The 499,275-nt window shown below is 43.5% G+C and overlaps 2 protein-coding genes and 2 long non-coding RNA genes across 10 annotated transcripts; 2 read left to right on the forward strand and 2 right to left on the reverse strand.

The window, feature by feature from the left end:
* Positions 1 to 419: 419 nt before the first annotated feature.
* On the reverse strand, positions 420 to 135,789 carry RFTN2 (raftlin family member 2). The gene is made up of 9 exons (XM_068244843.1): positions 135,425 to 135,789; positions 80,798 to 80,981; positions 66,551 to 66,665; positions 35,435 to 35,708; positions 31,930 to 32,133; positions 15,334 to 15,455; positions 12,849 to 12,952; positions 10,856 to 10,940; positions 420 to 3,114 (listed from the first exon to the last, which is right to left on the reverse strand). Exons 1-9 carry the CDS (start codon positions 135,561 to 135,563, stop codon positions 2,842 to 2,844), a joined length of 1,500 nt encoding a protein of 499 aa, XP_068100944.1. The 5' UTR covers positions 135,564 to 135,789; the 3' UTR covers positions 420 to 2,841.
* LOC137524694 (uncharacterized) lies at positions 77,484 to 160,440 on the forward strand. Of its 3 annotated transcripts, XR_011022758.1 has the most exons (5): positions 77,484 to 77,568; positions 80,868 to 80,990; positions 129,507 to 129,640; positions 131,726 to 131,903; positions 160,340 to 160,440. It is a non-coding gene; the product is annotated as an uncharacterized lncRNA (long non-coding RNA). The 3 variants fall into 3 exon arrangements; XR_011022760.1 differs by lacking the exon at positions 129,507 to 129,640; XR_011022759.1 differs by lacking the exons at positions 129,507 to 129,640; positions 131,726 to 131,903; positions 160,340 to 160,440 and adding an exon at positions 99,654 to 99,977.
* Positions 160,441 to 190,390: 29,950 nt separating this feature from the next.
* HECW2 (HECT, C2 and WW domain containing E3 ubiquitin protein ligase 2) lies at positions 190,391 to 452,681 on the forward strand. 2 transcript variants are annotated; one of them, XM_068244844.1, is made up of 29 exons: positions 190,391 to 190,890; positions 268,623 to 268,926; positions 310,228 to 310,335; positions 314,920 to 315,014; positions 320,765 to 320,837; positions 324,152 to 324,321; positions 326,968 to 327,110; positions 340,346 to 340,446; positions 344,188 to 345,471; positions 348,129 to 348,224; positions 350,212 to 350,362; positions 354,137 to 354,246; positions 356,371 to 356,495; positions 360,825 to 361,010; positions 375,154 to 375,288; positions 394,366 to 394,468; positions 396,794 to 396,890; positions 413,640 to 413,723; positions 418,247 to 418,356; positions 420,753 to 420,873; positions 421,936 to 422,049; positions 424,116 to 424,268; positions 428,937 to 429,035; positions 432,881 to 433,010; positions 437,991 to 438,137; positions 442,873 to 442,987; positions 444,992 to 445,077; positions 446,768 to 446,880; positions 452,212 to 452,681. In XM_068244844.1, exons 2-29 carry the CDS (start codon positions 268,638 to 268,640, stop codon positions 452,321 to 452,323), a joined length of 4,650 nt encoding a protein of 1,549 aa, XP_068100945.1. In that variant the 5' UTR covers positions 190,391 to 190,890; positions 268,623 to 268,637; the 3' UTR covers positions 452,324 to 452,681. The 2 variants fall into 2 exon arrangements, with proteins under 2 accessions (XP_068100945.1, XP_068100946.1); XM_068244845.1 differs by lacking the exon at positions 348,129 to 348,224 and having other exon boundaries at positions 190,392 to 190,890.
* On the reverse strand, positions 396,755 to 439,889 carry LOC137524697 (uncharacterized). 4 transcript variants are annotated; one of them, XR_011022764.1, is made up of 7 exons: positions 439,595 to 439,889; positions 436,075 to 436,148; positions 424,061 to 424,159; positions 421,962 to 422,005; positions 413,651 to 413,715; positions 404,587 to 404,705; positions 396,755 to 396,906 (listed from the first exon to the last, which is right to left on the reverse strand). It is a non-coding gene; the product is annotated as an uncharacterized lncRNA (long non-coding RNA). The 4 variants fall into 4 exon arrangements; XR_011022761.1 differs by having other exon boundaries at positions 413,597 to 413,715; XR_011022762.1 differs by lacking the exon at positions 404,587 to 404,705 and having other exon boundaries at positions 413,597 to 413,715.
* Positions 452,682 to 499,275: the final 46,594 nt, after the last annotated feature.

Genomic DNA, 499,275 nt, shown 5'->3' on the forward strand with positions numbered 1-499,275 from the left:
CTGTTGGAAGAATTGTTGGATATGAAATATAGGGGATGTGCAATATATTTTTCACTTCATATAGAATGGAGGTATGTGTACTTGTAGGATCATATGTGTACATTGGATATAGACATTTATAGCCTTTTCTTTTTGGAGGGGCTAATGTTGTATACAGGTACATGTGTATAGATTATTTTCTGAACCTAATGATATTGACATCTAATTGGTGCACTATATGGGTGACGGGTGCATTATGTGTATGTGTGTATATATGTATGTATATGTGTATATATGTGCGTATATACATATATATTTATTTTTTATTATTATTATTATTTTTTATATTTTATATGTCTTTTTACAGTTACTCCTGTTTTATACTGCCTGAGGAAGCGGGCGATAGACCCGTGAAACGCGTTGCAAAAGATTGTTGGAGTAAAATTAATAAATTATCAAATTATTACTAATAATATTAGTGTCTTTCATTGTGGTGGTGAATCATCCAATTTTAATGTATTTTATTCTGATTGGCGCCTCTGTAATCTTGCACAACGTTGTATCCACTGGTTGGATGGATGTGATCGCCCAATTCTGTCTACGGAGAGCGACTTCTTAGCCTGAGAGGGGACAGGCCTAATTTCCCCACAAGCGCTACAAGTGGTTGCCTATATTCCGGCAACCCATTTTTGTGAGTATTATTCTTCCACTCAAGCTTGAAAATTATCAGACTGAATCACAATAACGCACTATTGGGGCTCCCGGTTTCTCTTTTCTTTTGTGTTTTACATAGTTCAATTTCAGGCCAGTGAAAATTTGAAAATTAGAAAGTTTTGTCAAACTCCCATGTGCCTGAGAAAAGCACATCTGAGTGCAGGGAACAGATAACAAGTTCAATAGTAAAAGACTTGTCTGTATGGCAGCTGAATAAAATAAAAATAATCCATACCATTATGTGTCTGAGGCAATACAATACTTTCAAATCACACCTTTCCAGCTGATCACTCCCACAATTAGTAAGTCTTAGTATTCCATTTCCTATTAAGTAATGTACAAAGGTTTTCCAGCTGCATCAAGTCAAACTTAAATAATCTGAAATCTGAGTCAATGAGATAATCTTGGTTTAAAAGTACTGCAATATTTCCTTCAAGTAAATCACATTTCCCAAATGTGGATAATTGAGCTTAAATTTTCTAGACAATTTAACTGAATCAACTAAAACTCAAGCATTTCAGTTATGACTTTTCTATTTGATTCTATGCACAGGCACATTTCTAGCTGTTATCTAAATAGAAAAGCTATGTTTTGCTGTGGTGTCCAAACGTGTTGGCTTTTAAATCGTGGCTTTCTCAATAAGCACTCTATGGGCCTGGTTTACTATTGCAGCAGTAGGCTGCAATATACAAGACAAGAAAAATAACATTTATATCGCGCTTTTCTCGTGGCGGACTCAAAGCGCCAGAGCTGCAGCCACTAGGGTGCGCTCTATAGGCAGTAGCAGTGTTAGGGAGACTTGCCCAAGGTCTCCTACTGAATAGGTGCTAGCTTACTGAACATGCAGAGCCGAGATTCGAACCCTGGTCTCCTGTGTCAGAGGCAGAGCCCTTAACCATTACACCATCCAGCCAATATACCATGATTGTTAAAAGAAAACAAATAAGGGCAGTGTGTGAAAGAACGTCAGGAATTAGGAAGTATTTGCCAGAGAGATATGCATGGCCAAGCACAATTTTTCATAAATGTGTGTTGCCTTTCCACTATGCAGCACAATCCAGCAATTATATCCAGACAGATGTGCAATAGAAATCGGGTGTGGAACAAACCGAAATCAGTGTGCTATAGTTATGGGAGTGGAGGTGGGTGGTGGGCACTAATATGACCTGCGACAGCCGTTTAAGGATTAATCAAAGACAAAAAGGACCGCATTCCAGTATATGGCGAGGATAACTTCCAGTCAAGATGTCTATCGACCGGTTAGGTCTGTGTGTGAGGTGACTAGAGGGAAGGGTGGAAGTGCTGGCAAAGGTCCCAAAGGCAGACACAGCTCAGAGGGAAAGACTACTCTTCCCCACCCTCCCCCCCGTGCCTAACTAGCTATTGTGGGTTAGGAATGGTTAGGGGATAACTCACGTACTTGCTGGTCTTGCAGATAAGCAATAGCTGATATTGGCACAGTAAGACAGCTTTGTAAATCTAGCCAGGTAATAAAAAATGAACAATGTAAAAAATGGTTTGTGTGCATTGCATATAACTTCAAATTTGATCTGCCTTATAAGTAAAACACCATTGTAGCTGAGAAAAAGGTAAGGATTGCTTGTCAGTGGACTAATCTAGGGGTTGAAAATGAAGGGTGTATTATGTTTTGTTTTTTTCACATATTGCTCTAAAAAAAAATATATATAATATTGGTTAGTGGTGAGCCTCTCACCAGTTCATTTGCTGTATGCTCTACTCTTTCCATATGATGGGAAACCAGCACTGTTTCCTGTTATTTTTATTACACCATGCAAATATATCATTAAGTACCGGGTGAATTTCCTGTCCTATTGGGAACTGGCATCCTCTCCATTGGTGACCAGATGTCGCAGATTTACAGGAGCGAGACCTCATTTTTGAATGAATGTAGGCTTTTCTGAAAAGGCAGATAGTGGTACAAGACAGGTTCAAAAGTGAACAATGTCAAAGGCATGAGAGGAACGTATGTGATGGATCAGGCAGACCACCAGTCAAGTGAATTCTATTAACAAATTCTGTGAAAGAACAATATAATAGTCTTGTAGATGCACTTGTAATTACATACAAGTAACTTGGGTTATTCCATCTCCTTGTTCATACTGTACATAATCCAGGTCTTACAGGCAATTACATACAAGTAACTTGGGTTACTCCCTCTTCTTGTTCATACTGTACATCATCCAGGTCTCGCAGCATACTGTCATTATTGCTGAAACCAGAAAAACTGCCAAACTGTTGATAGTTGTCTCTAGCAGACCAATACTGCTTGGAGGGTGACAGATGCAGTGCTTCTGTTTGCTGCTCAATTTCCAGGCTCTGTCCAGGAGTTGTGTGAAGTCCAATACTTCTGCTGGATTTATTGTTTCTCTCTTCATTTAGAGTGTTTCTCAATGACTTTCTCTGCAAAACATTCAGATTTCAAGATACACTGCTTATTAAAGTAACCACCAAGAAGAAATATACAAAGATATTGGTTACTGTTGTCCAGAAGGTTCATTGTTACATAACTGTATTACTGTCAATTGTCAGAATATTACACGGCATCTAATTTCTGACAAACATGCAAATGTATGTTTTTATTAGGATGAAATAAAGAATAGCTTTTTATATGACCTTTCCTAGTGGTTATAAAGGAATGTGAGAAGCAAAGTTTCATGGAATTATACCTTAAAACTGTTGGGGCCCATCTCCACTGAAACGTATGCAGTTCAATGGAGTTGTTTCCATTGAATGCGTTTGATGCTGAAAAAGTATGGACTGCATGCTGCAGATTTACACTCCACAAACTATTCCGGACGCAAATTGTAATTTATGAAAGTCAATGGTCCAGCAATTCAAATTTTCAAGTTTTCAAAGCAATTTTGCATCTGTGTTCCCGTCTAACATGCTTCTTCCTGTTTCCTGTGAAATCACAGTGATGCCATTTTGCTGTGGAGATTAAAAATCCTGCATTTTTCAAATTGCATTCAATTGACATATGCAAATTCAGATGCCAAACGCATGAGTGGAAATAGGCCCTTAACCTACCTGGTGGTATAATTTCTTCCTGATTTTAGGGTCTAAAAATGGTACCATTTTTTCATGTGCTTTAACCCATTTTGGTTCCTGGACGTAGAAACTACGTCCAGGAACCATGCGCGCTCCCGCGGCCGATCGCACGCGTGCTCCCGGCCCACGGTTCGTTAGCCAGGCAATCAGTGACTTGGGCTATGGTGCCCGATCACTGATTCCTCTCCTGAAAAAGCGACAGCTTCTCTCGGAAGCTGCGCCTTTTCTGGCTGTTACCTCCCCCATGCGTCGCTCTAAGCGTATGTTACGCTTAGAGTGACGTCATGTAAACAAACTCATGGCCGCCATCTTGTGGCCAAAAAGTAAAACTACAACTGAAAGTAAAAAAAAATAAAAATCAACACACATTTACATTATAAACCTATAGTTTACATCCCACCCTCCCAAAACTACCCAAATAAAATGTTTAATATAAAAAAAAAAAAATTACAATAAAAAAAAAAAAAAACGTAAATATTTACCTAAGGGTCTAAACTTTTTAAATATCAATGTAAAGATGATATATTTCTATATTTTTTTAATTTTAAACTTGTAAATAGTGATAGATGCAAAACGGAAAAAATGCACCTTTATTTCCAAATAAAATATTGTCGCCATACATTGTGATAGGGACATAATTTTAATGGTGTAATAACCGGGACATATGGGCAAATACAATACGTGAGTTTTAATTATGGAGGCATGTATTATTTTAAAACTATAATGGCTGAAAAATGAGAAAATGATTTTTTCTGTTTTTTCTTATTCTTCCTGTTAAAATGCATTTACAGTAAAGTGGCTCTTAGCAAAATGTACCCCCCAAAGAAAGCCTAATTGGTGGCGGAAAAAACAAGATATAGATCAGTTCATTGTGATAAGTAGTGATAAAGTTATAGGCTAATGAATGGGAGGTGAACATTTCTCAAGTGAAAACGACGGAACGCGAATGGGTTAAGAACCTAAAAGCAAGAAAAAAATCATAACACAAGAGAGCCTGGAGCAGCCCCTGCACTTATGCTCCTTCCTGGGATCTAGAGCTGCAGATCTCCCTCCGTCCTCCGGGTTAATCCTATAATGGGATTGCTGGCTGTCGTCATGATGACAGTCAGCGATCTCACCAGGGAGATGCAGAGCCTCGGAGGAGAGGAAGATGAATGTCCACCAGCATCTGGATGACCCGGGAGGTGAGTGATATCGCCTGCTGAGCGCAGCGGCTACCATGAGTGTAGCTCAGAGTTACCGCTCTGAGCTGCGGTTTTCCACCCCGAGCAGGGCCGGACTGACAACTTATGGGGCCCCCGGGCAATAGGAGACTATGGGGCCCCACGCACAGCCCCACACACATAACCTGCACGAGTATAAAATTTATCTTCACTATGTTCAAAATAAATGTTAACTAATTAAAATGTAGCCACTATAAACATCAAATAAATAAATGCAGGAACCGTTACCTCCAACACATGAAATGCAAGAACCATTAACTAAGTGGCGTAACTAGAAAAATTGATAGCATGAGTCCCCTTAGTCTCCAAACCCCCTGAGGGTCACATGACTGAGAGCCGGCGAATGACAGCAGAAGCATGAAAAAATTAGACGCTTCCGCTACTCGCTACTTTTCATAGTGAGAGGAGGTGGCAGGAATGGTTCTTGTGATCAAACAGGTAGGTTTTTTTGCTGATTGCCTGCATTTAGGGGGGGCGAGGAGGTGGGGCCCTGCAAAGTCTCTGGGCCCCCCTGCGATGGCATGGTTACGCCCATGCATTAACTCTGACACATGAAATGCAAGAACCATTACCTTAACATGAAATTAAAGAACTGTTAGCTCCCACACATGAAATGCACGAACCGTTAGCTCCCACACATGAAATGCAAGAACCGTTATCTCCCGAAACATGAAATGCAAGATTCACTTAGTTAAACACATGAAATGCTGCAATCATTTCCCCCGACACATGAAATGCAAGAACCGTTATCTCCTACATGAAATCGTTTGGGTGGGAGGGAGGGTGGTTTGGGTGCTGGGAGGGTGGTTTGGAAGATGGAAGGGTGGTTTGGGTGCTAGGAGGGTGGTTTTGGTGCTGCCTAGTTTGGATGGGAATTTTGGGTGCTGCTGGCTTTGGGTGGGAGGTTTGGGTGCTTCTTGGTTTGGGTGCTGGCTGTGGTGCCGGGGAGCCCCCCTCCCACCCTGCAGAACTGCGAGCGGACTAGTTGGCCTGTCACAGATAACTACGTGCTCCAGGGCAGGCTCCAGCAAGCAGCGGCACTGACTGCTTTCTGTTCGCCGATAGCGTCCTACCTTCCGGCTGGCGCCGCCTCCTATGACGTCATAGGAGGCACCGCCAAAACCATGGGGACTGGACACCAGAGGCAGAGATAGCAGTGAGAGGGGCAGTGCTGGAGCACATAAGTATCTGTGCCAACTAGCTCCACTCGCAACTCTGCAGGCACCACAGCCAGTGGCCAAACCAAGCAGCATGGCACCCAAACCTCCAGATCAGAGGGGCGCCAGGGGCAGGCCCTCTACTGACCACAGGTCGGTCCATGTCCAAGTGCCCGAATGGTCAGTTCGCCCCTGACCCCGAGTCTAGCTTGTGGTTACCGCTAAGGAGTTTAATAGCCTCATCATATATTTGTTACAGTAATTGTATCTGCTGTTTTGTGAGGAAACTGATAAGAGTATTGTAAATCTGCTAAAAAGAATTTGCAGCTTTACATAATTTTTGTATTCATTTAATTTTAGTCCTGAAGATAATACATAAAAGAAACAAACTTTTGTTGAACATGGGGCATTGCAGATGAGGGGCTTGCTACAAATCCATGAGATAAAAGACTTGCATGATGCAAGTTTTTTTTCCCCGACATCGCAATAAAGTTGCAAATGTCTATGCGAAGTTACCTTACTGCAGGACGTTAAACCAATTGCCTTGCGTGATTTAGGAGGTTTTTGAGTAAGACAGTGGATGATACTTTATTTAAAGAGATTCTGGCGAGGGAACCATGCATGATTTTTGGGAAAGTAAGGTCTCTTAAAAGAAACCTGAGACGACGGGCGGCCCATCGTGCTCCCGGGCCGTGCATGCACGAAGGGAGCACAACTTAAAGAAGTACCGGGATGGCTAGCTGAAAACCTGGGTGGCCCGTAGAGACAGCAGGGGAGCCCATGACCTAAAGGGGGCTGGAGGAAGCCTCAGGTAAGTATAAATGTTTTGCCTCCATTTGTCTCAGGTAGACCTTGAGATTTGCATAGCATGTAGGCAACAGGGGTTAGTGCAGTGTGCCTGGTGTTAGTGTTTTGTAGCTGGGCAGTGTAACTTAAAAAGTTTTTGAGGAAAGGTCCATAAGATGGCCCTGCACTATAAATGCACCAGGTTTCGTGTTTTTTTTTACATGATTTCTGCCCTCTAAACCTAGGTGTGTCTTATTTTCTGAAAACTACATTATATCTGTGCCTGGAGTGGGTTTTTATACTTGAGCGTTAGTGCTCTCCATAAAAACAAGGAACACCAAGAGCCCCAATAGTGTAATATGTACTGGTAAATGGTTATTAAATAGAGTAAATATTAATACTCACAAACCAGGGTTACCATTAGGCAACCACTGTAAAAGCAAGTGGGGAGATTTTCCTGACCCCACTCAGGAATAGGAAGTCGCTCTCTGTAGATGAGAAAAAGGGGGTTCAACCCTCCACCCAGGGTGGACTCAATATTATGCAGGAGAACAGAGGCGCCAAAAGGATAAAAGGAAGCTAAATGAGCTTAAAAACCAAATTCTTGGTAAATAGAGGAGGTAGTGGTGGATTTACCTCCTCCAAGTAGACACACAACTTTAGTAAAGACAGTCAATATATTTTATTTATGAACTCCAAATATGCAACACGTTTTGCAGGTTTGATCCTGCTTCATCAGGCAATAACAACGGAGCAATAGTATATGTGGTCAGTAGAAGAGCCAGGCACCTCTTCTACTGACCACATATGCTATTGCTCCGTTGTTATTGCCTGATGAAGCGGGATCAAACCTGCAAAACGCGTTGCATATTTGGAGTTCATAAATAAGATATATTGACTGTCTTTACTACAGTCGTTGTGTGTCTACTTGGAGGAGGTAAGTCCACCACTACCTCCTCTATTTACCCTAATTTGGTTTTTAAGCTCATTTAGCTTCCTTTTATCCTTTTGGCGCCTCTGTTCTCCTGCATAAGTTAGTGCTCTCCAGGTTAAATCCCAATTTGGATTGTTCCGCCATCTACTGGAATTTATAAGATTGTCAACTAATTTAATTTCCATTGTTATTTGTGGAGAGAATAAAATACCAATTTAAGAGATTGTTTTTTAATCTCTGGTTTAATGGATTACTGAGTTCAATGGAAAAACAAAACAAAACATTTTGTACATTTGAAGGCTTTTTACAGAAGGGAACATCACATATGGTTTTACTAAAACTAAATAATTTTTGTGTGCTTGTGCGACTTCACCTTTTATAGAAGTCTCTTTTCTCTGTGAAGACATTATAGCTAATGTGGAAGAAAAAAAAATGAGATCAGCATCTTGTTACACTTTGTTTACTCCTTCTGTTTTGCTATACAAGGCAGTCTGTATCTGTCCTTCATGCTCTGGAGCCTGGGCGATACCCCTTGCTGTGACTGGCTGGCAGGAATTCTGTAGGTAATTTCTGCAACATACAGTAAACCTCAGCCAATTTTCTACAAAAGCCTCTGGTTGCTGTCAATCCAGCAAACTTACACAAATTATTTCTCTTGCCTTTCAGCGCCAGGCCCCCAGTTAGATCCCAGCCAGGGCACTATCTGCATAGTTTTTGTATTCCTCGTGTCTGCATGGGTTTTACTCCAGGCACTTCTGTTTCCTCCCACATCCCAACAACATACAGATAAGTTTACTTGGCTTCCTCCTAAACTGGCCCTAGACTCTGGGGAAGAGTCTGTGTGCATGGATAGGGAACTGGCTAATGGAATGAAAACAAAGAGTTGTGGTCATCATATAAAAATGGGTGACTGTTAGCAGTGGGGTCCCACAGGGGTCAGTACTGGGTCCAGTGCTCTTCAATTTATTTATTAGTGATCTAGTAGATGCAGTAGAAAGTGTTGCTATTTTTGCAGATGATACAAAATTGTGCAGAATCATCAACTCTCAGGAAGATAGTGACATATTGCAACAGGATCTGGATAGTGTGGTACATAAATGGCAGATGAAATTCAATGTTGAAAAAAGTGAAGTCATGCATTTTGGTTGTACCAATGGTCTAGCACCATACAAAATAAAACGGGATACAGATAGTGACATCAAACTTGGAGAAGGACTTAGAAGTACTCATCGACAACAAATTAGATAATCGTATTCAATGCCAAGCCGCTGCAGCTAAAGCTAATAACATTTTGGGATGCATTAAAAGGGAAATAAAAACTTAAAATGCTAGCATAATATTGCCCCTGTTTAACTCTCTAGTAAGGCCACAACTGGAATATGAAATTCAGTTTTGGGCACCACATTACAAGAAAGATATTGCAGTTTTAGAATAGATGTAGAGACGGGCAACAAAATTGATACGTGGGATGGAAGGTCTCACTTACCAAGAAAGGTTAGATAAACTGGGTTTATTTAGTCTAGAGAAAAGACGCCTTAGAGGGGATTTAATTAACATGTATAAATACATCAGAGGGCAATATAAAGGCTTGGCGGATGAGCTTTTTGTCCCTAGGCCTTCACAAAGGACTAGAGGACATGATCTGCGCATGGAGGAAAAACGTTTTAGCCATTTATTTAGGAAAGAGTTCTTTACAGTTGGAGTGATTAAGATGTGAAATGCATTGCCACAGGAAGTAGGAAGTAGTTATGGCAAATTCTATATCTGCATTTAAAGGAGGCTTAGATGCTTTCCTTGCGAACACACCCATGGCTATAATTACTAGGTAATGCCCAGTGGTGTTGATCCAGGGATTTTATTTGATTGGACCATGCCTTGTAAGGGTTTTTCGTCTTCCTCTGGATCAACAGGGATATGTGAGGGAGCAGGCTGGTGTTGTACTTTGTTTTCTGGTTGCACTCGATGGACGTATGTCTTTTTTTCAACCCAAATACCTATGTAATTACAATGCACATCTGACTATGGTAGGGATTAGGTTTTGAGCTGCTCTGAGGAAAAGTTAGTGAAAGCTGTCAGCGCTAACTAAATACTAAATAATATTATACTGTATGCACATGTCTCTTCTGCCTGAAATCCACTTTCTGTGTGGATGACATTTTAGTTACACTGAGTTTAGAAGTCATTGCAAGACACTGACCTTCCAATTTATGTAAAAATTTTCTAGAAGTTATGTAAAAGTTTCTAGACAATAGGAATGTTATTATGACAAGTAATTATGTCAAGTTATTATGACATGTCCTTGTCCTGATTTTGTAAAGGCACAGAAAAATTAGTGCCATGGACTACAAGATACACAGTATTGCCTTCTAGTTCTCTTATATGTCTCAGTTCTGTTTCAGTCTGCCACATTTATACTTGTTCAGGTGATCTCAGTTATACCAGTTATCACCTGAGTCCACTCCACACCTTTTAGGAAGTCACTTTCATCATGGGAAACTCACTTCTGCAGTATTTTATAGACGGTAAAGGTTTTTTTTGGGGGGGGGATTCTAAATAGATATTTCGGTGATACTAGTTAATTTTACCATACTTAATAGGGCCTAACATTTTTCCATGATACTCCCCAAAAAATTAAAAAGTGACCTCGAGCAAAATTACTTTCAAGACAACCTGTATTGGGGTGTGTGTGTGGCGGGGGTGGGGCTCGAATAGGTACTTGCATCAGTGGAGGTAAGACAGAGAGCCGCGATAAACAAGAGGGTCACAGCCAGGGATGGTGAGGGCAAGAAGGACATGGACCATCAAGAGGCTTCCCTCTAGGTAAGTATTTAACTTTTTTTTTTTTTATGTTACAAGTTTGCTTTAACTTGGAATTGCTCCAGTGTTGATATAGTACATCAAGCCCCAGGTTAGAAAAGCCAGATGATGGTGTGTTCGGGCAAGATTTCTGAGATCTCTAGCCAAATAATATCTGCAGATGTGAAATTACTTACCTCCGGAGACTGGACAGATGGAAGTGTATGCGGCATAACAGATCTTTGTAGAAATATAATTTGTTTTGTCGTCAGATTGCCTTCACTGAAACAATAAGCAAAATGCTCAGTGTTTAGACATTTAACATGATTAGTTTATTATGCACTTACTTGTTGAAACATTTATATCTCTATAACTGTATAGAAGGACAGCATACAATCTCCAGAATCAGTTTTGCCAATGAGGAGATGGACCTGATTTTTAGTATTAAGTACAGGCAAAGAATGAGGTTGGCACCAGATGCACTGCCAAGAACACACAGTCAAATAGAAGAGAGGTAAGGCACCAGTCCACCAAATCATTGGTCTAATTCACTAGCGACAACACAGTATCCATGCAGTGAGGGGGTAACTGTCTCTGGCCTGACAGCTGTTTTGCAGTCTCAACGACTGCTTCAGGGGCCACAAAAAGATTACTCTGAAGCAGCGTTCAGACAACGAAACAGCTGTCAGGCCGGAGCCTGTTAACCCCTAATTTCATGGCTGTTGTGCTGTCACTAGTGAATTAAACTGCTGATTTAGTGGACTAGTGCCCTGCCTCTCTTCTATTTGACTGATGACCTAATTTGTAGATTGATACGTAAATAGAGGTCTCAACTGCATACATTTACAATTGTATGGAATACTCAGTACTAGCAATCTGTGTCTGCAAATCTATGTAAACTATGGTAATACAATCATGGGGACATTGGTCACAGTTCACTAAGGTAGTGATAATAAAACAAGTGAAAACATACGACCACACATCGATCGGTATTATGTGTGCTCTGTACACTTGATGACGTCATTAAGCCGGGACTCGAGTATAGGCAGTACAAAGGTGGCAGTAAAGCTGAATACAGAGGCTGCCGCAGCAGGATCATCACAGGAAAAAGGAAATGTGAGCTAGGCTTGCTGCACATGCTTTTTTTTTTACAGATCTCTGCACGGAGGGGGTGACAAGAATTATCACCACTGTTTACTACAGTGGTGATCAGTCATCCGCTGGGGGTTGCTAATTGATTAAGGGCACATGTTTTCCCTTAGACCAATTAGTGATGCAGCTTAAAGTGCTGTGGCCGCACAGGAGCACGCCCAATTGTGCACAGATGTGCCACCGTATACCTATACTGTACTGGTCGAAAAAGTGGTTAAAGTGTACCTAAGTTGGTACAATGTGCCTTTTTTATACTTATCTGGGACTTCCTTCAGCCCCATGAAGTCCGAGGCCGTCCTCACCGGCCCGTCCGCTCACTAGATATCCTTGCCGGTAATCTGGTTAGTCGCCGTCAGTCGTGGGCCTCTGGGCATGTGTGGCTCGGCGGTGCATGCGCACCAGTCGAGCTCCCATGCAAGGGAGCTCTCTACGCCTGCACTGTACTACTGTGCAGGAGCAGAATGTTCCCAGACACGGGAGCGTGAGGGGGGGTGCGCGCGCGGCTAAGGGATGCATATGCAGAAGAGCGCGGCTGGCCGGATTACTGACGAGGATATCTAGTGAGCGGAGCGGCTGGAGAAGACGGCGAGGGAGGCCATGAACCTCATGGAAGAAGCCCCAGGTAAGTATAAATAAATGCATTGGGGCCATTTCAGGTTCCCTTTAAGTTTAGGATTCAGTTGTTCATTTAAAGATTCACTCGTTAACTTTAGGTATCACTCCTTAACTTAAGGACAGAATCCTTATTTTAAGGATTGCATGATGTAAATTGCTTAGTGAATATTAAATTAATTATCACCATGGTGATAACAGTAAACAGCACAGAATCATTATTAAAGACAGAAAATAAGCTTAGTAAATTGTGGCCATTGTTGGGGACAATTAAAACGCTGACTGTGTGTCTCCAGATCCAACCTAAGTACATGACACGATACAATGGAGATGACATACAAAACCTTTACCAGTATTGTCTCAAAGCTATCAGTATCAGTCACATTTTCCATAAACATTTGGTTACAATAAAATGCCACAACTCACCTGTTTTGTCTTATTATAGGAGTAGGTATGACACACGTAAGACACCATCCAAATTCTGCTAATGTATGTAGCAAGGGACCATAGTCAGTTTTGATCTCAGAGCCCTAATTCAAAATATATGAAAAGCAGTATTATTATTTATTTATTTATTTTAGAAATCTCAAGGAAGTCATAATCAGACATGCTTAAAGCTACGTACACATGCTAGATTTAACTCCAAAGCGGCTGTCTGGCACTCTCTTATTTGAGAATTTAATGTGTATACAGGTGTCTCTTGAGAAAGCTTAAAGATCTGGCATATCCATGCCTTCAGTAGTCTCTCTGATTAACTTAGACATTATTTATTTAGCAGTAGAGTATTGTACCGTGTTAGGCAGAAGTAAAAGCAAGAAGTTTTGAAACAGGATGATACTTCTACTGGCTAACATAAATGAATCAGAGTAAGGGCCCATTCACACTTGCTAAACGCCGCCGGATCGCCAGGAAATCGCCTGAAAATGGTGCAGGATACAAATTTGCGTTTAGCGATTAACGCTAATCGCCCAAGTGAGAACAGGCCCATAGCGTATTATGGTACTAGCGCTTTAAAAAGCGCTAGTGCTTGAGCGTTTTGCCGAAATCGCCGGCAAAACGCTCAGATGTGAATGGGGCCTAAGCAAGCTTTCGGCTATTCTGCCATCATCAGACTTCAATCCTGTATGCTTACAAGAAGTTAAAACAGACCCCTATATACATGCACATCAGAAGAGGATACATAGATTTTTGTGCAAACATAAATACATGTCATTAAGATGCCTTAAATGAAACAAAACATCTAAATGGGGTCTAGAGAGAATGTTAGCTGATTTATGACTAATGATTACAGACTGAGAAAAATATTCCCTGAACCGGCATATCGACAGCCACCCAATCTAAAACAGATGAGTGTCAGGAGTTCTTTGAATAGGCCACAACAGAACGGAACAGAATGCAATAGAACTGCTAACAAGAAGGTGTAGGATCTGCAGACACATCTACTCCACTGTTTCGAAGCCACATAGGGATCCTTTGTCAAGGCAACATTTGCTCACAGGCAAAATCTGTCTGCTGCTATGTAAAGCTTCTATTTCAGGAGAAGAAGGGAGCTCCTCATGATACTCGTGCAGGACAATGTGTATGTTGCCACTTGCTTGATACACATCATTCTGCATGAGTGTCCTGAGGAGCCTAACTCCCTTCTTCTCTTGAAATATGAGCTTTACATGGCAGCAGACACATTTTGCCTGAGAGCAAATCTTGCCTTGATAAAGGGGGCCCTACGCGGCTCTGAAACGTTGACCCTATGCTTTTACAAACAAACCAATAAAGATATTTCTTTGGATGTGCCAGCTCTTTACCTGTTTTGAACATTACAAGAGGGCCTCATCCCTCTTTACTAGCTAGAGCACTCCATCCATGGGTTTGATCCTTTAGTGTGTGTGAGACAACATTACAATTCAGTTTACATCTACCCCACTGACAGTATATCAATACCAGGTACACAACAGGAATACAGGGTAAAAGGCACCTTTTCATGTGATTCTAATTTGGTATATCTGATCATGTGTGCTAAATGCCCCAAAGGTATTTAAGTGGGAGAAACTGGAAAAACTCTCCCAGTTGCTACACACTTTCATTCCAAAGGACACAGCTTAAATTATCTTCGGGTTACTGCTCTGAAGGGTGGGTTCATATAGCCAAAAGAAAGATTAATAGCAGAGACGACATTTATAAATTGGTTCAAAGCTATGGACAAAGGCTTTAATAAGGATATTTTTTATATTGGTGTGAGGTTGAGGATTTTAAATGCCATAACTCTCTCAGCCTAGACAAATATTGCATCCACTCTGCTTGTAGCTAAAACTTGTGAACTCGGAATTTCCAATGCCTCTGTGACAGTCTGAGCCCCAATTGTGTGAGGGATTGACTAAACAAGGAGTCTTATCATTAGTCATAAATCAGCTAACATCCTCTCAGGACCTCATTTAGATGCTCTGTTTCATTTAAGGCATCTTAATGACATATATTTATGCTGTCTGTTTCAACTTCTTTCTTGTAAGCATACAGGTTTGAAGTCTGATAAAGGTGGAATAGCCGAAAGCATGCTTACTCTGATTCTTTTAAGTAAGCCAATAAATGGCATCATCCTGATTTAAAACTTCTTGACAGTATTTATTTGTCATCCCCAAAACTGTTGATTCTGTCCTAGGTCAGCTTTGGCATTATATATATATATATATATATATATATATATATATATATATATATATATATATATACACACACACACATTTTTTTTAATTTGTTTTGTTCAGTTTTTAAGAAAAATAAACTGGCTCATAAAACAGCTTTAGGTTCTGTGGTGTTTGCCTTGAACATTTTCTCTTAATCTTTGCTCATTCTTGTCCCCTGCTAATGGTTTAAAAATGATAAGTACATTGAAATAATAATACAATGAAGCTGTCACCTCAAATACAGTCCATTGTTCCACTATAATTGCATCATTTCCTTTGTTCTTAGATCCTGTAAATTGAAATGTGTCATCTTCATAGATAAATAATCCATCCAATGATTTTGGGGGCAAGTCTCCTAGGAAAATAAGAATGAGGAAGTTGGCAGTTTTTAATTTAGCCACAGTATAAAAATAGCACCAGAATATAATTTCACACCACATTGATTATGTTGTGATTCTGTAACTGACAATGGGAATCTTGTGTATCAGAAGTCCCTGAAAGTGAAAACATGTTATAGCAGTGAAGAGACTATTGGTAGTGAAATTAGAGCACTGGTTTGCTAAACTGAAGGAATGCAAAGTTTATTAATCCCTTAAGTAACTGTGCAGGCTGGGTGAACAGGAAAGAAAATCCAGGAAAAATGAAGCTCCGCCCCTGGCCAGTGCCAATACACATGATTTTAACACTGAAAGGGTACCTTGCAAAGGGTGTGGCAGTTTAAAAAAATTGCTATTGCAAAGCAACCAGGAAAGTTTAGATAAACTGGGTTTTTAGTCTGGAGAAGAGACGCCTTAGAGGAGATCTAATTAACATGTATAAATACATCAGAGGGCAATATAAAAGATTGGCAGATGAGCTTTTTGTCCCTAGGCTTTTGCAAAGGACTAGGGGACATGATCTGCGCATGAAGAAAAAAAGTTTTAGTCATTTATTTTGGAATAGGTTCTTTACAGTAAAAGTAGCTAACTACTAGCCGACCACGTCAAGCCGATGGGCGTGGCCGCGGCGGCAGCCCCGGGACCGCCTAACGCCGATCAGCGTAAAGTCCTGGGGCTCTGTTTTGTGGGAGATTGTGCGCAGTGTGTGCGCGCATCTCCTGCTTGGTGGGCAGAGCGGAGCTCCGCCTTCAGTCTCCGAGCGGCGATTGCTGCTCGGGAGACTGTTAGACGGCGTAATAGCCGTCTAATTACACGTACAGCGCTGCGATCTGCAGCAGCGCTGTACTGGGGACAGCCATGTGACACGGCTGGCCCCTGCTGAGGCACAGAGGTGATCGGCTGTCATAGGCTGAAGCCTATGACAGCTGATCACGGAGATTGGCTGGCGGGGGGAGGGAGGGGGGTTTGCAGTAGTTTAAAAAAAAAAAAATACATACAAACATACAAATATGGGGGGTGGGGGGGGGGGGGGGGGGGGGTGATCAGACCCCAACAATAGAGAGCTCTGTTGGTGGGAAGAAAAGGGGGGGGGGAATCACTTGTGTCCTGTGTCGAGTGGCCCTGCGGCTTGGCCTTAAAACTGCAGTGGCCAATTTAATGAAAAATGGCCTGGTCTTTAGGGGGGTTTAACACTGCGGTCCTCAAGTGATTAAAATGTGGAATGTATTGCTACAGGAAGTAGTTATGGTACATTCTTTCCTTACGAAGAAACACATCCAGGGATATAATTACTAGGTAATGCCTAGTGGTGTTGATCCAGGGATTTTATCTGATTGCCATTTGGAGTTGGGAAATAATTTCTTTCCCATTTGGGTCTAACTGGACCATGCTTTGTAAGGGGTTTTCACCCTTCAAAGCAACTACCTAACCAGCAAGGGGACCAAACAGCCACGGCCAAGGTGAACCCCCCCTCGGATGAACTCGGCACCCTTGCTCCTGTTGCTGTCCATGAATTAGAAGTACTTCGGCACCTCCGTAAGCTGAATCCCAGGATGGAGTGTCATCGATCTGCCTGAGAACCTGTGCTGATCAGTTAGCTCCTGTGCTCACCACCTTATTCGAGCGGTCACTATCGGACGGTACAGTCCCCTTCTGCTTCAAGCGGTCCGCAATTGTACCAGTCCCCAAAAAACCTGGCAGCACTGAGCACAACAACTTCCGACCAGTGGCCCTAACCTCCAACATTATGAAGCTCCTTGAGCGGCTGGTCCTTGCCCACTTGAAGAGACACACGGACGCTCATCTCGACCAGCTCCAATTTGCTTATAGGGCAAACAGATCCGTGGAGGACGCCATCAATGCCAGCCTGGCATACATCATGGAGCACCTAGACAACCCTGTCTCCTATGCTAGGATCTTGTTTCTGGATTTTAGCTCGGCGTTCAATACGATCTGCTCAGATATCCTGTTCACCAATCTGGCGCAGCGCGGAGTAGATCCCACGCTCCGAGCATGGATCAAGGACTTCCTGACCAACATAACGCAACAAGTGAAGCTCGGCAGCTGCTACTCCAGCGTTAGAACCACCAATACTGGAGCTCCACAAGGCTGTGTATTGTCACCACTACTGTTCTCCCTCTATACCAACAATTGCATATCATCTGCTGACTCTGTGAAAGTCATCAAATTTGCAGACGACACCACCATCATTGGCCTAATTGGCAGCAACGGCGAGCAGGAGTACCACAGCGAAGTTGAGCGAATCTGCAACTGGTGCAGAGCAAATAACCTAGTTCTCAACGCCGCAAAGACTGTTGAACTAGTCGTAGACTTCCGGAGGAACCCTCCCCCCCTCCTACCTATCCTCATTGGGGGTACCGAAGTCTCTAGGGTGACATTGGTGCGGTTCCTCGGCACGACTCTCACTAACAACCTGAAGTGGGGGCAGAACACCTCCATAATACAGAAGAAATCACAGCAGAGGTTGTTCTTCCTGCGCCAGCTGAAGAGATTCGACATGCCCAGGGAACTGTTGACCAGCTTCTATACTGCCACTATAGAATCCATTCTCTGCTCCTCAGTCATTGTCTGGTATGCGGGCGCAACGGCCAGCGACAAACACAAACTGCAGAGGGTCATAGCTGATGCAGAGAGAATCATCGGGTCCCCTCTTCCACCTCTTGACCTCCTCCACTCCACTAGGATGAGGAAGAGGGCCACTGTGATCTCCCGTGACCCCTCCCACCCAGGCAGTCGCTACTTCAAGCTGCTCCCACTGGGCCGCCGCTACAGGTCCATTCCATGCAAAACCACCAGACGGATGAACACCTTCTTCCCCCAAGCGGTTCGGCTGCTCAACTCCAACCTTCCCCCACCGGGCCCGCCTACCGGCATGCCCTAGCGGGGTCTCTCCATCAGCTCACGCCCCTGCACGCCCTTGTTCTCACTGCCCAGAGACTGTACTGGGGCCACCATCACCATCATCTTTATTATTACTATTATTAGTATTATTGTTGGACTGCTCCTGCACGGCAGGAACGAACCCCTACCGACGACCTAGTTTGTCATGTATATCATTACTGCAGTTATAAATTGTCTGTGTTTGCGCTTCTTGTCCTCCTGTACTATGTCTATGCCATGTGTACCACAAAAAATTCCGAATATAGCGTGCGCTGTATTTGGCGAAATAAATCTGATTCTGATTCTGATCTGATTCTGATTCTGAACTGTGTGTGTGTGTATGTGTGTGTACTCTGCACTGTGTGTGTGTGTGTATATGTGTGTGTACTCTGCACTGTGTGTAGTGTGTGTACTGTGTGTACTGTGTGTACTGTGTGTATGTGTGTGTACTCTGCACTGTGTGTACTGTGTGTGTGTGTACTGTGTGTATGTGTGTGTACTCTGCACAGTGTGTAGTGTGTACTGTGTGTGTAGTGTGTGTACTGTGTGTATGTGTGTGTACTCTGCACTGTGTGTACTGTGTGTGTACTGTGTGTATGTTGTGTACTCTGCACTGTGTGTACTGTGTGAGTGTATTGTGTGTACATGTGTGTACTCTGCACTGTGTGTACTGTGCGTGTGTATACTCTGCACTGCGTGTACTGTGTGTGTGTGTGTGTGTGTGTGTGTGTGTGTGTGTGTGTTTGGGTAGTGTGTGTACTGTGTGTATGTTGTGTACTCTGCACTGTGTGTACTATGTGAGTGTACTGTGTGTATGTGTGTGTACTCTGCACTGTGTGTACTGTGCGTGTGTACTGTGTGTATACTCTGCACTCCGTGTACTGTGTGTGTGTGTGTACTGTGTGTATGTGTGGGTAGTGTGTGTGTGTGTACTGTGTGTATGTGTGTGTACTGTGTGTATGTGTGTGTACTCTGCACTGTGTGTACTGTGTGTGTACTGTGTGTATGTTGTGTACTCTGCACTGTGTGTACTGTGTGAGTGTACTGTGTGTATATGTGTGTGCTCTGCACTGTGTGTACTGTGCGTGTGTATACTCTGCACTGCGTGTACTGTGTGTGTGTGTGTGTGTGTGTGTGGGTAGTGTGTATACTGTGTGTATGTTGTGTACTCTGCACTGTGTGTACTGTGTGAGTGTACTGTGTGTATGTGTGTGTACTCTGCACTGCGTGTACTGTGTGTGTGGGTAGTGTGTGTACTGTGTGTATGTGTGGGTAGGGTGTGTGTGTACTGTGTGTATGTGTGTGTACTGTGTGTATGTGTGTGTACTCTGCACTGTGTGTGTATGTGTGTAGTGTGTGTACTGTGTGTGTACTTTGTGTATGTGCGTGAACTCTGCACTGTGTGTGTACTGTATGTGTGCACTGTGTGTATGTGTGTGTACTCTGTACTGTGTGTGTACTGTATGTGTGTACTATGTGTGTGTAGTGTGTACCGTGTATGGGTGCGAGTATGTGTGGAGGATTCAGAACACGGGGGAGGGGAAAGGGGGGGGGGCTCAGTTTTGGATCTCTGCCTCTGGTGCTGGGGAACCTTGACCCGGCCCTGGTTTGGTGTGATTTGCCTTCTGGTCCAAACCCTATCCCCATACAGCCATATCAATACCTACCATGTACTGATGAGGACCAACAGTCCGAAACAGGCTGTCTACATGTGGGTTTGATGTGGCTGTGTAAAATTTAAAGCTATAAGCTTGCTATACATCAGTGGTTCTGCATGCTAGCTTTGCTTACAGGGGCGAAAAGAGATAATTTGCATATTCAGTAGTGGTGCATTATGGGTAACCACAAATGTTCACTTATAGCTGAATTATTGCAAATTTCCTTCTGTTTTAAGAAGGAAAATCACACCACGCATTGCTTTTTAGTAGGAGGGCTTTTAGGTCTCTTTTATACGCCTATACATTCCTAGTGGTTTGGGCCACCCTGAGCTGCTTGGTTACTCTGTTGTGAGATAGCTGACACACATTCTGAGCACCTTTTCTTTCTTAAACATGCAAACGGGATTTTTTTCCAGAATGATGTACAGTGCAGCAATAATAAATCAAGCCCTAAAGGCATGTACCCAGGACATGACTTTTCTCAAAATTTTACCACCAATGCAGATTAAGCAAATGGTCTTTTGCGATGTGCATTGATTACAACTGTCACAGCGACTCCTGCACAAAGTACCACAGTTGCGTGAACTTGCGCCCATCGTTTGCCATTGTAGGTGATAGATCCGGGAACACTCATCTGATCACCGTTTGCCATTGTAGGTGATGGATCGCAGTAGGTGATGGATCCAGGGAACACTCATCTGATCACGTCGCCGTGGGTTCCCCGATCCATCTTTAGTGGGTATGCAGCTTTACAGTGAAATCTTCATGGTAATTTCCCTTCCTCCAGCTTTGTTCATATCATTAAATGTTAAAGTGAAACTGTATTTCCTTTAGTTCAAATCTCTATATAAATGCCTTATTTCAGTTTGCTTACATGCAAGCACGTAAAACACAGTTACACCACTCTTTTACAGAGACAGTGAATTGGGAGTTTTCAAATTTGCTTTCAGTCAATTGATTAGTCCAGGTGTAGAAAATGGGCTCCTACTCTTTGCAGCTAGTGACTCCAGAGCCGGGACAAGGTCCTCCAGCACCCAAGGCTGAGACACCAAAGTGCGCCCCTCCATCCCTCCCACCCCAGCCGTCACACACTGATTGCTATTAGACTAAGAGGGCCACAGGGCCCACAACTTCCCCAACACCTTAATATCTAGTTATCTGGCTTGCAGTCACTGCTATGTATCCCCTTTTCTTATTTCTGCTTCATACACAATTAGGAAAGACAGCTGAATGAATTGTGCACCCCCTCCTACACTGCGCCCTGAGGCTGGAGCCTCTCCAGCCTATGCCTCGGCCCGGCCCTGAGTGACTCTCAAAATGAGATGGGAAGTTTCTAGGGTGTCTATTCTGCACAATTTCAGTTTTGGAAATTTACAGTGGACTGAAAACTAAATGGAAATATATATTTTTTTATTAATATTACAATACAAAAAGTCTTGAGGGGCTCTGAAGTGCATTTATAGCAGTTTTAAAGAAAGTGGAGATTCACTTAAAGAGGTACTTTAGCAAAAAGGGGGAAAAAAATAAATCAATACAATGCAAAGTGAGACGTTAAATGACTCACAATCAGCCATTGCGTAATCATGGCAAAAAAAAAAAAAAAGCCAGACAGCACCAGCTGTCATTATCTATGACGATACCCCATAGCAATGTGATAAGCTAAAAGGCTGTTTTTTATAGATATACATATGCACAAAGAGAAATACTGGTTGCTTGGCAGGCAGTTGGAAACAGCTGGTATTTCCTACAATGCAACAAAGCTCACAGACAGCAAACTGTCTGGACCCAGGTCCTGACATCACACAGTGGGAGGGTTTTCACCACAATATCAGCCATACAGACCCCCCTGATGATCTATTTGAGAAAAGGTAAAGATTTCTCATGGGAAAAGGGGTATCAGCTACTGAATGGGATGAAGCAAAATCCTTGGTTACAGTTAGTGGTGCTCAAATACCCCTTTTTAAAATTCGAGTTTGGTCGAATTCGAATAGTAAATTATTCGAGGTCAGTCGAATATTCGAGTCGAATAATTTTTACTATTCGATTCGACCTCGGAATTCGAGCTCACTATTCGAGTCGGTATTCGAGCTCATTATTCGAGCTGACTATTCGAAATGGCCTTAAATAGCTTCCAACACTTGTTTTGAGGGTGAATGATGCAAGAAACCTCTTTTTTTTTTCCAAGTAACAACAGCAAGTGATTATGTGGGGATGTTCCTTTAAAAAAAAAAAGGTGAAAAGAGAAGTTGTGTCCAGAATTTTGTTCAGTACTGTATATACTTCTTCTTCTTCTTCTTCTTCTTCTTCTTCTTCTTCTTTATCTTCTATATCTTCTTCTTCTATATCTTCTTCTTCTATATCTTCTTCTATATCTTCTTCTTCCTTTATATTGTCTTCTTCTTCTTCTTCATCTTCTTCATCTTCTTCATCATCATCTTCTTCTTCTTCATCTTCTTTTTCTTCATCTTCTTCATCTTCTTCATCTTCTTCTTCATCTTCTTCATCTTCTTCTTCATCTTATTCATCTTCTTCATCTTCTTCTTCTTCATCTTCTTCTTCATCTTCTTCATCTTCTTCTTCTTCATCATCTTCTTCTTCTTCATCTTCTTCATCTTCTTCTTCATCTTCTTCATCTTCTTCATCTTCTTCTTCATCTTCTTCATCTTCTTCTTCATCTTCTTCATCTTCTTCATCTTCATCTTCTTCTTCTTCATCTTCTTCTTCTTCATCTTCTTCTTCTTCATCTTCATCTTCTTCATCTTCTTCATCTTCTTCATCTTCTTCTTCTTCTTCTTCTTCTTCATCTTCATCTTCTTCTTCTTCTTCATCTTCTTCTTCTTCTTCATCTTCTTCTTCTTCATCTTCTTCATCTTCTTCATCTTCTTCTTCATCTTCTTCTTCATCTTCTTCATCTTCATCTTCATCTTCTTCATCTTCTTCTATATCGTCTTCTTCTTCACTTATTTCTCTTTTCAATTTTTTTTTTAAAGAAATGCAGCTATTTTTGAGCGTAACAAATAGCTGGTGGCGCACGCATGTTGGAAGCGCCATTGTATGTGCTCCCTGGCAGTGGAAACACACAGACAGCAGGAGGTAAATTCAGCAGCAGGAGGAGGAGGATGAGTGTGTGGCAGCAGGCAGTCAATGAGGCAGGCAGCGTGACATAATAGCCCTGGTACCTAGCGGTGATACCAGGGCTGTAAATAAACACAGCAGGCAGGAGGTCCCAGACAGCGGTCGTGCAGCCCACATTGTGTCCAATACACAACTGGGACAACACAGTTTTCAACCCGGGCACCTCAGAAAAATTAAACCTTTTTTTTTTTTGGTTTTTTTTGTTTTGTTTTTACAACAAATTACACAGATATAGCTATTTTTTGACGTAATAGCTGGTGGCAGAGTGGCAGCAGAAGGTAAATCTGTGTACCCTGGCAGTGGGAAACACAGACAGACAGCAGCAGCAGCAGCAGGAGGAATGGAGGAGTAATTATATGTGCAGCTATTGTTTGACGTAATAGCTGGTGGCAGACTGGCAGCAGAAGGTAATTCTGTGTACCCTGGCAGTGGGAAACACAGACAGACAGCAGCAGCAGGAGGAATGGAGGAGTAGTGTGAGTGTGGCAGCAGGCAGGCAGCGTGACATAATAGCCCTGGTACCTAGCGGTGATACCAGGCCGTAAATGAACACAACAGGAGGTCCCAGACAGCGGTCGTGCAGCCCACATCGTGTCCAATACACAACTGGGACAACACAGTTTTCAACCCGGGCACCTCAGAAAAATTAAACCTTTTTTTTTAATGGTTTTTTGGTTTTGTTTGTAAAACAAATTACACAGATATATAGCTATTGTTTGACGTAATAGCTGGTGGCAGAGTGGCAGCAGAATGTAATTCTGTGTACCCTGGCAGTGGGAAACACAGACCGACAGCAGCAGCAGCAGGAGGAATGGAGGAGTAATGTGAGCAGCTTATTTTCGACGTAATAGCTGGTGGCAGTGTGGCAGCAGAAGGTAATTCTGTGTACCCTGGCAGTGGGAAACACAGACAGACAGCAGCAGCAGGAGGAATGGAGGAGTAGTGTGAGTGTGGCAGCAGGCAGGCAGCGTGACATAATAGCCCTGGTACCTAGCGGTGATACCAGGCCGTAAATGAACACAACAGGAGGTCCCAGACAGCGGTCGTGCAGCCCACATCGTGTCCAATACACAACTGGGACAACAGTTTTCAACCCGGGCACCTCAGAAAAATTAAACCTTTTTTTTTTAATGGTTTTTTGGTTTTGTTTGTAAAACAAATTACACAGATATATAGCTATTGTTTGACGTAATAGCTGGTGGCAGAGTGGCAGCAGAAGGTAAATCTGTGTACCCTGGCAGTGGGAAACACAGACAGACAGCAGAAGGGCAGTACACAGCAGCCCACTGTAGGTGTAAAATGTGTGGCTGCAGGCGACGTAATAGTCAAAGTGAACCAGGCTGGCTTAGTGAGCAGGAGCCAGGAGGTGGTAAAGGGTGGTAAGGCACATTAACGATGGTTCTTAGCCAGTTCATGTCCCCCTCTCGCCGACAACAGGGGCCAGGAACTCGCCTTCCACCCACGCCTGGTTCATCTTGAGAAACGTCAGTCTGTCCACAGACTTGTGAGACAGACGTGAGCATTTCTCGGTGACCACACCACCAGCTGCACTGAAGCAGCGCTCGGACAGCACGCTGGAAGGGGGGCAGGACAGCACTTCCAGGGCGTACTGCGCCAGCTCGCTCCAGATCTCCAGGCGCTTGACCCAATACTCCATGGGATCAACAGGGGCATCGCTGTCAAGCCCGCTGTAGGACCCCATGTAGTCAGCCACCATGCGGGTCAGGCGCTGGCTGTGACCGGTGGAGGATGCTGCTGCATGCACCTCCTCTCTAGTCACTGCTGCCGGAGCCTCTACAGTCCTGTAGAGCTCGTGGCTGAGAGACAGCAGGTCTGTGGGGCGCTTGCTGCTGGATGCAGGCACCTGCTGCTGCCTCTGTGCTGGCTGCTGGACAGTGGGGGTGGAAGGCTGGGGGAAGGCTTCCTCCAAGCGCTCAACAAGGGCCTGCTGCAAGCTCCTTATTTGTTGCGCTGGGTCTCCTCCTGCAGGCGGCAGGAACTGGCTCAACTTCCCCTTGAGGCGTGGGTCCAACATCATGCTGATCCAGATGTCCTTCCTCTGCTTCATCTGGATCACCCTGGGGTCCCTGCGCAGGCACGTCAGCATGTGCGCTGCCATTGGGAAGAGGCGGGCCACGTCTGCTGGCACATCGACGGCAGTGCTGCTGTCCTCATCCTCCTCCTCTGCCTCGTCAGCCTCATCCTCTCTCCACCCCCGCACCAACTCAGCTGCACTGTGCTGCTCCCCCTCATCAGCAGCAAGGTCAGGGACCTCCACCAAGTCCTCCTCCTCCTCCCCCTCAGAGGTGGACTGTGCAGCTGCTTGCCGCTCCTGCTGGTCCAAGGCTGCCGCTCCCTGTTCCAGCAAAGCATCGAGGGCCCTGTTCAGCAGACAAACCAGGGGCACCCACTCGCAGACCATAGCATGGTCCCTGCTCACCATGTTAGTGGCCTGCAGAAAGGGAGCCAGCACTAAGCACACCTGATCAACCAGACGCTCCAACATCGCCAGGGTGGAATTCCAGCGAGTCGGAACGTCAAGGATCAGCCGATGGCGTGGCAGATCCAGCTCCTTTTGCACGTCTTCCAGGCTCGCACAGGCTGCAGCCGAGCGCCGGAAGTGACGCACAACGTTCCTTGCCGTTTCCAGCAGTTCGCCCATCCCCTGGTAGGTGCGCAAGAACTTCTGCACCACCAGGTTCAGCACGTGGGCAAGACAGGGGATGTGGGTCAGGTTTCCCCTGTCTATTGCGGCAACCAGATTGGCCCCATTGTCGGCCACCACCTCTCCGACTCTGAGGCCTCTGGGGGTCAGCCAAATCCTCTCCTGCTCCTGGAGTTTGGCCAACACATGGGTTGCCGTCAGCTTGGTCTTCCCAAGGCTGACCAAGTGCAGCAGCGCTTGGCAGTGGCGGGCCTTCACGCTGCTGCTGAGGCGGGGGGTTTGGCCAGGTGTGCCGGAGGATGGCAGAGGATCGGAGGAACCTGCTGCAGTTCCCCTGACCCTGCGGGGTGGCACCACCCACTGTGTTGCTGCTGCTGCTGTGCCCGCTGCTGCTCTCCCATCCTCACCCCCTTCCACCAAGCTGACCCAGTGGACAGTGAAGGACAGGTAGCGGCCTGTCCCGAAGCGGCTGCTCCAGGAGTCCATGGTGACGTCGACCCTTTCACCAACCGCGTGCTCCAGCCCTCGCTCCACATTGGCCATCACAAAGCGGTGCAGTGCAGGAATGGCCTTGCGGGCAAAGAAGTGTCTGCTGGGGAGCTGCCAGTCTGGGGCTGCGCAAGCAAGCAGCGCACGAATGTCGCTCCCCTCCTGCACGAGCGTGTACGGCAGGAGTTGGGAGCACATGGCCCGTGCCAGCAAGCCGTTCAGCTGCCGCACGCGACGGCTGCTGGGAGGCAGAGCCCTAACCACCCCCTGGAAGGACTCGCTCAAAAGGCTCTGGCGTGGCCTTTTGCTGGCACGGGAATCAGCAGACACAGCGGAGGAGGCCACTGAGGACTGGCTGCCAGAACAGGCCTCAGTGTCGGCGGCAGGAGTTGCAGAGGGGGGAGGAGCAGTGCGTTTCCGCACTCCTGCTGGTGCTGCTGGAGGAGCAGGAGGGCGGGTGGCTGCTGTTGCTGCTGCTGCTGAAGGCTGTGCAGTGATGGGTGTGGTGCCACTGCCAGCACCAGATGCCTTCAGCCTCTGGAACTCCTCATGCTGGTGGAAATGTTTCGCAGCAAGGTGGTTGATGAGCGAGCTGGTGCTGAACTTTAAGGGGTCTGCACCTCTGCTCAACTTCCGCTGACAGTGGTTGCAAGTGGCGTACTTGCTGTACACAGTGGGCATGGTGAAATATCGCCAGATTGGTGACAGAAACATCCCCCTACGGCATGGAAGCGCTGCTGCCTGTCTCCCTGTGGTGGTTGGGGGGGGGGGGGGCTTGGGTGCGGCTGGTGGTGGTACTGGCAGATGCTGCTGCTGCTGCTGAGCCTGAGACACCAGCAGGCTGTGGGACCTGCCTACTGCTGCCAATGCTTGCAATGATGCGCCTCCTTGCAAGGCCCACAAGCGCATCCTCCTCCTCCTCCTCAGAGCTGCTGAGGACGACATCCCCTGGAGGTGGTGGCACCCAGTCTCTGTCTGTCACCGGGTCATCATCATCCTCCCCCTCCTGAAACATGTCCTGCTGGGATGATGACCCCCCAAACTCCTCTCCTGATGCATGGATGGGCTGCTTGACTGTCGCCACAGTCTTGCTGTCCAATCCCTCATCCCCCAAAGTGCCCATCAGCATCTCCTCCTCCAAATCGCCAACAACAGCAGACAATACCCTGATGGTGCCTGGGGTAAAAATACTGCTGAGTGACAGGTCGCCAACTTGTGACGGTGAACTGGCCTCCTCCCCAGACCCTGCTGGGCGGCTGCTGCGAACAGGGGTGGTGGTGGTGGTGAGGGTGGAGGCCTCGGATGCAGAGCTGATGGCGTGCTGCTCATCCTCCGTCATCAGTTGCACCACAGTGGATGCATCCTTTTCCTCAATGGGACGTTTCCGACCCGGCTGGAGGAAAATAGGAGCAGGTGCTACACACTGCTGCTGCTGTGTCTCTGCAGCGTGAGTTGCAGATGCTCCTGCTGGGCGGCGCCCAAGGCGTCCACGGCCAGTGGCTATGGGAGGAATGTTAGCCACTGACGCTGCTGCTGCTGCTGCGGAACTGTGCATGGTGGCGCGGCCGCGGCCTGCCACAATGCTGCTCCCTCTCCTCCTGATTCCCTTGCTGCCCTTCCCCTTGCCCAAACCGCGCTGGCTGCCACTTCCAGACATCTTCGATGTTTTGGGCGTAAAGACAAAAGTTTTTGAAAAGGGCGGGAGAAAAGTGGGGTACTTTAATGGAGTGGGTTGGCGGGTGAGGTGACTGAGTGAGTGTCCCGACTCGCTAGTACAGTAAGTAAGTAGTAACAAAACAATAAAAACAATTAAAAACAAGGCAACACCGTACCCAGTCCAAAAAGCCCCTAATATATTAAATGGATTATAAACGTAAGCCCACCTGGGTGACTATCTAAACTGCACCATATTGGGTTGATACAAGGTTTGTCAAAACTTGCGTGTAAATGATGTGGGTCAACAGCAGCAATATAAGAATGAATTGGATTGAATTGGAAATACATAAAGCTGTGACACCACACAGATAGACGCTGTAATGATTGTCAATGCAGTGTTGAAAATGAAACTCCTGTCTATGCATACATAATAGTGCAGATAACAATATCGCTGGTGGGAACAGTATGAACAATAGTGTTTGATACAAACAATGTATTGGAAAAACAAGTGTTGTGAAAATTCAAATTTACATAGGAGCGCCCAAGCAGCCGTCCCCAGCCCATTCATACTTCATGACTTGGTAAGCCTTGCCGCTTTTCTCCTGCCACCTGCCTTTCTCACTATGCCTCACCCTTTCACCTATCACTCATGTCAAATTTGAATTTTCACAACACTTGTTTTTCCAATACATTGTTTGTATCAAACACTATTGTTCATACTGTTCCCACCAGCGATATTGTTATCTGCACTATTATGTATGCATAGACAGGAGTTTCATTTTCAACACTGCATTGACAATCATTACAGCGTCTATCTGTGTGGTGTCACAGCTTTATGTATTTCCAATTCAATCCAATTCATTCTTATATTGCTGCTGTTGACCCACATCATTTACACGCAAGTTTTGACAAACCTTGTATCAACCCAATATGGTGCAGTTTAGATAGTCACCCAGGTGGGCTTACGTTTATAATCCATTTAATATATTAGGGGCTTTTTGGACTGGGTACGGTGTTGCCTTGTTTTTAATTGTTTTTATTGTTTTGATATCGGCATTAATAAAGGGAAATTTTGCATTTACTCTTGGCTTTATGCTTCAGCCTCCTTGTTCAGACTTTATTATCTCGTTTCATTTAGGGAGGTGCCCTTTTCTCTCTTTTTTATCCACAATGTAGTTATTAAATAGGTCGAGGACCTTGCCTTCCCTCCCTATTAACACACTTGTGTATGTATTTGCATATAATATGCATTAACATGCTTGCTCATCCTTTGTTTGTCTAAGTAAGTAGTAACAGTCAGGAAGTACAACTAGCAGCAGTTACAATAATCAGTAGTAATCACAAGGAAATAGAGTGTGTGTACACTACAGACAGTGAGTGCACGCACGCGCAAACACGCGCAGGAGCTGGCCTATGAACAGAGAGTGAGTGAGTGTCCCTAGTACAGTAAGTAAGTAGTAACAGTCAGGAAGTACAACTAGCAGCAGTTACAATAATCACTATCAGTAGTAATCACAAGGAAATAGAGTGTGTGTACACTACAGACAGTGAGTGCACGCACGCGCAAACACGCGCAGGAGCTGGCCTATGAACAGTGACTGAGTGAGTGTCCCTACTACAGTAAGTAAGTAGTAACTGTCAGGAAGTAGAATTTACAATAATCAATCAGTAATCAGAAGGAAATAGAGTGTGTGTACAGTACACAGACAGTAAATGCACACACACACGCAGGAGTCCGAGCTAGTAGCCTAGTATGAACAGTGACAGTGAGTGTCCTAGTACAGTTACAGTAGTATATAACAGACACTAAGTAGTAAAGGGACAGCAGAAATACTGTCTAATACTATCTAATACTAATACTGTCTAATACTGTCTAATACTAATGAGAAATAAACTAACAGAGGACAGGAGGACAGCTGCCCACACAGGCAGGCCCTGAGGCCTAAAGCTGTAAGCCTGCAGCAGCTGGCCTGTCTCTATGTAACACAAAAACTACTAACTAAAATACAATGTCTATCTAACTAACAACAATATAGGTGTGTATAGGAGGTGTATGTGAGCAAAAACGCTAGGTAAATGACCACAATAAAGCTCTTGCTAAGCCAAAGCACAAAGGAGCAACTCTCTCTCTATGCAAGTCTCAGGCAAGGACGGAGAAACGGAACATGGCGGCCGCTATTTATAGGGTAGGGGCTGGCCAGGGTCCCCCTCTGTGATTGGCTGCCGTCAGAGGGCCTGGGAGCCCTCTGATTGGCTCTAAGGACATCAATCTGGGCTATGACGCTATTCGAGCTCGGTATTCGAGCTCGAATAGCGCCGTTTGCTCGAATAGCTCGAATAGTGAATGGGCTATTCGCGTTTACTCGAATAGCCCATTCGAATAGCCGCAGCTATTCGGAGCTCGAATACCGAGCTCGAATAGCTGAAAAAGAGCTCGAATATTCGAGCTACTCGAATATTCGAGCTCTGCTGAGCACCACTGGTTACAGTTCCTCTTTAAAAATGTTGCTAGATGTAATGCTGGGGGGCATACTTGTGTGCGTGTGTCCTCCAGACGATGTAGCTGGGTAATGGTAGAGGCTACACAGATGGACACAGGAGTAAAGAACAAGGGAGCAAGATTGCCCAGAACAACTGCAGCTCTGGGCCGCCTATCACGCTAGATGCTACGTAGTTGGTAACAGGCTAGGAATCATAAACTAATATCAGATGACTGCAGTACAGGAAGGACGAGACAGAATCAAAGTGAGGGACAAGCCGGGTCATACACAGGATAGATAGCAGGAGAGCAAGGCAGAAAACCAGAGAATATACAATATACAATACTGATCTAACTAGAGTACATATATGTCGGCAGTGTCTGCATATATATATTAGTGTACTACAGTACGTACACTACATAATATAGACATATGGCAATGGTAGGAATTAGATTGTGAGCTCCTTTGAGGGACAGTTAGTGACAAGATATATATATATATATATATATATATATATATATATATATATATATATATATACACTGTACAGCGCTGCGTAATATGTCGGCGCTATATAAATACTAAATAATAATAATAATAATAATAATATATATATATATAGCTCTGAAAACTAACTAAAGCACAAGTAATAATAATTAACAAGACAAACAACAGACAGACAGACGAAATGCTTTGCCAATCTAGTCGTTGCCCCAGTGACGGCAACATTCACACTGACATAGACAAGACTAACAGGTAGGAGAATAACTAATGGCAACCGCTGCTTTAGTTACGTCCTCAAGAACAAGGAAAGAAGGAATACTACCAGTCACCAACGTGGTGCTGGGAGAATCAAAGCTACCAGGATCAGAAGGACTTTGCTGTATCCCCGCGGATACAGCAAACGTCCAAACAAGAAGCAAGATTGAACAATGTAATGTACAATTCACATGAATGACCCAGCAACAACTCTGAACGCTATGTCGGGTGGGGTCTGAATTGGGAGGCAGACTTTTATGTCGGCATCAGCCAATGGAAGCAGGCATGCAAATTCCCACACAGCTGAATGGTAATTACGCAATTCTGAGCCAGCTTAATCACAGGCTGCCAGCTGAAAGACTCTCATAACAAATACATGCAATACTATGCAACAACATGCATGTAGGAAATCCAGGGCTATCTGGCTGCAGATCAACTGCAGCAAGCAAAAGGAGGAGTAATGACAGCATCCTGAGCTGCTCTGAACTGCAGAGTGACTGTAAATGACAATGATACTTATTGCGAATGCGCAACCGAATGCAAACAGATAAGTCAGAACTGCCCGGTTGCAGTCCCACTTCAACTGACAGAACATGCTACAGGAGAGATCCTGACACTAGAAAAGTATTTTTAACCACCACTGAACCATTTATATTTTATTAATACCACTTTTGCTACCATTTATTTTAAGAAACAATGGAAAACTTACCTTGACACATTTCCCAGTGAATAAAAGAATCAATTAAAGAAAAGCCTTGTTTATAGTAAAATGCTGTCATTTCCAGCCAATCAGCTTCTAGAGCACTGATGGTTGACCCTTTTCTACAGACTTTCATTGAGAGGTTGCCTTCAATGTATTTGTAGCAGGCCTGTTCATCACCCAGCACATTAAATACAGCATATAATGTTTTGCCTAATAAAAAAAATGAGAAATACAAATCATTATTTTCATTTTCATAACTATATTTTATTCTAATTTTTACCCGATCTCTTCAAAGTGAACTTGCGGTAAAACATAAACTGATGAGATAAATAATTGTATCTTTACTCCTACTTCTAAAGTTGACTTATTTAGATTTAGATTAAACACTTAAAATGTGGATTTAATGTTTTATTTTCTTCTCTGCTCAATGACACAGTCTTTCAAGTTCTCCAGAACTAAAATCTATGAACTATTGACCTTATCTTTACTCAGAAGCTGTTCTCTTCAGGCAAAAGTTTTAATCTTTATGGTTGTAATTTCTTATCAGAAAGGATTATGCTAATGTCCCCACTAGTGAGAAACTGTCACTTGCATACCTGGATAATTAACTTTCAGGCAGAAAAAGAAGAAAGGCAGTAGGGTAAAGGTCCGTACACACGCCGGACTTTAGGCAACGACGGGTCCGTCGTTGCCTCCCGCTGGGTGGGCGTGCCAGCGACAGTCCGGCGTGTGTACGCTCTGTCGTCAGACTGATACGGCTGTTTCTGAGCGATCCGCCCGGCGGATCGCTCAGAAACAGCCGTATCAGTCTGACGACAGAGCGTACACACGCCGGACTGTCGCTGGCACGCCCACCCAGCGGGAGGCAACGACGGACCCGTCGTTGCCTAAAGTCCGGCGTGTGTACGGACCTTTAGGCTATATTCAGTCTTTGACGCGTTCATTTAAATTTGTTACATTTTCACCACACAACATTTTCTTTAACAAGCATTAAAATGGGCATGGCAGAGGTAGCACAAAGTACACTAAATACAAAAAATGTGCACAGCTCTGGAAACAAAATCAGCATTCTGTCAGTTTTTGAATGCAAATGTAAAAAATACAGACTAATAGAGACTAATAACATGTCAATGCTACTTTGTTTGTACATCACAAGAAAACCAGAGAGAAATGGACATACTGTGAATAGGTCCAAAAGTATGTCAGCCATGACTCCATCCATATTCTAAAGATGCATACTGACTGTATATACACTTTAAAATACTGTCGAATGCAGGATTTAATACTCAATCCCTTGAGTGACCGTTCACTGCCGACTTGTGCAGTAGAGATTAGCGGTGCATCTGTTTATATGGAATGGGGAGGAGGAGCAAAGCACAGTGCATGACAGAGCTCCTTCTGGCATGTTGTATTGGGGGCTCCTATACATGTGCTGGATTCTTGCCCGAGTTTAATCTAGTGTCTTCACGTAACTTTAAACCAGAACACATGTGAAGATCAGAAAATTGTCTTCACTGACCGCATGTGTCACTAAAGTCTACCTAAGTAAATTTTAAAAGAGCAGCGTGACAACCAGGCAGATAGCTTTTTAAAAAGTTAATACAGATGGCATCATACAGTATAGTGACCCTATCACTTCTGTGTAATTTGAAAGAGCATGTCACATATTATATCACTTTCCTCCAATGCTCTTGTGAGGTAGACCTTGGGATTCAATACTAATGGCCCATACTCACGGGCTACTTTTGTGCCCTGTCGCCAGCACAAGGGAGCGTGTGCGCGACAGCTCGTCGCCATGTCCCTCCGCGTACCCACGCGGAAGAGGGATTACTGAAGCGCCGGAAGCTGTCGCTGACATTCCTCCCCCCCGCCGGAAGCGCCGTGAATTCTTTATTGGTGGCTGTCGCTAGTCCGCATACTCACGCGGACTAGCGACAGTTGCGGCGAAAACTTTTGCCATGCGATTGACTGCCGCCAAAAGCCTGGCGACAGCAGCGACGAGCGACGGTTCGGGGTGCGCGCCTCATACTCACGGGCGACTTGTGGCCGCAACACGCGCGTGCCACGTGGTTGCGGCGACAATTGTAGCCCGTGAGTATGGGCCATAAGACACACTGCTTACCTCCTTGCCATGATCACATTTTATGCTAATTCAAGTCTTACTTAACTATCATTATGGTTTTGACCTCCTGTGCAACACTCAGCCAGCTGTCAAGGTGTCCCCAACAGAGGACGTGCAAGTGCGTCCCCGTTATGTATTCACGTGCCTGTGCACATTTTACAACAGGACCAATCAAGTTGAGGAAAAAAAGTTTAATTTTTTTTTTTAAAGTTTATTAAAGTGACAGTGTCACAATAAAAAGTACATCTTTTTTACCTGTATTGCAGTTTTAACCCCTACCAAGCTAATTAACCCCTTGTGTCACCTATACTTGTCTTTAGAACCTATTGACACCTGAAAAGACTGCCACGCCTAGTGATCGGGTTCCCACTAGGGTGACAGTTCAGAGATCCAACACTGCATAGATGCATCACTATACAGTTGCCTAGTGATGCAACAGTACAGCACTGGGGCCTCCAAACTGTGCGTATTAGCGATCACATCCAATTGCTACAGATGCACAGGTAATGTTCTGTTGTATGCACAACTAGTATCAAAATATAATATGTATGATATCATTTTCATCAGGACAAGCCAAAGAATATATTTTGAAGTGTTTTATAACTTTGGCAAAAGAGTGAAAAATGAAAAAAGGTGTATTTTCTGTGTGTACGCCTATTTTTTACATGTAGAATGACTATATATATATATATATATATATATATATATATATATATATATATATATATATATATATATATGTGTGTATATATCACTATAAAGGCAAAGGTATGTGTAAAAGTTATTGCTGTATCAATAGCGACACGGTGGAAATGCCAAAATTGCCAGGAACCTTAAGGGGTAGAAACCCTGGAACTTGAAGTCGAAAAGGCCTCTTTTTTATGGGAGTTTGCACATGTTTAGAAGTCTGTTGAGCTTTTGCGAATTTACTGTACCTCTTGGAGAGCTACTATGAAGATACTGCTGCACTCAATGGTATAGCAAAAGGGGCCCCGAGGGGCCCTCCCTCTACTGCAGTATTAGCTCTTTATTAGTCCTGTGTTGGTATTAATCACTTCTATAGATGCTTTGAATAGTAATAGTCATTAACAAACTGTTCCACATTCCCTTCTTGCACCTCTGACACTGTAGTTGTCTTTGGCAGGTTTTGGTGCATCGTATCAATTGTTATGTATAAAGTGCTTGGCGGGGGCTCAATGTAAAACTTATACTGGGGCCCACAGCTCCTTAGCTACACCACTGGCTGCACTAAATAAAAGGCTGAAGTTATATGATCAGAGACAATTAAACCCTTAGTGGTACTCTTATATAAGAATAAAATACAATACAGATATTTCATTGCAAAATAGGCACAAATATTGCTATGAATATGTTAATACAAAACTTCACCTTGATTTTTTCTCCGTTTTTGTAGTGTGCCCTCGTCAGAAAGGAATGAGTCATGTAAACTTTCATTTCCAGAATGAATTTCTTCATCTATTCCACTTTCAGAGGAATGTCCACTCAGAGTTCCTTCTTGTTGATTCCTGTACACATCATCAGTACCATTTCTGTTGCTGTTCTGCTCAGAGCTTTTTACCTCTGCCAAAGTATTTGTGGTCCGATGAAAGTGCTTAGTTAGAAATCCAATAAACCTCATGCCTTTTCTGGATGCTTCATTAACCTGCATTATAATATACAAGGAAGGATGACAGCATAAGGAGATCATTGAGGATATACCTTTACAGAACAAAAATAGATAACAAAGTGGAAAGTACAGAAAACATTTGACATGCTTACATTTTTATACATATCAACATCAGTTACGTCTGCGTTAATGTGATACACCGTACTTCAATAACTCAGAAATAGGCCTTTATCAATAATATTTTGCAAAGTTTATTTTACCTTTGTTTTAGGATACAGGTGTAAAAGGCTAGTGAGTAAAACTAATAGAGTTTGCCTATACTACCACCCCCCCCCCAAAAAAAAAAGAAAAAAAAGGAAAACAAACTTATTTACCTCGCCGTCAGTTCCTCTTAGAAGCACACCATTTTCTTCTTACTATGATTCCTTCCAGTTCTGGCAAGATTTTGTCAGAGCTGAAATATATCAGTTTCTGTCAGTTATAACTGATAGGACAACTGATGAGCAAGGTAATGTCCATGTTTCCCTATGGCTCACGTGGGCAGTATTACAGTTTAACAGAGCGCTGACCAGGAATCTGTTATGGGGTAGTGGCCATTTTTAAAAAGGAGGACGGAGAATTCCATCAATCACAATGGACAAACAGGACGCAGGCAGGAGAGGAGAAAGTGATGGATGAGCAGACTATGCGAGAAGTAAGTATGATATGTGTATGTTTATTTTGACTTTCAATTTTCAGTTCAGCTTTGATGAATGCCCCTGATGAGTCTTCTGACGAAACCGGTAGGGCGGGGCCTCAGGCGCGGTGTGCGGAGACGCTAAAGGAGGAAGGTGGCGGTGAGGACGTCCTGTTTTATATGCGCATTGAATCTTATATATTGTGAGTGCACTACTATGTGATTTTTAATCTATTAAAACGGAGTTACGCTATGTCAGCTATGTCTCTTGAGTTTTAAGGTCTGCTATTTCTGACCATCAAAGTATATGGAAAAGCGATTACAGCTGGTCAACATAGGATCAGCCAGTAGAGCTGGTGAGCGAGCATTTTGTATCATTTATCACTGTGGTGTGGACACTTGTGGAATTCACATGCGGAGCACGAGTGGTGGATGGGCTGTGAAGTTTAAACTTGATTACGCTATGTTACTCCTATGTTTCTGAGTACCACTTAGGAAGAAGGGGACTACAATACGAGGAGCTACAATCATACATATGCTTTATTTGCTGATCTGTGGATTAATCAGCTACCCCTGCTGGTAAGAGCAGCTAAGCCTAATAGTGAATGGGAAGATTTTGTGACTGTAAAGAATAAGTGGACTGCTCTGGATCATATGGGGTTATATGGACCCTTTTTTGTTTATATAAATAGGATACTACATAGGTGGACTATGTATGGCTATTGATAGCTATAGCCTTTGATCTGTATGTGCTTCCATACAATTTGTTCCTTCCACAGGAGGACTGTTGATGTTAATGCTGTGCATTAGTACTGTATAGGGGCTGTTATTTGTATCTTTTAGCGTAGAGATTAAGCTCTAGTTATAGGAGGGCCTATCTATTTATCTATTTAACTATTTGTTTGCACTTCAGTGCAGTTTATGTGTGTGTGATGTTGAGCGCTTCACCTTTTCCTTCATTCATTGAAGTCAGTTTTCCTGCATTCAGAATCCGCATGTAGTGGAAACTGGCGCTAATAGCCACATCCAGAAATCTGGATGCAGAAAAACTGATGCAGAACTGATGCAGAACTACTGGGCATAATGCATATGAATGCCAAGATTCTCGGATTTTCAACAGTAGATTTCAAAAGGGGAGTAAATATATATTAAACAGGGGGCAGTCAAATCTGGTAGACAATATAATACCTAAATACCAATTAGCCTTCTTATCCTCTTGAGGACCACAGACTTACATGCCCCTAATGACCAGGCCCTTTTTTTTTACATCAGCGCTCTGCAGATTTAACAGTTCGCTGCATGGCCATACAACTTAGCACACAAATTAATCTTGCCTCCTTTTCTTGCCACCAGCAGAGCTTTTTTGTTGGTGGCATCTGATTGCTGCTGTCATGTCATTTTCTTTTTATTAATTTAATTTTTTTTTATTAAATGATGTTATTTTTTTAACATTTCCCTCCCTCCTTCCGAGATCCAGCAATAGGATCACCTCTCATAGGCATTAGCCTATGAGAGGGATCGTGTTGTGAGCCATTCCAATGGACAGCCCCTGGACAGGGCTGTCCCCAGTACAGCGCTGCGCTAGATCGCAGTGCTGTACAAATGCAAATGGGCTGTTTTTTGTTTCTAACAGCCTGCCAGCTGCAATCGCGGGCTGGCAGGCCGATCATGGATCCCCACACTGCTTATTTACGGGCGCTCGCGCTAGAGCGAGCTCCTTGCAAATCTTGCGCTTTACGAGATCACACGCCCATGCCTGGTGGAGGAATAAGGAAGCCACTCTGCGGCCGCCATCCTGCCTTAGGCGGTCACAGAGTGGTTAAAGTGTACCTTAAAGGGACCCTGAGCAGTAGCACTTGGTATGCATTTAAACATACCCGTGTATAATTGGTTATGCCCCTCACTCACCCTGCACCGCATTAACCTCTCTGCCTGTTGGTTTATGCATTCCAAATTACATTACAGCGGCGACTCTGCCCAAAGTCACGCTGTGACCCCTGGAACTGGAAGTCTGCGGGTCCTCTCTGCACATGCGAGGCTTCCTGGCTTCTTCCTCCTCTGTTTCCCTCCCCTCTGCCGCGCGTCATGCTTAAATGCATACCCAGTGCTACTGCTTAAGGTCCCTTTAAGTAAAAAAAAGATTTAAACTATACTTACCTTAATGTTCTAAAGCACATGTGTAGGCCTGTAGGGCCACAACCATGCCAGTGTTTAGGATGGACTGAGAAAGAGAGGAATGTGTTCTACCTGATGGACCACACCTTTCCGGATTCAGTCCCATCAATTAGGTTGAGCTGTGTAAAAAATGTGTGAGGACCTTGGCCTTCGAAGGACCGGTTTGACATCCCTGTACTAGAGGCTCTTCATACCCCGCCAGGCTACTTTTTTTGTCCAGCCTCCTGTCTGTCTTGTCACTGTATGCCCTGTTCCTGGCCGTGACTGGGACCAGTCAGAGCCAGATGCATGTGCAGTACACTATACCCATGTATCGTGCTTGCACATGTTAGTGCACAGCAGCCTTGGCTGAGAGTGTCCTGGACATGCACAGTTCAGAAGGAATAGGAACTGTGCATGCCCAGGATGCTCCTGGCGATGGCTGCTACAAGCAGCCGTGCGGAGCGAGTACAAAGAGGGTGCATATGGACTGTGGATGCACCCTGGAGATCTAAGCAGGTGTCCAAATGAGTATATAGGGGCAAGGTGGAGACGTGGCCTGGAGGGGTCTGAAGAGCCTATAAAACTATTAAAGGTAAGTATATACTTTTCTTCATATCAGGTTTCCTTTAACTACTTTAGGTCCTTAGTGATAAAATCTACGCCCTGTTTTGATGGCTATCTGGCTGCCAGGGCATAGATTTCAATCCACTGACCCCTGGGAGCGAGTCAGGATCAGGAGCCAATGAAAGTGGATCCTGACCGGCTCACAGAAACTCTGCCGTTATAGAGACAGCAGAGTGGGTGGCCCAGGTTCCCGACATGCAGTGGTGACGGTGATTTCGGTGGGTATGTGCGGTGGTTCGTCATTATTTCTCTGTATTCTGCTGTTTCTGGTACCAGCAGTCTCTGGTCCTTAAGGGGGCAGAGACTGCTGGTACTTAAGTGGTTAAAATAGAAGGTATTTGCAATTATTCAGCTTTATGTGACCAAGAAAGATCTCCCATGATGCATCACTGTAGAATATACAAATCAGTACTTTAGATCCCTAAAAGCCAGACACACATGAGGAACTGATGGAGTGCAAAGTGTCTCTTATCTTTACTGGGCATCATGGGCATAACAATCGCCGGGGGAGGGGGGGACACGCTTCTGTACTTAAAATACAGAACCACAGTGGTGGCGCTATACATTACCTGCTGGTGGTAGGACAGGTCCTCCTCGCAACCCATCAGGAGTCGCATGGTAATAGGCTGTATGGTGCTTTTACGCTAAGAGGAGTGAAGAGGATCTGTCCCTCTGCCAGGGCTGGGTCGAGGCAGGGGCGAGAGAGGCTCCAGCCTCAAGGCGCTGTGTAGAAGGGGGGCGCACAACTCACTCAGCTATCATTCCCCTATTGAGTTTGAAGCAGAGGGAAATAAGAAAAGGGGATACATGGCAGTGACTGCAAGCAAGATAACTAGAGAATAGAGATTAAGGTGTAGGGGGGTTGGGGGCCCTGGGCCGCCTCTTAGTCTAATAGCAATCAGTGTGTGACGGCTGGGGTGGGAGGGATGGAGGGGCGCACTTTTGTGTCTCAGCCTTGGGTACTGGAGGACCTTGTCACGGCTCTGCCCTCTGCTAGAAGCTGGTAAGGTATGGTGTTCTGCTGCAGCTGACTAATTCCCTGCCACCTTCTACATCCACCTGGTATCTGTACAGGGAGTGCAGAATTATTAGGCAAATGAGTATTTTGACCACATCATCCTCTTTATGCATGTTGTCTTACTCCAAGCTGTATAGGCTCGAAAGCCTACTACAAATTAAGCATATTAGGTTATGTGCATCTCTGTAATGAGATAAAGGGAGGGGGGGGGCACCAAGAGCCCAATAGTGTGATATTGTATAGATGATAATTAATAATGAGTAATATAACAATTTAATACTCACAAACCAGGGTTACCATTAGGCAACCAATGTGAAGGCAGGTGGGGAGATTAACCTGACCCCACTCAGGATTAAAAGTCGCTCTCTGTAGATGGGAAGAAGATGGGTACAACCCTCCACCAAGGGTGGACTTAGCAATATGTAGAAGCTTTCCAGAGGCGCCAATAGAATAAAAGTCACTTAAACGAGCTTAAAACCGATGGGGCAGTGGTGGGCCTATCCCATCCATGCAGACAAAGCAAACAAAGGAAGGACTGTAGCATCAACAGTCAAACAACAATTTTATTTATACTCCACAGTAAAAATAGGCAACGCGTTTCACGGGCTCAATCCCGCTTCATCAGGTCAATCAAAAAGGAGCATACAGCTGAAAACAAAGTGTCAGAGGACATAGTGTAAGGCAGATTTTGTGAGTATCACTCATGTTCACAAACAATTCAATGTCAAAACATAACTATATGAACATCAAAACATATTCAGAGGTACTTATTATGCAACACTCTTAAATCATGCAATTCTATGCAAAGTGATTTTATGCAGAACATTTTCATGTAGAAAACTCCGGATTTAGCCTATTATTGGCCACTGTATTCATACAATACAGTGGCCAGTAGAGCTAATAGGCTAAATCCGGAGTTTTCTACATGAAAATGTTCTGCATAAAATCACTTTGCATAGAATTGCATGATTTAAGAGTGTTGCATAATAAGTACCTCTGAATATGTTTTGATGTTCATATAGTTATGTTTTGACATTGAATTGTTTGTGAACATGAGTGATACTCACAAAACCTGCCTTACACTATGTCCTCTGACACTTTGTTTTCAGCTGTATGCTCCTTTTTGATTGGCCTGATGAAGCGGGATTGAGCCGGTGAAACGCGTTGCCTATTTTTACTGTGGAGTATAAATAAAATTGTTGTTTGACTGTTGATGCTACAGTCCTTCCTTTGTTTGCTTTGTCTGCATGGATGGGATAGGCCCACCACTGCCCCATCGGTTTTAAGCTCGTTTAAGTGACTTTTATTCTATTGGCGCCTCTGGAAAGCTTCTACATATATCTCTGTAATGAGAAGTAGTGTGGTCTAATGACATCAACACCCTATATCAGGTGTGCATAATTATTAGGCAACTTCCTTTCCTTTGGCAAAATGGGTCAAAAGAAGGACTTGACAGGCTCAGAAAAGTCAAAAATAGTGAAATATCTTGCAAAGGGATGCAGCGCTCTTAAAATTGCAAAGCTTCTGAAGCGTGATCATCGAACAATCAAGCGTTTCATTCAAAATAGTCAACAGGGTCACAAGAAGCGTGTGGAAAAACCAAGGCGCAAAATAACTGCCCATGAACTGAGAAAAGTCAAGCGTGCAGCTGCCAAGATGCCACTTGCCACCAGTTTGGCCATATTTCAGAGCTGCAACATCACTGGAGTGCCCAAAAGGTGTGCAATGCTCAGAGACATGGCCCAGGTAAGAAAGGCTGAAAGACGACCACCACTGAACAAGACACACAAGCTGAACGTCAAGACTGGGCCAAGAAATATCTCAAGACTGATTTTTCTAAGGTTTTATGGACTGATGAAATGAGAGTGAGTCTTGATGGGCCCGTGGCTGGATTGGTAAAGGGCAGAGAGCTCCAGTCCAACTCAGACACCAGCAAGGTGGAGGTGGAGTACTGGTTTGGGCTGGTATCATCAAAGATGAGCTTGTGGGGCCTTTTCCGGTTGAGGATGGAGTCAAGCTCAACTCCCAGTCCTACTGCCAGTTTCTGGAAGACACCTTCTTCAAGCAGTGGTACAGGAAGAAGTCTGCATCCTTCAAGAAAAACACGATTTTCATGCAGGACAATTCTCCATCACACGCGTCCAAGTACTCCACAGCGTGGCTGGCAAGAAAGGGTATAAAAGAAGAAAAACTAATGACATGGCCTCCTTGTTCACCTGATCTGAACCCCATTGAGAACCTGTGGTCCATCATAAAATGTGAGATTTACAAGGAGGGAAACCAGTACACCTCTCTGAACAGTGTCTGGGAGGCTGTGGTTGCTGCTGCACGCAATGTTGATGGTGAACAGATCAAAACACTGACGGAATCCATGGATGGCAGGCTTTTGAGTGTCTTTGCAAAGAAAGGTGGCTATATTGGTCACTGATTTGTTTTTGTTTTGTTTTTGAATGTCAGAAATGTATATTTGTGAATGTTGAGATGTTATATTGGTTTCACCGGTAAATATAAATAATTGAAATGGGTATATATTTGTTTTTTGTTAAGTTGCCTAATAATTATGCACAGTAATAGTCACCTGCACACACAGATATCCCCCTAAAATAGCTAAAACTAAAAACAAACTAAAAACTACTTTCAAAAACATTCAGCTTTGATATTAATGAGTTTTTTGGGTTCATTGAGAACATGGTTGTTCAATAATAAAATTATTCCTCAAAAATACCACTTGCCTAATAATTCTGCACTCCCTGTATATTTACTGAACATTATGGGTGTAATAATAGCCCTTGCTTTCCCGGGCGCTTTTGCACTTAATATGCAGATGCTTCTCTGCATCTTAAGAACAGGAGTGGGCACCCCTATAACCTAGGTGGAGGGAACCTAAATAATGTGACTTGGGGGGAGTGGGTGGCCAACAGATCTCTGCTGTGGGGCCCGCACAATATACTTATGCCCCTGCTAGACATTCTTTTTCTTCTTTCTGTTGACATCTGTTGACATCTCATCCAGCCCAGACCTTATTCACAATGTCTTTCTCCCTATTAGATACCATCAACATTTAGCCTCACACCCATTCACTCCACTTACATAGAAAACAAAGGAGCCAACTGTGGTATAAAGCGCTATCACATTAAGTAACTGTAAAGTTGGTGGGTTATCGCAACAATGCTATACCCAGTAGTGATAACAGCGAACGGTACAAAAACACAACTAAAAAGAAGAAGCAAGCAACCTAGGCCCGTAAGTAAAGTGGTAATGAAATGGTTGCTGCTGCATCAGAATACAATGGCCACTGTAATCACATCAAGCCATCCTGCATCTTACACGCTCACACGTGCATACCAGCTGGCAAAAGGAGGAAGTCCACTAATCAAGGGAGGCCCCCTTGTCCACAAACAATTGTCAGCCAGTTCCTTTAAACATGACTCAGATAGCGCATAAAGTCAATCGAGATGAGTCAGCCTACTCACAGAAGCAGCGCAATTTGCAAAGCAGCCAAGCAGATAAGCAGGAAAGCTTCAGGTAGCATAGGTATGTCATCCCCTCCTAAAGTGTAACTGTCGGGCATAAAATCAAAAATCACTTCTTTATTTTTATCTGGTAAACAAGTAATAAGGATGCTAACCAGGCAATCCTGAAGTTAAAATCACTATTACTTTTCTTGTTGATAAATGATCATTCCCCAGTTTACCTGAAGTTGCAGGGCATGCTGGGTTGTCCTTTTTTGTTTCTCTATCTCCCCTTAGACTTAACTAACGCAGCCCGATTGGCTGAAGCCTCTTTCCCTCCTGTTTTCCCCTCCCACACCTCTGTTCCTCTCTGATTAGCAAATATTTCTCATGCTGAGACAATACACTTTCTATAGTGAAGGGCGGGCAAATCAGGCAGAGGAGAGTAGGGCAGGAAATGACATCAGGATTGGCTTCAAAATAGCCACACTTCAAATGGGTAATGCTAAGAAGGATTTTCTCTTTTTTTTACTGTAGAAAAATCACTAAAATCAAAATGTGGACAGTGCAATACATATGCTATGTAAGTAGAGCAAGTATTTATCTACTTATATATGTGCTTTTTTTTCTGAGAAAGTATGGCTGACAGCTCCTCTTAAGAGATAGGGAAAGCTGACTCCCTATATCCATAGATGGCCAGCCATTCACATTGGACTCATCTGTGGTATATACACTACCGCCCGGTAAAGGACTCTTACTCCTTCAGCGGGTGGAAGCAACCAAGCGTCCCGTGTGTGAAGATAGATCGCAGCAGCACCAGCTGAGCTTAGGCCAGCCACACGACCCATGTGTTTCACATCCAGCAGGATGTTTCATCAGGGTTTCAGTTTACTTAGGAATATTCACCCCCATTCTTATGTGTTCTTTAAAATGCTGTGAGCAACAAACTAACTTCCACCCACAACCTTTTCCGAGGAAAATCTCTTAAAATCCTGGTGCTGTGTGAAACTTGACTTTAAAAGTTTTGTTGCTGCTACACTTCTCAGTATACTTCTGCTGCTGCACTTTCCTATGAAGTCCTGAACTTCACAGATGCCTCCAGACCTGATAACAGGACATTTGGTGATGTGGGTCAATTGCATTCCTCTTATTGTACTTACTATGTTCTCCCTACTCCTCCATCTCTAATCTTGTCTTCATATGAGGTACATGCTTTAAGTCTATGTGGCTACCTTGCAAAACAAAAACAAAAGTTTGCTTTCCTAAAACAGAAAGAATTTGCGATAATTCAGGTTAGAGTGAGCTTGAGATGTCTCCCAGGCACCACTGCTGAATATATGCAAATTAACCATTGTACCCTTAGAAGCTAAACACACCTCCAGTAGTGTTGTCCGGATCATGAACGATTCGGATCTTTGATCCGAATCTATTTTATGAGTCGATCATCCGAATCATCAAAATGAACGATTCGGATCGCAAAAGGGGCGGGGCCAGAAGCGACACGCCCCATCTCAGCGGGCAGCGGGGTCCTGGAAGCAGAGCTGAGATGGATCGCTCTGTTGGATGCGAGGCAGCCTTGCAGGGACAGCAGGTAGATGAGAGAGAGGGGACATCGGTGCCACTGCCAGATATGTGTAGAGCACACATACTGGCTATAATGTGCTGCCCATTACAGGCTGTCTGTTCCGTAGTTGTGCCCAGTGATCACATTGGAAGCTTTTGGCTCAGCACAGCTCAGTAACTTTGCAGGCACTGTGATTGCACTGCACTCGGCACTAAACAGCTGCACTTATCTTCTAGGAATGCTTTCCTTCACTGTGCGACGTTTGCAGTCAAAGTATACAGATGAGCATATAGGTGAAATACATGTAAAGCATATGATTGCTGCATGTGGGTATTGTGTGCAAACATTTCTGCTCTCTGCTCGTCCCTCCTCCCATCTCTGTCCACTCCCTGCCCTCTGTCCACCATCTCCCCTTCTCTGTGTGTCCACTCCCTCTCCTTCTCCTGTCCACAGACCTGTCCTGCTAGTCATTTCACCCCGAATGCTTCGGTAGTAAAATGATCCGAGATTCGGATCAAAGATCCGGATCTTTTCAATGATCCGATTCGAATCATCCGGATCATTGAAAAGATCCGAACTTCCCATCTCTAACCTCCAGAACCGCTGGAATGCAATGATGTGTCAGCTTGTTAATGTGTACAGAGCCATAATAATCCAACATGCATACAGGCTGTTTCGGATTGTTTGATCCTCATCAGTGCATGGCATGGATTAATTTGGCTCTATGGAGTAGGGCTTGTAAATCCGAGAGGCACAGACTAACCAGCAAGCTCATGGTGACCCAGAACTCATTGGGGTGTGTAAGGGACTACAATGGTCCTAAAAGCCCCCTTACTAAGATGTTAAGAAAAACAAAAGTTTGCTTTCCTAAAACAGAAAGAATTTGCGATAATTCAGGTTAGAGTGAGCTCGAGATGTCTCCCAGGCACCACTGCTGAATATATGCAAATTAACCATTGTACCCTTAGAAGCTAAACACACCTCCAGAACCGCTGGAATGCAATGAAGTGTCAGCTTGTTAATGTGTACAGAGCCATAATAATCCAACATGCATACAGGCTGTTTCGGATTGTTTGATCCTCATCAGTGCATGGCATGGATTAATTTGGCTCTATGGAGTAGGGCTTGTAAATCCGAGAGGCACAGACTAACCAGCAAGCTCATGGTGACCCAGAACTCATTGGGGTGTGTAAGGGACTACAATGGTCCTAAAAGCCCCCTTACTAAGATGTTAAGAAAAACAAAAGTTTGCTTTCCTAAAACAGAAAGAATTTGCGATAATTCAGGTTAGAGTGAGCTCGAGATGTCTCCCAGGCACCACTGCTGAATATATGCAAATTAACCATTGTACCCTTAGAAGCTAAACACACCTCCAGAACCGCTGGAATGCAATGATGTGTCAGCTTGTTAATGTGTACAGAGCCATAATAATCCAACATGCATACAGGCTGTTTCGGATTGTTTGATCCTCATCAGTGCATGGCATGGATTAATTTGGCTCTATGGAGTAGGGCTTGTAAATCCGAGAGGCACAGACTAACCAGCAAGCTCATGGTGACCCAGAACTCATTGGGGTGTGTAAGGGACTACAATGGTCCTAAAAGCCCCCTTACTAAGATGTTAAGAAAAACAAAAGTTTGCTTTCCTAAAACAGAAAGAATTTGCGATAATTCAGGTTAGAGTGAGCTGCAGCTTATGTGGATTTTGGCCCTATTCCAGAATTTATGGACAGCTTTGCCGCTTGACTTTTTGCAGTTTTTCTAAGTGACTCCAGTTTTGCTGTAGGTGGCCATAGTATCCCCCTCTCAGCCAAGTTGCTGTGTATCACTAGCCTCTTTGGTCTAAAACAGAAAAAATACAGCCCCATACAGCTTGCTGGAAAGACACTTGATTTTGTAGCCACATGAACAACTAAGCATTTATGCTCTCTGACCAAATTCGTATTGCCTTTAACCAGGGGCATAACTAGAAATCACTGCCCCCCCCCCCCTGCAAAACTTTGGATGGGGCCCCTTCCCCACTTGCTTTCTGCACAGGTAAACTGAGAACCAATGCTCTTCAATTGGCTAGTGCGCACTTGAATGCGTTTTCCCCATGCAGATAAAAACTGACAGCACTCAAGCACTGCACACATTTTCTCTATCAATTACATTAGCTTCTGTGATAAAGTGTGCATGTTTTCACACATACAGACACATAGTTGGAAGAAAATACATACAGAAAGCTGACAGACGAGTGTGTTCCTAGCCTCAGCTTATTACACTCACTCTGTCCATCTCTGATGGAGTAGAACTGGCTCAGCAAACTTCTCTAGCATCACTACAGTAGACAGAACTTGGGGAGAGGTTGCAGAGGCTGAGGGCAGGGCGCTGTACACACTTAATAGAGACTTTCAGAACTTTGTATGATTCATTATCAGTAGCTGAGCAGATTCAGTAATTAGAACAATTGTGCAGAGAGCAGAAAGCTTTTTTCTCTCAATGCCCAGACTCCTCAAGCATCACTAGAGTACACAGCACTTGGGGAAGGGTAGAAAGGCTGGGGGTAGAGCAGCACTGTACACAAAACCCTGTTGAACACAAAATAGGGACTGTCTACAAATCTGTGTCTGAAAAACTCTGTATGATTCCTTACCAGTGGCTGACCAAATGCAGCCATTAGAACAATTGTGCAGAGAGCAGAATATTTTTTTTCTCCCTTAGTGATCAGCCTCTCGGGACAGGGAAAAGAAATACTCCCCCCACGGGGCCCCCTGTGGCTTCAGGGCCCCCCTGTGGCTGCATCTCTTGCAGGGACTACTGTTACACCCCTTCCTTTAACCTCTTTATATATTGATCTCTTCCACCCTCTGCCAGCCCAGGTTTAAATAAATACCAATCAAAGAGAAACCAGGAGAGGGGTGAAGGTTGACCAACTTTATATTGTTCTAAGCTTCCTCTGTCAGCAACATGTTTTATATTGTTTCTTTTAGTGGTTTGTTGTCCCTCAATATTTACCTTTGAGTATATTGTGTGCTATTATTGGATTAATAAATGATGCAGCTTCTACATTCATTGCTATAGGTATCTTCTCACTACATCTATATTATGTTTTATGATGCACTGCACTTAACCTCCCTGCCGGTTATCCCGAGCTCAGCTCGGGGTAACCTGCCGCGGAGGATTCCTCAGGCCCTGCTGGGCCAATTTGCATAATTTTTTTTTGTTACACGCAGCTAGCACTTAGCTAGCTGCGTGTAACTTACGATCGCCGCCGCTCCGCGCCGAATCGCCGCAACCCGCCGCATCAGAGGGTGCCCCCCCCCGAGACCCGTGCGCTGCCTGGCCAATCAATGCCAGGCAGCGTCGAGGGGTGGTTCGGGACTCCCTCTGACGTCACGACGTCGATGACGTCGGTGACGACATCGCGCCCGTTGCCATGGCGACGGGGGAAGCCCTCATGGAAATCCCGTTCAGAACGGGATTTCGGATGGGCATATGCGCCGGCGGCGATCGGCGCAAACAGGGGGACGCCGCAGGGAGGGGGGAAGCATGTAGCTAGCACTAGGCTAGCTATATGCTAAAAAAAAAAAAAATTTGCAAAAAACCACCCTCCCTGCCGTGCGCAGCAAATTTTTATAACGGCAGGGAGGTTAAACATTAAATCCGAACCACTCAGTGTACAGATCTTATCTGTATTAGTGGTTGCACTGTGTGAATTTTTCAGAAGTGTTCCTGAGGCCTTATCCTTGCAAACAAATATTTATCCAGTTCCTCTTAATTTTTTTTCTGATGAACTATGGTACAAATGAACTCCAAATTAATGCAATCACATATTGAGGGATGTTATTCTTAATTCTTAGTACTATTTGCAAGCTCATTGTTTCAAAGAAGGGTGTATCTCTCCCCAACTTTTCTTCTGAAAGACTCCACTGTTTTCTTACATAATCATGGTAGAGCCAGCCCCTAGAGGGTTAATACACCCGGTACTGGCTCTCCCTTCTTGATTACTGCAGGTGCGGGCCCCGGAGACTGGGGAAGAAGGAGAGGAGCTCCGCTAATTGGCTGCAGCTTCGCGGGCTTGCTGGAGCAGCCTATAGGAAAGGAGGACCAGATATAAAAGAGCCGGCAAGACGCTAGCGGCTGGCTGAAAGAAGAAAAGAATCATACCTTTTCCCAGCATGGACGTAATTGTGGCGGCGGTTCTGCGCAGGGCCAGGGCGGAGGACGGAGAGCAGTGGCTGCGCAATCTTATGGAGACATGCGACGAACCAGAGGTGGTGTCCGGCCCGTCGGCACCACCTGTAGAGGAAGCCTCATGTGTCTGTCCCCCAACCTCTCCTCGGGGCTCTGTGAGAGGAAGGAGTTCAAGCCGAGAGGAGGAGGAAGGGGCGGGCAGACGTGGATGGACAAACAAGAGGAGAGAGGAGAAGACGGAAGAGAAGGAGGGGGATGCAGGAGGAGCTCTTCGGCATGCTGGGCTAGGTAAACGTCCACGGAAAGCAAGGAGAGTGTTCTCGCCGCCCCCTCCTCGCAAAACCATGGAAAAGAGGATTTCTAAGGGAAGCAGAGGCCAGGATACCATGCCTCGGACAGCCCCTTCATCTACTCAAGCGGCAGCTGGAGCTGGAGAGGATGTCACTGCAGGTCCCAGTCAGGAAACTGCACAGCCTTCAGACAGGGAGAACAGGAGCTCAGTTCTGCCCGGTGAGTTACAAGATTCAGTTTCTGTCTATACCATCAATGCTTGTTTAAATGCATTATTTGACATGTTTAGCTGCTTAGCTGAGCCTGTTAAAGGGGCGCAGCAATTGAGTCAAGGGTCGGGGCAACCTGTTATCAGTGAGCCTGTGTCCCCTGCTTCAGTATTGGAACAATGAATTTGTTGACATTCTTACCCTTCTTCCTTCTTACAAGGACTTGAAGGACAAGAAGGAGGGTGAGGAGGACAGAAGGCGCCCAATTGTGCGCACTTTCAGCAATTGGCTCCAAGCTTTTTGCATTTATGCATTTATGCCAGTGTGTTAGGGGAAAGAAAGCCAGAGTTATGTACGGGTTTGTTTCAGCATCTAGATATAATTAATGACGCGTATAAGCAGTTCGGAGGTTCCGCCTGGTTTAGCTATGATAAGGCTTTCATTAAAAGAATGTCAGTACACTCATCTCTGACTTGGGGTACAAAAGAGGTTGGCCTGTGGCTGGGTTATATGCTTCCGCAGCGCTCTGCAGCACCAAAGCAGGCTTCCACCACGGTAAGCGGTTCCTTTAAAAAGGGGCTATGTTTCGCCTTCAACTAAGGCCCGTGTAAATTTTTGAGTAATTGCCGTTACAAACATGAGTGCAATTTCTATGGTGGCTCACATGCAGGGGCTAGGTGCTTTAAAAAGCTGGGTCTGCAGGCGCAGGGTCAGCAAAAAGATCTTTTTCTTAAGGGCTCCGACCCCAGTGAAAATTCAAAACATGTTGCAGTGGTTAAACAAGTACCCAAAACAGGAGATCAGTAACCTGCTTATCGAAGGCTTTACTACTGGTTTTAGAATACCATCTTTTAACGGTCAGGGTTGTGTGGTTGTGCTCAACCTGAAATTCGTGGATCTATTTTCTGGACAGACAAATTCCCTCAAGAAAAAAGACAGAACGGGAAAGACATCTTGCCAAAGGCCCACAGTTTGTAACCACATATAACAACAGAGCAGGCAGCATCAACCATATTATTCATACAAACTGGCCCCTACTTTTACGGGACCCCATTCTGAGTCAGCATTTACCCACGAAACCTAATACTATCTTCCGGAAGGCCAAATCTCTAAAAAACAAGATCGCAAAAAGTAATATTGGCTCTAAATCAAGGAATGCCTGTCAGAATATGTTCGGTCTGACTGGCAACTATACTATAGGTGTGGAAAATCCAGATGCAAGTGTTGCCCCTATATACAACATCGGGAGAAGAACATAACAAGCGACCAACACACCACTCAGGTGAAACAGTTCATCAATTGCGCTACCCCTTATGTAGTATATCTACTATCCTGTGACTGTCCAAAATATTACATCGGATGAACAACACGGGTTCTGAAAATACAAACTCCATCAGAAATTCATAGCCCTGCTGGTCCCCCACAGCAACAACAGGGCCCCTATTCTTTTCCCTCCTCCCCCCCCCCCTTTTTCTTGTATCATTGATTATATTTATATTGTTGTAAGTCACACCATTGGTAGGCATATGTCAGTGCCCAGGGTTCCTCAATATGTATCCTTGGGCCCTTTTTCGCACAAGTATACAATGGTGTTCCTTCCTTTTTAGCGTAGTTGCATTGTTTGTGTGTATATACATATCTATGTGTGTGCGCACGTATGTCTGCATGTGTATATATATATATATATGTACATGTATATATATATATATATATATATATATATATATATATATATGTATATATATATGTATATATATATATATTTCCCTGGTGCTTCCATGGCAGCATACTATGGGTTCCGGGTCCCGCCCCCTAACCCCATTGGACACCATAACTATAAGTTTTTTGAGTGCACTGAGCCCCACCATTCTTTTTCCTTTGTCCTCCCCTCCTCTTGGACACTATTTATTGCTATCCCTGTTTCTTTCTTTCTGTAATTCCCCCAGGGTTTATCCCTTTCCCTGGGGAAGTCTCTTATAGGGGCTAAATGCTTCTCATGAGATCCCGGTTATAGTCCCGGTGTTGTATTAACTTGTTAAATACAGGTTGTTTTATGCTGCCTTCTGTAACTTTTTTCATTCCCTATCTGTCAATTCATCCTATCTACGTATGGGCTGCAGGGTGGTCATTGAACAGCTAGAACGCTGTTTTGCAGTATTAGGGTCTCCATACCTTGTTTGTCTCATGTTTTCAGGATGGACGAGCGGTTTTCCGGCATGCTGCGGAGGGTAGACGGCGGAGGAGTCCTTCCGGCAACCTGGGCGTCTCGCTCGAGAACGCCGAGGCTGTAGCGTGGAGGGAAGTGTCGGGCAGCCGAGTTCTAGCGCGGGCGCGCGAGACTTGCTCTGGTTTTGTCCTCCAGGCGGGGATCCGCCTCTCTTCCGCCCTCTTACTACAGCGGCGGCCATCTTGGTTATGGGCAGCTCGTTGTGAGCATGCTCAGAGCCGGGGCTGCCTATTTAAGCGGCGTTTTTGGGGCTGGAGGCTGCTTTTCTGTAGCTCTTCAGCCCCTACCGCTATCAGCACCGGAGAAGCCCTGCCTAATACTTCTTTTAAGAAGTAAGTAAAAAAAAAAAAAAAAAAAAAAGAGAAAGGGGAATCAAAATGTAGATAAAATTACTTTGCTACATATATGGAGTTATATATGTGTTTAAATACACATATGTATGGACAGGTATATGTTCATATATGGGGAGGATAGCTGGCATTTCTTTTTATTTATGTATTTGTGCGTACATATGCTTGGATATGGTTAGATGCGTCTTCTTTCTAGGTATATATTGTTTTTAGATATAATATTTATTCTAAACTTTTCTTTTTCCTCCCTCATGGCAGCTTGACTATATCTTCAGCAATATACTCCTGAATGGGTGGTAACAAGCACCGAAAGGAGCCTCACAGGTAATTCCTGAAAAAAAAAAAAAAAAAAAAAAAAAAGGAGGGTCTGTGGCTTTATGGGTACTAATTAGTATTCCTCTTTAGCCCTTCTAGACCTAAAAATAAAGAAGATCATCATGCTTCGGATAAAGCAGGAAACTACTATTATTCCTCTACACAAAGAGTGAGATCAAGAAGTAGAAGTAGATCGAGAAGACGCAACGAAAGATCGCCTTCATACGACTCCTACTATAGATCTGGTTCAAGATCAAGAAATAATGCATCATATCGATAGCGTAATCCATCGCCAATCAGGCCACCGCAGGGTGATTGCTGGATGTGTGGAAGGAAATCTCTGCCAGATAAAATTGTGTGTGAAAAATGCTTTGAAGAGAAGTCCGCAGACAAGTCGGAAGATTCATCCAGAGTTTTGGATCTCATTAAACAAGCAGTTAGAGAAGAACTGGCGTCAAAGATCCCAGCCTTTGCTTCGACTTCTGCTCAAGAGGATACGGTTCTTCCTGGTCCTTCAGCCTTGGAGGATAGGTCTGGTCACCCGGAAACTGTCTTAGAATCTACCTCTGACTCGGAAGATCACATGAACTTCCAATTTTCTTTGGTGGAACCATTAGTGAGTGCGATTAAAGAAGCTTTACAGTGGAATGATCCAGAAGATGCGTCTGAAGATATAGGAAAATATTACCCTCATTTAACAAAGTCAGGCCCATCTTTTCCGTTCATGAAAGAAATTAAAGGTGTCATGACAGACGAGTGGAATAAGGCGGAGAACAAGACTCCCTTCACGAACAGATGGTCGAAGCTTTATCCGTTCAAAGAAACAGACGCAGAAGCCTTACAGACTGCTCCATTGGTCGACGCCTCCATTGCTAGTCTCGCAAAACATGTAACACTGCCGATGGAAAATTCGGTCGCCTTTCAAGATGTTCTTGACCGTAAAATGGAAAGTGAATTAAAAAAGACGTACTTGTCTGCTGGTGCTGCCTGCAAAACTTCAATTGCTTTGACTTCCCTTTCGAAAGCTATGAGAATTTGGACAAATAATATCGAAGAAGCAGTGAAATCAGAAGCAGAGGTTGATCAGATAGTCTCGGCACTGGAAGACCTCAAAATAGCGTCCGACTTTGTTAGTGAAGCAGCTATAGATGGAGTCAGAGCATCGTCAAGAGCCATGATGTCTTCCATTACAGCCAGGAGAGCCCTTTGGCTAAAGCCCTGGAAGGCCGACTCTTCTTCCAAACAGAATTGGGTAAAGATACCATTTAATGGAAAATATCTCTTCGGGGAGAAGCTAGACAGTGCTATTTCAAAGAAAACGGGTGGAAGATCAGGTCAAATTCCTCAAGACAGGCAGTTTAGAAAACAGAAGTATGTACAAAAGTCTCAGCCTCAGTTTCAAAGGTTCAAGAGTCTTCGCTCCTACAAACCTGGGAAAGAATTCCAAAGGAAATGGCAGACCAGTCAATCATCTGTAACTAAAACAAATAAGTCGGTCACTCGCCAGGCTCAGGGTAAGCCCTTTTGAGCCCCTGTCCGCCCACACTCAGGTTGGGGCGAGGCTGTTAGCCTACGCTCGAGTGTGGGCGGACAGGGTTTCAAATCCTTGGGTTCTGGCGACTGTGAGCAAAGGCCACCGGTGGAAATTCGAGTCTCGTCCAGGAAACATATATCTACCAACCAGACTTCCCTCTTCAAAACTGAAGAGAAAATGCCTGCTAGATTACGTCAAGCTGTTGATATGCCAGGATGCGGTTCAACAAGTTCCTGTCTTACAGAGAGGCAAAGGTGTTTACTCACCTCTGTTCTTAGTAGCCAAGAAAACTGGAGACTGGCGTCCTGTGATCGATCTAAAAAGATTGAACAAACATATTGTTTTACCAAGGTTCAAGATGGAGTCCCTACAGTCTATTATCCTCTCAGTACAGCCAAACGACTTTATGGTGTCAATAGATTTGAAAGACGCATACTTCCATATTCCAATACACCCTCAATACCAACAGTTCCTTCGGTTTGTAATTCAAGACATACATCTGCAATTCAGAGCTCTCCCTTTCGGTCTCTCCACCTCGCCCAGAACCTTCTCCAAAGTGTTACAGGCTGTCATAGCGCTACTGAGAGAGAGAGAAATACGGATTTTCCATTATTTGGACGATATCCTGATATTGTCCAGTTCCCGTCATCTTCTTCTCCAACACACTCAAATATCCTTGAAGTTGCTAAGAGACCTAGGTTGGATTATCAACTTTCAGAAAAGTCAACTGATTCCTTGCAGACAGATGGTGTACTTGGGCGCCAGCTTCAATACTCTCCTGAACACGGTTTCTCTTCCTCCTTCAAAGATCCCGTCCATCACTTATTGGATCTCGAAAGCTCGGGTTGCCAATCAGATGTCCGCGAAAGAGTGCCTTCAACTCCTAGGGACATTGGCAGCGACCATCCCAATGATAAAGTGGGCACACTGGCATATGAGAGGTTTCCAGTTACCTTTCCTACTACAGTGGAACAGACGGCAATTGCAACAAAGAATTTGGATATCTTCCCAAATGAAAGACTCTCTCCTATGGTGGTTGGTGGAAGACAATCTGTTGAACGGCTTCTCTCTTCAACCGTCTCAATGGATTTACCTGACGACCGATGCCAGTCTGTTCGGTTGGGGAGCGTGGTGTCACAACCACATAGTGCAATCACGTTGGCATTACCAGAATGTCTACAAAAATTCGAATCTCTTAGAATTACGAGCAGCTCGCCTAGCCTTGAAAGCCTTTGCACCGATGCTGAAGGGGAAATCGGTTTGTCTCAGGTCAGACAATACCACAACAGTGGCATACATAGAAAATCAAGGAGGGACCCACAGTACAATTCTGGCACAGGAGGCGGCCGGTCTCTTTTCATGGGCAGAAGAAAATCTGGAGAGCCTCAAAGCGATGTATATTCCAGGACGTCTCAATATGAGAGCGGACTTTCTCTCAAGAAACACTCTGGACAACAACGAGTGGTCGTTGGACAGGAAGGTATTTATTCAATTGACTCAAGCCCTGGGGATCCCAATCTTGGATCTCTTTGCCTCACACCAGAACCACAAGCTTCCTCGTTTCTTCTCACGGATTCCTTGCCGCACAGCTCTAGCAGTGGACGCCCTAGCCCAGAAATGGCCACCTCAACTCCTATATGCATTTCCTCCGGTGCCATTGATCTTTCGCTTCTTACGCAAAGTGAATGTGGAACGCTCGAAGGTGCTTGCAGTCATACCTTATTGGCCGAACAGAGTTTGGTTTCCGCTTCTGTTACAACTGGCCCAGTCGGAACCAATCTTTCTCCACAATTCTCCAACACTCTTGTCCCAGGGAACATTTTACCATCCAGCTCCTCACAAGCTCCATCTGGCGGCATGGATTTTGAAGGGGAGAGGCTTCTAAATCTGGGCTGTTCAGCGGCTGTTGTGCAAACTTTGTTGAAGGCAAGGAAGCCATCAACAAATTCAATCTATAACAAGATATGGAAAAAATTCATAGACTTTGCTAAAGCCTCATCGTTTGATCCATTATTACCTTCAGTGAATAATGTCTTGGACTTTTTACAGAAGGGGTTGGAGTTAGGTCTTGCCTACAATACCCTCAAAGTTCATGTCACAGCTTTATCCTCATTATCAGGGAATAAGTGGTCACTTCATCCTTTAATACAGCAATTCATGAAGGCTGCCTTGAAGATGAAACCACCAAGGAAAGACATCTATCCAAAATGGGATTTGCCGGTGGTTTTAGATTATCTAAGCTCTTCGACCTTCTTTCCAGTGGAAAATTGCTCTATCTCAAACTTAACATATAAAGTTGCCTTCCTACTGGCTATAACATCAGCAAGAAGGGTTTCGGAGCTTCATGCTCTGGGTTATAAAGAGCCATACCTTGTGTTCTTTCAAGATAGGGTCACGCTTAGACCAATGCAAGGCTTTCTTCCAAAGGTAGTTACTGTGTTTCATCTGGACAATGAGTGGTCACTTTCAGCTTTCACAGATAGCAAAGACTCTACTAAAGAACATCCTCTAAACTTACTATTTTTGCTTCAAAAATATTTAAAAGCCTCTGAATCCTTCAGAAAATCTGAACATCTTTTGTTGATCCCTACTGGCTGTAGGAAAGGTAAGGAGGCCTCAACAAGAACTATCGCTTCCTGGATTAGGAAAATTATATGTAAAGCTTACAGATTTAAGGGACTTGTGCCACCTACACAGTCTTCAGCCCATTCAACCAGGGGCATTGCATCCTCCTGGGCTTCATTGGCCGGTGTGTCTTTGGCAGCTATATGTAAAGCTGCAGGGTGGTCATCTGCTAATACATTTATAGAACATTATAGGATTGATCCATCCTTGTTAACATCTACGAATGTTGGTCATTCAATTATTAGTACTGCTTCTGCTGTTTAAATAAATAGTGTTATGCATTCCCTCCCTGTTAATTTCTTTTATGTCTAGTTAAATCCCATAGTATGCTGCCATGGAAGCACCAGGGAAACAGGAAAATTAGATACTTACCTACAGGAAATTTTCCTTTCCTGGTGCAATTCCATGGCAGCATACGGTCCCACCCAATGTCGGGGAGGACGATAGTTATTAGAATGGTGGGGCTCAGTGCACTCAAAAAACTTATAGTTATGGTGTCCAATGGGGTTAGGGGGCGGGACCCGGAACCCATAGTATGCTGCCATGGAATTGCACCAGGAAAGGAAAATTTCCTGTAGGTAAGTATCTAATTTTCCTGTATATATTTATATATGATGTTTTTAGTGCTGTTGCACGATTATATACATTTTTCAAGCATATAATGATCCACTTTCATCTACCCACATAGTTTCTATGTATGTGCAACCATTTGGATTATACATAGTGGTGTTTTAACATGTGTTTTAACACTAATTTTATTATGCACCTTTTATGTCTTTTTAACATATAGTTTTTACAATGTTGCTGCAATTGAGGTACTATTGTGAATGCCAGCGAGGTATGGGGCGCAGTGGCTGGTGTCTCGCTATAGTCTCCCTTGGACGGCTCTACAAACAACGTAAGAGCACAGTGTCATCACGACGGTTGCCATGGTGATGGAGAATTCCAATCGCTTGGGCACGACGTCCGCCCGCCCGGTCCCGCCCCCCTCCCTCTCGATCAGGTCACCCTAGCGACCGAGAAGCCGAGACTTTGGCTTCAAGACACGAGTTTTGCTTAGCCGCGCCCTTGGGCTGTGGGCGCGGCTGGCCGCACCCCTTCCATCTCACGAGCGTGGCTGGCCACGCCCCTTCCATTCAACGAGTGCGGCTTAGCTGCGCCCTCCTGTCGTGGGCGCGGCTGGCCACACCCCCGATTCTTGACACGGCAAGCTAGACCCTGCCTTCTGCTACCACAGGTTTGTTTTCGGGCTGATGCCCCATTATGGTCACTCCTATGGGGGCGGCTTATAAGCATACGGTGCACGCAGTGGAGGAAGGCAATAGTTAAGACATTGCTCTGCCTTTCCTCCATTTCCTCGGTTCCCTCTCGGTCGGGTTGCCTTGACGACCGAGAGGTTGAAACTGAGGTTCATAAACACGAGTAGGATTTAGCCACGCCCCTATGTTATGAGAATGAGGGTTCCCGCCCCTTCCCTTGTCATGGCAGACCAATCCCTGCCCCTCCATTCATGACAGAATAGATCTCGGTGTGAGGCTATGTGGACACAGACAGCCTCTATTTCTGCTTGTTGCAAACAGACTAAGGAGGCAGGTTGTTTGATTCTAGTTCTAGCAATTAAACCAGGGTGTTTATTATCATTTTTTGAAGGGCATTATGCCCAGTGGGAGACTAAAAGCCAAAACTTATATCTGTGTGGGGTTAATCCCGCCTCCCGCCCTTTCAACTTCGTTAACCTCAGGAAGTTGTTCCCACCTTCCTGGTATAAATATGAGTTCAATGTGCATGCAGGTTCGTTAACTGACGAAGGCGTGGATACGCCGAAACGCGTCTTGACGATACCTGCACAGAATCATCCCAGAGAGCGACCTGACGTCCATCCACCATCTGGACCTATGCTGCCTGCTGCTGGCCACTGCAGCCCCAGGCTCTGCTCTTATGAGGGGACGATCCTTTTTCAGGCTATGAGCCTCATTGAATGCTTGTCACTTTTATATATCTAGTAAGAGCAATTTTATAATTGCGCAGTTTTTAATGATTAAAAGGTATCACACTACAGAGTGCTCCTCCTGTTTTGTTCTTTTTATCTCTTAGTAGTCCGCTCACAGCCGAGCGTAAAAGGAGCTGCTATTGTGTGATCCCTGCTGGTTCATAGCGACCTTTAGCCTGCAGCAGTGCAAGATTTCACATCTCTTCCTTTTGTTCCATATTTCCTGGCATAGCCTTTCAAAAGATATGCAAGGAAATGAAAGCGGGAACGGTCGCTGGCCCTTTCGACTCCCCTCCATTTAAAAATTTTCGTATCTCCCAACTGGGAGTGGTTCCAAAAAAGACCCCTAATGAATTCTGTATGATCCATCACCTCTCATTTCCAAAAGAGAATTCCCTTAACGACGCTATCGATAAGGATTTCATTTCGGTTTCATACGTCTCGTTTGATTACACCCTGACCGTTAGTCGCAGTTTTGGTCGGAATGCTTTAATGGCTAAGACAGATATAAAATCTGCTTTCAGATTATTACCTATATGCCCGGAAGCCTTTAATTCCTTAGGTTTTTGTTTTGATGATAAGTTTTATTTCGATAGGTGCCTCCCTATGGGCTGTTCTCTTTTGTGTTTTTATTTTGAAGCCTTCTCTACCTTTTTGGACTGGGTGGTGTCAAGAAAGGTCGTCCATTACTTAGACCAGTGTTTCTCAACATTTTATTGGTATGTACCCCTTTTAAAACCCTGTACTCACCAAGTACCCCCTAGCATAGTAAATACTACCACAAGTACCCCTTGACAAATATATATGTAATCCTAGTACATGATAATAGGTTCGAAACAATTTTAAAGCATTTACTATTGCTTTTAATTAGCTAAAATACTAATTAGATGTTATTTAAATAAGATTTAGCATTATCTAAAACTCTAAATTTGTTATTATTGGTTAAGTATATCAAGCCTGAGTACCCCCTGGAACCATCAGAAGTACCCCCTGGGGTACACGTACCACATGTTGAGAACCTATGACTTAGACGACTTCTTACTGATGGGCCCAGCAAGCACTGGGATATGTGAAACATTACTAGAGGTTTTTGCTGATACTATGACAGACTTTGGTGTGCCAATAGCAGAAGAAAAGACAGTGTACCCAACAACATCATTAGAGTTTTTGGACATTACGATTGACGCATCTAGAATGGAGTTTAGATTGCCAAAGGTTAATTCGCTGAAATCATTATTGCATGTTCTAATGGCTAAAAAAAAGGCCTCGGTGAGGGAAATACAATCCCTGCTGGGCCATTTAGCTTTCGCATCCAGGGTTATGCCCATAGGGCGAGTATTCTCTAGAAGAACAGTAGGGCTTATTGCAGGTAAAAAAATCCCCCAAGGCACATGTTCGCCTAGTAAGAGAAGTGAAAGATGATTTATCAGTTTGGTCAGATTTTCTTTCAAGTTATAACGGTAGGTCGATGTGGCAACAAGATTTTGTTTTGGACTCTGAAATGGAGTTTTGTACCGATGCAGCAGGCTCCATAGGCTATGGGGCCTTTTGTAAGGGACATTGGTCAGCCGAGCATTAACCCCTTCTTGGATTAGTGCAGGAGTTACGAGAAACATACTACTGCTTGAGCTGTTTCCGGTGGTAGTGTCGTTAACTATTTGGGGGAAGGAATTTGACAACAAAAGGATTCAGCTTCAAACTGATAATAAGGGTGTGCTATATGCTATAAACTGTTTATCTGCAAAATCGGAGCTGGTGGTCAAGCTGCTTAGGCACATAGTTCTGTTGTGTCTTAAATACAACATTTGGATAAAAGCTGTCTATTTGCCTGGCAAGGATTATGTTATAGCTGATTTGTTGCCTCGGCAACAGCTGTCTTCTTTCAGAACGCTAGTCCCGGGAGCAGATATGACAGGAATTGGCTGCCCGGAGCACTTGTGGAATCTGATCTGGGCTTGATTAGAGAGTTGATTAAGAAGTCGGTGTCTTCTCGAACATGGTCGGGCTATGAAGCATCCTGGATCAGGTGGTGTTTATTTTCTGATGCCTATTCTGTTTCCCCTTTTGTTAACTCTCCTGATGTTTTCCTGTCTTTTATTTGGAGGAGATTGAGGGCGGATCCTCTCGGTCCAAAATGTTGCAGCTTTTAGCCGGAATCTCCCTTTATAGGCGCCTGGCAGACATTCCAGGCCACAGTAAATATCCGGTTGCTAAGTAATTCCTGAAAGGCTTGTGTAGGGACAGCCGCACTCCAGATAGTAGGAGGCCGGTGTCTTTCCCAATGCTATTTGAGTTATTCCGAATTTTACCTGCTGTCTGTTTAGACCCCTATGAGTGTATGTTATTTAAAACTGCTTTTTCCTTAGCGTTCTTCGGAGCTCTTTGGATTTATGAATTGGTGGCGGTTAATAAAGTAACTGAATACTTCCTTAAATCTGAGCATGTGTCGATGTCAGACGGATCTGTGAATAGTTATATTGCCAGATCCAAAACGGATCAAGGAGGTAAGGGTTCCTGGGTTCAGCTGGCCCCATTGTCTGGGTCTGCTGGCTGTCCAGTTAACGCAGTCTGAGATTTCCTTCAGGTGAAGCCGTTTTCCCTTTCCTTTTTAGTGCATAGGGACAGTTCCCCTTTATCAGCTTTTCAATTTAGAGCAGTTTTTAGAAAATGTTTGACACATCTAGGGCTTCAGCACCTCAGGTTTACCCCTCATTCTTTTCGAAACGGAGCTGCTACAGAGGACGCTAAGTTGGGTCTCCCAGAAGCGGCAATCCAACGGATTGGCTGCTGGGAGTCTCAAAGGTTTCATTTATACATTAGACCTAATTTATCTTTATAATTTTTTGTTTCAGGTTCGAAAACTGTTATTTAGGTACTGGGACACTTGTTTGTCTACAGGGCGCAAAAGAGAGCCCATAATAGGCCATACACTGAAAATGTATTTCTTAATCCCCACGATTTTCAGGTATATTGGAAAGGTAATAGAGGACTAGGATGGGATGGCCTTGTCCCTTTAATCTGTAAGCAACTCCAGGTCTGGCCGGCCCTGGATATCCTCGTCCTCCATCTAGGTGGCAACGATTTAGGAAAATTCAATACCATTCAACTAATGAAAAGGATGCAGCATGACATTGTACAGATAGCTGCCCAGCTGTCTTGGGCAAAAATTATATTTTCAGAGATGGTGCCAAGACTTATATGGTTTTCTAGTGGTTTCACATTCGTGGAAAAGATTCGTAAGCGAATAAATAGATTCATGGTAAAAGTATTACAAAGAGTGGGCGGCTTCTCTATCCGCCACTTTCAACTGGAAGGTGCCGTGTTTGGCCTGTACAGAAGGGACGGGGTTCACCTGTCAGCAATAGGATTGGATATCTTCAATGCCAATTTGCATTCTGGCATTGAAAGGGCCGCGGTTTGGGGGGGCCAGTCCAGTTAAGCTGGCCTGGCTTTGGGTAATGTCACCCTGCGGGCGGACATTTGTTTGTATACAATGGTATAATTTATTACAACATTTCTGTATGTTTGGGTTATAATAAACTTGATGATCATCTGTATTTTCAATTTCTGAATGTGGTAATTCAGATCCTTGTGCTACTCCAACAAATGGCCGTGGCCTTTTTGCCAAAGTTATTTGTATGTGATTTGTTATGTGCTGTTAAGTTATTATATGTTATGAGTTCTGGTAAGTGCTTATCATAGTATGGGGTTGTGCAATACCATGTCCTAACCTGTTACCATTATAAAGCTAATTGTAAAATGATCCACCAGATCAAACATTTTGGATTTCTTGTCTTAGTACTATTTTTAATAAAATGTAGGGTTTAAATGATGTTAACTAGTGCATAATTGTTATTTACATTTTACACAGTGTCACCATTTTACTTTGCAGAAATTAAGTTTTCTTTTTCTAACTATGTCTTCCAAATCTCTTTAATGATAACTCTTCCTCTACCATGTCTGTGTTTCGCAAGGCTCAGTCCTTGGATGTATGTTCTTAATTTTTTATACCTTCTCCCTTGGCAACATCATGTCTAGAGTGAGCCTACAGAAACATTGTATGAATATGTTAAGTAAATGTATAGCTTTTACCTCAAGTCCTATGTCATCTGATCTGGTATTCCTTTACAAGCTACTTCTGCAGCTGCAGCTTGATTTGTCTGTCCTGCTTATTACTGCTGATTCTTTCTGCAAATCTGTGAACTTGCAGCCATTTTATCTTGGGAACAAATTAAAGCTCCTGTGCTTTGCCTTTGAACCTGCTGCTGCCCCATTTTATATTTCTAACTCTATACATAAATACACCCTAACCAGCCTCTGCGGTCCTCCAAGGACCTATTAAAGAGGAGCTGTTAGGTATAAGGTCTCAGAGAAAATAAACACATATATCAGTAGCTAAAGATTGGCTGTACTTACATTACATATGCACAGGGCAGTTTCTAGGCTAAAATGCACCCAGTGCGAGAGTGTAAAAATTGCGCCCCCCCCAAGCAGGAGTCAGGTATAGGTGCCTGCAGTATAGGTTAGCTAGGTCTAGTTGCACTCAGTATAGGTAGTGGGCTATAGGTCCCCCCAATATAGGTAGCCAGGCATAGGTGCCCCAGTATAATTGCCCCCAGTATAGATTAGCCAGGTAGGTGCCTCCAGTATAGGTATCCGGTATAGTTCAGGGGCGGACTTGCCAGGGGGGCAATCTCCCCCCAGGCCACCTTTCATGCAGTGATTTAGGGTAGGTTTGGTGTCTGGTGTATTGGGGTTTGTTGTAAGGCCATGTGAAACTTGAGGCTAGCTGATAAAAGTGCAATCAGACGACAGGCAAGCTGGTAAATATACACAGCATGATGCAGAGCTTGCCTGGAGGGTCCGTGTGCAAACATCTGTCTGGTCTCTCCCCATTGTTATTATGACTGCATGTGTGGATAAGGTGTTATACAAGTTGAAGTTTTTGACAGTCCCTAGAATCCAGGAGGGCTACTTTCTGACTTGTGTGAGATTACAGGCAAGTGGCCTCTGTGTGATGTGCAATACAGATAAGCTCTCTGCTCCATCTCAGGCTATTCTCAATTTCTCTCCACTCCTCCTCTCTCTGGGCTAGTGCACGCCAAAATCGCAATAGCAATCGCTAGCAATTTGTGAGTGTAATTTTGTGAAACAATTTTCAGAGCGTTTTTTTTTAATGAATTGCTCCAAAAAATGCTACATGCAGTGTGTAGCATTTTTTGGAGCAATTCATTAAAAAATAGCTCTGAAAATCGCTTCACAAAATCACACTCACAAATTGCTAGCGATTGCTATTGCGATTTTGGCGTGCACTAGCCCAGAGGAGTGGAGAGAAATTGAGAATAGCCTGAGATGGAGCAGAGAGCTTATCTGTATTGCACATCACACAGAGGCTACTTGCCTATCATAGGACTCCTGTCCCTGACAGTCCCTCACACAAGTCAGAAAGCAGCCCTCCTGGAGTCTAGGGACTGTCAAAAACTTTTCAACTTGTATAACACCTTACCCACACATGCAGTCATAATAACAATGGGGAGAGACCAGACAGATGTTTGCCCACAGACCCTTCAGGCAAGCTCTGCATCATTCATGCTGTGTATATTTGCCAGCTTGCCTGTCCTCTGATTGCACTTTTATCAGCTAGCCTCAAGTTTCACATTGCCTTACAACAAACCCAAATACACCAGACCTGCCCTAAATCACTGAATGAAAGGTGGCCTGGGGGGAGATTGCCCCCCTTCCCCCCTGGCCAGTCAGTGTAGCTGTATACAGTGCTTCCCTGAACTAATTACTTTGCAGTCCCCTGGGGAGAGGGAGGGAGAGTTCACAGCGCCCTTTGGCTGTCTGCGCTCAGGGCTGCCGCACGGCTGCAAGGCCCCTAGAAACGGGTCTGCATATGCATTTCACTGTCCACGTTTGGATTTCACAGAATTTGTATATAGTATATGCAGAGATAGATGCTCCTGACAGCTCATGGCAGGCTCCATGTTTTTCTGTCAAATGTGTCGTCATGTCCTGCCTGCTTCCTGATCACAGAAAAGCTGGTACTAAATAACACAGTGTGCAGTGAATATTAATGAGCCATGTGGCTAGGAACAATAGCTGACTCCTGCAGTGTACTCTGCCCGAGATTTATCAGTGCTATGCGCTGGACTGATTACACAAGCTGCTGTAACGTCTCATTAGCAGCCGAGGGGAGGGCCCCAGAATGCTTTGCAGTATAGTACGCGGCTTGCGTCCTGCTTAGGTCTAACAGTTTGCTGATAAGCACACATCAAAGGTAACTGAGATTTTTATCTTCACTAATGGCTTTTGGGCTTCCTTCTAAACTGTTTAACACAGGAGAATAGAGGTTTAAATTAGCTTCTGCAGCCTGACAGTTACTCTTTAATGACTTCCTCACTCATGACTGCTGTCCCAAACACAGCTCCAAGACTTCTCTCCACTATCTGGTATTCCAGCTCTCTTTTTATTAGGATTACCCATGCTGTTAACATATTTAAACAAGCCCTCAACATTCACTTCTTAGTACTCATTAGCACATCTTCCTCTCTCTCCTAACCATTTCTAATAAGCCACAAATTAATTTCACCCACTTATTATGTACTATATTTCCTCACCTCCGAGACTGCATACTTGGGCACGGACCTCTTCTCCTCCTGTGTCATTGTATGAACTTGTTACGTATGAATGATGGTTTATCGACTACATCCCCATGTATTGTACAGTGCTACATAATATGCTGCAGCTTTTTAAATCAAGGATAATAATAATTTTACACCGTCAGTTCATATAAGTAGCGGTCCTTTTCCTTTTGCTTAATAGTATGTTTGTATGTCCAGGCTACTTCTTCTCTCTGTACATATAACAAGGTGTGCTGTACATTATATGCAATTACCTTTTATACTAAATGTATCATGGTGCTATAAGTATTATAATTATTATTATTATTACTACCATTATTAACAAAAAAATGTGGCACGGGGAGTCTGAAGGCATAATTCCCATGGTTCTGCCTACTGACATTTTTATTCCCTAAACACCAGATCAGACAATCCACAGTCTCCTTAATCTGCATATGCTGTTGCTGAAACATTTGAAACAGCTGTACATATTGTTAAATTAATGGCTCAGTAATATGAAGTGGAATTTATGCTATATGCCAAAAGTTGGCTTTTTGGTTATAAATACATTATTATTATACTGTACCTATCAGAATATGAAGAATAAATCCTTTAATTTTGTTCATGACTGTAGTGATGGCTTGTCAATGCCCTCAGATTTGGGATCATAAGGCTGAACTGTACAGTGTTCCTTCAGATATTTTTTTAACTGTTTAACTGAGCTTTTCATAACCTAAAAAAATAATCCTAATGAGTGGAAAAAAGGGGGGAAAAAAGCTTTGTGCTTAGAAGTGGATGTGATAAGCAGTAATCCACAGTAGCTCACAACATTTACTCACTTTTCTTAGTTTAAAAGAAGTGGTATTTCAGATGGGTTTAGACTTCAGATGGGTTTAGACTGTAAACCCTATTCGCTAAACAATTATCCATACAATTTATATGAGAGCTGAAGGAGACTCACTTACAGAACCTAATTCTCTACGGGAGACTAATTCCCTAAAGCCTGAAGAGAGAGGTTTTTGGATACAACATTGTAAGAGGTCATTACCTTTTCCAGCAAGATTTTCACACCTTCATTTGTGAGGGCTTCATACAGTGACATCCATTCCTCAATAACAAGTTTGGCTCGCTTGGGTACTGAGAGTGCAGTATTGGGCTTTTGACTGTCAAGGGAAAATCTCATCATTTATATTGTAGATTTTCATATTTTTGCACATTTCTGACACTGATCACAGAGTCTCATAAAGAAGAAAGCATTGCCACTCATGAAAATAAACACAAAGGATAAAGAATGGGTTGTTTCGAAACCAAACACATGTTCTTTACTGGGCAAGTGTCTTAAACACTAGCATTAAAATAAATGCTGCAAAATGAGAATGCTTTAAACATAATGCCATTAATAATTTGTATCAACCAAGACATTTCCTCGAGATCTATTAATAAAAAATAGTGAACTGGCTGTTTGCCAAAAAACTTTCCATTATTACTTCAAAATAACCTCACCTTTTAGCATCCTCAGTTTGACAAAAGTAACCAATTAACCAATTGCAATTTTTATGCATGATCCCCACTCTCCACTGGGTCATCAATTTCCAATTAACCTCTGTTCCTTAAAGTGAACCTTAAGTCAGAAAAAAATGAATTTTACTCACCTGGGGCTTCTACCAGCCCCCTGCAGCAGTCCTGTGCCCTCGCAGCCACTCACTAATCCTCTGGTCCCCCGCTGCCAGCTAGTTTCGTTTTTTGCCGACAGGCCCGTCAAGACTGGCCACGCGTAGCTTTCTCCGCATTCCCAACTGTGGGGGACCAGAGGATTAGTGAGTAGCTGCGAGGGCACAGGACTGCTGCAGGGGGCTGGTAGAAGCCCCAGGTGAGTAAAACTCATTTTTTTTCTGGCTTAAGTGTCTCTTTAATGACACTTTAAAGAACAATTAACAACTATTGCAAAATTTAGTAAAATTTAAAATACAGGTATATTAGTTTTACATTTGTCCCAAATTAAACTGTACTATAACTTTTTTTTCCTATGTAGCTGTCACATATAGCAGCTAGTAAAAATCTGACAGATCTGTCAAATTTTGGACTAGCCCATCTCCTCATAGGTTTTTTTTTAGTGTTATCTTTATTCTTTCCAAATGCACTCCCAGGAAAACCAGTCTGATGCCGGTAAACCAGTCTCTTCCTGCCCAAAACAATCTTAAGATACGAAGACTAAAAGATGCAATGCAAGGATACACAAAGTGCAGATACATGGCATTTAGACATTTGGGAGTACATTAACCACCCTGGCGTTCTGATTAAATCGCCAGGGTGGCTGCGGGAGGGTTTTTTTTAAATAAAAAAAAACAATTTCATGCAGCCAACTGAAAGTTGGCTGCATGAAAGCCCACTAGAGGGCGCTCCGGAGGCGATCTTCCGATCGCCTCCGGCGCCCAGAATAAACAAGGAAGGCCGCAATGAGCGGCCTTCCTTGTTTTGCTTACATCGTCGCCATAGCGACGAGCGGAGTGACGTCATCGACGTCAGCCGACGTCCTGACGTCAGCCGCCTCCGATCCAGCCCTTAGCGCTGGCCGGAACTTTTTGTTCCGGCTACGCTGGGCTCAGGCGGCTGGGGGGACCCTCTTTCGCCGCTGCTCGCGGCGGCGATCAGGCAGCACACGCGGCTGGCAAAGTGCCGGCTGCGTGTGCTGCTTTTTATTTCATCAAAATCGGCCCAGCAGGGCCTGAGCGGCAGCCTCTGGCGGTGTTGGACGAGCTGAGCTCGTCCAGACCGCTCAGCAGGTTAAGGCATCGAGATCGGATCGAAGGAACAGATGGGTGCCCTGTTTTAAACTCTAAAGTGCAACTGATTTTTTTGCTATTAAAAAATGTAATGCATTTAAAATATTAAAATATGGAAAATCTATTGTAACATTATGCTGGATTGCAAAGGCATTTCAGCTAACAACTAAAAGAAAGAAGAAGCAAAACAAAACATCTGAACCCTGAGCCTAATGTACTAAAAGCATTTTCAGACACCTCTAGCCATCTCCAGTAGGGATACCATAGTTGCTGCAAGCAACTACAACCACATGGCTGCTAATTTATACAACTCAAATCACCAACCCTTACTTTGTTCTGAGTGTCAAATCCTAATCACTTAACCCCCCTGGCGGTACAATAAATCCGCCAGGGGGGCAGCGCAGCACTTTTTAAATTTTTTTTTTTAAAGCATGTAACTAGCCTAACGCTAGCTACATGCTTCCCCCCTCCCTTCGCTATCCCTCCCACCCCTCCGATCGCCGCCGGCACTTTTACCCTGCAGGGAATCCCGTTCCGAACGGGATTCCCTGTATGGGCTTCCCCGTCGCCATGGCGACGATCGCGATGACGTCATCGACGTCGTGACGTCAGCGGGTGTTCCGATCCACCCCTCAGCGCTGCCTGGCACTGATTAGCCAGGCAGCGCAAGGGGTCGGGGGGGGGGGGGGCGGCATGGCAGATAGCGGCGAATCGGCGGGTAGCGGCGGCGATCGTTATGCAGACGCAGCTAGTGAAGTGCTAGCTGCGTGTAGCAAAAAAAAATTATGTAAATCGGCCCAGCAGGGCCTGAGCGGCACCCTCCGGCGGCTTACCCCGTGTCACACACGGGGTTACCGCCAAGGAGGTTAATAGCAGACACTTTTTAATCAAGCCAGTCCAGATTTGTGGACCACTTATGGCATCCCCAGTAGAGATGGCAAGAGGTGTCCGAAGATGCTTTAGTAAATCAGGCTCAGTTTATACCGGAGTCCGGGGCACCAGTTTTTTTGGAATTTTTCTGTTACATAGTTAATTTGGTTGAAAAAAGACATCTATCCATCAAGTTCAACCAGAAAATACAGTGTATACTAATAGCCTGCACCCTCACATATCCCTGTTCATCCAGAGGAAGGTGAAAAATCTTAGAAGACTTGGACCAATTAGCCTAAAGGGAGGATGCCTATCTGACTCCAGATGGCAGGTAGATAAAATTCCTGGATCAACACCAGCCTATTAAAGAACTTTCTCTGAGCAGCATGATATTGATAACAGTTCTCATCAGCTTTTTTGCCAATGTTGTGTGCTTGTGCTTTGTATCCTGTACCCCTCTACCACTTGTTCTGTTACTATTCTGACTATTCATGCTCTGAGGCTGGCTTTTGATGCTTGCTGTCTGACCTCACCTTGGCCTGGTACTTAACTATGACTTGTCTGCTGCTTGTTTTAGTTACTTTAGTCACAAAGATAGTTTGTTTTGACTCACAGTTCATGATTCCTGCTGCATGCCTGCTCTTCTCCCACAAGATCAGTTTTCAGCTCATCCCAAGCCTGTCTACTCTATGAGCTCTTCCAATGATATACTGTATATAATATACAGGAGAATTTTTTTTTTCAAACACACCCCACCCCTCCTCAAAAAATAGGGTCATTCTTAATAGGGTGATCCACTAGGCCTAGTATGAACACGTGTTGCATTAGAAGGATACACAAAAGTTGACAGAAACCACAATTTTTTTGTTGCAGTCCAAAAATAAGGAGTGGCTAGGAGTGGTTTGTATAACGTTCCTCCTGGTTAATATACAAACCACTCCAAGCCACTCCTATAGTCATTTGACTTTCATGAAGAATTGATGGGCTTAATAACCGATGTGTTAGCCTTTGACGAGTGATACATGTGATTCTCATGAAGATCGAAAACAAAAAGAAAACAATGTATGTATTTTGTGCAATAAAGTTTATTACAATTTTTGGACAGCAACAATTTGTTTTGTGGTTTCTATCAAATTTTAAGTATCCTTCTAATGGAACAAGTACTCTATGAGGTCTGCAGTTAGTTCCACAGTTAGCTTTCCTCTCTTGTATGTCACTGGTAGATGGTCGATCTTGGGAGTTGTTGCCCTTATAAACTAGCGTATATATTGCAAAGTTGTGCAATGCTCACTAGGAGCAGCAGCCCATCATCCTTTGTGGGATGCAGTGGTGAGGATCTGGGGTCTATTAAGTCTGTGCTCTGGGACACACCAACAATACAACTATAGGTTTTGTGGGTAGCAAGATGAAAAGAGTAATCCTTTGTGAATGGATTAGCATCCACCAATTAGCTATTGATTGAAGTGGATACATTTTTTTTTAATATATTTTAGCTCTGGTCATTGTCCTGAAGGAAATAGAAGACAGGACTGTAGAGTTATCTAAACATGGATCCATGGTCACATTTATCGCCTCCTAAACTAATTTCAGATGGTAAATTAACATACCAACCACTATTTCCTGGTTATGGCTGAATACACACATATTATATATATATATATATATATATATATATATATATATATATATATATATATATATATATATATATATATATATATATATATATACAGTGGCTTGCAAAAGTATTCGGCCCCCTTGAAGTTTTCCACATTTTGTCACATTACTGCCAAAAACATGAATCCATTTTATTTGAATTCCACGTGAAAGACCAATACAAAGTGGTGTACACATGAAATGTGAACAAAAGTCATAGATGATTCCAAACATTTTTTACAAATAAATAACTGCAAAGTGGGGTGTGCATAATTATTCAGCCCCCTTTGGTCTGAGTGCAATCAGTTGCCCATAGACATTGAATGATGAGTGCTAATAACTAAATAGAGTGCACCTGTGTGTAATCTAATGTCAGTACAAATACAGCTGCTCTGTGACGGCCTCAGAGGTTGTCTAAGAGAATATTGGGAGCAACAACACCATGAAGTCCAAAGAACACACCAGACAGGTGAGGGATAAAGTTATTAAGAAATGTAAAGCAGGCTTAGGCTACAAAAAGATTTCCAAAGCCTTGAACATCCCACGGAGCACTGTTCAAGCGATCATTCAGAAATGGAAGGAGTATGGCACAACTGTAAACCAACCAATACAAGGCCGTCCACCTAAACTCACAGGCCGAACAAGGAGAGCGCTGATCAGAAATGCAGTCAAGAGGCCCATGGTGACTCCGGACGAGCTGCAGAGATCTACAGCTCAGGTGGGGGAATCTGTCCATAGGACAACTATTAGTCGTGCACAGTACAGAGTTGGCCTTTATGGCAGAGTGGCAAGAGGAAAGCCATTGTTAACAGAAAAGCATAAGAAGTCCCGTTTGCAGTTTGCCACAAGCCATGTGGGGGACACAGCAAACATGTGGAAGAAGGTGCTCTGGTCAGATGAGACCAGAATGGAACTTTTTGGCCAAAATGCAAAACGCTATGTGTGGTGGAAAACTAACACTGCACATCACTCTATACACACCATACCCACTGTCAAATATGGTGGTGGCAGCATCATGCTCTGGGTGTGCTTCTCTTCAGCAGGGACAGGGAAACTGGTCAGAGTTGAAGGGAAGATGGATGGAGCCAAATACAGGGCAGTCTTGGAAGAAAACCTCTTGGAGACTGCAAAAGACTTGAGACTGGGGCGGAGGTTCACCTTCCAGCAGGACAACGACCCTAAACATAAAGCCTGGGCAACAATGAAATGGTTTAAAACAAAACATATTAATGTGTTAGAATGGCCCAGTCAAAGTCCAGATCTAAATCCAATCGAGAATCTATGGCAAGATCTGAAAACTGCTGTTCACAAACGCTGTCCATCTAATCTGACTGAGCTGGAGCTGTTTTGCAAAGAAGAATGGGCAAGGATTTTAGTCTCTAGATGTGCAAAGCTGGTCGCGACATACCCTAAAAGACTGGCATCTGTAATTGCAGCAAAAGGTGGTTCTACAAAGTATTGACTCAGGGGGCTGAATAATTACGCACACTCCACTTTGCAGTTATTTATTTGTAAAAAATGTTCGGAATCATGTATGATTTTCGTTCCACTTCTCACGTGTACACCACTGTGTAATGGTCTTTCACGTGGAATTCCAATAAAATTTATTCATGTTTGTGGCAGTAATGTGACAAAATGTGGAAAACTTCAAGGGGGCTGAATACTTTTGCAAGCCACTATTTTCACTATAGATAGGATTCTGACACATTGATTTTAGCAAAATATGACCGTTGCTGGATTTAGTAAGTTCCTGTTAAAAATAATATTGTCACCCCTTTTTATTTTCTGTACAGATTACGGATTAGATAATACTTAGGATACTATTTATATAGGATATTATATATATAAATAGTATATAGGATAGTATTTATATACAGGGATATTGACACTGGCCTCAATTCACCAAGATCATGCTGGAGATAATAAGGCAAGTAAGAGAGTTATCTTATCTCTTCACCCGAGGTGTGTTTAAAGAATGTTATCTGCATACAGAGGCTGGATCTGCCTATACAGCCCAGCCTCTGTTGCTATCCCAAACCCCCCTAAGGTCCCCCTGCACTCTGCAACCCCCCATAAATCACAGCCTTGCTGTGAGGCTGTGTTTACATCTGTAGTGTCAGTCTCGGCTGCTCCCCCGCCTCCTGAATAGCTCCGGTCCCTGCCCCCGTCTCTTCCCTCCAATCAGCAGGGAGGGAAGGGATGCAGGCGGAGACCGGAGTTCTGCAGGAGGCGAGGAGAGCAGCAGACTGACACTATAGAGATAAACACAGCCAGCTCTGACAAGCTGTTTGTCAGCAGCGTGGCTGTGATTTATGAGGGATTGCAGAGTGCAGGGGGACCTTAGCGGGGTTTGGGATAGCAACAGAGGCTGGACTGTATAGGCAGATCCATTCTCTGTATGCAGATAACATTCTTCAAACCCACCTTGGGTTCTCTTTAAGTTACCTCCTCTGTAGTTAATTTACCCCCTTTGTAGTTAAGTTACCTCCTCTGTAGTTAATTTACCTCCTCTGTAGTTAATTTACCTCCTCTGTAGTTATTTTCACATGCAGTTAATGAACAGCCTGTCTTTAACTCTGGAGTTATTTTAAGGATTGAAGAGTTAACTTAAAGACAGAAGAGTTAACTTTAGGTTTGCCTGAGGTAAAATGTTTCCTGAATACTACATGCCTTATCACCATGGTAACAACTCTAGAAGAGTTATTAAAGACAGGAGATAATCTTAGTGAATTGAGGCCTATATCAGACTCCTTAACATAGTGTTTTGCTAATGGGAGGTGAATATTAACTAGATGGCCAGATTCCCTCTCTCCTCCCTTTTGAGCACTCAGAAATATGTTAGAATATGATGGTGGTTTTTAATTGAGTTTACAAGTATTTCGTTTTTTTGGGCACAGTAATTTCTAAGTATTTCATTCTAATAATGTTTTGGAAACTATAACCTTAAAGAGGAACTGCAGTGAAAATAACATAATGAATAAAATTGCTTATTTTTTACGATATTCACTTATAAATTATTTCAGCAGTGTTCGCCTATTGTAAAATCTTTTCTCTCCCTGATTCACATTCTGAAATTTATCACTGGTGGTGACATCTTTAGTTCTGCCAGATGATCTGTACGGAATATTAATTGCTGAGAGTTATGGCTAAGGCTATGACATTGTGGGAATAACCGAGACACTGGATGGATGAAAGCCATGACTGGATAGCAAATTTAGAGGAATATGTGTTGAAGGATAGAACAGGGGAAAAAGGTGTAGGGGTTGGTTTCTTTGTTAAGAACTCTTTTACAGCTGTCCTGAACGATGAGATGGATGAAGATTGCGAAGATGTGGAGTCTGTTTGGGTAAATATTCATGGTGGAAATAAAGGTTGCCAATTGCTTATTGGGGTATGCTACAGGCTACCACATATTCATGAAGCTGCAGAACTGCAATTACTACAGCAGATTGAAAAAGCTGCAAGTAAAAATGAGGTCATAGTTATGGGTGACTTCAACTATCCAGACATTGACTGGGGTATTGAGGCTACCCATCACTGCAGGACAATTACTTGACTCAAATGGTAACAGAACCAACTAGGGGGAATGCGTTACTGGATTTGATCATTTCAAATAGACCAGATAATGTATCAAATGTGCAGGTTCAAGAACATTTGGGAAATAGTCATCACAACATAATAACATTTGATCTGGTGACTGATAGGCAGCGGGACCACTAAAACTATGAATTTTAGAAAAGCAGACGTCAAACAACTCAGGCAGGAACTAAGTTTGGTGAACTGGGATAATGTACTACAAGGGGAGAACACTGAATGGAAATGGCAAGCTTTTAAACTAATTCTCAATCAATATTGTAGTAGATATATCCCATATGGAAACAAAACGTCTAGCACTAAAAAAAAGGCCTCTATAGATGAATAGAAAGGTTAGAGATAAAATGAAGGGGAAAAAGAATGCCTATAAGGTCCTAAAACAGGAGGGGACCGAGGCTGCATTAAGCAATTATAAAGAGTGCAATAAAAGTTGTAAAAAAGAAATTAGGCAGGCAAAGATTGAAGCTGAAAATCAAATTGCTAGGGATATCAAATCTAACTGAATAAGTTTTACCAGTACTCCTAAAGGATGAGGGTGGGAACTCAACAGTAGATGACCAAGGTAAGGCAGAGTTATTAAATGCTTTCTTTGCTTCTGTCTTCAAAAGGGAAACATCACTTTTGCAAATTACAGATGCAGAAGAGTCTCAATCTTCCAATTGTAATATTAAATACTTAACGCAGGAAGAAGTGAAGGCAAGACTAAATAAATTAAAAATAGACAAGGCACCTGGCCCGGATGGCATTCATCCTCGGGTCCTAAGGGAATTAAGTTCAGTTATAGATAAACCCCTTTATCTTATCTTTTGTGACTCTCTTTCAACTGGCAGGGTCCCAGTGGATTGGCGTACAGCCCACGTTTTCCCATTATTTAAGAAGAGCAAAAAAATCAGATCCAGTAAATTATAGACCTGTAAGCTTAACATCAGTTGTATGCAAATTATTTGAAGGGTTACTAAGAGATACTATACATGACGTCATAGTAGAAAATAATCGTATTTCTCAGCATTAGCATGGGTTTACTAAAGACAGGTCCTGTTTGACTAACATGCTCAGCTTTTATGAGGTAGTGAATGCTAATGTGGATATTGGGAATGCTGTAGATGTGATATACTTGGACTTTGCAAAGGCCTTCGACACTGTTCCCCACAAAAGTCTGGTGCAAAAGTGGAGGATGCAAGGACTGGGGAAGAGTTTGTGTGCATGGATAGGAAACTGGCTAATGGACAGAAAACAAAGTGTTGTGGTCAATGGATCATACTCAAAATGGGTGACTGTTAGCAGTGGGGTCCCACAGGGCTTTGTACTGGGTCCAGTGCTCTTCAATTTATTTATTAATGACCTAGTAGATGCAGTAAAAAGCAATGTTGCTATTTGTGCAGAATCATCAACTCTCAGGAAGATAGTGACATATTGCAACAGGATCTGGATAAGATGGCTATATGGGCACATAAATGGCAGATGAAATTCAATGTTTAAAAATGTAAAGTCATGCATTTTGGTCGTACCAATGGTCTAGCACCATACAAAATAAATGGGATACAGTTGGGGACATCAAACTTGGAGAAGGACTTAGGAGTACTCATCGACAACAAGTGAAATAATCGTATTCAATGCCAAGCCGCTGCAGCTAAAGCTAATAAAATTTTGGGATGCATTTAAAGGTAAATAAAAACTCGAGATGTTAGCATAATATTGCCCCTGTTTAACTCTCTAGTAAGGCCACATCTGGAATATGGAATTCAGTTTTGGGCACCACATTACAGGAAAGATATTGCAGTTTTAGAGCAGGTGCAGAGACGAGCAACATAATTGATACATGGGATGGAAGGTCTCACTTACCAAGAAAGGTTAGATAAACTGGGTTTATTTAGTCTAGAGAAAAAGACACCTTAGAGGGGATTTAATTAACATGTATAAATACATCAGAGGGTAATATAAAAGCTTGGTGGATGAGGTTTTTATCCCTAGGCCTTCTCAAAGGACTAGAGGACATGATCTGCGCATGGAGGAAAAACGTTTTAGCCATTTATTTAGGAAAGGGTTCTTTACAGTAAGAGTGATTAAGATGTAGAATGTATTGCCACAGGAAGTAGTTATGGCAAATTCTGAGAAGAAGAGAACACCAAGAGCCCAATATAGTGTAGTATGTACTGGTAATGGAAGATTTATAGAGTCATTCAAAATGTAATACTCACAAACCAGGGTTATCATTAGGCAACCACTGTCAAGGCAGGTGGGGAGATTGTCCTGACCCCAATCAGGGTTAAGAATTCACTCTCTGTAGTAGAAGAAGGAAGTGGGTACAACCCTCCACCTAGGGTGGACTCAATGTAGCAATAAGATAACAGAGGCGCCAAAAGGATGAAAGGGACTAAATAAGCTTAAAAATCATTTTGGTAATAGAGGAGGAAGTGGTGGACTTACCCCCTCCAAGCAGAACACACGACTGTAGATTTTCAGTCAAAAAACTTTTATTGGTTACTCCAAAATAAAGTGCAATGCGTTTTGTAGATTAAACCCGCTTCGTCAGGCAATACAGATAGGAGTAAAAAAGCATCTGCTAGTAACATCAAAGCTGAGCGCCTCTGTGTGTTCTGCTTGGAGGGGGTAAGTCCACCACTGCCTCCTCTATTACCAAATTGGTTTTTAAGCTCATTTAGTCCCTTTTATCCTTTTGGCGCCTCTGTTATCTTATTGTTATGGCAAATTCTATACCTGCATTTAAAGGAGGCTTAGATGCTTTCCTTGCGTTGAAAGGCATCCATGGCTACAATTACTAGGTAATGCCCAGTGATGTTGATCCGGGGATTTTATCTAATTGCCATCTGGAGTCGGGAAGGAATTTTTTCCCTTTTGGGGCTAATTGGACCATGCCTTGTAAGGGTTTTTCACCTTCCTCTGGCTAAACAGGGATATGTGAGGGAGCAGGCTGGTGTTGTACTTTGTTCTCTGGTTGAACTTGATGGATGTATGTCTTTTTTCAACCCAAATAACTATGTAACTATGCGCAGAGGCAGATATTGCTTGCTTGGCAGTTGGAAAGGGCTGGTATTTCCCACACTGCAACGAGGTTCACAGACAGTAAACTGTCAGGACCATGGTCAGGACATCACCCCAATATCAGCCATACAGACCCCTTTGATGATCTATTCGAGAAAAGGTAAAGTTTTCTCATAGGAAAGGGGGTATCACCAACCAAATGATTGGAATGAAGTTCAAACCTTTGTTAAAGTTCCTCTTTCACTACTTGTCGATTGGCAGAAGGTCCTTGGGGCGTGGTTTGGGGGAGTGCGTGCATCCCCACTTTGATGACGGAGCTCTGCTCTGCCTTCAGTCTCCCAGCGGCGATCGCCACTGGGAGACTGTTAGATGGCGAAACCGTTGTCCTTTTTTGTTGTACAGCAATGCGATCTAAGGTAGCGCTGTACTGGGGACAGCTGTGTGACACGGCTATCCCCCTGTGAGGCACCACAGCGATCCGCTGTCAGTGGCTGAATCCTATGACAGCCGATCGCACTGATTGGCTGGTGGGGGGAGGAAGGGAGGTGGGAGTAGAAAAAAATACACACATTTATTCAAAAATAAAGAACATAAATATTTATTAAAAATAAACACTGGGGGAGCGATCAGACCCCACCAACAGAAAGCTCTGTTGGTGGGGAGAAAAGGGGGGGGGGAATCACTTGTGTGCTGAGTTGTGCGGCCCTGCAGCGAGGCCTTAAAGCTGCAGTCGCCCATTTACAGAAACATGGCCTGGTCTTTAGGGGGGTTTAACACTGCAATCCTCAAGTGGTTAAGAGTGGTCTTGTAATTTGATTAGGTTCACCCTAATCAATACAGGAAAAAAGGTTTAAGCGGACAGAAGAAACATTTGATGGAAGAACCCGAGTCCAAGGTTAAAATCATTTTGCCACTGCATGTAATAATGTGCAGTGTTGAATGAATATACTGTATAAAGATTGTGTGTTAAGACTTCAGATCTACTTGAAAGCAAAGATCTATATATATAATAGAGTAAGTGCCTCAACCTTCAAGCAAGAAGAAGTAGCGCCCTGCCCCCAGGGCCGGTCCAAGCAAGAAGAAGGGGCTAGTCCAAGCAAGAAGAAGAAATAGCTCCCTGCCCCCAGGGGCGATCCTACACTTGCCACCGAGCTGGAGGGGGTAGCGGGCAGGAAGGGGGTATTGGGCACAGCAGCAGCCGTCGCAATTAGTAAGAGGCAGTGGGCGGGGATGACTCACCTCTTCCGCGTTACAGCGTGCGTTCCGCTGTCATCATTTCCTGCAATGCCATCCACTTACAATACAGTGGGCGGCATTGCAGGGAGTGACGACAGTGGAACGCACGCTGGAACGTGGAAGAGGTGAGTCATCCCCGCCCACTGCCTCTTACTTATTGCGGCGGCTGCTGCTGAACTTAAGCTAGAGTGGGAGTGCAGATGAGGGACCCAGGTGGACCCCTCCCCGCCGCTGTGCTCAATACCCCCTTCCTGTCTGCTATCCCCTCCAGCTCGGTGTATGCTACGCCGCGGGTCAGCTAGTTACATATAATCCAGAAGAACACTAAACCAATAGCAAATTATCTGCTCTAGCAGATTTTATCAGCAATGACATTCAGGCCCCATTCACATCTAATAGCGCAAAACACTAGCGCTTAGCGCTAGCATTTTGTGCAAGTGATTTTACTTAATTAGTGCGATAAATTAATTAGATTAGTACGATAAAATCACTGGACACTTCCGCGATTCATTTTGCAATTGCCGCTAATCGCAAAATGCCTGCGATTAGCGCCAATCGCGGCAGTGAGAACACTGCCATAGGATAAAATAGCACTAGCGCTTTAGCGATTAGTGGGAATCGCCCGCTAATCGCTCAAGTGTGAATGGGCCCTCAGAAATCTTGTGACCTGTTCAAAATTTGAAGCAAATGGAAAGTTTTCTTTACTCCTGTTAAAACATCAGTCTGTCATCATAAACAATTGTTCAAAACGGAGGTGCCAGATAAGGATAAAATAGTTACAACAATTTTGAACAACTATCTATTCTGAGTGTCTGCCCTTGGTGGAGGGGTGTTACCCCCTTTTTTCTACATCTATGGAGAATGACATTTTTAACCCGAGTGAAGTCGGATCTAATCTCCCCACTAGAGATGTCGGAGAATCCCTCACCCTTTACTACTTTGGGGTCGCTATAACCCGGAGTAGTACAACTGCACTGGGCCAGCGGTGCGTGTCCTTGATCGCGTGCCTGTTGCTGGGCACTTTCTGCGCATATGCGTGACATCATGAGTGATGTCCGGCAACGGGCGCGTGATCAAAGACGCGCACCGCTGGCCCAGTGCAGCCGTACTACTACGGGTCATAGTGACCCGGAAGTAGCACGGTCACATAGAGATTCGCGGGCGAACTGTTCGCTCACATCTCTACTCCCCACCTGCCTACTGAGTGGTTACCAGAGGTAACCCACCTTTGTGAGTATATTCTCATATATTTACTCTTATGACCAATTGGTTTGACATACTGCAGTATTGGGGCTCTCGATCTGCTTTGTTTTTCAGTCTGTCGTTATTTCTCTGGAGGATAAATAAGCAGCAATGTATGTAATATTTTCATACCATATCAATGAAATGCCCTTAAAGCCACCAGCAAGCAAGAACATAATTTTATCAGTACTTTTTCAAATAATTTTAGTACTTTTTCAATTGCAAAGTACTGAGATGTTATTTTAAAGAGAAGAGGAAAACTCAGGAGAAACAGCCAATTAAATAAGGGCCAAGATGTCTTCTCCTTTTATGTTGATTAAGAAATTGTACTTATATCTGTTAGTTTCACTCACATTTTAGAGTCATAAATACAGGGTGGGCCATTTATATGGGTACACCTTAATAAAATGGGAATGGTTGGTGATATTAACTTCCTGGTTTGGCACATTAGTATATGTGAGGGGGGGAAACTTTTCAAGATGGGTGGTGACCATGGTGGCCATTTTGAAGTCGGCCATTTTGAATCCAACTTTTGTTGGATTCAAAGGGGTCATGTGACACATCAAACTTATTGGGAATTTCCCAAGAAAAATAATGGTGTGCTTGGTTTTAACGTAACTTTATTCTTTCATTCGTTATTTACAAGTTTCTGACTACTTTATCACCAACCATTCCTATTTTATTAAGGTGTATCCATATAAATGGCCCACCCTGTAGAACCAGTATCCAATATGTTCTGATATTATCACTCCATGGAAGATGCTATTATTATGGAAACCAATTACCCCAGTTGTCTGACCTGGTCTAGGTACTTTCACATATGATGTAAACTGTTGTCAAATGAATTGCAATAAATATCCTTTACAAGAAAAAGGCAACGAAATCTGGTAGATAATGAACATATAGCTTACCTTAATTTAAGTCGATATAGTACTACTCGATACAAGTAACTAATAGGTAAATGTCTTCTATGACCACTAGATATAATAATTGGATGAACTGCTGCAGCCACATATCCTCTTAAGAAGTATTCTTCCAGTTTGCTTGGAATATCAAGCAGAGATTTTATCCTAATAGCGTTGATGTTTACTGAAGCTAAGAAAAGTAAGTCAGAAAAATTAACGTAATTAATAGGTATGCTAGCAACAAAACAAGGGATGCTCAATGTAGATGCAAATAATTCCTATGCAGAATTATGCAAATGCATGCTGTTTTAAAGCGGACAAATCAAATCCTACTGAGGTGGCATTTGATTGGTCAATTTTTTCAAACTGCAAACATTTGCATACACAATGATTATTGCCATACACCAACTCAGAATTATTTGCGTCTCATTGACAATCCCTAATCAAAATGACAGAAGTCACAATACCATATCTGCTAAAGGTATGCTATTATCAAAACTATTATTGCAAAATTGTTTCCAAATGATAGAAGTCATATTGGCACATTTCCCTGTCTGTCTGCTTAAAATTCTGTACTTACTGGCGTATTCTGATTGTAGCAATATTTTCCATTCTGTGAAACAAATTTCTCAATATTCAATTAAGAAAACAGCAAGCTTATAAAACGGACATCAGAAACTGGAATCATAGCGCTTCTGATTCCTTTTTTTCTTAAAGGGGCACAATAGCGAAAAATTGTAAAATGTAAAATATGTGCAAACATAAAGAAATAAGAAGTAATTTTTTTGAGAGCAAAATGAGCCATAAATGACTTTTCTCCTATGTTGCTGTCACTTACAGTAGGCAGTAGAAATCTGACAGAAGTGACAGGTTTTGGACTAGTCCATTTTTTTTATAGGGGATTCTCAGCAAGACTTTTATTCTTGTTAAAGATATTCCCTAAAAAGGATTTAAACAATGTTGCTGGCCAGCTTCCCTGCTCACTGCACAATTTTTTGGCATTTGGACAGAGCAACTGCCATTCACTAAGTGCTTTTAAAAATAAATATATCCCTGAGAATCCCCTATAAAGAGATGGACTAGTCCAAAACCTGTCGCTTCGGTCAGATTTCTATTACCACATATAAGTGACAGCAACATAGGAGAAAAGTAATTTATGGCTCATTTTACTCTGGAAAAAACGTACTTCTTATTTGTATATGTTTGCACATATTTTAAATTCTACAATTTTTCGCCATAGTGCCCCTTTAATTAAATAATTTGTGCCAATGGCACAAGGCACCACAGAGCAGCTTCCGGCACGCAGGATGAGTTGGGGAACTATGCATTTGGGTTCGGTCACTTGATGCTGTGTCATCTAGCATGTGTACTTAAAGAGGAACTCCAGTGAAAATAATGTAATAAAAAAGTGCTTCATTTTTACAATAATTATGTATAAATGATTTAGTCAGTGTTTGCCCATTGTAAAACCTTTTAAATCCCTGAGTTAAATTCTGACATTTATCACATGGTGACATTTTTACTGCTGGCTTTTTTGCTACTTGCTTTTTTGGCAGTTGGAAACAGATGTAAACAGCTATTTCCCACAATGCAACAAAGTTCACAGACAGGAAACTGCCAGGACCATGGTCCTCAGAGTTTCTTGTGGGAGGGGTTTTAACACAATATCAGCCATACAGAGCCCCCTGATGATCCGTTTGTGAAAAGGAATAGATTTCTCATGTAAAAGGTGATATCAGCTACTGATTGGGATGAAGTTCAATTCTTGGTCACAGTTTCTCATTAAAGAGACTCCGTAACAAAAATTGCATCCTGTTTTTTATCATCCTACAAGTTCCTAAAGCTATTCTAATGTGTTCTGGCTTACTGCAGCTCTTTCTACTATCACAGTCTCTGTAATAAATCAATGTATCTTTCCCCTGTCAGACTTGTCGGCCTGTGTCTGGAAGGCTGCTAAGTTCTTCAGTGTTGTGGTTCTGCTATGAACTCCTCTTCCAAGCCCCTCTATGCACACTGCCTGTGTATTATTTAGATTAGTGCAGCTTCTCTCTTCTCTCTTATCTTTTACAAGCTGGATAAATCATCCTCTGAGCTGGCTGGGCTTTCACATACTGAGGAATTACAGACAAAGGCAAAGCTGTTTGCAGGAAGAAAAGAGCAGCCTGAAACTTCAGCGCATGAGAGCAGAAGGGGGAAAGAAACACACAATGATCTCTTGAGATTCAAAAGGAAGGGTGTATACAGCCTGCTTGTGTATGGATGTATTTTCTATGTGTGAACATACTGTACATCAACCTACTTCCTGTTTTGGTGGCCATTTTGTTTGTTTATAAACAAACTTTTTAAAACTGTTTTTAACCACTTTTAATGCGGCGAGGAGCGGCGAAATTGTGACAAAGGGGAATAGGAGATGTCCCCTAACGCACTGGTATGTTTACTTTTGTGTGATTTTAACAATACAGATTCTCTTTAACCACTTCCCAACTGAGGGGTTTTACCCCCTGACCACCAGAGCAATTTTCACCTTTCAGCGCTCCTTCCATTCATTCGTCTATAATTTTATCATTACTTATCGCAATGAAATAAACTATATCTTGTTTTTTTTGCCACCAATTAGGCTTTCTTTAGGTGGGACATTATGCCAAGAATAATTTTATTCTAAATGTGTTTTAATGGGAAAATAGGAAAAAATGTGGGAAAAAATGTATTATTTTTCAGTTTTCGGCCTTTATAGTTTTTAAATAATGCATGCTACTGTAATTAAAACCCATTAAATGTATATGCCTATTTATCCCGGTTATAAAACCGTTTAAATTATGTCCCTATCACAATGTTTGCCGCCAATATTTTAGTTGGAAATAAAGGTGCATTTTTTTCAGTTTTGCGTCCATCCCTAATTACAAGCCCATAGTTTATAAAGTAACAGTGTTATACCCTCTTGACATAAATATTTAAAAAGTTCAGTCCCTAAGGTAACTATTTATGTTTTTTTTTTTATTGTAAATTTTTTATTTTTTTTTTAATTACAAAAAAATAAAAATTGGGGAGTGTGGGAGGTAAGGAGTTAATTTTTTGTGTAAAACAAGTTTATTTGTGTGTAAAAAATGGTTAGGGTGTAGTTTTACTATTTGGCCACAAGATGGCAACATTACCAATTTGTTTCATGCGACCTGCAAGCGTCCTTCCGGACGCTTGCAGGAAGTAGAAAGAGGCTGGGACTTTGTTATTTTTTCACAATGATCGCGCTGCTCAGCCGAGCGGCAGCAGGTCATTGCGGGGCTTAGATCAACGAACGGGAATGGATTTTCCCGTTCGTTGATCTCTGGGCGAGCGGGCGGCGGCGTGTTTACTAGCGGCGGGCGGCGTGTTTACGAGCGGGAGCGCGGACAGCGGCGGGAATGCGCAAAGTACGGATTTCTCCGTCCCTGGGGGTGAAAGGATGGAAAAAGGGGCGGAGAAATCCGTACGCGCGGTGGTAAAGTGGTTAAGGTAGCCATGATGATGGGCAGATTCGACCAACAGACAAATCTCTCTCTAATTGAATCTGATTAGAGAGAGATATGTCGGCTGCCCATACACTGCAGGCTGATTCCTGATCAATTCTACGTGAAATCAATCCAGAATTGGCCTTGTGATGCCTTATCCGCCGCTTCACCGGCCCAATGCTGTCCCCCTAATGTTCACTGTGCCCCCCCTTGTGTTAGCCGTTTGTCTGCCGGAGGCTCCGGGTGCCGTCCTTCATCCATACGCACTCCTCACGTGGTTTCCAGTGTACCCGTGGGCGCGCATGTGATGTCACACACGTGCCCACGTTGCTCCAGCAACCATGTGGGGCGTATATATGGACAGAGGATGGCCTCCAGAACCAGCCGCGGACAGGCAGCTGACAAGGACAGGTAATGTATAGTGCACTGGGCACTGGGGGGGGGCACATTGAACATTAGAAGGGTTTCATCGTGTTCATTGCTCGTCCCCTTACCACTGCGCACCAGATCAAGCAAGTTGGTCCTACATCTTGCAGCATGTCCAGTCGATTAATGCGACCAATTTCGGTCCAAAATTGGTTGCAATGTCAATCGGGGTTGCACTTGGTGGCACCGATTTTCATCCAATTCGATTATACTAATCAAATCGGATCATCGACCAAGTTGCCTGATGTATGGCCTCTTTTAGCGTTACTACCCTGTCAGTTCTGTCTTGTCTGTTTGCCTCTTCACACACAAATCTAATCTTCCACCAGATTTCTGGTTGTTAACAATCATCCTTTTCGCAAACAACAGCCTTAGCCACTTCGCATCCAGACCTTGATTTCCCCTAATGGACCAGAGCAGTTTTGACGTTTTAGCTATGTCCCTATTTAATCAGCAATAACTTTATCCCTACTCATGACACCTAAATAATACATACCTATATCGTTTTTTACAAGACAAACTGGACTTTCATTTGGGGGTGTTTTCTCGCAATATTAAAATTGTTTTCTATGCATTTTAATGGGAAAAAATAAAACAAAATGCATTATTTCTCAGTTTTCACCTATTCAGTTTAAAAAAAAAGTTCCACAGTAGACAAAACCATGCCACCAGTATTATGTCCCTCAGTACAGATAGCCAGATGTGTCCCCAGCATCAGCCCCCCCCCCCCCGTATAGCCAGATGTGTCCCCAATATCGGTCACCCCCAGTACAGCTAGATGTGTCTTTGCATTTGGCACCCCCCTAGTATAGATAGACAGATGCGCCCCTAGAATTACTATCCCTCATTATAGCCAAATGGGATAGTGGTTCCCCATTATAGCCAGATCTGCCCCTAGGATTAGCGTGTGCACACAGGATTAGCCCTCCCCCCCCCCCTTATAGCCAGATGTGCCCCCAATATAACATTTTCCAATGAAAATGTATGGCTGTGGCCCCATTTATTTTACCCCCCCAGCTTCGCATTTCACCCACCCCCCACTAGGGATCCACGCACCCCCAGGATGGATAGCCAGATGTGCCCCCCAGCAGCCCCCTCCGTGGCCACATCGTTATAAAACATGATCAGCAAACAGCCTCACTCACCTTATCTCATTCCAGCGATCAGCCTGCAGCCAGAGCCACCAATCCCCGCTCTGCATGCAGCCCTGTGATGCCGAACATCTGGGTCCCGGCTTGATGACGTCATCAATCCGGAACCCGGATATTCAGCATTACGGGAATGGAGGCTCGGGCTGCAGACTGATCGCTGGAATGAGGTGAGGTGAGAGAGGCTGCTTGCAGGTACTTTTTTAACCACTTACCGACCGCCCACTGCACAGGGGCGGCCGGAAAGTGGATCCCGCAAGGACCGCCGCATGCACAGAGGCGTCGGTCCTTGTAGGGGCATGATCGGCCGCCGGCGACTGGCTCCGCCCCCCTCGCGCTGTAACCCGCCGGCCGTTCGGAAGCGCCGGCGGGTTACTAGCACCCCGATCGCCGCATACAAAGTGTATGATACACTTTGTAATGTATACAAAGTGTATTATACAGGCTGCCTCCTGCCCTGGTGGTCCCAGTGTCCGAGGGACCACCAGGGCAGGCTGCAGCCACCCTAGTCTGCACCCAAGCACACTGATTTCCCCCCCCCCTGCCCCCTGATCGCCCACAGCACCCCTCAGACCCCCCCCTGCCCAACCCCCAGACCACTGTCAGCACCCAATCACCCCCCTAATCACCCATCAATCACTCCCTGTCACTATCTGTCAACGCTATTTTTTTTTTATTCCCTAAACTGCCCCCTGCTCCCTCCTGATCACCCCCCCACCCCTCAGATTCTCCCCAGACCCCCCCCCCCAGCCCCCCCCCCCCCTGTGTACTGTATGCATCTATCCCGCTGATCACCTGTCAATCACCCATCAATCACCCCCTGTCACTGCCACCCATCAATCAGCCCCTAACCTGCCCCTTGCGGGCAATCTGATCACCCACCCACACCAATAGATCGCCCGCAGATCCGACGTCAGATCACCTCCCAAGTGCAGTGTTTACATCTGTTCTCTACCCTAAACACCCACTAATTACCCATCAATCACCCCCTATCACCACCTGTCACTGTTACCCATCAGATCAGACCCTAATCTGCCCCTTGCGGGCACCCAATCACCCGCCTACACGCTTAGATTGCCCTCAGACCCCCCTTATCCATTTTAGAAAGAAGACACCCCAAGGTATTCCGTTAGGAGTATGGTGAGTTCATAGAAGATTTTATTTTTTGTCACAAGTTAGCGGAAAATGACACTTTGTGAAAAAAAAACAATTAAAATCAATTTCCGCTAACTTGCGACAAAGAATAAAATCTTCTATGAACTCGCCATACTCCTAACGGAATACCTTGGGGTGTCTTCTTTCTAAAATGGGGTCATTAGTGGGGTTCCTATACTGCCCTGGCATTTTAGGGGCCCTAAACCGTGAGGAGTAGTCTTGAAACAAAAATGACCTGTGAAATCCTAAAGGTACTCATTGGACTTTGGGCCCCTTAGCGCAGTTAGGGTGCAAAAAAGTGCCACACATGTGGTATCGCTGTACTCAGGAGAAGTAGTATAATGTGTTTTGGGGTGTATTTTTACACATACCCATGCTGAGTGGGAGAAATATCTCTGTAAATGGACAATTGTGTGTAAAAAAAAAAATCAAACAATTGTCATTTACAGAGATATTTCTCCCACCCAGCATGGGTATGTATAAAAATACACCCCAAAACACATTATACTACTTCTCCTGAGTACGGCAATACCACATGTGTGGCACTTTTTTGCAGCCTAACTGCGCTAAGGGGCCCAAAGTCCAATGAGCACCTTTAGGCTTTACAGGGGTGTTTACAATTTAGCACCCCCAAAATGTCAGGACAGTAAACACACCCCACAAATGACCCCATTTTGGAAAGTAGACACTTCAAGGTATTCAGAGAGGAGCATAGTGATTCCGTGGCAGATTTCATTTTTTTTTTTGTCGCAAGTTAGAAGAAATGGAAACTTTTTTTTTTCTTTTTTTTTGTCACAAAGTGTCATTTTCCGCTTACTTGTGACAAAAAATAATATCTTCTATGAGCTCACTATGCCTCTCAGCAGAGCCGGGACAAGGTCCTCCAGCACCCAAGGCTGAGACACCAAAGTGCGCCCCTCCATCCCTGCCACCCCAGCCGTCACACACTGATTGCTATTAGACTAAGAGGCCCCCATGGGCCCACAACCTCCCCAACACCTTAATATCTAGTTATCTGGCTTGCAGTCACTGCCATGTATCCCCTTTTCTTATTTCTTTCTGCTTCAAACACAATTAGGAATGACAGCTGAATGAATTCTGCGCCCCCTCCTACACTGCGCCCTGAGGCTGGAGCCTCTCCAGCCTATGCCTCGGCCCGGCCCTGCCTCTCAGTGAATACTTTGGGATGTCTTCTTTCCAAAATGGGGTCATTTGGGGGGTATTTATACTATCCTGGAATTCTAGCCCCTCATGAAACATGTCAGGTGCTCAGAAAAGTCAGAGATGCTGGAAAATGGGAAAATTCACTTTTTGCACCATAGTTTGTAAACGCTATAACTTTTACCCAAACCAATAAATATAGGCTGAATGGTTTTTTTTAAAATCAAAAACATGTTTGTCCACATTTTTTGCGCTGCATGTATACAGAAATTTTACTTTATTTGAAAAATGTCAGCACAGAAAGTTAAAAAAATCATTTTTTTGACAAAATTCATGTCTTTTTTGATGAATATAATAAAAAGTAAAAATCGCAGCAGCAATCAAATAGCACCAAAAGTAAGCTTTATTAGTGACAAGAAAAGGAGCCAAAATTCATTTAGGTGGTAGGTTGTATGAGTGAGCAATAAACCGTGAAAGCTGCAGTGGTCTGAATGGAAAAAAAGTGCCTGGTCCTTAAGGGGGGTAAAGCCCATGGTCCTCAAGTGGTTAAGCAATATGGCCACCGAAAGGGAGAGATGAAGGATCGCTGCAGTTGGCAACAGCGATCATTCATCCGCGGGGGCGTATAATTGGCTAAAAGTGAACATGTTCACTTTCACCAATTAATGCACCGGCTGAAAGTGCAGGGGGCACAGCTGGGCTGCAGGGGAAATCGTATATCTACGTCCTTGTGGCTTTGATGATGTCACAGAGGATGTAGATATACTGTATTGGTGGGATAAGTGGTTAAAGGACAACCGAGGTGACATGTGACGTGATGAGATAGACATGTGTATGTACAGTGCCAAGCACACAAATAACTAAGCTGTGTTTTTTTTTCTCTCGCTTCTTTCTTTTTCTGCCTGAAAGAGTTAAACATCAGGTATGCAAGTGACAGTTTCTGTCTGGGTCGGGACCGGGTCGGACTAGGTCAGACTATAGCATAACCCTCTCTGATAAGTAATTACATCCATAAAACACTTTCCTGTCAGTAAATGGCTTCTGAGAGCAGGAAAGATATAAAAAGGGTCATTCATTCATAGATTTGAGCTCTGGTATACTTCAATGAAGGTGTCATTGAGCAGAGACAATGAAACAGTAAAAACTAGATTTAAATATAAAATAAAACTGTGGGATATCTAAAAAAGTCATTTTTAGGACAAGGAGGATAGATACAATTGTATTTCTCATCAGTTTATTTTTACCTCAGATATCCTTTAACATTTGTTCACCTTTACAGAGCTCTGACCTTGATCTTGTCAATGGAGTGCTACACCACACTTTTGGCACTGCCAGAACACATAATTTAAATAAATAAATGCTCTCTTCCACTGAAAGCCCAAAGTCCCCTCACCCCATATCCAGTGTCCTGATAACATGGAAAGGAATTTCACGCCTGGCTGACCTCCTGCCGAGGACCATTTCCTGCTTCAGCCCTCTCCCAAAAGAAAGCCAGCTCGAACCAGTAAGATAAGAGATTCCCTCCAAACTCATAGACTCAAACAAAGGAAACTTTAATTTATTAATAATTCAAAATAGGTTTGGCCCAGCAAGACAAAAATTACATTTTCTGATACCTAGAAATCAGTTCTATCATTCACCTGAATTACAATTTTCTAGCTGTTAGGAATCAGTAGAGAAACGGCTTTATCCGGCCTGCGTAGAGCAAATGCGATAGAATAGGCATGTCTAGCCTCATTTTATACCGGGTCGCAGACCGCTTATGAATATAGTCTCGGATTTGCGATGCGCCAATCTGGGGCGGAGTCACACAGATTATTAATAATTAGTACATTTTTTGCTCTGAGTCTGGGGGGCAGCAACCTGCTGATTAGGAGGTAACCCCGCCTTAAGCACACCTACTTTCCAGGTAGTGACAGCCCAAAACTCAGGTCCTATAAAAGTGGGGCGGGACCAAACCCACCCAGTTCTCCAAATTCCATCGACCAGGCAAGTCCAGGCATGCGTTCAAGGAGAATCGACGCATGCTGTGTTCAAGGACTTTTAACCTTAATGCCTACTTTTAAACTGGACTCTTTTTCTTCATTCTTCAAATGGACTGCTCAGCTAACTAAGTAAGAACTTTCTGATTTTATTCCTTTTTATTTTTAAGCTCTGTGTGTATATGTTAATTGGTGTATATAACTGTATGTAATGCATTGTTGTTATTAAACGTTTTAAAAATCGTTTAGCGGTTATGACCTGTTGCTGAACATACATAATCGTACCTATTCTCCTGAAATCGCTACCCTGTGTTTAACAGCAGTGTGCCTTTATAACCCGTAACCCGTGTGCGAGAACCCGACCCAGATATAACGATCTGACCCCGGTTCCTGCATACTGCTAAGGGTTAATAGAGCGTTCTCAAAGTCCTAGTATAATTACAGTAGCGGGCTGTGCAACCCGCTTGGTGGCAGATCTTTGAATTGTATGTGTGAGGTGAGTCCGTTGGTGTCTGAACGCTCCCTCCGCGAGTCGGTTCATCAAATTGCGAAGTCAGGTTACCCTTCATGATGAGCAAATGACCGTGTGAGAGGATTTCTGACGTTGATCGATTGACCCCATCCACGGACCGGCCTTGCAGTCTGTGACATTGGTTGGCAGCTTATTGGGATTTGTGTATGTTCAGAACATCAACGGCAATGTTATTTGATTAACCTGCCAGAACAGATAAAAATCTGTGGTCGATAACCAGTGCATTACCATTTATATAGACTAAACGTATAGCACAGAGTTTCCTCCCAAATCTCTTCTTCTATCCTATCTTTTATTTGGCAACCATGGCTGATGCAGCAAGATACAAGAAAATGTCAGTGCCAGACCTAGTGAACTTGTGTGAAGAAAAAGGCATTGTGACTTACAGAAAAAAAAAGCCTCAGTATGCCGGGAGCAGGCAGAAAGGGAAGCGGCAGAGCGTCAGTGGCTTGCTGAGAAAGAGGCAGCAGAGAGAGAATCCACACCCCGACACGACCTTGAAATGGCCAAACTGCGAGGGCGAGGCCAAAATCCCTCGCCAAGTGCTCCGGAACCCCAACCCACAGCAAGCCCGTTTGGGACTCCAAAGTTTAAGTTCCCAGAAATGGAGAAGGGAACCGATCTGGACACTTATTTACACTCATTTGAAAAGACTTGTCGTCAGCATCATCTGCCCCAGGAGCAGTGGGCAAGATATCTGACACCCAACTTGCGGGACAAAGCGCATGAGGCGTTTGTGGACTTACCCGCTGACAAGGACAATGACTATGCTGTGATAAAAGGTGCAATTATCACCAAATACCAGTTGACCCCAGAGGTCTATCGCTAAAAGTTTTGCTTCCTGCAGAAAGGCCACACCGACTCTTACACCGACCTGGAGAGACGCCTGCTGACAGTGTTCAGGTAGTGGTCGCGGGGCCTCAAAAAAGACTCTCACCAAGGTCTGGAGGACCTCATCGTGCAGGAGCAGTTGCTGAACTGCTGCACTCCAGATGTCCGGCAGTTTGTCTTGGAGCGGAAGCCTGACTCCGCCAAAACTGCCGCAGAACTTGCAGACACTTTTGTGGCCACCCGTGTACCGGACAGCCGCAAACCTCCAGCCCAGAGCTGGAAAGGGGGGAGACCTGCGCAACCTAGCTCTCCTCCGCCTGCGAACCGTGGGAATCGGGTCCCACAGCCACAGAGGCCGGATGCTGCACCTGCTGCTCATTCGCCTGATGGCACATATGTTCCGAAGTGTTACCACTGTGGACAGCGAGGACACCTCAAGTCTGCCTGCCCCGAGGTGAGGACGCCGTCTCCAGAGCCTAGCGCAGAATTGGCTAGCGCATCCTCTACTGCACACACCTAACTCGTCATGGGAGCAGCAAATCTTCGACTTTCCGGAAATCATCAAGTCGTGGAAGTTAACGACCAGATCGCTGTTGGTTTCCGCGACACAGGTGCAGAGCTTACCTTGGTTCACTCTCATCTTGTAGCCAGGGAGAATTTCCTGCCTAATGAGCGTGTTACCCTTGTGGGAGTTGGTGGCACACACGCACGCAACGCCAAAGCTCGTGTTGTTCTCAATTGGGGAAGGGGACGCCAGACAAAAGTTGTGGGGGTGACAGATGACATCCCAGTGCCTGTGCTGTTGGGCACCGATCTTGGCACCCTACGATCCTTTTATGAACCTGTGATCAACACCCCGGATTGCCAGTCTGGACCCACTCAGGTACTGTACAAGCTTGGGGTGGGACAGAGGGAGGCAGCCAGGGTAATGGTACCTAGCTCTCCTAGGGAAGGAGGCAAGGAAGAGGTACCTGTTTCTAACGGACAGCTGTCTAATCACTGTTTGTCTTATTCTGAACCTGTCACTGTTGTTCCAGATACCTGTGTACATGATGTGAAAAATGAACGTAACTGTGATGTTGATGTTGTACCAGATGTTGCTAATAGCTTTCAAGCTGAATCTCACATTTCTAAAAATGATGTATGTTTAAATGTGACAGTCTCTAATCTAAGAGGTAACAGTCTTGTTTTGCCTGGGTCATATCCTCGCCGGACAGCGGAAGAATACCAGGTGTCAGAGCAGGCAGCTGGAGGCCTAGACCTCCCCTCCTGCTATGACAGCCAGAGTGCCCCACCATTGCCTGTTACCAAACAGCTGGTGGGGACAGGCAGCTCCTTCCCTGTCTTCCCCTTGCAGGAGCAACCCAGTGCAAAACTGCCCAGAGGTCCACCCTCTATCCCTCCTGGAGGAGGCGCAAGCCTCGCCACCCAGGTGAAGGCTAATTCATTTTTTAAAAGGTGCTCTAATGTCCACCTAGGTGGTGCTGACCAAAATGTTTTGCCATGGTGTAGTCAGTTAGAGCAGGGGTATGCCATGCTGCTTCCAGATTCGCAGGCTGACACCCGAGAGTCAGGACGTGACCCGGATGTCAGCCAACGACTCTCTCCCTTACAGGAAGCGCTATGCAAACCCAGCCAGGCCTTTAGAGGTAAGCCTGTTGGTGTGCATCGCACCGTCTGCAAAGCGGATACTGGGACACACCGGACCATGAGGCCTTATGCCTCTGGTGAGTTGCCTAAAGCGCAGTCAGATAAGAAGTCGAGAACCCGTTCAGTAGCTAAGCGGCACGTAGAGCAGGTCTGGCAGACCCACTCTGTGCACCGACTGGTAGGGGAGAGATGTGGCGAACATTACGGAAAGAAAGTCGTGCGCAATCGCCAATGATTTTTGTATGGTCCTGCACAATTACTGTCAGTCCTGTGTAGAATAACACAAATACCTTTCCCTTTTGCTCTCTTCCACTGAAAGCCAAAAGTCCCCTCACCCCATATCCAGTGTCCTGATAACATGGAAAGGAATTTCACGCCTGGCTGACCTCCTGCCGAGGACCATTTCCTGCTTCAGCCCTCTCCCAAAAGAAAGCCAGCTCGAACCAGTAAGATAAGAGATTCCCTCCAAACTCATAGACTCAAACAAAGGAAACTTTAATTTATTAATAATTCAAAATAGGTTTGGCCCAGCAAGACAAAAATTACATTTTCTGATACCTAGAAATCAGTTCTATCATTCACCTGAATTACAATTGTCTAGCTATCAGGAATCAGTAGAGAAACGGCTTTATCCGGCCTGCGTAGAGCAAATGCGATAGAATAGGCATGTCTAGCCTCATTTGATACCGGGTCGCAGACTGCTTATGAATATAGTCTCGGATTTGCGATGCGCCAATCTGGGGCGGAGTCACACAGATTATTAATAATTGGTAAATTTTTTGCTCTGAGTCTGGGGGGCGGCAACCTGCTGATTAGGAGGTAACCCCGCCTTAAACACACCTACTTTCCAGGTAGTGACAGCCCAAAACTCAGGTCCTATAAAAGTGAGGCGGGACCAAATCCACCCAGTTCTCCAAATTCCATCGACCAGGCAAGTCCAGGCATGCGTTCAAGGAGAATCAACGCATGCTGTGTTCAAGGACTTTTAACCTTAATGCCTACTTTTAAACTGGACTCTTTTTCTTCATTCTTCAAATGGATTGCTCAGCTAACTAAGTAAGAACTTTCTGATTTTATTCCTTTTTATTTTTAAGCTCTGTGTGTATATGTAAATTGGTGTATATAACTGTATGTAATGCATTGTTGTTATTAAACATTTTAAAAATCGTTTAGCGGTTATGACCTGTTGCTGAACATACACAATCGTACCTATTCTCCTGAAATCGCTACCCTGTGTTTAACAGCAGTGTGCCTTTATAACCCGTATGCGAGAACCCGGCCCAGATATAACGATCTGACCCTGGTTCCTGCATACTGCTAAGGGTTAATAGAGCGTTCTCAAAGTCCTAGTTTAATTACAGTAGAGGGCTGTGTAACCCGCTTGGTGGCAGATCTTTGAATTGTATGTGTGAGGTGAGTCCATTGGTGTCTGAACGCTCCCTCCGCGAGTCGGTTCATCAAATTGCGAAGTCGGGTTACCCTTCGTGATGAGCAAATGACCGTGTGAGAGGATTTCTGACGCTGATCAATTGACGGACTAAGGAAGCAAGAGGAAATAAATTATATATAAAAGTACAAATTTTATTAATGACCAAAATACAAACACATATATATGTAAATCTATTTAAAATTGACCAGAACACACAGGTGGGCCACCATGTCTAGGCCAGATGGAAAAATGTAGGGGATCCCCTAAAAAAATATTGATAGTGCGCAATCCATCAAATATCTTAATGCAAAAAAGGGGGAAGCGACTCCTAGCAGGTAACATTGAAACAAAAGACCTTGGAGAGAAATATATCATTGGTTTTAAAGGCCAAGTGTCCAGGACCTAAATGGAAAAAGACATCCTAGTAGAAAAGCACAGGTGTATCAGATACTGGTTGTGTTGCTGCAATGTTTCATTGGTTTTAAGGGCCAAGTGTCCAGGACCTAAATGGATCTGATACACCTGTGCTTTTCTACTAGGATGTCTTTTTCCATTTAGGTCCTGGACACTTGTCCTTTAAAACCAATGATATATTTCTCTCCAAGGTCTTTTGTTTCAATGTTACCTGCTAGGAGTCGCTTCCCCCTTTTTTGCATTAAGATATTTGATGGATTGCGCACTATCAATATTTTTTTAGGGGATCCCCTACATTTTTCCATCTGGCCTAGACATGGTGGCCCACCTGTGTGTTCTGGTCAATTTTAAATAGATTTACATATATATGTGTTTGTATTTTGGTCATTAATAAAATTTGTACTTTTATATATAATTTATTTCCTCCTGCTTCCTTAGTCTTACATTGATCATATTGAGAAGTCTCAGACTTGTGGAGGATTATTTGTGATAGGAATTTTTAGGACCCATTTGTCTAAATGCTGATCGATTGACCCCATCCGCGGACCGGCCTTGCGGTCTGTGACATTCTGCTTTACAGTAAGAGCCATGAGAATGTTCAAGTCCAATTTTTAGCCTTTGATATGTATATACATATGTACAAGACAGATTTAACTCCATTCATAGTCAGTCAGCTTTAAGGGCCCATTAACACTTAAAAGCGCAAAACGCCGCGGTTTTTTCGGGAGTGATTTTTCCATGATTTAACGCGGAAAAATCACTGGACACTGCAGCGATTTTTCCGCGATCGCGTTTATCGCTTCTATAGCACTGAAACGCGATCGCCAGGAAATCGTCTGAGAATGATGCAGGCTACACGTTTGCATTTGGCGATTTGTGTTAATCACTGGCGATTAAAGAGAACCCGAGGTGGTGATCTTAGAACGAAATCTATACACAGAGGCAGGGTCTGGCTATAGTGCCCAGCCTCTGTTGCTATTTGAATCCCCCCTTAGTCCCCCCTGCGCTCCGTTCTAGCCCATAAATTACAGCCACACTGTCGGGCAATGTTTACCTAGCTAATGTCACTCACGCCGCTCCCCCCGCCTCCTGCAGAGCGCCGGTCCCCGCCCGCATCCCTTCCCTCCAATCAGCGGTGAGGGAAGGGTCGTGGGCGGGGACCGGCGCTCTGCAGGAGGCGGGGGAGCGGCGTGAGTTACACTAGGGAGGTAAATACAGCCCCCTGCGACACGATGCGTGTCGCCAGCGTGGCTGTAATTTATGGGGGAGAGCGGAGCGCATGGGGGACTTAGGGGGGATTCACCTAGCAACAGAGGCTGGGCACTATGGCCAGACCCAGCCTCTGTGTATAGATTTAATTCTAAGATCCCCACCTCGGGTTCTCTTTAACGCAAATCGCCCAAGTAAGAACGGGCCCATAGGGTATTATAGCACTACCGCTTTAAAAAGCGCTAGCGCTTGAGCGTTTTGCAGAAATCGCCGTCAAAATGCTCTAGTGTGAATGGGCCCTAACTACATTTATTTTGTGACCGTCCTTCAAAAGCTGAGAAATAAAAACTAAAATTAATTGGACATATTTTAACAGCTGCTTGTAGCCCTGTTTCTAAACACTGGAAATCTCTAGAGGTTCCTCACATGGATCATTTCTTCCTAGGCTATAATGTAATAACAAAGTGGAACGGTTAACAGCAAGACTGCATAACTAAATGCCTTTCTTTGAAAATATTTGGTGCAGGGGAAGGAAATCTTTCCCCTTGCCATTAATATTTCCCCATGCCCACACACCCTCTGCATTTCCTTATGTCTCCTTGCTCTCCTGCTACTGACATATTTTGCACACTATTTCCTCCACCCCAACACTTCCCATATTCCACAGTATCCCCTCCACAGTTCATGTCTCCCACTACTGCTGACATTTCCTTATTACCCCAAGTGTGTTCAATAATGTCTTGCCTCCCTTCCCTCTTCCCAATGTCATTTCATTATTGTCAACCCCTCACCACAGAATTGTCAGCTCATGGTCGCTTGATTATGTATCTACCTGCTCCAGGCCACCTACTTTGCTATGCTGGTACTATGGTGCCTTCTCTACACACTTCTCTTCTTGTATGCCTGCTTGCTGCACATAACAGATCTGTCAACATTGTAAGTCAGTGACTGGCAGTCAAGACCACCATCAGATATTTTTGGGCCTTATATCAAGTAAACTTAGTCCCCAGCGGAAAAAATAAGTTTCTTATTTCTGTAGAAACCGTGCTATAGTAACAAACTAAGCAGTGTGTGTACTGTTTTACATAAAGAAAAAACATTTCTAGAAATCTAACATCCCGAGCACATACATGTTACTCAAACAACATAATTTTGTAGTCATATTTGCCCAAATACCAATTAGGCCCCACAACCCTCAAATAATTTAATTAGACAGCATGTCTCTAGTGACAGAGCAGACCCTTGTAAAATACTTAAAGTGGTCTGAAAGTCAGCATTTCTTCTTTGCTCTAACAGATTTCTCACAGCTTTAAAGCTACTATCCCAGAATGTTTTTAAGCAGGACATCACTGAAATGGTTAAACAAAACATTTTGTCCTGCTATTCAGCTTCAAATCTTCATCCAAACTGGAGATAACAGTATCTTTGTTTGCATTTCAATGTTGATACATGTGTGTAAACACAGTGTAACAAGTGAAAAGGAGCTCTCTGTGAAGCTCTCTGTGCTTCAAGCACACAAACAGCTCAGAACAGATAATTAGACGATGTTAATATACAATAAAAAGCAGTTTAAATAAATGCAATGGCAGGTTTCAGGGCAAGATAAACTACACTTTGGAAACTTGTAATTTGTAAACAGACAATATTAATTATGCACAAAAGCAAATATGATAACTGTATGAGTAATAAAAAGTAGGAAAACACATTTTTATTGAATGTTATGTCAGAGTTTCAGACCCCTTTAACCCTGTTTACAAACCAAAGCCCATGACAAATGCCAGTAATGGATCAAACCTTTAACCAGCTGAGCGGTCTGGACGAGCTCAGCTCGTCCGGTACCGCCGGAGCCTGCCGCTCAGGCCCTGCTGGGCCGATTTGGCTCAAATAAAAAGCAGCACACGCAGCCGGCACTTTGCCAGCCGCCTGTGCTGCCTGATCGCCGCTGCAGTGCGGCGATCCGCCGCATGCAGCGGCGAAAGAGGGTCCCCCCAGCCGCCTGAGCCCAGCGTAGCCGGAACAAAAAGTTCTGGCCAGCGCTAAGGGCTGGATCGGAGGCAGCTGATGTCAGGACGTCGGCTGACGTCCATGACGTCACTCCGCTCGTCGCCATGGCGACGAGGTAAGCGAAACAAGGAAGGCTGCTCATTGCGGCCTTCCTTGTTTATTCTGGGCGCCGGAGGCGATCGGAAGATCGCCTCCGGAGCGCCCTCTAGTGGGCTTTCATGCAGCCAACTTTCAGTTGGCTGCATGAAATAGTTTTTTTTTTATTAAAAAAAAAACCTCCCGCAGCCTCCCTGGCGATCTTAATAGAACGCCAGGGTGGTTAAATCTGAAGTGAAAATAAACTTATGAGATAATGATTTGTATATGTAGTACAGCTAAGAAAAAGAACATTAGTAGCACAGCTATTAGTCTAATATTGTTTTCACTACAGGAAGAGTTTCAGTTGTTGTTATCTATGCAAAAGTGCCTCTCTGAGCTCTCAGACCCAACTTGGGTCACTGTTTTCTGGAGCACTTAAACATCACAGTCAGAGACAAATTTAGATAAAATTTTGACTGCAGGGAAGTTGAAAGGGTCATTAGCTCTGCTTGTGTTATAGTTTAAGGCTGGTTTCACAGTGGGACGTTACAGGCGCACGTTAGAGCAGCCTGTAACGCACCCCACCGCACAGCAATGAAAAATCAACGGCTGTTCACAGTGCCCACGTTGTGTTACAGTGTAACGCTGCGCCATAACACAACGTACTGCATGCAGTACATGACTGTCTGCACATGCTCAGTGAAGTTGGGGAGGAGCGGAGAGCGGCCGGGCACATGGCTAATTATTATTCACTGCACTCAGTGACGTGCAGTGTTTACTTCCTTGAGCGGCCGCTCTGTGCGGCGATTGGCCGGGCGGGACCACGTGATGCCGCATGCGTCCAAGAGTGCGCATCACGGCATCACGGACGCCAGAGTGAGCTGCACAACGCGGCTCACTCTGACGTCCACATCAGAGAGCACCAGGCGTTGCGTTAGGGGCACGTTATGCGACCTTAACGTCCGTCCTAGTGTGAAACCAGCCTAAAATACAGAGTGTGGCTTGTAATTGCAAATATGACAGAATTATGAAATGTTATAAAAAAAAGCTATATATATCTTAAAATTAAAATGAGACTATTTTCTTTGCTACTAATGTTCTATTAATTATTAGCACAACAAACAAAAAAGAAGAAAGGACCCCAGTAAATGATCAGGCAGGCACTACGTTTCAATAAAATCAAGCTAGATAAGGCACCTTGCCTAGGTAGCATACACCACCGAGTAGTGTACCTTTGTTCTGTAAGCTTAACATTGGTTCTGTGTAAACTGTTTAAAGGTATCTTAAGGCATGTTATACAAAATGATATTGCAGAGAATAAATTTAATTTCAGTTTCAACAGTATGTGCTTCCTACAGGTCATGTCTCACCAAATGCTCAGCATTTATGAAGTGGACAATGCAAATTTGGAACTTGGGAAAGCAATAGATGTAGTAAACTAGGACTTTGCAAAGGCTTTTGACACTTTTCCTCACCAAAGCCTGGAACAGAAGCGCAGGATACAGGAACTAGGAGAAAGTGTGTGTACATGGACTGGCTAAAGGGCAGAAGGCAAAGATTGGTGGTAAATGGATCACCCTCAAAATAAGAAACTTTTAGCATTGGGGTCCTGCAAGGGTCAGCCCTATGTCAAATCCCTTTTTGATGTATATATTTATTAAAGATCTAGTAGTTGGAATAAAGAGTAATATTGCTGTCTTTGCAAATGATGCAAAAGTATCCACGATTATTAACACTAAGCGGGATAGTGATATATTACAACAGTATCTTGACAACATGGTTATATGGGCAGGCATATGGCAGATGGAATTTAATTTTGATTGATTTAACATCATGCACCTTGGACTTGCCAAGAGTAGAGCACATCCTTAGATAAATGACATACAGTTGGCAACATCACATTTAGAAAATGACTTTGGAATACTGGTTGATAACAAGTTAAGCAACTGAATACAATGCCCAGCAGCAGTACCTGTTAAGCTTGGTGGTATATTCTCCACGGTCAGCACACAATGCGGATTCTGACGTGAAGGAGGCACACACGCTAGCACAAGGAACCAGGATATCCCAGTTTAGTGGAGGAGAGGACTGACTCCAACAGGAGATGTGGTGCACAGAGCAGGCGTAGATCCGAACAGCCACAAACAATCCTTCCACTGTAGTGACTCAGCGCAAGGTAGCGCTGAGCGCATAAACCAGAACTCAGAAGATCAGGACAGGTAACAGAATGAAAGTTTGCTTAACTAGTCACTGCTTAAGTGACAGCAAACGTCCAAGACAAGACAGACTGGAATGAGGCAGCCAATGCGATTGCATGTCTCACAAGGACAGGACAGAATAGTTGGAAAATAAAGTCAAAGAAGACAGACGTAATACACACAAATATACAATAGGTATGATTTCCTAGCGTATTACGATTACAGCTATCAATGAACTACAAACGACTAACTGACATATGTGTATATATCGGCGATAAACCGGTATATGACATAAGCAAGGAACACTGACTAAGACCTGGAGCAGGACTAGGAACAGGACTGAACTAGCTAAGCACGGGTGATCACGATACGCGCAACCTACCAAAACGTGCTGGAAACTAACTGACTGAACACAGGAAATAAACAGTTCGTGTACGTATATATCAGCAACACTGATGTATTAACGTAACACGAATACAAGAAAAATAACAAACGCGCTAGTATGCATATATATTGGCGATTAACCAATATATGATGCAAGACTAGCAAAGTAACAATTGCTGATAACAAGAGCCCAACTGGAAAGACTCACTGACCCCTTCGTAGGAGTCAGTGCAGTCCACACGAGATCTAGGAACGGAGGGGGCTCGGACAGAGTGACAGAATGAATCTGAGACTATGATAGCCCATGGAGCACTGCAGGAAGCAGTCCTTTATACTGAGGTCATCCAATGGGAGCAGACATGCAGATTCCCACACAGGTGAATGGTAATTAATCACAGGCTGACAGCAGGAAAAGGCAGACAATGATATGCAGCCTGCAAGAAAGGGAGTGCAGCTCAATTGCAACAGACAATGTTTGTTTTCACAAAAGCATATTAACCTGTCATTAACTTCAGAGCGACTGCAGATGGAATCAACGCTCAGTGTAAGCGCACGCAAAACTATGCGAGCAAATGCACGCAAAGAAATCAAAAACTGCTTGTCTTCAATGAAACTGCAGCCAGCAGTACATGCTGCAGAAGTGATCATAACAGTACCCCCCCCCCCCCCCCTTCCTTAAAGCCAATGGGTACCACTATAAAAATAAAAAAGTCAGATACTCACCTAAGGAGAGGGAAGGCTCGGTCCTAATGAGCCTTCCCTCTCCTCTCCCAGTGCCCTCGGCGCTGCGCTGGCTCCCCCGTTCGCGTCCGCCGCCGCAGGGACTTCGGAGGCCTTCGGGAGCACTCGGGCTTCCAAAGACGGCCCGCTCCATACTACGCACGCGCGATTGCGTCATAGAGGATGCTCGCGCATGCGTAGTATGGAGCGGCCCGTCTTCGGGAGCCCGAGTGTTACCGAAGGCTTCCGAAACATCCCTTCGGCAGCGGAAGTGGCAGTATTTGACCGAACTGGTCGAATACTGCTACGGGGGATCCTGCGCGGGACCGGGCACCGGGAGAGGAGAGGGAAGGCTCATTAGGACCGAGCCTTCCCTCTCCTTAGGTGAGTATCTGACTTTTTTATTTTTATAGCGGTAAACATGGGAGACCAGGGTTCGAATCCTGGCTAGGTCAAGTACCTATTCAGTAAGGAGTTCAAGGCAAGACTCCCTAACACTGCAGGGTGGCCTCTTGAGCGCGTCCCAGTGGCTGCAGCTCTTGAGCGCTTTGAGTCCAACAGGAGAAAAGCGCTATACAAATGTTCAGATTATTATTATTATTATTATTATTATTATTATAAACATTCACTTTAAAGGCGGCTTCCAGACGCCTTTCAAAACTGACATATCCAGTAAAACAATCTGACTGATAACTCATGATGGCCGGGACAGCCCGACAAGACCAAATTCCAGAATCAGTCACTACAAGACTGAACCCATTAGGACCAGAACCTACAGAACCATGCCCATCAGTACTACAAGCCTCAATGTAATACCCATCAGAACCGTGATTTCCAGGAAAAAGCCCCCCGAAACTCACTAAGCGATACCCACCGCCTTCCAGGGACTGTCCAAAAATGCCAAAGCCTTTGCAATGCCCACCGGAACTGTCTTTACCAACACAAAACCCACTGTTGAACCAGTCCAAGGTACCAGGACAAGTCTCCTCAGAGATCTCCCAGAACACTTTGAAGTTCCACAGAGATCCCAAAAGGTTAGAACGCCCTCTAGGCTCACATGGAGAACTATCAAGAACCCCTATGGAACCTAGGGCAATTCCAGAGTCAGGGTTACAAGGACAAACATAAAGATCAGGGCTTTCAGGGACCAGAACCATCTCTGGGCATGCAGGCAAACTGGCAATATCAGAACATGTCTCCACTAGGGAAGCATCTGAGCACGCTAACACGTTAGACACACTTGGGCATTCTGGCACACGAAGCACATCTGGGCACACTGGCACAAGAGAAACTTCTGGACATGTCAAGGAACTGCGAACCTCAGAGTCAGTCAAGATAGGACCGAAACCAGGACTGGGCAAAAAAAAGTCATCATGACTAGACTTCACAGTTACTGGATTCTCACTAAAGAATGCAGGATCAGACTTAAATGTCACTGAGTCTAGCAAGGTTATTAACAAATCATGTTCAGGGGCATTTACAAGACAGGACAAATCTTCTGATGTATGCACCGAACTAGACAGGGTTTCCATAGCTTCTTCTGGACTAGACAGAGACTCATCTAATACACTGGATTTGAGCTTAATGAAGGGCTGCAAAACAAGTCAGTATTGCAGCAACCCCTACTGAACTAGGCAAAACTGAGGAACTCACTGGACAGGAAGGGGACTCTGGAACTTCTGCCACACTGGCCAGAGAACCAGAATTTTCCAGGATACAGGGCTGGATCTCAGGAATGCTCACTAAACAAGACTGAAATTCTGAAATATTTATTATTTTTTCCAGAGAGCCAGAATAATCCATGTTACAGGGCAATACTTCTAAAACATTCAGAGGACAGGGCTGAAGTTTTCTGGCTACTGTGATATCAGAGAGGGATTCAACATCATTAGCAAAATCAGACTGTGTACAGGGCAAGGTATCTAAAACGCTTGCTGTCAAGGACAATGCTTCAATGGCTTCCGCTTCACTAAGCAGGGATTCATCAAGTTTTACTAGAGCAGACTGTAATTCCAAAACAGCTACTAAACAAGTGAATATTACTGTAACACCCACTGAAGTATGCAGAGCCTCTGAGTCTTCTGCTCGAGATCTTGAAGCATCTGCAATACTGAGTGAAGCATAAAACTCTGTAATTTCAGCTTCACTGGACAGAATCACTGAACAATCCCTATTGCATGGCAGAACCATGGAAGCACCTGCTGGACAGCATAATGATTCTGTGAGCTGAGTTTCATTTGAAAGAATTGAACAATTCATGGTACAGGGCAAATTCACAGGAATATTTTCTGAACAAGGCAATAATTCTGTGTTTTTAGGTTCACATGATAGAAGCTCAGAACCATTTGTGGAGCTAGAGCAAGGTACAGAAACAGGAGGATCAGGACACAGGGCTTGTGAATCTGAACCATAGTTTTTCAACTGTGAGATTGGAAAATTCAGATGCTGGGGTTCTAAGGCTACCAAACATGATTGCTGAGACTCAGGAACTGATGTAGTGCATCTATTGGTATCTGCTGGATCAGATAGGAATTGAACTTTATCAACACAGGTAAATTCTACAGAAGTGTTTGCTGAGGCAGGCAATAATTCTTTGATTTCTGTTTCACTGAACAAAGACTCATGAGTACTGGCTAGACTGGACTCAGAAGTCAGCAGGACCTTTGGATCCTCTGCTGAGAAATGTGTGCAGGGCAAGGTTAAGGAAGTATCAGTAGCTTCTGTCTTACTGGGAAGTAACACTGAGTTATCTATGGTACAGGGTGGATTTACAGGAACATTTTACTGGACAAAGCTGATTGAATCGCATAAAAATCATTCAAAATCATTTCCCACACATCGATCAATGGAGCCACAAAGTCATACCCACACACACCAGTTTTTATTAGGTTATATGCAGACTTAATGCATGTATTCAATACTGCTTCACTTTTAGCACTGAAGAAATGGCAGAATGAACTTGAATCACTGTTCAATTTACGGACTAGAGCTTCAAGCTCCCATTTCTCAAATGGAGGATCCCATGCACACTTAACGACAGCTGAACATTCAGGATGACCACAGTTCACAGGTGTGGTTGCGGCAGGAACATGTATTGGGTTATTTAGCAGGCGATTGGCAGATTTCTTCTTCCTCAGAATCTCCAAAACCTGTAACAAGTGTTGAACTGTAGTATATGCAAATTTTCCCTTGCTGCACAAATAAGTTGATTTGCTCAATACTCTGTAATATGTCTTCATAATCATATTCAGACAATTCATTTAAACAAGAATTTTTATTCTCCCTGGCTAGCAACGAAAGTTCATTAGTAGTTTCATAGGTCCATTTGACTCCCCCTAATGGTAACTGAATTTCATTATCTGCTAATCAGATAATCTGCTAAACTGATGCGCAGTCGCTAAGGGCAACGACTCTGCTGGTTGTGAACGTTTCCTGGAACGTTTATGCTTGCTTCTATGTGAGACTTTAGACTTTGCTGCCTTAGGCGATTTATTCACGGATGCAGGAACGCTATCAGTGCAACTATCTGCTTGCTGATTATTTTTGCAAGCAGTTAAAGGAGCAGCTGATTGACAGGCGGCCAGGAGCTCATTAAGAGGGTAAGGCAATGGATCGATGCGTAACCAGTTGTGAATCAAACGCTATGAAGTCCAAAGGCTTTTGTCTCAAACGAGTGTGATTCAGGACATCAACTGTCCAATCAAAAAGTTTGCCCTTAAAAAAGAGTGCAAATGATCTGATCGGCCCAGGTAGGAATTGCAAAATTCCGAAAATCTGGATTTGCCAAAAATCTAACCAGTTCTGGTATACATTTGTCTGCAATTTCAGGGCCAAGCTTTTCAAATCTTTTAAAAGACAAGGAGCCATAATAAACAGTGTCATTTTTGCTGGAAATCCCCCCCACAATTGGGATTGGTAATGGGGTGTAACGATTGTGGGGTTCTCTCCGTGATCAGCGCACAAGACGTGCGCTGACACTGCGGAAATCCTCCACAAGCGTTTAATTTGCGGGAAACCCAGCAAAAGGTGCAATGCACCTGTAGAGGGAAATTCCTGTCGGCAGGTGGAGCTGTGGAGTGCAGAGGAACAGCTCCTCTGCCCTACCACACACGCCAGACAGGAATTGTACGAAGGGAAGAAACGCAATCGCAAGAGAGGCGATTGAGAATGAGCACAGAGACAGATTGTATGTGTGTGCACCAAACTAGACGCCAACCCGCGACGGTGCACACACCACAGCAGATATGAAGTAGGAACGCGATTGCGAGAGGTGCGATTGCCAGACGTGACACAAGGTTACAGCAAGGCAGAGCACGAGAGTAGCAAAGGCACAGCAAATCATACAATGAGGAGATACGGAAAATAACAAACGCTAGCTAAAAGCGAACACTGCACTCATTCGCAACAGTGCACGCGTTTATGCGTGGTCTCCATGTGATAAGCACAATAGAGACAAACACGCCTAACTAACCACTGACAGACAAACATGAAACAGAGGACGCGAGCGCTTGCTTAACGGTTACCTCACCGAGCCTCCAGCAAGTGTTCGTAGCAGACAAGATAGATACATGAAAGCAGGAATAAACGAAAGATTGGATCCACAGCACTAGCGCAAGTGGCTAGTGCGATCCAGGAAGACAGAACAGAAGGATCCACAGCGCTAGCGCAAGATGCTAGTGCGATCCAAGTACAGCAAGAGAGTAGCAGACCAGAAGGATCCACAGCACTAGCGCAAGTGGCTAGTGCGATCCAGGAAGACAGAACAGAAGGGGCTACCAGTAACAACCGCTGTTCCGGTTAGCACCCAGACACACAGAACGATTTCCTGTCGACCACCGCTGGGACAGGACAATCGCAACAGACAAACAAAACAGATATGCAATCCTAACTGCACTAGGGAAACCTGCCTAGTGCAGTTCCAGGGATACTCTAGGCTAATCTTCAACAAAGAGCAAGGCTGACACTCCAGGCGAGTGTTACACAGGATCTAACTCTTATGACCAGCAACTTACTGTGGGAAACATAGCTCTTTATAGAGCAAGCCCACAAAGGATGTGGCTAGGCAATCTGCATGACAAACATATGCAAATTCCTCAGCAGCAAGCTGCAATACTGACAAAAGGTCTCTCTTCCAGAGACCTGCAGAATGCAGACCTGAACAGTGGTCAAAAGGCTGCCTGCCTGCGCAGGCAGCCACGCGGCTCCTCACATGGGGCTATCATAATGTTAAGCTTGGTGGTATATCCTCCACGGTCAGCACACAATGCGGATTCTGACGTGAAGGAGGTACACAGGCTAGCACAAGTAACCAGGATATCCCCAGTTTAGTGGAGGAGAGGACTGACTCCAACAGGAGATGTGGTGCACAGAGCAGGCGTAGATCCGAACAGTCACAAACAATCCTACCTCTGTAGTGGCTCAGTGCAAGGTAGCGCTGAGCGCATAAACCAGAACTCAGAAGATCAGGACAGGTAACAGAATGAAAGTTTGCTTAACTAGTCACTGCTTAAGTGACAGCAAACGTCCAAGACAAGACAGACTGGAATGAGGCAGCCAATGCGATTGCAGCGGTGGCGTGCCTCACAAGGACAGGACAGAATAGTCGGAAAATAGAGTCAAATAAGACAGACGTAATACACACAAATATACAATAGGTATGATTTCCTAGCGTATTACGATTACAGCTATCAATGAACTACAAACGACTAACTGACATATGTATATATTGGCGATAAACCGATATATGACATAAGCAAGGAACACTGACTATAAGAACTGGAGCATGGCTAGGAACAGGACTAAACTAGCTAAGCACAGGTGATCACGATACGCACAACCTACCAAAACGTGCTGGAAACTAACTGACTGAACACAGGAAATAAACAGTTTGTGTACGTATATATCAACGACACTGATGTATTAACGTAACACGAATACAAGAAAAATAACAAACGCGCTAGTATGCGTATATATTGGCGATGAACCAATATATGATGCAAGACTAGCAAAGTAACAATTGCTGATAACAAGAGCTGAACTGGAAGGACAAACTGACCCCTTCGCAGGAGTCAGTGCAGTCCACACGAGATCTAGGAACGGAGGGGGCTCGGACAGAGTGACAGACTGAATCTGAGACTATGATAGCCCATGGAGCACTGCAGGAAGCAGTCCTTTATACTGAGGTCATCCAATGGGAGCAGACATGCAGATTCCCACACAGGTGAATGGTAATTAATCACAGGCTGACAGCAGGAAAAGGCAGACAATGATATGCAGCCTGCAAGAAAGGGAGTGCAGCTCAATTGCAACAGACAATGTTTGTTTTCACAAAAGCATATTAACCTGTCATTAACTTCAGAGCGACTGCAGATGGAATCAACGCTCAGTGTAAGCGCACGCAAAACTATGCGAGCAAATGCACGCAAAGAAATCAAAAACTGCTTGTCTTCAATGAAACTGCAGCCAGCAGTACATGCTGCAGAAGTGATCATAACAGTACCCCCCCCCCCCTTCCTTAAAGCCAATGGGTACCACTATAAAAATAAAAAAGTCAGATACTCACCTAAGGAGAGGGAAGGCTCGGTCCTAATGAGCCTTCCCTCTCCTCTCCCAGTGCCCTCGGCGCTGCGCTGGCTCCCCCGTTCGCGTCCGCCGCCGCAGGGACTTCGGAGGCCTTCGGGAGCACTCGGGCTTCCAAAGACGGCCCGCTCCATACTACGCACGCGCGATTGCGTCATAGAGGATGCTCGCGCATGCGTAGTATGGAGCGGCCCGTCTTCGGGAGCCCGAGTGTTACCGAAGGCTTCCGAAACATCCCTTCGGCAGCGGAAGTGGCAGTATTTGACCGAACTGGTCGAATACTGCTACGGGGGATCCTGCGCGGGACCGGGCACCGGGAGAGGAGAGGGAAGGCTCATTAGGACCGAGCCTTCCCTCTCCTTAGGTGAGTATCTGACTTTTTTATTTTTATAGCGGTAAACATGGGAGTTTTTCACACTGTGGGTCCCAAAATTAGCAAATAAGGTGCTTCCTTTAGAGTCTGAGACTCATAAACCATAAACTATTCACTTGAAAAAAAGGAAGAAAAATATACTATAAAATCAATAACATTTATTTAATCACCAATTATAAAACATTATATAGCAACTTGATTCTATAAAAACCAGAGTATTAACTCCAATAACCTGGGGGAACTCAATCACCGGCCTGAAAAACCAACATTAGTTGTTAACATGATAAATAGGTCAAACAATTATAAGCTGGAGCTCACAGCAAAAAAATGTATAGGCCTAAAAATTGTGGACCACACAAAGTGCAGTTCCAATTTGAACAAAAAAGGACGTATTCAAATGCATAGAGATGTAAGATCCATAGCAATCCAAGGTGGTATCATAAGATCAAAGCAGAGTTCAAAACAAGGTTCAAACCGAGTTTCTTCCTAGTATGGTGACATACATGTATCCCAATGGTCATTCCTCATCACTGGAGTGACAAAGTTCCTTGGTTATTCAGTATACTCAATACAACCATCAGCTCAAATACACCTTCTTAGTTCCTCGATTAAATCGCAAGAGCAAGGCTCATAAGGACATCAAAACGTCATAGCATCCATCAAACATATCGTTTACGTGACAAATAGTCTCAAGATCAGCTGTAGTATGGAATGTAGTAGGAGATCACTGTATTGTTAGTCAGCAATTAGTGAGTAAACAGTGTTGAGATCCACCAGTGATCATTCCCTTGTACAATTCTCCATTCTCCTCATGGATCAGTGATAATATGGGATATGATGTCGGAGATCACTGTATTGCTTATCAACAAACAGATCTATAAACAGTGTAAAGTCCGCCAGGGATTAGTCCCTTATGCAGCTCTCCAATCCCATTATGGTCACGTGATGGAGGATATAATGTAGTTGTAGTATTTTCATAAAATAGTGTATGAGGCAATGTCCATCCATATGCATGTCAGCGTATTGTAAAACAAGGATTGCAAAGAATACTCATCCACTCTAGGTTGGTCGGTATTGGTAATCCCCCAGGTGGAGCGTTGCTACTGGTAGGCAATGAGCCCTGGTTTGCCGACCGGTTTCCCTGGCAAAGTCGCCAGCATCATCAGGGCAGGCTCATTAGGTCATCCCATCCGTGCAGACCTGGCCTAATAATGGCGCCCGGCGGCCCCAGGACGCCCGGCCGTACGTGGGCCCGCCCCACGTCAGCGCGTCACACTGCTGCGCGCGCAGACCGGGGGGATACCACGTCAGGCGCGCATCCACCCCACACCAGCGCGTCACAAACCTGCGCACGCAGGTAATGGCATAGAGTGCGCACCGGCCGATTGGAGCAGCGCATCAACCCAACCAACCAAGAGTGCCATCTTGTGGCCAGATTGAAATTAGTCACAAATGGGCTGCGCACCACCCAATGGCCAAAGGGAGGCCGCATTTAGGCAGTGCAGAGCCCAATGGATGAGCACATATTGGGGAAGGGGGAAAGCACCGCCCTGGGCAAACCGCCCACAATGGCGCCCCGGGGCCGCCCTGGCTCCACACCACTGGGCTCCCCAGTCCCCCCTACAAAAGAACGGCCACACAGACCTGAGACTGCCAAGCCGGGGAGACGAATCCAGGGGGGGTCGATGCACCACAATTAGTGAAAAAATCACTCATTATAGGAAAGGCCACATATAGATATAAGATCTGTCCACCAAGCCCTGGAGCGACCGCTCCCATGTTAGGGGCTTGGATTAAACATATCCAGGCACACCGCTCCCCCAAGGGCCATCCCCACAGCGCAGCAGCCCCAACCCCGCATGACAGCCCCCAGAGGGCAAGAGGAATAACCCAGGGGGCCTAGGTATGAACACATCATAGGACTAACACAAAATCAAATACATTTCGATCCAAAAGTATATACAAATATGTTATATTTAGATTGTATATCCCATTTAAAATAAGTTTCATTTATAGATGTTATGATCAACCAATATATCAGGTAAACAAAAGCTGTCCCAATGAAACATGGGGCACAGCTGTTTTGCAGAATCACATTGACATAAAAATCAATAGTTCCCGTTAAGGCTGGACCCCGGGGGTCAGAGGGGACCCCCACATAAGGGGATGTGGTGGAACAACAAAGCCAACCCCCCACGGGCCAAAACGGTCCGGGAGGACACGGCGGAGCTCAAGAAGGAAGACAAATAAGTTAAATGTGTAGAGTAATCCCAAAGGGGAGAGAACCCACCATGGCAAGTGGCTCGCTCAATTTCCTATCACAAAAATGGGGCATAGTCAATGCCTTCATTCAAGACCTATCGGTTCCTGTGGAACCCCAATCCAAGATTACCGACATTTTATGCGTTACCCAAGACGCATAAATCAATTACTAATCCCAGTGGGAGACCCATTGTATCTGGATGTGGCTCCCTAACGGCCAATGCAAGCATTTATGTGGATACACATCTTCAACCACATGTTAAAGCACTTCCCTCCTATGTGAGGGATACAGCTCATCTCCTGACCATTTTGGATGGAATGAGTGTTCCACCTGGATCTTGGCTGGTTACCCTCGACGTCGAGGCCCTCTATTCCAGTATACCACATGAAGAGGGTTTGGAAACTATCAGGTCGGTGTTGACTACTTTACCCATTGATAGTATTCCGCACAACATCTTTTTATTGAAGTTGTTGCGATTTATTTTGACCAACAACTTTTTCACATTTGACTCCGCCCACTACCTCCAGGTGCAGGGCACAGCGATGGGCACAACGTGTGCTCCGTCCTATGCATGCCTGTACCTGGGGGAGTGGGAGAGATACATCTTCTCTAATGAGGATTTGAGTGGGTTGTTACAAAATGTTATCACTTGGCATCGTTTTATAGACGATATTTTCCTGATATGGACTGGTACTGAGCAGGATCTAACCAAATTGGTGGGATTGCTTAACAATAACCCATTTAATCTAAAATTTACCATGTCAAAGGATTCACATAGCATCCCGTTCTTGGATGTGACTGTTTACATGGATGAGAAGGGTATGCTACAGACAAAATTGTATAGGAAACCGACAGCAGCGAATTCTTTGCTGCATGCTGGTAGTTTCCATCCTACCCACCAGATACGCAGTATCCCGATAGGCCAATACCTTCGGGTGCGGCGTAACTGTTCAGATGACCTTGATTTCCAGTCCTCGGCCGAGGACCTACAACAACGCTTTCGAGCCAGGGGTTACCCTAAGAAATACCTCAAGAGAGCTTATCATAGAGCTAGTAGCACATGTAGGTCAGATTTACTATATAGACCAACTGATTCACAGGACCCTGCCACTAGGCGACTATCCTTCATTACTAAATTCTGCAGTGAACACCAACAGATTAGATCTTTATTGTGCAAGCATTGGCCTTTGCTGATGGTGGATCCCAAAGTTGCCGCCCTTGTCCCAGAAAAACCAATGTTGACTTTTAAACGGGCCCCCACTATAGGGGATAAATTGACACGCAGTCATTATCCAGGTCAAAGTGGAACGGGCAGACTATGTAAATGCACTGCCTTGGGTACATATCCCTGTCATGCATGTAATCAGTGCCGCTACATCCATGTGGGCAAGCAATGTACACTAAAGGCTCGAGACAAAATACTTACCACTAGACACTATACCAATTGTGAGACCGAGGGGGTCATCTATCTGCTTCTTTGCCCATGTGGAGCCTTCTACGTGGGCAAGACGGGTAGAGCATTCAAAAGACGCATTTATGAACATACATATGGGATCAGTGAATCCCATGATACACCAGTTGCACGACATTTTGCTGGATGTCAGAATGCCAATCCAACCAAAGTACGATTTTTTGGTCTCGACAGGGTACATTTAGACCCAAGGGGGGGAGATTGGGACGGGAGGCTCCTTCAATGTGAGGCCTTCTGGATATATAAACTGAGGGCCTTTCGGCCTCCAGGCTTGAATGAAGGCATTGACTATGCCCCATTTTTGTGATAGGAAATTGAGCGAGCCACTTGCCATGGTGGGTTCTCTCCCCTTTGGGATTACTCTACACATTTAACTTATTTGTCTTCCTTCTTGAGCTCCGCCGTGTCCTCCCGGACCGTTTTGGCCCGTGGGGGGTTGGCTTTGTTGTTCCACCACATCCCCTTATGTGGGGGTCCCCTCTGACCCCCGGGGTCCAGCCTTAACGGGAACTATTGATTTTTATGTCAATGTGATTCTGCAAAACAGCTATGCCCCATGTTTCATTGGGACAGCTTTTGTTTACCTGATATATTGGTTGATCATAACATCTATAAATGAAACTTATTTTAAATGGGATATACAATCTAAATATAACATATTTGTATATACTTTTGGATCGAAATGTATTTGATTTTGTGTTAGTCCTATGATGTGTTCATACCTAGGCCCCCTGGGTTATTCCTCTTGCCCTCTGGGGGCTGTCATGCGGGGTTGGGGCTGCTGCGCTGTGGGGATGGCCCTTGGGGGAGCGGTGTGCCTGGATATGTTTAATCCAAGCCCCTAACATGGGAGCGGTCGCTCCAGGGCTTGGTGGACAGATCTTATATCTATATGTGGCCTTTCCTATAATGAGTGATTTTTTCACTAATTGTGGTGCATCGACCCCCCCTGGATTCGTCTCCCCGGCTTGGCAGTCTCAGGTCTGTGTGGCCGTTCTTTTGTAGGGGGGACTGGGGAGCCCAGTGGTGTGGAGCCAGGGCGGCCCCGGGGCGCCATTGTGGGCGGTTTGCCCAGGGCGGTGCTTTCCCCCTTCCCCAATATGTGCTCATCCATTGGGCTCTGCACTGCCTAAATGCGGCCTCCCTTTGGCCATTGGGTGGTGCGCAGCCCATTTGTGACTAATTTCAATCTGGCCACAAGATGGCACTCTTGGTTGGTTGGGTTGATGCGCTGCTCCAATCGGCCGGTGCGCACTCTATGCCATTACCTGCGTGCGCAGGTTTGTGACGCGCTGGTGTGGGGTGGATGCGCGCCTGACGTGGTATCCCCCCGGTCTGCGCGCGCAGCAGTGTGACGCGCTGACGTGGGGCGGGCCCACGTACGGCCGGGCGTCCTGGGGCCGCCGGGCGCCATTATTAGGCCAGGTCTGCACGGATGGGATGACCTAATGAGCCTGCCCTGATGATGCTGGCGACTTTGCCAGGGAAACCGGTCGGCAAACCAGGGCTCATTGCCTACCAGTAGCAACGCTCCACCTGGGGGATTACCAATACCGACCAACCTAGAGTGGATGAGTATTCTTTGCAATCCTTGTTTTACAATACGCTGACATGCATATGGATGGACATTGCCTCATACACTATTTTATGAAAATACTACAACTACATTATATCCTCCATCACGTGACCATAATGGGATTGGAGAGCTGCATAAGGGACTAATCCCTGGCGGACTTTACACTGTTTATAGATCTGTTTGTTGATAAGCAATACAGTGATCTCCGACATCATATCCCATATTATCACTGATCCATGAGGAGAATGGAGAATTGTACAAGGGAATGATCACTGGTGGATCTCAACACTGTTTACTCACTAATTGCTGACTAACAATACAGTGATCTCCTACTACATTCCATACTACAGCTGATCTTGAGACTATTTGTCACGTAAACGATATGTTTGATGGATGCTATGACGTTTTGATGTCCTTATGAGCCTTGCTCTTGCGATTTAATCGAGGAACTAAGAAGGTGTATTTGAGCTGATGTTTGTATTGAGTATACTGAATAACCAAGGAACTTTGTCACTCCAGTGATGAGGAATGACCATTGGGATACATGTATGTCACCATACTAGGAAGAAACTCGGTTTGAACCTTGTTTTGAACTCTGCTTTGATCTTATGATACCACCTTGGATTGCTATGGATCTTACATCTCTATGCATTTGAATACGTCCTTTTTTGTTCAAATTGGAACTGCACTTTGTGTGGTCCACAATTTTTAGGCCTATACATTTTTTTGCTGTGAGCTCCAGCTTATAATTGTTTGACCTATTTATCATGTTAACAACTAATGTTGGTTTTTCAGGCCGGTGATTGAGTTCCCCCAGGTTATTGGAGTTAATACTCTGGTTTTTATAGAATCAAGTTGCTATATAATGTTTTATAATTGGTGATTAAATAAATGTTATTGATTTTATAGTATATTTTTCTTCCTTTTTTTCAAGTGAATGGTAAACATGGGAGACCAGGGTTCGAATCCTGGCTAGGTCAAGTACCTATTCAGTAAGGAGTTCAAGGCAAGACTCCCTAACACTGCAGGGTGGCCTCTTGAGCGCGTCCCAGTGGCTGCAGCTCTTGAGCGCTTTGAGTCCAACAGGAGAAAAGCGCTATACAAATGTTCAGATTATTATTATTATTATTATTATTATTATTATAAACATTCACTTTAAAGGCGGCTTCCAGACGCCTTTCAAAACTGACATATCCAGTAAAACAATCTGACTGATAACTCATGATGGCCGGGACAGCCCGACAAGACCAAATACCAGAATCAGTCACTACAAGACTGAACCCATTAGGACCAGAACCTACAGAACCATGCCCATCAGTACTACAAGCCTCAATGTAATACCCATCAGAACCGTGATTTCCAGGAAAAAGCCCCCCGAAACTCACTGAGCGATACCCACCGCCTTCCAGGGACTGTCCAAAAATGCCAAAGCCTTTGCAATGCCCACCGGAACTGTCTTTACCAACACAAAACCCACTGTTGAACCAGTCCAAGGTACCAGGACAAGTCTCCTCAGAGATCTCCCAGAACACTTTGAAGTTCCACAGAGATCCCAAAAGGTTAGAACGCCCTCTAGGCTCACATGGAGAACTATCAAGAACCCCTATGGAACCTAGGGCAATTCCAGAGTCAGGGTTACAAGGACAAACATAAAGATCAGGGCTTTCAGGGACCAGAACCATCTCTGGGCATGCAGGCAAACTGGCAATATCAGAACATGTCTCCACTAGGGAAGCATCTGAGCACGCTAACACGTTAGACACACTTGGGCATTCTGGCACACGAAGCACATCTGGGCACACTGGCACAAGAGAAACTTCTGGACATGTCAAGGAACTGCGAACCTCAGAGTCAGTCAAGATAGGACCGAAACCAGGACTGGGCAAAAAAAAGTCATCATGACTAGACTTCACAGTTACTGGATTCTCACTAAAGAATGCAGGATCAGACTTAAATGTCACTGAGTCTAGCAAGGTTATTAACAAATCATGTTCAGGGGCATTTACAAGACAGGACAAATCTTCTGATGTATGCACCGAACTAGACAGGGTTTCCATAGCTTCTTCTGGACTAGACAGAGACTCATCTAATACACTGGATTTGAGCTTAATGAAGGGCTGCAAAACAAGTCAGTATTGCAGCAACCCCTACTGAACTAGGCAAAACTGAGGAACTCACTGGACAGGAAGGGGACTCTGGAACTTCTGCCACACTGGCCAGAGAACCAGAATTTTCCAGGATACAGGGCTGGATCTCAGGAATGCTCACTAAACAAGACTGAAATTCTGAAATATTTATTATTTTTTCCAGAGAGCCAGAATAATCCATGTTACAGGGCAATACTTCTAAAACATTCAGAGGACAGGGCTGAAGTTTTCTGGCTACTGTGATATCAGAGAGGGATTCAACATCATTAGCAAAATCAGACTGTGTACAGGGCAAGGTATCTAAAACGCTTGCTGTCAAGGACAATGCTTCAATGGCTTCCGCTTCACTAAGCAGGGATTCATCAAGTTTTACTAGAGCAGACTGTAATTCCAAAACAGCTACTAAACAAGTGAATATTACTGTAACACCCACTGAAGTATGCAGAGCCTCTGAGTCTTCTGCTCGAGATCTTGAAGCATCTGCAATACTGAGTGAAGCATAAAACTCTGTAATTTCAGCTTCACTGGACAGAATCACTGAACAATCCCTATTGCATGGCAGAACCATGGAAGCACCTGCTGGACAGCATAATGATTCTGTGAGCTGAGTTTCATTTGAAAGAATTGAACAATTCATGGTACAGGGCAAATTCACAGGAATATTTTCTGAACAAGGCAATAATTCTGTGTTTTTAGGTTCACATGATAGAAGCTCAGAACCATTTGTGGAGCTAGAGCAAGGTACAGAAACAGGAGGATCAGGACACAGGGCTTGTGAATCTGAACCATAGTTTTTCAACTGTGAGATTGGAAAATTCAGATGCTGGGGTTCTAAGGCTACCAAACATGATTGCTGAGACTCAGGAACTGATGTAGTGCATCTATTGGTATCTGCTGGATCAGATAGGAATTGAACTTTATCAACACAGGTAAATTCTACAGAAGTGTTTGCTGAGGCAGGCAATAATTCTTTGATTTCTGTTTCACTGAACAAAGACTCATGAGTACTGGCTAGACTGGACTCAGAAGTCAGCAGGACCTTTGGATCCTCTGCTGAGAAATGTGTGCAGGGCAAGGTTAAGGAAGTATCAGTAGCTTCTGTCTTACTGGGAAGTAACACTGAGTTATCTATGGTACAGGGTGGATTTACAGGAACATTTTACTGGACAAAGCTGATTGAATCGCATAAAAATCATTCAAAATCATTTCCCACACATCGATCAATGGAGCCACAAAGTCATACCCACACACACCAGTTTTTATTAGGTTATATGCAGACTTAATGCATGTATTCAATACTGCTTCACTTTTAGCACTGAAGAAATGGCAGAATGAACTTGAATCACTGTTCAATTTACGGACTAGAGCTTCAAGCTCCCATTTCTCAAATGGAGGATCCCATGCACACTTAACGACAGCTGAACATTCAGGATGACCACAGTTCACAGGTGTGGTTGCGGCAGGAACATGTATTGGGTTATTTAGCAGGCGATTGGCAGATTTCTTCTTCCTCAGAATCTCCAAAACCTGTAACAAGTGTTGAACTGTAGTATATGCAAATTTTCCCTTGCTGCACAAATAAGTTGATTTGCTCAATACTCTGTAATATGTCTTCATAATCATATTCAGACAATTCATTTAACCAAGAATTTTTATTTTCCCTGGCTAGCAACGAAAGTTCATTAGTAGTTTCATAGGTCCATTTGACTCCCCCTAATGGTAACTGAATTTCATTATCTGCTAATCAGATAATCTGCTAAACTGATGCGCAGTCGCTAAGGGCAATGACTCTGCTGGTTGTGAACGTTTCCTGGAACGTTTATGCTTGCTTCTATGTGAGACTTTAGACTTTGCTGCCTTAGGCGATTTATTCACGGATGCAGGAACGCTATCAGTGCAACTATCTGCTTGCTGATTATTTTTGCAAGCAGTTAAAGGAGCAGCTGATTGACAGGCGGCCAGGAGCTCATTAAGAGGGTAAGGCAATGGATCGATGCGTAACCAGTTGTGAATCAAACTCTATGAAGTCCAAAGGCTTTTGTCTCAAACGAGTGTGATTCAGGACATCAACTGTCCAATCAAAAAGTTTGCCCTTAAAAAAGAGTGCAAATGATCTGATCGGCCCAGGTAGGAATTGCAAAATTCCGAAAATCTGGATTTGCCAAAAATCTAACCAGTTCTGGTATACATTTGTCTGCAATTTCAGGGCCAAGCTTTTCAAATCTTTTAAAAGACAAGGAGCCATAATAAACAGTGTCATTTTTGCTGGAAATCCCCCCCACAATTGGGATTGGTAATGGGGTGTAACGATTGTGGGGTTCTCTCCGTGATCAGCGCACAAGACGTGCGCTGACACTGCGGAAATCCTCCACAAGCGTTTAATTTGCGGGAAACCCAGCAAAAGGTGCAATGCACCTGTAGAGAGAAATTCCTGTCGGCAGGTGGAGCTGTGGAGTGCAGAGGAACAGCTCCTCTGCCCTACCACACACGCCAGACAGGAATTGTACGAAGGGAAGAAACGCAATCGCAAGAGAGGCGATTGAGAATGAGCACAGAGACAGATTGTATGTGTGTGCACCAAACTAGACGCCAACCCGCGACGGTGCACACACCACAGCAGATATGAAGTAGGAACGCGATTGCGAGAGGTGCGATTGCCAGACGTGACACAAGGTTACAGCAAGGCAGAGCACGAGAGTAGCAAAGGCACAGCAAATCATACAATGAGGAGATACGGAAAATAACAAACGCTAGCTAAAAGCGAACACTGCACTCATTCGCAACAGTGCACGCGTTTATGCGTGGTCTCCATGTGATAAGCACAATAGAGACAAACACGCCTAACTAACCACTGACAGACAAACATGAAACAGAGGACGCGAGCGCTTGCTTAACGGTTACCTCACCGAGCCTCCAGCAAGTGTTCGTAGCAGACAAGATAGATACATGAAAGCAGGAATAAACGAAAGATTGGATCCACAGCACTAGCGCAAGTGGCTAGTGCGATCCAGGAAGACAGAACAGAAGGATCCACAGCGCTAGCGCAAGATGCTAGTGCGATCCAAGTACAGCAAGAGAGTAGCAGACCAGAAGGATCCACAGCACTAGCGCAAGTGGCTAGTGCGATCCAGGAAGACAGAACAGAAGGGGCTACCAGTAACAACCGCTGTTCCGGTTAGCACCCAGACACACAGAACGATTTCCTGTCGACCACCGCTGGGACAGGACAATCGCAACAGACAAACAAAACAGATATGCAATCCTAACTGCACTAGGGAAACCTGCCTAGTGCAGTTCCAGGGATACTCTAGGCTAATCTTCAACAAAGAGCAAGGCTGACACTCCAGGCGAGTGTTACACAGGATCTAACTCTTATGACCAGCAACTTACTGTGGGAAACATAGCTCTTTATAGAGCAAGCCCACAAAGGATGTGGCTAGGCAATCTGCATGACAAACATATGCAAATTCCTCAGCAGCAAGCTGCAATACTGACAAAAGGTCTCTCTTCCAGAGACCTGCAGAATGCAGACCTGAACAGTGGTCAAAAGGCTGCCTGCCTGCGCAGGCAGCCACGCGGCTCCTCACATGGGGCTATCATAATGTTAAGCTTGGTGGTATATCCTCCACGGTCAGCACACAATGCGGATTCTGACGTGAAGGAGGTACACAGGCTAGCACAAGTAACCAGGATATCCCCAGTTTAGTGGAGGAGAGGACTGACTCCAACAGGAGATGTGGTGCACAGAGCAGGCGTAGATCCGAACAGTCACAAACAATCCTTCCTCTGTAGTGGCTCAGTGCAAGGTAGCGCTGAGCGCATAAACCAGAACTCAGAAGATCAGGACAGGTAACAGAATGAAAGTTTGCTTAACTAGTCACTGCTTAAGTGACAGCAAACGTCCAAGACAAGACAGACTGGAATGAGGCAGCCAATGCGATTGCAGCGGTGGCGTGCCTCACAAGGACAGGACAGAATAGTCGGAAAATAGAGTCAAATAAGACAGACGTAATACACACAAATATACAATAGGTATGATTTCCTAGCGTATTACGATTACAGCTATCAATGAACTACAAACGACTAACTGACATATGTATATATTGGCGATAAACCGATATATGACATAAGCAAGGAACACTGACTATAAGAACTGGAGCATGGCTAGGAACAGGACTAAACTAGCTAAGCACGGGTGATCACGATACGCACAACCTACCAAAACGTGCTGGAAACTAACTGACTGAACACAGGAAATAAACAGTTTGTGTACGTATATATCAACGACACTGATGTATTAACGTAACACGAATACAAGAAAAATAACAAACGCGCTAGTATGCGTATATATTGGCGATGAACCAATATATGATGCAAGACTAGCAAAGTAACAATTGCTGATAACAAGAGCTGAACTGGAAGGACAAACTGACCCCTTCGCAGGAGTCAGTGCAGTCCACACGAGATCTAGGAACGGAGGGGGCTCGGACAGAGTGACAGACTGAATCTGAGACTATGATAGCCCATGGAGCACTGCAGGAAGCAGTCCTTTATACTGAGGTCATCCAATGGGAGCAGACATGCAGATTCCCACACAGGTGAATGGTAATTAATCACAGGCTGACAGCAGGAAAGGGCAGACAATGATATGCAGCCTGCAAGAAAGGGAGTGCAGCTCCGCTGCAACAGACAATGTTTGTTTTCACAAAAGCATATTAACCTGTCATTAACTTCAGAGCGACTGCAGATGGAATCAACGCTCAGTGCAAGCGCACGCAAAACTATGCGAGCAAATGCAGGCAAAGAAATCAAAAACTGCTTGTCTTCAGTGAAACTGCAGCCAGCAGTACATGCTGCAGAAGTGATCATAACAGTATATATCAGAAAAGTAAGAGACGCTCTGTGTAGAATTAGTGTATGTATATACTTCTATACTATTTCAACAATGAGCTCCGCTGCTGTGGCAAAGGTAGATCCTCTTCACCTTTAAAGAGAATCTGTATTGTTAAAATCGCACAAAAGTAAACATACCAGTGCGTTAGGGGACATCTCCTATTACCCTCTGTCACAATTTTGCCGCTCCTCGCCGCATTAAAAGTGGTTAAAAACAGTTTTTAAAAGTTTGTTTATAAACAAACAAAATGGCCACCAAAACAGGAAGTAGGTTGATGTACAGTATGTCCACACATAGAAAATAAATTCATACACAAGCAGGCTGTATACACCCTTCCTTTTGAATCTCAAGAGATCATTTGTGTGTTTCTTTCCCCCTGCAGCTATCTTCCACTGAAGTGTCAGGCTGTTTCTTCCTGCAGAGTGCAGACAGCTCTGCCTGTATGTAATTCCTCAGTATGTGAAAGCCCAGCCAGCTCAGAGGAGGATTTATCCAGCTTGTAAAAGATAAGAGAGAAGCTGCCCTAATCTAAATAATACACAGGCAGTGTGCAGAGAGGGGCCTGGAGGGGGAGATGCATCACAGAACCACAACACTGGAGAACTTGGCAGCCTTCCAGACACAGGCTGACAAGTCTGACAAGAGAGAGATAAGTCGATTTATTACAGAGATGGTGATAGTAGAACGTGCTGCAGTAAGCCAGAACACATTAGAATAGCTTTTGGAACTTGTAGGATGATAAAAAAACAGGATGCAATTTTTGTTACGGAGTCTCTTTAAGTCTGTATTCATGAAATAACACAGCGCCAAGACTTATGTTGTTGTATGTTTGCACACATCATCGTCCACCTCCAGAGATGTACTCCTTTGTTCTGCAATCCTATCGTGCAGTATTGCACTCAATAAGGAAGCAAGGAGAAATTTCTCTCAGTGGAAATAAAACCAATCTTCTTTATTTAAAAACACGACACAATGGGTACAAATAAAACACTCACATCAGGAGGTTCCTATGCCTCTATAGGACCCTCTCCTGGAAACCTCGCTTCCCACCTTTGTGGTACTCGGAGCCAGAACAACGATCAGTGGTGTCAGTGGTGCCCAGCCCGCTCTCGTCCCGACTAGTTTCGGCCTTCCGCCGTCATCAGGGGATACGAGAGCGAGCGGGCTAGGGCACAAGTATATATAGAAGAAATCTAATTACCTCTCTCCAGGCTGCTTGCTGTCACCTCCCGGACGTTGGACGCAATAGGAACTACTTCCGGTTGTCGTCCATACTTGATCCGGTGACGTCATTTCTGCTCTATCTGCGTTCCATCGTATTATGCGACGCTGTCCAATGCGGAAAATAAGCCGCACTGGACGCGTAGAAAATGTTGTATGGGACGCATATCAAAGGCCGCATGAGACGCATAACAAATACTGTGCGTTCCATTAGTGTTCTATTGCGGAAAAACTACCGCATGTGACGCGTAACAAATTTAAGTCCACCTTTCACGGCGCATTAGGGATTAGTGACAGCAGCAGTGGAGTCTATTCATATTACAATAAACATTGCTGTTCTGTGATCATAACAGTACCTAAAGCAAATCAATGTCTGGGATGCATAAAATGGGAAATAAAATCAAGTGATGCTAGTATACGACACTCAGCGGCGCCTCTGCAATGGCAGAGAGTGTCTGAGCATGCTAAACTACTGAGCTTGCACACTATTTAGCATACTCAGACACTCTCTGCCATTGCAGAGGCGCTGAGTGTCGTTTGTTTTGCTAGATGGTAAGTCCTGGTGGGTTTATCCACTTACATCTTGTATTTACTGCTGCCATCCATATCTTTTAACCCCATACTGGGGTATGTCGGTTTTGCTGCCACTGTTTCGCTTGTTTTGCTGCCATTCACACTCTTTTTACTATCTTTGACCTACAGTCACCTCTGATGCTACTTGCTCTGTAACTTGCACGTCCCATGGCCACAATAGATAAACCCCTTCCTTTTCTTTTTCCCCCCTCTTCCGCCCTCTACTCCCTCCTCCTAACACACACCCTTCCCTTGGTCGCCCCCCCTTCCCCAGTCCCCTAGGTTCCCCCCAACCCCCACCCCTGTGTGGTTCTCCCCCCCCCCTCCCCTCCCTCTCTCTCTACCAAATTCTTTAACCCCCCCCCCCCCCCACCAACACAGCCCACCAACATAACAATTCTATAATACAAAATACTGTACCTTTACTGTCAATGTACTATATTATGTTGCACATGTTTGTCACTCAATGATTGAAGTTTTAAATGTAGGATGTATTATAGCAGAAACAATATACCCTCTGATCTCTGTCATTTGCAGTTGTAACTCCTTTTTCTATTGCCTGAGGAAGCGGGCGCTGACCCGTGAAACGCGTTGCTTTGTTTTATCTGGAGTTCGTTAATAAATAGACTGAATGTACAGTGGTGTTGTGTCTACTTGGAGGGGGTACGTTTCTGCTGAAATGTTGCCCACTGCTTATTTTCTGCTAAAATGTTTCCCACTGCATTATTTTCTACTGAAATGTTGCCCACATTGCGTGATTTTCTGCTGAAATGTTGCCCACATTATGTTTATTTTCTGGTGTCTGGGGTAACTGTTGCTGCATTTATTATTTAATGGTCATAGTTGGCTATATTTGCTGCTTTGGGGTTACGGCGGGTATACTAATAAATAGCATCACACAGTTTCTGCACACCAATGATGCGAATCCTCATTTCACCACATCATGCCGGAAACACTGCTTTCTTATGCTCACTGTTACATCATTACGTTATCTCCACCCATACAATGTCATGGCCACGTCCATTTTTCAGCGTGTCGCAACCCCCCTTCCCCCCCCCTTCATTGGCACTCGGTGATAAATAAGTCGACGTTGGGTCGCAGTTTGGGCACTCGGCCTCTGAAAGGTTCGCCATCACTGAACTAGATGAATGTATAACGTAATAGAGGACAGAGGCACCAAAAGGATAAAATCAGTTATTAAAAAGTTTAAAAATGCTTAGGAGGCAGTGGTGGACTTACGGTACCTCCTACAAGCAGACACAACAAGCTGTATATTTATTGGAACACTCCAGGCAGGGGATAATCGCGATTATCCCCTGGAGTGTAGCAATAAATCTACTTTGTTTTGAATGGAGACTTATATATAAAATATACATACCTGAGGCTTCCTCTAGTCCCCTCCAGGCTTATCACTCCCACGCGGTCCTCCTCCGCCGCCTTGTTTGTCCGCAACTGGTCCTGGTAAGTCATCAAGTCGGGGCCAGTGAGACATGCACAGTTGGCCCCCAGAGGATTCTCTGAGGCCAATGCAGACAAACAAGGAGGTGGAGGAGGACGGCATGGGAGCAATAAGAATTAGACAGGCTAAATTTTCTAAATACATGCAGGGTGCATTTCAATATGTTTTCCGTCTGTCCTGTGAAGAGTTTAGGTACACTTTAAGTATTGTTGCTTAATTGTTAGGGCCACATTGTGGAATATGACCACTATACATTATGACCACTGTACATAAGTTTGCTTAGTTATATCAGCCTCCAGTCCTGTTCAATGAAGAGGATTGGACAGGAGGGAAGACTGGAGGTGCAAAGTCATTGCCATGCTGTGCCACATACACAAAAGAAGATTGAAGACTCATTCAACGCTAGCCATTTAGTGATCCACCCTTGTAGCCTTCACACAATCCTCTATCTTCACAAACAGACTAGTTAGCAGGATGCTTCACTTTGATTATGCCAAGATTAACAATGGAAATAACATTACTGCACTACATACTGCGCAATCACATTAACCATTCATCTAGCATTGCACATCTTATACAATGCAACAACTGTGACATGAGACATTACAGTCAGTGGAAAAACCCCATAGAAAGTACAGAAGAGGATGAACCTACACAGACAGACTACAACAAGACACAGAGAAGGATTGATAATTGTTTTCCTGTCACCATCATTTTTCCAAACAAAACATTCAATTGAAAACTTGGCTGTTGTAGTCTTGAAAAGGGAATTTAAAAATATACAGGAAAGATCAAAGTTTAAGTTGATAACTTTATCATACACAAAGAAGCAATGGTGATCCGGTTGTTTTTTTTTGTTTTGTTTTGTTTTTTACTGCCACCACCAACTCTGTGACATTCTAGACCAGGCGTGTCAAACTCAAATAAAAAGTGGGCCAAAATTGAACACTGAGACCTAGTCGTGGGCCAACCTCAATGTCTACTGGCTACCTTCCTCCTTATAAAGCTCCCTGGTGTTGATTGGCTCCCCCTCAGCCCCTATACAGTTCCCTGGTGTCTAGAGGTCCTCCTCCATCCACAATACAGTTCCCTGGTGGCTAGTGAACCTTACCTCCACCATATGGCTTCCCTGGTGTTCTAGGACTTCACCTCCAATATAGCTACCCAGGTGGTCTAGAGTGGGCCAAACTTATGCAAAATGGGAAACCACTGGGGGGAGGGGGGGAGGTTGGTCAAATTGAATAGCTCTGAGGGCCAGATTGCATTAGTTTCACATGTATGTTCTAGGCAATTATAGTGGTACTACATTCTCTCACTAAAAGATAGAACTGCTTCTTCAGGTACAGATGTTCATTTGCTACAATTTCCTGAACTCTTCTTTACCAGTATGTATTCATCAAGTGATAGAACTGCCTATTGTTATTTGAAGGTCATTTGCTATAATCCACCGCTAATTCTGATAACCAGAAGAAGGCAGTCACTCATAGAAACTAATACAGTTACAGTACTCCATCTTTTTTGAGTGATCCAGAACACCTATAAAATCCTTGATCAGCATGAAAGCTATGAAACTGCTACTTTTAAATAGAAACAGTAATGACTGCCTCTATATTACTTTTAATTCAGTGCTATTTTAAATTAATATTCAGCTTAATGCATATCAATTTATCATGGCTCATGGCTCAGCACTGTTCATTTTGGTGTTGAGCTGTCTATTTTAAGTCCAGTAAAACATATGTATGACTTAGATACCTGGTGATCTGACGTCCTTTGGCAAAATTAACCTGGGATTCCCCTGACAGAGCCACCCCCCAAACCCCAACCAAAGCAGCATTAGGGGTTGTCAAATTAGGGGTCATTAGGGGTCATTAGGGGTTGCTTGACACCCCACCAGGGGCTCTCAGGTCTCCTTTCAACTTTATTCTGACTCCTGGGACCCCTGCAGTGTAGCGGCTCATCTGTTCTGGCTGCCATGTGCTCCTCCATTTGTACATGGCTCTGTGCACTCTAGTCATCATCCTCGCAGGGAAGCTTCTCCTCTGTAACTGGGGCATATTTTTACATAAGCATACACCAGGTCACATAGGAGAGGAATCCCAGTGAGGATGAGAATGGCAGTGCACGGAGCCACGGACATATGGAGGAGGGTGTGCCAGCAGGAACAGGTGAGCCACTGCAGGGGCCCGCGGGTTAAAATTAAGTTATGGAGGGTAGACCTGGGGGGCCCAGCAGCGATTGGGAGCTGTAGGGCCCAGGGTGCTCTATGGTGGCTCCAACCTTGCCAGCGGTTGAGATTTCTGCCTATCAACCACTGAACTTCCTCATAAAGACTAACCTTACCTTCTCCCCTAGACTGAGCTTAATGAACCTTAGCTTCCTCCCGATACAGTGCTTAAGGCTGACATTTTAAATGGGGTATAGTAAGGAAGTAAGGAAGCATATGCAAATTTTTCCAGGCTTTATGCGAATTATGTAACACTTAGCATAATTTACATAGCTCGCATAATACATGCAACAACTACATTGTCTGATATATAAGAAATGTAGGTTTTGTATGTATACTGTGATTTCATAAGCATGCAGTTGAAGTCAGAGGTTTCAGAAGTTTACATGCACTAAGGGTGTTCATACATTACTCAGCATTCTGATTCAATAATTCTAGGCACCTTCAGTGTTCATGATGGGGGGTGAAAGCGGGGGGAGAGAGTTGGACACACACACACTTTACATTTGGGGGGTGGCCCGGCAGATGGTGGCATGCTGAAATACTTTGAAGCTTTCTTTATATCCTCTCCAAAAACATTATACTAACAAAATATCCACTTGTTGTTTACTTTATGCAGGGCAAAAGTCTTTTTTGTTACAATGTTTACAGACAGACTGTTTCACTTTTTATTTACAATGCTACAATTCCAGCTGATCCCAGGATACATTAACTTTGTTCATATTTGGTACTATTGTCTTTAAATTGTGTAGCATTACCCCCATAGGAGCTGTTATATGTTGGGTTTTCCTAACCTTTCCAATGGTGACCTTCCCTTTTCTTTGGATCGACAATACGCCGACACACTAGAGGAAGGGTCCACAAACGTTTTGAGTCGAGGGCCGGGTCAACATACTTCAGACTGCTGGGGGGCCGGAGTATATACGTAGAAGTTTTTGTGGGCCAGACAGTGATGCATACTAAGGTGACAAACTTCAGTCCAATTGGACAACAGTGTCACCTGATGTGGAATTTGATTGGAAACCAGTGAATTACTGCTTTCTGGCTTCATAGTAGACCACCAATATTTAAAGATGTAGCTGACCGCATCTATAATACATTTTTCATGTGGGGGCCGGTAAAAAAGCCTCAGGGGGCCACATTTGGCCCACGGGCCTTAGTTTGAGGACCACTGCATGAAATTAAACTTTACTATTATAAATATAACCTTGAGAAACAGGATTTTCGAAAACATGCAGTAAAAAAATATATATTATCAAATAAGAATGCAAATATAGGGTTAGTGGAGCACACCACAATCCAGAAAAGCTCTTTAACAAACGTCATTGCATCTTATAACATATTATAACGTTTATTGCAAATTAAAATGTGCTACATCTTTAATACACTGGGTGAGTTAAGAGTAATAGTAGAATAGAATGTTAAACTATAAAGGTATTGTGAAAACAGAAACTTGAGGTCAACACAGGGGTGGCTGACTATAGAATCCCTAACCCTCCACTGCCCAGTGGTAGAGCTGCTACACAGTCTGCCGGTATTGGGGACCTTTAAGTTAGGTGTAGCGCTCAACCTTCAAAGGAAGGTATTTGTAATGTACATGGCATAGCAAATTCTCCAAGATAAGATGTAGGAACACTTAAAGATAAAATGGGTAGAGTGGAGCTCTTTGAGAAAATAAAATTGCGAAGGGAGCTATGGTATCCCAACAGGTCAAACGAAATAATAAATTCAAAAGTATGTAAAAACAAGAGTGCGATCGCAGTAGCCCGCGAGTGGACAAGTTTAGTTTTCAGAGGGGTGCTGCAGCTGAACGTAGATAACGTTCCTTCCTTTGTTATGCTATTTCTTTTTTGAAGTGCCCCAGTCATTCCTGCAGAAAAGAACCCCACAACATGATGCTCTCACCTCATGCTTGATGGTTCGTATGGTATTTTTTGGTAATCCTCACCCTAAACATTATGTATAGGGTGAGGCTTACCTCCTGTGGTCTGATCATTCCAAGATTGAACTGTATGCCAATAATGACCATTGTTATAATGGTCATTATTGGCAAACAGTTCAGTCTTGGAATGATCAGACCACAGGACATGGAATGTACTATCTTTGTCCCCATGTACCCTCTCAAACTGGAGCCTAGCATTTTATGGAGGCATTGGAGCAGTTGCTTCTCTCTTGCTAAGTAGCCTGTCAGGTTATATCAATATAGGATGTGATTACTGTGGATATAAATACTTGTAGATAATATGATGGTAGGCCTTAACATACATCCACATGCTGACTTTAGTTAGGCTAACTGGCCATCAGAAGCTAATTGCCTAATTGCTTGACATCATTACTGGAATTTTACAAGTGGACTTAAGGCACAGGCAATAATGTCTATGTAAACTGGTGACCCTCTGGAACTGTGATATAGTCAATAAAAAGCTGCATAAACTGTAAAAAATACTTTATCCCTGCACAAAGTAAATGTCTTAAACAATATCTTAAGTATATAGCTTTCCAGTATAAAACCTGTGGCAGTGTTATATAGTGAGTTTTGAAGAATTCACCCTAACCGTGAATTGGAGATCTGTGGCTGAAACCGAATGCAACTCGTCAGGAAATCATGTGCGCCGTGCGATAAAATGTTCACAACGTAATGCGCGGGAATGCTCTCTGTACTGTGAACAGTAACAAGTCGATATATTTTCATGTTACTATGCGTATCGCAATACAGCCAATGGACAAGCATCGTCTATCATATAAATCAAAATCAAAAGCTGAAAGACCAAACATAAATAAATCTCAATGCAAGAGCAAAAAAAAAGGACCAAGTACTGCATCAAACCAACTAGTAAAGTAATGAAATACACCTTATTAATCCATCAGCAACAGAAAATACGGTAAATTAAAAACAACAGAACAGTGGGGAAGTCAATGGGGTCATAAAAAAGTACATCATTTATTGCAAGACGTACAGCAAACAGAAACAATTGCAACACAGATTAAAGATAATTATGCGACCCTAGGTAAGAAAATGGACAATTAAGGTGCAAAGTGCATGATGCATAGGGAAAGTGCTAGTGCAAAATGTGACCTGCTAGCAAAATGTAAACATTGTCACTCAATGTAAAGTGCTTTGAATTGCAGAAGTACGGGAAGAAAATAGAGAATGACAGCAGGCTGCAACCAGGTGCAGAAGTGATGCTGTAAAGAGTGAGTGAGAAAATTCAACAGACAGCAACAAACTGCAATTTAGTGCAGGAGTGCTGCCACAGATCACAGTAAGTAAAAAAAGCTAAAAAGGAAACCATAAAAGGTAAGTAGTGGCAGAATAAGGGAAGAAAACTATGAAGAATCTATGCGCACAATGTGCAATGCGTAATAAATGACAGCACAGGACATAGGGCCATGCATGCAAGCTTTTTAACACCTGATATAGTTTAGAATTTACCAGCAAATTTAATTGCAGTCTTCACCTTAGTGGGGCTCTTACATGCTGTCCTTCAGCACCATGGCAATGTTGTCTCGCACCTGTCATTGTCACCCCCTGTCCGCCGTAACTTCCTGCTACTCACCCAATGCTCACCACTCCTCGCTGGCTTCATCTTCTCCACCACTGGACCCGCTGAGGCCACCACATCCTCTTCTTCTGACTGGCATTGGGGAACTCTGGAGGAGTCTAGAGATTCTTAGGAGGATTCTCATTAGTCCACCTAGCAGACCAATGGGGAGGCCCGGCAGGAGCTATGATGATGCTTTTCCAGGGTTCCAGAGTTCCCTATTACCAATCAAAAGTGGAAGAGAGCAGCAGAAATGGTCTCAGCAGTTTCAGTGGTTCAACTAAAGCCAATTGGGGAGTAACTGTGCCAGGGGAGCCTGGCATATAGCGGGCTGACGTCAGGTGCAGCAAAACATGGGATGATCTTCATTTGTGCACACTGTTCCCATTTTCATTCCTATGGAGCCTGGCACAAACTGGGCATGGCTCCTGGTGTACAGAAGATTGCAGAAGTCTACATTTTCTGCACATTGTGGCGTACCTGCTGCTATTGCCTCCAGACTGGGAATTGCAGATGCATGAAGCCAAGGAAAAGCAAGTTGCTATGCCTCAGATTCATAAACTCAAAAAGTGTGGCACCGCACTGGAACATGCAAACTTGGTACAATTGCAAAAACATGACAAAAGAATGCAGCACACTGACCAAAACAGTTTACAGTCTGAATCTATAGATACAGATGTGAGTACACACACACACACACACACATATATATATATATATATATATATATATATATATATATATATATATATATATATATATATATATATATATATATATATATTTCTATTTCGTTTTATCCTTAACCACTTCACCCCAAAGGGGTTTTTACCTTAATGGACAAGAGCGATTTTCACCTTTTAGGGCTCATCCCCTTCATTTGCCAATAGCTTAATCACTACTAATCACAATTAAATGATCTATATCTTGTTTTTTTCACCACCAATTGGCCTTTGTGGGGTTGATATTTGTTTTCAGCAATTACTTTATTTTCTAAGCATTTTAAAGGGAAAAACAAGGAAAAAAAATGAAAAAATACACTATTTCTCCAATTTAATCCCCTATAGTTTTAATATAAAAACACTGCTACTGTACATAAAACCCACACATTTTATCTGCCTATTTGTACTGGTTATCACAAGATTTTAATTATGTTCCTAGTACAAAGTATGATGACAATATAGTATTTGGAAATAAAGGTGTATTTTTTTCTATAGTGTTTTTTTTTTTTACTATTTTCACGTGCGGGAGCGCATGCGCACAGTGGCAGCAGCACTGTTTGACTGTAGTACTGCTATTGGACTTAATTACACACCTGAGTTAAAAAGTTGCAAAAACATGACACAAGAAGTGTGCACACTTTTCCACCTACTTTTCTGTACTTTATTAATTTCAAAGAGCTGAAAAGTTATTTTAAACAGAAGATTAAAATAGTCTCCTGGGAAAAAAAAGTGAACTGGATCGTCCCAAAGCGTTATAAAATAGGTGATAAAAAAGTAGAGGTCTGAATTTAGATGATCGCCACTTTTTATAAAAAGACCCATAAGATTTTATAATCTAGTAAAATAATTGATCTAAATTATACAGGCAGATTTGATCCTGACGCAAGAAGACTATGCATTCTGCTAACTATTTCTGCATAGTGATTTACTGTTCCATTATTAGGTTTTCTGAGGCTGATCTGGAAATATAGGAACAAAACTTAAGAATGTTTCCATAGCAACCAAAGAGAATGCATTTTTTTTCTGTAAAATTTAGTATGGGACTGCACATCTCCAATTTTTATCATATTTTTTTTTCCCCTAGGGTTTTTGTTCTCAGTAAATTGACCCCTAAAGTTCCTTTATGTGGAGCGAGCTCTTATTCACAGCTGTTCTGGAGGAATGCCGGACTGGACGCCTGTTACACAGACAGGATAAAAGGATCATCCAAAAATCTGTTTGTGAAATGAAATCCAGTAGTGAACATAAGGAACAGCATGCATGTAAGTATATAGAAATCACACTGCACTTTATTACAGTATGTTTTACAATGAAAATTCAAAATGTGTTCTCATTGGAATGCATTCTTTTCACAAGATGGCCTTGTAGAAATAAGCAGCAGTAGGGTATCATCCTGATTTAAAACTTCTTGTAGAAATAAAGGATATTGGTAATCACAACAACATTGTATCTGCATGTCATACCCTTAATTCACAGGAAGGAATTACACTGGACGGACGTGCAGCATTGTCTGAGTTCTGGGAAGTTACTGCTTCCTGTCAAGGAGCTTGAATGGTTAGTGAAGTGCCTGCTTCAAGTGTGATAACTTATCTACAGTTACAGTTTTGTATCTTATGTATTACTTCAATCACAGCAGCACATAACAAACTGTACATACAGCATGTATGGAAAATTCATGACAGATTTTTCCTATTAATATATTATGGACAATGATGTGCATTGCACACTAAAGATGACATTGCATGTCAACTTCAGTGCTGGTAGATCAATAGAATCAGTTCTGAAGGGTTAAAAAAATGTGTTTTAAACTTTCCTTTACCTAAGGGAAAAAGAAAGCCTACACTAAGAGATGTGGTAAATGTTCAATAGCTTCCTAATATAATTTAGTTGCTCTCTTGCAATCTCAGCATAGACTCAGAAGTCCAGCAATCATCAGAATCATTATTGGGGCTCACTGGGGCATACTTAGCAAAACATTGGCACAGTTACAGCATGTAAGGGTCCTTTTACACAATATCAGTTGCTGTCAGTTGTAACTGAAATGACAATTGATGTGCAATCCGGTGTCCATGTTTCCCTATGGCCTCATTTACACTATATGCTGCAAAACTGAAGCTTTATCACAATGCACTGCTATGGAGAAAAAAAATCGCATTAAAATCCAATGCGCACAGCAACAAGTGAATACGCATTAAATGTAAAAGGACCCTATGCCTGCCTAACAGTTTGATTTTTGTACAGCAATTCCAAAGTAACTGTAAGATTAGAGTGTCCTAAATGTAAAAACGATACTAGGTTTAAACGGGTGGCATTTCCTTGCATTATTAAACAGTTTCTAATATACGGTACTTCAAATTAATGTCAATGGTCCTGTGGATGCTGTAACTATAAAATTAAGTAATTAGTGAATGAATAAATATTATATACACCACATAGCCCATTTTGCTGTGAAAAAAAGCAACCCTCTCAGTTCAGCACTATACTTTGCAAGGATTTTGGCTAACAGTACTTAATGGAAACCTGTAGTGAAAAAAATGCCCACTTTGGGTACTTAGGTAGATGGAAGCCTCTGAATAATACAGAGGCTTCTTCCATCCCACTGCTCCTCAAGTCCTTTTTGACAGCTCTTCAAAGCGTAACATGGAACTGATTGGGCTTGGCTTTTTCCGCCAAAGCCCAAGCGGGTCCATGCTACTAGCACAAGCACAGTGCGGCCATGCTAGTGCTGGTACGGGAGGGTGGCCGTGAGCTTCGGGAGGACTAGGTGCTGTAATGGTGAGATAAAGGGAGATGAGGGAAGACTCTGGAGGATCCAGAAGCTTTCCTCTCCTGAGGTAAGTATCTAACTTTTTTTTTTGCTTTACAAAAGAAGTATCTTACTTTTTACTTTACTTTACGTGCTCACAGGTTTGCTTTAAGCTTACTTACATTGTTTTATGTGGACATTCATATACAGCCATTTCAAAGGGTTCCCAATGCTGGGAATACACGTTTCGTTTCTGCCGTGCGTTTCTTCTCTCGATTGTTTTTGCCGCTGGATTCTGCAGTCGATTCTCTTTATCTTCCGCTCGTTTTTCTTATTTTTTTCCATTCACTTCTATCAGAAATTGAGCGGAGAAGGAATCGAAAGGGAGATCGGACATGTCGGAAATTATCTATCAAACCATTTAACCACCCAAAAAACGAACCGTGTATTCCCAGCATAACAGAAGATACAAGATGGCTGTGAGATAGCCTGCTACCATTAGTATTTGTCCAGTGTGTAAAGAAAGAATGACAAGATCTCCTGTTCTGCACTGTTAATTACTCATTAAAGCGGACCCAAACCAAACATTTTTTTAATTAAAAATATTTAGTTGCACCACTCTGACACATACAAAGATAAATAAACACTCCTTCAAACCTATGAGCATTTCAGTGCATGCTTTTCACCCTTCTCTTTTCATAACTAGGGTTATACTGGGGGCAGCCATTAGCAATTCCTCCATTGCCGGACACCATCTACTCCACCAGTTTGCCGGATTCTGTCCTGGCAATTTGAAAGGAAGGGAGGGGTTCCTCCAATAAATGTAAAATATTTTATATTTGACACCATGCAGCTGAAAAAAGGCTGCTATTTTTATTATAATTTAGAAAATAGATTTTATTTCTGAAATCTTGTATTTTTAATTTAGGTCCACTTTAATGCTCAACACACACTATACAATCTTGGTTGTTCAATCTTACCACTTTCATGTAGTATAAGAGCTTCTCCAATCAATCATTCAAGGTATTTTCAATCTGTTGGCCCTTATACTACATAGATTTGATAAATCTGTACAACCAAGATTGTATGGTGTGTGTTGAGCAATAAGGGAGATTGACGTATGTAGGCAGTCTGTACTCTAAACAGAGTTTCTGCAATAGCTGCAAAGAATTGTACTTTGAAAAAAGATTTAATAACAACTGACTTGTACAGCACTGAGATATAACTTTGTTTTATAACAATATTTTAACCAAAGGGGCTTTTCATTTTAAATGATGATTAAATACATTTAGTATCACAGAAATGTTCAGTATGTGAACTGCAATGTAGCGTTAGACACTTTCTCTAAGATCTATAAACCTCAGTATTTTTGCAAATGACAATCTGCTAGTTGAGGCAGCAGAAAAGGTGCTGGGATCCATGCAGAACAGAGAGGCCTATGTTCTCAGAGGACAGCCATCTGGACTTGTTTATTTGTGTTTTCAACTTTCTGCTCTGGTATTTTTGCTGGCCTGCCTGGGCATCCTGGAGACCGGAGGCCTCTTACAAAGCATGCTCTGCGTAGTAAAGAAGTGAAAAGCGAGGGAAAAAAACTGTGTTTCTCACTGTCACAGTTGTGTATGATGCTGACCTCTGCACAGTATTCCACAGCTTATTCTGCACACATTCTCATATACTTAAAAAAGTAACTTCATTTTTCAGATTTGACCATAATTTACTGTTTAGTTAAATTAATCATATCCTATGTGAAAACACATTTAGATAAGGAAGCTATAATAATGTGCAGATCCTGCTCACTGTCACCAAAATGTAAAACATTATGATTTTCAAGTAGAAACAGTGAACTCAACTTTGGCGACTTGTTCTAAATATGCAGTAGATGTTAGAAACAGTATATAAAAAATATAATTTTTTAAGGTATTTTACCAAAAAGTAGGAGCTAAATATGATAGTTATTCACAACCATATTTTTTATATAGTAATATTTATCAGCTTAGAACTGGATGTCTTCAGTCAGTGCCAATGAAGTGAGCTTACCTTCTAAAGAAAAATCCAGTAATACATATTCATAGGCCCAGTCCACTTTTGTTTCTACTTGTGGTCTTTTCAATGTTGAGAATATTTTTCCAGGGCTGCTGTCATCGGAATCTTCTAGCTTCCTAAGTCCACACCCCATGGCACAGTTTTCAATCAGTAAACAATGATACAAAAATATATAGCTGGCCACACTGAATCAATCCCCTTCAATTTCTCATTACGCATCTTCCATATGTGAAAGTAGTAATTGGTGAGAATAACATGTCTTCACATTTAGAGGCACAGGCCTGCCCTGTTTCTCATTCAGGCTCTGGAAGACAGACTAACCTACAGCTACACAGACACTGAAAAGAGTTTGGTGAAGACTTTTCATGCCACGTCAAATTGAAGCCAGCCCCTTATCCTTTTTTGTGCAGCAGATACCAATAGTTCTTTGTGCAGTTAGGTATCCTCCCCCTTTGGCTAGCAGATGGGAAGGCAATTAAGAAGTGGCATATAAGGGAGAACCCTTTCTGCATAGCTAGATGCAGCACACTTCTACTGCAGCTATAAATGCAATTTCCCATATTTTTAAGTACTTTTCGATGTAAAATAAGACATCTTGCTTATTTTTAAAAGGAAGTTACTGAGACATTTAGCTAGGAATGCATTTGTTCCATGCATTCTGTGTTAAGTGGATTCTTGACATTCCAACATCTTAGACAGGCAGAAACCCACTGTAAACTTACTCATAAACATTCTCCTCACAAATAGTACAAGGTGTTATCAGAAGTCTGAGAAAAAGAATTGAGAATGACAACCCTGGCTATTGTCACTGGGACTGTGTAAAATGTACCGTAAATAGAAGCAGAATGTAATGTTTTGCAAAGCATTTAAGCCCTCTAGCAAATGCTGAAACTCGGAAATTTTATTTGTAACAAAGATATAAGCTTATTTTGAATCTTGTATCAGTAACATTTTTTTTTGTCCTTTACGCGAGCAAACCTTTGCATGTGGCAGATCGCGTGATAACTGCCGTGATAGCAGTTATCACACTTTTGTGAATCAAGCCCATGATGTGCAGAAAATGCATACAGAAAACGGACAGACGAGTATGCTCCCAGCCTCAGCTTATTACACTCACTCTGTCAATCTCTGATGGAGCAGAACTGGCTCTGCAGACTTCTCCAGCATCACTACAGTACAGAGCACTTGGGGAGGGGTAGAGAGGTTGGAGGCTAGGCACAGTTCTGTACACAACAGCCTGCTGCACACTAAATAGGGACTGTCTACAAATCTTTGTCTGCAAAACTTTTGTATGATTCCTTATCAGTGGCTGAGCAGATGCAGTCACTAGAGCAATTGTACAAAGAGCAGAAAGTTTTTTTCTCTCCGTGTCAGTCTCTAAGGACAGGGAAAAGAAACTTCTCGTCCCACGGGCCCCCTGCAGCTTCTGGGCCCCCCTGCTGCTGCATCAATTGCAGGGTCTATTGTTACGCCTCTGATAAATAAATAAACAGTCATGTCACAGGTGTTGTGGGCCACTTGTGTGTTTTACTGAGTTTCACATACTAAAGGTACTTAGTGCCATCTCTGTATGGCAGGGAGACATCAGGAGTCCTGAGCACACTGATTGGACTAGATGAGGAAGCACACAGGTAATACAAGTAAACTAAAAACTTCCAAATGCTCAGCTTGCTGCATAGCCCTTCACAGAAGATGCAATCACCACCTGGCTAGTGAGGCAATGGCTGGAGGTGGAGGGGTCTGGAGTTTCTTACAGACGACTGCAAGGAGGATACTGACACATATCAGCTTAATTCTGTTATATGGGGACATATGGCTACCTAATTCTAAAATCTGGGACACATGGCTACCAAATTCTGATATTGGGGGGCACATTGCTGCTTAATGCTGATATTTGGGGACACAGGACTACATCATTCTTATATCAGGGCACATTGCTAGGTATGTCTGATATCTGGGGTGCATGTCTACTTAAAGGGAACCTAAACTGAGAAGGTTGTGGATTTTTCCTTTTAAAATTATACCAGTTGCCTGACTCTCCTGCTGATCCTGTGTCTAATACTTTCAGCCACAGCCCCTCAACAAGCATGCAGATCAGGTGCTCTGACTGAAGTCAGACTGGAATAGCTGCATGCTTGTTTCAGGTGTGTGATTCAGCCACTACTGCAGCTAAAGAGATCAGCAGGGCTGCCAGGCAACTGGTATTGTTTAAAAGGAAAAATAAATATCCTTCTCTTAACATGGTGAAACGTGGATAAATGATCTATGTTCAGTCAACTCTGGATTTCGACATATAACATAAACAATCTTTTTTGTTTGTTTTCAATGCGCTTTTAATGTTACTTATACTACTTACAACAGCTTATTCATTAGTCTTATACAGAAGATGCTAATGTGGAGGCTGAAGAAAGTCTAGTCAACAGGCCAGTTTTGTACAGTTGTAAAGACTACCCACTCTATGGTGATCCAGAACCACCTGAAAGGTATAAAGGGCTTAAAGTGGACCTGAACTCTTGGACAGGATAGAAGGAAAACATAGAGAAATGCACCCTGTATGTATTTAGAGAGTTTAGAATGTCTAATTCCCCAGATAGAGATACCAACTCCCCCAGAGAAGCTGGTAGAGGGAAGTATCTCTATAGAACACAGGGATCGGCACTCCAGCAAGCTGGAGATGCAGATGAACTAGTAATCAGTTCACCCGACGAGTGGGTGGTGCACAGTAAGACAACGTATACTGATCACCCATGGAGCGGGTGATTCAGACTGTACTGCAGCAGATGATCACCTGAGGGGCAGGAGATCAAGACTGTACTGCAGCTCCTAATCACCTGAGGAGCAGGTGATGAGGACAGTACCGTAGTTACTAGTCACCTGAGGAGCAGGTGATTAAGACTGTACTATTGCTACTGGTCACCTGAGGAGCAGGTGATTAAGCTGTACAGAGAATCCCTCACCAGGGACTAGGCTCACGGTGAGGGCAGGAGAGTCAGACAAGCAGATTCGGCAACAAACGGACAGATACGGTACAAAGACAGAAGGCTTAAATCAGAGTAGTGTTCAGGCTGAGTCGGCAACAGGATCAGATAGGCAGAAGCACAGAATCAGTAAGCAGAAGAGTAGTCAAGGCTAGCAGAAGGTCATAACAAATAATACAATTCAATTAGTACTTTAGCTATCAACAGAATCCCCAGCTCCTGCTGGTTCTAGCACACTTTGGGATCAGACTAAGGTCTGAGTGCTAACACATAGCATTTGCAACAACAGACGAGGAGCTACTGACAGGCAGGTCCTATATATACTGAGAGCGCCCACCAGCGCCGCCCCAGTCATTCAGCCAATCAGGAGCACTGCTGGAGTCAGCTGACCGGCCGATCAGCTGACTCCCCTTCTATTCGCATAAAGGTCCTGTCGCCTGGCGCGCGCCCGTAGCCCTCAGTCTATGTGCAACTGAAGGACCAGGCAAAACTCCATCATGTAACTGCGCGGCGGAGGCCGCCGGCTGAGACGTGGAGACAGCCGCCATGCCGCTCACCGCTGCGGCGGCATCTCCGCTATCTATTACAGTACCCCCCCTGAGGAGTGGACCCCGGACACTTCTTACACGGCTTTTCAGGGTGTAACTCATGAAACTCTTTCTTTAGATCCTCGCCATGCATGCGGCAATCTGGCACCCAAGTTCTCTCCTCCAGGCCATACTCCTTCCAATGGACTAGGTACTGTACAGAATTCTGCAACAATCGAGAATCTAAAATCTTCTCGATCTCATACTCAGGTTGGTCATCAATCATCACAGGGGGGGGGGGGGGGGGGGGAGGAATCCATATGCACAGCAGGCTTCAATAAAGAAACATGAAATTATCTCACACCTCTCATGCTGGCTGGGAGATTAATCACATATGTCACGTCATTAATCTTTCTGGACACAGGGTATGGGCCTACAAATCTGGGTCCTAACTTTTAACGCCAGATGCCGAGTAGACACCCACACCAAGTCTCCTGGGGAAAACTTCCACTCAACAGACCGCCTTTTATCTGCCTGTTTTTTCTGCATCTGGAAGGCTTTCCCCAGATTCCTTTTTACAAGCACCCAAATTTCCTTCAATGCCCTTTGTCAATCCTCTAGAGCCGGAAAAGGGGAAGATGCCACTGGTATTGGAGAGAATTTGGGAGATCTCCCCGAAACCACCTGGAAAGGAGAAAAACCTGAAGAGGAAATCTTCAGATTATTATGCGCAAATTACGCAAATGGTAGGAACTTTACCCAATCTCACTGTGCAGCTGCCACATAACACCTGAGTAATTGCTCCAAGGACTGGTTAACTCTTTCGGTCTGTCCATTGGTCTGTGGGTGGTAGCCTGATCGAAATGACAGGTCCATACCGAGCTGGTGGCAAAAGGCTCTCCAGAATTTAGAAACAAACTCTACTCCCCTATCTGACACCACATTCTCTGGAATGCCATGCAGCTGGAAAATGTGCTGGATGAAGAGATCAGCCAATTCCTGGGCCGGGGGGAGTCCCTTCATAGGGACAAAATGAGCCATTTTACTGAACCTATCAACTACCACCCAGATGACCGACTTGCCCTCAGACCTGGGGAGTTCTCCTACAAAGTCCATAGACAAGTGGGTCCATGGTTCATTTGGCACCGGTAAAGGTTGTAGCATATCTACTGGTGCTTGACGAGAGGGTTTATTTCTGGCACACACAGAATACTCTCTCACAAACTCTTTGCAATCAAGAGCCAACGAAGGCCACCATACACATCTGGCCAGTAGGTCCTGAGTTCGAGCAGCCCGGGATGTCCTGCATTCTTATGGGCGTGGAACAATTGCAAGACTTGTAGGTGAAAAGGAAGTAGCACAAACAGAACTCCCTCGGGCTTCCCTTCTGGAATATTTTGCTGGTAAGGCCCTAGGGTAACCGCCCAGTCTTCCCAGGTTTCCGTGGCTGCCACCACCAGTCTTTGAGGTAAGATGGTCTCAGGGGTTGATGGCTGAACTGTCTCGGGCTCAAAACACCTAGATAATGCATCTGCTTTGACATTCTTACGTAATTGTATACGTAATGACAAACCTGAACCTTGAAAAGAACAAGGACCAGCGAGCCTGTCGGGGGCTAAGTCTTTTGGCCCCTTCGATGTACTCCAAATTTTTATGATCAGTATAGACTGTGATCGTATGTTATGCCCCTTCCAGCCAATGGCGCCATTCTTCAAAGGCTAAATTAATGGCTAAGAGCTCTTTCACTGTGATCTTATTTAAACCCCGATAGTCAATACAAGGTCGTAGCCCACCGTCCTTTTTCTGTACAAAAAAGAACCCAGCCCCTGCTGGTGACCGGGAAGGACGGATAAAGCCCTTGGCCAAATTTTCTTTAATGTATTCCTGCATAGCCAGCTTCTGTGGCCCCGACAGATTATAGAGATGACCTCTAGGGGGCATACAACCTGATCTTAACTCTATGGGACAGTCGAAGCTCCGGTGTGGCGGGAGTTTCTCTGCTGATTTAGGAAAAAACACGTCAGAAAATTCTGCGTACTGCACTGGCACCCCTTTCACCTGAACCTTGGTGGCGCAAACAGCAACTTTCTCCAAACAATGATGATGACAATGGGCTGACCAGCTCTGTAGCTGACCTGAAGCCCAATCAATCTGAGGGGAGTGTAGTTGCAACCAAGGCATAACGAGGATTATGGTAGAGGTTGCCATTTGCAGGACAAAGAACTGTAGTTTCTCCTTATTTAAAACCCCTATATTACACAACAATAAGGGGGTCTGGGAGAGAGGCTTTCTACACTGTAACAGAGTCATCTACCGCTGTGATCAAAATCTGACGGTCTAAAGGAAGTAAGGGAATCCCCAATTTTTTGACAAAGTCATAATCTATAAAATTGGCTGCAGAGCCTGAGTCTACGAATGCTTCTGTGGCCGTGGCCCGACACTCCCAGGTAATGGAGCAAGGGAGGAGTAAGCGGTTATTATCTAGAGGTAAACCCGGCTCGCCTATTGTATTACCTCTGACTACACCTAGGTGGCAGCGTTTCCCAAATTTTTTAGGGCAGTTCTGGACAATGTGACCCTCCTCAGCACAGTATTGACAGAGTCTTTCGGACCTTCTGCGATTCTTCTCCACTTGAATTAACCTAGACTGAGCAAACTGCATCGGTTCGTCCTGACGAGGTGACGAGGGTGGAGAAGAGGTGTAGAGAACAGATCTTACAGCATTTGTCCCCTGGGTTTGTCTTTGATAGCAAAGGCGGCGATCAACCCGCACCGCCAATGAAATTGCTTCGTCTAGAGATTTAGGCTCAGGATGACCTAACATCAAATCAGAAACTGCATCGGATAGTCCTGACAGGAAACAGTCTAATAAAGCATACGTTCCCCATCTAGCTGATACAGCCCACCTCCTAACCTCTGCGGCATAAACCTCCACTGGATTACGACCCTGCCTGAGAGTCTTTAGTTTCCTCTCAGCCATGATAGCAATATCCAGATCATCGTATATAACGGCCATGACCTTAAAGAACTCCTGAACTGAAGATAATGCCTCATGCCCTGTGTGAAGACTATATGCCCATGTTTGTGAATCTTCTGACAAAAGGGTCTTTATAAAGGTTACTGTGATGATTTGCTCAGCTGCCTGTGCAGGCAGGCAGCCTTTTGATCATTGTGTAGGTTTGCATGCTGCAAGACTCTGGAAAGAGGAGCTTCTGTCAGTTTTGCAGCTTGTGCTTGCAGAGGAATTTGCATACGTTGTCATGCAAATTGCCTGGCCACATTCATTGGAGGCGTGTACTATAAGTACTATGTCTTTCCCACAATGCTTCGCTGGTCATAAGGAGTCTTCCTGTGAAACACTCGGGAGAGTGTCAGCCATGCTCTTGGTTTGAAGATCAGCTTAGAGTAATTCCTGGAAACTGTGCTAGGCAGATTCCCTAAGTGCAGTTAGGATTGTTTATCTGTTTGTTTGTTCTGTTGCTGTTGTCCTGTCCCAGCGGTGGTCGACAGGAAATGGTTCTGATCTCTGTTCTTGGAGTATAGCTGGTGCAGCGGTTGCTACCAGCTATCTCTTCTGTTCTGTCTCCTGGGATCGCGCTAGCCACTTTTCGCTAGCGCTGTGGATCCTTCTGTTCTGTCTCCTGGGATCGCGCTAGCCACTTTTCGCTAGTGCTGTGGATCTTTCTGTTCCGCTACTCTGTACCTGGATCGCACTCGCTTCTCGCTAGTGCTGTGGATCCTATCTCTCGCTTGTCCCTGTTTTCATGTGTCTGTCTTGTCTGCTACGGACGCTTGCTGGAGGCTCGATGAGGTAACCGTTAAGCAAGCGTTCGCGTCCTCTGTTTCATGTTTGTCTGTCGATGGTTAGACAAGTCGATGGCGTGCTTGTCTCTATTGTGCTTATCACGTGGAGACTGCGCATAACCGCGTGCACTGTTGCGAATGAGTGCGGTGTTCGCGGTTAGCTAGCGTTTGTTTTTTCCGTATCTACTCATTGTATGATTTACTGTGCCTTTGCTACTCTCGTGCTCCGCCTTGCTGTAGCCTTGTGTCACGTCTGGCGATCGCACCTCTCGCGATTGCGTTCCTGCTTCGTATCTGCTGTGGTGTGTGCACAGTCGCGGGTTGGCGACTAGTTTTATGCACACACACACAATCTGTCTCTGTGCTCACTCTCATTCGCTTCTCTTGCAATTACGGTTCTTCCCTTCGTACAATTCCTGTCTGGCGTGTGTGGTAGAGCAGAGGAGCTGTTCCTCTGCACTCCACAGCTCCACCTGCCGTCAGGAATTTCCCTCTGCAGGTGCATTGCACCTACTGCTGGGTTCCTGCAAATTTTTACGCTTGTGGAGGAAATCCGCTGTGTCAGCGCACGTCTGGTGCGCTGACCACGGAGACGATTCCACAATCGTTACAGTTACCCTCTGGTTCTCAGATCCTGACAGGTTGAGCCTCAACTCAAAATAGGATAGCACATGGTTTCTGAAATCCTGAAAGTCAGATCTATGCCCAGAAAGCTTTTCGGGTACGGACATACGAAGGTCCGTGACTGAAGGAGATCGCACTGTATCAATAGTCGTTTGAAGTACCTGTACAGTCCCAGACAGTTGATTGATCTGAGTCTGTTGGATATTGATCACCCCGATAAAATTGTTTACCGCGGTGGTCATGACTTCAACCTGACTATACAGTGCGTCCATAATGTTTGGTCTGCTGTTCTGTAACGATTGGTGTCAGCAAGAACAGATTTTCTGATTATTGGTGATCTGCAGTATTAAAAAGCAATGCTGTAAGTGAGCAACTGTGGTTTCCCATGATGCATCTCTCCCGATTATGCAAATCATCTCTTTATGCACCTGAAAGCAAGGCTGTGCATCCATAACCACTGGTGTATAGTGAACCTGTATGTAACGATTGGTGTCAGCAAGAACAGATTTTCTGATTATTGGTGATCTGCAGTATCACCAATAATACAGATGCTATACCTGATTATGTGGTGATCTGCAGAATCACCAATAATGTGAATATAGTGAGACACAGCACAAACCAGATGTAAAGATAGGTGTTTGGTGCAACAGTAATACAGATAGAGATACCAACTCCCCCAGAGAAGCTGGTAGAGGGAAGTATCTCTATAGAACACAGGGATCAGCACTCCAGCAAGCTGGAGATGCAGATGAACTAGTAATCAGTTCACCCGAGGAGCGGGTGGTGCACAGTAAGACAACGTATACTGATCACCCATGGAGCGGGTGATTCAGACTGTACTGCAGCAGATGATCACCTGAGGGGCAGGAGATCAAGACTGTACTGCAGCTCCTAATCACCTGAGGAGCAGGTGATGAGGACAGTACCGTAGTTACTAGTCACCTGAGGAGCAGGTGATTAAGACTGTACTGCAGCTACTGATCACCTGAGGAGCAGGTGATTAAGCTGTACAGAGAATCCCTCACCAGGGACTAGGCTCACTGGTGAGGGCAGGAGAGTCAGACAAGCAGATTCGGCAACAAACGGACAGATACGGTACAAAGACAGAAGGCTTAAATCAGAGTAGTGTTCAGGCTGAGTCGGCAACAGGATCAGATAGGCAGAAGCACAGAATCAGTAAGCAGAAGAGTAGTCAAGGCTAGCAGAAGGTCATAACAAATAATACAATTCAATTAGTACTTTAGCTATCAACAGAATCTGACTAAGTGTGGATCCCCAGCTCCTGCTGGTTCTAGCACACTTTGGGATCTGACTAAGGTCTGAGTGCTAACACGTAGCATTTGCAACAGCAGACGAGGAGCTACTGACAGGCAGGTCCTATATATACTGAGAGCGCCCACCAGCGCCGCCTCAGTCATTCAGCCAATCAGGAGCACTGCTGGAGTCAGCTGACTGGCCGATCAGCTGACTCCCCTTCTATTCGCATAAAGGTCCTGCCGCCTGGCGCGCGCGCGCATAGCCCTCAGTCTATGTGCAACTGAAGGACCAGGCAAAACTCCACCATGTAACTGCGTGGCGGAGACCGCCGGCTGAGACGCAAAGACAGCCGCCGTGCCGCTCACCGCTGCGGCGGCATCTCCGCTATCTATTACACTGTAGCTAATAAATGTTATCAAGCCACAAAGCTGGGCAGCACAGTGGCGTAGTGGTTAGTGCTCTCGCCTAGCAAAGCTGGGTTCCCTGGTTTGAATCCCAACCAGGTCAAAATCTGCAAGGAGTTGGTATGTTCTCCCCATGTCTGTGTGGGTTTCCTCCCACATCCCAAAAACATACAAATAAGTTAATTGGCTTCCCCCTAAAAATTGGCCCTAGACTCTGATACATACACTACATGATACATACATAGACATAAGACTATGGTAGGGATTAGATTGTGAGCCCCTCTGAGGGACAGTTAGTGACAAGACAATATACTCTGTTCAGTGATGCGGAAGATGTTGGTGCTATATAAATACTAAATAATAATAATAATAATAAATCAAACATACATACAGCCTGTTTCTGACTTTTTGGTCCTCATCAGTGTATGATATATATAGATATGGCTCCATGGGATAAGGCTTGGACATAGGGCCCATAGAGCCCTAGAGATCTGACAAAGACCTGGAGGTTCCTTAGACTTGGCACTCTGGGTGAGCCTGTGTCACCTGCTGTTGACGGTTCTTACAGCAACTATTAGCCAAAATGGATCCTGCTGGAGATTTGTCACCTACTAAATAAATGAGCAAAAAAAAAAAAATCACAGAAATTTTGGTTCAAGAAGTCCAGCAGGGCAATTTCCAGTGACAAGCTTTCCTTTACCTGATCAGTTCTCTGAAGACTATAGATAATTTGGGGTACAGATAGTCCGAATGTTTACAAACAAGATAGGGACTGTAAGTTGGTTCTTAACCTGAATCCATTCTTAAGTCAGAATCCTGTGCCATCTCTGTCCCCTTTGCCTCCTATGTGCCCCCCTTTGCTTCCAATGTCCCCCTCTGTGTCTGTTTGTCCCCTTCAATGCCTGTAAGTTGATTCTTAACTTGAATCCGTTGTTAACACAGAACGCTGTGCCATCTCTGTCCCCTTTGCATCCTATGTGCCCCCTTTGCCTCCAATGTCCCCCTTTGTGGCTGTTTGTCCCCTTCAGTGCCTGTTTGTCCCCCCTGTGTCTGTTTGGCCCCTTCTGTGCCTCTCTATGTGCCTTTTTTTCCCCCACCCTGTTTGTCCACCCTCTGTGCCTATCTGTACCCCCGCTGTTTGTATCTCCTGTTCCTCTGTACCCCCTCTGTTCCTCCGCTTTGCCCCCTCTGTGCCTATGTACCTTCTCTGTGCCTCTGCTTTGCCCCTCTGTGCATTTGCTTTACCCTCTCTGTGCCTTTTCTGTGCCTCTGCTTTGCCCCTCTGTGCCTCTGCTTTAGCCTCTCTATGCCTCTGCTTTGCCTGTCACGATTGCTCGTGCTTACCTCGCCTTGTTCCTGCGCTGGCTCTCCTGCATTGACGGTGGAGTGTAACGTGCGATTGGGTCCAACGCAGCTCCTCGTCCATCTTCCCAGCATGGCGGAGGACACCAGCCCGACGTGCTTCCTGGAGCAGGTGTCCTCTGTTGCTAGGCGCATGCGCTAGCTCCCTTTTTTGTGCAGTGGCCAGAGGCAGTACTGCACCTGACACTAAATAAGAGGCTGGTTATATAAGTCAAGCACTCTCACTCACGCTTTGCTGTTGCATCCCTGGTCACAGCCACGGCGTTCCCTCGCCATTCCCCCCTCCAAGTTGTTTCCCCTTTTTGCTATTCCCTTTCCCTACCAGAGTCTCCCTCTCCAAGTCGTCCCTTTTGGCTATTCCCTGTTGCTAACCTGCCTGCCTGTTTACCTGTCTGCTAGCTAACCTGCCTGCTAACCTGCCTGTTAACCTGCCTGTTTGTTAATCTGCCTGCTAACCTGCTTGCCTGTTTGCCTGATTTAGCTTGTCTGCTATTCAGCCTGCAGCCTAACCAGGATCCCTGCACTCCCTGTCTAACTCCTGTCTGGCATCCATCCATCCCTGCTTCACCTTCTTGTCTGTGACCACTTTTTTCAAAACGATGTCTGAACTTTACCAGTTCAGAAAGGGTCTATCTGTGAGTCTCAAGGACAAGTAGGCCAGAGTCGGTATACCTGAACAACTAAAAGATTTAGTTCAGTTAGCAATCCAGACTGACCGACCTTTCCGTGAAAGAGCTCGTGAGAGACAGAGTAAGGGCCCTTTTACACTTAATCAGTTGCTCTCAGTTAAAACTGAAAGAAAACTGATTTTCAAAGTAATGCCCATGTTTTCCTATGGCACCTTTCACACGTAACGTGTTTTAACTGAAATATTGTTCCCAATGTACTGCTATGGAAAAAATGCGTACCAACGCGCACTAACGCCTACTAACGCATACCAACTGATTAAGTGTAAACGGGCCTAAGGCTTCCCGCCATATCTTTCCAGGTCTGGCCGCTCCTAGTGTACCTCCCAAGGTTGGAGTGTTGGATAACGGTCCAGAGGAAATGCAGTTAGGTGCAGTTAAGCCTCATCTCTCAGAAAAAGAGCATCTGAAACATCGCAAATCCAATGTTTGTTTTTACTGTGGTGAATCTGGACACTTTATTAGTAATTGTCCTGTTCGCCCAGTTACCTGAAGTCTCTCCTCATGACCCGGCTAAAATGGTGAAGGGGAGCGCATAACCTTGTTTTTGCCATGGTCCCTAGCCTGAAATCTCTCCTTATGATCCAGCTACTATGGTGAAGGGGAGTGCCTAAATCTGTTTTTTTACACACCTGTTCCTGAAATCTCTCTTTGTGATCCAGTTAATGGTGAAAGGGAGTGCATATTTTTGTTTGGTGATGCTAGCTGAAATCCTTCCTCATGATCCAGCTGGTATGGTGAAGGAGGTGCCTCAGTTAATTATGCTAACCTGGTGCTTCTCTTTGTGATCCAGTTTCAGTGGCGTACCTAGGGCATTTGGCACCCGGGTAGCTTGGCGTACCTAGGGGCGTACCTAGGGCATTTGGCACCCGGGTAGCATTTGGCTGGGTATTAAAAGACACCCCCCCCCAAAAAAAAATGGGCGTGGCCACAACCTGCGGCGTGCTTCGCAGCAAAACAATGGGCGTGGTCATGACCATATGAGGGCGGAGCTAACTGTATTTTAAAGTATTAGCTAGTATAGTTGCCCCCAGTATAGCTGCCCCCAGTGGAGCTAGTATAGTTGCCCCCAGTATAGCTAGTTTAGTTGCCCCCAGTATAGCTAGTATATTTGCCCCCAGTGTAGCTAGTATATTTGCCCCCAGTGTAGCTAGTATATTTGCCCCCAGTATAGCTAGTATAGCTGCCCCCAGTATAGCTAGTATAGCTGCCCCCAGTATAGCTAGTATAGCTGCCCCCAGTATAGCTGCCCCCCAGTATAGCTAGTATAGCTGCCCCCAGTATAGCTGCCCCCAGTATAGCTAGTATAGCTGTCCTCAGTATAGCTAGTATAGCTGCCCCAAGTATAGCTAGTATAGCTGCCCCCAGTATAGCTAGTATAGCTGCCCCCAGTATAGCTGCCCCCAGTATAGCTAGTATAGCTGCCCCCAGTATAGCTAGTTTAGTTGCCCCCAGTATAGCTGCCCCCAGTATAGCTAGTATAGCTGCCCCCAGTATAGCTGCCCCCCAGTATAGCTAGTATAGCTGCCCCCAGTATAGCTAGTATAGCTGCCCCCAGTATAGCTGCCCCCAGTATAGCTAGTATAGCTGCCCCCAGTATAGCTTCCCCCAGTATAGCTAGTATAGCTGCCCCCAGTATAGCTAGTATAGCTGCCCCCAGTATAGCTAGTTTAGTTGCCCCCAGTATAGCCAGTACAGTTGCCCCCAGAATAGCTAGTATAATTGCCCCCAGTATAGCTAGTATAGTTGCCCCCAGTATAGCTAGTTTAGTTGCCCCCAGTGTGAGGAAAGCCTGGAAGGAGGGGTGGCGGGGAGGGGGGCAGGACCCCCCACCTCCCTCACCTGGGTCCCCCTCCTTCTGGCGCTTCCCCCTCCTAATTAGCAGCAGCGGGCAGGAGCGGCGAAGATGACTCACTCACCTGCTCCTGGCGATAGCGGCGGCGCATAGCGTCATCCTCACGCGACGCTGGTCATCAGACTTCTCTGTCACTCACTGTGCTTCCGCCAATCAGGAAGCACAGTGAGCGGTGGAGAAGGCGGAGACCAGCGTCACGTGACGATGACGCTATTTGCCATCGCCTGGAACGCAGGAAGGAGGTGAGTAAGTCCTCTTGCCCGCTGCTGCCCGTGCCCGCTGCTACTAATTAGGAGGGGGAAGCGCCAGAAGGAGGGGACCCAGGTGAGGGAGGTGGGGGGCCCGGCCCCCCTCCCCGCCGCTTTCCCCGCCACCCCTCCTTTCCGTGCTGCTTCCCCTCCTGTCCTGCGCAGGCCTCTGTGGGAGGCCTTGATGACACCCCCTGGGGCGCCCGACACCCGGTGCGGGGCGCCCTCTGCCGCCCTATGGTAGGGACGCCACTGTCCAGTTTTTTAAATGGTGACAGAGAATGCATAAATTTGGTGGAGTAACCTAAATCTTCCCTTGTGATCCAGCTACCATGCTGAAGGAGAGTGCTTAAAGGGATCCAGAGACGAAGCACCCGTGTGTATTTTACCATATATATCAGTAAGAACATTAGAGAAAACACTTACCATGCTCTCTGTTTCATCCTCACTGCTAAAAGTGTCTGTTATCAGCTGGGATAAGAATCCCGGACTGAGCATTCAGTCTGGCTTTGCAGGGAATAATTATAGCTGAGTCATTATAGCAGAGCCACAAGGGGGCAGGCTTGGGCTTGAAAAGACACCAGGGAATACAAACTCAGCTATAATCTTTCTGTAGCAAAGCTAGACTGAGTGCTCAGTCGGGGATTCTTATCAGAGGTGATAACAGTCAGACTAAACAGAGAACAATAAAACAAAGAGCAGTTTAGGTGGTTACTGTCATGTTCCCACTGATTTATAAGGTAAAATACAAGAGGGTGCTTCATCTCTGGTACTCTTTAATTTGTTATTTGTCGTATTTGTTTGTCTTGTCTACATCCTGTGTTTTCCCCCTCATGATCCAGCAAAAGAAAATGGTGAAGGGGTATGTCTGGTTTGTTTGTTATTTGTACCTTTTTCAGTTGGGCCTCTCTCGGTCGTTTCCTGGAGAGGTCGAGTTTGAGGACACCTGGAGGTTGTCCTTAAAGGGGAGGGGGGTTCCTCGCCTTGTTCCTGCGCTGGCACTCCTGCATTGGCGGTGGAGTGTAACCAGGGCCGGATTTGTACTTTTTACCGCCCAAGGCCAACTATACGTATCGTTGTTATCTCTATGTGCCCGAGAATTCTACTTACTTTCCATCATTGGAAGTCACAGACAATAACCATTTCAGTAATACGCGTAGAGATTATAAGTTATGTTTTCCTTAAGAACTTTTATGTTTGCCATCTCGTTAATGATGGACACATTGAGTCACCATGAGAGTTAGGCTGAAGTATAACTGCAGGATAGAGCTTACAGGTCTTGCAGGGACAACACAAGTAAAGGACAGATAGTTTAAAGGTTAAAGTTGTCCTTGTAGATAGGGATGGCTGCATAGAACAGCTTTACTTCCCCTCACTGAGCCGCCCCCCAAATTTTTGGTGCTCTAGGCCATGGCCTATGTGGCCTTGCCAGAAATCCGACCCTGAGTGTAACGATCATTCATTATACTCCAGCTGCCGGGTCCCACGCAGCTCTTCATCCGTTTTCCCCACATGGTGGAGGACACCAGCTCAGTATGCTTCCTGGAGCTGGCATCCTCTGTTGCTAGGTGTACGCTCCCTCTTTTGTGCAGTGGTCGGAGGAGATACTGCACCTGACACTAATTGAGAGGCTGGCTATATAAGTCCAGCACTCTCACTCACTCTTTGCTGTTGCATCCCTGATCACAACCACGGCGTTTCCTCGCTGTTCCCCCCTCCAAATTGTTTTCCGTTTTTGCTATATCCTTTCCCTACCAGGGTTTCCCTCTCCAAGTCGTCTCTTTTGGCTATTCCCTGTTGCTAACCTGCATGCCTGTTTACCTGCCTGCTAACCTGCCTGCCTGCTAATCTGTCTTTCTGTTAACCTGCTGCTAACAATCCTGCCTGTTAACCTGCCTGCTAACCTGCCTGGCTGTTTGCCTGATTTAGCCTGTCTGCTAATCAGCCTGCAGCCTCACCAGGATCTCTGGACTCCCTGCCTGACTCCTGTCTGCCATCCATCCATCCCTGCTTCACTTCCTTGTCCGCTACAGCTTCCCTGGGGATTCCCATTGCCTGTAAGTTCCTTCTGGAGCTCTCCTGTTGCCTGTAGCTTCCCTGGGGATTCCCTCAGCCTGTGAGTTCCCTCCAGAGTTCTCCTGTTACCTGTAGCTTCCCTGGGTTTCCCTCAGCCTGTCAGTTCCCTCCAGGAACTTTCAGTCATCCGCAGTATCCCAGGGTTTCCTCCAGCCTGTCCATTCCCTTCTGGGTTCCTAGCTATCAGCTCCTTACCTGGGATTCTCCCTGGCTGTTTGATGTCTCCTGGGAACCATACATCCAGCTCCCTTCCTGGGTTTTCCCCTGCCAGTCAGTTCCTTCCTGGGATCTCTAAGGTTAGGCCTATCTGTTATGCTAGCCTGTCCTTGCCCAACGGTCCACTATGCCAGTATCCCCTGTTATCCCATCAGGTACCCTCTGTTCTTTCCGTCACTGGTGCGGTAATACTAAGGGTCATGACCTGTGAGCACCAGGCAGCTAAGTAGTCCGCCATCCATTAGGGGTGATGGCCCATCATCCCTTGCGGGGTGCGCTGGTGAAGGCCCGTGCTCGTTTAGACTCCACGCCCTGGGGCTGCTCACCCCTTGAAACCAGTAATGGGATCTACAGAACCCCAACGGTTCGCAACAACCCTGACATTGCCCCTCTGTGCCTCTGCTTTGCCCCCTTATACCCCTTATAATAGCCCGTCGTTGGTGCGCAGGAGAGCCCGACCTGGCAGCCGGCCTGGCCAGGTCAAGTCGGCCACCGGAGACCACCGGGAGCCTGCGGAGCGGAGGCGAGGGCACCTCCTGCCTGCCACGGGCTGGAGAAAGCCCCAGGTAAGTGGATATGGATTTTTATTTTTTTTCCCACTCCCTGAACCTTTCCTTTAAAAGAGAAAACATCCTTCCCATCTCCAGATGGCAGTCAGATGAATCCCTGGATCAACTCTGCTGGGAATTACCTAGTAATTATAGCTATGAATGCTCTTCAATGCAAGGGAAGCATCCAAACCCTCTTTAAATGCAGATATAGAGTTTACCATAGCTACTTCCTGAGGCAAGATATTCCGGATTTTAACCACTCTTACTGTAAAGGACCCCTTTCTAAATAGATAGAAAAAAACGTTCCTCCATACACAGATCATGTTGTACAAGCCTAGGAAAAAAAGCTAATCTGCCAAGCTTTGGTGTTGCCCTCTGACGTATTTATACACATTAATCAGGTCACCTTTCATCTTCTTTTCCAAGCTATATAAGCCCCGTTTGTGCAGCCTTTGTTAGTAAGTGAGACCTTCCATTCCTCTGATTAATTTAGTTGTCTGTCTTTGTACCCGTTCTAGAAGGTCAATGTCTCTTCTATAGTGTGGTGTCCATAACTATATCTAATAATCAAGATGTGGCCTCACAAGTGATCTATACAGAAGGAGTAGTACTCTAGCATCTTGAGATTGTATTTGGACCTAATACTGATTAATGCGGGATCCCACTGGCTGCTAGCAATTTTGCATTTTGAGTATGTTCCATTTGCCACCACTATTTGCCTTCTGTCCTTAACCAGTTCTCTATCCACATTTTCTGTTAGTCCTTGTATCCTCATCTTCTGTACTAAAATATAGTGAGGAACTTTGTTTTCACAGACATATTTAAATCATCTCTGGAACTCTCAATGGTCCCTGCCTGTTTTAAATGCTCATCCATTGTCCCAGTTCCTAAAAAAATCAAAACTTACATGTCTAAAAGCCTGTAGGCCTGTTGCCCTCACATCATTAGTAATGAAAGCATTTGAAAAACTGATAATGGCTTATCTGAAATCCATCACAGATCCCTGCTGGACTCTCTGCAATTTGCCTACAGGTCTAATAGATCTGCAGGTGATGCTGTAAACATGTGTATGCATGTATACTATACATGCATGTATACTATACATGCATGTATACTATACATGCATGTATACTATACATGACTTCATAGTAGAAAATAATCTTATTTCTCAGCATCAACATGGGTTTACTAAAGACAGGTCCTGTTTGACTAACCTGCTCAGCTTTTATGAGGTAGTGAACACTAATGTGGATATTGGGAACGCTGTAGATGGGATATACTTGGACTTTGCAAAGGCCTTCGACACTGTTCCACACAAAAGTCTGGTGCAAAAGTTGAGGATGCAAGAACTGGGGAAGAGTCTGTGTGCATGGATAGGGAACTGGCTAATGGACAGGAAACAAAGAGTTGTAGTCAATGGATCATACTCAAAATGGGTGACTGTAAACAGTGGGGTCCCACAGGGGTCTGTACTGGGTCCAGTGCTCTTCAATTTATTTATTAATGACCTAGTAGATGCAGTAGTAAGCAATGTTGCTATTTTTGCAGATGACACAAAATTGTGCAGAATCATCAACTCACAGGAAGATAGGGACATACTGCAACAGGATCTGGATAGGATGGCTATATGGGCACATAAATGGCAGATGAAATTCAATGTTGAAAAATGTAAAGTCATGCATTTTGGTCATACCAATGGTCTAGCACCATACAAAATAAATGGGATACAGTTGGGGACATCAAACTTAGAGAAGGACTTAGGAGTACTCATCGAAAACAAGTTAAATAATCGTACTCAATGCCAAGCCACTGCAGCTAAAGCTAACAAAATTTTGGGATGCATTAAAAGGGAAATAAAAACTTGAGATGCTAGCAAAATATTGCCCCTGTTTAACTCTCTAGTAAGGCCACATCTGGAATATGGAATTCAGTTCTGGGCACCACAATACAGGCAGGGGAGGACTGGGACCTTTCGGCCTAGGGGGAAAACACAAACTAAAGGCCCGTGTTCATGGCAGCCTCAACCCAAATGGCGTCACACACGTGCCCCATGTGCTATATGCTGGCAGTCATTTGGGTCCATGCGGAAATACAGCAAGGACACTTGCAGGACAGCGTGACAGGTAAAGTATAAATGCACAGGCATCGGGGTCGCATAATACATTTGGAGGAACGACAGCCAGAGGTTTCTGTTGTGTCCGTCGTTCGTGATTATTGCATGCCGTGATTTCCCAGCATCTCAGATTTCCGCCCGAAATCTGCCAAATTGTCGATTAAGCATGCTTGTGGCGGCACCAATTTTCATCCAAAACAATAGCAACTATCGAAACAGTTGGTTGATCGCCGAGTCGACAGATGTATTTCCACCTTAATTTCCCAAGGCATCCCCCCCCCCCCACGCACATATACACATATTTAAGTCCAAAGAGGGACTGTCCCTTCAAAAAAAGTGACAGTTGGGGGCTATGATGGTGAGAGAGCAGACAGATTTTTTTTCTACGGACCCTTCAGGAAAGCCTCTGCTCTGCATCTTGCTGTGTACATTTACCAGCTTACCCGCCCTCTAATTGCTCTGTATTGCACTTTTATTACCCTCAGCCAGCCTAGCGTTTCACATTGCCTTACAAAAAAACCTGACTGCAACAGGCCCTACACCAGCCCTAAATCATTAAATTAGAGGCAGTCTGGGGGGAAATCTCCCCCCTTCTCCCCTGGCCAGTCCTCCCCTGATTACAGGAAAGATATTGCAGTTTTAGCGCAGGTGCAGAGATGAACAACAAAATTGATACGTGGAATGGAAGGTCTCACTTACCAAGAAAGGTTAGATAAACTGGGTTTATTTAGTCTAGAGAAAAGACGCCTTAGAGGGGATCTAATTAACATGTATAAATACGTCAGAGGACAATATAAAAGCTTGGCGGATGAGCTTTTTGTCCCTAGGCCTTGTCAAAGGACTAGAGGACATGATCTGTGCATGGAGGAAAAACGTTTTAGCCATTTATTTAGGAAAGGGTTCTTTACAGTAAGAGTGATTAAGATGTGGAATGCATTGCCACAGGAAGTAGTTATGGCAAATTCTATACCTGCATTTAAAGGGGGTTAGATGCTTTCCTTGCGTTGAAAGACATCCATGGCTACAATTACTAGGAATGCCCCATGATGTTGATCCAGGGATTTTATCTGATTGCCATCTGGAGTTGGGAAGGAATTTTTTCCCTTTTGGGGCTAATTGGACCATGCCGTGTAAGGGTTTTTCGCCTTCCTCTGGATCAACAGGGATATATGAGGGAGCAGGCTGGTGTTGTACTTTGTTCTCTGGTTGAACTCGATGGTCTTTTTTCAACCCAAGTAACTATGTAACTATCTAACATTGGACACACACATCAAGCTCTTTGACAGTCAGTACTGGAGCACCCCAGGGGTCTATTCACTGTACACCAATGACTGCATCTCCACAGGTTCTGAATTCTGCAGATGACACAACAGTAGTTGGTCTCAAACAAAATAGGGATGAGTCTGCAAACAGGCATGTAGTGGGGGAGCTTCCTCTTGGTGCAGCAGCAACAACTTGGAACATAACGCTCTTAAGACCATGGAGATGATAATAGACTTTAGGAGATAACCCCCCCCCCCTCCAAGTACCTACCCTTAACCATAAATGGATCTACAGTAACCCGAGTATTGTCATTCAAGTTTCTTGGGTCCATAATCTCCAATAACCTAAAATGGGACAACAGTACTGTCACTATCATCAAGAAAGCAAAACAGAGGATGTACCACCTACGGCAACTGAAAGTTTGGCCTACCACACAGAATCAGAATCAGAATCATTTATTTCGCCAAGTACAACGGTGGGTTGTACCTGGAATTATTTTTGGCACAAGCAAGCAGGGTCGGTGATGGTACAGTAAACATATGTTAAACATCGCACAAAGTTAAAACAATTACAGCAGACAACCATTTAACATTCCACAGAGTACGCATTTCCAAAAACATACTTACATAGAACACATGACGAAAGAAAGACAAAAAAGGCCAGAGGGGCCTGACCACGAGCTAAGTCGAGCGGAGCTGCCTGCCACACTCTGAGCGGCGCTCACTGCTCTACCGCCCCCCAGACCCCCCCATATAATGAAAAATAGACACAGAGTCCCTTCGTCCCCATGGTTGAGAAAAACAGTCCTCAACTCCATGACAGTCCCGGCCCCACAAACTCCCAATGCAGACTTGCAATTTTGCCCCTACAGGCCCCATCACAGCAGATGGTCTGGCAGGGGGCATAGATCCGGAGGGGCTGATGATGGTGCTGTCCGCTGCTGTGCTTCCATCGGTGGCGGCAGTGTGCCAGCCCCACTGACCAGGCAGAGTAACAGCGGCAGCCTGGGCCTCCATGACTGCGACAGTGGAGCAGCTCCCAGACCCGTTACCTGTTGTTGCAAGGCAACGGCGTCTCCCGTGGCAGGCGCAGCAGCGGCATCCTGGTCCTCCCTGGCTGCACAAGCGGGCGGCTCTCCCTGGTGAGCGGAGCAGGGAAGGTGAAGCGGTGTGCGCGAGGATCCGCAGCCGGCCGTGTGGGCGTCAGCCCGATTCCAAAAACGTGCGGCCCCTGGCGCTCCGGTGACTGGCGCCTGTGTCCCTGCTGGCAGCGTCTCGCTGGAGAGTGGAGCAGGAGCGGTGTGCCCGGGGATCCGCGGCCAGCCACGTGGGTGAAGGCCCGGTCCCAAGAATGTGCGGCCCCTGGCGCTCCGGTGACTGGCGCCTGTGTCCCTGCTGGCAGCGTCTCGCTGGAGAGTGGAGCAGGAGCGGCGTACCCGGGGATCTGCGGCCAGCCACGTGGGTGACGACCCGGTCCCAAGAATGTGCGGCTTTCTGTGAACGCTGGCCTGCTTCTGGTGACCAGCACCTGGCCTGCCTCTGTCCCAGTCGTGTTAGCTGGGTTGCTGGCAGCGGCGGCTGATGGTGAGTGGAGCAGAAGGCGGCATACATGGGGGTCCGCAGGCAGCCACGTGGGTGGCGGCCCTGGCAAATGGGTGGCTACTCGTGACCGCTGGCGCTCCGGTGATTGGCGCCCGGCCTGCCTATGTCCCCTGGCGGAGAGGAATCCATCCCGCCAAGAAAGCGGGTGGATCACGAGGGAGAAGGGGAAGAGAGGAGAAAGAGCCGGAGCCCTGTGTGCCACGGCGTCTCGCTACAGCGCCAACTTGAATCAAAGTAATGGTGCAGTTCTACACTGAGATAGTTGAATCCTACCACAAAAACTAATGGTGCAGTTCTACACTGCCATCATCGAATCCGTCATGACATCATCTATGATTGTATGGTTCGGCTCATGCTCAGTACTAATATTATTTATTATTATTATTGTTATTATTATTTAGTATTTATATAGCGCTGACATCTTCCGCATTGCTTTTACAGAGTATATATATTCTTGTCACTAACTGTCCCTCAGAGGAGCTCACAATGTAATCCCTACCATAGTCCAATTTCTATGTATGTATCATGCAGTGTATATATCATAGTCTAAGGACAATTTTAGGGGGAAGCCAATTAATTTATCTGCATGTTTTTGGGCTGTGGGAGGAAACCGGAGTGAGCGGAGAAATCCCACACAGACACAGGGAGAACATACAAACTCCTTGCAGATGTTGACCTGGCTGGGAATCGAACCAGAGACCCAAGGGTGAAAGGCAAGAGTGCTATCCACTAAGCCACCATGCTAGAAAATGTGAGACTGCATAATTGGCTGTAGCTTTCCTTCCCTGCAGGATCTTTACACTAGCAGGTGCAGAAAAATAGCGACCAAGATTGCCTCAGACCCCTCTCACCCTGCTCACTCCATGTTCCAGCTTATGCCTTCAGGAGTAAGATTCCAGTCAGTCACAACTAAAACCTCTAGGCATAGGAACAGCTTCTTCCTTCAGGCCGGTAGACATGCTTATGGCATGCCTATTGTAATGCCTGGCAGATCTCCTGTTTTCTTTCAGCCACTATACCTTAATCTAGTGCCGTAGCTCTGAGCTCGGCCCACATCTTCACCTATAGGCAAGCCCCCACTTGAGAAGGACACAGAATATGTCTCCTGACTTTGGTTACCCCCAGGTCTTACCGTGTAAGGTATAGCGGCTGAGGCAGAGAAAACCAGAGCACCAACAGAGCAAACAAGACTATGCAGTTAAATAATATTATATAGTAGAGTGAAATGCTCTTGTGGAGGAAGTACACAGATCACACCAGGAACTATGAACAAGGAAGCAAGGTTGCTCAGAGCGACCACAGCTCTGAGCTTCCAATAACCGCCACAATAAACAAGACTCAATGGTTGCTCACTGCGACCGCAGCACTAAGCATCTGATGTCCACCACACTGAGTAACAAAAATAGACCACAGACAGACAGACGGAATGCTTGTTAGTTAACAAGACACAATGGTTGCTCAGTGTGACCGCAGCACTGAGCATCTAATGTCCACTACACTGTTCAGTTCAAAATTTCTTCCTATTCCCACTGGTCGTAGTGGTGGGGATGACAATCATAGGCATCATTACACAGGTGAGTTTGTGTGTGAAATTATGCAAACAAATTAACATGGTTAAGAGATTGGTGTCACATAAACCATCTCATAAACCAATATTTCCAAACTAAGCGACATACAGGGTTATGGGTGTAGATTTCAGCAGTACCTATGATGGAGCTGATTGTATAAAGGCGTCCTTTTAGAAGACCCCTGGCACTGCTCCGTTGTGTAACAGACAAACAAGTTTCACTTTTCTGTGATCATGCAAGTTTGTAAGTGATACGTAAGTGACGCAAATGCTGAGAATGTGGTATATAGGGACCTAGAAGTAGGGCATTCCTAGATAGCCTGGTTACAGGAAGGCCAAGAGGTCTTGCCCTCTCTCCCAGGGATAACCACCTAGAGCAGAGAAAGTGTGTGAGCACGAGCATAGAAAAGTGAAACATAAAGAAAACAAAACGGGTGCTGTTGGAATCAGAAGCAGGGATCTGTGGATCAAACCTTTTTAGGGGGGATTGTTATAATTTAAGTTTTATATGATTGAAGTCGTAGGCCTCAGTTACCTGAACTGAGTTTAGTTAAAAGACTTGATGTGCAAAGTCTCCCTTCAAACAGCATTTCTAGAAACACTGGAACATGGGTGTTTGTGCCTTACACAGAACCAGCCAAGGTTAAAGAGTTTATCTACCCGATGTACAGACAGATAGGAGTCTTGTTCTGTAAACATCAGTTATGTTTCAGAACAAGATGACCAGTGCCTGGAACATGGGACTTTCCAGACCATGCACAGTAACAACTGTGCATGTCATGTTACCACAAGGGTCTGAGCCAATTGTAGGCTTGGGGGTATGGCTCAGATGATGTCACTTTTAACTCTTTAGTGACCAGTATTAAAGCAGGTGACCGACTGCGGAGAGTCACTCTTCTCTTCTGTTTCCTGTGACGGCTGGCTTCAACCCTTTACTTTTATTTATGTCTTGTCATCTTACCTAACGGTATGCTGTATATACGTAGTCTAGATGTAACTTAGTATAGATAGACAGAAGATAAAGACTGGTTATCATTCACCAGGACTGTAGCCAAGAGCTATAACGCAAAGGACTTTCTACAGAACCATCTGCTTCTGCTGTAACTACATGTACTGTATATCTTATATCTGTTGACTGAATAAACTCCTAAACTTTGAGGACGCCTAAGAAGTTCTAACTCCTATGCTATTGCTGTGATGAGAGTAGAGTTCTCACACTTCCTGTAAGTTGCAACTCTAAGGAGTTGCTGGTGCCGGAACAAAGGTGTAGTGTTGTTGCCAATAGCAACCAACGTATAGTTTCTTACAGGTATTATGTGTTTTCAAATTAACATGTTTGCAGAAAAAATGAACTTTTAAACTCTACCCCATTCTTCCAATCAAAATAGAAAAAAAAAGACGAGAGGGCCAAATACCTACTCATAGCATTTGTTGAATATGTTGGGAGGGTCCAGTTTTTTAGATGGGGTCATTTGTGGCGAATGGCGATATTCAATGGTGAAGTATGGTTCAAAAAAAAAATAAAAAAAATAACTTGCTTTGCATTCCGAAACCCAAATACATACAATTTTTTTCTGTTGCATCAAATAATACCAAACTGGAAAAAAATACACAAACTTGGTGCCTCTACATTCAAGAGACAGTTTAGGAAAAAATACATGTTGACTTACCTTTTTAAATATTTTTTTATACAGCAAAGTGAAATTTTGCTTACTTGTTATGTATTTATTACAATTTTGTAATGTAAATGTGATGGATTGCATTTTTTTCTTTTCAGGGATTGCATTTTTAACATGAAGAAGCCCTATCTGTCCTGAAAAAAAACACCATACCAAGACACAGTACAGCCCAACCATAAGCTGAGAAAGTGTAACACTCCTAAAGACAAAAAACTGCTCCGGTACTAAGAGCTCCTTTCACTGACAGTAGTGAAGTGGTTAATTTGAAATTAATTGTGATAATGTACAGAACCCAAATAAGAAAAAAAGTTGTCTCTATCTAAATATTTATAGACCTAACTGTATATGCCGTATTTTATTACTAGTTGGGCATGTACCATACCATTATTGCCAGCCTGTGCATCTGTAGTGATTGCATGTGATCACTAGGTTGCACAGTTTGAAGACCCCAGTGGTGTACAGATACATTACTAGGCAACAGCATAGAGATGCATCTATACAGTGTTGAATCCCTGAGCTGTTGCATCCGATCGCTATGGGCAACAACCGTTACAGGTGCCCACAAATCTTAAAGGGGAACTTCAGCCTAAACAAACATACTGTCATCAAGTTACATTAGTTATGTTAATTAGAATAGATAGGTAATATAATCTCTTACCCACCTTGTTTTAAAAGAACAGGCAAATGTTGGTGATTCATGGGGGCTGCTATCTTTGTCATGGGGGCAGCCATCTTTTTGGTTAAAAGGAGGTGACAAGGAGCAGGAGACACAGTTCCAACTATCCTGTGTCCTGATTACCCCTCCCAGCTGCACACGCTAGGCTTCACATGTCAAATTAAAAATGTAAAAAAAAAAAATTGCACCAAAACAGCAGAACGAGAACAACAAAATCAGAAATCCCATCATGCTTTGCACAGCATCAGGGGAAAAAAGCCCGGGCATTTTTCTTCTGTGCAGCTAAAAATGAGGCTTGTATAAGAGAAACAAAGTTCTAATGCTGTGAAACTGTTAAAGAAACACAAAGCCTTTTCAGTGCTGCTGAGTCGATTTTTAGTCCGGAGGTTCACTTGAAGGAGGCCCTGACGTGCATCAGGCCCATGATGAGATAAACATATGTGCATATAGCCATGATTGAATGGTAAATTTGGAAGGTTACAATGTTTTTAGAAAACAAAGATCAAATTAAAAAGAAGTTAAGTGTGTATATGTGACTAGTTCATATTCCATGACGTGAGTCTCAGGTCTGAATCTGCTGCTCTAAAAATTTCTGGACGCAAGGCTCATGTCCAGCACTGAAAGCTGCTGCTGCTGCTGCCGCAATCGTGCGCCTCATCCTTGAAGTTAAAGTGACAGTGTCACATTAAAGATAAAGCATTTTTTTCCTGTAGTGAATTGAACCCTTACCTAACTAATTATCCCCTTGTGTCACCTATAATTGGCCTTAAAGTGAACCTCCGGACTAAAAATCGACTCAGCAGCACTGAAAAGGCTTTGTGTTTCTTTAACAGTTTCACAGCATTAGAACTTTGTTTCTCTTATACAAGCCTCATTTTTAGCTGCACAGAAGAAAAATGCCCGGGCTTTTTTCCCCTGATGCTGTGCAAAGCATGATGGGATTTCTGATTTTGTTGTTCTCGTTCTGCTGTTTTGGTGCAATTTTTTATTTTTTTTACATTTTGAATTTGACATTTGAAGCCTAGCGTGTGCAGCTGGGAGGGGTAATCAGGACACAGGATAGTTGGAACTGTGTCTCCTGCTCCTTGTCACCTCCTTTTAACCAAAAAGATGGCTGCCCCCATGACAAAGATGGCAGCCCCCATGAATCACAAACATTTGCCTGTTCTTTTAAAACAGGGTGGGTAAGAGATTATATTACCTATCTATTCTAATTAACATAACTAATGTAACTTGATGACAGTATGTTTGTTTAGGCTGAAGATCCCCTTTCAGAAACTTTTGGGCCCTATACCGGCAAACCCCCCTCACTCCCCTCTGCGTCCCCCCAAAAAATAGCAGTGTTTCCCCATAAAAGAAACATGATGTCCGTGCTATATAAATGCCTAATTATAATATGGTAGGACATTTAACTATGACTATGGTAAGATTAGATTGTAAGCTCCTCTGATGACAGTCAGTGACATGACTATGTGCTCTGTAAAGTACTGCAGAAGATATCAGTTCTGTATAAATCATAATAATATTACGGTAGAATATTAGACTATGACTATACTAGATAAATACTTATAGTGACACACTAATGGTATTATTTTAGAGATGGAGATATCAAGAGGAAATGAAGGAAAGATTAGAGACTGGGAGGAAAATAGAAGGTAAAGAGGAAACACAGCAAGAGAAGGGAGGAGTGGACACTGGTAGGGGATAGAAGACCGCTCTGCCCACAAGAGATAATGGAGGAAGAGGAAGACAGCTGATCTGCTACCTCAAGATCCATAGTTAAATGCTAAATACTGGAGTTCAGTTCTCTGTACTGCTCTGTAACCTGACCTGTCAGAAGAACAATTGCATACACCCAGTTTACAGTGAGTGAATATGCCTTCTGTTTATTTATGCTAAACATGGTATGTCCTGGTTTGGCTAGCCAGTGAATTAATGAGCTGATAACAGAGGAATTCAGCTCTGACAAAAAAAAAAATGCAGGATACAGGGAAGATAAAAACACCATTTGCGTGTTTGAGTGTGGAATTCCTAATCTCCGAAGCTGTGGCAGTTAGTTTTTCCTGTTCAGTGCACACTGCTGGAAACTGGAAACAGTTAAATGTATGTAACTCAGCAGGGAGGGCGGGCCCCAGTCACTGCTCGGACCCCATACAGGAGTATGGGTAGTACCCCCCTGGCGGCGGCCCTGATGCATGTAGCGCTGGCAAAAACTATCATATACAGGCAGCGCACGGCAGCTAGTATAGTTGATCCAGTATAGCTAGTATAGTTGCCCGAGTATAGGTAGTATAGTTGCCCCAGTATAGGTAGCTAGTATAGTTGCCGCAGTATAGCGAGTATAGTTGCCCCAGTATAGCGAGTATAGTTGCCCCAGTATAGTTAGCTAGTATAGTTGCCCCTAGTATAGGTAGTATAATTGCACCAGTATAGGTAGCTAGTATAGTTTCCCCAGTATAGCTAGTATAGTTGCCCCAGTATAGGTAGCTAGAATAGTTGCCCACAGTATAGGTAGTATAGTTTCCCCAGTATAGGTAGCTAGTGTAGTTGCCCCAGTATAGGTAGAATAGTTGCCCCAGTATAGTAGCTAGTATAGTTGTCCCCAGTATAGGTAGTATTGTTGCCCCAGTATAGCTAGTATAGTTGCCCCAGTATAGGTAGCTAGTATAGTTGCCCCAGTATAGCTAGTATAGTTGCCGCAGTATAGCTAGTATAATCGCCGCAGTATAGGTGGCTAGTATAGTTGCCCCCAGTATGGGTAGTATAGTTGCCCCAGTATAGGTAGCTAGTATAGTTGCCCCAGCATAGGTAACTAGTATAGATGCCCACAGTATAGGTAGTATAGTTGCCCCATTAAAGGTAGCTAGTATATTTGCCCCCAGTATAAGTAATATAGTTGCCCCAGTATACAGTAGGTAGCTAGTATAGTTGATCCAGAATAGCTAGTATAGTTGCCCCAGTATAGGTAGTATAGTTTCCCCAATATAGGTAGCTAGTATAGTTGAACCCAATTCCCCACCCCTTTAACACTCCCCCTCCAGATATTAAATTAATGTCAGCGGCAGTGGGCAGGGAATGGCTCACCTGACTTCCGCGTTCCAGACGTCGGAGTGCTCCGTTTCACAGGTCTTCTTCGCCTTCAGTGCCACTCTCTGATTAGCGTACAGTGAGCAGCATTGAAGGCGGAGAAGACCTGGAACGCAACGCTTTGGCATCTGGAACGCGGAAATCAGGTGAGTCATTTCCCACCCGCTGACTCTGACACTAATGCAATACCTGGAGGGGGGAGTGCGGAAGGGGGACCCAGGTGAGGGGGGGCCTAACCCCCTCCCCACCACTCTGTGCCCTCTGCCCCTGACATCATTGGTGGTCCGCTCCTGCGCATTGGAGGGGTCGGGCCCCTCACTCTAGTGATAGTTGTGCCACCCGAAAAGCAGCCCTGGGTTTCTTTTCCACACCCCTTTAGAGGGCAAGCTATATACCTTTGGATTCTTCCTTCCCCTTTAACGGCACAAGACCTGATTAAAACCAAAATATAGTGAAACCAGATGAAAATGATTTGCCTGTAGGTGGCAGACTAGTAAGAAACCCCCCTGACGCCTTAACCCCCTCCTCAGGATCAGACTGAGACACTAAGGGCCCACCAGGAAAGCCTGCCCCCCCCCCCCCCTCCATTTTGGGCTCACTTACGCATGTACTCTAGACATTTTGCACTATATATATATATATATATATATATATATATATATATATATACATAATTTGGTAGGACATTAGATTATGGTAGGGAACAGATTGTGAGTACTTCTGAGGACAGTCCACAACAGGGAGATGTCCCTGTTGTGGACTGTCTGCAGCAAAAATAAATGGGTGTCACCATGCACTGGAACATGGGCGTGGTCATGATGGGTCATGGGCAGACTTAAAAATACACAAAATAACAAAAAAAATACACAAAATAAGTAGTCGTGTTATTCACAGAGAGTGGGTCCGACCAGATACATTTTAGATAAAATAATTGAGTAGTTACATGCCTCATGATAATTCATCAAGTAGTCAAATGCCGCAAAATAAAAATATTAAGTAGTCAAACACCTCCAAATAAAATAATTAAGTAGCCAGGTGCCTTACAATGAACAAAATACATAGCTAGGTGTATCAAAATAAAATAATTTAGTAGCCAAATGGGCCCTGTATACATAAATTAAGTAGCCATGTTCCTCAAAAAACAGAAGTGGTCATATGCCCATATATATCAGTATTAGGTAGCCAGTGCTGGCTGGAGAGGGCTGGGTGCTTTGCAGAGTGGCCTTAGAGTATGCAGGGCCAGGGCCTGAGGCAAGTGTCATATGAAGAGCCTAGAGCCTGAGTATAGTTTTCTCCAGTATAGGTAGCCATCTATAAGTGTCCCCAGTATAGGTAGCAAGTTATATGTGTCCCCATTATAGGTAGTTAGCTATAGGAACCCCCAGTATAGGTAGCAAGCTATAGGTGTCCACAGTATAGGTAGTTAGCTATAGGTGTCCTCAGTATAGATAGCAAGTTATAGATGCCCCCAGTATAGGTATTTAACTATAGGTGTCTGTCACAGACCGCAAGGCCGGTCTGCGGATGGGGTAAATCGATCAGTGTCAGAAATCCTCTCACACGGTCATTTTGTTCATCACGAAGGGTAACCCGAGTTCGCAATTTGATGAACTGACTCGCGGAGGGAGCGTTCGGATGCCAACGGATTCACCTCACACATACAATTCAAAGATCTGCCACCAAGCGAGCTACACAGCCCGCTACTGTAAGTATACTAGGACTTGGAGAATGCTCTATTAACCCCTAGCAGTATGCAGGAACCTGGGTCAGATCGTTATATCTGGGCCGGGTTCTCGCATACGGGTTATAAAGGCACACTTCTATTAAACACAGGGTAGCGATTTCAGGAGAATAGGTATGATTGTGTATGTTCAGCAACAGGTCATAACCGCTAAACGATTTTTAAACGTTTAATAACAAAAATGCATTACATACAGTTATATACACCAATTAACATATACACACAGAGCTTAAAAATAAAAGGGAATAAAATCAGAAAATTCTTACTTAGCTATGGCTGATAGTCCATTTGGAGAATGAAGAAACATTCAGGTTTGGAGTCCTTGAGCACTGCAGGCGCTGGCCCTCCCTAAGTGCCTGCATGGACGTTCCTGGTCGATGGAATTTGGAGAACTGGGCAGGTTTGGTCCCGCCCCACTTTTATAGGACCTGAGTTCTGGGGCTGTCACTACCTGGAAAGTAGGTGTGTTTAAGGCAGGGTTATCTCCTGGAAGCCAGGTTGCCACCCTCAGACTCAGAGCAAGAAATGTACCAATTTATTAATAATCTGTGTGACTCCGCCCCAGATTAGCGCATCGCAAATCCGAGACTATATTCATAAGCGGCTTGCGACCCTGTATCAAACGAGGCTATACATGCCTATTCTATTGCATTCGCTCTACGCAGGCCGGATAAAGTGGTTTCTCTACAGATTCCTGATAGCTAGAAAATTGCAATTCAAGTGAATGATATAACTGATTTCTAGGTATCAGGAAATGTAATTTTTGTCTTGCTGTGCCAAACCTATTTTGAATTATTAATAAATTAAAGTTCTCTTTGTTTGAAGCTTATGAGTTTGGAGGGAATTTTTATCTCAGCCAGTTTGAGCTGGCTTGGGGACATGAGCTTGGTAGCCAAATGGCTCTACCCAGGGGGGTTGACCAGGTGGGAAATTCTTTCCTGACCTGACACAGGATGTGGGTGAGGGGCTGTTGCTCTCAGTAAGAAGAGCAAAAGAAAGGTATTTGTGTTATTCTACACAGGACTGACAGGAATTGTGCAGGACCATACGAAAATCGTTGGCGATTGCGCACGACTTTCCGTAATGTTCGTCACAGTGTCCCCAGTATAGGAAGCCAGTTCTATAGGTGCCCTTAGTATAGGTAGCCAGGTCTATAGGTGTCCCCAGTTTAGTTAGCCAGTCTATAGGTAACCCTCCCCAGTAAAGGTAGCCAGGTCTATAGGTGTCCCCTGTACAGGTAGCCAGGTCTATAGGTGTCCCCAGTTTAGGAAGGCAGGTCTATAGGTGTCCCCAGTTTAAGTAGGTAGCTAGTATAGACATAAGTGTCCCCAGTTTAGGTAGGTGTGACAATCCAGCCTCGCGATCCCGTCGAGATCTGCTCCCGTTAGCGTACGCAGGAAGTACGGGCGCAGACGGACAACGAGACCGGTTGCTGGATCGTCAGAGGGAAGAAAAAAGAAAAAGCGACAGAGCGTGCCAATCCCGTCTAATCTGCTCCCGTTAGCATACGCAGGAAGTACGGTGAACAGACTGACAAAGATTGGTCGCGCAGCTGCCTACAATATGTAATGGGATAAACATCCACCAATCCCGTATTACTAGGCCACTGTTGCCATGCAGGTCTCATGCACTAGAGACTGCTGGAGGCAAATTCACTGTGTGCGTAGTAAACGGTTAAGATTGGTTGGAGGTGCCCATACATGTACAATTCTGATTGTATATACAATCAGTAAACTAAAAATATCGATTTAGCGCTGGAAATCGGGTGAATACACTGCCACCACTGCCTGATTGGATGAATGGAGCAGACAGTCTCCAACTAGGGCGAAGAGACCCCAACACTATCATAATACAAATGTAAAGAGAGCAAAAAACTGGCACTAAATGCGGCAGGGATGGATCCCAGGTCACACTGGGCTTACCTGCAGCGTGCTCCAATGCAGTACACAATCCAGGTCAAATGAAGAAAAAAGATGGGCACCGCTGCATAAAATACCCTTTATTGTGACCGGGTTGACACAATAGTTACAGCAGTGGGGGGAGGAAAGTTGTCTGACAGCTGTTTCGCAAGGGTTAACCCTGCTTCATCAGAGACGTCTCTGATGAAGCAGGGTTAACCCTTGCGAAACAGCTGTCAGACAACTTTCCTCCCCCACTGCTGTAACTATTGTGTCAACCCGGTCACAATAAAGGGTATTTTATGCAGCGGTGCCCATCTTTTTTCTTCATTTGACCCGCTATCATAATACGGTAGCCAGCCCAATCACGTTCAATACGCTCCAGTCACCGTTCGGGGAATAGTCACTTCCGACGGCTTAAAGACTGTGAGCAATGTATCTTGGATGATAAAACTCCAGCGCCAGAGTTCCTACAATCAACCATAGTAGTTATTCCCAAACCCAAAAGAGACCCCCTAGACATCAAGAACTTTAGACCCATATCTCTCCTGAATCTCGACTATAAATTATTAACGGCCATATTAGTAGCCAGACTAAATAAGGTATTAGGTCCTCTAACACACAGAGACCAAGTGGGTTTTGTCCCGCTCAGACAGGCCCCTGACAACCTTAGAAAAGTAATCAACCTCTTACATATAGTCAAAGCCTCTAAGACTCCTTTCGCCTTACTCTCTTTGGATATGGAAAAGGCATTTGACACAATAGACTGGTCCTTCATGCATTCCACCTTACTAAAGGCAGGAATCTCTGGTTCCTTTCTTCAAGCTGTCAAATGCCTTTACTCAGCCCCAACAGCTTATCTCAAACTCCCTACCGACGCGCCAACCCCCATCCCTATTCAAAGAGGTACAAGGCAGGGCTGCCCCCTATCCCCGGCCATCTTTGCATTAATAATTGAACCCCTAGCCAATAAAATCCGCTCTTCCCCCGATATTCAAGGCATACGTGTCAAAAATTCTGAATACAAAGCAAACCTGTTTGCTGACGACCTGTTACTGACCCTCTCTTCTCCGCACACTTCCATTCCGAACTTGCTCCAATTAGTGAAGCAATTTGGACAAATATCGGGCCTCTTCTAAATATTAACAAATCCGAAGTGCTTTTCACAAACCTACCAAAACAGAGTGCAGAAGCTATGGCAAATAGACTGGGCTTGTCTATCCAAACAAAATATATCACATACCTGGGCACCAAGATATCTACTAACCCGGCAGACCTGTTTGCCTTAAATTACAAGCCAATGCTGTCCGGGCTGAAGGAGGATTTGGCAAAATGGAACTCATATCCGATCTCGTGGACTGGGCGCATTAACTCTGTTAGAATGAATCTATTACCTAGGCTTCTTTACCTATTTCGTTCTCTCCCAATTCAGATAACCAAAGCAGCCCTTAGGGATTTGCAAACTGCTATTTTTAAGTTTATCGCAAACAATAAAAAAAGCAGAATAAGGCAGAGTGTCATGACCCTCAATAGAGAGAGGGGTGGCCTGGGAGTACCGGACCTATATAGCTATTATAGGGCAGCCCAAATTGCTCAGCTCACCCAAATGCATTCCCCTAACAACCGCCCCTTATGGGCAGACATAGAAAACGACCTATTAACACCAATTAACGTAACAGCACTGCAGTGTGCCCCAAGCTCCTCTGCAGCAAGATATAAAAAAGTGTCGCCCCTAACGGCTCACTCCCTATCTATATGGTACAGACTGAGATTTACCAAAAATCTTCAATCTAAGGTTCCTCTCCAGCTTTCCATCTTTGGAAACCCCGATTTTCCAAAGCTCCCATATATCCTTCCCACCGAAAGAATATTTCAGAGTGCTCCAGATCTACCATTACTTGAAAAATCTTAAACAATCCTCTCCTATTTCCTCAACCCGCACCACATATGAACACTGGTGTGCTCTGAGACCCCTGACAGGAGGCCTTATATCTTATCTCTATTCAATAATATCACAACCCCTTCAATTTGACAAATCACGCTCAATGCTAGCCTGGGAGGAAGACCTGGGCCAAACACTTACCACAAAGCAATGGACCAAATGTTGCCTCACGCTAGCAAAAGGTAGCAACTATTATACACATATCAAAACCAATTACAAAATTTTGCACCGTACCTATATCACGCCTCAGAAATTGCACTCCATCTCCAAGGACAGATCTCCATTGTGCTTCAGAGGTTGCGGCCAGCTAGGTGATCTCCCACATATCTGGTGGTTCTGCCCTGTAGTAAAGATATTCTGGGCCCAAGTCACCTCAGCTATAAGCACGGCTCTCGAAACATCCCTCTCTCCCGACCCACTACAACTCTTACTGGGACACAAGCAGGGGAGGACTGGGACCTTTTGGCCTGGGGGGAAAACACAAACTAGAGGCCCGTTTTCACGGCAGCCCCAGCCCAAATGACATCTCACATGTGCCCCACGTGCTATATACCGGTAGTCACGTGCGAAATACAGCAAGGACACTCGAGGGACAGCGTGACAGGTAAAGTATAAATGCACTGGCACCGGGGGGTTTTGAGTTACAACGGTCGGGGTTTCTATCTCTTCCACAAGTCCTGCAAGCAGCCCTTCTGGAGTCTAGGGACTGTCGAAAACTTTTCAACCTAGACAATATCTTATGTAGCTGTGCACATGCATTTAACAATGGTGAGAGACCAGACAGATTTTTTCCCATGGACCCTGCAGGCAAGCCTCTGCTCTGTATCATGCTGTGTATATTTACTAGCTTGCCCGCCCTGCAATTGCTCTGTAATTGGGCATTTATTTCCCTCATTCAGCCTAGTGTTTCACATTGCCTTATACAAAAACCTGAATTCACCAGGCACAGTGCCAGCCCTAAATCATTAAATGACAGGCAGCCTGGGGGGAAATCTCCCCCCTTCCCCCCTGGCCAGTCCTCCCCTGGACACAAGCCCTTGAAATGGAAATATCCACACCATAGGCTCGCCCAACATGTGGCCAAAGCGGCCAGACTTCATATCGCCCGCCAGTGGTTAAAACCGACCCTTTCACTTGATTCAACAGATACCATTATTAAAGATATACTCATATCAGAAAGGATGTTAGCAATCCTTAATGATAATACATTATCATTCACCCGAACGTGGCAACCCTGGCTTTCAGCATCACAATCGCTGGGACTGCGGTCCTCTGCCCTCTCCTTTTAGGGGATGTGCTCGCCTTCCCGGGTTCTAACAACTCAGACCTTTATTGTAACCTGCATGTACTGTTCTTGTTAATACTTGTTGTTATTGTTATATATACAATAGCGAAATGCCCTTTGCTAAGGGATCATATCAAAGCTGTTATACTTTATAAGAAAATTTCAATAAAATGTTTGAAACTAAGACTGTGAGCAATGTGACGTTAAAGAAAGGTTACTGGGTCCCTATATGATGCAATCTCGAATTGTATTTACAATCGAGAAACTAAAGTTATCCATTTCACACAGGAAATCTGGTACTAGCTAATCCTAAAAGCAAGAAACGGTAATTTACAACCTAGCTAGCAAATCAACAAGTTATAAGCAAGTAATAAAACAATGCGGTAGTATGACTGACTCTTCAGAGGGCAAATTCGTTATAGCAGCAATCAGATGACCAGAAAAGGCACACAACTGAACGATAAAAATCGTTAGTTTATTTCTAAACTACATACACACAGCTTATTTTAGAACAGATTGATTTGACAGAGAGAAGAGAGGAAAAGAAACAGAATGTCCGATTATATACAGTTCAAATACCGTTATTGGTAGTCCATGCGGCAATCGCAAGTCTTTGGCGTAGAGTCCAAAATGGCGGTTGCCATGCGGCCAACAAGCCTTTGTTAGAAATAGTTCCAAGATGGAGGTTTTGGTCTGTGTCCTTGCGGGCTGCCAGGATGTTACTTGGCATCAGATGAAAGGTAAAGGACCCAGGGCTTTCTGGGGTCTCTGTGGTTATAGCCCCCACTCCAGCAAGGAGGGGTTAGGGGGCGTGGATCACACACCTCTTTGGAACAGGAGATCTTCCCGCCCCTTGCATGAACACAAAATATACCTGACTCATGATAAGTGTGCTCATCTGCAAACCATACAAGTTATGTTAAATCTAGTAACATTTTTAGATTTGTCAGAATTTATCAAGAACGTTGATACCAAACTTGGGGGATCAGACCCCTGGGGTATTAGAGGGGTATTTTAAAACAATCTTACGCTAGATCTGGCAGTCCGATTGGTCCGTAAACCTGTCAGAACCAGTGCCCTGTGGAATCCCACAACCTGTGCAGATTTCATGGGCAGGGAGATCTGCTATGCCAGGAATTATGAAGGAAATGTGGAGAACATATGAATATTGGGATTCCTGAGGTCACAGCAGGTTTTCCTAAGGTCAGAAGTCTTTAGAAGCTCAGGCAGCAGCCTAGGTGTCAGATCTCCTGCTGAGACTGGGGCCGATCAGACTGGAGAAAGCTGCAATTTATGAGCTTCTGTCACTGATATCTACCCGTCATCTGATGGATGAGCTTATAAACTCTCTAGGGGGCCACATAAGGCCAGGAAACACCCGGTCCCATGTAGGTGCAAGGTTTTGTAATTAGAAGTTACCAAAGAGCCAGGGTTTGATAGCAGCCAGAGAGTAAGAGAAAAAATAAGGGGATTTTAAACCAACATTTGTCAGTTTGGTTGGTTTGCGAAGAACTGGCGTTCGTAACTCCATGACGCATTCGATATGTCATATCGACGGCGTCACATCTCCCCCCTTTACAAGATTGGGGAAGGAGCGGTTAGCAGGACCTTGACTGAAGCAATACCAACTTGCTACTTGGGCTCATTACATCGGGGAAGCCTGGGTTCCACATGACCTTGGGGGTTGCCCTTTTTGTGTTGGTCAGTGGTTTAGCCAGGAGGCTACAGGGCTTCGCAAATGTCCTGTAGTATCCCGCTGTTCTCAGAGAGGCCTGTACCTCTGTCATGACAATCTGATCTGTGTCTGGTTCAACGGTCAGATTATCAGCCGACAGCTGTCCTAGTACCAGGGACGAGTGATCGCAGTGTTGCTCCCATGTCGGGCGGAAGACTGGGGTTTCATCCGGGTATGTGACTGTACAACCATGCTTGCCCTTCAACAGGTCGTTCCAGGCCTGTTGGAAGGTGGCTGGGGCATTCCTCCTACCAAAAGACATCCGCATCAAGGCGTTTAAGTCCAAGGGCAGGGTGAATGTGGATTCCAGGCGTGCCTCGGGCACGTTTGGAATCTGCCAGTATCCGTAGCGCCGATCTATGATCATTAGGTAGTTGGAGGATGCCAGCCAATCCAACAGATCACCGAGGGGAGTCATGGGATACACAACGGTTATTTGGATGTCGTCCGGCATCCTATAGGCCTTACCGAACCTAGTGGTCTGTGAGCAAGAGGATTTGCGGAGGACAGCCATCTGTAACATCTCCTCATACTTCATCTTTACTTTGGCTTGCACCTCCGGAGAGGCGCTGTAGGGGATCTGCCATAAGGGCTTGGGAGTCCCCGGGTCCCTTCTGTGGACTGCTGTATCCTGCCCAGGGTTGCTGCGAAGATTTCGCTGTGGGGGCGCAGTGCGCTTCAGCGAGGCCTTCTGGGAGTACGAGAGGTGGGAGGTGACTTTCACATCATTCGCCAATCTTCGTGTGGGAGCTATCAAGCCTGACAGAGGACCTGTGTCTTCCTGCTCTAAGTGGCCGTACTCTCCTAGAACTAACTGCGTTCTGTCTGACTGGGCTTCTAACAGATCCACATGGACCGTGCTTTTACCTGGGGTGTCAGTTACATGGGGAATGGGTTCACTGGAGTATTTGCCATTCTCCCTGTCCACCTGTAGTGGAGCTTCCACTGCGGGCGACTTAGCGGTCTGGCCACTAAGTACATGCAGGTTGGAGTCGCTCTGTAGTATCCTCACGGATGTGGGACTACAAATCTCAGCCAGCTGCCTAGTGTGATCTGAGGTCAGCTGCTGAAAATCAAACTCTCTGGGGTCAGAGCTGACAGGAATGCCTGCAGGCTCTGAGCTCAGGTTACCAACAGTACTGTGTGTGTCTGTCTGCACAGGTATACCACAATAAACATCACCTTTTGGGTAAATCAAAATCACATCAATATTGACATTGGTGTAGGGGTCAGAGATATCAGGGGAAGTCGAGACTCCTCCAGATAGTCCTGAGTCCGGACTACCGGTGACACTGAAGGCGTCATCCAGCGTACTCTCACAAACATGCACAACATTATCAAAAGCATTTGCATAACATGACATGTCATTTTTAGCATGAGTGTCACCCGCCTGAAAGTCAGAATTGTCAGAGGGAATCCCGGCTGTCAGCTCTGAGTTCATGTGGCTGGCCATAGGGCATGTAATGGCCAAAGAATGTACAGCGTTTCTATCACAATTATCACTGACACATGCAATTTCATTAGTAATAACAGGTGCAGAAAGAGATAAAAGACAGTCAGTTGCTGGTACATGTAGATCTGAGGGTACCTCCCACCCAGCGGCGTTAGGTACAGTAGCAATAGCAGGTAAGGGTTTGACATCTCCCTGTTTTCCCAAAGGCTTGTACAGTACCTGGTGGTCAGGGAGTCCTGCTGGGAACTCCTGCATATCAGCAGAAAATTCCAAAGGACACACAAGCGTGCCTAGATCAGTGCCAAGCACAGGAGGAGAGGGAATCTCGGCAACAGCCCGCTCTAGAAAACCCACTCCCCATCCGGCCTTCTCGGGACCTGGGATAACAGGGTTGTGGTGGTTGGGCCTGACTCCAGTCAGGGTGAGGAGCTTTCGTGGGAGAATATCTTCCTCTGTGGCAAGGTCGGAACAGATCAAGGGGACATCTGCTTCTGGAGAACTGGAGCAGAAGATGATCTGGTCGTCCACTGGAGCACTGTGACGATTTCCGGAACCGTAGAGCCAGGGGCGTAACTAGAAATCATTGGGCCCCCCTGCGAATATTTGGATGGGGCCCCCCCCCATAGGTGCCAAATAATCGTAATGGGGCAGCGTTTCACTGTAAATTAATTGTAAAGTGGGCAGCATTTTACCAGACAATCGTAATGTGGGCCAGAAAATCGTAATGTGGGCAGAGTTCAAAAGAAAATCGTAATGTGGGCAAAGTTCGCCAGAAAATCGTAATGTGGGCACCAGTCACCAGAAAATCGTAACGTGAGCAGCAGTCACCAGAAAATTGTAACGTGGACAGCATTCACCAGACAATCGTAATGTGGGCAGCGTTCACGTGAATATCGTAATGTGGGACAGAAAATCGTAATGTGGGCAGCAGACACCTGAAAATCGCAATGTGGGCAGCAGACACCTGAAATTCCTAATGTGGGCAGCAGACGCCTGAAAATCGTAATGTGGGCAGCAGACACCTGAAAATCGTAATGTGGGCAGCAGACACCTGAAAATCGCAATGTGGGCAGCAGTGACCAGAAAATCGCAATGTGGGCAGCAGTGACCAGAAAATCGTAATGTGGGCAGCAGACACCTGAAAATCGCAATGTGGGCAGCAGACACCAGAAAATCGTAATGTGGGCAGCAGACACCAGAAAATCGCAATGTGGGCAGCAGACACCAGAAAATCGCAATGTGGGCAGCAGACACCTGAAAATCGTAATGTGGGCAGCAGGCACCTGAAAATTGTAATGTGGGCAGCAGACACCAGAAAATCATAATATGGGCAGCAGACACCTGAAAATCGTAATGTGGGCAGCAGACACCAGAAAATCGCAATGTGGGCAGCAGTGACCAGAAAATCGCAATGAGGGCAGCAGTGACCAGAAAATGGTAATGTGGGCAGCAGACACCTGAAAATCGTAATGTGGGCAGCAGACACCAGAAAATCGCAATGTGGGCAGCAGACACCAGAAAATCGCAATGTGGGCAGCAGTGACCAGAAAATCGCAATGTGGGCAGCAGTGACCAGAAAATCGCAATGTGGGCAGCAGACACCAGAAAATCGTAATGTGGGCAGCAGACACCAGAAAATCGCAATGTGGGCAGCAGGCACCTGAAAATCGTAATGTGGGCAGCAGACACCAGAAAATCATAATATGGGCAGCAGACACCTGAAAATCGTAATGTGGGCAGCAGACACCAGAAAATCGCAATGTGGGCAGCAGTGACCAGAAAATCGCAATGTGGGCAGCAGTGACCAGAAAATGGTAATGTGGGCAGCAGACACCTGAAAATCGTAATGTGGGCAGCAGACACCAGAAAATCGCAATGTGGGCAGCAGACACCAGAAAATCGCAATGTGGGCAGCAGTGACCAGAAAATCACAATGTGGGCAGCAGACACCTGAAAATCGTAATGTGTGCAGCAGACACCTGAAAATCACAATGTAGGCAGCAGACACTAGAAAAAAAATGCACCTGTGAAAAAAAAACAATTCACTTACCTGACAGAAGTCTTCTCCTCTCCCGGCATCTGGCTCGCAGCTCCCCGAGTCCTCCTGCAGCACATCTCCTGCGCTGACAGGCAGAGTGCAGGGCTACGGCAAGATGGCTGCCGAAGCCCTGTGCTAGAGACACAAATAGTCTCCAGTGTAGGGCTTCTTCGGCGGCCATCTTGCCGTAGCCCTGCTCTGCCTGCCGGAGGAATATGCAGGCTGCTGGAGCGGGGCTGCGGGGAATGAACTGGCGCAGCGTCTATTAGACGCTGCGGCCAGTTGAGCACCTTGCTGGGGGGTCCAGAGCAGCGTTCCCCCCACGCACAGTGAGTGGGCCCCAGAGCAGCCCCGGGCCCCCCTGCGGCTGAGGGGGTCGCATCCCCGGTAGGTACGCCGGTGCGTAGAGCATCCCTCTGACAGGCAGTGCAGAGGGTGATGCAGGTGACGGATCAGGGTTGCTAGCCATCTTCGGGCTAGGGACTGTCGTTCTATTCCTCTTGGGACAGAAGAACTGTATGTGGCCAGTCAAGCCACAAAGATTACACGTGCGAATGGCAGGTGTGTCAGACTGGGATGCAGCAATAGCAGCAGCTGCAGGTCTCGGTGGCGCAATGCTCACTGGACCAGGAGGAGCGAATGCAGTAGGCTTACCTCCTTCCAAGTCTTGGGACAGTGTTCTGTGACTGTCGAGCACCAGGTTTCTCTGGCTGTCAGGTACAGGAGCCTGGTGGTACGCCCTCTCAGAGGTGCATACAGGAAAGTCTTGTTCCGTGCCCTCTCCCATGGCAGGAAGTTTTGCTGTGGGGGTCACGGGTAGAGGTTCGCATCTCTCCACCGAAACACATAGTGAAGAGTGCAGATTAATTTGGGCTGTCTGGGCCAACTCCGATTCACGCTGGAGCCGTAGCTCTTCGAGCTCGAGGTACCACTGGCGCCGACGCTCTTGGTGCTCTGCTTCTAGCCGGCGCATCTTTGCCTCATGCTGGCGCTCCTCTCTCAGGAACTGCCGCTGTTGTTCTGCTTCCTGGCGCTGTTCTTCTGCCTCCTGGAGCAGAAGATCTTGTAACTCCAGGTACATGCGCAGATCCTGGTCAGTCAGGTTTGCCAACCACTCCGGGGTTATCAGGACTGCAGGTAATAGAGGCATTAAGCAAGGTGGCGACAAGGATTCCATCTCTGGAGTAATGCCACCAGCTCAGCCTTGTTTGTGCTGCAAACAGCAATGCCGTGCGATTTGCAGAGGGCTTGCAAGTCAGGAACAAACCAATTCTGGTGAAACTGAACTGAATCATTCAGAAGGGAAGAGTATAAGAAAGAATAGGGTATAGCAAAGAAAAGGTTAGGAAATGTAGACCAATCTATTCACTATCAATGTGTACCGTTTTGTGCCCAGAACTTCGGTTCTGCAAGACAGGATACTTAGTGACCACTGTCTTATTATTCTGGTTGCAAAGACTGAGTTTGTCAGATCTTTGCGCTCTGATTTCCCAAAAGCTGGCTATGCCTGGTTTTGGGGTGTGCTAACACCACCACTGCCAACCAATGTGACAATCCAGCCCCGCGATCACGTCAAGATCTGCTCCCGTTAGTGTCTGCAGGAAGTACGGGCGCAGACGGACAACGAAGACCGGTTGCTGGATTGTCAGAGGTAAGAAAGAAAAGGCGACAGAGCGTGCCAATCCCGTCTAATCTGCTCCCGTTAGCTTACGCAGGAAGTACGGTGAAAAGACTGACAAATATTGGTCGCGCAGCTGCCGACAATATGTAATGGGATAAACATCCACCAATCCCGTATTACTAGGCCACTGTTGCCATGCAGGTCTCATGCACTAGAGACTGCTGGAGGCAAATTCACTGTGTGCGTAGTAAACGGTTACGATCGGTTGGAGGTGCCCATACATGTACAATTCTGATTGTATATACAATCGGTAAACTAAAAATATCGATTTCGCGCTGGAAAGCGGGTAAATACACTGCCACCACTGCCTGATTGGATGAATGGAGCAGACAGTCTCCAACTAGGGCGAAGAGACCCAACGCTATCATAATACGGTAGCCAGCCCAATCACGTTCAACACGCTCCAGTCACCGTTCGGGGAATAGTCACTTCCGACGGCTTAAAGACTGTGAGCAATGTGACGTTAAAGAAAGGTTACTGGGTCCCTATATGATGCAATCTCGAATTGTATTTACAATCGAGAAACTAAAGTTATCGATTTCACACAGGAAATCTGTTACTAGCTAATCCTAAAAGGAAGAAACGGTAATTTACAACCTAGTTAGCAAATCAACAAGTTATAAGCAAGTAAAACAATGCGGTAGTATGACTGACTCTTCAGAGGGCAGATTCGTTATAGCAGCAATCAGATGACCAGAAAAGGCACACGACTGAACGATAAAAATCGTTAGTTTATTTCTAAACTACATACACACAGCTTATTTTAGAACAGATTGATTTGACAGAGAGAAGAGAGGAAAAGAAACAGAATGTCCGATTATATACAGTTCAAATACCATTATTGGCAGTCCATGCGGCAATCGCAAGTCTTTGGCGTAGAGTCCAAAATGGCGGTTGCCATGCGACCAACAAGCCTTTGTTAGAAATAGTTCCAAGATGGAGGTTTTGGCCCGTGTCCTTGCGGGCTGCCAGGATGTTACTTGGCATCAGATGAAAGGTAAAGGACCCAGAGCTTTCTGGGGTCTCTGTTGCTATAGCCCCCACTCCAGCAAGGAGGGGTTAGGGGGCGTGGATCACACACCTCTTTGGAACAGGAGATCTTCCCGCCCCTTGCATGAACACAAAATATACCTGACTGGCAGTGGGCACAGAGCAGCGGGAAGGGGGGGATGCCTCCCCCCTCCCTCACCTGTGGCTTCTCCTTTTGCGCACCCCCCTCCAGAATGTAGCCAGTCAGCCAGCCAGCGGGGCAACTATATAGCTAGTATAGTTGCCCCAGTATAGCTAGTATAATTGCCCCAGTATAGGTAGCTAGTATAGTTGCCCCCGGTATGGGTAGTATAGTTGCCCCAGTATAGGTAGCTAGTATAATTGCCCCAGCATAGGTAACTAGTATAGATGCCCACAGTATAGGTAGTATAGTTGCCCCATTAAAGGTAGCTAGTATATTTGCCCCCAGTATAAGTAATATAGTTGCCTCAGTATACAGTAGGTAGCTAATATAGTTGATCCAGAATAGCTAGTATAGTTGCCCCAGTATAGGTAGTATAGTTTCCCCAATATAGGTAGCTAGTATAGTTGAACCCAATCCCCCCTCCCCCCCCCTTTAACACTCCCCCTCCAGATATTAAATTAATGTCAGCGGCAGTGGGCAGGGAATGGCTCACCTGACTTCCGCGTTCCAGACGTCGGAGTGCTGCGTTTCACAGGTCTTCTCCGCCTTCAGTGCCACTCTCTGATTAGCGTACAGTGAGCAGCATTGAAGGCGGAGAAGACCTGGAGCGCAACGCTTTGGCATCTGGAACGCGGAAGTCAGGTGAGTAATTTCCCACCCGCTGACTCTGACACTAATGTAATACCTGGAGGGGGGAGTGCGGAAGGGGGACCCAGGTGAGGGGGGCCTAACCCCCTCCCCACCACTCTGTGCCCTCTGCCCCTGACATTATGGGTGGTCCGCCCCTGCGCATTGGAGGGGTTGGGCCCCTCACTCTAGTGATAGTTGTGCCACCCGAAAAGCTGCCCTGGGTTTCTTTTTCACACCCCTTTAGAGGGCAAGCTATACACCTTTGGATTCTTTCCTCCCCTTTAACAGCACAAGACCTGCCAAAATATAGTGAAATCAGATGAAAATGATTTGCCTGTAGGTGGCAGACTAGTAAGAAAACCCCCTGACGCATTAAAGGGAAGGTTCAAGCAAAAAAAAAAAATGAGTTTCACTTACCTGGGGCTTCTACCAGCCCCATGCAGCCATCCTGTGCCCTCGTAGTCACTCACTGCTGCTCCAGTCCCCCGCTGGCAGCTTTCTGACCTCGGAGGTCAGGGCCGAATTGCGTACATTTTTACACATTCCCGCTAGTGCAGGAACATTAACGCATACATTTTTACGCGTTAGTGGTGCAACGCGTAAATTTTTGTTCCTGCACTAGCTGGAATGCGTAAAAATGTATGCAATGTGGCCCTGACCTCCGAGGTCAGAAAGCTGCCAGCGGGGGACTGGAGCAGCAGTGAGTGACTACAAGGGCACAGGATGGCTACATGGGGCTGGTAGAAGCCCCATGTAAGTAAAACTCATTTTTTTTTTTTGCTTGGACCTTCCCTTTAACCCCCTCCTCAAGATCAGACTGAGACACTAAGGGCCCACCAGGAAAGCCTGCCCCCCCTCCACCACCATTTTGGGCTCACTTACGCATGTATTTTAGACATTTTGCACTATATATATATATATATATATATATATATATATATATATATATATATATATATATATATAATTTGGTAGGACATTAGATTATAGTAGGGAATAGATTGTGAGTACTTCTGAGGACAGTCTACCACAGGGAGATGTCCCTGTTGTGGACTGTCTGCAGCAAAAATAAATGGGTGTCACCATGCACTGGAACATGGGCGTGGTCATGATGGGTCATGGGCAGACTTAAAAATACACAAAATAACAAAAAAATACACAAAATAAGTAGTCGTGTTATTCACAGAGAGTGGGTCCGACCAGATACATTTTAGATAAAATAATTGAGTAGTTACATGCCTCATGATAATTCATCAAGTAGTCAAATGCCGCAAAATAAAAATATTAAGTAGTCAAACACCTCCAAATAAAATAATTAAGTAGCCAGGTGCCTTACAATGAACAAAATACATAGCTAGGTGTATCAAAATAAAATAATTTAGTAGCCAAATGGGCCCTGTATACATAAATTAAGTAGCCATGTTCCTCAAAAAACAGAAGTGGTCATATGCCCATATATATAAGTATTAGGTAGCCAGTGCTGGCTGGAGAGGGCTGGGTGCTTTGCCTAGTGGCCTTAGAGTATGCAGGGCCAGGGCCTGAGGCAAGTGTCATATGAAGGGCCTAGAGCCTGAGTATAGTTTTCTCCAGTATAGGTAGCCATCTATAAGTGTCCCCAGTATAGGTAGCAAGTTATATGTGTCCCCATTATAGGTAGTTAGCTATAGGAACCCCCAGTATAGGTAGCAAGCTATAGGTGTCCACAGTATAGGTAGCAAGTTATAGATGCCCCCAGTATAGGTATTTAACTATAGGTGTCCCCAGTATAGGAAGTCAGTTCTATAGGTGCCCTTAGTATAAGTAGCCAGGTCTATAGGTGTCCCCAGTTTAGTTAGCCAGTCTATAGGTAACCCTCCCAAGTAAAGGTAGCCAGGTCTATAGGTGTCCCCAGTACAGGTAGCCAGGTCTATAGGTGTCCCCAGTTTAGGTAGGCAGGTCTATAGGTGTCCCCAGTTTAAGTAGGTAGCTAGTATAGACATAAGTGTCCCCAGTTTAGGTAGGCAGATCTATAAGTGTCCCCAGTACAGGTAGCCAGGTCTATAGGTGTCCCCAGTATAGGTAGCCAGGTCTATAGGTGTCCCCAGTTTAGGTAGGCAGGTCTATAAGTGTCCCCAGTTTAGGTAGGCAGGTTTATAGGTGTCCCCAGTTTAGGTAGGCAGATCTATAGGTGTCCCCAGTTTAGGTAGCCAGGTCTATAGGTGACCCCAGTTTAGGTAGCCAGGTCTATAGGTGTCCCCAGTTTAGATAGCCAGGTCTATAAGTGTCCCCAGTATAGTGGCCAGCCAGGTCTATAGGTGTCCCCAACCTGGAAGGGGGGGAGTGGGCACAGAGCAGTGGGAAGGGGGGGATGCCTCCCCCCTCCCTCACCTGTGGCTCCTCCTTTCGCGCACCCCCCTCCAGAATGTAGTCAGTCAGCCAGCCAGCGGCAATGAGCGGGAATCACTTACCGAGCGCCAGAGAGCTCTGCGTGCCGCTGCTGGTCTTCTGCACTGTCCAATCATGATCTCACAGGAAGTACAGTGAGAGCGTGATTGGACAGTGCAGAAGATCAGACCAGACCAGCAGCACGCAAAGCTATCTGGCGCTCGGTAAGCTGTTCCCTGCTGCTGCTGGCTAGCTGACTGGATACATTCTGGAGGGGGGAGCACGGAAGGGGGGGCCCTTGCTGCTCTGTGCCCACTTCCCCCCTTCCAACTCTGCCTGTGCCCCTTCCTCTTCAGCACTGGGGCCCCCGGGGGCAAGAGACCCACCGGGAAAATTCCAGAGCTCCCCGGCCCTGCCTCTAGTGGTATGATTATTTCAGGATTTTAGGATCTTTTAAATCATTTTCAGACCCTAAAATCAGGAAAAAATCATACCACCAGAAAGCCTGCAGCAGTCCCTGCTCTCACTCACCTCCCTGGGCTCCAGCGCTGCAATTTTACTTCTGTCCTCCGGGTGGCACTTGAACTCTGTGGTGAAATCAATGACGACGATCTCACCAGAGTGATTCAGAGCCTTGGAGGACAGGAAGGGGAATGGCTACTGACGTCTGGATCCCCCGCGAGGTGGGTAAAAACACCTGCTGTGCGCTATACTCGGCATACAGATTCCGGCGGCTAGCCTGAGCGTAACTCAGGGATTATCACCAGGGAGGTTAATAGTGGCTGCCTAATCTAGGCAACCAGGTGTTGTGGGTACCTATTTAAATACTTTGAAATATGTTTGGGATTCTCAATTGCGCTCCCCTTATCCTCTACCACTTCCCTCACAAATTAAGCCTGCTGCACTTCTCTTATAACCCTACATCTACGTTCCACAATAAGTCACAATATCTTTTAGAGTGCGCTACCCATATAGTTCACCGACATGTCAGTGCTGATGACTTTAAAGTTTTTCCAAACTGGTCCTCAGTCACATCCACATCGGTTCCGCTCAGCGTCAGATTAGTCCGCCACAATAAGCCTCTGGTTATCTAGGTACTAAGAGAGCAGAATTAGAAAACAAAAAGAGAAAAAATTAGATCATAGTATAGTCTGCTATTTTATCTTCATGGGGTGACCTACACCCTATAGGGGCCCAGTGGCACCACACCTCTGTCACCCTGTAGTATAGTGACCAATGATTAGCACGCTCACCTTGCTGCAAGGCTGCCTCGCCTCACAGACAGCAACTGCATTTTAAATCGGGACTGAATACTCCTCCAACAATCTTCATGCATCCATATCTCAAAGAAAAGGGATTTAAACAATCATAGTGCAGTTAAACCTCACAACACCAGGTATCCACAGCATAAAGCACAAGTTTTCCTGCTCACCCTCTCAGGTTGCTGCCCACCCTCACAGACAGCTGCTCTGGCCACATGAAGGGAGACACTGAAGCTAAGGCATAACAGCACCAAAGGCCTTCAAGCAAAATTGTAATTTGCCCCAGCATACACAGCCAGATAAGCCACCAGAATTGGCAGCCCCATTCCCCAGCATAGACAGCCAGATGTGCCAAAATATTAGCAGCCCTCATCCCCAGCATAGACAGCTAGATGTGCCCCTAGTATTGGCAGCCCCCCTTCCCAGCATACACAACCAGATGTGCTCCCAGTATTGGCAGACCCCCCTCCCCAGCATACACAACCAGATGTGCTCCCAGTATTGGCAGACCCCCTTCCCCAGCATACACAGCCAGATGTGCCCCCCTGTATTGGCAGCCCCCCTCCCCAGCATAGACAGTCAGATGTGCCCCAGTATTGGCAGACCCCCTTCCCCAGCATACACAGCCAGATGTGCCCCCCTGTATTGGCAGCCCCCCTCCCCAGCATAGACAGTCAGATGTGCCCCAGTATTGGCAGACCCCCTGAGATACAAAAGTGACATGAATGTCTAATTGAGGGGGGGGGGGGGGGGGGACGACTCTCGAAAGGACAAGCAGACATGCCGTCTGTTGGTGTAGCCAGGTATTTCCCCTCCGAGGTCGCTGAGGTCCCCCAATCTTCTCTGGGTGATGCAGCAATATTCCGTAAGAAATAATATTGATGCTCACTAATTACTCAAATACAATGTAACTGTGATTCTGCAAGCCTAGTTAATTATTATAACAGGATTGTAGCTCAATAAATATTACTATTGAACCTTTCCTCATATTTTGCTACAATTCATTTTACCCACTATGGTGGTGAGCAAAGTTAGAAGGTTTAAAAACCCTTTGCGTGAGGCAAAACACCCCCTCTCCTCCACAGCCAGCCAGATGTGCCCACGTATTAGGAATCCTCCCCCAGGGCTGTATTTAGGGTTTAGGCCGCCCTAGGTACCCCAAACCTATGACGCCCCCCATCCCGAAGGACATTGGTGGCGCCGCGGCGAAAAATTGGCATAGCCACAGAATGCAGTGGGCGTGTCCATAACATACAGTGGGTGTGACCAATTAACATTTCCTAGTAAGAGTGCAACTCAAAGTCGGTGGGTCCGTGTTTTTTTCTCCCGGATATGAGTAAAGTCACCCTAAAAAGCAAGTAGGAAATGTTCCCAACAAAAAAAACAGAGTAACCAAGCAGCTCAGGGTGACCCAAACTACTAGGAATGTATAGGGGGATAAAAGGAACCAAAAAGCCCTCCTACTAAAAAAGCAAAGCTTGGTGTAATTGCCTTCTTAAAACAGAAGGAAATTTGCAATAATTCGGTTATAAGTGAACATTTGTGGTTACCCACAATGCACTACCACTAAATATGCAAATTATCCCTTTTCGCCCTTGTAAGCCAAGCAAGCATCCAGAACCGCTGGTGTATAGCAAGCTTATAGCTTTTAGTTTTACACAGCCATATCAAACCCCAAAAAAAAACAAAAAACACATTAGCCAGTGTTCTCTCGCACAAAATAGTGCTAGGTATTAGATTGTGAGCACCTCTGAGAAAAGTCAGTAACATGACTATGTTCTCTGCAAAGTGCTGCAGAAGATGCCAGTTCTATATAAATACATAATAATATGGTAGAACATTAGACTATGGCAGGATTAGATTGTGAGCTCCTCAGAGGACAGTCAGTGACATGACTATGTACTCTGTGAAGTACTGATGAAGATGGAAGTATAGTACAGTAGTATGGCAGCATGGTGACGTAGTGGTTAGCGCTCTCGCCTTGCAGTGCTGGGATCCCGGTTCGAAGTCCAGCCAGGTCAACGTCTGCAAGGAGTTTGTATGTTCTCCCCGTGTCTGTGTGGGTTTCTTCTGGGCACTCTGGTTTCCTCTCACATCCCAATAACATACAGATAAGTTAATTGGCTTCCCCCTAAAAATTGGCCCTAGATTTACGATACATACACTACACGATACATACATACACATATGACTATGGTAGGGATTAGATTGTGAGCCCCTCTGAGGGACAGTTAGTGACAAGACAATACATACTCTGTACAGCGCTGTGTAATATGTTAGTGCTATAGAAATACTTAAATAAATAAATACAGTACATTATAAGTAGCCAGGTCTATAGGTGTCCCCAGTATAGATAGCCAGATCTATAGGTATCCCCAGTTTAGGTAGTAGTTCTATAGGTGTCCCCACTTTAGGTAGTAGTTCTACAGGTGTCCCCACTTTAGGTAGTAGTTCTATAGGTGTCCCCAGTTTAGGTAGTAGTTCTATAGGGGCCCCAGTTTAGGTAGTATAGGTCTATAGGTGTCCTCAGTTTAGGTAGTAGGTCTATAGGTGTCCCTAGTTTAGGTAACTAGGTCTATAGGTGTCCCCAGTTTAGGTAGTAGTTCTAGGTGTTCCCAGTTTAGGTAGCCTGTAAGGAGGAGCGGGCACACACAGCAGCGGGGAAGGGGGGCGTCTCCCCCTCACTCACCTGGGGCTCCCGCTCCCCTTCCTCGTTTTCCCCTCCAGAGTGGCAGCGGCCGGCGAACAAGCTTATCTCTTATGGGTGCCTCTTAAGAGATACGGGCCTGTCCTCCTCCCCATTTGCAGAGAAAAGAGCAGTGGCTTCATGCTACTGTGCAGTACATCAACGCTTGTATACACACAGAAGTGCAGCCAAAAGAACAAATACAGTAATTGCTTGTCGGATTTGTTTAGTGGGCCCTTGCACAGGAATGGTGGGCTTGAGAATGATTTTGGAAGTGTCCCTCTACTGAGGTAAGTAACTTTTACCTTATTTCTCTTTACAGGTTCACTTTAAAGTGTACCAGAGACGAGAAGCGTCTCTGGTACATTACTTACCCGGGGCATCCTTAAAGAGAACCCGAGGTGTGTTTAAAAAATGTTATCTGCATACAGAGGCTGGATCTGCCTATACAGCCCAGCCTCTGTTGCTATCCCAAACCCCACTAAGGTCCCCCTGCACTCTGCAATCCCTCATAAATCACAGCCGTGCTGTGAGGCTGTGTTTACATCTGTAGTGTCAGTCTCAGCTGCTCCCCCGCCTCCTGCATAGCTCTGGTCCCTGCCCCCGTCCCTTCCCTCCAATCAGCAGGGAGGGAAGGGATGCAGGCGGGGACTGGAGTTCTGCAGGAGGCGGGGAGAGCAGCAGACTGACACTATAGAGATAAACACAGCCAGCTCTGACAAGCTGTTTGTCAGCAGTGTGGCTGTGATTTATGAGGGATTGCAGAGTGCAGGGGGAGCTTAGGGGAGTTTGGGATAGCAACAGAGGCTGGGCTGTATAGGCAGATCCAGCCTCTGTATGCAGATAATATTCTTCAAACCCACCTCGGGTTCTCTTTAAAGCGGAATATAACCCTGCATTTCAACTTTGCTCTAAAACATTATTTACAGCATATTATATGCAAAAAGCATTTTTTTTACTAGACCAGCATTGGAAGGGTTAAACACAGAGGTTTAAAGTTCCGTGGAGAGATATGCAGAAGTTCAGATTGTTACATTCTATTTAGTTAAATGTATCTATTGAGAAATGTTACACACTCTTTGGCTGTCCTCCAGCTCCTTCTCATTCAGAGAGAGTGAGTCACATTCAACACTTAGATACATTTATGTAAACAAAATGTATCTATGTCATAGTTACATAGTTATTTTGGTTGAAAAAAGACATACGTCCATCGAGTTAATCAGCTTCGGATGCATCTGCAGAAATCTCCAGGAACTTTAAAGCCCTGTGTAACCCTTCCAATGCTGGTCTAGTAAAAAAAAAAAAAATGCTGGTTGCATATAATATACTGTAAATAATGTTTTAGAGCAAAGTTGAAATGCAGGGTTATATTCCGCTTTAAGCCCTGTTAGGGCTGCTCGTCCCTTACCGACTCCTGTTACCCACAACTGTCCCTGAAAGCCTGGCCGAGTCATGCTCCGTCGCGCACGCTGTGACAATCCAGCCCCGCGATCCCGTCGAGATCTGCTCCCGTTAGCGTTCGCAGGAAGTACGGGCGCAGACGGACAACGAGACCGGTTGCTGGATCGTCAGAGGTAAGAAGAAAAGGGCGACAGAGCATGCCAATCCCGTCTAATCTGCTCCCGTTAGCATACGCAGGAAGTACGGTGAACAGATTGACAATAAAGATTGGTCGCGCAGCTGCCGACAATATGTAATGGGACAAACATCCACCAATCCCGTATTACTAGGCCACTGTTGCCATGCAGGTCTCATGCACTAGAGACTGCTGGAGGCAAATTCACTGTGTGCGTAGTAAACGGTTAAGATTGGTTGGAGGTGCCCATACATGTACAATTTTGATTGTATATACAATCGGTAAACTAAAAATATCGATTTCGCGCTGGAAATCGGGTAAATAAAGTAAACTGCCACCACTCTCTCAAGTTCAGGGAGGAAAGAGACTCCCGCGCTATCATAATACGGTAGCCAGCCCAATCACGTTCAACACGCTCAAGTCACCGTTCGGGGAATAATCACTTCCGACGGCTTAAAGACTGTGAGCAATGTGACGTTAAAGAAAGGTTACTGGGTCCCTATATGATGCAATCTCGAGTTGTATTTACAATCGAGAAACGAAAGTTATCGATTTCGCACAGGAAATCTGGTACTAGCTAATCCTAGAAGGAAGAAACGGTTATTTACAACCTAGCTAGCAAATCAACAATCATAAGCAAATCATAAAACAATGCGGTAGTATGACTGACTCTTCAGAGGGCAGATTCGTTATAGCAGCAATCAGATGACCAGAACAGGCACAAGACTGAACGATAAAATCGTTAGTTTATTTCTAAACTACATACACACAGCTTATTTTAGAATCGATTGATTGGACAGAGAGAAGAGAGGAAGAGAAACAGAATGAACAGAATGTCTGATTATATACAGTTCAAATACCGTTATTGGTAGTCCATGCGGCAATCGCAAGTCTTTGGCGAAAGTCCCAAAATGGCGGTTGCCATGCGGCCAACAGGCCTTTGTTAGGAAGTTCCAAGAGGGAGGGTTTGCCCGTGTCCTTCCGGGCTGCCAGGATGTTACTAGGCATCAGATTGAAGGTAAAGGACACTGAACTTTTGTGTCATGTCAGTTTTGTTCCTCCCTGTAAGTGGGGGGAGTTATGACACGTACAAGTCCAGCCTTGTGCAATTTGAATAAGGCAGTGCCCCCTTAGGCAGGGAGAAGTTTGGGCCAATTCATATTTTGCCCGCTCTCGGCATGCCCGTGGGTAATATCAGGAAACCGAATAAATATTCATAGTCAGCACAAGTAGTTGAATCCGTTAATACCAAACACGAGGAGTCTGGATCGCTAATAGCACCGTCCCTCACTTTCACCTTACTGGCACTGGTTCTGAAAGCTCTAGAGGGCTGAAAATCTCTCAGGACCAGTGTCATGTGGAATCTAATAAATTCCGTGAATTTGAGGGGACTGCGATCTTGGGAACACCAGAAATATTACCAAATTGTGTCTATTATTTTAAATACAGTTTCTACAGTTCTGTTGAATCCTTGGGTGCCGCCAGATGGCGTGATAAGGATCATTCCTGTCTCCTTTCAACTCAGGCCACAAGGCAGCTATCTTGGACTCATGCTGGGTCGGGGCCGATCAGGCTGGAGAAAGCTACCATTTATGAGCTTCTGTCAACTGATATCTACCCTTCACCTGATGGATGAGGTCATAAACACCTCAGGGGGTCCCCTGTGCTGGCCGAATCTTCCAACAGGAGGCTAATTAACTGGCCATGAAAAGATTTCTCCAGCCCTTTGGTGAAGGGAAAAAAAAAGTGTATTTAAACCAAAAACTGTCAGTTTGGTGGGTTTGCGCAGAACTAGCGTTGGTAGCTCCATGACGCATTCGATATGTCATACCGACGGCGTCACACACGCGCATGCTCCCTCGCCGCGCTCACGTCCCTGAGCGAGATCTGCACTTGCGCAGAAAGTTTTCAGGGACAATTGCGGGTGACAGGTGTCACCCACGGAGATTGTGACGGATGAACAACACTAATGGGGCTTAAGGAAGCCTCCGTTAAGTATGGAACCATTGTACTCCCCCCCCCCCCAATCCAAAATACAATTAGACTGAATCTTCCCACATGTAATTAAGCAATGTGAGTCCACAATCACAAATTTAGGTTCGCTGCCCAGAAACAGCTAAGTGGAGGACACAAAAGAAGAAAGACGGGTAGTCAGAGTGGCCCCTTGCACCTCAGCTATGTCTCTGATCTGAGGCGGGCACAATGTTTCAGGAGGTAGGTGTGGAGCACAGAAGACAATTGTGTGGCCACAGAGCCCAGTAGCTGTGACATTTGGCGGCCCACTTGGGACATATTTGTGCCTGGTGTGGCCGGGGGGGGGGGGGGGGGGGGGGGGGACACGACTCTAATTCTGGGACATGTCCCAGGTAAACTGGAATGTCTGTTCGCCGTTTTTCAGGATGTGCAAACGCATGTGCATAGTGTGAAATATAGCGCTGACATCTTCAGCACTTCACAGGATATATAGTCTTGTGCAGTACAATATGCTTCAGGAAGTGCAGAGCATTTACTTAATACAGTTAAGATGTTGGGGCAGGTCTATTGGGTGGTACCATCTGCCAACAAATCAGCTACAAGAAAAAAAACATTGACAGCTTGTCCAGAAATTACAGTACCAGCCTGTTGTAGTCTGGATGTAAGCAGTACTTTTTTCATGTTTATGTAAAAAAACTAAAACAAAACAAAAACAAATCCTCAACCAGTGGCACTCTGTCTCTAGAGAGGGATATGGAGGAAACAGTAACCTAACTACTACTATAGTTACTACGCAGAGAATGGAGTAGAGTACAATTTTTTTTTATTCCCCTCTGTCCATGCTTTGACGTGATTGTGTTTTCCCCTTTGCCTACTCTATCAGATGACTAAAAAATAAACCGGCGCATGCTAGCACCATCTAGTGGCCTGCGATGATGAAGACACGTCTACAAGGATATTTGTAGTGCGTAATTATACATTATTACAGAATTCCGTCCCGCCTCTCTGAGATGCAGAACAGCGACTTATTTGGTTCCACAACACATGTACGGTTAAGCTGCTCTGTCAGCTTTCCGTCGGTCCTATTTATCATGCTTGCATCTTTGGAAGTGGCAAAATACTCTCACAGCAAGGCTGCCCAATGAAGAGGGCGCTGCTACCCTCCAATCACAGCATGCTTTACATTCTCTATGCAAGCTCAGTGACTGTACAACCGATTTAGCCTGCGATTAATCCGATCTCCCAGGAAGCTCATCAGGATACAGACAAGGATCCAGTGTCTCGGGAGCTTGAAAGGTCTGATTCTACAAGCACAGCCTTCAGTGAGAATTATTTCTCTTCATTGTTGCCAGAGCGGTCTGTTTATGAGGAAGCAGAGCTGGCTCCTAGGAGCATCTTCCATATTAATGCTGATATTGCAGCTGTCTACGTGCACGCCACCAAATAGGTAGGCTATAATATCTCATATCGCTTCTCTTATGGTCACGGTGACTATGCTTCAGTGTGTGCTCCAATAATGTCCAATGCGCCTGTATAGTTTATGCAGAATTGTCTCCACCACATGCGGAGTGCATGGGCTCCCAAAGGACATCACACGATTCTAGCTGAGCCTGATACCTGCTTTTCCTGTCTAGCAAATCTATTCTGTATTCTGCTGTCATTTCATTGATTGAATTTCATGGTGCAGTTTGCATATCATTTATGCTCATGTAATGCATACATCAGCTGCAATTGTGTAAGAAGGGAATATTAACTTATTTTTCTGTATAGTTTTCTGATTAGAGATGAAACCATTCTAATATATGCGGCAGTTAAACTGGCCATCTGTTCTGCACAATCACCTCATTGGTCTTGGTAGCAGGGAGCAGTTGTATTTCACATGACAGAGTATTAAGGCTCGGATCTATCAGTACATTTTTAATTAAAGCGTTGTCTTCGTTATATAATGTGAAATCTGCAGAGAAACAAAACAAAAACAAAGCATAATTCACAGGATCCTACATTTGCTTATTGTGAGGAGCGTGTTCTGCCAGTTTGCTGTAGTACGCAGTGCATGCAGGCTTGAACAAAAGGACATACCCAAGATGATTATTCAGATATCGCATTTTGCAATGTTATTGTATTAGTACTGGTATTAAATCCATATTCTGGTAATGACATACACATTACTAATGGGATGCATGCAGTTTAAATCTTCATATTTTAATTTATTTTCTGATTTGTTGTAAACATTTCAATTTCATGCTTAATATCATTCTTACTAATGAAATGTAAAAATAACTGTAAAACTAGAGCAAAGACATATATCAGCAGTGAACACAATCTGGTTTTGCACCAGGTCTGGTCAGCAGGTCACCAGGGACATCATCATTAGGACTTAACATCTGGATAGGTAAGTATCTCTAGAGTGCTTAGGTTAGAGAGTTGATTTTGGTAAGTTAATATTAACAATATTTCAAGAACAGCTTATGTATAATAGACTAATAATAATAATAGTAATATTTACGTTGGATTTCTTGCACCATGGGAAGAGGAATGTCTTTGGGGAGAACCAGAAGTTTGTTAATAAATGGCTAATACAATTTGGAAACTATTCATTAGTTACTTGACAGCTGATAAATCAGTCATATAGACAGGTATCAGTAATTAGCCTTCTGATTAGTCCTATACAAAGTTCCTGTTTGACTGTTAAGTTTTTTTTTCCATTGTAGAACAAGAAAGACTGTTCAAACTTCACTTCACATCTCTGTTTAGAAAATAGGTAAAGGGTTAAGGTTAGGTAAAAGACCAAGGCTAGTGCCAGTTTCACACTATGGTGTTAACTGCCTTGTAGGAACAGAATTGCAACAGAGGGGAAAAGACACATTCAATGAAGCATACAGTTAATGAAAGGTATGCTTCACTGCAACTGTAAACGCTCATGTTGGCCAGGACTGCACCGCATTCTTCAGTTACACCATACATGTCAAACTCTGGCCTGCGGACCAAATCTGGCCCTCGGAGCCATTAAATTTGGCTCCCAAGTGGTTTCCCCACTTTGCATTATGTTTGGCCCACTCCAGACCACCACCAAAGCTATATAGAAGGTGAAGCCCTAGAATACCTGGGAAGCCATATGAAGGAGGCAGGGGGAAAGCACTTAACACCAGAGAACTGTATAGGGGAGGGAGCAGGGCCACCTGGGAACTTTATAAGGTAGGAAGGTGGCCACCTGGGAACTGTATAAAGAGGGAGGTGGCCACTAGACATTGAAATTGGCCCGCGACTTGGTCCCAGTGTACAATTTCGACCCCCCTTTGTATTTGAGTTTGACTACCCTGGGTTACACCTATGGATTTCAGCGCACCACACTGCTATCGCATTGATGTGAATCTAGCAGTAGAATATAATTACCACAAGGACCCCCAGTATAGGTAGGATAGGTAGGCTGAAGGACCCCCCAGTATAGGCACCCAGAGAGGCCCTATCAGCGTAGGCAGTCAGAAAGCCTGTCTCAGTATAGGCAGCCAGAGAGTCCCCCTCAGTGTAGGCAGTCAGAAAGCCTTCCTCAGTATAGGCAGTGAGAGAGGTCCCCCCAGTATAAGCAGCCAGAGAGCCCCCCCCCCCTTTCAGTATAGGCAGCCAGAGAACCTCCCGATATAGGTAGTCAGAGAGCCCCTCACTATCAGATATCCAGAGAGCCCCCTATATAGGTAGCCAGAGCCCCCCCCCCCCCCCCCCAGTATAGTCAGCCAGAGTGTTCCCCTTGATATAGGTAGCCAGAGATCCCCCTATATAGGCAGCCAGAAGGCCCCCTCAGTGTAGGCAGTCAGAAAGCCTTCCTCAGTATAGGCAGTGAGAGAGGTCCCCCCAGTATAAGCAGCCAGAGAGCCCCCCCCCTTTCAGTATAGGCAGCCAGAGAACCCCCCGATATAGGTAGTCAGAGAGCCCCCTCACTATCAGATAGCCAGAGAGCCCCCTATATAGGTATCCAGAGCCCCCCCCCAGTATAGGCAGCCAGAGTGTTCCCCTTGATATAGGTAGCCAGAGATCCCCCTATATAGGCAGCCAGAAGGCCCCCTCCCACTCTGTATAGTTGGCTAGAGAGCTCCCCTTTGATATAGGGCGCTAGAGAGCCCCATTAGTATCAGGTATCCAGTGAGCCCCTAATATAGGTAGCCAGAGGGCCCCCTCCCCCCCCCCCCAGTATAGGAAGCCAGAGTGCTTCCCCTCGCTATAGGTAGACAGAGGGCCCCCTCAGTTTCAGGGATTCATACAGCCCCCAATATAGGTAGTCAGAAGTCCCCCCTCCCCTCCATATAAATAATCAGAGGGCCCACAGGTGTAATGCTCTCTCCTTCCCATGAAGATTATCAGGAGCGGTAGTGGAAAGAAGGAACTCGCCTCTCCAGGCAGCGATCTGCACTCTCTCGCTTCCCCGTTTCTATGACCAGGGCGCCCTCTATTGTCATGCAACGTGACAGGAGAGGGTGCTGCAGTCATGGAGATGGGGATACAGGACAGTGTAGATCACTGCTCAGAGAGGTGAGTGAGATACTTCTTTATGCTACCACTGCTGATACTCTGCACCATTGGGGGTGCTGTGTGTCTCCCAACCCGGTGGCTACAGGTCCCATACTGCTATGGCTGCTGTGGTGATCCCTACGCCACTGGTTTGTTTCTAACTGGACCTGTAGAGACCATGACACATTGCATGCTAAGAGAAGTACAGTATGCAGCAGATGTTGCTCATGCTCAGTAATGTTTAAAAAAAAAAAAAAAAGTTACGCATGCGCCGTTTTCATTCCATCAGTATGCAACGAAAACGGCGCACCAAGAGACACTTAACGTAGTACAAAATAACGTCCAATTTTATTACCTACATGCGCTGTGTTAGGGGCACGTTGTCGCTGTGTTAGGGGCACGTTGTGTGACTTTAACGTCGCATCAAACACACCGTCCCACTGTGAAAGAGGCCTTATTGACATCAGCTAATCAAATTGTACACTGATACCCCCCCCCCCCCAAAAAAAAAAAATAATAATAAATAAATAAACAAACAAAACAAAAATCAAAACAGCACTAGAACTGTTTGCCTACACAGGATTAGCAAAATCAGGGAAAAATTGTTTTGCACTGGATTAGCTGAGAGTAATATGCATGTAGAAAAAAACAAAAACAAAGAACTGAAAGAAAAGGATCTTTTTTGATGTATAACTAAGATGCTACAAAATGTTACCTTTTATTATTATTATAATAAACTTTATTTACAAAGCACAGACATATTATGAAACTGTACAATACAGGTTAAACTCAAAAAATTGGAATATCGTGCAAAAGTCTATTTATTGCAGTAATTTAACTTAAACGTTGACACTAATATATGAAAGAGGAACTTTTTGCAGGTGTTTTGGAAGGAACTTTTTGCAGATGTTTTGGATTATTTAGCTGAGTAGAGTCTGACATTTTGAGCCTAGAATATTGAACATTTTAACAATATTCTAATTGTCTAAGATTTTGATTTTGGGGTTCTCATAAACTGTAAGTCATTGTCATCAAAATGATAACAAATAAAGGCTTGAATTATTTTGCTTTGCATCTAATGAGTCTATTTCATATCTTAGTTTCACCCAGAGTTGTAACTACAGGGGACAGGGGGGCCCAGAGCTGGCAGGGGGCCCCAACTACTGACCTTCCCTTCCTCCAATAAAGGGGTCCATCCTCCAGATCAGGTGTTTGTGTGACTACACTTGTTATGGATGTGAATATTATGATGGCCACACTTATCTTATGTCCCTTGCAAGATGCCCCCCTGGGCTGTGACTGTCCCCAGGGGTAGACAATGTAAAGGGTGTGAACTTTGGGGGTCCCATCCAATTTTGCTGGGGGCACCATGATTTGTAGTTACGCCACTGGTTTCACTTTTTAACTTGAATTATTGAAATAAATGGACTTTTGCACAATATTCTAATTTTTCCAGTTTCACCCCTAAATGGAGGAGACATTACAATGTTACGCAATGAAACACATGAACATTACAGCATTGAACAATGGTGGGTCGAATAACTAGGATCAGATAAAAATGGCTCCGCCATAGGCAGCGTCTAGCGCCCGCTTTTTATTGGGCACCATAATTGAATCTCCTTGAAGCTAATCGTGGCTTGTACTATTGCCTTCTGTGGGGACAGGGAGTAGCTAGAGGCAGGGGCGTTAGCGAGCGGGGTGGTAGCGGGAGGGGGAGTAGTCCAGGGTAGGCAGTGGGGTGGGGGAAGTAGTCCTGGGTTAGGCAGCGGGGCTGGAGCTTAGTGTGAGAGTGGACATGGTTGAAACGATACATTACCTGGTCCCGGGCGATCGCTTCTTCTCCACTTCATACTTAGTTTGCAAGAGCCAGCCAATCACCATGTGGCTTCAGTCCCTGCATGGTGATTGGCTGGAAGCAGGACTCTTGCAAACTAAACAGGAAGTGGAGGAGACGGGATAGCCGGGACCAGCTATTGTATGACAGATGCTGCTAATGACACCTTATTACTAAGTTTCTTTAACATGTATAGGACATTTCTGAAACGTTAAATATTTTATTTTCGGCCCCTCTTTTTAATGTACCCCGAATAACGTGTTAGAATCAAGAAAGCGGGACGATCAGAAGAAGAGAAATAGGGCAGTAATGGGTGGGTGATAGCGTTGCTTGAAGAGGGTAAGATGCCAGTGGAGAAGGAGAGGTTAGTACAAATAAAAATATACAGTAACCCCTGCTGTAATACTAACTTTAGGCTTTTTTTAGTTGGGCGTTAAAATCTTTTTTTTTTTTGCTTTTTTTTTTCTACCGCTGTACACAGGGTTAGCAGAAGTTGAGTCGGAGCATTTCTTGGGCACCTAGAGTTGGAGTTGAGAAAAAATGCACCGTCTTGATATGATAAAATGTTCGATTTCTCAGATAATAGTCATCATAAATAACTTATACAGTCTGTAGACAGTAATAGCAGTGCTTAGTCCACAAAAATAAAAAAACACAAAAATCAAATATACCAATCCAATAACAAGTTATTTGTACTGCTGCAGTAAAGCAGTCACCATGTTTTTAAAATCAGATATACCGGTACATATCTGATTGTGACTATATATCTGCTGTGTATATAGGAATCTTGCATACATAATAAATAACATCTCTGCTTGAGGCCTGATGTGTAGTTGTGTCACTAGTAGTCATGGTTAATGAGATGTAAATAATTATGCGTTGATGCAGGTTTATGCAAATTTTGTGTGCAAATATATGCACACATTTTGCTCATGAAATCAATTAATTTGATATGCTGTTAAATTTGGGGTTGGTGACTATGTTAGTATACACTACATTTGCACTCCCTGCAGAGTTGTGAATCAAATGAGAATGTTGTGCACATTGATCACAGAGGTGTTGTCTATCACCCATAAACCTGGTTCAGATCGTACATGAAGAATGTGTAATAGAGGAAGAATCCACTCCTTCTCTTGCAGAGTATCTGCACATCACTCTTAGATGTACCTACAGTTAGATTGCCTAGGGCCCAATCAATGTTCTCTGTTCCTGTCTGCACCCTCTACAAGTACTCTTACCAATGACTAGATTCGATTTCTATTTAACAGCTACTCTACAGCTATATCCTCAATTTAGTTAAAATGCATCCTTGGGGTACATAAAAAAACACAGAGGTATGCTAATGCATAAAAGTTAGAATGTCCCAACATGCTGTCTGTTTAATAAGATTCACTGGAACCCTGTATTAGTTGGGTTCCAATGCATAGATCTGCCACCTTGCAGAAAATGGCCCTGGCCTTTTCGCTATCACATATAGAAAAGGTAGAGACCTTTTTCTGCAAGGTGGCAGGACTACTCGCAGGAACCTGGCTGACAAGGGCTTCGGTGAATCCTATTATACAGACAACATGCTGGGGCATTCATCTTGGCTATTACAGGTCAGGATGGCCGACAGAGTAGAGTGTCAGTTTTCTGCCCAGGAGCTTTTTGTTTCCAAAAGCAGATGCCATCTTAATATAATTTTAAGATTCCTAAGCTTTGACAGTGATGAAATGCTTTTTATATTACATGCTTTTAATCAACATGATAGTTATATGCAAATTAGAGGAGTCAGAGTCAAGGAGTTGGAGGAATTGAAAACTGAGTAGTCTAAGTTGGAGTCGGATAATTTTTGTACCAACTCCACAGCCCTGGCTGATAGATTAGACTTTTTAAAAATAAATGTTTAAAGGGGTTCTGTGGGGGGTTGCGGAGGAGAAAAACAGACACTTACCTTGGGCTTCTATCAGCCCCGTGCAGCGGTAATGTCCCACGCCGTCCTCCTCCCATCTGCCGTTCTCCGCCGCCGGCCCCGGTCTAAGTGGCATGGGATCCAACTGCGGCTGCGCTAGAGTGGCCGCGCACCCGCTCGCTTCCGCCTGCGTCATCGGAAGCTTACTGCGCAAGCGCAGTACAAGAACCCGTTGTACTGCGCCTGCGCAGTAAGCCTCAGATGACGCGAGCGGAGGCGCGGCAACGCGCATTATTCGTCTGTGTGACAGCCGAATAATAGCCCGGTGCCGGCTGCGGGGAACGGCGGATGGGAGCAGGACGGCGTGGGACATTACCGCTGCAGGGGGCTGATACAAGCCCCAGGTAAGTGGCAGTTTTTCGCCTCAGAAACCCCCACAGAACCCCTTTAACAAAAAAATATGCTAATCTAGTATAGAAGCTGATGTATGAGTATTAATAACTAGTAGACCCAAGCCCGTTTAAAAACGGGCTCTAGGTCTTTTTCTGGCGGCCGCAGCCGCCAGTGCGCATGCGTGCGCATGCCGCGCTCGCAACCGCCGAGCGCGCGCCCGATGCAGGCGCGCGCCCGCACCCTTCCACCTCGCTCGTCCGCCCAGCTCCCTGGTCCCAGCTGTCCGTTACTGCACACATGTGCAGGACGCAGCGACAGTTAGGTTTTATTAGGTAGGATAAGAAAAATGTTCAGAACATATTGGTGCTCTTCATTTTTAACCTTACATGAAACCGAAGTTTACATGTACATGTCAGTACAGTGTATGTATAGTAGCTCCTTGATAGGATGATATGTAAAATAAACATTTAAATGTATTATCAAGGTATGTGCTGCTCTAGCTCTGGGGCAGTTTTCTACAAGCAGATAACTACCAGCATGGTGCCTACCACGTGTGGGAATGAGGCTTCATTCCTGCTTTACTGAAGTATTAATTTAATAATCTCTGCTGTCACTATGCCCACATGATATTTTATGTGATTTATGTGCATTACTATGTTTTATATATGTTTTATGCACATTCATGGGTATTCTGAGGTGGGAGTAATTTATTTTAAAGGGGGACTGCAGGTGGAATGAGTATTGGCATGGTTAACACAGCGCTACAGAAGATGTTGGTGATATATAAATAAAAATACTTGTGGTTTTTGGTAGGGAGTCTCAAGTCCAGTTTAGTGCTCCTGTAGGTCCTGGACGTGAGACTCATGTCCTGCCCTAATTGCCGCCTCTGTGCGCTCGTGCGCGATTGCACACATTCAGTTCAATGAAGTGACAGTGTCACAGTAAAAAATATTCTCTTTTTCTGTATTGAAGCTTTATCCTCTACCAAGCCAGTTAACGCTTTGTGTCACATATACTTGTCCTTAAAATCTATAGACACCTGAAATTACTGCCACCCATCGGATGTGATCACTGGGGCAACAGTTAGGGGACCCAATTCTGTATAGATGCTGTTGCCTAGCAATGCATCTGTACAGCACTGGGGTCCATAAGGGGGAGGGGGGTGCTCCCCTCCCAGCATATACCTACACTCTCGACCTACCGCCCTCCCAGCATATCCCTAAACTCCCTACCTACCTACCTACCGCCCAGCATATACCTACACTCCCTACCTAGTTACCGCCCAACATATACCTACACACCCTGCCTACCGCCACCCAGCATATATCTACACTCCCTGCCTACCGCCCCACCCAGCATATATCTACACTCCCTACCTACCGCCCAGCATATACCTACACTCACTACCTACCTCCCAGCATATTCCTACAATCCCTACCTACGTACCGCCCAGCATATTCCAACAATCCCTACCTACCTACCGCCCAGCATATACCTACACTCCCTACCTACTACCTAGCATATACAGTGCTGCCCATAATTATTCATACCCCTGACAAATTTTGACTTAAAGTTACTTTTATTCAGCCACCAAGTAATTTTTTTTACAGGAAATGACATTCCAAAAGATAATAAGACTGTGTACAAGAGGCATTATTGTAGAATAAAGACACTTCTCAGCTTTTATTTATATTTGAGCAAAAAGTGGCCAGTCCAAAATTATTCATACCTTTCACAAACTGTCACAGTCTGTGGGAAAATCCAAAGTTCTATACCGTTCCAAATAGTCCAAGCTGTTCTAAAGCATCCTAATTACCTTGATTAATTGGGAACAGCTGTTTTAATCAACTCAACAGGTGAAAAACAGCAGCTCTCTGCAGTTGGTTTGGGAAATGTCATGGCTAAGACAAAGAAGCTCAGTGAGGACCTGCGGCCGCGCATTGTTGCTGCTTACATGTCAGGAAAGGGCTACAAGGCCATTTCTAAATGTTTTCAAGTTCCAGTGGCTACAGTGCAAGGTATTGCAAGGTAAAAATACAAGATTTTCCACAATGTGGAAAATCTCAGAATATGTAGGCGGAAGCCAAAAGTAACACCTGTGCTGGCCAGGAGGATAGTGAGAGAGGTGAAAAAGAATCCAAGGATCACCACCAAAGCCATCCTAGTGAATCTGGGCTCTGCTGGTGGCAATGTCTCAAGTCAGACAATCCAACGGAGACTGCACACTGTTGGGTTCCACGGATGCAGACCAAGGAGGACGCCACTTCTCCAGATAAGGAGCACAAAAGCTCGCTTGGCATTTGCAAATGTTCATCTGGACAAAGAAGAAGACTTCTGGTCTTCTGTGTTATGGTCAGATGAAACCAAAATTGAATTGTTTGGTCACATTGATGTTTTCTTCATTTAGCATAAAACAGGAGAAGCTTTAAACTCAAAGTACACCATCCCCAATATCAAACATGTTGGTGGGAACCTAATGTGTTGTGGGGGGGGGGGGTTCAGCCAATGGACCATGGTACCTAATCACAGTAAACGGCACCATGAAAAAAGAGCAATACTGCCTTCCATTGGAAACAATCCACCATTAATTTTGATCTTTTATTGACTAGAATCAACCAAATTTTATTAATGGAGAAAAATAGCATATACCCTAGATAGTGCTCAAGACAAATTTATCTCCAAATGGGAAGACTGGATCACTTATTGTAGTCCTACCGATCTCTTAGGTAGAGCCCTTTCACTTGCTTAAGAGTCCATGTTTACTTAGATTGACAATTTTTGTGTTGAATATTTTGTTGAGGTGGCAGCTCAGGGCTATTGTGAGGGTTCCCCTGGAGCGTCCCTCTGATTAGTTAACTTCTTATGTGGAATCATTGTTAATTATTGAATTTTTTACATTGGTAATATTTGATAACAAGGATATCACCCAAATTTTGTTCATATATTTTACTATTACATGCCATACCTGACTTGCAAATTCCTGTTTTATGTACCTGTAAAATGCCGCCATGTTGGCAAACAGTTTGAATGTTTGTATTTTATGAAAGTTATTTTCAATAAACGTGAGTAGAGGCCTAAGGTAGAGCATATGCTTGTTGGAACAAGTGAGTTTTTAGAGAGCGTTTAAAGGTAACAAAGGTTGGCGAGTGATGGATGTGTTGTGGGAGGGCATTCCAGAGGAGGGGTGAAGCACATGCAAAATCTTGTAAACGTGAATTTAAGGAGGTAATTTGAGGAGGAGATGCACAGGGGAGAGAGATTGTGGAGAGCTTTGTAGGTTAAGGTTAAGAGTATGAACTGGATCCTCTGGTTATTTGGTAGCCAATGAAGAGCTTGACAGAGAGTGTCAGCAGAGGGAGATCGAGAAGAAAGATGAATGAGACGAGCAGCTGAGTTCAGTACTGACTGGAGAGGGGCCAGTCTGTTGGAAGGTAGTCCACAAAGTAGTATGTTACAGTCCAGATGAGATATTATAAGAGCATGTATTAACATTTTAGTTGTATCTTGAGTGAGAAAAGGTCAGATGTGAGATATGTTTTTGAGTTGGAAATGACAGGAGCTGGTTAGGAAGTGAACATGAGGAATAAAAGAGAGAGAGGAGTCAAATATTACCCATAAGCACCTGAAGTTATGGGAGTGTTATTAACATTTGTTGTTATTTCAGGCAGAGTGGTGGACAGAGACGGTGGAAAAATGATTAGTTCTGTTTTACTCATATTAACTTTTAAGACGTGAGAGGACATGGAGGATATAGCAGACAAGCTGTCAAGAACACATGTAAGAAGGGATTTAAGGTCTGGGGCCAAGAGGTACAGTTGTGTATCGTCTGCATATCGGTGGTATTGAAACCCAAATTAGTTGATTAAGTCACCAAGACTGTGCATGTAGATGGAAAAGAGGAGGGGGCCAAGGACAAATTCTTGAGGAGAAAAGATCTGATATGAGTAAGAGACTGTGAAAGGCGTAAAGCAACATTTAAAATGTTTATATTGGCAAAAATCTTATATACACTAAGAACTGTTAATATTCCGCTGCGCAAGTCCTTCTTAGAATTTAAGGAAATGTATTAATCATATTATTTGGAAAGGGAAAAAATATGTGTTCCATATAAGGTCATGATACTCTCTAGAAAATTAGGAGAAATGGGTTTACCGTCCCTAGAAGCCTATTACTATGCTTCATCTCTGGACCTAGCTAAGCAATGGTGGACTGTCTCCTGGGTCAAACTGGAACAATATCACCTACAATTTAATTTAAGAGACATTCTTTCCGTTGCTCTTTTAGGAGCTAAAAATTCCTACATCCATGTTCCCCACTATACAATCCCTGCTTCTCGCATGGGAACATCTTATTAAATACCCCCCAAACACGAATGATACCCATACGCCTATTATTGCACTATCAGCTTTAAATCTTCTCACCCCTTATCTTAATCTCATACCATGGTACAAAGCAAACCTGACTTTTCTCAACATGCTTTTCTCTGGCAATAAACTAAAACATTTGCTGAACTAAAGAGAGAGTATAACCTACCCCAATCTCAGCTTTTTACCTATCACAGAATTTTCGACCTAGTTAAAACCAGAAAAATTAAACTTCCCCATTTACAGAGCCAACTCTTAACCATATTAAATAACAAAGAAATACGGAAGCAACTTTGTACGAGGCTATAATGTCCCAGGCCCCTTCTCCTTTACAGAGATACGCTTTAGCTTGGTCTAATGACCTCCGCACTCCCATCTCAGTACAACAAATAGTAAAATCTATGTCAAAGATATTAAAAATTAAAAAAAAACTCTCACTGGGAACTTTCCCGTAAAGTGGTTTATAGATTATTATTATTTATTGTATTTATAAAGCGCCTAGGATAGGGGTGCCCACACTTTTTCGGTTCACGAGCTACTTTAAAATTTGCCGAGGCCAGGAGATCTACCAACGTCTCAAATGCTAAGCACGCCCCCCCACCCCACCCGCGTAGGTTAGTCCGCTATATGTGCCTTCAGCGTAGGTTAGCCAGGAATGTGTCAGTATAGGTTAGCCAGGTATATGTGGAGTATAGGTTAGCCAGGTATATGTGCCTACAGCGTAGGTTAGCCAGGAATGTGTCAGTATAGGTTAGCCAGGTATATGTGCCTGCAGCATAGGTTAGCCAGGAATGTGTCAGTATAGGTTAGCCAGGTATATGTGGAGTATAGGTTAGCCAGGTATATGTGCCTGCAGCGTAGGTTAGCCAGGAATGTGTCAGTATAGGTTAGCCAGGTATATGTGCCTGCAGCGTAGGTTAGCCAAGAATGTGTCAGTATAGGTTAGCCAGGTATATGTGCCTGCAGCGTAGGTTAGCCAGGAATGTGTCAGTATAGGTTAGCCAGGTATATGTGCCTGCAGCGTAGGTTAGCCAGGAATTTGTCAGTAAAGGTTAGCCAGATATATGTGCCTGCAGCGTAGGTTAGCCAGGTATCTGTCTACCTCAATCCGGCGGCTGAGAGTCCTGGACTCCTGAAACGCTCTGGCAGGCAGGCCGCTTGCCAATAAGGATGCAGGGGAGGAGAGGGGGCGAGGATAGAGGGAGGAGAGAGGCGGTGCGGCTGTTACGTCATGGCTGGGGGTGGCGGCGGGCACGTTACAAGCACGCACGTTGCACGCTGCCGCCACCACCCCAGCCATGACGTAGCGGCCGCGCCGCCTCTCTCCTCGCCACCTCTCTTCCCCTGCATCCTTATTGGCCAGCAGCCGGCAGCTAAACATGATGAGCTGCCGGCCGCAACATTTGACGAGACCTAGAAGGTATTGGGCAGCCCTGGCCTAGGAGAATTGCCTCGTTCTCAACTGATAGCTTTCCCTTATGCTGGCATTGCACTTCTTCAATTGGAACTTTGTTCCATGTGCTCTGGGAATGCCCCTATATTAACAAATTTTGGATACAAGTGGAATTACTAATTAAAAGATTTTTCCACAGAACCTTCCGTATTTCCCCTAAGCTAGATTTACTACTTGTTGGCCTAGAAGATCTCCCTCAAGCTACGCAACCCCAAATATCCCATGTCTTACTAACTGCTCTCTCCTTAATAGTCCCTAATAGTCTCTAATTGGAAAACGGCAGACCAAATTAATATAACCCAATTATTATCGTTAGTCAGTAGAAATCTATCAATGGAACACAAAATCAGAAGTGGGACCTCAGGAGACCAAAATATATTTCTACTCCCAACCACCTGGATGAGTTACCTGAATTAATATTTATCATACTCTGGTATACCTAAACTCCTAACTAGTCTATAACATCTAGGCTTTCACTTATAAAATATGTGCAACATAGATGCCTGTTCATTTATCTTTTCTTTTTACTTGTTTCAGGTTATGGCCTCAATTCACTAAGCTTATCTCCTGTCTTTAATAACTCTTCTAGAGTTGTTACCATGGTGATAAGGCATGTGGTATTCAGGAAACATTTTACCTCAGGCAAACCTAAAGTTAACTCTTCTGTCTTTAAGTTAACTCTTCAATCCTTAAAATAACTCCAGAGTTAAAGACAGGCTGTTTATTAACTGCATGTGAAAATAACTACAGAGGAGGTAAAATAACTACAGAGGAGGTAACTTAACTACAGAAGAGGTAACTTAAGGAATGAAGAGATAAGATAACTCTCTCTTATGTGGAGGTAAGTTTTCTCTTGCCTTATTATCTCCAGCATGATCTTAGTGAATTGAGGCCTTTGTGTTTATTGCCTAAGTTAATGATTTCACTCTATTACAAATGATATATCTATAATCAGTATCTAGAGCTATTCGAGCTCCCTGTTTTGATACTGCCATTCCTGTCTTACCAATCAGTTGTTACCTTATCAAGGTCCAGCTGAAACAATTGATTTGAGACTATATACTTAAGTGTGACTCAGATAGTAGACCCTCAACTACCTGAAATATATGTTGTTTATTGTATTTTCTATAGCCTTATTGCTACTGTCATAAATACTGTTCATACTGCTATAATGAAATGTTTGTCATATTACTATGATTATTACTTTTCTAAATGTTTTTAAAAACTTTTATGATGAAAAAATAGAGACTCTGAAGGACCTTTCAGAGAGCTAGGAAGATAACCATGAGAGAGCGAGGCCCTTTATGTCTACAGATGAAAGTATCCGTAGGAGTAAGGTGTGGTCAAATGTATCAAATGCTGGTGACAGGTCAGAATCAGAATCAGAATTTATTATCGCCAAGTACAACGGTGGATTGTACCCGGAATTGGTTTTGGCGCATACAGGGTCGTTGATGAAGAAACAAGAAATAGCATACAGTTAAAGCATGGCACATACATAGACATGGGACAAGCATACATAGGACAACATTACAGCTTGTGCGTACAATTAAGCAGAGTACAGCATTGCTTACAGTTAAGCATGGTACATACATATAAACAATAAAAACAATTAAAAGCAAAAATAAAAAACAAGACAGAGAGCATTACAGCATACACGTACAGTTAACGTAATGCAAGCATAGCAAAGCATACACTGATAGCAGGAACAGAAAAGAGTGGGACTGGAGGAGCAGCCTGAGAGCTGATATGAGCGCTGCCATTTTCGGCACTGGACGCTACACAGCGACACGCTCCCAACAAGACAGGTGCTACCGATTGTCCACGAAAGTAGAGAGAAAGCTGGATGGAGGCGGACAGTAGAGTGCACTCGGACCAGGTTGCCCGAGGAGTAGCACTCCTGATTTCAAGTCCGCACGGCTGGGTAATGAGGTGCAGACACAGTGGGGGCCCTGTGGGGCCAGGGGGCACCTTTGCTGGGCAGCAGTAGTGGACATGGGGCCAAGGGCCACCCCGGCAGGGCAGCAGTGGTGGACAGGCCAGGGGAGGGTTTACCTTTGGTGGTGGCAGGACACTGATGCCCAGATGCAGCAGCCAGCTCCACTGGGAGGGGGGCAGCATCACCTCCTCTGTGGCTGCGATGGGGCAGCATCAGGCCCGCCCTTGATGGTGGCGTGGCCGTGCTGCTGTCCTGGTCTCAGGGCGACCTGTGGTGGAGGGGTCCAGCAGCCCCAGCAATTCTGGGCTGTGATGGGGCAGCATCAGGCCCTCCATTTACGGTGACGTGGCCTTGCTGGTGTCCTGGTCTCAGGGCGTCCCGTGGTGGAGGGGTTTCAACAGCCCCAGCAATTCTGGGCTGCGATGGGGCAGCATCAGGCCCTCCATTGACGGTGGCTTGGGGAGCCACTGCAGTATAGGCCTCCTCCAAGTGGAGAGCGTCCCACATGCCCGCACTAGTGTCCTGGTCTCAGGGCGACCCGTGGTGGAGGGGGTCCGGCAGCCCCAGCAATCCTGGGCTGCGGACAAAGGGCAACCTGCCGCGGTCCCTGAAAATGTCGGAGCGGCGGCACACGTGCTCAGCCCGTGTGGTGGCCTCTTCCTAGGCGGCAGCCCCAGACAGCTGAGAGCAGCCGGGGGCAGTGTAGAGCCGCTGCTGCCCTTCTCACTGTGGTCCCCAAGGTTGGCGAGTGACACGGTGAGGGCGGACATTGGTAAGAGGGGCAAAGTCATCCATGACTTTTGTGATGGAGCTGTTGTAGTGTGTAGCAGCTGAATCTGGGTCAGTGAAGGATTGTGTGAGGAGAGGTGCCAGGGCATCAGAGACTGCTTGCATGTCTAGGTTGCGATAGTTTCTGCGAGTATGTGAGCATGCTTGTACCAGGGTAGTAGGAACAGAGGAGGAGAGAGAGAAGTTTAGTAGGTTATAGGTGCCTACCTACCTACCTCCTAGCATATTCCTACATTCCTTACCCACCTACCAAACTACCTACTGCCCAGCATGTACCTAAACTCCCTACCTCCAGCATATAGAAATATTAGAAATAATGTCCTCCCTTTGATGGACATTATATCTCCCCATTAATATTGATGTTCAGTTGTGCCTGTGTTAAAATAAAATAAAAAAATACTTGCCAAGAGGAATCCTTTCTGACTCCAATATCTTCCTTGAACTCTCTTGCCAGCCTGTGAGAAAAAAAATGGCTTTGGGGGATGTGGAAACAGCAAGTATCCATTCTTCATATGCAACTGCAAGGATGGTTGGAGAAGCAGGATCATGTTGTCCTGCAACAATGGGAAAGTTGGACTAAATTTTCCCATATAAGTGTCAAAATGACCCATAACCTCTGAAGGGAACCCCCAGGGTTCTGCTGGTGCCTGGTTTAAATTCCCTTATCTAGACCCATTTAAACCCTTTTGTTTGCAAACTGTCTTTGCAAATCTGCCTCAGGTAAACCTAGTTTTCAATTAAATTAAAATGAAACAGTGAACTGTTGTCAACAGAGATTTTATTATTTATTTATATTATTTATTGTATTTAGAAAGTGCCAACATATAACGCAGTGCTGAGATACTGATTACAGAGATACTGTAATCAAATTTGCCTATACTGTATATATTTAACAGGTGAAATGATATAGGCTGAAATAGGAGGCAAATGTGAGTTATAAGTGTCTGGTTGGCTGGTCATAATCATGTGATTAAGTGTTACTTTATCTACCTGTTCTGTCCTACTTGATTTTGCTTTTAGTTTCCAATTGAGGGACAAAATTCCTTCATGCTTCCTGCCCCAGTCTACAAATATTGATTGACAAAGATGATTTCCCAGTAGTAAAATGACAATGAAAGATGAATTATCATCACTGCGAAATGCCAGAAAATCAATACTTTTTAACTGTTATGCTATATAATGGATGAATAGTTTGGATAGTTCATTAAACTGCTAGAGGAAACCATCAGCCAGGACATAAAGCCTGTATCTCTCACTGGAAGCACTGATACTGAAACTAAATCTCAAATACAATTTGGTCAATGTCCACATGTTGCAAAGCAAAATTCAGTGATACAGTCAAGAAAAAACTAAAGTACTAAGGTAATAGGGCTGCACATAAATAGTTTTAAAATTGAAATTGCGATGTGGGGCACGATGATTACGTAATCATTTTTCTGGGAAAGTTTCCACATTTCAGACGGCATGTACATTATGCGGATGTGCATGTCATGTGGAAAAAAGCAGAAAGTTGTACAATTTAAAAATGCGTGGAAAAACATAAACGCAAAACGTAAACAAACAGTCACGACGCACATTTCCCGCACAAGGCTATTGACTTCAATAGCCTGTAGAATCGTGCACGTTTTGCCGTCCATGGGAAAACATGCATAAATGCTTCTAGTGTGTTGCCTGCCTAAAGGGAACCTTAACTTCCGCACGTTCTTAAATCACACAGATTTCTGCTTTTTTTTCGACTGATACACACATTCGCATACAGTACATGCCATCACAAACGCAGAAATGAGGAAATGTTCACAGAAACCGCAAACGAAAAAGGCAACAGAGACCTGGGAATCGCAGGGGAAAACAGCCCTGCAAGTGTGTTCCCTGCCTTAACCTCCTTGGCATTCAATTTCCCCAGGATTTCTGCTCAAAAAGTGATCCAATTAATTTTCATAAGCTTTTTTTTCCTGTAACTTGCCAAAATGTGTCCACGTCCTGTTAATGCAATATAAACAGAAATGACCAATCCAAATTCAGCCTACAACGTCCGTGCAGGGACTGATCTAAGCTTTCGCTCCTGATTGGCCACAGCTTAGATCAGTCCCTGCACGGACGTTGTAGGCTGAATTTGGATTGGTCATTTCTGTTTATATTGCATTAACAGGACGTGGACACGGTGAGCCTTATATTAACTATTTTCCCTGGTATTTTATACAAGTGGGATGTTATTGGTGAGTGTCCATAACATATAGGCTGTCACATATATACTGTGGATGGTATCATGGTCGCTATAAGGGTTATTCAACACCAGTATATGGGACTTGGTCTCTGATTGGTGGGTTTACTTCTTATGAATATGCATTTATGCTAAGCAGCAGTTCCCTATGTGGTCCGCTTTTGGACTTTATACAACTGAGACCAGCAATCTTGTGTTAGTGTGGGTCTGTCAGGATTTGAGCAAGGACCAAGGACGGCCCGAAACGCCTGTGCGTCATCCTATGGTGCACACCCACATGTGGACTTTTAATATGCTGTAACTTTTAAGAAGATTGCCTAATAAAAGCATTTTAGATGGTGCGAATCTGATGGAGTAATTGACCATACTTTGTTTTAGGCACATAATTCAAATCTTGTGATAACCAGGACAATAGGCAGATAAAATGTGTGGGTTTTATGTACAGTAGCATTGTTTATTTTAAAACTGTAGGGGATGGAATTTGAGAAATTGTGTATTTATTCATTTTTTTCCTTGCTTTTCCCTTTAAAATGCATGGAAAGTAAAGTAATTACTGAAAACAAATATCACCCCCAAAAAGCCTAATTTGTGGTGTAAAAAAACAAGGTATAGATAATTTTGTTGTGATAAATATTGAAAAAGTTATTGGCAAATGAAAGGGAAGAGCGTTGACAGGTGAAAAGTGCTCCGGTCCGTTAGGGTAAAAACCCTTGGGGATGAAGTGGTTAATCTATCTCTGTGTAGATCGAAGCCCCGGCAGAAGCATCAGGTTTCCATTGAATTGCAAAAGACCAATGGGAATCCTCCCTAGCAACAGGTAGGATTCTTATTGGTGCTCCACTCAGTGAACCATTGTGAATCTTCCCTGTAGCTAGGGAGGATTCCCATTGATCTCCAATCTATGTAGTGGTGTTTTTCCCGTGCAGTGGAACCAGACGGCGGTGGCAGCAGTGGCGCAGGATCTGAATTGGGGCTGGGGCTTGAATGGCAGCAGTGAAACAAATACACAGTGAGTAGTGTGAATATGTCAACGGACACATGACCGCAAACAGTGTATCCCCTCAGGATCCACTGAGAATTTACCGTTGTGCATCAGGGACCATCACACTACATCCATTGTGTGTGGTGGTGAAACTAGCAATATAATCACATTGTAACATGATGCAATTATATTCCATTTCTACTTCCACACTGGTGTGTTTGTGGTGCGGTGTAACAATTTCTGTCAGTATAGCATGCAGCATGCTGTGCGCTACCATGCAACCCGCTTAGTCATGGTTGTGGTGCAAGCATAAAGTCTGTGGATTGTATACTGCTCTGTATGTGTTGCATCACACCAGCAACGCACAATGTGACTTTTCATCACCGTTGCATTGTGATTTAATTTTTCAGGATGTGCGATATAGTCTGAGAGTACCCTTAGGGCCTTTTTCCACTAGCCTGCGATTTGCGATTTGCTTCTGATCGCAAATCGCATGGTACATTAAACTAATGGAAACTGCAGCAGCAATTTCCATTAGTGCGATCCGATTGCGATGCGATTTTGGTCAAAGCGCAATCGTCGTCTTGCTGCGTTTTGTATGCGATTGAGCTGGACCATAATGAGTATATTAGCTCAATCGCAATCGCAATCGCATGGTGGAAATTGAAACGCGATTGCGATCGCGATCGGAATCGCGATCGGAATCGCGATCGCATTTCATAGTGGAAAAGAGCCCTTAGAGCAAGAAAAATGAAGAAAAAAAAAAAAAAAAGGAACAAAGGTTGGTTCTATGTAGTATTGGAACTGTACATACACGTTTACCTCATCATGTTACATGTCATTTACAGTATTTACATTTAGTATTTACATTCTACAGTAGTAGAACAAACAGTTGTTGTTTTTTTTTGTTGTTTTTTAGATTATTGCTGTCTGTGCTCATGGTTATGTCAGGAAAGTCAGCTAATTGTGGTTACCACCACAATGAATGTTACTTATTGATCAGATACAGGAAGTATGCTATGCTTTTCACTCTCTGCAGACAAGGTAGAGCATTCTATTGGTAGACAAACTTGTACAAAAATATAGTGGATCTTGTTACGCTGGGAATAACGATTTTTTTTTTGCCGATGCAAAATAATTAGCTCCAGTGTCATCCCACACGTTGTTTTTTTTTACAGCATGTTTCGTCATACTGGTATTTATTCCAGAGGTCGAAATAATATATCATGCATGGAGACTGACACTGATTAATATTATTTTTTTCCCACTTACACTGAGTTGTAAGAGTTCCTGATCTGCATTTTTGTTCTGGGTAACTGACTCTGAAGGTATCAGACTGCACTGCAGTTTCCATGTTCTACACACTTCAGATTTACTTTAATGGAAACTACAAACAGAAGGAGCAACAATCGCCAAGCAGCACCTGCTATTTAAAGGGAACATAATTTTTTTTTTTAAATTGCTCATTCACTTACCTGGGGCTTATTTCAGCTTCCTGAAGTCTTCCTGGTCGGTTGTCATCCCGCACTCCATTGTCCCTCAGTGTCCCCTCCAACGCTGGATGCACGGCCCCATGCCACGCGCCTCCTTCAAGTGCTCTGCCCAAAAATTGCTATTGCGCATGTGCAAAACCCTCCCAGCCATGGGAGGGCGATAGAGGATGCGCGCAGCCAGTGTTGCACATGCGCTGGGGACGGGCGTCTCGTGAGTTGGCCGGATTACAAAGGGGGACAGTGGAGTAATGGCTGAGCGCAGAATCATGGCAAGGGAGCAGGAGGACATCAAGGGGCTAGAAGAAGCCCCAGGTAAGTAAATGGGCAATTTTTTTTCACTTAAGGTTCACTTTATATGTTTTCAAAAGTTTTATTGCGCACTCCTTATGTCAAGCTGCTAAACACAAAATATGGCACATAGTGTGATATTGTTTCCACTGAAGAATAACACCCCCCTAGGTGACAGTGTTCTACAAGTGCACCTCACACTGCACACCCCTGTTAGAAATGCGCTTATCAAATGTCAGCCCCCTCAAAATCCTGATGGGTCTAGCATTTCAATCCATTTCCAGGCTATAGGGCTCTTTAAAGGGAATCTAAATGATATAATGATTTGTATGTGTAGTAGTGCTAAGAAATAAAACATTATTAGCGCAGATATGAGTCCCATATTGTTTCCAGTACAGGAAGAGTTAAAAAACTTCAGCTGTTATCTATGCAAAAGAGCTTCTCTGAGTTCTGCGACCAATCCTGGACAGCATTGTCTTTTGAAGCACTTATCTCAACTGTCTATCATTGTTTCTTGTTTGTTTATAGTTTTTCTACAGAGGAAAGTTCAAAGGGTAATTAGCTCTGCTCTGTTTCATCATATAAAATGCTGAGTGTAGTGTGTAAGCTGCAATTATTAGAGAATGATGCAATGTAAAAAAAAGTTATATACCTGAAAATAAAAATATGAGACTATTTTCTTTGGTACTAATTTTCTATTAATTATCTGTACTACACAACCAATTCATTATATCATACGTTTTTTTTTTTGCTTTAGTGTCGCTATAAAATCTTCACAAACGTTTAATCAGCTCAAATCCAGCATATGCATAGAAACACAAATTATCACATAGCATAAAACCTTTTAAAACAATTTAACTTCCTGCGCTTCTTTGCGCACTCACGTCTCCAGTAGTTATTCATGCACATCAAATTGCAACAGTGGTGTCTGCTAAAGGCTCGTGAGGATTATGGCATCCCATCTCGTCTCTGCACGCCTTCCATAACTCCGTCTGCATACTCCTTTCAACTGGCCGCTTCTACTTCCTGCTATTTAATTGGTCTGCAGGGTAAAGCCAATCAGCAAATTTAAAGCCACAGGGAATGCGCCTGGACCTGCAGTACCAGATCTAGGGCAGGGTGAACCGATTACACTACATCCTCTATCCTAAAAGGAGGCTTTCAGTTTTCCATAGTAATGTGGCAGCAGGAGGGGCGTGTGCAGCCAGTCTTCACCCCCCAAATGGAAACTGTGTGGCTTCTGGTTGTATGGAACAGGGGGACTAATGGTGACCATACATCAGACGATTTTGTATTGTTTCAATCGTTTTCAGGCTGAAATTGGTCAAAAAGTATGATCGGGCATGCTGGAAAATCGTGTTTGCAAGTGCTTAATCGGGGGCTCGATATTGCAACTACCGATAGATCCCCAACTGATGTGCCCCCAAATGTAAAGTGCCAGTGGGCAGCTTTTTAAAACCTTACTTGTCCACTGGTGCGGACTTCTGACTTCCTCTGCTGTCACCGCCATGTCCACTTTTACTGTGAGTGCCTGTACCTCATGGCACTAGGAGCGTGTGTCACATCACCTGGTGCCACATAGCACAGGAACTCGCGGTAAAGACGGACATGCCCATTACAGCGAAGGAGGCCGGGAATCGCGCCGGCGAACAGGTGAGATTTTAGGGAGCACACACGGGCACCTGGGGACATTTTATACTTCGGAGGGCAGCCAGGCATGCAGTGGAAGCAGCGGTGCTATGCCAATTTCTGATAGATTTAATGCTGAAAGCTATCAGAAATCAGTTTACAGGAAACATGTCTCTTTCTGCTCAGATTCGATCAAAGAGAGATCTGCCTTACGGTCGATCTGCCTTATGGTCGATCTGCCTATATATCGGCTGATGTATGCACACCTTAATTCACAAAGATTTTCTCTTGACTCATTTCATCTTGCACATTTTTCACTTCAACAATAAGGAGCGCTAAAGGATAGACAAATTATAATATAAGATGAGACAGGTAAAGAGAGATGAATCATGACTTAAAGCGAACTAAAAATTAAAAGTCAAAATAAACATACACGTGGCATACATACCTTCCACAGTCTACTCACAAATCTCTTTCTCCTCTCTCACATCCTGCTTGTCCACTGTTACATAGTTACATAGTTAGCGTGGTTGAAAAAAGACATAATCCATCAAGTCCAACCAGAAAAAACAACAAATAAATAAAATAATAAATTAAAAAAAATAATAAGATAAATAAAACACCATCCTGAACCTGCACATATTCCAGTTGATACAGGGGAAGGTGAAATACCTTACAAGGTGTGGGCCAATTAGCCTTAAAAGGAAAAAATTCCTTTCCAACTCCAGACGGCAGTCAGATAAATCCCCTGCCGGATCAACTCTTCCAGAGATTACCTAAAAATTATAGCCATTTATGCCCTTCAATGCAAGGTAAACATCCAAGCCCTCTTTAAGTGCAGATATAGAGTTTGCCATAACTACTTCCTAAAGTAAAATGTTCCAGATTTCAGCTACTCTCACTGTGAGAGTAGATGGCAAAAACGTTTTTCCTCCACATGCAAATCATGTCCCCTTGTCCGTCGTACAACCCTAGGGAGAAAAAGGGACTGTGATTGATGGAATGCTCGGTCCTCCAATTTAAAAATGACGATGACCCTGTAACAGCTTCTGGGTCAGCACCCGGTTAAACTGCCACTTGAACCATAGGGAGGCATGGACATTACCGTGCAAATCAGTAGTCCTTTCAGTTATAATTGACAGCTTCTGATGTATAACTGACAGCAAGTAATATATTTCAGTTCTGACAACATCTTGTCAGAACTAGAGGAAATCATTATTAGAAGAAAATGATGAGCTTCTGAGAGGAACTGATGGTGAGGTAAGTATGTAATTTTCATTTGCCGGTACATCATGTGCTTATTTTAAATAATTTTACTCGGTTCAGGTTCACTTTAATAAGCGAGGAGAGTTATTTTAGAAAATAAGATTTGTGAATCAACCCCACACTGCTTGTGTAAAGAGGATATCATTATAAGAGGTACTTATCATGTATGTGCCCCCCCCCCCCCAAACAGTTTGAATGCCCTATGAAATTATAAGGCAGAATGCCACTTCTTTAATCACATTGGAATGCAGGTATTGCAGATTAAAGCACAGCCTCTTAGTATCCATGCACAGACAATGGTATTCGAGTGATCACTCCCAAACTGAAAATCATTGGAATGGTAGTGATTTCACCTTGTCTTCTCAACTTTGTGCCTACAGCTAAAACTTTCTAGCTTTGTACCAGTGACATACCTAGGGAAAACAGCATCTGTGGCAAGCACTTCCACTGTGCTCAGGGGAGGGGGCGGGGTTATGGACATCGGCTATGGGGTGTGCCAAGGCCTGACGTTTGGCATGATGAAGGTTGAGAGTAGGAAGTCGGGATACATCGTCGTGCCATTTAGCTGAAGAGTGCTGGGACATGAAAAGACCATCAGACAGATACACAGCTACATACACTATACGACATACACCATACTACATCCTACACACCCAGTAGGTGACAGATTAGGAACGCTACTCTGCTACCGGAGCGAGATTGAGCGAACCTGCAACTGGTGTAAGAGCAACAAGCTTGTCCTAAATGCCGCAAAGACTGTTGAGATGATTGTTGACTTCAGGAAGCACCCCCCCCCCCCCCCCACTCTCAATCCAATCCTCATTGAAGGCACTGAAGTTGCCAGAGTATCTAGCGTTCTGTTCTTGGGCACAAATATCACCAACGACTTGAGATGGGGAGTAAACACCAGTATATCTCAAAAGAAAGCCCAGTAAAGGTTGTTCTTCCTGAGGCAACTGAAGAAGTTTGGCATGCCCCAGGAGCTGATGACAAGTTTCTACATGGCTACAATCGAGTCTATCCTCTGCTCCTCTATCATCGTATGGTATGCAGGCGCTACCACAAGTGACAAGTACAAACTACAAAGGGTGATCAATGCTGCAGTAAGAATCATTGGGACTCCCCTGCCACCACTGGACCTCCTCCACCATTCAGCTTAAAAATAGCATAAAAATAGCATAAAAACAAAACTTACATACGGGGCCCATGCAATAGGAACCCCGAGAAAGTTGCACGCGTGTATGGGTCAGCAGTAAAGGACAGTATGAAGGTGCCGAATGTCTCCTTCCCGACCGGTTTCGCAAACTAGCGTCATCAGGGGATTTTTTAATGCTATTTTTATGCTATTTTTAAGCTGTTTTTACTATGAATACTCTATATTAAACGGTTTACACTTAGAGTTGCCATTTGTTTGTTTTTTATGATGTTTACTGATATCCATTCGTGAGAGGAATCATTGCTGAATTGGTGGATCCTGGACAGACTGTTGCTTCCTGATGTCCTACCAAAGCGTTGATACAACCTTATAATGTGGGTTGTCACCAGCTGGTAAGCCTCTTTCCTTTTTTGGGTATCCATGATTGCAGAGCTGTGCTGTGAACCCAATATTTATTGTGGTGGAGATTTACTTGCTTTTATCCTTTGTTGAAGACTCGTCTTTTGTTTTTGGACTCTGCGCTGAGCATATATAACTTATCTGTTTGTGAACTCTGGACATCGTTCTTCTCTCAGCAGCGGCCACTTTGTTTCCTTGGCGCTGATACACATATGCAAACGTGTCTTTAGTACAGCCCACAACGTGTAACCTTACATCACTGTTAGGCTTGGTGGTATATTCTCCACAGTCAGCATGCAACGGATGAGCTGACGTGCAGGCGGTACACACACTAGCACCAGGAATCAGGATATCCCCAGTTTAGTGGAGGAGAGGACTGACTCTAACAGGAGATTGTGGCGCACAGAGCTGGTGCAGATCCGACAGCCACAAACAATACTTTCGCGATAGCGTCTCAGTGCAAGGTAGCGCGGAGCGCATAAGCCAGAACTGAGGAGATCAGGACAGGTAGACAGAATGAACGCTTGCTAACTAGCCGCTACTTGGTGACAGCAAGCGTCCACAACAAGACAGATTGGAGTGAGGCAGCCAATGTGTTTGCAGCGATGGCGTGCCTTACAAAGACAGGACAGGATAGTCAGGAAATAGCAGAATCGAGATAGATGAATGTAACACAGACAAATATACAATAAGTATGTATTCCTAGCTTATTACAATTACAGCTATCAATGAAACTATAAACGTCTGACTAACATATGTATATATCGGCAATGAACCGATATATGACATAAGCAGGAACACTGACTAGGAACTAGAGCAATTCAGGGAACAGGACTCAGAAGGATTCGCTACTTCCACGCGGAGATGAGCGCAATCCACAAACAGAACCAGGAGCAGGATAACTAACTCAGCACGGGTGATCACGATACGCGCAAACTACCAAAACGTGCTGGAACCTGACTGACTGAACACAGGATATAAACCGTTCGTGTACGTATATATCAGCAGCACTGATATATTAACATAACACGAATATAAAGAAAATAACAAACGTGCTGGTATGCATATATATTGGCAATGAACCAATATATGATGCAAGACCAGCAAAGTATCATTAGAACAAGAACCACGAACTGGGGCCGAAGCAGCAGCAAGACAGGCTTATGCTGAAGCTATGATAACCCGAGGAGCCCTGCAGGAAGCAGATCTTTATACTGAGGTCATCCAATGGGAGTAGACATGCAGATTCCCACACAGGTGAATGATAACCAGTCACAAGCTGACAGCAGGGAAAGGCAGACAAAGCTATGCAGCTTGCATGGAAAGAGATCAGAACTGCCTGAGCTGCAGCACTACTACTGCCAGCAGTACCTGCTGCAGCAGCGATCATGACAATCACATTTCTAGCTTGATATAAACATTCAGTATTGATGAGATCCTCATTATTATTTAAAGGGGCACTATGGTAAAAAATTTAATTTAAAATATGTGCAAACATATAAGAAGTATGTTTTTTCCAGGTAAAATGAGCCATAAATTACTTTTCTCCTATGTTGCAGTCACTTACGGTAAGTAGTAGAAATCTGACAGAAGTGACAGGTTTTGGACTAGTCCATCTATTCATAGGGGATTCTCAGCAAGGCTTTTATTCTTTATAATAATATTCCCTAAAAAGGATTTAAACAATGATGCTGGACAGCTTCCCTGCCTGCTACACAGTTTTTTGGCAGTTGGACAGAGCAAGTGCCATTCACTAAGTGCTTTTGCAAATAAATAAATCCCTGAGAATCCCCTATGAAGAGATGGACTAGTCCAAAACCTGTCATTTCTGTCAAATTTCTACTACCTACTGTAAGTGACAGCAACATAGGAGAAAAGTAATTTATGGCTCATTTCACTCTGGAAAATAACGTACTTCTTATTTGTATATGTTTGCAAATATTTAAAATTTTACAATTTTTCGCCATAGTGCCCCTTTAAGCAGTGAGTATGATACTGCAAGTGTTAAGCCAAACAGTGCCTGACAGGCCAAATGTGCCAAAAACCATGAGATCATAAAAAGCTGGACTTGGCTAAATGGATAGGCAACAATGGAAGCCTTATTGGTGCCTGATTCAGTCTGACCACTTCTTCACACATCAGAAAAGCAATGTTCAGTTTCACTTCCAAACAAAAAAACAATATACTGTTGGACTTCTAAGCTTATTGCACAAACAAGGCTAATTTGTTTAAAAAAAATGCACACAAACTCTACAAAAGTAACTGCATTTTTTTTTTGTAATCCATAAGTGCAATCTTCCAGATGCCATTGTTGGCCTTTTCTTCCAGCGTGCCCTCTCAGCACTGGTGGTAGCAAATAATGTTTCAGGTTGTGGTTTACCATTTCTTAAAGAGGGTGTTAGGGGACCAGTTATTACTACACTGGTATATGAAAGAAATTCTGTGACCGTTTAACAAAGGAAAGGCTAAATATTGTATTTCTTCACATGACAATCAGTGCTGCCCTGCAGCATTATGAGGGTGTTACTTACGGTACATCCTGCTGTTCGACCATGCCTCACATCTTGGACAGTGGAGACCTCCCTCCATTCCCACTCGCGTAAGGCTCACAGCTTTTTAAATAACATCTATTAAAACTTTTTTTTAAATAACATCTGCTAAATAAATACTGGTGATGCTGCATAATACTGCCTCTAATTAGCTCTCCTGTCTGGAATATGGAATTCAGTTCTGGGCACAGCATTACAGGAGAGACTTGCAGTTTTAGAGCAGGTGCAGAGACCAGCAACAAAACTGATTAGCGGGATGGAAGGTCTCACTTACCAGGAAAAGTTAGATAAACGGGGCTTATTTATTCTGGAGGTGATCTAAATACATTAGAGGGCAATATAAAAGCTTGGTGATTGAGCTTGACTCTAGTCTTGTGCAAAGGAGTAGGGGACATGGTCTGCGGATGGAGGAATACGTTTTTGCCATTTATTTAGGAAAGGGTTCTTTAGTAAGAGTGATTAAAATGTGGACTGTATCACTACAGGAAGTAGTCATGCAAATTCTATATGTGCGTTTAAGTGGGGCTTAGATGCTTTCTTTGCATTGAAGGACATCCAGGGTTATAGTTGCTAGGTAATTCCTGGTGGTGCTGATCCTGGGATTTTATCTGATTGTTATATTTAGGACTGGTTCACACGGACGTCTGCGCGGTGTCACGTTTGATGACGTGTGGCGGCTGCGCAGTCAGGCTTTCAGCAGCCTCCGCGTCGCGTTCGGATGCGGTCGCGTTTTTTCTTCCCCTAGGGGGACATTACCCATCGCGGTTGGCCGCCCCTGAAAGCTACATGTAGCTTCCAGGGGACCCGAACGCCGCGTTCGTGTAAACGCGTGCAAAAGCTCGGTGCAAACACTCCCATACACTTGAATGGGAGCGTTTAACGCGATGTTCCGAACGCTTGCAGTAAACGCTCCGCAAGCGTCCGTCTGAACCAGCCCTTACTAGGTAATTCCCTGGTCTGGAAGGATTTTTTCCCTTTAAGGGCTAAAAGTTCCAAGCCGTGTAAGGGTTTTTTGCTTTTCTCTGGATCAACTGAGAGATGTGGGGGTGTGGGCTAGTGTTGTACCATATTTGCTGTTTGAAGTTGATGGACTTATGTTTGTTTTTTAAGCTAACTAACTATGTAACTATCTAAAGAGCATGTAAAGCTGTTGCAGTGCAGTTAGCAAAAGCAGAGGTTCCTGTCTGAACGTGAAAGCTGTACTGTGTTTTATGGCAGCATCCTTCAGGAGTCTCTATAGCAGGTAAAAATTAGCAGGTAGCGCAGTGAGAGAGGCTTCAACTCCTCCTCATTTGCATCACTGCATTCCTCCCCCTCTGCCAAACCTGTCAGCGACTGTAAATTTCTACTATGCCGATGTGACAACTTTGACTCTTTCAATTTAGACTTCTTTCACATGGATGCTGAAGGTGGCGAAACCACCATGTGTTGGCTGCTTCCATGCACCGGCCAGGAGCTTGTTAGTGCTCGGCATGGGCAGTGCTGAATCAACTATCAGCATAATACATTTTTTGCTGCTGGGCAACTGCACCCCATGTCAAGCACTGACACAGAGTGTTACAAAAGCTGCATTAAATTACAGCCCAAAATCACTCAGTGGCTGGCAGATGGGATGCTTAAAGTACTCCTGAATGGGGTTTTAATCAATATACTTTTTATACAGTTTGATTTTTGGTGCTGTGACATATATCACAGCACCATCCTCCTCCAGCGCCCACTATGTGGCCTGCTCTACTTAGCCTTCGATTTTGGGCGAGGAGGAAGTGTCAGTTGTTCCTCCTCTCTGCCTGTCCTTAGCTCCACCACCTTTACTTGCAGCTTATAGTTCCTGATCTGAGTTACTGCACACAGCGTGCAGCGGAGCTGGGTTGTGTGCGAGCTTGCGATAATTGTGGTCAGAACGATAATGTATATTAGTACACTATCGTTCAGACCTCAATTATCATAAGCCTGCACACAGCCCAGCTCCCCTGCATGCTGTGTGCAGTAACTCAGATCAAGAACGATAAGCTGTGAGTAAAGGGGCGGAGCTAAGGACGGGCAGAGAGGAGGAAGAACTGACACTTCCTCTTCACCCATAATTGATGTTCTGCTCAGTCGAATATTATGGCTGAGCAGAACGGGGGAGGAGTGGAGGAGGATTGTGCTGCGACATATGTCACATCACCAGATATAAAACAGTATACAAATTATATTATTCACAACCCGGTTCAGGGTTACGTTAAATGACTGACAAGTGTACAGTTCAGCCTTCCACATGAAAGAGGCCTCACGCTTGTAAAACTCATTGGTAGTAAACAAGAAGATTAGCTGACTGTGACTTCATTTTTTCTAGATTGCTAAGACCAGCATATGCATACTTTACATTGCATTCAAAAATACTGTTCGCTGAAATATTTTAGATTTTGCCTGTAGATAGACTTTTAGAACTACAGTCTAGCATAACGTGTACTTAAAATTAGTTAATCAGCCTGTCTTGGATTTAAAGTAATGCCATCTGTATAGAAATCTTAATCCTCCCCTTTCTTTTCTGGTACAGTCTAGAGCCACACCTCTATTTTTACACAGCTAAGTGACTGATAGGACTTTCAGGAGAAACTTAAACAAAAACAATCAACCTGTCAGAAGCTTATTTTTATATGTTTATATGTTTGTTCCTAGAACTTAGAATAGTAGGGTTCATTTTTTTGTAACAGAGCAGGGTTCTCCCCAGAAATATTTTTTTCAGCCGGGTGGCATGAAAAAGTAGCCGGGTGGGGAAGTAAGGGCCCTTTTCCACTAGGATGCGCAATTGCGCTGCGATCACGCAACCTACAATTTACACTACCCGTGATTTCTCCATATAGCTGCTGGGAACGGAGCACGATCGCCCGACAATTGTGATTCTGAAAAATGTGACGCATGCTAGTGGGAAACAAGCACCGCGATTTACATGTTATCACGGTGCTCATTGTGCTCATCAAAACGGCTGCGATCCGCTTTCTGAAGCGGATTGCAGCTAGTGGAAAAGGGCCCTAAGGTCATGCTGGGTGGAAAAGGAGGGTTACACCAAAGTGGGGTGGGTGGTTAAGTACGTCAGGCTGGTGGGTTGGGTAAGTGGGTAGGTAGGTCAGGCTGGTGTCTAGTGAGGTAGGTCAGGTTGGTGGCTAGTGTGGTGGGTAGGTCAGGCTGGTGGCTAGTGGGGTGGGTGAGTAGGTGGTGATGCTGGTGGCTAGTGGGTAGGTAGCTGGTCAGGCTGGTGGCTAGTGGGGATTTTGTCAGGCTAGTGGGGTGGTGGTCAGGCTGGTGGGCTAGAGGGGTGGTGGGCAGGCTGGTGGGCTAGTGGGAAGTGGTCAGGCTGATCGGCTAGTAGGGAGGTGGTCAGGCTGGTGGGCTAGTGGGGTGATGGTCAGGCTTTTGGCTAGTGGGGAGGTTGCCAGGCTGGTGGCTGGTGGGCTAGTGGTCAGGCTGGTGGGCTAGAGGTCAGGCTGGTGGGCTAGTTGGGAGGTGGTCAGGCTGGTGGGCTAGTGGTCAGGCTGCTGGCTAGTGGGGAGATTGTCAGGCTGGTGGCTAGTGGGGTGGTGGTCAGGCTGGTGGGCTAGCGGGGAGGTTGTCAGACTGGTGGCTAGTGGGGAGGTTGTCAGGCTGGTGGGCTAGTGGTCAGGCTGGTGGGCTAGAGGGGAGGTGGTCAGGCTGGTGGGCTAGTGGGGAGGTGGTCAGGCTTGTGGGGCGGTGGTCAGGCTGGTGGGCTAAAAGTGAGGTGGTCAGGCTAGTGGGGAGGTGGTCAGGCTGGTGGGCTTGTGGTCAGGCTGGTGGCTAGTGGGGAGGTTGTCAGGCTGGTGGCTAGTGGGGAGGCGGTCAGGCTGGTGGGCTAGTGGTAAGGCTGGTGGCTAGTGGGGAGGTTGTCAGGCTGGTGGCTAGTGGGGTGGTGGTCAGGCTGGTGGGCTAGCGGGTAGGTTGTCAGGCTGGTGGCTAGTGGGGAGGTTGTCAGGCTGGTGGGCTAGAGGGGAGCTGGTCAGGCTGGTGGGCTAGTAAGGAGGTGGTCAGGCTTGTGGGGAGGTGGTCAGGCTGGTGGGCTCCCAACTAGCCCCCGACAACACGCCCGCCGGCAACATCATTCATATGGCTTTACATCAGTCTGTCAGCCTGTTATGTGCTTATTTACAGGCTTGACAGTGTCCGTGCACGCAGAGAGCCTTAATGCGCGTCTCTGAAAGACTATCAGGCCGGCTTAGCCTTCTGCGCTGCTCCTGCCTCCTACTACCGCTCTGCATGCAGACAGCCTCAATACTCATTTCTGAAGACTGTCTGCGTAGCCTCCCGCGCTGGTCCCGCCTCCTACTCCCGAGTCCCGATCAGCCAATTAATGCATGAGAAGTGCGAGATCTCGTGCAGGGATCTGTGTAGATTCAGGAGCAATGTTGATTGTTGTTTTTTGCGAGAGAGCCCAGCGCGATAGCCGGGCACATTAGAGATGGGAAGTTCGGATCTTTTCAATGATCCGGATGATTTGAATCGGATCATTGAAAAGATCCGGATCTTTGATCCGAATCTCGGATCATTTTACTACCGAAGCATTCGGGGGTGAAATGAATAGCTAGACAGGTCTTTCCCTGCTGTGGACAGGAGAAGGGGAGGGGGGTGGACACACAGAGAAGGGGAGAAGATGGACAGAGGGCAGGGAGTGGACAGAGAAGGGAGGAGGGACGAGCAGAGAGCAGAAATGTTTGCTTGCACACAGCACCCACATGCTGCAATAATATGCTTTACATGTATTTCACCTATATGTCCATCTGTATACTCTGAATGCAAACGTTGCACAGTGAAAGAAAGCATTCCCCAAAGCATTCCCAGAAGTAAAGTGCAGCTATTTAGTGCCGAGTGCAGGAGGATCATATTGCGCTGCAATCACAGTGCCTGCAAAGTTACTGAGCTGTGCTGAGCTGAGCCAAAAGCTTCCAATGTGTTCACTGTGCACAACTACGGAACAGACAGCCTATAATCAGCAGCACGTTATAGCCAGTATGTGTGCTCTACACATATCTGGCAGTGGCACCCATGTCCCCTCTCTCATCTACCTGTCTCCCTGCAAGGCTGCCTCCTATCCAACAGAGCTGGAGTTGTACTTTGTACTGGTTGAACTCGATGGACGTATGTCTTTTTTCAACCAAAGTAACTATGTAACTATGTAAGAGCGATCCATCTCAGCTCTGCTTCCAGGACCCAGCTGCCCGCTGAGAGGGGGCGTGTCGCTCCTGGCCCGCCCTTTTTGCGATCCGAATCACTCATTTTGATGATTCGGATGATTCGACTCACAAAATAGATTCGGATCAAAGATCCGAATCGTTCATGATCCCGACAACACTAGGGCACATGACGATGACAGCTGGAACGCAGCCAGCCGGGCGGTAATTGATTTTACCTGGGCCCACCTGTTTGATCCTGGGGGGAACACTGCAGAGTGTGAGTTTTCCTGCTTCAATTAGTCTGTAGTGTGTAAGAATATGGCCCCATTTGCTGGGATGCTAAACTTTACCTGGCAGTCCAGGATTGAAAAGAGAATCCAGCTGTAAGCTCTCTGGGCTCAGTTATACCGTAATACAAGAACTGTTACTGAAGATTCTTGAATCTTGTTCTTGCTATATTTTGGTTTTGCTGAGGGAGATAAAAGCATGTCTTAAGGTGGCCACACACGATACAATAAAATAATCCGATTTTACAGCTATTCGATAAATATGATCGGATCCTCCGAAAATATCGAAAGCTTTTTTTTCATTCGACTGAAAAATCAGATCGGATTTCCCGTTTTCTTCAATTTTTATTGATCCAGAATGCCAGATATTTTTCTTCAATCTTTCTAAAGATTGAATGGTGTGTGTAAAGCCCAATCTACACAATACGATTCTTTGCACGATTCGATTACGATTCTATTTACGATTCGATTAAATCCAACATGTCCGATTGGGATTCGATTAGATGCAATTCGATTTGCCATTGTTTTGCAATTGTGAATCGAACTGAATCGAATCCCGATCGGACATGTCGGATTTAATAGAATCGTAAATAGAATCGTAATCGAATCGTACAAAGAATCGTATCGTGTAGATTGGACTTTAGATTGTGAATTTATTAATATACACACCCTAGCAATTTTGTCAGAGTTTCCAATCATTTTTATCATAATTGGGGAAAAATTGTACATACGTGTGTGGTACATTGGTCATATTTTTGAAATGTTGCAATCAGTCATAAAAATTGATTGCAATTCTTAAATTGAACAGATATTTAAAAAATTGTATGGTGTGTGCCCACCTTTAGAAGCTCTGAGCACTGTATTGGGATTTATTCCATCTGAGTTAAAGGGCCTATACACCTAACGATTTTCCCGCCGATATACGGCTGATTCGATCACAGTGATCGAATCGGCTGTGAAATCGCAGCGCACACCGCTGATAGAACGACCGATTTACGTCCGAAATCGATCGTTCCCGTCGATCCGTCCATGCGGAAGATTTTTCTCGATTGCCGGCGGGTCGGGAGTGCGTCGATAGCGGCGTTCGAATGCCCGACGACCGACGCAATACAGCGGGTATACATTACCTGTTCCGGCCGGCGCGAGTCCCCTGGTCCCCGCTGTCTTCTTTCCACGCTGGGTTCCGGACCGGCTGCAGCTACACAGAACTTCCTGTCCCGGCAGGAAGTTTAAACAGTAGAGCGCCCTCTACTGTGTACACTTCCCCTGGACAGGAAGTTCAGTAACTGCAGGAACGGTCTGGAGCCCGGAGCGGAGAAGAAGACAGCGGGGACCAGGGGACTCACGCCGGCCGGAACAGGTAATGTATGCAGGGGGGGGGAGGGTGCAGCAGCAACAGCTCCACAGATTGTGATCGGTTTCAGGCTGAAACCGATTCACAATCTGTTTGCAGTAAAGGTGGCCATACGATCCCTCTCTGATCAGATTCGATCAGAGAGGGATCTATCTGTTGGTCGAATCTGATGGCAAATCGACCAGTGTATGTCCACCTTAAGAGCCAGACATGTTTTAGTACAGTATCTTTCTGTTTATCTTTCATTTTCTTAAAGGAATAATCAAGAAAAAAATAAATGAGTTTCACTTCCCTGGGGCTTCTCCCAGCCCCATGCAGCCATCCTGTGCCCTCGTAGCCACTCACTGCTGCTCCAGTCCCACCCCTAGCCCCCCCCCCCCCCCCCACCAGCTAGTTTGGTTTTTGCGCATTCCCGCTGGTGCAGGAATATTAACACATACATGGTTCAATGCATCAAACCACTAAAAAACTGATCACATGCTTCTCCATGAGTTCTCCTAGGCAGGGCCAACCCTAATCACCAGTGCTGTTTGGCAGGGACATTGTGAAAAAGAAGCCACTAAAATCTGAAAAGAGGAAAGGGTCATGAAGAAAGACAACAGGGTGGGAGGGGGAGCTGGGAGAGGAGATAAGATTACTGGCAATGAAGCTAATCTAAATTGCCTAGAGCTTGCTTCTCTGCTCACTACAGAAGTCGGCTGTCAGCACCTGTATCACTTGCTTCTGCAACAGCAGACTATCCTGCATCATTGATTAATTACTCTGATCAGGATAAATAATCAATAGTATAGGGCACTCTGGTATTACAGTAGCCAGTGCATATGACTACTAATGACAGGCAACTTCTGAAGTACTAAACACATCCTGCCACTTCTGTCTGCTAATGTCTCAGCTGCAGCACAGCAGTCATTCTCTCTACTCATCCTGCTGCTCTTCACATTCACTCACTGCAGGTTGTTTGTAGAGAGCGAGAATACACATTGCCCATGGGACAGAAAGGGGGAGGGGTGCCACATTTAGTGCTACATCTAGTGCAGGAAGTAGTACAGTCCCCTTGCACTGCCTTCTGCTATTTTCCCGAATGTTGCCCAAACTATGAAAAAAGGTCCCAGGTGGAATAACACAGTGACTGAGCACCACAGTGGCACCGCTAGCCATGGCTAAAGATGTGGCGAACGGTTCCCGAACCGTTCGCCGGCGAACATCTCTAAATCCATGGGCCTCTTACTACTTCCGGGTCACAATGACCCGGAGTAGTACGCCTGCGCTGCCCGGCGGAGCGCGTCCTAGATCGCGCTCCTGTTGCCGGGCACTCTCTGCGCATGTGCGTGATGTCACGCTCATGCGCAGAGAGTGCCCGGCAACAGGAGCGCGATCTAGGACGCGCTTCGCCGGGCAGCGCAGGCGTACTACTCCGGGTCATTGCGACCCGGAAGTAGTAAGAGGCCCAGAGAGGTTCGCCAGGCGAACGGTTCGGCCCATCACTAGCCATGGCTACACCCGGTGCTGTGAGCACCTGCAGCCTTATGGTAGGTATGCCATTGCTGGTGCTGCCAGCATACTACAGTGATTTTCAATCTAACCTGATCTGCAATCAGACCAGTGTTGGCAAATGAGTTAGTGTAAGCAGGTCTCATCATTCATTTGCATGTGGAACATAATTAAAGATATTTTCTCACATGGAAATCTGTTTCTTCAGTTATGCAATCTCTTCCAAGCACGTTGTTAGAACACAGCCCTGGAGCAAATTTGAGAACTCCCTATGCTGACAACTTTTTTGCATTCACCCTGATAGGATATTAAATGGGTCAAAATATGCATATGGAAGACAAAATATGCATGATTTTATTGAGGATGTGGCAGTAAAGGATTTTATTGCTTGAAAGTTACGTGCAGACTTGACTTATTTCTGCTTTATTTGCAGACTTTGGGGATGATTCATTAAACTCATCTAATTAATTATTTCTTCTTACGTCTCATCAGTTCTAAAACGTTTTTAGTGCTTTAAAAGTTGATCATAGCTATAGAAGTGAATGTGACTTTCAATGGGAAATCAATGTTTAACATTTACACTGCATTTGATTCACCGTAGTCTGTCTTCAGCCTGGTAATTCTTTCTGTGAAGGCTCATTTCATCAGGCCATGGCAAATCCAAAGCAAGAACAGTAGCTACAGCTGTAGACCCGTTTTGTGCTCTTGGAGACAATTTGACACTCCTGTAGGGTAATTTCTGAAGATTTAGTGAGGTGAAGTAAATACCCAAACAGTTATATGTACAAGTAATGCACTTACCGTAAGTCAAACATTAGGCAGTCCTGCTAATGGACTATGTGTACATTAATCCCTAGCTGAAGTTGTGTATGGTCTATAAAATGGTTAGGTAAGGGTGACAAAATAGCAATGTATGTTAATGATAAATGATATTGAAGAGACCCTCCCCTGTTAAGAAATTGCATTTTAGTCTGATATTTATATATATTTGTTCTTTATGAAATCATTGTAGTTTTACCTTCAATATTTAACAAAATATTGGAGAATTCATTGTATTTGTGGCAGATTATAATGGTTTTACTGAAAATATGGGCAGCGCGGTGGCGTAGTGGTTAGTGCTTTCGCCTTGCAGCGCTGGGTCCCTGGTTCAAAGCCCAGCCAGGGCACTATCTGCATGGAGTTTGTATGTTCTCCCCGTGTCTGTATGGGTTTCCTCCTGGCACTCGGGGTTCCCCCCACATCCCAAAACGAACGTTATAAGTTAAGTTACTTGGCTTTCCCGTAAAGAAAAATGGCCCTAGACTACGATACATACACTAAACAATACATACATACATACATAGAGACATATGACTATAATAGGGATTAGAATGTGAGCCCCTGAGGGACAGTTAATTGACAAGACAATATACTCTGTACAGCGCTGTGGAAGATGTTGGTGCTATACAAAGGCTCATTCGTTCAGGCCATGGCAAATCTAAAGAAAGAACAGTAGCTTCAGCTGTAGACCTGTTTTGTGCTCTTGGAGACAATTTGACACTCCTGTAGGGTAATTTCTGAATATTTAGTGAGGTGAAGGAAATACCCAAACAGTTATATGTACAAGTAATGCTAATTAACTATGTGAATGTTGATTGTTAATGTTCCCTAGCTGAAGTTGTGTATGGTCTATAAAATGGTTAGGTAAGGGTGATAAAATAGCAATGTATATTAATGATAAATGATATTAAAGTCACCTCCCCGCTAAGAAATTGCATTTTATTCTGATGTCGTAGAGACATATGACTATGGTAGGGATTAGATTGTGAGCCCCTGAGGGACAGTTAAGTGACAAGACAATATACTCTGTACAGTGCTGTTTAAGATGTTGGTGCTTTATAAATATTTATAATAATAATAATAAAATATAACTTGATAAATAAGGTTGCAGCTATCAAGGAAGTGCAAAATCAATATTTCTATCTTTAGCCACTCAGCGACCGCCTAATGCAGAATTACAGCCGCAGAGTGGCTTACCCAGGACCGCCTAACATGAAATTGCATCATCTCGCGATGCTCGAGATTTGTAGGGAACGAGCGCTCACTCAAGCGCCGTTCCCTGCAGGGGGAGAGATGCGGCCACAGCCAAAAGCCTGCCAGCCTGTGGTCACTGCCCAGAACTTTGAGAACTTCATCCGCCTGCATTTTTTTTTGGGGGGGGGGGGGGGGGGGGAGGGGGATTTCTGCAGGTAGACTGCACTGATATGCTGTACAAGCACTAACTAAGCTCTGTGGGTCTTTCATAAAGAAAGATTTTGATAGAATTTAAAGTTGATATCTAGGTGTAACATGTTGTGTTCTGATCCATGCCAGGCTACAGTAGTCTCAAGCGTGTACAGGGAGTTTGATTCTTAACCTAGTTAATCTTCTGTGTCGGATCGACCATTTGTGTATCAAGAGTGGTGAGGGGCTGCTGTATACACGCTAGATTCACAGCACTTGTGTATGCAGCTAAAGGCTACATACACACATTACATTTCCTTCTGTCAAAATGAACACTCATAATGCATTCTACAAAAATCTAATGAGTGTATACAGTATGTGTCTATGAGGTTGTTGGCCTCACGTGTAGTACAGATAGTCCCCGACTTATGAACGACCCGCTGATACAAACGGCATGGATTCTGTGTTTCCATGGGAGCAAGTAAAAATTTTTTTTTTTTCCAAATTGGACTTTTGAGAAGCTGGATTTTAAAAAATTAAAAGAAAAAATTGATTTTGAAGTTGTATAAGCAGGTACAAAGGGCAGAGGGGGGGCACTGGAGGCACAGGGGGGCACAGAGGAGGTACAGGAGATAGAAATGGCACAATGTTCCAACTTATGGATTCAGGTTAAAAACGAACCTACAGTCCCTTTCTCTTTCGTTAACCGAGGACTACCTGTACTCTCCTGGTACCCATTGCCTTTGTGTGAACTTCAGAGGATGGCTGCTCATATGTCCTTCCTCTGCTACTATCCTAAGAGGTATACATTTGAAAACGCTGCGCGCTTATTTAGGTACAATGTTTAAAAAAAACCTAAAACTCTGGTAAATGAGCATTTTATTGCGGTAGTAGAATAATGGTAAATTTACCAGTATTTTACAACCTTATTGATATAGCGAAATATATTTGCCAATATTTCACTATGACCTAACCTCTCCCTACTCTCACACAGAGCACTTCCTCGGGCAACTAATAACCCCCCAAAGCAACTAATATCCTCCTCCTGGGCAACTAAAAACCCTCCGCCCCCCTGGGCAACTAAAATCCCTCCCCGGGCAACTATTAACCCCAACTAACAACCCGCCCCATCCCCAGCAACTAATACTCCCTGAGCAGCCAAAAATGGCGCTTGCTATTTAGTGGGCACACAATTTTGGCCACGCTACTACTATTAACTGCTCCGCCTCAGAGTTCTTGCCACTTAAGTTGAGCTGTGAAGACTTTTTTGATGGACAAATGTTGATAGTGTGCACGTTATAGGGGAACTGAACTCTCAATATTAAAACACTAGTAACCTTAGCCGTTTAAAAATGGGCTAGGTCTGTCTGCACTCGCCCGCCGCTCATGCGCGCGCCCGCGTGCCACCGCTCGTGCATGCGCGCCCGTCCGCCGCGTGCAGACACTTCCGCCCCTTCTGGCCCCGTCCTCTCTCCGCTCTACACAGTCTCTGCATCCCTGCCTGCACGGGACACACACACACACAGGAAGTCAGGCACAGGGACGCAGAGACACTTGCATATTATTATAGAGGATACTAACTGAATCCTTGTTAAAAATCATAGTTAAAAAGTGTACAATATATGATTCAAAACATGTAAATAAGATTTATGACATTAATCTTTTAACAAACCCCACCCCCCTGTGACGTAGCCTGCCGGCAACTGTCCGGCAAGCTTGTAAAGAACATTGGGAGAGCTTCTTGTGTCAAGTGCTCGAGCGTTCCTGCTATTTACAAATGATTCAGGCAGCGCGTGGTCTGAATGGTGAAGACCCCTGACTGACAGAACGAGCAGAGAGATAGGAGACATCTGCGTGTGTAACATTTTTTAGCAAACCAGTGATTACCCTTGAAGCTTATAAATTCCTTCTTCGTGTGAATAGTTGTAGCTTTTTTTTTTTGCTGACTATAAAATGACTATAAAAATGTGCCTTTTACAAGAAAAGTGTGATCGCTTTAGTCAACATAAATGGACTGGAATAATTATTTTCGGAAAATAAGTGAGGTCAGAGAAGTTTATACATGTTATATTATTTGCAATAAATGTGCAGAATGTTTCTGTGCCATCACTGAGTACATAATTTACCACTATCCATCCTCTGGGTGATAGAGAGATTTACTTAGAGTCTGAAGCGAGAATAGATCTCGCTTCAGACCTCATAGCTAGCAGGGGCATGCGTGCCCCTGCTAAAACGCCGCTATAGCGCGGCTTAACGGGCGTCCCTGTCCCCGCAAACCCCCTCCGTGCAGCGGGGGAGCGCTTCCTGGTTGGGGCAGGGCTAACCGCCGCAGCCCTGCCCCATGCGCGTCTGTCAGATGCGTATCTCCGCCTCTCCCCCGCCCCTCTCAGTCTTCCTTCACTGAGAGGGGCGGGGGAGAGGCGGCGATGCGCGTCTGATAGACGCGCTGGGAGGCAGGGCTGCAGCCGTTAGCCCTGCCTCCAGGAAGAAGATTACCAGCGACCATTTTACGACCAACTTTTGCGGGGGGTGGGTTGGGGGTGAAGGGACCCCCGTTAAGCCGCGGGATAGCGGCGTTTTAGCAGGGGCACACGTGCCCCTGCTATATATAAGACCTGAAGCGAGATTTAGTCTCGCTTCAGTGTCTCTTTAAGCATATACTTTATTTCTGTTGTTTTCATTGAGCTTGCCCACGTAACATGTGTTGTTGGAAGCTTCATTCCTCACAAAGGGAGTTAACTGTGTACAGTATCACAATTTAGTTAAGTGTCTGAGCTAATGACACATTCTGTTTCATGAATAACCCTCTGATCCACACGCTCTCACTTAAGCTCATATAAACGTCAGACCTTATCCTCATACACATGTTGAATAAACCTTTGCCAAGAGGTTCGTTGTGGGTCATCTATGCTGAGAATCTAGGGTGTGTACAGCTGCTTCTCAGCATCATCTAGCGACCTGTCATAATGCATCACAGAATGACTAATAACAAATGAGTGAATTAGCTTTTTTTGTCACCTGTGCTGCAGCACACCACTTGCCTTTTTGCTTCCTATTGTCAATCTTCCCCTTTCATAGAACAACATGAGCTGTGCGCCTCTCATTACCTAATGATTATTTATAATTAAGGTTGTCAATAACTGAGTATATGTACAAGGCTCTTTTAAACTAAACTTGTTACTGTCTCCAAGGGGAATGAGTACAGACCCCTTGCCCGTTTTCATAGCATTAGAAATAATAAATCCACACCTTCAGCTGTGTTTTACATACATGATGAAAGTGCTGCTGTCCTGTTGTCTGCTCTTAGCACACTTCTGATGATGGTAACTTCAGCTTTGGCATAAGAGGTGGTCGACACTAAGAATTCTGTCTGACATGAAAATTGTAAACAGCTTGGGAACTGGACCAGTCAATGATTAGCAGATAATTCGATTTGATTGGCCCGATTCTATGCATACAATTTACATTTAATTTGCACGCAAGCCATAATTATTAGCATCTCACTGAACATTTCTAGTCAGCACATTTGTATTTTTTGCTAAAGTTTCTCATTGAGAAATAAAAATAGACCAATAGATATTTTCTGGGACTTATTTGAATTGGCTGTTGCCATTGCCATTGGTCTGAACAGTGGGTAAGCACCTCTTCAAGGGTTAGAGGGAGAACACTGTTTTTTAAGTAAATAATACTGGCCACCCTCATTTATTTTAAAAGGGCCAATTGTGGCTTCTAGAATACAGAATGAAACCAGTATTTTTCTTCATATTGCTGCAGTCTATGCAATTAACATGGAAGTTATAAAAAAACAAAAAAAATGTGGAGGTTATCACTTCCTGCCAGGCAACCATGTTCGCAGTAGATGTCTAAAGACTGCAGAATTATGAAATAAACTGGTTATGTCTATGTGTAACGTAGGACTCCTGTGTCCGAAGGCAGCATAGAAGTTGTATTTGTCAGCATTAAATGTCTTTGACAGAAGGTTGCAAATGTCCTCCATGTCACTGTCAGGTTCCCCAGTAACTGTACTTGAAAACTATTGACAGCTGCAATCTCTTTTGTACTATGGACCTGATGCAATTGCAGGTGTTAAAAAGTCGCTACATGCAAGTTTACCATTGCCCTGCAAAGCTCACCGTTTATTGGCTAATTCCATTGTTAGTTAGTTTCTGTGCAAATTGTAATTTAGCTGGTACATTAAACTTATCGACTTGAGTTTCAGAATGCTGTTAGACATACAAGCGTTCTCCAGCACCACACATTACTTATCATCTTCTACTTCATTAGCTCTGCATTAGGTTTTGTTTATTTTTAATATTGTGTTATTTTTTTTATATTTACTGTATATGTTTTGATCAAAAATGGTTTTCTCACCCCTCCTGTGAGAAAACGCGGAAAAGCCGCCGCCAATACTCAGAGTGAGGCGGCTGATTCCGCGTCTGACATGGCTGTTGGGACGCAGTTGGAACGCGGAGAAACCGCCGCATGCTCTAACTACATGGCGGCGGATTCCACGTCCAATGCGGCTAGTTGCTCGCATAGGCCTGCTTCTCTCAGTAAGGCGGAATGCGGAGGAAACGCCGCACGCTCAGACAGCGTGGCGGCGGATTCCGCATCCCATACAGCAACAACATTACAACACATGACTGGTGTGGCTGGGACTGATAGTCCACACTGGTTTAGTAGGACGCGCGCGCGCGCAGAGAAGCAGGGCCTTTATGGCAGTCAGAGGAGGGTCAGCTGACCAGGCCGGTCAGCTGACAATTGCAGCAATTTCATTGGTCCAGCACTTAAGGGAGGCGCTGGAGAGCGCTGGTGTATATATACTGGGTGCTGGTCATTTCTCTGGCGTCTGGCGTTGCGATCACTACGTGGTAGCACTCAGACCTTGTCGGTATCTGTGTGTATTAGTCAGTTTCCAAAGGTGTTGATGATCACGGAACTCACACCTTAGCCTAGGAATTCTGTTACTATCTGTATTGTCACCTAGACTAGTTTCCAAGGTGTTGACGGCTACGGATCTCACACCTTAGTCTAGGAATTCTGTACCAACGGTATTATTTGTATGATCTAGTTAGTCCTGGAGTGTGAGAATCGTGGAGCTCACACTCAAGCTTAGACATTGTTGATTATCTGTTATGACCTTCTGCATTTCCGACCATTCTCCTGATCTCTGATTTTGTACCTTGTATTTCTGATTCTCTGTTGCCGATACCTGGCTAGTCTCTGGATTCTGTATCTGCCTACTGTCTCTGTACCTTATCTGTCTGTGTGTTTAAGACCTGGCTTGTCCGACCTCGAGAACTATCTCACCTGTTAGGAGATAGTTCACAGATCTGTCAGTGACACTCCTCCACTGGTGTCACTCATGTTCTGTCCTTCCCACTGTCTCAGCCTGGCTCCGCCCCTTGGGGAGTAGCAGGCTTGTGGAAGGAAGCTATCCCGTCACAGTAGATCCTACTGTCTTGCTCTTATTTCCTGGGTGCTTTCCTCAAAGTATACTGTTGCATCCAAACACTCTCATCTCAGGTGTCCAGAGGTTAGTAGTTATATCTGATTATCAGTGATACTGCAGATCATCAATAATCGGGTATATTCTGCATTCTCGGTGATACTGCAGATCACCGGTAATCAGACCCTCTCTGTGTTACACCGATCGTTACAGAACGCCAGACCAAACCCAAATGGACACACTGTATAGCCATGTTGAAGTCCTGACCACCGCGGTAAACCAACTTTCCGCTGCAGTTTTGAACCAACAGACCCAGACATGTCAGATATTTGGGGTGATTCAGGAACTTCAATCAGTGCGATCTCCTCTTAGCACAGACATACGCATGCCTGTACCTGAAAAATTTTCTGGTCACAGATCTGACTATCAAAATTTTAGGAGTAGAGTGTTATCATACTTTGCGTTGAGACCTGATTCTTCAGGAACTATGGCCCAAAGGGTTACATTTACTAAGACTTTGCTATCAGGTGATTCTCAGACCTGGGTGTACAGTCTGCCTGACGGAGACTTGGCCCTAACCTCGGTAGAGAAATTTTTTAAAGCCATGTCTATAATTTACGATGATCCAGACATTGCCTCGACTTCTGAGTGGAAGCTCAAACAGTTACGTCAAGGCAAAAGTCCGGTGGAAGATTACGCTGCTGAATTTAGGAAGTGGTCAGTAACAGCCAGGTGGGAGACCTTTGCCCTTTTAGATTGCTTCTTATCAGGGTTGTCAGATGAGGTTTCAGATCTTATGTTGAGTCAGCCTGAACCTAAGTCCATCGATGAGGCCATTTCATCGGCCATCAGGATAGATCGCCGGCTGCGCTATCAGAGGCAGACCCGGGGTAGTAGCCATGTGAGAATGGTATCCCACGCTGCTTCTCCTGTGACTCCACCTCCTCCCGTCTCGCCTCCCCTGAGCCAATGCAGATTGGGGGTAGTACCCTAGGCGTACAGCTCTCACCCCTAGAGGATAAGCGGTTACTCCTTCCTTGTAGGATTACATGGGAGGATAAATCGGAAGTCGCTGAGGCCTTCATTGACTCAGGCGCAGCGGCTAATTTTATAGATTACGAATTTGCTAAGAAATTAGGTATTCCGTTTACCCCGGTAAAATGACCTCTACAGGTTACAGCAGTGGATGACTCTCCACTACAGCGTAACCATCCGCTGTCTCAGACACCGGAGGTGGAAGTCACTATAGGGGTGCTGCATAGAGAAAAATTGCAGTTTTTTGTATTGCGCATGACAACCTCCACAATCATCCTTGGCATGCCGTGGTTACACCTTCACTCCCCTCAGATAAATTGGGCTACCGGTCAGTTAACGAGCTGGTCAGCCCACTGTTTTCGTCATTGTTTAGCGAAGGTGACCTTAGGCCAAACCAGGATTCATGTGAAGGGTGTTCCGGAACAATATGCAGAGTTTTCGGACGTGTTTTGTCCCAAAGCTGCCGATAAATTACCTCCACATCGCCCTTTTGATTGCCCGATTGATCTCCGTTCAGGTTGTATGCCCCCTAGAGGTCATCTCTACAATCTGTCAGGGCCAGAAAAGGTGGCCATGCAAGAGTATATCTGTGAAAACTTAGCGAAAGGGTTCATCCATCCTTCTCGGTCACCTGCTGGAGCAGGGTTTTTTTTGTGAAGAAAAAGGACGGAGGCCTTCGGCCATGCATTGATTACCGGGGACTGAATAAAATTACAGTTAAAAATCGTTATCCGTTACCTTTGATAGACGATTTATTCACTCAAGTCACCAAGGCTAAGATTTTTTTCAAAATTGGATTTACGAGGTGCATACAACCTGGTGCGGATCAGGGAGGGCGATGAATGGAAGACGGCCTTTAACACACCCGACGGGCATTACGAGTATCTGGTGATGCCCTTCGGGTTGTGTAACGCCCCGGCCGTCTTCCAGGAACTCATTAATGAAGTTTTCAGGGAGGTGTTGGGTAAATTTGTCTTAGTTTACCTGGATGACATATTGATCTTTTCAGACAACCTCTCTGAGCACAGGGCTCATGTCAGATTCGTGTTACACAAGCTCAGACAAAACAGATTTTATGCTAAATTGGAGAAATGCATTTTTGAGGTAACATCTGTTGCTTTTCTGGGATACATAATTTCCACCTCAGGCCTTTCTATGGATCCCGCCAAAGTCTCTGCTGTCTTGGAATGGCCCCAACCAGTAGGTCTCAAATCTCTTCAGAGATTTCTCGGGTTTGCAAATTACTATAGAAGGTTCATAAAGGGGTACTCCACTGTCATTGCACCCCTCACCAGTCTCACTAAGAAAGGGGCAGATACCAACCATTGGTCCCCCGAAGTTCTGACCGCTTTCTCCACTCTGAAGGAACTGTTTTGCTCTGCACCCATATTGAGACACGTGGACACCTCCTATCCATTCATTGTAGAGGTTGACGCCTCAGAAGTTGGGGTAGGGGCTGTGCTGTCTCAACGCTCTGGGCTGCAGGGAAGGTTACACCCGTGTGCCTATTTCTCTCGGAGGTTTTCACCAGCAGAGAAAAACTACGATATAGGTAACAGGGAGCTTCTAGCCATCAACTTGGCCTTTGAGGAATGGCGTCATTGGCTAGAAGGAGCAGAACATACGATTACAGTCTACACGGATCACAAAAATTTGGAATACATTGAGGGGGCTAAGAGATTGAGTCCCCGTCAGGCTCGGTGGTCACTGTTTTTCTCGAGGTTTAGATTTGTAATTACGTATACTCCTGGTAGTAAAAACATTAAGGCAGATGCTTTGTCCAGATGTTTTGAGCCAGAGACAGCACAGCCCTCAGAACCTGAACCCATTGTTCCACAGAAAGTATTACTGGGAGCCACAGAGACTTGGGAAGACTGGACGGAGACCTTAGGTCCCTTCCAGCAGGATGTCCCTGAAGGAAAGCCTGAAGGGGTTATGTTTGTGCCACTGCCCTTTCGTCTCCAGGTGTTACAGATGTTTCATTCACACAAGAATGCTGGACATCCAGGGGCCTCCAGAACACAGGATTTGATTGGTAGATGTGCTTGGTGGCCTTCTTTGGCAACAGACTGCAAAGAGTATGTCAGAGAATGTGCAGTGTGTGCTAAAAGTAAACCCTCCCGTCTGGCACCTGTGGGAACGTTGCAGCCTTTGCCCACCCCGAGTGAACCATGGACCCATCTGTCCATGGGTTTTGTAGGTGAGCTTCCCAGGTCTAAAGGCATGTCGGTCATTTGGGTGGTAGTCGACCGTTTCAGTAAAATGGCCCATTTTGTGCCCTTGAAGGGACTCTCCTCGGCCCAGGAGTTGGCCGATCTTTTCATCACTCACGTTTTCCGACTTCATGGCATTCCGGAAAACATCGTGTCAGATCGGGAGTCCAATTTGTCTCTAGATTTTGGAGGGCATTTTGCCATCAAATGGGCATGGAACTGTCATTCTCGTCAGGCTACCACCCACAGACCAATGGTCAGACGGAGAGGGTTAATCAGTCTTTGGAGCAATTTTTGAGGTGTTATATTGCTGAAGCGCAAACTGATTGGGTCAAGTTCTTGCCGTATGCAGAATTTGCGCACAATAATCTGAAAAGCACTTCCTCTGGGTTCTCTCCGTTTCAGGTGGTAACGTTTTCCCCATTGCCAGTAGCTTCCATTCCGTTCTCAGCCCTGGAGGCTTGGCAAAAGTCGTTCAAAACCATTTGGGGAATTGTGAAAAGCAACTTGGAAAAGGCTTTTCAAAGTCAGAAAGGTCAAGCTGACAAGAAACGATCCTTAGAGTGGAAGTTCCGACCAGGAGATCTGGTCTGGGTCTCCACTCGTCATTTGACCCTGAAACAACCCTCGACCAAGTTAGGTCCCAGGTTTGTGGGCCCTTTTTCTGTGACCAGGAAGATCAACAATGTTACTTATGCGGTCGATCTTCCTGCTAGCATGCGTGGTGTAAGATCTTTTCATGTATCCCTGCTTAAGCCAGCAGTCCATGTGGGTATCAATAATCCTCCTCCTCCTGTGATGGTAGACGACCAACCTGAGTATGAAGTAGAGAAAATTTTAGATTCACGAGTAGTGCAGAATTCACTACAATACCTGGTTCATTGGAGGGGATATGGTATAGAGGAGAGAACATGGGTACCTGAATGTCGCATGCATGCGGACAAATTGAGAAGGGAGTTCCACACCCGATATCCTGAGAAACCTGGTAGGAGTTGTCCGGAGTCCACTCCTCAGGGGGGGGGGGGGTGGGGGGGGGGTACTGTGAGAAAACGCGGAAAAGCCGCCGCCAATACTCAGAGTGAGGCGGCTGATTCCGCGTTTGACATGGCTGTTGGGACGCAGTTGGAACGCGGAGAGACCGCCGCATGCTCTAACTACAAGGCGGCGGATTCCGCGTCCAATGCGGCTAGTTGCTCGCATAGGCCTGCTTCTCTCAGTAAGGTGGAATGCGGAGGAAACGCCGCACGCTCAGACAGCGTGGCGGCGGATTCCGCATCCCATACAGCAACAACATTACAACACATGACTGGTGTGGCTGGGACTGATAGTCCACACTAGTTTAGGAGGGCGCGCGCAGAGAAGCAGGGCCTTTATGGCAGTCAGAGGAGGGTCAGCTGACCAGGCCGGTCAGCTGACAATTGCAGCAATTTCATTGGTCCAGCACTTAAGGGAGGCGCTGGAGAGCGCTGGTGTATATATACTGGGTGCTGGTCATTTCTCTGGCGTTGCGATCACTACGTGGTAGCACTCAGACCTTGTCGGTATCTGTGTGTATTAGTCAGTTTCCAAAGGTGTTGATGATCACGGAACTCACACCTTAGCCTAGGAATTCTGTTACTATCTGTATTGTCACCTAGACTAGTTTCCAAGGTGTTGACGGCTACGGATCTCACACCTTAGTCTAGGAATTCTGTACCAACGGTATTATTTGTATGATCTAGTTAGTCCTGGAGTGTGAGAATCGTGGAGCTCACACTCAAGCTTAGACATTGTTGATTATCTGTTATGACCTTCTGCATTTCCGACCATTCTCCTGATCTCTGATTTTGTACCTTGTATTTCTGATTCTCTGTTGCCGATACCTGGCTAGTCTCTGGATTCTGTATCTGCCTACTGTCTCTGTATCTTCTCTGTCTGTGTGTTTACGACCTGGCTTGTCCGACCTCGAGAACTATCTCCCCTTTTAGGAGATAGTTCACAGATCTGTCAGTGACACTCCTCCACTGGTGTCACTCACGTTCTGTCCTTCCCACTGTCTCAGCCTGGCTCCGCCCCTTGGGGAGTAGCAGGCTTGTGGAAGGAAGCTATCCCGTCACAGTAGATCCTACTGTCTTGCTCTTATTTCCTGGGTGCTTTCCTCAAAGTATACTGTTGCACCCAAACACTCTCATCTCAGGTGTCCAGAGGTTAGTAGATATATCTGATTATCGGTGATACTGCAGATCATCAATAATCGGGTATATTCTGCATTCTCGGTGATACTGCAGATCACCGTTAATCAGACCCTCTCTGTGTTACACCGATCGTTACACCTCCCAAGCCTCTTTGAACCCTTTAAACTACATGCATGCTGGCATTCTTAATATGGCTAATATGGCCAGTGTAGGGGGCTCTGAAAGAGGAGGTTAGAAAATGCATCCAAGTGAGGGACAAGGGGCTCATCCCCACGTCGTTCTCAAAGATGAGGTGGAACGTACTTCCACGTACTCCCACACTTGTGTAGATAGACTCCAGAGAATGGGAGGAAGTTTGCTAAAACGTTGGAGCTTTTCCACTGCATTTATTTCAGATTCAGATGCTGGCTCTCAGCCCACTGCACCTCCACTGGTAACCAAGCATCAGCACCTGCTAATGATAGCAGTTTAGTCAAGTGGTAGCTGAGCACTGCTCCTTACCCATTTGTACGTCAACTATCCTCGTTTCAGCATCAGATCTTATAACTTTATGCTGCCGTGTATTGGCATGTACAATGTAACAATGGGAAAACATTTACAAATACTTTATAAATTAATATTATAAAATATAAGCAATTTTATTAAGGTATATTCAGTACAGTTCATTTTAAAACAGTTATTGGAATTTGAAGCCAAACACCTCAGAATTATGCTTTAGCCATCAAACCTGAAAGGTCCACAGTCATGAGTGGGTTAACAAGGCCTGTGTTCATGCCCCACCTAGGGGAGTGCTACTCGCTTTTTTAGAATGGCGGAAATGTAGATGTTGCAGTAAAGCCAATGAATGAAAATAGATTGCATCATATAAATCTATAAAAAGGTTTTAGGTTTTCTTTCGGTTACAGAATGTCAGAAGCATAACACGCTTGCTGGCTGTGGTTCCTTTTCACAGGGCTCCTTCAGTGAATTTGTTAAATGAAAATAGCATAGATATATTGACAAAATACTTTGAAATGCAAAGATAAATCTTTAAAGAATTTTCTTCACTAACCTTTGTCATTTTAAAAGTCGTTTAAATCAAAAGCTTTACAGTATGCTTCCTCTTGAAATGCTTTCATTGGTCTGAATAACTAATCTTTTCATTAGTGTTGATTTATAAATGATTCAGCATGGGCAGCAGGAAACATGCATAATTCAGTGGGCAAATGGGGAAACAGACTCTAATGCATGGCTAAGCCTTTACCTTATTCTTTGGTGGGGAGAGTAAGTATTCTGTGAGACCTACACATAAAATAGGAATGCAGGTATAAAAGATGTGACACAAATATTGTCATGTAATATACATTGCATACAATTGATAGGGATTAAGGAAACACTACTGGGCAACCTATGTACTTTGTATAAATATTAATGTTTTTAGACATATCAAAATCATCTGAAATGTCATTTACAAGGCTGTGAAACAAATCAGTCCAATTCATTATGATCATTATTTATATAAGTTTCAAAGCTTTGTATTTGTGTGTTCAGACAAGTTCTTGTATTTCTTTTTTTTTTAACATAATTTTTATTTGTATCGAGAAAGTCATCGTCCATACAACATTAAACATCTTCTACAGTTGCCCACGCAGGGGCTCTTATGCGTGTACACAAAAGTTCAATGCGACAAATCAAGATATATGTCTTGCCTTTCCAAATTTAACAATATTATGGATCAGGTGTGCTTAAAGAACAATCAACAAACACTAACATTGTCTCACTTGTGGGCCAGAAACTGACCTGTTCTATACAGTTTAACTGCCGAGTGAATATTGTGGTAATCCCGTAAACACAAATGCACTGAAAAAGAGAAAATTTCTACAGAACACCCCACACCCACCTCCCCAGGGTCACGGACGATACCATGCCATAGAGCACATAAAGGAAAAATAAGCATAGAAAACACTACAGGGTAGTCTTATTCAGACATGTAGTTCAGGTACTCAGATGAATCTTTATAGTCTATCCAAACTGCTCATACACTGTAATACTTATTGTACTTATCTTTACTTTCCAGTACCATTTCCTCTGTAAGTTGTATTTCGTTTACCCTTCAAAACAGTCCTTCACAGAAGGTATGTAGTTGGGTTTCCAGTAAAGGGGCAACAAGCTCCTAGCCACGTTCAGCATATGAGGGACAACAGATTTCTTGGACAGGTGCAATAGTTATCTTTGATTGTTGAACAAGACACCTTTCTAGTAATTCGTAATATTTCATCCTAATATCCCCACAGTTTAAGGCAGGCCCAAAGCATATGGAGTTGTGTGCCCCTAGACCCCACCCTCGCCAGCATGTACAGTCCTGGACAAAAGTTTTGAGACTGTCAACAATATTATTTTTCTCAAAGTTTGCTGCTAAACTGCTTTTAGATCTGTGTTTCAGTTGTTTATGTGATGTACTGAAATATAATTATAAGCACTTCATACGTTTCAAAGGCTTTTATTGACAATTACATGAGATTTATGCAAAGAGTCTGTATTTGCAGTGTTGGCCCTTCTTTTTCAGGACCTCTGCAATTTGACTGGGCATGCTCTCAATCAACTTCTGGGCCAAATCCTGACTGATAGCAACCCATTCTTTCATAAACACTTATTTGAGTTTCTCAGAATTAGTTGGTTTTTGTTTGTCCACCCGCCTCTTGAGGAATGACCACAAGTTCTCAATTGGATTAAGATCTGGGGAGGTTCCAGGCCATGGACCCAAAATTTCAACGTTTTGGTCCCTGAGCCACCTAGTTATCACTTTTACCTTATGACACAGTGCTCCATCATGCTGGTAATTGCATTGTTCTTCACCAAACTGTTGTTGGATTGTTGGAAGAAGTTGCTGTTGGAGGGTGTTTTGGTACCATTCTTTATTCATGGCTGTGTTTTTTTGGCAAAATTGTGAGTGAGCCCACTCCCTTGGATGAGAAGCAACCCCACACATGAATGGTCTCAGGATGCTTTACTGTTGGCATGACACAGGACTGATGGTAGTGCTCACCTTTACTTCTCCTGACAAGCCTTTTTCCAGATGCCCCAAACAATCGGAAAGGGGCTTCATCGGAGAATATGACTTTGCCCCAGTCCTCAGCAGTCCATTCACCATACTTTCTGCAGAAGATCAATCTGTCCCTGATGTTTTTTGGGGAGAGAAGTGGCTTCTATGCTGCCCTTCTTGACACCTGGCCATCTTCCAAAAGTCTTTGCCTCACTGTGCGTGCAGATGCGCTCACACTTGCCTGCTGTCATTCCTGAGCAACTTCTGCACTGGTTGCACTCCGATCCCGCAGCTAAATCCTCTTTAGGAGACCATCCTGGCGCTTGCTGGACTTTCTTGGATGCCCTGAAGCCTTAACAATAATTGAACCTCTTTCCTTGAAGTTCTTGATGATCCTATAAATTGTTGCTTTAGGTGCAATCTTAGTAGCCACAATATCCTTGCCTGTGAAGACGATTACTGAACTGATCTCAGCAGGTCCTTTAACCACTTTGTCCTCCTTGACGTATAAAAACGTCAAGGAGGACAGGCGCGCTCCCGCGGCCGATCGCGCGCATGCACGCGCACTCCCGGCCGCGGAGTCGGTAGCCACGGAATCAATGTATCGGGCTAGGGAGCCCGATCATTGATTTCTCTCCCCCGCTGAAAAAGCGACAGCTTCTCTCGGAAGCTTCGCTCTTTCTGAAGCTGTGTCCCTCTAAGCGTACATTGTACGCTTAGAGTGACGTCATGTAAAAAAAAAATCGAGATTGCCATCTTGTGGCCAAAAAGTAAAACTACAAGTAAATGCCCAAAAACATTACAATACACCAATATTTCCCCAAATAAAACACTTTTATATCCCACCCTCCCAAAAATGCCCACATAAAATGTTTAATAAAAAAAAAAACAAAAAAAACATTACTATAAAAAAAAAAAAAAACCACATAAATATTTACCTAAGGGTCTAAACTTTTTAATTATCTATGTAAAGATGAAATATTTCTCTCTATTTTTTTTTTTATAAGCTTGTAAATAGTGATGTATGCAAAACGGAAAAAAATGCTTTTTTATTTCCAAATAAAATATTGTCGCGATACATTGTGATAGGGACATAATTTAAATGGTGAAATAACCGTGACAAATGGGCAATAACAATACGTGGGTTTTAATTATGGAGGCATGTATTATTTTAAAACTATAATGGCCGAAAACTGACAAATAATGAATTTTTTCATTTTTTTTCTTATTCTTCCTGTTAAAATGCATTTACAGTAAAGTGGCTCTTAGCAAAATGTACACCCCAAAGAAAGCCTAATTGGTGGCGGAAAAAACAAGATATAGATCAGTTCATTGTGATAAGTAGTGATAAAGTTATAGGCTAATGAATGGGAGGTGAACATTGCTCGGATGCATGAGCTGAAAACGACTGAGATGTTAAGTGGTTAATGACAGCAATGAAATGCAGTGGAAAGGTTTTTGTAGGATTCAGTTAATTTTCATGGCAAAGAAGGACTATGTAATTCATCTGAACACTATTCATAACATTCTGGAATTAAAGGAAATTGCTATTATAAAAAAAATTAAGCACCAACTTTTCTAATTTCCAATATTTTTGACAGTCTCAACACTTTTGGCCAGGACTGTATCACCTCTAGTTCCATCTGTTATAGCCATCCTATCTGGTGTCCTATACCACCTGGTAAGAGTTTTGTAAGGTATTTCTTTTATTGTAGTGCTAATAGAGAATGTGTGTGCAAGATCCAGGATGATAGCTCTCAGAGATTCAATTATAGGGGACCCAATTTCCTTCTCCCAAGCTCTCAGAAATAGTAATGGGGAAGTACTTAACTGGTCTAAAAGCAATTGGTATAGTTTCGAAACAGTATGTTCCACTTTTACGTTCTCATATTTCTTCCTCCACATGCCTCAGGTGACTTATCAGCACACTTATTCTACAGTGCTCCGAAACAGGTATTGCCAGGCTCTTCTGTAACAAACATGAAGCCCTCATTCACACAGTCTTCTACGCTTCCCATTGTCCCAGTTAAAGCCCATCTCCAGGTACATGTCTAAAAATGTCATCTAATACCTTAGTGATCAGAGTGCACAGATGTTAAAGTTTAGTGTAAAATGAGGTCCCTGCAGCTAAAAAAGCATGTCTTGAAATTGTGAACACATGACTAGTCAAAGGAGTACCAGGGCTTTGTCTCAGGCTGTGTGTAGCTGCTGCCTGAATTGCATTATCCACATTGATTGAACTGCAATGGTGAATGCACAGGCTGAGTCTTTTTGTGGAGATTGCAGTTTGTAGTACAGACAGACTTTGGAGCAGGAAGTGGCAGTTGTCTGAGCTTCTTACGAGATATTTTATAAGTGATTTTCTTCACTAGCTAATAAATAAGCTTATACACAAACTCACCAAGCCTTGCAATAGCCTACACAGATATATAAAACAATAATGTATTTTTGGAATGGGGTGTCAGGAAATGTAGCCAGAATGTTATCTTTCAACTCTGTTTGGTGAAAGTAATACAGTATGTCGACAAGAAGCAAACAAACACCAAAGCACTTGAATGGCTTGCCTTTCTTTCAGCAAAACTTTCCTCCTCTTGAATAGAGAAACTGCTGCTCAACAAGTCTCTTTTGTTTCATGTGTTTCCTAAATTCCATAGTGCTGATAGTGACCAGCAGTAAGAAAAGAGACTGTTGCGGGTTCTTCCTTCCCTCTCTCCTCTCTTCTCACAGTTTTTCTTCTGGCAGCATTGTATAGTGTAGTTTGGTACACAGTGTTTCTGATGTTATGGTCTTTTTCACATTATGTACAGTATGTATCATTGATATCATTGGGATATGGTCCTCCATGTTATTGCTGTTGTAATTTCTTCTATTGTTTAATAAAAACAGATTTAACCAGGAAAAGAGACTGTCTTCTCTTTAGCTAAAGCAGGGGTGTCAAACTCAAATTCCAAAATGGGCCGAAATTGTACACTGGGACCTAGTCACAGGCCAACCTCAATGTCTACTGGCCACCTTCTTCCCTTATAAAATTCCCAGGTGTCTACTGGCCCCCTTCCAACCCCTATACAGTTCCGTGGTGTCTAGTGGTCCTCCCTCCCATATAAAGTTTCCTGGTGTCTAGACGCCCATCCCTCCCCTATACAGTTCCCTAGTGTTTAGTGTTTTTCCCCACCTTCCCCATATGACTTCCCTGGTGATCTAGAGCTTAACCTCCAATAGAGCTTCCCTGGTGGTTTAGAGTGGGCCAAACATAATGCAAAGTGGGGAAATGACTTGAGGGACAATTTTAATGGCTCTGGGGGCCAGATTTGGCCTGTGGGCTGGAGTTTGACATGTATGAGCTAAAGAGACCACACTACCTACACACTACGGAAAAGAAAGCAACGAAAAAACCATACCCTGTGAGTTTTATACATTTTGTTTATGGATACTCCGTTGGAGAGATTCTCTTTCATTCCCTTTCTCTGGTAACTCCATGGAGTTTCATGGCTTTAGAAGGGAGACAGCTAATTTCGACGCATCGATTATAGGGTTGATTATAGTAGCGCTCAGTGACTAATTTGTGCACCTAAAATAGCCGGAGCACAAATAAGCAAAAAAAAAAGACAATTCGGCCACCAGCAATAGCTGGAGCCTGAATTACGTGTTCCCCCGTGTTGCTACAACTCAGAGTTGGAATAGTATTTAAAGTGGACCTGAACTCTTGCACAGGACATAAGGAAAACATAGGGAAATGCACCCTGTATATATTTAGAGATTTTTAGCCTGTCTAATTACCCCTCACCTGTGTCTAATCACTACTGTAATTTGATCTCTCAGCTCAGAAATCTCCTCTCTCACAGCAGAGCAGCTAATTTGTAAACACTGGATGTTAACAATATGTCTGCTTCCATTAAAACAGGAAGTAGACACACTGCAGATTTATTGCAGGATTTATATCAGCTGTAACAATGAAATGCTTTTCTTTAAAGGTTTTTATGGTGTTGTGTATCTTTTGGAGCAGAGGGGATGTTCTGAGTTCAGGTCTGCTTTAACGTGGCCAGGAGTTTCACCAGGAGCAGGGGGAGCCATCTTTCAGCTTCACCCTGCGGCGTAAATTTGCCTGTGTCTAGTTTGAATGTATGCTTTAGAGGGGAGACAACATTAAAACTAAAGGACTGATAGAAAATCAGATTGCACACATAAGGCTGAAGAACGCAAAATCACTGTGAGCATACTGAGATAGATTCATTAGCTGAAAGACTTTGACCTGATCCTAGGAAGTTGAATATAAACATTTATGGCTAGAGCAGAAATATTTTTCACTTGTTAAGAAAAGCACTCACACCACTACAATGCAAACATGACACATAAAAAGGGGTCCCATTTCCATCGCCTTACACACTCCTCGGGTGGCATGACACCTAACCCTAAATCTATCTTTAAAATGTTTAGAAATGTTTATCGAGACCCCTGCTTTTTTAATATATGGTAACAAAAGATAAGGGGGAAATTGATTAAACTATTTACACTAGAGGATATAATTATACTAGAAGCTAAGAAAACTTTTGATAACAGAATAATATATCCTACTTGTCCAAACATACTTGATTTAACTGAGGAAATTATACAACTGTTTATGTTGGAGATATTAGATGTACTTTGTTAAACAAAGAGTAAAACGGGAGACAGTTTTTGAATAAATGAAAACTAAATTCTCAACTAAATCCTTAAATTATGAAATATGCACCCTTATACAGCCGTTCCAATATAAATCATGGTATATGATATAGTGCTTGGGAAAATGACCAGCTTTACTAGGAAGACTGCATTTTGACTGACCTTTTCAGTGTTCTCCCCAGAAATATTTTCCAGCCGAGTGGCATGAAAAAGTAGCCGGGTGGGGAAGAAAGGTTACGCAGGGTGCTGCTGGGTCAGAAAGTAAGGAAACGCTGAAAGGAGAGTGAGGGTCATACTGGCTGGGGAATCGCACTGGCTGGGGAGAGGTCAGCATTACACTGAGTGCTACTGGGTGGGACGATAACTTGTTCAAGAAACAAAAATCGCATTGCGAATACTCACAAAATGCTGTATGCAGTGCATTTCTGATTTTCATACAAATCGCAACTGCAGTGTGAATGCCACCATAGGGCAGCTTTGTCATAGCGATTCTCTGTTCGCTGGCGTTCAGCAAAGCTCTAAGGATTCCCTGAGAAGCACCTGTGTGAATGGGGCCTTAGTACCATAGCCCCATCATCACATATATGACCTGACACCATTCACCATCCCTGCATGCAATGTATGTTACTCCTGCTGCTGCACACACTAGTTGCAGTGGAGTGCTGACTTAAAGCTGATCACACGGGCAGGCGACATGAGTGGTGAGAACTCCAGCGAAGACTTTGCAAAAGCCATGCTAGTTTAAAGGGGAACTGAAGTGAGAAGAATATGGAGGCTGCTATATTTATTTCCTTTTAAACAATACACATTGCATGGCAGCCCTGCTGATCTACTTGGCTGCAGTAGTGTCTCAATCAGACAAGAAACAGGCATGCAGCTAATCTTGTCAGATCTGACAACAATGTCAGAAACACCTGATCTGCTGCATGCTTGTTCAGGGGCTATGGCTAAAAGTATTATAGGCAAAGGCTCAGCGAGGTTGTCGGGTAAATAAAGATGGCAGCCTCCTTATACCTCTCACTACAGTTGTTCTGTACAGCACAGTGATTTGTGAACATACAAGTAGTCTGTCTGAGCTCAATGGATGTATGTCTTTCTCAACCTAAATAACTAACTGCTGAGACAAAAAAAAAAAGGCTAAACTTGATGTAAAATGCTGAACTAAACTTTTTGCCATTGCCCATACTGAAAGCTAGATAATACAGTGATGGAACTGAACTGAACAATTTGGGGTTAATAGCTAGCAAACCAAGTGTCAGCTTGTGATAAAGTGCAGAGACACAGGAGGCAGAATGAAAGCTGCCTTTTACAGCCTTTGTAAACCACTTATCTCTCTCACCGAATGCTCCAGAATAAAGAAACATGCTGATATGTTAATGTGCCACACTTCTTTGAGGTCTCCGACATTCTTGTGACCTGAAGGACCTGGGGAAGGGGGCATTGTACATGCTGCTCTGACAGGGAGAGGAAGAGAAGAGCGTCTGTCCACTGTAGTAGCCAGCGGGAGTGACTCACCAAAAGATAACAAATCAAACGCACATTTTCAGTGCGGACTCCAGCTGAAAGTTCCCGCGGTCTGCCTGTTCCTCTCTCTGCTATGAGATTTCCCCGCCCTTCCACGCTGCTGATAGGAAGGAAGGAGCTGAGGAGGAGGGCGGAGATGGTGTCTCTGCTTGCGTTCCAAGCTGTCATGTCTATCGTGCGGAGGAAAGAATTAATGATGCAGAAAGCGGCCAATCACAGCAGCCGGGCGGGGACAGAGATCTGGTGGGCGCTCCGCCCGGGTAATAGGCTCTGGGGAGAACACTGCTTTTGATAGTTTGCTGATCACAGTTATTTAAAGAGACTCCGTAACAAAAATTACATTCTGTTTTTTATCATCCTACAAGTTCCAAAAGCTATTCTAATGTGTTCTGGCTTACTGCAGCACGTTCTACTATCACCATCTCTGTAATAAATCAACTTATCTCTCTCTTGTCAGACTTGTCAGCCTGTGTCTGGAAGGCTGCCAAGTTCTTCAGTGTTGTGGTTCTGTGATGCATCTCCCCCCTCCAGGCCCCTCTCTGCACACTGCCTGTGTATTATTTAGATTACGGCAGCTTCTCTCTTATCTTTTACAAGCTGGATAAATCCTCCTCTGAGCTGGCTGGGCTTTCACATACTGAGGAATTACATACAGGCAGAGCTGTCTGCACTCTGCAGGAAGAAACAGCCTGACACTTCAGTGGAAGATAGCTGCAGGGGGAAAGAAACACACAAATTATCTCTTGAGATTCAAAAGGAAGGCTGTATACAGCCTGCTTGTGTATAAAAGTATTTTCTATGTGTGGACATACTGTACATCAACCTACTTCCTGTTTTGGTGGCCATTTTGTTTGTTTATAAACAAACTTTTTAAAACTGTTTTTAACCCCTTTTAATGCGGTGAGGAGCGGCGAAATTGTGACAGAGGGTAATAGGAGATGTCCCCTAACGCACTGGTATGTTTACTTTTGTGCGATTTTAACAATACAGATTCTCTTTAACAAATAATGGGCCATATGCAATTCTCTTTTTCACCTGAGTTTTCTCCTAGGAGAAAAATGTTCATCTTTGATTTAAAATAACTTTTTAGCATTTTGCAATGGAAGAATGTATCAAAAAGTAGGTAAAAAGTGCTATCAAAATTATTTTGAGTATTTCTTTGCTTGCTGGTGGTTTAAAAGGGATTTTATTGACAAGTTTTAAAATATCACGTAGGAGAAAAGTGAATTGCATATCGCCCCATGAGTGTTAAGGAAGGACGACACCATAAGGAACGGGTGAGGGTAAGTAGTTCGGTAGCATAGGTTGTTGGGAGTGAAATGGCGAAAGGGCAAAACTGTCACAATGAATGTGTTTATGAAGGATAATCAAATTGTGGGTTTTTTTTGTTTTTTTTACCTGTTTTGAGAAAGTTAAACACAACTGTCACAAAATGTTAGGTGGATGCTTATTGTAGTCTGACTTGTTTTTTGAGAATTGTTATGGTGTTTCGAAGAGAAAGCAAACTTTTAATTTTTTTATTATTTTTTTTTCAATCAATTTATACCAAACTCAAGGAATTAAGAGCAGAACTTTACCATGTTACATTTTGTAGAGACATTATATAACACAACTATGCAGAATCTCTCCCTTTAGTTAGAATACTTGAACTTGTTCTTCTCAGAAGAGGATGTTATAAAAGTTAGTAAATTCACATTATCTTCCAAAGCTCCAAAGCTTGGTCTTTTACAAATGTGTTATAAAATTTTCTCTCAGCATCTTCCCAGAAGAGTAGAGATCCACCTCCGTGCTTCACACGGATGGTGTACTTTTCATCATAGGCCGTGTTGACTCTTCTTCAAACATTAGGATGGAGAAGTTGATGAGATGATAAGCACAAATGCCTATCCAGGCAGACAAAAGATACAGAGAGAACGAAAGCACTAGATAGTGTAGTCTGTTGAAGTAGGTGGATATGTAAAATAAAGAGAAGTATACTCAGAAAGCCAGGTTTCTAGTCCAGCAACCAAAGTGAAGCACTTGTGAAGAAAGCCCTTACTCTGAGAATATCAGTTCTGGGTTGCTCTCCTGCATGAAATTTGGGTAAAAAGCTATTACTATTTTTTTTATGACTGGCCTCCGCATAATGTGGGACTGTGAAATATTGGGTAGGGAGGAGGTGCCCCTGATTCTTCCATCAACAGAAATTTTAAATTACTCACAAAAATAGTTGCCACTACATTATATGTGATCATTACTCATTAAAAGAATACAGATGAAATAGGCTTTGTACTTTAAAGATAAAGCCCAGATGATATCAGCATTACTTCAGAAACAGTTATAAACACTGTTTTTTTTGCTAGGCTTTGGTTCACAGAAAGAATATTAGGTACTTACATATTAGGCCATCTAACAGGCCTCTCTGTATTCCAGGCCTCTCTGTATACACTGCTGCTCTGTTCCATCCATGATGACAATGCTGGCTTCCTTTCAAAGTGCCTGAAAACAGTGGGCTCAACAGCGGGCCAATGTAGTTTTAATTACTTTTAATTAGACACATGTCAGAGCTATCTCTGTCCTTGCACCTCTATGGACATTGTACTGTCCTGATGCCATTCTGCTCTGGGGCTCCTATCATCTTCCACAATAACAGCATAGTAGAGGCCAGATCATATTTAAGTCATCGTCTCCTCCTCAACACCGGCTTGCAACATCTGCTCTGTGCTCACTGAAACCTTTGCCCACAGCTGCACAATAGTGTTGCTACACACATTCACAGACCCATGGATGAAGTCCTCAATGTGTGCCAGGAAGGGTCTATAAGCAGGCAAGTGCCATCCCTGACCCTTTAAACAGCCAAGGTGGCTGATGCTGCCACCACTATTACTGCCTGTTACTTGTAATAATAATGCCAACATTTATATAGCGCTTTTCTCCTGTCGGACTCAAAGCACTTGAGAGCTGCAGCCACTAAGGGAGTGCTCAATAGGCCACCCTGCAGTGTTAGCGAGTCTTGCCCAAGGAATCTTTACTGAATAGGTACTGACTTACTGAACAGGAACACTTTGTTTTAAATAAAGCCACTGATAGGTCTGCTGTTGAGCCCATAGTTCCAGGCACTTTTAACCGAAGCCAGCACTTCATGACGAATCAGCTGCAATTATACTTTTTCTGCCTGAAATACAGAGAGGCAGCTTGGTCAACAAGTTAATACATAAATACAGAATTGTATTTACTGTATTTACTTATTTTTTTGTTAAATGGAAAAATGTGTTTCAGGTTCTACTCAGTTATGGACATAATGGGCCCTTCATCAGTTTACCTAAAGTATTATATTCAAACTCCTTTGCCAAAATTATCTCTGAAGATATCATCAAGGTCCAGTATTGAACATAGCACTAGACTAGAGAGCACATAAATGTAATGCAATACAAAGATGACCCTTTAATCTCCTAGGACCTTTTAATCTCCCCCTTTTGTGTCCTAGAATTTATTATACATTTTATTCATTATGTTACTTGTATCACTGTCATTACCAATTCCGATTTTGTATTGATTTTGTTCTTTGTCACCAATTATGTATTTTGTATGTTGGTGTACACCATTGTCTGTGTTATTATGTACCCCATGTTCGTTTCTTACATTGTACAGTGCCACGGAATATGTTGGTGCTTTATAAATCAATAATAATAATAATAATCCTATTGCTGAACTCGCCAGCGCTAACTGCTGGTGAGTTCTTAAATTACCTGTAGGCGATGCTCCCATTACCTAATCCAATTTAATTTTACACCCCCTGGGCGTCGAAGAACTTGCTTGGGTGATATTATCATCACCCAGCGAGTTCTTTACACTCGATCCAATTGCATTTTTCATGCTGCCAGGAAGCGAAGCTCCCCGACAGACATGAGCTTCAGCTTAGACCTGCAAAGAGCAGGTCTAAACCAGCTAACGCACATCATTGCTGCTGCATCTGGGGGAAACCCCTAGAGTTTCCAGTCAGGACGCCTCACATTTTGCAAGCCCTCCACAGCTGCACCGGGGTCACCAACCAGTAATTGACATGCCGCTGCTAATCACTCACCGCAAATGCCCATTTGTAATTACAGTGTATGTGTCACTGTAATAACTGTGTATTTTAGCCCCAGTAAAGCATCTTTGAAGCTCCCGCCGGGACTCCCTATTGGTCCACTGTCTGGACCATTTTCATTGGCTCAGACAGTGGACCTATGGGTCCCCAGTGGTAGCTTCAAAGATGCTTTACTGGGGCTAATTACAACAACACATACACTGTAATTACAGTGTTGGGAGACTTGCAGCGAGAGGCTGGCAGATGACGGCTGCAGTTGCGGGGGACTTTGCAAATGTGTGACGGTCCAGCGGGAAGCTCTGGGGGTCTCCTTATTAAAGGAGACCCCCAGATGCAGTGGCAGAAGATGTTCATCGGGTGCGCGCACATCTCTGGGGAGCGAGGCCGTGGTGATGAAGGACAGCACCACAGGGTAAAACCTTGCTCCCCATCGCCTGGAAAAAGGGAGCATCGCTCAGGCTTTTACCTGAGTAATGCTCCCTAATGATCATCCATCACGTGAAAGAAACCGGCAATAGGATTTGCCGGTGATCCTTGCACAATGTCAAGGCGATAAGAAGCGCGCATCTGGAAGCTACTTATCACCTTGAATTGGATATGGCCCCCAGTCTCACACATCACTCCCCTCTTTAATATTAACAATGGATGATTTATATTTGCTACTTCTCAAGCTTCAAATGTTATGAAGAAAAGACTAAAATATTGAACATAAATACAGACCCAACCCCCTCCCCCCAAGAATAAAAAAAAAAATCACACAGAGGTCGACTTTTCCTTCTGGAGACAAGGCAATGCAACGAATCCAGGACATATATTTTTTGAGAAAATTGTATTCTTCTTGAGCAATACACCTTGTCAATTTAATCAAATCTGGTATCCTTGGTTAGTTTGTCCTCTAAGCAAAATAACATAGGCTCTATTGCTATCCACGGTGAGCCTCCACCAACTGCCACTACCTACCTTGGGTTTAAGACAGGCATCTGTGTTTATTGGTTTCTGATGCTAAAACAATTTACAATGCTGTTTGCCTCTTGTTCTCCATCCAGTAAGCTATCTTTTTTCTTAAAGGAATACTTAAGTCTAAAAAAAAAAATGATATTTACTCACCTGGGGCATCCCTCAGCCCCCTGAAGCTGTATGGTGCCCTCGCAGCCCCGCTCCGATTGTCTTGTCCCCGCCGGCGGCTACTTCCGGGTTCGGCGACAGGCTGGAAACGCGGGTGATTTTCCGCGTTCCCAGCCGCTATATCACCCTCTATGCTGCTATAGCATATATGTTATACGCTATAGCAGCATAGAGGGTGATATAGCGGCTGGGAACGCGGAAAATCACCCGCGTTCCCAGCCTGTCGGCGGCTGTCGCTGAACCTAGAAGTAGCCGCCGGCGGGGACAGGACGATCGGAGTGGGGCTGCGAGGGCACCATACAGCTTCAGGGGGCTGAGGGATGCCCCAGGTGAGTAAATATCATTTTTTTTTTTAGACTTAAGTATTCCTTTAAGGTGCTCATTAATAGTACAATTTTTCCTTCAGATTTGGTCTTTTAAAACACTTTTTATGATCGAATTGTATAGAAAACTGCACTGTTTGTGGTGCAAATTGATGTGATATGATTCTTTGATTGATTGGGAAAGGTAAAAATTATGATCAAATCGGAATGTAAAACCTTCTTAAATTGTTCCGTTAATGGGAACAGTCGATAATTGCCTTCTGATTAGTTACGATTGTTCAAATCACATGGAAAGATTGTGTCTGATGAAAAAATTGTACTGTTAATGGGCACCTTTCAGAATGATGTATCCCATTTTCCCATAGCACAAGTGTAATACTGTTATTGTTATGGACAGTCTGTATAATATCTACTCCCCAGGCACCTGACAGAGACTGTGTTTATTATTGGCGGTATATGCTGCTTGGCTATAGCGTGTAAAGGTGGTTCCCTGTAATGTCGCCCTAGCAATTGAGTAACGATGGTTAAGGGTAGCATTGTTCCAACTTGTTTATCCTTTATACAAAGCAAAAAATCATTTTCGATGCAAAAAAGAAAATACGTGTCGTGTTTTTCCAATATATGTCTTACAACTAAATTCCTTAATGTTTTACTTTTGAACATCATTGTAAAATTGCTTTCTTGCCTTTTTTTTTTTTTTTTTGAGGAATATTTATTCTCCATCTGTTAAGGCTTCTCCTTTCCTGTAGCACTGAAATAACCTGTAACCTTTCAGCTTATTTGTTCACAATGGTCCTGTGGTTTCATTGTTTCCCTCCTGTGGCTTTGTTGTTATACCTCCTGCAGATTTCTTTCCGTCCTGTGGTTTATGGTTTCCCATATTTAAGTATTGCTGCTGCTTACTGTACTGAAGTGTATCTTGTGTTGTTTGACTTGTGCCAGTGTTTACGCCCATAGCTTCCTCTGAGTCATTATTTAATCACTTCAATACCTGGCCTTTATACCCCCTAAAATTGGAACTGAACTTTCTTGAAATAAACAGGCTGTATTAGCTGCTGGTTTACGTAATTCTCTATGCTGGCTTCATCTTACAGTAATTCTACTCTGAGCCCAAGCAGGTCCCACACAGCAGCAGGTTTGCAGAGGTTTTTGGAAATCTTCCTCTAATGTGACCATGGTCTGACCTCTGCATTCCAAAGTTTGGAGGATGAAATGAGATGGCGGCAGGTTGGGGAATAATGTGACTGGCTAGGATTCACTACTCATAGAGAAATATGTAAGCATGCAGCTATTGAAGCCTTACTGTTTATGCTGTCTTTTTTTGTTTGTTATGACCGCTCCATGGTGAGAGTCGCCAGGTGATTCAGCTTCAAATACAAATTGCCGCTATTAGATTTGTAGCTGGCTGTTACCCCAACAGTAAAGCATTTGCCACAGAAAATAATTGTGATTAAATGGCTTATAGCAGTAATTTACCTCTCATTCTGTTGTCTGTGTGACACTGGACATATTCCATATTCTCCTATGCTCTTTTATCCTGTGCAGAATAAGTGATGCTTTGCCGTGGGGATCACTGATGTGTGCTTTACAAGTGAAAGATCAGGCATGTTGGGTATAATGTTTAAAAAAAACATGCTTCATAGAAAACTATTAGCTTTTGTCAAGTGTTCTTCTTGCCATCTGCATCTGCAAACTAAACTAAAAATATGATTTGCTGCTTTGCACTATAAAATAAATGAAAAAAATCTTTGACCTCATTTTTCATACATGAAGTTAATTTTTGTTGCTACAGCAAGTGTGGTATGTGATTTCAGAGACTGAAACACGCAAGATTGTCGCTTGCAATACAAATCATATGCCTATTATTTAAGCATTCCTTCCATTTGCTGTGGTGCACTGTGAATACAGCAAGAACTGTTTGCAAGATTTCCTAATGTGGCTTGCCTAGGTAGGCCCAGATCTTATCGGGACCTAGCAACACTTCTTGTCTTTCACATTTAGCATTTTGATATATTGGAAGAATGTTTATCAGATACTATTACTGTTTTCTGATTTGCATATATCAACAAAAACTAATATAATTACTTCATAACAGGAAAAGTTGTATATTTTATCATTCTATAATGTAATGCAATATATAGTTACATCGTTACATAGTTATTTTGGTTGAAAAAAGACATACGTCCATCGAGTTCAACCAGTACAAAGTACAACTCCAGCCTGCTCCCTCACATATCCCTGTTGATCCAGAGGAATGCGAAAAAACCCTTACAAGGCATGGTCCAATTAGCCCCAAAAGGGAAAAATTCCTTCCCGACTCCAGATGGCAATCAGATAAAATCCCTGGATCAACATCATTAGGCATTACCTAGTAATTGTAGCCATGGATGTCTTTCAACGCAAGGAAAGCATCTAAGGGGCTTAGATGCTTTCCTTGCGTTGAAAGATGCGTGATGTCTTTAAATGCAGGTATAGAGTTTGCCATAACGACATATAATATAATGCAATAAAATATCTGCTATGCTCAGCTTCAGGTTTGGAGGAAAAAAAAACACTGCGTTTTTGTTGGATGTTTGAAAAAAACATCAGACAGGAAGCTAAGATTTAGGGATGTATACTACAAAGGAAGAATTGTGTGCACTATAATTGCAGAGTAGCTACATATGATGAGGAGGGAGGATAGTGGTTATGCTTTATATAGTGCTGACTATTTCATAGAGCTGATCCTGTCACTGGCTGGCCTGGAAACTGAGATGGAAAGGCAACTGAAAAGGCAACATTTAAGTGAACCTTAAGTGAAAATAAACTAATGATGAGATAAACAATTGTATAAATCCTCCGATCCTAAAATTACTTTTAGATATCCCACAGTTTTATGTTAGGTTTAACAACTTTTATTGTTTTGTCTCAGCTCAATAACAGCATGCCCGTGTCTAAGAGAGCTAAAATATATGGACTGTTAAATTTTTTTTAATCTATCCCCTGCTCTCAGAATACCTGTTCTCTGGCAGAAAAGTGTTTTATGGCTGTAATTCCTTATCAGTAACAGACGCTACAGTGCGACTGGATCCAATCCTCGACTGGAGAGAAACTGTTAGTTGCATAGCTGAATATTAACTCTGAATGATAAACTGAATAATAATAATATTTGTGTGCTTGCCACTGTACACACAAATGTCTGTCTCATCATGTCACTTAAAGTGGAATAAAACCCTGACATAACATTCAATAACAATGTGTTTCCTACTTTTTATTACCCATTCAGTTACCATATTTGCTTTTGTGTACAAGTAATATTGCCTGTTTACAGATTACAAGGTCCCAAAGTATAGTTTATCTGCTCATTACATTTTATTCATAGCTTTTAATATATGTAAGGACAAGAAAAAGAGAATTGGCTCTTTAGTGCATGAAAAAAAAACACAATTGCTTTATTAATGCTCACATAATATAATAGAACAGACATAAATAGGTTACACAAATATCCATATAAACCCCCTATTAAAAACAGCGACCAATCACCATCTGGGCAGCTAATAATTGCGGCAATGGGGCTGCAGTCCCCAGAACCCATAATTAGAGTCCTACTCTGTAAAGCAGAGTGTAAAGTGGCATCCGTGTAGATATATCCAGTTAAGCAAATAGCAAAAGTGGCAGCAGTTAGTATTGCAACAGCAATTAGTATTGCAGCAGATGTGAAGCTGTGATGTCAGCAGTTCAGTCTTAAAAAGACAAAGATTCCATCTTTAAACAGTTCATAGATGGCCAGGTGTCCACTGTATGTAAGCCCACCATCGCAGGGATAGTGAAAATGAGATATGCAAGCAAAACTGAAGGTCTCTCCAGCAGGACAACAGTCATTAGCAGGCAATAATGCAGCTCCTGCAAACTCATGCTTATATATTAAAGCAGCTAAGTTAAAGCGGTTAGGTCTCAGCAGTTATCCCCCAATTGCAGGGTACTTGTGACAGCCTGACTGAAAGGCCTTGATGCATTGTCAGAAAATGGATATATACCGTTTGAAGCAGAGTTATGCAATAGTCATTGTTCAAGCCGCATAGTTACCGGTCCCACTGAGAAATGATGCCAGACCGAAAGGATGTAGACCAGAATGGCTCAAAGCTTGCCCAGAGGAGAGGTCTCGCTGTCAGTCTTGCTGTCTGTAGTGCCTGACATGTTTCGCCGCACTAGCGGCCTTTTCAAAGGCAAGACAGCGTAGGTAGTAACATCTAAAACGCCATAATGGCGCTTTTAATCTGTGCCGCGTCCATCCACTTCCCGCCCCCTCCACCCACATCATCACGCACGCCTGCCAAGCAACCACACAGGCGTGTAGGCGGCGAGTCACTGGAGCGCAAATGCGCTCCAATGCGGCCAAACCCGAAAGCGCTGCAAGCACCTATCAGGGATGCCTAATGTGATCCAGACCCAACAACGAGGGCATGGGAGGAGTCGGGGCAAAGAGCGGGCGGACCAGCTTACACAAACATAGCACATTTCAAGAGTATATCAAATCAAAAGTATATCAAAATAGGCAGATTAACTATTTCACATAACAGCAAAATAAGTATAATGATGTGTGGAGTGACCCACACCGGCACAGCGCCGGCACAGTAAACACCCTCACACCCCCAGTGCCTGCCCGTGAAGGACAACCCACACAATACAAACCCCACATATGGCATGAAGTTGAGGTGGAGGAATATCCCTCCATATACGTGAAAACTGAGTGAGGCCTAGTGCACACCAAAAACCGCTAGCAGATCCGCAAAATGCTAGCAGATTTTGAAACACTTTTTCTTATTTTTCTGCAGCGTTTTAGCTAGCGTTTTGCGGTTTTGTGTAGCGGTTTTGGTGTAGTAGATTTCATGTATTGTTACAGTAAAGCTGTTACTGAACAGCTACTGTAACAAACAACGCCTGGCAAACCGCTCTGAAGTGCCGTTTTTCAGAGCGGTTTGCGGTTTTCCTATACTTAACATTGAGGCAGAAACGCATCCGCAGTCCAAAATCTGCAGCAGCCCGGGAGTATGCGTTTCTGCAAAACGCCTCCCGCTCTGGTGTGCACTAGCCCATTGAAATACATTACCCTAGCGGATCCGCACCCGCAAGCAGATCGCAAACCGCAGCGGAAACGCTTCGGTGTGCACTAGGCCTGAGTATCTAGAACTCCCAATTAGCAAGAAAAGGAGCCAGTAAAGCAACCACTGCAGAACAAAATGGATTTGAGAGTGCAGCAGGAGGGGGAATGGAACGATTCACACCCAGAAATGATCCAAGTGTGTTCTGGTGTAGAAAGGAAGAGCAAGTCAACAGAGCATGGATTTTGATCTAGGAAAAAACACACAGTAGTTGATGCTATCATTAAGTCCCTCAGAGTCAGTTGTTCTAAGGTTGAAAATCCAACAATTGCAACAGTGATTTATCTATGACTCCACTCCTAGGATGTTCATGAACCCTGTCTAGACCTATACATTTGATGAAACTGGGGTCACCCCTGTGCTCAAGGTGCACATGTATAAAAATGGGGGATTTGAAGTTGCAGCCCGTGATGTCACCCACATGTTTTTTAATTCTCTCCTTAAAGGCACGTGATGTTTTGCTGACATAGAAGCATCCACATCTGCAGTAGAGTAAATAAATGACACCCACGGTGTTGCAATTCACAAACTGTTGCAACTCCCATCTCCGAACATTGGGTAACATCACAGACCTGCCCACCTGAAGGTAGCGGCAATATGTACATCCCCCACAACTGTATGTGCCTGTTACTATAAAGTGTTTTTGGGGGCCACCCTTTCCCCAAAAGTGGCTTGTTGTCAGCATGTTGCTCTAAGTTTTACTATGTCTATAAGCAGCCGGAGGAGCTGGGGATACAAAATCTCTCACAGTTTTGTCATTTACTAGAATGTGCCAGTGTCGACGGAGTATCCTGTCCACCTCATTACTTTGGTCGTTAAAATTAGTTATTACACGTGATACATTATTGTCATTAGTGCCCTTAGTGTTTTTTACAAGCAAATCAGAACGATTTGCTGTTTTTGCATGTTTATAGGCTTTCTTAAGCCATCGATCCTTATATCCTCTCTCCCTAAAACAGAAGTGTAATAGTTTAGCCTCTTTCTCAAAGGTAATCTCGTCGGTACAATTCCAGCGCACCCTTAAATATTAACCCGTGGGTATTCCACGGATCGTGTGTTCTGGGTGCGCACTATTAGCATGTAAATATGCGTTCAATGCCGTCGGTTTACGGTACAATTGGGTGGACAAGAATCCCTCATCACTGGCTCTAATCATGAAACCAAGAAAGGGTATGGAATATCGATTGCAATCTATCGTGAATTTTAGATTCCAATCGTTTTGATTTAAGATAGTAATAAACTCATCCAATAGATCTCTGCCACCTGTCCAGAACATGAGCACATCGTCTATGTACCTGTACCACGAAACAATGTGGCACAGGTACACGACGAGGGCGTCACTCCTGAACAAATGTCGCTCCCAATCCCCAGGTACAGGTTGGCAAGCGACGGGGCACAAGTTGTCCCCACCGCCGCCCCCTGCACCTGGAGGTAATAGGTGCCATCAAAAACACATGTTGTTCTGTAAAATAAATGTCAGGAGATCAAGGACAAACCGATTGTGAGGTCCCTCGCTAATATCCATTTCTGAGAGAAATTTTCCCACTACCTCTACTCCCCTTCCTTGTTGAATACTGGAGTAGAGGGCCTCTACATCAAGGGTCACCAAAAGAGCATCAACTGGCAACTGCAGACCCTCAAGGATCCCCAAGAGGTGCAATGTATCCCGAACATAGGAGCGCAAACGGTGAACATGCGGCTGCAGATGTTTATACATACATATACACTTATTTTCTCAGTTAGTGACCCATTGCCGGAGACAATGGGTCATCCCGGCGGTCTAGACGAATTTTTATGAACCTTTGGCAAAGCGTAAAAAGTGGGTACAACTGGGTTCTCCACTTTTAAAGTAGACCCCACTTCCACAGTAATCATGTAGTTACTTACTGCAGTCTCAATGAGATCAAACAATATGCGCTGATTCGTGATGACCCTGGATTCAGAGACTCTCTAGTACCATTCCCTGTTAATCAAAATTCTTTGGCACATAATCACCACGTTCCCCCCCTTGTCCGAGGGCTTAACAATAATGTCCTTATTATTACGTAACTCAGCGAGTGCAAGAATTTCATCCTCAGAGAGGTTCAACATTTTATTCTTTTTTATCCACATTTTACGAATGTCTCTCTCCACTAAAGAGACAAATGTGTGGATACTAGGACACAAGGGGAAATACAGCAGCTATCTAGTGATCATTTTTCACCTGTCTCTGCTTGTCAGCTCAGTTCAGTTCTGTTTCAGTTCCGTGGCTGGCTGTAACTAATTGTAGCAACAGAGGAATATAAACAAAAGATAATGTTCTCACCGTTTCAGATGCAGATCACCAGCTGAAGGAGCTTTCCACTGTAGAACAAAGTGCTGTGTTTAACTATTTGAATGCTGTTCTGCTACAATTTTTTTGTGGGAATAGGTTAACCACTACTGGACCAGTAGCAGTAGTATTAAAGTGTCCAGTTGGTCCCTGTTAATGGACCAATGAACGTTTTAAAATGTCCAGTGTTTCTGACGCTCATGCACACACACGTGTGGACACATGCGCACGCACTCACGGGTGCACGTGCACCTGCATACTAATGTGCACAACCTGGGGCTTCCTTCAACCCCTGCAGCCTATTTGTCCCTCGCCGCAGCTCCGGTGTCCCAGGAACCCGTCCGATGCAGATACCGATCTTGCCAGGCCGGCATATTCTGTGCCTGCATGCGTGTGGCCGCGCAGCTTGTGATCGCTCATGTGGCCTGGAGTATTCTGCGCAGGCGCAGTACTTCTGCCCTTGTACAATATGCTCAAGGCCACTTGAGCGCGGTCACGAGAGTCACGGCCACGCAGTGGCGCAGGCGCAAAGGATGCCGACCTGAGGAGCATCTGCAACGCAGGCAAAACTGCGGCGAGGGACAGGTAGGCTGCCAGGGGCTAGAGGGAGCCCCAGTTAAGTAGATCTTTTTTTCACCTCGCACCTGTTCTTTAAGGCAGGGTACACACTTGCAGGGCCGTTTTCCCCTGTGATTCCCGGGTCTCCGTCGGCTTTTGCGTTCGTGCTTAGTGTGTACGTTTTTCCGGGAATGTTTCCACATTTCTGACGGCATGTACATTATGCGAATGACACGTTGTGCAGAAAAAAAACAGAAAGTTGTGCAATTTAAAATGCGTGGAAAAAAACACAAAACGTGAGCATGACACTCATTTCCCGCACCAGGCTATTGACTTCAATATCCTGTAGAATTGTGCATGTTTTGCCATCCATGGGCAAATGCGCACTAATGCCTGTAGTGTGTTCCCTGCCTAAACAGAACCTTAACTTCTGCGTGTTTTTAAATCACACAACTTTCTACTTTTATTCCACACGATGCACACAGTATTTGCCGCTGCAAACGCAGAAATGTGGAAACATTCACGGAAAAACGTTTGCCTTAAATGCAAACAAAAAAGACCTGGGAATTGCAGGGGTAAACAGCCCTGCAAGTGTGTTCTAAGCCTTAAAGTACTCGTACATGTGCAAAATCACGTGTGTGTGCACTGTAGAATTCCCTACCTAAAGGGAACCTTAACCAAACTAATAAAAAGAGTTTCACTTACCTGGGACTTCTACCAGCCCTCTGCAGCCGCCCTGTACCCACAACGTTCTGGAGCAATTCTCTGGTCCACCGCAGTGGCTTAGTTTCGATTCCGGGGACAGAGCCAGTCGCCAGCGCCTACACGGTCCTGGCCGCTCGCATCCTCGATCATGCTCCCGCCTCCAGTAGCATCTTGCGCATGCGCAGTAGGAGAAAATATTGTACTGCACAAGCGCAGAATGCTCCCGGGGGATGATCCCATTCTAGTTTTCAGAACGTTTATTACATAGTTACATAGTTATTTTGGTTGAAAAAAGACATATGTCCATCAAGTTCAACCAGTATAAAGTACAACACCAGCCTGCTCCCTCACATATCCCGGTTGATCCAGAGTAAGGCGAAAAAACCTTTACAAGACATGGTCCAATTAGCCCCAAAAGGGAAAAATTCCTTCCCGACTCCAGATAGCAATCAGATAAAATCCCTGGATCAACATCATTAGGCATTACCTAGTAATTGTAGCCATGGATGTCTTTCAACACAAGGAAAGCATCTAAGCCCCTTTTAAATGCAGGTATAGCGTTTGCCATAATGACTTCCTGTGGCAATGCATTCCACATCTTAACACTCTTACTGTAAAGAACCCTTTCCTAAATAAATGGCTAAAACGTTTTTCCTCCATGCGCAGATCATGTCCTCTAGTCCTTTGAGAAGGCCTAGGGACAAAAAGCTCATCCGCCAAGCTATTATATTGCCCTCTGATGTATTTATACATGTTAATTAGATCCCCTCTAAGGCGTCTTTTCTCTAGACTAAATAAACCCAGTTTATCTAACCTTTCTTGGTAAGTGAGACCTTCCATCCCACGTATCAATTTTGTTGCTCGTCTCTGCACCTGTTCTAAAACTGCAATATCTTTTTTGTAATGTGGTGCCCAGAACTGAATTCCATATTCCAGCATCTCGAGTTTTTATTTCCCTTTTAATGCATCCCAAAATTTTGTTAGCTTTAGCTGCAGCGGCTTGGCATTGAGTACGATTATTTAACTTGTTGTCGATGAGTACTCCTAAGTCCTTCTCCAAGTTTGATGTCCCCAACTGTATCCCATTTATTTTGTATGGTGCTAGACCATTGGTACGACCAAAATGCATGACTTTACATTTTTCAACATTGAATTTCATCTGCCATGTATGTGCCCATATAGCCATCTTATCCAGATCCTGTTGCAATATGACACTATCTTCCTGAGAGTTGATGATTCTGCACAATTTTGTATCATCTGCAAAAATAGCAACATTGCTCACTACTGCATCTACTAGGTCATTAATAAATAAATTGAAGAGCACTGGACCCAGAACAGATCCCTGTGGTACCCCACTGCTAAAAGTCTCCCATTTTGAGTACGGTCCATTGACCACAACTCTTTGTTTTCTGTCCATTAGCCAGTTCCCTATCCATGCACACAGACTCTTCCCCAGTCCTTGCATCCTCAACTTTTGCACCAGACTTTTGTGGGGAACAGTGTCGAAGGCCTTTGCAAAGTCCGAGTATATCACATTTACAGCATTCTCAATATCCATATTAGCATTCACTACCTCATAAAAGCTGAGCATGTTAGTCAAACATGTATCAAATGTTCTGTAACTCCAGGGCCTTTAAAGAGGAGCTGTTAGGTATAAGGTCTCAGAGAAAAAAAACACATATATCAGTAGCTAAATATTGGCTGTACTTACATTGCATATGCATTTCACTGTCCACGTTTGGATTTCACAGAATTTTTATATAGTATTTGCAGAGAATGATGCTCCTGACAGCTCATGGCAGGTTCCATGTTTGTCTGTCTCCTATGAAGCCAATTGTGTTGTCATGTCCTCCCTGCTTCCTGATGATTCCACTCACAAAAAAGATCGTAATGGACAACACTACTGTGCAGTGAATATTAATTAGCCATGTGGCTAGTAACAATAGCGGACTCATGCAGTATACTCTGCCCTGTGATTTTTCAGTGCTGTGAGCTGGGCTGCATTACAAGCTGCTGTAATATGAGCCTGTAACTTCTCACTAGCAGCCGAGGGGAGGACCCAAGGTGGGGAGAAGTAGCCCCAGAATGCTTTGCAGTATGTTATGCGGCCTCTCATCCTTTTAAGAGCTTGGGAATAACAGCCTTGCTGTTGAGCACACATCAAAAGTAAGAGAGATTTTTAACTTCAGTATTGCCTTTTTGGCTTCCTTCTAAACTGTTTAACACAGGAGAATAGAGGTTTAAATTAGCTTTTGCAGCCTGACAGTTACTCTTTAAGAAAAAAGAATAACATTGTTACATTTGGTGAAAAAAAATGGCCTTTAGTGCTACTGGTAGTTCACAGTCTGCCATGTTCCCAAAACCCTAACTGATTATGTATATAGGTTATGATTTTAACAGTGATAAGGGACACAAATGTTAAAAATATGTATATCTGAGTAGGCCTGCGTCTCTAGTTTTCAGAATGGTGACATTTAAGGCTTTTCCTGACTGTTCAGACACTCATGGGCTTTGATAAGAAAGAAAGGCCTCAATTCACTAAGCTCATCTCCTGTCTAAAATAACGTTTTTGAGCTGTTTCTAGTGTTATCACCATGGTGATAAGGCATGTAGTAGTCACAAAAAAATTTACCTCAGGCAAACCTAAAGTTAACTCTTTTGTCTTTAAGTTAAGGAGAGATCTCTAAAGTTAATGTTTCAATCCTTAAAATAACTAAAATAACTACAGAATTCTAAAGTTAAGGCTCGTACACACGCCTGATTTGACCTCCAAACGACCGGACGTTTGGAAAAATCCATGTATGTATGTACCTTAAAAGACAAGCTGTTGATTAATTCCATGTGAAAATAACTACAGAGGAGGTAACTCAAGGACAGAAGTGATAAGATAACTCTCTCACTGTAAAAACCTATCTCTACACCCTAATAAGGCAGGCTGCTTTAGTGAATGAACACTGAAAGTACCTATCAATGTGTGGTGGTAAGTTTTCTCTTGCCTTATTATCACCAGCATGATCTTGGTGAATTGAGGCCAATAACTGTATTACTTTTGGTGCAAAAAATAGCCTTGAAAAATCAATTGGTGCTGTTTATGGTTAACAGTGTATTGTATGTATATAGGGTATCATTTTAATTGTGACAAGCGAGAAAATAGAATTTGGAGTGTTTGAGATCTAAGGCCTATGACATTTGAATTTTCTTTAGCTGCAAACTGAATGAGAAGCATTATAATTGTTATTTTCATATACTTTGTACCAAAATAAAACCCTTGTAAAAAAAAACCCAAAAGTGACAAAATTGAAAAGAGAGTACATAAATAGTTACTTTTTTAAATATGTATGCCATGAGAGTGTATTATTCTTATTTTTGCTAAAAAAAAAAAAAAAAAAGGCTTGTAATCATTGGTAGTGTGCAATGAGAAAACAAAAACTACACCATAGAAAAAAATACACCTTTATTTCCAAGTAATATATTGCCACTATACTTTGTACTAGGGACATAATTCAAATCTTGTGATAACCAGGACAAATAGGCAGATAAAATGTGTGCGTTTTATGTACGGTAGCATTCTTTATTTTAAAACTATAGGGAATGGAATTGGAGAAGTTGTGTATTTTTAAATTTTTTTCCCTTCTTTTTCTCTTTAAAATGCATAGAAAGTAAAATAATTCCTGAAAACAAATATTACCCAATTGCCTAATTTGAGGTGAAAAAAATAAGGTATAGATCATTTTGTTAAAATGAAAGAGAAGAGCGTTGACAGGTGAAAATTGCCCTGGTCTGTTAGGGTAAAAACCTTTGGGGGTGAAGTGCTTGGCTCTTCTACTGACCACATATGCTATTGCTCCGTTGTTATTGTCTGATGAAGCGGGATCAAACCTGCGAAATGTGTTGCATATTTGGAGTTCATAAATAAAATATATTGACTGTCTTTACTACAGTCGTTGTGTGTCTACTTGGAGGAGGGAAGTCCACCACTACCTCCTCTATTTACCAAGAATTTGTTTTTTTAAGCTAATTTAGCTTCCTTTTGTCCTTTTGGGGCCTCTGTTCTCCTGCATAACATTAAGTCTACCCTGGGTGGGGGGTTGAACCCCCTTTCTCTCATCTACAGAGAGCAACTTCTTATTCCTGAGTGGGGTCAGGAAAATCTCCCCACCTGCTTTTACAGTGGTTGCCTAATGGTAACCCTGGTTTGTGAGTATTAATATTTACTCTATCTAGTAACCATTTACCAGTACATATTACACTGTTGGGGCTCTTGGTGTTCCTTGTTTTTTTATGTTTGCCATTGTGGTCTGGCTGAGGGCTGTAGCTTTCATGTCCTCTATGCCAGTACAGCCCATTTATTTGATGGTGTAAGTAGTGCAGCTTGTCACTCCCTGGAGATCTTAGACTTATTTATGTGCATGCATGTGTTCCCTAGAATGGTAGAATGGTTGAACCTGACACAGTGCCTGACAGTATGAATCCCAGGTTAGGAGTGTGAAATGTTTCCTTGCTTGCTGACTGGTATAGATAGAGTAGGGACCCTTTTCATAACAGGAAACCTCATCCTTGTTGAAAGGGTCTAATACACATTGCTTTTGCATGCAGCCCATTTTAGATGCTAAATTCCTGTTTCTGTTTCCTCATAAATTTGCAACATAGTTGTTTTTAATGTTGCTATTGTTCCAGCTTACTGTGAGTGCCTTGAGTGCAGAGGGTTTAAGTGATTGTTTGTTTGACAGTGTATACAACTGCTACAAACTTAAGAAGCTTGAAGGCTCTTTCAGACGGATGGCAAAACGGAGCATTTACCACGTTGTTCAAGCAATCAATTGCCAGGCGGGAGCACCTTCCAACCGCTTTATGATTCAGGCCAATGAGAGCATTTAAAACTACATACGTGAGCGTTTTACTCGGTACGGATACTCTCAGTAAAAAAAAAGCCCCCAGCTGTGATGTACATGCATGGGACAACTGCCTGGCCCAGACACTCCTGGTTGACAGGCAGTAAACCATGTCAGCTGTCTGTGTGAAAGAGCCCTAAGTCTGAAAAGCAAAAAAAAAAACAAAAAACATTATTTCAGCTATTTAAAAATATATTCATTAGATACTGTAATTAGAAAACTAAGTATTTTAACAGTAGCATAAATGCAATTAACAGTATGTTCATTTTGTTTTATAGTTTCATAGCCTTTTAACTTTCATTTTAACCTTTACTTATTTTGCAAATTTCAGAGTCATCTACAAATCATGGCCAATTCTGCTCAGGAACAATGTTTCGTACGACAACGTAACCACCAGTTACGTTATACACTGAGTCCCGAGAATCTGCAAAGTTATGCATCTGAAAGTACAATGACAGAGAACTTGAACTTACAACGATCCAACAGTGACACAGACTTGGTGAACTTTGACAGTCGTTCCAGTCTGACAGCGAGTATGTATGAGTATATACTTGGTCACTCACAAGAACTTATTATCTTCTGGGATATAAAGGAAGAAGTGGATCCCACTGATTGGATAGGACTTTATCAAATTGGTAAGTACAATTCATTTACAGTATATTAAAAACTGAATAAAGTAGAATATATCCGTACAAGCATTTAATTTAGACTGTGCATAGATAAAAATGACAAATAAGAACTGTCATTTTCATCTTATTTTGCTGATAATATGGCAGTTGAGAAAAATTACTTTTGTTATTCCAAAAAGTTATTTTAGGACTATGGACTTTTGGAGAAGATTATTTTTTACCTATGCACAATAAAGAAAAAGAATAGGGATATTTCAAAAGTGAAGCAGTTTATTTCGGCACCTGGTGCTCAGTGCCAAAGCGGGGCACCACCATAGCAGCAATACTAATACTATGTAACGGTAATTCAGGGATCCAGTAATTGCCAGACCTCGAATTACACCTCCCTCTGACTTGCTACAACTCAGAGGGATAACAGTATTTTAACGCCGCCGGGGATTTTAGTGGCAGGAGGGAGAGCCGTCATTTGGCTCACCCTGTGCTGAACTGCCTGGTGCTGAAGTAACATGTACTCTTACATGTACCTTTTAGATTGAAACTAAGGAAATTACAGCTAAGGGCTCTTTCACATCAGACAACGCAAACAGGAGCCGTTCTACTGCACGCGTTGTCTGCCTGCGGCATGTCGTCGGGTATCTGCAGTGCGACGCAATCAGCGGCGGTAGCTGGTAATTAAACCCGACGGAAAACGCCGGCTCGCGGGTGCGTTGGAGGAAAAACTGCGCCCAGGTGCGTCGGAACCGCAACGCATCGAAACGCAGCTTCGAGTGTGAAAGGTAAAATGAAAGTCTATGGACTTTTATCTTACCTTGGTTAACGCAAATGGCTTCCATTTGCATTAACGCACAAAGTCTGCCCTAATGTGAAAGAGCCCTAAGAGATGTAAAGGCAGCTTTGAACTAAGGCCTCTTTCACATCAGGACGTTGCGTTTCAGGGGACGTTAAGGTCGCATAACGTGCCCCTAATGCAACGCATGGTGGTTATTTACCCATATGTCCATTGTATAGCTTGCGCTCAAAACAGCTTGCACGCGTCCTATTGGACGCGTTGCAAGCCTCACTACATGCACTTCCTCCTTCAAGCAGGAATTTTTTTCTAGAATTTTCAGCCTCCAATTCTTAAGTCATAATTTACCAAAATATGACAGAATAAAAGCCTGTTGGTCATTCTGCATATAAATAAAAGACTAGAACACAAATTTTGTGAATTAATTCAATTTATGAAGACGCTTTTTGAAATTTTGAAACTGTACAAATAAGATAGTATTTAATTTCAGGGCAGAGTTCGGTGCAGGTGGCAGGCAGAAAGTAGTCAAAATCAGGGCAAAAATTGGTAACAGTATGGCAGAAGCACTTAGCTCAGAAGCAGTTGGGAACCAAATGGCTAAATTGTGACCATCATGTGCTTTCAAATAAGCTTTTTTGTCATCTCTGCCATGGCAGTCAGGTAACACAGGGGAGAGATCAAACTTGTGATTAGAGACAAATGAGGCTAAACTCTCTCTATATATACTCTATATGTACATACAAACATGTACATACATGTACATACATACACATACAGACGTACATACATGTACATACATACACATACATACATACATGTACATACATAAACATACCTACATACATGTACATACATACACGTACATACATACAAACATACATGTACATACATACACGTACATATATACATACGCGTATGTACATACACGTACATACATGTACGTACGTACGTACGTACGTACATACATGCACGTACGTACATACATACATGCATGTACATGCATGTACGTACATGTATGTACGTACAAACATGTACGTACATGTATGTACATGCATGAATGTATGTATGTATGTACATGTATGTATGTATGTACATGCATGCACATACATGCATATACATACATGTACATACATGCATATACAAGCATATGCATACATGTACCTATGTGTGTGTGTGTGTGTGTGTGTGTGTGTGTGTGTGTCTCTGTGTGTGTGTGTGTGTGTCTCTGTGTATGTATGTATATATATATATATATATATATATATATATATATATATATATATATATATATATATATATATATATATATATATATACACATACACTCAGGGCGCCGAATAATTACGCACACCCCACTTTGCAGTTATTTATTTGTAAAAAATGTTTGGAATGATGTATGATTTTCGATCCACTTCTTACATGTACACCACTTTGTATTGGTCTTTCATGTGGAATTTCAATAACATTGATTCATGTTTGTGGCAGTAATGTGACAAAATGTGGAAAACTTTAAGGGGGCCGAATACTTTTGCAACCCACTGTATATATATATAGACATGTAGGAACATGCATGTATAAACATGCATGTATATACAGTACAGACCAAAAGTTTGGACACACCTCATTCAAAGAGTTTTCTTTATTTTCATGACTATGAACATTGTAGATTCACACTGAAGGCATCCATACTATGAATTAACACATGTAGAAGTATAGTACATAACCAAAAGATGTGAAACAACTGAAAATATGTCATATTCTAGTTTCTTCAAAGTAGCCACCTTTTGCTTTGATTACTGCTTTGCACACTCTTGGCATTCTCTTGATGAGCTTCAAGAGGTAGTCAACTGAAATGGTCTTGACTTCACAGGTGTGCCCTTTCAGGCTTAATAAGTGGGATTTCTTGGCTTATAAATGAGGTTGGGACCATCAGTTGCGTTGTGGAGAAGTCAGGTGGATACACAGCTGATAGTCCTACCGAATAGACTGTTAGAATTTGTATTATGGCAAGAAAAAAGCAGCTAAGTAAAGAAAAACGAGTGTGTAATAGATTGCGGAAAAGCCGCCGCGCAGACTGGCAGCGAGGCGGCTGGTTCCGCGTCCAGCTTGGCGGTTTGCATGCAGCAGCGTGCGTCTGAGGTGGCTGGGCCTGTTAGTGCACACAGATTGAGGAATACGCGCGCGCGCGTGCGCTGAGAGGCAGAACTTTTATGACAAACGAGGAGGGATCAGCTGTGGCCACACTGCCTCTGAAGACGCTACTGAAGCGAAACGGACGTTAGGCGGGCCGTTCTTACCACCATGCCCCACAGCCTTCACTAACCACAACGGGTATGTGCACCTTGCATGTTTTTACCGCATGAATATTTCTTGACTACCTTGTTGGAAACTTTTTTGCATATTGAAAGAGCCGCTGGCAATAAAGCTCTTTTTAAAGCTAGAAGCAGTGCCGGATCTTCATACATCTATGTTGTGAATGAGCTTGATATCTTCGTTTCTTGATCCTGAGCACGCTGTGCTGTACATGTGCGGATACCTGGTGGAATCTATGCCTTTTTGTTTTGCAAGCTGTGACATATTTTGAGTGCCGCCGTAGTGCCAGTTGCTGTACCCTCCATTGTTACAGACTTACGTATGCCTGTGCCCGAAAGGTTTTCTGGTCACAGATCTGACTTTCAGAATTTTAGAAATCGAGTGTTGTCATACTTTGAGTTGAGGCCTAATTCATCAGGAACCGTGGCACAGAGAATTACGTTTATTAAGACTCTGTTGTCAGGGGATTCCCAGACCTGGGCATATAGTCTCCAGACAGGGCATGAGGCCTCATTTGAAGAATTTTTTAAAGCAATGGCTATAATTTATGATGATCCTGACATTGCTTCTACCGCTGAGCGGAAGCTCAAGACTGTGCGGCAAGGCAAGGATCCGGTTGAAATTTACGCAGCTGTGTTCCGGAAATGGGCAGTATCAGCTAGATGGGGGTCATTTGCACTGTTGGACTGTTTTTTGTCAGGGTTGTCAGACGCAGTCTCTGATCTAATGTTGGGACATCCTGAGCCGAAGTCTATTGATGAGGCCATTTCATTAGCAGTCAGGGTTGATCGTCGTCTACACTACCAGAGACAGACTCGGAGTAGGAACAATGTGAGATATGTTTCCTACGCCTCTCCTCCACCCGCTTCACCTCCACCGGAGCCAATGCAGATTGGTCGGTCAAAATTGTCCCGGGTGGAGCAGAATCGCAGAAAAACAGAACAGCTCTGTTTATACTGTGCAGAGGAGGGTCACAGAGTGCAGAATTGTCCCAAGAAGTCGGGAAACGCTGCCGCCTAGGTGTAGTCGGAGGTAATACCCTAGGCGCACAGTCCTTACCTCTAAACGATCGTTTGCTCCTTCCTTGTTCTATATCATGGGAGGATCAGACAGTTGCTACTGAGGCCTTCCTAGACTCTGGCTCAGCAGCCAACTTTATGGATTACGAATTTTGCAAAGAAATTGGGGATTCCTACTTTCCCTTTGAGTCAACAGATTCTGGTCACTGCAGTGGAAGACTCTCCTCTGCAGAGTAAATACCCTCTGTCCCCAGAGTTAAGGGTCACGGTGGGGGTGTTACATAAAGAGAGTCTACAATTTCTGGTTTTGCGGATGACAACTTCCACGATCATTCTTGGCATGCCATGATTACAACTTCGGGAAGGTAACAGGCGGCACCATTGTCTATTGATCTACGATTGACCATTACATGCGCGCTAATCTTCTGGGGTTCCCTGTTTATGGGCCCCGTATGTGAGTTATCGTTTTTATATCTACTGCCTTTTAAAGAAATGTTATCTAAATAAACGGGTTACGCTTAGATATTGCCGTTTTTGTTTCCTATATAAATTCCTGAAACTTTACCTCCATACGGATGTCCACTGGATCTTCACGACGTCTGATGTTCCCTGGACGTTATCTGTAACCTGAGCCATTTTACAACCTTATAATGTGGGTTGTTTGGAGCTGGTAAGCCTTTTCTAGTTTTGATGTTTGGCGGATATCTACCTCTGAGCATTTGATATATTGTGGTGAAGAATTTACCATTCCCTACATATAATGACTTTCTAAACCTGCGCTGACCTTTGATGTATGATTACAACTTCACTCCCCTCAGATCAATTGGGCTTCAGGTCAGCTAACGAGCTGGTCTACCCATTGCCATCATCAATGTTTAGCGAAGGTAACCTTGGGTAACACCAAGATTCAGGTGGAAGGTTTGCCAAGCCAGTATTCAGAATTTGCTGATGTGTTTTGTCCCAAATCAGCGGATAAACTTCCTCCCCACTGTCCCTTTGATTGTCCCATTGATCTCAGGTCTGGTTGTATGCCCCCTAGAGGTCATCTCTATAATTTATGTAAAGAGAAGAACCGAGAGCCAAAATATAGTGTAGTAGGTTATGGTAATGGGAAGATTAAAGAAGAGTACAATGATATACTCACAAACACGGGTTACCTCCAGGTAACCACTATATAAGCAGGTGAGGAGATTAGCCTGTCCTCACTCAGGATTAAGAAGTCGCTCTCTGTAGATAGGAAAAAGATGGGGTATCCCCCTCCACCAAGGGTGGATATTCAATATGACAAGAACAGAGGCGCCAAAAGGATAAAAACAGTACTTAAAAGGTTTAAAAATTGCTGAGGCGCCAGGTGTTACCCGGACCTAATGCTGTTGTGTACTCCGTTCACTATTGCCTGAGGAAGCGGGCTCTGCCTGCGAAACGCGTTGTGACTACCCCCCGGAGTGTACCAATAAATTTAATTTGTTCTAAATACACAGCTTGTTGTGTCTGCCTGCTGGAGGTAAGTCCACCACTGCCTCCTCAGCAATTTTTAAACCTTTTAAGTACTGTTTTTATCCTTTTGGCGCCTCTGTTCTTGTCATATCTCTATAATTTGTCTGGGCCAGAGAAATTGGCTATGCAAGAATACATCCGAGAAAATTTGGCTAAAGGTTTTATTCGTCCCTCTCGGTCACCAGCAGGGGCAGGATTCTTTTCCGTGAAAAAGAAGGATGGAGGCCTCCGCCCCTGCATTGATTATCGGGGCTTAAATAAGATTACAGTAAAAAATCGCTATCCTTTGCCTTTAATTGACGATTTGTTTACCCAGGTCACCAATGCAAAAATTTTCTCGAAGCTGGATTTGAGGGGTGCATACAACCTTGTGCGTATCAGGGACGGTGATGAATGGAAGACAGCCTTTAACACACCTGACGGGCATTACGAGTACCTGGTGATGCCCTTCGGGTTGTGTAACGCCCCGGCCGTCTTCCAGGAGCTGATTAACGAGGTGTTCAGGGAGGTGTTGGGCAGGTTCATCTTGGTGTATCTAGACGATATACTGATTTTTTTCATCCAACCTCTCAGAACATAGGAAACATGTTAGGTTTGTGTTACGGAGACTAGGCATTGTTTGATATCTTTTATGACCTATTGCATTCCTGACTATCCCTCTGTTTTCTGATTCGGTACCTACGCATATCTGATTACCTGTTGCCAACCCTGCCTGCCCCTGGTTACCGAATCAGCCTTCTGTCTCTGTACCTTATCTGCCCGTGTGTTGCCGACCTGGCCTGCCCGACCTTGGGAGCTATCCCTCTCCATAGAGATATTAGTCTCCAGACCTGCTTGTGACGCCCACCTTCTAGGTGTCCCTCAGCCGCAGGGCCTTCCTGCTATTCATCCTGGGGCTCCACCCCTTTGGATGTCTCAGGCTGCTGAAAGGACTTTGCACTTCCCAGAGGAAGGTATTTCCCATACTACCAAGGACCACCTGCTCCTCGGGTGGTCCCACTCAAAGTCATTATTGTTGCACCAGAGGGAGGTATTTCCCATACTACCAAGGACCACCTGCTCCTCGGGTGGTCCCACTCAAAGTCATTACTGTTGCACCAAACACTCACACTATATAGGTGTCCGGAGGTTAGTTATACTTGTATTCTTGGTGACACTGCAGATCACCAATAATCAGATTCTCTCTGTGTGCTGACACCGATCGTTACAGAGTGGCCATCATTACTTTAAGAAATGAAGGTCAGTAAGTCCGAAAAATTGGGAAAACTTTGAAAGTGTCCCCAAGTGCAGTCTCAAAAACCATCAAACGCTACAAAGAAACTGGCTCACATGCGGACCGCCCCACGAAAGGAAGACCAAGAGTCACCTCTGCTGCGGAGGATAAGTTCATCTGAGTCACCAGCCTCAGAAATCGCAGGTTAACAGCAGCTCAGATTAGAGACCAGGTCAATGCCACACAGAGTTCTAGCAGCAGACACATCTCTAGAACAACTGTTCAGAGGAGACTGTGTGAATCAGGCCTTCATGGTAGAATATCTGCTAGGAAACCACTGCTAAGGACAGGCAACAAGCAGAAGAGACTTGTTTGGGCTAAAGAACACAAGGAATGGACATTAGACCAGTGGAAATCCGTGCTTTGGTCTGATGAGTCCAAATTTGAGATCTTTGGTTCCAACCATCATGTCTTTGTGCGAAGCAGAAAAGGTGAACAGATGGTCTCTACATGCCTGGTTCCCACCGCAAAGCATGGAGGAGGAGGTGTGATGGTGTGGGGGTGCTTTGCTTGTGACACGGCTGGGGATTTATTCAAAATTGAAGGCATACTGAACCAGCATGGCTTCCACAGCATCTTGCAGCGGCATGCTATTCCATCCGGTTTGCGTTTAGTTGGACCATCATTTATTTTTCAACAGGACAATGACCCCAAACACACCTCCAGGCTGTGTAAGGGCTATTTGACCAGGAATAAGAGTGATGGGGTGCTGCGCCAGACGACCTGGCCTCCACAGTCACCAGACCTGAACCCAATCGAGATGGTTTAGGGTGAGCTGGACCGCGGAGTGAAGGCAAAAGGGCCAACAAGTGCTAAGCATCTCTGGGAACTTCTTCAAGACTGTTGGAAGACCATTTCAGGTGACTACCTCTTGAAGCTCATCAACAGAATGCCAAGAGTGGGCAAAGCAGTTATCAAAGCAAAAGGTGGCTACTTTGAGGAAACCTAGATTATTATTATTATTATTATTAATAATATTATTATTGATTTATAAAGCGCCAACATATTTCGTGGTGCTGTACAAAGTAAGAAACAAACACGGGTTACATAATAATACAGACAATGGTGTACACTAATATACAAGATGCATAATTAGTGACAAATACAAAAAAATGATACAACATACAGAAAACAAAATACAGAATTGGTAATGACAGTGATAAAAATAACATGATGCATAAAATGTATAATGATTTCCAAGACAGAAAAGGGGGAGAGAGCCCTGCCCTTGCGAGCTTACAATCTAAAGGGAATGGGGAGGAAACAAGAGGAGGGGTAGTATACGATAAAATATATAAAGGCAGTGTGTTTAAATTAGGATACCTAGTAGGAGTGAAATTTGTTCTTAGGACAAAGGGAAGTGGCCTAAGGTAGCGCATATGCTTTTTGGAACAAATTAGTTTTTAGAGAGCGTTTAAAGCTAACAAAGGTTGGCGAGTGACGGATGTGTTGTGGGAGGGCATTCCAGAGAAGGGTGTAAGTGTGAATGTGAGGAGGTGATTCTAGAGGAGGACAACAGAAGATCGTGTGCAGATCTGAGATTGCAATTGGGTTTGTATCTGGAAATTAGTGAGGATATGTAGCGGGAAGAGAGATTGTGGAGAGCTTTGTAGATTAGGGTTAGGAGTTTGAACTGGATCCTCTGGTTAATTGGCAGCCAGTGAAGAGCTTGACAGAGAGGGTCAGCAGAGGAAGATCAAGAAGGAAGATGAATGAGACGAGCAGCTGAGTTCAGTACTGACTGGAGAGGGGCCAGTCTGTTAGAAGGTAGTCCACAAAGTAGTATGTTGCAGTAGTCCAGACGAGAAATTATAAGAGCATGTATTAACATTTTGGTTGTGTCTTGAGTGAGAAAGAGACGGATGCGAGATATATTTTTGAGTTGGAGATGGCAGGAGCTGGTTATGGAGTTAAGATGAGGAATAAAAGAGAGAGATGAGTCGAATATTACCCCCAAGCACCGTGCTTTGGGAACTGAAGTTATGGGAGTGTTTTTAACATTTATAGTTACTTCAGGCAGAGAGGTGACCAGAGACGGTGGAAAAATTATTAGTTCTGTTTTACTCATATTAAGTTTTAGGAAGCGAGAGGACATGAAGGAGGATATAGCAGACAAGCAGTCAGGAACACGTTTGAGGAGGGAGTTAAGGTCTGGGTCCGAGAGGTACAGTTGTGTATCATCTGCATACAGGTGGTATTGAAACCCGAATGAGTTGATTAAGTTACCAAGACCGTGCATGTAGATGGAAAAGAGGAGGGGACCAAGGACAGAGCCTTGAGGAACCCCGACAGACAAAGCATGAGGAGAAGAGATCTGATCTGAGTAGGAGACTGTGAAGGACCTTTCAGAGAGGTAAGAAGATAACCGGGTGAGAGCGAGGCCCTTTATTCCTACATTTGAAAGTATTTGTAAGAGTAAGGCGTGGTCGACTGTATCGAATGCTGATGACAGAATATGACATATTTTCAGTTGTTTCGCACTTTTTGGTTATGTACTATACTTCTACACGTGTTAATTCATAGTTGGATGCCTTCAGTGTGAATCTACAATGTTCATAGTCATGAAAATAAAGAAAACTCTTTGAATGAGAAGGTGTGTCAAAACTTTTGGTCTGTACTGTACATGCATGTACATGTGTGTGTGTGTATATATATATATATATATATATATATATATATATATATATATATATATATATATATATATATATATATATATATATATATATATATATATATATATATATACATATATATACATATATATATATACAGACACACAGAGCGATATCACGCTTTTGTTTTACACTAGGTTTGAACCTGAACATCTTCAGGTCCACTTTAAAAATTAGCCCCGCCGTGTGACATCACAACGCCCCCACCGTGCACTGTTTGGCCGCCAGGTCCCCGGGAGAATAAAGGGGACTTGGGGATCCCGGCGGCCGAAAAACGTGGTAAAAAGGTTTGGAGGAGAAGCCTGGGTCCTGCTGGCAGCATTGATCGCGTGCGGGACCCAGTTTAATGAAGCAGGAGGCAGATTCTTGACAGCCCAACCTGATAACGGGCTTACCGCTGCACAGCCCGTGCTCAGGTCGGGCTTACTGCCAGGGAGGTTAAGCCTCATTTAAATCACGAATTCGAGTGCTTAGCCACTCGTAACAACTCGTGAGCCCATCACTGGTGAAGACGACCGCTATTTTAAACATTGGTATCTGTGGCTACGGTTTTGATCCGTTTTTGTTTTTTAAAGTGTGAACTGACCCTTAAACATTGCCCAGCAAATGAAACCCCTTTGTATATTAGACCACAATCTCAACCCCAAAGAGGCAACTCTACAGTGTGTGTCTATATTATCTATATAATATGCATATATTTTACTTTTTGAAATGACTATGTACATATATATATATTTGAAAGGACCATTGTCTTAAACAAGTTAATTCTTTCCAGAATAGTTACTGGAAGAGATGACTATTTCCTGCATTCTTCCCCATTGTCACAGGTGATTTATAAAAATCTTCTACATTATTAGTTACAGAGATGATGACCAGATATTTTAATTTATTCACTTATTTGCATCACTGGAAGACCACTTTGGATCAACTGACATGATTATGTTTTTAGTCATCATATTTCTTCATTATTTGTAATTTGTATGGCCAAGGAGCTCTATAGCTATGGCAAATAACGCCAGAGACAACCCTGCCTTGTTTCTCTTTTTAACCTCCCTAGCGGTATGGACAGATATATCCATCCATAAAAACATGCTGTGAACAGTATAAACATGCATACACATCAATACTTTCCTGCACTGTATACTAGACCCTTGATTGACACATTTTGGCAAGTTACAGGAAAAAAAAAAGTTTTAAAAATAAATCGTATCACTTTTTGGACTGAAATCCTGGGAAAATTGAACTCCAGGGAGGTTTTAATGCAGACATTGTGGATAAATCCAAGCCCAAATTTACTTTAGTTGTGGGATCTGTCAGGCGTTTATCGTAAGTCCACCACCGCCTCCCGAGGAATTTTAAAGCTTTTAATACATTTTATTCTTTTGGCGCCTCTGTTCTCCTTACAATGAAAGCATTTGAGAGGTTAGGAAGGGGGATTGAAAGAAAAGCTAAGGCAAATAACGCCAGAGACAACCCTGCCTTGTTCCTCTTTTTAATGCAGACATTGTGGATATAGCCAAACCCAAATTCACTTTAGTTGTGGGATCTATCAGGCGCTTATCGTGACCTTGAGACTGTACTGTGTGTACTCCTATTTGTTATTGCCTGAAGAAGCGGGAATATACCTGCGAAATGCGTTGCACTGTTTGTTGGAGTATATAAATAAACGTGTTTGTATTAAAATTGACGGTATTATGTCTACTTCGGGGAGATGAGTCCACCACAGCCTCCCGAGGATTTTTAAAGCTTTTAATACATTTTATTCTTTTGGCACCTCTGTTCTCCTTACAATGAAAGCATTTGAGAGGTTAGGAAGGGGGATTGAAAGAAAAGCTAGCCCAAGTTGGGGAGCTACAACTAGGTAAAAGTAGAACTAAATAGTGACACTGAACTGAGAAATCTTTGGACAGAAAGAAATTTTAGCCTGCTCATCCTCATAAAGCACATAAGCACAGCTTCCACTGATGGTGGACATGAATGTTCTTCATACATCTCCTGGCCCATTCAGGTACCTGCTACGAAGGGTAAATAAAATGCTATTTTTTGAAACATGTTAAAATGTGGTTGTGCCCAGCAACAGCCTGCTGTTTCAGGCAAAGAAGCCTTTCTTCAAGCTGTTCAGCTACATTTTGGCATGTTTCAATAAAGAGCATTCTAATTACACTTGGTGGTGCCGACCCACGCTACTTCTTGGACTCTTCGTGTCTGCAAACACAATGCAACTAAATTTGGGTATATATATATATATATATATATATATATATATATATATATATATATATATATATATATATATATGCACAAACACTGGGATTGGAAGATCCCTATTAGCCCCTTTAGAAATGGTAATATGATACCTAAAATATAACTTTTAATAAGAATTCATAAAAATAGAGCTATAACTGCATCACCACCACCAACTTAAAGGGGAGGGCAAGATGGAACTAAATTTTCAATGTGCAATTGAAATGCTACCCCAGATGTATGGTGCCCAGAGTATGTGAGCACACCTAGATGTTGTATGCCTAGGGTGCAGACCACCCCACAAGGGCTAAAAGTACCGGGAAAGTGGGTGAACCCCAAAAGTAACTAATCCCGGCACTCCAATAATTTACACAAATCACCCTGCATCAGTGTAGTGGCTTAAAGCTGTGCATGGGTTACTATCATTAGGATCCAAATACATCCATATGCCCATGCACAGACTTGAAATTGAGCAAAGGTGAGTATAAAAAAGGTACCCCCCTCCCCCACTAGCAACCAATCATACCATAATCAACATGTTTCGCTTAATTAATACATATACGCTTCGTCAGGAAAATAATAAAGTGCGGTGCTCTCAAAAGTGCATAAGACAGTGACACAACTTGGGCTATACTTGTTGTGTCACTGTATTATGCACTTTTGAGAGCACCGCACTTTATTATTTTCCTGACAAAGCTTATATGTATTAATTAAGCGAAACATGTAGATTTGAGCTCTGGTATACTTCAGTGAAGGTGTCATTGAGCAGGGGCAATGAAACAGTAAAAACTTAAAAACTAGATTTAAAAATGAAGTAAAATTGTGGGATATCTAAAAAGTCATTTTTAGGAGAAGGAGGATAGATACAATTGTTTTTCTCATCCGTTTATTTTCAGCTCGGATGTCCTTTAAAACAGGATATCCATTTATTCACTTTAAAACATAAAAAACAAGTACTCACATCGAGGGCCCTTCCAACAGGAACTCTTCGGATATAAACCAGCACATAGTGTGTTAAACACACAAATCCACATACACGATTTCCAGACAATGTCCAATCTCCAGTTCGGCCTTGCACCGTCGTCAGAGGAATCTCTTCCATCACTTTTGTGGCCAGAAACAGTACCTGTAGGTTTTAGAATTTGCCTGTCCATTGAAGACTATGGAGATTCGCCTGTTTGCAAACTTGTGGAAATTTGCGTTCACGGTTCACAAAGCTTAAATTTGATGTTTGGCCCATCTCTACACACAGGTAGTGGCCAACACATGTTTTAATGAAAACATGCACAGATTTCAGCAAGCCACTGATGCTTTAAGTCTGACCTTTTAAAAGTGTATGTAGCATTCACTGCCATACCGTACAAGAATTTATAAGCTTTTACACAAATGTTTGCATTCCCTTATTTTTAGTTAGAGCGTCCAGAGATTCATCTTAATAATTTTTAAATGCTGTTTAATGATAAGAATGTGAGGATTGGTACAGAAATATTTACAGAGAAAGTATTTTAAAACAAACTTATGCAATAGTCAAGCTAAAAGGAATTAATACTTAAAGATAACCCGAGCCAGGTCTAATAGTGCTGCCTGGTCCATGGGGGTTGCTGGACCAGGCAGCGCTAATTACCTCCTCTCACCGCCGATCCTATCTGCAGCAATCAATCACTTTCAGTTTCGTGACCTTAGGGTCACCATGCTGCAGAGGAAGTGCCTGATTGATGTGAAGGGGGCGGGGTAGAGGAGGGGAGCAGGCAGCTGAGAGCTTATTGAAGGCTCTGATAGGTGGGGAAGGGACTTTCGCAGGCATTCTTTAGCCTGCAGTGGGATGCCCCTTCCCTAAAAGTCTGTCGACATGTGAATGGGGGCGGGGGGGGGCTGGCGGACCGCAGGGGGAATGGAGAGCGGGCACACAGACGCCTGCAGATAGGAACATGCCTCTGCGTCCCTTTTTTAGATTATTCAAGAATTCGTAATAAGCACATTCGTAAGCATGTATGCTGCTTGCATACAGAGGTGTGAAAAACTATTTGCCCCCTTCCTGATTTCTTATTCTTTTGCATGTTTGTCACACTTAAATGTTTCTGCTCATCAAAAACCGTTAACTATTAGTCAAAGATAACATAATTGAACACAAAATGCAGTTTTAAATGCCGGTTTTTATTATTTAGTGAGAAAAAAAACTCCAAATCTACATGGCCCTGTGTGAAAAAGTGATTGCCCCCCTTGTTAAAAAATAACTTAACTGTGGTTTATCACACCTGAGTTCAATTTCTGTAGTCACCCCCAGGCCTGATTACTGCTACACCTGTTTCAATCAAGAAATCACTTAAATAGGAGCTATCTGACACAGAGAAGTAGACCAAAAGCACCTCAAAAGCTAGACATCATGCCAAGATCCAAAGAAATTCAGGAACAAATGAGAAAACAAAAGTAATTGAGATCTATCAGTCTGCTAAAGGTTATAAAGCCATTTCTAAAGCGTTGGGACTCCAGCAAACCACAGTGAGAGCCATTATCCACAAATGGTAAAAACATGGAACAGTGATGAACCTTCCCAGGAGTGGCCGGCCGACCAAAATTACCCCAAGAGCGCAGAGAAAACTCATCCGAGAGGCCACAAAAGACCCCAGGACAACATCTAAAGAACTGCAGGCCTCACTTGCCTCAATTAAGGTCAGTGTTCATGACTCCACCATAAGAAAGAGACTGGGCAAAAACGGCCTGCATGGCAGATATCCAAGGCGCAAACCACTTTTAAGCAAAAAGAACATTAAGGCTTGTCTCAATTTTGCTAAAAAAACATCTCAATGATTGCCAAGACTTTTGGGAAAATACCTTGTGGACCAACAAGACAAAAGGTGAACTTTTTGGAAGGTGCGTGTCCCGTTACATCTGGCGTAGAAGTAACACAGCATTTCAGCAAAAGAACATCATATCAACAGTAAAATATGGTGGTGGTAGTGTGATGGTCTGGGGTTGTTTTGCTGCTTCAGGACCTGGAAGGCTTGCTGTGATAGATGGAACCATGAATTCTACTGTCTACCAAAAAATCCTTAAGGAGAATGTCTGGCCATCTGTTCGTCAACTCAAGCTGAAGTGATCTTGGGTGCTGCAGCAGGACAATGACCCAAAACACACCAGCAAATCCACCTCTGAATGGCTGAAGAAAAACAAAATAAAGACTTTGGAGTGGCCTAGTCAAAGTCCTGACCTTAATCCTATTGAGATGTTGTGGCATGACCTTAAAAGGCGGTTCATGCTAGAAAACCCTCAAATAAAGCTGAATTACAACAATTCTGCAAAGATGAGTGGGCCAAAATTCCTCCAGAGCACTGTAAAAGACTCGTTGCAAGTTATCGCAAACGCTTGATTGCAGTTATTGCTGCTAAGGGTGGCCCAACCAGTTATTAGGTTCAGGGGGCAATTTCTTTTTCACACAGGGCCATGTAGGTTTTGAGTTTTTTTTCTCGCTAAATAATAAAAATCATCATTTAAAACTGCATTTTGTGTTCAATTATGTTATCTTTGACTAATAGTTAATGGTTTTTGATGAGCAGAAACATTTGTTTGTGACAAACCTGCAAAAGAATAAGAAATCAGGAAGGGGGCAAATAGTTTTTCACACCACTGTATATGCAGTAGGGAGTACTCGGGCTCCTGAAGCCTCACAGAGCAGTATTTGACCAATTTGTCAAATACCTCTAATGGAGGTGACGGTGCTGGAACGAGGGGATCGTGAGAGGAACAGGAAGGCTCTTTAGAACCCAGAGCCTTCCCTCTCCATAGGTAAGTATCAGTTTTTTTTTTATTTTAATTTACTTCAAATTTGCTTTAAGTGCAGGAGCGCCTCATGATGTACCCTAGAGTTCCTTCCCCTGAAGTTATTTTTCCTGTGTGAATATATTGGGTTTACACCAGGGGTCTCAAACTCAATTTACCTGGGGGCCGCAGGAGGCAAAGTCAGGATGAGGCTGGGCTGCATAAGGAATTTCACAATCGCGGCGCCGGCGCCGCCCGCCCCTCACTCTTCCTTCACAGGGAGGGGCGGGGAGAGGCGGCGATTTACATCAGGAGGGGCAGAGCTGAAGCTGAAAGATCTGCCCCTTCCAGGAAATGCCGGCGGATTGCCCCCCCCCGGGCGATTTGGGGGCTCTGCAGCCCTCGTTTAGCGGCGGGGATGCGGCGGTTTACTTGGGAGCACTGAAGCGAACTACAAGGAAGCTTTTGCCGGCGAGGGCCACAAAATATTGTATCGAGGGCCGCAAATGGCCCACGGGCCGCGAGTTTGAGACTCCTGGTTTACACTGTAGGCCAACCCCAGTTTTGTTAATGAGGTAATTAGTGAGCCATACTGTTGCCTTTCTTCTGGATGACTCCTATTGTTCTTAGGGAACAGTTTCTACAGAGAGACACCTCCTGCTAAACGCTCTGATTCACTCTCCATAGAATAGAACAGGCAGATTGGCAGACAGGTGAGTATTGAGTCTGTACAGTGGTAATTCTATTAGCTAAACAATCACACTCAATTATTTGGGGCAACAGATTGTTACAATTTGTGTGTAGCTTAAGTTCAGTTACTGGGCTCTCATCGGTTCTCTCTTAAATAATCCATAACAGTTTTGTTGTTTCTGCAGAGCTTCTGTGCAGCAGCAACAGCCCCTCTTAGTCTGATTGCTGAGAAGAGTTGTCTATGATGCCCTCCTTGATCAAATAGATTTTTAGGAGGTGATGGCTATGTAACATCAGTTTCTGTGATGTCCAATGTAAACAACCTGTGCAGGTTATTTGTATGTAAGGCACTCATAGAGATGTGGATTGCCATGCTGCATGTAAGTTAGCTTTTTATGACAGTTAATCAAATAAAAGCCATTAGGAGTCTCTTGAAAGCCCGAGATAATAACTGGGTTACAGCACTTTGGATTCTTTCAAGTTGACTGAATGTAAAATGTGCTGACTTTCATATTTGTGTTAAAGAAAGTCTGAAGCGAGAATAAATCTCGCTTCAGACCTCATCGATAGCAAGGGCATGTGTGCCCCTGCTAAAACGCCGCTATCCCGCGGCTTAACGGGGGTCCCTTCACCCCCAAATCCCCTCCGTACAGTCGGGGAGCGCTTCCGCATTGGGGCAGGGCTAACCGCTGCAGCCCTGCCTCCCGCGCGTCTATCAGATGCGTACCTCCGCCTCTCCCCCACCTCTCTCAGTTTTCCTTCACTGAGAGGGGCGGGGGAGAGGCGGCGATGCACGTCTGATAGACGCACTGAGAGGCAGGGCTGCAGCCATTAGCCCTGCCTCCAGGAAGAGAAAATCTACGACCAAGTCTTGCGATGGTGGGTTTTGGGGGTGAAGGGACCCCCATTTAGCTGCATGATAGCGGCGTTTTAGCAGGGGCACACATGCCCCTGCTAACTATGAGCTCTGAAGCGAGATTTATTCTCGCTTCAGAGTCTCTTTAAAGAGGAGCAGAAATGCAGACATCAAACCAACAAACCTTTAATACCTTTAACTACTAACTGTACATGGTTTATTGCAAGGTTTTGAAACATTAAGTTTCTTCTTCGGGCATTATACAGAACTGGGTCAGAACGGTACGTGGATGCCGTCCCCTATGGCGTCTGCTGGCGTGCCGCACCTCTCCAAGATAGTTATAGCTGCTGCAGGGGGCAGGACTACAGCACTGGCATGAAGGCCAATTGGCGCTCAGTACTGTTCCGTTTTCCGAAACAGCTGCGGCGTGTCCTTACCCCAATTACTTAGGTCACCTGTCAACCCAGTCTTCAGTCAGTCCAATCAGTTCATTCATCTGTCAGTCCTGTCTTCAGTCAGTCCTGAGAGGCGCCCACACCCGTGACTGCTGCAAATATAGGCACTAGTTATTGACCTGAGAAAGCGGACTAGCACCTGTGAAACGGGTTGTCTTATTGTGCATCATTAAACCATTATATTTACCAATGTGGTTTGCTCTTTTATGGAGGTAAGAATTATCTTCTCCTTTTAGACATTAGAATATACCTTTGGGCACCTGCAACAGTTGGTTTTATCATTCAGTGAGTGCTATCAGTCCTGTCAATACAGTCTTTAGTCAGTCCAGTCAGCTCAGTCAACAGTCATTCCTGTCAGTCCAGTCATCAGCCAATCCAGTCAGTCCTGTCAACCCAGTCTTTAGTCAGTTCTGTCAGTGCAGTCATCAGCCGATCCTGTCAGTCCTCTCAGTCCAGTTGTCAGCCAGTCCTGTCATCAGTCAGTCCTGCCGCCTGTCAGTTCATTCCTGTCAGTCCTGTCTCCAGCCAGTATTCTAGGCATCAGTCTGGCCTGTCCTCCTAGTCCATTCTTCTTCCCTTTTAAAAGGGTTTACCCCTCCTATTCTTCTCATCACTTGTAGGACAGCCCTGGGGGTTGTGACTTGCTGGGCACCAGGCAACAAAGTAGTCCATCACCCGCCTTGTGGCTGAAGACCCGTGCTCACTTAGACCCCATGTCCTAGAGGTGCCCGCACCAATCATTGGTGCTGAGATCAACAGGACCTTGACAATATAACTTAATAAATAAAATGTCTTATTTTTACAATATACATTTATAAGTTATTTAATAATGGCTTGCCAATTGTAAAATCTTACCTCTCTTGGATTTACATTCTAAAATTCATCAGAGATGCCGGTATCTGTCCTGCTTGCAAGAGGAATCATGGTGGAATGTTTTCTTTTCCACTGGGAAGTGAGCAGAAACATCACATGATTTTCCAGAGTGCTCTGAGTGGAGAAGGCTGCATGACATCATAGCGTAGCCTAAACATCACTGGGAGGGTGGGGATACATATCAATACACAGCAATATAAAGATATGTGAAGCATTACTGATACTGAAACCAGGATAACGAAAGGTTAAAATGGGTATCCCAAATAATATATTACATTTTGCTATGAGTCATCATGGTTCCTCTTTAAGAGTAAGCCTCATGGCTGCACTGTGTGTTGTTCTATACAGAGAGCACACTTAAAGAGACACAGAAGCGAAAAAAAATATGATATCATGAATTGGTTGTGTAGTACTACAGATAACTACTAGAACATTAGTAGCAAAAAAAAAATTAGTAGAAAAAAAATAAATTCTGTAATATTTGCAGTTTACACACTACTCAGCATTCTAAATGTTTTTTACAGGACAGGCAGTGAACTTTTGACCTGTCTCTCTGCAAAATAAAAAAACAATACAGTTAAGATAACAGCCTTTAGAACACTTTCAAAGTCGTGGAGCTCAATGGCAATTTGCATAGATAACAACTGGAGTTTCTTAACTCTTCCTTTACAGGAATCAACATTAGACTTATGTCTCTGCTCCTAATGCTTTATTTCTTAGCTGTACTACACATACAAATCATTATATCATAATTTTTTTACCGCTTCAGTGTCTCTTTAACTATTTCACATTCCTGGACGTGAAACTCACGTCCAGGAAGCCATGTGCGCTCCTGCGCGTCCACGCGGCCGATCGCGCGCGTGCACGCGCGCGATCGGCCGGCGGTTTGTTAGCCAGTGAATCAGTGAATCGGGCAACGGTGCCCGATCACTGATTCCTCTCCCCCGCAGAAAAAGCGACAGCTTCTCTCGAAAGCTACGCTTTTTCTGCCTCCTATGTCGCTCTAAGCGTACGTGGTACGCTTAGAGTGACGTCACTGTAAACAACTCATGGCTGCCATCTTGTGGCCAAAAAGTAAACTACATCTAAATGTTAAATAAAAATAAAAATACACATATATTTACAAAAAAAATACAATTTCAATCCCACCCTCCCAAAAATACCCACATAAAATGTTTAATTAAAAAAAACAAAAAACATTACAATAAAAAAAAAACAAAAAACACAAATATTTACCTAAGGGTCTAAACTTTTTAAATATCTATGTAAAGATGAAATATTTCTTTTTTTTTTTTTATTATAAGCTTGTAAATAGTGATGAATGCAAAACGGAAAAAATGCACTTTTATTTCCAAATAAAATATTGTCGCCATACATTGTGATAGGGACATAATTTAAATGGTGTAATAAACGGGACAAATGGGCATATACAATACGTGGGTTTTAATTATGGAGGCATGTATTATTTTAAAACTATAATTGCCGAAAAGTGAGAAATAATGATTTGTTTCCGTTTTCTTCTTATTCTTCCTTTTAAAATGCATTTACAGTAAAGTGGCTCTTAGTAAAATGTACCCCCCAAAGAAAGCCTAATTGGTGGCGGAAAAAACAAGATATAGATCAGTTCATTGTGATAAGTAGTAATAAAGTTATAGGCTAATGAATGGGAGGTGAACATTGTTCGGATGCATGAAGCGAAAAACGACTGAATGCGAACTGGTTAAAATAAGAAAACTTTGCAAATAATTATCCTAGATGAATTCACCAAATTCGAGTTGAATCTCATTTGGAGGACATTGATTCATTCTTTTCTGTTCATGAAGTGTTTTGCTGTAGGTGTGCAAGAATCTGGCTCGCACGGTCATGAATTATTTATAAATACCATCTGGAAACATGCCTTTTTAAATGTTTAATATGTGACTACAAACAAGGCTAGCAATGCTAGGAGCTTTTATTTAGCTATCAGTGGCATTTTTTAACATATTTTAGCATACCTGTAGTGGATTGTAATAAGTATCTGTTAACACATCACTGAAAGAACAGGAGAGGTAAAAGCTGGGCCGCTGACATTTCCTTAATAATAAATATCCAAACGGTTTCTGTTATGAACTAATCTGCTTTCATAGCTGAGAAAATTATAATGCTGCTTCAGAGATCTGTGGAAGCATGGTCCTTTCTGAGCTGTGAATATTTTAGCAATTGGCAGCTGTGGTGAACCATGATTAGAGAAAACCTACACTTAGGCTTGGTACACACCAAAAACCGCTAGCAGATCCGCAAAATGCTAGCAGATTTTGAAACGCTTTTTCTTCTTTTTCTGTAGCGTTTCAGCTGGCATTTTGCGGTTTTGGGAAGCGTTTTTGGTGTAGTAGATTTCATGTATTGTTACAGTAAAGCTGTTACTGAACAGCTACTGTAACAAAAAACGCCTGGCAAACCGCTCTGAAGTGCCGTTTTTCAGAGCGGTTTGCGTTTTTCCTATACTTAACATTGAGGCAGAAACGCATCCACAATCCAAAATCTGCAGCAGCCCGGGAGTATGCGTTTCTGCAAAACACCTCCCGCTCTGGTGTGCACCAGCCCATTGAAATACATTACCCTAGCGGATCCGCACCCGCAAGCGGATCGCAAACCGCAGCAGAACCGCTCTGGTGTGCACTAGGCCATAATGGGTCAGACTTCTCTGTTAACAACCTCCAGTATTACTTAACCTCCTTGCCGGTCTAAAAAATCCGGCAAGGAGGCAGCGCCGCACATTTTTTAAATTTTTTTTTTTAAATCATGTAGCGAGCCAAGGGCTCGCTACATGATAGCCGCTAAGCGGCGGCATCCCCCCACCCACTCCGATCGCCTTCGGCGATCAGAGTATGCAGGGAATCCCGTTGAGAACGGGATTTCCTGCAGGGCTTCCCCGGTCGCCATGGCGACGGGGCGGGATGACGTCACCGACGTCATGGACGTCGGGACGTCATAGGGAATCCCGATCCGCCCCTCAACGCTGCCTGGCACTGATTGGCCAGGCAGCGCAGGGCTCTGGGGCGGGGGGGAGCGACTCGGCGCGGCGGATTGCGGCGGATCGGCAGCAAGCGGCGGCGATCGGAAGTTACAAGCAGCTAGCAAAGTGATAGCTGCTTGTAACAAAAAAAATTATGCAAATCGGCCCAGCGGGGCCTGAGATATCCTCCTGCGCAGGTTACCCCGAGCTGAGCTCGGGATAACCGGCAAGGAGGTTAAAAGACTTCTTAAATTTTGCTCTGTCCCAACCTGGAATTCCAGAGATGCTTAGGAAGCTGGATAATTTCTGACTGCGGGTGGAAAAGTTTGCAGCTCTCATATATATCCCAAAATTCCCATTGTACCATTATAATGTTCCCGTTCTGCATTGTTTTCTGTGCTCCATATTCTCCTCATCATATCACCCTTGCCATGCCTTGCAGTTGTACACAATAGTTGACTTTCCCTCACATTTAGGCTAGGACAGATAGAACTGTGAGGTAATTGTGCTAAACTTGATTAATAGCAGTCAAGTTGATAAGTGAATATAAAGAGTCTGAAGCAGCAAAGTGATGGACAGAATACCTTTTTTATTAGCTCAATGTGTTAAAAACACACATATAAGTAGAAAAATATTTGCTCTACTTACATAGCATGTGTATTGCACTGTCCACATTTTGATTTGAGTGATTTTTTTTATAGTAAAAAAAAAAAAAAAAAAGAGAAAATTCTTCACAGGATTCTCAGTTTTAACGGTGTCTAACGGTGTCTATCTTGAAGCCAATCCTGATGTCATTTTCTTCCTTACTCTCCTCTTCCTGATTGTGTATGCATTGCCTATCCTCCTCCCCGTCTTCAGGCACTCCCACCCAGCTCTGCAATGGAAAGTGCATTGTCTCAGCATGAGAAATATTGGCCAATCAGAGAGGAACAGAAGCGTGGGAGGGGAAAACAGGAGGGAAAGAGGCTTCAGCCAATCAGGCTGCGTTAAGTCTGAGAGGAAAGTAAAGAAGCAAAAAAAAGACAACCCAACATGCCCTGCAACTTCTTTTGTGTGGCAATGTATCAAATAAGAATCAGGTAAACTGGGGAATGATCATTTGTCCACAAGAAAAAGTAATAGTGATTTTTAACTTTTGGATTGCGTGGTTAGCATCCTTATTACTTGTTTACCAGATAAAAATAAAGAATTGATTTTTGAGTTTATGCTTGACAGCTACACTTTAAGAACTCCAGATCAGGTTTAAACAGTCTTTTAAGGAACTCAGCTAATGGGCAGGGCAATCAGATATGACATGTAATTTAGAAACTAGGTAGAACAGTGGAAAGTGACTACAATGCCCAGATAGTGTAGAAAGGGTTGCAAGTGATTCTTACTTTATTTGTGGCATTTCTTTATTTACACAACTCATCTCCTACCTATTCCATATGCATCATTGTGGATTCTGATGTAATTTATTGTACCCTTACAGCTTTATTTGACATTATAGGTCCCTTTGAATAGCCGTAAAGTTTTTGATACTTCAGAAGTCGTATTTGGGGTTGTCTGTTGCTAATATTATATAATTAATATGTGGTTTGACAAATGGTTGTTTTGTTTGAATCCACATGACTGCTAGTACCAAATTATTTTTTTTCAGTTTATATCTTGCCACCCTAGCTCTACTCTCATATAATCTCGGTAATCTACCGTAAAGAGAAGACTGCATGAAAGTAAATACAGAGGGTGCACTGCAAGGTGCAAACCACTCATAATACTCAAGAATAAAAAGGCTAGATTGAACTGAACATCTAAAAAAGCCAGCAAAGAAAAAAACATGCTTTAGACCGATGAAAGTAAGATAAACCTCTACCAGAATGATGGCAAGAAAAAAAAGTTTTAAAAAGGCACGGAAGAGCTCATTATCCAAAGCATACCACATCATGTAAAACACAGAGGAGGCGGCAGTGTGATGGCTTGGGCATGCATGGCTGCCAGTGGCATTGGGATACTAGTGTTTATTGATGATATGACACATTAATTCTGAGGTGTTCAGATACTTACTGGCCCATATGCAATTAACTTTTTTTTCCTGAGTTTTCTCCTACGTCATATATTCACATCTTGTCAATAAAATGCATTTTAAACCACCAGCAAGCAAGAAAATATTCAAAATAATTGTGATAGTACATTTGTATCTACTTTTTTGTTCTGCTTCAATTGCAAAGTGCTAAAAAGTTATTTTAAAGAGAAGATGGAAAATTACTCCTGAGAGAAAATACAGGAGAAAAAGTTGAGTGCATAAGGTCTGCTCAAATCCAGCTAAATGCAGTCAAATTGATTGAGTGGCATTTCATGATACAGGTGTGCAGTACAATGACCCAGAACATACAGCCAAAGCAGCCCAGGAGTTCATTAAAGCAAAGTAGTGGGAAATTATTGAATGGTCAAGTCAGTCTCCTGATCTTAACTTATTGAGCATGCATTTCACTTGTTGAAGACTAAACTAAAAAAAGGTTTACAAACAAACAGCAACTGAAAGCCACTGCAGAAAAGGCCTGCCAGAGCATTAAAAAGCATCTGGTCATATCCAGAGTTCAAGACTTCAGGCTGTCATGGCCAGCAAAGTGTTTTCAAACAAGTACAGGTAGTACCCGGTTAACAAATAAGATAGGAACTGTAAGTTTGTTATTAACCTGTTTCTGTTCCACCTCTGTCCCCTATGAACGCTGTTCAACCTCTATCCCCTCTATCCCCTTTTCTATTTTAACCTCTATCCCCTGTGCTTCCTATGTGCCCCCCATTGCTACCAGCGTCCCCCTCTGTGTCTCTTTGTACCCCTCTATGCCTGTTTGTCCCCTTTCCTGACTTTGTTTCCAATCTGTGCCTCTCTACCTCCTTATGTGCCTCTCTGTCCACCTCTGTGCCTGTTTCTGCCACCTCTGTGCTTCTTTGTCTCCTCTGTGTCCCATTGTCTCCTCTGTGCCTCTGTCCCTCTTTGCCCCCTCTGTCCCTTCTGTGCCTCTGCCCCTCTTTGTAGAGGGTGGGTACCATTGGAGTCCGAGGACCTTCCAAAGGAGACATAAACCGAGACAGGACACCAGGAGCCCCGTGTAGCATGTCGAGGGTATGGGACGCTCAACAACAGTATGTGCAGACTACTCACAAGAGTGGGTTGCAAGACCGGCAAGGACAGTGTGACAGCTGGTGAGGAAAGCCCGTCCTCACTTGGGCTCTTTAGTCTTTGACAATGTAGGTTGCTCTCCAGGAAAAAAAAAGGGGTGTAAGGGTTCCAAGGAACCAACATACACGATCAACACCTCAAGCTGAGGGGGTTAGTGTGGGATATTACTGGGAGGGAGGTGGTGCCCCAAGATGTGATGCGTGAAAGGGATAATGTGAGCTGGATAAAACATACATAAATAGGCTAAATGAAGGGGGGTAGCCCAAAGAAATTAATACAATTTTTAATAGAAACCAGACACTTAAATGATTGGTTTCTATTAAAAATGTTATTTATTTTGGCTACCCCCTTCTTTTAGAGGTAAGCATATTTTTTTTATGCAGCTGACATTATCCCTCAGCCTCTTTTGTCCCCTTTGTCTCTCTGTCCGCCTTTGTCCCCTCAGTGCATCTTTGCCTTCTGTTTTTTTTGTCCCTTCTGTGTCTTTTCGTCCCCTCAGTGCCTCTGCTCCCCTTTGTTCCCCCAGTGTCTCTGTCCCTTCTGTGTCTGTGTTCCCTTTTTCTCCCCTCTAAGCCTCTGTGTCCCCTCTGCCTCATGTGACATACAGCTGGCATGCCTTGCACAAATGCTGGTAGGTGGAGGAGAAAGGAGGACAAACAGCATTGGACTTGGTTTGGAAGTAAATTCAACACTGTTGCTGCTGCGCAGGACACGCCCTGGGACTTGGGGGAAGTTTGGAGCTGCTTCCCCAAACTTCCTGTAAGGCCTGACAGATTGCTTATTTTCCTTCAGCCTCTATACCCCAATCTAATACCACGCTTTTCACCTAAACGCCAAGCCCCCGCGTGAACAGGAGGCCAGTGCCCCTACCCGACTACGGGTACCCCATAGGACTTCAGCATGCAAAGTATAGAGTCTGAGGCCGGGAAGACGAGAGTACCACCAGAGCCCACTAAGCAAGACTAGGCAGCTGGGTAATATCAGGTAATAGTGCGAAATGCACTTGTGGAGAAGATAACACAGATCACCGCAGGAGCTATGAAACAAGGGAGCAAGAATGCTCAAAGCGACCATAGCTCTTAGCTACCGATAATCACCACAATAAACTAGACACAATGGTTGCTCGGTGCGACCACAGCGCTGAGCATCTGATGTCCACCACACTGAGTAAACAATGATAGACAACAAAGAGACAGAGAGAACGCTTGCCAATCTAATCGCTGCCCCAGCGATAGCAAACATTCACACTGTCACAGACAAGACAAATAGGAAGGAGCATAACTAATAGCAACTGCAGCTAATGATACATCCACAGAAAAAGACAGAAGGAATGCTTGCCAATCGAATCACTGCCCCTACAATAGCAAGCATCCACACAGGCACAGACTGGACCAATAGGAAGGAGCTTAACTAATAGCAACCACAGCTATAGTTACGTCCACAGGATCAGAACTAGCTGTAACACTAGCCAATCACCCCAGTAGTGAGGCTGTGTAACGAAAATTACACGACGCCGGACGGATTGCAGAAATATGGTCGCATCCGTTCCGGCATGTGGACTTTCCAATGTGGAATGCGGAAATTTGTCCGCATCCGCCGTGCAAGATCCTCCGGGCGCACATCAGGGCTCTGCCATCTTGCCTCTAGGAGGTGCGCGCGCGTCAGGCACGCCTTTATACCCCTAGAAAGTGTGTCAGCTGACCTGGAGGTCAGCTGAGGTTTTTTGCCTGCCCTGATTGGTTGCTGCTTGGGGTGGAGACTTCTCTCCCAGGCAGTATATAAGGAAGTGCTTTTCAGTCACACTTCGTCTGTGTTTGCGATACCCTGTGTCAGCACTCAGACCCAGTCAGTTCCCGTGTGGTAATCCGGCAGGACCCCAGCTCTTGTCACACCTAGCTAGCCTTGTATTTGATATTGCGTTATATATTGGTTTATCGACAATATATACGCATATTGAACCATCTTGATTTATTGTGTATGATTCTGTGCCTGTCTTGACTATCCTTTTGCTTCCTGATTCTGTACTTCGCCAGCCCGTACCGTTATCGACTATTGGCTTGGTTTCCGACTACTCTCTTGTCTCACGATTCTGTACTGTTGCCGCCTGATCTGTTGCCGAACCTCATTTTGTCTGACCTTTCTCCCTTCAGTGGTACGTCTCCCACTGTAGGGTCTCTATCCAAAGCTTGCCTCTCTGAGACGATCGCCTCTAGCAAACCATTACTGTTAGAGGCCAAGACTCCTCCACTGCTTCCCTTGGAGGATCTCACACACGGGGTTCCCATTCAGAGGTAACCACACCTCTGAGAAATTACTGTGTGGTGGATTTTTCCACAGACTCATGAATTGACACTGTATATTATTGTTGTCTACTGTTCCAGCTTGCTGGAGGTTATATTTCAGTGCCCAATAGGGATATCTTCTTTACCCGCTCTTCTAGGTAGTCAGTGTCTCTACACTGTGCTGTTGCACCAAGCACCTATCTGACATTCGGTTGTTCTGTGTCTCGCTATACTTGCATTATTGGTGATTCTGCAGATCACTATATAATCAGGTATAGCGTCTGTATTATTGGTGATACTGCAGATCACCAATAATCAGAAAATCCGTGCTTGCTGACACCAACCGTTACAGGCTGCATTCAGACTAGTAAGGCTGGAAGGACTTCGCTGTACCTCTGCAGGTACAGCAAATGTCCCCAAGCAAGACAAGGTAAGGTAATACACGACTTCATGTTTTATGCATGGATCAGTGCTCTCATTCATTTAAACCCAGACTTTTAGCATTGGTTATATGGAGTATTGGGACCAAGTCCGATGATTTTTCTGACGACCAGCATTTTTTTTCAGGAACAAGCGATTTTTTTCAGTGACGACCGATTGTTTCCGCAGTCTCACGATGTGGGTACAGGTGCTTGATGACGTGAACGATGCTTAGCGATGCGTGATGATAACGACCGTCACAGCGGATCAGATCTTTAAGATCCCCGACGACTGTCTCGAAAAGTACCGTGGTCGCTTGAACTCTCGTTCACGCCCTTTGTGTGCCGTCGCGTATACCTGCCAACAGGTAAATGGATTGGAGAGGGCTCATCGTCGTGGGACTTCGCTGGGATCCATCTTCCTGGGTTGTAAGATGAGTACTCCGTTTTAGAAACCTCCACCAGTATGGGAACATGGACTAATATCTGGATTAATGCTTCTAAAACCTACATTTTTGTGCTTACCTAGATATATACTGTATATAAAATTATTATGCTATGATGAAAACACCTGAAAGTTTACACAAATGGTTCCCTTCAACATCACCATGGGCCAGGTCGGTTCTATGCACCATCTCTTTTGGAAGTGTCCCAAGATTCAGAAATATTGGGAAGAGGTACAGCATGCCATCCTATACTATCATATCTGTTCCTAAGGACTCTTGGATCTGTATATTTGGTCAACCTCTCCCTAAAGCCAAGTTTCATGAACAAAGGTTACTGAACCATTTTCTAAAGGCATCTAGATGTCTAAGATGTCTGCAGAATTCAATATATCCACAAGATGGAGCACCTGACAACTAAATTATCAGATAAGCTACATATTTAACAGAAAGTTTGGGAAAAATCTGGCCTTTAGGCTTTTTGGAGTGCGATGTGTTGTGTTTGGTATCTGCTTGTTGGGTGGCTGGGCAGTTAGTCACTTGTATAGTTCTGTCTTCTTTCTAATTTTTTCTTCTGTCGTCTCTCTTTTTTTCCCCTCTATACATTCTATTCTCTGTTTATGCACAGCTAGTCATATTGACCATCTCTGGATTATAGAATATTTTGGGGCACATGAAGGGAAAATTGACCCAAGCCCTGGTACTCTTGCCAAAAACGGATTATTTTAGTATTCTGCTTCTGTACTATATGTATTATGCATCCATGTTTATATCTTGCTTTGTACAGCAAGGAGGTGAATGTATAACCTACAGTCAGGTATTAATTTGTGGGTACTCTTGCAGCTCATTAAACTGGTTTAGGACCTGCCGTAGTTAAAACTATGCTGCACGCCACGGCAGGGGCGTATCTGGGTAATATAGCGCCTATGGCAAATGCTAAAATTGCGCCCCCCCCCCCTCCCCCCGGTCAGAGGCTCCCCTGTAAAAATTGCACCCTGTCTCATGCACATTTGTTATAGTCGTCTATGTTTTTGTCAGTCTTCTTATTCCCTCTCTGTACTCTGTGGGGGGGTCACACAGACAGCAATAACAGACGGGGGTCACACACACACAGCAATAACAGACAGGGGATCAAACAGACAGCAATAACAGACAGGGACACACAGACAGCATTAACAGATGGGGGGGGGGGGGTCACACAGACAGCAATAACAGAAAGGGGGGGGGGGTCACACACACAGCAATAACAGACAGGTGGTCACACAGACAGCAAAAACAGACAGGGAGGGTCACACAGACAGCAATAACAGACAGGGGGGTCACACAGACAGCAATAACAGACAGGGGGGTCACACAGACAGCAATAACAGACAGAGGGGGGGGGGTCACACAGACAGCAATAACAGACAGGGGGGGTCACACAGACAGCAATAACAGACAGGGGGGTCACACACACAGCAATAACAGACGGGGGTCACACACACAGCAATAACAGACAGGTGGTCACACAGACAGCAATAACAGACAGGGGGGGTCACACAGACAGCAATAACAGACAGGGGGGGGGGGCACACAGACAGCAATAACAGACAGGGGGGTCACACAGACAGCAATAACAGACAGGTGGTCACACAGACAGCAATAACAGACAGGGGGGTCACACAGACAGCAATAACAGACAGGGAGGGTCACACAGACAGCAATAACAGACAGCGGGGGTCACACAGACAGCAATAACAGACAGGGGGGGGGGGTCACACAGACAGCAATAACAGACAGGGGGGGGGTCACACAGACAGCAATAACAGACAGGGGGAGTCACACAGACAGCAATAACAGACAGGGGGGGTCACACAGACAGCAATAACAGACAGGGGAGGTCACACAGACAGCAATAACAGACAGGTGGGGTCACACAGACAGCAATAACAGACAGGTGGGGTCACACAGACAGCAATAACAGACAGGTGGTCACACAGACAGCAATAACAGATGTGGGTCACACACACACAGCAATAACAGACAGGGGGGTCACACACACACAGCAATAACAGACAGGTGGTCACACACAGACAGCAATAACAGACAGGGGGGGGTCACACAGACAGCAATAACAGACAGGGGGGTCACACAGACAGCAATAACAGACAGGGGATCACACAGACAGCAATAACAGACAGGGGATCACACAGACAGCAATAACAGACAGGGGGATCACACAGACAGCAATAACAGACAGGGGGGGTCACACAGACAGCAATAACAGACAGGGGATCACACAAACAGCAATAACAGACAGGGGGGTCACACAGACAGCAATAACAGACAGGGGGGGGGGGTCACACAGACAGCAGTAACAGACAGGGGGGTCACACAGACAGCAATAACGGACAGGGGATCACACAGACAGCAATAACAGACAGGGGATCACACAGACAGCAATAACAGTCAGGGGATCACACAGACAGCAATAACAGACAGGGGGGGGGGTCACACAGACAGCAATAACAGACAGGGAGGGTCACACAGACAGCAAAACAGATGGGGGGGGGGGCACACAAGCAGCAAAACAGACAGGGGGCACACAAGCAGCAAAACAGACAGGGGGAAGGGGCACACAGGCAGCCAAACAGGCAGGGGGGCACACAGGCAGCAAAACCGACAGGGGGGGCACACAAGCAGTAAAACAGACAGGGGGGCACACATGCAGCCAAACAGGCAGCGTGGGCAGACTGTCAGCAATAATAGACAGGGGTATCACACAGGCAGTATTAACAGATGGGGGTGGGGTGGGGGGTCACACAGGCAGCAACAATAGATAGTGAGGCTCACATTGCAGGGCAGCCTGTCACACTACACATGCCTCACAGTGCAGCTGAACAGACGCTGTCTGCAGAGTCCGTACTCCATATACAGCTCCCTCCTCCATGCAGACCTATCTACACATACCTTTCATGCCACGAGTGTCTACGAGTCCCCATCCTGCAGAATAGACCTGCTTTGCAAGAGTCTGAGGGAGAGGATCAGTCTCAGACCCAAGTCGTCGGCTCTCGTGCAGATCTAGCACCACCAACCTCAGCGTGCTTCCTCCCACCATCCTCAGCGTGCCTCCCCCTCTCTGCAAAGCCTTCAGAGCTGCCTGGAGCTCCCCCTAGTGGCGCCTCCTCTCTAATATCTCCCCTGGAGAAAACGAGCAGCTGTGACTGTGTCTTCGTTATAGGAAGTCGGGGCACACACCAGGCGGCTTCAGCTGCATAACAGGGGTGCAGGCATGGCGCCCATGGTACAGGAGGGCGCCCATGGCACTAGCCATGCCTGAACCCCTCTAAATACGCCACTGCGCCACGGGCCAGTGCTTGCGCAGTCCTGCGCGAACTCGCCTACCAGCCGAAAGGTATGGGGGGCTTTAGGAATGCAACGGAGGTGGGCAGAGGTGAACAGGGGGCGTGGTGGATGAGTACTGCTGCCCAAAAGTGCTTGCTCCCCCGTTTCTGAAAATTCACTGGCTTTGGGTATCCATAAAAATTGTAATTTGTGTATACTGTGCATGTGTGTTTGCGTGTGTTCAGTGAAATGCATGTGTGCGAAGCATATCTGTGTGTGCTGGAGAAGGTTTGCTTGGCTGTGTGTATACATTATGTGTTTCTGCAGGGTCTTTTGTTCCCTGTAGTCTATTCTAGCATTCTACTGTCCCCAGATGTGTATTACAACTTTTTAGTGTTCACTGAAGTGTATTCCAGCATTTAATGTTCCTCCTTAGTGTATAGTGGGTTTCCTTTTTCTCTTGTAGTGTATTACAGCTTTCCAGTGCACATTCCACTTTATTCCTGGTTTCCAGCATCCCTGGAATGTATTTCAACATTGCATTGTCCCTTGTAGTGTATTACAACTTTCCAGTGTTCCATTTAATGTGTTGCAACATTTGTGTGTCTTCCACAGTGTTTTATTGCTCCCTAGTGTCCTCTGTTGTATATAGCAACTTTCCAGTGTCCACATAGTGTCTTCCAGCTTTCCAATGTCATCTGAAAGTTTTGGTTCATTTCCAGTTTTCCAGTGTGCCCTTTGTATATTTAAGCTTTCCAGTGACCCTCTGTGGTTCTTTACAGCCCTCCAGTGTCTTCTGTAGTATATTCCAGATGTCAAGTGTCCCCTGTATTGTTTACCTGTATTTTAGTGTCCCCTGTAGTGTATTCTTTTCTATTGTTTCTTGTATTGTTTTTCATCATTTTTAATTTTTGAGTTACCCTAGGCAATGGCAATAGGAAGGGGAAGATGTCCCCAGAGGAAATAGAACACTTTTAAAATTGTTAAAACATAAACTGGGAGGTGGTTTACCTCAAGGACAACATCGGCAAAGAAACAAGAGATTTATTAGCACTAGGCAATGCATTTCATGAGCGGATAAAAACTGATGGTGGCTGGATGGTGTAATGGTTAAGGGCTCTGCCTCTGACGCAGGAGACCAGGGTTCGAATCTCGTCTCTGCCTGTTCAGTAAGCCAGCACCTATTCAGTAGGAGACCGTAGGCAAGTCTCCCTAACACTGCTACTGCCTATAGAGCGCGTCCTAGTGGCTGCAGCTCTGGCGCTTTGAGTCCGCCAGGAGAAAAGCGCGATATAAATGTTATTTGCCTCGACTTGATTTCATCAGGCCAGATAACAGTACCTAAAAAATGCACATGAATTAGACACATATGACCATTCATAAAGCATTGGAGCTAAAAATTGTATATATAAAAAAAAGATGCACACCATGCTAGCCATAATATAAAAACAAATTTCATCAAAGTATATTTCAAATAATTGCATGTGCTTAAAGAGGAACTCCAGTGAAAATAATGTAGTAAAAAGTTCTTCATTTTTACAATAATTATGTATAAATGATTTAGTCACTGTTTACCCATTGTAAAATCTTTTAAATCCCTGATTTACATTCTGACATTTATTACATGGTGACATTTTTACTGCTGGCAGGTGATGTAGCTGCTGCATGTTTTTTTGGCAGTTGGAAACAGCTGTAAACAGCTATTTCCCAAAATGCAACAAGGTTAAGGTTCCCAGACAGGAAACTTCCAGGAGTACGTACTCAAGAGTTTCTTGTGGGAGGGGTTTCACCACAATATCAGTCATACAGTGCCCCCTGATGGTCTGTTTGTGAAAAGGAATAGATTTCTCATGTAAAAAGGGGTATCAGCTACTGATTGAAGTGGTATATCTGTAATCTCATGCAACCAAATGAGATGTATAATGTACTGTATATTGGGTAGCAACCCCAGTATTTTCTAACAACAGCTTGAAAGGTTTATGTGAATATGCCTTTGTGTCCTTTTTATATAAAACTGTGCTTGAGTTGAAGTACACTTTAAACTGAAAACTGAATTCCTAAGTTGTAATAAATCATTTTAATAAAATGTTTGGATGTTTAATGTATTTTTAACTTCAAGTCACTACTATCCTGATTAAAAATAGCACGTGTTTTGAAAATAGACTTCTTACATAAAAGAGTCACTTTACAGTATGTGTCATTTCCTATTGTCGCAAGTGCTGTGTTCATCTGACAGATACAGACACTTAAGGAAATGAGCCAAAACATCCTGACTCCTCATTGTGGATTCGACTGAAAAAGGCAGCTAAGTTAACCCTCTCTAAGAACAGTCCAGTACCTTCTGTGTACCATGTTTTCATTGTAACCCTACATCAGTTATCCTCACTCTACAAATGAATACCTCATTATCATCTCCATGCTTTTATGTTTATCTAATTTTTACCTATATTTGCTTGTAATAGCTTACACGGAATGAGGGCTAAGTGATTAGCACACTTGTAACTCTTAAAGAGGAACTGTCACGAAAATATTTAAATTTAAAACACATACAGATAGTACATTTCATCCAAAGTAAAATGAGCCATAAATCACTTTTCTCCTATGTTGCTGTAACTTACAGTAAGTAGTAGAAATCGGACATTACCAACTGGTTTTGGGTTAATCCATCTCTTCATGGGGGATTCTCAGCAAGGCCTTTATTCTTTATAAAGACATTCCCTGAAGAAGATTTATACAATGATGCTGGCCAACCTCCCTGCTCACCTTACACTTCTTTGGCAGTTGGATGGAGCAACTTCCATTCACTAAGTGCTTTTAAAAATAAAGAAAACCCTGAATATCCCCCATGAAGGTGGGCTAGTCCAAAGTAAGTAATGTCAGATTTCTACTACTTACTGTAAGTAAGTAGTAAATTGTTTTAGACTCAAGTGTAATCCGAGCCTTGTACTTCTGGTCCAGGTTCAGGTTGTTTCTTAAAAGAATGACATGGATCATTTGGTTATACTAAGTGAGTTGATTTATGTGCAATTTCATGCTCATGCATTTATTTATGAGGATAAATAAGTTCACAATTAACACAACACTTTTTTCATGGGTGTTTGGCCTCGTTCACATCATATGCGCTTCCGTGCGGATATGGAAGCGCGTATGATGTGCTGAAACGCAGGAACGGCAGAAGGGCATAGACTGCCCTTCTACCATTCACATCTACTGCGCTGCGCAGCAGTACGATGCGCATGGAAGCGCTTGCGTACTGCTGCCTGCATTTTGCCCGCACCGCAGAGCTGATCCCATCACTGTCAATGGATGGGATCAGCAGGGCAGCGGCGCAGATGGCGTGCGATCGGATGCGCTGCGTTCCGATCGCACAGCCATCTGCATTGGCTAGATGTGAACGGGGCCTTAATGAATCATGTGATACATGTAATAAATGTATAAAGGTATAATTCATCTGCTAACCCCTTTGCCTGCTCACCCAGTGTCTCCAACCCACTATTATTATTATTTATTGTATTTATAAAACGCCAACATATTACGCAGCGCACTACCCTCTAGATCAGCCTTTCTCAACCTTTTTACCCTGGAGTAACCCTGCAAATACTTTTTGGATCTCAAGGATCCCCAGCAAGTAATTTTTGGATCTCAAGGAACCCCTGGCATGGTCTTTAAAAGCTGGTGTGGCTGTTTATGCCACTACCCCCTATTACAGTGCCATCATTACAATGTCTCCTTACTCTTGTCCTTTTTATTAATGTGATCATTATTGTTCTGAGCGCTTGTTTAGCGCTTATTTTTACAGTACCACCTAGTATAGTGTGCTCTCTATCATACTTCCCCCAACCCCCACGATGGGAAAAAATGCCAAGGAACCCCTGCAGAGTACTCAAGGAACCCTGATTGAGAAACCCTGCTCTAGATTGTAAGTTTCGAAGGGCAGGGACGTCTCCCGTTTTTTCTGTTTCTGTGTATTTTATCAAATGAAGATCCTTCAGTATTGGTGATGTTTTTTAAACTAAACATCAATTGTATATATCTGTACTTGTATCACTAGTTGTCCTGATTGTATAGTATGTTTAACTGCTCATGTATCTGTGTTCCTCAATATTGTTTGTTTTTTTGCATTGTACAGCAGAAGATGTTGCCACTATATAAATACAAAATAATAATAATTAGAAGAATAATGGTAAAGCCTGCAACAACCTAAAAATTAGATAAAAAAAGATGTGTAGTGCACCAGACCCATTATGTGTTATGCAGATATTACTTCTTCACTATGGATTTGAACTGTTAATGGTTACTAATGAATTACAAATAGGATGCTCCTATATCTGTATGGTATAAAATAATATGTATTTACAAGTATTGTCCCAGAGGCACAGTAATAGTAAGGTTAATATAGGGTAGCTATGAATGTTCCCATGGTAGAGGAAGGAAACTTCAATGGGATGGGCTATTACATCCTGTACCAGTGAAGAAAAGCTGAAAAGTCTGTACATGTCCAATCCACGGAAATGACAGCATAGTTAGGTGATCAGACCATAGGGTATTATTCAGTGCTGCATTCAGATTGATCATTTTGTTTCATTTTTGTTTGTTTCTCTGGTTTTGAGTTTCCTCTTTTTCTACTGAGTGACGTATGAAACAAACATTCTAGGTTACTTTGAAGTAGCAAGCTTGTGTTTTTACGGTTCTTTTCTCAAGATATGCTGGATTTTTTTCAAGGAGCTAGTCGGTGGACTTAGAACAGCTGAGTAGAAGCTGAAACACTGAAAAGGTCAGCTGGACAGGCAAACACATAAAACAATCAGGAATTTAGTTGTATGGAAACGCATGTGAGCTGAACATTTTAGATGTTTCCAATAACAATTTTCTGCATTGAGAAGTACCTTACTATCTGAGGCTGAATGACTCTACATGCAAAAATGGAATATAAACTGAAACTTTCAACCCTGACAACTGTGGTAAGTGCTTTATAATTCAAGTAGTGTAGTAGTGGGATGTAGAGAAATGTATCTGCTCTTTGTGCTTTCCAGTCTGATGCTTCTTTTACACTGAAAATCGTAATTCCGATTTGTGATTACAATTTGCGATTTCCACCGGATGCTAGAAACACATGAAGAAAAATGCAGAAAAAAAACGCAACATGCAGTACTTTTTTAATCACATCAAAAATTAGATTCGAAATCGCATGTAAAATTGCATCACTCAGAATTGCAAGTCGTTTTAAAAGAGCCATGATCATTTGTCCAGCACTAAGAAGCAATGTTATCTGGTAGCTTAGACTTTATACCAGTTTTTTTCTTTTTTACTATTAGTTGTATGTTTTAGAATACAAATGCAATTTTGCATTTCAATCCACTTTTGTTTTACATGTTTAACCTAATGTAGCTTGTGAAACTGAGATGTGTAGTGCAGTACATGCTTTGGTTTTGTGGGACTTCAGCTCAGTACACTTTGGATCCTATAGTGTGGGAAAATTGGATGGGGCTGCAGTACTATAAACACCTCAGTTCTGGATACATTTAACCTCTCTGAACAAGGAAGTGTTGCATGTTTTTGAACATTGGCCAGCAGTATGACAGGCAGCAGCTGTGATAGTAACAGCAGTTATGCACAATGATTGTTATATTTTTAGATCCAGTCTACACATATTCAACAAGCCTCTTAAATATTTACGTACAACATCAAGATAATGCAGAGGCAGATTTAGTAACAAACTGATTAAGAAGTCTATTCTTACCCTGGTAAACATGCAAAAATGTAATTTTCTTTAAATAATTACCATGTGTAAAAAGAGCATATGTGCTACAACCCTTACTGGCAATTATAATGCATAGTGTAACCAAAATGATGTGCGCTACCAGTGTTCTACTATCACATAAAAATGGTTGCACCTAAGTTTCCGCTGTGGAAAAGGAGGACTCTCTTTGGCCCAATCAGTGAACCAATAGAGAGACCGTGTAGGAGATTTAAAGATGCCTTTACTGGGGCTCTTACTTTATTGCTGTGCATGGGGCAGCGGTGGTGCCTGGTGTTGTTTGCAGTACTATGACGGGCAGGATTGGGGCCACTGATGCCCAGCACAGGTGCAGCTGGTGGAATGGTGTCAGGGGTGCCCAGTTGTTGTGCAGTGGTGTCAGTGAGTCCCACAAAGGTGTTGCAGTGACATTTTAAGAGAATGAAGACTGTACAACAGAAAACTAGAAAAAAAGAAGACACATGAAGGAGGAAACACTGCTCACTGTAGGGCTAGCAATGGAAGACACTGCATCTTCTTGGTTCATGCAATCCAACATGGTAAATGAAATAAACCGCCCCAGTCTAGAACTTCAGTATGTGGAATATGTGGTCAATGAAGTGGTACTTCTCACCTGGTGCCATTAGGGCTGCTGTTCTGCTCATATGGGTTTCTGTAAACAAAAGCGAAATACTACTTATTTCTTTGCTTCTGAGTCAGGTCTTCAGAGGTTGCAATATTGTCATGAAGGATAATGATGTCTTGGCTCCTATGGAGAATCTCCTCTTCAAGGCTAAAGCTCTGGAGGTAGCATATTATATCAGTAGTGGTATCTCTGTATCCCTCACATGCTTGTGGGGCTCTGTGTGCATGCTCAAAGTCTATGGGGGGTTATGCTGGATGCACCAGCAAACTGTTAAAGATTGGATCTGATTTGACTTAGCTGTCTCAGGGATGCCTTTTACCCTATTATGCCTTCTTCATCCGCTCTTATCTGTGCCATCTGGATAGCAGTTCATTTGTGTGCTATCGGTTTCTGTAGTTTCCTTTACTACTGCATCTGTGCTTTCTTGTGCTTTCACAAAAAAGGGACTCCGAGCAGTGCAGTAACTATGGAAAGATGTATACCATTTTGAAGCTCTCTTTCTTCTCTTTCCAACGATATATAAACCGCAGCCCTATGCCTTTTAGTTTTCGCTATTTTCGCAATCGAAATCGCCACGGTCGTGGTTTCGATCGCGAAAATAACAAAAACTAAAAGGCGTAGGGCGGCGGTTTATATATTGTTGGAAAGAAGAGAAAGAGAGCTTCAAAATGGTATACATCTTTCCATAGTTACTTGTATTACACAGGGTGACTTTCTCCCAAAGTCGGCAGCTCCATTCAGCACAATGCAATGAAATACAAGGAACCCAGGGGGATATAATTAGAAACATTATGCTGATAGGTGTGAGGATATAATTAATTAGTTGTGGGTATGCTTAAAGAGAACCTGTACTGAGTAAAAATATTTAAAATAAACACATGAGGTAACTTCAAATGAACATTACAGAGTTACCTTGCCATCAGTTCCTCTCAGAAGCTCACCATTTTCTTCTGACAATAATCCCATCCAGTTCTGACAATATTTTGTCAGATCTGAAATATATCAGTTGCTGTCAGTAAAATATCAGTTGCTGTCAGTTATAGCTGAGAGGAAAACGGATGTACCAGGTAAAATGTCCATGTTTCCCTATGGCTCAAGTGGGTGATGTTACAGTTTAACTGTGTGCTGACCAGAAAGCTGTTATGGGGTAATGGCTATTTTCAAAATGGAGGACGGAAAATTCCCTTGATCATAGTGAACAAATAGGACACGGGACAGGAGAAAGACACTGAGGAGTAGACTACATGGAAGGTAAGTATGACTTGTGTATGCTTATTTTGACTTTTATTTTCAGTACAGGTTTTCTTTAAAGGCATACCCACAGGCACTGCTCGGAGTCCCTTTAAGTCAATGTACTATGACTTGAGTCTCTCTTTGAAGTTGTTAATTGATTGCCCCATCATGCTTCTTTTTTTCTGTAGTTGTATGAATATTTGTCATAGTGGGTAACCGCTTAACCTAATCCACAATAGCCTGGTTGCCAGCTATACATTTTTCTATATCTCATTCTAGAATGCTGTCAGGAGCAGGCACCATACTGGTGGAAGCTTTCTCTGTAACCTTAAAAGCTACTGTATGCTACAACTTAACCATGACCCAGAATCCCCATCCCCATGGGTCTCCTGAGATGTGGGCATATTGTTTTCCTTGACCATATCTGTAATCGGATCAGTAATTTCAGTAGGTGAGGGAGGTAACCTGGAGCTCTGCAGTTATATAACTGTCACCGTAGTGGGCTTACCAGGCAACCAGATGAAATCATTTTATTCAGAATGACATATTATTATAATTAATTAATGACACTAATACTGAAAGCAGTTTGCATCTCTTCCTCAAAATCGCACCAGTTAACTTTGCTATGTAAGTAATTGGTGTGGCACATGCCGTAGCAGTGGCACATGCCGTATGAGTATACTAGCTGTAGATCTATTTATGAGAGTGATTTATTTGCATTACACTAGATCTAAAATTTAAGCAGGAAAGAGTTGAGATTTACAGTGCCTTTAGCAGCTTGGCCTCTGAACTTCCTCTCTCAGAACGCTGATGGAAAATGGCTGAGATGGTTGCACATTGAAAGTGGAACAAATCACCTCCAAGCTTAAAGGGAACCTTAAGTGACATGTCTATGTACAGTGCATAGCACACATATAAATATGGTGTGATGCTTTTCTTCTTTCTCTGCCTGAAAGAATTTATATTCTACTATGCAACTGACAGTTTTTCTCCAGTCGGTACCCAGTACTACTAATAAGGAATTACAGCCATAAAATACTTTGCTCTAGTAAGCCCAATTCTCTGTCAGGAGAAGATAGGTTTAAAAAAAAAAAAAAAAAAAAAAAAAAGGTCAATAGTCATATGTTTGAGCACTCTGAGACACAGAGACAGACTGTTACATTCAGCTGAGAAAAAACAATAACATAACATAAAACTGGGGGATATCTAAAAGTGATTTTTATGAGTAGGACAATAGATACAATGGTTTATCTTTTCACTTGTATTCATATAAATATTACTTTAACATCTTATACCCTCTACTTCTATTTCTACTGGTTTAGCCCCGACTTTTGATTATTTTTTGCAGGAGAGGTGATGGGACTGTTTTGGGGAATAGAGGCAGATTATTTGCAAAGCAAACCTATTTCTGTAATAGTGACTTTGATTGTAATTATAAGCAGTATTTAATAAAAATGCATTTAATTTTCACCTTAGATATCCTTCAACCTATAATTTTAAGGAAACCAGAGACGATGAATACTTACCATTTTATACATACCTGGGGCTCCCTCCAGCCCCATGCGCACAGATCGCTCCCACGACGCTGTCCTCCGCTGCCTGCAGCTCCGGTATCAGGTCCCGTTACTTCGGCCAGTTGCGGCCAGTCTGTGCAAGTGAAGTGCACTCTCTACGTAACTCTCCAGTGGCCGCTGGTACACTTTAAATGAGGGATACTTAAGATCTTCAGCGAACAACACCTTTTTCTTTCAAAAAAAGTTTTATTGTTTTCATGGTTTAAACAACAGAAAGGGAGAAATATACATCATAAGAGACATAAGAGGCATATGAACAGCAAGTAACAATTTGCAAGTAATATAACAAAACATTTCTCCCAGGACCTTGAACTGTGAACAGTGCCTTTTATGCTTTCACCACAGGTTTTTATACTAACTTACTAACTGGATTTTTTTGGACAGAGATACCTTACGTTCAAGCTTTTATGATAGAAGCAAAAATTCCATGTTATGAAATGCACAGAGCACATAAACAGTGTCTATTTAGTTCACAATCAAAATGTCTGAAAGGTTTGCCCCTTCCACTTGAAGGAATGGTGATAAATGGGTGCTTTTCTTTACGAGTTTCTGGACTGTGATCACAAATTCCAAGTGGATCAAAGTGGATTGTTTTTTGTCAGCATTGTACTTTAAATCCTTTTACAGTTATTTTTATTTTCTTTCTGTTTTTTATAAAATATTTTTGTACTATTAATTATCTTTGATAATGTGCCTGCTGTGGGGCTTTCGTGGACTGTATGTTACCACAACTCACCCACAATTTGTATTTCAGTATTTTTTACTATATTGTTTTCTTTCATAATTAGTTTTTTCTCATGTTACAAAGCAAAAGCTTGGTCTGAATTAACCTTTTTACAAACCTGCTGCTATAATTAGCTGTTCCATTTTTCTAATTTAAGAAATTCAGGACCAGTTCAGCTAAAAATTAAGTACCTGAATGAACTTGATTCATACTCCACATTTTCAGAGGTTTTGTGTGTGCGTGTATTACATTTTAGTACCTGCTTAAATATTGTACTTTATCATTTTTGTTATATAAATATGTAATGATGATGTATTGCTTACTTCTAGATGAGAATTGCCCTGCAAATTTTTGGGATTCCAAAAACAGAGGCGTAACTGGAACACAAAAAGGACAAATTATCTGGAGAATTGATTCAGGTCCCTATTTTATGGAACGTAAGTACTTATATTTTGAAATTGGCTAGCTTTTATTTTGATAGGAAGGTACATGGCTAGGGATGGTTAATGAGATGCAAATAACTGCATGCAGGATTATGAAAATTCGGTATGTAAATGTACGTGGCTTGAAAATGGACAATCTTCTCTGATTTAAAGAGAACCCGAAGTGGCAGATTATGCACACGACATGCCTCTGGGTCCTATTAGAATTACAATATACCACCTCGGGTTCTCTTTAAAGCTGTGAAGCGCCACCTTCTAACACATAATATTGTTATCTTTTGATGAATGAGGTGATCCAGCTTAAAAATTGCATCCTTTTTGTGAAGGAGGTGATCCAACTAAAAGTTATATGTGCTGTAATATGTACGAACAGAGGCGCCAAGCAGAGTAAAACAATGTTCTAAAAATGATAAAAAGAGGGAAGTCGAGGTGGACTTACCTCCCTCTGGTAGTGGACATATACTCAAATGCAGAGTAAAAAATATACAATTTATTCACAGCTCCATAAAATCGCAACGCGTTTCGCGGTCAACAGTCCCGCTTCATCAGGCAGTACATGAGCATATAAAACTGGTTCAGGTCCACAAAGCGTGTGAGCGCCTCTGTTACATTATATATTGAGCTTACCAGACAATATTGCACTATTGGGCTCTTGGTGTCCTCTGTTTTGTTTTTAAAAGTTATATGTACACTGCTCAAAAAAAGGGAACACCAAAATAAGAAATCCTAGATCATAATGAATGAAATATTTTTACCCTCTTTCCCTGAAAATAAGACCTACCCTGAAAATAAGCCCTAGCTGGAATTTTGAGCATGCTTGAAATATAAGCCCTACCCCGAAAATAAGCCCTAGCGGAAGCTAAAGAGGAGGAAAAGGCAGCCAGTAAGTGGGGCCACAGTGGTGCAGTGCCAATCGGGCACTGATCCTGTCATCCCAGCACACAGCAAGGTTATTAGCTGTATGCAGGGAAGACAGGGCAGGTGCCTGATCAGTACAGAAGCATACGTTCAAATCCATGAACATCACAGTACAAAGTAACAGGAAATGTTCTGCTGAGAGACTCATCCTAATAGAAATATAAGACATCCCCTGAAAATAAGCCCTAGCATATCTTTCAGAGCAAAAATTAATATAAGACACTGTCTTATTTTCGGGAAAGACGGTAGTAACCTCCTTGGCGGTACCATATTTTTCGGACTAGAAGACGCACCTAGGTTTAAAGGGCAAAAACTAGGGAAAAAATATATACTAAACCTGGGTGCATCCATGGTCCAGGAGTGTCTTATAGACTTTTCCTTCCCCCAAGATGTCTCTGTCCCACTGCCAAGCTACATTAACCCCTGCTGCCATCACAAACTACACTTCACTAACCCCTGCTGTCCCCTCCCCCCAGCTACACTGCACTACACAACTCCCCCCTCCCCAGCTACTCTAACTAACTCATTCAATTACAGGAGATCTCACCAGCCTGGGTGGCAGTAGCTGGGTCCGGTCTGGGTGTCCATGTGGTCCATCAGCAGCACAAACGTGATCCACAGTGTTCCAAAGCAGCATAGGAGCAGCTGCTTTTATCATCCACAATGCTGTCCCAATGTATCTTTAATCTCCCCAGCAGGCCCAGCCGTGCGATCCACAATGTCTAAGCGGCATAGGAGAAGCCGCTGTTATAATCCACTTTACTGTCCTTTGATCTCCCCAGGGTGCCCCTGCAGCGCGATCCACAATGACTCTAAGCGGCATAGGGAAAACCGCTGTAATCATCCGCAATGCTTTGTTCTTTTTAATCCAGGCCAGCGTCAGCCCAGTCGTCATCCGCAATGCTTTGTTCATTAATCTTCTAATCCAGTCCAGCGTCAGCCCAGTAAGCCCTGTTATTATTATTATTATTATTATTTAGTATTTATATAGCGCCGACATATTACGCAGCACTGTACAGCCAATTAACTTATCCGTATGTTTTTTTGGGAATTTGAGAGGAAACCGGAGTGCCCGGAGGAAACCCACGCAGACATGGAGAGAACAACATACAAACTCTTTTGCAGATTGTGCCCTGGCTGGGATTCAAACCAGGGACCCAGCGCTGCAAGGCGAGAGAGCTAACCACTACGCCACCGTGCTGCCCGTGCCTATTACTTCCGCACTCTCATGACCCCGGCGCACTTGCACCGGGGTCATGTGATGACGCAACTAAACAATTCAAGTACGGAAGCCCCTGAGGATTGCCGCTATAGCGGCTAAAGATGTTCCGATACTTTGTCAGCTGGGATCGCGCTGCTGTGGGGCTTACTGGGCTAAAGCTGGACTGGATTAGATTAATGAACACAGGGGAACTTTTTTTAGTTACAGGATTTCTTTAAGGCCTCGTTCAACACCATATGCGTTGCTGTGGACTCACCCTGACGTCTGTTTAGCCTAAAAACTGCCCTGAAAAGAGGTTGCTTGAGGAGTCACTGTTAGAAAGAGGAGTGGGAGGAAAATGTAAATAATTGATTCATGTTTGCTGAATTTGCTGATTTTGGGGTAGTGGTTCTGTTGCGTGATATGTTAACTAGCTAAGTGGGGGTTTACTGTTGCAGTGAGAATGGCAATAGTAGTGAAGGTAGCCAGGCAGTTGCTCCTGGTACGTGACGCGATCATCATGTGGGCAGGCAGGGTAGTTTGTCAATTTGTGCAATATGTTGTCAGTTGCATATTGGTGTGTTCTAACTTCTGAGCCACTATGCCTAAATTACACTGAGAATGTGTAATTACTGCAGCAGATTGAAAAAAAACTGCAAACCAAAATGTGGTGTTAGTTATGAGTGATTTTGATTATTCAGACATTAACTGGGATTTTTAATTCACTAATAAAGATAAAAACAACATCTCTGATCATCGTAAAAAGCAATTGTTAATTTGATTTATTTAGAAAGAAAGAGTCTCAAAATGAAAAGGAGACAGTTTTCAAGTACAGTACATAGGTGCACCTAAGGAAGTAGCTGGACCCCGAACAAATCGGTGTGCAACCTTACGAAGCAAGGAGTATCTGATCTCAACAACTTCAGGCCCATCATTATGAGAACTTTTGAAAGGGTGGTTCTGTCCTTTTAAAAAAAAAAATCAGTAACAGCCCTCCTAGGCCCATTCCAGTTTGCATATCCACTTATGATGCCATCAACATCTTCCTGGAACTAATCACCGACCACCTGGACAGACCGGACTTTTATACTAGGTTTCTCTTTTTGGACATTAGCTCGGCGTTCAATACCATCTGTCCCTGCATACTGCACGACAACCTGGTGGAACGATATGTCCATCCCACCCTCCTTCTTTGGATTACACATTTCCTGACTGACAGGTCCCAAATTGTTAAGCTGGGAAACCTCACCTCTTGCCCGAAGGTCACCAATACTGGAGCCCACAAGGCTTCTCACTGATCTTATTCTCCTGACTGACTGATCCCAAGTTGTTAAGCTGGGCAACCTCACCTCTTGCCCAAGGGTCACCAATACTGGAGCCCCACAAGGCTTCTCACTGATCTTGTTCTCCCTCTGCACAAACATTTGCACATCCACAGAAAACTCTGTTAAAAACTTAAAATTTGCAGACGACACCACCACGTTGGCCTTGTGACCAAGAACGAAGAGCAGATCTACCACCAGGAGATCGATAGAGTATGTCACTGGTGGAAGGAGAACAAGCTGGCCTTCAACACAGCCAAAACTGTTAAGATGAACTTCAACTTCAGGAAACAGTCCCCTAAACTTCCTCCAATCTATATTGATGGCAGTGTAATCAACAGATTATCCAGTGTCCGGCTCCTAGGCACAATCATCTCTGACGATCTGAGTTGGAAGGCTAACATTGCCACTATCATAAAGAAAGCCCAACAAAGGCAATTGTTCCTTCGCAGACTCCAGAAGTTTGGTACACTGGCAACAGATACAATCTCCAGAGGATCAGCAGAGAGACTAATTCCACGTATGACCTGTCATACTTGGCAAATAAAAATGATTCTGATTTTTTTATTGGTTTACGTTTTCACACGGTCTACTTTCTGTTCTGTCCTTCCTAAAATGATTTTGCATCCTTAATTTACTATTTGTTTTGGCACTTAGCCAAGCCATTTTGAAACATATTTCAATTAATCTGAAAGGGTATTGTTGCAATATCTGTGGATATTCTTTTTAATTATTTCTGCTTTTTCTTTTGTCCTGCCTATCCAAATGTCACATCAATATATTACTAAAATTAAGAATGTCATTAATGTAATTAAGAATTTTGGCACACTTCCTGTGAAGGCATTTTTTCATTCTGTCTACTTTTATTCAGTCGTGTGTTCTATACAGGTTTTTTTTTAAACTTATATGCCTAATAAAGTAAATTGATAACATTTCTGAACTAAAAAAAATGGTCTGAGTGAAAGAAAAACAAAGGTCATCCTGATTTTCAAGATTCCTATAAAGTCAAGTTTGGGGAAACTTTAATCAAAATTTGTTATAAATTGAAGATGTTTGTGGATTAGTGTTGATAAATGAAATACTTTTAAATATTTTTCCTGTCATTGTTTTATACTTAATTTAATCTTGTTTTTACAGCTGAAATAAAAATTTGTTTTAAATACTATCATGGAATCAGTGGATCTTTGAGAGCTACAACACCTTGCATCACTGTGAAAAATCCATCTGCTATGGTACGATGTTATCATTTCTTAAATTAACTTTGTCATACTGCAATAATTACTGTTCTTTTATGTGTCCTTTTAAATGTTACATTTGGATTGGTTAAAACCCCTGGTAAATTTTACATTCCTGTCAATCATTCTCTGTGGGTTTTATTGTGGATATTATATTCATAACAGCAGAATAGGTGGTAATTGGGGATCCATATCTGGTGTACAATTCAAGCAGGACGTGTGATTAAATGTCCCTCTACATTATGGACTCAAACAGCAGTAAATGTACTTATAGTGGATGGGGAAATAGTTAGAACATCATACATTTGTTATGTTGTCTCTCTCCTAGTTAGGGAGATCTTTACCACTATCCGACCCAGTCCCCAGTGGTATTATAGACAGCAATAAAAAGCTTGGCTCTGCCCATCGCTCAAACTGTCTATCCTTTAAGCACAAAGCAGTTATTATTGTTTCATACACTTGAGGCCTGTTCATACTAAAACAATTGCTAGAGCTCAGTGCTCCACCTCTTACCCACCACTGCCTGAGACCCCCTCCACTTTATATGGCACTGTAACGCTGCATGTAGTGCATTTTAGGCGATGTAGGCAGGCGACTCCATTAATTTTTGTTGAATGGGTCCACATTGCTCTACTCTCCTCTGTGGCCATCACTTTGCCAAGTAGTGTGCATGTACAGCAGTCTTTCTGAGCAAGTCCTTGGGTATTTATGTGTTTTCTGCAGTCCTTTGCAGAGTACATTTAATTAATTATATCACTAGCTGTCCCTAAACAGTCACAGTATAATGTTCCTACCGTAGTCCAGGTGAAGCGAACTAACCTTTCCCTATACATTTGGGTTGTGGTAAGAAATCAGATTAACTAGGGTATACTCATGTAAACATAGGGAGAACATACAAATCCAGTGCACATATTGCATTAGCAGGTGATCAAGTACAAGGTCGTAGAGCTGTACTGTGATAATGCAAATAACTTATCCCTCTTGCTGCAGTCTAGGAATGTGTCAGAAGTGAGTCCCTGAATTCAGTAGACATTTACTGAGTTGGCTTTACTGAATTTATGTCATTCTAGTATTACTTTGTATTGGCTCTTCACTGTGATATTCAGAATAAAGATGTCATTGAATTAATTGGATTAGAATGAAGAAACAGAGCAAAATGTTTTTATGTAGCAGCTAAATATATTTACTATGTGATTTAAAACTGACAGCTCAAATTCAAGTGTAAGAACTGGATCGTACCTACAGTGGGATGCGAAAGTTTGGGCAACAGTGTTAATCGTCATGATTTTCCTGTATAAATCGTTGGTTGTTACGATAAAAAAATGTCAGTTAAATATATCATATAGAAGACACACACAGTGATATTTGAGAAGTGAAATTAAGTTTATTGCGTTTACAGAAAGTGCGCAATAACTGATTAAATAAAATTAGGCAGGTGCATACATTTGGGCACTGTTGTCATTTTATTGATTCCAAAACCTTTAGAACTAATTATTGGAACTCAAATTGACTTGTTAAGCTCAGTGACCCCTGATCTACATACACATGTGAATCCAATTCGCATGTAAGAAAGTGTATTTAAGTAGGTCAATTGTAAGTTTCCCTCCTCTTTTAAATTTCTCTGAAGAGTAGCAACATGGGGGTCTCAAAACAACTCTCAAATGACCTGAAGACAAAGATTGTTCACCATCATTGATTAGGGCACATGTGTCAAACTCTGGCCCGTCGGCCAAATTTGGCCCGCAGCACCATGAAAATTGGCCCGCCAGTGTTTTCTGCACTGAACATTGTATTGGCCCACGGCACTTCAATCCCTGGCCCGTGGCCATGTTTCCAACTCTGCCCCCTCACATCTGACGTCCTCCTCATAGAAGTGATAGAGTGTCGCTATGTTCTATCACTCCCTAGCTTCTTGTTCCGCCTACCTACGTCATGGGTTCAGTGCCAGGCTGCCCATTCAGGCGGCGTCTTAGCAGTTCCCAGTCTTAGCAGTTCCCGGCTGTCCCGCTTCCCCCACCTCCTTTTCACATCTCCACCGGCTGCTGCAGTCTCCGAGGTGGCGGCAGTTCTTCAGTCTTCACACCAGCGTGACCCCCGCACTGAACATAGCAGAGCGGTGTGTCCCTGCCTGCTAGCGTGCATATATAGAAACTTCCCGTATATGCACGCTAGCAGGCAGGGACACAGCGCTCTCCTATGTTCAGTGCGTGACGCTGCTGTGCAGACTCAGACTGAAGAACTGCTGCCCCCCGCCATGCCGGAGACTGCAGCAGTCGGTGGGAATGTGAATTCTCAACCTCTGGAGGTGAGGGAGTGAAGAGTGGGTAAAGGGGGGAGGGGTGTGCACAGGCTAGCTTGCTGACTTTGTGTAAGGGGCACCTATGCATGGGCAAATGCTATGCCTGGCTACATATTCTGGGGCACCTGCTATGCCTGGCTACCTATACTGGGGCACCTGCTATGCCTGGCTACCTTTACTGGCACTCCTAAGCCTGGCTACCTATACTGGGGCACCTGCCATGCCTGGCTACCTATATTAGGGCACCTACCTATACTGGGGAAGCTGCTATGCCTGGCTACCTATATTGGGGCACCTATGCCTGGCTATTAACTATACTGGGACACCTGCTATGCCTGGCTACCTTTACTGGGGCTCCTATGCATGGCTACCTTTAATGGGGCACCGATGCCTGGCTATTACCTATACTGGGGCATCTGCTATGCCTGGCTACCTATGTCGGGGCACCTGCTATGCTTGGCTACCTATATTGGGGCACCTATGCCTGGCAATTACCTATACTGGGGCACCTGCTATGTCTGGCTACCTATACTGGGGCACCTGCTATGTCAGGCTACCTTTACTGGGGCTCCTATGCCTGGCTACCTATATTGGGGCACCTATGCCTGGCTATCTATACTGGGGCACCTGCTATGTCTGGCTACCTTTACTGGGGCTCCTATGCTTGGCTACCTATATTGGGGCACCTGCTATGCATGGCTACCTATACTGGGGCACCTGCTATGCCTGGCTACATTTACTGGGGCTCCTATGCCTGGCTACCTATATTGGGGCACCTATAAGACCCACTCACTTTCTCCCCCCAATTTGGGGGGAGAAAAAGTGCGTCTTATAGTCCAAAAAATACGGTAGTTTGGGCTTATTAAAGGCCATGGAAACAGGTATTCTACGATCTCTAATTATCAAGATTTACAAGATCACTTATCTTGTAATATGAAAATGGAACATGCAAAACTTACCAAGCTGTTTTTTTTAAACATGACCCACACACTGCATAAAAAAGCAAAACAAAAACAAACAATACAAACAGTCACCAGGCACCATGAGAAAAAAATGCTTATGACGCTGACAGACACGCACACGTCTTATCGCTATTCACTATTACAATATATCTTAATACATGGGCATGTCAAGGGCTCATAGTATAGACATTGTTGGGCAGGCCAAGGGCACATTGTGTACCCTTGTTTATGATGGTTTCCACCATTTTTGTTTGGTGTTTGCTTTGGACTGGTTTCTGATATATTTTGGTCTTAATTTCTGTGTTTTGTGATGATGCTAGACATGGCTTATATTGTGTGAGATCTGCTGGATTAGACCTTCTTAAAACCCCTGTTTACACATAGCGCTTGTAAGTGTGGTATACAGTGGGTGGAGCTTCCATTGGCAGTTTACATGGTAGAAGTGTGTTTCTTTACATTTTAATGGCCATGAGTGGATAGTGCTGTCACTGGTTGATCGCTGAGTATGTGTGTTGGAGGAATGCATACAATTACCTGTATTGCATGTGAGTGGTTTGAGCGTGTGTGTGTGTGTGGGGGGGGGGGAGGCGGATTGGGGGGCTTTCTTCCATGGGTCCTCAGTCTCTTCTCTCTAAGCAATAACCCATTCTGACATCATATACCATCGCCGGCCAATGGCACAGTGCTCACTTCATCTTTTTGGAAGTAATCTGGATTGGTTTGTAAATGGCAACAGGTCTCAACTAGCCACACACATTTCATAAAATTCAAAAAGGAATGCATTCTATCACCTTACTGCCTTGGTTAATTAGGGTAGGATAGTTGAATAAATTTGGTAATTTTACCAAATTTAAAAAATACAAATTTAGCACAATGTTTAGCAAAGGATACAGTTAGGTCCATAAATATCTGGACAGAGACAACTTTTTGGTTCTGTACGTCACCACAATGAATTTTAAATAAAACAACTCAGATGCAGTTGAAGTGCAGACTTTCAGCTTTGATTCAGCGGGTTAAACCAAACGAGTAGTAAGCAGTAGTCAGCAATAGGACTCGTAGTCAGACAAGCCAAAATCAGCAGTATGGTGTTTAGTCAGAAAAAGCAGAGATTGGCAATGAACTGTGTGCCCAGAGAGAGAAAGTCAACATCAAACTGTAAAAAAACAGATAACTAGGTCAGGATACGCTCACGCACAGAATAACTTGCTGCAGTACTACAGCTTCCCACACTTCTAAAGACCTTTTTGAGTTTAATCATGTATGCACCCTCATGTTACCCATACACGCAAAGAACATCTTTCAACATCTCAATCTCACATTGAAATAGGTTGTTTTGTACAGATGGACACTGGTATGAGCCAGCCAGTTAACTATGACTGTTCATTATTTAAGACAAAATTTATAATGTCCATTCGGAGAAAAGATACATTTAAGCCATGAAAATGGGGTATGGCTGTTAATTATAAAGTAAATTATATCTGGCAGGGATTAGTATATCCCAGATTAAATGAACAGTAGAAAGACTGCTCTGATACATCTGTATAGTTGGTATTTCACTTTGCGGAGATCACCAAATTTGAGAACTACAGGGCACTGTCATTGATCAAGTCCCCAGGCCTACTAAAGGTGGAGACAGGGCAAGAATCTGCCTGTACGGTGATTTCCATCTGTGCTGTTTTTGTATACCTAGGCTTGCAGCATCACAACACTGCAAGTTGTATTCGTCTGGGTTTGCCACATTGCAATGTTGCAAGTTGTATGCATCTATAATATCGTGGGCTTGGTGGTAAGCAATGTACAATTTGGTTTGTTGCCTACTCACGAGACACTCAGCAACATCTGCACCTCCTATTCCCACTTATTAGGTGAGCAACAGGAATTCCCACAGATTGGCATAACAGCCAGACTAAACAAACCTGGGCTTTACCTTCAGTTAGGGGTTACCAGCAGGACCTATGATTACTGCAAGGTAATTCATGTGATTGAATGATTACATTTGCATGATTGGTTTTGCATATTTTAAATGGCTTATGATGAGGTGGGTGTGTTCATTAATGATGTCTGCACAAGCACTCTTGTTATGACACTGAATTGTTGTGCCTTGAAAACGAGGACCTGCTTGACCCTGAAAAAATTGTTGGCTTAACAGTGATGCTGATGGTTGAACTGTAAACTGTGTGGATTTTATAGTGGTGCTGACTATCCTGTCCTTTTGTATGTAACATGGGAGTGTGGGCCAACAGTCCAGGTCAGGAACCTGCAAACTTGATTATGTGCTGCTCCAAGATTGGATCATGTGTGTTATAAAATGATAAATACCGTAGTAGTACATACAATAAAACAAGATAGATGTCCTGCCATTACCCACTGCTGTCTGGCACATTTTTCTCCTTTTTTCCTGTAGTAATCTTCAATTTCCTGATTGTGATAATTTTCCTCTTGCTACTTTTGCCTATATGTCCCCTTTAACTATTATTTTCTCTTAGATGGGAGCAGATGGTGCTGGAGCGTTTTCTGCTAGTCAGCAGAGTCGAAAATTAGCAAGCTTCACTTTATCAGGTAATTTTTCTATACATGAGCTTCTCACTCAAAAACTTAAACCAACATTTATTTATAAAAGGCTCCATATATAGTTATTTTATGTGTTATCTCTCATATATTTATATTAAATGTTTTGCGTATATTTCTATACTTACCATTTTTGGTGCCAATCTTTTGGAGGGAAAAAAGCATATAGTAAGTATGTTGTTGATAATTAAATTCAGCAGATTTAAATGTAGGTTACAAAAAAATTCTAAATTAAATAAATAATGTATCATCTCTGTTGATTTTAATGCCAGTGTGCCATACATGGGTCTTTGAAATATACCGGTACATCTTTTCTGTTGATGTTTTTCATTTGCATATCAAAAGAAATGTGTTTTCCTGCTTCATTGTAAAGGAGGTGTTCAGTATACAGAATACTGGATAAACCATGATTAACCATGAGAAACCATCAGCCCGCGGGTATTTTTCACCTTATAGACGAGAGGAATTTTCACATTTCAACGCTCCTCCCTTTCATTCCCCAATAACTTTATCACTACTTATCATAAAGAAGTTATGTATACCTTGTTTTTCCGCCACCAATTAAGCTTGCTTTGGGTGGTAAATTATGCTAAGAATTATTTTATTTTTAATGCATTTTACCAGGAATAATAAGAAAAAAAATCATTATTTCTCAGTTTTCGGCCATTATAATTTGAAATAGTACATGCTACCGTAATTAAAATCCACACATTTTATTTGTCCATTTGTCCCAGTTATTGCAACATTAAGATGATATCCCTAGTATAATGTATGGTGACAATATTTTATTTGGAAATAAAGGTGCAATTTTTTCAGTTTTATATCCATCACTAATTTATAGCCCATACATTTGTAATAATATGCCCTCTTGACATATAGATATTAAAAAATGTTATTCCCTTAATGTGAACCTTTAGACTTTTCAAAACCATACTTGCCAGATTTGAATGAAATGTTCTGACTGCAAAAAAATGATGCGCAACAATAAAAAAAAATGATCGCCTTTGTGTTTTATATACTCGTGTTATGTAGATTGTAGATTTTTTTTGTGCTGTTTCTCCATTGATAGCATAATCATAGTGAACATTTCTGCTAAGTGCTAAATGGTTCATGTCTGAGGTTTGGGTGTTTGTCTGAAAGATAATGTTCTGTTAAGATTTATTTTAGATTGTCATCCTCTGTTATGATGGGTTGCAGGACCTTCCATATTTTCCTTAGTTTTTTTTTAGCAGAGGCCTTGGCCAAGAATCCTCCAGCGTCTGTACAAAGCCTTTGACATGCTCAGCAGACTGCCTCTTATACCTTCCCTTTTTTGGTGAAAATGTAATTTCAGATTCTGCAGTTGGTTTCATTGGCAAGACAGGCTTCAATCTAATTATTTCACTAAGGGAGTATGTAGAGAAGCCCATAGGTAATTCTGTATTAATGTATTTACTGGATCTACAGAAGAGACTTGTAAAATTTGGGCCACTGATATCTGTTTTCAATTCCAATTAGATTAGTAGTTTTGTGGATTTGCTGAGTTTGACTCTCAGGCACAAACTCCATGCAGGTAGTTCCCTGGTAATATAATAAAACTTGCTGCACTGCAAAGCAAGAATGCTGTCTACTATGCCTCCATGCTTCCAACCTAATAGTTTAGTATTGAAAATGTTTTCAGTGTTATTTTTTTTGTGTGTGAAAATGAAGCTTAAGCAGGTAAAAATCATGTCTTAAAAGTTTGGCCACCTGACCAGACACAAAGCCATGAGTTTCAATCTGTGTAGGCGGGACTGGGGCTGCTACATCAGTCTGCTGTTATGTCTTCAAGGGACAGCCACAGACTAATTCTCTATAAAAATATTGCAGTCTGTAGCAATGACAGTTGTGGTGTAGGAAGGTCCACTTCCTACTTAGAACAAAGTACTTCAAAATTTATAACATCGCCAGTTGCAGGACAAATTATCAGATTGTCCTGTAATTAAATAATGCTGCTTAAAGAATGCAGAAAAAGATACCTGCTTTTCCCTGGATACAGCAGACGTTTTTCTGCATTTGTTTGCCGGTACTCTTTCAAATAACAGCTGAAGACAATCTGATAAATTTGTATGGCAATGAAAATCTTATAAATTAGCTCCTGAGTGAAGTGGAAGTTTTAATTACTTATCTTTTAACCCTTCCAGTAGGGGGTGGTTCAGACGGACGCTTTCCCGGCGTTTAATGTGACGTTTTAGACGCAACGATCTACTGCTGTCCCATTCAAGTGAATGGGAGCATTCTACATCAGCTTTTGCAGGCTTTCATGAAAGCCTGACGGTAGTTCCCGGCATCACTTCTCATCTTGAAAGCAACATGTTGCTTTCAGAGGTGGTAAACGCCGGTAAAACAGTGTAGGGACCCGAACCGCTAGCCTTGAAGGCTTCCCAAAAGCCTTCAAAAGCTAAGGGTAAACGCTGGTGTAAAAACTGCTGGCGTTTGAGTGAAAGCTCGGCAGAAGCCTGTGTGAACCAGTCCTCACTTTGTAACCTGTCAAAACATTTTCCTATTAGTTTTATGCTGTGTTTAATGCTTTAGATCATACATGTCAAACTCCGGCCTGCAGGCCAAATCTGGCCCTCCGAGCCTTTCAATTTGGCCCTCAAGTGGTTTCCCCACTTTGTATTATGTTTAACCCACTCTAGACGACCAAGGAAACAATATTGGAGGTGAAGCCCTAGAACACCAGGGAAGGCACATTGGGGAGGGGGAAAGCACTAAACACCAGGGTACTGTATAGCGAAGGGTGGGGGCCACTAGACACCAAGAAAGTGTATATGGGAGGGTGGGGGCCACCACTAGACACCAGGGAACTATATATGGGAGGGTGGGGGCCTCTAGACAACCGGGAACTGTAAAGGGGTTAGAGGGGGGCCAATAGACACCTGGGGACTTTATAAAGGAGGGAGGTGGCCACTAGACACTGAGGTTGGCCCGCAATCAGCTCCTAGTGTACAATTTCGGCCCATTTTGTATTTGAGTTTGACACCCCTGCTTTAGATCATACTGTATATACAATTTTAGTTCCATCACACTTTAAATGAAGGACTGCAAAAATATCTGTTTGCCACCTATTGTGTATACTTTATAATATTGTCAGAGCTATAAATATCACACCCCAGAAACATGAGCTTAGCTTGCCCTCTGATTAACAGCCCTTAGCTTTGCTTTGTGTGAGCTGTGATGGCTGTGTAGAGTAAATTTGTTGTTTATGTGTCATACTTGTCTTTGCTGCATTGCACAGATACAGTTTTCCTTAGCCATGTCATCTCCATTATCTTATTTTTCAGATCTCAGAGCAGTAGGGTTGAAGAAAGGCATGTTCTTCAACCCTGACCCTTATCTGAAGATGTCTATTAGACCTGGGAAAAGAAGCACATTCCCAACATTTGCTCACCACAGCCAAGAAAGAAGGTCAACCATCATAGCAAACACCACAAACCCAGTGTGGCACAGAGAGGTAACACAGAGAACATTTAGTTCAACTTCGTTCATCATGTTGGAAATATTTTAAACCCATCCTGAGGCAAAGTTCTAAAAACACAACTGAATATTGTCTTAAAATGTGATCACATGACTAGAAGTTAAGAGAAAAAAAAATAGTGTGTGTGTATGTGCGCGTGCGGTTTGGGGGGCGCTAAGTCAATACATTGCAAAGTAACAAGGTAAAAAGATAGAGGAGAGAACAAGAAATGATTGATATTCGCCATGTATTTAGTTTATGTTGTTTGATCCACAATGAGCCTACGCGTCATCATCTTTACTTCTGCCAGACAAGGTAAAAACTAGACAACACCAACTGCCACTATCTAACCACACCCACTAACAATGCGATAAGCGAAAAGGTTGTTTCTTTATAGATATACATATTCACAGAGGGAAATACAGGTTGCTTGGCAAATGGAAAGAGACATTATTTCTCATAAAAAACAAGCTTCACAGAAAGGAAACGTCATGACATTACACTGTGGGAGGGGTTTCACCACAATATCAGCTACACAGACGCCGATGATGATCTATTCAAGAAAAGGTAAAGATTTCTCATAGAAAAAGGGGGGGTATCAGTTACTAATTGGGATGAAGTTCAATCCTGAGTTAAAGTTCCTCTTTAAAGTGTACCAGAGATGTCAAATTCTAAAGATTTGATGCTTAAAGGGGAACTGAAGAGAGAGGTATATGGAGGCTGTCATGTTTATTTCCTTTTAGACAATACCAGTTGCCTGGCAGCCCTGCTGATCCTCTGCCTCTAATACTATTAGCCATAGCCCCTGAACAAGCATGCAGCAGATCAGGTGTTTCAGTGGTTCAGACTTATAAGTCTGATCTGACAAGACTAGCTGCATGCTTGTTTCTGGTTTTAATCAGATACTACTGCAGAGAAATAGACCAGCAGGGCTGCCAGGCAACTGGTATTGATTAAAAGGAAATAAACATGACAGCCTCCATATACCTCTCTCTTCAGTTCCCCTTTAACTAGGGATTTTTCCAGCCCCATAAGCTCGTCTGAGTCCCTCACCATCTGCCGTTTAGCCGCGATCAGCCCTGATAACAGGCTCAGTCAGGTCCAGTCTGGATCTTCTGTGCATGCTCGGACCTTCCGCACATGCGCAGTAGATCTGGACTGGCGTGACCGAGCTGGGCTGATTGCAGCTGAACAGCAGACCGTGGGAGGACAGCTAGGGACTCAGATGAGCTTATGGTGCTGGAGGAAGCCCCAGGAAAGTATCAAATCTTTAAAATTTGATGTCTCTGGTTTCTTTTAAGGGAATCATTCTCAGGCTTTGTGAATAAGGGGTGCTGCTGCTTGAAATTGCATTATCCTGCAGTTCAAACTGCAATGGTACAGTCTCAGACTGAATGTCTTCAAGCAGAATGCAGCATATAGCAGTGACAGCTTGCGGTGGTGGAATTGGCTAGACACTGGTCTTGTCTATACGCAAACAAAAACGAGCTCTGCAATTGTTTGCCTAAACAGGTCTAGAAACTACTTGAGGCTAATGTAGCGCTTTAAAGGGTACCTGAACTGACATGTGACATGGGGCCCTATGCACGAAAGGCCAATAATTTTGCTGTGCACAGGCAGTGCATGGCAATTTTACTGGTCCGCAAGGGTAACAATATATGTTACTCTATTAGCACAACAAACATTACTGGGGTAACGCGTTCATTACTATGGCGCTAACAGAGTAACGAGCCTCGCTCCCCTGGCGTTAGAACTGGTAAAATTGGTGTACGCTACCTGTGCATAGCTAAATTGCCTACCTTTCTTGCATCTGGCCCAAGGTTAGATGAACATGTGTATGTACAGTGCCACTCGTGCATATAACTAGGTTGCATTCATTTTTTTTCATCTTTCATAGATGAGAACAACTTCTAAATGCGAGGAATAGATAAAAACGGTACTGTGCACTGATCTTTGGAGGGGGTCTTCTTCTTATTTGCCTATTATGTGTAAAAGATGGGGTTAATAAGTCAAAAAGGGTGTGACTTACAAAGTTTGTGAGACTTGCAGGTTAGCAACAACACTGTAACTCACGCACAACATACTAGTTCAGGATAAATGATTTTACTCAGCTGCCCGTGGACTATTATGCTGTCCACATTTAGGATAATTTCTGCTTCCATGAATGCCTGAATAGAGCAATGGCTTTATGATGGATTCCTTTTAGGTACCATCAAGTAGGCTAAATATAAAGTATTTGTAATATAACGGCAGCACGGTGGCGTAGTGGTTAGCTCTCTCGCCTTGCAGCGCTGGGTCCCTGGTTCGAATCCCAGCCAGGGCACTATCTGCAAAGAGTTAGTATGTTCTCTCCGTGTCTGTGTGGGTTTCCTCCGGGCACTCCGGTTTCCTCCCACATTCCAAAAACATACAGATAAGTTAATTGGCTCCCTCTAAAAAAAAAAATTGGCCCTAGACTACAGTACTTACACTACATAATATAGACATATGGCAATGGTAGGGATTAGATTGTGAGCTCCTTTGAGGGACAGTTAGTGACAAGATATATATATATACACTGTACAGCGCTGCGTAATATGTCGGCGCTATATAAATACTAAATAATAATAATAATAATAACGTACCCTGTTTTTTCTGTTCCAGAAATATTCCTTTGTTGCTCTTTTAACTGATGTTTTAGAGGTTGAAATAAAGGATAAATTTGCCAAAAGTCGTCCTATCATCAAGCGATTTCTTGGAAAATTAACAATACCTGTCCAAAGATTGCTGGAAAGACATGCAATTGGGTAAATATGTGGGCCTGTGTAATCATCTGTGCTGCTGTCTGAATCACTACAATGTGACTACAGTGTATTGTGCAAGTGATCATATGTCAAATGGCCTATGCAATGGGCATTTTTCTTGTTGCTGTACAGTTAGAATTGACAACATTTATTAATGTTTAGCACATATATACTGTTTGAATGTGTAGAGGTTGATATAATAATGCATCCAGCATGCTTACTGGCACTATTAAATATTAGTGCACACAGCAATCTAAGCAAAAAACAGAGTTCTCTTGGGTGCACTCTCTGCTATTATAATCGTATCCAATTCAGTCTATTATAGTTCAAGCGACACTCCACGCTGTTCTCTATGCATTAATCTAGGGTAGGGGCCTCCACCACACTTGATAAAATATGTCACTCACTAAAGGATGAGACCACCAGGGTCTGAATACACCTTGGGGATATGACTAGATCACCCCCGACCATACGTGACCAATTCCACTTCAGATATTGTTCACCACCATATGGATTCAAATCTCACATCACATTTATCGTCATCTCTTCTTCTGTCTTGTCTCAAACAAAAAAATGCTTACTGGCAATATAAGAGATATTTCAGCTCCTATCAGCTTTGTACAAAGACCCTGGCTGTATTGTGAAGCCATGCTGATGATTCCCTGTCGCTGTTTAGGTCACTGAGCTGGCAATCGATCTGTGTACAAGTCTGTGTATCTGACTGGTTATGTGAAGTGAACCTTTGCTGTTCTTCTTCATTAATTTACCTCTTAGTAAATCAATCCTTTTTCTGAATCTCATATGGAATTCCCTCTTCCAAAATCTTTCTGGCAGTGAGATAAATATTTTCAGTTGGATATATACTTCATATGATGTCTTTCTTGTGTTGTTTCCAGTGTGTGTGCTGTCATCATTATGAGCCAACACATTTGTATACTTACTACTAAGGGGAGGAAGGGGGAAGGGAGGCGGAGTGCCAGGCCCTTATTAGTAATGTATATTGTAACTAGTTGTAAGAGTGCTCTTTGGTGGGGTTTGAGCTGATCTACCAGCAGTTCATGCCTGGACTTCATGTCAAGCTGTGTGTGTGTTCTTTCTTCTGTTTAACCACTTCAGCCTACAGTGTAGTTCACCTTATGCACCCGAGCAACTTTTACCTCCCATTAATTCTCCAATAACTTTATCACTACTTATCACAATGAAATGATCTATATCTAGTTACAGTGGTGTGAAAAACTATTTGCCCTTTTCCTGATTTCTTATTCTTTTGCATGTTTGTCACACTTAAATGTTTCTGCTCATCAAAAACCGTTAACTATTAGTCAAAGATAACATAATTGAACACAAAATGCAGTTTTAAATGATGGTTTTTATTATTTAGTGAGAAAAAAAACTCAAAACCTACATGGCCCTTTGTGAAAAAGAAATTGCCCCCTGAACCTAATAACTGGTTGGGCCACCCTTAGCAGCAATAACTGCAATCAAGCGTTTGCGATAACTTGCAACGAGTCTTTTACAGCGCTCTGGAGGAATTTTGGCCCACTCATCTTTGCAGAATTGTTGTAATTCAGCTTTATTTGAGGGTTTTCTAGCATGAACCGCCTTTTTAAGGTCATGCCACAGCATCTCAATAGGATTCAGGTCAGGACTTTGACTAGGCCACTCCAAAGTCTTCATTTTGTTTTTCTTCCGCCATTCAGAGGTGGATTTGCTGGTGTGTTTTGGGTCATTGTCCTGCTGCAGCACCCAAGATCGCTTCAGCTTGAGTTGACGAACAGATGGCCGGACATTCCCCTTCAGGATTTTTTGGTAGACAGTAGAATTCATGGTTCCATCTATCACAGCAAGCCTTCCAGGTCCTGAAGCAGCAAAACAACCCCAGACCATCACACTACCACCACCATATTTTACTGTTGGTATGATGTTCTTTTGCTGAAATGCTGTGTTACTTCTATGCCAGATGTAACGGGACACGCACCTTCCAAAAAGTTCAACTTTTGTCTCGTCGGTCCACAAGGTATTTTCCCAAAAGTCTTGGCAATCATTGAGATGTTTTTTTTTAGCAAAATTGAGACGAGCCTTGATGTTCTTTTTGCTTAAAAGTGGTTTGCGCCTTGGATATCTGCCATGCAGGCCGTTTTTGCCCTGTCTCTTTCTTATGGTGGAGTCGTGAACACTGACCTTAATTGAGGCAAGTGAGGCCTGCAGTTCTTTAGATGTTGTCCTAGGGTCTTTTGTGGCCTCTCGGGTGAGTTTTCTCTGCGCTCTTGGGGTAATTTTGGTCGGCCGGCCACTCCTGGGAAGGTTCATCACTGTTCCATGTTTTTGCCATTTGTGGATAATGGCTCTCACTGTGGTTCGCTGGAGTCCCAAAGCTTTAGAAATGGCATTATAACCTTTACCAGACTGATAGATCTCAATTACAGTACTTTTGTTCTCATTTGTTCCTGAATTTCTTTGGATCTTGGCATGATGTCTAGCTTTTGAGGTGCTTTTGGTCTACTTCTCTGTGTCAGATAGCTCCTATTTAAGTGATTTCTTGATTGAAACAGGTGTGACAGTAATCAGGCCTGGGGGTGACTACAGAAATTGAACTCAGGTGTGATAAACCACAGTTAAGTTATTTTTTAACAAGGGGGGCAATCACTTTTTCACACAGGGCCATGTAGATTTGGAGTTTTTTTTCTCACTAAATAATAAAAACCATCATTTAAAACTACATTTTGTGTTCAATTATGTTATCTTTGACTAATAAATAACAGTTTTTGATGAGCAGAAACATTTAAGTGTGACAAACATGCAAAAGAATAAGAAATCAGGAAGGGGGCAAATAGTTTTTCACACCACTGTAGTTCCGCCACTAATTAGGCTTTCTTTTGGTGGTACATTTTTCAAGGAATTATTTTATTCTAAATCCATTTTAACAGGAAGATTAAGAAAGAAATTGAAAAAAAATCATTACTTCTCAGTTTTTGGGCATTATATTTTGAAATTAATACATGCTACCATAATTAAAACCTTTGTATTTTATTTGCACATTTGTCCTGGTTATTAGACCATTTAAATTATGTCCCTATCACAATTTATGGCGCTGATATTTTGTTTGGAAATAAAGGTGCATTTTTTCAATTTGCGTCCATCACTATTTACAAGCTTATAATTTAAAACATTATATTAATATACTCTCTTGACATGCATATTCAAAAAGTTCAGACCCTTAGGTAACTATTTGTTTTTCGTTTTTTTAATAGTAATTTTTTTTAAATTAAAAATGTTATTTGAGTAATTTTTGGTGTGGGAGGTAAACAGTTAACTTTAAATGTAATTTAATGTATTTATTTAATAAAATGTATGTGGGTGTAGTTTTACTATTTGGCCACAGTCAAAAACTGCTGGAAGCGAACAATCTCGTTTCTAGTAAGCATTAGGAGGACAGGAAGCTTTTTTTTCTGCAGACCGTCGGTTTTTCTGCGGGGGACTTAGATCAAAGAATGGGAAGTATATTCCCATACATTGATCTCGGGGCTAACAGCAGGCGGCGGTAGTGCACCGCGCACTGGCAGCAGCACAGCCTATCTGGACGGATATATTCGTCCAGGTAGGATTAAGTGGTTAAATATGAAAAAAAAAATGAAAAAACGATTACAAACTATTACCTAAGAATAGAGGTGTGCATAGTATTAGAAAATTGTCCCTATCATTGTTTTTCCTGTCACCAAATCACCACCAGCCATTCTTTTTTTTTCTCACTTATTTTTCACTTTGACCCTACCCTGTCTTCATCAGCATTCTATCTGTCCTGTCCCCCTGGCCCAAAAAATATCTGTCTGTCCCCAGCTCCTCCTCCATCAAATTTTTCTCCCTGCCCCACCTCCACCAATTTTTTGACTACTCTCACCCTATCCCCTGCTTACGTTTTAAGTTGTTACGTAAATTTAGGCAAGAATTAAATGTAAGAAAACCATATTGTGCAATTAACACTAACTACATTAGCTAAGTAACCGAAAATGTGTAAGCAGTTTTATAAGCATAAAGGAAGAATTTACAGCTGCACAAACTGATGCCCAGCAGGGGAAGGACCTCTAATTAAAGGACCGTGCCCTATCTTAATACAGATTTTGTGATTATTACATACAGCCTTTTTGTATTTTATCCTGTTCCTCTGCCCCAAAACTATCTTTTGAGATGGGTTTGGGTGGCAAGGATGATATAATTTGCTGCAGTAGACAGAAGTGTCAACTGTCATTCTTGTAGAGCACTTTGTATTGCCGTCAGACAGCAATTTCTATTTATGTTGTGCTGCTGAAAGCAAACATTACACTCAGCTGCCATGGAGAGGAAAGAACGTTGAAATCTATAGCTTCCCATGGCATAGCTGTTATTTTATCAGCCAGAGCAGCTTTCATTGACTATATGCAGCCAGTGTACAGTGAAATAGTGTCACTCTGATACTGAAATCAGAATCAGACTGCCACTATTTACAGGAACTGCACTCTAGTTGCAAATTTAGAATATCTGCTCACTCACTCCCTCACTCACTCACTCACTCACTCACTCACTCACTCACTCACTCACTCACTCACTCACAGCAGCTTGGTTCTGATCTTCTTCTAGAGGGCTGCTGTGGGTAAGACACAGATTGTTCAGTGAGGAGGAATGAACAACAAAGTGCTCTTCTTGTTAACTATATCCCTCTTTACTAAAGTTTGCTATTAGGACTACAGGGGGCTTGAAGAAGCCCCAGCTAAGTTAAACTCAATGCCTTTCGCTTAATTAAGGTTCCCTTTTACAGGACAAACCCCCTTGAATGCAAACTAGTTGAGAAAAGAAACTGAAACAGAAAAGAACAACCAAAAGAAATGTTTGGGGCATTTATCTTTATAATTATGTATAAACTTGGAACTGCTGGTATGTAGCAGTGTTATAGCCTAATTTTTACGCAGCCATGTAATCTAACTTAAAGACAGCTGTTTTTTGCTATATTGGTGTTCAGCTGTGTACAGTGAAAATTGATATGGCTCACTTTCTATGTATGGGCCATTTTGTAGGGGCGTCGCATAAGTTTTAGATGGCTGGTAGCCCACTTGCAAAGGTCCTGTCATTGCTTGTGACAGCCTTTGAACAGATTTTTTTTAAAGCCTAGCTAAACCCAAAATTTAAGGAGAAAAATTCTGAAAACACACATCTAGGGTAAATTGTAAGTACTATTTTCAGCTTTGCATATACAGTGGCTTGTAAAAGTATTCGGCCCCCTTGAAGTTTTCCACATTTTTTCACATTACTGCCACAAACATGAATCAATTTTATTGGAATTCCACGTGAAAGACCAATACAAAGTGGTATACACGTGAGAAGTGGAACGAAAATCATACATGATTCCAAACAGTTTTTAACAAATAAATAACTGCAAAGTGGGGTGTGCGTAATTATTCAGCCCCCTTTGGTCTGAGTGCAGTCAGTTGCCCATAGACATTGCTTGATGAGTGCTAATGACTAAATAGAGTGCGCCTGTGTGTAATCTAATGTCAGTACAAATACAGCTTCTCTGTGACGACCTCAGAGGTTGTCTAAGAGAATATTGGGAGCAACCAGGGGCGTAGCAATAGGGGGTGCAGAGGTAGCGACCGCATCGGGGCCCTTGGGTCAGAAGGGCCCCAAAGAGCCCTTTCTCAAGCACAATATTAGCTCTCTATTGGCCCTGTGCTGGTAATAATCACTTTTATAGATGCTTTAAATAGTAGTAATCACTAACAAACTGTTTTCCATCCCATAATTGCACCTCCAACACTGTGGAGATTCTTGGCAGGTTTTGGTGCGCCGTATCAATTGTTATGTATAAAGTTCTTAGGGGGCCCCATGTACAACTTGCACTGGGGCCCATAGCTCCTTAGCTACGCCACTGGGAGCAACAACACCATGAAGTCCAAAGAACACACCAGACAGGTCAGGGATAAAGTTATTGAGAAATTTAAAGCAGGCTTAGGCTACAAAAAGATTTCCAAAGCGTTGAACATCCCACAGAGCACTGTTCAAACGATCATTCAGAAGTGGAAGGAGTATGGCACAACTGTAAACCTACCAAGACAAGGCCGTCCACCTAAACTCACAGGCCGAACAAGGAGAGCACTGATCAGAAATGCAGTCAAGAGGTCCATGGTGACTCTGGACGAGCTGCAGAGATCTACAGCTCAGGTGGGGGAATCTGTCCATAGGACAACTATTAGTCATGCACTGCACAAAATTGGCCTTTATGGAAGAGTGGCAAGAAGAAAGCCATTGTTAACAGAAAAGCATAAGAAGTCCCGTTTGCAGTTTGCCACAAGCCATGTGGGGGACACAGTGAACATGTGGAAGAAGGTGCTCTGGTCATATGAGACCAAAACTGAACTTTTTGGCCAAAATAGCAAAACGTTATGTGTGGCGGAAAACTAACACTGCACATCACTCTGAACACATCATCCCCACTATCAAATATGGTGGTGGCAGTATCATGCTCTGGGGGTGCTTCTCTTCAGCAGGGACAGGGAAGCTGGTCAGAGTTGATGGGAAGATGGATGGAGCCAAATACAGGGCAATCTTGGAAGAAAACCTCTTGGAGTCTGCAAAAGACTTGAGACTGGGGCGGAGGTTCACCTTCCAGCAGGACAACGACCCTAAACATAAAGCCAGGGCAACAATGGAATGGTTTAAAACAAAACATATCCATGTGTTAGAATGGCCCAGTCAAAGTCCATATCTAAATCCAATCGAAAATCTGTGGCAAGAGCTGAAAACTGCTGTTCACAAATGCTGTCCATCTAATCTTGCTAAGAAGAATGGGTAAAAATTTCAGTCTCTAGATGTGCAAAGCTGGTAGAGACATACCCTAAAAGACTGGCAGCTGTAATTGCAGCAAAAGGTGGTTCTACAAAGTATTGACTCTGGGGGCTGAATAATTACGCAATAATTACTTTGCAGTTATTTGTAAAAAATGTTTGGAATCATGTATGATTCTTGTTCCACTTCTCACGTGTACACCACTTTTTATTGGTCATTTACGTGGAATTCCAATAAAATTGATTCATGTTTGTGTTGGTCATTCACGTGGAATTCCAATAAAATTGATTCATGTTTGTGGCAGTAATGTGACAAAATGTGGAAAACTGCAAGGGGGCCGAATACTTTTGCAAGCCACTGTAGATATGCTTGTATCTGCACACCTGTTACTTCCAGTTTAAGGATAAGAATGACAAATATGCAACTAAAATACAGGTATGATGTTGAGATGTCTGCTTGCATGAGTGCTGTTGGTTAGCTCATGGAGCAATTCTAAGGAGAAAATCTTGCCATTTGGTGAACTGACTTAAAGTGAACCCTAGCTGAAGCTCAGGTCAAAAACCTTAACTAAGAAAAAGGAAGCTTCTGGATCCTATAGATGCTTCCTGGTTCCCCCTCGCTGCTGTCACCACTTGCTGGGACCCTCCTTAACATCGGGGGCCACACTCCTCCAATGGCACAAGTGCATTAGTGCCTTCACAGTACCATGGAGAAACTCGTACACAAGCAGCTCCGCATCTCCCCGCCCCTCTCAGTGAAAGAAGACTGAGAGGGGTGAGGAGAGGCTGAGATCGGCAGAGGTTGACTGGAGAGTAGACAGAGCTACTACTTACAGCTCTGCCTCTACCAGGAAGGAAGATCTGCGAGCCCAGGAACTTTGCTGGGCTATTTCTGGGCAATAAATCGTTCTGCCACAGGAATGCAGCAAATCTGCTTAGGATTTAATGCTGAAGAGGACTTAAGAAGAAAATAAGGTAAAAAAAAAGGAGACTTCAGTGTCTCTTTAAGCGCAGCACTACTGACTGGGAACTATTTGCACCCTGCATTCTAGATTCCCTACATCTCTAGTGCAATGGCCATGTGGCTGTTATAACACACTACATTGGTGATGATTAAACATGTGGGATGCCAGAACTAAGGATGTGTACACAGCAGAACAAGATGAAGGAGTGAAAATACTAACACCGAGGGCATGAAATGGGTGCTCTGTAAAGGAGAAACATGGAATGGGGACTGTCACCTTAGTAACTATTTAGCCTCACCTACTTTTAATAATATAATCCGAACGCTATAACCAATAACCAATCCTACTATAAAATAAATCCTCTATGCCTCCATTAATGCAGCTCCCAATCTGTAAATTATTTAAAGGGGTTCTCCAGGTTAAAAGGGTTAAAAAAGGCTGCTTTATAGGCTCCAGAGATACTTCCCTTTTCTTAGGTAAGTACCGTATTTTTTGGACCATAATACACATTCTTCTTCCCCAAAAAGAGGGAAGAAAAGTCACTGCGTCTTGTGGTCCAAATACTACATTTGGACTAACCGATGCCTGATTTCACCTATGTACATTGTGCAGCGTCTGCTGCCACTGGACCGCTAATTAGCTATGGCTGTTTATCCTGCTTTGCCCCCCCCCCATGTCCTAATCTGTCTTTCCCCCTATTCTGGGCTGTCCCATGTACTGCTTTTACAGTTAAGATTGGCACCTGAACCGCACAAGAGTTCCCCCACCACGTACATTATGCAGTCTGCTACCGCTGGAACGTCTAATTACCTCCATCCCCACCACGTATATTGTGCAGTCTGCTGCCACTGATCTAATTACCTCCTACCTCCCCAAAACGTATGCTTTGACCTTTCACCAATGCCATCTCAGATGTGAAATAGCCCTAAATGACCCAAGTCTGAGCTCACACCCTCCAGTTGTATGCAAGGCTGATGTTCTGCACCACCTGTCAACATTGAATGGCAGGAAAGCATCCAGCCTGCCTGAAAAATTGTTCACGGTAGCTTGCTCCCATCCTCACCTCATCTATGCCAAGTTCATTCAGGAAGGCAATTAATGAATGCTTTAAGAGATCCACCATCATCCCCATCCCTAAGAAGCAGGGAATCTCCAACCTCAACAACTACAGGAGTGTGACCCTTACATCCATCATCATGAAGACCTTTGAAAGAGTGGTCCTGTCCGACCTTAACCACTCTACTTTGCCCCTACTGGACCAGTTCCAGTTCACATATAAACAGGTCCACTGATGACGCCATCAATATCTTATCTGCCTGGAGTTCATCAGCGAACACCTGGATGGATCAGACTCCTATGCCAAGATCCTCCTCCTAAACTTTAGCTCATCCTTTAATACCATCTGTCCCTGCACACTTCACAACAATCTTGGTGCACTTGAGGTCCACCCCACCCTATGTCTTTGGATCACGGACTTCCTGACCAACAGGTCCCAAGTTGGCAAGCTGGGTGACATCTCCTCTCAACCAAAAGTCACCAACACAGGTGCACCACAAGGCTGCATCCTGTCATCAATCCTGTTCTCTCTCTACACAGACAACTGTAGATCCACTGCAAATTCTGTCAAGGTCATCAAATTTGCTGGCGACACTACCGTCCTAGGCCTTGTAACCAAGAATAATGAGCTGACCTTACCTCAGTAGGTTGACAGAATATGGCACTGGTGTAGAGAAGACAGGCTGGTCCTCAATAGAGATGGCCCAGCCTTGGAGAACTCATGGAGAAGCACATGATCAGTTTGATCAGTTGATAGATTTGTAAGGCTCTGATTTGCTGGTCATGAGCATGTGTTAAACCAGGAAGTCATCACTGCAAATCGGAGGCTTACAAATCTATCAACTGATCAAACTGATCATGTACTTCTCCATGAGTTCTCCAAGGCTGGGCCATCTCTAGTCCTCAACACAGCCAAAAATGTTGAAATGATCATCTACTTCAGGAAGAATGCTCCCACCCCTCCTCCAATCTACATCGACAACACTGAGGTCGAATGGGCATCCTACGTCCTCATCCTCGACACATCCATCTCCAACGACCTGAGCTGGAAGACCAACACTGCCTCCACCCAGAGGAAAGCCCAGCAGAGACTATTCTTCCTTCGCCAACTAAAAAAGTTCAGCATGGCTCAGGTGCTTCTGAGAAGCTTTTACTCTGCCACTATTTAATCTGTTCTCTGCTCGTTTATCCTGGTATGGCACACTGGCTCCTCCACCAGTCACAGATAAAAGCTACAGAGGGTCATCAGATCAGCAGAGAGGATCATTAGGAAACCCTCCCCCCACTTGACTTTCTCTAGAACTCCAGATTGTGCTCCAGAGTGTTGAAGATTGTCAAAACCCCTCACACCCAGGCCACTGCTTCTTTAGCCAGCTTTCCTCAGGCCGGAGGTTTTGGGCCATCTCCACCAGGACGCAATTTTAAATTTTTGAATCATGGTTGCTCTTTTTCATATGTGTGTTATTAGAGATCATGTATGTCCTTTACTGAACAATAAATTTTGATACTTGGCACATTAAGGCGGCTGGTAACCCGTATGTGTTCAGATATTTTGTGGAAGTATTATAGTGTTGGAGTTTGCCCCACCCATTATCTTTCGTGTGGGTAAGATGGTCAAGCATTGAGGAACTACCGCCACGGGCAATTTTTGCCCATTGTCTCTATATTGTTAAATCAACTATACCCTTCCCTGGTAGTTTAGTAAGGGGGCTTTTAGGACCATTGTAGTCCCTTACACACCCCAATGAGTTCTGGGTCACCATGAGCTTGCTGGTTAGTCTGTGCCTCTGGTAGTTTAGTGTTCCCCATAAGTTTCCCTGGTGGTCTGGGGTACCCTATATGCTTCCCTGGTGGTGTAGTGGCACCTCATATGCTTTACTAGTGGTCTAATGGTCCCTGTATGTTTCCCTGGTGGTCCAACCTTTTCGGAATCGAAGACCGCTTTCATGCAAGATATTTTTTACAATAAACCCCACACTAGAGGAAGTTTGAGGCTAGATGATGTGCTGAGTGGAGGGTAACAAAGGAAAGGTGAGAGCTATTCTCTCTCCTGCCTTCTTTTAGCAGCACTACAATCACTGGTGACCATAGCAATCACGTGATCAGGAGCCAATTGGTATGGCTCCTGATCAGTGCCAGGAGATGTCAGCTGTCACATGACAGCTGAAACTTCAGATGTTGGGTGCTATTTTTTTTAGTACTTTCAGGTCATGGCACGTCCAGCTCTCTAGCAGGTCCAGAGTGTCTCGGATCTCTGCTTCCGGGCCTTGGGAGAAAGCACCGAGAGGTGGAGAAGGGGCATTCCTAATGCAGGAGTGGGCGTAATGCAATAACACCCTACCTGCAATGGACACCCACTCCTATTTAAAGCTACTGACAAGCTGCTTGCTGGTAATTTGGAGAAAGGGAGGCCAGTTCTGCTTGGGACTGCAGAGAGCAGGAGGGATGGAGAGATGTGCAGAGGCACCAGAGGTATGTGACTGGGAAGGAAACATGCCTCTGTGTCCCATTTATTAGGTAATGTTTGCCTCAAGTACACTTTAATATATATATCTTACTAATGTTCACTTTAGCATGATTAACATGCTTTTATAAGGCTGAATGAGGTTAAGAATGTCAAAAGCCATGGGGAATGTGGTGTGGTTGCATGTCAGTTATTGATTCATGCGGACAGCTTAACCACTTAAGGACCAGGGCTTAAATCCCCCGCACAACTCAGCACACAAGTTTCCCCCCCCCAAACTTATCTGTATGTTTTTGGGATGTGGGAGGAAACCAGAGTGCCCTGAGGAAATCCACACAGACACAGGGAGAACATACAAACTCACTGCAGATAGTGCACTAGCTGGAATTCAAATTGGGGACCGCTACGCCACCATACTGCCCTATGCCAGTAGAATATGGTCCAAACGTGTATCCATATCAACCAGAGTGATTTACTCCAAGAATTCCATATACACGTATCTGTTCCACAGATGATCGGTCTTGACCCCAAAAGGATGGGAATTTTTTTTTCACAGCAGAGTCAAGATTGATGGAAAAATATATTGCACTTAATACATGCCATGGGTTGAAAAGAGTTTTAGTCTGCTAGAGATTTTAGGCTTAGATGAAGGCTCACCTTCCTGCAGGGTAAATTACCTTTAAACATGCTGCTACACTGGATTGAATTGCAAGGAAAACTTTTTAATATCTTAGAAAGGTCTAGCCAAAACCCAGACCTCAGAATTGGAATCATGGCGCACTGCGATAGAATTGCTGCTGCAATAGCAGTAAAAGGTGACTACAAAGTATTGACTTTACGGTAAAATACGTATGGCGCACATTTCTGACTTACTTTACACCTTCATAGTGGCAGGCATGTGTAAATCAAATGGTGCTAACCTCCCCCCCCCCCCCCCCCCCCAAATGTGCAAAAAAAGGAAGCACAGGAAGGGTTAAATACTTTTTGCAAAACACTTAAGCACAATGGGCAGTCAGGGAAATTTCATATGTCCTTGGGAGAATGCATTTGAAGTATTTGTGTTAAAAGCACGCTTGTTGTTTAAACTTCAGCCAGCTGCATATGATAGCCTTTGTGGAGGTAGGTTGGTGGGCAACCAATCGTCACTTGGTCCTCACCCTCATTAGAAATCACAGACACTATGGCAGTCATGTCTGCGCCCAACAGCTGTAATAAGACTGTTCTCCGTGACGTCTTAGGAGTTTCTGATGATGGAAGGGACCCACTGAGTATTACACAAAACATAAGCCAAGTTATGCCCACCTAGGGCTTTCATATTTAGCTGTGGGGAGTTTTGCAGGCCATGATTCATGCTGAGCAGTTTTGCCCAGTGATTTAGGTTTTAATGCTGTAAAGGGACTTCGAGCACCTCTCATGAGCATGCCTTTAAGCCAGACGACGTCCAACAAAGTCGTGCTATGACCCCTCTGGAGGAGCCTCTTGTAATGGCAATGCGTGTCACTTCCTCTTCCTGCTTCATTCAGTGATGCACTTCTATAACAGAGAAGACAGGGGTGACCCAGAAGTTATAACATAGCCAAGATGGCAGCTGCGATTTTTAAATTGAAATTCAACGAAAACTATTTGGTGTAGAATGGCGATTCATGCATCAAATGAAAGAGGGGAGCACAAGCTACAGAAAGGTATGCATCTTTAAGTACTTTGCAGTACTGGTCAGTCTCTCTAGGCATACCCATGAGAGGTGCTCGGAGTCCATTTAATGCTGTCCATTTAATGTGGTAAGCCACACATGTAAAAATGTGAAAAGTATTGTAAAATGTGTATACAGTAACAACTAAAATGTTAACTTACTGAGCATACACTGTAGTTTCACTTTAAATATTATCATTTAAATATATTAGAGTTTGCATACAATTCTAACATTTAGTCTACTTTCAGTGATCAAATACTCAGCTATAATCTTGGTAGAAGACTCCCAACCGATCATGTCAGTGGATATTTGCAGTTCAAAGTTGAAATTACATCCTCAGTTCATGATGGTAAGGGTAGGAAACATTGGATGGCAAGCATATAATGGTGTTGTTGTTTTTTTTACACAGATACCATTAGTGCGCTGCACTGTATGGTGTCACTTAATCATGCATGTGAGAAAGCATGAGTTACAGTCTGTGATTATTGGATGTTTATGCAAAAGTGGATTCATTTTATAGACACTGATAATGATTATATTTGGCATTGTGCTCAAGCATGTAAGTGATGGGTGGTACCTAAGCTATTATTCATAAATGTTATTAACCATCATGTCAGATTGTCAAGTTACCAGCAGAATTACCAGCATGCTGTGCTATTCATTCACAACATGTATAACTACAATGACATTTTATTTATTTATTTATTTTCATTTACTAAACCACTCTTATTTAGTAATTTATTTAACATCGCACATTGCTTGTCTCTTCATTAACACTGCAGGACATCACATTATTTTAGTTTTGTGCTGTTTTCAATAAATTAGTTTTAAACAATGAATGTGGTGTTCTCTGGTATTTACCTTTTGTAAAGTAGCTTGTGCACTAAAGATTTTTTGAGCATATTGTATTCATAACTGAACATTTCTTAATGTACCCCTCTTATGCAACCTCACTTTTCATAACAATAACAATACAGTAACTCACAGACTTCATCTAAAATGCGGTATTATTGTTTATTAATAAGTAGCAATTTTGCTATTAACTAGTAAGATATCATAAAGATGTGATAAACTAGCTTTGCAATTGTTCATTTTCACATTTAACATAGCATTGTTTTAAAACTTTAATCATTTGATGTTTTACGTTAGAGATACATTTGAACTACTGTTTAGACATATTTTATTTTGGGAGAACAAGAGTTTGGCCACTGAAAAACATTAATTATCGATCCAATATAAAACATCAATGATTAAAAACATAGTAACTAATCATTAATTTCATCAAAATATATATTCAACTGAGATAATAAATAATAACAGTAATGTAAAAATAGTGAATAAATGTATCCACATAGGATTCAAAAAAGAATCCTAGTGGTGGAACTCAGGTTCTTAAGCAAATTGCAGTTATGCCAGTAATTAATGTGCAAAAAAAGGTGCAAAAATTAATACTAAAAATAAATACAAAATGTATAATACCACAATTCATGCAAACCAGTGCAAAAAGGGACAGTACAGTAATGCCACATTATAGCTCAAGTAAAAGCAGTGGAAGTGCAGAAAAATATGGGAAAGGGTAGGTGTATAAATCACCAAACATGGCTGCTAACAAATATTCAAATGTCCAGGATAAGAAAGGGAAGGAGCGCTCTCTCTCCCCATAGGCTCCACTAGTATCACAGCTGGCACTGCTTTTTCAAGAGAGGGCAGCTCCATCACAGAGCAAACCAGCGCTTTTCTTGAGCTATAATCTGGCATTCCTGCACTGTCACCTTTTTTTTTGCTCTGTTTTGCATTAATTGTGATACTATGCATTTTTGCTTTATTTTTATCACTTTTTTTGCAAATTAATTTTTGGCAACATTGCACTTTGTTTGGGAACTCAGGTTTTACCACTGGGATTCTTTTCGGAATCCTATGTACATTTATTTATTCACTATTTTGACATTGCTGCTATTATTTACTACCTCAATTATATATATATTTTATATAAACAAAGAATCAGCACCAGGGGAATCAGGTAATTGATCGTTGCTGAGAAAAGACAATGTCCAAAAGTCAACACAGATAAAACTATTAAAAAGCCAGCGCAGATCATAAGTGAATCCACTGTTTCAAAATCAACTGTATTTAACCAAAGTGGTCATCCAGCTCATAAATCCAAGTGGTAGTAGACCATCACCCGTGGGTTATACCATGGGTTGTCAGCGGCTGGTAAGCTCCTTCTAATCCTTTAGGTGATGGTCTACCACTTGGATTTATAAGCTGGATGACCACTTTGGTGAAATACAGTTGATTGTGAAACAGCGGATTTTCTTATGATCTGCGCTGACTTTTTAATAGTTATATATATATATTGGTGAAATGGATGATGAAGTGTTTCTGTGTTTTACATGTTTATGATATTTTAAATTGGATCAATCAATCATTAAAGTGTAATATTTATTATCCTGATATACCTGAGAGATGCACTCTTTTTCAGTGGCAAAATTCTTGTTCTACTATCATATATGCCATAGCACAATCTTTTGATGGTCAGTGTAGATATATTATTTGATTATATTTTATTTTAGGTGAAAAGGGAGCATTTCTTTTTTGGTGAATGTAAATTAAAAGTGGAAGTGCATTCTAGCATGTCCTACAATTAAAAAACGGACTCCTACCTCCTCATTGCCTTTTCTCTAAAATTAATGTCATCTGTTTTATCAGACAGTCCTTGTAGCATATTATTTAAATATGTAAGCAGAACACTGCTGTTCTAAAGGTGGCCATGTACAGGTCCATGAGCCATCAGATAGATCCCTCTCAGATCATTTTCTGATTAGAGAGCGACCTGTGTCATCAAATGCCTCCACACACTTGTATGTGCTTGCCAGGTCTCTCAGTCCCCCGCCACCCCCCACCCGACAGTGAAGCATGTAGGGGCAGCTTGCTCTCACCTGTCCGTGGTGTAGTTCCTGTGTCTTCTCTCCCCACTGGCTGCTCCTTCCCCTCTCTTCATTCCCGAGTCCCGGGACGCTTGTGTGATGTAACAAATGCTATAGAGGGCAACCACTAGGGGCACCATGGCCTCTACCATACCGTACGCAACCACTAGAGGCCTCTAGAACTTGGAGTCTAGCATTTTTTACATCACACAGGAGCCACAGGACTCGGGGGTGAAGAGAGAGGAAGGAGCAGCCAGCAGGGAAAGAACAGACCAGAAACCTGCCAGGCGACAGTATCTTTGTTTACTCATTGCAGAATCGAATGCTGCTAGTGACGTGCTACCATCAGGAGTGAAGCAGTCAGAGTGAGTGGAAGAGAATAGATGCGGGGGAAGGGGGGAGACACTGCAGAGAGACTGAGATTCAGCCGCATCTAATGTTTGATGTGCAAACTTGAAAGAAACAATCCGGTGAGCGGGGACTGAGAGGGGGGTGTTTGATCCCCTGCCCTCTGGTGATAGCGTTTTCCCTCACGCAGTGTGTGATTAAGCACTGGGGTGTACTGTTATGAGGCAATACTCGCTATGAGGAGACCCGCTTGTCTATATTTATATGTTTAGGTCTGAATCAGATGTGTTTGGACTAGTGGCGTGACTAATTCGATTGGAAAATCATCTATGATTGGGAATCGTTTGTAGCATCAATTTCAACAGATTCAATAAAATTATTGAATTAGCCATATATTGATGCAATAAATCGGTAAGTGTATGGCCACCTTATAGATTATACACCTTTCTCTTGTTGTGCCTTTTTCTGAAGCTATCTTATCTCCTGCATTCAGAGATAAGAGAACAATTATCAGCTTGGAAAGTTGGTACTCAGCTTGGGGCTCAGCCACCAGCCTGCACAGCATAGCTCAATAACTGATTAACCTTTTTTTGTTAAAAAAAAAACAAAAAAAACTAAAATCTCTTTCAGTCATTTTTTATAAAATTAAATAAATAAAAAGAATAGGTTGTGTATAGAACTTGGAATAGTGTGGCTAATATATTGGAGCGGAGGGCAAGTCTGACTGTAGTCTCACTTTAAAAAGTCTACAATTGTCCATAGTTTATAACCAACGTGTATTAATTATTTTGAAATATATTTTTATTCATATACAGATGCCTCTCCAGAGGCAGTTGGCACTCTGATTGCAACAAACAACATAAATGGTGACCTTGGCACTCCCTCTGATGATGAAGAGATTCCTGCTGTCCAAGATGCACATTCCAGGTGTTCCAATGGACCACTTAGTCCAGAGACTGTGTTGGATGGGGTAAGATATAGCAATACAGTTGAAGCAGACAGTGAAGAAACAGCTTATGGTCCTTCAAGTTCATCACCTGTACCCAGTCGCCAGGACTCCCTTAATGACTACCTTGATTCTCTTGATCATAGCAACAGTGCCAAAAGCAGTGCGTCTACATCTGCCCCTTGTGATCGTTCACTAGGTGCATCACCAAAGCTCAGGAGCAGTTTTCCCACTGACACAAGACTCAATGCAATGCTTCATATTGATTCTGATGAAGAAGATCATGAGTTTCGCCAGGATGTGCTTTGTAATTCACCTCTGTTAGATGATGGAGGCCTTGTTTTACAGTGTAGTACTAGTGAACGAAGTGATAACATTTCAGCAGCAAGTCAAGGTGGTAATGGTAACTGTGAAAATGCTGAGCTTAATTCACAAACTTCTGATATTGGTGAAGGTAGCATTCAGCATGTTAATTCAGATCTCCCAGTTATGGCAACAGTTGATGAGGAAAATGAAAACACTGTTGATGCGGAAGGAGAAGCTCCATCATGTGTTTCTGTGGAAATACAGGCAACCTCGTTTGATTACCAAGAGGAACAAGAGGAGACCCCAAACAGGGAAAATATGGATGCATGTTGTGGTGACTCTTTGATGGGTACTTCTTCTCAGGTATTGACTGAACGTGGTGCAAGCAATTTCATAGATTCACATGCAGCTTGTGAAGGCAGCAGTGTGGCAGAAGGAGGATTAAATAGAGAGGATGATACCGTTTTTAATTGTAATACCTCTTCTGGACATTATACTTTTTCTTCATCTTTAGAAAGTTCAGAAAGTCCTGCTTTTTCCTCAAAAGACAATGGATGTAGGGCATCTGTATTCAGTTCGAGTAGTTCTGTTGATTTGGAGATGCCAGGTTCTTTATGCAATCCTTGTTCTCTTCCAACTGTAAACATTATCCGGAACATAGATGTAGATCAAGATGGCGTGGAATTGCAGAGTGAAATGGAAGGGACAGAGGACATCTGGCAGAGAAGAAATATGCAATCAGTCCCAACGGGTAGTCAGCAGACTCAAGAAGAAGAGGCTGGTGGTGCACAGGCAGCATACAGAAGTATGATACAGCCGGCCGTACAAAGTGAAGGTGCCACAGGAGGTATGTCATTACCATTTTGTTTGTTTTTATTTTTTATTTTACATTTTTACCTTCTTTTCATTTGATTGTAAATCTATATTGAGTCCCCAGGGAGAAAAGCGCTGTATAAATATTATTGTTATTGTTGTTATTGTTATTTTCAATGGGATATTTTTGGCAAAACTTCAGTAAAATTGCTTTCTTTGTGATGCTTAAAGGGACCCTGAGCAGGTGATAAAAACAAAATTTACACTTACCTGGGGCTTCCTCCTGCCCACCGTAGGCTGCAAGGTCCCCTGTCGCCCTTCTGGTTCCTTCCCTGGTCCCAATCCTGGCTCCGGTTACAGGACGACGTTGGCCTGAATTCGTCAGGTCTGCTTTCCCACTTCTGTGTATAGCGCCATTACGACAGCTGGCTACGTGTCATTACACTGGCCGGCGTGACAGTACTGCGAATGTGCTGTTCTGCAAGATTGAACCGTGCATGAACAGGACTCTCGGCCCGGCCGGCATGATGATGCGTAGCTGGCCGGTGACCTGACGACTTCAGGCCGAAGTCGTCCTGTAATCGGAGCTGGGACCAGGGAAGGAGCCAGGAGGACGCCAGGGGACCTCGCGGCCCACAGTGGGCTGGAGGAAGCCCCAGGTAAGTGGAAATTTCGTTTTTATCACCTGCTTGGGGTCCCTTTAAAAGCATGTGTGCAATGGATACATTAATTTATTTTCTGGTTTGTTAGATATTAGTACCTTGCATTGTGGTGAGTAAGCACCTCCTGCACTTAATACGTACCTTAGGAAAAACAAATGTTAAAAGATATACTTACCCTTATAATGTACAGTATAAGCTCTTCAGACACCTCCTGGCACCTTTTTTGCTTCTAGCCCCCCCCCCCCCCTGCTGTGTAGCCTCCATTCAAAGCTCTGGAGCCTAACATATGGGCTATCCACTCCGCACTTCCTGATGCAGCGCCCTGGGCATGTTCAGTTTGGAAACATTTGAAACTGTGCATGCCCAGGATGCTCCCGGTGACAGTTGCTAGACACAGTCATGCGGGAGTGCACACAATGAGGGTACACAGGTTAATTGTGCACGCATTATTTAATCATCTTTATTTTCATACATTTATTTTACTTTTCAAACCCTACACTTGAGTATAAAAACAGATTTTTTTTCTCCCCAGATGGCCTCCAAAACAAAATCTTGGTTTATACTCTGGTCATTGAAGGGACGCAGAAAAGGGGGCTTGCCTTCTTTCCTCTCTCCCCATATAGCATTACCTAGAGTCTAGTGGTCCCCCTCACCATTGAGCATTCCCTGGTGGTCTTATGGCCCCTCTCCCTTCCTGCTTTCCTTAATAAGAGTAATGGCAGCGGAGGTGGGTTCACCTGATCCGGATCTCACTTTGATCCGGGGCAAGATGACGATAGACTCTCTGTGTCTTCCGTCGCGCTCGGCCTCTGGTGAGATTGCTCTTGAACTTCCTCCCCTGCAAATTCTCTGTTATTAAGGGATGTGGGGAGGTAGACGGACCATAGGACCACCAGGCAATGCTCTATGGAAGAGGGAGGGAGGCCTTAGGCCATACCACTGGGCATCCAGATTTCCAGGTGTTAATGGAATAGAAGACGAGGGAACATAGACAAAAGAAACAACTCTTCTCCACTTTATGCAGACTTAAAAAAAAAAAAAGATTTGGCTGTCACTGGGTTTTTAATAAAACACATGACATTTACTAAGAACAGATACTCATAGCAGCTGATCTTCTTAGACGTTACTGGAATCGCAATCTTTCACATTATTGGAATAACATCACGTAGCCTCCCTGGCGGAATGGACGAGCTGAGTTCGTCCAGCAAAAACTTGCAAAAAGTGGTAATGACGAGCTGAGCTCGTTCATGCCGACAGGGAGATTTCCTGTTTCTCTGCCCCGCTGGCTGCCTTTTTTTTTCATCAGAGGGATTCCCCAGGATGGGTGGATGCCTGACTGCACGCTGTGGGTAGCGATCTGTGCTACCCACAGCGTGCAGAACAAGCATCCAGCCACCCTAGGGAATCCCTGGGCAGCCAGCAGGGCAGAGAATGTGCGGGGGTTCCCCCTTATATGCAGAGGCTATGTGGAGGGGGATCCCCCTCTGTGCGGGTGGGGGGATCCCTTTCAATGATGGCTATGTGGGCGGGTGGATCCCCCTCTGTGCGGGTGGGGGGATCCCCCTTCAATGATAGCTATGTGGGCGGGGGGGATCCCCCTATGTGCGGGTGGGGGATCCCCCTTCAATGGTGGCTATTTGGGTGGCCTATCCCCCTCCAAACCCCCTCCCTCCTGATCCCCCCCTCAGCCCGTTGAGTAAATGCGTGTACTCACCCGAGGGCTTTCTCCAGCGACGGCTGCAGCGCACTGTCTCTTCCATCTCCGAAGTCTCGTTTGCCATACAGTTACATTACGAGACTTGGTGACGTTTCAGAAGATTTTACTGTTAGCATTTTGTGATTTTATACAGCACATTAGTATCATGTCTTGCAGAAGAGGTGACTGACAAAAATATTGCTCTCAGACCACTGGGACATTAGAAACATGTAGTTTAGGCATGAGAATAATGGATGGACATTGGCAGATTATTATTACAGCCTTGTATGAGAAGTCTGTGAAGTTTTTTCAATATATCTGTGTTATTCCTAGGTCCTCAGTCTAATGGCCATCAACCATTACGATCACTTCCGTCTGTCCGACAAGATGTCAGCAGATACCAGAGAATAGATGAAGCTTTGCCACCCAGTGAGACATAACTTCATTCAAAACTCTATTCAGTGTTTAAAGGCTTTTCTCAGGAAACCTGAAATGAAAGGGATATGGACGCTGACATACTCATTCTTTTCTTAACGTCCCCGATTTTAGACAAGAAAAAGTTTGTTTCTCAGCCTGTCCCTGTGAAAATACAGCCTTAAAGGAATACTGTAGGGGGGTCAGGGGAAAATGAGTTGAACTTACCCGGGGCTTCTAATGGTCCCCCACAGACATCCTGTGCCCGCGCAGCCACTCACCGATGCTCCGGCCCCACCTCCGGTTCAGTTCTGGAATTTCAGAAGTCTGAAAAACACTGTGCCTGCGTTGCCGTGTCCTCGCTCCCGCTGATGTCACCAGGAGCGTACTGCGCAGGCACAGACAATACTGGGCCTGCACAGTACGCTCCTGGTGACATCAGCGGGAGCGAGGACACGGCAGCGCTGTGATTTTCAGACTTTAAAGTCTGAAATTCCAGAAGTGAACCGGAGGCGGGGCTGGAGCACCGGTGAGTGGCTGCGCGGGTACAGGATGTCTGCGAGGGACCATTAGTAGCCCCGGGTAAGTTCAACTTATTTTCCCCCGACCCCCCCTACAGTATTCCTTTAACTGTTTCTTTTATGGCCTACGACAGGCAGAGTAACTTATTTCCTTTGGTTTAATGCCCATCTATGTGAAATGCAAGTGAAGCCCTGCTATGACCTCACTTCTGCCCTCTCAGTGTTACTGGATTCTCTTTTCATTCTTGTCTATTATTTACTTGCGTAGAACTACAAATCCCACAATGTAACGGGCTACCTTACTTCTGGTTCATTTGCAATGGCAGTGCTCTGCAATGCAAAGAACCAAGGATCTCATATGGAAATTAAAATGTTTGGGTAAGGCAACAAAAAAGGGTAGTATGCATTTATTTATTCTAATTATTTTACTTATAGTTAATTTACCAAGTTTCAAACCACTTTAAAACTACTTGTTTTCTGGCTGCCATGTTGGTCCTCCATTTTTTTAAGTCACTGATTTGTAAACTAAACATATAGATCATGTCATCTAGTTTAATTTGCTGAATGGTTGTTGCAGACATATATTGAAATCAGACACTGCTGAAATCATAAGGTCAGCAGGGCAGCCAAGAAGATTTTATAAAAGATCACAAAGATGGCAATTTCCATATTCCTTTCACAACAGGATTCCTTTAACACAAATTACATCAGTTGTCTAAATGTGGCTGTACTTATGGACTTCCAAGTATATTATGAACATATTATAGTCCAGCGAAAATTGATCTTTATGATAAACACATATGGCAATACAATCTTTCTTGAGCATGTTTAAAATATTTCTTAGGTTTTTAGGGCTCATTGTGTGTTCAGAAAAGAAGGCATTGTGGTCAGCATACTTTTACAAAAAAGAAAATATTTTGGTCATAAATTGCAAACGTGATCCATCACTAATATACTTCAATCTTCAGTGCTACAGTTCCAAAATCAGTTAGTCAAAAACAGACAAATAAGTATAAATTGTGAAATATCCAATGCAGTAAGTCACAGCCCACCCTTCTATTAAATAAAATTTAACAGTGCATTTTACACCTATATTAAAGCCTGTTTCTTACCCAAACTATGAGGTCTTAAGTACGTTTGTAGTGTATGAGCTAAACGTCTACATAGCCACATTTCACTCCAGTCCAGATAATAGTCACAGGCCCATCCACAAAGACACCACAGGGGAGCAAAAAGAAGAGAAACACCTTTGTAAGTTAAAATTGGTAGCATTTTATTGATCTCTGAAAGGATAAAACTACTTACATACCTGACTAGCATCAGTCTTTAAACAGTGGGTTTATACAACAGATACATTAGCAGATCTGTCTTTTGACAGATGATCAGAATGGTGACATGCTTACCAGTTACCACTAATATATTTGTCATGAAACCACAATATTAAATCACCCGTTAGATTATTATATTTTTTGTGCTTCCAGATTGGGAGGCGAGAATTGACAGTCATGGGAGGATATTTTATGTTGATCATATAAATCGTACAACTACGTGGCAGCGTCCTACGGCTCCTCCAGCCCCACAGATTCTTCAGAGATCAAACTCAATTCAGCAGATGGAGCAACTCAATAGACGGTGAGAATTTTTTATGTTTTTTTATTAAATTTGTATATTTTACTGTGTCTAGTTAGTTTAATAGATGCCTGTGATGTCGAGTGCTAAATAATGTTGTTCTAAGAATACAGAAAGTAAAATATTTTGCTCAAATTTCAACTTCATAATAAACGTAATAAACATAATTATGCCATCCAGTGATAAACACTATTAAAGGGGAATGATCCCTCATCTTACCACATTCTCTTAATTCTTCACAAAATATGTTATTTTTAGTGGCTGGCAAGCGTCAGTGTGTGTGTGAAAACTTTCAGATGATGTGGCTTGTGGGAGATTGGAAAACGGAATCTTCCACTTACGTCAGAAAATCCTGTGAATCTTATGTCTCTTTAGGGACGTATAATCAGTAGAAAAATCATAACAAGCTTCATACATTATTCAGTATCTGACTGTATTTTGCAAAAGGCAAAGATAGTTTTATATACCAATTCACCAAACCTTTTTTTTTCGTTTTAGATAACAAGTAAACTAGTTATCAAATCTAAAATATATGACATTTTGTAAAGATTTAGGGCCTATTCCCTCTAGCACGCGTTCAAATCGCGGATGGAAATCCATTTTGCATATGCGTTTTAATGCGAAAAATTCGCGTTGCAATTTGAAATCTGCCCAGGAACAACACATGGCACATGTTGCCTGGGCAATTCGCGTTCTCAATGCGAATTTCCACGTTTGTAATGCAGATTGCATGCGTACCCATTAACTAACATTGGCCGTAATTCGCATCCAGATTCCATCATTTTTATGAACTGCATCGCGTCCAAAAATTCGCATTGAATGGAAATGCCACGTTAGTGGCATTTTTGATGAGGAAATCCGCGTATAGTGGAAATATGCCCATAGGGAGGTCACAGTTCTAGTTGAGTGCTAGAATTAGGTAGTTATCAGTAATTTTGAAGGTGGTTGATGAAAAAAGACTTTGCAGTTGCATCTGAAATGCAGAACACATGTTTACATTCCTTACTAACATCTGAAAGCTAGTTTAGTGCTGTTGAAACTCAGAAGCTTCAATCAATAGTGGTAGTCTAGTCTACATCAGTAAAATGGGATTTTGTACATAGCGAACATTCACTAAGTGCTGGCAATGTCTAAAATATTGAGTAATTACATTTAAAGTAATCATAGCATTAAGGATGGCTTGGATGCTTTACTTGCGTTGAAAGACATCCATGGCTATAATTACTAGGTAATTCCATGTGGTGTTGATCCAGGGGTTTAATCTGATTGCCATCTGGAGTCGGGAAGGACATATTTTCCCTTTTGGGGCTAATTGGGCCATGCCTTGTAAGTGTTTTTCACCTTCCTCTGGATAAACAGGGATATGGGAGGGTGAAGGCTAGTATTGTACCTCAATAAATACAAAATAAAGCAGCACTAACCCTTAGCAATCATCTCCCTAAGTCAAATTTCTGCTAGAGTTTTGTGATGCAATTGCCGTTCACTCCTAAAGTGTGGTGCACTGCAATTAAATATCAGATCCATAGTTAAGCACAACGCTTATCTGCTGCCCAACAGGTGGCCAGTAATTCTGTGTTTCTTTTGAAATTCCAAATGCTGTCTTGTGCACATGTAAAAAGACAAGCATATCAAATATATAGCCTGGATCTCCTCCTACCTATCCAATCGCAAAAAGTGTCCAGTCCAAAATTATTCATACCCTTCACAAACTGTCGCAGTCTGTGGGAAAATCCAAAGTTCTATACCATTCCAAATAGTCAAAGCTGTTCTAAAGCATCCTAATTACCCTGATTAGTTAGGAGCAGCTGATTTAATCAACTCAACAGGTAAAAAAAAGCTCCTCTCTGCAAATGGTATGTGGACAGTCATGGCTAAGACAAAGGAGCTCAGTGAGGACCAGCGGCTGCGCATTGTGGCTGCTCACAAGTCAGGAAAGGACTACTAGGTAATTTCTAAATGTTTTCAAGTTTCAGTGGCTACATTCCAAAGTATTATTTAAAAACTCAAGATGTTCCGCACTGTGGAAAATCTCAGAGGACATGGTCAGAAGCCAAAAGTTACACCTGTGCTGGCTAGGAGGATAGTGAAAGAGGTGAAAATGAATCCAAGCATCACCACCAAGGCCATCCTCGTGAATCTGGGCTCTGCTGGTGGCAATGTCTCAAGGCAGACAATCCAACAGACACTGCACACTGCTGGGTTTCATGGATGTAGACCAAGGAGGAGGCCACTTCTCCAGATAAGGCGCACAAAAGCTTGCTTGGCCTGTGCAAATGCTTATTTGGACAAAAAAAAGAAGACTTATGGTCTCCTGTGTTATGGTCAGATGAAGCAAAAATTGAATTGTTTGGTCACAATGATGTTTCCTTCATTTGGCGTAAAAAAAGAGAAGCCTTCAACACAAAGAACACCATCCCCACTGTCAACCATGGTGGTGAGAACTTAATGCTTTGGGGGTGTTTTTCAGCCAATGGACAAGGGAACCTAATCACAGTAAACGGCACCATGAAAAAAGAGCAATGCATGGGGATTCTCAACCACAGCATCAGGCAGTCTGCAAAGAAACTTGGCCTTGGGCACCAGTGGACATTTCAGCATGACAATGACCCAAAAAACACAGCAATAGTGGTGAAGAAATGGTTAGCAGACAACAACATTAACGTTTTGGAGTAGCCCAGCCAGAGTCCTGACTTGAATGTAATTGAGAATCTGTGGAGGGAGCTAAAGATCAGGGTAATGGCAAGAGGACCCTACAACCTGAAAGATTCGGAGCTCATTGCTAAAGATGAATGGGCAAAAATATCTGTGGAGACATGCAAAAAGCTGGTCAGCAATTATAGGAAGCGTTTGATTGCTGTAAAAGCCAATTTCTATTTGTTACTGAGAAGGGTATGAATAATTTTAGACTCCACAATAATGCATCTTGTACATTATCCTTTTATCTTTTGGGAAACACCTATGCTATTTCCCATCAACAAATTACTTGCTGGTTGAATAAAAGTAACTTTAAGTCAAAATTTACCAGGGGTATGAATAATTATGGGCAGCACTGTATATACTTATTCACAATGGGTACCCAGTGCAGGGTAGGGGAGAGAATTATAACAAGTAGCAGCGAGGTGAAGGTGAGGGAGGCAGTACAATTTGCTCAATGCCTGTAGGAGTCATATAGGTCGCTCAATGGTTGCTGAGCATGTAAGTTGCTTTTTGAACTCACACCCTAATAAAGCTCATAGGATGGGAGTGAAATGTGTTATGTCATGTAGATTACATTTAGAAGTATTGCAGCTTGTTGTAATGTTCATGACTCGAATGCACCAGTTACTTGGAGTAGATGAGTACATATGATGTGACAGCACAGATTAGCTGGAATCCTTTAGTGATGTGTTGCTGTGAGCTGGAGCAGATACAATGGTAAGATAATGATATACACTAACATTAGCAATACTGAAGATTTTATGAGATGAAAATTATTATATGTCCAAGAAATATGCATTCCTGTGATCCAAGTAAATTGTTTTCCTTGCTAAGCCATCTAACTGCATGTACTAAATTGGTTCCCTATTGCTTGATTTTTTTTAATGCATTAGCCAGCACGTCCCAGTTGGAAACTGAAAGAATCAGTCAATACAGTAGGCGCACACTGTGTGTGTATGGGTGGTGGTTTGTTTACACAGGTCTTTCTGAAATTAATATATAAATATATATAATTATTTCAGTGCACGCAAGAAATATGAGATTTATTAGATTTGTCTTTTTGAAAAATTCCAACAACAGCTATCAAAGCATCCGGCGAACAATGACGACTGATCAACCAGAAGAAGTTGCAAATACAGTTGAAGGAGCTGCAGCCATTGAGGATGTTGATTATCACCATTCAAATGCAGGTTTGTTATGTCAATGTAATTTTCCTCTGCAAGTATCATTCGAAAACACAAGGGGCTTGATTCACAAAGCGGTGCTAACTGTTAGCACGCTTGTGAAAAGCCCCTTATCACGCCAAAAGATGCTTAAGTGCACGCGAAAAACGTCGCACCCGATGTGCCTATAAGGGCGCATTGGGTGCGACCTTAACGTTGCCGTTTTCGTCGCACCGCGATGCGACGTTTCGCACGCACCGGACTTTGCGCGTGGGACTTTGCGCGCGGCCTGATTCACCTTTCTGTGTGCTAACTACTTAGCACCCTAGTTAGCACGCCCAAAGCCTTTAGGTGTGCTAACTAGGTTAGCACCGAATAGTGAATCAGGCCCAAGGTATTAGAACTAGTGCCAGGACAGACAATAAGGATGCGGCTCATCTACATGATTTGTGTGTTCTTGGTTAGCATGGTATTGTTAGTTTTTACTTTCAAAAACAATTACAGATCATTAGCCTAAATGTAGGGAGTCAGAGCCCTAGGTACTGATGCCTAATGGAGTGTAGTATCTTAGGCATAACTGTCGTTCACTATATTATTACTGATTGTCATGTCTAGGGAACTCCTGGAGAAGCATGTGATTTGTTTGAACAGCTGATAGATTTGCAAAGCTCTGATTTACTGTGACCACACCTTGCTTTAGCACATGATAATGACTAGCAAATCAGAGGCTTACATATCTATCACCTGACCAAACTAATCACATGATTTTCCATGACTTTTCCTAGACGTGACCATGACTATTCATTATATAAAGTATGTTATCTGCTGCAGAAACTTGTGTTATATTGGGAATTGAAAAGAAAACCCGTTAAACCTATTCCACTTAATATGTTATTAGAAGGTTTTTTTCTGAAGATTCTGTTATTATGACAATATTTTTTGTTTACCATTTTGTAGCATTTCAATATGATACATTTGGTAAAGAGTATGTATATTATTCAAACTTGATGCAGGGTTATGCAAATTATGTAAGAAAATATATGCAGCTTAGAAAAAGATCAATTAAATTAAATCTTGGTGGGAATTAATTGGTCCATTTTCGAACTGCATGCACAATTACATAATCCTGCATCAATTCATGATTATTTACCTCTCATTGACCATCCTTAGTAAAGAGCTGGAAGAGTATGAAGACGGTCTACACAGGGAGGGGCAAAGATGGAGCCAGAAGAAGGTTAATGCCTTTAGTATGAGATGATTAAACAGCAATAGGAGATAAGTAAAAAATAGGAAGAGTAATGAATAAAGAAAAGTAGGGAAGGGCCAAGCAGATCATTCAACCTAAAATCTTATATGTATTCATTTTATAATACTATTTACTTTGAAAACTAATGATAGCTTATCATGTCACTAGTTAAAACTCCATCTATATGGTGTCCTGCTCAAGAATTGTACCTGGGAACCTACTGCTGCAAGGCAAGAGTGCTAACCAGTCAGTTATTGACGGCTCAAAATATTTCCAGGGCCATAGACAAATCTGCACAATGCTATGCTATTCATGTCTACGGAATGACTTATTTAAAAAGGTGAATAGAACATGATGTCATTTGGGGGGGGGGGGGGGGAGAGGCAAGTTGGTTTTGTGTCCTTCAGTAAGAATTTAACTCATAATTTAAGACGTCAGCTAATCTGGATAATCCTTATTCCTCCCAAAATGTGATTTATTATCCTTCTGATGGTAAAAATTGTTACAGCTCACTTATGGAAAAGAATCACTGATCATTTTGAATTCATTTTGAAATTGAATGATTTTCAAACCAATGTATTTAAAAAGCAAAAAACATATTAAGGTTTGTAACTCTGAATTATCAAGACTTTGCAAACTATACTGGCTATGAATGTTCCAGAAGCATGGATTGCCCCATATCTTTATTTTTCCTTTTTAAGCTTCTTTTATTTTAGCTTTGTATATATTAATAATTGTACCATACGCTTCTGCATTTGATCAAACGTTATCATCTCTGGGTTAACTGAGAATTAAATGTTATTTGTTGTTGATGGAAAATCCTCAGTCTGTTCAATGCACTGCTCTAGATAAGTGAGTCTTATTTATTATTTTTCGCTATGCTAACAGTAAGGGTTTGATTTTAGACTTCCGCAGAGAAAATGCACTTCCTCATTCTACCTCAAGGTCGAGGCTCAGTCTGCTTCTCCACTCTCCCCCTGTGAAATTCCTCACCAGCCCTGAGTTCTTTACAGTTCTGCATTCAAACCCTGTAAGTAGTTATTTTGTGATTGGTAAATAATGGTGTCATAAGTAGTATATTCAATCAGAAAAGAGATTGTTGTAATAAATATGTATGAACAGTATATTGTTACATTCCCAAGACATTTAGAACACATCCTTGTTGATGGCATATATCTGTATTAATTTAGCTGAAATTTTTATAGTTAAAAAATGAATGTATAAGTAAGTTGGCCACACACCATACAATTGTTTAAATATCTGTTCAATTTAAGAATTGCAATCAATTTTTCTGACCAATGTACCACACACGTATGTTCAATTTTTCCCCGATTATGATAAAAATGATTGGAAACTCTGACAAAATTTCTAGGGTGTGTATATTAATAAATTGACAATCTAACACACACCATACAATCTTTAGAAGGATTGAAGAAAATATCTGGCATTCCGGATCGATAAAAATCTAAGAAAACGGGAAATCCGATCGGATTTTTTCAGTCAAATAAAAAAAAAGCTTTCGATTTTTTCGGGAGATCCCATCGTTTTTATCGAATTGCTGTAAAATCGGATCTTTTTATTGTATCGTGTGTGGCCACCTTAAGGGAAATATTCTGACTGATTACTGTATTAAAAAAAAATCTTTGCTGCAGCTTACATATGCAATACATTTTAATACTGTAAAATATTCTAGCTCACTAATATTGCAAATGCGAATGTTTGGATGTTTGTTACTCAATCACACAACATTGGCTGAACGGATTTGAATGAAATTTTGCACACACATAGTACATTACCTGGAAGAACATATATGATAATTTTTCTCCCCATAACCAAAAAGTGGACGGAGACAAATACAAATTTAACTGGGAAAATGTAAACTGCAGCCATTCTTACATTGTTAATGGTAGGGTTCTCAAACTTTGCACAGTTGGTCACTGGGTAACTTGGATTCAAATTCAGAAAAGGGGGTGGAGTCACAAACAGCCAATTATATTTGTTTAATTTAAATGCAAATTATTGATGCCAAAGACCGCAAAGTTCACAAACTTGGTAATTGAGTAATTGTGCGTTAGAGTTAGAAAAAATGGACGCAGCCAACACCAGCCAAATATATACCCGGGCAATGCCAAGTCATCAGTGGGCGGAAAAAAATACAAATTTCACTGGGAAAATGTAAACTACAGCCATTCTTACGCTGTTTATGGTAGGGTTCTCAAACTTTGCACAGTTGGTCACTGGGTGACTGGAATTAAAGATTTCGGAAAAGTGGGTGGAGCAAGCCAATCAAAATTCACCTATTGATTTTCAAGGGGAATATTTAATTGCTGCCATTCTTGCACTGTTAATGGCACAAGCCTCAAACCTGCTACAGTTGGTCATTGGGTGACTGGGGTTCAAATTCAGAAAAGGGGTGGAGCCACAGCCAATCAGATTTGTTTCATTTCAATGCAAATTATTGATGCCAAAGACTGCAAAGCTCACAAACTAGGTCTTTGAGTAATTGAGCAATTGAGTGTTAGGGTTAGAAAAAGTGGGTGGAGCCAACACCAGCTAAATATGGGCAATGCCAAGCCATCAGCTAGTTTATTACTAAATAAATGTGTATATGTTTATATGTAGGTGCAAAATAGCCCCCTATGGATGGTGATGGCTAACCTTTCAGAGGCCGAGTGCCCAAACTGCGACCTAACATCGACTTTTTTATCTCCGAGTGCCACTGGGGGAAAATGGGCGTGGCCATGATATTGTATGGGCGGAGCTAACATAATGATGTAACAGCGAGGCATAAGAAAGCAGTGTTTTCCGCCATGATGTGGTGAAACGAGGATTCGCATCATGGGTGTGCAGAAATGCTATTTATGTAGTATGTATGATGCTATTTATACCCGCCGTAACTCCAAAGCAGCAAATATAGCCAACTATGACCATTAAGGGCTCATTCACACTATTTGCTGCGCTGTCAGTTTTGACGCAACGCACATAATGTAAGATTCATATGGTAACATGAAAGTCAATAGACTTCCATGTTACCATTCACACTACAGGTGTGCGTTCCCATGCGTTACGTTGTAACGCATCTGGGAACATTTTAACGCACAACGCATACGTTTCCCCGATGGGTACAGCTGCCGACGTCCACGCTTTAGCGCACCACAACGTGCATTCCGTGCGATCACTGTGCGTTGGCAGCGCATGCATGAAATTGCATTCGTGCATATGTTCTGTAGTGTGAATGAGCCCTTAATAATAAATGTAGCAAGTTACCCCAGACACCAGAAAATAAACGCAATGTGTGCAACATTTCAGCAGAAAATAATGCAATGTGGGCCACATTGCACCAGAAAACAAACGCAGTGGGCCACATTGCACCAGAAAATAAATGCAGTGGGCAGCATTTCACCAGAAAACAAACAGCGGGCAGCATTTCACTAGAAAACAAACAGTGGGCCACATTTCACCAGCAAACAAACGCAGTGGGCCACATTTCACCAGCAAACAAACGCAGAGGGTAGCATTTCACCAGCAAACAAACGCAGTGGGCCACATTTCACCAGAAAACAAACGCAGTGGGCCACATTTCACCAGAAAACAAACGCAGAGGGTAGCATTTCACCAGCAGACAAACGCAGTGGGCCACATTTCACCAGAAAACAAACGCAGTGGGCCACATTTCACCAGAAAACAAACGCAGAGGGTAGCATTTCACCAGCAAACAAACGCAGTGGGCCACATTTCACCAGAAAACAAACGCAGCGGGCAGCATTTCACCAGAAAACAAACGCAGTGGGCCACATTTCACCAGAAAACAAACGCAGTGGGCCACATTTCACCAGAAAACAAACGCAGAGGGTAGCATTTCACCAGCAAACAAACGCAATGGGCCACATTTCACCAGCAAACAAACGCAGCGGGCAGCATTTCACCAGAAAACAAACGCAGTGGGCCACATTTCACTAGAAAACAAACGCAGAGGGTAGCATTTCACCAGAAAACAAATGCAGTGAGCCACATTTCACCAGAAAACAAACGCAGCGGGCAGCATTTCACCAGAAAACAAACGCAGAGGGTAGCATTTCACCAGCAAACAAACGCAGTAGGCCACATTTCACCAGAAAACAAACGCAGTGGTCCACATTTCACCAGAAAACAAATGCAGCGGGCAGCATTTCACCAGAAAACAAACGCAGCAGGCAGCATTTCACCAGAAAACAAACGCAGCAGGCAGCATTTCACCAGAAAACAAACGCAGTGGGCCACATTTCACCAGAAAACAAACGCAGCGGGCAGCATTTCACCAGAAAACAAACGCAGTGGGCCACATTTCACCAGAAAAACGCAGTGGGCCACATTTCACCAGAAAACAAACACAGTGGGCAGCATGTCACAGGACATAAACACAATGTGACAAAACATTTTACCAGAAAATAACACAGTGGGCCGGATTTTACCTGAAAAAAAAAAAGTAATGTACTCACCTGACAGAAGTCTTCTCTCTCGGCTGGGCTCTGGCGCGCATCTCCCCCGGATGTTCCTCCTGCAGTCTCCCGCGCTGCCGCTGACAGGCAGAGTGCAGGGCTACGGGCAGATGGCGCCCGAAGCCCTGTACTGGAGACATAAATAGTCTCCAGTACAGGGCTTCGGCAGCCATCTTGCCGTAGCCCTGGTCTGCCTCCCGGGAGACTGCGGGGCTGCGGGATATGAACTGGTGCGGCAGAGTCTAGTAGACGCTGCGGCCAGTTCGTAAGCAGCGGTGGCGTGCCAGCAGATTAGGCTACGCGTGCCGGGCCCGGCACACGTGCCATAGGTTCGCCACCGCTGGTATATGACTTTCTCAACCTCGGGTCCTTACCTAGAGTCCTTATGGGAGTTAAAGGGTTTTGCACACTTAGCTGTTCATAAGGATAAGACCCAACTACTGGAAAAATTTAAGGGCCCGACTCCATCTGAAGTAATAGAAATTGCTAATTGTGGCAGTTTGAAAGGTGCTGTTGCTTTAGAAGAAATATTACAGATTTTTTTTTTTATCAATTTGCCTGTTTTCCAGCCTAGAAAAGGGTCCTGTATATATAGTACTGTAGTTAGCTATACCACAAGCCCAAATCGTTAGTAACAGACTTGTGGATGCTCTCAATTTCTTGTACTTATTATTTATGTGAATATGTCTATCTCTGGTGTTCTTGTAAATCCTGATCCTTATAGTGCATGATAATTGTGGTGCTGTGGCACAACAAGAACTATCTGAAAGCTTCTGCTATGTAGTTTTTCAAAAGAAACACATGAAATACTGCATATCCAATACTTGTATAACTAAAACAAGTGTTCTGTATTTTACAAATCTTGGTTTGTGTTTTCTTAGAGTGCCTATCGCATGTTTACAAATAATACTTGTTTGAAGCATATGATCACCAAAGTTCGCAGAGATGCACACCATTTTGAGCGCTACCAACATAATCGGGACCTTGTTGGATTTTTGAATCTGTTTGCCAATAAGCAGGTTGAATTACCAAGAGGCTGGGAAATGAAGCATGATCATCAAAGCAAGGTATGCTTTTAATGCGCTGTTTTAAAGTGCTTTAATAGGTTAAAATATATGATTTTGTGTTTTTTTGTAACCAAAAATAGTATCTTTTCCACTACCTTTTAAATCCCAGGTGTTCAGTTTCTGCTGGATTTCTGTGCAAAAAGTGATCCAGTTAATTTTCATAACCATTTTTCCTGAAAGTTACCAAAATGAGTCAAGCAAGGGTAAAGTATAAATTTTGAGTTTAATAAGAGCTTGAAACCAAAATCAAAACTAAATTTCAAAATGACTCCCCAAAATTTCTGATTATTTATATTTCCAAGCTGCAGCTGCTCAACCTGCAGTAATACAAATTTAAAGATAGCCATACATCTAGCGATGATAGGCAGATTGGACAAAGACAAATCTCTCTGATCAAATCTGATTAAAGAGAGAGCTCTGTCGGCTGCCCATACACCGCAGGCCGATTCCTACTCAATTTTGAGCATGAAATGTCTCAGCAATCAGCATAGTTACCCGCATCCGCCGATGCCATCCTAGTGTATAAATGTAACCCCCCGTGTGTGCATTTATACATTACCTCTCCTGCATCGGCAACCGTGGGAATCCCATCCATCTTCAGAATGTTATTTGCAATGTGGTATTTAGCCAGCAAGTATAGGTATCCAGGTATAGGTGCCCGAAATATAGATATCTAGGTATAGTGCCCCTAGTATAGGTAGCCAGGTATAGGTTCCCCCTGTATAGAGAGCCAGGTATAGCTAGCCAAGTATAGGTGCCCCAGTATAGCTAGCCAGGTATAGGTGCCCGCTGTATTAATAGCTAGCTAGGTATAGGTACCCCAGTATAGCTAGCCAGGTATAGGTGCCCGCTCTATAGATAGCCAGGTATAGGTGCCCATGGTATAGATAGCCAGGTGTAGAGGCCTGCTGTATAGATAGCCAGGTATAGGTGCCCGCTGTATAGATATCCTGGTATAGGTGCCTGTTGTATAGCTAGTGCTGTATAGAAAGCCAGGCATAGGTGCCTGCTGTATAGGTAGCCAGGTATAGGTGCCTGCTGTATACATAGCCAGGTATAGGTGCCTGCTGCATAGCTAGTGAGGTATAGGTGCCCACTGTATAGATAGCCAGGTGTACCTAGCCAGGTATTGGTGCCTCCAGTATAGCCAGCTCCAGCTATATCTGCACCAGTATAGTCAGCTATAGCTGCCCCAGTACTGGTGCCCCAACCCCCCTGTGCTGTGTCAGTTACTCACCATACCTCTAGTCAGCACAGATTGCATCAACTCTGATCTGATCACCACCTCCACACAGCTCCGGTCTTGTACGTTGGGAGCATTAGGGCTCAGTCATGACATCATTGACATTGCAAAGTCTTCGACGTCGCAACATCACATCATCAAGTCCTGATGCTTCTGATATACAAGACTGGAGCTGTGTGGTGGAGGGGATGTTATCGGCACTTGCTAGAGTCACGGTAAGTAAATGACACAGAGCTGGGGATCGCGGGGGGTTGGGGCACCTGTTCTTGGGCAGCTATAGCTTTTTTGGCGGTCTCAGGAGGAATTATGTGGTGGAAATCCTCCTGAGCAGAATGCCTGACACTGTGTCGGGCATACCGCTTTCCGTAAAATTATCTTGCCTGACACGGTGTCGGGCATACCACCCAGGAGGTTAAGTTATTTTCACTAAGTGTTTACTAGTAACTTCACAGATTTTTTTATAAACTGCAATCTAGTTGTGAATATGGTTAATTCCAACTAGATTTTGTATGGAAATCTGTTTACACTTGTCTGTCCCAGATGACATTTCAGTCAGAGAATGTCACAATTAGATTAGGTTTACACTTGTTATAAAAACGTATCTGTGGCTCCGTTTTTTGGCCCAGGTCAAAAACGGAGCCACGGATACCAATCTTAAAAATAGCATCCTTCTTCACTAAAAACCCCCCACAAAAAATGGATCCTTCTGTGTTCAAGGGGATCCGTTTTAAAAACCTGAACAGACAGTCCGGACTTGCAGCGTTTTCCCGGACCGTGATTGCTCCCGCATACACGGAGGGGTAGTGAAGGGCAATGTAAAAAACTGACCCCCCCTTTACACAGGCAGTTTTGGACTTAGAAATGGATCCGTTTCTGTGTCACAGCCTGTGGGTGGGGAGGGGGCTGCCATGCAGGAGGGGGTAGCAGCCAGGAAGGGGGTGACAGCGGGAAGGGAGGTTGCCCCCTCTTCCTCACCTGGGTCCCCCGATCCCCCTCCAGCTATTTGTGCAAAAATGTGTTAAAATGTGAAGTAAGTGGTAAGCAGGGAGCTTATCTTTTCTCCACTTCCTCCGTTTGCCGCATTACTTCCTGCAATGCCACACTCCGAAGTATAGAGGGCGACATTGCAGGAAGTCAAGCGGCGAGCGGTGGAACACAAGGAGAGAAGGTACGCTTCCCTGCTCGCCACATACTTTACATTTTAACAAGTTTTGCACAAATAGCTGGCAGGGACGAGGGTACCAGGTGAGGGGGGGGCGATCACCCTCCCTGCCAACCGCTGTCACCCCTGTCCTGGCTGCTTCCCCTCCAGTTTGGCGCCCCCCCCCCTCCCCCGGCATACGCTTCCATGGACTGGAAATGTATGTTCCAAACATATTTAAAAAGTTAAAATCGGAGGAAAAAAAAAATACCAAACCGGATCCGTTTCAAATCTGTAAACGGAGTAGTGTGGACCTAGCCTTAAAGGGAAGGTTCAGGTACTAGCTAAAAAAAATAAAAATCCATTTCCACTTAACTGGGGCTTCCTCCAGCCCGTGGCAGGCAGGAGGTGCCCTCGGCGCCGCTCCGCAGGCTCCCGGTGGTCTCCGGTGGCCGACCCGACCTGGCCAGGCCGGCGGCCAGGTCGGGCCTCTTCTGCGCTCCATGGTGCGTTCCACGCCGGCGCGCTGACGTCATCGGACGTGCTCCGGGTTGTACTGCGCAGGCTCAGAACTACTGAGCCTGCGCAGTACAGCCCGGAGGACGTCCGATGACGTCAGCGCGCCGGCGTGGAACGCACCATGGAGCGCAGAAGAGGCCCGATCTGGCCGCCGGCCTGGCCAGGTCGGGTCGGCCACCGGAGACCACCGGGAGCCTGCGGAGCGGCGCCGAGGGCACCTCCTGCCTGCCACGGGCTGGAGGAAGCCCCAGGTAAGTGGAAATGGATTTTTATTTTTTTAGCTAGTCCCTGAACCTTCCCTTTAATGCCTATTGTTGCTCCGTGGGTGGCCAAAGTTTTTTTTATACTAATCCTAACATCTGTTACAACTGCAAATTTTAATAATATACAGTAGTCTTAAACATTGTTTTCAACTTTTATTCATCATTGTTACATAGTTATTTGGGTTTGGTGATGTCTCAAACCACACACATCAGCTATGTATGTATTTATACATTAAAGAAGATGTTGGCACTATATAAATAAATAAATAAATAATAATAATAATAATAATACAGTTGTTAACTGTGGTTAACTAACTGATCAATGAAAAGAGCTTTAACTTTTTTTTCCCTCTCCCAAGCACTGGTAGATGTTATTTAAAAAAAAAAGAGAATCAACCTTTTCTGGCGGTAATGTGATGAACACAAGGCTCTTCCTCTGTACAGGGAGTGCAGAATTATTAGGCAAGTTGTATTTTTGAGGAATAATTTTATTATTGAACAACAACCAATGAACCCAAAAAACTCATTAACCACTTCCCGACCGCCGTATTGACAATTGGCGGCCGGGAAGTGGACCCCGCAAGGACCGCCGTATTGACAAATGGCGGCGGTCCTTGTAGGGGCATGGCCGGAGCGATCGCGTCATCCATGACGCGATCCTCTGCCGGCGCCTGTCTCCGCTCACCCGCCGCAACATCCCGCCGGCCATACGGAAGCGCCGGCGGGATGTTAACCCGACGATCGCCGCATACAAAGTGTATAATACACTTTGTAATGTTTACAAAGTGTATTATACAGGCTGCCTCCTGCTCTGGTGGTCCCAGTGTCCGAGGGACCACCAGGGCAGGCTGCAGCCACCCTATGTCGCACCCAAGCACACTGATTTCTCCCCCCCTGCCCCAGATCGCCCACAGCACCCCTCAGACCCCCCCCCTCCTCACCCCCCAGACCCCTGTTTGCACCCAATCACCCCCCTAATCACCCATCAATCACTCCCTGTCACTATCTGTCAACGCTATTTTTTTTTTTACCCCCTGCCCCCTCCTGATCACCCCCCCCCCTGTGTACTGTATGCATCTATCCCCCCTGATCACCTGTCAATCACCTGTCAATCACCCGTCAATCACCCCCTGTCACTGCCACCCATCAATCAGCCCCTAACCTGCCCCTTGCGGGCAATCTGATCACCCACCCACACCAATAGATCGCCCGCAGATCCGACATCAGATCACCACCCAAGCGCAGTGTTTACATCTATTCTCTCCTCTAAACACCCACTAATTACCCATCAATCACCCATCAATCACCCCCTATCACCACCTGTCACTGTTACCCATCAGATCAGACCCTAATCTGCCCCTTGCGGGCACCCAATCACCCGCCTACACGCTCAGATTGCCCTCAGACCCCCCTTATCAATTCGCCAGGGCATTATTTACATCTGTCCTTCCCTGTAATAACCCACTGCCACCCATCAATCACCCCCTGTCACTGCCACCCATCAATCAGCCCCTAACCTGCCCCTTGCGGGCAATCTGATCACCCACCCACACCAATAGATCGCTCGCAGATCCGACATCAGATCACCACCCAAGCGCAGTGTTTACATCTATTCTCTCCTCTAAACACCCACTAATTACCCATCAATCACCCCCTATCACCACCTGTCACTGTTACCCATCAGATCAGACCCTAATCTGCCCCTTGCGGGCACCCAATCACCCGCCTACACGCTCAGATTGCCCTCAGACCCCCCCCCCTATCAATTCGCCAGTGCAATATTTACATCTGTGCTTCCCTGTAATAACCCACTGATCACCTGTCAATCACCTGTCAATCACCCATCAATCACCCCCTGTCACTGCCACCCATCAATCACCCCCTGTCACTGCCACCCATCAATCAGCCCCTAACCTGCCCCTTGCGGGCAATCTGATCACCCACCCACACCAATAGATCGCCCGCAGATCCGACATCAGATCACCACCCAAACGCAGTGTTTACATCTAGTCTCTCCTCTAAACACCCACTAATTACCCATCAATCACCCCCTATCACCACCTGTCACTGTTACCCATTAGATCAGACCCTAATCTGCCCCTTGCGGGCACCCAATCACCCGCCTACACGCTCAGATTGCCCTCAGACCCCCCCCCCCCTTATCAATTCGCCAGGGCATTATTTACATCTGTCCTTCCCTGTAATAACCCACTGATCACCTGTCAATCACCCATCAATCACCCCCTGTCACTGCCACCCATCAATCACCCCCTGTCACTGCCACCCATCAATCAGCCCCTAACCTGCCCCTTGCGGGCAATCTGATCACCCACCCACACCAATAGATCGCCCGCAGATCCGACATCAGATCACCACCCAAGCGCAGTGTTTACATCTATTGTCTCCTCTAAACACCCACTAATTACCCACTAATTACCCATCAATCACCCCCTATCACCACCTGTCACTGTTACCCATCAGATCAGACCCTAATCTGCCCCTTGCGGGCACCCAATCACACGCCTACACGCTCAGATTGCCCTCAGACCCCCCCTTATCAATTCGCCAGTGCATTAGTTACATCTGTTCTTCCCTGTAATAACCCACTGATCCTGTCAATCACCTGTCAATCACCCATCAATCACCCCCTGTCACTGCCACCCATCAATCACCCCCTGGCACTGCCACCCATCAATCACCCCCTGTCACTGCCACTCATCAATCAGCCCCTAACCTGCCCCTTGCGGGCAATCTGATCACCCACCCACACCAATAGTTCGCCCGCAGATCCGACGTCAGATCACCTACCAAGGGCAGTGTTTATATCTGTTCTCTACCCTAAACACCCACTAATTACCCATCAATCACCCCCTGTCACTGCTACCTATCAGATTAGACCCCTATCTGCCCCTAGGGCACTCAATCACCCGCCCACACCCTCAGAATGCCCTCAGGCCCCAGCCCTGATCACCTCGCCAGTGCATTGCTTGCATCTATTCCCCCCTCTAATCACACCTTGAGACACCCATCAATCACCTCCTGTCACCCCCTAGCACACCTACCCATCAGATCAGGCCCTAATTTGCCCCGTGTGGGCTCCTGATCACTCGGCCAAACCCTCAGACCCCCTTCCGATCACTTCCCCAGTGCATTGATTGCATCTATTTTCCCCTCTAACCACCCCCTGAGACACCCATCAATCACCTCCTGTCACCCCCCTAGCACTCCTATCCATCAGATCAGGCCCAATACAACCTGTCATCTAAAAGGCCACCCTGCATATGACTGGTTCCACAAAATTCGCCCCCTCATAGACCACCTGTCATCAAAATTTTCAGATGCTTATACCCCTGAACAGTCATTTTGAGACATTTGGTTTCCAGACTACTCACGGTTTTGGGCCCGTAAAATGCCAGGGCGGTATAGGAACCCCACAAACTGACCCCATTTTAGAAAAAAGACACCCCAATGTATTCTGTTAAGTGTATGACGAGTTCATAGAAGATTTTATTTTTTGTCAAAAGTTAGCGGAAATTGATTTTTGTTTTTTTTTCACAAAGTGTCATTTTTCACTAACTTGTAACAAAAAATAAAATCTTCTATGAACTCGCCATACACCTATCGGAATACCTTGTGGTGTCTTCTTTCTAAAATGGGGTCACTTGTGGGGTTCCTATACTGCCCTGGCATTTTAGGGGCCCTAAACCGTGAGGAGTAGTCTAGAAAACAAATGCCTCAAAATGACCTGTGATTAGGACGTTGGGCCCCTTAGCGCACCTAGGCTGCAAAAAAGTGTCACACATGTGGTATCGCCGTACTCAGGAGAAGTAGTATAACGTGTTTTGGGGTGTATTTTTACACATACCCATGCTGGGTGGGAGAAATCTCTCTGTAAATGGACAATTGTGTGTAAAAAAAAATCAAACAATTGTCATTTACAGAGATATTTCTCCCACCCAGCATGGGTATGTGTAAAAATACACCCCAAAACACATTATACTACTTCTCCTGAGTACGGCGGTACCACATATGTGGCACTTTTTTACACCCTAAGTACGCTAAGGGGCCCAAAGTCCAATGAGTACCTTTAGGATTTCACAGGTAATTTTGCGACATTTGGTTTCAAGACTACTCCTCACGGTTTAGGGCCCCTAAAATGCCAGGGCAGTATAGGAACCCCACAAATGACCCCATTCTAGAAAGAAGACACCCAAGCATATTCCGTTAGGAGTATGGTGAGTTCATAGAAGATTTTATTTTTTGTCACAAGTTAGCGGAAAATGGCACTTTGTGAAAAAAACCAATTAAAATCAATTTCCGCTAACTTGTGACAAAAAAATAAAAACGTCTATGAACTCACCATACTCCTAACGGAATACCTTGGGGTGTCTTCTTTCTAAAATGGGGTCATTAGTGGGGTTCCTATACTGCCCTGGCATTTTAGGGGCCCTAAACCGTGAGGAGTAGTCTTGAAACAAAAATGACCTGTGAAATCCTAAAGGTACTCATTGGACTTTGGGCCCCTTAGCGCAGTTAGGCTGCAAAAAAGTGCCAATCATGTGGTATCGCCGTACTCGGGAGAAGTAGTATAATGTGTTTTGGGGTGTATTTTTACACATACCCATGCTGGGTGGGAGAAATACCTCTGTAAATGACAATCTTTTGATTTTTTTACACACAATTGTCTATTTACAGAGTTATTTCTCCCACCCAGCATGGGTATGTGTAAAAATACACCCCAAAACACATTGTACTACTTCTCCCGAGTACGGCGATACCACATGTGTGGCACTTTTTTGCACCCTAACTGCGCTAAGGGGCCCAAAGTCCAATGAGTACCTTTAGGATTTCACAGGTCATTTTGAGAAATTTTGTTTCAAGACTACTCCTCACGGTTTAGGGCCCCTAAAATGCCAGGACAGTATAGGAACCCCACAAATGACTCCATTTTAGAAAGAAGACACCCCAAGGTATTCTGTTAGTAGTACGGTGAGTTCATAGAAGATTTTATTTTTTGTCACAAGTTAGCGGAAATTCATTTTTATTGTTTTTTTTTCACAAAGTGTCATTTTCCGCTAACTTGTGACAAAAAATAAAATCTTCTATGAACTCACCGTACTACTAACGGAATACCTTGGGGTGTCTTCTTTCTAAAAATACACCCCAAAACACATTATACTACTTCTCCTGAGTACGGCAATACCAGATGTGTGGCACTTTTTTGCAGCCTAACTGCGCTAAGGGGCCCAAAGTCCAATGAGCACCTTTAGGCTTTACAGGGGTGCTTACAAATTAGCACCCCCCAAAATGAGAGGACAGTAACCCCACAAATGACCCCATTTTGGAAAGTAGACACTTCAAGGTATTCAGAGAGGGGCATGGTGAGTCCGTGGCATATTTCATTTTTTTTGTCGCAAGTTAGAAGAAATGAAAACTTTTTTTTTTTTTTTTGTCACAAAGTGTCATTTTCCGCTTACTTGTGACAAAAATTAATATCTTCTATGAACTCACTATGCCTCTCAGTGAATACTTTGGGATGTCTTCTTTCCAAAATGGGGTTATTTGGGGCATATTTATACTATCCTGGAATTCTAGCCCCTCATGAAACATGTCAGGTGGTCAGAAAAGTCATAGATGCTTGAAAATGGGAAAATTCACTTTTTGCACCATAGTTTGTAAACGCTATAACTTTTACCCAAACCAATAAATAAACACTGAATGGGTTTTTTTTTTATCAAAAACATGTTTGTCCACATTTTTCGCGCTGCATGTATACAGAAATTTTACTTTATTTGAAAAATGTCAGCACAGAAAGTTAAAAAAATCTTTTTTTGCCAAAATTCATGTCTTTTTTGATGAATATAATAAAAAGTAAAAATCGCAGGAGCAATCAAATAGCACCAAAAGAAAGCATTATTAGTGACAAGAAAAGGAGCCAAAATTCATTTAGGTGGTAGGTTGTATGAGCGAGCAATAAACCGTGAAAGTTGCAGTGGTCTGAATGGAAAAAAAAGTGGCCGGTCCTTAAGGGGGGTAAAGCCCACGGTCCTCAAGTGGTTAATATCAAAGCTGAATATTTTTGAAAGTAGTTTTTAGTTTGTTTTTAGTTTTAGCTATTTTAGGGGGATATCTGTATGTGCAGGTGACTATTACTGTGCATAATTATTAGGCAACTTAACAAAAAACAAATATATACCCATTTCAATTATTTATTTTTACCAGTGAAACCAATAAAACATCTCAACATTCACAAATATACATTTCTGACATTCAAAAACAAAACAAAAACAAATCAGTGACCAATATAGCCACCTTTCTTTGCAAGGACACTCAAAAGCCTGCCATCCATGGATTCTGTCAGTGTTTTGATCTGTTCACCATCAACATTGCGTGCAGCAGCAACCACAGCCTCCCAGATACTGTTCAGAGAGGTGTACTGTTCTCCCTCCTTGTAAATCTCACATTTTATGATGGACCACAGGTTCTCAATGGGGTTCAGATCAGGTGAACAAGGAGGCCATGTCATAAGTTTTTCTTCTTTTATACCCTTTCTTGCCAGCCACGCTGTGGAGTACTTGGACACGTGTGATGGAGCATTGTCCTGCATGAAAATCATGTTTTTCTTGAAGGATGCAGACTTCTTCCTGTACCACTGCTTGAAGAAGGTGTCTTCCAGAAACTGGCAGTAGGACTGGGAGTTGAGCTTGATTCCATCCTCAACCCGAAAAGGCCCCACAAGCTCATCTTTGATGATACCAGCCCAAACCAGTACTCCACCTCCACCTTGCTGGCGTCTGAGTCGGACTGGAGCTCTCTGCCCTTTACCAATCCATCTGGCCCATCAAGACTCACTCTCATTTCATCAGTCCATAAAACCTTAGAAAAATCAGTCTTGAGATATTTCTTGGCCCAGTCTTGAGGTTTCAGCTTGTGTGTCTTGTTCAGGGGTGGTCGTCTTTCAGCCTTTCTTACCTTGGCCATGTCTCTGAGTATTGCACACCTTGTGCTTTTGGGCACTCCAGTGATGATGCAGCTCTGAAATATGGCCAAACTGGTGGCAAGTGGCATCTTGGCAGCTGCACGCTTGACTTTTCTCAGTTCATGGGCAGTTATTTTGCACCTTGGTTTTTCCACACGCTTCTTGCGACCCTGTTGACTATTTTGAATGAAACGCTTGATTGTTCGATGATCGCGCTTCAGAAGCTTTGCAATTTTAAGAGTGCTGCATCCCTCTGCAAGATATCTCACTATTTTTGACTTTTCTGAGCCTGTCAAGTCCTTCTTTTGACCCATTTTGCCAAAGGAAAGGAAGGTCCCTAATAATTATGCACACCTGATATAGGGTGTTGATGTCATTAGACCACACCCCTTCTCATTACAGAGATGCACATCACCTAATATGCTTAATTGGTAGTAGGCTTTCGAGCCTATACAGCTTGGAGTAAGACAACATGCATAAAGAGGATGATGTGGTCAAAATACTCATTTGCCTAATAATTCTGCACTCCCTGTATATATGCAAAAAGGGCGGTGGGAAATTTGTGTGCAGGGTGAAGCCTCTGTATTTTCTTTAATGCCGACTTCTTTTTATGGTAGACTTGGATATCAATATGCCTACCCCATGGTGAGTGTTGTTCACTTGGATGGCTGTAGTGAAGGGGTTACTCTTCACCATGGAAATTATTCTGCGATTATCCACCACTGCTATCTTCTGTGGATGTCCAGGTCTTTTTGCAGTTCTGAATTGCTTTTTGACTTAGCCAATAATCAGCGAAGTAAGTGTATTTCTCTCCACACACCTCCTGCCTGTCCGCAACACTTTGTGATGCAGTTTACACAGAAGTCTGTAACTAACTATGGCCAATGATTCTTTCCATCTTTATCATTTAGCAGTAGGACCCTGAGGGTGGTCACGGCAATTAAGCCGCGATGAGAAACAGGTGCTCCTATTCACACAATGTTAATCTCCGCCTATAAAAACAATGCTGGCGCAGGACATGAACAATGAGCGAAGTGCACCGCTTATAGCGTTCTGCAACGATTGTAGGTCTGCAACAGGGGAAGTAATAGCCATTAGTCGGCATTAGCGGTATGAGAATTGGTATCACAATATTGGCGGTTATGAAAGAAAAGCTGCGATAAGAGGTGAAATTAGTGGCTATGAACAATAAGCCTAATGGTTTTGAAAGGAAAGCTCTGATAATTTGCGGCTATGAAGGCACGATTAGTAATGTGCCGCTATTCACTCAGGAGAGCTCTGATAATTTGCGGCTATGCAGACATGAAAGCATAATAGCCGCAATTAGAAATGTACTGCTATTCATTCAGGTCGCATTCACAGTGCCACGTTGCGGAGCTGCGTTATAAAGTCTTATAACGCAGCTTACTGCACTGCAATGATAATCCTATAGGTTGCTCACAGAGCGACAATATCGTTGCGTTGAAAATGTTGCTTTGTGGTAACTCACTGCTTACAGTGCGTTACCTCTAAACACAGACATATTGAGACTTTAATGTCGCATTAAACTGCAACGTCCCACTGTGAATATGCCCTCAATGTTCATTAATGGTTATGTATGGAAAGCTGCAATGAGAAATGCGGAAAGCCGCGTTAGCGGTTATGAAAAGCTAATGACAGATAGGCACTGCTATTTACTCCACGATAAGCAATGCGGAAAGCCAGAAAGCATTAGTGGTTATTAACGGAAAGCTGCGGTGAAAAATGCGGAAAGCCGTGTTAGCGATTATAAACAGAAAGAGAAATAATGAAAGCAGGAAAGCATTAGCAGTTATGAATGGAAAGCCATTGTGAGAAATACGGAGAAATGTAAAAAAGGGCCCAGTGTATCTGTAATAGATGGTATGATAATAGTATTAGCGGGTATGAAAGGAAAGCTGCGGTAAGGTGTGAAATTAGTGATTATGAACGAAAGCAGCGATGAGAATTGCGTAAAGCCGCAAACAGAAATGGAAAAAGGGCGCATTGCACTGGTAATAGCTTTGCGCAACTTTATTATCACCACTTTAGCAGGTATGAACGTAAAGCCGCTGTGAGAGATAGTCGCCGCTAATCACTTAATAGCGGTTATGAACGGGAAAGCCGGATGAGAAATGGAAAAAAGAGGCGCAGTGCAATAATTGCAAGCAACGCTAGTATCATAACATAAGCAGTTATGAACAGAAAATGTCAGGAGTGCACTGTTGTATTGCAAATGGAATAGCGAAAGATAGATGAACGAAACTCAGCAATATCGGTTATGAACGTGATATGCGCAACGGTAGTATTATAACATTAGCTGTAATGATAATTTAAATTAACGGTTGCAGTCGTGCCCATTTCTACTCGCGGATTTTTCTCTCGTATGCCCCTGAGGGCGCCTAACCTGTTGGATGTGATTCAGGGAGTTACACCCTGTATAGAGCAGATATAAGGCTGGGGATAAAGGACAGTCTGTTTAGCTAAATCATCGCTGTACATGCTATGTGATTGGTGTACTATAAATTGTTTATTATTTAGCACTTTGCACAATCGCACTTAAGTACTTGTTACTATATACCCCTGATGAAACCCTCTTTCAGACAGTGAACCATGTTGGATTTTAGGGTGAGTTGTAAATAAGCACAATTTGTTAATTGGTGTAGCCAGTATCTTGAAGTAAGGACAGACACCTTCTTGGGACCAGTTACCTGGCAATCAGCTTGTCCCTTTCTGAGGTGCTGTATAGACACACATTAGATCACTATTATAAGTATTTAATCCGTTTTATGCTGAACTAATAGAAGTTAAGTTTTAGGCTCTTATCAGGTCAAAGCAATCTGTGATTTTATAATCAACACAAGGTTTGTGCAATAATAAACCAGACAGAGGTTCTAATACAGGGGTCCCCATACTTTTTCGGTCAAAGGCCGGGTCAACATACTTCAGACTGCTGGGGGGCCGGAGTATACATGAAATGTAGAAACATTACATTTAGCCTAGGTAGTGTGAACTATTACCTGTTAACCTGTGCAGCCCTTATGTCTCCCATTTAACCAAATCCGATAGTATGCCCCCAACACAGCATGTGCAGATAGTATATCCTGCAACACAGAGGAGAACTCCTCCGGAGGAGGAGGAGCAGCCATTCATGTGGCGCACAAAGAACATCTTTGCTACAGACAGTGAATCATACCCAGGTGACAACCTGCAGTCCAATTGGACCCATGTGGATGGGTGGTGCCAGAACTGCTATTCTATATATGGGTCACAGATATTTAAAGATGCAGTGGATTGCATCTATAAGTAATAGATTTTGAGAGTGGGGGGCCGGTGAAAAAGCCTCGAGGGGCAGATGAAAAAACCTCTGGGGGCCGCATTCGGCCCACGGGCCTTAGTTTGAGGACCACTGTTCTAATCGTTCTCCATTCTTTCCAAGACTAAAACACATAAAATGTTGGATTCATTCTAATAGTTGATTGCAGAGGGAATCAAATTGACTTGTGCTTGTCACACTCAATTCATTATAACAAGTTCTGTCTATTAGAAAATGGGAAGGTCATCAATTAATAAAACAGAATTAATATTTGTAATAACTAAAAGCTTTTGGGTAATTTTTAATCAGCCATATCCAGGATTCTAATTACTATATGTGCACTCAACATAGCAATACCTTCACTAGGTGTACTTGGAAAACAACAGGTTCATAGGGGGTATACACCATAATATTGAAGAACACTGGTCTATATTGCCGGGTCTTTACTACCCAAGAGGTGTCCTGCTGAGTCACCAGAAATATGCCATTATTCATTACAGATTAACTTGCAGCCGACCTCCAAATATATAAAGCAGTGACAGCTTTCTGATATGGTAAGGAGCAGAAGTAAATTGCACATGGCTGTTGCAGGTGTAAAATGTAACGTAACATAAAGAACTAAAAAGGATATCATTCAATCTGAACATGGATTTGTATTCTAATTCTGTTATTTCTTTCTTTGCAGCCCTTCTTTGTTGATCATAATGCTAGAAGCACTACATTTATTGACCCACGTCTTCCATTGCAAAGCAGCAGACCAACCAGTGCATTGCTACATCGGCAACATTTAACAAGGCAACGCAGCCACAGTGCTGGGGAGGTCAGTATGTACTATACCCTTCAACAACCATATTTGGAATAAAAGTGCATCGGTATCAACAGTGTGAATAGCCAGCAAGAGAAGAGTAACATTTATGGTAACTGAGTAAGCTTAATTGGAAGAAAGTCATTGGATCTTATCAAGACTAAATGCCACTTCTTGTTCTGTGGGCACCTATTTTAGATGGGGTAGCAGTTTAAATATAGTGGCTACTCCACAGAGAAACAGGAAAACTACAGTGATTGAAAAGCCTTTTTGCCTAAAGCTACGTACACACGTTGGTCTGAACTTGGTCATGGCGGATGATAAAGACCACTTTGGTGGAGGATCGGGATTCAGACTAGCATTTATACAGGGGCCACACGATGTCTGCTAGGAAAAAAAATGATTGAATTAAGCCCATAAACGGCTAGACTACCTACTCTTTAGATTCCTGATGCTGCTCATTGGCTTCGGGGTCCTTCCCATTTGTCATCTTCTTCCGTCCCCAGCCCCCTGGAAGTTCCCTGAAGCAGCTATAAGTGATTCTGAACTGAATGAAAGAAAGCACTTGTGGATGAGCATTTCCTTTTGCAGTGCATGCGTGGTTTGGAATTCATGCATGCACAGTCCTGAATCACTTGCCACCGCTGGAGGAAATTTCTAAGAGGCTCTATACCAGGAGGAGCCAGTCAGGGATTGAACTTGAAGCCCCATAGAAAAATGTTGGTTGTCTTCTCCCCAAAAATATTTATTTTATAAGGCATCCTCCCCCCTCCCCCCCACACACACACACAAGCACCTGTTATAGGTAGCCGGAGCTGCCTCCCAGTGTTAAATAGTCCTCCACTAACATTAACCAGAGGTACCTTCTAGTATTAGATTGCCCCAAGCAGCACCCTGTATAGGTAGCCAGAAGTAGCCCCTGCAGTTTAGGTAGCCTGAAGGGCACCCAAGTAAAGGTAGTCAGAAGTATTTTTTCCCCACCCCCAGTAAAAATAGCCAGATATGACCTCCAGTATAGGTAGCCAGAAAGATCCCTCCAGGCTCCAATAACGATCTACCCTCTGCAGGTGTCCCCGTCTCTAGGATCAGAACACCATATCATGTCATATCATTTGCCAGTGAGTCATAAAGACAGAGATGTCAGAAGATAGTAGATCGAAGATGGAACCTGGAGAGGTTAGTTTCTCCTGTGCTCTGTTTGCACTACTGTGAACCTCATGGCACCCTCCACAGACCCCCTTTTCATCCCTGGCCTCCCACACTGGGCTTCCTTGACTACCCCGCTATGGCTGCTATGGTGAATCCTACTCCATGGGGGGAGGTGTTGCCCCAGGATGTAGTGGAGAGGAGCAGGGATGGGATTTTTGCACTTGAAGTAGCAAAAGTAGAAACCGGGGCACAAGAATAGATAATTCTGAGAACTGCATTCAGGGGCGCCTCTAGCCATTTTGTCGCTCCAGGCGAGAAAATTAGCGCCCCCCCCCCCCATGCGAAAATAATCATAAAGCGGCAGCGTTTAACCAGAAAATCATAACGCTAAAGCGTTACACCAGAAAATAATCGTCGTCTGGTAGATCAGGTGACCTTGGGGAAGAAAATAGATAGAGAGAGGGATGAGAGGAGGGAGAGATACTGGAAATGAATGGGAGAAATATCTCACCACGGGGGTCCTGTTTGGCAGGGGCACACAGTGAAAGGAAAAAGCAGGAAGAGAGGGAGGGGGATGGAGCACATGGGAAGTAGATAGCACATGGGAAGCAGATACTGAAATGCAGCAATCAGGAAATCAGCTAGAGACACAGAACTTTCTGCAGTAAGTCAGCTTATGTTAATAGTGCTGTAGAGTGCTTCCCTACCTCTGCTCCTGTCACTGCAAATCCCATCATTATCCTATCCTGGACAGTATGACAACTGGCTGTTCTACTGATTAATAAGCATATACTAAAAGTGACAACATATATGCTGATAATCAGAATGATTTAATGATGGGCAGCCAGGGTTTGTATTGTCCAGGATGCAGATAATGACGATTGCAGCAAGAGGAGCAGAGATCCCACCATCCAGATCCAACTCACTGTCACAGTCTCCCTGGTAATAGCGGCAGACATCAGGTCAAGTTTCATCTCCTCTCCCCCTCCTCCTGGCACAGGCAGCCGTGTCACACTCTGCCCTCATGGCTGCTGTGCGTGTGTGTGAAGGCTTCCTTCTGCCTCATACACACAGGTCCGGTCCCTCCATTCACTGCAGTGCAGTGTGACTAGCAGCTGGAGTCTCTGGGGACGCAGGGGACATGGCAAAGTTCAGCCTGTGCGAATGACCAGCATGTCGCCCTAAAGGGGCCCATACACTCAGCCGATTTTCTGGCCGACCGATCGATCCCGATCGATCGATCGTTTGCAAATCGGTTGGCCAATCGACCGATCGATGGCCGATTTCGATCGATTTCGATGGATTTCCATCGAGCTGGCAGGATGGAAAATTTAGGTCGATCTGATGAGATTGCTTATCAGTTTGCATTGGCCTTAATGGAAATCTGATGGCAAAAAAAATGCCATCAGATAGAATTCCAATAGATTTCAAACTGAAATCTATTGGAATTCTATCCTGGTAAAAAATGTTCTAAAAACGCATCAGATAGATCATCAGATGCATTTCTTATCTATCTGCTGCCAATCTGACGAGTTTATGGGCACCTTAACTCTGCTGGCAAGGAGGCGGGAACGGAGTTCACTAAACACTGTGGCTACCGATGTGAAGAGGAGGCAGCCTCAGAGGAGAAGGCGTGGAGCAGAGCTCTGTTTTTCCCTCTATTGGCTGGAGGAGGAGGGGGGAGTGTATGGAGGTGGGGCAGTGATATCGCTCGAGTCTCTGACTCTCTGTCCTCTTCTCTGTGTGTTTACATAGCAGCGGCGGCCGGCGGGTGGCCGCAGCTGCGCCTGGTGACATGCACAGCGCCCCCAAGCGGCTGCTTGTAGTGCCTGCTGGTTCAGGCGCCCCTGACTGCATTACCTGTACCAGCAGAAAACACAGGCAGCCCAGGATTGTAAAAATCTAGATGGGGCGCACAGTGAGTCAGAGACTGTGCAAAGACTCACTACTGTGTGCCTGGGCGATCCCACTTGATGCTCCCCGTCTCCTGCACTACCTTCTGCATATAAAAAACAGCCAGTACACATTTACACTTCCCAAGATTGTCCTTCCTCCAGAAAGAAAAAGAAGCACCCTCTCTACTCTGAAGGTCAGTACAGTCAAATTCCTAATGCACGCACTGCTGCAGCTGGGTAATTGCTGTGCATTCATGTATAAAGGGGTCAGGGTTGCGCTCCGTACACTCACAGCAGAAAGAATAGGGAGGAGGGAGATGGTAGCTGTAAATGCTGCTGTTTCAAGAGCTGTAGTGCCCCTGAAACACAGGCCATGGCCAAATGTCTGGCAAAAAGGGCTCAACCTCCCCGCTCCCCCCTTGCCCCCTCCTGCACACATCCATACTTTTTGCTTATTTCCTGATTAATACTGTTGTTGAAACATGACCATGTTAGGTTCATTGCCAGTTTGAGCAAACGTTAGGATGTATTGGTTTCAGCATGTCCTGGACTCAGATATTCATATCAATAAGGAAAAACTCTGTTGTGTTCAGCCCCCACAAGGCAGCTACAGCAACCAGTAGCACCAATCTGGCATGGAAAGCCCCCCATATACCAGTGAAACAGGTTACTATTTTGAAAAAAAAAATAGAAAAAGTATGTAAAGTGTTAAAGAAGGGGCCATTTTATATAGCTGGTGGATATGTCAGAGACTAAGCAAATAACAGCCATATAAATAAATGATGCATGAGGTCGTGAGGGAATCTACTTAAACACTTTCTTTGAAAAAAGAAAGAGAGAGAGGCCTCCCATTAAGCTCTTATAACCCATGTAGACTAGTACAGCCCAGGGATTGTGGAACCCACTGATATGAGGCTCCACCCCCTCAGCAATACCAGCCCATGTAGTCCATAACATTAGACTACATAGCAATTGTTTAGTATTAAGGAGAAGGGGCTCATCCTCACCTTGTGCCAAGTAAGGTGGTGTAACCAGGATCAGACTGAGCCACCAGGCGCTGGTAAAATCTCTGGGTGACCCCGCCTCCTCCTCTGGCACTGAGGTGCACAAATCGCTGCCTGCAGCACAAAAGTTCTCCTCTTAGTGTTTAAAATCATTCACACTGAATGGCTGCTGTACGTGCAGCTGTGCCAAGGTAGCTCCACCCCCCATGTGCTGCTGGGCTGTGGCGGCAAGGTTCAAAGGCTCCAGCTTGATGTGTACCGTACATGTAGAAGCAGTCAGCTGAGCGGAGGTCAGGCAAGTGAAGAAAAGAAATGACAAGGGAGGTGCAGTGCTGTCTAATCAGACTGACTGATTGTCACTGTCAGGATGGAGAAGTTGCATTTGTCATCACTTGGAGGCCTCTCAATTGCTAGCACTTGACATTACCATTAGCACTTGACATTAGATTGTGAGCCTATTATCATTGCTCACAATCTAATAATTCCCACCATATCTAGTGTGCTATATATATATTATGCATTAACCACCTTAGCGGTAATGACGAGCTCAGCTCGTCCATTACCGCCGCAGTTGATATCTCCGGCCCCTGTGGGCCGATTTTGATAATTTTTTTTCCATACATGCAGCTAGCACTTTGCTAGCTGCGTGTGGGGTATGATCGTCAGCGGCGGCGATTCACCGCTAGCGGCGGCGATTCGCCGCTAGCGGCGGCGTAAGTGAGCCTCCCCCCGCTCAGACCCCTTGCACAGCCTTGCCAATCATTGCCAGGCTGCGCTATGGGGCTGGATCGGACACCCCCCGACGCCATGATGTGGATGACGTCGATGACGTCATCCAGATCGTCGCCATGGCGACAAGGGAAGCCAAGCAGAAAATCCCATTTACAACGGGATTTTCTGCTTGCTGTAAAAACCGGCGGCGATCAGACTAGATGGGCAGATGCGCCCTCTAGTGGTGAATCATGTAGCTAACTGAAAGTTAGCTACAATGATTCAGAAGAAAAAAAACAAAACAAAAACTGTCCGCATGCCACCCTGGCAATTTTAGTGTAATGCCAGGGTGGTTAACATCTTCTGCAGCACTTTATAGAGTACATAGTCATGTCACTGACTGTCCTCAGAGGAGCTCGCAATCTAATCCTACCAAAGTCATAGTCTAGTGTTCTACCATATTATTATTATGTATTTATACAGCACTGACATTTTCTGCAACACTTTACAGAGTACATAATCATGTCACTGACTGTCCTCGGAGGAGCTCACAATCTAATTCTACCATAGTCATAGTTTAATGTCCTACCATATTATTATTATGTATTTATATAGCACTGACATCTTCAGCAGCATTTTACAGAGTACATAGTCATGTTATTGACTGTCTTCAATCTAACATAGTCTAACCTTTACCATAGTAATTGTCTAATGTCCTACCATGTTCTTATTATGCACTGTATTTATATAGCAGTGACATCTTCTGCAGCACTTTACAGAGTACATAATAATGCCACTGACTGTCCTCAGAGCAGCTCACAATCTAACCTCTACCATAGTCATAGTCTAATGTCCTACCATGTCATTATTATGTGCTGTATGTATATAATACTGACATCTTCTGCAGCACCTTACAGAGTACATAGTCATGTCACTGACTATCTTCAGAGGAGCTCAAAATCTAATCCTACCATAGTCATAGTTTAATGCCCTACCATATTATTTGTATGCATTTATATAGCACTGACATCTTCTGCAGCACTTTACAGTGTACATAGTCATGTCACTGACTATCCTTAGAGGAGCTCACAATCTAATCAATGTCATATGTATGTTATATTAAAGGAGGGGAGCTCTATGCAAAGTTTTGCTGGGCAGCGGTGTCTCTGAATTACAATGCTGCTAAGTTCATGTACATTTGGCCCTGTCCATGATACATCATGACCACGCCCACCTTCTAGTGCATGGTCACACCCTTTTTTCACCGCAATCATGGGATGTGTGGGCCCCAGGTTGAAATTTTATCTGGTGGGCCCCCAGTGTCCCAGTCCAAACCCTGGGGGTAACTACCCACATACATGTATGGGTAGGCCCTGAGGGGAGGTACTTGTAGTACCTGGAAGCTCCCTTTAATAATGATAACCTAAGATGTCCTCCACTTGCCAGGTAATTAGGTAAAGGGGATCAGTTCTTACCCTCTACCTGTTTGTAATAAAGGGGGATATTTAAAGTGGAATAAAACTTCCCACATTAAAATTTCTGTACCTATTGTTAGGTGCATAAAAGTTAATTTTGAATAGTTCCTCGCTTTTAAAAATCTTTTGTTTGTGTTTTTCCTTGAGAGTAGTACAGCTATGTATCTAAATCAACAATGGATACAGAAATTTTTCATGTAGGGAGTTTAATCCCATTTTAATGTTTACTTGATATAGTAAAACAAAAATAAAATTAACATACAGTGTATATATATATATATATATATATATATATATATATATATATATATATATATATATATATATACCATTATATACAATTTGGCCATACAGAAGCTCAACAGACATTCTTTTTGTCTCTAGGTTTGTACAAAGGACAAAGGGATGTAATCTGCAAATGGAGGGAAAAAGTTATGGCCGAGGCAGAGGTTCGAGAGGCACTAGCCTCTGGGTGCAGAGCCCTGAGGCTAGTGCCTGGGGGGAGCCCTGAGGCTAGTGCCTGGGGGAGGGGGCTAGTGCCTGGGGGAGTGCCGCCCATACCCCGAGTGCCCCCCTTGCCCAACCATATGCAGAGCGAAGCGTTCTGTAATAGTTACTTGTCTTGCCGGTGCCAGGATCCATCCTCAACCAGGCACCTCTGATCACATGAGCCACGGAGGGACTGTGCGTCAGGGTGAAAACGGATCCCGGTGGCACTGAGACCCGTAACTATTACAGAGCACTCCGCTTTGCATATGTCAGATGGAGGGGGGCTGGCTTATACGGGAATACCACCTGCCTACACTTCGGTAGGGGAAATGGATAATACTGGGAGAAAACCTAGCTATACTTTGGGGGGGGGGGGGGTGACTGCTGTACAGGGGGTACTTCTGACTATCCTTGGGGAGGGAGCTACCTAATACAGGGGATTCATCTGACTATCTATACTTGGTGGGATGTTTGTGGAGGGAGTGGGCTGCCTACTACCAGAAGCACATGTGACTACGGTATGTATGTTAGGGATGGGCTACCTAACACCGGAGGCTCATCTGACTATCTCTACTTGGGGGGGGGGGGGCTGCCTAATACTGGGGGCACATCTGACTATATATACTTGGGAGGCGGGCTACTTAATACTGGGAGCACATCTGACTATACTGGGCAGGTATTTTCCTGATACTGGGGGCACATTTGCTACCTATACTGGGGTGGGGGCGCACTTTAGAACTTCCACCTCAAGTGCTGGAGAGCCTTGTCCCGGCCCTGTAGAAAGTTTTACCGATCTATTTAGAAAGGGGCTCGTTATTGTAAAAGTAGTAATGGCAAATTCTATTCCGCATTTAAAGTGTACCAGAGCTGTACTATAAAAAAAGATTTAAACATACCTGGGGCTTCCTCCATCCCCATCCACTCGGATCGATCCCACGCTGCCGTCCTCCGCTGTATGCAGCTTCGTGAACCGTGTCCCGTCACTGCCTTCAGTCAGCTCTAGTCTATGCACGAGAAGTGCGCCCTCTACGTATCTCTCCAGCAGCTGCTGGAGAGATGCGCAAACAGCATAGACTGGAGCCGACTTACGGCAGTGTTGGGACCCGATTCCCAAAGCTGCATACAGTGGAGGACAGCAGCGTGGGAGCGATCTGAGTGGATGGGGCTGGAGGAAGCCCCAGTTATGTATAAATCTTTTTTTTATATTACAGCTCTGAGTCCCTTTAAAGAGTGCTTGGATGCCTTTCTTTTATTGAAGGACATATCCTATATAATAAAACCCCTGAGTCTCTGCATCCTGTTCCTGTGTGTGTCCTGCTTCCAGACTTGACAGTTTGCTGCCTGTGAACCTCATTGCATTGTGGGAAATAACAGCTTTTTCCAACTGCCAAGCAAGCAACATTTCCCTGTGTGCATATACTGCAGACAGCGGAGGAGGTCGGGCGAGCGGGACATATCTGTGCTCGCTTGCTGGGGGGAGCGCCCGTAGCCTAGCACCCATTTTTTAATGGGCGGGCCTATTTACTAGTCCAGTTATAATTACTAGGTAACAGAGGCAAAGTCCCCAACAGGATCAGCACCACACAAGTAGTATTTATATCTCAAGTATTTATTAGTAATAAGGGTATTTATCCGTTAGCCGGGCGCATCCGGCAGGTGGCGCTAATTACTATTCCCCATCCAGGCCGCCATGGGTAGTAGGGAAAGATGTAACTCTGGTGGAGTTTTGTCGCCACCTGCCGGATGCGGATAAGTACCGTAATAAGTATTATTTTCTAATAAATACTACTTATGTGGTGCCGATCCTGTTGGGGACTTTGCTATATTTGACCTCTTGGTACAGGGGTGAGGATCGAGGCACACACTTTAACTTGGACGCCCAACAAGTGGGTGCTCCTGGAAGCAAGTTTTCTAGGTAACAGAGGCGCATCTGGGTAATACAGCACCTATGACAAACACTGACATTGCCCCCCCCCCCCCCCCCAACACACACACTTTTTCCCCTGCTCTCCTTGTTTATTGGTTGAAAGGTCACTTAGACAAGTTGGACGATTTTCATTTAACAAGAGATGGGAAACTACAATTCAAAACTGCCAGAGAGGCAGTTTAGCTTTTATCTACGGCCTGCAGATAAAAGCTAAACTGCCTCTCCAGCAGTTTTGAACTGTAGTCTCCCATCTCTTGTTGGACTGAAATCTTCCAACTACTACTACTGTGATAAGACACATGTTTTGTCCCTAGAAACTAGAGTTATGCAGCTGGGCTACCTAGATACCAGAATTTAAAATGCCCCCAAATACATAAATTCAGAAGCCATGGCCCCTGGATATTAGAATTGATTAGCCATGTGCCTAAAAATTAAATAGTCGTGCAGAGAGGGATTAAGGTGAAATGGGGCCCTAGGCAAATACCATCTTTGAGCCCATCCTTGATCACCACCTGGCTTTTTTGGCAGGATTTGAAGAGAGGGTAGAATCAATTAGGCCCCTAGTATCTCTCCAGGCCCGCAACTTCCCAAGTTGCCTTGTGAATGATCCAGCTCTGGTCACATGCTTTTAGATAAAATAATAAAGTAGTCACGTTTCCAGATAGAAGAATCAAATAGCTCCATGCCTCCAGATAAAAAAAAAAATAAGTAAGACACATGCCATCAGATAATTCATTAAGTATTCACATGCCGCCCAATAAAAACACACCTCCAGATGGAATAATTAAGTAGCCAGGTGCGTCAAGGTAAAACAATTAAGTAGCAAAGTCCGCCCTGGATACATAAATTACGTAGCCATGTACATCATGTGAACAATTTTATTTTCTGTTGCAGGAATCTTATGACACACTCCTTTACAATTTCCATACTACAGCATGCCCCTGCTTTCCCACATTTTAGTAGTCTTTACACATTTCCATCCATTCTTCAGCAGGCCACTGCTTTCCTACATCATTTCAGTTCTTCTGGGATAATTCCAGAAGAACTTATGTGGGAAAGCAGTTGCCTGCTGTAGAATGGATTGGAATTGTAAGAAATAAAATGTAGTATTTGTACGTAATAATAATGTGTTATTGCTTAACTTTATTACTAACTTTTTACTTTATATAAGTGATAAATACTTGCTCTACTTACATAATATATGTATTGCACTGTGCGTCTCTCATCAGATGCTGTGGTTTTTCTGAGTTAAAAAGTTCCCCGTCTTCATTCTTCTTCCTGGAAGCGTACAATCACGCTTCCAGGACTTTTTCACTGTGGCCATCTTGTGGCCAAATAGTAAAATTACACACACATCCATTTTATAATAAACAAATACATTTTTTTACATTTAAAATTAGCTGTTTACCTCCCACACCAAAAATTGCCCGCATACAAATTTTAATACAAAAAAAAAAAAAAATTACAATAAAAAAACCAAAACATATATAGTTACCTAAGGGTCTGAACTTTTGAAATATGTGTAATGAATAGCGGAGATGCTGCCGCGTGGGCAAGCGGCACGGCGGCTATCTCCACGTTCCAGCCGGCGGCTTCTGCCGCGCAGCAACATGCTGCTGGTTCGCCTGGTCCTTCTAGTGCACACAGATTGAGAGCTGCCCGCGCGCCAGGCGACAGGACCTTTATGCTAGCAGAAGGGGAGTCAGCTGATCATGCCGATTAGCAGATCCCAGCTATGCTCCGGATTGGCTGAGTGACTGGGGCGGCGCTGTGGAGCGCTCTGGGTATATATAGGACTTAAAAGTACATGTAACACGCGCTAGATAATCCCCCAAAGGTTCGTTTATTGTAAACAATCTAAAAACACTGCCACAATGAACATGAATCCCCAGCAACACCTCACGAGACAATCACTCCTTCACAGCTGCACACACTCAGAAGGGCCCTTCAACAAAATTAAAACTGACTGTAAAACCTAGCAAAAAATATAAAAAGGTATATCTCACTTGCAGGAATGTCTCTTTTAGCCGTACTAGCGATAATAGCAATAGATACTTTGTAAAAAATAGGTTCCCATCCAGCAACTATATGAACATACGTGCTCCAATTGAAAAACGGTAATGTGCAAAACAGTTCCTTGCAAAAAAATTAGTTACATGCACAGCGTCTTCCGAATTGTTGGCGCTTTTCATGCGGGTAGCAGCTGCGCGCTTAGACTGCAAGCCCAGTTCAGATCTTGTAATTGCGTTGCCCATAAACAGCAATATCTCTCCACCTCGACGCAATATCTCTCCACCTTCTGAAGCTTAAACCCTCCTGATGAAGGCCATCGTTTAGTGGCCGAAACGCGTGTTCTTGAGGTGACGTCACCGCTTGCAGCTAAACCCAGTGTAGCCCAGCCGGGCGGAAGTACGGAGAGCGACCCGCTGGATCTGAAGGGCGGAAGTGACGTGCCCTGTACGAGCCCGCTTGTTTGGAGCAGTAATCTGGAGTCGCCGGCATTTCCCTTACGAGTTGTGAGGAGAGCGGAGGAGAACTATCCTTATTTGTGACTTGTGCGGATGCACATATGCAGGAACACGTGAGTTGTATACATTCCGCTTAAAGCGCCAACAATTCGGAAGACGCTGTGCATGTAACTAATTTTTTTGCAAGGAACTGTTTTGCACATTACCGTTTTTCAATTGGAGCACGTATGTTCATATAGTTGCTGGATGGGAACCTATTTTTTACAAAGTATCTATTGCTATTATCGCTAGTACGGCTAAAAGAGACATTCCTGCAAGTGAGATATACCTTTTTATATTTTTTGCTAGGTTTTACAGTCAGTTTTAATTTTGTTGAAGGGCCCTTCTGAGTGTGTGCAGCTGTGAAGGAGTGATTGTCTCGTGAGGTGTTGCTGGGGATTCATGTTCATTGTGGCAGTGTTTTTAGATTGTTTACAATAAACGAACCTTTGGGGGATTATCTAGCGCGTGTTACATGTACTTTTATTCTAATTTTTTATTCTGAGGGGTGGAGGGATATCCCCTTGTAACACGCAGCTGAGCAGTTGTTATTCACTGTGCTTTGACCTCCCTTTGCGCTTGGTTCTTTTATATATATAGGACTTGCCTGTCAGTTGCAAGTTGTCTGCTATTGCGAATGCTTACGTGTGAGCGCTTAGACCCCAGTCAGATCTTACAGTGTGTTAGAACCAGCCGGAGCTGGGAATTCACACTTAGTCAGATTCCGTTGATAGCCTTAAAAGTATTATTGTATTGTGTATGTATTAGACTAGTTCCCAGGTGTTGAGACCAAGGACCTCACACCTAAGACTAGGAGATTGCTACATTGTTACTGTTTATCTGTTAGACTAGTTCCCAGGTGTTGAGACCAAGGACCTCACACCTAAGACTAGGAGATTGCTACATCGCTACTGTTATCTGTTAGACTAGTTCCCAGGTGTTGAGACCAAGGACCTCACACCTAAGACTAGGATTGAGAGATATACTGTTACCTGTTATGATCTCTGGCTTTCCCACTCTCCTGCTTACTGATTCGGTACCTTTGCCTATCTGATTACCTGTTACCAACCTTGCCTGTACCCGGATACCGAATCAGTCTTCCGTCTCTGTACTTTATCTGTCTGTGTGTTGCCGACCTGGCTTGTCTGACCTTTCTGGCTGTCACTCATTCCTTGGGTGATCAGCCTTACTGTACTAACCGTGATACTTGCTCTCCAGGTGTTCATTAGCTGCAAGCGTCACCTGCTCCTCAGAAAGACCATCTTGCAGTTCAGTCAGTGGTCTCTGCCCCTTAGGAGTCCACTGGTTGCAGTACACTCTGATTCCCAGGCCATCAGGGAATCCTTGGCTGCAGCACAGTCTGATTCCCTGCCCCTCAGGGAATCCTTGGCTACAGCCCGATCACATCTCTCACTTCACCAGTTACCACTCTTGCAGCCCAGTCAGTGGTCCCTGCCCCTCAGGTGTCCACTGGCTGCAGTACCATCTGATTCCCTGCTCATCAGGGAATCCTCGGCTGCAGTTCTATTATACCTCTATTTCACTCAGTTCTCTCTCCTGCAGCCCAGTCCTCTCCTGCAGCCCAGTCAGTGGTCCCTGCTCCTCAGGTGTCCACTGGCTGCAGTTCTATCCAAGGTTCCCTGCTCCTCAGGGAATTCTCGGCTGCAGTACAGTCTGTATCTCCTCCACATAAGGAGATCATCTTCAGCACAGTCAGTGGCAACCTGCTCCTCAGGGGTCCACTGGCTGCAGTGCAGTCTGATTTCCTGCTCTTCAGGGAATCCTTGGCTGCAGTAGTGTCTGTATCTCCCGCTCCTCGGGAGATAACCTCTCTGATTACTGTTGCACCAAACACTTTATCACATTGGGTGTCCTGTGTCTAGCTATACTAGCATTATTGGTGATTCTGCAGATCACCATATAATCAGGTATAGCATCTGTATTATTGGTGATACTGCAGATCACCAATAATCAGAAAAAACTCTGTGTTGCTGACACCAATCGTTACAATATGCATGTCAAAGGAGTATATTAATATAATTTTTTTTAAATTATGGCCTTGTAAATAGTGATGAACGCAAATTGAAAAAATGCACCTTTATTTCCAAATAAAATATTGGCGCCATATATTGTGATAGGGACATAATTTAGATGGTATGATAAGCGGGACAAATGGGCAAATAAAATACATAGGTTTTAATTATGGTAGCATGTATTAATTTCAAACTATAATGACCAAAAACTGAGGAATAATGATTTTTTTACATTTTTGTCTTAATATTCCTATTAAAATAGATTTAGAATAAAAAAATTCTCAGCAAAACTTATCACCCAAAGAAATCTTAATTGGTGGCGGAAAAAACAAGATATAGAGCAATTAATTGTGATGAGTAGTGATAAAGTTATTGGAAAATGAATGGGAGGTGAAAGTTACTGAGATGCAAAAAATAAACAACCCTTTGGGCTTAAGTGGTTAATATCCAGCCAGCACGTCATGAAAAAGAATATTATAAAAAGGTAAATAGCGTAATCAGGTTACAATAAACGTGCCCTTCACCTCTCCAGTGTGAACACAGACCTCCACCTCGTGCAGGGACACACTCCCCCCAAAGTGCCTGCACTCACCCTATTGGCCTCCAAACAATCCAGAGGTATAGTTATAAGGCAATAACAGGGGGCAGGCAGGTCTTGCAATCACTTCCACAGGCTCTAAAACTCAAGAGTAGCTCTAAATAGTGTAAAATCATTTATTTAAAAGATAAATGTTATAGAGATGCACTCACAAAAGTTGGTGATTACAGGCATGTAATACAACTGTTGAATGCTGTCCCAGGTAACTGCCCATACAGATGCCACCTCGGATCCCCGTGTCTCATGGTCCACTCAAACAGCCGGTCACGTGAGACGTAGCTCCGTCCTACACGTTTCGTCAGAGGACTGACTCATCAACTCCTAAAAACACCCCTCCTCAACTGCCCAGAAGCAAAAAAGTCCCGCCTTTATTGAAAAAATGATTCTCAGCAGACATTTGTACTAGTGCTTAGCTCCTAGGGGGAGACGAAAGGCTAGTACACACTAGCAATTTTGATTGACCAATGATTGCTCAATTTTACCACCTCCATGTAGTATGACCATTTACCTATATAATCTGCATAGAATTGAAAATCTGTTTGGCCCTCATACTACATGGAGGTGGTAAAATTGAGCAATCATTGGTCAATCAAAATTGCTAGTGTGTACTAGCCTTAAGTCACTGCTCAATACAAATCTATGTAAGATTACAATATAAGTAATTTAACCAGGGAAAAATTGTACCATTTGTATTAGCTTCACAATGATAAAAGCAAAATATAATCCAAATAAAACTGATAGGAGGTACAATGATTACATCTCATCTCTTAACCGATCATTTAAAGGTCACCAAAATATCCCAGCAACATCACAGCAAGACAGCACTACATTCAAAGCATATCCATGCACGTCACATCGTGCCACAAGATAGCACCCCACATGAGATACCATTGCCAAACCGTATAACCGCTGGCCATCTAGACCGTAGAGGGTTACATGTAAAGATCCCCCCCAAAAAACGGCACAACACAGCAATAAAACACAGAGCGCATCTGTGCGCATTGCTTCGCACAACAACAAATGTCCTACATAAGATATTGTGACCAGATAGTGTAAATTAACTGTTGAAAGCCTGGACAATTCATACAGATAGGTTTCATCAATTGTACCTCCGCATATTATCACCTCTATCCACGACTAAAAATAAATTATCAGCAATAAAACAATTGATATCTAAAACAACTCAAAAGGGGTAGATGTCTCCTGATTAAAAATCCATCTAGCGCCTTTTCTAGATACTGTATTTCCCTAGTTTTGTTACACCCTCTCCAATTGGGTAATAACTTTTCTACAGCACAAAAATGCCTAAGAGCTGGGTTAACTTGATGCTTCAATTTAAAATGAGAAGAAACACTGTGCTGTTTAAATCCATATGTTATACTTTCTTTTAGTGGTCTAATGGTGCGGCCCACATACTGTAGGCTGCGATCACACAAGATAGCATAAACAACATAGGCAGTGGCACAGCGTATAAATCGTCTAATCTTAAAACTATTACCGTTAGAAAATGATGTAATTTCACTAGCCTTATGGCCGTTTTACAAACAGTACAGGTTTTGCAGAACATCATAAACATTCACAGGTGAGGTATTTAGTACCTGAGAAGAGCTGGGAACTTCAACCTAAACAAACATACTGTCATTAAGTTACATTAGTTATGTTAATTAAAATAGATAGGGAATATAATCTCTTACCCACCCTGTTTTAAAAGAACAGACAGATGCTTGTGATTTCTTGGGGGCAGCCATCTTTTTCATGGGTGCAGTCATCTTTTTGGTTGAAATGAGGTGACAGGGAGCATGAGACACAGTTCCAACTGTCCTGTGTCCTGAGCACCTCTCCCAGCTGCGCGCGCTAGGCTTCAAATCTCAAAAAACAAAAAAAAAATTGCACCAAAACAGCAGAACAAGAACAACATCAGAAATCCCATCATGCTTTGCACTGCATCAGGGGAAAAATAAACGTTCTGATGCTGTGAAACTGTTAAAGGGCAACTGAAGTGAGAGGTGTATTGAGGCTGCCATATTTATTTCCTTTGAAGCAAAGCCAGTTGCCTAGCTGTCCTGCTGATCCTTTGCCTCTAATGCTTTCAGCCATAGACCCTGCATGCAGCAGATCAGGTGTTTCTGACATTATTGTCGGATCTGAGAAGATTAGCTGCATGTTTGTTTCTAGTTGATTGATTGATTCAGACACTACTGCAGGCAAATAGATCAGCAGGGCTGTCAGGCAACTGTTATTGGTTGCACAGGTTGCGCACGCATCTCCTGCTTGGTAGGTCTCCGAGAGGCGATTGTCGCTCCAGAGACTGTTAGACCGCGAAATAGCCGTCTTTTTACTTGTTACAGCGCTGCGATGTGACACAGCTGTCCCCTCTGTTGCTATGGAGGTGATCGGCTGTCATAGGCTGAAGCCTATGACAGGCGATCATGCTGATTGGCTGGCGGGGGGAGGGAGGGAGGGGGGATGATAAAATAAAAAAAATAGTAAAAAATATTGTTAAAATAAAGAAATAAATATTTATTAAAAAAACCCAAAAACATACACCTGGGGGCGAGCAGACCCCACCAACAGAGAGCACTGTTGGTGGGGAGAAAAAGGGGGGGGATCACTTGTGTGCTGAGTTGTGACCCCTGCAGCTTGGCCTTAAAGCTGCAGTGGCCAATTTATCAAAACATGGCCTGGTCTTTAGGGGGGTTTAACACTGCGGTCCTCAAGTGGTTAAAGAAACACTCTGCCACTTAAGTACCAGTGCCGCCGAGTAGATTTTTAGTCTGGAGGTTCCCTTTAACTACCACTGTGGATTTCCACAAAACATACAGTGTTGGTGGCAGGGCCGGTTCTCTCATGAAGCCAGATGAAACATTTGCATCAGGCGCAGAGATTTCAGAGGCAGCATTTTTGTACTGTGTGTACCTTCCTGAGGAGGAATGGAGTGGCTGAGGGTGAGCAGTTTGTTTGTCACAGACTCACAGCCAGCCAGTGTGCTATTGTGTAGAGCTGCAAGATGTCATGTGAGAACATTAAATGAAGCAGAGTAAATTGTCGGGTGCTGTGCGATCATTCCAAATCAGGGTGGGGGGCATCCTCACAAGTTAGCCTCAGGCAGCAAAAAGTCTAGAACCAGTCCTGGCTGGTGGGCCCTGAGGACAGGGTTGTAGAACTCTGCACTATACAATACTAAGCTCTGGCAATGGTTCTGTGTTGCCATGACTTATCTGAATATGCTATTGTATAGCGTGGAAAATCTAAAATTGTAACAAAAACCCAAGCATCTAAATATAGCACACCATTGCCATCTAGAGGACCAATGCTATTTTTTTTCATAAGGATTTTAAAGTGTGCCTGAGGTGAAAAAAAAGGAACAGATCATGCATGGCCGAGAACGTTCTGGGCATGCGCAGTTAGAAACAATTGGAATTGGGCATGCCCAGGAGCAGTCTTTAAAATAATTGGCATTAGATCCATTGTTTAGTCAACAATGTGACAAAAGTTTTCAAGAGGCCTATTTCTAAAGAAGTGGCGATCTGCTATCAGATTTCATTTCAACTTTTTCTAATCTGATTGCCACTTTTGTAACCCCAAATTTATAAAAGAGCAATCAGATTAACTACTTACAGACCACGGTAATTGAAATCTACGCCCTGTTTTGATGCTGATTTGGCTGCCAGGGCGTAGATTTCAATTCACCGCCGCAGCGCGCATCCGCCGTTTCTGACGCTTCCACCGATCTCGCCGCTGTCTCCCGTTGCAGCTCACTCTCCCTGTCAGTCTCTATGACTGAAGAGCCCTGTAAGCCGTTCAGGAGCCGATTTCATTGGCTCCTGGTCGTATCTATCAATGTAAGCAACACCCATAGGTTTAGATTGATAGACACGGTCAGGAGCCAATAAAAGCGGCTCCTGACCAGCTCACATGCAATTCAAGTGAGTGGATCTGTGGCTCACCTCATTAGAGAATAAGTATAGCTTAATAATTAAAACACTGTTCTCCCCAGTAATTAATTACTGGGGAGAACAGTGTTTTAATTATTATGCTATACTTATTCTGTAATGAGGTGAACCCGATCCACTCACTTGAATTGAGCAACAGATCACCAGCCGTGATCATAACATCTTGCAAGCACTATTACATGGTCCATGGACTTGCATTGTCACCATGTCTAGGTACTTTTTGAAGTAGTAATCTTTGGGGTGAATTGGCAAACAAGCAGCACTGTTTTTCTTTATAGCCTAGAACCTTATCTATTTTCAAAATGGAGAAAGCGTCTTACCAGTCTAGGAAATATAATATATTAAATACATTAAATGGTACCTGAATTAAGGAAAAAAATAGTTCTGGCAGTGGCTATACCTGAGACTTCTCCCATGAACCAATAAGCTCTGTGGTGAATGTAAAATGAAGCAGTCCTTGTGGCTTTTACTATGTAATACTAAATTTGCTAACAGTAATGAGATTTGCATTTTTTATGGATAGTCTATGAAAAGTTACAACACTATCAGGTTTTTTTATGGCTGACTGAGTCCCCATTCAGAAATTTCAGTTTCACTTCTAAGACACAAGACAGAAAGGTAGTAGTGTAGTGTAGTCTTATCAACAGTAACATGGTTTAAAATATAAACCACAGCAGTTTCAACACTTAATGAGACACTGAAGCGAAAAAAAAAATATGATATCATGAATTGGTTGTGTAGTACGGATAATTACTAGAACATTAGTAGCAAAGAAAATATTCTCATATTTTTATTTTCAGTTATATAGTGTTTTTAAAAACGTGAGACCAGGAATTCCGCACTTTTATAACATTGCATCATTCTCTAATGTATGCAGTTTACACCCAACTCAGCATTCTAAATGATTTTTTAGAGCAGGCCAGTGAACTATTGACCTGTCCTCTGGAGAGAAAAAGAAAATACAGTGACTGACAGTTGAGATAACAAGCTTCAGAAGAGCTCTCTGTGACTTTGAAAGTCCTGGAGCTCAATGGCTCTTTTGCATAGATAACAACTGGAGTTTCTTAACTCTTCCTGTACTGGAAACAATATTAGACTTATGTCTCTGCTCCTAATGTTTTATTTCTTAGCTGTACTACACATACAAATCATTATATCATATTTTTATTTTTTTGCTTCAGTGTCTCTTTAACTAAGATGTCTATTTGCCCTTGTGCAGTACAGTTTAGAAACTATTTCTATAATTATTATTTGACCAGAACTCTTGAAGAATAAAAATAGAGATTCACTTCTACATGTGGACATTACAACATCTAAAATTTATTTTTCTTTGTGCACATTTCTGATGCAGGTTGGTGAAGATGCACGACATTCAGGACCTCCCATATTACCAAGACCTTCCAGCACTTTTAATACAGTCACCAGGAGTCACTATCAGGATGTTTTGCCAGTCGGTATGTATTGCACTTATGAATGAATTAGACATTTCCTGTCACAGACAGAACACTTTATAAGACAGGAGTGAAAATGATGACATCATACCTTCTCCATCATCATACATTCTCCATCAGCATCCTCATACTTTCTCCATCATCATCATTATAACTTATTCTGCCTTATAAATGTATGTGAGTAGTCTGAGTACACATGAAACATGTAGCTCATAGTAAGCTCAATTGTCCCAGACAAAAAAAAATTTCCACAGGCCTCCACAGCTCACACATCAAATCCAAAAGCTCTTCCTTTGTGTAATCCTGAGCAGCTAGCTGCTCTGCAAAGAAAGGCAAACATTGCTCTTCTAGTCAGCAAGAAGCAAACAAAGTCAGTTTGTAAATTTGGACAGCATGTCTCCAGCTCATGAGTCAGTCTGAGTGTATCAAGATAAGTGGCGCAGTTGCCAAAAGCAAGAATCATATGGTGAAGAAGCAAGTACCCTAACTGATTACTCCAGACGACAACAACACCTTTTCTTTAATTTTCTTCATTTTTGCTTTGCCTTACATTGTAAGGCAATACCAAGTGTTGTACACGTGAGAAGTGGAATGAAAATCATACATGATTCCAAACATTTTTTACAAATAAATAACTGCAAAGTGGAATGTGCGTAATTATTCAGCCCCCTGAGTCAATACTTTGAAGAACCACCTTTTGCTGCAATGACAGCTGCCAGTCTTTTAGGGTATGTCTCTAGCAGTTTTGCACATCTAGAGAGTGAAATCCTTGCCAATTCTTCTTTGCAAAACAGCTCCAGCTCAGTCAGATTAGATGGACAGCATTTGTGAACAGCAGTTTTCAGATCTTGCCACAGATTCTCGATTAGATTTAGATCTGGACTTTGATTGGGCCATTCTAACACATAGATATGTCTTGCTTTAAACCATTCCATTGTTGCCCTGACTTTATGTTTAGGGTCGTTGTCCTGCGGGAAGGTGAACCTCCGCCCCAGTCTCAAGTCTTTTGCAGACTCCAAGAGGTTTTCTTTGAAGATTGCCCTGTATTTGGCTCCATCCATCTCCCCATCAACTCTGACCAGCTTCCCTGTCCCTGCTGAAGAGACGCATCCCCATAGCATGATGCTGCCACCACCATATTTGACAGTGGGGATCGTGTGTTCAAAATGATGTGCAGTGTTAGTTTTCCACCACACCTAGCGTTTTGCATTTTGGCCAAAAAGTTCCATTTTGGCCTCATCTGACCAGAGCACCTTCTTCCACATGTTTGCTGTGTCCCCCACATGGCTTGTGGCAAACTGCAAATGGGACTTCTTATGCTTTTCTGTTAACAATGGCTTTCTTCTTGCCACTCTTCCATAAAGGCCAACTTTGTGCAGTGCCATTTTGGCCTCATCAGACCAGAGCACCTTCTTCCACATGTTTGCTGTGTCCCCCACATGGCTTGTGGCAAACTGCAAACGGGACTTCTTATGCTTTTCTGTTAACAATGCCTTTCTTCTTGCCACTCTTCCATAAAGGCCAGCTTTGTGCAGTGCACGACTAATAGTTGTCCTATGGACAGATTCCCCCACCTGAGCTGTAGATCTCTGCAGCTTGTCCAAAGTCACCATGGACCTCTTGACTGCATTTCTGATCAATGCTCTCCTTGTTCGGCCTGTGAGTTTAGGTGGACGGCCTTGTCTTGGTAGGTTTACAGTTGTGCCATACTCCTTCCATTTCTGAATGATCACTTGAACAGTGCTCCGTGGGATGTTCAAGGCTTTGGAAATCTTTTTGCAGCCTAAGCCTGCTTTATATTTCTCAATAACGTTATCTCTGACCTGTCTGGGGTGTTCTTTGGACTTCATGGTGTTCTTGCTCCCAATATTCTCTTAGACAACCTCTGAGGCCATTACAGAGCAGCTGTATTCATACTGACATTAGATTACACACAGGTGCACTTTATTTAGTTATTAGCACTCATCAGGCAATGTCTATGGGCAACTGACTGCATTCAGACCAAAGGGGGCTGAATAATTATGCACACCTCACTTTGTAGTTATTTATTTGTAAAAAATGTTTGGAATCATGTATGATTTTCGTTCCAATTCTCACGTGTACACCACTTTGTATTGGTCTTTCACGTGGAATTCCAATGAAATTGATTCATGTTTGTGGCAGTAATGTGACAAAATGTGGAAAACTTCAAGGGGGCCGAATACTTTTGCAAGCCACTGTAATTCCAAAGGGTTCACATACCTTTTACTGTGTATAGTTAGATAGATAGATATTGATATTAGGCTATAATATACTTTACGTCTTCTTTTATTGCTTTTTTAATTTTAGGGTACAATGAAAAAATTGTTGCATTCTTGCGTCAGCCGAACATCTTTGAAATTCTCCAAGAACGTCAACATGAGCTCTGCAGGAATCATTCTCTCAGGTATTTGTGACTGAAGCTAAGTTAAAAAATAAAGTAATTAATTAATACAATTTTAATGGAATGTTAATATAACAAACTATTGTATACAGATAATAGATCATCGTTTATTTCGCTAGTAGCTTTAGTTTATATTAAAGTGGCATGATGAAATGAATATGTGTATGTACAGTACCAATTCTACTTTGAACTAGCCTGCCATCCTTTTTTCTCACTGTAAGGATTAATAATCCAGGGCTTTACATTACAATTTCTCTGCAGTCCAGGCAGTATGACTGATAACTAAATAAAGGTCATAAAACTACAGAGTGACTAAGGGGAAAAAAAGTTCAAAAGGTTACGGTCTGTTTAGAGTTTCTTTGCAGTCGAGGCAGTTGGACAGAAACATAACTCTCACTGATAACTAATTAGAGGTCCTAAAACTTCTGTGTAACCGAGGAAGAGAAAAACATTTCTGAAATCAGGGGGCATATAAAAAGTTCAGTAGATCAAGATCTGTCTGTATGGGAGCTGAATAAACATTAAAAACGTTTGTCATGCACATGAAGCAGTCAAAAGTTGAAACCTTGATTTTACCCTTTAAAGGGGCACTATGTCGAAAAATTGTAAACTTTTAAATATGTGCAAACATATACAAATAAAAAGTATGTTTTTTCCAGAGTAAAATGAGCCATAAATTACTTCTCTCCTATGTTGCTGTCACAGTAGGCAGTAGACATCTGACAGAAGCAACAGGTTATGGACTAGCCCATCTCTTCTTAGGGGATTCTCAGGGATTTATTTATTTTCAAAAGCACTTAGTGAATGGCACTTGCTCTGTGCAACTGCCAACAAACTGTGTCATGAGCAGGGAAGCTGGCCGGCTTCATTGTTTAAATCTTTTTTAGGGAATATCTTTATAAAGAATAAAAGCCTTGCTGAGATTCCCCTATGAAGAGATGGACTAGTCCAAAACCTATCACTTCTGTCAGATTTCTACTACCTACTGTAAGTGACAGCAACATAGGAGAAAAGTAATTTATGGCTTATTTTACTCTGGAAAAAACGTACTTCTTATTTGTCTATGTTTACACATATTTGAAATTTAAATTTTTTTTAACATAGTGCCCCTTTAAAACCGTCAATAATGCTGCTACACCCCTGCTGGTGGCATTGCATGTCTGACTGAGGTGTTATGGATTTCCAGTGGTCAACGGCACTTCTCTACCTTTCCCATTTAACTATAGGGTGTTTTTTTTCAATCACAATTTTCATCTAACTGAATGAAAATTGATCGGAAAAAGAATTTTAAAAACAATCAAAATCGATCGAAATTCAGATCGGACATGTTGGAAATGATCGATCTGGCAGGTAAGTCTGCCAGAAAATTGTATGGTATGTACCTAGCATTACTCCTTGTCAGAGCCGGATTAAGGCTAAACAGGGCCCTAAGCAAAGTAACTGATTTGGGCCCCCCCATCATGTCGTAATAGAATCAAAAGATGCAGCTGCACAGCAACATGCCGCATACACCGGGGCAGCTGAGCTACTGGTTGCTATGGGCAACAGTCTGCTTTCCTCTGTGGGTGCACAATGCAGGGAATAGCAGCGGCAAAATGCAGAGTGAGAGATGAATGGCTGGGACATTTGCACTCAGGGGCTGGGGCACCCTTGTGAAGAGGGCGCCAGATATCACAGCAGCAGCACTTTCCCCCTGCATCTCCAGCCTGGCAATAGCAGAAAGCTCTGGACACCGCCAAACCGGAAGCTGTTCCCCAGACAGAATTATATAACCACCCCCACCACCGAACATCCGATTTCCTCCCAAACTAGACGGCCACCATGCAGCCTCCATCCCAATGAATACGATAGTCCAGCAGAGAAGGCAGCCGCAGTGGGGGAGAATGGCAGCACCAGATGACTCACATTCACCTATTGCGATCCAAGCAATAGAGGTCCCGTCATCGGGAGCCCACCTGTCTCCTCTAGAGTGCTGCCGTTCTGTTACTACTACTATAACTACTTCCTACTTCCTGTCTGATCTGAGAATCAGGAAGTTCAGAGTGAGCGGCTGCACGGTAGAAGAGACAGATGGGTTTCAGATGACGGGATCTCTACCGCTAAGTTCACATGTCTGGCTTTTCCTTCCAGGGCATCGAAAAGGTTTTCCTGCCCAGGAGAGGAGGAGACCTACATGCAATGATTAGAAAAAGGGAGGCACTCTGGATCTTTCGCCTTGGAACCAGATCGCCACATGGATTAAACGCCAGGTGGGATCTGGCTTTGGTTACAGGTTGACGATATCTATGTAACTACATGCTTAGTTTATCGACCCATGTCTTGCATGTATTTGTGTTTAATTTTAGTAAAATTGTGTGTAGTGACAGATGCCTTATATACATTTTGCATAGTCCTATGTATACATTCACATGCCAGGCCTGATATTACTCTCCTCTTTTTTGATGGATTATTATTTTTGCTCCTTTTTTATCTTTGTGTATGGTTTTTAATTTTGTTTTGTTAGGTTCGGGGATGATAACTTTTATTAGTATGAGATGGAATACATCAGGCATTCTCCTTCTTTTGCCTGGTGGGTTGGGCCATGCCCCGCCTCTCACTGTTCCATCCCCCCCTTTTTAAACCTCACTGAGAAAGCTGAAAAATGACTATGATTAAGGACTTGGCGTCCGAAACATGTTAGTCGAGTGTTTTCTGCATGTCTGGATACGTCCTCAATAAATATACCGATATATCGATTTTGGAGACATTGGTGCGGACCTTCCTTCCTTTCACATGTTGACTACCTGGGCCCGGCTGCCTGTGTTCCTGCACTGTCTGCCACGGTACAGTAGAGCGGTATCCCTTGCTTGTTTCTTCATGAGTACAAGGTAATGTTTAGTCAGTCACTGGATGGGAGCATGGAGATTAGGCAAGTCGAGTTCACTAAAAAGTTCACTTAAATCCATAGGATGGGTGTATGGTAATGGAAGTGCGTGGAAGGGTAGGAGACGCAAGGAAGAGGACCCTGCCAAAGACTTACAATCCAGAGGGAGAGGTAGGGACATGAAAGGTAGGAGACCAGAGATCAGCTGCAGGTTTAGAGCACCAGCGGGGGCATAGGCCAGAAGTGCGTTTTGAGGGCCTTCATGAAGATGTTGAAGGAGGTGACAACCCTAATGGGGTTAGGGAGTTCCATAGTGTTGGAGCAGCTCTTGAGAAGTCCTGGAGGCATGCATGAGACTGGGTGATGCAGGGGTCAGTCAGGCAATGTACATTGGAGGAGCGGAGTGCACTTGTATACAGCGGGATGCGAAAGTTTGGGCAACCTTGTTAATTGTCATGATTTTCCTGTATAAATCGTTGGTTGTTACGATACAAAATGTCAGTTAAATATATCATATAGGAGACACGCACAGTGATATTTGAGAAATGAAATGAAGTTTATTGTATTTACAGAAAGTGCATAATAATTGTTTAAATAAAACTAGGCGGGTGCAAAAATGTGGGCACTATTGTCATTTTATTGATTCCAAAGCCATAATAAAGCCCCATCTACACGATACGATTCTTTGTACGATTCGATTACGATTCTATTTACGATCCGATTAAATCCAACATGTCCGATCAGGATTCGATTCGATTCAATTCGATTTGCCATTGTTTTGCAATGGCAAATCGAATTGAATCGAATCGAATCCAGATCGGACATGTCGGAATTAATCCGATCGTAAATAGAATCGTAATCGAATCGTACAAAGAATCGTATCGTGTAGATGGGGCTTTAGAACTAATTATTGGAACTCAAATTAGCTTGGTAAGCTCAGTGACCCCTGACCTACATACACAGGTGTATCCAATTATGAGAGTCTTTCAGGCTGTATTCACAGTGGGACGTTGCGGTTTAGTGCGATGTTAAAGTCGCAACGTGTCTGCGTTAAGAGGTAATGCACTTCAAGCAGTGAGTTACCACAACGCAACATTTTTATGCGACTTTAACTCCGTACTGTTATCGGCCCATAGAATTAGCATTGCAGTGCGGTGAGCTGCATTATAAGACTTTATAACGTGTGACCAAAACGTCCCACTGTGAATGCGACCTAAGGGGGTCAGTTGTAAGTTTCCTTCCTCTCTTAATTTTCTCTAAAGAGTAGCAACATAGGGGTCTCAAAACAACTCTCAAATGACCTGAAGACAAATATTGTTCACCATCATGGTTTGAAGAAGCATACAGAAAGCTGTCTCAGAAATTTCAGCTGTCTGTTTTCACAGTTAGGAACATATTGAGGAAATGAAAGACCACAGGTTCAGTTCAAGTTAAGGCTCAAAGTGGCAGACCAAGAAAAATCTCGCATAAACAGAAGCGACGAATAGTGAGAACAGTTAGAGTCAACCCACAGAGCAGCACCAAAGACCTACAACATCATCTTGCTGCAGATGGAGGCACTGTGCATCGTTCAACCATTCATAGCACTTTACACAAGGAGATGCTGTATGCGAGAGTGATACAGAGGAAGCCTTTTCTCCTCCCACAGCACAAACAGAGCCACTTGAGGTATGCTAAAGCACGTTTGGACAAGCCAGCTTCATTTTGGAATAAGGTGCTGTGGACTGATGAAACTAAAATTGAGTTATTGGGGCAGAACAAGGGGAGTTATGCACGGAGGAAAAACAACACAGCATTCCAAGAAAACCGCCTGCTACCTACATATAATTATGGTGGTGATTCCATCATGCTGTGGGGCTGTGTGGCCAGTGCAGGGGCTGGGAATCTTGTCAAAGTTGAGGGACACATGGATTCCACTCAGTATCAGCAGATTCTGGAGACCAATGTACCAGAATCAGTGACAAAGCTGAAGCTGCAGTGGGGCTGGATCTTTCAACAAGACAATGACCCTAAACACTGCTCCAAATCCACTAAAGCATTCATGCAGAGGAACAAGTACAACGTTCTGGAATGGCCATCAGTCCCCAGACCTGAATATAATTGAAAATCTGTGGTGTGAGTAAAAGAGAGCTGTCCATGCTTGGAAGCCATCAAACCTGAATGAACTAGAAATGTTTTGTAAAGAGGAATGCTCCAAAATACCTTTAACCAGAATCCAGACTCTCATTGGAACCTACAGGAAGCGTTTAGAGGCTGTAATTTTTGCAAAAGGAGGATCTGCTAAATATTGATTTCATTTTTTTTTGTGGTGCCCAAATGTATGCACCTGCCTAATTTTGTTTAAACAATTATTGCACACTTTTTGTAAATCCAATAAACTTAAATTCACTTCGCAAATATCACTGTGTGTGTCTCCTATATGATATATTTAATTTACATTTCTTTATCTTAATAACCAACAATTTATACAGGAAAATCATGACAATTAACAAGGTTTGCCCAAACTTTCGCATCCCACAGTATATTGCATGTTTAGGGCTGATTGTTGCCTGAAACGTGTCAGCTTATGGGATGTCCTGTTTCCCTGAATCAAGACTTTAACCATTCAGCAACGAGCTGTCGCATTAAAACGTCCTATTGGAGCCCCCTAACTAATCGCAGTGCCGGAAATAAATGGATATAACCCCGATCAGGGGCCATGTCCATTCATAACAAAAAGAAGTACTAAAAGCATGTACAAAAAAAGTAAACACTTCCTGTTAAATCAGCATAGTGTTTGCAGCATCATCTAGTGGTGACAAGTGATATGACACACACACGCCATACATTATAATTAAAAAAAAATTACTATAATTAATACCTTACACTTCCAAAGGACCCTGCAACACTTGTGAAAAAAAAAAAAAAAGATTAAAAATATACATAAATAGTGGCCTTAGGGACTTTTTTTATTATGTATGTCATGAGGGTATATTACTGTTATTTTACTTCATAAGGGCTTTTAATTATGGACCTGACACACAAAAATACCCCCAGAAAATGTACACCTATATATCCAAATAAAATATTGTTGCCATACATTGTGATAGGGACATAATTTAAACAGTGCAATAACCGGGACAAATTGGCAAATAAAATACATTCGTTTTAATTATGGTAGTGTATTTTATTTTAAAGGAATGATCCGCGCAAAAAAAAAAACAAAGTTCCATTTACCCGGGGCTCCCTCCAGCCCGGGGCAGCCGTCCTGTGCCCCCGCCGCAGCTTCTACGTCTCCCGGTCCTCTTCGCCAGCGGAGCCGACCACGTGACCCACGCGGTGGAGCGCAGAGGAGGCTGACCCGGAACTTGACCTGGCAAGGTCAGCTCCACCGGCGAAGAGGACCGGGAGACGTAGGAGCTGCGGCGGGGGCACAGGACGGCTGCCCCGGGCTGGAGGAAGCCCCGGGTAAGTGGAACTTTGTTGTTTTTTTTTTTTTGCGCGAGGATCATTCCTTTAAAACTACAATGACTGAAAGCTAAGAAATAATGATTCTTTTTCCTTTTTTTTTATTATTCCCGTTAAAATGCATTTAGAATAAAATAATTCTCAGCAAAATGTACTACCCAAAGAAAGCCTAATTGGTGGGAAAAAACAAGGTATAGATCATCTTGTTGTGATAAGTAGTAATAAAGTTATGGTGAATAAATGGGAGGAGCGCTGACAGGTGAAAATTGCTCTGGTCCGTTAGGGTAAAAACACCTTGGGGGTGAAGTGGTTAATGCACTTCACAGGTGGGTAGAGTGTTTTTTCCTTGGAACAAGTTTGCTATTGAGCATTAGCTGCTAGGACCCATCTCCCCACCTGTGTATATACTGTGGTTGAACGGTTTCTCTGTTGTACCAGGTTTATAAATTAAAAAAAACAAAAAACAATTAACCCTTCGCACACTCGCATGCAAATGTTCAAACAAATGCATTCAAAGATTCACTCATCCAGGCACCTCTGTTATCCCTACAGCTAAGTTAAAAGCCGTGGGCTTAGTTCACAGAAGAATGCATTATTTTGCTTAGTCACCTACACTGCGCAGAAGTACCCAGGTAAACGTAGGTGTCCTAACTCTGGCCCTGTAACATGCATAGTGCAGACATGCAAACATTCATTGCATCAAACCTATCTAGGGATTAGGAGCACACATCCTGACGTCCTCTCCTGGGACAGATAGCGTATCATACCAATCGCACAAGGGAGCTAACGTAATGTATCCATGTGCACCATGCACATACACCAGCATAAGCTGTGTGCATGCTGACAAACACATACAGGGGAAGGAGGGAGTGCACTGAATTAAAACCTTAGCCACAGGAGTCAGTAACAAGAAAAAAAAACACATATATCCAGGCACACCGCCTCTAGTTAGGACATTATATAAGTTATTAAGGAAAGGGAGGTGCTGAAGGGGGTGTAGCCAGAAAACCAGCATAAAACAATTAAACCTTCACACACTCGCATGCAAATGTTCAAACAAATGCATTCAAAGATTCCCTCATCCAGACACCACTGTTATCACTACAGCTAAGTTAAAAGTCGGGGTCTTAGTTCACAGAAGAATGCATTATTTTGCTTAGTCACCTACACTGTGCAGAAGTACCCAGGTAAACGTAGGTGGCCTAACTCTAGCCCTGTAACATGTATAGTGCCGACATGCAAACATTCATTGCACAGATAGTGCATCATACCAATCGCACAAGGGAGCTAACGTAATGTATCCATGCGCACCATGCACATACGCACCAGGTTTATAAATTAGGCACAGATTTAAACCTACTGTCAATATTCATTGAACTGAGATGTTACCTTTTTGTGTGAAATGTGGCTTCTGCAGTTAAAACTCCTGTCTTGGAATGTTGTTGATCACATGACCAGAAGCAGCGCCATACGAGATAGACTTGCATAAATAAAAATGCCCTGTATGTCTAAGAAAAGCAGCTATTCAGGCAGAACAGTTTTAGATTTTATTAATTGCACATTTTGCCATTACGGCAAATACTTTTCTGCTTAAACAATTGTTATTGAGTATTGTGTTCATTTGGAAGCAAGCCTCCTCCTTTACATTGCTTTATTCTTAAATTATTTTATCATATAGGGCACATATTTTACATATAACAACCTGTAAGTCCTTGGTCTCCAAGCACATTGTAATACACCTGGCTTCTGTTGCTGTTCCTTTTTTCACTTTTATTGTCTTGCCAGAGGAGTACAAAAGCTTTTTTTCAGACACTGTGGTTGTGACTGCTGAAACCTGGATTGCATCATCCCTACTGTTCAGGCTGAAAGGGGGAAGGTACAGCCTTGCATCACTTTGAGAAGATTGCAGCCTATGGTGTTCACTGGAGGTGGTCAATATCTGGCTTTTAAAGACATTTTAAATTGATTTATCTGACATAAGATATTACAGAAAATCTGACCCCACCTCCAGGGACTATTTACCCCAGAATGTTCATTGATCCTAATGAAGGTTCCCCATCCTCCTCCATCCTGGCGATCCGGCACTGGAGGCCCCCGAACACCGGGGAGGTAAATACTTACCGGCGCAGTAGCGGCTTTCCGATTGGGCTCAGGCGGAAATAGCCACACGAGCCACGGTTATTTTGCTGGGGGGGAGGGGGTAGGTTTTAGATGAATGAATAATAACGTATGGGTGAGTTTCAAAACCCTGGTACCTGCCAAGTATTGCATAACTTTCACAGAGGTTTACATTCAATGTTTTACATTTTATAACCTTGATTGAAGTTGTTTATAAACCAGACATGTTCTCCAATTATAGTAGCAAATGCAGCACAGGGGCGGCCGGAAAGTGGATCCCGCAAGGACCGCCGCATGTACAATTGGCGGCGGTCCTTGTACGGGCATGGGCGGAGCGATCGCGTCATTCGTGACGCGATCAGCCACCGGCGACTGGCTCCGCCCCCCTCGCGCTGTAACCCGCCGGCCGTTCGGAAGCGCCGGCTGGTTACTAGCACCCGGATCGCCGCATACAAAGGGTATAATACACTTTGTAATGTATACAAAGTGTATTATACAGGCTGCCTCCTGCCCTGGTGGTCCCAGTGTCCGAGGGACCACCAGGGCAGGCTGCAGCCACCCTAGTCTGCACCCAAGCACACTGATTTCCCCCCCCCCTGCCCCCTGATCGCCCACAGCACCCCTCAGACCCCCTCCTGCCCACCCCCCAGAACACTGTTTGCACCCAATCACCCACCTAATCACCCATCACTCCCTGTCACTATCTGTAAACGCTATTTTTTTATGCCCTAAACTGCCCCCTGCTCCCTCCTGATCACCCCCACCCCTCAGATTCTCCCCAAACCCCCCCCCCCAGCCCCCCTTCCCCCTGTGTACTGTATGCATCTATCCCCCCTGATCACCTGTCAATCACCCATTAATCACCCCCTGTCACTGCCACCCATCAATCAGCCCCTAACCTGCCCCTTGCGGGCAATCTGATCACCCACCCACACCAATAGATCGCCCGCAGATCCGACGTCAGATCACCTCCCAAGTGCATTGTTTACATCTGTTCTCTACCCTAAACACCCACTAATTACCCATCAATCACCCCCTATCACCACCTGTCACTGTTACCCATCAGATCAGACCCTAATCTGCCCCTTGCGGGCACCCAATCACCCGCCTACACGCTCAGATTGCCCTCAGATCCCCCCCCCCCCTTATCAATTCGCCAGTGCATTATTTACATCTGTTCTTCCCTGTAATGACCCACTGATCACCTGTCAATCACCCATCAATCACCCCCTGTCACTGCCACCCATCAATCACCCCCTGTCACTGCCACCCATCAATCAGCCCCTCACCTGCCCCTTGCGGGCAATCTGATCACCCACCCACACCAATAGATCGCCCGCAGATCCGACGTCAGATCACCTCCCAAGTGCATTGTTTACATCTGTTCTCTACTCTAAACACCCACTAATTACCCATCAATCACCTTCTGTCACTGCTACCCATCAGATTAGACCCCTATCTGCCCCAGGGCACTCAATCACCCGCCCACACCCTCAGAACGCCCTCAGACCCCATCCCTGATCACCTCGCCAGTGCATTGCTTGCATCTATTCCCCCCTCTAATCACACCTTGAGACACCCATCAATCACCTCCTGTCACCCCCTAGCACACCTACCCATCAGATCAGGCCCTAATTTGCCCCGTGTGGGCTCCTGATCACTCGGCCAAACACTCAGATCCCCCTCAGACCCCCTTCCGATCACCTCCCCAGTGCATTGATTGCATCTATTTTCCCCTCTAACCACCCACTGAGACACCCATCAATCACCTCCTGTCACCCCCCTAGCACTCCTATCCATCAGATTAGGCCCAATACAACCTGTCATCTAAAAGGCCACCCTGCTTATGACCGGTTCCACAAAATTTGCCCCCTCATAGACCACCTGTCATCAAAATTTACAGATGCTTATACCCCTGAACAGTCATTTTGAGACATTTGGTTTCCAGACTACTCACGGTTTTGGGCCCGTAAAATGCCAGGGCAGGATAGGAACCCCACAAGTGACCCCATTTTAGAAAAAAGACACCCCAAGGTATTCTGTTAGGTGTATGACGAGTTAATAGAAGATTTTATTTTTCAAAAGTTAGCGGAAATTGATTTTTAATGTTTTTTTTTTCACAAAGTGTCATTTTTCACTAACTTGTGACAAAAAATAAAATCTTCTATGAACTCGCCATACACCTAACTGAATACCTTGGGTTGTCTTCTTTCTAACATGGGGTCACTTGTGGGGTTCCTATACTGCCCTGGCATTTTAGGGGCCCTAAACCGCGAGGAGTAGTCTAGAAAACAAATGCCTCAAAATGACCTGTGCATAGGACGTTGGGCCCCTTAGCGCACCTAGGCTGCAAAAAAGTGTCACACATGTGTGCAGTTGGCTGATGGTGTAATGGTTAAGGGCTCTGCCTCTGATACAGGAGACCAGGGTTCGAATCTCGGCTCTGCCTGTTCAGTAAGCCAGCACTAATTCAGTAGGAGACCTTTGGCAAGTCTCCCTTACACTGCTACTGCCAATAGAGCGCGCCCTAGTGGCTGCTGCTCTGCTCTGGCGCTTTGAGTCCGCAAGGAGAAAAGCGCAATATAAATGTTATTTATCTTGTCTTTAGGGGCCCTAAACTGTGAGGAGTAGTCTTGAAACAAAAATGACCTGTGAAATCCTAAAGGTACTCATTGGACTTTCGGCCCCTTAGCGCAGTTAGGGTGCAAAAAAGTGCCACACATGTGGTATCGCCGTACTCAGGAGAAGTAGTATAATGTGTTTTGGGGTGTATTTTTACACATACCCATGCTGAGTGTGAGAAATATCTCTGTAAATGGACAATTGTGTGTAAAAAAAATCAAACAATTGTCATTTACAGAGATATTTCTCCCACCCAGCATGGGTATGTGTAAAAATACACCCCAAAACACATTATACTACTTCTCCTGAGTACGGCAATACCACATGTGTGGCACTTTTTTGCAGCCTAACTGCGCTAAGGGGCCCAAAGTCCAATGAGCACCTTTAGGCTTTACAGGGGTGCTTACAAACACCCCCCAAAATGCCAGGACAGTAAACACACCCCACAAATGACCCCATTTTGGAAAGTAGACACTTCAAGGTATTCAGAGAGGGGCATGGTGAGTCCGTGGCAGATTTCATTTTTTTTTGTCACAAGTTAGCAGAAATGGAAACTATTTTTTTTTTTTCTTGTCACAAACTGTCATTTTCCGCTTACTTGTGACAAAAAATAATATCTTCTATGAACTCACTATGCCTCTCAGTGAATACTTTGGGATGTCTTATTTCCAAAATGGGGTTATTTGGGGGGTATTTATACTATCCTGGAATTCTAGCCCCTCAAGAAACATGGCAGGTGGTCAGAAAAGTCATAGATGCTACAAAATGGGAAAATTCACTTTTTGCACCATAGTTTGTAAACGCTAAAACTTTTACCCAAACCAATAAATATAGGCTGAATGGGTTTTTTTTTTATCAAAAACATGTTTGTCCACATTTTTCGTGCTGCATTTTACTTTATTTGAAAAATGTCAGCACAGAAAGTTAAAAAAAATCATTTTTTTGACAAAATTCATGTCTTTTTTGATGAATATAATAAAAAGTAAAAATCGCAGCAGCAATCAAATAGCACCAAAAGAAAGCTTTATTAGTGACAAGAAAAGGAGCCAAAATTCATTTAGGTGGTAGGTTGTATGAGCGAGCAATAAACCGTGAAAGCTGCAGTGGTCTGAATGGAAAAAAAGGGTCTGGTCCTTAAGGGGGGTAAAGCCCGCGGTCCTCAAGTGGTTAAATATCTGGATTCCATCTCCTCTTTCCAGCTTTTGCCTCTCAATATTTGACTCAACTGCCTCTGTCCCTCCTACCAGCAGCTGTGAATGCTGTGCTTAAAGAGGAACTCCAGCCTAAACAAACATACTGTCATTAAGTTACATTGGTTATGTTAATTAAAATAGATAGGTAATATAATCTCTTACCCACACTGTTTTAAAAGAACAGGCACATGTTTGATTTCATGATGGCAGCCATCTTTTTGGTTGAAAGGAGGTGACAGGGAGCATGAGACACAGTTCCAACTGTCCTGTGTCCTGAGCACCTCTCCCAGTTGCTAGGCAACGTGAGTAACAACATAGGAAATCCCATCATGCTCTGCACAGCATCAGGGAAAAAAAGCCCGGGCTTAGCTAAAAATGCAGCTAAAATGATGCTTTGGTAAGAAAAACAAAGTTCTGATGCTGTGTGACTGTTAAAGAAACACCAAGCCTTTTCAGTTCTGCTAAGTAGATTTTTAGTCCGGAGGTTCACTTTAACAAGCAAAGTGGCAAAGCATAAGTAATTATACATTGTGCTTTTAAGTGGAACTCCAGGTGACAATTACTGTAGTGAAGGATATTACAGTACTATTCTCTGTAGTTTTTTGTGTCGGTATGATTATATTGATTTTGCTGTTACAAAAATACATTTTCCTGGCACAGCTGTCTCCCTGGGGGGAGAACCTCGTGATGCAATCTCAGTAGTACAGTAGAGATATGGGAGTAAACACTGGATGGTAGAACAGAGTCTGAGGGTGAGACTGAAACAGGAGACCTGAGGAGAAAGGAGAAACTAGAATGTGGGAATGCAGTTATCTGAGCCAGAGTAATGCATATACTTTTGACATTGAAGGACGCACTAAATGTATAACCATTTTGATAGGGTTTGGAACTGTTGGAACTGTAATTTTCTTCTATTTTTCTTTTTGTAACCAAATTAGCAATATATTTACCTAGAAGGTACCACATCTTGCTGCATTTATTTTCCTGTGACAAATCAATCCAGCACCACTAGCAGCAGTAGTATGATTGATGAACTGGAAGTGTTTGAGGTTTTGTAAGTGTAGTTGTGTTTCTTCTAGTTTTGCTGATAGATTACTTTCATTTCTTCTTGCCAGTGACACAACAGGAAATGTATTAATCTCTGCAATGCACACCAGCCTAAAAATGTAGGTTAATGTTGACCTTGCAGATGGTAATCAAAACACTTTAATATGGGAAAGGAGTCATTTTTTTTTGTTTTTATTGTTACCACCTTTACTCTTGGAGAAATTTGTTCTCTTCTTAAAGCATATCCGAGCTATTAAAAAAAGTTAAGCTTTACTTACCTGAGGCTTTTCCAGCCCCTGAAGTCTATGTGAAGTCTATGTGGTCCAGCTCTACAGTTCTGTTGCCCACCAGGGTACTGCTGGCCCCTCTATAAGATCGCCGACCCAAGCTGGACCACAGGTTTCTGCACATTCATGGGTGCGCTGTAATTGCACTCCCATAGCGTGTAACATTCTATGCTTACGCAGTTCACAAAGACTTGTACACTCTCAGATCACAAGAGGCGCACCCGCACATGTGCAGAAGCCCGAGACCCAGCTGGTGTCATCGGGTTTATAGAGGGGAAATCAGCACCCTGGATGGCAGCAAAGCTGATGGACTTCTGGGGCTGGAAGAAGCCCCAGGTATGTAAAGCTTAATGATATTTTCTTTTACAGTTTGGATTTCCACAGACAATTGGGGCAGTGCTTATCTGCTCTATCCAGAGGTCCTAATTTCAAGGTAAACATAAGGTTATACCTAAACCAGAAATAACCTTAATGTGTTATAGGAATTTTCCTTTGTCAGTATTGCAAAGTGAGTGAAGTATGACTGCCAATGTCAGACCAAATGCTGATTCAGGTAACACCTAACTGGTTCAGCACTGCTGTTACGCATATCTATGCCCCTGTGGACTTCACTTCAGCACCAGGGGCGTGGATACATGTATCCTGCAGTTTACAGCAGCGCACGACTGTGCACGCGTGGTGCTTATTCCTGCAACCCCCCCGCCCCCCCTGCAGAGTACTGATTGGGGAATAGGAACATGTGTTCCCATTCACCGATTAGAGTGTCAGTATTGAATGAACACCTGGCATCAATGAGATGCCGATGGTCATTCACAAATGAAAGTAGAAGTCACAGTTCTTCACTACTTCCTGTGTACTGTTCAGTACACAGGATGGTATGGGGATATCTAGAGGCCAAAAATAAAAATACACCTACAAATGTTTAAAGGGACTCAGAGTTGAAAAATTAATACCTGGGGCTCTCTCCTGCCTCATCGGCTCCAGTCGCTCCCACGCCGCTGTCCTCCGCTGCCCGCAGCTTCGGGAACCGGGTTCCGTCACTGACCTCAGTCGTGACCAGCTACGCAGGAGAAGTGCGCCCTCTACGTATCTCTCCAGCGGCTGCTGGAGAGATATGCAAACTGCGCAGTTCTCTAACGTTAGACTGGCTCTGACTGACGGAAGTGCGAGGACCCGGTTCGCGAAGCTGCGGGCAATGGAGGACAGCGGTGTGGGAGCGATCGGAGCGGAGGGGCTGGAGGGAGCCCCAGGTATGTATTAAATCTTTTAAATTTTTCAGCTCTGGTACACTTTAAGTAAATAAACAAAAATTTCCCCAAGGTGACAGCATAAAAAAACCCCAACATAAATAGTCACCTTTAATATGTATGTCATTAAGGTATATCACTTTCACTTTTACAAATTAAAGCTTGTAATAAAGAAAAGCAAATGGAAAAAAATGTACCTTTATTTCCAAGTAAAGTATTGTTGCAATACATTGTGCTAGGGACACAATTTAAATGTTGCAATAACTGGGACAAATGGGCAAATAAAACGTGCCAGTTTGATCTATTGTAGAACATTTTATTTTAAAATTATAATGACTGAAAACTGAGAAAGATTGATTTTTTTCATTTTTTTCTTATTATTCACATTGAAATGCAGATAAAATAAAATAATCCTTAGCAAAAAGTACCACCCAAAGAATGTCTAATTTGTGGCAAAAAAACTATATATAGATCATTTCAGTGTCTTTAGTGGTGATAAAGTTGTTGGCAAATGAATGAGAGGAGCGTGATGTGTGTAATTTGCTCTGGTTTTTTAAAGGGAACCTTAACTGAGAGCGATATGTTTCCTTTTAAACAATACCAGTTGCCTGGCAGTCCTGCTGAGTGCTGATCTCTTTAGCTGCTGTTCCTGAATCACACACCTGAAACAAGCATGCAGCTAATGCAGTCTGACTTCAGTCAGAGCACCTGATCTGCATGCTTATTGAGAGGCTGTGGCTAAAAGACACAGGATCAGCAGGAAAGCCAGGCAGCTGGTATTATTTTAAAATGTAAAATCCATATCCTTTGCAGTTTAGGTTCCCTTAAAGGGGAAATAACCTGTGGTTGGGAAGTGGTTAATGACTAAGTGTACATTGTTTTCTTGCAAGCTTTTGAAACTTTTGAAACTGTAACCTCCTCAAACAGAAAAGGTTACTCACCTAAGAAGAGCGAAGGCTCTGGATCCCTAAAGCCCCGTCTACACGGGGAGATGTTGTGGCGATTGGCGGCCTCTTGCGCGTCCCCGCACGTGCCCGCCGCTTTAAGCCGCATCTACACGCGTAGATGCGGCCGCGATGCTCCTTATCAATCGAGCCGCTGATGCGGCTCGATTGATAAAATCCGACAGGACGGATCTCCGCACCGCCGATTCCCTGCTCGATCCCCGCGAGGGGACAATGGCAGGGAATCGTGCGGGAGATAAGCGGCGCCGGCGGGGACGAGCGGGCACGAGCGGGGAATCGAATGTGGCGCACGCGCGGCGAGCGGGGACGCGGCGGGCACGTGCGGGGACGCGCAAGAGGCCGCCAATCGCCACAACATCTCCCCAACATCTCCCCGTGTAGACGGAGCTTTAGAGCCTTCCTGTTCCTCTTTGTTTCCCCTTGGTCCACCTCCTAGCCAAAGACTAGTTCCACCGGATACTTCCAAACATGAGCTGCTCCTTGCTGCGCATGTGTGAGTCCACATTCTCATGTGTGCACAGTACAGAGACCCGACTGCCTCTTCAACATTAAAGTCGGAGGCTGGAACAGGGGGCCCGGCGGTGGAACAAGGGGAAGCAGAGAGGTTTCTTCTCCCGGAATGATACAGAACTGGATCTGATCTATACAAAATTGAATGTTTTGTGTTGAGAGAAAACTGGCTATGGTTAGTCATTAACAATATTACCAGAAAAAAAGATAGGTTGGTTTGAGGTTGTCAGATCAGTTTTGTTAGTTATGTATTATAAAAGCTTGGTCTACATGAAAGTACCAGGAGATTCTTCTTATAAATCTAAGGACCGTTTTAATGCTGTCTATTTTGCATTCTTCATGTTTATAAATTCTAATTTCAGCTGCAGCAATATGCTATAATCATATTCACATGTAATTAGTATACTTACATTAACGTCCTAATGTAATGACATGATCATTTGATTAAACCAGGGAAAAGATACAGTTTATTCGGGCAGAGGGACCCTCAGGACTTGTTCGCCTCTCTGGTGATGCAGATCTTGTTATTCTGTTGAGGTAAGATATGCCTTTTGTTTTATCAGCTTGTGATAGTAAACTATTATATAAAGAATCTGACCTGATAATAAAATACAGAGCAAAACCTGTTTTATATATGTATTATGTTTATGTACTTATTTCTGTATTTATTTTTATACACTATTATATGTATGTGTTCTATAAAAATAAATAATGTAAACTAAAACATGGAGTCACTGTGGTTTATTGTTTTGAGCAGGCAGGTTTTTAGGAATGGGTGACCATTCAGAGCCCAGTTCTATCCTACACTTTAATGGCCTTTTTTTTTCAATAAAAGTAGATTCCTAATACCTGATTTGTAAACATTGTGCCCCGTAATTTATATAGATTATTTTTAAGATTAAAATAATGATAATAACCAGTCCATAGAATAATAATGGTATTGGACATCACAGTTCTGTTCAACATTAAAGGACCAGTATCTTGAAAAATTGTAAAATCTAAGACACCGATGCATGCATGAATACAAAACGTGCATTTGTTTCACTTCCCTCCTTTTATGTTTCCTTTTTACCTATGTTACTGTCACTTACAAGAGGTAGTAGAAATCTGACAAAACTGATAGGTTTTGGACTAGACCATCTCCGCAATCTTAGAGGTTTTCTTTCATTTCAAAAGCACTTACCAAATGGCATTTGCTTAGTCCAACTGCAAGAACCGTGTGCAGTGAGTAGGCAGGCTGTCCAGCATCTTGTATAGATCCTTGCCATAGACAGCTTTTGTAAAATTATTATAATTTTTTAGTATTGCCAACATCTTCCCCAGTCACGTAACTGTCCCTCAGAGGGGCTCACAATCTAATTAATACCTTAGTCATATGTTTATGTATGTATTGTGTAGAGTATGTATCGTAGTCTAAGGCCAATTTAGGGGGAAGCCAGTTGTATGTTTTTTAGAAGGATGTGGGAAGAAACCAAAGTGCAACGAGGAAACCCTCACAGACACAGGGAGAGCATACAAACTCCATACAGATAGTGCCCTGGCTAGTATTCAACCCATCCTGGACCCAACGCTGCCAGGTTAGAGTTCTAACCACTTCACCACTGTGCTTTTGTAAAATATAAAGGAAATACTAAGAATCCCCCACAAGGAGCTGGATTAGTCCAAAACCTGTCAAATCTGTCAGATTTTTACTGCCTACTATAAGTGACAGCAACATACGGAAAAAAAAAAGTAATTACAGTGCATTTTATTGTGGGAGAAATTTACTTCTTATAAGTATGTGTACACATTTATATTACAATTTACATTTTTTCATGATTGTGGACCCTTAAAATGTCTTAATCACTTCCTATGAGCAGAGAAAAATGACTGAAAACTGTAACATGTGCAGCAGCATGGGTAAATATTGATGGTGGTAGTAAGGTTGTATGATCTGTTGCCAATTGGGGTGTGTTATAAGCCACTATACATAAATGACAATGAGGAAGTAAGTATTACTATAGCAGACTGAAAGAGCTGCAAACAAACATGGGGTAATAGTTATCAGTGGTTTCAATTATAATTTTTTGACCTTATTAAATATGATATTTGATAGTGAAGTTACTTGCTCTAGTGAAAATCACATATTTTCACAAGGTCGTTTTAATAAAAACTCTTTGAAACTAAATAAGCAAGGGGAAATGCTGTTCTTGGTTTGGGTATGTCAAATAGACCAGATATTGTATCAAATGTGCAAGTTCAGGAACTCTTGGTTAATAGCAGTTACAAAATGGAAACATTAGACCTGGCATCTAACAGAATTTAGAGCAAGGGGACAACTAAAACTATGAATTTTAGAAAAGCAACTGCCCAGAAACTTAGAAAGCAAATTACAAGGCAAAGACCCGAAAGTAAATCACAAACTTTCAAATGGGTTCTTAATGAGTTATTGGAATATGTACACCTCTTAAGGCTACAATAATTCTGAATGTTAAACAGGCCGTAAGGTATACAGTAACTAAAAATGTTGTGGACATGATTAAATGTAAAAGTAAATAATTTAGCTCACTAAGGCATAAGAGGACTGAATCAGCATTTCAGAAATATAAGGCACATAGTAAAAACTGTAAACAGATAATCAGACTAGTAAATCTAAAAGATGAAAAACAGATAGTGAAACACTAACTCAAAACAAAACTATGAATTCAAAAAGAAAGAAGACTGAGCATATACAGGGAGTGCAGAATTATTAGGCAAGTGGTATTTTTGAGGAATAATTTTATTATTGAACAACAACCATGTTCTCAATGAACCCAAAAAACTCATTAATATCAAAGCTGAATATTTTTGAAAGTAGTTTTTAGTTTGTTTTTAGTTTTAGCTATTTTAGGGGGATATCTGTGTGTGCAGGTGACTATTACTGTGCATAATTATTAGGCAACTTAACAAAAAACAAATATATACCCATTTCAATTATTTATTTTTACCAATGAAACCAATATAACATCTCAACATTCACAAATATACATTTCTGACATTCAAAAACAAAACAAAAACAAATCAGTGACCAATATAGCCACCTTTCTTTGCAAGGACACTCAAAAGCCTGCCATCCATGGATTCTGTCAGTGTTTCGATCTGTTCAACATCAACATTGCGTGCAGCAGCAACCACAGCCTCCCAGACACTGTTCAGAGAGGTGTACTGTTTTCCCTCCTTGTAAATCTCACATTTTATGATGGACCACAGGTTCTCAATGGGGTTCAGATCAGGTGAACAAGGAGGCCATGTCATTAGTTTTTCTTCTTTTATACCCTTTCTTGCCAGCCACGCTGTGGAGTACTTGGACGCGTGTGATGGAGCATTGTCCTGCATGAAAATCATGTTTTTCTTGAAGGATGCAGACTCCTTCCTGTACCACTGCTTGAAGAAGGTGTCTTCCAGAAACTGGCAGTAGGACTGGAAGTTGAGCTTGACTCCATCCTCAACCCGAAAAGGCCCCTCAAGCTCATCTTTGATGATACCAGCCCAAACCAGTACTCCACCTCCATCTTGCTGGCGTCTGAGTCGGACTGGAGCTCTCTGCCCTTTACCAATCCAGCCACGGGCCCATCCATCTGGCCCATCAAGACTCACTCTTATTTCATCAGTCCATAAAACCTTAGAAAAATCAGTCTTGAGATATTTCTTGGCCCAGTCTTGACGTTTCAGCTTGTGTGTCTTGTTCAGTGGTGGTTGTCTTTCAGCCTTTCTTACCTTGGCCATGTCTCTGAGTATTGCACACCTTGTGCTTATGGGCACTCCAGTGATGTTGCAGCTTTGAAATATGGCCAAACTGGTGGCAAGTGGCATCTTGGCAGCTGCACGCTTGACTTTTCTCAGTTCATGGGCAGTTATTTTGCACCTTGGTTTTTCCACACGCTTCTTGCGACCCTGTTGACTATTTTGAATGAAACGATTGATTGTTCGATGATCACGCTTCAGATGCTTTGCAATTTTAAGAGTGCTGCATCCCTTTGCAAGATATCTCACTATTTTTGACTTTTCTGAGCCTGTCAAGTCCTTCTTTTGACCCATTTTGCCAAAGGAAAGGAAGTTGCCTAATAATTATGCACACCTAATATAGGGTGTTGATGTCATTAGACCACACCCCTTCTCATTACAGAGATGCACATCACCTAATATGCTTAATTGGTAGTAGGCTTTCGAGCCTATACAGCTTGGAGTAAGACAACATGCATAAAGAGGATGATGTGGTCAAAATACTCATTTGCCTAATAATTTTGCACTCCCTGTATTTGGCAAGGGACTTTGTTGTGGAAGATCAAACCAAAAGTATGTGTTGTTGCTTTTCTTCACAAAGGAGACACCTTTTTTCATAATACAGCTGTGGACTGTTCCCAGTCTGCCACATTCAACATGAATTGCCTAATGCAATAAGATGTGCAGGCATATTTAAATAAAATTGAGACAGATAAGCCACCTGACCTAGATGGCACACATCCCTGGATATTTCAAGTGGTCTGAAACTCTGACTAACATTCAATAAAAATGTGTTTTCCCACTTTTTATTACTCATACAGTTATTATATTTGCTTTTGTGCACACATTATACTGTCTGTTTATAAATTACAAGTTTCCATAGTGTAGTTTTTCTTACCCTGAATGCTGGCATTGCATTTTATTATTTTTCTATTATAACTGCTTTTTATTATATATTAAAATCTTCCAATTAGCTATTCTGAACACTGTGTGTGCCTGAAGCAGAGACAGTTTCTCAGAGTGTTTGTTTACATTCTAGTGTTGATATATTTGTGTTTAACAAGTAAAAAAAGATACTGTTATGTCCAGTTAAGATGCGGATTTGAAGCTGAATAGCAGGAGGAAGTGCTTTGTTTAACCATTTTAGTGATGTTCTGCTAGAATTCTTTTTCTGGGATTGTAGCTTTCAAGCTGTGAGGAAGCTTTTAGAGTAGAAATGCTGGCTTTCAGACCACTTTAAGGTGTTGAATTCACTTACTAATCTTTATGCCTAAGTGTTTAAAGCATCTTATGACTTATTTTGTTTTCTTTTTTTTCAGTCTTTTTGAAGATGAAATAATGTCTTATGTTCCACCGCATGCCTTACTTCATCCCAGTTATTGTCAGTCTCCACGTGGTTCGCCAGTGTCTTCTCCCCAGAACTCCCCTGGTAAAGTAACTGATATTATTTAAATCTAATGAAATGCTAAAAAGTGTAATGAGTTATGACATCAAGCACGATACCAAAGGAACAGACTAAAAAGTCAAGGACAGGATAACAGGTTCGGCAACAGGTTAGCAAAGACAGGTTTAGATAGGGAACTGGTTCAGAAAATGTCCAGAGACTCAGGTCTGTGAGTACAACAACATAGTTCTAGCAACTAGCTGGGCAGTCCTTTAAATGTACCGGAGATGGGGCAGGAGAGAACATTTACACATACCTGGGGCTTCCTCCAGCCCCCTCCGGCCTGATCACGCCCTCAACGTCCTCTGCTGCCTCTCCGTTTGTGCACAATTGGCCCTGGTAAGTTGTCCAGTCGGCATAGGTGCAGTCTGGTCGCGCATGCTACTCCGTCGTGCGATGGGGGTGCGTGCGGCCAGGCTGTGCATGCGCACTTTGCTCCAGACTACCAGACTTACCAGAGCCGATTGCGGACGAATGGAGAGGTGGCGGAAGACATTGAGGGAGCGATCAGGCGGAGGGTGCTGGAGGAAGCCCCAGGTATGTATACATTTTCTCTCCTGACCCATCTCAGGTTTACTTTAAATAGTCAATATGAATAGCAACAGGATGGAGCTGGTGCAGTGAACCTGCAGAAAGTGCTCCTGAACCACCCGCAGGCCAGGCAAAGAACTGCAGGTTTTTCTCACATTCAGCATAAGACCACCTGCTGGTGGATAGCAGAAGTCCAGGGCCACTTAAAGTTTATAGAGCCATCTGCTGGTGGAGCAATGAAAGTCTAGGTCAGTACAAGTTAATACTGCCACCAGCAGGCAGGAGATGGCAGTACATGATTCCTAATTATCTACTGTATCTATCTATTTATACACAGTGCTGCCCATAATTATTCATACTCCTGGCAAATTTTTACTTAAAGTTACTTTTATTCAGCCAAGTATCTCCCAAAATATAATAACACAATGTGCAAGAGGCATTAATGTGGAAAAAAACAACAACATTTTTCCATTTTTATTTACATTTGAGCAAAAAGTGTCCAGTCCAGAATTATTCATACCCTTCACAAACTGTCACAGTTTGTTGTAAAATCCAAAGTTCTATACCATTCCAAATAGTCCAAGCTCTTCTTAAGCATCCTAATCACCTTGATTAATTGGGAACAGCTTTTTTAATCAACTCAACAGGTGAAAAACAGCAGCTCTCTGCAGTTGGTTTGTGGACAGTCATGGCTAAGACAAAGGAATCCTGTATGTATTCCAGTTTAGCACTGTTATTAAAGGCTGGATCATAACTAAGGCAGGATGGATGGAGACAAACAGGGCACAGTTTCACCTACCAAACAACAATGACTTTGTGATAATACTACTTCTCTGCTATACAGTTTGCTCTAATAACATTGGCATTACACCAAAACTATTAATACTAGAAGATTACTGAAAAACTGTTCTACCTTTCCTATGTCACAATCTTACCTTATGTGCATGCCCGCTATGTCTCACGGACTTCTGGTTGTCGGGCGCAGTGTGCGGGTGGTCACGACCCTGCTGTTCTCCAGCATGCGCACGGCAGGTCCTCTGATGAGTGGCCGGCCACTGATTGGACTGTAGCAGTATTTTAGCTTGGTGTGTTCATTCGATACTTGCCCGTGATAGCGATAGCTTGTCTAATTGCTGGGTGCTACTGTTGTGCTCTGAACCTTATTTTATTTGATTGATTGACTGATTGAATGCTTGATTAACTGGAATTTTGAGCTCTTGCCTTGTTTCTGACTGCTCCTGTTTGCCACCTGAATGAACTTTCTGCCTGAACTTGACTACTCTGCTTGCTGCCTGGACTGACCCTTGCCTGTACTTATATATCTGCCTATGTATATCTATGTATATCTGCCTTCTCTTTCTCAGTCTTTATACCTTGCGCACTAAGGCTTGGGTGTAACCGTAGTGGGGTAGACATTTCTAGTCCCCTGTTCAAGCAGGGACATGCCACATAGGGTGAAGATTGCAGAGTTAGATTGGGGCATAGGGACTGGGTCGAAGGCAAGGAATTCAGAAGCCCTTACAGCCTACTTCCTAATTTTGTCCTTAGATCTTTCCCCAGCACCACAGCTGACTATACAGAATACATTGTGTTCAGCTGTCCTTCCGTAAAGCATTAAACCTCTGATGCAAATAAGCAATTAGCTACAACAGGAGTTTGTGAAGAACAATTTTTCAGATTACTGAAAAACGTATTTCATTGAAGTTAGTTATATGTTGAAATGCTTGCATCGTGTCAGTATGGACACGTGAAAAGTGGTTTATCCAGCTTGAAGCATGTTATAATCTGTCAGTCTGTCACTGTAACATATTACACACATTATCCTAACTAATGCAATGTGATCCTTATAGGAACCCAGCGTGCCAATGCCAGAGCACCAGCACCTTACAAAAGGGATTTTGAAGCAAAGTTACGGAACTTCTACCGGAAGCTAGAAACTAAAGGATATGGTCAAGGGCCTGGAAAATTAAAGTGAGATTTTTGTGTTTTCCTGGATCATTTTGAACAGATCACCATTTTTTGTTTGTCCCAGATATCAAAACATAAAGTTTAACCAACGCAAAAAAAAAAAAAAAAACACCATTAAACTGAATTGCTATCACTGATCATACAGCAATACCTGTGTCTGCCATTCCCTTATACCAGAAACAAAACTGACCAATGGAGCAGCAGATACAGTATAAGCATCTGAGATTATCACTTATTCTAAAAGTGCTCACTAACGGTACGATTCCACGGCCAATTGATTCTGATCACTGCAGTAATCGATTGGAAACGGTCATGTTCATTATTGATCGGTCGCAGAATCGTATGGTTAATGGGTACCTTAAATCGAGGATCTCAGCCCCTGACATTCCCCCTTCAGTTTCTCCTCAGCTCTTTCCTGACACAACATGCAAACTGTGGGCTCTAGTAATGAATTATTATAAAACTGCTCCCCCCTTAAAGAACCACTACAGCGAAAAAAGTAAGTTAAAATCTGACAGAACCAAAAGGGTTTGGACTAGTCTATATCCTTAAAGGAACACTTTCACAAAAAAAAGCAGGCAGTTAAAATCTGACAGAATCGACAGGTTTTGGGCCAGTCCATCTCCTCATGGGTGGTCTTTTAACAGAAATTAGGGAAGACAGGTCAGCAACTGTCAAACAGTGTCAGGGGGGGGGGGGATCTGGGGAGACCTTAGCCCATAGTTCCTTCAGCTCTCCCTCCCCCCACATCTTTCCTACAGCGAAGGCCCACTTACAAATGCAAATTATGCTATAGATTATACTTGTGACAAGGCAGTTATTTAGTCACCTGTCATATGGGTGTATTACATATACACATTGAATGTTTGTTTAGTTTAAATAGTTTGTAGGTTAAAAATACAAGTTGGATGCAGGTCCATGAAAATAAACCTCAGCAGCCCTTATAAGCGTGCACAAAGGGTGAATCCCTGTGCCTAAAGGCCTGACAACCCCAGCATACACAATCCCCTTTACATAAGAATATTTTTACCAACTTCATGCACAGCTTGTATTCTGTTATCTCAGGTTAATCATAAGAAGAGACCACTTACTTGAAGATGCCTTCAATCAAATTATGGGATATTCCAGAAAAGATCTGCAGAGAAATAAGCTATATATTACTTTTGTTGGCGAAGAAGGGTATGTATTGTATTACAAGTCTTTTCAACACTGCTATTTTTGTACTGTACACAAGAACATTATGAGGCATGCTTTATATAGAAGACCTTAGTAACTCAATCTGATCAGAAGGGAAACCTGACTAAAATGGTAAATATATTTTTTACTGTTTCAGTTGAAGATTTGCTTTAAGAAAAATCTCTTATCAGAACAAAATACCTAGAAAGGTGTGCTGCACCATCTGCAGAACATGTGCATAGATCACAAATGAGTTAAATTGAAATAAAGAAAAAGAATGATCCAATTCAATGAACCACCTGTTGTATAGTTACAATAATGTTTATTCAATCATCAATTCCATAAAACCATTTAAAAACATGAATAATAGACCTCCACAATTGGCAATCAACAAGCAGATAACGTATGATTAATTTCCACAGTTGAGTCAAAACCATTTTTATGTAGAACCTGAGTTCCAGCAACAATATAGTATACTAGGGACCTTAGCCTGTTTAATAACGGGCTCTAGGTCTGTCACTGCCGCCACCTGTCAGCGCATGACTGCTCGCCCCCCCGTGTACTCGCCGCCGCATGCGCCCGCATGCAGCCGCCCGCATGCAGCCGCCCTTCTTGCTCTCCTGCTCCTGTCCAAGCAACCGCTGTCCCTGCGGTACGTGCGCAGTAGCAAAAGCAGGGACACAGACACACACGGACATAGGAAACCAAGACACAGGGGTTTTATTAGGTAGGATATCATAGATGCAATAAGAAGTGAGGTAATCCAAATGTACAAAAAAAGTGCCAGTGCAAACATACAAAGACATGAAAAATGGAGTCAGTTTTTCTGCATCCATTCTGCATCCAATCTGCGTGTAGTGGAAACAGGCCCTAAGTGAATATCTATAACCACACCCACCGATAATGAGGCTAAACGTTTTTTGTTCTTTATAGATATACATATGCACAGAGGGAGATACTGGTTGCTTGGCAGTTGCAAACAGCTGTTATTTTCCGCAATGCAACAAGGTTCACAGAAAGGAAACTGTCATGACATTGCTTCTCTGCATCAGTGTGCAGTGTTTAATCAGTGCTGTAACAGCATGTAACTGACCTAAAGAGGAACTGTAGTGAAAATAACATAATTAATAACATAGCTTTTTTTTTTTTTAACAAAATGAATTCATAAATTATTTAGTCAGTGATTGCCCATTGTAAAGTATTTCCTCTCCCTGATTTACATTATGAAATTTATTGCTGGTGGTGACCCCTTTAGTTTACTGAGAGTTCTATGCACAGAGGGAGATATTGCTTGCTTGGCAGTTGGAAAAAGCTGCCTGCCTTGCTACTTCCCAAGTGTATATGCCCCCCCCCCTTCCCAAGTGTATATGCAATCCCCCCCCCCCCCCCCCCCACGTTTATCAGTCACTGAGCAATGGGGCTCTCTAAACCTCTGAAATTGTTCTCTAATGTCTGAGAGCCGGAGATAAGAGCTTCAGATTCTGTGTTCGAGACACTGAGAAAAGCCAGTGCAGTCTAATGCCTGGTGCACACTATGCAATTTCATATCAAATAGATGGGTCGCTAGATAATTTCTGACAGATCCGATTGGATTTCCAATCATTTTTCTGATTGATTTTCTGATCACTTCTATGCAAATTGATCAGAAAAACAATCGGAAATCAGATTGGACCTGTTGGAAATGATCTATTCGACCCATCTATCTGGTGGGAAATTGCATGGTGTGTACCAGGCTTAACACAGCAGTGTTGTGCTTGTAGTCCGAACTATATTATGCAAGATAACTTTCTTTTGCTATATGCTCCTTTGTACTTGAATGTGACCAGGTGAGGATTAAAGATATTTACACAAATAAAGTTTATTTTTGGGCAACTATATGTCATGTAGACATTAAAACAGAAAAAAACACATCACTAACGAGTTGCTAGATAAGGCTGAGCTTTTTCCTTTCCTAGAAAGTAACTATCCATCATCAAACTTTCAGTGGGGTACAGTCCAGCAAATTAAACCTTACCCTTATTGCATGCTGTTTGTGGTAACCAGTCTTCTGTCTTCTTTTCCTCCTAAAGGTTGGATTACAGTGGACCATCAAGGGAATTTTTCTTCCTTGTTTCTAGAGAATTATTTAACCCATATTATGGTTTATTTGAATATTCTGCAAATGACACTTACACAGTACAAATAAGTCCTATGTCTGCATTTGTTGATAATCATCATGAGTGGTAAGCTGCACCTTTTTATGTGTTTTGCAACATATTGATACAAATGGCATATAAAACATATTTAAAGTGAACCTTAACCCTGGAACTTAAAAAAACGTTTCACTTACCTGGTGCTTCCCCAAGTCCCCTGCAGCCGTCCTGTGCGCTCGCCGCTCCTTGAGTGTTCTCCGGTCCCTGCACGGGTTAGTTCCATTTTCGGCCGACTGAGAGTTGGCCCCCAGCCACAAGTAGCCTTCCCGCCGTCAAGCGCATCCTGCACAGGCACAGTACACCTGCGCAAGATGAGCTTTACGGCAGGAAGCCGAAGAAGACTACTTGTAGCCGGGGGCCAATTCTCATTAGGCCGAAAATGGAACAAACCCGTGGCGGGGACAGGAAGACACTCGAGGAGTGGAGAGGGCACAGGACGGCTGAGGGGGCTTGGGGAAGCCCCAGGTAAGGGGAACTTTTTTTTTCAATTCCAGGGTTAAGTTTCACTTTAAAAAAACAAAAATAAATCCCCAATGTAAAATATTTATTATTTAATTATGTTTAGTACTTAAAACAGAGAGTTTATGCGTTTGTGCTTAAAAAGACAAAATACCATGATCATGCCATAGTTCTGGTACAGAGTGGGTTAAAGACTGGTAGGGAGTAGAAGCTGCACACAATTACACTATTATTATTATTTATATTATCATTATTTATATAGTGCTGACATCTCCTACTGCCTTTAACACTACTCATGTTACTAACTGTTCCTCAGAGGAACTAACTGTCTTAACCCCACCATAATCATTACCCTAATGATGGCCACACACATTACATTTTTTTTAAAAAAAATTTCAGTTCCACAAATTTGACTTTTTTTTTTTATCACAACAAAAACAATTGAATAAAATATATAAATTAGATGTAATAATATATAAATTATCATTTATAAATGTGTATTGGATTCTCTGTGCCATCACTGCAATGTACAGTATAAAGACACACAACACAAACAACCTTAGAAAATTTACCTTACAAATCTGTTTCCCATTTATTTTCATCAATCAACAACAATACATTTATTACAGTGAAGAAATACATTCTATCTAATGTGTCACTTTGAAAAATAAAGTTTCTTTATTCTTAAATGTAAACTTAAAGGGACTCCAAGCTCTAACTAAAATCAAAATATGAACTTACCTGGGGCTTTCTCCAGCCCACCGTAGGTCGGGAGGTCCCTCAACGTCCATCTGGTTCTTCTCCCAGGGCCTGGTCAGAAATGGCTCCCCGGCGGCTCCCGGCGACACTGGGCCCGAGTGTCGGGCCCCTTCTTCCTCAAAGCTGATGTCAGTCGTCACCACGCCGGCCGCCTCGCGTCATCACGGCGGCCGCGTGACAGTACGGCGCATGCACGATTAAACCGTGCATGCGCAGTAATGTCACGCCAGCCGCCGTGATGACGCGAGGTGGCCGGCGTGGTGACGACTGACGTCAGCTTTCAGGAAGAAGGAGCTCAGTGTCGCCGGGAGCCGCCGGGGAGCCATTTCTGACCAGGCCCTGGGAGAAGAGCCAGATGGACGTCGAGGGACCTCCCGACCTACGGTGGGCTGGAGAAAGCCCCAGGTAAGTTCAGATTTTGATTTTAGTTAGAGCTCGGAGTCCCTTTAAAATTAGGTTGAATTACTTTCATACAATCTTCCATACACAATTCAGTTTCTGACAAAATTGATTTTAATAGAAAATTCGATCAAGTTTATAGATTAAAAAAAATATTTTCTCTTCATTTTTACACACAATCGATGATTGTAATTGATTTTGGGAAAAATCGAACAGAAAAATGGTAACATGTGGGCAAACATTTTAACTCGTGGGCCACAAAGTGATCTTAAAGAGGATCTTTACCGATAAATTGTAGTGGGGGGGGGGCAATAAATCAATACATGTGAGAACGTAAAAAATAGAGGAGAGATCAAGAAATGTCTGATATTTGCCATGCAGTTTGTTCATGTTGTATGAGCCATTACATCAATGAGAGTTCTATACACCGAGGGAGATATTGCTTGTTTGGCACTTGGAAAAAGCTGTTATTTCCTACAGTGCAATGAGGTTCACAGACCGCAAACTGTCAGGACCATGGTCATGATATCACACTGTCAGTGGAAGGGTTTCACCACAATATCAGTCACACAGACTAGCTGATACCCCCTTTGCATATACCCCCTTTGGGTATCAGCTACTGATTGAGCTAAATTTGACAGAGAGGCTGGACCAGTGTAGGTAGCTGTACACGAAGTAGCCAGGCGTACCCCAGTATTAGTAGCCCCCTGCCCTATTTAGGTATCCAGGTGTGCCGCAGTATTAGCAGCCTTCTGCAGGTGTGCCCCAGTAAAAGTAGCCGCCCTCTTCAGTAAGTTGCCCAGTGTGCCCAAGTATTAGCAGCCCTTCTCCCCAGTTTAAGTAGCTAGATGTGGCCCAGTATAGCATTCCCCCTACCGAGTTTAAGTAGCCAGGTGTGCCCCAGTAAAGCAGCCCCCTCCTCCGAAACATGGTCGGATTCAGCACCCAATGCCTCTCTTCCTCCCTATGCAGAGAGTTGCGAGTGGAGCATATGACAGGCTCACCCGATTGCAGCTTCCAGCATGGATCTCCATGCAGAGGCATAGCTATGGGTGGGCAAGGGGAGGACACATGTGCGCAGCACTATAAGGGGGCGCCGAGCATGGCTACTGCGCCCCAAGTGAGTGAAAGGCAGCTTGCTGGCTGCCCAAAGTGCCCCCCTTTCTCTCCCTCCCTCTGCAGAGGAGTGCAGAAGTGATAACAGCAGCAGAACAAGGAGGGTACATCTGACTAATCTAAATGTGGGGAAGGGAGGCACATCTGGCTATCTAAACTGGGGGAAGGGGGGCACATTAGGCTATCTAAACAGCAAATGTACATTTGGCCCCACCCATGACCACACCCACATTCTGATGCATGCCCAATTTGTCCGGTGGGGGGGGGGGGGTTTACAAAAACTGTCTTTGTCCCCGGGCGCTGAAAAGCCTATCTACGCCTCTGTCTCCATTGCCACAGTTTGTCACCCACTGACATGTACTGGAGGTGAGTCACATGACGCCAGTGTAGCCATGGAGATTGGCGCTGGAAGTTGTGATCTGGTGGGCCTGCCACACGCTTTGCTTGCAACTCTGTGGATAGTTAGGTTGAGAGGAAAGGGGTTACTGAACCTGGCCCTGCATCGGCGGGCTGGATGAGAAAGCCGAACTGGCTATGGACTAATGTTATTTGGACTTTAGTGCTGTTTTTTAACACCTGCTTAGTAAAAAGTATTTCTATAAGGCTCCCTGCACACTGCAAATTCGTTTTACGATTCCGATTCCGAATTTGCAAATCCGATTTTCCCTGAATACAATCAACAGAAAAATGGAGGAAAAAATGCAGCATGCAGTAACGATTAAAAATCGGAATCGGATGTAAAAAACGATTAAAAATCGGAATCGCATGCAGTGTGCAGGGAGCCCGATTGTGACTTTTCTTAGTAACATTCACTGCAGGTTTACTTTAAAGTTGCTTCTGTGTAGCAGAACTTATGGAGAAGCAAGTGATAAGTTTGATTAGGTGATAGCTTAGTAAGGGCTCGTTTCCACTGTGCTCGGCATGCGTCTTGCGAGACGCAATGCCAGCACAGCTGTCCTGCGTCTCGCAGCCGAATCCCACTAGCCGCACTGTGCACGGCTATGGGATTCGGACGAGTGACGCGAGAATATGCTGCAGGCCGTCAGATTTTTCCCCGCCCACGGATTTGGATGCTTCCTATTGACTTCAATAGGCTGTCAAATCCTATCCGAATTCGTGTGTGGGAAATCGACTCGGAATCGCACCAATGGAAATCTAGCCTAAGATTTTGATTTTCTAGTCAGGGTCATGTGTTGCTCTTATTTATTTCCTGTGTAGGCTAAAGCAGAACCTTACAAATATATATCACCTGATCAGACTGATTACAGGCTTCTCCATGAGTTCTACTACACATGAGCCACTTTACCCAGTGTCTCCGCAGCTACAGTTTCTTTCTTACATTACTTAGCATTAGCATCCCTGCCCCACTTCCTTTCAGATTTTATGTAAGGTAAAATCCCTCACCCTGTTGTTTCTTGTCATTGTTATACTTGTTCTACTAAAACCACGTGCTTTAACTAGGTATGGTATGTTATTTTTGTTTCTATTGCATTCTGTAGAGTACCATGGAAGACTATGGCACTCTTTAAGAACATTTTCAAAAATGATATTGGCCTCAATTCACGGAGCATTATCAAACGTTTATCAAACACTTTATCAAACGTTTGATAATTTACCTCATGGGTAAAATCTAATTTTAAATTCACTAAGGTTTTATATATTTATCGAATGTTTTACCGATAAAATGTTCAACAAATATATAACACCTTAGTGAATTCAAAATTAGATTTTACCCATGAGGTAAATTATCAAACGTTTGATAAAGTGTTTGATAAACGTTTGATAATGCTCCGTGAATTGAGACCATTGTATATTAGTGTGCTGTGATATTGTGTATATTTTTCCTATAAAGTTTACATCCCATGCTGATGAATTTTAGTAACATGAGATAATGTAGTGTCTGCTTTACTTTATTATAATGTCTTATGTAATGAGCTAGTAATGTTGTTCACATTCATTTTTCAGGTTTAGATTCAGTGGCCGTATCCTGGGTCTTGCACTTATACATCAGTATTTATTAGATGCTTTTTTCACGCGTCCATTTTATAAGGCTCTTCTACGAATGTAAGTCCATTTAAAAAAAACACTTTTGCAAGTAGAAAACGATAATACACCAATTTTTATAAACAAATGTTTGCAATTTGTGTAATTATTTGTATTCCTCGGCATGCTGAGTGATTTGTATCCTTCTTTCCCATGAGGCAGTAGGAGCTTTTCTATGTGCCATATATACCTGTAGAAGGCTCTAATTAATTACACTAGTGGTAAGGCTATGTGTGTATTACTTAAAAAAATAAATAATAAGGCTCTTCTAAATTTCTGTAGTTGCTTGAACTAGGTATGAAAGTCCAGGCCTCTAACTAGGTCATACACTGGCCTCTGCACTATTGCAGAGTCTGGACTGTACTCACATCAAGTGGTGGTAGGCTATGAATATGATCCAGGTTAGGTTCACTCCCAGCTATGGTGTTTTTTCCTTACAAGTATTGACACAGATGTGTTGGTAAGGGTACATGGTAAATTTTCAGATATTAGATGGATATCTCTGTGTAGCTTTCAGAGTTGTTCTCTAAGACAGGCGTAACCTCAGTAAACCAGGCCCCCCACCGAGGTCTCTTGGCCAGGCTCCTGTAGCCCCCCTTCTCCCTCCAATGCACACTCAGTATTAACCTCCATCACGGGGGTCCTAGGGCTGGGGGAGCCCATGCCTGTACCTAATTCAAAGTAGCAGTGGACAGGGCCGGATTTGTACATTTTACTGCCCAAGGCTCACTGTTACCAACCCCACCGCCCACATGCCCTGTTCCTGTGCTTCCCTTGTCCTGTGCTGTTCTCCCCTGCCCTGTGCTGTTCACCCACCATTCTGTGCTGTCCTCCCCCGCCCTGCAATGTACTTTGCTGCTGTGGACCGGGTCTGTGACTACTGCCATTTATATGTTTGGCAATTTAACTGACTGAGTGTGCCAGCGGCTGCCCGCCCCTTTCTTCCTGGTGCCCTAGGCCATGGACTTTGTGGCTTTGCCTCAAATCCAGCCATGGCAGTGGAGCCATACATTACCGGCTTCTGGTGATGTAACAGCTCCTCCATTTTCCTCTTCACTGTACAAGCACCATACAGCACCATGAGACTCTCGTCTCTGCATGTCACATGACATACAGGGATTGGAGCAGCGTAGTGCTGTATGGTGGTTGTACCATGAAGAGTAGAGCAGTGGAGCTGTCCCATCACCAGAAGCCAATAATGTATGGCTCCGCTGCTGCTCTACATCAGGTACAGGAGTGGGCCCCCCCAGGACGGCAAGGGTCATGTTAGGCCCCTGCTCTAAGTAAACAAAACAATTACAGTAGAGTCTCGGTTATATTAACCTTGGGGGAGTCATAGAAACCAGAATTTATCCACAGAAGAGCCTTCAAAAAGCCTAAGAAGTTGGCCTTCACCATTGTGAGTACTACCAATGATTTGTTCTGGTTGGTTGAGACTTCTAGTTAGTTGAGTTTCGGATAACTGGGACTCTACTGTATAAGTAACAATGCTTACATGATATTGTGGGCCCTGAATTACATGCTCTTGCTCTTAAGACACAGGGCCATATGCAATTCACTTTTTCACCTGAGTTTTCACCTAGGAGATAATTTTTCATCTTTGATTTTAAATAACTTTTCAGTACTTTTCAATTAAAAAAGTACCAAAAAGTTGGTGAAAAAGTACTATCAAAATTATTTTAATAATTTTCTTGCCTTCTGGAGGCTTAAAAGGCATTTTATTGACAAGTTTAACTCGCCCCCACCTTTAATTCCTTCAAACAAGCTCTCAAGACTCACCTCTTCACGCTCGCATACCCCCCTACACCAGCACCATAATATGTTCTGTTAGACCCCCTCTCAAAAGACGCACCTATTGTCTCCACCCCACCCTTTAGATTGTAAGCCTCCGACAGGGCCCTCCTCCCTAACGTATCCAGCTTGATTATGCAATCTTACTCGCAACCACCCCTCTTGTAGACTCGAACAGTCTCTATTTTGACCTATGATACTGTATTGTTATCAAATCATTTGCATGATCTTGTTTTGTTGTGAGTTTCCGTATGTTCTACCTGTATGTTAACCCATTTATCTATTGTGCAGCGCTGCGTAAGATGTTGGCGCTTTATAAATACAATAAATAATAATAATAATAAGTTTAAAAATATCACCTAGGAGAAAACTCAGGTGAAAAAGTGAATTGCATATGGCCCACAGTGTTAATGTTATCACATTACTCTGGTATAAAATTATATGTTATCTCTCCACTGTGTTTGAGACCAGTTGCACACCTAATAGTAGCGTTGCGAGATGCGGTGCAAGTACCACATCACACCGCAGAGATCAGCCTTCATATGAATTCCTGAACCATGGTGCAGTGACAGGGTCATATGCGTAGCACCACCCACTGACTTATTGTGGGCAGGAAGTACGTCATTGGGATTCCCGTCGGTCCGCGTATCCACGTCGCACTGTACTCCCATTGTGGACACTTGCTGCATCGCCCATTGACTTACATTAATGCATAATCCGTGTGTTAGGCACAGATGGTGTGGTAACCAACTGCAGCCTTTTTGTAGTCAATGCAGCGATTTGGATACTTCCGGCACACCCCGTCTTATTGCATGAACTGTGCAAGTCTCCATAGGCTTGCATGGCCCTTGTGGTGGGGAAGCAGCGCTGAAGAGTAACGCAGGGCCACACAGCATGCAAGTGAAGTTTAAGGCCTTAAAGAAACTAAGGATTAAGTGGACTGCCATGATGACTTATTCTATAAAAATGCTAGTTGCTTGACTGTCATCATGATCCTTTGGTGTTAATATTTTCTGATGCCATAAACCTGGAGCTAGCATGCAGGCGGTGAATCAGTGAAAAGCCAGACCACCAGTTTTCAATACTTTTCTGGATCAGCATCCCATAAAATATGTAAAAAATGAATCAAACCATTCGCACCTTGTAAGATATGAGAATGATTCTATACCTTACAAAATGTACAAAGAACAACATCATTGGGAAATACAACATTGGTTCCATGACAGCGTCAGGCAGTTACCATAGGTATCTGTATTGCGTGACACATTTGACAATTTTTGATGAACTTTTACTGCATAGTGCATGATGTTGTCTGTATGGAATTAGTGTTGTATTAATGACTGATGTTATGAATTATTATATGTAGTGGTCAATGCTGACAGCCAATTTACATATCCTGGAATGACACACCTATGCTATTCTGACTTTTTCTGCTGCCTAATGTAATCTCATGCTAAGAAACTTCTATAAATACCATCAGAGACTAAGCAGAAATATACAGCCTGGAAAGTCATAATGTCTCAGAAATTTCACCTCCTTTACTAAAAGTAGATTTTTCTTAGAGAGGAACTCTACTGAATGTACCTTAATGATTAAAATTGCTTATATTTTAGAATATTCATTTTATTATTTAGTTAATATTTGCCCATTGCAAAGTCATTCCTCACTGTGATTTACATTTTTAAATGTATCACAGGTGGCAACATTTCAACTGCTCGCAAGGAGCATCACTGTGGAATTTTTTTTTTGATACAAAGTGAGCAGAAACAACACTTGGTTTCCACAAGTGCACTGGGAGGAGAAGGCTTCATGACATCATAGCCTAGGCTAAATGTCACTGGGTGGGCGGGGTTACATACCATTATATAGCAATATGTAGATATAGGAAGTGTTTCTGTTGCTGAAACCAGGAAAATTAATGTGTTACTTTTTACTATATGTAGTCACAGTGCCTCTTAACAGTTAATATTACAAAGGCTGCCTTGTTGTGTACATGCACTATATTTTTATAGTCCAAAGCAACTGATTTATTCCAAGGGAAGAATATTTAGTGTTTCAATATTCTATTTTTATAGACTTTGTGATTTAAGTGATTTGGAGTATCTGGATGAGGAGTTCCATCAGAGCCTACAGTGGATGAAGGACAATGATATCCATGATATTCTGGACCTTACGTTTACTGTTAATGAAGAAGTGTTTGGGCAGGTAGGTAACTTTTTTTTAAGATTTACTAATTTTATCAAACCTTTTCAGTGTGATTATTTCATTTTAAGTAACCGTTTTATGGTGAAATAATGGCTTTAAATGTAATTCTTCTTATGAAATTTCAACAGTACAGATTACAAAGCAACCAGACAGCAATCGAACACATTTTTTTGACATCTAATTGTTTTCAATTGTTGTCCAACAGCAAAACTATTGTTTACCAGTCAGTCTTAAGGTGGCCATACATCAGAATCAGAATCATCTTTATTATCGCCAAGCACACCAAGTGGTGTACCCGGAATTGCTTGTGGTTCACATGGCAAGAGTGAGTCAGGAACATATAACAACACATGTTTGCAAACATAGCGAAGGCAAGCAGGACATACATACATTTAGGCATATTAGTTTCAATTCAGTTAGAGTCCTGGGGGGAGGGGGGGGGAGGGGATTGCTGCTGTGGGAGTCCATGTTTCAGTCAGAGTCTACAGCTGAGAGGGGGGATGCCTGGGGCTAGAGTGTCCCCGGGATGTAGGCCGGGGGGGGGGGGGGGGAGTTTTGAGTTCAGTGAGTTCAACAAGAGGACTGCTTGGGGGAAGAAGGTGTTCATGCGCCTAGTGGTCTTGGCGGGGATGGATCTGAGACGGCGTCCCAGTGGAAGGGTCTCAAAGTATCGGGCGACTTGGCGGCCGATCGACCATATTGGTCTGACATGCTGCAAGATGTCGGGCCGTCATGGTCGGTCGAGTGCACAACGGTAACGGCAAACAATATCGGGATGAGCGATGAATGCGGCGAAATCCACCTCGCTGTTTCCCTAATGTATAAATGTGTATGCAATGTGTGCATTTATACATTACATGTCCCGTGTCATGGTGTCCGTCCCTCTTCCAAATCCTGGGGCTTCTACCAGCCTCCTCCAGACATCCCATGCCCTCCGTGAGTGACTGCAAGGGCATGGGACGTCTGGATGGGGCTGGTAGGAGCCCCAGGAAAGTAAAAGTGATTTTTTTTATTCCTGGCTTAAGTGTACCTTTAACACTTTCAGCAAAAGTGAATCCTAGTAAAACACCTAGTAAAACTAATTTTTTTTAGGCATTTCCATAAAATATTATATTTTTTCTCTATAAAGTTGTGGCTAATCTTTTAGAGCAGAGAGGAATTTCTGAGTTTAGTTCCTCTGTAAGTTGAGATGTGTATTAATACTTTTATACACTTATTGTATACTTTATTGCAGAATAAACACTGCTGTAAATAGAAAAATAAAAAAATTATAAGCCTTAAAGGACAACTGAAGTGAGAAGACTGTGGAGGCTTCCATGTTTATTTCCATTTAAAGCGAGTCTAAAAGCATGTTATTACTGTAAAGCACTATAGATAGTGCTAAACCGCCGCATCCCCGCAGCAAAACGAGGGGTTTATACCCCCCAAATCCCCTCTACAAACTCAGGGGAGCGCTTCCTGATAAGGCAGAGCTTAGCGCTGTAGCTCTGCCTCTTAACGCGTCAATCCCCGTTGATTGCTGCTTCTCCCCGCCCCTCTCAATCTGCCTTCACAGAGAGTGGCGGGGAGAGGCGGAGATGCACGTGGCGATTGACGCACATGGAGGCAGAGCTACTGCCCAAAGCTCTGTCTCCATGAGCAGCAAAATCCACGACCAAAAAACTCGTGGATTTTGCAAAGGGGATTTGGGGGGGTATAAACCCCTCGTTTTGCCGCGGGGATGCGGCAGTTTAGCACTATCTATAGTGCTTTACAGTAATAACATGCTTTTAGACTCGCTTCAGAGTCTCTTTAAACAATACCAGTCATCTCACAGCACTGCTGATCTATTTGGCTGCAGTAGTGTAAAATCACAACAGAAAAAAGCATGCAGCTAATCTTGTCAGATCTGACAGTAAAGTCAAAAACACCTGATCTGCTGCATGCTTGTTTAGAGTCTATGGCTAAAAGTATTAGAGACAGATGATCAGTGGGCTAGCCAGGCAACCAGTATTGTTTAAAGTGAACCTGAACTCAGAACTCCTCTCTGCTCTAAAAGATACACAACAGCATAATAACCTTTAAACAAATAACATGTATTTGTTATAGCGGATACAAATCCGAAAATAAATTTGCACAGTTTCTACTTCCTGATTCATGGAAGCATATGTATTGTTTACAGCCTGTGCTTTCAACTGGGCTTATCTGTTTATCTGCCATAGGCAGTCATGTGACACAGGAGAGGATCAAATTACAACTTGTGATTAGACACAACTAAGGGGGAACAGGCAAAACTCTCTAAATACATTCAGGGTGCATTTCTCTGTGTTCCTTCTGTCCTGTGCAAGAGTTCAGGCCCACTTTAAAAGGAAATAAATATGGCAGCTTACATATCCTGTTCGTTACAGTTGTCCTGAGGTCAGTTTGTGGGTACAACTGATGAGCATAACAGAAAAGTGTGTTAAAACTGCACTTCTGCTGAAATTTTATAAGGGTACCTATTTACAAAAAAAATGTATAAACATTACTGAACATCACTTGTGATATGCATAACTTTGAAATGCCAGCATTTCTGTATTTGTAAGGTAACAGAATATGACACTTGTATTGGGAAGTGTGAAATCAGTACAGCAGTAAAATGGCTGTATTGATGTACAGCTATACAGTAAAATAAAGTTAATGTACAAAAGGAAATATTGGCAATACTAATGCAGGTCCTTTTTTGTCTCTGGGAGTCAAGTATGTATCTGGGAACTCTGTTTTATAGCACGCCTATAGCCCTTAACTAAACAGAATCACTTATTCTGCTTGCTTACAGCTATTTCAGGGAATTCGCATTTATAAGTGTTATCAATGTGGATTTGAATGATTCCGTGTGTAAAAGGCTGAAAGAAATTATACAGAGAAACAGTTCAGTTACAGATTACCAAAAAAACACACAAAGTTCTGCTTAGACTAATTCACAAAGACAAAAAGAAAAGATTTGTATAAACTGAAGGGCTAAGAAGCTGAAAGCCTATGACAGAAAAAACTAGGGCAATATTTCGCTTTCCTCAATTCCCAAACATTTACAGAGAGCACCAACCTGTAAAGTACTAATGTCTTTGAATTGTGTTACATAATTAGATTGGTTGAAAAAAGACATCCGTCCATCAAGTCCTACCAAGAAAAAAAATAAAATGATAAATAAGTAAAAAACAAAACAAAACACCATCTTGAATCTGCACATATCCTAGTTGATTGAGGGGAAAGTGAATAACCTTACAAGGCCTGGGCCAATTAGCCTTAAAAGGGAAATGTTTTTCCTCCATACGCAGATCATGTCCCCTGTTCCTGTTGTACAACCCTAGGTACAAAAAGCTCATCTGCCAAACTTTTGTATTGCCCTCTGATGTACTTATACATATTAATCAGGTCACCTCTCAGTCGCCTTTTTCCAAGTTAAATAAGTCCAGTTTGTCCAACCTTTCTTGGTAAGTGAGCTCTTCCATCCCTCTGATTAATTTAGTTGCCCGTCTTTGTACCTGTTCTATATGGTCAATGTCCTTTCTATAGTGTGGTGCCCAAAACTGTATCCCATCAGAAGTGATTTATACAGATGAAGTAGTATACTAGCATCTCAAGATATTATTTCCCTATTTATGCATCACACCATTTTATTTGCTTTAGCTACTGCTGCTTGGCAATTTATACGATTACCTAACTTGTTATCAACCAGTATTCCTAAAGCTGGCCACTAATCGTCCAATTTCTAGCGAAAAATCGTTCGAGTGATCAGAAATTCTGATCGGAAGTGAAATATTGTAATACATCGTTCACTACACCATCAACGAACCAATCTTTGCTTCCTATGTATCACAACCAACAAGAAAATCAAAATTTTGGTTCGACGAAAATTCATTCGGACTACATTTTTTTCACTCATTCATAATCGATTGTGTCCACCAATGGAGATTATTTACAACCATTCCAATCAGAATTTCTGATCGCTCTAGTGATTTTTTGCTAGAAATTGGACCATTAGTGGTCACCTTAAGTCCTTCTCCAAGTCTGAGGTTCCCAACTCCGAACAAAGGTCTTGCGCTCACACTACTGCAGTCCCACACTATTCTAGGAGTCCTCTCAGTCTTTTAAAAGATCTTGCATGGCTCTGCTCCTTGATTAGGGGATTTTGCAGCAATCTAAACAAGAAAAGGGGAGCGCTCCATGGTGCATTAACTTCAAAAAACATTTATTGCGCATAATAAAAACATACTCACAAGATGAGAAAGAATAATCGCTTGTCAGCGGAGTTGCCCTTCCGCTTTTTACCCAGGCGGCTGAGTCCGCTCTGACTGTGGCAAGCAGCGCGGTCTCCAGTGTTGATGGCGCCTTCGTCACATGCATCTGACATCTGACGGAGGCGCCGTGTGGCGCGTAATGACGTATCAGGCACGCCCGGAGTAAGCCCCGCCCATCCCCTTGCGAGACGAGCTCCATCAACACCGGAGACCGGACTCGGCCGCCTGGGTAATAAGCGGAAGGGCAGCTCCGCTGACAAGCGATTATTCTTGTGAGTATGTTTTGATTATGCGCAATAAAAGTTTTTTGAAGTGAATGCACCATGGAGCGCTCCCCTTTTCTTGTTTAGATTGAGGTTCCCAACTGTATGCCATTTATTTTATATGGTGATCGACCATTTGTACGTTCGTACGTGTTGTTGGAGTCAAATCAAAATTGAGCACATATTTTTTTGTAAAACTATAAGATTCAACATATGCAAAGCTGTCTTTCTTCTATTTTCAGTTAGGGTGTATATGATTTGTCCTTTTTTTTTGTTTTTTTTTTGCATTTTGTTTTTATTTATATTTTACAAAACATAATTTTTGCAATTTAGTTTGTACATTGCATTTCTCTTCTGTGTGGTTTCTGTTGTGTAATTGCTGTGCCAAAAAAGAAAATGCATGTGAGAAAGAAAAGCCTTAATGTGTATACTTAAAAGTGATATTCTTGCTTGAAAAGATTACAGAGAGAGAGCTGAAGCCAGGAGGTGCAAATATACCTGTAACCGAGAAGAACAAAAAAGAATATATTGAAAAAATGGTGAAATGGAGAATTGAAAGAGGGGTTGTCCAGCAGACTGAAAGTCTTGTGAGAGGCTTTTATGAAGTAAGTTTATACATTTGTTAGGCAGTCACAGTGACTGTAGTATTTCTATAAGAAATTGGGTCCCCTCAAGCACTTTACATTTAACAACTGATAGGAAGCACCAGAACCTGCTAGGACAGCTGCGGTAGAAGAGTGGTGTAAGCAGGGAAGAGGAACAATTTAATTATTAGCACTATTCAAAGCACAGATAGCGGGGATCATTACCAGTATACAGAGCCGGATTAAGGCCAAATGGGGCCCTAAGCAATATGGCAGATCTGGGCCCCCCCGTGTCCACTCTGTTCCCCCTGTGCATCCCCTAGTGCCCCTCTGTTCCACCTGTGCTACTCTGTTCCCCCTGTTTCCACACTGTAGTCCCTGTGCCACCTCGTAGCCCCCATGTCCCCTTTATTCACCTCATCCCTCTCCCTCACAAAACACACAGACACTGCCTGACCCACCACAACACACCGACACACCACAACACACAGACACTGCCTGACACACCACAACACACAGACACTGCCTGACACAGCACAACACACAGAAACTGCCTGACACAGCACAACACACAGACACTGCCTGACACAGCACAACACACAGACACTGCCTGACACAGCACAACACAGCACACAGACACTGCCTGACACAGCACAACACACAGACACACCACAACACACAGACACTGCCTGACACACCACAGCACACAGACACTGCCTGACACACCGCAACACACAGACACACCACAACACACAGACACTGCCTGACACACCACAACACACAGACACTGCCTGACACAGCACAACACACAGACACTGCCTGACACAGCACAACACACAGAAACTGCCTGACAGAGCACAACACAACACACAGACACTGCCTGACACAGCACAACACACAGACACACCACAACACACAGACACTGCCTGACACACCACAGCACACAGACACTGCCTGACACACCACAACACACAGACACACCGCAACACACAGACACTGCCTGACACACCACAACACACAGACACTGCATGACACACCTCAACACACAGACACTGCCTGACACACCACAACACACAGACACAAAGCAACACACAGACACACCACAACACACAGACACTGCCTGACACACAGCACAACACACAGACACTGCCTGACACAGCACAACACACAGACACTGTCTGACACAGCACAACACACAGACACTGTCTGACACAGCACAATACACAGACACTGCCTGACACACAGCACAACACACAGACACTGCCTGACACAGCACAACACACAGACACTGCCTGACACAGCACAACACACAGCCACAGCACAACACACAGACACTGCCTGACACAGCACAACACACAGACACTGCCTGACACACCACAACACACAGCCTTTCACAACACAACACACAGAGTGAGTCAAGAGAAAAGCTTTGTGAAATAATCAAACCATATTAAAAGTCATAACTTAGATTTCTCTACCCCTTTGCAGATGATGACTGGGAGATCCCTGCCAGCTAGCTGCCTGGGACTGGAGAGGAGGCTCATGCAGGGAGGAGTAACATGAGACAGTTTCAGAGATGGCCCTCTGAAAAGACGCTGGAGTTGATAGAAAGCCTGCTGCCTGCTCTCCTCTCCTGATTCATGCTGAAGCTCATGTGCCTGTGATGGGAGGAGAGGGAATATAGTTCGGGGGAAACAGCCAGAGCAGAGACAGGCAATGCAATCTTGCAGGAAGCCAAGCCAGGGCTGCTTCCGTTAGAGCAGAACCCGGCTTCCTGCTGTTGCCTGGCAACACACAGCAACAGCTCAGCGGCATCTAAGGGCTAAACCAATAACTGAAGTGGGGAGCACAACTTTAGAAGTTAAAAAAACAAGCAGCTCCGTTATCTATTGCCCTTCCCACCACCAGCAGCAGGACCACAGGAGCCTTGCTGGTATTAGGAGCCAGCAGCTAGTGTACCAGGGAAGGATTACATGCTGATGGGGCCCTTTAGACTCCGACAGGGCCCCAATCAGGTGCTTGGAATGATTAGTGGGATAATCCGGCCCTGCCAGTATAACACAAATGTAGAGCTAATACAGTGGCTGAAGGAGGGGGTCTCTTGTGGGCCTCTTAGGTCCAGGGGCCCTGGTGCAGTTGCAAACAACCTCTGCATCCCCTATTGCTAGGCCACTGTGTGGGAGAATTTAGAATGATAGGTATTTTAAATAATAACTAATAAGTCTCAATTCACTATTCTTTACTAAACTTATCTTTATGAATGGCTGCCCATGAATTAACAAAATGTACAGTTAAGTATACAGTATGTAAGTTTTTGCAGGTGGTTATTGAATATCCATGTTATGTTCATATCTTTTTTCAGTATAATATGTATTAGAGTTTTTTTTTATTCTTACTTACAAATACATTGGTTAACCCCCTTGCCGGTCCAATTCCTGCGGCAAGGGGGCAGCGCAGCACTTTTTTTTTTTTTTTTTAATCATGTAGTGAGCCCAGGGCTTGCTACATGATAGCCGCTGAGCAGCGGCATCCCCCACACACTCCGATCGCCTCCGGCGATCAGAGTACGCAGGAAATCCCGTTCAGAACGGGATTTCCTGCTGGGCTTCCCCGGTCGCCATGGCGACGGGGCGGGATGATGTCATCGACGTCATGGACGTCAGAGGGAATCCCGATCCACCCCTCAGCGCTGCCTGGTACGGATTGGCCAGGCTGCGTAAGGGGTCTGGAGGGGGGGGGGGGGGGGCGGCAGCAGTGATCGTAATATGCACGCAGCTAACAAAGTGCTAGCTGCGTTTAATAAAAAAAAATAACCGGCAAGGAGGTTAAGCATTACAATTAGCATAGAAATAACTATGTTTAAAAAGTTACATTTATTTTAAAGTATACCGGAGCTCAAAATATTAAAAAAGATTTAAACATACCTGGGGCTTCCTCCAGCCCCATCCGCTCGGAACGTTCCCACGCCACCATCCTCTGCTTCCCGCAGCTTCGGGAACCGGGCCCCGTCAATTACGTCTCCAGCAGTCGCTGGAGAGATACGTAGAGGGCACACTTATCCTGGGTAGAGTGGATCCGATTGACGGAAGTGCGGGAACCCAGTACCCGAAGCTGCAGACAGTGGAGGACGGCGGCATGGGAGCGATCCGAACGGATGGGGCTGGAGGAAGTCCCAGGTATGTATAAATCTTTTTAATATTTTGAGCTCTGAGTCCTTTTAAAATCTGGAATTTTTCCAGACTAGGCCTGTACACACTGCTGCGCTTGCGTTGCGTTTTTAAAAACGCAAGGTCTTTTGAAAAAGAATGAAAATCGTGATGACTTGTACACACTGGTGCGATGCGTTTTTAAAAAAACGCAAACGCAGTGCCTGCTGCGCTTTTTTAAGCGCAGCGCATGAAAAACGCATTAAAAACGCATGCGCTTGCGTTTTTGCCTGCGTTTTTCAGAAGTCAGTATACCAGAAGACTCTGCAATGTCCTGATTCCTGTTGAAATGTAAACTAGAAAAAAAACTAAGGATTCTTTAGCCAATCAGCAATTACAAGAAAAACGCAAACGCGCAAAAGCGCATGCGTTTTTAAAACTACAGGCACTTTAAAAACGCATGCGCTTGCGTTTTTGCCTGCGTTTTTCAGTGTGTACAGGCCCTTAGGGCCCTTTTCCACTAGAGCGATTGTGATTGCTGAATCGCAAAATCGCAAATCGCTAGTGATTTTTAAATTGCTAGAGTTGTTACTTTATCATAGAAATCACGAGAAGTATTTTCCACTACAGTGATTCGATTTGGAAATCGCTAATCGCAAATCGCAATCGCTTGCTGGAGCGATTTTTACAGTGATAATGCAATGCAAATGAAAATCACAAATCGCAATCGCATAACAGAATTAATGAAAAATCGCAGTCGCTGGCGTTTGTGATTTGTGATTGCGATTGCCAGTGGAAAAGGGCCCTTAGAGTTTATATTTGTGTAGAGCTCCCTTTAGTAGGACTGGCGATCTTGGTAACTAGAAAGGGTATTTTATTTTACTTCTGTGTAGTAAAGATTAGATATTCCCTCAATATAAAGAAGGGAATGATAGCTGGCCTTCTTGCACTAGTTGCCTCCAATCAAGTTGCTTTTGTATTAAAGTAAATGAAGAAACTTCCTTCTGCGGGTTATCCTACATAATGTTATGTTTGATATTCCGTATAGACCTGAAACCAAAACGCTACAATATTTTTAACCTTTAAAAATGCATATGTAAACATTTTTCACAAAAAATAACTCTCTGATGCAATCTCTATGTATTCTGTTTTGAAGCCTAAATCTAAATAAAACCTGTGACAGTTTAGCAAGCAGAGTGCCTTTATGTTCCTGGGCCATGCACTGTGCTTCCTGATACCAATGCAGTCTGCAGCTCTGGACGTAAAGGATGCCAGAAGCGGATGGTGGCAAGAAGTAGACAGGGCACCTTGAACTGATTTTATTGATGTTTACTAATGCAAGAGCATATGCCTACATACAAACAAAGCTGTGCCTACACAGGACTAGGTAACATATGAGAACTGGACATTCAAGTTGAACATCAATAATACATATAAAGAATTATGCTATATTATTATGCTATATTCACAGTCATGCGCACTATGGCTGACGTGGATGCAGACGGCGGACATAGATACCCATGAACTTCATTAGACTATATTATGAAGTGTAAAAAGTGGTGCCCATTATCTTGGAAGTGTTTTCTATCATTTGTGTTTCTTTGCCTCAGGTGGCCGATGCTCGTTTGGTTTCTGTGTTTGATGCAAGGGAGCTGGAGCTGGTTATTGCCGGGACGGCTGAGATTGATCTAGGGGACTGGAGAATCAACACAGAGTACAGAGGAGGTGAATGTTTTAGCTATGCTTTATAAGTGTTGTAAATGTGAGCAATAGGAATCTATGCAGTCCAGATACCACTGATTTGTATTTTTGTATTTTACATTCAGAAGAAAAGTAAAAGTTTTGCAAGCGCATTTCCTTCGCTTTTCTGGTTTTCTACATGAATGACTGGTGAATGGAGATCCACTGTTTTATTACAGGAGTCATTTATTCAGAAAATGTAATGTGAAATGCATTCTAAAACATAACTGTGCTTATTCAACACATACCTAATGCTTTACACAATTCAAGAGAGGTAGGAAAAGATGTGAGCATGAAGTAATGGTAGTTCTAACATATATATGCCACATTAAAACACCACTGATCAAAAATACATGTGCAAATCTTTACGAACTTTGCTCTTTTACAAGATATGAGGAACCTCAGACTGCACATTGTTTACAAACACTATTAACAGTCATCTGGATAGGTACATACAAAATACCTGCACTACTGTAGGTATACTGGTTTGTTTGACATCTTCATCAGCCTCTAAATGGTCTCAGCATCCCCCCCCCCCCCCCCCTTGGCTATGTGTTAGGCCTTATTTCCATCTGTCCGCTTCTATCCGCTTTTTATCAGCACATCAATGTTACAGATTGATACATGTTGCTGAAAAGCGGACAGAAGCGCACAGATGGAAACAAGGCCTTACTCAGACATATGTGACCTGTTCTCTGGACAACAGATCAATTATCAGTAATATGAGCATAGAAAGTAAAGCCGAGGTAGCCGAGCAGAGCTGCTTCTGCCCAGAATCTTGCACGTGTACCGTGACCCTCCTCAATGCTTCAGCAAGAGAGCCGAAATGCCAGAACATCTTGCTTGAGATCCAGCCAAAGTTTTTGCCACATCATCACTCCACTCCCCTCCATAACAACAGAACATGTTGCTAGTTACCAGGCTAGTGATGTCTCTGTACAGAGCTCAGCTCTGGAATGTCACCGCTACCAGGACACAGGCAGTGCTGAGTCATGCCGTGCCCATCTGACTGCACAGAGTTCAAGTTTGAGATGCTGAAAGTAGCGTTGCTGAACTAAACAGGATGCCGAAGAGAAGCAGTCATCTGCATCCTTTCTAACTGCTGCCACCTGGTGTATGTAATTTGTAAAACAGCATGCTTTCTGTCTGTGTGGACACTGGGTGGCAGCTGTGAGGATGACTGAGACGCTCTGGCCAGAGGATGGTAGGGTAAAAGAGAGTTTGGGGAGGAGGGTATGGTAAATGTGAGTGTGGGGGAAAGGGGACGGGTAAGACGGTAGGGTAAAAGTGATTGTGGGGAGGAGGGTAGGGTAAAAGTGAGTGTGGGGAGGAGGGTAGGGTAAAAGTGAGTGTGGGGGAAGGGTAAAAGTGAGTGTAGGAAGGGGGTAAAAGTGAGTGTGGGGAAGAGTGAAAGTGGGTGTGGGGAGGAGGGTAGGGTAAATGTGAGTGTGGGGGAAAAGGGACGGGTAAGACGGTAGGGTAAAAAGTGATTGTGGGGAGGAGGGTAGGCTAAAAGTGAGTGTGGGGGAAGGGTAAAAGTGAGTGTAGGAAGAGGGTAAAAGTGAGTGTAGGAAGGGGGTAAAAGTGAGTGTGGGGAAGAGTGAAAGTGGGTGTGGGGAGGAGGGTAGGGTAAAACGGAGTCTGCGGAAAAGGGGAAGGGTAAAAGTGAGTGTGAGAAAGAGGGAAGGATAAAAGTAAGTTTGGGAAGGAGGGAAGGGTAAAAGCTAAAATAGCAAGACACCAGTCATCCTCCCTACTTGCTTGCACACTATTTTGGCAATTGGACTGAACAACTGCCGTTCAGGGAAAGCTTTTTAAAACAAAGAAAACACTAGTGGACTAGTCGGTTCTGACAGATTTTAGCTGCTTACTTTTTTTCTTTTTTTTGCTGTAGTGGTCCTTTAAGGAAATCCAACAAAAAATGCTTTAATAATGAAGCTGTTGCCAACAAACTGAATCTAACTTTTCTTATCTTTTAATTGTTCTCAGGCTACCATGACAATCATATTGTCATTCGATGGTTTTGGGCAGCTGTTGAAAGGTTTAATAATGAACAGCGTCTCCGTTTGCTACAGGTAATTACCAGAAAAAAAATTGCCTTACAAGACTTATGTTAAAATGGTAGTGTATTTATATATGAGTGTGCTTGAAATGACTTAAAATAAGGTTTTGTTCAAATATGCATCATACTCACATTATTGTATAGTATTTTTTTAGATACAGGTATATCAACCCCAATATTAGGTGTTGCATAAGGTGTTACACTTTATTTATACTAATAGTAAACAAGCTATAATCTGTTCCAGGCTCCGCTTAAGTAGTCTGTCAGAAACTTTCTCCACTGCCTATACAAGCTTAAGGCTGCTTACACACTAAGACGTTACAGGCGCACGTTAGTGCGCCTGTAACGCTTCCCCAACGCACAGCAATGCAACACAAGTGGGCTGTTCACACAGCCCACGTTGCGTTACATGTAACGCTGCACGTTCTCCGGAAAGTGCAGCATGCTACGGCGTTACAGCGGCTATAGCCGCGTTAGACTGTTTGCACATGCGCAGTGGGGGCGGAGAGGAGGCGGGGAGAGCCAGCTACAGTAGCCGCGCACATGGCTACTTAATATTCACTGCACTGGCGGCCGCTGATTGGCCGGCGGGACCACGTGATGCGGAGTGTCTCGCTCCGCATCACGTGGTCCCGCTGGCCAATCAGCGCCACTCTGGGAGACATTATAGGAATCGAGCCGCCTGACGCGGCTCACTCTACCGTCCTCACTTGCAGCACCATACGTTGTGTTAGGTGCACGTTATGCGACCTTAACGTAGCACCTAACGCAACGTCTTGGTGTGCAAGTAGCCTTAATGAACAATGTACAGTGCTGTCCATAATTATTCATACCCCTGGCAAATTTTGACATAAAATTACTTTTATTCAACTAGCAAGTAATTTTTTTTTTAAGGGAAATGACATAGGCGTCTCCCAAAAGATAATAAGACAATGTACAGGAGGCATTATTGTGAAGGAAAAAAAACATTTCTCAGCTTTTATTTACATTTTAGCAAAAAATGTCCAGTCCAAAATTATTCATACCCTTCTCAATAATCAATAGAAAAGCCATTATTGGCTAGTGCAGCAATCAAACGCATCCTATAATTGCAGACCAGCTTTTTGCATGTCTCCACAGGTAATTTTGCCCATTCATCTTTAGCAATGAGCTCCAAATCTTTCAGATTGGAGGGTCTTCTTGCCATCACCCTGATCTTTAGCTCCCTCCACAGATGCCTCTGGTGAATGGCTGCTGCAGAGTAAAATCTGCAATGCTAACAGAAGCAGTTGATAACGTGTATGTTGGAGTAAAAGCAAATTAAAGATGGAGGTATATTACCTTATTGATTGAAGCCTCATTCTCTGTTATTTTGAGTACATATGAGCAGAAACACCATTTTAGAGCTTTGTATACATTATAGTTTATTTTACTGCAATATTGAGTGTTTTGGTAAAATGATGAAACCTTTGTGCCTAGTCATAGCCACACATGTGGCAATCTAGTTTTGTAATTTGTAGGCAATCTTGCCTGCTATGTAGTGTGAAGGTTTAGTAGAACAATCCATTGAAACAATATAAGTCCAGCTGGGCTCATACTATACTGTGGTGGCAAAATTTCCTAAATATGGCTGCCAGTGTAAGTTTCAGAATTTACTCCTTTGTAATCTATAATCTATAAATGTTTAAATGAGGTTTTTTTTTACACTCTTTTTGTTTTTGCAGTTTGTTACAGGTACTTCCAGTATACCATATGAAGGTTTTGCTTCCCTCAGAGGCAGCAACGGACCAAGGCGTTTCTGTGTTGAGAAGTGGGGGAAAATCACAGCTCTGCCAAGGTACTTCTGCAGAAATGAGAGTTCATTCACTTTACCACAGGAATGCAACATTCACACCAGTTATTAATCTATGAAGTGAAAGATCCGGGCTTCTCGGGAACAGATTTCCACCACTTTAGTTGTGTTGGACAGACCACCTCCACTATGGCAACCCCTGCAGGTGTATCATGTTCTTGGCACAAATTAAATGACAAAATGACTTTCTTTTTGGTATGTGAAAGCAAAAGCTTAGAATATTTTAAATAGACACTCATCTTCAGTTTAGGTCTATCTATCAATGATTTCAGCACAGACACAAAAACTTTTGAACGTTATCTCCAACCAAAAGACCTGACTTTCAGCAAACAGAAGTAATTATAAGTTTGCTCTTAATTTTTTCTCTTTATATGATGGATTACTGAAATCTTCAGCAGAGGGTTAGCGTTTATTTAATATACATTTACTGTGAACTAATATGGAATATTATTATTATACTGTTGGGTTACTTTCGTGAGATAGCTGTGACAGGCATAATTCAGTATGATGCCAAATTTTCCAAAAAAATCACTATCCACTATCTAGGTCTGCTTACTGTCTGTGTCTGTCCTTCACTGTCAATGTCACTGTGTCATTGTATATTATTTAATTCTGTTATTCCCAGCAATAATTTTATGTTGCAATAGCTAAAGCTGCATGAATAGAGGGATAAAAAGTTAGTAAAGGAGTAACTTTTATTGGTGTACATAAAGTCAAACCAAGGGGACAAGTTATTCCTGTGCCCACTTCTTATCCCTCTATTCATGCAATGTGATGTTCTATTGTGGCTGCCTGGAGTGATTATTTGCATTCAATGCTTTATCTCAGTTCCCTGTCAGTTTCTCTGTGTGCCAGTGGGCTACATATCTTTCTGATTCATTATCATAACAATAGCTAAAAGCTAACAAAAGCTCTATGTATTTTTGCATACCCATGCATTTGAAAGTAGGTCCTGGACAGTGACCTATGAGGGAATTTTGGCATCCTCTTTTAAAGTAAGTGGACCGCCAGATGTTCATCCCCTAGGTAAATAGATAAAGGGGTAATATTTAACTCCCTACTTATTTAGAGCAAATGGTTTAATGAAAAAACTTTAGTTTAAAAAAAAACAACTCTAAAATATTTCCCTGTGTGGGACGTGACCAAGAGATGTGGCCAAGGTCAAATATAAGAGAAAACATTGTACCTTGGCTGGTAAGGTTACCAAAAAAATTGTTTTCTTTCGAATATGCGACCTGCAGGCCTATGCAGGTCGCATAACACTAATATAACACTAACCTTCACCCTCCTAACCTAACTAACTAACCTACTCTCTCCTCTGCTTAAAATTGACCTCCTCTCTCCTGTGTCTATTATTATCCTCCCCTCTTCTGTACCTCCCACTAACCTCATCCTCTACTCTGCCTAACCCTAACCTTCCCAACTTTCCAGATTCTGTCATGTCCAAGAAGGTGACATGACACCAGGCAAATAGTGAAATGACAGGAAATCCATTTTGCACATTGGCCTGCCAATGTTGGACTTTGGCTGGTGATGTTACAACTACATTTGCCGTTTTGAGAAATGGCCATCCAGTTCTCCCTTTGGCCAACTTCTGGCTTTGGCCACAACATATACAACAAACAATTTAAAAGAAAGACACAATAAATGTCAGTTTTGCATATCATACCCATATTATCAATATAAACCCCATGTGGGTAATATATATGATTTCTCAGAAATCTCCAGAGGTGTGACAAACCCACCCTTCCGTATAAATTGTACTGAGATTATTAGTATAAATTGACAACACTCGTATGCTTGTATAGGGCTGAGCACTTGGCTCGATGCGTGCATTTCATGAGATACGTTTACTTCCTCAGGAGTGTGGGAAGGAGGGTATATACACACACAAAAAATTGTATTATAATAGGTATAAGCAAGAAATTTTGAATCAGGATGATACCATTTATTGGTATAAAAACACCTACATGTCACAGTGCGAAAATGGGTGATATAACCGTACCTTCAGCTGGTATATAGAAAATGGAGAATGTTTGTCACAATATAACTATCTGTCCCTTGGACAAATGCAAAATGGGAGAAATATTTTGCACAACGTTTTTTATAAACCTCGGTAGAGGCAGTATAATATAATGTCGCAAAGATCGATAGGATCTAATCAAATATATCAGAGCAAATAGTTTTATCCGAAACAGGTTCTCCAAGATCCAACCATCTGGACCAACACTGTGTGTTCAGCTTATACTGGAATTCACGTTATATTCAGGTCACTTTTTATTTCACTTTTTGAGGGGGTAAAGTTGGCTTATACTCGGAACAGCTTATATTTAGGTATACATGGTATGTGCAGTTGTGGGTATGAAAAAATAGGTTAGAATCCACGGGTTCAGAACTTCTGTATAAGAAAATGCACTGCTTGGATACAAATCCACCTGAACTCAAAATATTTTTTGCCAATCCCACCAGTAGTAAAAAATGGTGCCGTACATTTCCCCTAAATACAAATAGCAACATTAGCTTAATGCCTTCATGCCTAGCACATGTGCAGTGGTTCAGAGCTGCAGTATATTTACTAGTCATGAGAAGGAAATTCTCCTAACATGCACGTTATTAAAAACTAAAGAAAATAAATCAAGACAATCAAAGGCAGCAGCTGATCAATTAGTTGGCAGCAGTTTAATTAACCAGCAACCAGAGGCTTCAATTTGCTTAATTTAATGCCTTCCTTGGGTCAGTGGAGATTGCCAATGGTAGGAGAATGTTTTGAGTATAAATGTACCACTGGTAATACCTATAAAGTAAGTTCTTCACAAGATCTCTGCCATTGCTATCAGTGCAATTGCATTACAATCAAGGTTAGCCAAAATTACATATGATTTGCACAAGGCTCCATTTGGGTGGGGTTATTTCATCAATATGTTCACGTAGGTAACACAGTAGAGAGCAGGGGCGTAACAATAGACCCTGCAAAGGATGCAGCTGCAGGGGGCCCAGAAGCGGGAGGGGACCCCAAGGGTGGAGAAGTTTGTTTTCCGTGTCCTGAGAGACTGACAGCTAAAGGCACAGAGAGAAATGGCTTTCTGCTCCTTGACTGACTGTTCTAGTGACTGCATTTGCTCAGCCGCTGATAAGAAATCATACAGTTTTGCAGATAAAGATTTGTAGACAGTACCTATTCAGAGTGCAGCAGGCTCTTGTGTCCAGCGCCCAGTCCCCAACCTATCTACCCCTTCCAAGTGCTGTGTACTGTAGTGATGCTGGAGAAGTCTGCAGAGCCAGTTCTGCTCCGTCAGAGGTGGACAGAGTGGGTGTAATAAGCTGAGACTGGGGGCACACTTGTCTGTCCGTTTTTTGTATGCGTTCTCTGCACACCATGTCTGTATGTGTGAAAATATGCACATTTTATCACAGAAGCTAATGTAATTGATAGACAGCAGTGAAGCACAGCTCACATTGTCTCTGTTTATCTGCATGGGGAAAACACATTCAGGTGTGCACCAGCCAATTGAAGAACATTGGTTCTCAGTTTATCTGTGCAGAAAGCAAGGGGAGAGAGGGCATCTAAAGTTTTGCTGGGGGGCCTAGTGATTTCTAGTTACGCCCCTGATAGAAAGCCCACTGTTTTACTTGTTTAGTGATGGTTAGCAACAAAATTGTCATCTTTGCCCGTTGTCTAAAAAATGTGTAAACCATTTTATGGCCAGCAGCTCCCAGCCCCAGGTTCACACTAAGCTTGTTTGCTAACTAGTTAGAGGTCAGGGTCCCTTCCAGGGGGGTGGCCTCGTCATGGTGGAGGGGTCCAGTGCGAAGCACTCTGCATGCAAACTGTATTTGGACGCTAACATCTTCCATCACTGTTAATTTGGTGCATCTGTTTTGAATGCAAAATGTGTATTCTGTCTATAATTAGGCTCTGCACACTTATACTGTTAGTCATCAAGATGCAGCCTGTCTTGGGAAGCGCTCTGATCTCTCCCTGCTGTCTAAAAAAATGAAATTGTACACAAAACTTTTGTTTTTATAGTTTTGGATAGAGACAGAAAACATAAGAGTCCATGTATATTTTTAATGCTGTTCTGCTGATATCTTTTTCACAGTTGATGAGATTTCTTCTCACATCGACTCCCAGTGACAGTTGACATTGGTGCTGTAAGTGAATGGATTCCTTTCCACATGTGACAGACAGCAATAAAAATGTGCTGTTAATGAAGAGGAGCAGGGATAGATTTTTTGATTTTTTTACTTTCTGCGTTACTGCTTAGACATTACTCTTGTAGTCAAATTTGGAAAATGTTTATTTTTGATGGTTTCAGTGGCCTTCCCCCTTACAAACACACTGTCCGGCGTGTTCAGCTATGTGCTGATCAACATGTTTGGCTATATAGAGGAGGAAGAACCACCAGGAGCGAGCTGCAGGTTCCTGTGGCCATATATAACAATAGGGATCAAGCATGATTTTCTATCATTCCCAATTGCTAATGAGCCACCAATGGGGGACATCTGCAATCACTTTGCCTAGGCACCAAAAACAGTCTTGCGCAATTGTTTTGGGTGAACTAATTTGTAAGTGTATAAGGGTTAGCAGACTGAATATATAATCTTTGGCAGGGCTTTGTATTAGTAAACAATTACACAAATATGGTAGAATCAAATTTTAAGAACTACTTTAGGCCTGCTATAGATTTATGGAAAAAAGGTCTTGTTGCACTGTTACTTTGGCCCATAGTGAGCCACACAAGGTAGCAGACTTCTGCTGCTTGATAGCAAACTCTGCACTCACATTGGGTTTTGTATATAACTACTGCTTCACTCTTAGTTATTTTCATTAAATGAAATAAAAGGAAACTTTAGATAATTAGTGTGGATTGCTAATATTGTTTGTAAAACAAAGTAAGAAACCTATTTATAAAGTGACATTAAAAATACAAACTTAAGGTTCTCATTTTTAACACTAAAAAATGACATGCAATTTATAACGATGCAATGAGGAACATCCCATCTCTTCACAAGAATAATTTTGCCACCTTTTAGATGGTGATCACTAGTCAAGACTATGGAATTGATTATAAGTTGGTGATTGGCAGCAAATGCAAGCCTCACCCATCCTGGGGCTGACCCTTGATCATTCCACAGCTACCAGCGACCATCGTTTTTTTCACAGAACACAGACTATTCTTTCACACTCTTAATGATTCTGACATCATGTGACTGGATCAACCAACTGGTAGACAGCAGCACAGTAGCATCTCAAAAAGATATATTATGTCTATAGCACAATATAAGAGATAACAGTTTTATTTTGTTTTCTTACAGAGCCCATACATGCTTCAATCGATTAGATCTTCCACCATATCCTTCGTTTTCCATGCTCTTTGAAAAGATGTTAACAGCTGTGGAGGAAACAAGTACATTTGGCCTTGAGTAAATGCTTCTCATTTTTGTTTAATGAAGCACCTTTGCAAGCAAATGTTTTTCATCACCACCAAAAAACTTCAGTTACAAAAATTTTGTATAACAGATTTTTTTCTGTTATGTTGTATCAAAATCTTCAAATCCAGGACTCCAGGATGTCGATGTTTGCCCTTACATTTGGGAAATATGATTTGTACAGCAACATGGAGAAGAGGAAGAATATCATCCAGTTAAGACCATCATTTTATAATACAGGACTGTAACATGTTACATTATAGCTTTCTGCTGTTATTACATCTGTAGCTCTAACAGGATAACAACAGAGCAACTGCACTTAGTGTAAATAAATTGAAAGAGAACATAGAACTATATATTGCATTCCAGTTTGTATGTGTCTTTTTGAGGTGCTTGCATGGTGTGCATCCTAATTTTAGTTACAGTACCAAAGCGACCATTTCTCTTTTTCCACACATAAGGAACTAGTCAGAATTGTGAAACAACGTACTGTATTTACACTTTTCATGGTAAACAACTGTGCCCTTTGCCAGATACAGGGACTTATGCTATGTACACTTTTTTTTGTCACCTGTTGGAATCGATATCCAATCCCTAGTGCAAGTGTTCTGGGCACGAGCACATACAGACATGTCCTTAGGCTACCACCAGTAGATTAATTCTGTTGCTATGGAAGAGAGAAGACCTTCCGGTGGGAACAATGCCCTTGGTCTTTTTCTTAAAGATATAGCATGCTCACCCTGGGGGACATTTGTACACACAGTAGGTTCTAAGTCTTAAGTCTCATACACATTTCCAACATGCACACAACCACACAACCTGACGAACCACATGACCTGTATGTCCACACGCCTAGACAGCTAAACAACCACCTCAATTAACATACTACACATGCAAGAGGATTGACAGACTACACATACAAAACAAGTACAAGTCTTTCAAACAACTTGTATACACGCACCAACTACATGATATTATTATTATTATTGATTTATAAAGCGCCAACATATTCCGTGGCGCTGTACAAAGTAATAAACAAACATGGGGTACATAATAATACAGACAATGCTATACACCAAAATACAAGATACATAATTAGTGACAAAATACAACGAATGATACAAAAGCAAATTATAGAATTGGTAATGACAGTGATAAAATTAACATGATGAATAAAATGTATGATGGTTACCAAGACACAAATATCAGACCAACATAGATCCAACAGTTGAATTGATCAAACCGCCTGTTATCAGTTGCTCATAAAGTTGTTTGCACACGTACACATACCTGATTATCGTCCAACAGACTAAAGTCAGATGATAATCAGGCTGCAGGTTGGTCTGTGTGTACTTAGCTTTAGAATCTAAAGCCCCATACACACGCTCAACAGCAGTATTTTATGCAGCACAATTATCAAACAACTTTTGTTGTGAAACAACCCAAAAAAAGTTGCTTGCTGTTGTTCAGACAACTGACAAGATGTTGTGTGAACAATAGCAAGCAACTTTTTTTGGCAGTTTCAACTTGTTTCACAACAAAAGTTGTTTGATAATTGTGCTGCATAAAAGACCGCTGTTGAGTGTGTGTGGGACTTAAAGGCTCTAACACACGTCCAACATGCACACAACAACACGACAAACCACACAACCTGATGACCACACAACCTGCATGTCGACACGCCTAGGCGGCTAAACAACCAACTCAATTAATATACTGCGCACGCAAGAGGAATGATGGACTACACATTCAAAACCAGTACAAGTCTTTTAAACAACTTCTCACCAACTGCATGGTATCAGACCAACATAGATCTGACAGTTGTATCGGGCAAACTGCCTGTTATCAGTCGCTCGTCAAGTTGTTTACACGCGTACACATGCCTGATTATTATCCAACAGACTAAAGTCAGATGATAATCAGGCTGCAGGTTGATCCATGTGTCCTTAACTTAAAGAAAACCTGTAACATCAAAAAGTTCCCCTGGGGGGGACTCACCTCGGGAGGGGGAAGCTTTTTGATGTTACAGTAACTGAGTGGATGCCTTGGTCAAGTTCAGTCTAGAGCGTATACAAAACTTTAGAGATAAGCAGTACCACTGCTGTACAAAACCTTTCACAAACATTTTTCTCTGCAGTATCGTAATAGGTCCGATAGAATGAGGCAGATAAAATGTTTATTCAGCTGATGATCAAGGTACGGAACATCAGTCTTCTTTCTCTATTCCAATTTATAAGAATGTCACATATCTTAATAGTTGCACATTGCTTGTAACATGAAAAGTGTGGCCCCACTATCTTTTGTTTCACAAGTTTCAGTGTACTTTATGTGTAAAAAAAAAATGAAAAGGTCACTTTTAAGGGTGGCCACATGAGTGTTGGTGGCGAGACAACTGTGCACTTGCATGGCGCTCAGATCCACCACAATCACCAGATGGATGTAGTGCACGCATTAAAAGCACAATCTTTCACAGAAGAGAAGAGCATCACCTACTTGCAGAGTCTATCTGTTGATAAAAATCAGTTCCAACAGTTAAATATTCAATAAGTGCTTGAACTGCTCACATTGTTTGTTTTCATAAAGTTGAGTATGAGCCATTCCAAGAGTCAAAAATGTATCAACCAGGAAACATGTTAAGATGTCAATCCAAAAGTGATAATTCTATTATTGGTGGAATATATTGAGCTAAGTCTTTATTAGCATTTTAAAGTCAATTGGTGTTCATTTAATGCTTTCTGAACTGGTACGGCAGGTGACTTTCAGTGCTGTGTGCACCTTCACATTTCTAGCGGGTCACACAGGAGTCTCATATTCTGGGAAACTTAAATTCAGGCTTTCATTTGGTTGTGGTTAGTAATATACAAGATCTGTGAGTAAAGCCTCATACACACGCTCAACGAAAGTCTTTTAAATGCACAATTATCAAATAACTTTTGTTGTTGAAACAACCAAAAAAAGTTGTTTGCTATTGTTCAATCAAATCTATACAACAGTTGGATTGATTTGAGATGCATCTTATCAGTTGTTTGAACAATAGCAAACAACTTTTGTTTGGTTGTTTCAACAACAAAAGTTGTTTGATAAGTGTGCATTTAAAATACATTTGTTGAGCGTGTGTATGGGGCCCAAGGCTTCCTTTAACAGTGGTAGGTCATTGGCAAAACATAGGGATTAGGAGGGGGAATGAGGACTGCAAAATTAATGGCTCTATTCAAACCCATTAAGAGTCAGTCAGTATTTGCATGATCTGGACATTTTGCAGGTATGTAAAGGTGTATGCTAACGGATTAGAAACTTTCAAGGGAGCACAGGTTACTTCAAATCTACTGGAGACCCCACAAGTGAGATCTGGCTAGCCACTTGTTTTGGTTTCACTTTGTTTAGCTTTAACCACGCTAGTTGTCAGCCATTGTCTTCTGTGAAAGTGCAGTGAAGTCAGAATGAGTAATCTGAGCATCTGAATGAAAGTAGTCTCTCTCCCCACAGATCTCTGTATGTGTGCAGAGATCTTCAGTCTTCCACTATTCCAGGAGGAGTACTGTGGTTGATGAACTTTTAAAGGTTACATGAGGCGTAGTAAAGTATTGCAGCTTTACTTACCTTGGGCTTCTTACAGCCCCTAGAAGTCTGTGTCCCTAGGCCTAGTTCCGCAGTAACCCAGTCGTCCGCTGTCCTTTCCATAGTGGCCTGGGACACAGAAACTTCTAGGGGCTGGAAGAAGCCTCAGATAAGTAATGCTGGAAATACACGGGTCGATTTTGCCGCTCGATTTCGCGCCTGATCGTTTTCCACGCTCAATTCTGCAGGCGATTCCCTTATCTACCATTCGTTTGTCTTATCTTTTCCCATTGTCCTCCATGTAGAATCGAGTGCGGAAACGATCAGGCGCGAGATCGGACATGTCGGAAATTATCTATCGAGCCCTCTAAATGGCTCAGAATCGACCCGTGTATTCCAAGCATTAAGCTGAAATACTTTACTAAGCCTCATGTATCCTGTAAAGATATATATGTTAAGCAGAGCAGTAGAGGAGTGCTTTATGGGAAAATAAGTGGTGTAAATGATTTGTGACTTTTAACAGATATTTATTTTCAAATATAACTATTACCTCAAGTGTTGATTTTCACTCCTTTACATGTGCCAGTAATACAAAAAGATTTTCACATTCGTAAATTATGTCAAAATGCATGACACATTCATTTGTCTGCTTCTCTGATGTGTTACTTTATATATTATACTGTGTGGACTAACTATGTCTTTCTGCTAGTCATTTTCTTATGAATAATTTTATCACATTCTTATATACAGGCGAGTATAAAATATAATATATACAGAATACTGCTGCCAGACTGCTAACCAACCAACCCCGTCACTGCCACATAATGCCAGTCCTGCATTCCCTTCACTGGCTACCTATAGAATGGAGGGTCCTATTCAAGATCGGCCTACTGACATTTAAACCCCTGATTAATCCATGCCCTGGATACATCAAAGATATGTTACAGTTGCGTAGCAATCCCCGCATTCTCAGATCCACAGGTTCTAATAATCTAGTCATACCCAGAGTCCACTTGGAAACTTTTGGTCCCAGAGCCTTCTGTCATGCTGCCCCTACGTTTTGGAACTCCTTACCTCAACAGATCAGGACAGCCCCATCCCTGGACGTGTTTAAATCCAGACTGAAAACCCACCTGTTCAGTCTGGCATTTGCAGAAATATAACTTTTGTTGTGTGAATACTTCATCCTACTAATTACTGAATCTGAGAGAGCCTAAGCGCTTTGAGTCCTATGGGAGAAAAGCGCTATAGAAATGTTATTGTATTGCATTATTGTATAATGCAACATATATTAAAGTGAGCCTGTCAGAGTACTCAGCTCTTGTAAATTGGCATTGGATTTAAGTTATAAGTGCACTGTTAGTGCACTAATCATTATTTATCTGAAATAAAGAGAATAACCATACCTGCCTGATCCAAACAATTCCTGTAATCTCTGTGGGGTAGCCGGCAATCAGTGTGTTTCACTCTGGAAAATAAAGCTGGGATCTTGCAGTGAGCAGATGGCTTAGAATACTAGAAAATGTTGGGGGGCTTCCTCTTAAAGTGAGATGAAACTTTCTTTTTACTATTTTTTTCTATTCTTCAGAATAATACTGGAATGTAGTCTGTACATTCCAGTGAAAATGGCAGAAAAATTGCAATTGCAGTAAATAGCATATAAACCATACAAAAATTGATTAAAAGATGCAAACGCCAAAGGTCTCAAATATTTGTAATAAAGTTGTCAATCTACTTTCTTACATAAAATTATTTTCTAAGACCGCAAGGTCTCTTTCTGGGATATCACCCAAATAGGACAAAACATGCTGAGCACAAACCGATTCTGCACATAGCATTTTCAGATTCTGCACATAGCATTTTCAAAGTGACCCTGAGCAGACGCTGTGGGTATGCATATAAACATACCCACGGCTATTTGCTAAAGAGTATATACTCACCGGCGCCGTATGTAAGCGCTCCTGCTCCCGGGCTGGCCGCTATAAATTACATTTTAATCAGCAACTCTAACATAAAGTCACGCTGTGACCCGGAACAGGAAGCCTGCGGGCCCTCTCTGCGCATGCGCAGACTTCCTGGCTTCTTTCCCCTCCCTCTGCCGCGCCTCATATTGCAGTTCACATGCTTGTAATGTTTACCTTTCTGTCGACCATAGGTCTGGGGCAGTTTAGGCCTGTGGCCTTGCACCAGGGACATGTTCGGGACATGGTAACTGGTAACTGCTAGCATCATCTCTTCTACGAGAAACCCGTCTTAAAGGTATATTCTGCACACCAAGCCTTTTACCTAAACTCAAACCAACTAACTGAGGCCTACGTAAATTATAACAATGCTGAGGGGAGGAAGAGGCCAGGAAGCCTGCACATGCGCAGAGAGGACCCGCAGGCTTCCTATTCCGGGATCACAGCACGGCTTTATGTCAGAATTGCTGATTACAATGTAATTTATAGCGGCCAGCCCGGGAACAGGAGCGCTTACATATGGGGCTGTTGAGTGTCTCCTCTTTTCCAAATAGCCATCGGTATGCTTATATGCATACCCATGGCGTCTGCTCAGGGTCCCTTTAAGGTCAATGTAGCCTCTATGTAGAGTAGACCTGAATTAGATTTTCAGCGAATCACCCATAATATTGACAAGAAATATATGAGCATATCAGTGCAAGACTAGAGGACAAAACACATAATTTCGATAAGTTCTGTGGACCACGGACAGATTATAGGAACAAATTATCGATCTGAGAGAATGTCTATGTCACCATGTAAGATTATACCGACTATACCTGTTGACTGCTGATTTCTTAGCAACTTAAAATAATGTTAAAGCGCAGTCCTATGTTACAATAGCCTTATCTTGCCTGCCAACTGTATTTCTTTCTGGACCAATATTTTTGATTTAAAGTGAATACCCCATGTTGGGGTTCTATTATATGTTACTGTTTCAGTGATGTTTTGAAACTGAAATAAAGTTTCACTTAAAACTAAAAAAAATGCAAAGGCTGAAAAATCGCAATTGCAGATTTAATCAGCATCAGTCATTAAGGCACTGCAGGTTCAAATAGGTACATGCTCCTGAATGTGCAATTATTATTTATTAAGGGGGGGGGGTTGTTCATATACATTTTGATCAATTTTAATAGATTTTTTATTACTTTAAAAGCAGTCTTTCATCTCACTTTAGTTCACTGCAATCAGTGATAAAAATATATTCTTTCGGGATTGAGGATTCCAGTATTAAACCTGACCATGGCGTTCACTGGCATTTTTAAGGTGAGATGATTTTACGGCTACACTTAATTTTCTTTTTACAGACACATGGGTCAGTTACGTAAGCTAATGCTCCAAATTTCAGCAAAGTTTTTGGTCTGACTAGCGTGGAAAAGGGTCAGAACCACGTTTTTAATTGCTCTCTGCGTCACTAAATTCCCACCTGAAGAAATATTTGAAGGTCACTCCAACAGGGACAGCAACACCAACAAATAACTCTTTGGGCCTGTACACACTGCTGCGCTTGCGCTGTATTTTTAAAATCGCATGCAATTTTTAAATCGCAAGCCTTCATGAGAATAGAAAAAGTGCATTGCACCAGAGTGTACAGATTATCAGCTTTCAAAAGGCTTTAACACCCATCACATTTATATTTCTGTCATTTCCTCATTTCCTTTTCCTAGAACTAGAATTGTTTGTTTAAAGGGAACCTGAACTGAGTAAAAATATTTAAAATAAACACATGATTTAGCTGCAAATTACATACTGTACTTACCTCGCCATCAGTTCCTCTCAGAAGCTCACCATTTTCTTCTTACAATGATTCCTTCCAGATCTGACAAGATTTTGTCAGAACTGAAATATACCAGTTGCTGTCAGTTATATATCAGCTGCTGTCAGTTACAACTGAATGTTCAAGGTAATGTCCATGTTTCCCTGTGGCTCAAGTGGGGGATATTACAGTTTAACAGTGTGCTGACTAGGAAGCTGATATGGGGTAATGGCCATTTTCAAAATGGAGGATGAAGAATTCCCTTGTTCACAGTGGACAAATAGGACACGGGAGTGGATATAGAGATTGATGAGTAGACTACATGGGAGGCAAGTATGACCTGTGTATGTTTATTTTGACTTTTTATTTTCAGTTCAGGTTATCTTTAAGGAAAAGTCTTTTATTTTTCTCTTATGCATATTTTTTCTTTACAAGATATACATTTAAATGTTGATTAATATTGTTATTTTTTTTAATTTATAAAGTGCTGACATCTTTTATTCACAGTGCTCTACAGAGTACATAGTCACGTCACTAACTGTCCCTCAGAGGAGCTCACAATCTAATCCCTGCCGTAGCTGGCAACTGTATAAGAGGCACAGCATTTTCCAGCAAGGGAAATGTACAGTTTAACCACTTGAGGACCGTGGGCTTTACCCCCCTTAAGGACCAGGCACTTTTTTTCCATTCAGACCACTGCAGCTTTCACGGTTTATTGCTCGCTCATACAACCTACCACCTAAATGAATTTTGGCTCCTTTTCTTGTCACTAATAAAGCTTTCCTTTGGTGCTATTTGATTGCTGCTGCGATTTTTACTTTTTATTATATTCATCAAAAAAGACATGAATTTTGGCAAAAAAATGATTTTTTTAACTTTCTGTGCTGACATTTTTCAAATAAAGTAAACTTTCTGTATACATGCAGCGCGAAAAATGTGGACAAACATGTTTTTGATAAAAAAAAACCCATTCAGAGTATATTTATTGGTTTGGGTAAAAGTTATAGCGTTTACAAACTATGGTGCAAAAAGTGAATTTTCCAATTTTCAAGCATCTATGACTTTTCTGACCACCTGACATGTTTCATGAGGGGCTAAAATTCCAGGATAGTATAAATACCCCCCAAATGACCCCATTTTGGAAAGAAGACATCCTAAAGTATTCACTGAGAGGCATAGTGAGTTCATAGAAGATATTATTTTTTGTCACAAGTAAGCGGAAAATGACACTTTGTGACAAAAAAAAAAGTTTCCATTTCTCCTAACTTGCGACAAAAAAAAAATGAAATTGCCACGGACTCACCATGCCCCTCTCTGAATACCTTGAAGTGTCTACTTTCTAAAATGGGGTCATTTGTGGGGTGTGTTTACTGTCCTCGCATTTTGGGGGGTGCTAATTTGTAAGCACCCCTGTAAAGCCTAAAGGTGCTCATTGGACTTTGGGCCCCTTAGCGCAGTTAGGGTGCAAAAAAAGTGCCACACATGTGGTATCGCCATACTCTGTAAATGACAATTGTTTGATTTTTTTTACACACAATTGTCCATTTACAGAGAGATTTCTCCCACCCAGCATGGGTATGTGTAAAAATACACCCCAAAACACATTATACTACTTTTCCTGAGTACGGCGGTACCGCATGTGTGACACTTTTTTGCAGCCTAGGTGCGCTAAGGGGCCCAACGTCCTATTCACAGGTCATTTTGAGGCATTTGTTTTCTAGACTACTCCTCACGGTTTAGGGCCCCTAAATGCCAGGGCAGTATAGGAACCCCACAAGTGACCCCAATTTAGAAAGAAGACACCCCAAGGTATTCCATTAGGAGTATGGCGAGTTCATAGAAGATTTTATTTTTTGTCACAAGTTAGTGAAAAATGACACTTTGTGAAAAAAAAAACAATAAAAATCAATTTCCGCTAACTTTTGACAAAAAATAAAATCTTCTATGAACTCGTCATACACCTAACAGAATACCTTGGGGTGTCTTTTTTCTTAAATGGGGTCACTTGTGGGGTTCCTATACCACCCTGGCATTTTACGGGCCCAAAACCGTGAGTAGTCTGTAAACCAAATGTCTCAAAATGACTGTTCAGGGGTATAAGCATCTGCAAATTTTGATGACAGGTGGTCTATGAGGGGGCGAATTTTGTGGAACCGGTCATAAGCAGGGTGGCCTTTTAGATGACAGGTTGTATTGGGCCTGATCTGATGGATAGGAGTGCTAGGGGGGTGACAGGAGGTGATTGATGGGTGTCTCAGGGGGTGGTTATAGGGGAAAATAGATGCAATCAATGCACTGGGGAGGTGATCAGAAGGGGGTCTGAGGGGGATCTGAGGGTTTGGCCGAGTGATCAGGAGCCCACACGGGGCAAATTAGGGCCTGATCTGATGGGTAGGTGTACTAGGGGGTGATTGATGGGTGTCTCAAGGTGTGATTAGAGGGGGGAATAGATGCAAGCAATGCACTGGCGAGGTGATCAGGGCTGGGGTCTGAGGGTGTGGGCGGGTGATTGAGTGCCCTAGGGGCAGATAGGGGTCTAATCTGATGGGTAGCAGTGACAGGGGGTGATTGATGGGTAATTAGTAGGTGTTTAGGGTAGAGAACAGATGTAAACACTGCACTTGGAAGGTGATCTGCCGTCGGATCTGCGGGCGATCTATTGGTGTGGGAGGTGATCAGATTGCCTGCAAGGGGCAGGTTAGCGGCTGATTGATGGGTGGCAGTGACAGGGGGTGATTGATGGGTGGCAGTGACAGGGGGTGATTGATAGGTGATTGACAGGTGATCAGTGGGTTATTACAGGGAAGCACAGATGTAAATATTGCACTGGCGAATTGATAAGGGGGGTCTGAGGGCAATCTGAGCGTGTAGGCGGGTGATTGGGTGCCCGCAAGGGGCAGATTAGGGTCTGATCTGATGGGTAACAGTGACAGGTGGTGATAGTGGGTGATTGATGGGTGATTGATGGGTAATTAGTGGGTGTTTAGGGTAGATAACAGATGTAAACACTGCACTTGGGAGGTGATCTGACGTCGGATCTGCGGGCGATCTATTGGTGTGGGTGGGTGATCAGATTGCCCGCAAGGGGCAGGTTAGGGGCTGATTGATGGGTGGCAGTGACAGGGGGTGATTGATGGGTGATTGACAGGTGATCAGGGGGATAGATGCATACAGTACACATGGGGTGGGGTGGGGGTCTGGGGAGAATCTGAGGGGTGGGGGGTGATCAGCAGGGGGCAGGGGGGGGGATAAAAAAAAATAGTGTTGACAGATAGTGACAGGGAGTGATTGATGGGTGATTAGGGGGGTGATTGGGTGCAAACAGGGGTCTGGGGGGTGGGCAGGGGGGGGGGGGTCTGAGGGGTGCTGTGGGCGATCTGGGGCAGGGGGGTAAAATCAGTGTGCTTGGGTGCGACATAGGGTGGCTGCAGCCTGCCCTGGTGGTCCCTCGGACATTGGGACCACCAGGGCAGGAGGCAGCCTGTATAATACACTTTGTAAACATTACAAAGTGTATTATACACTTTGTATGCGGCGATCCGGGTGTTAGTAACCCGCCGGCGCTTCCGAACGGCCGGCGGGTTACAGCGCGAGGTGGGCGGAGCCAGTCCCCGGCGGCCGATCGTGTCACGAATGACGCGATCGCGCCGCCCATGCCCCTACAAGGACCTCCGCCATTTGTCAATACGGCGGTCCTTGCGGGGTCCACTTCCCGGCTGCCAATTGTCTATACAGCGGTCGGGAAGTGGTTAAACAAAACACATTGTGATTCAGACTAGCATCTACAGTATATGACAAGATAACATAACCCCTGGTTACATTCAGTTTTGAATGGTTCCAATCCAGTTTTGTATCATGTTTGAAGGAGAAAATTCAAGCTTTGAAAACTTGCATGATCACTATGTGCAGTCATTACAGGTATTACTGAAATTAGCACTTGTTTTTTTTTGACAAATAATGTTTTCAGATTTTTTTTTTACACATCAGTATGCTTGTCTGTTAGAGTCATGCAGATTCCAGGAGCAGAAAATGAAGTAAAACTTCCCCAGTAGAGACACAAACAGTAGTAAATGCCAAAATGTGCTTCTAAACCCTTTCTACACCATCCAGAACTAAATATATTATCTCAAATGAAGCCAAATAATGCAAGAGAAATTATTTTTAGACGTATGCGAAAGTGTTAGGGCCCTTCAATGTTTTTTTTTATTGCAGTCTGTGTTACTGTTGAAAATTTTCTCACATCCTGTTGTGCTGATAGCATAAGTGACAACAGGAGAGGAAGGAAAAATGTCTGACATGCATACAGGCAACAATAAAGCCTGATGTCTTCTAACTTTTCACTAACACTAAAAAAGTTTGGGCTGGACTTACTTCTCAAAGGTACTGCATAGGGTCTTCAAGTACCTCTGTTATATTACAGTTTATTATCTGTATTCCCAGAAAGTCACTAGCTTGAAGCCTTGATTTTATAGTTAAATCCCTGTACCAGTCTTTCTGCCATCTACAATACAGTGTGAGCTAAGTTGACAACTACAGTGCTGCTTTGGGTCTTTAGACAGCAGGAAAGGATGGGGAGAGCTCTAGCTTGAAAGCTCCAATTTAGTTTGTACCAGAGATTGGTATTCTCTCTAGCCTAGGGGAACTGGAGATGATATAGAGTACAACAAAAGCACTAGCAGCAATGTCAGCTTTAAAGCTCAGCTAAAACCCAACTTGAACAATATGAATTCTCAGATCAGGCATGTTTATTGTGTAGATTATAAGGATTACATCTGAAATTATCAAATTCAAAAGCAGATGTGTAGCTGTACACCTATCCATACAGTCTTAAGACCTTCTGTGCCTTAGTAGGTTCCCATTAGGAGATTTAGGTTTTTAGCAGCTTACCACTAGGAATGGTCAATGAGATACAAGTAATTTTGAGATGATGCAGGATTATGCAGATGTTCTGCTCATTTTTAAGCTGCACATACTTGCATGCATAATTCTGTATCAATTGATTTATTTGCACCTCATTGATCATCCCTACTTACCCCCTACTTCCTGTGAACTATAAATGATGCTTCTTTATGTAGGACAAATTGCAATCTAATACATGGATGTTGTGAAATGTGTCAGGTAGTGCCTATTGTTCTTCCTACTTTGGATGTCACATGGGGGTTGATTCACTAAACCGTGCTAACTCATAGCATGGCTGCGCTAGCGTTTTGCGCGCATTATAACGCACATAACGGTTTTTGCACGCAAATGCAAATTTTCACGCACAAATGCAAAATTTTGTGCGCAAACAAGGCAGAAAATTCGCATTTGCTCGTGAAAATCGTTACGCGCGTTGTAATGCATGCAAAACGCTAGCGTGGCCGTGCTATGAGTTAGCATGGTTTAGCGAATCAACCCCATGGACACACTTGACTGATCCTCCCATCTGCTGAATCCAGAGAGGGGAGGAATAGAGCTGTAGGGCAGTGTGCAAGTGCATTTGTTCCATGAAGAAAAGCATTCCACCCATCTCTTTGTTTCTATACAATGTTTGCATTCGCTTACAAACTAATTGCTATATGAATTTGCCTTTTTCAAATTTTGGGTTTAGTTGGGCTCCATCTTTTTTTTTTTTAATTAAATGTTTATTTTCTAAACAATAAGTACTTTATCATATTAGAGCTAATTAACGTGTGAAACTCATGTCAGCGTCTCAAAATGTCAAAGTACTGATTAATATTTTCTCTGTGTGATTCTGAGCAATGCTACCGACACATAACAGTGCAAAGGTAAGCTTTGCAATCAGATTATGCAGATTTATTTAACAGAGGGCAGCAAGTCCACTGTAGTGATGCATAGCACTGATGTTACATATCTATGATGTTGCAAAGCAGACATGCAAATGTAATACCCTTCAGATCATTATGAAAGAGGTGTATAGTGCTTCCAGGAGTGAAATAATTACTAGGTTATTTAGGTCAAGCAAGACAATATTTTTTTGTAAGAAGTAGATAATTTTCCATATCATCTAAATCATTTGACAACATTTTATATTGAGGAAGCTCTGTTAATGAGTTAGCATTCCCAGCACAATTTATAAACTATTGTTTATAACATTTTTATGCAAACTGTGTGTGGAAAATTGCAAGTAAGAGTTATTACATGCTTGAAATGGTTTCATTCCTGTAACACAACTGTCATGAAATGTAAAATTGAGTGGACACTATGTACAATATATTAACAAAATAAACATGACTGATTATTTTTATACTGCTACTGTACAGTAACAATGAAATACTTAAAATGTCAATGCGTAAATACATGTCAATATGTCTATAATCACATAATTGTGCTTGTATGTATTATTTAGCACTTAAAAATAAATTTTTGTTTTTTTACTCTTTGAAATTGATATTATAATTTTATCCCATTCCAATTTGCTTAAAAATTATTTTTATGTGAATGTGAATCCTTATACTGTAGTTTAGCCAAATAGTACAGTTGACATCTTTTGAATTTTAGTTTTATTGAACTTGCTTACAAGTATTTAAAAAAGAACAGCAATATATATATATGCTGATGGCCCAGCGTTGCCCTGGTATGTATTTGGCTGGTGTCGGCTCTGCCATCTTTTCTAACCCTTAGGCAGGGAACACACTACATGCGTTTCTGCGCGTTTTGCCGCGAACGGCAAAACGCGCACGATTTTAGAGGCTATTGAAATTAATAGCCTAGCTCGGGAAACGCTGCGCCGCATGCGTTTGTGCGCGTTTGCGTTCGCGTTTTTCTCCGCGTTTTGTAGCCGCACAGTTTTCTGCTTTTTTCCGCACATTGCATGACACTACATGCCATGCAAACGCAGAAACGCACGCGGAAAACGCACGCGTTAGACGCGACCGCAAAACCCGACGGAAACCTGGGAAACGCAGGGGAAAACGGCCCTGCAAGTGTGTTCCCTGCCTAACACTCAGTGACCTAGTTTGTGACCTTTGTGGTTTTCGGCATCAATTTGGTTTGGCTGTTTGTGGCTCCACTCCGTTTTCTGAATTTGAACCCCAGTCACCCAATGACCAACTGTACCAGGTTTGAGGCTTGTGCCATTAACAGTGCAAGAATGGCAGGAATTAAATATTCCCCTTGAAAATCAATAGGTGAATTTACACTAGAATAAACTAAAGAATGTCTTGGACAAACAAAGTATATATTAGAAAACATACACCCTGACGCTAATTACATACAGGCTGCGGTTGCACTTAAGAATGCACTTAAAGTTTAAATTGCTGCGGTATGAATTCTACCTGCTTTGTTGATAGTGCTGACATCATCAGTAAAATGACAGCTCCCACACTATCAATACATAAAAACAGCAGACATCAATATATACAGTGGGATGCAAAAGTTTGGGCAACCTTAATTGTCATGATTTTTCTGTATAAATCATTAGTTGTTACGATAAATAGTATCAGTCAAATATATCATATAGGAGACACACCGAGTGATATTTGAGAAGTGAAATGACGTTTATTGGATTTACAGAAAGTGCACAATAATTGTTTAACTAAAATTAGGCAGGTGCATAAATGTGGGCACGGTTTTCATTTTATTGATTCCAAAACCTTCAGAACTAACTATTGGAACTCAAATTGGCTTGGTAAGCTCAGTGACCCCTGACCTACATACACAGGTGAATCTAATTATGAGAAAGAGTATTTAAGGGGGTCAATTGTAAGTTTTCCTCCTCTTTTAATTTTCTCTGAAGAGTAACAACGTGGGGTCTCAAAACAACTCTCAAATGACCTGAAGACAAAGATTGTTCACCATCATGGTTTAGGGGAAGGATACAGAAAGCTGTCTCAGAGATTTCAGCTTTCTGTTTCCACAGTTAGGAACATATAGATGAAATGGAAGACCAAAGGCTCAGTTCAAGTTAAGGCTCGAGGTGGCAGACCAAGAAGTATCTCGGATAAACAGAAGCATTGAATGCTGAGAGTCAAAGTCAACCCACAGACCAGCACCAAAGACCTATCGAGTAACATGGAGTCACTGTGCATCGTTTAACTATTTGCCGCATTTTACACAAGGAGATGCTGTATGCGAGAATGATGCAGAGGAAGCCTTTTCTCCGCCCACAGCACACACAGAGCCGCTTGCGGGATGCGAAACACATTTGGACAAGCCAGCTTCATTTTGGAATAAGGTGCTGTGGACTGATGAAACTAAAATTGAGTTATTTGGGCATAACAAGAGGCATTATGCATGGAGGAAAAAGAACACAGCATTCCAAGAAAAACATCGGCTACCTACAGTAAAATATGGTGATGGTTCCATCATGCTGTGGGGCTGTGCAGTGCAGGGACTGGGAATCTTCTCAAAGTTGAGGAGCGCATGGATTCCACTTAGTATCAGCAGATTCTGGAGACCAATGTCCAGGAATCAGTGGCAAAGCTGAAGCTGCGCCAGGGCTGGATCTTTCAACAAGACAACAACCCTAAACACTGCTCAAAATCCACTAAGGCATTCATGCAGAGGAACAAGTACAACGTTCTGGAATGGCCATCTCAGTCCCCAGACCTGAATATAATTGAAAATCTGTGGTGCTCGGAAGCCATTAAGCCTGAATAAACTAGAGATGTTTTGTAAAAAGGAGTGGTCCAAAATACATTCAACCAGAATCCAGACTCTCATGGAACCTACAGGAAGCGTTTAGAGGCTGTAATTTCTGCAAAAGGAGGATCTACTAAATATTGATTTAATTTTATTTTTTTGTGATGCCTAAATGTATGCACTTGCCTAATTTTGTTTAAACAATTATTGCACACTTTCTGTAAATCCAATAAACTTAATTTCACTTCTCAAATATCACTGTGTGTGTCTCCTATATGATATATTTAACTGAAGTTTTTTATCGTAACAACCAATTTATACAGGAAAATCATGGCGATTAACAAGGTTGCCCAAACTTTCGCATCCCACTGTATATGTATAGTATCAATACATAAAGACAGCATACATCAACTATGAAAAAAAGGAACAGTGAAAACATACTGAAGTAAGTGAAGTGTGGCCCAGTGTTAGTTGTGGAGCAGAAATGCAGACATCAAACCAACAAATGTTGATTCCGGTAATAGCTTTAATTACTAACTGTACATGGTTAATTGCAAGCTTTCAAAACATTAAGTTCCTTCTTCAAGCATTATACCGAACTGGATCAGAACAGTACAAAAATGAATGTAATATACAGAGACTTATATATGATTCTGTAGGCTCAACCTGACATGATGTCACACAGTTTTACCACTTTTGAAATGTAGTCAATATTTTTACATTTCAAGAGGTAAAACTGTGTGACATGTCAGGTGCCACCAAAATCAATGTTTGTGTGTTTGATGTCTGCATTTCTGAAAACATACTGTGATAATCAGTGGTGCTCATGCAGATTCCGGATATCCGAACTACTCAGATAATCCGAAATTTTTCCACTATCCGAACTTTGAATAGCAATTCGGATATTTTTTAAAATCCGAGCAAACTTGGATTTCCCATCCGAAATCCGGGCGGATTCGGATCCGGTGTTCTATCCAGATATCCGAATCCAGCCGGATACTGGGGTCGGATATCCGACCCGGATTCGGATTGGAAAATGTTGAATCCAGGTAACGGACCCGGATCAGATAGAGGGGTATCCGGATCCGAATTAGTTCCAGTTAGTGAGAAATGGTATCCGACCAGCCCTGGTGATAATATTGTCTGTTACTTCAAGTCAATGTTTTATATATTTAAATTATACCTTAAATGTATTTTAAAGTATGGCTTTTATGCAAAAAAAACTATGATGGGAGTGGGAAAGTTTTAGAATATATGGCTGTTTTTTAGTTGCCACTTGTGTCCCCCTACTGAGAAGATATTGCCTCACATAAAATACTGCTAATGGCTGTGTGTTGCAGAAAGATTGCATTCTTTTCTGTTCTTGGTGGTACTAGGACAGGAAGTAAAGGATCATCCCAGCTATAACTCCAGCAACAGTTTGTGAAATTATAATCCTTACCGTTTCCATCCAAATGAAACTTTCATTGATTAAGTTTGTACGCAATTCAAAGCAAAAAAAAAAAAAAAACAACTGTGAATAAAGACGAATCTGTTCTTTAAAATTACTGTTATTTGTTTCCCAGAAGAAAGAAATGAAGGGTTTGGTTCTGCCTCCTCAGCATGTCCAGTGGTTGCTCCTGTTCCAGTGAGCCCAGATGTTTTCCGTGATCCAGTGTGCCCGGAGGTGCCCTCTGTGTTTATGTGCTCTGATGTCCCCCTGGTGGTGTCTTGTCCAGAAGGCGTCGGTGCCACTTGCCTTAATACAGTTCTGATTCCTGAAAACTATGTTTGTGACAGTTGTCCTTGTGACTTTGGCTTGGGGGTTTCCCTGAGTTATGTGGGGGTTCCTGTTGGATCACCATGTGACTCTCTGGTATCTTCTACTCTCTTGGGGTCTCTTTGGAATTGTGACTCATTCTGGGAGATTCCTGGGGGTTCTTGCCTTGGTACTTTGGACTGGTCCAATAATGAGCATTATGCTGGAGAAGACAGTTGTAGTGGGCACAACTGTGATGGTTTCAGGTTCTTTGGACTTGACTGGGGGACTGGGTGTATCATGCCAAGGCTCTCGGTGGGCATTGTTCTGGTAGTTGCGGTGCTCATGGGTATCACTTTGGAACTTGTTGTACTGATGGGCATGGCTTTTGGGGTTCTGGGACTGATTGTTTCCGTCATGGTTTAGTCAGTTGGTCTACCCCGGCCATTCTGAATCATCTTTTTGATTGTTTTATGGGGATGGGAGTCTTCTGTTTTGAAAGACATATGGAAACCGTCTTTAAAGGGAGGGGGGGGGGGGGGTAATATCAGAATCTGCTCTGCTGGCCTTGATTCCCTGGACAGTTTGTTGGTTTCCTATGCAGGTTGCATAGTTCAGTCCAGGGAACAGAGGCCTTTTTGTCAGCTTGCAAGATTCGGGAGGCTTGCTGTTGTGGTGAATGATTTGCATCCACTTATCTTGCAATTTGTAATTCTGCCTCCCTTGAAGGTTTTCAGTATAAATGTCACTTTTTCCCAGAATTCCTTGCTCGTCATAGGTTCTGTTTGGTGAAGACTGACTTTAGAGCCTCAGCCTTTTTGTATCTCTTTGATGAATATCCTAGTGTAGTTTATTATTGGGGAGTGCATTTAGCACTCCTACTATTGCTGTCAGTTTTGTGTATTATTTGTACTGCCTAGTCTTGTCCTGTACTTGTGATTGCACTATCTCCAGCGGTGGCTGATAGTGAATCGTTTAGTCTGTTTTGTCTAGCACAAACGCTTGCTGTTGTCTGGTGTTAGACAACTGATTAGCAAGCGTTCCCGCTATTTGTTTGTCTTTGTTTTTCGTGTTCATTTGTTAGTCAGAGTTGGTACGTTTGTCACTGTTGCGCTTAACGTGCGGTGACCGTGTATTAACGCGCTTGTCACTGTTGCGCATAACGTGCGGTGACCGTGTTTAGTTAGTTCATTTATTATTTTCCTTGGCGTTTGGATTGTAGTTATTTGCTGTGTATTCCTTTGCTCTATTCATGCTCTGTCTTTGCTCAGTCTTGTGTTTCTGACAGCAATCGCCTCTCTTGCAATTGGCTTTCTCACTCTGATCTGTTCTGTTGTTTTATATCTACCGTCGCCGGGTGGCGACTAGATTGGTAGACATTCATTCAGTCTGTCTCTGTTATTGCACTCTATTGGGTTACTACCTTGTTTACATTGCCCAGTGCTGCTTCACGTCGTGCAATTTCAAACTGGCATCTATGGTCGTGCAGAGGTCTTGTTCCTCTGTACGCCACAGCTCCACCTGCTGGTTGGAATTTCCCTCTACAAATGTATTTACATATGCAGGGTACTCTGCTTCTGTGACTGTGAGGATTTCCATCAGCTTCAGCGCACTTGGTGTGCGCTGACGGTGGAAATCGACCCCAGATCATTACAGTTGCACAGCCACTGCTCTCCGTCCTCCGCCCTGGCCTTGCGCAGAACCACCGCCACAATTGTATCTACGTCCATGGGGAAAGGTAGGGATTCTTTTTCTTTCTTCAGCCGGCCGTTAGCGTTTAATGGCCGGCTCTTTTATCCCCGGTGCTCACTCCCCATAGGCTGCTCCAGCAAGCCCGCGAAACTACAGCCAATCAGCGGGGCTCCTCTCCTTCTCTCCCCGTCTCCGGGGCCTGCACCTGCAATAATCAAGAGGGGAGAGCCAGTACCGAGGTGGATTAACCCTCTAGAGGCTGGCTCTACCATGCAGGCACAGGCTAATTTTCTGTGCCTGTACATATTATACAGCCATGATATTTAAAATCCCTATAACATTTGAATTGAGAGGGGTAATGCGTGGAAACTGGGCCACACTTGATCCCTCCACTAAAACAGGGAGAGAGACGATATGGAGCAGCAAAAGTCACATGACTGTGGAGATGTCATAAAGTCTCATTTTAATATTTTATTTACAGCTTTTATGACTGGTGGGACAGGGGGGTGAGCTATGTTCTTACAAGACTTTGCCTGATGGGCGCTTTAAAGTAAGAGAGAGGAAGGTGATTTTTTTCTAACCTAAATATCTATGTAGCTAACACTTTGAGAATATTTACAGTTTACTCTGTTCTTACATAATATCAGATTGCACTAGTCTATTCATGGACCAAAGGATATTCAAATTATGACATTTCTGGCATTTGCATACTATTTTGATGTTAGCACATGCCACTGAAAATGTTAATTTTTCTGGTAGAAAAGCTAAAATATAAATAGTACAGTAAACAGTAACTATGGTTTTCATACAATCTGAGAAGAGCAAAATTATATACCATGAGTGTTTTGAAAGGGTTTTCACTGCTCATTATAGATTTACAGTAATTACATTTAAAAACTACTGAAATGTATATTGTAGCCTACATAGAATTGAAGTAAATGTGTTATTTGGAAGCTGCTACATGAGAAGGTAGCTTGGTGTAATTTGATGTCATAGGTTAATCGTGTATTTCCAATGATAAGTGCCATGATCTTTTCTGAGTCATACAGCAGTATGACAGTTATGAGCCTAATTTGATCTATAATGTTCTTCTGAGCTTTACAGACTAACCAGAGCTTTAAAGAGAAATATCTAAAGAAAATGTTCCTATCCATGGACATACTGTACAAACAAATATGTGAAAAAATAACTACCCAGGATCTTGTTGCAAGAAAACGCTACCCATTGCATGTTATGGACCTACTAACAGCTGAGAGAAGCAAGCAGTTGTTATGGTTGTTTCTAGTTCCCTTGCAGTAGGTCCATCTAAAAAATGTACTGGCCTGAGTGACATAATTCTGCAGGCTCACAGAATTAGCACAGAATTAGTAGCACCTAATTAATCTCTACATAAGCAGTATACATAGTTCATTAGTTATTTGCTAGTGCAGAAGGGCCAGATACTTTAGTGGTCATTCTGAAAGTATATAAATGATTTAATCAAAATTTCTGTCCTTTCATTGCAGAAGATAATCCCATTGTTTCATAAACCAGCATGCAGAAGAACTTACAGAAGACTTATATTCATTACAAAACGTAATAAATCATGTGGCTTGTTAACAATGCATAATGTATTAGTCCATTGCACACCAATGGAAATCTTAATCTCACTGGACTGACAAGATAATGGCCTTTCGATGGTTAAACATCCGGTTGTGATGTGTACCAGAACACAGGTGGTGTATGAGTAATACATAATGAGGCTTGACATGGAGACCATGCACATCTTCCTGATTTTGCCAGACTCAAATATAGAGAGAACTGGAGGAGTGCAAATACTTTCATTAAACTGAATAAATGTAACACAGGATGACATGGATATCTATTAGCTAGCAAGCTTGACAAAGGGTGGGGTTACTCAAAACTGTTGCTGTATTGCTACTTACTGTGTGCTCAATAAAGAGCATATTTTGTGTGCTGCAAAGTATGATTGATATATATCAGTACATAATAATAAAAACAGGCTGTGCTAAAAACAATGGATTGCTTTAATAGATAAAATCAGAGTTGATCTATTAGGAGGGGGATCACACACTCACAGCTCTCCAGTCCCATGTGTCGGCAGTAGCAGATGGCAGAGAGTGTAAGGAGGATTGTCTGCTGTACCAGAGTACAGCATCGTTGCCCCATAGAGTTTGCTGTCTGAAAAACATGATTCAGGTCTGCATGATGGTAATCCAGGCAGCAAACTCTAGGGGGCAGCAATGCTGTACTCTGGTAAAGGAGACAATCCTTTTCACAATCTCTCCCATCTGCTGCTGCTGACACAAGGGACCTTTGAGTGTGTGATCCTGCCTTCTAATTATTATTCACCGCTCTGCTGGCTGGCCTGCCTCGTCTGCAGGAGCTGTCCTGATAAGAGAGCCATGACAGCCGGGCACTCACCTGAAATATCAGGGCTAATAGGGCTTGGGGAGAACACACACATATACCGTATATATATATATATATATATATTTATATATACATACATACATACACAGTGGCTTGCAAAAGTATTCGGCCCCCTTGAAGTTCTCCACATTTTGTCACAATACTGCCACAAACATGAATCAATTTTTTGGGAATTCCACATGAAAGACCAATACAAAGTGGTGTACACATGAGAAGTGGAACAAAAATCATACATGATTCCAAACATTTTTTACAAATAAATAACTGCAAAGTGAGGTGTGCATAATTATTCAGCCCCCTTTGGTCTGAGTGCAGTCAGTTGCCCATAGACATTGCCTGATGAGTGCTAATGACTAAATAGAGTGCACCTGTGTGTAATCTAATGTCAGTACAAATACAGCTGCTCTGTGACGGCCTCAGAGGTTGTCTAAGATAATATTGGGAGCAACAACACCATGAAGTCCAAAGAACACACCAGACAGGTCAGGGATAAAGTAAGTCAAAAGACTGCACTCACGTCAGTGGGTAAGCTGGTGCCAGACCCCAAGGCCTTCAAACACTGTCGTCATGAAGGAGTCCGCACACAGAGTTATCGGAGCAATCACCGTAAATGTATTGTCCTATCACATGTATATAGATACACAGTCAGACCTGCATAGGCCGACGATCGTTTCGGGGCCGCTCAGGGTCCCCTTTGTCAAGGCGGGTAGCAGAAAAGACATATACACCTTATCAGTGCAAAAAACCACAATAAATACCCCCAAACACAGATCCCCAACTCCGCCCGTGGGCGTGCACATCAATCAAAAAAACGTTACACATTTGAATTACATGCGTTATGTTATGTTATTGGGCTTTCTCTACCTGTCAGTCAGCCAGCTCTGCTTCATTAAAGGACTCCACAAGCCCACATCAGAGTTCACCACTCGCCGCTCGTCCTCCGTGCGCGGGATGGGCGTGGCCGATGGCCGCTCGGATGGCCAATCCACCGTTCAGGCACCATCCACCAATCAGGGTGTCCATGCGCCATGCGTCATGCGTATGCTCAGACGCATCGTCACATGGCACACTATAGTACGCCATTACTCGCGCGTGCGCGTCACCCAGCTGCAGAAGGCAGTCTCCAGGGGGCGTGCGACTCTGACGCCGCACGTAACTATCACGCCGGCATGTAAACAATAAACACTGAACCCGGCGACCACGCAACGCGTTACCCGCGCATGCGTGTGCTCCGCATTCCGTTACAATGGTAGCGAATCACACTCCTCAAAAGCAGTCCCGCATTACTATAATACAGGACCGCATTATGAACCAATATTCCTTCGGTGGGCATGTGGATCCCAGAAACAGGCGGGCTGTATACTCTACAGGTGAAGATAAATCTAACAACTGCCCACACATTATCATGTTGTAAAAACATACATATTCACATTGAGAGATGTAAAGGATATAATGAAAGGGGCATCAACACAACCCTCGAAGTGCACGTGACAACCCCTAAGAAAAATAGAACATAAAAACATTTAAAACAACCTGTTGCAACTAAATCATTATATAACACCTTATCGCTCACCCAGAAAGCATGCCAGCCCATTATTGCTGTTGAGACCTTTAGGCTTCACAGTATTCAATGTAAAGATCCAAAACGCTTCCCTTTGTAGCAAACGCTTTTTCCGATCCCCCCCTCTTCTAGGGGCCGCTACCTGTTCAATAGCCATCCCCCTCAGACTGTGCATGCTATGTCCTGCCTCAAGAAAATGCAGTGCCACTGGCTTAGTGGCATCTGGTTTTCTACCTTTCTCCTCTGCCTCAAGTGCCATTTTAATGCCACTGCGATGTTTCTGAAATCGCTTCTTGAATGGCCCCATGGTCTTACCCACATAGGCCAGGCCACAGGGACATTTCAAGAGATACACAACGAAGTCAGAGTCGCAGTTGAGATATTGTTTAATACTGCACTTCTGACAAGTGTGGGAGTGTACAAAGTACCCTCCAGTATTTGGTGCTGTGCATACATTGCACTTAAAGCACCTGAAGCACCCGTTTTTCTTAGACAACACAACTTGGGGTTTGGCATATTTCTGCCAGGGATCGGCTTCTACCAATCTGGCTCTGAGATTGGGACATGACCTGTAGGAATGCAGAGGTTTCTTCTTAATCAAATTTGGGAGGGATTTGTCCGCCGTTAATATCGGTAAGTGAGTCTCGACGATGCGCTGTATTCCCTTGGCTGCACGACTGTACGTCTGCACAAAGGGAATTCCCGTATCTCTGTTACGGTCCCGTCGCTCCAATCCTCGCCATCTGTCCTCTGCCCTCCCCAAGGCCAGCTTTAAAACATCCTCAGGGTAGCCCCTTTCCTTGAACCTGCGTGTCATCAGGGAAATCTGGGCCGCTCGATCGGACGCATCATTGCAAATGCGCAGCACCCTAAGGTACTGGGACACTGGCAACGAGTTCTTCAGGTGTTCAGGATGAAAGCTTTCATACCTCAACAAGCTATTGCGATCGGTGGGCTTCTGGTACAGGGTCGTACGAAAACCCCAGTCCTCAATGATGACACGCACGTCCAAAAACGTCACACTAGACGGGGACCATTCAGGATTGAACACAATGCCATTGGTTAAGTTTTTCAAAAACTCAATGAATGCCTGCAGGGCATCTTCGTCACCCCTCCAGACCAGGAAGATGTCGTCAATAAACCTCAGCCACTTGACGACACCCTCCCGGAACAGTACACTGGGAAAAATCATGGTCTCTTCCAGAAAGCCCACAAACAGATTTGCGAATGCGGGAGCTGCCGAGCTCCCCATGGCAGTCCCCCTGCATTGTCTGAACCACATGTTTTCAAACTTGAAGCAATTGTTTTCCAAGATCAACTCAAGACAGCTCAAAACAAACTCGGTGGGCAGACATTCCTGCTGCACATCAGGTTCCAAACCCTTAATCAAGAAATGCCTTATAGCTACAAGACCTTCCTGGTTTGGAATACATGTATACAGAGAAGAAATATCCATAGTACATAAGTATACATTCTCGCCCACACTCCCCAAGGCCCCCAATTTTACCAAGAAATCTTCTGTGTCCTTGATATATGCTGGTAAGGATCTCACAAATGGTTGTAGGACTTGGTCCACCAAGCGGGCCAGAGGTTGTGTGGCTGAATTCGTCCTGGACACAATAGGTCTATATTTCAATGGGGAAATACCCTTATGGACCTTAGGAAGGCCATATATGACCGGTATCTGGGGAAAGTAATTAACTAAGTAATTACTCAGATTCTCATCGATCCAACCATTAGATAAACCCAGGTCCACAAGTGCTTTGATCTTTGACATAATAGAAGAAGTAGGGTCCCTTGGAATAGGCGTATAACTGGCCGTGTCAGACAACATGTCAATCATCCCTCCACGATACTCACCATAATTCAACACCACCACTGCACCCCCCTTATCTGCCGGTTTAATAATAAGTTCTCTATTTCCAGCAAGATCTCTGAGGGCCGTGCGTTCATTTTTGGACAGATTATAATATCTCTGATTCCCCAATCTGTTATCAAATGCATCAACCTGACCCTTAATTGTTTGTGAAAAACATTCAATGCTGTTAAACATACCTGGAGGTGTCCACTCACTCCGTAGTCTCAAGGGATTAGTCGGTGCAGGGGGGGTGTCAGCGGTGGGTTTTTTGTCGAAGAACTGTTTCAGCTTCAGCATTCTTTCAAATTTGAAGACATCCACCTCAAAGGTGAATCTATCAAACTTCTCAAAAGGGCAAAATGACAATCCCCTAGATAGAAGGCTCGTTTCACTTGCCGATAATTCTTTTCTCGACAAATTAATTATCGGGACTTCTGTGTCTCTCGTCGCGTTTGAATCTGGTAAGTTGGAGGCCGATTTGTGACCCTTGCCCCTCCTGGGTCTTCGTTTCCTGGGTCCCTGTGAAAAGGGGTCTGTTGTCCCCGACCGCCAGCTATGATTCCTTTTCCGTCGCTATCAGATGTCGGATTCTCCGATGCAACGTCACTATCCACTGGTCTCCCTCTGGGACGTCTGGGTTTGGGTCTGCCACGTCCTCTTCCCCGACCAAAGGGCCTCTGTGGTTGGATTGCAATCCCACTGTTGTAGTCTCTGATACCAGTCAACCAGGGGTATATCCTGCCCTCACGGTGATCCTGCGAGACCTGTTTGAACTTGTCACACTTATGTTGTCTCAAAGTGTCAGTATATCGAGTTATTTCCGTGTCGAGATTGTCCAGTTGCACTTGCAAGTCGGGTTCTATTTCCACAATTTCTTTAAATAATCTTAGAAGCTTTGTGATGTCCTTGTCAACCTGTACCAATTGTACTTTACATTCCTCAATAATCATCAGCATGTAATTCATAGAATGTTGCGTTGACAATGCGCACCACCGCGTGCAAAATTCATATTTGTGCCTCGCGATAGTAGGTTGGATTTGCAACCGGAATCCCTTCGGTATCTTTTTTTGCCTGTAATACTCAGATAAGGTCTGTCCATGTAATTCCAAATCTGTTTTTCTCCTCCTGTTTCTCCGAAGTTCCTTAATTATATCCTTCCAGTTATCTGGTCCGAAGGCGCTGGTCTGCGTAGTGGGGAAGAGGATAGAATCAACCTCTGCTTGGCTGTAGGTAAAAGGCTCAAACTCCTCAACCCCCGCCGCCATTGAGGGCTGTGACGCTTCCAGACGTGCGATTTAGTGATCCATTCGCAGGCACCACATGTATGTGCAAAAAAAGTGAAAAGAAAAAAAGAAAAAAGAAAAAACGGTTGCAACAGGTCACCAGGTAGACCCTGGAGAGTTATCACACAGCCACTCCGCTGATTATCCGTGATTGATGCATGTGATGCCCAAAGGACTGGTGCTGGTCCAGCAATGCCAATGCAGAAATCCAGTAAGTCAAAAGACCGCACTCACGTCAGTGGGTAAGCTGGTGCCGGACCCCAAGGCCTTCAAACACTGTCGTCATGAAGGAGTCCGCACACAGAGTTATCGGAGCAATCACCGTAAATGTATTGTCCCATCACATGTATATAGATACACAGTCAGACCTGCATAGGTCGACGATCGTTTCGGGGCCGCTCAGGGTCCCCTTTGTCAAGGCAGGTAGCAGAAAAGACATATACACCTTATCAGTGCAAAAAACCACAATAAATACCCCCAAACACAGATCCCCAACTCCGCCCGTGGGCGTGCACATCAATCAAAAAAACGTTACACATTTGAATTACATGCGTTATGTTATGTTATTGGGCTTTCTCTTTCTCTCACTACGTATTAGTGCAATAATATCTATGGCTGTGCAGGCCAAGATCATTGATGAGAAACTGGCAAGATTCCTAATACAAGATCATCCCATTACCCCCGTTTTGTACATCTGTCTTAAGATACACAAACGACTAGAAAATCCCCCGGGCCGCCCTATAGTGGCAGGGGTGGAGTCAGTCTTCTCTCCATTAGCAAAATATCTGGACCAAATATTGAGGCCATATGTAGTGGGGCTTAAGTCTTATCTGCGAGATACTCAAATGTTTTTAAACATTATTCGGAACATGGAACCTCTTCATGGTCCATGCCTGTTGGTTACTTTAGATGTGGAGAGCCTCTACACCTCCATCCCACATGATGGGGGTGTAGAGGCAGTACACTATATGCTGGAAACAGCATCAGATTTCTCAGGTCCACAGATTAAATTTATATGCGATCTATTGAGGATTGTTCTACAGTTTAATTACTTTCGATTTGATGATGACTTTTTCTTACAGGTCAGGGGGACGGCTATGCGGTCGAATGTGGCCCCGTCCTACACTAACATCTTCATGGGGGTGTACGAAGAGATGAACGTATACACCAATGTATTATTTCAGAAATACGCCAGACAATGGCATAGATATATAGATGATGTTTTTTGCGTGTGGGCGGGGCCACATTCGACCCTGGAGACCTTTATTACTGAACTGGTGGGCAGATGCCCACATATACGACTCACCATACATTCTTCACTTGAACAAGTGAGCTTTCTAGATACACTAGTTTATCGGAATGGTGATAGATTGGCTACCGACCTCTATGTTAAGCCCACGGATGTCAACTCCCTTCTCCATTATGGGAGTTTCCACCCGTGGGCAACTAGAAGGTCGGTGCCCATTAGTCAGTTTCAGAGAATCCAACTGATTGTTGAGGATGAGGCTGTGCGTGGGACCAGACTTGATGAGATGCAAAACAGATTTGAGAATAGGGGATACCCTACTGAGATCCTACAGAGGGCATGTGCTAGAGTGGATACACATTGTACAGGACAGAAAAATAGGCAACAGATCCAAAATCGTATTCCCTTTGTCACCAGATTTAATACACATAGCCTGGGCATATCTAAAATCATTAAGCGTCACTGGCACTTGCTGTCTGATAGCTTCCCTGAAATTGAACATTTTAGGAATCCTCCCCTTATATCCTATAAAAGACCACCCACACTAAGAGATCGTCTAGTTCATGCAGATGTGAATACTGACAGCCACACAATACAAACACAAAGGAGAGGGACTTACCCCTGCCTTAATTGTGTTCACTGTAGTTCGGTTATTAAGGGCCCGTCACTGTCCCATTCCCATCAGGGCACTAAAATTATGATTAGGGGGTGGCACACATGTGATTCAGATTACGTAGTTTATGCTTTAAAATGCCCATGTGGCCTAATATACATTGGTCAGACTACACAAAAACTTAAAAAACGCCTATCATCTCACAAACATGCAATTAGAGAAAAGCTAACGGATCAGGCGGTGGCATACCACTTTGCACAGATGGGTCACCATGTTAGCCAGCTTAGATTTATGGTCATTGAGAGGATAGTACCTCCTAGGAGAGGAGGTGACCGCATTAAGAAGCTGCTTTGGAGGGAGGCTTATTGGATTAAGAGGCTGGACACAATGGAGCCAAGAGGATTGAATAGGGAGCTTGATCTATTACCTTTTTTGTAACCTGGTATACCTAACTTGGGACTCCATTGTGCTCAGCCTTACTTCTCACATGGAACCCTGGTGGAGTGTTGGTAATCTGACGTCATAGGGTCATGCTAACATGTGATTATGTCCTGATAGATAGTCATATGACACTTTCTGATTATACTCCGTTTACTGTTCCTTGAGTACGATAGAATGTGTTATCCCTCTCTCTTTCCCTCTTTATTATTTCTCTTCTTGTTTTCTTTTCCCCTCTCTCTTTTTCTTTTTCCTTTTTTCCCCCCTCATTGTTCCCCCCTCCCTTCTCTTTCCCCCCCTGCTGCTCTCTTCCTGTACTGGTGCTTTCTCTCTGCTCCAGAGAGGATTTGTAGTCTGCGATCTTATGATGATAGCTGGGTGGAACGCCTACTGATATATGTTAATGTTGATGTACAATGGTGGCGCCGCACTGGCGACATGTTTACTATGGTTGCCAGGCGACAGCCACGCTCCTGGTGTGTAGGTGGGCTCTGATTGGCTGGCGGCGCCGCCTGTCCTGTTTTCAACTGGTGAAGTCAGCGGCTGAGAGCCGCTCACGTCTCCATAGAGTCCGCCGAGACACGCTGGGACGGAACTTAGGCTCCGCCACCAGAACCCACCAGACACGCTATACGTGGAGGGTGGGACTCGCTGTGACGTCCGGCGGACCCAGGAGGACGGCGACTGGCCAGGCAGTGGGGGGCTGAACAGGTGGGTGGTTTCACAGAGCTGCAGCCTATCATAGCAGCGGCGTATTAGTTCCCCATCAGGTCCACTAGCATAGGACTGTTATGATTGGGGCAGATGAATTCAAATCTTATTGGATGCTGCTAACCATGTATACTATATAATGATGTTTATTGAAACCTAGTGTGTATCTCGATTTCCAGCAAGCTTGACAAAGAGGTGTGCAGCCTTGAAACGTTGCTTTATCTGCTGGGATTTCCTTATGCAATAAAAGAGCAGAAGCTTTATCATTGATGGTGCTGGCTTTTCCTTGTCTACCAGCATATATCAAGGACACAGAAGATTTCTTGGTAAAATTGGGGGCCTTGGGGAGTGTGGGCGAAAATGTATACTTATGTACTATGGATATTTCTTCTCTGTGTACATGTATACCAAACCAGGAAGGTCTTGTAGCTATTAGGCATTTCTTGATTAAGGGTTTGGAACCTGATGTGCAGCAGGAATGTCTGCCCACCAAGTTTGTTTTGAGCTGTCTTGAGTTGATCTTGGAAAACAATTGCTTCAAGTTTGAAAACATGTGGTTCAGACAATGCAGGGGGACTGCCATGGGGAGCTCGGCAGCTCCCGCATTCGCAAATCTGTTTGTGGGCTTTCTGGAAGAGACCATGATTTTTCCCAGTGTACCGTTCCGGGAGGGTGTCGTCAAGTGGCTGAGGTTTATTGACGACATCTTCCTAGTCTGGAGGGGTGACGAAGATGCCCTGCAGGCATTCATTGAGTTTTTGAATAACTTAACCAATGGCATTGTGTTCAATCCTGAATGGTCCCCATCTAGTGTGACATTTTTGGACGTGCATGTCATCATTGAGGACTGGGGTTTTCGTACGACCCTGTACCAGAAGCCCACCGATCGCAATAGCTTGTTGAGGTATGAAAGCTTTCATCCTGAACACCTGAAGAACTTGTTGCCAGTGTCCCAGTACCTTAGGGTGCTGCGCATTTGCAATGATGCGTCCGATCGAGCGGCCCAGATTTCCCTGATGACACGCAGGTTCAAGGAAAGGGGCTACCCTGAGGATGTTTTAAAGCTGGCCTTGGGGAGGGCAGAGGACAGATGGCGAGGATTGGAGCGACGGGACCGTAACAGAGATACGGGAATTCCCTTTGTACAGACGTACAGTCGTGCAGCCAAGGGAATACAGCGCATCGTCGAGACTCACTTACCGATATTAACGGCGGACAAATCCCTCCCAAATTTAATTAAGAAGAAACCTCTGCATTCCTACAGGTCATGTCCCAATCTCAGAGCCAGATTGGTAGAAGCCGATCCCTGGCAGAAATATGCCAAACCCCAAGTTGTGTTGTCTAAGAAAACCGGGTGCTTCAGGTGCTTTAAGTGCAATGTATGCACAGCACCAAATACTGGAGGGTACTTTGTACACTCCCACACTTGTCAGAAGTACAGTATTAAACAATATCTCAACTGCGACTCTGACTTCGTTGTGTATCTCTTGAAATGTCCCTGTGGCCTGGCCTATGTGGGTAAGACCACGGGGCCATTCAAGAAGCGATTTCAGAAACATCGCAGTGGCATTAAAATGGCACTTGAGGCAGAGGAGAAAGGTAGAAAACTAGATGCCACTAAGCCAGTGGCACTGCATTTTCTTGAGGCAGGACATAGCATGCACAGTCTGAGGGGGATGGCTATTGAACAGGTAGCGGCCCCTAGAAGAGGGGGGGATCGGAAAAAGCGTTTGCTACAAAGGGAAGCGTTTTGGATCTTTACATTGAATACTGTGAAGCCTAAAGGTCTCAACAGCAATAATGGGCTGGCATGCTTTCTGGGTGAGCGATAAGGTGTTATATAATGATTTAGTTGCAACAGGTTGTTTTAAATGTTTTTATGTTCTATTTTTCTTAGGGGTTGTCACGTGCACTTCGAGGGTTGTGTTGATGCCCCTTTCATTATATCCTTTACATCTCTCAATGTGAATATGTATGTTTTTACAACATGATAATGTGTGGGCAGTTGTTAGATTTATCTTCACCTGTAGAGTATACAGCCCGCCTGTTTCTGGGATCCACATGCCCACCGGAGGAATATTGGTTCATAATGCGGTCCCGTATTATAGTAATGCGAGACTGCTTTTGAGGAGTGTGATTCGCTATCATGGTAACGTAATGCGGAGCGCACGCATGCGCGGGTAACGCGTTGCGTGGTCGCCGGGTTCAGTGTTAATTGTTTACATGCTGGCGTGATAGTTACGTGCGGCGTCAGAGTCGCACGCCCCCTGGAGACTGCCTTCTGCAGCTGGGTGACGCGCACGCGCGTGTAATGGTGTACTATAGTGTGCCATGTGACGATGCGTCTGAGCGTACGCATGGCGCATGGGCACCCTGATTGGTGGATGGTGCCTGAACGGTGGATTGGCCATCCGAGCGGCCATCGGCCACGCCCATCCCGCGCACGGAGGACGAGCGGCGAGTGGTGAACTCTGATGTGGGCTTGTGGAGTCCTTTAATGAAGCAGAGCTGGCTGACTGACAGGTAGAGAAAGCCCAATAACATAACATAACGCATGTAATTCAAATGTGTAACGTTTTTTTGATTGATGTGCACGCCCACGGGCGGAGTTGGGGATCTGTGTTTGGGGGTATTTATTGTGGTTTTTTGCACTGATAAGGTGTATATGTATTTTTTGCTACTCGCCTTGACAAAGGGGACCCTGAGCGGCCCTGAAACAATCGTCGGCCTATGCAGGTCTGACTGTGTATCTATATACATGTGATGGGACAATAAATTTACGGTGATTGCACCGATAACTCTGTGTGCGGACTCCTTCAGGACGACAGGTCAGGGATAAAGTTATTGAGAAATTTAAAGCAGGCTTAGGCTAGAAAAAGATTTCCAAGGCCTTGAACATCCCACGGAGCACTGTTCAAGCGATCATTCAGAAATGGAAGGAGTATGGCACAACTGTAAACCTACCAAGACAAGGCCATCCACCTAAACTCACAGTCCGAACAAGGGGAGCGCTGATCAGAAATGCAGTCAAGAGGCCCATGGTGACTCTGGACGAGCTGCAGAGATCTACAGCTCAGGTGGGGGAATCTGTCCATAGGACAAGTATTATTCGTGCACTGCACAAAGTTGGCCTTTATGGAAGAGTGGCAAGAAGAAAGCCATTGTTAACAGAAAAGCATAAGAAGTCCCATTTGCAGTTTGCCAAAAGCCATGTGGGGGACACAGCAAACATGTGGAAGAAGGTGCTCTGGTCAGATGAGAACAAAATTGAACTTTTTGGCCAAAATGTAAAATGCGTTGTGTGGCGGAAAACTAACACTGCACATGACTCTGAACACACCATCCCCACTGTCAAATATGGTGGTGGCAGCATCATGCTCTGGGGGTGCTTCTCTTCAGCAGGGACAGGGAAGCTGGTCAGAGTTGATGGGAAGATGGATGGAGCCAAATACAGAGCTATCTTGGAATAAAAAATCTTGGAGTCTGCAAAAGAATTGAGACTGGGGCGCAGGTTCACCTTCCAGCAGGACAACGACCCTAAACATAAAGCCAGGGCAACAATGGAATGGTTTGAAACAAAACATATCCATGTGTTAGAATGGCCCAGTCAAAGTCCAGATCTAAATCCAATCGATAATCTGTGGCAAGATCTGAAAACTGCTGTTCACAAACTCTGTCCATCTAATCTAACTGAGCTGGAGCTGTTTTGCAAAGAAGAATGGGCAAGGATTTCAGTCTCTAGATGTGCAAAGCTGGTAGAGACATACCCTAAAAGACTGGCAGCTGTAATTGCAGCAAAAGGTGTTTCTACAAAGTATTGACTCAGGGGGCTGAATAATTATGCACACCCCACTTTGAAGTTATTTATTTGTAAAAAAAAATGTTTGGAATAATGTATGATTTTCGTTCCACTTCTCACGTGTACACCAGTTTGTATTAGTCTTTCACGAGGAATTCCAATCAAATTGATTCATGTTTGTGGCAGTAATGTGATAAAATGTGGAAAACTGCAAGGGGGCTGAATACTTTTGAAAGCCACTGTATATCATATTGGTAGAGGAGATCATAGCATCAAGGGTCACCATATACCAGCCAGTGAGTTTTTTTTGGGTTAAAACAAAACAATACAATTTTATTTTGTCTGCTAAACAATGTCCAAACAGTAACAAAATTACACCACACTGGGTATTCAACAGGGTTGTAGTCACACACCAGATATACAGCCTTCGTATCTGTACCAACCCTAGCTCCGGCTCCTTGCCCTCTGCAGCCACACTGGCTTGTGAATGACACCCTGCCACGGGCCTAATGGCAGTCCTGGGCCACTCACCTATCCAGGCTTCTTCTGGACTACCTGGTACTGGAGTCCAAGTCCCTCCAGCTCTCCAGCAGCGTCTCTGCTGCTCAGCTCCTCAGGAATCTCCTTGCTCCACACACAGCCCTCGGCATTCTGAGAGCTGCAGCTACTTATGCAAATTGTGCAGGTGAGCCAATTAACCCTCTCTGTGCCAGACTAAGGCCTGGACTTGGAGGAGTGGCATGCAAGGCCCACCCAGGGGCGCCGCAAGGCACCAAGCAGACCACGCGGCCGCTTGGGGCCTCAAGGTCTTAGGGGCCTTGGCGGCTCGGTAAAGTCGGCGTGACGTCACTGTTTTTCCGTAGCCCCGCGGGGATGGCAGAGCAGGGCTACGGGAAGATGGCCGCCACCGAAGCCCTGCTCTGGAGACTATTTATGTCTCCAGTACAGGGCTTCGGGTGGCCATCTTCCCGTAGCCTTGCATTCAATCAGCGCGGGAGAGTGCAGGAGGGAGGGAGCTCCGTGGGAACTGCGCGCCTGAGGAGCCGGCAAAGAGATGGGGAGAGAAGACTTCTGCCAGTGCCAGGTGAGTAAATTATTTTCTTTTTGCAGCTCTAATTGCGTTTATCTGCTGAAAATGTGCCCTAATTGCATTTGATATCTGCTGAACTGTTCCCTAATTGTGTTTGATTTCTGCTGAACTGTGCCCTAATTGCGTTTGATTTCTGCAGAAAATTTGCCCTAATTGCGTTTGATTTCTGCTGAACTGTTCCCTAATTGTGTTTGATTTCTGCTGAACTGTGCCCTAATTGCGTTTGATTTCTGCTGAAAATGTGCCCTAATTGCATTTGAATTCTGCTGAAAATGTGCCCTAATTGCGTTTGATTTCTGCTGAACTGTTCCCTAATTGTGTTTGATTTCTGCTGAACTGTGCCCTAATTGCGTTTGATTTCTGCTGAAAATGTGCCCTAATTGCGTTTGATTTCTGCTGAAAATGTGCCCTAATTGCGTTTGATTTCTGCTGAAATGTGGCCCAAATTGCGTTTGATTTCTGCTGAAATGTGGCCCAAATTGCGTTTATTTCTGCTGAAAATGTGCCCTAATTGCGTTTGATTTCTGCTGAAAATGTGCCCAAATTGCGTTTGATTTCTGCTGAAATGTGGCCCTAATTGCGTTTGATTTCTGCTGAAAATGTGCCATAATTGCGTTTGATTTCTGCTGAAAATGTGCCCAAATTGCGTTTGATTTCTGCTGAAATGTGGCCCAAATTGCGTTTGATGTCTGCTGAAATGTTGCACAAGTTGCGTTTGTTTTCTGCTGAAATGTTGCCCAAATTGCGTTTTTATTTTCTGGTGTCTGGGGTAACTGTTGCTGCATTTATTATTTAATGGTCATAGTTGGCTATATTTGCTGTGCTACGTTTTAAGCTCCGCCCATACAATGTCATGGCCAAATCCATCCTTCGGCGTGGCTGGCTGCGCGCGCCTCAATCACCCCCACATCCATTTTTCCCCGCAAACAGCCCCGCCCCAATCCACCCTCCAGCTCCACCCACATGTCATGGCCATTCCCACTTATGCGGGATAGCCACACCCATTTTTAGGGCCACTTCCTACAGTCCGCTTGGGGCCACAAAAACCTTAGCTGCACCCCTGGGCCCACCCTTCACCCAATACACGCCAGTCCTGGATCCTAAATAAATCTACACAATGGTGGTGTTGCTAAATTGCGACAACAGTCACTATCCAGGACTTTATCCTCCAAATCCTTGCCAGAATCAAGCAGACATCTGCTCTAAACCTCACAATATCTAATATATATACCGTGTACATATATATATATATATATATATATATATATATATATATATGTATATATATATATATGTATATATATATATATATATATATATATATATATATATATATATAACCATTAGTATCTTATGAACCATTTTAAGTACTACACAATAAAACTGTGGATTTGTGTTATATAACACGTGAAATTAGGGAAATATTTTTCACTTGTTTTATCACATGCGTTATTCTTTGTAGATTAACATTTATTATGCATTTTCCTCACAAGGCATTAATTTACTTCACTAGTCAGACATTTTAGTTTTCCATGTGGTAATAGCTTTTGTGAATTGACATTTCACAAAATGTTTGATAAAATCAGGAGTTTTTTGCTTTACTGCATGTGGTAATGCTTTGTGAATTGAGGCCTATAGGCCCAATGCAATTCATTATTTCTCCTAAGTTTTCTCCCAGGAGATAGTTTTCACATTATAAATAAAATGCCTTTTAAACCACCAGCAAGCCAGAAAATACTCATTATAATTTTGACAGTACTTTTTTCACCTACTTTCTGTTACTTTTTCAATTGCAGAGTGCAAAAGTTATTTTAAACGGAAGATGAAAAATGATCTCCTAGTAGAAAACTTAGGAGAGAAAGTGAACTGTATCGGGTCCAAAGCATTTCAGCCAGCTGGGGGATAGCAGTTAATACAGCAGCACCACTTTGTATCAAAATTAGAATGAGGGCTGGAACCCACTAGAGTGTTTTTTTTAGTGTTTAGGGAGCACTTTAAATCGCTAGCGATTTTCCTGTAAATGGGTGGGATAAATTCCACAGTAGCAATTGCGATTAGCAAAATCACAATCGCAGGACATGCAGCATTTTGGGAGAGCTTGCGCTTCAGTGTAAAGTGTTGAAGCGCTGGCAAATCGCTTATTAATCGCTACACAAAGTGATTTGTGTGTGATTTTAAATTAATGCAAACTGTAAAAAAAATTATAATAATTCTGATCGCAATTACAATTGCTGGCAAAAAGCTTACACTTTTTAAAATTGCTTCCAAAATCGCCAGAAAACGCTCTTGAAATTGCTTACAAATCGCTAATTCAAAACGCCAGCGATTTCAATTTGTATTGGGTTTCAGGCCTCATTTTTATTTTGGCCAAATAAGTTTGCACTTACAAGGAATTTGACTTGGCAGTTGCTTAACCTTTTGCCGACCGCGTCACGCTGATGGGCGTGGACGCGGCGGCAGCCCCAGGACCGCCTAACGCTGATCGGAGACTTTTAGACGGCGAAACCACCATCTTTTATGCCTGTACAGTGCTGCGATGTAAGGCAGCACTTTACTGTGGACAGCCGTGTGATACGGCTGTCCCCTCCAGGAGCTCAGAGGTGATTTGCTGTCATAGGCTGAAACCTATGACAGCTGATCACGCTGATTGGCTGGCAGGGGGAGGGAGGGAGGGGGGGACTGTAAAAATAAAAAGAATATAGGCATATTTATTGAAAAAATAATAATACAAATATTAATAAAAAAATAAACATCTGGGGGGAGATCAGACCCCACCAAAAGAAAACTCTATTGGTGGGGAGAAACGGGGGGGGGGGGGGGGGGAAATCACTTGTGTGCTGAGTTGGACGGCCCTGCAGCGAGGCCTTAAAGAGAATCTGTACTCTGAAATTCTTACAATAAAAAGCATACCATTCTATTCATTATGTGCTCCTGGTCCCCTCTGTGCTGTTTCTGCCATTCTCTGCTGCAAACCTGGCTTGTAATTGCCAGTTTTAGGCAGTGTTTACAAACAAACTAACCAGCTTCTAATAGGCTCAGCTAAGCAGAGTGTGTTAGTCACACAGAGCCTGCAGGGGGTGTGTACAGCTTCTAGCTAATCACAAGCAGCCCTGCACATTCCAGTCTGACTGCCTCAGCCTGACTGTGCCGACTATAGAGAGAAGATTAGATCATATAACAGAGATAACACAGCTACTGTGCAATTAGGAAAAGCTGCAGTAAGCCAGACCACATTAGAAAAGGCATAGGAACTTATAGCATAGAAGAAATAAAGATAAACAATTTGTTACAGAGTCTCTTTAAAGCTGTAGTGGCCTATAAAGTGAGAAATGGCCTGGTCTTTAGGGGGGTTTAACACTGCGGTCCAGCCCTCAAGTGGTTAATGGACACAATATTATACATGGACAGATAAAATAGATAATTCCCAGGGATTTAAATGCTGAGCTATTGTACCCACCAGCGGTGTTAAAGCAGGAGGATTAGCCATACTATGCCAGGGAAAAAAGAACACTTATACAAGTAGATAAATACTTGATCTACTTACATAACACATGTATTGTACTCTCCACATTTTGATTTCAGTGAATTTTATATAGTAAATGAAGAGAATTCTGTTCCTGGTGGGAACCATGTCTTTGCCCACAGTTTGAGGCTAAATACTGATGTCATTTCTTCCCTTAACTTTTTTTTGTTTTCTCCTCCAATCTCTGAGTCACCTCACCCTCGCTTGTAAACACAAATGAGCAGAGGATCATGTTTCAGCTAGGCAGGGAAATAAAGGGAAGAGGAGGAATTTATTCCTCCTCTTTGGAGATTCTTTGGAGGCTGGGGAAATGGGGAAAAGAGCAACCCTGAGGACATTGCCAGGTAAAAATAATCCTGATCATCCGTTTTAAGGTTAAGGCTAATAGCGCAGGACGCTATAGCAGGCGGGAACGCAAAGAAAGCTTCGCGTAGCCCGGGGTGAGCAGGCACAGTTGCCGTCAACTTGCAAATCGACAGAAACGGAACTGGCTGGAGCGGGAGAACAGAGGCTCGTGTAGGACCGGCGCGGGACAGGACGGCTGCTGGGGGCTTGGGGAAGCCCCAGGTAAGTGAAACTGTCTGCTTTACAGTCACTTTACAGTTTTGCTTTAAGTGGTTAAATAGTTCCAAGGAATGAAAAAGAAGGTAAAAATAGGGTAGAGAGAGGGTCTAAAGCATGAAAATTGACATAATAGAATAGCATTTAATCTCAAAAGCACTTGGCTTTATAACAGGGTTAAAGTGGTGTTGAGAAGCGAGTTGTTAAAGCAAAGCCTAGCTGGCAAGGGGAAAAAAAAACACATAAGAAGAGGGAAGGCTGTGGATAGTCCAGAGCATTCCCATGTCCTCCTTGACGCCACTGACCAAGGACCTCTTCTAAAACAAAGCTCGTACACAAAGTGGAACACGACAATAACATATCTGACAAGTTCTAATTGGTTATGTTCAAAGGGTTCAAAGGCTTCCAGAGCTGCCACTACCATATGGGCAACCTGGGCAATTGTCCAGGGCTCCAAGCCATCTGCTTGCCTCCCTCAGGTCACCCTCCAACTTAAATGTGTTCCCTGGGGCCCCTGCAGAGTCTTTGGCATGCTCCCCATCTTCCTCCACTGCTACCTGCATCTCCTCTGTGACCCATGGCATATAATGACAAATGATGTGGGGAAGAGGCACCCCTGCAAGGATGAAGATGGGAGTGCAGGAAGTCAGGGACCAATGTAGGAATGTCCCCACTGGGACAGGTGAGATGTTACTCTGCCGAAGACTGCAGGGGTCCCAGATTATTTTTAATGCTTTTCCTATTGAGAAGCAGTGCGTACCTAGCAAATTTGACACCCGTTGCTGATTATTTACAGACAAACACGCCCCCAAACAACCAATTTTTTTGATGGGAGGGTTGAAGGGTTGAGGCGCAAGGCGTGTTGCTGCAAATTCTGGGGGAATTTGGGGTATAAGGAGTCAACAGGATGTGGACGGAGCTAACCGTTATGATACTCTGTACTCTATACAGTGCTGCAGAAGATGTCAGTGCTATGTAAATACACAATAATTATATGGTAGGACATTAGACTATGACTGTGGTATGATTAGATTGTGAGCTCCTCTGAGGACAGCCAGAAAAGGGGGACTTACAAAAGAGGGGGTGCATAGGAGGAGGGGGGTTATAAAGACATAGAGGCACAAGACAGAGAGGCTGATGGATGAAGAGAAATGGCAGGATAGACTGTCATCAGGACTGCAGACATCACCAGTGCTGTTTGGCAGGAACATGCTGTTAAAAAAAGCCACTGAAATCTGAAAAAAGGAAAAGTTCATGGGGAAAGACAACAGGGGCTGTGAGCACCTGCAGCCTTGTGGTAGGTATGCCACTGAGAAGCACTCTCTTCAACAAGACTAGATTCTTATGGAACTAGAGATCCAATATCTCTTAGGCTCCCTGCACACTGCAAATCCGTTTTCTGATTCCGATTTTTAATTCCGATTTTCCCTGAATACATTCAACAGAAAAACGGATCAAAAAACGCAGCATGCAGTACAGATTAAAAATCGGAATCGGAGGTAAAAACCGATTAAAAAGCGGAATCGGTTCGATCGTGTCCATTGGAGGTTCATTGAGGGCACGTTACGACACGTTGGGCTTTCACATAATATGCTTACTCGCATTATGGCACTCTATTCCTCGCCATCAGCATCGATTAAGATTAATGGGGAACTTTCTGAAATTTTTAAGATCTCAAATGGGATGCGTCAAGGATGCCCCCTTTCTCCATTTATTTTTGCCCTGTCGCTGGAACCCCTTCTTCGCAAGATTAGAGCAAATCCGGACATTAAGGGTATCCAATTCCCCTCAGCAGAACATAAGATAGCTGCATATGCAGATGATCTCCTCTTCTATATCACCAATCCTCACATTTCGATCCCCAATCTCCTTAAAGAATTCCACACTTATGGCCATATGACAAATTTTAAAATCAATTACGATAAATGCGAAGCACTCAATGTGGGACTTAGCCAAGAGGTTTGAGCGAATCTTGAGCTTAATTTTCCATTCAAGTGGGCACCTAAGGCCATCTCATACCTGGGCACTAAAATTCCAAGTACCCTTGCAGAGATTTTCAAACTAAATTACACCCCACTTCTCTCTACAATACGCTCGGATATACAGAAGTGGGATGTGGTGAAGTTTTCTTGGTTTGGCCATGTCAATATTATAAAAATGAACGTTCTGCCTCGTTTCTTATACATTTTTCAAGCCCTCCCAGTAGTTGCCCCAATTTCCTTCTTCCAAGAACTCAGGAAAATTTTCCAGAGATTTATTTGGAGAGGCAAACCACCTAGACTTAAATATGCCTTGTCCACCCTACCTAAGGATGAAGGGGGAATGGCGGTGCCAAATCTACAATTATACCATTCCGCCGCAATGCTGATTCGCATAGTGGACTGGCATCGTCATTCACAAATGAAAATATGGGTGGAGATGGAGGGAGATCTAGCTCAACCTGTGTTTTCTGGTCTGCCTTGGATGTGTAAGGGCCTTGCAGCACCTAGTCTAACATACCCTCTAGTTGCAGACACAATTAAAACCTTTCTAAAGATCAACAGACGTACTTTATTATCACCCTGGCCAATGATCACTTTACTGGACCACCCGGGATTTCCACCTGGTATGAACCGGTTGGCATACAAAAATTGGAGAGGCACCCATCCTTTGCGTGCCCTCCATCTACTAGAAAAGGGAATATGGCAAAACATTGATAATATCAAAGACGGAATGCAACTTCCACATTTGGATTTCTGGTCTCTATTACAATTCCAACATTACCTGCTTAGCCTGGGTGATAAGCGGAGTTTGAGTCGGGATCTTACTCCTTTTGAGATGCTGTGTAACAGGGAGGGATATACCACAAGAGGGATCTCACAGATATATTCTATACTCATAGAGAATGCTGCTCTCACTAACTCCCTAAAAAGTAAATGGGAGACCCTACTGGGTCAAACTTTTTCAGATACACAGTGGCGGAAAATCCTCATTTTAGCCCATAAGTCGTCTATTTCTGCCCGCTTACAAGAATCCGGATACAAAATACTAATTCAGTGGTACCATACACCGGACAGACTACATCGCATGTATCCTAACTCTAGCCCCCTGTGCTGGCGATGTGCAGCACATACAGGAACTCTTCTGCACATATTTTGGAGTTGCCCGGCCATTGGCCCATTTTGGGATGCTGTAAAGGCTATCATTGCTCAGGTGACTGGGGTTGAGGCGTCAGACGATCCTGCCTACTATCTTTTGCATAATTCCCCGAGACGTCTCGGAAAATACAAAAAATCTCTATCTAAGCATCTTATCAATGCAGCTCGTATACTTATAGCGCGTCATTGGAAAACTTTCCAGCCCCCCTCGGTGACCGAATGGCTGCAAGAAGTCAAGTATATAGAACAAATGGAGAATCTGACGCAATCCATTCACAATGAGCAGTTCCTACGAACATGGAGACCCTGGTTTGAATTCGTAGAATCTGATGAATATAGACGACTTATGGGAGAATGATCTCATCCCTGACGTTAAATGGGCGCTGCTTCTTTATTAAAAACTTCTGCTGGAGATGATTAGATTATCAGATATCTATACTTACCTGGCGCTTCCCGATTAGGTTGAGCAGACCACATCCTCTACTTCTATCTCTCTCTTCTCTTCCCCTCTTCTGATATCCCTATCGCTGGGATGTTATTTCCTTCTCTGTCTATTCTTTCTCCTAATTCTCTGTTCGTCTTTTCTGTTTTCTGTTATTAGCCACAACAGAAGAGTATTTGTTTATACAGGTTTTGTCATGTTCCTTTATTTTTCTTGCTTTATATTCTCCTCTATATAATCCCGATGCTCAAGCTAAAATAGGTGTTGCCTGAGTGTATGTTCCCTCTGAGCCTCAGGTACACTGGAAGTTTTAAATTCTCTGTAAAGCACTTCAGGGATTATAGAGTGGCACACACGGGGGCAGACGTGTGGGCCCTACCTGTAACATTGACAATTATAGAAGTTTTTATCATATGACACCTGTTATCCTCAAAATGGGTTATCCACATTGTGTACGGGAAGTGGTTGCCTGGTGGCGCTGGTTAGACACCTTAACCATTTTTTGTGCAATCTTTGGCTGTATATTTGACACAATGTGATATGATTCTCTTCTTTCCCTGTTATTGTAAAGTTTCTTTTCTTGTTAAAAAATTAAAATAAAAAATCTTTAAAAAAAAAAAGCGGAATCGGAAATGCATGCAGTGTGCAAGAGGCCTTACTCAGTCTTCCGTCTTGATTCCACTTCCAATTACTACTTGTTTTCTGGCAAAGTGTAGTAAATATTGCTCCGCGGCTTTGCATGAATCAGACAGAGAGAGATAGTCCAGACAGCCCTACAGTAGAATTTCTGCAACTCAGCCTGTATCTGTGACCCGTATATCTGGATGAAAATCCGTGCATGTCATATCAACAATTTGACTGATTTTGGGCCAAAATGGGACAAAAGTATTGATCACACATGCTGGGAAGTCTTGGGCCAATGTGGTTGATCTGGTGTGTGGCGGTAACAGCGTGCTATATCGCAAGCTACTAATGCGTCAGAAGTCACAGCCGCTGTGCCTCCCAAATGCTACAGTGGCTTGCAAAAGTATTCAGCCCCCTTGAAGTTTTTCACATTTTGTCACATTACTGCCACAAACATGAATCACTTTTATTGGAATTCCACATGAAAGACCAATACAAAGTGGTGTACACGTGAGAAGTGGAACAAAAATCATACATGATTCCAAACATTTTTTACAAATCAATAACTGCAAAGTGGGGTGTGCGTAATTATTCAGCCCCCTTTGGTCTGAGTGCAGTCAGTTGCCCATAGACATTGCCTGATGAGTGCTAATGACTTAATAGAGTGCACCTGTGTGTAATCCAACGTCAGTACAAATACAGCTGCTCTGTGACGACCTCAGAGGTTGTCTAAGAGAATATTGGGAGCAACAACACCATGAAGTCCAAAGAACACACCAGACAGGTCAGGGATAAAGTTATTGAGAAATGTAAAGCAGGTTTAGGCTACAAAAAGATTTTCAAAGCCTTGAACATCCCATGGAGCACTGTTCAAACGATCATTCAGAATTGGAAGGAGTATGGCACAACTGTAAACCTACGAAGACAAGGCCATCCACCTAAACTCACAGGCCGAACAAGGAGAGCGCTGATCAGAAATGCAGTCAAGAGGCCCATGGTGACTCTAGACGAACTGCAGAGATCTACAGCTCAGATGGGGGAATATGTCCATAGGAAGACTACAAAATTGGCCTTTATGGAAGAGTGGCAAGAAGAAAGCCATTGTTAACAGAAAAGCATAAACAGTCCAGTATGCAGTTTGCCACAAACCATGTGGGGGACACAGCAAACACGTGGAAGAAGGTGCTCTGGTCAGATGAGACCAAAATGGAACTTTTTGGCCAAAATGCAAAACGCTATGTGTGGCGGAAAACTAACACTGCACATCACTCTGAACACACCATCCCCACTGTCAAATATGGTGGTGGCCGTATCATGCTCTGGGGGTGCTTCTCTTCAGCAGGGACAGGGAAGCTGGTCAGTGCTGATGGGAAGAATGATGGAGCCAAATACAGGGCAATCTTGGAAGAATACCTCTGGGAGTCTGCAAAAGACTTGTGACTGGGGCGGAAGTTCACCTTCCAGCAGGACAACGACCCTAAACATAAAGCCAGGGCAACAATTGAATGGTTTAAAACAAAACATATCCATGTGTTAGAATGGCCCAGTCAAAGTCCAGATCTAAATCCAATCGAAAATCTGTGGCAAGATCGGAAAACTGCTGTTCACAAACGCTGTCCATAATCTGGAGCTGTTTTGGAAAGAAGAATTGGCAAGGATTTCAGTCTCTAGATGTGCAAAGCTGGTAGAAATATACCCTATAAAACTGGCAGCTGTAATTTCAGCAAAAGGTGGTTCTACAAAGTATTGACTCAGGGGGGCTGAATAATTCTGCACACCCCACTTTGCAATTATTTTTTTGTAAAAAAAAAAAAAGGAAAATTTGATGGATTTACCGATCAAAAACAAAGAAAAGCTCTCTTTTTTACTGGATAACCGATCAAAATTATTGAATTGGTAAAAAAAATGGGGTAATTTATTGTATGGTATGTGGTGGCCACCTTAAGGCCTCACTCACACCAAATATCGAAAATGCAAACACAAGCGTTTTGCGTTTTTGTGGGGGTTCTTTTCCCCCTCCCGGCTCTCCACTGCATGCTGCGTTTCTGGTAAGAGCACTTTTATAAGCGCTCTGCCAGAGCAGTTTTGTAATTCACTCCCTGACGCAAGTCAGGAAGTGAACTCTTTGACCCGGAAAAGAATAAATACATTGGGCTTGATTCACTAAAGCGTGCTAAGTGTTAGCACGCCAGTGAAAAGCCACTTGACATGTGCAAACTGGCTTTGCACGCGCTAATATGCGCGTAAGAGTTTACACGCGTAAAGTTTAGAGCACACCGCTACGCGTGCAAAATCAGCCGCTTCGCGTGCTAATTAGCGTGATAAGCATACTTTGCACGCGAAGCGCGAGATTTTTATGCGCACTAAAATATCACACGATCAATAACAGCTTTGCCGTGCAAATTACTTAGCACCCTAGTTTGCATGTGCAAAGCTTTTAGGCGTGCTAACTGTGTTAGCACACTTTAGTGAATCAAGCCCAATGTATTTATTCTAAAAAATTCAATCGCCGCATAAAGCGGTTTTGTGAGCATTAGCGCTCTTCCTATACCATCCATTATAGCAAAAATGCCCCAAAAATGGTAAAGGCACTGCTTTGCACAGCGCACAAACCGCACTGATATGAACCTTTTCACAGAGATTCATTAAACAAGCGTTTTGTGGGCGATTTTAAAAATTGCCTACGCTTGAAAAAAGGTCGAAAACTCCCCTAGTGTGAACAAGCCCTTAGAGTTTTTTTGGATGCCCTGAGTTGTGGAAATAGTCTGTATCTTGTCATTGACTCCAATGCAGAGTCGTACCACTTGGCAACACACTGCAGAGTCTGCGTCACCTCTGCGTAAAGTGCATTTTTATGTGTTACAATGTGCACAATATCTACGTTCTTAAAAAATGCTTTTTTGTGTTTTTTCTTACCATGATGCATTGGATGTAAAGAAGAATGTTGATTAACATATACTGTCAGTGCTAATGAGCCCAAAATCACAAAGCAATGTTTTGGAAAACAAAAAACATTTTTCATTTTGATAGTATGTTAATTGGCTAAAATGTCTTTGACTTTTCATTGCCGTTTATGCTCTCATTCCAGATATTTGTCCTCATATTCTGTCCCTGGGTTTCTTTCTGCCATAGTGTAAGTATTAATAAAGCCCAGGGTTTTCTGGTGAAACATGTAGGCGGAGCCAATCGGCTGCCTACATGATTTGGAAGAGGTGGAGGTGTACGAGTGATCCAACGATCTGGCTGCTGCTATTCACGCAAACCTTGAGAAAGCCCAGGTGTGACGGTCCTGTCGATCCCAGCACCGGTGATTGGTGCAGGTACCCCAAGGGCGTGGAGTCTAAGTGGGCACGGGTCTTCACTAGTTCACCCCGCAAGGGATGGCCGTCACCCCTAGTGGGTGACGGACTACTTTGCTGACTGGTGCCCACCAGGTCACGATCCTCAGGGCTGTCCCACTAGTGATGACAAGTACTGGATGGGTAAACCCTGCGGTAAGGGAAGGAGGGATTAACTGACAGAACGGAAGTGACTGGGTAGACGTAAATGAGTTGGACAGGTGTACCAACATTTCAGCATACCCATCAAAATAGCATACAAATGCTACTAAGCATGTGCAAAGTCATGCATGCCATAAATTAGCCGCATAAAGCCCATCAGCAGTACTAATCTTGCAACCCGAGTTAGCAGTCTGAGTCCTGATATGCAATGTCCACTATCCAAGTGGACATAGAGTTAGAATAAAAAGTTGTCCGAGTGAAGCGAGGACCGAGCCCAGTGAGTGGGCAAGGAGACACCGATACTACTAAAAAGGAGAATATCACTTTATATGTATGCTGTTTTGACAATGTATGCTGATTTGTTGGTTTCACCGAACTCACTGGACAGGGTAGACAGGATCAAGAAGACAGGATTGGGTAGACTGGACAGAACAGATTGGACAGGAATAACAGATTGGACTGATCTTACTAGACCGGACATACTGGATTGGATTGACTTAACCAGACAAGCTGGACTGGCTTGACTGAACAGAACTGACTGGACCGGAATTACTGAACTGGACTGATTAGACAGGGCAAAATAAACCAAACAACAGTTAATGTGTTGAGTGGGAATATCCCACTCAACTGGGCTTGGGCATCACGGTATGCTTACTAAAAGGGGCATACAAACATCAAGAAGAGCCAAGGGTTTAAAAGTGGTGAGACCTTCGTAACAGTTCCGCCACTTTGTGCTTATAGCGAGGGTCCAGTAGTGTTGCCACCCAGTACAGGTCATTCTCCTTTAACCATTTTTATATATAA

This window comes from Hyperolius riggenbachi, chromosome 7 (genome assembly GCF_040937935.1).
Source record: "Hyperolius riggenbachi isolate aHypRig1 chromosome 7, aHypRig1.pri, whole genome shotgun sequence".
NCBI lineage: Eukaryota > Metazoa > Chordata > Amphibia > Anura > Hyperoliidae > Hyperolius > Hyperolius riggenbachi.

Bases quoted from the DNA above. Each gene is read 5' to 3' on its own strand.
- RFTN2 (XM_068244843.1), bottom strand. From the start codon at position 135,563: ATGGGGTGTGGACTTAGGAAGCTAGAAGATTCCGATGACAGCAGCCCT. The intron at 35,709-66,550 runs GTAATGACCTCT...ATTATAATGCAG, and splicing joins TGAAAATCTTGCTGGAAAAG to GTTAATGAAGCATCCAGAAA. The intron at 3,115-10,855 runs GTAAGTAATTTC...AATGTTTTGCAG, and splicing joins CATCTGTCCAGTCTCCGGAG to AGAAAGTCATTGAGAAACAC.
- HECW2 (XM_068244844.1), top strand. From the start codon at position 268,638: ATGGCCAATTCTGCTCAGGAACAATGTTTCGTACGACAACGTAACCAC. The intron at 324,322-326,967 runs GTAACACAGAGA...TTTCTGTTCCAG, and splicing joins ACCCAGTGTGGCACAGAGAG to AAATATTCCTTTGTTGCTCT. The intron at 429,036-432,880 runs GTAAGTCCATTT...CTATTTTTATAG, and splicing joins TATAAGGCTCTTCTACGAAT to ACTTTGTGATTTAAGTGATT.